The following is a 576716-nucleotide window of genomic DNA, read 5'->3' as shown; positions in this document are numbered from 1 at the left end:
TCCTATCAGGTTCCTGAGCAACTGGCTCTTTTCTGCTTCCTTCTTCCTCTCTCTTGCTTCCTTCTGCATCTCAGCTTGATTGGCAAAGCTTGCTCTATTGCCCAGGAGCTACGGAGCAAAACCTCAATTTTCTCCATTGGTTGAAGCTCTTTCCCCTCCTGGTCCCTGAGGAGGGAGGGAAAGAGCCAGAGCTTCCTAGTTCCCTGGACCCCAAGGGAGAAATACAAAAAAAAGCACCTTTAAGACCAACAAGTGCTAAGGTTTTAAGCATGTTTTATTTTGATTTTAAAAAAATCTTTAGTCATGTTTGTGTCCTTTAAAAAGTTTTTACCTCTGCTACCTAATCTTAAATAGGTACACACATGGCCCAGTCTGACGTGGCCCGGCCAGTCTAGTTTATGTCAGATCCATCCCTCATAACAAATGGGTTCAACATCCCTGTTCTAGCAGTGAGAAAACCACGTTGGCAGCATAGGAAAAAGCCTTCTATAAACAGGATGCCACTGCCAGAAAGGCCCTGAACTCACAGGAAGCCAATCACACATCATATGAGAGATCCATCTGGAGTAAGATCCAGTAAATGATTACAATGCAGGGGAACTTTACTTAGCAGGTGCTTTCTCAAAGGTGCATTAAACCCAAGCCATGCTAATGGGCAGATGCATTTGTTAGTGTATAACTGTCACTAAATTGGATCCCATTAAGATCTATGTTGCACAATGAAATAAAATTAATTGCAGAAATCCCACTGGAGTGTTTTTGGATCAGACCCACTGGGCAGGGCCAGCAGCTTTCGAGAGCAGTCTCATCATCGCTTGACGTCACAGCCTTTCCTCAAGGTTATCAGGGCCAAGTATTTCCAGGCAACTTACTTTTGTCCTTGCTAATTTCCGATGGAGCAGTTCAGCTGATATAAAAATAAAAATACATATAAATATCACCCTTCCGGCCCAAAGGTAATTGCTTTTGATGTGATGGTAAATTGATGTTTCCTGTCTTTGCCCTTCTCCAGACATGCGGTACTTCCTGTTCAGAATTTCTCTTGGAATTTGTAGACCTTTATCTCCCCTCTTAATTAAAACCCTGGGAAGCATTGAACTTCCCGAGATATTGAGTACTAGATTATTGCGTATGCAGCAGCTTCTGGTCATGATTTCCCCGAAGTTAGGCTAATTCACAAGTCCTCCAGTGCGGCAGGGGAGATCCGTGTGCAGAGGCAGCATTCTGCCAGTAGCATTTCCATCAGTGCTTCGGTGCTTGAACGGGCAGAATGTGTCTTTTGATGGGAGGAGGGAATGGACCTTTCCAGCCAGGATTACGTATATGGCGGATGGCAACAATTGCCAGCTTCCGGGTGAAGCCCAGAGATCTCCCAGAATAACAACTGATCTCCAGAGTACAGAGGCCATTTTCCCTCCAGAAAACAGCTGCTTTGTAGGGTGGACTCTACAGCATTAGACTCAATTGAGGTCCCTGCCATCCCCACTCCCCACTCTCCCCAGGCTTTACCCCCAAATCTCCAGGAATTTTCTGACCTGAGGTTGGCAACCCTAGCAGCATGTAGCAAAGCAGTACATTTCAGCCATTCCATGGATCAGGAGCTTCAGAGGGCTTGTAGAACCCCTCCCAGTGGGTGATTAACTGCCCTGTGGAAGGACCTACTTGTGCAGATAGCAAGGAAGAGTGCCATAATTTCTGCCTCTTTTTGAATTAGGATTGCCCACCTCCAGGTGGCACTTAAAGATCTCCCACTATTACAGTTGATCTCCAGCAGACATAGATCAGTTCCTCTGGAGAAAATGGTTGCTTTGGAGAGTGGACTCTGTGGGATTGTACCCAGAGGCCCCTCCACTCCCCAAACTCCACTCTTCTTCCTAAGCGTATTCCCCAAATCTCCAGGTATTTCCCAACCCAGAGCTGGCAACCCTAATTTGAGTGCATGCAGAGACAAGTACAACAGTCAGTTGTGGTCAGGCTTTGGTGGGGAGGCTTCCTCCATAGCTCTGACTCTTTACTTATTCCTGCCTAAGGTAGACTTCCTGGAGCTTATCTTGTGTTTCCTGTCCCTGTTTGTCTTGGTCAGCTGCCCACAGTCACAGCCTTGACACCAGTGAGACTGTAACTCTGGCTCCCTCCTCTTCCTTTCCCATTATCATGTAACTTCTTGTCACATGCTTGCAGAATAGTTGGCCCTATGTAACTTCAGGGGGTCCCTCCCAAATCCAAAAGGTTGACATCCACTATATCAGAGGATTCAAAGAGCGGGCCTCCTGCCTCTCCCCAGGATCAAGGAGCAACTACCCCATTTCTCAAACGAGTTATGCTTCTGAGTGCAAATCACCCAGTTGAAATGTCTCCTTACATTTATGCTTAATAAACCATCACATCTCAGTGGTTTCAAAGTGTCTAGCTGCTGTCTGCTGAAGACCAGAAACAGAAAAGGGAGGGCAGGAAACCCCAGACTCACTCTTACCGTGCCTGGATCCAAACTCCCACCCTCTGTCTTGGTCCCTGCCCCACCACTTGTGGGGAATCGCTCCCTTGAAACTCTGCCATTTTTGCAGTAGAGCGATTCCTCCCTAGCTCTGCCCCTGGACTCTGCCCCTGGGCTTCTTCTTCCCCCAGCTCAAGCAATCCACTCCCCAACAGTTGCTGCCCAGGCGCATTTTGATCTGCAGCTCCCTCCAATTTCCCTCGCAGCTTCTTGCTCTTGTTTTCTAGAGTTCCTGAATGCAGCAGAGCAGCACCTTTTCCCGTGGCCTGGCACACACACTGGACTGCTTTGAAAGCTCTCTAGGTGCTTTGCTAATTCCCAGGCAGCTGCTGGCATTCAGAGCCGAGGAAGGAAGGTTGTCTCCAGCCTTGTGCCAGGAAGCTGGTGAGGAGGCGTTTTCAAGGATGACGGCTTTGGTGGGGGGAGGGGCAGGCAGGGATATGGCACCTTAGGAGCTAACAATATTCACTTTATGCAGCAAAACCATGCTCACATCTTGCTCCCTCCAAATTTATTTTTGCTAGCCACATTCAAAGTGGCCAATCACGGTATCCTTTTCTGCCACATGAAATGTGTTAGTCTTTTAGGCCCTACAAGGCTTTTGGTTGTGCTTTGGGGGATTTGTTGGCCCCTTGCCTCTCTTTCCCTCTTACATGCTTGTTTGCTGTATCACCTTCCTTAACAATAAGCTCCTAGTGAACGATGACAAATCTAAAATTGTTGTTTTTTCCAAATCTTGGAAACCAACTAAATGGTCAATAGGCGGCAAAGAGATAGAACAAGTAAAATACTACAAATACCTAGGAATTCATTTTCAATATAACACACTTTGGACTAATCATCGTAACTGTATAATTAAGTCAATCAATGTTAGCATTGCGGCTATCCAGCGCTTCTTTTACAGCAGAGGCAATCAGTTTATCCCAGCCGTGCTAAAAATCTTTAAGGCTAAAGTGATACCGCAGCTTTTATATGGGGTCCCAGTGTGGATCGCAGCCTTGGATAATAACATTGAAGGTGTCCAATCAAAATTCCTATGGAAAATTCTGGGATTCCCAAAGTGCATACCATATGCAGTTTTGTGTTTAGAAACAGGGACGAATCTTGTGGAAACACAAGCATGGCTAATGTCACTTAAATACTGGCTACGGCTACATTTCCACTCTGACTCAGAGAGCCTTATATCAACTGCTCTCAGAATCTAATTTGTCGAATTGGCTAGTATTTATTGAGAGGGAAATAAAATCTATGGGCATTGATTTAGAGTCACTTCTTATGCTATCCTTAAAAGAAGCTTTTTTGAAACTTAAGCTCAGAATTCTAGATATTGAAATGCAAACGTTATATAGCCTGGCCAACAAGTCCTGCTCCCCGCTGAATTGCGAACTTCCTCTCTCAGTAGGGAAATTAGCGTCGTATTTCTCCTCTCTGCAAGCTCCACAGCAACGGCGTGCGTTCTCGTTAACGAGATGTAATGCATTACCATCTGCTATCCTATTTGGTAGATTTAACAGGATTGAGTACTCTAATAGACACTGTCTTTGTAATTCCAAGTGTATTGAAACTATTTCCCATGTGTTACTGAACTGTCCTCTTTATGATGATATTCGTTGTATATACTTGAAAGATATCTTAGCAGATATGTTGGGCTGTGCTGATTCAGGCAAAATCCACAAACTTCTAAATGACACTTGCGCTGAGGTAACTTTAATGGTGACTAGATTTCTCCAACAGGCCATGGAAATACGACAGAGAATGGTTCTGGAATGACCACATTTTATTTGTTTTAATTATTTAATTTGGCTAAACTAGACCCCGGAGAGCCACTGCCAGTCTGAGAAGACAATACTGACTTTGATGGACCAAGGGTCTGATTCAGTATAAGGCAGCTTCATATGTTCAAACTCAACTCATATATATTTTACTTATTTTATGTATTTTAGAACCCTATGTATTCTATAATCTAGGATTTTCTATTATTTATATTGCTATTTTACTGCTAAATCTGTTTTATGCCAATAAAGGCTTGCAAAAGAAAAAAAAGAACTTGAGTTGTGCAGAAGCAAACAAGCTTGCTTGAGAAAAAATATTATGAATAAAGATCCAGCATGCTTGCCTTTTGCCTCTGGATTCCATGGAAAGTACTAATCCTCCCTCAAGCCCTTCTTTGCTTTTTGATTTGCTTGCTGCCAACCAGGAAAGATTAGGCAGAGAGGTGAATGGTATTCCTGTTTTACAGTGCCATTGTTTTAGGGTGTATCATTTCACCAGTGGATCCTGGGAAGGGTTGACAGAAGAGAACGCAAAGATCCAAAGAGACACACAGCAGCATGTTAAGGCAAAGGGTTCGTTTGAAAATTGGCATAATTTTTGAAATTCTGTCTGTTCAAATTTTTTGTTTGTAATTATTTTGCTTTAAAATTATTAGAAACTTTTTTTTAAAAAGAAGGAAGGCAAAGAAAGGAAGGAATATTTTCTCCAAATAACAAATGTGATGTTATCAGCAAACCAAACTTTAAAGGTAAATCCAGGTGTGTAGCTGTGTTGGTCTGTAGCAACAGAACAAAATTAGAGTCCAGAGGCACCTTTAAGACCAACAAAATTTTATTCAAGGTATGAGTTTTCGTGTGCATGCACACTTCCTCAGATAGAAAGGGAAGATAACTGTTTAAACTTGTAGACAGAGAATTTGCTGAACTGCAAATTAGCATGTAATATGATGAAAATGTTTTAAGATAACTTATTACAACACTTGGAACACCCCCCCAGGACTTAACTGGGATATCAGTTTCTTATCTCATTATATTTGCTTAAACTCATTCTCACCAAGAAGCATTATACATCCTCTGTATTCTAATGCATTTCTTTTTTGGACTAATATGTTGGAATAGTGTTTGTAATGCAGTGCAAGATATAGGAATAGACATAAACACCTCTAAAGGACAATGTATTAGTATAGTATTTAGAACAATACATAGAATCATAGAATAATACAGTTGGAAGGGACCTCTAAGGTCATCTAGTCTAACCCCCTGCACAATGCAGGAAACTCACAAACACCTCCCCCTAAATTCACAGGATCTTCATTGCTGTCAGATGGCCATCTAGCCTCTGTTTAAAAACCTCCAAGGATGGAGAGCCCACCACCTCCTGAGGAAGTCTGTTCCACTGAGGAACCGCTCTAACCATCAGGAAGTTCTTCCTAATGCTGAGTCGGAAACTCTTTTGATTTAATTTCAGCCCATTGGTTCTGGTCCTACCTTCCAGGGCCACAGAAAACAATTCCACACCATCCTCTAGATGACAGCCCTTCAAGTATTGAAGATGGTGATCGTATCACCTTTCAACCACCTCCTCTCCAGGCTAAAAGTGCCCACCTCCTTCAACCTTTCTTCATAGGACTTGGTCTCCAGACCCCTCACCATCTTCATAGCCCTCCTCTGGAGCTATTCTAGCTTGTCTATATCCTTCTTAAAATGTGGTGCCCAAAACTGAAGACAATACTCCAGGTGAGGTCTTACCAGAGCAGAGTAAAGCAATACCATCACTTCATATGACCTGGATAGTTATTGTAATGTAATGCAATGAAAATTTATATATATTTCCCCACATAACCCTTCATCTTACCCCAACAAAGGAAAAAAAATGCCGTTTGTTAACTTCATGCTTGAGAGGAGCAAATGGAATATCTCAGTTAACTTCCCACAGTTAGATAGGATTCTCTTACACATTTATTTCATATTTTGACATATTTATTGCTGCACTGTTGTTCTCCCTTAAAATTAAATCCAAACAACTATTGACCCTATACACTTAACTTGTTATTCCTGTTTTGTCTCTGCATATACCTTCATCATGTTACATGCTAATTTGCAGTTCAGCCTCTGTCGATAAGTTTGAATAGTTATTTTTTCCTTTCTCTCTATCTGAGGAAGTCTGTGTGCACGCGAAAGCTCATTCCTTGAATAAAACTTTGTTGGTCTTAAAGGTGTCATTGGACTCCAACTTTAAAGGTGTACTTTGAAGGTAACATCAAACCTTGCTTTATTTTAAGTGTGTGCTTAGTTTCTGAGACGAGGCCATATCCTGGCTCCCCATGTTCTGACCAAGTGTCCCTGTGGTTGGGGGGCCTGGAGTTCTCCTTGAGTTAATGTTGACTTCCAGACTCCAAAGGATATTGAGAAACCAAATACAGAGGAAAATGCTGGAAATGTCAAGATATAGATGGGACCTTCTTCCATATGTGGTGGATGTATAAAAAAGCAAAAAAAATACTGGAAGGAAATGCATAGAAAATGCAGAACATATTAAAGTTCAGATTCCCAATGGAAGTCAAGAATATACTATTAGAACATTTTTTTTGAAAAGTTTGAGGATGATTGTGCAGCAAAAAAAGGGTAAGGAAAAAGCAGCATTGTTTGAAATGACCATAGTGTTTCAGGGATGGCTCATTCAATGGTAAGGAAATGTTGCTGTATGAAACCCCCATCCCTGTATCGCTTTACTTGAAATCAGGCCAACAGTGAATAACGATAATGTGAAAAGGGCTATATGTCTGTCTGCTTATAGAAGAATGGGAAAATAAACTTGACAAATATGCAGTGATGGTGAAATTAACAACTTATTTGAGAAACAGATTGATACAAAGTTTGAGGAGACATGGAGTGTGTATTATGCGAGCAGGAGATAAATTTAGAATAAGAAGTTTAAAATATTGTAAACAAATGTACTATAATGTAAAAGCAAAATGAGAATCAGTTTTAAATATAACATCCTGAATATAAATATGTGGAAGAAAGTAGACTTTGGGGAGAAACATCTTCTGTTTTGCTAATACGAGGTATACAAGTGGCTTTCTTTCTGTATTTTTGCTATATTACCTACTTGTAGTGAGTGTGCAGAAGAGGAGAAAACATGCTATACTGAATATGTAGCAATGATGAAACCAATATGTAACTACAAAATAATTAGTTATGAAATTTGAAGTGTAAAATGTTGAATATAAATGTACCCCAACAGAAGTAAGCATAATTGTACTTTGTAGACAGTATCCTAAACACTTTTTAATGTAATGAAGGGGATGCTCAGGAGAAATATTTTCTGCATTTTATACTTAACCAAGTATGTGTGTCTATATATGTCCTGGCTGGGGACAGCTGGAACTTGACTTGAGCCCCACCCTGACCTTCAACAACATAACCGCCGGCTGCCCACCTCTATTCCCTACAACTGCCCCAATGTCCAGACCAATGGAGAAGGGAGCACACCCACCCCTACACACAAGGATGCAGGTGGAGATAGGACAAAAGGTGGCAGCAGCACAAGAGGTTCTCAATAAGAGCCAGCAGGCAGTGCCAGACCTCACCCCTGCAGAGAGCCAAGGCTGCCCGGAGCAGGCTCAAGCTAGGCACATCATGGTACCCTGGACCTGCCGGCGAAAGAAACCTTGAGGAGTGGCAGAGTAGCTGCCAATGGTGAAGCCTATGACAAAGCAGTGCACAGCCATGTCGTTGGCCTCCGCCAGGCATCCCGGGAACAGCAACACCGAGTGTGCCTAGGCCAGGTGCATCCGGCATTGCCAAGCCTCAAAACTGACCTCGCCCTGGAGCACAGGTGAGCATCTCTGGAGTTAAGTACAGGGGTGGAGCCAAATGGGCAGGAAAGGCCCTGAGGGAGGGGAGCGGGTACAGTCAGAGACAGGCGATAGAAGGAGGGAAGCAGACAGGGTTGGGGAAGTCAGACTGCAAGGAGCCTTTGCAACCCTAGAGAGAACACCAGAGAAGGGGCACTGGCCAGCTGGCAAGGTGGGAAAGTGAAGTAACTCAACCCCCATGGTCCATTTTGAGAGCCTGCTTCTCTCCTCATGATACTAAGGCTTCAGAGACCCCACCTTGGAGGAGCCTTCCAAGGGACATGGAACAACAGTGTTAGGTAGGAACCCACCGGGACAGGAGGTGAGTTGTGACAACACACGCACACACCATATATAAAGAGTTTTAAGAATATTTGTGTTTTAAGTAAAAAAAAATCTTTAGTTGTGTTTGCCTGTATCCTTTATAAAGTTTATGTCTCAGCTACCTGCCATTACATGTTATGACACACGCTGCAAGTCCCATTTATGGCAGATCCATCCCGTATAACAAAGGAGTTCAATATCCCTGGTCTAAATGTTTGTTGAGAAAGTTTTCACCCAGCCAGCCTCCAACCGCTTCATTTCAAAATTTATACCAGATAAAAATGCTGCCTGGAACAATTAACAATTTAAAAAACTAATATAAAGCACAATAATAATGAAACCCACAGCAACAAGCACCAATAAAAACAGCATAAATATTAAACACAGCAATAAAAATCCTGGGCAATAAAAGTTCTGAGAAGCCAAGACCGGGGGGGGGGGGGGGGGTTGAGCAGGAATGCACAGGAACACAGTTCCAACTGACTTGGTGTCAGGGGGTGTGGCCTAATATGCAAATGAGTTCTTGCTGGGCTTTTTCTACAAAAAAAAGAAGCCCTGGATAAGAACTGAAAGCAGGAGAATAAAAACAAGTATAATAAAACAGCAATTGATAGTAAAGGAACCAAGGGGCGCCATTTGATTCCACCTTCCCCACAGGTTCTCTGCAAAAGCATAATCTTTATAAATCTCTGCAAGGGCAATTGAGAAAAAATGGACTGGCTTCCAAGGTAGGCAGTCTCAAAGTCTGGGGCCTAATACTGAAAGGGCCCTGTGCCACCCCTCTAATTTTATTTTATGCAGGAGCACAGTAAAATGTGGGCAGGTTCATACAAGGCACACCATTAGTTTCTACCTGTAAATCACAACCACATGCTATCAATTCAGTTCCCCTTTACCTTTTTGTGTATCCCAGTCTGGCTGGAGACATAGCACTGTAATGTCAGCCTAGTTATTGTATTCATGGAACATCCACTCCAGATACAAGTTAAATATATTCTGCTGACCCTCATCCTGCCCCAAGAAATTTTCATAAATAAATCAGTCTGCCCCCAAAACACCATTATTTCAATCATCAGCAAAACAAGCAAACATTGATCAGCTCAATCTTCCTCAAAGAACCTGGATGGCACTTTGAGCTTTGAAACTTGGGCGTTCCCCTTCTCTGCTGGTCTCTTGGGTGAAGAGTTTCATGGTAGACTTGGAAATCTGGAATGAGACAGCCATCTTCATTCATCGGTGTACTTGATGACTGAAGCATGTGGATGGGAATCAATGCTCTTGGGCCGCAGTTCCCAAAGCGTAGAGCTGGGAAATAAATTATGTATTATTATTTATTAAATTAAATTTATAGCCCGCCCTTTCCTACATAGTAGGGCTCAGGCCAAGTCACAACATTTAAAATCAAGTCACAACATTTAAAATCAGCCATTCCAGTGGCCCCAATAGCCCCCATGTTCATTCCTCACTGGATGGCACGGTAAAGGGTCGTTCAGGAGTTGGCCCAAGGTGGGAAGCCTTCCCTCGTCTTTGACCAAATAAAGAAAGAAAAAGGAGCTCCTTGCAGGGATTGTTTATGAACACAGAATAGAGAGCAATGCACTCGGCATGGGAAATGACTACAAAAACAATTAAAAATAATAATTCAGCAGGCTGGGTATTTATATCACAAAAATCAAACCGGTAAGCACAAAGGGGAAGGGGAAGATAAGCAGCCCATCTCTGACATGGATGAAATGTCCTTTGCATCTTGTTATTTATTTAGCCCTCTGTCAGGAAGGATGCTGCTTTTCCCAGGATGTTTGTCTCCAGTCGTCCTCAACAACAGACTAGACTTGGGTGCTCTGCAAAGTTCAGTCGAGTTGTTTTGGAACCTGGAAAATGGTCTGATCCACAACACGATTAGCCCACATTTTTAGCTGTACATTTGATTGCTGTCCCCTCCCCTCCCCTCCCCTCCCCATCCCACCAATAAATCACAAAAACCAGTGTGGATTTACTAGTCAGGGATATTTCGTTTGCCAGAAATGCAACCACATGCAAGCTGTATTTCTTTTTGCTGGGCCCATAGATGTTTCCTACATTGGTATGCCAGCCTCCAGGTGAGACCTGAGGATCCCCTGGAATTACAGCTTATTTTCAGACTACAGAGATCAGTTTTGCTGGATAAAATGGATGTTTTGGAGGGTGGGCTGTATGGCACTAAACCCCACTGAGGTCCCCCCCCCGCCCCAGCTCCATCCTCAAATCTCCAGGAGTTTTCCAACCTGAATCTGGCAACTCTACCTGCCATCTCCCACAGGTGGCTGTGGGGGACCTGGCAACTCTATTCTTGAGGGCAGAACTAGTCTGAAACACATGCCCCATATTCCTATTCACCTCAGAATGTTTAGCAAGTTTATAATGTGGTTAGCATGGAGCCAAACTGGAGGAGGGGGACGTAACTGAAAAAAGAAGTATTTTCTGTAAAACATGGGCTTTTGTTTCTGTTATGTACGTGAGTCAATGTTGTGATCGATAGTGTTCCTGCCTGGCTCATTGGTGCCTGAAGGACTGAGCTTGGGGACTTGGGAACAACTAGGCTTCCCAACCCTCCCGCTCTGGCAGGGGACACCAGGATTTCCACCCTCTTCCTCCGCTCCCCCAAAAAACAGAAGCGGGGGGAGGGGGGAAATGGCCGGTGCCCCATCCCCGAGCGGGTGACTCCGCCGCGCCGCTGCCACCCCTCCCCCCCCCCCTCAGCTGCTCCTCCGAGATGGGCCCAGGCTGAGCCCATCTTGGAGGAGCAGCCAAACCAGAGAAGGGGAGGGCGGAGGCAGGCCAGGAGCACGGTGAGCCGAGAATCCGGGCCCTTCTAGGACCCGGACTCGCGGCTCGCCATGCTCCTGGCCCGCCTCCACCCCCCCCCTCAGATTCCAACCCAGAGGCGGAGCCCGCTCCGAGGCCAGGCGGTTCGCCACGCTCCCCGGCACCGTTCCTCCCCCCCTCCCCCTAGCTCCACCCCAGTGTCTCCTGGCTCCACCCCCAAAGTCTCCTGGCTCCACCCCCAAAGTCCCCAGATATTTTTTAAATGGGACTTGGCAACCCTAGGAACAATGGGCAGGAGGATCCAAATCTACACTGCCCTGCTCCAGTCATGAGCTCCCTGCTGCTTTGTATGAGCCAATAACATGCTAGTGCGGGAACCCAGTGTTGTATATAGTTGGCCCAGCAGGCCCCGTTCTTCAGTCTTGTTAGTGCAGCCACCTACCATGTTGTACGCAATAGAGCTTGTTATTATTACCACCTCGCCTCTTCAGTCTCTAAGAACCCACTATATTACAGTTTCGGGGGGGGGGGGAGGTAATTGGGCTGGTGAATTGGTGTGAAAATGTTCTCGGGTTCAGAACACTTCACATTGTCCTTACTCTGAACTGGCTTTCTGGTGTTATCATATGGCCGAATCTGATTGGCTATGTGGCCTAAGACACCATCGGCGCCTTGGCTATATGGTCCCTGATTGGCTACTTTATGTCCTAACTTGCAAGAAGAACCCTTTTTTAGAAAAAACAACTACAAAGCAGCGCTGTGAGGGGCAACAGAAACTGAGCAAAATAGTGCTGAAAAGGTAAGGGTTTAGGAAATCGGCTGGTGTGTATTTCATAGCCTTCAACACTTCTCCACATAACCTTTCCCACTGAAAATGTTCACTCATTAAATTTTGGCCATTGCTGAACCTGGAGTTCTTCTGCACCCATGACTGGCAGTCAGGGAAGTGGAATAGGGACAAAAGGTTGCCGACTGAGGGCCAGGAAATTTCTGGCAGCTTCAGTCTTAAGCAGCGTTGCACTCTTTCAAGCCCACTGCCGTCTACCAACAAATATGAGAATATAGCTGATACTAAAGAGCGAGCGCTGAAAATTGCTGCACCCCTTGTGCATCTTCCACACACGACTCTCACTTGTTGCCATCTTAGAGGTAGGAAAATGGAAAACACAGATTGGCTAGTAAAGAAAGGGAGACTGGACAGAAACAAGCCTCATACAGGAAAGAGTTTCAGGAAAAATTTTTAAGAAGATTTAGAAGAAGATTTTGGATTTATATCCCGCCCTATACTCTGAATCTCAGAGCAGTCACAATCTCCTCTATCTTCCTCACACACACACAACAAACACCCTGTGAGGTAGGTGGGGCTGAGAGTGCTTTTACAGCAGCTGCCCTTTCAAGGACAGCTTCTATGCAAGCTATGACTGACCCAAGACCATCTCAGCAGCTGCAAGTGGAGGAGACGGGGAGTTCTGCCAGTTCAACTTGGACCACCGCATGATTAGGATTTTGTTCTTGGGTTAAGCAGAGTGTGACTGCAGGGCTTTCTGCACTCCTTCAAAAACCATGCCATACCCTTCGCAGTCTTGGTTTAGGAGGGTGTAACTTTCTTCAGAATTGCTCAATTAAATTTCAAGCTTCAGCCCCTTCCGTCTTGGAAGCCCTGTCCACACCCCCACCAATGACAGAAATATGGCAGCAGGCTGTGGAGGCTATGTGAAAGAAAAGGTGCTTTGTACATGTTCAGAGGTAGTCCTTGATTAGTGTGACTGTAATTCCGGGGCTGAACATTGAAAAATGGTATCAGAAAATTAATGCAAATTAAATCTGGCTTGCTTGCCCACGTGCCCAGCCCTGAGCCTTCTGGTAAGAACCAAACGTTAGTTCTGCTTGGTATGTTTTGTGTCTCTTGGTAAAGTATGCTTATCCCACCCCCTCCAACCCCTGAGTTGTTCCTGTAGATGACCGATGTTTCACACATGCAAATATTTGTTCAGGGCACAGCGATTATTTTTAAAACAATTCCTTTAAATCTTCATTTTCAGATTTTAAAAATCTCTTTTCAAAATGAGCATCAGCGGATCAGCGCAGAAGCGGGGCCTGACAGCAGCCACCTTCTCCGGCACCCAGACCCCAACATCCGGCATTCAGAGGGCCGCTCAGGCTGATTCCGATCCAAGAAGAAGACCTTGGAGAGACACTTGAGCAGAGCAGACAAGGCCCAGCCAGATGAACCAGTGGTCAGACTCACTACAAGACGTCTTCGAACGCAGACAGTGGCTTTGGGATCTTCTGTCCTTAGCAGGCAGCATCCAGCTTTCTAAATGCAGTTCCCAAGGATACGCCATCATCTTCCTAGCATCAGACATCAAAGCATCAGGATTATTAAAATGAAGTGGAGAGATTAACAATGTCTACCGACATTTCAAGCATTCCATTTTCAAGAGGTGGGTGGGTGCTAAGTCCGCATTTTTTCATCTTAGGCGGGCGAGGCAGTTGGCTCCTTTCCTGGAGCAGGACGATCTGGCAACAGTGATCCATGCAACAGTCACCTCAAGGTTGGATTACTGTAATGCCCTCTACATGGGGCTGCCCCTGTGCCGAACCCGGAAGTTGCAGCTAGTGCAGAACGCCGCCGCTTGGCTGTTATTAGGGCTCCCTAGATGGGAGCACATTCAGCCGGGCCTCCGGGGACTGCACTGGCTGCCAATAATATACCAAGTCCGGTACAAGGTGCTGGTTATTACCTTTAAAGCCCTATATGGCCTAGGACCTTCCTACCTTAGGGACTGTCTCTTCTCATATGCCCCCCAGAGAGTGCTGCGATCCGGCTCTAAAAATCTGCTTGTAATCCCTGGGCCAAAGGAGGCCCGGTTGAAGTCAACTAGGGACAAGGCCTTCTCGATCACAGCCCCTTGCTGGTGGAACCAGTTACTGGAAGAGGTCAGGGCCCTGTGGGACATTGGACAGTTCTGCAGGGCCTGTAAGACAGTCCTCTTCGGGTTGGCTTATAACTGACCGGCATTGAAACATTGAAATATTGAAATATTCTGACGGAAGACTATAAGATAGCACACTGAGATTGATTTATGTATTGATATATTAGTTGTTTTAATTATGTAAATTGTTATTGTATTTTAATTCTTGAATTTTATTGTTAGAATTTTTATGTTGTGAGCCGCCCTGAGCCCGCTTTGGTGGGGTAGGGCGGGATATAAATGAAATGAAATGAAAATGGGTGGGGATCACTTCTTCCTATCAAAGATAACAATTGGATAAGGCAGCAGAGTGCCTAAAATACTGATGATGTGCAAATATTTATGTAATAAGAACGTAGACTTAGCAAGCACTTCGAGAGAACAGGGGTGCAGAGCTTGCTATGGGAGGAGTAATGGCTCAGTAGCAGAGCGTGCAGACTATCCTAAATTCAGTCCTGGGCATTCCAGTGAAAAGGACCAGGCAGGAGGGGGTGTGAAAGAGCTCAGCCTGAGACCCTGGAGAGCTGCTGCCAGTCTGAGTAGGCAAGACTGACCTTGATGGACCAAAGGCCTGATTCAGTAGAAGGCAACTTCATATATCTATGGCTATTATTACAAGCAGGGCTCCCCCCCCCTTTTTTTTTTAGCGGGAATGCACAGGAACCCAGTTCTGGCTAGCTTGGTGCCAGGGGTCATCACCTAATAAGCAAATTGAGTTCCTGCTGGGCATTTTCTGTAAAAAAACCCCGCCCTGACTACAAGTAGCTGACAGCTGAATGGGTACCCAGCTAGCAAGAGGGTTTGTTGTTGCCCTCATTTTTACTGGCTGAAATCCACACACATTGTTGGAATTCCCGACTAAGGTGCACGAAGTCATTCGCCGGCTTAGAATTCCAAATGGCTTTTTTTTAAAGAGTCTAATTTAACTGTACATAATTGGTTCCATGTATAGTAATTTATTCTAAATATGTCATCTGTTTTTTTCAAGCCTATATTTGAATTTATTACATCAGTTGCAGGTGCTATCTTGACAATCTGCAGTCATACAGAAACCTCTGAGATGATGACATTTCTACGAATGCAGGTAACGTTGTTAAAGATGAGTCATCCTTCCTAGCAGCTAAGTTCATCAGGGGCTCCTTATGTCAGGGACAGATGATCCTACAAGTTCTTACAATAGTCAAACCTTCACACCTTCCTTTTTTTCCCCTGTGGTTATATATGTTTTATTGAAATTTTAAAGGAAAAGGGTTGAGAAATACAGAAATAGAGAGGGGAAAAGGATATAAAATAAAATAAATTTGATGAGATATACTCTGCATCATTAGATTACACAATAATACTCCTATAGCAGTTAATTTGCTACTTTAGATTTTGATATCAAAAAATGAGGAATTTACAAAAAAAAATTGCAGCAGACCATATACAAAAACAGGTTTATGCTTCAAGCCATTCATAAAATGGTTTCCAAGGATTTTCTCCATCTTGTGTTAATTTGCCCTTAAGACGAAGCACAAGGACATCTGTTTCTGCTCTCTCTAATGTTTTATCGATCAAGTCCTGCTTTTTCAGAGCTTCATGGTGTTTCCAGCCTTGTGCTATCAAAAGTCTTGCTACAGTAATAATGTGTATCATCAAATGTTTATTCTGCCTCGAAAGGTCCATTGTTAATATGTTCAATAAAAATAATTCTGGTTTTAAATGTACATGAATTTTCAATATCTTTTGTAACATATCATGTAGCATAATCCAGTATTTTTTCATCAGCCCACAGGTCCACCACATATGGAAAAACCTACCCACATGAGATATACATTTCCAACACTTATTAGAAACAGTAATATACATTTTAGACAATTTATCAGGCATTATATACCAGCTATAAAACATTTTGTAAATATTTTCAAACCTTCACACCTTCCAAAGTGGTGGGCCATTTATCCCAAATGGGAAAGAATGCCCCTGAGTTGCTCAGAATTCTCAGGCGGTGGTCACATGGTGCAGCTTCTCCATTTTGCATTCACTGTGGTATTAGCAAAGGATCTACCAAATGCAATTTTGGGCTGTATCAACAGAAGTCTAGTGTCCAGATCATGTGAAGTGATGGTATCACTTTACTCTGCTCTGGTAAGACCTCACCTGGAGTATTGTGTTCAGTTTTGGGCACCACATTTTAAGAAAGATATAGACAAGCTGGAAGGGGTCCAGAGGAGAGTGACGAAGATGGTGAGGGGTCTGGAGACCAAGTCCTATGAGGAAAGGTTGAAGGAGCTGGGGATGTTTAGCCTGGAGAGGAGGCGGCTGAGAGGTGATATGATCACCATCTTCAAGTACTTGAAGGGCTGTCATCTAGAGGATGATGTGGAATTGTTTTCTGTGGTCCCAGAAGGTCAGACCAGAACCAATGGGTTGAAATTAAATCAGAAGGGTTTCCGACCATTGAAGCAGCTCCTCAGTGGAACAGGCTTCCTCAGGAGATGGTGGGCTCTCCTTCCCTGGAGGTTTTTAAACAGAGGCTAGATGGCCATCAAGAGCCTTGTGGTGCAGAGTGGTAAAACTGCTATACTGAAGAAGATATTGGATTTATATTCTGCCCTCCACTCCGAAGAGTCTCAGAGCGGCTCACAATCTCCTTTACTTTCCTCCCCCACAACAGACACCCTGTGAGGTGGGTGGGGCTGGAGAGGGCTCTCACAGCAGCTGCCCTTTCAAGGACAACTTCTGCCAGAGCTATGGCTGACCCAAGGCCATTCCAGCAGGTGCAAGTGGAGGAGTGGGGAATCAAATCTGGTTCTCCCAGATAAGAGTCTGCACACTTAACCACTACACCAAACTGGCTCTCTACACCAAACTGGCTCTCTACACCAAACTGTACTACTGCAGTCCTAAGCTCTGCTCACGACTTGAGTTTGATCCTGGCGAAAGCTGGGTTCAAGTAGCCAGTTCGAGGTTGACTCAGCCTTCCATCCTTCCGAGGTCAGCAAAATGAGTACCCAGCTTGCAGGGGGGGGGGAGTGTAAAAGACTGGGGAAGGCAATGGCAAACCACCCTGTAAAAAGTCTGCTGTGAAAACGTTGTGAAAGCAACGTCACCCCAGAGTCGGAAACGACTGGTGCTTGCACAGGGGACTACCTTTACCTTTTTAGATGGCCATCTGACAGCAATGCAGATCCTGTGAATTTCCCGCATGGTGTACTCTGCCCTGAGCCTTACGGGGATGGGTGGAATAGATATATACTTAAATAAATAAATATATTGTGCAGGGGGTTGGACTAGATGACCCTGGAGGTCCCTTCCAATTCTATGATTCTACCCCACTGGGAGGGACACCCTGTACACTTCCATCAATCTTCTGTCTATTCCCTTCTGCTCATGCTCCATAGCTACTCTGCATTGGCTCTGGGCTGACTCAGCCCAGGCATATGGGTGGGAGGCCATTGGCCCAGCCGGAGTCCCAATGCAAATAATGGCCAGTCTGCGTGGACGTCTGGTGACCTGATGTCCCTTTCCCCCCTGTTTAATTCATGCATGTACTACATGGCTAGAATACAGTATTTCACGGTGCAAGGGCGATATGCTTCTGCCTAAAGTGCTGAATGCATTTAGGTTGCCAACATTGGGCTGGGAAATTCCTGAAGATTTGGGGGTGGAGCTTCAGGAGGGCATGATTTGAAGATGGGAGGGACATCAGCAGGTATAATGATGTAGATGCCACCCTCCAAAGCATCCATTTCCCCCCCAGGGGAACTGATCATGGTAGTCTAGAGATCAGTTTTAATTCTGGAGGCTGGCAACCCTGTATGCTGTATTGCTTCTTTTGTCTGGCACACAGAGAAATTGCTATGCTTGTGTAGCTTAGAAAGACTAGTTGTGCTGTGAATTCCTGCAGTGGACCTTAAAGCATCGCTAGGAAAACTGCACAGTCAGAGACCGACAGCTAAGCCAAGATGCCCTCTCTTCTCACTGCCTGGTGATGGACAGCATGATTTGTGCCCTGAAGAGCAGCTTGGATCATTGTCTGATGCTTCTACCTAATCAGCATAGCAGCCACAAAGTTCCCTACAGGCAGGTTTTCCTAGAGGTGCCTGGCAAGGGATGGGCGTAGGGAAGGTGCCTGTGCTGAAGTGCTGTACTCCTGAAGCAAGGATCCATGGGAGAAGCTTGTAATGGAAACTTCTGCCTGTTGCATGCATACCCTTGTCCCATGTTTCTCAAAGATCTTTTGGGAAGAGGTGAACCAGGCTGCATTAGACCCCCCATGACTAAAGATCCTTAGATAAGGTTGCCAATCCCCAGGTAGGGGCAGGGGATCCCCCAGTTTGGAGACATTCCCCCCGCTTCAGGGTCATCAGAAAGCAGGGGGAGGGGACGGAAATGTCTGCTGGGCACTCCATTATTCCCTATGAAGACTGATTCCCATAGGAAATAATGGAGAATTGATACCCCGTATGTACCCCGGAGAGCACTGAGATCTGGTTCCCAGAATTTATTAACAATCCCTGGGCCAAGAGAAGCTCGGTTGAAGGCCACTAGGGAGCAGGCCTTCTCGGTGATAGCCCCCCGTTGGTGAAACGACCTTCCAGAGATGGTGCGAGCCCTGTGGGACCTGAACCAATTCCGCAGGGCTTGCAAAACATTTCTTTTTCAGTTGGCATTTGAGACAGAACCTGATTAACTAACGAACAGACGCTTAGCCATCTTATGTACATCAGGATTACATCATTTTAGCACCTATTTTTATATGTTTTATCTATTTTAATTAATTTATTTGTAATTGATATTTACTGTTATGTTTTATGTGAATCATGGAACTCCCATGTCTGTTATACTGCTTAATGTGAATCATGGGACTCCCATGTCTGTTAGCCGCCCTAGCCCGCCTGGCGGGGAGGGCGGGATATAAAAATAAAATATTATTATTATTATTATTATTATTATTATTATTATTATTATTATTATATGCAGATATCTGGGGCTCGGAGGGGGGGCTATTTTTTGAGGTAGAGGCACCATATTTGCAGCATACAATCCAGCACCTCTCCACAAAAGACCCTCCAAGTATCAAAAAGATTGGGCCTAAGGGTCCAATTCTATGAGCCCCGAAAGAAGGTGCCCCTATCCATTATTTCCAAAGGAGGGAAGGCATTTAAAAGGTAATGGTCAGAACTCCCTTTAAATGTGCTGGCCAGAACTCTCTTTGGAGTTCAATTATGCTTGTCACAACCTTTCTCCTGGCTCCGCCCCAAAGTCTCCTTGCTCCATCCCAAAGTCCCCAGATATTTCTTGAATTTGGCTTGGCAACCCTATCCTTAGAGCATGTCTTGGATGTTATATGAAAGGTTGGCTTCCTGTACTCCTGGTTCTGAGCTACTTAAAAGGAACTAAAATTGCACTGAATTATTGCTTGATGGAAGTTTCCTCTTTAATCCATTATTGGTGTTTCCTCACAGAGTTATTTGATTGTGTGGCTTGGCTCTCAACAAAGAGAGAGTATCTGTGACACTCTCTATATACAAAGGGTTTAAATCTCAAAATTCCCCTAAATGGCAAAGCTAAGGCAGATGTGAGACAGAGATCTAGGCCCCAGTCCCATTGACTGAATGCAAGAGACATCTTCAAGTCAAGCTGTTTGTACCATAGGCTTGCCAATCCCCAGGTTCCAGCGGGGGTTCTTCCATTTTCCCAGGCTCCTTCCCACCCTCACTCAGCTGGCCAGCAGGGGGAAGCCCCGCCCCCAGAGGACCATGTGCCTTTCCACCTCCGGAGGCTTCAGTCTCTGATTGAAAGGCTTCCTCTTGGGATGGTGTGTCTGTGTTACCTTGAAGAAGTTGGCAGCAACTCGTGAGTAGAGAGGCCAATCCCTCGCTTCGGAGACACCGGAAACGGGGTGGTGGGGGGGAGGGAAACGTCTCCTGAGCGCTTCATTATTCCCTATGTGGAGATCGATTCTCATAGGGTATAATGGGGAATTGATCTGGAGGTTTCAAGGGATCTGGGGGAGCTGTTTTTTGAGGTAGAGGCACCAAATTTTCAGTATAGTATCTAGTACCTTTCCCCAAAGTACCCCCCAAGTTTCAAAATGATTGGACCAGGGAGTCCAATTCTATGAGCCCCAAAAGAAGGTGCCCCTATCCTTCATTATTTCCTATGGAAGGAAGACATTTAAAAAGGTGTGCTGTCCCTTTAAATATGATGGCCAGAACTACCTTGGAGTTCAATTATGCTTGTTACACCCTTGTTCCTTACTCCGCCCCAATGTCTCCTGGCTCCACCTCCAAAGTCCCCAGATATTTCTTGAATTGGACTTGGCAACCCTATTGTACCATGGGCATCTTTTGGTGGTGTGCTTGCTCTCTGAGGCTGCGTCCAGACCAGCAGCTCGGGGTGGCAGCATCCCAGCTCAGAAGAAAGCTGGCAGAGTGGAAAGCGACCCTGGGGTGGTCAGACGGTGCATGCCCCGCTGTCGGGAGAGGGACAGGCCACGTGCACTCTAGAGGAGCGGTGCTTGAGAGGCGCTTCCCAGGTGCTCCCCAGCCATTCAGACAGCTGGGAAAGACGACAAGGACGTGCTTGGGAGATCTGCTACCCCTTAGGAAGTGGTCGATGTTTATGCTGCTGCAGAGACGCCAGGGGATGGAATGAGTATAGGAGTGGGACGACTGAGAGATGTGCGTGTCTGAACTTTGATTTGTAATCCGTCTGGGGGCTGTCCCTGTGTCGGCTCTAACTGAGTGTGGTAGATGACAGGTTTGTAGGAGCTCGCCTGGGAGGGGGTGATGGGGGCCCTGTAAGGGAGAGGGTTCTTAGGCTGGGGAATTGCCCTTTGCACCACTGTGGCAGTTTGTTGGAAGAGGCCATTGTATTACCGGGGGGGGATTGCAGTTCATGTCATAAGTTAGGGTTTAGTCATATTGAGGGACACACCAAAGAAAAAGAAAATGTTAATAGTTTGTTGCCAAAGAAACACAGTATTCTCCTAGCTTCCCTGAATGCTCTGTTAAGTCAGGGGTGTCAAAGCTACGGCTCGTAGGATGGAACTGGCCCATCCAGGGTTCTTGCAGTCTTCGCAGTGGAGGACAGTAAGCAGTGGGGTGCCGCAGGGCTCAGTACTGGGTCCCATGCTCTTTAACTTGTTCATAAATGATTTGGAGTTGAGAGTAAGCAGTGAAGTGGCCAAGTTTGCGGATGACACTAAATTGTTCAGGGTGATGAGAACCAGAGAGGATTGTGAGGAACTCCAAAGGGATCTGTTGAGGCTGGGTGAGTGGGCGTCAACATGGCAGATGAGGTTCATTGTGGCCAAGTGCAAAGTAATGCACATTGGGGCCAAGAATCCCAGCTGCAAATACAAGTTGATTGGGTGTGAACTGGCAGAGACTGACCAAGAGAGAGATCTTGGGGTCGTGGTAGATAACTCACTGAAAATGTAAAGACAGGGCGTTTTCGCACTTACCTTAAGCCGGAGCGACGTCCCTCTTCACCGTGCAGCGTCTGCACGGTTTTCGCACTAATTGCTCCGGAGCACCTGGAAGAGCCGCAAAGTCCCGCAGCTTTTGCATCGCAAATGTAAACCGGTTTTTGGCGGTTTACATTTGCAACGCAAAAGTCGCGGGACTTTGCGGCTCTTCCAGGTGCTCTGGAGCAATTAGTGCGAAAACCGTGCAGACGCTGCACGGTGAAGAGGGACGTCGCTCCGGCTTAAGGTAAGTGCGAAAACGCCCACAGTGTGCGATTGCAATTAAAAAGGCCAACGCCATGCTGGGAATTATTAGGAAGGGAATTGAAAACAAATCAGCCAGTATCATAATGCCCCTGTGTAAATCGATGATGCGGTCTCATTTGGAATACTGTGTGCAATTCTGGTCACCACACCTCAAAAAGGATATTATAGCATTGGAAAAAGTGCAGAAAAGGGCAACTAGAATGATTAAAGGTTTGGAACACTTTCCCTATGAAGAAAGGTTAAAACGCTTGGGGCTCTTTAGCTTGGAGAAACATCGACTGCGGGATGACATGAAAGAGGTTTACAAGATTATGCATGGGATGGAGAGGGTAGAGAAAGAAGTACTTTTCTCCCTTTCTCACAATACAAGAACTCGTGGGCATTCAATGAAATTGCTGAGCAGTCGGGTTAGAATGGATAAAAGGAGGTACTTCTTCACCCAAAGGGTGATTAACATGTGGAATTCACTGCCACAGGAGGTGGTGGTGGCTACAAGCATAGACAGCTTCAAGAGGGGGTTAAATAAAAATATGGAGCAGAGGTCCATCAGTGGCTATTAGCCACAGTATGTGTGTGTGTGTGTGTGTGTTTGTGTGTGTGTGTGTGTATATATATATATAAATTTTTGGCCACTGTGTGATACAGAGTATTGGACTGGATGGGCCATTGGCCTGATCCAACATGGCTTCTCTTATGTTCTTATCCAGCCTGCAAGCAGCTGGTCATTACTAAGCTGAGTTAGTGTGAGCCAGCCTGTGTCTCAGACATTTTTGTCTTGGCTCAGGAAGAATGGCTCCAGAGCAAACTAATTGATGCAGGAGCTCACAACTTTAATGCCAGGAGCTCACAAAGTAGAATTTTTGCTCACAAGGCTCCACACCAGATGATACAGGCTGTGCATGTCCTTGTCCCAGTGCTAATGAGTAATGGGCAGTAGAAGTGGGAGGTTGGACATCAGGGAAGATACTGTAAGGAATCATAGAGGTGGAAGGGACCTCCAGGGTCATCTAGCCCAACCCCTTGCACAATGCAGGAAACTCACACCCCACGACACCTGCTCCACAAAAATACTGCAAGAGTGTTAATGTTTTAAGCATGTTGGTATTTTGAGTTTTAAAAAATAATGCATTGGGTTTGTCTTTGTCCCTTATAAAGATACGTACCTGGTACCTGGCATTACATTTGATGACACACATGGCCTGGCCTGGCGAAGTGACCTTTGTGTCAGATCCATCCCTTGAAGCAAATGAGCTTGACTTCTCTGCTGTTAGTCCTACTGCTTGTAGGTCTTCCCTCCTAGCTTGGAGGCATCCTCTGGAAACTCTTGTCCCCTCTGTTCCTTTAAGGATGTGTCCTTAAATTACAAGAGCCCTGTGGCGCAGAGCGGTAAAGCTGCAGTATTGCAGTCAGAGGCTCTCTGCTCACAACCTGAGTTCGATCCTGGTGGAAGCTGGATTCAGGTAGCTGGCTCAGGTTGATTCAGCCTTCCATCGTTCTGAGGTCGGTCAAATGAGTTCCCAGCTTGCTGGGGGGAAAGTGTAAAAGGCTGGGGAAGGCAATGGCAAACCACCCCGTTAAAAGTCTGCTGTGAAAACGTTGTGAAAGCAACATCACCCCAGAGTTGGAAACGACCGGTGCTTGCACAGGGGACTATCTTTACCTTTGAAGAGCCCCGTGGTGCAGAGTGTTAAAGCTGCAGTACTGCAGTCCTAACCTCTGCACACGACCTGAGTTCGATCCCGGTGGAAGCTGGGTTCAGGTAGCTGGCTCAGGTTGACTCAGCCTTCCATCGTTCCGAGGTCGGTAAAATGAGTCCCCAGCTTGCTGGGGGGAAAGTGTAGATGACTGGGGAAGGCAATGGCAAACCACCCCCTAAAAAAGTCTGCTGTGAAAACGTTGTGAAAGCAACGTCACCCCAGAGTCAGAAACGACTGGTGCTTGCACAGGGGATTACCTTTACCTTTCCCCCCCCCCCTTAAATTATAGAACCACAGAGCTGGAAGGTGTCGTACAGGTTATCTAGTCCAACCTTGTGCTCAATGCAGGATCAACCTAGAGCATCTCCAGCTATCGTTTGTCCACCTGCTGCTTCAAGACTGCCAGTGAGGGAGCTGATTCTACTACTGAAAAACTCTTACTGTAAAAAAGTTTTTCTTAATATCCAGCCAGTATCCTCCTGCCCTTATAAATTACAACAATCACTGCAGTTAGAAAAGGACTTTCCACATTATTTCTTTCTGTATTATATTATTATTGCTGCGCAGTTGCTGCGCAGTTGTTACTTGGTTATCCTGGCAACCCCAAATGTCTTTCTGCAAGCTGATGTTAATAGGAAACTGCATTTTCACAGCACTTGGGATATGGTTGCTGCACAATATATTGCTTTCCCAGCTCGCAGGATCAGTGAGATTTGGGATGTTGTCAGGAACATGTTTGCACATGTCTTGTGGGCTGTCTACTGAACCAATAGCCATGAGCTAACTCCCCTCTTCTCACCCCCATAGTTCCGAGCCTACCAAAAGTGGGAGTAAAGGACAGATGAAACTCAGTCTCAAAGGTAAATCAGGCTCTCGTTATTATTTTAACATAGGTTTTCTTCCACCTTTTCACCCAGTCAGGGTCCTTGAGGTGGTACATTGAAAACAACATTGAAAATTATGAAATGACTCCATAAAAACACAAAAAATACCAGGACTAGTAAGGAGGTCAATAATAGTTACCAGGGGGCAGTTCCCAAATTAAACACAGTCTTCACCTGCTGGCAGAAGACACCTATTGAAGGAGACAAGAAGAATTCACTTCAAAAAGGATGTGGATGGAATGGAAGGGGTGCTGAGAAGAGCAACAAGGATGATCCAGGATCTGGAGACCAAGCCCTATGAGGAAAGGCTGAGGGATCTGGGAATGTTCAGTCTGGAGAAGTGGAGGTTGAGGGGGGACAGGATGGCTCTCTTGAAGTCTTTGAAGGGCTGCTTCTTAGAGGAGGAGGGCAGGGAGCTGTTCCTGCTGGCAGCAGAGGAGAGGAATCGCAATAACGGGTTTAAATTAAGAGTGGGAAGGTACCGGCTGGATATTAGGATAAACCTTTTTTACAGTAAGAATAGTTTAGCTGTGGAATCAGCTACCGAGGAAGGTGGTGAGCCCCGCCCCCCTCACTAGCAGTCTTTAAGCAGCGGCTGGACAAATGCGCCTCAGGGATGTTAGTCTAGGTTGATCCTGCATTGAACAGGGGGTTGGACTAGATGGCCTCTATGAGCCCTTCCGATTCTGTGATTCCAAAGACAACTGTGATGTTCATTTTCCACATTTGCAAAGCAGAATTCATAAGTGTTGAGTATCGGACTCTGCACCCGCGCCGCGCAAGCCGGGACGCCCTCGGGTTACCTGGCGCAGCGCGGGAAAAGTCACCGCCAATCAAGACCCAGCGCGGGAAGTTTAACTGGCCAGGATTGGGCTGGCCAGCAGGGGGGTTGATCCGGGGTGCATGTATATATTAGCGGACCCGGCCGCGTGTTCCCCAGTTCTGTAATGTACCAGCGATTAAAGACCAATGCCTTTACCACGTCTCGTCTCCCAGTACATTACACTGGCGACGAGGATGGGATCTAGATAGGTCCGGCCGGAGACGAGGAAGGCGAGAGACCGCAGGATCGGGCAGCCCGCCGCCACCATGGCGAACTCGAGCGTAACGACGGGCCATCTTGCGGAATTCAACCCGGAGCACCCCGAGAGATGGGAGACCTACACCGAAAGGGTCGAGTGCTACCTGCGGGCGAACCTGATCGACGATGACGAGAGAAAGAGAGACGTCCTGCTGAGCGTCTGTGGCGAAGAGACCTTCGAGATCGCACGAGGTCTCTCCGCTCCAGCTAAGCTGACGGAGAGGACCTACCGGGAAGTCGTGAGGCTCCTCACGGGCCACTTTTCACCCCAACCGTCCATCGTCGCCCGCCGATTCCTCTTCCACAAGAGGGACCAAAAGTCGGGGGAGACAGCGGCGGTCTACCTGGCGGCCCTTCGGCAGATCGCCGGAAATTGCAACTTTGACAAAAGGGACGAAGCCCTGCGGGACCGTTTCGTCTGGGGCCTCCGCGACGAGCGATTGCAGCAGAAGCTCTTCGCGAAGGAGGAGCTAACGCTACAACAAGCCTTCAACGAGGCAACGGCCTTCGAGAGGGCCACCAAGGCGTTCGGCCAGCCACGAGGTGAAGCAGTCCACCAAGGGGAAACGGAGCCAGAAGACCGAACAGAGGAAGAAGCGTTTCAACTCCGGCGGCCCCAAAGAACGGACACAAGGGCCCCCACTAGACAGCGAGCGACGGAGAGGGCCACCGCCACCACCGGTCCCAGGTGCGCCAGCTGCGGCGACCCCCACGAGCGCCGGGACTGCCCGTACCGCAACCTGGACTGCCGCAGCTGCGGAAAGACGGGCCACATCGCTCGGGCTTGCCGGGCCAAGAACAGCCGCCGACAACCATCAGCGCATCACGACTCCCTGGACACCCACACGACGGCATCCACCACTCTGCAGGTATTGAACTTGCCCCTATCGGCCCCAGACAAGGTCAAAATGTCGGTCCTAATCGAGGGCGCCCCCTGCACCATGGAAGTGGACTCGGGTTCCTCCATCTCCATCATTTCGGAGGAAACCCTCAAGAAACTATGCCCCCACCGCCGCCTTCAAACGAGGCCAGCGGACTTCGTACTGAGGGACTTTCAGAAGAACCCAGTACACATCGTGGGGTGGGCCCGGGTGCATGTGGAAAGAAGGGGTTTCAGAGGGCCCCTGGACATCCTAGTGGTCAAGCGCCAACTGACCACACTTCTAGGGTTGGCTTGGTTCAATCCCCTGGGGATCCAGCTGGTGGGGGTGGACCACTTGCAGGCAAGCAATTTCGACGGGGTCTGCCGAGAGTTCCCCGAGGTCTTTGATGGGTCCTTGGGGAGCTATAAGGGTCCGCCCATCACCCTACCGATTGACCCAATGGTCAGGCCCATAAGGCTTAAAGCGAGGCGCGTCCCGTTCGCCCTTAAGCCGAAAATAGAGGCAGAACTGGACCGCCTAACGGCCCAGGGCGTCCTAGAACCGGTAACATACGCGGAATGGGAAACCCCCATAGTAACGCCCGTCAAACCCAATGGGGAGGTGAGGATCTGCGCTGACTACAAGTGCACGATCAATAAGGCGCTACAAGACAACCCCTACCCAGTCCCGGTGGTCAGCCACGTCCTAGCAGCGCTAGCCGGGGCGAAGGTTTTTGGGAAGCTGGACTTAGCACAAGCATACCAGCAACTGCCGGTCGACGCTAAGACAGCGGAGGCGCAGACGATCGTGACCCACAGGGGCGCGTTCAGGGTTAAACGGCTGCAGTTCGGGGTCAGTGTGGCTCCGGGGATATTCCAGAGCATAATGGACTCTCTCCTTAAAGGGATCCCCGGAGTTCAACCCTTCTTTGACGACGTTTTAATCGCCGCCCCCAATGAAGGAGAGTTCTGCTGCCGCCTGCGCGAGGTCCTCAGGCGGTTCCAAGCGGCGGGGCTGAGAGTCAAAAAGGAGAAATGTTTGTTAGGGGTCCCGCGAGTGGAGTTCCTGGGGTTCGCCGTGGACGCGGCGGGGATACACCCGACGGCGGACAAGACCAGGGCCATAGTCCAGGCTCCTGCGCCCAAATGCAAGGCAGAACTACAGAGTTTTTTAGGATTGTTGAACTTTTATCACACGTTCCTACCGCACAAAGCCGCTGTAGCGGAACCGTTGCACCGTTTGCTGGATAAACAGGCCCCGTGGGTCTGGGGCCAACGCCAAGCCGCGGCGTTCCAAGCAGTGAAGGACCTCTTGGTCTCTAACGCGGTACTTCACCACTACGACGAAAACCTACCCCTGATCCTAGCTTGCGACGCCTCCCCCTACGGAGTAGGAGCGGTTTTGGGGCACCAACTCCCGGACGGGAGGGAAGTGCCAGTCGCGTACTATTCACGGACTCTATCTCCAGCGGAGCGGAACTACGCTCAAATTGACAAGGAGGCCTTGGCGATCGTGGCGGGGGTGCACAAGTTCAACGACTACCTCTACGGTAGGCGTTTCACCATCGCCACGGACCACAAGCCGCTCCTGGGCCTCCTAGCTCCAGACCGTCAGACCCCCCAAATCCTATCCCAGAGGGTCCTGAGGTGGAACCAGTTCCTGAACTCCTACACGTATGAACTGGTCCACCGCCCGGGTAAAGCCATGGGACACGCCGATGCCCTCAGCCGCCTGCCGCTCCCCATGACAGAACCGGATCCCGCCCCTGCACATGGGGTAATGCTCATTGAATTGCTCCCCGAGCGCCCCCTGCACGCGGCGGAGGTGGCTCGGGCAACAGGGAGGGACCGCATCCTGGCACGGGTCAGGGACTGGGTGGGGAGGGGGTGGCCATCAGGCAAAGTCGAAGACGCGTTCAGGCCATTCGCGTCCAGGAAGGACGAGCTATCAACCCACAAGGGGTGTGTGCTTTGGGGCAGCCGGGTGGTGGTTCCCCCCCCCTTGCGCAAGCAGGTGCTGGAAGACCTCCACGAGACCCACCCGGGCATCGTGAGGATGAAAGCCCTGGCCCGTAGTTATGTGTGGTGGCCGGGCATGGATGAGGAGATAGAGGGGTGGGTGAGGAGGTGCCAACCCTGCCAAGAATCCCGGCCCGATCCCCCATCAGCCCCGGTCCACAGATGGGAGTCTAACAGGCGACCATGGTCCCGCCTCCACTTAGATTTTGCAGGCCCGTATCAGGGCCAAATCTTTTTTATACTTGTGGATGCCTACACAAAATGGCTGGAGGTGATTCCAGTAGCCTCGACCTCCACAGCAGCAGCCGTCCGGGCACTCAGGAGGGTCCTATGCACGCACGGGATCCCAGACACCCTGGTGACGGATAACGGTACTGCATTCACCTCCCGGGAATTCCGGGAGTTCACGGAGAGGTACCTCATACGACACATAAGATCCGCACCCTTCCATCCGGCCACCAACGGCCAGGCAGAGCGGATGGTGCGGACCACCAAGGAAGCACTGGGGAGAATAGTACAAGGGGATTGGGACCACCGCCTCTCAGCCTTCCTGTTCCACAACAGGATCACCCCAAACCCTATAACGGGATCCAGCCCCGCAGAACTGCTTATGGGGAGGAAACTGACAACACGCCTAGACAGGCTGCACCCCGACCGGGCCCCCGAGGTCCGCGGGTCCCCAGAGGTCCGGGAGGCGGTGCGGGGGTTCTTTCCGGGTGACCCGGTATACGCGAAGAACTTCGCAAGCGGTCCCGAGTGGGTCGCGGGGAGAGTCCTTAGGGTGACAGGTTCCAGGTCATACGAGGTGACCACCGAAGGGGGCCAAGTACTAAGGCGGCACATAGATCAGCTGCGCCGCCGCACCCTACCCGAAGAAACAGAGGAGGTAGGGAATAGGGAACCGCGGGCAACCGAAGGTCCGGAAGGGCGCTCGCCAATACAGGAACTACCCACTTATGACGCCCCCAGAGACACCGAACCAGAGCCGGAGCCTGAAACAGACCCCAACATCCCGCAGCCAGAAGCAGCATCGCCCACAACGGAACCAGCCTCCGCACCAAGAGCGACCCCGAGGAGATCGACACGGGAACGGAGAGCACCGGCGTACCTCCGGGACTATGTGGTTTAAACTAAGGGGGGAGGAGTGTTGAGTATCGGACTCTGCACCCGCGCCGCGCAAGCCGGGACGCCCTCGGGTTACCTGGCGCAGCGCGGGAAAAGTCACCGCCAATCAAGACCCAGCGCGGGAAGTTTAACTGGCCAGGATTGGGCTGGCCAGCAGGGGGGTTGATCCGGGGTGCATGTATATATTAGCGGACCCGGCCGCGTGTTCCCCAGTTCTGTAATGTACCAGCGATTAAAGACCAATGCCTTTACCACGTCTCGTCTCCTAGTACATTACAATAAGGATGCACAGCACAGCAGGGCCGGATCTAGGGGGGAGGGCTGTCAAATTGGGTATGGAGTCCATTGTATTCTGTGGGACCATAACATAGAATGGCCCATAAGGGGGTACCATTTTTTGATTTTGCCCCCCTTCAAAAAACATGCCGATCCAGTCCCGCAGCACAGAGCCATGCTCTCTGCCAGTGGAGCTTCTGCAACTGGAAAGTTCATGCAGAACATTTCATTTCATTTCATTTCATTTCATTTATATCTCGCCCTCCCTACCGAGGCGGCTCAGGGCGGGATATACAGTTGGGAAGTGTGTAATAAATCCTTCAGGCTGCCCTTAAGGAAAGCAAAATAGACACTGATCTGATGAGAGTAGTTAAGAAGGGAGGTGCTGATGCTCAGTCCTTCCAAGCATCTTCCCACCACACCATTAGATGTGCATGGAGTGGTGGCGGCTCACCATTGACAACAGAACTCCATGCATGCTCAGAGGCACAGTTTGTATGCTCTCACATGCAGTGGAACTGGATCCTGGTCATCCTAAATTCCAGTTTAACTCTAGAACAGGGATCCACAACCTTTTTGAGCCTGTGGATGTCTTGGCATTCTGACACAGGGGAGTGGATGCAGCCATCAAAGGGTTGCCACAGTTTGCATTCAGTGCAGATCATTGTGCTCCGGTGGCAGCTGCTGTGGATCCAATGCTTTGAAAAATCTGGACAGCCAGATCTCCCATGCCAGTCAAAAACACAACCTGTCCCTGCCCCCTTTAAAAAAAGGAAAGGGGTCTACAAGCTCCATGCAATCCCTCAACAGCTGCAGTTAAAGGGTCTCAGGAAGCAGGTGTGGTGCAGGATCAGACCAAGGGAGCTGCCAGAAGATCTAGGATCCATTCTCCCTGAGGTTTTCTAAACCAAAAGCAGCTTAATAATAATAATAATAATATAATAATAATAAATTTTATTTATATCCCTCCCTCCCCGCCTAGGCAGGCTCAGGGCGGCTAACAACAGTTCAATAAAATTATACAATATAAGGTAAATTAAAACAACAATTAAATTATACAGTAGTTTAAAAACAACAATCTAAAACCAGTTCCAGTTGTCTGGGTCGTTCCATAATTTAGACGGCGGTGATCTTCTTGATGTTATTCTGTATATTTATATTATGGCAGGGGTCACTAGATAAAATCGTTGGTGGATTAAACAGCCATCCTATCAATGGTCTACAAAGGCCTGCTTGAAAAGAGTAGTCTTACAGGCCCTGCGGAATTGGTCCAAATTCCGCAGGGCCCGTACCTCCTCCGGGAGTTGATTCCAAAGGCACGGGGCTATAACAGAGAAGGCCCGTGCCCGGGTACTCTGTAATTTTGCCTCCTTTGGCCCAGGGATAGTCATCATGTTCTTCCCTGCTGACCTCAGTGCTCTCTGGGGCTCATATGGGGAGAGACGGTCCCTCAGGTAGGCAGGTCCTCGGCCATATAGGGCTTTAAAGGTGATAACCAGCACTTTGTATCGGACCCGGTATGTAACTGGCAGCCAGTGCAGTTCACGCAGCCCCGGCTGTATATGCTCCCATTTCGGGAGTCCTAATAACAGCCTGGCCGCTGCGTTCTGCCTAGCTGCAGCTTCCGGGTTCGACACAAAGGCAGCCCCATGTAGAGGGCATTGCAGTAATCTAGTCTTGAGGTGACTGTCGCATGGATCACTGTTGCCAGGTCCCGGCGCTCCAGGAAAGGAGCCAACTGCCTTGCCCGCTTCAGGTGGAAAAATGCCGACTTGGCAGTGGCCGCTACCTGGGCCTCCATTGATAGTGAAGGCTCCAGTAGGACTCCCAGGCTCTTGACCCGGCCCGCCGCTTTCAGCGGCGCATCGTCAAAAACCGGGAGAGGTATTTCCCTTAGGGAAAGCAAATTGGATGAGGGTGCATTCTTTCCTTCCCGCTCTGCCCTGTTCTCCTAATGCAAACCGCCCACAGCTCTGCTATATTCCCCCAGGGAGGAAAATATGAAGATACTTGTACGGAAATCTTTTTCTCCCTCTGTGGCGATGGGGGGGGGGGAATCCATCCTCCCTAGTCCCCATTGCACCTCTGATACAATATGCTGCTAACCTAAACTTTGAACACATGAAGCTGCCTTCTACTGAATCAGACCATCAAGTCCATCAGGGTCAGTATTGTCCCCTCAGACGGGCAGCAGCTCTGCAAGGTCTCAGGCAGAGGTCTTTCCCATCATCTCCTGCCTGATCCTTTTAGCTGGAGATGCCAGGATTGAACTTGGGACCTTCTACATGCCAAGAAGATGCTCTGCCACTGAGCCCCAGCCACTCTCCTTTCAAAGAATCTTTCTGTGAGATCCCACCCCTCTTTTGCCCAGATCTTCTCTGGTTTGGCCCAAGCAGGGCAAGGTTTTTAGAATCCCTGTGGATTCTAAATCTCTATCTTTACTCCTCCACCCAGGGGGTTTCACAGCTTGCTAGCACAAGTCAAAAAGGAGCCACCTGGAATGGGAAAAACGAAACAGAAATCTTTCTGGGAAAAAAAAGCATGCTGTCTCTTGGAGTTTGCTCCTAGCTGAGTTAACCTCTGAAGAATCCAGCAAACTAAACTGTGTTGTAATTGACACCACCAAATCTGATCAACGTGTGTATTCTCGGGTGTTGGCTTCTCAGACAAAGAATTAAATTTGAAAATGTATTGCAATCGTGAAAATGGAAGAGGGGAAAACCAGCAAAGATCATGTTCTTCATTCGTTGTCTTTAATGGGACCTCCATATAAGGATGTACAAATAAAACCTGAACATGCAATATAGTAACAGTACAAATGCATATATTGGAATGTTTATTGACTTGATTCAACAAGAGCATTTGAAAACTTGGATGGCATTTGAAACAGAAGAGCTCATTGTAGCAAATTTCAAAAACATGATTTAGAGTTGTGTGAGCAGTGAAGTGGCCAAGTTTGCAGATGACACTAAATTGTTCAGGGTGGTGAGAACCAGAGAGGATTGTGAGGAACTCCAAAGGGATCTGTTGAGGCCAGGTGAGTGGGCGTCAACGTGGCAGATGCGGTTCAATGTGGCCACGTGCAAAGTAATGCACATTGGGGCCAAGAATCCCAGCTACAAATACAAGTTGATGGGGTGTGAACTGGCAGAGACTGACCAAGAGAGAGATCTTGGGGTCATGGTAGATAACTCACTGAAAATGTCAAGACAGTGTGTGTTTGCAATAAAAAAGGCCAACGCCATGCTGGGAATTATTAGGAAGGGGATTGAAAACAAATCAGCCAGTATCATAATGCCCCTGTATAAATCGATGGTGCAGTCTCATTTGGAGTACTGTGTGCAGTTCTGGTCGCCACACCTCAAAAAGGATATTATAGCATTGGAGAGAGTCCAGAAAAGGGCAACTAGAATGATTAAAGGGCTGGAACACTTTCCTATGAAGAAAGGTTGAAACGCTTGGGACTCTTTAGCTTGGAGAAACGTCGACTGCGGGGTGATATGATAGAGGTTTACAAAATAATGCATGGGATGGAGAAAGTAGAGAAAGAAGTACTTTTCTCCCTTTCTCACAATACAAGAACTCGTGGGCATTCGATGAAATTGCTGAGCAGACAGGTTAAAACGGATAAAAGGAAGTACTTCTTCACCCAGAGGGTGATTAACATGTGGAATTCACTGCCACAGGAGGTGGTGGCGGCCACAAGCATAGCCATCTTCAAGAGGGTTTTAGATAAAAATATTGAGCAGAGGTCCATCAGTGGCTATTAGCCACAGTGTGTGTGTATATATGTATATATATGTATATATGTATGTGTGTGTATATATATATATATATATATACATATATATATATATGTGTGTGTGTGTGTGTGTGTGTGTGTGTATGTATGTGTATGTATATATATGTATATATGTATGTGTGTATATATGTGTGTGTTTATATATGTGTGTGTGTATATATATATATATATATATATATATATATATATATATATATATATATATATATATATATATATATATATATATATATATTTTGCCACTGTGTGACACAGAGTGTTGGACTGGATGGGCCACTGGCCTGATCTAACATGGCTTCTCTTATGTTCTTATGTTAGATGTTTTCCAAAAAGAAAAAAAAATGTTTACAATATTTCTCCCAGCTGAAGGCTCCATCGAGAAGTGTTCTTCTCCCCGTTTGGATTGAGGTTTCTCTTATTAATCCCCCCCCTCCTCCCAGTCTCAGCCACACTGAGAAGTCTTCTGTTGACTTCTGAAAAACCCAATAAATGTGATTCAACGTTTGTCCTGCAGAGACATGAAATGTTTACATGTGAAATGTAACGGAAAGATGGAACATTTAGGAGGGCATGAGTCAAAGGTATTTTGTTTTTTTGTTTAGGCTGTGGGTGGTGAAGAAAAGCAAAACTGAATGGCAGGATGATCACAAACTAATTCAATACCCCCCAGTGGAGAGCGTATCTAAATGATGGGATGTAGCCGAAGGGATGGGCTTTGCTGTGTTTTGCTTCCCTTGGCCTTACTTGCTCTTAATGCCTCAGTACCTTGACAGGAAGTCTTGATATATATGGGGCGGGGGGGGGGCGGGTTGCATTCCTTCTGCCTCACTTGTCTGCCCCCTTACCTGAGCTATCTCCCCCCATCTTCCTTCTGCTCCGGGCAGCAAGATGCCCATCAGAATCCTCCAAACCTCACAACCCCCTGGGCTGTTTCCAAAAACTGGATGTGGAGATCATGAGCTTTCTGTTTTTGTCTCAACTGAACTGGTTTCCTGGGCAGCATTTGAGGCAGGGTTTCCAACCTCCAGGTGGGGCCTGGAGATCTTCAGGTCTTTCCAGACTACAGAGACCAGTTGCCCTGGAGGAAATGGCTGTGTTGATGGGTAGACTGTATAGCAAGGGTGTCAAACTCATTTGTTATGAGCCAGTTTGGTGTAGTGGTTAAGTGTGCAGACTCTTATCTGGGAGAACCGGGTTTGATTCCCCACTCCTCCACTTGCACCTGCTGGAATGGCCTTGGGTCAGCCATAGCTCTGGCAGAGGTTGTCCTTGAAAGGGCAGCTGCTGTGAGAGCCCAATCCAGCCCCACCCACCTCACAGGGTGTCTGTTGTGGGGGAGGAAGGTAAAGGAGATTGTGAGCCGCTCTGAGACTCTTCGGAGTGGAGGGCGGGATATAAATCCAATATCTTCATCTACCTCACAGGGTGTCTGTTGTGGGGGAGGAAGGGAAAGGAGATTGTGAGCCGCTCTGAGACTCTTCGGGGTGGAGGGTGGGATATAAATCCAATATCTTCATCTACCTCACAGGGTGTCTGTTGTGGGGGAGGAAGGGAAAGGAGATTGTGAGCCGCTCTGAGACTCTTCGGGGTGGAGGGCGGGATATAAATCCAATATCTTCATCTCCTCACAGGGTGTCTGTTGTGGGGGAGGAAGGTAAAGGAGATTGTGAGCCGCTCTGAGACTCTTCGGGGTGGAGGGCAGGATATAAATCCAATATCTTCATCTCCTCACAGGGTGTGTGTTGTGGGGGAGGAAGGTAAAGGAGATTGTGAGCCGCTCTGAGACTATTCGGAGTGGAGGGCGGGATATAAATCCAATATCTTCAGCTACTGGAGAGCCAGTTTGGTGTAGTGGTTAAGTGTGCAGACTCTTATCTGGGAGAACCGGGTTTGATTCCCCACTCCTCCACTTGCAGCTGCTGGAATGGCCTTGGGTCATCCATAGCTCTCACAGAGCTGTCCTTGAAAGGGGGACAGTTCTTGTCAGAGCTCTCTCAGCCCCACCTACCTCACAGGGTGTCTGTTGTGGGGGAGGAAGGTAAAGCAAGGCCTTATGAGAAGGAAGCAAGAGAGAGGGAGAAGGAAGCAGATGACAGCCAATTGCTTGGGAGCCTGATAGACTGGTCGGCCGTCTATCTACTTATGGACAGCCGACTGGTCGGCCGTCTATCTATTTATGGACGGCCGACCAGTCTCCGCCCCAGAAAACCTAGACCGGGCATTACAGGAAGTGGCTGGGTGGCTCAGACTGAGCGGGCTGAGGCTAAATCCAGCGAAGACAGAGGTCCTTTGCTTGGGTCGTCAGGGCCCGGGGAGGGAAATCCCCCTACCAGCCTTTGAGGGTGCGCCGATGATAGCGGCGGACAAGGTCAAAAGCCTGGGGGTACTATTGGAGTCCTCCTTAACGATGGAGGCTCAGATAGCAGCCACTGCCAAGTCCGCATTTTTTCACCTTAGGCGGGCAAGGCAGCTGGCCCCCTTCCTGGAACGTGACGATCTAGCAACAGTGATCCATGCCACGGTCACCTCGAGGTTGGACTACTGCAATGCTCTCTACATGGGGCTGCCCTTGTGCCGAACCCGAAAGCTACAGCTAGTGCAGAATGCCGCGGCCCGGTTGTTGTTAGGGCTCCCAAGAAGGAAGCACATCCGGCCGGGGCTCCGGGACCTGCACTGGCTGCCGATAGTTTACCGTGTCCGGTACAAGGTGCTGGTTATTACCTTTAAAGCCCTATATGGCCTAGGACCTGCCTACCTGAAGGACTGTCTCTCCCCGCACGTTCCCCAGAGAGTGCTGAGATCGGGAACACAAAATCTCCTAGTCATCCCCGGGCCAAAGGAAGTCCGCTTAAAATCGACAAGGGACCGGGCCTTTTCTACTATGGCCCTCTCCTGGTGGAACCAGCTGCCGGAAGAGGTGAGGGCCCTGCGGGACCTTACCCAGTTCCGCAGGGCCTGTAAAACAACCCTCTTCCGGCTGGCCTATGACTAGCTGGTAGAAGAAACTGCGCGCAGTTATATTGGATGTTCGCTGCCTCTAAATGTTTTAAATGTTTTAACTGTTTAAATGTTTTAAATGTTTTAATGTTTTAAATGGTCTAATGTTTGAATTTAAATGTTTTACACTTAATTCCTATTTATGTTAGACTCCTATGTTGTAACCCGCCCGGAGCCACTTGTTGGGAAGGGCGGGATAGAAATCACAAAATAAATACATAAATAAATAAATAGGAGCCCTTTGGGTGCCTGATTTGGCCCCTGGGCCACATGTTTGACACCCCTGCTATCCCAGTTGAGGTCCTTTCTCTCCCCAGTCCTTGCCTTCTCTAGGCTTTGCTCCCAAATCTCCAGGAATTTCCCAACTGGGAGTTGGTAACCCTGATTAAGAGAGTAAGCCATGACTCTGACAAACGTATGCTTCCAAACCAGGGGGACACAGGGCATAGGGTATAATGGAGAATTGGATCTGCGGTTATCTGGGGCTCTGGGGGAGCTGTATTTTGAGGTAGAGGCACCAAATGTTGAGCATAGCATTCAGTGCCTCTCCCCAAAACATCTTCCAAGTGACAAAAAGATTGGACCAGGGGATCCAATTCTACGAGCCCCCAGAAGAAGGTATCCCGATCCTTCATCATTTCCAATGGAAGGAAGGCATTTAAAAGGTGTGTGGTCCCTTTAAATGTGATTGCCAGAACTCTCTTCAGAGTTCCATTATGCTTGTCACACCCTTGCTCCTGGCTCCAGCCCCAAAGTCCCCAGATATTTCCTGAATTGGACCTGGCATCTAAGTAAAGCAGACCAGATAGAGGGAGGGCAGCCACCTCTGTGAGACTGAAGGCCAGATCTGATGGTCTGTTCCTCTGGAATGATTCCAGGGCCTTTCCTTCCATGTCTGCCTTCAGCACACCGCACCAACATGCCGCCTCTGGCACTGAGCTGTTCTTACGGTTTCCTGAAACTGTGAGTACGGACAGAGCTCCTATCAGTGCAGTTCCCAAGGGATGCAACCACAGAGCCCCACCCGGGCTTCTGACAGGGCAGAAAATCGCACAGCTGCTGCTGCTGCTTCTGGTTGTTTAAGGTGGGGGTGGAAGAATAAGAGGACCCAAAGGCCTCCCTCACCCTCCCCTGTTCTGCCACTGGCCTTCTGAAATCTCCACTGGCCCCAAACTGTTCTTTGAGGTCTTCCCATGACAAGTTCTGTAAATAGCAAATAGCAAGCCTTTATTGGCATAAAACAGATTTAGCAGTAAAATAGCAATATAAATAATATAAAATCCTAGATTATAAAGTACATAGGGAGCTAAAATACATAAAATAAGTAAAATATATATGTCGAGTTTAGCCAAATTAAATAATTAAAACAAATAAAATGTGGTCATTCCAGAACCATTCTCTGTCGTATTTCCATGGCCTGTTGGAGAAATCTAGCCACCATTAAAGTTACCTCAGCGCAAGTGTCATTTAAAGGTTTGTGGACTTTGCCTGAATCAGCACAGCCCAACATATCTGCTAAGATATCTTTCAAGTATATACAACGAATATCATCATAAAGAGGACAGTTCAGCAATACATGGAAAATAGTTTCAATACACTTGGAATTACAAAGACAGTGTCTATTAGAGTACTCAATCCTGTTAAATCTACCAAATAGGATAGCAGATGGTAATGCATTACATCTCGTTAACGAGAACGCACGTCGTTGCTGTGGAGCTTGCAGAGAGGAGAAATACGACGCTAATTTCCCTACTGAGAGAGGAAGTTCGGAATTCAGCGGGGAGCAGGACTTGTTGGCCAGGCTATATAGCGTTTGCATTTCAATATCTAGAATTCTGAGCTTAAGTTTCAAAAAAGCTTCTTTTAAGGATAGCATAAGAAGTGAATCTAAATCAATGCCCATAGAATTATTTTCCTCTGTATTTTCACCATTTATGAGTCTCAGCGTGGCTTTCTCGATGCAGAATGGGGCTGGCATTGCTAGTTAAGACTGGAAGGACTGGGATATCCAGCCTTAAAATAACGATATGCTTGAGACCAAAGACCTTGCAAATACATTCCTGTTGCATGGGCACACAATTGTACTGGGAAAACAAACTATCACAGTAATACACTATAGCAGGTGTCTGCATGGCACCCTCTGGCACCTTTCCTGGTGCCCGTCCAGTGGTTCTACAAAGTGAGAAAGGCCACATTGTGCTTTTGCTCAACAAGGCTTCTGATTGGCCACTGGAGACGTGATTAGCTGTGCAGGTTTTTTTTTGAAAGTTGCTTCAGAAGTTGCTGCCACCACAGCACAAGGCTCTTCACTCCGCAACGGAAGGTGTATATGCACACCATTGGCTTTAAAAAAATAGGTTCACTTTAAAAGGCATTTTGTTAGACAAATGTTGAAAATATCTGAATGATGCATGACCTCCCTCTCTGACATTTTCTGGCTCTATCTTCTGTGTTAAGGTTGTCAGGCTGTGCTGGGACCGGGGGGAGCACAATGTCACATACACTGTTACTACACTAGGGTGAAAACCTGAAAGAGAGATACAGTAGCTCTAGGAATCTTTGAAAACATCATGATAAAACAATAGACTCTCCAATGATCCCTAGAGCTACCCTCCGTCTCTGCAGGGTTTGTACCAGAAGCGACGTAACAGCACATGGAACAATGGGAGCTGGGGGTGGGAGGAGAACCTGACCCCTGACCAGGGGCCAGCCTACGTGGCAACCGTTTTGCGATTTTGCTCACCACCCTGTGCCAGAAATCCAAAGCTGCCCACAGGTTTTAAAAAGTTGGGGACCTCTGCTCTATAATTTAATTGAGTTGAAGAAAACAGATTTAATTGAGTTGAAGAGAGCCAGTTTGGTGTAGTGGTTAAGTCTGCCGACTCTTATCTGGGAGAACTGGGTTTGATTCCCCACTCCTCCACTTGCACCTGCTGGAATGGCCTTGGGTTAGCCATAGTTATCGCAAGAGTTGTCCTTGAAAGGGCAGCTGCTGTGAGAGCACTCTCAGCCCCATCCACCTCATAGGGTGTCTGTTGTGGGGGGAGAAGACATAGGAGATTGTAAGCCGCTCTGAGTCTCTGATTCAGGGAGAAGGGCGGGGTATAAATCTGCAATTCTTCTTCTTCTTCTTCTTCAGATGGAGAGAAAACACTGAAAGTATATGTGTGATATATTCTGCACATTCCTAGAAGGCACTCAGAATACTTCCCAGCTTTCCACCATCTTGACTGTGGCTGGTATGAGGGACTAAAACAAAATCCAGAGGCATCTTCAAGACCAACACCATTTATTTCACAATGAGCTTTTGTGAATCACAATCCAGTTCTTCAGAGATCGCTGCAAAAGTGGAAATTGTACTGGGAAATATTATGTGGAAGGTCAAGGCTTGGTATGAATTACACCAGTAGTCCTTCAAGTATAAATTCTCAATATAAGGAGAAAAGGAGGGAGCTGACACAGAAAGATTAGGTGCGTGTCATAAATCAATGGAAGTAGCAGCTACATATACTGGATGGTAAGGGAGGTTGGCGATTCAAATAGCGAATAGTTTAAGTGAAAATTAACGGGTATCGGTGCAAGACTGAGGAAAGCTAATTCTCCATTTAAACCAGGGTGAAACACTTCTTTGTGCTTTTATTTTGTTGGTCTTGTTTTGTAAAAGTGACTGAGGTCTATAGAAGTATGTCCAGGGAGACTCCAATGTTCCCCGATTACTTCTTGAATGTTGTGATTTCTTATGTCTGATTTGTGTTAACTGATCCTCTCGCACACAGACATATTTGTCTAGCCTCCAGGGCTGGCTCTCTCACTAGGCAAACGAGGCAGTTGTCTAGGGCGCCAGGAGTGAGGGGACGCCGAATCGGGCTTCCCCTCTGTGCCCAAGACAACCGTCTATTTTGTCTTCCCCCCCGCCGCCAGCACCCTCCCACCTGCCGCGCTCCCGCCCGCACCCAAGAAGCTCGCCCTGCCACCCCCACAGCTAGCTCCTTCCCTCCCATCTGTCCCCCCGAAGTTTGCCCTGCCACTGCCGCCAACTCCCACCCACCCAAGAAGCTCGGGGCTACTCTTGAGTAGGTGCTACTTACAAGTAGGCAGCAGGCGTGGGGCTACTCAAAAGTAGCCTCACGCCTGCCGGCCCAACCCCCCCGCGCTCCGCTCGCTCCCCCTCCCCCGCAAGGGGCGGGCAGAGCTGTGCTGCCTAGGGCGTCGGAAGGGCTCGGGCTGGGCCTGCTAGCCCCCCCATCAAGGTCAGTCTTGTCTTCTCAGACTGGCAGGGGGTCTCCAAGGTTTCAGACAGAAATATTTCACATCACCTACTACCTCCTCCTTTGAACTGGAGATGCTGGGGACTGAACCTGTGACTTTCTGCATGCCAAGCAGAGCCTTTACCACTGGGCCGTGCCCCCTTATTGGCACTTCTGGACTAAAACTGAAGTGGTTTCTTCAACTTCCAGTGCAAGGCATGTGGAGATTTCACCACAGAGGTATCAAAGAACAGAATGGTGCAACTCTGTATACAGACAGAATCATACACAATTTAGGTTTTTCTGGAAATTCAGGCTGTGTCCCTCTGGATTTTCTATCTTTGTGGCTCAAGGAGATAGGAAAGCCCCTGTTCCTAATCCCGGGTGTTCCAGAAGTAGATGCGATGTTGCTATTCTCTAATACCCTGTCTTTCTCTTGCATTTTCTCATAGTTATTCATTTCTATGCCAGGGACTGGCTCCTAAATCTGCATTCTCACATCTAGGACAGATTACCCTTGAATTGACACCTTTGGGGGAATTGCTGGTAACATCTGGATAGAAGTAATCAATCTCTTTAAAAAAAAAAAATTGTTTCACCAGTTGTACTAAGTAACCAATAAGTAACCAAATGAGTTACGTTTAATTTGGTTCTAGGGGGTCTCTATCCACACCATCAGCGAGAGACACCCACGGCTACAGTCTAGCCTCTCTGTAATAATTCAGCCAATCCCTTTTCCAATAATAGTGAAAGAGTGTTTGAATAATTGACTGAGAGCATAGCTGTGGAGCAGGCAGGACGGGATATTTATTATCCAGAAATATTCAGCCAGACAAAACACAACACGAGCCGCTCTTGCTAGATTCCATTTCAAGCCGGATCATAACTTCAAGTTATATCTCCTAAATCCAAACAGCAGAATGTTCATCACTGTATTGGATGAGAAACATGGCGGTGGAGGGCTGCTGTAGAAAATGACAGCCTTCTTTAGGGCAAGCCCTCTCCCAGGAAAATCTAGTTCAATTCAGTGTACCATATCATCTCACTTTTCTGGGAAACAAGGTGCTGGAACTCTTGAGGAGGCAAATGAAGGAGAAACGCAAGGGTTCCCCTCATGAACTTTTAAACAGTTTCGGAGAATTTTGTTTCCAGGGAGAGGTTCCAGAACTCCATTCCCCCGTGTTCTCCTGATCTTGTTTATCTTGATCTTTTAAAAGGAGTGGGATAAGAAAACATGGAAGGACTGTGAATTCGAGCAGGAAGCTGGAACTTGATGCCATTTTCAGCAGCAGTCTAGAATTTATTATATTTAATTCCACCCTAAATGTAAACAAATACCTTTAGGGGCTGAGCGACAAACAGACACAGAACAGCATCTGCAAGAATCCAGACTAATCCACATACAAAAAAATCACCCCAGGGAAGACTCTGTCTATTTCTGTGTGTCTTATTATTTGTTGAAATTATTCCATGTGCAAAGACATTGACCCCCATATTCCCAAGTGATGCTCATTTGAGAGCACTGCTGTCTTTCCCCCATGGCTCGCCTCTGCAAATTTAGCACCCTTGAAAGCCTAAATGCACCTTAAGATCTTCCCTGACCTGCTGCAGCTGCCTATAGCACACCGGCCATGCTCTTTGGCATGAAGAATGTCTGTGTTGTGAAGGTCAGTAGCACACCATCCAAGTCTTGTTCTCCTCCTTCCGCCTTCCCACCCATCTCTCTCAGTACTTCAAGGAGGGCTCGGTGATGCTCAGCATGCAGAAGGTCCCAAGTCCAACCCCCGGCATCTCCACTTCAAAGGACCAGTTAGGAGGAGATGGAAATGGCCTCCTCCTTGGACCCTGGAGAACTCAGCCAGTCACAGGAGACAAGACTGATCTTGACAGGCTCAGAGAGAAATCCTAAACCACCCCAAGCTGTTTGCGGGAGGGGCGGGTATAAAGCAACATCAGTCAATCAGTCTACTCAGAAGTAAGTCCCATGTTATTCAGTAGGGTCTATTCCCAGGAAAGCATCCTTAGGAATGCAGCCCAAGGATCTGGCTCAACAGGGAGAGGCTGCAACTCAGGGGCAGAGCATCCGCTTTGCAGGCAGAAATTCCATCCGTGGCAGCAAGCCTGGCTGCAGGGACCAGGTGGTGTGAAAGGCCTCCATGCCAGACCCTGCAGAGACTGCTGCTGCCAATCAGAGCAGCCAAGAGCGACCTTGAGGAATCCAGGGTCTGATGTGGGTTGCCAGCCTCCAGGTGAGGCCTGGAGATTCCCCAGAATTACAACCAATCTCCAGACTACAGGTCCCCTGGAGAAAATGGCTGCTTGGGAGGTTGGAGTCTGTGGTGTTCTGTCCCACTGACCTCTCCCCCCCCTCTCCCACCCTCCAGGCTCCAGCCCCAAACCTCCCGGAAGCTGGCAACCCTGACTCAGCAGCAGGCAGCGGGCAAAGCTACAAGCCAAGACCTGGCTCCCCCCGGGGAGGCGCTCCCTCGAGCACTCCTTGGCATGCCAACCCTCTCCAGGTGGGACCTGGGGATCCCCTGGAGTTCCAGCTCACGTCCAGAAGACAGAGATCAGCTCCCCCGGAGGAAATGGGCGCTTTGGAGGGGGCCCTCGAAGCTCTCGAACCCCACCGAGGTCCTGTCCCCCCAGGCTCCGCCCCCGAATCTGTAGGAGTTTCCCAACCCTTGGAGTCCCGGGCCATCCCCTGCCGGTAGCCTGGCAACCGTGGGCCCGAGGTCCTTTCTCCCTCCTGGGCCGGTCTTGCCGCCTGGCTTCGGGCCTCCAGCAACGCCGCGGGGCGTGGGGCTGCATTAGGGTTGCCAAGTCCAATTCAAGAAATATCTGGGGACTTTGGGGGTGGAGCCAGGAAACATTGGGGTGGAGCCAAGATCAAGGCTGTGACAAGCATAATTGAACTCCAAAGGGAGTTCTGGCCATCACATTTAAAGGGACGGCACACCTTTTCAATGTCTTCCTTCCATAGGAAGGATAGGGGCACCTTCTTTTGGGGCTCATAGAATTGGACCCCCTGGTCCAATCTTTTTGAAACGTGGGGGGTATTTTGGGGAGAGGCACTAGATGCTATACTGAAAATTTGGTGCCTCTCCCCCAAAAAACAGCCCCCGCCCCAGAGCCCCAGATACCCGCAGATCAATTCTCCATGATTTTCTATGGGAATACATCTCCATAGGGAATAACAAGAGTTCCCAGCAGACGTTTCCCTCCCCTCCCCCCCCGCTTTCTGACGACCCTGAAGCGGGGGGGGGGAGGGTCTCCAAACCGGGGGATCCCCTGCCCCCACCTGGGGATTGGCAACCCTAGGCTGCATCGGGGCAGGAACTAAGACCTGGGGGGGGGCAGGGCTGCTGCCGCCTCCTTCTCCTCGGGCCGGCTGGGCCTGCCGCTGACGTCTCGCCTGCCTCTTTCCCTTCGCCAGCAAGCAATCCGGGCTCGCCTCCAACGTCCCGGCGGCAGCAGGAGAAGCCCCTCGGTCCGTCCGTCCGTCGGGGCGTGGGGGAGGCGGGAGCTCGGCAGCCGTCGTGGGCCAGCCCCTGCCCCGCTGCAGCCGCCAAGTCCGGCGAGAGAGGGAGGGAGTTGCCCAAGTCTCGCCGCCCCCTCCCCGACGGCACCACCTGCAGCGCCTGGCTGGCTGGCCGGCCCTCCCCGGGGAGGAGTGGAGCCCCCCGCGCCCAGGAGGGGGCAGCCCCGGGGCAGCAGCAGCAGCAGCAGGAGGAGGAGGAGAGGGCCCGCTGGTGCAAAGCAGCAGTTTGGCGCGGACGGGGCGGGCCGGGACAGACGCCGCCGCTGCTGCTGCTGCTGCAAGCCGCCCCGCTGCAGGAGGGCCCGCGGGAAGAGCGGAGAGGCGCGGCAGGTGGGGCAGGCTGGGCCGCCCGGAGGCCCGCGGGGCTCGCAGCGTCGTCGGCGCCTCTCGGCCTCACCTGCGCCTGGCCATGCGCCCCGGCCTGTGGCGCGCTCTGGCGCTTCTCCTCCTGCCCGCCTCGCTGGGCAACTTGCAAGGTAAGAGCCCCGCTGGGGGTGGGGTGGGGGGGCAGCTCTGCCGTGCCCTGCCCCTTGCCCGCGCCCAGGAGCCCTGCCCGCCGCCCCCCCCCCCCCTTGGGCCAGGCTCCTTGCAGCTGGGCCTTGGTCGGGGGCGCACACATAGGCCCGGGCTTCTCGCGCTGCCTTGCCCGTCGAGGAGGGCAGACACCTGGGGCCGGATCCCCTGCAGCCGAAAAGCGTTTCGCAGCGAGAGGGGCTGCTGGGCAAACCCCCCCACAGGCACCCCATGCTGCCTCCCGCGAGCCCTGCCTGGGACCCAGCTCCTGGCCCCCTGTTGCTTCATCTGCTCGCCCCTTTTGTTGCCCTGCTCGTTTGCCCTGCCTTTCGGAAGCAAGGTCTGCTAGCAAACGGGGGAGAATGGGAAGAAACGATAGTAAGAGCGCTTAGCCGTGCGATATTTCTGGTTGCGCGTTGATTCGCGAAGAAGAGCGGCTCCGAGGCTTGCACTAAGGTTTGTGGATGTGGGCAGGCGGCAAGTGGAAGGAAAGCCCTGCCTGGTGGTTCCATAATGCATTCCCTTGCCCATGGCAAGAGCTGAAAGAGACCCACCTCTCTTTCCCTATGAAATTTAAATGCTAAAGCCCTGGGGGAAGGGGCAGAAACTGTGCAAATCCTGGGTATACTTTTTTTTAAAAGCTGCATTCCCTCCGCCAAACTCTCCCAGTGTCAAAAGAGGGAGATATGAGAACCTGTACTGGGGAATGTGCCAGCAGAACTAGGTACAAGCCAGCCGCATCCTTTGGAGCAATCCGATCTGCTCTGTGTATGACCGAGTGAGGAAGGAAAGCTTGCGTTCCTGTGTGAACAGAGTGCTTCTAGGGGCCGCTTTTTGGGGTGGCAGGGCAGATTAAACCAGCATGGCTGACACCTGAAAACCAGTGTGGGTTGGTGGTTAAGAGTGTCTGGAAGAGCCAGGTGCAAGTTTCTCCTCTGCCCAGAAGCTTGCTTGGTGACCTTGGGCCGTTTTCTTTCTCTCCCTTCACAAGTTGTTGTGGGCGTCAGATGGGGGCAGAGAGAGACTTCTGTGCTCCTTGGGAAAGGGCAGAGATAAAGATGTGCCGGACAGAAGCCGGGTGTCAACGCAGCCCTCTGTCTCCTGAGGAAGGGGCTAGGCTGAAAGTGGGCGTGTGGCTGGCCCACAGTCACCCCACAGAGCTTCAGAGCTGAGATCGCAGTCCGAATCTCACCAGGCAAAGTTCGGCTCTCTGACTGCTGACAGTGCACCGCTGCCTGGTCAGACAGGCAAGCAAGCTCTGCGTGGGTGGCCCAGAAGCCAAGCTTTGACACTGCCGACCATCGGTGCAAGCAAGTTCCTCTTCCTCAAGGCTGCCACGTGTGGGTATGCAGTGGTTGAGTGACCTGCAATTCAGCTAACTTGTGTGGGGAAGCTCCAAAGCACCACCTTGTCTCTGAGGCGGCGCAAGGCCTTAGGCCTCTTTCAAACATGCTGCTTTGTGCGCAAGCGTGAATCGGTGAGCTTGTCTGTGTTTCTAGTGCAGTCGCTGAAGGGGAGGTTAGGTGAGCCGTCCTTGTGGCCAGAGCCGGCCAGGGACGCTTCAAGGCATTGGGCTGCCCCGAGCAAGGTGTGTCCATCACCTCCCGGGCAGGGTCCAAACCAAGGCCCAGGAAGTCATCCTGGTGTTGCTGATGGTTGGTAGCGAGTGGAGCCCCCAGTGCCACGGAGGTGCCCTCTGGCTTGTGCTGGAGTCTGCCTAATCATGACATTGTGTCGTGGGATTCCTCCCTGTGGGGAGGATAAGAACATAAGAACATAAGAGAAGCCATGTTGGACCAGGCCAACGGCCCATCCAGTCCAACACTCTGTGTCACACAGTGGCAAAATTTTTTATATATATACACACACACTGTGGCTAATAGCCACTGATGGACCTCTGCTCCATATTTTTATCCAAACCCCTCTTGAAGCTGGCTATGCTTGTGGCCGCCACCACCTCCTGTGGCAGTGAATTCCACATGTTAATCACCCTTTGGGTGAAGAAGGACTTCCTTTTATCCGTTTTAACCTGTCTGCTCAGCAATTTCATCGAATGCCCACGAGTTCTTGTATTGTGAGAAAGGGAGAAAAGGACTTCTTTCTCTACTTTCTCCATCCCATGCATTATCTTGTAAACTTCTATCATGTCACTCCGCAGTCGACGTTTCTCCAAGCTAAAGAGTCCCAAGCGTTTCAACCTTTCTTCTAATTTAATTTATTTTTTAGATTTATATACCCCAAGTGGGCTCAGGGCGGCTTAGAGCAAAAGTTTAACATACTTACAAATTCTGTATAAAACATCATAAAAGCATGCAGCATAGAAATCTGAGGACAGTACAACTTATCAAGAGTTGGGAAGAGTTATTTACAAGAGCCCAATACTGAGTAGCGTTGCCAGAACTGATTTACAGGCCACAAAACCCAGTTCTCTTGGGCAGACAGGCACAAGAAGGCATGTCTACACAACAGTGTGTAGCTCAATGTCTGGCAACAGAATGCAGTCACAGTAATGGTAAAAATATTGGGGAGGCAGCTGGTCACAAGAGGACACCCGCTGAATCAGTTAAAAGCCTGGCAGAAGAGTTCCATCTTACAGGCCCTGTGAAACTTTGAGAAGTCCCTCAGGACTTGGATCTCCAGCGGGAGCTCATTCCACCACCTGGGGTCTCGGACCAAGAAGGCCCTAGCCCTCGTTGAAGCCAGACGGGTGTCCTTAGGACCAGGGTCCACGAGAAGATGTTGCGTAGCAGATCTCAGAACCCGGGGGGGGGCACATATTCTTCTGGAGGAACGAAGGAAATCTGCAAGTCACTCATGCAGTTGTGAGATGGGCAGCTCCAGATGGCATCCAGGCAACCTGGAAGTGAGCCGCTGGGAAAAGGAGTGCCTGGGAGCATCCTGACGGCTTGCAGAAGAGGGATGGACTGCAGGTATCCCAGGGAGTGTCCAGAGTCCTCATGCGACCCATCCGCAGCTCCCCGGGTGCTTTCCAGGTGCTTCCCAGCTGTCCAGATGCCTAGAGAGGGGCCGCAGAAGCACCCCAGTGAAAAGGCACTACTTTGAAAGTGGTGCCTTTTAAAGCTGGCTCCTGGTAAGTCAGCAATGGCTTGGGGGTGGGACAGGGAAGGCAGGCAGATGTGCGCGTGTAGACACACTTTTTGGGGGCGCTCGCCTGCCACCCCCTGGGCGGCTTCAACCATCCGTCTGTAACCGGCCGTGAAGTTATCCGCATCAGGTGGGAAGAGTTATTTACAAGAGCCCAATACTGCGTAGCACAGCCAAAACTGATTTACAGGCCACAGAAACCAGTGCCCTTGGGCGGAACGGCTGTTTTGGAGGGCGGATTCTATGGTGCCATGTCCCTGCTGAACTCCCAGCCTTTCCCAAACTCTACTGTCCCCAGGTTCTGCCCCCAAAACTCCAGGAATTTCCCAACCCAGAGGTGGCAACCCTAATGCCTAGTTATTATTTTATTTCTTTTAAAACATTTGCACTCAAATAGGGTCACCAAGGCAGTCAACATCAAAGGATTAAAAAGGAGTGTCAAACTCATTTGTTATGAGGGCCGGATCTGACATAAATGAGACTTTATTGGGCCGGGCCAAGTCAGGTTGAGCCGGACTATGTTGGGCCTGGAAAAACAAACTCTTCCTTCTCCCCTTCTTCCCCAAGGGAGGAGGCTCAGCCAATGGAGAAAATAAGAGTTTTTGCTCTGTAGTTCCTGTGTGATTGAGCAAGCCTTGCAAAGCAAGCTGTGATGCGGAAGAAAGCAAGAGAGAGGGAGAAGGAAGCAGATGACAGCCAGTTGCTCAGGGGCCTGATAGCACTCTGGGGGCCTGATTTGGCCCCTGGGCCGCATATTTGACACCCCTGGATTAAAACATTTCAATCAGCATTTAAAATGCACGTGCAATGTATTTAACATTGTGATGAAATCATACATACAAACGCAGCACAAGCAGGGAGGAGATCCAAGAAGAGTTTCTGCAGTAATCCTGCGCTCCAACTCCTTCTGTGCCAGAACTGGAACAAATGAAGTAGAAAATTATCTGATCAAACACAGGCTAGTTGATGGATTTATAACCTTTAGTGGATCAGTTGATTGACTGATAATATTTGCATGCAATCATGGAAATCAAAGGAGCCAATGAGAAGGAAGAAGAGCTGAGGTTGCTTTGTGGGTCAGAGTTCCCAGGGAAAAGGTCTCAAGTAACACATAGGCTTGCCAACCTCCAGATATGGCCTGGAGGTCTCTTGGAATTTAAACTGATCACCAGATGCTAGAGATCCATTCCTTTGGTGAAAATGGCTGCATTGGAGAGGGGGTGTGTGTCTCTGTGGCAAAATATCCAGCTGACGTTCCCTTCCCTTCACAAACTCTGACATCTCCAGATTCTGCCCCTCTACCCCCCCCCAAAAAAAAATCTCCAGGAAATTCCCCCTTCAGAGTTGGCAGCCCTCAGCAGCAGGGGGTGGGGGGCAGCTTCATATGGTGAGGTTGGTTTGTCAACTGGAAAGTGTCACAACTGGAGAAGAGGCCTGCCCGCTTTCTCTCTCCTCAGGCGGCCTTTGCCACCTGCAGTTTTTAGAATCACATGGGTTTTTTAAAAAAAAAAATAAATTAAAAGTTTTCTGAATCTGCTAATGCATAATTCATGTAGTTAACAAGTTTTTCACCAAGCTATCTAACTGGTACTAACTAATGTTCCAGCCCTCATAACCGAAGAGTAGCCCTGCTAACTCAGACCAGTGAGCATCCATCTAGTCCAGCCTCCTGTCTCCCACAGGGGCCAACCAAAAGGTGTGCAGGCAGAGGTCTCCAAAGGTGTACCGTCTGATTATTGAAGTTTGGTCATCGGGGCTAAGAGCCGTTGGTGGATGTGACCTCCATGGAGGTATGCAGTGCCTTTTTAAGCTAGCTAAGCCGGTGGCTGGGAAGGAGGCCACATGGCATAGTCTGATTTCGTCACATCTTGAAAGCTAAGCAGGGAGACCACCAAGGAAGACTCTGCAGAGGAAGGCAATGGCCAGCCTCCTCTCCTTCTCCCTTGCCTTGGAAGCTCTCTGATGGGATTGCAATAAGTCAGCTGTGACTTGATGGCAGCTTACACACCTACAAGCCAGTGAGCGCTCTGACCTGGATAGTCCAGGTTAGTCCAATCTCATCAGATCTCAGAAGCTAACCAGGGTTGGTCCTGGTTACTGCTTGTATGAGAAACCACCGAGGAAGTGCAGGGTTGCAACACAGAGGCAGTGGCCAACCACCTCTGGATATCCCTTGCCTTGAAAACCCCATGAGGCAACCTGACTGTACTTCACACACAGGCACAAGCTAGCAGTGGCCAAACACTGCACCTTTGGCAAAGGATTCCCCAAGGAAAATGCCCCAGTGGGTGTGGCTTGTGCCTCCCTCTCCTCCAAGCATTGAGAGTTCTTGCAGATCAGAGATTGTGGGGGCAGCAGCACCATAGAGAGTGGGTGGGCACCCATGCCACCTCTTCCAGCAAGCCAATGGCATTCCTCTGTATTCATATGTTGACCACTTGTAGCTCGCCATTCTTGCTGAGACTCAAGGTGGATTGCACAATAGAAACAGCGTGATCAGACAAGATGTTGTTGTTCAGTTGCACAGTTGAGTCTGACTCTGCAACTCCATGGACAAAGTCACGCCAGGCCCTCCTGTCTTCCACCATCCTCCGAAGTCTGCTCAGTTTCGTGTTTGTTACATCAGTAATGCTGTCCAGTCATAACAACATAAGAACATAAGAGAAGCCATGTTAGATCAGGCCAATGGCCCATCCAGTCCAACACTCTGTGTCACACAGTGGCAAAATTTTATATATATATATATATATATATATATATACATACACACGCGCGCGCACACACACACACACACTGTGGCTAATAGCCACTGATGGACCTCTGCTCCATATTTTTATCTAACCCCCTCTTGAAGGTGGCCATGCTTGTGGCCGCCACCACCTCCTGTGGCAGTGAATTCCACATGTTAATCACCCTTTGGGTGAAGAAGTACTTCCTTTTATCCGTTTTAACCTGTCTGCTCAGCAATTTCATCGAATGCCCACGAGTTCTTGTATTGTGAGAAAGGGAGAAGAGTACTTCTTTCTCTACCTTCTCCATCCCATGCATTATCTTGTAAACCTCTATCATGTCACCCCGCAGTCGACGTTTCTCCAAGCTAAAGAGCCCCGAGCGTTTTAACCTTTCTTCATAGGGAAAGTGCTCCAGCCCTTTAATCATTCTAGTTGCCCTTCTCTGGACTTTCTCCATCTCATCTCATCTTTTGCTGTCCCCTTCTTTTGCCTTCTGAATCAGACAAGATAAGACACCTATTAAGCAACGCAAGAGGACAAGGGCTGCACGGTTTGGGGCAGGGCAGGGGATGCGAAAAGAAAAATGGTATCGAATAGTGCAGAAAATGGAATTTTAAAAGAAGAAGGTGCCATAAATAGCAGGATAAAACATACAACGGGACAAAGTTTTGAGGCCAGGAGCTCCTTTAAAACTAACACAGTTTAATTCTGGGTATAAGCTTTCATGTACAGGCACACTGATCCATGTTTGTACACAAAGCAGCATGTTTGAATGAGGCCCAAGGCCTTGTGTTGCCTCAGAGACATCGCCTCAAGGAGTTACCGTTGAAGGACAGAGTTTGCACCTTTAAGACCAACCAAGCACGCACGCAAAAACTTATACCGAGAATTAAACTTCGTTGGTTGTAAAGGGGCCACTGGACTCAAACTTTGTTCTTCAGACCAACATGCCTACCCACCTGAATCTACATACAATGGCAGGAGTAGACTACTGTCCTGTTTATTTCATACAGAAGCATCTTAGAAAGCGTCTTGGTACCACAGTCTGTTCCCTCTTCCCTTACTGAGTTTCTCTTTAGATTGTGCTCTAATCCAGACCAAGTCAACCAATCAGAATCTGCTCAGGAATCGGTAGCAGCCCCCTGTCATCAGTGAGAGCAAAAGGGTGACTGGTGACATCTGTAAGACTAACGGATGCCCCAAAGCTCGTTTTGGTTCTTGCTGCAGCCAAAGAAAAGACTCTCCTTGCATTGGGGTGGGCAGGAAGGATCACTCAGGAAGGATCAATTAATGCCAGGAGGAGGAGGAGGTGGGGCCTCTCTTTGCTGCCAGGCATGGGCTCATCGGAGCAGATGGAGGTCTTGGTGGGAGGGTGCCGTTTCGACTCAAGAGGGCAGTTGCGCTTGCCGGGCACTGCTGTGGGGGTGTCCTGTTTTCAGAGTTCAATTTGGTTTCCTTTATAGACACCAGCTATTTAAAAAATGTTGTCAACTTAATTGGTGGGGATTTTCCTAGATGTGGTTCCAATTACAACGTTGGTTTTGTGTTACGCTCTGCAGTGAGGCCGTAGAATAGCTGAGTGGGAGAAGAAGGCGTCTAACTGGGAACTGCCACTAGATGGCGCTTCCTGCTGCACACACACACACACACACACACACACTTTGCAAAGGGCTTGCGATGCCTCCTATCTCCCGGGGTCTCCTGGCAGATTGGACTGTTCAGGAGCAAGTCAAGCCAGCTGTTTGGCTCAGGTAATGACAACAACCTGCTTTGGGGCACTTACAAGCAAGGCACCAAGACAATTGAAACCCTCCCAATGATGGTTAAAGATGCGGTGCCTCTAAACATCAAGATTCCCTCTAGGCGCAAATGGCAAATAAACATTGCCCTCCATGGATTGGTACATTAAGTGCCATCCCTCAAGGGGATGCCATACCTCAAGGCAAGAGATAAGCAGAAGCAGTTTGCTATTACCTGTCTCTGTGTAGTGATCCAACCCTCCTTAGCTTCTGAGATCTGGCTAGCCTACGCTTTGGGAAGTTTGGTGTAGTGGTGAAGTGTGCGGACTCTTATCTGGGAGAACCGGGTTTGATTCCCCACTCCTCCACTTGCACCTGCTGGAATGGCCTTGGGTCAGCCATGGCTCTGGCAGAGGTTGTCCTTGAAAGGGCAGCTGCTGTGAGAGCCCTCTCAGCCCCACCCACCTCACAGGGTGTCTGTTGTGGGGGAGGAAGGAAAAGGAGATTGTGAGCTGCTCTGAGACTCTTTGGAGTGGAGGGTGGGATATAAATCCAATATCTTCATCTACCTCACAGGGTGTCTGTTGTGGGGGAGGAAGGGAAAGGAGATTGTGAGCCGCTCTGAGACTCTTTGGAGTGGAGGGCGGGATATAAATCCAATATCTTCATCTACCTCACAGGGTGTCTGTGGTGGGGGAGGAAGGGAAAGGAGATTGTGAGCCGCTCTGAGACTCTATGGAGTGGAGGGCGGGATATAAATCCAATATCTTCATCCACCTTACAGGGTGTCTGTTGTGGGGGAGGAAAGGAAAGAGTTTGTGAGCCGCTCTGAGACTCTTCGGAGTGGAGGGCGAGATATAAATCCAATATCTTCTTCATCTTCTTCTTCATTGGCCGGTGCTTTCAAGTCACAGCCGCCCTGTAGGGTTTTCAAAGCAAGAGATGTTCCAAGGTGGTTTGCCGTTGCCTGCCTCTGCAGAGTGACCCTGGACATCCTTGATGGTCTCCCATCCAAGTACTAACCATGACCAGCTTCCAAGACCTGAACAGGACTATTCAGGCTGCTACATGGTTTGGTTTCATCCCTTTTTTAAGTAACAGGTAGTGAGAAGGGGGCAGTTGTCAGCGTGTGGGGATATAGATTTGTGAATTTATTTTGCAGATAGGTTCAGGAATTTGCACCTGTCACCTAAAAGTGGCCGGATTCTGCATGGTCTCTGCTATAGAAAGAACTGCCCCATAAGGTAGCTTTCAAGAGGCAAGATGATTTACCAAATCATGCAAGGGATAGAGAAGGTAGAGAAAGAAGTACTTTTCACCCTATCTCACAATACAAGAACTGGTGGGCACTCAATGAAATTAGTGAGCAGTAAGTTTGGAACAGATAAAAGGAAGTTGTTCTTCGCTCAAAGAGTAATTCACATGTGGAATCCACCACTGCAGGACTGCTGGTAGCTACACAGCATTGACAGCTCCAAGAGGGGAGGTCCATCAGTGGCAATGAGTCACAAGATATAGATTGAATGCTCTGTTTGGGACAGTGATGCTCTGTATTCTTGGCACTTGGAGGGGCAAGAGTGGGAGGGCTTCTGGAGTCCTGGCCCCATTGGTGGATCTCCTGATGGCACCTGGATTTTGGCCACTGTGTGACACAGAGTGTTGGACTGGGTGGGTCATTGACCTGATCCAACGTGGCTTCTCTGGTGTTCGTATTCTTTAGCCCAAAGGAGCTTTCTGTCTACACTTTGACGATGGGGGAAGGAGACAGTGGGAACGGGAGCCGCACCTCAAAAAGGATATTGAGCTGCACCTCAAAAAGGATATTATAGCATTGGAGAAAGTCCAGAAAAGGGCAACTAGAATGATTAAAGGGCTGGAACACTTTCCCTATGAAGAAAGGTTGAAACGCTTGGGACTCTTTAGCTTGGAGAAACGTCGACTGCGGGGTGACATGATAGAGGTTTACAAGATAATGCATGGGATGGAGAAAGTAGAGAAAGAAGTACTTTTCTCCCTTTCTCACAATACAAGAACTCATGGGCATTCGATGAAATTGCTTAGCAGACAGGTTAAAACGGATAAAAGGAAGTCCTTCTTCACCCAAAGGGTGATTAACATGTGGAATTCACTGCCACAGGAGGTGGTGGCGGCCACAAGCATGGCCATCTTCAAGAGGGGTTTAGAGAAAAATATGGAGCAGAGGTCCATCAGTGGCTATTAGCCACAGTGTGTGTATGTATAAAATTTTTTGCCACTGTGTGACACAGAGTGTTGGACTGGATGGGCCGTTGGCCTGATCCAACATGGCTTCTCTTATGTTCTTATGTTTTTATGATAGGCAAAGGATAAGAGACATGTGGTAAAGGCCTGGCCCATCCTCTGAAATTCGCTGTGGAGCTGTGTAGGGCATCCTTACCCACTATTTCCTTGAGCAAGGGCTTCTTCCCGCAGACGAGTCACAGGGTCCCGGAGGAGAAGCCAATTAGACAGCAGCCCTCAGGCCCACAAAGAACGAGGTCTGCATTGCCAGCTGTGTGAGCGAGACCTCGCTTTGCCTGTGATCAAACCTTTCAGCCCACAGCAGCAGCTCCAGTTAGCCTCCTTCAAAGGGGGTCACGGGCCTCATTAGCGGTGACTGAAAAGTCAAAAGCTCTGTCTTGTGGGAGGAGGATCTTCTTGAAGTGCTTTGCCCTTGAAAAGTACTTTGCAGACTTCTGGTCCCCTTGAGGTGTCAGCTGACACTTCGTTGAAAGAGCACAACTTGCAAGCCTCGGTTGTGTTTTTATATCTCTTGGCAGGACCGTTTTTTATTTGATCACTGGACACCTGCCAGTCTTGTCCAGGCTCAGATGCTAAACGGGGGAGGGGGGGAGCTGCCAGTGGGCTTCTCTGCTGCTTATGGACAGGGGATGTTCCGTTCACACAACGGGAAGCGCTCTGATATTTAGAAGGTCTTACCATTTTTTTTTAAAAATCCAAAATTATGTTAATCATGCTTGTATGCTGTCTTTGCATCAGTTCAGTGGGGGACAGGGCAGACACCAGGGGCCTGAAACTCAGCTAAGACCTTGGACTTAGGGTTGCCAAGTCCAATTCAAGAAATATCTGGGGACTTTGGGGGAGGAGCCAGGAGACTTTGGGGGTGGAGCCAGGAGACATTGGAGGCAGAGCCAGGAACAAGGGTGTGACAAGCATAATTGAACTCCAAAGGGAGTTCTGGCCATCACATTTAAAGTGACAGTACACCTTTTCAATGCCTTCCTTCCGTAGGAAATGATGAAGGATAGGGGCACCTTCTTTTGGGGCTCATAGAATTGGACCCCCTGGTCCAATCTTTTTGAAACTTGGGGGCTATTTTGGGGAGAGGCACTAGATGCTGTACTGAAAATTTGGTGCCTTTACCCCAAGAAACAGCCCCCCCAGGGCCCCAGATACCCGTGGATCAATTCTCCATGATTTTCTATGGGAATAAATTTCCATAGGGAATAATAGAGCTCCCAGCAGACATTTCCCTCCCCTCCCCCCGCTTTCTGATGACCCTGAAGTGGGGGGAGGGCCTCCAAACCGGGGGAATCCTGCCCCCACCTGGGGATTGGCAACCCTACCTGGACTCCATCTTGCTTACTGTGATCTACTCCAGGGAACCCCAATCTTGTTGAGCCTGGAGGCATTTTTGGAATTTGGGGTTTATTGAGTGGGTGCTGTGGGGCTAGGGCCAGTCACGAAATATTGGGAGGGTCCAGGCTGAATTCCCTCCAGCGGTCAAAATGGCTGTTACTACACGGGTGCTTCCTGCAGGCAGAAAGATGAGGCCAGCTTGGACTCTTCTGAAACATCTCCTGCTCCAGAAATCTGGAGGAAGCCTAGATTAGCTCAGGAGCTTCATTTGCATATTAGGCCACACACCCTGACACCAAGCCAGCCTGAACTGTGTTCCTGTATGTTCCTGCTCAAAAAAAAAGAGCCCAGGATTAGCTCTTTGCTTTGGGGGAAATACGCCTTGGGAAAGAAGGAGATGGGCAACAGGAAACAGGTTGTAGGCACCGTGATACTGGCGTCCTCTGCTTGGCACAGGCTTTCCAAGACGACTGCCAGAGGTCTGACCCTTGCTATTTGAGAGAACTGTAATTTAAAAAGAAAAACTGGAGACTTGAACCTGGGACCTTCTGGATACACAGCTCAGTGCTCTGCCAGTGAGAGTAAGTGTCCCCTAAAGTCAGTGAGAGTGAGCATCCAGTTTATCTCCTAAGACAGGGTTGGGCAGCTGGTGCAGTCCGGGGGCAGGGGGGAGAGCTGTATTCTCCACACATGAGCTAGAAATTGTCCTCTTTATAGTGAAGATGCCATTAACTAGCAAACCGTAGGGAAGCAGATCCAGGTAGGTGGCTGTGTGGGTCTGAAGCAACAGAACAAAGTTTGAGTCCAGTGGCACCTTTTAAAACCAGCACAGTTCAATTCTGGGTTTGGGTTTCTGTGTTCAGATCAGCTGGGCACAGGCAAAGACGTCACCCATGAACAGACCCATGGAGTTGCCTTCTACTAAATCAGAGCCTTGGTCCATCCAGGTCAGGCTGGTATACTCAGACTATTCTCCAGTGTCCCCTCAGGGACTGGTCTTTGACCTCACCTACCACCGGGAGATGCTGAAGACTGAACCTGGGGCTTCTGCAGCCCCTGCAGGTGTTCTGCCACTGAGCCACGGCCTTTCCCTTTCCATGCTGCATGCGAGCTTCAAAGAGGAGCGTGGCGTGAAAGTGAAGAAGAAACCTCTGCTTGAAGGCATTTGGGGAGGTCATTTTGGGGAGCCAGGTTCATACCTGTAGCCAACATCTGGGGGTTCATTTTGCCAACAGCTAATGGGCGGGACTTCCTTTCCCAAATGAGCTGCTGCCACCAGCTTTCTTGACCTTGGTCTTGAAGCTTCTATTTTCCCACTTGACCAGGCCTTTGTGCAACCCGCATCTGATGCAGGCTTACTTGGACATTAAGTAGCAGTTGGAAGTCCGTAATCCCAAACCAGCATGTCTAGAACTGTGAGCTGTGTTTTTTTTTTTTTTTAACTTTGTCAAGAGAGTGTGAGGAACGTGCTGACGGGGCCTCTCGGGAGCATCCTTCTTGCTCCAAATCAGTCTTGTTCTGTCTGCTTGTTCTTTAAAACAACACAAATATTTCTCTTGTCGTTCATCAAATGTTGGAGGGGAGGCCAAAACTTGCAGAGAAATGCCCTGCCTGCAGACTGAGTGTGATTTCCTTTGGAATGGCTTGAAAGCAAAACGTCGACATTTTGCTTCTGCAGCTGGGTGGAGGAGGCAGGCTGACTGGCGGCCCCCAATGGCTGCGCTGCTAAGGTCTGGCTTAAAGAGCCAGAAAGGATGGCTGCACTCTGGGGGTTGCCAACCTCCAGGAATTAGAGCTGATCTCTATACTACATAAATCACTTGTTTTCTTTGAAACATTCATTCTGCTTCTTCTGGAGACCTGGCACTATAGCTGATCTCCAGACTTCCAAGATCAGTTCCCTTGGGAAAAATGGCTGCTTTGGATAGGGGACGCTATGACGTTATGCCCCACTGAGGCCCCTCCCCTCCTCAAACCCCTCCCTCCTCAGGCTCCACCCCTCAATCCTCTAGGTATTTTGGAACCCAGAGATGGAAGCCGTGGTCCAGGGCATTGCTGGGTATGATGAGAGCGGGCATTCTCCTTACGGGAAAGTCTCCTGATCAAAATTTGTGCCTGGATTTTGGAGTTCCAAATTGTCTGGTCTTCTTGGGATGGAGCTGATGCCTTGGGAATTGTCCCATATATCATTTCGGAAGTCTGATCAAAGTGTAGAGCATGTGCCCCAGTGTTCAGCTCCTGCGATTCCTCTGTGCCTCCTAGAAATCGCTGGCTGTCTCCCCCTTTCTTTTGGAGACAGAGATGGGAGTTTTATGTTGACTTAGCTCATGATGCTTCCAGTCTTTTAGCAGTGGGGAGGAGGGGGAATCCGTCATTTCCCTCCTCCCTGGCTTTGCAGCCTGTAAGAAGAGGTGACGGGACAGAATGTTAAGCTGTTGTTCTGGTGGTGAATGTCCTTCAGGTCTTGGGAAGAAATGGAGCGCAAAGCCCTGCTCCATCTTCAAAGCGCTCTGGCCAAGCTGACCTCCCGGCAGAAGGATATGCTCCCCCCTCCGCAGTAGGCTAAACAGTCTTTGCTTGCTGGCTGGTTGAATATTTTACCCACAGTGTATTTATTTCTCCAGCAGGCAAACATAGAAAATGGCAGGAGTTGCCAAAACCAACACGTCCCAGTGATTATCTGAAAATGCCTCTTCTTATAAGCGCATGCTTGTTTGGAGGCTTTCTTCGCTGCAGCAAGAGAATGCTCCATCTACCAAGGAGCAAGACAGTTTCCAGGCAAACCATACGGAGATGTTTTTGCTTGGCAGATGGCACATGAAAAAACTCACCCTGTGCCCATTTCAGCTGCAATGAGCTGGGGAAGGGAGGCAAGACAGGAGAGCCAACCGAAGAAGCGGATCCCAAGTGTACACGATAAGAACCGGGCCAAAGAGCCGCCTGCCTCCTTGCTGTGTTCTGGCAAAGCAGCTGCAGAGCCCCGTTTGCATGATACTGACCCTTGGGGGACAGCGCAGATCTGTTCTCAGGTTGCCCAAAGGCAAGGTGCACGGGAAAGCTCTTTGGCCTCACCGAGGACAGGCGACCGATGCTTTTGTTCCTGCCTCATGAAGAGCAATACCCTTTCCTCTTCACACCTCCTCTCGCTTTTCCCTTATTACACCACAACTACCGGGTGCATCCAGCTACTTGGTATTAAGGGATTAGTTTGCAGGCAGCGATAACTCAGGGATTTCCCTGTTTGGTAAACCAAGACACTCATTAATTGCTACCTCCCACACTCTTCCAACACAGCCTTGAGTCTTAACTTGCACACAGGCCAAGAAGGCATGGCAGCCTTCTTGAGAGAAGAATATCAGTGCCCTGATAAAATCAGCCAAGGACTCTTTGTATGTTTGTGACTGAATCATATCTCTCTGGATAGCTGCTGATGGTTTGCCGTATTGCAGGTGTATGGCGTGGGTATTCTGTGTCTATGAGCCAGTGTGGTGGAGGGATTAGATTTTTTGTGTTTTAACAATTTATTGATAGCATATGGTTACAAATCTTAATTATTAATTATTTCAATACTAACCCATATGGCATTTCAATCCCCCCCCTCCAATGTTGACTTCCCCGAAGTTATAGGTTCAAGTTCAATACTAAAGGTACTACTAACTAATCAAAATTCAATATATATATATTTTTCCCCTCATTAATGCTAAAAAATTGTCCAATGCCTTTTTACATTCCACTCTTTCTCCATATATCCTTTAAATTTCTTCCACTCCTTTTTAAATATCTCCAAATCATAGTCTCTTAGCGTTCTAGTTAGTTTGTCCATTTCACTCCACGATAAAACTTTCATAGTCCAGTCCCATTTCTCAGGTATTTTTTCTTGCTTCCAAAGCTGCACATACAATGTCCTAGCAGCTGATAGCAAGTACCAGATTAGAGTCCTGTCTTCCTTTGGAAATTTTTCTAATTGTAATCCAAGCAAAAACGTCTCTGCAGTTTTCTGAAGTCATAACCCAAAATTTTGGAGATTTCTTGTTGTATCATCTTCCAGTACTCTTTCGCTTTCTCACAAGTCCACCACATGTGGAAGAAAGAACCTTCATGTTTTTTACATTTCCAACATCTATCCGACATTTCCTTACTCATCCTAGCCAGTTTTTTCGGAGTCATATACCACCTATACATCATCTTAAAACAGTTCTCTTTTATACTCTGACAAGTTGATATCTTCATTGAGTTCTTCCAAAGGTGCTCCCATGCATCCATTTGTATTTCTCTATTCACATGGATTGCCCATTTGACCATTTGAGACTTTACTACTTCTTCTTCTGTAGACCATTTCAATAATAATTTATATACTTTTGATATCAGTTTTTCATTGTCTCCAAGCAGGACCCTTTCCAGTTCTGTTTGTTCTCGTCTAATTCCCTCCGATTTAATATCATTTTCCATCAAGCTTTTGATTTGTTGCATTTGAAACCAGTCGTACTTATTATTTAACTCTTCTGAGGTTTTTAATTCAATTTTGTCGTGGAGGGATTAGATTTTCAGACTAAGATCTAGGAGACCCAGGTTTGTATCTCCACTCTGCTATGGGAGCCTAACCTACCCTGCAGGGTTGTTGTGGGGATAACATGGAAGAGAGGAGCATGCTGTCAGCTGAATGGTGTCCACACTGGGGAGGAAGGCATCGGTAAAAGGATGGTGTGGTATCGTTCCCTTTACTGATGTTGGTTAATTCTTTCATGCTTCAGCCTGCCTCTTCCTCGTGTGCTGTGTGTGCAAAGCACCACCAAGTTGCAGCCAGCCCCGTGGGGTTTTCAAGGCAAGAGAGGAGCAGAGGTGCTTTGCGCTTGCTTGCCCCTGCATACGAAGCCTGGATTTCCTTGGTGGTCTCCTATCCAAGTACGAACCGGGTCCAGCTCTGCTTAGCTTTTGAGACCTGATGAGATCGGGCTATCTTGGACCATACAGGCCAGGGCAGTTTCTAATGTACCCTCCTTTTGCATTGTAGTTTATTTTTACCACATGAGAGAGCAGCGAGACCATCTGATTCCTCTCACCATCTGTTATGCATAGCTAGAGAACTGCACCTGATTTATGATAGAGAGCCAGTTTGGTGTAGTGGTTAAGTGTGCGGACTCTTATCTGGGAGAACCGGGTTTCATTCCCCACTCCTCCACTTGCACCTGCTAGCATGGCCTTGGTTCAGCCATAGCTCTGGCAGAGGTTGTCCTTGAAAGGGCAGCTGCTGTGAGAGCCCTCTCCAGCCCCACCCACCTCACAGGGTGTCTGTTGTGGGGGAGGAAGGGAAAGGAGATTGTGAGCCGCTCTGAGACTCTTTGGAGTGGAGAGCGGGATATAAATCCAATATCTTCTTCTACCTCACAGGGTGTCTTGTGGAGGAGGAAGATAAAGGAGATTGTGAGCCGCTCTGAGACTCTTCGGAGTGGAGGGCGGGATATAAATCCAATATCTTCATCTACCTCACAGGGTGTCTGTTGTGGGGGAGGAAGGTAAAGGAGATTGTGAGCCGCTCTGAGACTCTACGGAGTGGAGGGCGGGATATAAATCCAATATCTTCATCTACCTCACAGGGTGTCTGTTGTGGGGGAGGAAGGTAAAGGAGATTGTGAGCCGCTCTGAGACTCTTCGGAGTGGAGGGCGGGATATAAATCCAATATCTTCATCTACCTCACAGGGTGTCAGTTGTGGGGGAGGAAGGTAAAGGAGATTGTGAGCCGCTCTGAGACTCTACGGAGTGGAGGGCGGGATAGAAATCCAATATCTTCTTATCTTCTTGTTCATGATAGTAAGCCCGGCCTCTATTTGCTCTGATCCCCTTCCAAATCAGCATGGCCCAGGCTTTGGCTCTGGGGTTCCTTTTCAGGATACAGCAGGTTGACCACTAGTCTGCTTTGTATGTTCCTTTTAAGCACTTGGAAAGGTCCCGGATCTGTCTCTCTGACCCGCTCGGTGCTTTTCTGGTGAGTCTTCGTTTGTTGCTAAATTTCACGAGACCTGATTTTTCTTGCCATTCTTCTTTGTGCACCCAAAAGCAAAAAGGGATGTTCAGCGAGCAGCTGGATTGTGCAACAGAGCAGAGGTTTGGTTGTGCTTCTGCAATGGGAAAGCATTTAGCAGTGCAAAGCAATTTTTGAAAATAATGGGGAGGGGGCGGAGGGTCAAATAGGATTGTTTGAGCACTTTGCTGATAAAAGGTTTCCCTCCGTCCTGCACTGCTTCCTTTCTTAGGGCACATAGGGAATGGTGACAGCATATGGTCCCCAAGATTTCAAACTATAGCCAAACAATCTGGATTGGGCTGCAGTATGTAAAGGAAATGTATGGACTGTCCTTCTATTTTCAGATCCTGTGCCTTTGTCTTGTGTGTTTCCACATAGGTTTCCTTAGATCTTCCGGTGTTTTTTCTTAAGTGTGGGAAAAAATATTGCCAAGGAAGTAGAGAGAGGAGCTTTCAGGATCGCTGGGATTGTTCTTGCATTTGTGGGTCAAGGAAACCTGACCCGCCATTACCTGCTGCCCACAGTTGTTTGCTTGCTCTTAAAAGCCTCTGGTGTTGAAGACACTGCAAATCAAAAGGGCTATGAATATTCTCTTTCTTTGGGAAGGAAGACTGGAGCGCAGCCTATTTGGAGTCTGAATTTTACCACCCAGTACTTTGAGCTGTCATGGAAATAGCCGAGGATAAATTAGGTTTAGATAAAACCTGATTATCGAAAATTGGGTTTAAATAATACCCTCAGTTGCTTGCAACTTGACAGCTAAAGGGGGAAAAAAGGTTTCCAAATACAGCCTGGGAAATTTCTGGAGATTCGGGGGTGGAGTCTCTGGATGAGAGAATCTGGGGAGTTGTTTCACCTAGAGCTGCCATTAAAGCAGTCTTAAAGGGGCTACTGGATTCCAAGTTTGTCCTCTTGCTTCAGACCAACGCAGCTGCCCACCTAGATCTATGGAGATCAGCTGTACTTTGAGATCGCCAAGTCCCACCTGGAGGTTGGCAACCCTTGGGCTCTCACCCAAATGCAAGTCGAGCCTTGTGTTCCGCAGGGAGCGGCTGCAGCTCAGCGACAGCAGAGCACCTGCATTGGTGTCCCAAGTCGCGGGAAGGCTCCTGCCACTCCGCGTAGACACTAGTGCATTCAGTGGGCCCCCAGGCTCTCCTGCAGGAGCAGAGGGGGACGTTACACAGCCTGGAGCGAACTGAGTCAAGGCGTCCATGCAGGGCAGGGCTGCCCAGACGGCTAGAATGAGGCTCTGGCCACAGCAACCGTGGCTGTTCTATATCTCAGTGGGCTTCTAGCAGTGATGTGTCACTTAGCAGCTGGTTATGCTGAATCTGCTGATCTGCTGGATATACTACTTTCGCTTGCTGTGTTTATTACTAGCTAGGTTAGGACAGGCTTCCTCATGAGCCCGGCCTGGTGTGGGCCTCACTGCTGAATAGCAAATCTTGTACAGTTGCAGTGGGTGTAGTTCTCCCAACATCCAGCACTGCAAGGGCCCCTGGGAAGCTTCCCGGTGAGCTAAATGTCCAGCGACGCACTCTTCTCTGGGCTGACCTGGCATCAGGCATGGGAGGGGGCAGAATTTGCAAGTGTGTTGCTGGGAGTGGGTGAGGAAGTCTGGAACTCCCTGCATGTCGCCCCCCGGCACAGCTGAAGCTTATCCTGAACTTCTCTCTTTGGTATCCAGTCTTCTTTTGCCTCCAGAGGAACCTTTCAGAAAACCACAGCTTCCTCACTTCTGCTCTGAGTTGACAGAGAAATCTCTACTGGCTCAGCTGAGGGTCAGATTTGTTGGGATTGGCTTGTCACCTTGATTCTTTGGCACCGCTCTTTAGTCTTTATTTGTATTCTCCAGAGGTAACAAAAATATCCTTTTCCTCCTCTGTTTGTTCCTCTGAAGTGAGTCTTCCTGCTGAAGGTTCCCACCCAGGGACGTTTTGTGGGTTTGTTTTGAACAAATCCTCGCCATGACCTCCAAAGTCTTCTTAGCAGGCGAAGAACTTGTTCCTTCCCCCAACCAGATTCCTCACAAACTGTGTTTGGGATCCACAACATTTTGTGAGGACAGCATGGTAGGGATTTAATGGGGGAGTCTCTCTGCCCCCCCCCGGCAAGTTTTGGTTGCCTTTCTTTACTGGTGTGATTTCTCCACACAAAGAGGCAGGATCTTCTGGCTCATTTAAGAAGAAGAAGATGATATTGGATTTATATCCCGCCCTCCACTCCGAAGAGTCTCAGAGCGGCTCACAATCTCCTTTCCCTTCCTCCCCCACAACAGACACCCTGTGAGGTAGATGAAGATATTGGATTTATATCCCGCCCTCCACTCCTAAGAGTCTCAGAGTGGCTCACAATCTCCTTTACCTTCCTCCCCCACAACAGACACCCTGTGAGGTAGATGAAGATATTGGATTTATATCCCGCCCTCCACTCCAAAGAGTCTCAGAGCGGCTCACAATCTCCTTTACCTTCCTCCCCCACAACAGTCACCCTGTGAGGTAGATGAAGATATTGGATTTATATCCCGCCCTCCACTCCGAAGAGTCTCAGAGCGGCTCACAATCTCCTTTCCCTTCCTCCCCCACAAAAGACACCCTGTGAGGTGGGTGGGGCTGGAGAGGGCTCTCACAGCAGCTGCCCTTTCAAGGACAACCTCTGCCAGAGCTATGGCTGACCCAAGGCCATTCCAGCAGGTGCAAGTGGAGGAGTCGGGAATCAAACCCGGTTCTCCCAGATAAGAGTCCGCACACTTAACCACTACAGGTCAAAACCGTGCTGTGCCTGGTCCTGATTTGCTGTGACATCTTTTTGCCCTCTCAAAATAACAACAGCCATGTCTTTATTTTGCGAATGCACTACATTTTTATCCCATTCTTCCACATTGTTCCCTCTATATCAAGGGGGATCTCAGAGTGGTTTGTGGGAAAATGTAATTGAAATGCCTGATATTGCTAAAGCAAGTACTTGGCAAATACATGAGCTGAAAACAGAATGCCATTCAATGGGAAAAAAAGCTTTAAAAAAGAAAACCTGTTGTGTGAAGACCCATAGGCACATTTGTACAGGCAGGGAGTTCCACAGGGAAAAAATACTGAAGATGTTTCTCTCCTTCTCTCCTTCAAGTGCTTTTCAAGGATCCAAAGCATTTCACATGTACCTGGCAGCAAGCCAGTGTGGTGAACAGGTTAATTGTGGAGTAAGAGCCAGGGGGGGGACCCTGGTTCAAATTCCCACTCTGCTGCAAAGTTCACTTAGTAACTTTGGACCACTCCCGTTTTCTCAGTAAAGTCTACCTGACAAGATTGTTGTGAGGATAAGGGAAGGTGTTTAGTTTATTGATATTACAGTCTTTAGACCAGATATACAGATAAAATGCATATATATCAGATAAGACATTTCCAAAGATTAAAACTAGAATAAAAAACTACAATTTCATCTAAAATCTAATAGCATGAACAATTTCCGTGACCTCAGTATCACCATACAGAACCTGGCTACTTGGTGGGTGATCTTAGGACGTCTGTTTAGAAGGATGTGTGTCGTTTAGAAGGAATTCAAGTTTAGCTTCTTCTGACAGGCCTGAGATTTTTCCAGTCAGAGGGGTCATAATCTCCCTAAGCGCCACCTCATAGTGTGGGCAGATAAAAAAACATGTGTCCTGTAGTCTCTGTCTCCCTCAGTGCCTTTTCACATATTTCCCATCAAGTACAGCGGAAGGGAGTGCAGAGCACCTTGCTAAGAAAAAGAAGAAGATATTGGATTTATATCCCGCCCTCCACTCCGAAGAGTCTCAGAGCGGCTCACAATCTCCTTTCCCTTCCTCCCCCACAACAGACACCCTGTGAGGTAGATGAAGATATTGGATTTATATCCCGCCCTCCACTCCGGAGAGTCTCAGAGTGGCTCACAATCTCCTTTCCCTTCCTCCCCCACAACAGACACCCTGTGAGGTTGATGAAGATATTGGATTTATATCCCGCCCTCCACTCCAAAGAGTCTCAGAGCGGCTCACAATCTCCTTTCCCTTCCTCCCCCACAACAGACACCCTGTGAGGTTGATGAAGATATTGGATTTATATCCCGCCCTCCACTCCAAAGAGTCTCAGAGCGGCTCACAATCTCCTTTCCCTTCCTCCCCCACAACAGACACCCTGTGAGGTTGATGAAGATATTGGATTTATATCCCGCCCTCCACTCCGAAGAGTCTCAGAGCGGCTCACAATCTCCTTTCCCTTCCTCCCCCACAACAGACACCCTGTGAGGTGGGTGGGGCTGGAGAGGGCTCTCCCAGCAGCTGCCCTTTTAAGGACAACCTCTGCCAGAGCTATGGCTAACCCGAGGCCATGCTAGCAGGTGCAAGTGGAGAAGTGGGGAATCAAACCCGGTTCTCCCAGATAAGAGTCCGCACACTTAACCACTACACCAGACCGGCTCTCCAAGGGGAAGGGGAAGTGATGTGCTGTACTCTAAGGTTCTTGGAGAAAGGGTAGGATTTAAAAACACGCAAGGTCTAGGGTTGCCAACTTCCAGGAGAGGCTTAGAGATCTTCTGGGAACGACAGCTGATCTCCAGATGACAGAGATCAATTCCCCTGGAGACAATGGCTGCTTTGGAGGGTTTGGCTGGGTGGCGATAGACCCCACAGAGGTCCCGCCCCAGGTTTGAGCCCTAAATCTCCCGGTATTTCCCAGGCAGGGGAATTAGCGTTCAATTAGAGTGCTGAGAGAGACAGCAGCTTGTCCACCATATTATTTTGGAAGCTCTCGACGGAAGTGTGGCACAGGATGCTGGATGTGAGGGGCCCCTGGCCTGCTCCAGCTCTTCTTAGGCTCCAAGGGAGATTCTGGCCAGAGCCTTCTGAAAGGCAGCTTCCCTGTTGCTCTGCAGCTGATCTCTTGAGGGAGTGCAATCTGGTAAGAAGGTACCCTTCACGAGAATGAGTGTTCCATCCATTTCGCTGAGAAGCTGGTGGGGCGTGAGGGATTTGTATCTCTTAGTTCCAGCCTCTGGTTGCGATGCCATCAAAACAAAGCAATGTGTCTCATTTTTTAAAAAAGCCAAGATGAATTTCTCAAGTAAACAACGGTAGGACTAGCTTGGGCACGGGAAGACGCTTGGAGCTGAGGATGAAGGGCTTACTGACAGAGATACTAGGAGGCTCTCCCTCCCACACGCGCACACGTGCTCTCCTCCTCGTGACAGGAGATTAGGTGAAAGAGGCAGGAGAGGAATGAGGAAGCAACCTCTTTCCATGAGGGGCAGCCCCACGCCAAACTGCTCATGTGACTCCCGGAGGGCTCAGCAGGGAGGCCAGCCTCCAGAACTGGGGTGTGGAGTTCTCCTGGGCTTACAGCTGATCTCCTGGCTGCAGAGAGGGAATGGCTGCTTTGGAGGGGGGACTTAATGCTGCTATTGCCCAGTTTGGAGCGGGGGATCCCTCTGTTTGGGGGGGGGGCTTCTGCCTGCCTCCAACCAGCTGACCAGCAAGGAAACCCCTCCCCCTGTCAGAACTCAAGAACTTCAAACGGATCCCATACTTAGTTACAAAGCTAGGATTTTATTGAAGAGAACTAGGTGCTGGAAAAGTCAAGATAACAGTAATGGCGAGAGCCAGCATCAGCTCGATTTTATACACGTAAAGCAAACATCTCACAAAGCCACAATTCACATTGTAGGGCGCAGCTGTCTTCTCACCATCACTATCAGTAGAGAGGATGCCTCCCTACTCCGAAGGCCATGCTATTCGGCTTCAAAGGTTCCCAGTGTGAGAATGTGCAGAGACAAGACATAATTCATTCTACAGCCCCAAATATTTTGGATACCAGTGGGGCAAGGTTAATTACTATTCAGGCACTCTGGGTTAAGCAAAGGTTACAACATGGAGTCAGTTTGGTTCAGTAACAATACAGCTCTAAGCCACAGTAAAACTACCATACAGCATTGGTCACGTTATAGAGGACCAGCAGCAAAGATACAAGTTCTGACATACTGCCCCCCCTAAGCGCCCCCTCCCTTGGGCTTGTGCGGGTACAGTAGGTGAAACTTTTTCAGCAGTTGCGGAGCCACTACGTTCTGAGACTCGACCCACTCGTCTCAGCTCGGGGGGAAGTGTTTCCACCTGATCAAATAATACAGTTTCCCCCGTTTGACTCTGGAGTCCAGGATCTCCTGGACTTCATGGTGACTCTGACCCCTCACTGTCGTCGGAGGGGGCGGTGGGGCCCTGGGATGGAAGGACGTAGCACCAGGGTCTTTCCGAAGCAAGCTGCAATGAAAAACAGGATGGATCTTACTTAGAGATTTGGGTAGTTCAAGTTCCACCGTTACTTTATTTATCACCCTTTTGATTTTGAAAGGTCCGAGGAACTTCAGTGCAAGTTTGCGGCAGGACTGGGGAAGGGGAAGGTTTTTTGTCGACAGGAAAACTGTATCCCCCACCTTGAGATCCCACTCTGGGGAGTGTTTTTTGTCAAACTGTTTTTTGTAGGCTTTTTTCGCTTCCTCCAGGTTTTCCTGAATTCCCTTCCAGCCTTCACGAAGTCCCTCCCACCATTGTTGGCATGATGTTGGTTGGGATGGGCTGGCTGGGAGGGCGAGCGTGGGGAACGGCTTGCCCTCGTAGCCATTGATGATTTGAAAAGGGGAGGTTTTGGTTGAGCTATGGAGGCTATTGTTGTAGCCGTATTCTGCAAAAGGGAGGAGATCTACCCAGTTGGACTGTTGGAAATTAATGAAACAGCGGAGGTATTGTTCTAGAAGGCCATTAACCCTCTCCGTCTGTCCGTCCGACTGGGGGTGGTAGGCAGAACTCAGTCCTTGTTCAATGCCAGCTAGTTTGCAGAACTCCCGCCAGAAGTTGGCAACGAACTGCGTTCCGCGGTCACTAATGACCTTGTCTGGGAATGAGTGTAGACGTACAATGTGAGTGAAAAAGAGCTGGGCAAGTTTTTTGGCTGTAGGTAACTGTTTGCAAGGAATGAAGTGAGCCTGCTTTGAAAAGGTGTCGACAACGACCAAGATGACTGTTTTGCCCTGTGAAGGCGGGAGCTCGACAATGAAATCCATGGAGACTACCGACCAAGGTCGGGTGGCTGTAGGGAGGGGAACTAGGTGGCCCGGAGGTTTGCCCCCCCTTCGTTTTGCCATGAGGCAAGTGGGACATGACAGTACAAATTCTGAAACATCTTTTTTCATTTTCGGCCACCAAAATTGGCGGGTGAGCAAGTTGAGTGTTTTGACATAGCCAAAGTGGCCGGCCAAGCGACTTGAGTGGCAGCGGTCCAAAACCTCCTTCCTGAGGGGATCGGGCACATAGATTTTTTCATTGTGCAACCAGAGCCCGTTCTCGGCTTTGACCAAGTTGGGGGGGCGGTCAGTTTCTTGTTTGTACTCTGAGAGGAACCGAGAAAGTAATTCTAAGTCCGGAGGGTTGGTCCGTTTACCGGAGCGGGTGGTGACCCCCCCCGCGATGGCTGAGGGGGAAATTAGTGAGTCCACCACCTCCTCCCTGAGACTGTCGTGTTGGGGCATGCGGGAAAGGGCGTCCGCTAAAAAGTTCTTTGAGCCGGGGATGTGTTTCAACACAAAATCAAACTTAGCAAAGAACCCTGCCCACCGGATCTGTTTTGCAGTCATTTTGCGACGCCCAGTGAGGGCTTCTAGGTTTTTGTGATCGGTCCAGATTTCGAAGGGGACTCTCGCTCCTTCAAGCCAGGAGCGCCAGGTTTTTAAGGCAAACATGACTGCAAATGCCTCTTTGTCCCAGACCGACCAGTTCCTTTGTTCATTGGAAAATTTCCTGGAAATATAGGCACAGGGTCGGAGCACCCCATTTTCTCCCCTCTGCATTAATATGGCTCCTACAGCGGCGTCGGAGGCGTCGCATTGGACCACGAAGGGCTTTAGTTCGTCAGGATGAGCCAGCACGGGTTCGGAGGTGAAGAGGCGTTTTAGCTCAGTAAAAGCTTTTTGACAGTCCGGCGTCCACGTTAGGCGTGCGCCGGGTTTTTTAGCCTCGTCACCCTTCCCTTTAGTTTTGAGGAGTTCTGTAAGAGGAAGCATGACCGTGGCGAACCCCTTTATGAAGTCGCGGTAAAAGTTAGCGAACCCGATAAAACTTTGTAACTGCTTGCGGGTTCGAGGGGGTTCCCAGTCTAACACCGCTTGGACCTTTGCGGGGTCCATGGACAATCCCTCCCCCGACACCCGGAAGCCCAAGTAATCCAGTTCGGTCTTGTGGAATTCACATTTTGACAATTTGGCATACAGTTTGTGCTTACAAAGGGTGCTTAACACTTTTCTAACCAAAGGCACATGAGACTTTAGATCTTGTGAATAGATAATGATGTCATCAAGGTACACCACCACCCCCTTGAATAGGAAGTCCCGCAGCACTTCATTAATAAAGTTCATAAAAACACCCGGGGCTCCCTGTAGCCCAAACGGCATGACAAGGTACTCAAATTGTCCCAGTGGGGTGTTGAAGGCTGTCTTCCACTCGTCCCCCTCTTTGATGCGGACGCGGAAGTATGCGTCTCGGAGGTCGAGTTTGGTAAATATTTTCCCCTTTGCTACGGTGTTTAGTAAGTCCTTTATCAACGGGATCGGGTAGGCGTTGGACATGGAAATCCCGTTTATCGCACGAAAATCTGTGCAAAGCCTAAGCGACCCATCCTTCTTCTTTCGGAATAGGACGGGGGCGGCATGGGGAGCTGTGGCGGGTCGAATAAAGCCACGCTTTAGATTTTTGTCCAAAAACTTTCGGAGTTCAGCCTTCTCCGCCCAACCCATGGAGTACAATTTCGCTTTGGGAAGCTGCTGCCCTGGGATTAGCTCAATGGCACAGTCTGTAGGGCGGTGGGGTGGTAGCTCATCCGCTTCCTTCTCGCTAAATGCTAGCTTTAAGTCTCGGTACTCCTTGGGGATGGAGGCGACTTCCTCGAGTGTGAGGCACGCCCGCATGTTTTGGGGGGGAGCGTGCGGCCCCCACTCGGGGCGCCAGTGGTGATGCTCGCACCTCCAATCCGGGAACCGGACGATCTGTTCCTCCCACCTTATGTCGGGTTGGTGGCGGGCGAGCCACGCTGAGCCTACTACCACGTCGAAAGAGCAGGAGGGGGCAATTACGAAAGTCTCAATTCCCCAATGCTCCTCGGTCCCTACCGGGACCGCCTGAGTTTCTAAAATACATGGTTCCCCTCTCATGGGCCCCCCGTCCATTTGCTGGAACTGCATCGGTTGTGGCAGGGGCGAAGTGGCTAATCCCAGCGCCTCAACTAGGCGGGGGGTGATCAAGTCCCTGTTACATCCTGAGTCAATTAGCGCTCGGGCGTGCATGAATCTCTTTAGGTTCGGGTTAAGGAGGGTGACGGCCATAAAAAGTAAACCCCCAGTTGCTCTCACCGTGAGGAGTGCCGGCTGTTGTTGGACCTGCTTTGCGGCACCCATTAAAGCAGGTCGCTGTCGTTTCCCGCCGACTCGGTATCGTCCGACTCCTCGGTCGATTCTTCGACTGCCGCCAGGCTGGTGGTAAAATCCTCGTCAGTCGCCAAGGAAGTGGCGACGGAGCCCCGACTGGGCTCCTTCGATCGGCTGCTCATTACTGTTATAATGTCAGAACTCAAGAACTTCAAACGGATCCCATACTTAGTTACAAAGCTAGGATTTTATTGAAGAGAACTAGGTGCTGGAAAAGTCAAGATAACAGTAATGGCGAGAGCCAGCATCAGCTCGATTTTATACACGTAAAGCAAACATCTCACAAAGCCACAATTCACATTGTAGGGCGCAGCTGTCTTCTCACCATCACTATCAGTAGAGAGGATGCCTCCCTACTCCGAAGGCCATGCTATTCGGCTTCAAAGGTTCCCAGTGTGAGAATGTGCAGAGACAAGACATAATTCATTCTACAGCCCCAAATATTTTGGATACCAGTGGGGCAAGGTTAATTACTATTCAGGCACTCTGGGTTAAGCAAAGGTTACAACATGGAGTCAGTTTGGTTCAGTAACAATACAGCTCTAAGCCACAGTAAAACTACCATACAGCATTGGTCACGTTATAGAGGACCAGCAGCAAAGATACAAGTTCTGACACCCCCAAACAGTGACATCGCAATACGATATCCCCAGCACACTGACATCATTGCATCGGAGATATCATGCGGTGATGCTCTGGTTTTTGGGCAGAACTCTGTGTTTTGATGCCGATTCTACCAGAGAGTTTTGCTCAAAAGCAAGAGCGTTGCCGTGCGACATCCCTGACGTGATGATGCCAGCACATCGTGCCACCTGCCGTGCGCCTGGAAGGCTCCCTCCCACCCCCTGCTAGTGCAGCCATCGGGCCTGGCATCCCTAATGGCACTCCACCCACAGATCTTCAGGAGTTTCCCAACCAGGAGCTGATGGTCCATCTTCTCAGGAAGAGCAGGGCACTGATGGTACTCTGAGCCATCCATGGTCCAGAAGGAGACTGACACCCCCTCCTGGGCTCATGACCCCACTGGCCAGCCGGGGCCTTGAGATGCTGCTTGGCTGGGGTGGGGGACTGAGGCTGTTCCACAGGCGATTTGTGCTCTCTGTGCGAGGCCCCTCATGTGCACCCAGCAGGCCCAGACTTGCCAGCTTCCAGATGGATAAACAAAAATAAACCATGAACAAAATTACTGATAGCAGAAATTGGTATCAAACTTATAAAGAGTTCATTGAAGTTCAAATCCAGTATCTATAACAGAGCCCTTCACAAGATAGATTTTTTCCCCCTCCTCTTAATGCAATGCAATGCAATACCGTAAAGTGTGCAAAATATCAACATAGTCCAGAAATTTCTTAAAAGCGGAAATATGGACTCGGTGGATGGACGTCTCAGTACCTCCTCAACAAAGCGGGCTGGTTTATTGGTCCGTTTCAAACACCTTCCTTGTGGAGGGGTTGAATCTCATCCGTATTCTCGTAGGTTCCAAACCACTTATAACGGTCAGTGTACATAACAAGCAGCAATTTCTTCAGGCCTGGAATTACAACTGGAGGACAGATCTCAGTTCTCCTGGAGGAAATGGCAGAAGGAAGACCTGGTGGAATACCATAGTATCTAGGAGAAACAGAAGTCCTAGAGTGGCATTGCACTCCTGCTGAGCTCCCCAAACCCCATCTCACCCTTAGGATGTGGGCCCAAATCTCCAGGAATTTCCCAACTCAAGAGTTGGCAACCCTAGGCAGGCCTATCTGTCTAGCTGTCCCCAGTGCTACAGCCAAGGGCACAAGACAGCGGGGCTTCCTGCTTAGGACTTCCCTAAGTCCTCTGCTCCCCAGCAATCACCTTGGGCTTGCTAGTGGCCACTTCTGCTGCTCGCCTGTGCAGTGCATACCTGAATGGAAATAAGCACAATCAGGGCTGCCAGGTCTGGGCAGGGAAATACCTGGAAATTTGGGGGGGAGGGAGGGGTTTGGGGAGGGGAGGGGCCTCAGCATGGTACAGGGCCATAGAGTCCACCCTCTGAAGCAGCCATTTCCTCCAATCTCTGTCATCTGGGGCTCCATTGTAATAGTGGGAGATCTCCAAGTGCCACCTATAGGCTGACCCTAAGAAGGTACTGTGAAAATACCCTCGGACAGGGGACTCTTTCGCACATATTATGTGGCTCTTGAAGCCCCTGTCACCCCGTCAGCCAGCTTGGAGAAGACATTTCTCTCTTTAAATCACTTCTCCAAGCCAAGCCAACTGGCGTTAAAGTTCCTTTCTTTTCACCTCTCCTCCCTCAACTGTTTTCCTTCCTTCCTTCCTTCCTTCCTTCCTTCCTTCCTTCCTTCCTTCCTTCCTTCCTTCCTTCCTTCCTTCCTTCCTTCCTTCCTTCCTTCCTTCCTTCCTTCCTTCCTTCCTTCCTTCCTTCCTTCCTTCCTCCCTCCCTCCCTCCCTCCCTCCCTCCCTCCCTCCCTCCCTCCCTCCCTCCCTCCCTCCCTCCCTTCCTTCCTTCCTTCCTTCCTTCCTTCCTTCCTTCCTTCCTTCCTTCCTTCCTTCCTTCCTTCCTTCCTTCCTTCCTTCCTCACCTCCCCTCTCCTGCCTGCCTATTGCCAAACATCTGGTGTTTATTCTATGTGGCTCTTATGTTAAGCAAGTTTGGTCACCCCTGACTGTTCTTTGGAAGCAAGTCCTGCTCTTCGGAATTCTAGAAGTGGGGTGTGGGAGTGTGTAACACTCGCAAGTGAACGCAGCGCTTGACCACTGCAAGCACGCTGCAGTTTGCATGGGGGCAGGGTTCCCATGGGCAAGTACACAGATCCTATGTCCTTTGTGTTTGCTGTGGGAATTGACATGGGTGTAACTCGATTTGGGGGGCCGGGGACTGATAATGTTTCACAGGTGAATAGTGCTATCTTTATGAGTGCTGTGGGAATTGCCATGTGTGCAACTTCCCTAATTCCTGATGATTTCAAGGAGAGAGCATTAAGCACTGAGATCCATGGGACTTATAACTTTGTCTGGATCACACCCTCTCTCTTGGATACTTGGAAAGCCAGGAATTTAAATGGCTATATCTGGGCATGACATTTGTGGGGAGAGACAGGATTTGGCTAGTTTAGAGAATTTTTCTGCTATTACAACAAGAAAACATGCAAGTGAACGTAAACAAATTGTGTCAAATGTCCCCCCCGCCCCGATCCTTTATAAACACATTTTTGAGCAATTGCATGAACAGAGGCCAAGAGAATCTTCTAACCTTTCAGCCCTTTGGATGGTTTTCATTTTTACACAGATGTGGCTATTTTGGGGGATGCATTTCTGTAAGCTAGGGGGTGCATTGTTATCTGCTGCAACAGGATAAGAACATAAGAACATAAGAACATAAGAGAAGCCATGTTGGATCAGGCCAACGGCCCATCAAGTCCAACACTCTGTGTCACACAGTGGCAAAAAATGTTATATACACACATACACTGTGGCTAATAGCCACTGGTGGACCTGTGCTCCATACACTGTGGCTAATAGCCACTGATGGACCTGTGCTCCATATTTTTATCTAAACCCCTCTTGAAGGTGGCTATACTTGTGGCCGCCACCACCTCCTGTGGCAGTGAATTCCACATGTTAATCACCCTTTGGGTGAAGAAGTACTTCCTTTTATCCGTCTTAACCTGTCTGCTCAGCAATTTCATCGAATGCCCACGAGTTCTTGTATTGTGAGAAAGGGAGAAAAGTACTTCTTTCTCTACTTTCTCCATTCCATGCATTATCTTGTAAACCTCTATCATGTCACCCCGCAGTCGACGTTTCTCCAAGCTAAAGAGTCCCAAGCGTTTCAACCTTTCTTCATAGGGAAAGTGCTCCAGCCCTTTAATCATTCTAGTTGCCCTTCTCTGCACCTTCTCTAAAGCTATAATATCCTTTTTGAGGTGCGGCGACCAGAACTGCACACAGTACTCCAAATGAGACCGCACCATCGATTTATACAGGGGCATTATGATACTGGCTGATTTGTTTTCAATTCCCTTCCTAATAATTCCCAGCATGGCATTGGCCTTTTTTATTGCAAACGCACACTGTCTTGACACTTTCAGTGAGTTATCTATCATGACCCCAAGATCTCTCTCTTGATCAGTCTCTGCCAGTTCACACCCCATCAACTTGTATTTGTAGCTGGGATTCTTAGCCCCAATGTGCATTACTTTGCACTTGGCCACATTGAACCGCATCTGCCACGTTGACGCCCACTCACCCAGCCTCAACAGATCCCTTTGGAGTTCCTCACAATCCTCTCTGGTTCTCACCACCCTGAACAATTTAGTGTCATCCGCAAACTTGGCCACTTCACTGCTCACTCCGAACTCTAAATCATTTATGAACAAGTTAAAAAGCATGGGACCCAGTACCGAGCCCTGCGGCACCCCACTGCTTACCGTCCTCCACTGCGAAGACTGCCCATTTATACTCACTCTCTGCTTCCTATTACTCAGCCAGTTTTTGATCCACAAGAGGACCTGTCCTTTTACTCCATGATTCTCAAGCTTTCTAAGGAGCCTTTGATGAGGAACTTTATCAAAAGCTTTCTGGAAGTCAAGGTAAACAACATCTATCGGGTCTCCTTTGTCCACATGTTTGTTCACCCCCTCAAAGAAATGCAACAGGTTAGTGAGGCAAGATCTTCCCTTGCAGAACCCATGCTGAGTCTTCCTCAATAACCCGTGTTCATCAATGTGCCTACTCATTCTGTCCTTGATAATGGTTTCTACCAACTTTCCCGGTATTGAAGTCAGACTGACTGGCCTGTAGTTTCCCGGATCTCCTCTGGAACCTTTTTTAAAGATGGGGGTGACATTTGCTACCTTCCAGTCCTCAGGAATGGAGGCAGATTTCAATGAAAGATTACAGATTTTTGTTAGAAGATCCACAAGTTCAACTTTGAGTTCCTTCAGAACTCTCGGATGTATGCCATCCGGACCCGGTGACTTATTAGTTTTTAATTTGTCTATCAGTTGTAGGACCTCCTCATTTGTCACCTCAATCTGACTCAAGTCTTTCAACACCCCTTCCAAAATTAGTGGTTCTGGGGCGGGCAAAAAGTTCTCGTCTTCTACAGTGAAGACGGAGGCAAAAAATTCATTTAGCTTTTCAGCCATTTCCCTATCCTCCTTCAGTAATCCTTTTACCCCATGGTCATCCAAGGGCCCCACTGCCTCCCTGGCTGGTTTCCTACTTCTAATATATTTGAAGAAAGTTTTATTGTTGGTCTTTATGTTTTTTGCAATATGCTCCTCATAGTCCCTTTTTGCCTGCCTGATCACAGTCTTGCATTTGATTTGCCACAGCCTGTGTTCCCTTTTACTAATCTCACTTGGACTGGTTTTCCACCGCTTAAAGGAGTCCTTCTTACCTTTTACAGCTTCCATTACTTTGTTTGTTAACCACGCAGGCCTTTTCTTATGCCTGTTTGTGCCTTTCCTAACTTGTGGTATGTATTTTATCTGAGCTTCTAGGATTATAGTTTTAAATAGCGTCCAAGCTTTCTCAAGGGTTTTGACCGTATGTACCTTTCCTTTCAGTTTCTTCCTCACATGCCTCCTCATCTCAGTGTATTTACCCCTTTTAAAGTTAAACGTGGTTGTGGTGGTCTTTTTGGACAACTCCCTATTTATACAAACGGTGAAATCAATAACATTATGGTCACTGCTCCCAAGCGGCGCAATCACTTTTACATCTCTCACCAAGTCTTGGGCATTACTTAGGACCAAATCCAGGATCGCCCCACCCCTGGTAGGTTCTGAGACCATCTGCTCCATAGCACAGTCATTGAGAGCATCAAGAAACTCAATCTCTTTCTCTCGACCAGAACACATATTGACCCAATCAATCTGCGGGTAGTTAAAATCACCTATTACAACACAGTTTTTACGTTTAGCCGCTATCTTTAAGCCTTCCATCATATTATAATCGTCCTCTCTCTTTTGATTTGGTGGGCGATAACAAACTCCCATAGTTAAATTTCCTTTTGGGCCCTCTATTTCAACCCAAAGCATTTCTAAAAGTGAATCTAATTCTCTGATCTCAGCCTTACTGGACCGTATATCCTCTCTGACATACAGAGCCACCCCACCTCCAACCCTTCCCTCCCTATCCTTCCGATATAGCTTATATCCAGGAATCACCGTGTCCCACTGATTCTCCTCATTCCACCAAGTTTCTGAAATTCCCACAATGTCTATGTTTTCTCCCAGCACTAAACATCCCACCCTTCTCAGGGGGGGGGTGTGAGGGTGTCACAGCCAGACTCTTCCTGGCTTGGCCCAGGACTGCTGCGTTTCTGCACTCCCACGGCACCAGGCTGCCTCAGGCTGTTATGAACATATGAAGCTGCCTTATACTGAATCAGACCTTTGGTCCATCAAAGTCAGTATTGTCTTCTCAGACTGGCAGCGGCTCTTCAGGGTCTCAAGCTGAGGTTTTTTCACACCTATTTGCCTGGACCCTTTTTTGGAGATGCCAGGGATTGAACCTGGGACCTTCTGCTTCCCAAACAGATGCTCTACCACTGAGCCACCGTCTATCCCCAACATATGAACATATGAAGCTGCCTTATACTGAATCAGACCCTCGGTCCATCAAAGTCAGTATTGTCTTCTCAGACTGGCAGTGGTTCTCCAGGGTCTCAAGCTGAGGTTTTTCACACCTATTGGCCTGGACCCTTTTTTTGCAGATGCCGGGGATTGAACCTGGGACCTTCTGCTTCCCAAGCAGATGCTCTACCACTGAGCCACAGCCCCATTCATAGCTCTCCAGGGTTTCAAGCTGAGGTTTTTTTCACACCTATTTGCCTTGACCCTTTTTTGGAGATGCCAGGGATTGAACCTGGGATCTTCTGCTTCCCAAGCAGATGCTCTACCACTGAGCCACCGTCCCTCCGCCTACCTGCATTCATGCCATAGCATGTTTCAGAATGTGTTTGCCCGGGTTCCAACTGTCTGGAGACAAAGTGGGAGGGCAGGATGGGAGGGACGGGGCCAGTGGGCCACCCTCCAAAGCTTCCACTTTCTCTAGCAGAATGGATCTTCATAGTCTATAATTCTGGAGGGTCTCCAGGCCCTCCTGGAGGCTGACGTCCCTAGTCTCTTGGTGTAGCAGGAGGTCTGCCCCCTCCCACTGCCCACACTCATCCAGGAGACCAGGATCCAAAGGATCCAAAGATCTAGGTTGTTCTTTAACAACAGAGTACAGAGAATGAGGGGTGTAGGGGGGAACTCTGGCCAGGCCACTAGCATGGGGGCAGGGATGGTATAATGGGGGTTGTCAGGTTGCCAGCCTTCAGCAATCTGGAGTATGCTGTTCAGGTGTTGTTCAGCTGTGTGACAGCAAGTTAAAAAACCTACTTTTGATTTATTGACATCCATTGGAGAAATTTCATGGCCAATGCTTTGAGCCTAAGTCCCAGGGGAAAGCATGAAATGGCTGGGCACTGCGAGCTTTTGTACATAAGTTGCTTCATGTCCTGGTCAGCCAATGGAGAAAATAGAGGCTTTGCTTTGTAGCTCTTATGCAACTGAGCAAGCCTGGCAAAGCAAGCTGTGATGCAGAAGGAAGCAAGAGAGAGGGAGGAGGAAGCAGATGACAGTTAGTTGCTCAGGGGCCTGATCCATCCCTTGGGCCACAAGTTTGACACTTCTGTCGAAGAGCATCCTGCCTGCATAATTACATCAGTTTGATCTGTTGCTTGAAGTATCATTGTCTATTGGAGCACCCCCACACACTTACCCCCCTCTCGTGTCTGTGGAAGCATCAGCAAGGAAGGAGGGCAGACATGTAAATGGTTTCACATAGGGTTGCCAGGTCCCCTCAGTCACCAGAGGGGGGTGATGGGGTTGTCAGATCTAGGTTGGGAAAGCCCCAGAGATTTGGGGTGGATCCTGGGGAGGACAGGGGACTAAGTTCACCCTCCAAAGCTTCCACTTTCTCTAGCAGAATGGATCTTCATAGTCTATAATTCTGGAGGGTCTCCAGGCCCCCCCTGGAGGCTGACGTCCCTCGTCTCTTGGTGTAGCAGGAGGTCTGCCCCCTCCCACCGCCCACACTCATCCAGGAGACCAGTATCCAAAGTGAAAGGGCCTTTCCTTCCTTCTTATACTGGGGTTTTTAGGGCTAACCTCCTAGGTAGGGTTTCCAGATCTCACTTTGGAGAAACCTGGAGATTTGTGGGTGGAACCCGGGGAGGGGAAGATAAAGGAGATTGTAAGCCACTCTGAGTCTCTGTTTCAGAGAGAAGGGCGGGGTATAAATCTGCAATTCTTCTTCTCCCCACCACAGACCATCTGGCCAGCAGAAGAAACCCTTCCCCTAAACACGGACTTCCCCATGTGACATCCCTGATACGATGACATCACCTGGAAGCGACATCCTTTTGTCAGGGATGCCATGTGGGGATGCTCTGATTTTGGGGCAAACTTTATGGTTAAACCCAAGTTAACCATAGAGTTTGCCCCAAAACCAGTGTGTCTCCAATGCAATGACAGCAATTCCAGGTGATGTCATTGTTTTCCCCCCTCCCTTGGAATACCCCTGCAAATCTTCCTACCGGAACAGCCACGCCCACCCTCCAGGGCAGCCATTTTGTCCAGGAGAACAGGTCTCCGCATTTTTTTTGACACAGGGCATTGTGCAGGGGGCTGGCCTAGATGACTCTGGAGGTCTCTTCCAACTCTATGATTCTAGGGCCTAACTGCACAGAATTCCAAAGAGGTCTGCCAACTTCAGGTCAGGAAATTCCTGGCAATTCATGGGAGGAGTCTGGGGAGGGTAGAGCATGGAGATCCAAGGGAGGTATTCTTCCGCAGAGTCCACAGCAGCCGTTTTTCCAAGGAAACTGATCTCTGCAGTCCGGAGATCAGTTGTCATGGAAAGTCCCCAGCACCCCCACCTAGAGGTTGTCAATCCTACTCCTAGGCCATGCATGAAAACATCTGCAGAGTGTTCAAATTGGACCCACTGGATTTGGCAAGGCCTCTTGGAGCCAATAAGCTTTCAGTGCTCACCTTGAAAACATCGAGGGGCCTAGGAGGCCCTCCTGCAGCCTGGCTTTCTAACAGTGTGAGTTGGGAGCAGGGAGAAATGGGGTACCATGAGAGATGCCAGCCTCCTGGTGGTGCCTGGAGATCTCCCAGAATTGCAGCTGGTCTTCAGACTATAGAGTTCAGTTCCCCTGGAGAAGAATGGCTGCTTTGGAGGGTGGACTACATGGTTTCACACCCTTTTGACGTCCCTCCCCTTCCCAAACCCCACCCACCCCAGGCTCCACCCCCCAAACCTCCAGGAATTTCCCAACCCAAAGTTGGCAACCCTTGACACCATTATGCAACAGTGTTACGTTCCTTGAACCCTGAAGTGGCATTAAGCTGCTGTAGGAATCCCCACAAACAGTATGGTAAAAATCACAGTTTCCACTACTTTCTGGAGTGGAATGCTGTCATTTCCAGTTTTTTCTCAGAAGTGATGTAAAGCCATTGTGCTTGATGTGACCCCACCCCCCACCCCCCTTCCTGCTGGCTTCTGGAGCACTGAGGGCCTCAGGAGTTGGGGGCAGGCTGCCTGCCTGCCTGCCCCCGTCTCTGTGTTGTCATGGCAGACATATGACTGCCACGAGGACTATGGATCAGATGTCTGTTGGGAGTGCTGTGCTGGGAAATCCCTTTTCAGACACATGGGGCATAGGGTTGCCAGGCCTCAGTCTGGAACCCCCAGGAACATTTGGGGAGGAGGAAGAGGTACGGACAGGTGGGGGAGTTGCTGATAGAAACAGTTACAAATAATGGATTGATTGGACAAGGATCTGGGAAACCTAGGGTTTTTGGGGGGAAACCCACCATGGATGCTTGCTGGGCAACCTTGGGCCAGTCACACACTCTCAGCCTCACCTATCTAACAGGGTTGTTGGGAGGATAACGTGGAGGAGAGGAGAGTGAAGCTAGTTGCTTTGGGTCCCTGTTGTGGAGAAAGATGGGATGTAAATAAAGCTAATAAAATAATAACAGTATGTCTAAATGGAATACATTGTACATATCAATCCTGTAGAAATGGCATGAAATCTCCATAAAAGAACCAACCAGTATCTGCAATGAAAATAGACTGACTGCAACTTAGGGTTGGCAGGCCTGTGTTCGAAAATACCTGGGGTGGAACCAAGAGAGGGCGGGATTTGGGGAGGGGTGGGGCCTCGGCATAGTACAAGGCCCTAGAGCCCACCCTTCAAAGCAGCCGTTTTTTCCAGGGGAACTGATCTCTGGCAGCTGGAGATCAGTGGTAATACTGGGAGATCTCCAGGCCCCACCTGAAGGCTGGTAACCCTACTACAACCGTTTATGGCGAAAACATAAGGAAGCAGAAACAAAAAGAAAAGGAACGTATTATCGTTATTCTATGGTTTATTTCACTTATACCCTGCCTTTCTTCCCCAGTGGGGGCCCAAAGCAGTTTGCATTGTCTTCTCCTCCATTTTCTGGGCCTGACAACCTCGTGAGGGAGACTTGGCTGGGAGCGTTTGCCTGGCTCAAGATCACCCACTGCCACTGCCAAACAGGGATCTGGTCTGAGGTCTCCCTGATTCTTGTCTAACACTGCCTCATGCTGGCTCTCCATAGGCACTTCCAGTCACAGTGAAGCTGTAGGAGGTCGGGAGGTCAGCCGGGGCAGGCTGGCCCCTCAGTGGACTGTGACAACTCCGGGGAGGGAGGGCTCCTGGTGGCCAGGATCCAAGCAACTTCACAGGGGCTGCTCAGCTCAGCTGGTTCCTCAACCTTTGAATGCCTTGGTCCCTCCCGGGCAACTTCATGTGTTTTTGTTGACCATCTTTTGGCATTGTTCTGTCTTAAATCGTAGGAAGAAGGAGGGCTTTTTTTGAGCAGGAATGCAGTTCTGGCTGGTTTGGCATCAGGGGGTGTGGCCTAATATGCAAATGAGTTCCTGCTGGGCTTTTTCTACCAAAAGAAGCCCTGGGAAGAAGAGAATGAGCCTGCCCGGAGGTCACAGCCCTCTCCCGTTGGCTTATTTCTTTCTTCCATGACAGAGAGAGGGCGGGCTGACAGCAAGTGATGGGAGATGTAGGGTTGCCAGATCCAAGTTGGGAAACTCCTGGAGAATTGGGGGTGGAGCCTGGGCAGGGACTTCGGGGGGTTACAATGCCACAGATTCCACCTTCCGAAGCATCTCTTTTCTTCAAAGGCATTGCGTTCTGTAGACTGGAGATTAGCTATAATTCTGGGAGATCCCCAGGTCCCACCTGGAGGAGAAATGGTGTTGTACTCTGCTGTTTTGGCCAGGCCACTCCCTGGGTGACCTTGTGCCTGTCGATCTTCCACAGTCGTCCGAGGTATTCTGAGAGTGAAATGGATGGAGAACAGGCAGCCTCTTTTTCTTTATTCTACGCCCCTAGTGCCTGCTATTCAGAGATGCACTGCTTCTGAACATGGAGGTTCCATTTAGCTGATAATAATAGCGCAATGTACAGCTGAGGAAGATGGAATAGTCTTTCAATTTTAGCATTATTACATCTGCAGAATTTGGACTCTTGTTTCCAAAATGTTCAACCACCAATCCCAGTGGGTAATGGAGGTATTTGCACCCCCCAGATAATACCTGTTGCCATTCTGGTTAGCATCCCTTTCTTTTTTTCTCCCAAATTACTCTCATGCCTTCTTTACCATGGACTGACTAGACTTTGTTTGCAAGCTCTCAAAGCTTCTAGTTTTGAACGGACCCCCCTCCCCCCCCACATTCTTCACCCATAAACACAATGAAGTGTTCTAATTTCCTAGGAGGGACAATGAATATTGTGCATTGAACAGGGAATGCAAGAGAAAGGGGGGAGAACACAATAGCTTTGTTCGTGGACTTGTTCCAGCAAGTCCTCTCGGTTATGGTTATTTTCCAGTCGCAATCCTAATTAGAATAAAATTATCTGAGAATTAATTTCTAACTCTTCTAAATTAGTTTCTCTCACTTAACATCTGCCAGGGTGATGGACTTTCCCTTTGATAGCCATTCCCCGCTTATGTCTCAGGCCTTTTAGAGAGATGTGGGACATCCCTGAAGGGCGGTTTTATCATTTGGATCCTCACTGGGCTAGAATTGCCAGCTTGACCCGACCACTCCCTGCAGAAATGCCCCCATCTTCTCTGATGCCAGAACTTGGACCACAAATTCAACTCAATTCATCTTGCGTTTATAACATCTGGGGGAGGGGAAGGGGGATAGTTTGAATCACTCTTGAGAAGAGCTTTCTGGGACAGGATTCTTTATCCCAGGACTAAATTAGAACTATTGGATGTGGGCCAGGGTTGCCAGTCTCCAGGTAGGGCCTGGAAGTCTCCTGGAATGACACTTGATCTCCAGGCTTTAGAGGTCAGTTCCCTTTGGTTTTTCCAGTTCTGGGTTGGGAAATTCTTGGAGATTTTGGGGATGGAGTCTGGGGAGGACAGGGTTTGTGGAGGAGAGGGACTGCAGTGGGGTATGATGCCATAGAGTCTGTCAAATTCACTGGTATGGTGAGCCAGGAACCTGTATTTAGCAGAGTGCACTGTTGGCTACTTGCAGCAAAGCTTCTTTGTTCTGTATGTGCTAGCAAAGTTACAGAGTTACACAGAGCCACTTGTTAATTACAAACTAATAAGAATTCTTTATTTAGTGAACTCCATTCTCAATAGGATAAATGAGAGATAGGCTCTACACTAACTACCTGGATGGATGCAGATGGAGATCGCATCCATGTTGCCAAAGATGGAGAGCAACGTGCTCCTTCTTCGTGGGTGGGAGAGAGAAAAAGGAAGGAAGGAAGGAAGGAAGGAAGGAAGGAAGGAAGGAAGGAAGGAAGGAAGGAAGGAAGGAAGGAAGGAATTTTCCTGAGAGTATCAGTCTACACATCAAAGAGATGGAGGTAGAAGTGTAAATAGAAAGGAGACCCACAGTTTGCCTGTCTATCTGTCTGACTCTCTTGTAACCTGCCCCCTCTGGAGGCTGAGGTTACAAGACTACATCTGGCCCTTCTCTTCTAACACCCCCTCTTGATAGCTTGTGACTGAGCTCACAAGATTCATCTTCCTTCTTAGATCTTCAAAGTGTTCTGTAAGAAATGGTTTAGTGAGAGCATCTGCTACTGTTTCTTTCGTTGGACAGTAGGTTAACTTGATAACTCCTTTCTACAGCTCTCTCGCTAGGTGATACTTTATGTCAATGTGCTCGGTGTGCATGTTCAAGAATCGCACTGCTACAGCACCAACCCTAAATCAGACTTTTCCCTGCAGCCACTGTGGCCGGACCTGCCTGTCCCGCATTGGTCTTGTCAGCCACCAGCGAGCCTGCAGCAGACGTGGACTATTGCACCCTTCTTAAATCTTCGTTCGCGAAGCCAAGCCGAGAGAGAGAGAGAGAGCATGTTCAAGTCTCCTTGATTGAATAAGTGAATGTGGCTTTGGTTTTCTTCATGCATCGGTATGGGGTACATCTGTGCCCATGTCTTAAGTAGCTGGTGTAGCCACCGTAACTCTTGACAACCTTCTGCAGCTGACTGATATTCTTCTTCAATGCTGCACCCATATCTTGCTTCCTGGTTGATCAGTTTACAGATCCTCTGCCATAGAAAATTAAGTTGCCACTGGTGCATTTTCTATCTGTTAGGTCTTCACCCCAGTCAGCATCTGCATATGCCAGTAGCATAGGGCTATCATTGACTGGCAGCTTAAACTTGAGTCCTGTAGTACCCTTTAGGTATCTCACAAATCTCTTAACAGCATTCCAGTCTTTGTTAGTTGGTTTCTCAGTCTTTCTACACAGTAAGCCCACTGCTGTGCTTATGTCTGGTCTGGTTAGTGTGCTAATATAAAGGAGTTACCTAGCATTTCACAATACCTCTTGTTGGTAGGTAGTTCTTTGGTGTCATTGCATTGCTTGAATTAACTTACTTCCATTGCTGTTGGTGCAGAATTAGCCTTCTCCATTTTCCGGGATTTGATCAGTTCTTTGATCTTTTGCTCTTGGTTGATGAGAAGACTTCCATCTGGATCCCTTTGAACCTGGATGCTGAGACAGTGTGTGAGGTTGCCCAGTTGCTTAACTTCAGATGACCTACAATTTCCTTGATGTCATCTGAATTTTCATATGCTAGCAACAAGTCATCAACATACATATGAACATATGAAGCTGCCTTATACTGAATCAGACCTTTGGTCCATCAAAGTCAGTATTGTCTTCTCAGAATGGCAGCAGCTCTCCAGGGTCTCAAGCTGAGGTTTTTCACACCTATTTGCCTGGACCCTTTTTTGGAGATGCCGGGGGTTGAACCTGGGACCTTGTGCTTCCCAAGCAGATGCTCTACCACTGAGCCACAGCCCCATTCATGGCTCTCCAGGGTCTCAAGCTGAGGTTTTTCCACACCTATTTGCCTGGACCCTTTTTTGGAGATGCCGGGGATTGAACCTGGGACCTTCTGCTTCCCAAGCAGATGCTCTACCACTGAGCCACAGCCCCATTCATGGCTCTCCAGGGTCTCAAGCTGAGGTTTTTCCACACCTATTTGCCTGGGCCCTTTTGAGTTGGAGATGCCGGGGATTAAAGCTGGGACCTTTTGCTTACCAAGCAGATGCTCTACCACTGAGCCACCATCCCTCCCCTGCTCTCTCAAGCTGAGGTTTTTCACACCTATTTGCCTGGACCCTTTTTTGGAGATGCCAGGGATCGAACCTGGGACCTTCTGCTTCCCAAGCAGATGCTCTACCACTGAGCCACCGTCCCTCCCCAACATAAGTAAGAATGTCAGTCCATTTGCCATTTTTGCATTTGGTGTACAGGCCAGAATCTGATGCACTTCTCTCGAAGTCTGCCTGGAGAAGCATGTCATTTAACTTTGCATTCCATGCTCTGACAGCCTGTTTAAGTCCTTAAAAACCCTTTTGACCCTTACATACAAGTTCTTCTTTGCCTTTCTCTAAGAAGCCAGGTGGTTGTTGCATATAGATTTCTTCTCCTAGTCCTCATGAGTGTTCTTATTGTTGCATGTTTAGCTACAGGTGCAAATTGTAGTCCACTCTTCTCCATATTTCTGTGAATATCCCTTAGCTACTAGTGTGGCTTCTTAGCACTGGATCTCACCTTTAGCATTATGTTTCAGTCTGAAGACCCACTTTCACCCTATAGCTTTCCTATAGCTTTTAAGTGAGGGGTAGATTAAGGTCACTGTCAAGCTGCCCCTTCTGCCTGCCAGGAACTCTGCCTCGGAGCGAGGCTGCATTGCCTCTTTCACCAACCCAGTCCCGGGCAGGTGGAAGGGGAGGCAGGGCTGCTTGCTTTGCCTCGCTCCAAGGCTGCTTCCTCTGCAAGGGGAGGCAGCCTCAGAATGAGGCCACGCTGCCTCTTTTGTCTGCCTGGGTCCTGGGCGGGGGGGGGGGGGAAGGGGCAGCAGGGCTGCTCTGCCTCACTCCAAGGCTGCCTCCCCATGCAAGGGAATCAAAGCCGGGACCACGGAGGTTACTGTGAAAGAAAACACCTCAAGCCTCTCCATGTAACAAAAATAATACTCATTATTCCTAGAAGATATTGAAGAAGATATTGGATTTATATCCCGCCCTCCACTCCGAAGAGTCTCAGAGCAGCTCACAATCTCCTTTCCCTTCCTCCCCCACAACAGACACCCTGTGAGGTGGGTGGGGCTGGAGAGGGCTCTCCCAGCAGCTGCCCTTTCAAGGACAACTTCTGCCAGAGCTATGGCTGACCCAAGGCCATTCCAGCAGCTGCAAGTGGAGGAGTGGGGAATCAAACCCGGTTCTCCCAGATAAGAGTCCGCACACTTAACCACTACACCAAACTGGCTCCTACTTATCCAGTATTTATTAGTAACAAACACAGTTCCACCACTTACCTACTGAAGCAACAATAAAGAAGACGGTCCCAAGAAGAAGAGTCTCTGCACTCGAAACCATATTGGACTGGACTTGGATATTGTCGGACTTGTATCACAGCTCCATATTTTTTCTATGGGACATTGATCCATCATACAGTAGGAGCAGCGGGTGCTTTCGGTTCCGGAGGGATTTTGTGTTGTATAAATATGCTTGTGTATATTATGTTTGGCTATCACTGTAAGCACTACATTTGTTACTAGTAAATACTGGATAAGTAGGAATAATAAGGAGTATTATTTTTGTTACGCGGAGAGGCTTTGAGGTGTTTTCTTCCCCTTGCAAGGGAGGCAGCCTTGGAGCGAGGCCACACTGCCTCTTCCGTCTGCCTGGGTTCCGGGCAGGTGGAAGGAGTGGAGGGGCTGCTCTGCCTCTTTCATCCACCTGGTCGTGGGTGGGCGGAAGGGCCAGCGGGGCTGCTTGCTCTGCCTTGCTCCGAGGCTGCCTCCTCTGCAAGGGGAGGCAGCTTCGGAGCAAGACTGGGATGCCTCTTTTGTCCGCCTGGGTCCTGGGCGGATGAAAGGGGCAGTGCGGCACTTTTGCTTCACTCCACGGCCTGGTTGCTAACAGGCCATGGACCGGTACCAGTCCATGGCTGGGGGTTGGGAACCCCTGACTTATGGTATTCGTCAGTTGGGGCAGCACAAATCCTTTCAGGTTGTGGCCACGGCTCAAAGAAATGATATCTTTGCCCACATGCCATTCACTGTTCATCTCACAAAGACACCTTTAAACCAGATCAAAACATTGGTCAATCAAGGTTCGAAATGTGTCTTCTGACAGCCAGGAGCTCTCCGGGACCTGGAACATTTTTCAGCCTTGATGCCATTTCACCTGAAGAGGACAGGGGCTGAACCTAAGACTGCCTGCATGGAAGGCATGTTCTCTGCCATTAAATGAGGGGCCTTTACAGGGAGGGGAAATTTGCAAGGGCTGCTGTAGCTCTCGAGGGCCCTTCGAGGCTGCTGACCGGGGTCTTCTCAGCCCTTATTGTCAATGAAAACAATGGGGGTGTGGTTCCAATGTGGTGGAGTGGTTAAGAGAGAAGGACTGGTATCTGAGAGACCCAGGTTCAAATACCCACTTGTGAAATAAAAGCTCACTGGGTGACCTTTGGCCAGTCACGGTCTCTCAACCTAATCTGCTTCACAGGATGAGGATACGAGGATGAAGCGGAGGAGAGGAGAAGGATGTAAGCTGTTTTGGGTCTCCCCCCTTGGGAAGAAGGTGGGACACAAGTCAGTCAAATAAATAAATGCAGGGGGGTCAGCTGATTCCCTGGGCCGCGGTATGAGCCACCTGGCTCTGCTCACCCCAGGGGCTGTTTTCTAATCCTGTCCTTCCCCATTTTTACTGATCACATCTTTGTCCAAATTAGTGGAAAATTTTTTCTTCTTTTGGGAATATCGTCTTGTCCAACTTAGATGTTGCCCAGAAAGAGAGAAACTACAGGCATTTTGAAAATGTTCTAGTGAGTCTAAGACACCCTTAGGTAGTTTGAGCAAAATGTTTTTAACTCAAAACTATTAAATAGCACAGGAATGTTTAGAGGCTCAATAACAGCAGTTCCAAAAGCAACCTTTCTTGGAATCCTCTTGCACAACACGATCCTGTTCCTGAGAGGATGGTTCCCTTTGGGTGAATCACCAGACTGGGGCATTTGGAATTTTGAAATACGGTATGTATTGGAGCTGGTAGATACAACCCAGAGAAGCGAGCCCCAGAACTTTCCTGGCCCCGCCACATTTTATGCTGCAGGGATGTATGTGGGGTTGCCCATTGGAATGTTCCACTTGTAGAGCAACTACTTGCTATAGAACTTGTTTAATTTTCCAGCTCACGTTCCTTCCCTTCTCCCCATATTCCTGTTAGGAAAACAAGGGCTTTGACAATCTGCCTTACCCCGCCTGCCTCACCTTCTCTGGCCTTTATTTTGTATAGATCCATATGGGTCACCTTGTGGTTCTGAAGCAACGGAACAAAGTTTGAGTCCAGTGGCACCTTTGAGGCCAACAAGGTTTAATTCTGGAGATAAGCTTCTTCAGATGCCCAGCTTACACCCAGAATTAAACTTCGTTGGTCTTAAAGGTGCCCCTGGACTCAAGCTTAGTTCTTTACTTCTTATGTCTCTGATAAACAGTAAATCTCCTCGGACCTCTCAAAGTGGCGTTTGATTTTCTTCGCAATAATTACAGATACTGCTAAGGAAGAAACTGCCGTCTTTCTTTCCACTTTGTGTGTGTTTACCGCTGGTTAATCCCAAGAAAGACATAGACACGACAGTGATCATTAAATGACAAGTCAAAGCTAGGCAAGACGTTTTGAGGAAGGTTGAAGACACCTCCAGTTCAACCCAAAGTGGGCCATTATGAACATATGAACCCATGAAGCTGCCTTATACTGAATCAGACCCTTGGTCCATCAAAGTCAGTATTGTCTTCTCAGACTGGCAGCGGCTCTCCAGGGTCTCAAGCTGAGGCTTTTCACACCTCTTTGCCTGGACCCTTTTTTGGAGATGCCGGGGATTGAACCTGGGACCTTCTGCTTCCCAAGCAGATGCTCTACCACTGAGCCACCGTCCCTCCCCAAAACATATGAACATATGAAGCTGCCTTCTACTGAATCAGACCTTTGGTCCATCAAAGTCAGTATTGTCTTCTCAGACTGGCAGCGGCTCTCCAGGGTCTCGAGCTGAGGCTTTTCATACCTATTTGCCTGGACCCTTTTTTGGAGATGCCGGGGATTGAACCTGGGACCGTCTGCTTCCCAAGCAGATGCTCTACACTGAGCCACCATCCCTCCCCAAACACTAGACCTTGAGATAACATATGAACCTATGAAGCTGCCTTATACTGAATCAGACCCTTGGTCCATCAAAGTCAGTCTTGTCTTCTCAGACTGGCAGCGGCTCTCCAGGGTCTCGAGCTGAGGATTTTCACACCTATTTGCCTGGGCCCTTTTTTGGAGATGCCAGGGATTGAACCTGGGACCTTCTGCTTCCCAAGCAGATGCTCTGCCACTGAGCCACCATCCCTCCCCAAAGAATTAGAATTACAATGACACCTCCCATTTATCTGGTATTTTGGAAATGCACTTTGGCCAGTGTGGATGGCCCCGGCCAGCATGATCTCACCAGATCTTGGAAACTGAACAAGGTCTGCCCTGATTAGTACTTGGATGGGATGATCTAGGGAAGTCCAGGTTTGCTACACAGAGGCAGGCAATGGCAAAAGAGAAGAGAGAAGAGAAGAGATTGGCTTTATACCCCACCCTTTACTCGGAGTCTCAGAGGGGTTTACAATCGCCATCTCTTCCTCTCCCCAAACAGACACCCTGTGAGGTAGGTGGGGCTGAGAACTGCTCTTGAGAGAACAGCTCTGTGAGACCTGTGGCTGACCCAAGGACACTCCAGCAGCTGCATGTGGAGGAGTGGGGAATCAAACCCAGTTCTTCCAGATTAGAGCCCATGCACTTAACCTCCACCCCAAACTGGCTCCTCCCAGAACTTCTCTTGCCTTTCAAACCCTACAGGATTGTCAGAAGTTGTCTGCGACTTGATGGCCCTTTCTGCCACCGCCACAGTTGGGGACTTGCAACAGAATGCTGTGGAGTGTTCAAATTGTCCAAAGGTGTGTCTGTTTCTGCCTTTGCAGCCAACCTTGGGGTTTAAAGGGTGTTCCTAGCAGCCCCCACTCTCTGACCTTGGAAGTGGTCCTGCAGGATATTGTGGGTAAAAGAAAATTCTGGCCCTCTCTGCTCCAGCTCTTCCCTCTGATCAGGGCTTTTTTTGTAGAAAAAGCCCAGCAGGAACTCATTTGCTTATTAGGCCACACTCCTGATGCCAAGCCAGCCAGAATTGCATTCCTGTGCATTCCTGCTCAGAAAAAGCCCAGCCTCAGATCCCTTTTCCTCCTCTTCCCTACATCCTGCCACTGCCTTGACCATCCTTTCCCCACTCCCTCCTCTTTCCCCTACCCTGGTACTCTTGTATCATCTCTACCTTCTTCTCCCCCCCTTGCTTTTTGCTCACCCTGGGGGCCATGTTCAGAATCAGATATATAGATATATCCCCTCTCCAGAGATTTACTTGAGAAGGCAAGTTTGCATTGATCCTATCTCTTCTGGTTGTGCAAATACAGGAGAAAGAGTTAGATCAAGATGGGTAGCCGTAGTCGTCTGCCTGTAGCGGCAGAAAAGAGCAAGAATCCAGTAGCACCTTAAAGACTAGTAAAATTTATGCAGTGAGTCATGAAAGCTCCTACCTTGCCGCAAATTTTGCTGGCCAAAGAGTTGCCAGTGAATTTATTGACATCATTTTGTGTGAAACTAATTCTTAAAAGGAATTTGGAAATTCCTCTCCAGGCAAGTAAGTTGAGGAATTTCAGGAGAGGTGCCCAAAAGAAAGTTTAAATATGACTAGCAAAAAATGTCCTCAGTGGGCTTTCATTTATTGCTTGTTCTCAGATTCTCGGTCCCCAGCTAATGACAGTGATGCGGCTGGTGTCAGTGCCCCTGGTTGGTTACACTCAGCTGAACTTGCTACTGGGCAATATATTCAAAGGAAGAGTTTTCGCGTCCACCTTATTTATTGTGCTTCTTTGGGTCTCTTATTATTTTGGCTCTTTTATTACTACATCTGATTTATCTCTATCACAAAGCGTTGAAGCTTCCTCATCGTAATCCTTGACCAAAGACTTTAAAAAATCAGAACTGTTCTCACTTTTTGCAGTCAGAATGTACAGTGTACTTCTTGTTTGTGCAAATATTTATTATCCGCATAATGTATTCCAAACACTTTCTTTGGGGGGGGGGTCCTTATCTTAAAGGGGAAAGGGGGAGCAACGTTCAGAGTAGGAAAAATAAACGCCAAATCAAAATAGCAGCAGAAATTTAGAATGACCACAAAGGAGCAATCAAGATGCTGATGTGTTTCCCTTATTTGATTAGAAATATGAATGCAGGCTTGAAAAACAGTAGAGGTCAAATTTACTATGAGGGGCAAGGATGGCTGATTCATTTTCCTCTTTCTTTATTGTTAACTTTTCACCTTGAAAACTCCAAAGAGTTTCTTTAAAAAAAAAAAAAGATGGGATTGTTCTTTCATCCAACCCCGGCAGGATCTTTTTCTTAAATAATAAAGCATCTTGAAAAGCTGGGGCTGCTGCCTCCACAAAAGGAAAAGGGGGCCCTTTGTGTATACTCAGGAGACGGGAAGGGGCCAGAGCACCAGATAAAGGAATTCCGCCCATTCTTCCTTGCGATAGGAGACTTCCTTTGCTGAGCGGTAAATAGGCTGCAGGCTGTTGTGTAAAAGGTGGTTCTGGGGAAGGAGAGGAGATGAAATCTCTCTGCCACTAAAGGAAAAGTCACCCTGTGTTCCAAATGTACTCTTAAAAGCCGAAATAAATGGGCTCCTTATAATTTTCCTCCCTTGGTCCATACTTAACGTCGACACGTTGCTCAAATATCACTTCTTATTTGATAGGATCTGTGCAGGAGCAACCGGTAGGGACTGCTGCTGGCTACTAGGAGTGACTTGCAATACAGGCCTCAGTGTACATCAGCCTCACACTTTGAACTCATCAAAACGGAGAACAAATATTCTGAAAAGTATATGTCACGCTTGAGTTGCAAAATCTGGATTTGGAAATATGAGAAACTGACAGATTTTGAAATTGTGCCGTGTTTTTCCGCACCTCTAGTTCTCTTTGTCATTAGGGTTTAAATGGTTGGCCCTTGTCACAAAAGCCTCCCTGTTTTTAATGTGTCAATCTATTGGTCAAATTGCCAGCCTCCAGGTGAGGGCTGGAGATCTCCTGGAATTCCAGCTGAACTTCAGACCACAAAGACCTGTTCCCCCTGGGGAAAAAACAGCTGCTTTGGAGGGTGGACTGTATTGCATTATACTCCACTATGGTCTCCAAACCATGATGTCCCTAGGCTCCACCCCCAAAGCTCCAGGAATTTCCAAAACTAGAGTTGGCAACTCTAAATTCTGCTGGGCATGTCTTCTCTGACAGTAGGAGGCTCTGCTGCTTGTCTGCATGGGGGGCGATGGAATGATCTAATAATACTAAAAGCAGAGATGCATGAGAGTGTGAAAACCTGCTGGGGGGAAGACAGACGAGAGCAGTGACTCATGCAGCAGAGCAGTGGGCAGCCTCCTGTGCAGAGTGAGTACAGGAACACTCTGCTATTAAATGTCATTTCCTGCAGCACACTAGCACTTCTTTAAAGGCATCTAAGCTGGCAATTACTGCGTTACACAAATGTGATAGAAACTTCCCAAATACAATCAGCATGAGAAAATTGTTAAGGAGATGAAATGAGTCAGAGAGTATGTTGAAATTGTAAGCAGATTGGGTTTGCCACTGGGATTTTGTAGGCATGTGAAGGATTAGCAGATGGCCAAGTCCTAATTTTGGTTTCAGAGGAAAATCCCCAGTCATCAGTGGAGATGCAAGCCGCAAAAACAGCAATCTGAAATTATGATCTGGTCAATAAAAGTAACGAACCGGCAATGTGGCATTCTTAAGAACAGGGATTTGTGTATGTTGCGGCAATTTGGAAAAGCCAATCTCAGGCATTTGTGAACTGGATCCTGTTTGCCTTATCGGAATTTAAAGGGTTTTTGCCTCGGGAACTCTGCTTTCTGACACACTTGTGAAAGAACAGCACTAAAGACTTTAAGCTCATCTGCTGGAGGAGAAAGAAATCAAGAGAAAGAATTAGATCCAGAAGTAAGAGAAAAATCAAGCCAGCATCGACTCCAGACCTTTAGAGCAGCAGGCCTTTTTGTCTCCCTGTTGTGGCCTATGGTGCCACCGTGGGACTTCACGTACATCGCTGGCGACCTTCTGGGCCCAGAACTGATGCCCTGTGGAGGGCAGGAAGACAGGCCTACCATAAGCCATGTCAGCATCTGCCATTCTATTCATATGAGCCACATGGGCACAAAGGGGCATTCGGGGTATGCGACTGGCCATTGGCCAAGAGTTGTAGCGGCACCTTAACTCAGTGGTGACCAGGGCCGGCGCGTGGGAGTAGGCGACCTAGGCAGTTGCCTAGGGTGCCAGCTCCCAACAGGGGTGGAGGGTGGGTGCCCCCTCTCCGCTCGTGCTGTCCCTGAGCCTCTGACTGGACGGTGAGGGTTTAAGGAGCTCCCGCACCCAGAAACAACGGCACTTCCAGTCCTCTGCACCCTCTGAACTCGGAGAGCACTAAGGACTGAAAGCCTCGCACGTTCTTTCTGGGTGCTGCGTGGTCGGAGGAACTCCCCCTGCCCCTCAGCGGCCAGAAGCAACAATGCTTCAGTGACCGACATGATGATGTCACATCTGGGTGACATCATCACGCCATGCGCATGAGAAAACTTTTCCTCGGTGGGAGGGGGTGGGGGCGTGTTGGGGGTGGTGGCAGCCCTTGGTCAGTGGAAGAAGGAGATTTAGAAGACAGGCAGGGAATGAGCAGCTGTTATGAAGTGAAAGTAGTTTAGAGGCCCAGCGACACCACAAAGTGAAGACTCTTGGAGGGGCCAGGGGCCTGGAGATGTCCTGGAATTACAACTGGTCTCCAGGCTGCAGAGATAAGTTCTCCTGGAGAAAATGACTGCTTTAGAGGGTGGACTCTATGGCATTATGCCCTCCTGAGGTCCCTCCCATCCCCCATCTTTACAAAGATCCACTCCTAAATCTCCAGGAATTTCCCAACCCAGAGACCTTAGTTACAAGCGGTCTCCAGACTACAGAGATCAGTTTCCCTGGAGAAAATGGCCACTTTGGAGGGTAGCATCTCATTGCTGCTGAGTTCCTTCCCCTTCTCAGATTTTGCCTTTGCCTCCAACTCTCTAGGGATTTCTCAGCCTGTGTGAGACAGGAAGGATGCTGGTCTAGATGGACCACTGGTCTGATCCAGCCGAGCTCTTCTGGTGTTCTCAACCTGGAGCTGGGGTCCACCTTGAAGGTACACAAAAGGTAGTTCGAACAGTAAAACAATCTTTACACACAGAGAGATGCACAACTCTTTCACCCTCCCTCCCTGACTCCCAGGCTATCTGCCTGCATTCATGGGGCTTACAAGAGCAGGCCCAACCCCTCTTAGCAACGTTGCCTACAGCTTGCTCTGTCTGTCGGCTGTGGCTACTGCTCTGCTCATGTAACCCATGCCCATCTGAGGCTCTGAAACAGCTGGGGAAACTCAGAGACGGCCCTTCTGGCTGAAACAGCCTGAGGATACACATTCCTTTCCTTATTGGCCTCCCCCAGACTATGTGAGGTGATCACAAGACTCAGGATACCATCAGAGAGGAAATGGAATGAAACTTTACACACCCGCTACTACCCACAATAATCTATTTCTGGAATGTTACTGAGGCTGGCTGCTTCTCCTCCCTCCTGCAACGACAGCATTCGGAGCACTTAATGGATGGTGCTGCTAATGGGTCACAACTTTCCTCTGACCCTTCTAAGGCTCCAAGAACTTGAGGATGTGGCTCCAGTCAAATATGCCTGGTGAAGATGGAGACACAATGGCTAGGAGCTGGAGTGCTCCCGCAATAAGAGCTGATCTCCAGACCACACAGAGCACTACCTGTGGAAACAACAGCTGCTTTGGAGGGTGACGTTACGGCATCACATCCCTCCTGAACGCCTTCCCTCTTCCCAGACTCCACCCACACCAGGATCTGCCCCCAAATCTCCAGGACTTTCCCAGCATGAAGTTGGCAACTGCAAGCCCACCTAATACAATCGCATTTTTAAAGCTGCCGTTCTGTTTTGTACTATTATTTGAAACATTTTTATACTGCCTCTCCAGGAACTGGCCCAAGATGGCGTACATAACAGAAGAAGAATAATTTTAAAGAAAACAAAAGTCGCACATGAATTCATAGTGCTTGCATTCTGCTTCTGAGCATACAGAGTGTTTCACGTGCTTATTCTTATTGCAGTTCTTAAAATTAAAAGTAGGGTTGCCAAGTCCAATTCAAGAAATATCTGGGGACTTTGGGGGTGGAGCCAGGAGACTTTGGGGGTGGAGCCAGGAGATGTTGGGAGTGGAGCCAGGAACAAGGGTGTGACAAGCATAATTGAACTCCAAGGGAGTTCTGGCCATCACATTTAAAGGGACAGCACACCTTTTTAAATGTCTTCCTTCCATAGGAAATAATGAAGGATAGGGGCACCTTCTTTTGGGGCTCATAGAATTGGACCCCCCTGGTCCAATCATTTTGAAACTTGGAGGGTACTTTGGGGAGAGGCGCTAGATACTATATTGATGCCTCTACCTCAAAAAACAGCTCCCCCAGAGCCCCCGAAACCTCCATATCAATTCCCCATTATACCCTATGAGAATCAATCTCCACATAGGGAATAATGAAGTGCTCAGCAGACGTCCCCCCCCCCCTTTTCTGGCGACTCTGAAGCGAGGGATTGGCCTCTCTACTCACGAGTTGCTGCCAACTTCTTCCAAGTAACACAGACACACCATCCCAAGAGGAAGCCTTTCAATCGGAGACTGAAGCCTCCGGAGGTGGAAAGGCACATGGTCCTCTGGGGGCAGGACTTCCCCCTGCCAGCCAGCTGACTGGGGGCGGGAAGGAGCCTGGGAAAGAAGAAGAACCCCCGCTGGGACCTGGGGATTGGCAAGCCTAAAAACAAGGTCAGTCAGGGTTAGGGTTACCAGCCCCAGATGGAGCATGAAGATGGCAGGGTTTGGAGAGGGCAGGGACTTCCATGAGGTATAGTGCCATAGAAGTCCACCTTCCAAAGTGGCCATTTTCTCCAGGGGATCTCTTGCCCGGAGATCAGTTGTAATCCCAGAAGATCTCCAGCCATTACCTGGAGATTGGCAACTCTAGTCAGGGTACTACTAGGTTTACCAACTGCACCTGGGAAATTCCTGGATATTTTCAGAGTTGTTTGTAGGGGGAGTTTGTGGGGTATACCATAGAGTCCAATTCCCAAAACAGCCATATACTCCAGGGGTGTCAAACCAGAGAGCTCATGGGTATGAGCAAGGCATGTGACTATTAAACACTCCTTTCAAGAGAAGCCCAGGACAATAGAAGTGTGGAGCCATGCTAGATCCATTGGAGATACAGAGCAGTGCCAACTGAAATACTTTATCCCTTTCTGCCGTGTTGGATTGATTCCGAAGGTGGATGGGAAGAGTGGCCCAGTTGCAGTCACGCCTGTTTTGGGAATCGCGGTCGCATCTGTTTGGGAATTTTTGGACTTCAGGAAGTCCTACAAACAGAGAAAGAACATTGTACATCATCTTTGTAAAATGACTGTAAAATATTTCTAGATTAATGTGTGAATATTACTGTGGTTAAACATTGTTTTTCAGTATATGTATTAGTAGAAACTCTCATGGAGGGTTTAATAGCCATATGATATACTCCAGGGAAACTGGCCCCAGTAGTCTGGAGATCACTTGTAATTCCAGGAGATCTACAGGCTGCTCCTGGAAGTTGGCCACCATAGCCCTGTCTCTGAGGTGTCACCTGCAAGAAGTCTTGCTTCTTCGTCCTCTTTCTCTTCCTCCTCCTCTTCCACATCTTCTTCTACCTCTTCTTCTTCTTCCTCTCTCCTCTCCCTTTTCCTCTCTCTGAAATGGTGGATGGTTCAAAAACCAGGTCACACAGCCTGATGATCTAGACAGGGGAGTCAAACTCATTTGTCATGAGGGCCGGATCTGATATAAATGCGTGGTTGGGCCGGGCCATGTCAGGCCAGGCCATGTGTCTACCTATTTAAGATTAAGGAGCAGATATATAAACTTTATAAAAGACATAGAAAAACACAACGGAATGGGTTTTTTTTTTTTTTAAATAAGCTTACAACATGCTGAAAACATTAGTACTTGTTGGTCTTAAAGGTTCTTTCTTTGTATTTCTCCCATAGGATTCAGGGAACTGGGCAAAGGAAGTTCTGGGTCTTTCCTTCGTTCCTCAGGAGGGGGAGGAGCCCCAGCCAATAGAAGGAAGAGAGACTAGGCTCAGTAGCTCTGCTGTGAGATTGAGCAAGCTGTTATGCCGAAGGAAGCAAGAGATAGGGAGAAGGAAGCAGATGACAGCCAGTTGCTTGAGGGCCTGATAAGAGCCCTCCGGGGACCTGATTCGGCCCAAGGCCATATGTTTGACACCTCTGATCTAGAACCATCCAACATTTGACCACCTTACTATGCACAGCACATAGCTCAGCTGCAAGGCCCATTGAGTCCCGAGACACTCTCTCTCTGGTGTCAGTCTGCATGAAGCATGGCTCTAGACGGCCAGTGAGCAGTTGTGGGGGAGAGATGGAGAGGAGAAAAGGAAATGGTTGCTTGCTGTTTTACAAAGACTTCATAAATATGTGGAGTGCTAATAGGAAGCAGATTCCGCACAGCTTTGCCACAAGCAGAATTCTTCCAGTCATCAACAACATTATGTCACAGCTGTGGAGCAGCCAAGCAAAGGGGGAGACAGTGAGGTCATGTAAGGGTAATGTTGCTGCAGAGACTACAAAGGGCTGGTGTGCAAGGGGAGAATTGGCCACTGAGCCCCCGTTTGGAATATAGCATTTCCACCCATAGCAGCCCACTGGAATGGGGTTTCACTCCTATGGAACTGACTCAAGAGGAGTTCAGAGAACAAGCAACTCCCAGCTTTCTTTCTTCCTTTTGTCATTTTTTTTTTAAAGGTTTGTCTGCGTCCTCAACTGAAATTGCCTCAGTCATTCCCTTTCCCTAGGGAACCCTGGAAACGGTGGCTCTTGAGGGGCTAACAAAAATTCCCAGGGTTCTTTAGGGACAGTTAAGTTGGTCTTAAAACCAATAGTCTCGCTTAGGAACACTCTTTCTGATGGCCTTCCCCCAGCCCGAGAATTTATTTGGTCTTCTTCAGCCCAGAATTTGCTGCTAGTTCCAAAATTCAGTTCTAGAAAGCACTGTAACATGGATTTCTGAGCATGTGCACAGTGGATTTTCATCGGAGTTAAACATTTCTTGCCATGTTTTGGAATGAGGTATCTGTAACGTACTCGAAGCGGAGACGAGAGTAGGGCAACATAGTTTATTAGGAGCACGTTGCAAGAGAGCGAACACGCGGGCCGGGTCCCGCTTATGTACAATCTCCGGTACAGCCTACTGGACAGGTCGGGCCAATCCTGACCTGTTAAACTTCCCGCCACAGCTGTTGATTGGCGGGGATTACGCGCCCCGCGCTGGAGGCACCTGGGACGGCCCAGTCGCCTCTGCGCATGGCGCTTGTGGCTGCCGATACACTACAGTATCAAACTTCCAGTTCCAAAGTGAGGACCGTCAAGTGAGCTTTTCCTCAATAACAGGGTTGCCAATCTTCAGCTAAGGGCAGGGGATCCCCCAGTTTGGAGGCCCTCCCCCTGTTTCAAGGTCATCAAAAAGCGGGGGGTGGGGAATGTCTGCTGGGCATTATTCCCTATGGAGACCGATTCCCAAAGGCTATAATGGTGAATTGATCTGCAAACATCTGGGGCTCTTGGAGGGACTGCTTTTTGAGGAAGATGCACCAAATCTGCAGCATAGCATCCAATACCTCTTCTCAAAATACCCTCCAAGTTTCAAAAAGGTTGGACCAGGGAGTCTAATTCTATGAGCCCCAAAAGATGGTGCCCCTACCCTTCATTATTTCCAATGGAGGGAAGGCACTGAAAAGGTGTGCAGTCCCTTTAAATGGAATAGCCAGAACTCCCTTTGGAGTTCAGTTATGCTTGTCACAACCTTGCTCCTGGCTCCACCCCAATGTCTCCTGGCTCCACCCCCAAAGTCCCCAGATATTTCTTGAATTGGACTTGGCAACCCTGCTAGAGTTTCCAGATCAGGGCTACTGGGAGGGCTGCTGGGCTCCAGATGGGGCCTGAGAGCTCCAAGAATAACAACTGATCTTGGGACAACACAGATTAGTTCCCCTGGAGAAAATGGCTGCTTTGGAGGGTGGACTCTGTGGCATCAGACCCTGCCCTTCCCAAACCCCACCCTCCCTGGGCTCCACCTCCCAAATCTCCAAGTACCTCCCAATCCAGAATGGGCAGTCCTGGTTGGGCCTTTAATGCTTTCACGTTGCACTTTCATGACACCGCCTGGCATTGCAGGAGACATATGGGTAGGGTTGTCAATCTCCAGGTAGTGACTGGAGATCTCCTGGAATTGCAGCTGATCTCCAGGTGACAAGATCCATTCACCTGGAGAAAATGGCTGCTTTGAAAGGTGAACTCTCTGGCATTATACCTCATTGAAGTCCCTCCCAGACCCAAACTCCACCCTCCCAGGCTCCACTCCCAAAAACTCCAGGTATTTCCCAACCTGGAGCTGCATATGAACATATGAAGCTGCCTTATACTGAATCAGACCCTGGGTCCATCAAAGTCAGTCTTGTCTTCTCAGACTGGCAGCTGCTCTCCAGGGTCTCAAGCGGAGGTTTTTCACACCTATTTGCCTGGGCCCTTTTTTGGAGATGCCAGGGATTGAACCTGGGACCTTCTGCTTCCCAAGCAGACGCTCTGCCACTGAGCCACCATCCCTCCCATATAAACTGCCTCATGTTGCCTCCATATTTTCCTCAGTGGGGCAAAAGCAACTCTGGGTTAAGTGAAGCTGAGGGTGCAAACGCTGTTTCAGAAGGAAGGATTAACCCTGTGCCATTGTCCCTTTGGATGCAAATTGGAACACACCTATAGGTCAGCAAATTGGAGTCAGAATGCTCAGGCACCACCCCATCTACCGTAATTTGACCCTACAGGGCATCCTCTAGAACAAGGGCACCCACTGCATAACCTCTTAGAAGGAATCTCCCATCAAGTCCAGTTTTTGTCAGTGAGCATTTTCTCCATTCCAACACGTGTAATCCATACGGGTCAAATAAATGTCTCTAAATTCAGAGAAGGGAGTTAATTCCTCCACCGTTCACTGTGAGGCTTGGCTCATTTGCGTCTCTTTTTTCTTAATATGCGGCAGAATCATAACAACTGTGTTCCAAAGCTAATTGTGGGTACATCTGTAACTTGATTTCCAGATTTCCTTGGGTCTCCGTGGCTAGTGGCCAGGGGCTCCTCCAAGTCAAATAATGAATGATTCATCTCAAGGAGAAGATCTTTTTTTGTTGCCAGGTTGTGGGATCAAAGACTGGCAGCCAAATTTGTGGACTGTCTCTAAATAGCATTTTTAAAAATTCACCAAACTACACAAAACCCATTTTCACCATTTCAGTCCTAGTTCAGAAGAACATTTAAATAGGACACAAATGATGTCTCTGTGGTTTTCAAAGTCTTTCTCTCATTTATATCCTGTCTTTCCCCTCAGGGGGGACCCAAAGCAGTTTACGATATCCTCCCGGGAGTGTAGATGGTTTCCTCATTTCATTCTCACAGCAACCCTGTGAGTTAAGTTCAGTGAGGAGACACCAGGTCTCCTGTTCAGTGAAGAGACACTATCTTGGGGAGGGCGGGGCATTGCAGAGTATGGCGGACGCTTGAAACAGCCGCTCCCTCTGACGCACACAAATCACACTTTCCTCCCGGTTTTGGACCGTATCTCACCTGGAATCGATGGTCAGAAGAGCAAAGGGTAAGTCCAGATCCTCCCGGGCTACCCAAAACTGTCAGTATTGAGTCTGCCTTTACACAGTTTGACAGCTATAATATGACAGCAAGTGATCTAGCTGGCAAGCTAGGTCACAGTGACCTTATCTACAAGCAGGTTCTAGCCGGTAAAGGACAGGTGGAAAGTACCTGCTGAGTCAGCATGACTGTGGACTGCCAGGATTGGCTGATGGAACTATATATGGACTGTGCTACCAGTGCACAGGTCTCTCTTCGAGGAGTCACTTGCTGGCGGAGCACTTTGGTCCTATAGTTGATGTATATTTCTGCACTAGTGAACATGTTGTATATAATCTGTAAATACACTGTTTTAGCACTAGCTGCAGGTGTCTGGCTCACTTCTTTACTGGGGCTCACCGTTGTACACATCACACCGCTTACTCTGCACACACCCGCACCGACAAAAACCTCTCCAAATTTCTCCAGCAAGGAGGAAAATGCTGCTTTTCCACCCGGGCCTACGAAACTAAAGCTGCAGATAAAATGGCGGGTGAATCTCCTACCCAGGCTGACGGAAACTCCTCCTTGTCTAGCCAGACTTTTTTTTGATGCCATTGCAAAACTAGAGAACAATATTTCCTCTAAAATTACATAAGCCACATCCCCTATACAGGAGGAACTTTAAAAAATCCGTGAAACGCTCTCCGATGTCGTGCAGACGGCAAACGCCATTTACGACAGGCACAGACAGACATCTCAGTCTTATCTACGGCAGAAAGCTGGGTGCGGGAGAAAATTGTGTTTTTGGATAACAAAATGAGAGAACAAAACTTGAAATTTTGGGGGATTGGCGAAAAACTGGAAAACCCACAAAACAGAATTCCTTCCAACACAAATCAAGACAATATAATAATCTTATGGATTGCACATTTGCTAACTGAATCCATATACAGAGGGTCTATGTTGTTCAGATCACAGGGGGAGAGAAGAATGATGTGAGTTGTTTTGATCCCCCCCTCACCACTGTGGAGAAAGAATGTGCTTTTCCTATGTAGAGGCTGCAGGGATGGGGGAAGGCAATGGAAAGCTGAACTCAGAGGGGCAGATAAAGGGAAGAAGATAGGGTTGCCAACTTCAGGTTGGGAAATTCCTGGAGAGGGTGGGGTTTGAGGAGGGATGGGACCTCAGACAGGTACAATACCATTTCCTCCTAGGAAACCACTCTTGCCAATCTCCAGATAAGGACTGGAAATCACAGAATTACAACTGCTCTCCAGATGGCACAGGACAGCTCCCCTTGAGGTGGGGGTATGTGAATGCCTTCACTTGGGTGGGTGGGAAGACAGCAAGTGTGTGGGGGCACTTGGCCAGAGCCACCTTCTAGAGTCTGTTGCATTTTTCTTCACAACGGGCCTTACTTCTAGTCTGTAATAAAAGCAAAGCTAGAAAATTGCCCCACTTTCTGCGAGCAATTCCAGTCATGAATTTGTTTCAGAAAGCTGCTGAGGTGATATATTTCTCCTTTCCCTCAGTTTTGTAGAAATGGTTGTTCATTTTTGCTTGTCTCTGTTCAAGGTTAAGAGTCCAGTAGATAGATTAAAAAAAAAAAAAGCAATAACTGAGATTGGAATGGGTAAGAAATCATTCTCCTGGCAGATCCTGATATGCAGCCACTCTTGTTACATAGGAGGCCCTGGTGTGTTTCAGGATCAAGTCTGATAATGGGGAGCTCTTTCCCTTATATGCTAACAGGTTGGAGAAGGCTCCTGGACCAGAATCAATGCAATGATGGCTTTCATTTGTCTGTAGCTGCACAGAACAAATCTAGGAGAAATGGAGGATGCCATTTCTAGGAGAAACGGGAGTGCCAAGGGGGATGCGAGTGAGTGGGGTGCCTGAGGGAACACAGTGTCAAGGGCTGCAGGAACAACTCACAGCAAGATCACAGCCTGCTGGGGCAACTTTATGCCGGCTTTGCTTGTCATCCTTTGAGAAATGAGTGAGATGCTTGTAATCACATGGTGGTTTAGTCCAAGGAGTTTTTTGTGTTTTTTTTTTTAACATAGGCTCTCTTTCAGGTTCCAGAGTTGTCCAAAATAACTATGCATGAAATAAAAAATGATCTCTTTCAAAGTGGTTGATTAAATTAACATGGATGAACAAAAGGGGGGAGAGAGTGTTTGGCAAATAAAAAGCTTCCACATACGGTTTGCATTTGACCGTTGTCTGCTCCCATGTAAGAGTGTCAAGCGGATGTACCAGAGAAAGGATCTCTTCATTAATGGATAAAACTTGTAGCTCAGGAGCATTCTTGTTGTTTTTTCCACTGTTTATCCCAAGGAGCTCAGAGCTGTTGCCAGCTCTGGGTTGGAAAGTTCCTAGAGAGTTGGGAGAGGTGCAGCCTGAGGAGAACAGGGTTTGGGCGGGGGGAGAGCTTCAGTGGGGCATAGTGCCATGGAGTCCACCTTCCAGGGCAGCCATTTTCTCAAGGTGATCTCTTTGCTTGGAGATCATTTGTAATTCCTTGTAATTCCTTTCTCTGAAGGGTGGTAGGGTTGCCAACCTCCAGGTGAGAATTTCAGCTGATCTACAGACTACAGACATCACTTGCCCAGGAGAAAATAGCAACTCCAGAGGGTGGACTCTTTGGTGTCAGATCCCTGCGAGCTCTTTCCCTTCTCCAAAATCCACCCTCCTCAGGCTGGCGCTTTCAGTCTCCAAGGATTCCCTGACTCGGAGTTGGCAGCCCGCAGAGTGAATTGGTTGTTGCTGAGGACCAGGCCTTAGGGCCATTCTGGGGAGACTGGCCATGACTCTGTGGGATGGAGGGGGGCTCTTGCACCCCCATCTTTGAGAGACAGGGTATCTGAGTGGGACGAGGGAAGAAGATGTGGGACCGTTTTCGCACACAGTTCACCTCGCAGTCACAATCCTGTTCCCTCCGCAGCGTCTGGTCGGATTTCCCACCATCCGCGCCGAAGTTACAGGAAGTGCCGCAGCTTTTGCGTAGCAAACGTAAACCGCTAAAACCCAGTTTACGTTTGCTACGCAAAAGCCGCGGCACTTCCTGTAACTCCGGCGCAGATGGTGGGAAATCCGACAGACGCTGTGGAGGGAACAGGATTGTGACTGCGAGGTAAGCTGTGTGCGAAAAAGGCATGGGTTTGTTTGTCTCAGAACATTCTGGGATACTTGCTGTGTCTCCTGCATGGTTTGGCCGTCTTCTGGGCAGGCTCCATTCCACCAGGTGGAATGCGTGTGTGTGTGTCAGGTAGGGTTGCCAGCTGCAGGCTGGGAAATACCTGGAGATTTTGGGGGTGCAGCCTGAGGAGACTGGGGTTTGGGGAGGGGAGGGACTTCACTGGGGTATAATGCTGTAAAGTTCACCCTCCCCAGCAACCATTTTTTCCAGGTGAACTGATTTCTGTTGCTTGGAGATCAGCTGTAATAGCAGGAGATTTCCAGCCACCACCTGGAGATTGGTATCTTTAGTGCCAGGACATTGGACGCATTGGAGGAAAAACAGTAGTGAGGTGATTGTTGGTGTTTCTGGTGAGATCAGCATAGATGGACCTTGCTCTGATTCTGCAATACATTTGTTCATCCTTTGGCACAGGGAGTGGATGGTGTTGTTTTAGCGCTATTCAGGGCCGCACTGCCCAAACCAACACTGGGTGGGGGAGAGAAAATTCTTTGCCTCCCAAAGCTCCCCACCTCTCCAGTTCCACAAATTTGCAACTGATACTTGGGAGCCAGAACCAGGGAAGTAAATGGTGCAGCTCACCCCGCAGAGGCAGCTGTTCTTAAGAAAGGCGTCAGCGGTGGTCAGTGCCCTGCTTTCCAATTCATGGAAAGAGCTTTAGGGTTTCAAATGTGCAAGCAGGAAGTGAAGGCAAGGGGTGACCCCTGCAAAAGGTGGCTGACTGATTAGGGGAGGAAGTGAGTGTCACTCCCCCCTCCCAGGGCAGTTTTTCAAGGAAAGCCACTTCATTTGTGGTCAGCCTGGGAAGGATGGCAAACCGGGAACTTCTCAGGGGGCATAAATCCCAAGGGAAGCTGCTTCTATCTTATCTGGAAACCCTGGCCTTCCTTACTCGATGTTTTGCGTCTGTGATGGGAAGGTGAAGAAGGATGGGGGGGGGGGAGGTTGTTTATGAAGGCAGCCTGAGGGTTCCCACCCAGGTCCCCATGCCTGGGCACGGCATCTCTTTCATACAAGGCAAAGGAAGTTAACTAGTGAGAACTCGGTTCTGTCCGTTCTCATGAATGCGGCTGTTGATCATAACTGTTATTCTGGGGAAACACCCAACACAGGCTGCCGCGCCTTCAAGTCGATGGCATGAGAGGGTACCAGCCGTTCTGAAGTTCCCCCACACAAACCCAAGTGTGGAGAGCCAGTTTGGTGTAGTGGTTAAGTGTGCGGACTCTTATCTGGGAGAACCGGGTTTGATTCCCCACTCCTCCACTTGCACCTGCTGGAATGGCCTTGGGTCAGCCATAGCTCTGGCAGAGGTTGTCCTTGAAAGGGCAGTTGCTGTGAGAGCCCTCTCCAGCCCCAGCCACCTCACAGGGTGTCTGTTGTGGGGGAGGAAGGGAAAGGAGATTGTGAGCCGCTCTGAGACTCTGTGGAGTGGAGGGCGGGATATAAATCCAATATCTTCATCTACCTCACAGGGTGTCTGTTGTGGGGGAGGAAGGTAAAGGAGATTGTGAGCCGCTCTGAGACTCTTTGGAGTGGAGGGCGGGATATAAATCCAATTTCTTCATCTACCTCATAGGGTGTCTGTTGTGGGGGGGGGGGGGGAAGGTAAAGGAGATTGTGAGCCGCTCTGAGACTCTTTGGAGTGGAGGGCGGGATATAAATCCAATTTCTTCATCTACCTCACAGGGTGTCTGTTGTGGGGGAGGAAGGTAAAGGAGATTGTGAGCCGCTCTGAGACTCTTTGGAGTGGAGGGCGGGATATAAATCCAATATCTTCTTCTTCTTCTTCTTCTTCCAAGTGGAAGTATGTGGCAGCTGCCCAGAACAAGTAGGGTTGGCAGGTTCTCCCCCCCCCCCGCTGCCGGTCACTAGCATGGGGGGGGGGGGCTTCCAGGTGGATCATATCCAGAGTGTGTACAGCTAATTCTTCTCTCTCCCTCGTCACTAGCACTTCTTCAGTCCCGTTTTGTGGATGGATTTCTAATGTTTCCTGAGACCATAAAGCAGTTTGTAAAAATATGAGTGTTGGCATGGGCCTTGGGTTGAAGGAAAGTTATACGACTCTAGTATATTTATATTGTTTATTCAGAGCTAAACTCTGTAATTCACTCTTCGCAAGGAGAACGAACCAGACAGGATTACAAAAGAAACGTAGTTAATTTTCTTAAGTAATTCCCTTCCCTCTTTCCCTCACCTTTCCTTCGCTTGCTCTCCCATGAGTAGACTGTACACTGTAGTCAGATTTTAAAAACTATAAAAAAGGGATAGAACAATGTTTGAGTCCATTGACGCCTTTAAGACCAACAAAGTTTAATTCTGGATATAAGCATGAAAGCTTCTACCCAGAATTAAACTTTTGTTGGTCTTAAAGGTGCCACTGGAGCCAAACTTCGTTCTGCTGCTTCAGACCGACACGGCTGCCCACCTGAATCTACAAAAAGGGATAGACGTGGGGTTTACCTGCAGATACACAACAGTGCCCTTGTTTCATTATTCTCTAGTGCATTGGCCATGCTGGCTGGGGCTGATGGGAGTTGTAGGCAAAAAACATCTGGAGAGCTACCGTTGGCCACCCCTGCTCTAGTGGGAAGATTGGTTTCATTGATGTTTTACAAGGTGTGAAAACACCATAGAGGGAAAGAACCCTCCATTCAGACGTCATCCTAAATCAGTGAGTGGGCTTTCAAAAGTGCAGCAGTGGTAGAGCATCTGCTTGGGAAGCAGAAGGTCCCAGGTTCAATCCCCGGCATCTCCAAAAAAGGGTTCAGGCAAAGAGGTGTGAAAAACCTCTGCTTGAGACCCTGGAGAGCCGCTGCCAGTCTGAGAAGACAATACTGACTTTGATGGACCGGGGGTCTGATTCAGTATGAGGCAGCTTCATATGTTCATATGTTCAACAGGCTGCGCAGGGTTTGGAGTGGCTTGTCTGCTTTCGTTTTCCTGTGCTCGTAAGTGCATTCTTGTCTGTGCGCTGCACCAAAGCGATGACCTGTAACTAGTTTCTCAATTCAAACATGACAGCAAACCAGGATTAATACAAGCTATGGCTTGCAAATGATTTCAAATGCCTAGTTAGAGTCCAGTGGCATTTTTAAGACCGACAACGGTTTATTCAAGGTACGACCTTTTGTGTGCTCACCCACTTCCTCGCAAAAGCTCATACCTTGAATAAAAAATTCTTGGTCTTAAAGGTGCAACTGGACTCTTAACTTTGTTCTACTGCTTCAGACCAACACAGCTGCCCACCGGGATCTAGTTAGAGCAGCGCCTTTTAAGACCAAAAAAAGTTTTATTCAAGGTATGCCTTTTTTTTGTGCACGTGCATTTCTTCAGTACTAGTTTCTGACACTAGTTCGCAATCTGCAAGCCATGGTTTGGTAATAGACCCGTAATGCCAAACCAAGGTTATGCTTTCTTAATAGATGGTTTTGCACAATGTCAATATTGATGAAGTGCTTGAATGGGGTGCAGATAGGGTTGCCAACCTCCAGGTGGTTATACAAAAAAGAGATGGCTGTACAGAAAATGTGATATTGTAACAAAAGGGGAAGAAACTGTATAAAGGTAACAACTGTTGATACAAGTCTTGGCTTGCTACACTGTATTTTGAAACAATTTATTATCAATATTATTGACAAAAACCACTATACACAATGCCAGTTTTTAACAACATTGGCAAAATTACAATAGAGGGTTGACGTCACAGCAACAGCAGCAGCAGTGGATTTCATTCACCTTCAGGCTGCAGTGCACTAGGTAAAGCCTTGAATTCAATAATGGAATACCCAGCATTTCCTTCAAATTTCTATTTAGGCACTCTCCAGCTTTTAATTGTTGTATAGACAGTTGCAGTTAGAACCTCAGAGATCAACAGTCTTCCATTAGAAGTTGTTGTTGTTGTTTAGTCGCACAGTCAAGTCTGACTCTTTGCGACCCCATGGACAAAGTCACGCCGGGCTCTTCTGTCTTCCACCATCCTCCGAAGTCTGCTCAAGTTTGTGTTTGTGGCTCCAGCACCAGGGGGTGGGGGGGCAAAGCAGGCACCTCAGGCTAAATTTCCCGCTACCAACACATTCTAGTTTAATTTAGTTTCAATTAAAAGAACACACAAGCACACCATTTTCAGAAAAAAGTGGAATAAAATTGGCCGCAAGTTTATTGGTTACAGCTGTAGTAAGCCTTGGCACAGCATGGGGTAAGGATCACCTTGGGATGGCAGGTTTGGAATTCCACTAGGGCGGAAGCCCAGGGGTGGTCTCCCCTGCCACCTAAGCGTGAGGGTAATCCCCCGGTTTACCAGCCCCTGGGCTGGGCACATCAGTTGCCCCTCATGCCAAGATCCCTTAAGGGGATCCCCATACTCTGGAAGTGGGCACGCAGGCCGATTTCCTGAGAATGGATCCAGCCCCATGCTGATACTGCCACAAGAGCCTCAGCCGGCTCCCGCCAAAGCTCCTACAGATGTAGCTAAGGGCATAGGGAATCCCCAATACTGTGTACCCATACAACAAGTGAACCCCCTCAGGACAAAGCAGGACCTCCAGCCATGTAGAAATGTCAGGGTGCTGAATCCAGCAACACTCCAAAGCGTCCATGATTCTCTGCAACCTCTTGGTTGGCTTCTGCTTTGCCAATTTCACCATATCCACAGGGTGTACCACCATGCCAACTTTGGCACTGCAGCCCGTTCCAACCAGCAAATCATCTCCACCAGGAGTATCTCCCACAATGTCTTCAACGGCCCTGTGTACCAGCACACCGCCAGAGTGGGCTCCGCGTAGTTCTCTACCAAGTTGTATCAACAGCATGTTGGGGGAATCATGGGTGACCAAATGAGACCACACCCTGAGGGAGAGGTCCTTCCACTTCACCTCTCGCTCACCGCACCAAGTGACTCCCAGCTAGTCCTGCAGGCCAGCATCCAATCCCTAGCCAGACAATGCTGTGTCTGCAAATCCAGGCTGACTGGTGTTGTTCCCCCTGAAACTAAGAGAGTCAATGGCAAAGGAGTCAGTGGTAAAGAGTCAAGATAACGTGCTGTGTCTGCAAATCCAGGCTGACTGGCCCTGACCTCCTGAAAATGACGGAATCAGCTGTAAAGGCAACAATACACAGCGGGAACCCAATGCAGCCTAAAATAAATCTTGTAAACCTCTGAGTCGACGGTAAAGCCCTATATGGCCGAGGACCTGCCTACCTTAGGGACCGCCTTTCTCCATATGTTCCCCAGAGGGCACTGCGCTCCAGCTCACAAAATCTTTTGGAAATCCCTGGGCCTAAGGAGGCCAAACTTAAAACAACCAGGGAGCAGGCCTTCTCCATAAAAGCGCCCCAATGGTGGAATCAGCTGCCGGAAGAGATGCGGGCCCTACGGGATCTCAATCAGTTCCGTAGGGCCTGCAAAACCGCCCTCTTCCAAGTAGCCTTTTAAGACGGAACCAGAACTAATATTACACTATCTTGGATAAACAGAGATTGTAGCACCATTGTATTGTTTTTAGCTTAATTTTAATATTAATGTATATATTGTATTTATGCCGTTGTTTATTGATTTTATTATCTGTTTATTGTTATACCATGATATTATATCATGCTTTGTAAGCCGCCCTGAGCCTGCCTTGGCGGGGAGGATGGGGTATAAATAAAAACTTATTATTATTATTATTATTATTAAGAAGATAAGAAGATATTGGATTTATATCCCGCCCTCTACTCCGAAGAGTCTCAGAGCGGCTCACAATCTCCTTTACCTCCCCCCTCCACAACAGACACCCTGTGAGGTAGATGAAGATATTGGATTTATATCCCACCCTCCACTCAAGAGTCTCAGAGCGGCTCACAATCTCCTTTCCCTTCCTCCCCCACAACAGACACCCTGTGAGGTAGATGAAGATATTGGATTTATATCCCACCCTCCACTCAAGAGTCTCAGAGCGGCTCACAATTTCCTTTCCCTTCCTCCCCCACAACAGACACCCTGTGAGGTAGATGAAGATATTGGATTTATATCCCACCCTCCACTCAAGAGTCTCAGAGCGGCTCACAATCTCCTTTCCCTTCCTCCCCCACAACAGACACCCTGTGAGGTAGATGAAGATATAGGATTTATATCCCGCCCTCCACTCCGAAGAGTCTCAGAGCGGCTCACAATCTCCTTTCCCTTCCTCCCCCACAACAGACACCCTGTGAGGTAGATGAAGATACTGGATTTATATCCCGCCCTCCACTCCAAAGAGTCTCAGAGCGGCTCACAATCTCCTTTCCCTCCCCCCCCCCACAATAGACACCCTGTTAGGTAGATGAAGATATTGGATTTATATCCCGCCCTCCACTCCGAAGAGTCTCAGAGCGGCTCACAATCTCCTTTACCTTCCTCCCCCACAACAGACACTCTGTGAGGTAGATGAAGATATTGAATTTATATCCCACCCTCCACTCAAGAGTCTCAGAGCAGCTCACAATCTCCTTTCCCTTCCTCCCCCACAGCAGACACCTTGTGAGGTAGATGAAGATACTGGATTTATATCCCGCCCTCCACTCCGAAGAGTCTCAGAGCGGCTCACAATCTCCTTTACCTTCCTCCCCCACAACAGGCACCCTGTGAGGTGGGTGGGGCTGGAGAGGGCTCTCACAGCAACTGCCCTTTCAAGGACAACTATGAAAGAGCTATGGCTGATCCAAGGCCATGCTAGCAGTGGAGGAGTGGGGAATCAAACCCGGTTCTCCCAGATAAGAGTCCGCACACTTAACCACTGCACCAAACTGGCTCTCCCAATTATTATTATTATTATTATTATTATTATTATTATTATTATTATTATTATTATTATTATTATTATTATTATTATTTATTATAAATGACAGAACCAGGGGCATCCCATTCCATGCCTCCCTATGTTCATTGACTCCCACATAAGTCTGCATAGACGCTTGACCAGTGCACAACATCATGCTCCACCGATCTGCAATGTTGTGCCCACAGATTCCAATGGATTCCTGCCGGCCCCCTGGAAATGAATGAATTGATGTTAGGCCTCAGCTGTTCTCCTGAAATGAAATAAATCGTTGTTACACATCTAAAGGCAGTTGCAGATTGATGTACATCTGTTTGCCTCAGTGCCATCTCTATGGACCCTACATTTGAAGGCTGCAAGCCGTCCTCCAACGTGCTACAACCTGCCTGGCACCTCCAGGCTGAGGTCACATAGCCTACTTGTACAAGGCAGCGTAGATTCATCCCATGCACCATGTGTGCACGTGAATCCATACGTCTTTGTGTCGTCGCCCATCCTTGTTGTCTCCCCGGGACTGAATAAGGCATAGTTAATACTTCGTGTTTGAGCAGACTTCGGAGAATGGTAGAAGACAGGAGGACCTGGCGCGACTTTGACCATGGGGTTGCAAAGAGTCAGACTCGACTGTGACTGAACAACACCAACAAAAATGACTTAGTGGCCTGTGCAATGTGCCTGCAACTGCGTCCACTGCCTCCCTGGAACTGAACAGACATGGTAAATAGAATAAGTCATCAGCAGTGTGTGCACAAGAGTGTGCATAGACCTCCATGCTCTGTACAATGCAGCTCCACGCTCCTTATGCTGGGTCTCTAGAACTGAATAGACATTGTAAATAGACTAAATTGTCAACAGCATGTGCCAAGAGTGTGCTGATTGCTGCATTATGTACAATGTCACTAACCTCTATCCATAGTTCTTCAGGCACTCCATCTATCAACTCTAGTTCCTTAAACCTATTCTTCACCTCCACTGTATATTCATAAGGGATGTGATCAAGGTCAAACCTTAATGGCCTAATGGCTTCCCCAGTTTTCTTCAGTTTAAGCCTGAATTTTGCAATGATCTGAGCCGCAGTCAGCTCCAGGTCTTGTTTTTGCTGACTGTAAAGAGCTTCTCATCTTTGACTGCAGAGTATATAATCAGTCTGATTTCTGTGTTGCCCATCAGGTGATGTCCACGTGTAGAATTACCTTTTAGGTTGTTGGAAGAGGGTGTTTGCTATGACCAGCTTGACAAAACTCTAAATCTCTTGACAAAACTCTATTAGTCTTTGCGCAAGTTTAGCTTCATTAGCTCCAAGGCCAAACTTGTCAGTTGTTCTGGTTACCTTTTGACTTCCTACTTCGGCATTCCAGTCCCCTATGATGAGGACATCTTTTTTTGGTGTTAATTCTAGAAGGTGTTGTAGATCTTCGTAGAACTGGTCCACTTAAGCCTCTTTTGCATTAGTGGTTGGGACATAGACTTGGGTTACTGTGATATTGAATGGTTTGACTTGGATACGGACCGAGATCATTCTGTCATTTTTGAGATTGTATCCCATTACTGCTTTCCTCACTCTCTTGTTAACTATAAAGGCCACACCATTTCTTCTATGGGACTCTTGCCCACAATAATAGATGTAGTGATCCTCAGAGTTAAATTCATCCATTCCTGTCCATTTGAGTTCGCTGATTCCCAAGATGTCGATGTTCAGTCTTGCCATTTCTTGTTTGACCACATCCAGCTTACCTTGATTCATAGATCTTACATTCCACGTTCCAATGCAGTATTGTTCTTTGCAGCATCGGACTGTTCTTTCACCATCAGACACATCCACAGCTGAGCGTCCTTTCGGCTTTGGCCCAGCCGCTTCACTCTTTCTGCGGTTACTTGAACGCTCTTCCCCAGTACATATTGGGCACTTTCTGACCTGAGGGGCTTATCTTCCAGCGCCGTATCTTTTAGCCTTTTGTTACTGTCTATGGGGTTTTCTTAGCAAGGATACTGGAGTGGGTTGCCGTTAGGAGTTACCCTTTGTCAAATTGAATCTGACAAAGGATAACCCCTAATGGAAGCCCCTCCCCTCCCCAAACCTTGCCCTGCTCTGGCTTTACCCACAAAATCTCCTGGCGTTTCCCAACTTGAAGCTGGCAAGCCTGGGTGCAGAGGACTGCATTTATGTACCCCTACCCGGAGTTTGTCTCTAGGCCAGGCCCCAACCTCGGAACTTGTGCTCCCTGGCTCAGGCCCCAGGGTCTCTGGCAATCTCCTTCAGTTCTACTTGTCCTCCCTTATGGTTTTTCAACAGGGTATGTTTATCAGCCATTTCCCTTGCAAGTTTTCTGCTGTAGCCAAGCCATTTTTGACAAAGTCGATAAATATTGGTCCTGCCTGTATTGTCTTTGGCACAAGGCTACTGCTTAAACTTGTGCTCAAATCAAGTGGCTAAGAATTAAATGTGCAGAAAATATCTCCTCTTTGGGCCTGTGGCTTGGCTGGGTGGGTTTTATGTGTGTTTGCTCCCAGAAGAGGTGTCTGGAGACCTCTTTGTTTAATTGTTACGTCATTGTCTTTTTTCAGCATTGTGCTTGGATGACACATGGGCAGATGTACAACCTAGGTTGCAGGGGGGAATTGTTTTGGGCAGAGTGTAAAGCCGGTGTAAGAAAAACTAGTAGAGGTTGTTTGTTTGCACAGACTCTCTTCCGGAATGGTACTGGCTTCCACACACCACAATGCTGAAAGCAACAGAGAACCGTTTTTCACAGACTTCTCACTGTGGATTAGCAGATTGTTGTAGTAATTGACCAGGAAGGATTATTTTGTGCCAGGAATCTAATTGCTCTGACTTCTGACTGACAGCAAGAAGTCTTAAAGGAGTCCTGACATTTGGAGAATCTATTCTTAATGCTTAATTTCGAGGCTTAGACAGGTTTTTGCTTTAGAATTAGATAAAGTTTTTGGTGCCAGAAATGCTCTTTTGCACTACAAATTCCTCACTTCTGCTTCCTTTTCTATAGAATCATAGAGTTGGAAGATACCTCTAGGGTCATCTAGTCCAACCCCCTGCACAATGCAGGAAACTCACAAGCACTTCCCCCTAAATTCACAGGATCTTCATTGCTGTCAGATGGCCAAAAACCTCCAAGGAAGGAGAGCTCACCACCTCCTGAGAAAGCTTGTTCCACTGAGGAATTGCTCTAATGGTCAGGAAGTTCTTCCTAATGTTGAGCCGGAAACTCTTTTGATGTAATTTCAACCTGTTGGTTCTAGTCCTACCTTCCGGGGCCACAGAAAACAATTCCACCCCATCCTCTAGATGACAGCCCTTCAAGTACCTGAAGGTGGTGATCCTCTCACCTCTCAGCCGCCTCCTCTCCAGGCTAAACAATAAATATTGGTATATTTATTTATTTCGCAAAAGCTTTAATTGTACCTTTTTCCACTTACGTATTTTTTTAAAAAATTATTCCTTACAAAAATGAAATTATAGCCTTATAGTTGTGGGTGGGCCCCCTATGTCTCCTGGCAACCAATATTTTTAGACCCAGTCCACCACTGGTCAGAAGATCTGGGGGGGAGGAGGGAGTTAATGCCTAAAAAAATGGTGACTGACCTGCCTCGTTCCCTGGCAATTTGGAATCTGCTCTGTTCCTAGATTTCTAGGATCATGGAAGGAGATTTCTCCAGCGTACAACATTAAGAAGGTACCTGTGTGGATAGATAATTACAAATAAAAGCACAAATCCCTCTCCTCCTAGGGAGAGCCCTACTTGTGAAGGAGAAGAAAGAAAGTGTTGGCTTTGAGGTGAACAGTGTAATGCATTTATTTACTTAATTGGTTTCTACCTTGCTTTTCTCACACGTTGGGGACCCAAAGCAGCTTGCATCATTCTCCTCTCATTTTACCCTCACAACAATGCTGTGAGGTAAGCTAGGCTGAGAGTGTGTGACTGGCCCAAAGTGAGTGGGGATTCAGAGCCGCACCTTCCCGATATTAGTCCAACACTCTCAGCCATTACACCACAACGACATATATATGAGTCATTCATTTGGAACCCAGTTTGCAGCCCCACAACTCCAAACCACTATGGGGGCCATTTCTAGTGCAGGTAACCCCAGTTTATCCCCAGCTGAAGAAACATTTCCAAAGATGCATGCAAAAATGCATGGAGGATCCGGGGAGCCTGGCCGCCTTCCTCTTTGCCAGCAGAATTATGAGCTGAGTTTTTATTGCTGAGCCTTTATTACTGGCAATAATAATTCCAGCCGGACATAACGCGTGGAATTGTCTTTATGGTCCCCGTAATGGTACTTGCTTCACCATTTAGAGACCCAAATGTACCTCTGTTCCTTGCTAGGTCTTTAAAAAAATGCTTGCCACATTTAACTAGGGCAGTTGGGTTGTTAGAATTGTTATAATTTCACAGCTTGGAGTGGAAAATTGCTGCCACCAAGCAATTACACAAAAGGAGAGCATTTAAAAATGTACTAGTTTCCAACATAACTTAGCAATAACTCCGCATAGTGAATGTAGCTGCAGCTGGTTTTTTCTGGCAGTAGGGTTGCCAGCTTTGGGTTGGGAAATACCTGGAGATTTTGGAGGTGGAGCCTGAAGAAGGCAGGGTTTGGGAAGGGAAGGCACCTCAGTGGGGTACAATGCCACAGAGTCCACCTTCTGAAGCAGCTATTTTCTCCAGGGATTGAATTTTCTGAACCCTTGTCTTCCTAGTCTAACCACTGTGCGATGCTGCCTTTCTTGGTTTCCTAATTCTTTGAGGTGCCAATCTTTCAGGTGGATGCCTTCCATGGTAAAGTGAAAGAAGCCACTCATGAAATTGTGAGTTTTTACACATTCCTTTCCGCCCCAGCTCTGTAGGCTCAATCCACATTTCTCCCCCCAAATGCTTTTGCAGTTAGGGTTGCCAACCTCCAGGTGGGGCCTAGAGACCTCCCAGAATTACAACTGATCTCCAGGCTGCAGATATCCGTTTCCGTGGAGAAAATGGCTGCTTTGGAGGGTGGACTCTGGCATAATATCCCCCTTGGGTCCCCAATCTCCACCCTCTCCAGGCTCCACTTACAAATTTCCAGGAATTTCCCAACCTGAAGTTGGCAAAGCTAACTGGAGTTCTATGCAGTTGGGCCCTGCGCCAAAATAAAAACATTGAGATGTCTGCACTGAGGATTTATTTGAGGCTTGCTGAAAGTCTGCTGGAACTCTGGATGAAAAAGATTTGTCTTGAAAAGGTGGCAGATTCTGTACTTCTTATAGCAAGTTGGTGGGTTTAGCAAGTCTCTTTCTTTCCTACAGCACACAGAAGTCATGGGGACAGTGTGGGACAGTACACAGCGCACTATTATTATGTTACTACAGTTATTCAAACTAGGACAAAATACTCTAGTTGTGAATGATTCCTGCATGCGCTGATTGCACAATATCAATCAGTGCTCAGGATCTGTCAAAATAACATTTGCAGTAGCTCTGTGCCATAGATGCAGAACTTCAGTATTCAACAGTTTGAATGTTCAACAGTTTGAATTCAACAGTGTATGTGTGTTCCTTTCAACCCAAACGTATCGTTTTGAGCAGTTCTTAATCGGAAATTGTTGGGGGGGGGGGGTTTAGTGGGATTCAAAAATGTCCTCCTTGCCTTCATTGCAAATATTGTCTTCGGTCCTCCTAACTGAAAAAGTCTTTAAACATTGATAGCTTTTGCTGTCTCTCACATGCACACTTCCCCTCGCCTGCATTGTCTTTTTAGCAATTCGCTCTCTTTTCATATTGTGAGCCTGCTGAGTATTCAGCATGGAGAAGAAACGCTATTAAGAAACTGACCCCCCTTTTAAAAATGCGTGCTGGCTGTCAAATAATTCAGCTTCCACTTACTAAAGGTGCTGCATGAACGTCCAGTGGCTGGCAGATCAACAGAAGCCATTAGTCAGAGACTCACCAGATACAGCAAGGATTTAGGGTTGCCAACCTCCAGGCATGGGCTGGAGGCCTCCTGGAATTATACCTGATCTCCAGATTACACAAATTGCTTACTTACTTATTTTAAACATTTCTTCCACTTCTCCTGGAGAAAATGGCTGGTTTGGAAGGTGGAGAGGTGCTGGAAGATTCGGAAAGGGATGATCAAAAACATTTTAATAGCCTATTCTTAATCTCAGACTGTATATTTTGTCTTTCCTCATTTCATATTATGCCTGAGTATGCCAATGATGATGATCAAAACCATAATTTCTTTGAGTACAAATTTGTAGACCAGGCTCCATTCCTTTTGATCCCATTCCTGATGTGCAGTTTCATGAGTCATCAAAGAAATATTTCTGTGTCACATAAGAACAGAAGAGAAGCCATGTTGGATCAGGCCAATGGCCCATCTAGTCCAACACTCTGTGTCACATAAGAACATAAGAGAAGCCATGTTGGATCAGGCCAGTGGCCCATCCAGTCCAACACTCTGTGTCACATAAGAACACAAGAGAAGCCCTGATGGATCAGGCCAGTGGCCCATCCAGTCCAACAGTCTGTGTCACACAGGGGCCAAAAAACCAGGTTCCATCAGGAGGTCCACTAGAGGGGCCAGGACACTAGAAGCCCTCCCCTGTGCCCCCCACAAGCACCAAGAATACAGAGCATCACTGCCCCAGACAGAGAGTTCCATCAATACCCTGTGGCTAATAGCCACTGATGGACCTCTGCTCCATGTGTTTATCCAATCCCCTCTTGAAGCTGTCTATGCGTGTAGATGCCACCACCTCCTATGGCAGTGAATTCCATGTATTAATCGCTCTTTGAGTGACAAAGTACTTCCTTTTATCCATTCTAACCCAACTGCTCAGCAATTTCATTGAGTGTCCATGAGTTCTAGTATTGTGAAAAAGGAAGAAAAGTCCTTCTTTCTCTACCTTCTCTATCCCATGCATAATCTTATAAACCTCTATCATGTCGACGTTTCTCCAAGCTGAAGAGCCCCAAGCATTTTAACCTTTCTTCATAGGGAAAGTGTTCCAACTCTTTAATCATTCTAGTCACCCTTTTCTGGACTTTTTCCAATGCTATAATATGTTTTTTGAGGTGTGGTGACCAGAATTGTACACAGTACTCCAAATGAGGCTGCACCATTGGTTTATACTTAGGAACCTTTGATGAGGAACTTTATCAAAAGCTTTCTGGAAGTCAAGGTAAACAACATCTATTGAGTCCCCCTTGTCCACGTTTGTTCACCCCCTCAAAAAATTGTAACAGGTTCGTGAGACACGATCTTCCCTTACAAAACCCATGCTGAGTCTTCCTCAATAGCTTTTGTTCATCGATGTGCCTACTAATTCCCTCTTTAATAACAGTTTCCACCAACTTTCCCGATATTGACATCAGACTGACTGGCCTGTAATTTCCTGGATCTCCTCTGGAACTCTTTTTAAAAATGGGAGTGAAATTCGCTACTTTCCAGTCCTCAGGCATGGAGGCAAATTTTAATGAAAGATTACATATTTTTGTCAGGAGATCCACCAGTTCACATTTGAGTTCTTTCAGAACTCTTGGATGTATGCCATCTGAGCCTGGTGATTTATCAGTTTTTAAATTGTCCATCAGTTGTAGGACCTCCTCTCATCACCTCAATCTGACTCAGGTCTTTCAACACCCCTCCCAAAATCAGCGGTTCTAGAGTGGGCAAACACTTCTCATATTCCACAGTGAAGATGGAGGCAAAAATGCATCCAGCTTCTCAGCCATTTCCCTATCCTCCTTCAGTAATCCAAGGGCCCCACTGCCTTCCTGGCTGGTTTCCTACTTTTAGTGTATTTGAAAAAAAAATTATTGTTGGTCTTTATGTTTTTTGTAATATGCTCCTCATAGTCCCTTTAGCCTGCCTGATCACAGACTTGCATTTGATTTGCCATAGCCTGTGTTTCCTTTTATTAACTTGGACTAGCTTTCCACCTCTTAAAGGAATCCTTACCTTTTACATCTTCCATTACTTTGTTTGTTAACCATGCAGGCCTTTTTCTATACCTATTTGTGCCTTTCCTAATATGCAGTATATATTTTATCTGAGCTTCTAGGATTATGGCTTTAAATAGTCTCCAAGCTTCCCCAAGGGTTTTGATCCTTTCTAACTTTCCTTTCAGTTTCCTCTTCACATGCCCCTTCATCTCAGAAAAGTGAAAAGTGGTTGTGTTGGTCTTTTGGAGCAACTCCCTATTTATATAAATGGTGAAATCAACAACATTATGGTCACTGTTCCCAAGCGGTGCAGTCACTTTCACATCCCTCACCAGGTCTTGGGCATTACTTAGGGCCAAGTCCAGGATTGCCTCTCCCCAGGTAGGTTCTGTGACCTTCTGCTCCATAGCACAGTCACTGAGAGTGCCTAGAAACTCAAATCTCTTTCCGCTGGCTTATATGAACATATGAAGCTGCCTTATACTGAATCAGACCTTTGGTCCATCAAAGTCAGTATTGTCTTCTCAGACTGGCAGCGGCTCTCCAGGGTCTCAAGCTGAGGATTTTCACACCTATTTGCCTGGACCCTTTTTTGGAGATGCCAGGGATTGAACCTGGGACCTTCTGCTTCCCAAGCAGATGCTCTACCACTGAGCCACCGTCCCTCCCTTTTTTTCCCCCCTCTCCACCACTTCACATAAAACCAGCAATTCAGATGAGAGGCTGAGCAGCAAATTATGAATTCTCCAAACTGCCCCAGCTAAGGTTATAACACTGAGAAGACTCATTATTCTTCAATACGATACGGTCTCTAGGTCTATTCTGTATATAGGCGAGAGAGACGCAGACACGGAGATCAGAACACATGTTGGCTTGAACACATGTTGGCCCAATCAATGCGTGGGTACTTAAAATCACCCATAACAACACATCTAGCCACTATCTTTAATTCTTTCATCATTTTATAATCATCTTCTATCTTTTGATTTGGTGGACAATCACAAACTTCCAGAGTTAAGCTTCCTTTTGGGCCTATTTCCAGAGCATTCCCAGAAGCATTTCTTAAATGCTACAAGCAGATAATATAGTTTGGGGCGGGGGAAGCTTGCAGCGCAGCATCCCTCCCTTCCTCATGGCTGTGTCCTAGCTCCTGTGCCTCTGGGGATGCGTTAAACAATCCACATGGAACAGTGCCATTTTGACCAGAGTTAAACATAGGATGAATACATATCCTGCAAGCATCAGTCCTTCTTCCAAATCACCTTCTGCTTTCTGTGAAGAAAAAATATTGGCACCAGTTTCTAGCTTGAATCAATTGAGAAGATTTATTTCTCCCATTATAGACTCAACGCAGGGAGCGTTGACATCCAAGCACTGACCAGAAACAGAACTGCCAAACTCAGCATCCTGCACCCTTCAACCAAGCCCTGGATACAAACATTTGCCTGTCTGGATTTCCAGCTTCTGTTTAAAAAAAAAAAAATAGTTCTAGCCCTTTCTGCTGCAGAGATATAAGGGGAAATGTGCAAATGGTTTTTGCCCTGAATGCCTGAGGAGGAATGGGGAGGCTGCAAGTGGATTGGAGCTGAGTTGGTTAACCCTTTTTTGACCCAATTCATCTTCATCTGCTTTACCTTTTTTCCCTTTGTTTTCTGGAAAGGAGGGAGAGAAGCCTCCTCCAGCGCTCTCTTAAGAGAACCCTCAGATGTCCAGGCCACGTCAATTCGAAGCGGGTAGGACTGAACCAAGTGGCACTCCTCTGAGCGCATGGGGGGGGGGGGAGCTCAGTGCCACATTATGAAACTGTGGAGGGAGGGGGCGGTAGCGGGGCAGCCTGGCCGGTGTGTGTGTCCAGGGCCCCCAGGGGCATGGGGTGGCGGGCAGTGAGTCTGCATGGGGCACCACACACCCTAGGGCTGGCCCTGGATGTGAATCCTGACAAGCTGGTCAACTTCTATTAACTCAAGGCTGGCTACACAAGGCTCCTCTTCTCCTGAGGAGTCCTTGCTATCACTGAGGCCTGGCTGACTCATGACAGGCATACGGATGTTGATAGCAACATCACTTCCAGAGAGTGTTTTGCAGGCAGGTGTAATTTAGGTGTAACTAAAACTATTAAAACTGCTATATAATGTGACATTAACACATTGCATCTGATAACATCAGTGTCTTCTGCCCTGATGACATCATCAGCCCCTGCCTAGTGGGCTCTCGGGATAGACTTGTCGTTTGCCGTCTGGGTTGAGAGATCTCCTCCCTGCAGTTTCGGTTGCTCACTGCACTCTGGCAGCTGGTGACAGGAAAACAAAATACAAAAATTCAGTCAGACATCAGGGTTATGATATAACTCCCAGGAAATACCCAGAAGTGGTGTCACTGTGGGAGTAACTAGAAAGTCTGTGGTTTTCCCCATGACATCATCAGGCCTTACCCAGAGAGATTCAATATTTATGATGAGAGGACCTGCCAACTCTGTCCCCCCACCCCACCCCACACACACGCCATGGACCAATGCCTCTTAGAATAACACTTTGGGCTGCAAGTCCGCCCTAGAAAGTCATTGACGATTAACGAAATACCTGGGTAGTATTTGACCTCCAAAGATATTTGATTTCTCTCCATGGCATTTTGTCTTGATTTCTCATTCCGAGATTTAATATTGAGCATCGTTTGATAACTGTTATATTATGACATCTAGCGTCTGACAATATTTGTTCGAGGATCTTCAGTGGTGCTGCCTACGAAAGGTCATATCCCCATGGATTTCAAATGTCGAGGTTAATATCCTTTATTTCAAACGGCTGAAAGTTTGGGAAGGATGACTGGAAATTCAAGCAAATGTTGAGATTTTGTTGCTACGTCTCTCATGTCTGCTTCTGTCAAGCAGTATTTATGTTGGCAAAGCACAGTGAAAGGCAGCGAAAGGACGACGTTATTGTTAAATTGCCCTCCATGGCACGTGAATGAGAGATGAACACAGAGGCACTTGTAGTCATTAGATGGAGCAGGCGGTGGAGCAAGCGATGGAGCCGGCGGCCAGGGATCAGTATTGCTGATTTCATTCTCGTAATCCAATTTTGATTGCTTGACGCTTCCCCACCCTACCCAGCCTCCCTTTATCTCCTTAAGTGGAGGAAATAGATAGAAGGGAGCCGTGTTGCTCTTTATGTGCTTGCATTCAAAAATCACTTCTCTTGTTCCAGTTTTTTTGAAGGGAAAACATTTGCACTCAAGAATTCCCACCTAATATATCTTGTTGCTTTTGTGTGCTTGTTTTGGCTCAGGGCTTGCGAAGGAAGAGAGGCTGATGAAACCAGAGCTGAGCTTTGCCAGAGAGCACATTATCGTCCGTGCGGGAGAGCCCTTCACCATAACCTGCAGGTAACTGATAACTTGGGAACTGGACAGGACTCATGGAGATTTACTCTTGTTAAGTGCCAGGGTTCTGTCATGCAACATGGGAGAGAGTTGAGTATCCCGAAGTGGAAGTCAAGGGGCAAAAAAGACCCTCCTCACCCTCCAAAGACAACACGACACAAGGCAGGGCATCTGCTGCACAAAAAATTCTCTTTCTGTATTCAGGCATTCATCTCCCCCCACGTGCACATCAAAAGGTATATGAGCATCTTGCATCTACAGAATGGCAAAACATGATAAATGCAATCTGTCCTCAGCACCTAAGATGATGGAAAGGATTCAGATGTCTCAGGGCAGGACGCATGCTGCAGCAGTCAAGCAAAGGACAATTTAAAATATCCCAACTTGTTTGTACTTTGCAGCTTACTGTGCAGAATGGGTGATTTCCCCCTGCCGCCGCTACTCTAGGATGATAATAAAGCAAGCATAGATGATCCTTCAGCCATGGGGCGGGTGGGGGCTTAGACCAGACCCTTGTAGTGCCCCTGGTGTGAGAAGAAGATAATGGATTTATATCCTGCCCTCCACTCCAAAGAGTCTCAGAGCGGCTCACAATCTCCTTTCCCTTCCTCCCCCACAACAGACATCCTGTGAGGTAAATGAAGATACTGGATTTATATCCCGCCCTCCACTCCAAAGAGTCTCAGAGCGGCTCACAATCTCCTGTCCCTTCCTCCCCCACAACAGACACCCTGTGAGGTAGATGAAGATATTGGATTTATATCCTGCCTTCCACTCCGAAGAGTCTCAGAGCGGCTCACAATCTCCTTTCCCTTCCTCCCCCACAACAGACATCCTGTGAGGTAAATGAAGATACTGGATTTATATCCCGCCCTCCACTCCAAAGAGTCTCAGAGCGGCTCACAATCTCCTTTCCCTTCCTCCCCCACAACAGACATCCTGTGAGGTAAATGAAGATACTGGATTTATATCCCGCCCTCCACTCCAAAGAGTCTCAGAGCGGCTCACAATCTCCTTTCCCTTCCTCCCCCACAACAGACATCCTGTGAGGTAAATGAAGATACTGGATTTATATCCCGCCCTCCACTCCGAAGAGTCTCAGAGCGGCTCACAATCTCCTTTACCTCCCCCCCCCCAACAGACCTGTGAGGTAGATGAAGATATTGGATTTATATCCCGCCCTCCATTCCAAAGAGTCTCAGAGTGGTTCACAATCTCCTTTACCTTCCTCCCCCACAACAGACACCCTGTGAGGTGGGTGAGGCTGAGAGGACTCTCACAGCAGCTGCCCTTTCAAGGACAACCTCTGCCAGAGCTATGGCTGATCCAAGACCATTCCAGCAGCTGCAAGTGGAGGAGCGGGGAATCAAACCCGGTTCTCCCAGATAAGAGTCCGTACACTACCACCACTACACCAAACTGTCTCTCCAGAAGAGGGGTGTTAGAAGCCCCTCGCTTCATTTCCTAGATGTCTGGAATCTACTTTCCATCTTCCTTTTAGCTTTTCAAACAAACCCCTCCTTCCCCCAGTGTCCAGCCTGTGAGGAAGAGAAATAAATCACAGCCATCATGTGCTGTGGTTTAAAGAGCTGCCCTAAATCCAATACATGGTCTCAATGAAAGATACCCATAAAGACTTCATAAAAAGCCAGACTGTTGATCATAACTCCAGGAGGATTTTTCACCCAGTGATAGCAAACAACACATAAAGCAGCATCACTAGCTAGATTTTTGGCTTCCACGCTTGCTTTGTGGGGTGGGAGAAAAACCTGAAAAGCCCTCCCTGGATAGCCGGTTCTAGACCGATCTTAAGCTAAGCAGGGTCAGCCCTGGCTAGTAGCTGGATGAGAGATCTCCAAGGAATACCAGGGCCAGGACACAGAGGCAGGCAGTAGCCAACCCCCTCTGAACATCTCTTGCCTTGAAAACTCCACGGGGTCACCGTAAGTCAGCCGTGACTTGATGGCACTTTCCACTTCCAGGACCGGGAAAATCCAAAATAAGATGACACACTGCTGCTTCATTGGCAGGTTTGCTGAGCGTGACATGGAGGAGGAAACTTGGTACTGCTGAAGTCGCCTGAGTCACCCATGTGCCATTTGAAGGGCATGCAGCTAAGCGGTGCCAGCCTTTCTGTTTCCATCAGTACTGACAATGGTAGAAAAGTCCTGCAAAGGCAGGAGATCCTTGGGTGCAATCGGACGGGCAGGTTGCTGTAGTAGGATCTTGCCTTTAAATAAGCCACTTGAGTTTGGGGTGGTTTCTGTCAATCGGACAGCACCCGGTTAGCTGGCCTCATAGCATCCCAGGCCTGTGATTGGTCATCCACATTGCTAATGTGCTACTACCACAGATCTGCAGCTTAGTTGCCCCCCCCCCAATTCCCAATGTGCATGTACAAAGCAGACAAGCACATATGTGCTTCTGGGCCGTGTTCTGTGGGGGTGCTGAAGCACACATCAGAGTAGGCTTGGGGGGGGCGGGGAAGGTGCATCAGACACGGAGTGGAATGATCTCACCACTCACGCGTTTCCATGGTGCTCAGATGCCCAGAAACCCACCATGGAAGTGCTTAGCCAAGGTAGCCACCGGAATTTGCTGGTGGCTATTTAATCCACATGGGAGTCATTTTAGTGTGAGGTGGGGACAAGTGGGGCAGGGAGCCAGATGTGCGTGTGTGAGCATGCCCGTTGAATCTGGAGAGGGGAGGTGGCTATGGCAGGCCAAACTGCTTGTGTGACCGCACCCCTTGTGACCCTACCACCTGCTTGGTGGTGCTGGCCATCCCACAGAAGAGGCAGGACTCCAGGGCTGCTTTACTGTCCCGATCTGTTCTGCCTTTCATGCCTCCAGGCAGAGACCTCCCGCCTCGCCCAGTGCTGCTTGAATTCCCATCCGTTCCCCATTTGTTCTGTTAATAGGGGCTTGCCTGGTTTGATGTGGCTCTGGGGAAATCACCCCTCTGAAGACGACGGGAGGTGGCGTGTCTACGAGCAGAAGTGTTCGGACAGGCCGTGGCTGACCTGCAGCACCCTTGCGACGGATCGAGCTTTCACCAGCGACACCGGCTATGTCACCTGCCTTTACAGCCAGTTCCGTTCTAGTGAAGAGCTCAAAGCCAGGATCTATGTGTTCGTCAAAGGTAAGCGCTTGGGCTCCCCGCGCCCCCCTGAATAATGCTGATGTGAGGCCAGGGCAAAGGGAAGATGGGGCTGAAGCGGGTAAAGAGGCGTCACTGCCGCAGGTTGACATGACAGCGCTTGTGGGCTGCCCGGGGACAGCAGAGGCAGGTGTCTCTAGCTAAGTTCATGGCTAGCTCCGTTGAGGGGGGAGGATAGGAGCAGGCCCAGCACAGAACCCCAATGCACCCCCCCCCCCCGGAAAAAGTTATCATGTGCCCGAAGCACGTGCATGCAGTGACGTCACCACGCTGGGCACTTAGGGGCATCTGATGGGTGCCAGGCCGCTCTATTCCCCGCTCCAGCCCACTGAGCCAAGCCGCCACTGACCTGACCGCCTTGGCTAGCAGCCGGTGGTGCCACTTGATGCCCTCTTTGCTGAAGGAGAAATGCATCTCCGGCGCTGGGGCGGCACGGAGGAGGAGGAGGCGGCGCTGTGCCGCGAAGCCCTTGGCCAGCATCAGAGAGGCTGGCAGGGCAGATGTGGGCCCGGTGATGAAGGGGAGGAACGGAGCTGCTCCGACCCCTCAGTGCCCAGAAAGAACACGCGGCACTTCCCTTCCACGGCACTCTCCGAGTTCGGGGGGGGGGCACAAGGAAGCGCTGCTCTTTTTGGGCTCTGAGGGGCCGGGGGAACTTCTCCGACCCCTAAGAGCCCAGGCGGAGGCTCAAGGAGTCAGCGAATCGCTTCGTTCCATGACTCCCGCGCACTGCCCCTGGGTAGAAGAGAGGCTCTTCAGAGCAGCTAAAAAGCAGGGAGGGCAAAGTTCCCTTCGCAGTTCATTGCCAGGCAGGGAGGATCTCTGCTCAAGAAGCTGGATGTCTCAGGGAGAGGGAGTCAAGGCAGGGCACAACCCGGCTGGGAAGTAGGAGCAGGTCTGGATCGTGACCCTGTCAGCACAAGGCATCCTGCCGGATGATTTTGGACCCTCCCAACACCTCGTCCCAGACATGCAAAGTTTGGCGAAAGCCTCCCTTAGGAGTCTCAGGAGATGATGGGAGATGAACATGCCCAAGTGCCTTTAGGGCATGCTTCGTGTCACCCCAATCACTGTTATTCAGACAATTCCCAGGAAAAACAAAACTCAAAAATACAAAAGTTGTATTGACATTTCCTGTGCTGCTGGTGCGCTCAAAGGAGATTACATGGCTGAGGAAACCTCTCCATAAAACATGCTAATTAACCCTGGGGAGCATGTTCCACATACCGAATCATCTCTTATGGAGACTTCATTCATCTATTACATATCTAGAGGACATTATACCTGTATCTTTGTTGGCATTTGCCTTGTTTTGTGGAGTAACTTGGCTCGTCTGTGTGGATTACAGTGTATATTGAGATTTCTCTGCGATACGTTAATCAGAACTGGAATTTATTAGTGCTTCAATATTGTCATATTATCGTCGTGAAAATAGTCATAGCACTTCGTTATGCTTCCGTTATTTGTGTAACTACACATTTCAGCTTATTGTGATGTTTATTGTGCCCGTAAATTTTTACAAACTTGTTTTTTCCTCTCGTGTTTGCCCCACCAAGAGCCTGGCAACCCTATTGAAAGTGGAACCATCGGCTTACCGATTGGGTTTGAAGCTGTTGTTTTCGAAAGGAGTAGGCGTGCAGCTGACATGGTGATTTAAGGAACCCAGGCAGGTGGGGTGTGAAAATCTGTGAGTCAAGTACTCCTCTTCTGAGACCAGGAGGCCATTCAAACAGGAGATAAAGAAGAATAGTGGTTTCCCTCCTGGTTCCAGGCTAATGCCGGAATCACTGAGCCTGATTCGGGTGGAAGGCTTGCTTCTCTGCCTCTGTTTCCTGACCTTGCTGTTGTTTTGTTGGCCTCCTTTGCGGAGTTCCGTAGAGCTGTGCCAGCCTGTGCCAGTACTCCGGTATCTTGAATGCAGACCTCCGCGCCATTCCGTTGGCCCGGGCTAATGAATGATCCCCAGTGGCCTCTCTGAGGCACCACATGCTATTCACTTTCGGGTAGATTTCACCTCAGCTGCGGTTGTTTTGGTGACCTTAAGGAGAGTTGTTGTGGCGGGAGGCCATATGGTTAAACAAAGAAATAGGTCGCTTGTGGTATGCAGGGCTTTCCACTGGACCCTGAAATGACTTAAGTGGTGTTTTGTTAATTAAGCTGTAAGCACCGCATAATTTCCAAAGCGTAACAGCAGAAAGTTCATTCACAGAACCTGCTGAATACATTAATGAATGTACTTAAATTGGCATTGGCATGGAGCCTCTCGCTTGAAGGAATGTCATTCCTTTGAAGCATTAACGCCGAGACCAAAATATTTAATGTTGCTACGAGCTTGGAAAGTAGCACCATCTGATGCAACTGGGTGCATGTCCAAAGAATTACTCATCTTGCTGAACATTCCCGTTGTTTCGGTGCCGTCTGGTGCCCTTTTGACCCTGTGGCTATTTCTTCTCCTTGGCCCTCACTGTCCTCGCCCTCACTGTGTCCTCTCTGTTGGGAAATGTGACTGCTGTGGCGGCCCAGTTGAATTTGACCATGAGTTGCTGAGAGGTCATTGTGTCAGCAATAGTCTCACGATGCCAGCAGCAAAATAACGTGGGGTGACCACGAGCTGGCAGAGTTTGCTGACGTGGGGGAAACTGAAGCTGGGCAAGGCAGAGCAAAGAAAACGGAGCCCAAAAGGACAGTATGGAAACAGCACACAGACATTCACAAGGAGCTCCAGAAGCGGGATTTTTGACACTCTCCAAAATGAAGGAAATAGTTCTGGCTCCGTTGTAGCTTTTGTACTTCAGGACAAACGCCTCCTTGGTATTTTAAAAGAGGAAGATGGATTTGGTAACGGCTGAGAGACACAGTCTATTCGTTTTGCTTTTGCTGCTGGAGCGTAATGTTCATTCATTGGCTGAATTTTAAGTGGGTTTCTTTTGCTCCCTCAATCATGCATTTAAAAAAACCACACCTGACCACAATCCTCACAAACAACCCATCTGCCATTTCCTCCTCCTTTTTGCAACTCCTTGGATATTTCAGTACCCCACTAACTTCACAATGTGAAACAGAGAGCAGATCCTCATTTGAATGTCTCAGGTTTCCCCGGCTCTTTTTCTTCTTCTTGATCCTGAGCCACCCAGGAGGAAAACTCCCAACATCTCCTGCATTCCACAAGCCTCACGCCTCACGCTGCAGCTGGCCCTTTCTGCACACACAGCTTGTTGCAGAGCATCTGAGCAGTCAAACTTTTAAGCTGGACTTTGGATGTGTGTTCCTGCCATATGCACCATTCTTTCTTCTCCGGTGTATTTATTGGGTATTTTAAGTATATATTCTGCACCTACAACCAAATTGCACAGTTTTTGCTTAATCCGGTTGGGAATGTCACTTGTGATGTGTTGGGGGTGGAGTTTAAAGGTGTTTTTTTTTTTTTAATTTATGCAGTTGCCTTACTGCTGTTATGCAGTAGCATCCAGTGACAGGGTCCCGTTTAAATCCTCCTTGTTCAGCTCCGTGAATGAAACTGACTAGAGCAGATGGGAAGCTCCCTGTTCTTATTGCCAAGCTCTACTGTACAGTCTGCTTCGTTATTGGCCAATGTGAAAAATGTGAGTTGACCTATCCCAGTCTTTCTCTCCCCCCTCCCCACTTACAGAGCTTGTCAATTTCATTCCACAACGCTAGAGCCACATAGAATAAACATCAGATGCTTAAGAGCAGGAAGGAAGGAAGGAAGATTGAGGAGGAGAGGACATATGAACATATGAAGCTGCCTTCTACTGAATCAGACTCCCCTCGGTCCATCAAAGTCAGTATTGTCTACTCAGACTGGCAGCGGCTCTCCAGGGTCTCAGGTTAAAACGGATAAAAGGAAGTACTTCTTCACCCAAAGGGTGATTAACATGTGGAATTCACTGCCACAGGAGGTGGTGGCGGCCGCAAGCATGGCCACCTTCAAGAGGGGGTTCGATAAAAATATGGAGCAGAGGTCCATCAGTGGCTATTAGCCACAGTGTGTGTGTGTGTGTGTGTGTATATATATATATATATATATATATATTTGGCCGCTGTGTGACACAGAATGTTGGACTGGATGGGCCATTGGCCTGATCCAACATGGCTTCTCTTATGTTCTTATGTTCAAGCTAAGGTTTTTCACACCTATTTGCCTGGACCCTTTTTAGTTGGAGATGCCAGGGATTGAACCTGGGACCTTCTGCTTACCAAGCAGGTGGGAAGAAAGCAACTTTAAATGTGTTCTCCAAGCTGTCAGGTGGCTTGGCTTGGATAAGTGATTTAAAGAGACAAATGCCTTCTCCCAGCCAGCCAGTGGGGTGGTGGGGGTTTCCAGAGCAGCAGAATGTGTGTAAGAGCCACGTGTGGCTTCTGAGCCATAGTTTGGCCACTGCTGTTCCACACTGATGATCCCCCACCTTTTGTTTCATTCAGTGCTGAGATTGTACACCAATGAAGGGGGGAAGACTGGCTAAGCAGTGGGCAGGCAGGAGGCAAGAGAAAGGAGAACAAGGTGAGCTGAGGAGGAGAATCCAGCACACTGCCGCCTCCCCTTTCTCTCCTCTCCTCGCTGCTCCCCCCCTTTTTGGCTTGCTGCCATGGGGCTTTTCCAAGCATGGGCAACCCAAAGGGGTGCGGGCTTGGTGTCTGACTGGCTAGCTTGTCAGTTGGTTTGTACTTTGGCAGCAGCAACCTCGATGTGGTCAGGGAGTGGCCTCCCAAGGGCAGGAAAAGGGAGGGGGGAAGCCTGAGGGCATCTGCCAGCTTTTGAATTTTACCTTCGGCTTTGAAGTGAAGCGAGGGGAAAGTCTGCCACAAAACAACTCTGAGAAGTTGCAAGAGGAAAGCAAACTGAGCACTGCGGGGTGGGGGACCGTGCAGAACGAAAAAGATAACCCAACAGACATGCACAGAGACAGCAGGAAGAAATGCAGAACAACAACAACAAAAAACCCGACTATGATGCACGGTGAAAGTGAGGGAAAAGACCGGTGCACAATAGGCCAAAGTCACAGCTGCTTGGGAATTCACACAAAGAAGGGCCCCCACACTCCCAGCATGGTTAATTGTGAAAGAGGAGGGGTGAGCACAAGCAGTGAAGCCGAACCCCAGACTCCCCAAAGGAATCTCATCCCTTCATTTTTTTGCCAGGGATGGATTGGGCCTTGAACTTACTGGGGAAGTTTCCGATGGGTCTTTGCTTTAGAGGGCCTTTGTTGCCACATCCTGGGCCCACACCAAGTGGCCCCTGCAGCACCGCAGAAGCTGACCGCTTGGCACAGTTTGCCCCAGGGCTGAATTAAGCTCCCACTCTGCCACTGATTTTTTTCTTCCCAGTCAGGGTTTGACTCTCATCTCTGGACAGGTCAGTGTTGCACAAGTGTTCTCATTAGCTCATCCTCCCCCCCCCCCTTTTTGGCTCTTTAAAGCCAAGTTCTGCCTTCCAGAATTTTATGACAATTGGTTCAAATAATCTGACTGTGTGAAGCTGGAATGTTGGGCCTGAGAGGACAGCCTTGGCTGGCGGTGGTGGTGGTGGGAGGGGGGAATCAGAGCCCCTCAGACAGCTGTGCTCGATGCCAGACATTAACAATTGGCTAAGATAGACAAGGAAGCATTCGTTCGCTTGGAACTCAAGTTTCAGTGACCAAATCTGTGCATGTTGTTGTTAGTGATGCTCACCCCCCCCATGGGTTACAGTTGCCAACCTCCAGGTGGGACCTACAGATCTCTTGGAATTACAGTTTATCACCAGGTGATGTAGATAAATTTCCCTGCAAAGAGTTAAGCTGATTTGGATGCTGGGAGGGGGGCAGAGTTTTTGCTTATGCTTTCTGCCACCCACCAGGAATGAGGAAACTTCTGTGAAAATGTCCAGCTTCGACCACTGTCCACTGAAGTTCCATGCGGTGTGGAGTTCCATGAGGCCAAATCCTTTTGTTGAGGAAACTCTGAGTGAAGCGCCAGAGGAGGGCTAGGGAGACCTGGCCTCATATTCCCACTTGGCCACAAAGCCCGTTGAGTGACCTCAGGCCGCTCATGCTCTCACTCAACATAGCCTACCTCGCAGGGTTTCTGTGAGGAAAAACAGAGAGGGGATGGGCACTGAGGTCCTTGTAGGAAGGACAAGTTAAAGTGCCCCAGCCGCTCCCTTCTGTCCACACAAGGGGGCTTTGAGAGGTCACGTTTGCTGCGGCCATCCTCCCCCCCCCCCCCCGCTTGGCAGAGAGCCTCACAGAACTGAATGTTCATGTGAGAAGCACTGACACGTCCTCGTCTATCAGGGTCCTGTGGAAAGTTTGGGATTGCTGCCCTCGCTGGCTCGCCTCCTGTCAGGGCAGACTGAGGGGCAGAGAGGCAATCCGTTGCCCTTTGGTCCAGGTAGACTGTGATGTTAGAAGGGCCCCAGGGCAAGTGGAGCCGAGAGGTCCCAGCAGAGGCTGGCTTGACCGAGGCCTGGGCTGTGGCAACGTTGACTGTGGGCGTCGGCTGTTCTACCTGGTGTTGCTGCAGCCCAAGTTCAAAATGAAGCCTTTCACAGCTTCCCTGTCGCACTCCCCTGTTTGGTGGAGAAAGGAAGGGCTGTGATCCTTTCTCCAGCCTCCTGCGGAAGCGACAGCTTTTTGTCCCTCTGCTCCCAAGACTGCACATGCACGCTGAAGGGACTGGATTCCCCCCCACCCACCCCCAGTTAGCATGGAAACAATGACTGGGGGAAGAGCAGGCCCTCGGAGTTGTGTTTATTGTGAGGAAATCCTGTGGTTGGAATGTGTGGGGAGCCTTTTGCAGCCACTGGCACTGTGCGTGGTGAATCCAGGGAAAAGGCAGAGTGTTCTGATTGACAGCAGCAGACACATTTGTAGGTTTCTTTCTGCGCAAGCTCTTTCCATCTTGTACCTACTTAGGGTTGCCAATCTCTAGGTGGGACCTGGAGATCTCCTGGAATGACAACGGATCTCCAGAGGACAAAGATCCTCTGGAAAACATGGCTGCTTCAGAGGGTGGGCTCTGTGGCCTTAGGCCCAACTGAGGTCCCTCGCCTCCCCAAACCCCACCCTGCCCAGGCTCCACCCCCAAAATCTCCAGGTATTTCCCCACCCAGACTTGACAACATTATTTGTAAACCATTTGGAATATTTTCAGACATGCGAGTACTTTAAGAGCTCCAGTACAGCAATAAGGAAACCTCAACAATGCCCGGGTTTGCTTTGCTTCTCAAAACTCCCAGGATCCTTTAGATGGGTTTTGACGTTGCTTCTTATTTAGGCCTCTTTCCTCCTCTTCCTGCCCATCAGGGACTTCTTAAGTTCCTTTGTGTGTGCGTGTGCGTGGGCTTGTGCTTTCTGGTGCTGTGTCAGAGGTCAACTGCTGGCACCCCACCCAACTGTCTTCCTGCAAACTCCCCCTGACCTGCCGAGCTAGACTTTCTGTCTGCAGGAGCCCTTCCCCCCCTCTCAGGCTGCCCTGACAGCAGATAAGGCCAAACGCTTTGCAGGGCCCGCCTGGCTCCAGGTGTGACGTGCTTGGTGGGGACCAGCAGTGCAGGTGTTCAGGCGAGTGGGAGGAGGCCCCCTTCAGAGCACGATCTCTGTCTCCTGCCCCAGGTGCTGAGTCAACCTTCTGTCAACCCCGGAGGCCAGCCTGTTGTGATCTACTAGTGGAGGTCACGATCTGACACGGGGAGGTCACAGTCTGATATGGTCTGACAGTTAACACTCACCGTTTGTTCCTTTAACCAATCGAGGAACATCCCCTTGCTCTGGTGCAAGCAAAACTCCTTGCAGGATCTGATCCAGCAGCCAGAGGCCCAGCTGTGTTTAACAGGCAAGCCGGTTTCGTCTGTCACACTTTGCAGTGATCAAGAAATAGAACCTGGGATGGGGTAATGCAGAAAGGTGCCCACTTTGTTTGTGGTGAAAATCACCAGGAGCAAGGAGGAGGATGGGACCTTACAGCAGTTGCATGAATGCACATGAAGCTGCCGTCTACTGAATCAGACTCCCCCCTGGGACCAGCAAGGTTGCTCTTGGTTTCTCAGACTGGCAGCAACTCTCCAGGATCTCAGGTAGAAAAGAGTCATATCATCTGTGAGCTGGTTCTTTTAACTGGAGGAACTGGGGACTAAACCAGGGATCTTCTGCATATTAAACAGATGCTCTTCCATTGAGCTATAGAAGGGGTGTCAAACATGTGGCCCAGGGGCCCCTGAAGGGCTCCTATCAGGCCCCTAAGCAACTGGCTGTCATCTGCTTCCTTCTCCCTCTTGCTTTCTCCTGCATCACAGTTTGCTTTGTAAGGCTTGCTCAATCGCACAGCAGAGCTACAGAGCAGAGCCTCTATTTTCTCCACTGGCTGGGGCTCCTCCCTTGGAGAGGAAGGGGGGGAGAATAGCTTGCTTTGCCAGGCTCTCTCAATCACACAGCAGAGCTACTGAGCCAAGCCTCTCTTCCTTCTGTTGGCTGAGGCTCCTCCCCCTCCCGGTCCCCTGAGGAAGGAGGAAAAGAGCCAGAGCTTCCTTTGCCCAGTTCCCTGGATCACATGGGAGAGATGCAAAGAAAGCACCTTTAAGACGAACGAGTGCTAGTGTTTTAAGCATGTTTTATTTTAAGCTTTTAAAAAACCTTTGTGTTCGTCTGTGTCCTTTATAAAGTTTATATCTCTGCTACCTGGCATTGCATTTTTTGACACACGTGGCCTGGGCTGACAAGGTCACATCTGACCCTCATAACAAATGAGGGCAAACCCCTGTCCTATGGTGTGGCAGCATTTCTTGGCTCAGATCCAAGGTGCGGTGACTGTCGCAATTGGTGTGGGCACCACAGGGACTGCTGGTATCAACCCTCCTCCCCTTTTTATAGGAGTTGTATGGCACCTCTTTTATTTATTCCATGAACAGAACTGAGATAAGAGATGACCCCCACCAACACTCCCCCCCATAGCAGCTAAGCGCTGCTGTTACTGTTAGATCTCTCAGCAGTGTTTGATACCCTGTCGATTATGATCTAATGATGCACCACCTTGCTAACATTGGCTTTCAGGGGGTTGCCTTACAGCGGTTTTCCTCCTTTCTCTGTGGTCGGGGACAAAGGGTGGTTCTCGGCGAGCAGATCTCTACGCATCACCCACTTGAATGCGGTGTGCCGCAGGGAGCTATTCTCTTGCCAATGATGTTCAACATCTATATGCCCCCCCTTGCCCAGATTGCTCAAGGTTTGGGGCTGGGGTGTCACCAATATGCAAATGACATCCAGCTCTATCTGTTGATGGATGGCCAATCAGATCCCACCCCAGATCATCTAACTAGGGCTCTAGAAGCCATGGCTGGATGGTTGCGACAAAGCCGAGTGAAGCTCAATCCAGCTAAGACGGAGGTCCTGTACCTGAACCGAGGGGGATTGGAGCCGGGCCCCCAACTCCCAACCCTGGACAGTGCATTTCTTGTACCAGCTCAGAAGATAAAGAGTCTGGGAGTGATACTGGATGCCTCACTTACCCCCAACTCCCAACCCTGGACAGTGCATTTCTTGTACCAGCTCAGAAGATAAAGAGTCTGGGAGTGATACTGGATGCCTCACTTACCCCCAACTCCCAACCCTGGACAGTGCATTTCTTGTACCAGCTCAGAAGATAAAGAGTCTGGGAGTGATACTGGATGCCTCACTTACCCCCAACTCCCAACCCTGGACAGTGCATTTCTTGTACCAGCTCAGAAGATAAAGAGTCTGGGAGTGATACCGGATGCCTCACTTACCTTAGAGGCCCAGGTCAAAGCAGTTGCTCGATCTGCCTTTTATCATCTTCGGCAGGTCAGACAGCTGGTGCCCTATCGATCCCCCCCCAGGATTTAGCTACAGTGAACCATGCAACGGTCACTTCCAGGCTGGATTACTGTAACTCGCTGTACGTAGGCTTGCCCTTGGGGCTGGTCCGGAAACTCCAGCTGGTGCAAAGCGCGGCAGCGCGGCTGTTAACTGCATTGCCTTTATGGGCAAGCATTCGGCCAATGCTGCGCCAATTGCACTGGCTACCAACTGAGTACTGGATCCGCTTCAAGCTTCTGGTACTAATGTTTAAAGCCTTACATGGCCTGGGACCGACATACTTGAGGGACCGCCTCTCCCCATATACGCCACAGAGGGCATTGCAATATGCTACGCAGCAGCTTCTGACCGCCCGTGGCCTGAAGGACATCTGTCTTGCCTCCATCAGGGCCGGGGCTTTTTCGGCTCTGGTGGAATCAGCTCCCTAGGGAGATCTGGGCCCCACCTGAGCTACTGCCATTTCGTAGGGACTGCAACACTGAGCTGTTCCGTCGGGCTTTTGGTTGAAGCAGCGGGCGTCCTGTTCCGCCAACTATTCCATCCATTGGTCTTCTTTGTTGTGACATCAGGCTTTATAGCCTTGTTGAGGTGCTGAATCTGATGATTTTAACACCATCGCTTCTTTTTGGGCCAAAAATTGTACTCTGTGAAATGTGCCCTTTCCGCCAGCGATGGACCTTATTTAGTTATATCGTTCTGCTCTTTGGTTTTATTGTATTTTAAATCTGACTTGTTGGTTTTTATTGTCTAACACGTGTTGTGATCCGCCCTGAGTCCTTTATGGGAAAGGGCGGAATATAAGTTCACGTACATACATACATAAATATTCTTAGGTTGCCTACTTAGAGAGTTGTCTACCCAGAGAGCCAGTTTGGTGTAGTGGTTAAGAGTGGCAGACTCTAACCTGGAAAACTGGGTTTGATTTCTCACTTTTCCTCCACATGAAACCTGCTTGGGTCAGTCACAGTTCTTGCAGAGCTCTCTCAGCCCCACCTACCTCACAGGATGTCCATTGTGAGGAGAGGAAGGGAAGGAGATTTGAAGCCACTCTGAGACTCTGTGAAGGGCGGGGTATAAATCCAATCTCCTCTTCTTCTTCTTCTTCTTCTTCTTCTTCTTCTTCTTCTTCTTCTCATCCTCCTCCTCCTCTTCTTCTTCTTCTTCTTCCTTTGGGCAGGGAAATTCCTGAAGTTTTGGGAGGTGGACCCTGGGGAGGACAGGGCTCAGGGAAGGGAGCAGAATATGGATACCATTTCTCCTTTCTCCTTTTTGTTTTTGACCCCCATTGCTCATCTCGATTAATCATGGCTATAATGTCCGACTGAACATATTCAAATAAATAATTATGCCAGTTTTGCTCCGTCCATTTGGTTTTATCCTTCCAGCCAAAGGCTATTACTGCCTTGCCAGCTAGCACCATTGCTTTGAATAGATCCAGCCCTTCTTTATTGACTCCGTGTTTATTTAATATGCTCCCGAACATTAAGTCTAGATCTATCTTTGATCTTATAGCAAAAAAATTATGAATATGCTTTATTACCTTTTCCCAAAAGGATTTAACTTCTGAGCATTCCCACCACATGTGGGAATACCATCCTTTTTTCTTTCCACAGTGCCAACAGTTAGAATTCAAACCCTGGAACATATTGGCTAGCGTTGCTGGCATTCTATACCATTTTATGAGGAACTTTAACTCCAGTTCTCTAAATTTATGCATTTTAAGCTGATGTATACCTTTTTGAGACTGTCAAATACATTATCTGCTAAGTTAGTTTCAGCGCTCCGTTTTTTTTTTAACTACATTTTTTATCTCCTCCTTATCCGTCGTCATTTTCCTATATATCCTTCCTACTACCAACATCTGATATTCATGTCTTGTGACTCTCAGACATCTGATGTTTATTCTACATGACTCTTACGTTAAGCAAGTTTGGCCACCCCTGGGCTAGACAACTGCCTAAAAATGGCCACTCAAGTGGAGCCAGCTCTTCAAAATAGCAGCTGTTAACAATCATCTGGAGTTTCCTACCAAATCATTCGGTGGTGGTTATTTTGAAATCTGTTGCATCTAAGAGCGTGCTGCTTGGGAGCCTGCAGATAGGACTTGCATAGCCAGTAAATGAAAGATCTGAAGCAGCCCAGCAAGACTGACGTCTGGACTCATGAGCAGGTTTTCTGTCATGATGCTTGCAAAGCAAATGCATGGGGTGGGGGAAGGGGAGGCATGTAGAAGTGTCTCCGCAGGACATCTATGGAGTATGGTTAGAACCCGTCACACCTTCCCTTCCATCCCTGCCTCCTCCCTCCAGGACCAACCAGGTGTGAGGCTGGGAGTCCTACCACTGAAGCTCCCCCAAATGTTTGGTCTTTCTAAAGGGCAGGCATGCAGGGTCTTGAATTGGATCGGGGCCATGGTGTGGGACAGGGGACTCGTGCAGGATGCCAACTCTGAGTTGGGAAATTCCTGAGGATTTGGTGACGGTGGGATTTGGAGAATGGCATGACCTCAGAAGTGTATCGTGCCATAGAGTCCTTCTGAAGGAGCTGTATTCTCCAGGAGAACTAATTTCTGTCATCTGGAGATCAGTTGTAATCCTGGGAGATTAGCAGGCCTCACCTGTGTCAAGAGTCACTCCATTTTGTTCCTCTTGTCATATGTATTCAATTATACAATGCTGTGCTTGGTGTGCCTTTGATATAACTGTTACTTGCTGCTTATCTGGAGGGAGGATGGTATGTCTGGGAACCGGCTAGTTGCTATGCAATCAAGGTCAAAGAGCTGGAGGGGATGTGAACCATGAACTGATAGTCGGCACCTGTGGTGATGAGAGCTTAGTAGAAACCCCAGGCAAAACCCCCGCTTTTGCTTGGCACACTTTGGCTTGAATTATAACGGACAGGGTAAAAGTTTATAAATCGGAGGAATTGACAGAGAGGTCAATTCCGACAATGCGTGTGTATGCCCATGAAGCTGGAATAAAGATCTTGAACTCTACTTGTCTTTTCTTTGACTCTGGGTCTGACATTTTGTCGGAACTCCCTATTACCCTGGCCTAGCCTCATCCCAGGCTCATGATGACTGGTGAACAGGACCAGGCTATGGGGATTACTAAACCAGACGGTGAGGAAGAACCCAAGCCCGAAGGGCCGCGAGTCACCCTGGTCACCGTGACGGTGCGGAGAAAGGATTGGGGCTCCATGGATTTCCGGGGGAGTATTATTGGAGATCTGAGAGAGAACCCCCAGCAGCACCGCCGACTTTCGAGGCTGCAATGCTCTTACCACCTGTGGGGGTTCCAGGGTGATGAAAGTCGAGGAGAGGACCCCAAGGACTGGCGGGCCTGGGGACGCGACCGTGGAGTGGATGCAAGAAACTTCAGCCAGCCAAAGCACCCAACTCCAGGAGGAGATGCAAGCCATGCACACCTTCATGATCCAAGAGATGCAGAATCTCACCCAACAAGTGCGGGCGATGGGGGAGCGGATTGCGGCTGCACCCCTCCCTGCAACCAGCCCCTGAGAGGGGGGAGAGACCACTGATCCCCGCTGGGGGGGGGAGCTCTTGTGGGGGGCATGACCCGGCGATCAGGTGCCCCAACCTCAACCGGAGCCAGAGGAGCCAGTGGCGGTGCCAGGGGGCCCCCGAGTAAGTGAGGCAAGATTCGATGTGGACCCATCGGAACTAGCCTACTTCATTGTGACAGTACAAGGGCATCTCAGCATCGGCCTGTAACTTCCCGACGGAACAGTCATGAGTAGTGTACATTGGCAGCTGTCTCCGGGGCCCGGCGGCCCAGTGGTATGTCACTCTATTCGAGAGGCTATCCCCTGCTCTAAACTTGGCCACGAACCTCCTGAGGGCTCTACGACGTCGTTTCGAAGACCCTCTACAGGAGACTAACGCGATAGTGGCCCTACAAGACCTGAAGCAGGGCACTGGGTCGGTCCGAGAGTACCTCAGCAAATTCAGGGCGCTGAATTCCAAGGTCCAGTAATGGGACGGCGGGGCCAGGATTGAGCAATTCAAAAGGGGCCTCAACTCTCACATATATGGAGAGACTCTGAAGCTGGGGGAACTGCGAGATCTGGTCGGGTGAACCCAGTTAGCTTGCGAGATAGAGGATTGCAACAAGATGATTGCCCTGCATAAAAAGCCCATATAGTCAAAGCAATGGTATTCCCAGTAGTAATATATGGCTGTGAGAGCTGGACCATAAGGAAGGCCACTTGCAGAAGAATAGATGCTTTTGAGATGTGGTGCTGGAGAAGACTCTTGTGAGTCCCTTGGACTGCAAGAAAATCAAATCAGTCCTAAGGGAAATCATCCCAGACTGTTCACTGGAAGGTCAGATGCTGAAGCTCAAATACTTTGGCCACCAAATGAGAAGGGAGCACTCCCTGGAGAAGATCCTGATGCTAGGAAAGATAGAAGGCAAAAGAAGAAGGGGATGGCAAAAGATGAGATGGCTGGACGGTGTTACTGATGTAACAAACACGAATATGAGCAGACTTTGTAGGATAGTGGAAGACAGGAGGGCCTGGAGTGACTTTGTCCATGGGATCGCAAAGAGTTGGACTCAACTGTGTGACTGAACAACAACAACAACAACAGAAGGCGGCAATCAACACCATCTCAAAGAAAAATAAATGCAAGAAAGCAAAGTGGCTATCTGATGAGGCTTTACAAATAGCTGAGGAAAGAAGGAAAGCGAAAGGCAAAGGTGAAAAGGAAAAATTCACCCAACTGAATGCGGATTTTCAGAAAACAGCAAGGAGCGATAAGGAGGCCTTCCTGAAGGAACAATGTAAAGCAGTAGAGGAAAATAACAGAATGGGAAGGACAAGGGATCTCTTCAAGAAAACTGAAGAAATCAAGGAAACATTTAGTGCAAAGATGGCCATGATAAAGGACAAAACCGGTAGGGACCTAACAGAAGCAGTAGAGATCAGGAAGAGGTGGTAAGAATACACAGAATAATTATACAAGAAGGATCTCAATGTCCTTGGCAATCATGACAGTGAAATCGCTGGCCTTGAGCCAGACATCCTGGAGTGTGAAGTCAAATGGACCTTAGAAAGCATTACTAAAAACAAAGTGAGCGGAGATGATGGTATCCCAGTTGAGCTATTCGAAGTCCTAAAAGACGATGCTGTTAAAGTGATGCACACATTATGTCAGCAAATTTGGAAAACTACGCTAAAGCCTTTGATTGTGTGGATCACAACAAACTGTGGTGAATTCTTAAAGAGATGGGAGTACCAGACAACCTCACATGTCTCCTGAGAAACCTGTATAAGAGTCAAGAAGCAACTGTCAGAACAGGATATGGAACAAGTGATTGGTTTAGAATAGGAAAAGGAGTTTGACAAGGGTGTATATTGTCACCCTGCTTATTTAATTTATATGCAGAGTACATCATGCAGAATGCTGGCCTGGATAAAGCAGAAGCCGGAATTAAGATTGTCGGGAAAAACATCAACAACCTCAGATATGCAGATGATACCACTCTGATGGCAGAAAGTGAGGAGGACCTAAAGAACCCCTTGTTGAGGGTGAAAGAGGAGAGCACAAAGTAGACTTGAAACTCAACATCAAAAAAACTAAGATCATGGCATCCGGCCCCATCACACCTTGGCAAATAGAAGGGGAAGACATGGAAGTAGTGACAGACTTCACATTTCTGGGATCCAAGATCACTGCAGATGGTGACTGTAGCCATGAAATTAAAAGATGTTTGCTCCTTGGGAGGACAGCTATGGCGAACATGGGCAGTATAATAAAAAGTAGAGACGTCACCCTGCCAACAAAAGTCTGCATAGTCATAGTCTGATGCTGAGAAAGACAGAAGGCAAAAAAAGAAGGGGATGGCAAAAGATGAGATGGCTGGACAGCGTTACTGATGTAACAAGCACAAATTTGAGCAGACTTCAGAGGGTGGTGAAAGACAGGAGGGCCTGGCATGACTTTGTCCATAGGGTCGCAAAGAGTTGGACTCGACTGTGCGACTGAACAAGAACAACAATTGATTGAGGCTGGTAATCTTGGAAGCTTTGTGCTTTTTTCTGCTCACCTGGAGACTGGGAACCCTATCTGCACCCCATTCAAGCACTTGATCAATATTGACACTGTGCAAAACCATCTATTAAGAAAGCATAACCTTGGTTTGGGATTATGCTTCTGTTGTCAACCGTGGCTTGCAGATTGCAAACTAGTGTCAGAAAATAGTTCTGAAGAAGTGTGCTTGCACACAAAAACTCATACCTTGGATAAAACTTTGTTGGTCTTAAAGGTGCCCCTGGACTCTAACTTTATTCTAGATCCAGGTGGGCAGCCGTGTTGGTCTGAAGCAGTAGAACAAAGTTAGAGTCAAGTGGCACCTTTAAGACCAATTAAGTTTTATTCAAGCTTTCATGAGGAAGTTGGTGAGCACACAGAAGCTCATACCTTGAATAAAACTTCGTTGGTCTTAAAAGTGCCACTGGACTCTAACTAGGGTCTAAATCTATCATTTCAAATCATTTACTGGAAACCTGGAAGCTGGAAACCTGGGGCTTCTCTATATGCCACATTTCTGACCTGAAATGTTCCTTCTTTGGCTTGTGGCAGAGAATGTTTGGGCAACATGGATGTGTGTGTCATGGCAGCAGACGCATGTGATTACACACGACAGCTGCCTTACACTGAATCAGACCTTTGCTCCATCAGGGTCAATATTGTCCACTCTGGCTGGCAGGGGCTCTACAGGTGGAAGTCTTTCACATCTCCTTCTGCCTGGTCCTTTCAGCTGGAGATACTGGGGACTGAACCTGGGATCTTGTACATACCAAGCAGAAGTTCTTCCACTGAGCCACAGCCCCTCCCCAGCAGCATTGTGGGGATGGATTATTGCAAGGCTCCAACGTATTGTCCCCTCCCTCTCCACGTTCAGATGCTGTCTCAAAGAAGTTTGGGAAAAGGAGGCAGAGATAAGTGCAGATATATGGGGTAGCTGATTGGACAAATTTTGTGCCAGGGGAGTGTTGGTGACTACCTCGGTGGCTGCCCAAAAGCCCTTGCTAAGTATGAGAACAGCAGCCCTGGAGGAGAGCAGTCCCTAAGATGCTATAGCTGGAATGGTTTGAGAGGAGTGGAACAAATAATAGTTTTCTATCTCATGGTTGTTGATCATTCACTTTGCAGGCCATGAAAAGAATACTTTACTATTGTTGTTGTTGTTTCAAGAATGCCTCAGAGAAGTCATGTTGGATCAGGCCGGTGGCTCATCCAGTCCAACCCTCTGTGTCACACAGTGGCCAAAATCCAGGTGCCATCAGGAGATCCACCAGTGGGGCCAGGACTCCAGAAGCCCTCCCACTTTTGCCTTCCCAAGCACCAAAAATACAGAGAATCACTGCCTCAGACAGTGTTCCATCTATACCTTGTGCTAATAGCCACTCATGGACCTCTGCTCGATATTTTTATCCAGTCCCCTCTTGGAGCTGTAGTCTACAAGTATGTAAATGCAGCAGAATTGCCATTGATCTGGTTATCCAAAGCACCTTGTCTAATTGTTACTGTTTGCATCCAGCATGGGCTTCTGGCTGTATTTGCCCAGGGAAGTCTTGGGCAGGGGCCGCACAAGCCATAGAGCCGGTAGATGGCCCTCCGTTGATTTGTGAAGGCAGGAAGAGACTGGCAGTTGAATGCAGCAGTGCAGAACATCGATTCCACAATGGTAAATGTAGGCATACTATGCCCAGATCAGCATATGCTGTTCTGCCTTCACAGAAGCCTTGCAAAGGAGGTTAGACTGACAGAGAATGAGTGTCCATCCCACCTCATGAGCTTTTATGGCTGAGCAGAGATTTGAACACAGGTTTCATGACCGCTCAGGGATGTCTGTATTATGTGCCATCAAGTTGCTTCTTTTTTTTATTATTTTTTTTGATAGAAAATTTTCTTTATTATTATATTCTATAAACCACATATAACAAACAATACCAACCAATAGACACACCCACCACCACCACATTTAAAGGGACATAAAGATAAATAGCTAACAATTATTTCTTATTCTATCTATTCAAATCTTAAGTTTTCCACCCAGTCATACACCGGTTTCCATGTATCCTTGCATTCCTTCATATTTCCATCTCTCAACCTCGTGGTTAGAAAATCCATTTCTACGGTCTCCAATAATTTGACTATAAATTCATTTCGCTTTGGGATGTTATAAGTCTTCCAATATCTGGCATATAGTATTCTGGCTATAGTTAACACATGGAGTAATATTTTTTTCTCTGATTTAGACACATCGATTTTACAAACATTTAGTAAAAACAATTCAGGTAGGTGGGGAATTTGCTTTTTAAATATCTTTTGTATCCATATGGATACTTAAGTCCAGTATTTTTTGGCCCTATTACAGAGCCACCACATGTGGAACAAAGAACCTTTTGTTATGTTACACTTCCAGCGTTTGTTAGAAGCCAGAGGGTAAGCTCTAGAGAGTTTATCTGGAGTATAATACCAGCGATAAATCAACTTGTATAAGTTTTCTTTAAATAAAGCCGATTTCGTCAATTTCAAATTTTCTTTCCAAATTTTCTCCCACTCAATAATTTCAATACTATAACCGAAATCTTCCATCCAACGTACCCAGGCTTCTTTTACCACTTCATCCTGCATTTTGTATTCTGGTAACCAGTTATAAATTCTGGAAACCAATTTCCGGTCTGATTCGAAAATAATTGCGTCAAATTCATTTAGCTTATTTGAATAGCCTTTTTCCTTGTCCGACTTATACCTGGATCTTATTTGTACCTTTAACCACCTTCAAGTTGCTTCTGACTTACGGTAACCAGTGAATGAATGAATGGCCTCCTCTCATTGACAGCCTTGCTCAGGTCTTGCCGACTGAGAGCCCTCGTGGCTTCCTGGATGGAGTCAGTCCATCCCACGTTGGGTCTTCCTCTTTTCCAGCTGCCCTCAACTTTTCCTGGCATTACTGTCTTTTCCAGGGACTCTTGTCTTTTCATGTGACCAAGGTACAACAGCCTCAGTTAGGTCATTTTAGCTTCTAGGGAGAGCTCAGGCTTGGTTTAATCTAGAACCCACTGATTTGTCTTCTTGGAGGTCCGTGGTATACATAAAACTCTCCTCCGACCCCATTTTTCAAGGGAATCAACTTTCTTCCTGTTAGCTTCCTGCAATGTCTAACTATCAGATCCGTGTCCAGCTATCACATCCGCACACAGTAATTATGGTATAAATTATCTTGGTCTTGATATCCAGCAACAACCTTACACTTAAGGATCTTTTCTGGGGTCTTAACCTTACACTTAAGGATCTTATCCTTCATGGCTGCCCTTCCAAGTCTCAAGTTCCTTCTTATTTTTTGGTTGCATTTTCCTTTTTGGTTGATGATTGACCTAAGGAATAGAAAATCTTTTAACAATACCAGTTCTTCATTGTCAACCTCAGAAATAGGGCAAGTTAAAAAATCTGGCATGATGCAGTGACCTTTCATCTGAACTGTGAAAGGAGGAATGCTGAGTTTAGGGTCATCTTTGGGTTGTGATCTGGGAAACAGAATTGCTCTCTCTCAGGTAGAAGAAGAAGAAGAAGAAGAAGAAGAAGATATTGGATTTATATCCCGCCCTCCATTCCAAAGAGTCTCAGAGCAGCTCACAATCTCCTTTACCTTCCTCCCCCACAACAGACACCCTGTGAGGTAGATGAAGATATTGAATTTATATCCCACCCTCCACTCCGAAGAGTCTCAGAGCGGCTCACAATCTCCTTTACCTTCCTCCCCCACAACAGACACCCTGTGAGGTAGATGAAGATATTGGATTTATATCCCACCCTCCACTCCGCAGAGTCTCAGAGTGGCTCACAATCTCCTTTACCTTCCTCCCCCACAACAGACACCCTGTGAGGTAGATGAAGATATTGAATTTATATCCCACCCTCCACTCCGAAGAGTCTCAGAGCGGCTCACAATCTCCTTTACCTTCCTCCCCCACAACAGACACCCTGTGAGGTAGATGAAGATATTGAATTTATATCCCACCCTCCACTCCGAAGAGTCTCAGAGCGGCTCACAATCTCCTTTACCTTCCTCCCCCACAACAGACACCCTGTGAGGTAGATGAAGATATTGAATTTATATCCCACCCTCCACTCCGCAGAGTCTCAGAGTGGCTCACAATCTCCTTTACCTTCCTCCCCCACAACAGACACCCTGTGAGGTAGATGAAGATATTGAATTTATATCCCACCCTCCACTCCGAAGAGTCTCAGAACGGCTCACAATCTCCTTTAACTTCCTCCCCCACAACAGACACCCTGTGAGGTAGATGAAGATATTGAATTTATATCCCACCCTCCACTCCGAAGAGTCTCAGAGTGGCTCACAATCTCCTTTACCTTCCTCCCCCACAACAGACACCCTGTGAGGTAGATGAAGATATTGAATTTATATCCCACCCTCCACTCCGAAGAGTCTCAGAGCGGCTCACAATCTCCTTTACCTTCCTCCCCCACAACAGACACCCTGTGAGGTAGATGAAGATATTGAATTTATATCCCACCCTCCACTCCGCAGAGTCTCAGAGTGGCTCACAATCTCCTTTACCTTCCTCCCCCACAACAGACACCCTGTGAGGTAGATGAAGATATTGAATTTATATCCCACCCTCCACTCCGAAGAGTCTCAGAGCGGCTCACAATCTCCTTTACCTTCCTCCCCCACAACAGACACCCTGTGAGGTAGATGAAGATATTGAATTTATATCCCACCCTCCACTCCGAAGAGTCTCAGAGTGGCTCACAATCTCCTTTACCTTCCTCCCCCACAACAGACACCCTGTGAGGTAGATGAAGATATTGAATTTATATCCCACCCTCCACTCCGAAGAGTCTCAGAGCGGCTCACAATCTCCTTTACCTTCCTCCCCCACAACAGACACCCTGTGAGGTAGATGAAGATATTGAATTTATATCCCACCCTCCACTCCGAAGAGTCTCAGAGCGGCTCACAATCTCCTTTACCTTCCTCCCCCACAACAGACACCCTGTGAGGTAGATGAAGATATTGAATTTATATCCCACCCTCCACTCCGAAGAGTCTCAGAGTGGCTCACAATCTCCTTTACCTTCCTCCCCCACAACAGACACCCTGTGAGGTAGATGAAGATATTGAATTTATATCCCACCCTCCACTCCGAAGAGTCTCAGAGCGGCTCACAATCTCCTTTACCTTCCTCCCCCACAACAGACACCCTGTGAGGTAGATGAAGATATTGAATTTATATCCCACCCTCCACTCCGAAGAGTCTCAGAGTGGCTCACAATCTCCTTTACCTTCCTCCCCCACAACAGACACCCTGTGAGGTAGATGAAGATATTGAATTTATATCCCACCCTCCACTCCGAAGAGTCTCAGAGCGGCTCACAATCTCCTTTACCTTCCTCCCCCACAACAGACACCCTGTGAGGTAGATGAAGATATTGAATTTATATCCCACCCTCCACTCCGAAGAGTCTCAGAGCGGCTCACAATCTCCTTTACCTTCCTCCCCCACAACAGACACCCTGTGAGGTAGATGAAGATATTGAATTTATTTCCCACCCTCCACTCCAGAGAGTCTCAGAGTGGCTCACAATCTCCTATATCTTCTCCCCCCACAACAGACACTCTGTGAGGTGGGTGGGGCTGGAGAGGGCTCTCCCAGCAGCTGCCCTTTCAAGGACGACCTCTGCCAGAGCTATGGCTGACCCAAGGCCATTCCAGCAGGTGCCAGTGGAGGAGTGGGGAATCAAACCTGGTTCTCCCACATAAGAGTCCGCACACTTAACCACTACACCAAACTGGCTCTCCCTTGGTGGGAGGGAAGGGACTGGAAAGAAAAGAAGGAAACTGAGGCAGAGTCTGAGGTAGGTCCAAGTGTGTCAATGAGGGCTGGGAAAGCATTGCTATGGAGGGCTGGAGGGAAAGATATCCATGAGCCGACTGAAATCAGAGGCAGTGTTGGGCTTGTTACACCAACTGAGCAAGTGCCCTGGAAAAGCCCTAGAAAGGAAGGGCCTGATTCACTGCTGGGCCTGTTCAGAACTGCTTCTTGCCTGCTTAAAGACTCGATTGGTTACACTTTCCAGCTATAACAGTACTTTAAACATCCCTATTTGACATTCCGTATTAACCCCCCTGTGATTTGTTAGCCCCGTCTCAGGGGGATCGATGGAGCCCACCAAGGTTAGCAGGATGGTGGCTAACACCGGGGCACCCTGATCTGGATGGCTCAGGCTAGCCCAGTCTCATCAGATCTCAGACGTTAAGTACTTGGATGGGAGACCACCAAGGGAGTTCAGAACTGCTATGCAGAGGCAGACAATGGCAAACCACCTCTGAATGTCTCTGGCCTTGAAAACCCTGTGAGGTCATTGTAAATTGGCTACGTCTTGATGGCAAACAGAAGAAGAAGAAGAAGAAGAAGAAGAAGAAGAAGAAGAAGAAGAAGAAGAAGAAGAAGAAGAAGAAGAAGAAGAAGAAGAAGAAGAAGAAGAAGAAGAAGAAGAAGAAGAAGACGACAACAATGATGATGACTGGAGCACTTTCAGCCCTTCCATCCCAGCAAGGGTGCACAGGTGTACTGATACACTCTTTGCAAGTTATTTGGATGAAAGATGGGATATTGTGACAGGAAGAGTGACAGGAAGGAGGAGCCAGATTTATTACTCCTATGTGGACAAAGGGCATCAAAGGAGATGTTATTTGTCTGTTTGGTTTTCTGTTTCTGTTTTCCTTTGGTTAGTTTACCTGGGGTGGAGAGAGGGGGGACTGCTGACATCCAGCATGCTCCTGGGAAGCCATTTGTAACAAGTCCCTTCCTTCAGTGTTCCAAGATTCCAGTGACCTTTTGTGAAACTTTGTCTTGAAGCCTCTGACCTTTCCAGATGCACACAGATGGCCATGATGGGCCAGCTGAATATTCAGGCAACTAAATGTGGAAGCCTTTTGTAATCTGCTATGCAGACTGCTGCCCTAATAAAAGTGTGACATGGTGGACTAATTTTTATTTCACAAACTCACCAGGAGGCTGCAAAGTACGGTTGGGGGAGCAGAAAGCAAGAACCCAGCTTCCCTACAACTTCTCCACCATAACTCCCACAAAATTATATAGTCTTTGAGGAAAAGTGGGCGCCAGGGCTGTTTTTCCAGAACTGGCCCTGCACTCAATTTTTCCATATCAGCCATACCTTACAGGCCTTAAAAGGGAAGGTAACAATTCTTTCAGGGGCTCCTTGGTTTTTCCTCTAGAATCCAGGCTGTCAAGGAGACTTGGTTTAGGATAACCTATTTGGTAGAAACAAGATAAGAGTAGGCAGGGGTCATTTTGTAGAAAAATAGATGATGGAGCTCATTAGCATAACTCGTTATGCTGCCCCCCCCCAGCCAAAAGCAACCTGACACAAGAAAGGAGATCCCCGGGTGAGCGAGGCCTGCATGGACTGGCTAGAGATCCAGCCAGCCCAAGCAGGCCTCGCTCACCTGAGGCTCTCCTTGGCCGCTCCCCTCAAAAGGCCAGCAAGCCACCTGCCACCCAGAATCACAGAAGAAGTGGAGAAAGGGTGGTGTGGGCTCTTCCAGGGGTTAATGAGGGCTGCTGGGGGTGTGGCAAAGCTCCTGGTGGCTGGCTGGCTGACACTCTCCTAATCCAGGGATTGTTATGCAGCTGCAGCTTCACCTACTATTCAATGCACAAGGTAGGTAGGTGGGGAGGAGGGGGGGCCATCAGAAAGGTTCAGGAGCTGTGCTCCTGTGAGCTCCTGCTGAATTCAAGACCTGAGAGTAGGGCCCAATATTTCTTATAATAAAAAATAATTTAAAGGTAGTAGGGCCTGTTCAGTGGTATTTGTGTACTCCTTTGGAATGCTGAGAAAAAGTAATAAGCATCACCACAAAACGACTATCCTGGGAACAAGTGCCATCCTAAGCCAAGCATCCTCCTGCAAAGGGGGCAGCAAATGATGATACCTCCCGAGGCCTTCCAAGTACCTCCAGTAAGTTGGAGGAAAGTCAGGATTGGCTGTTTGCTTTTAGGCAGAGATGCTTTGGAGAGGAAGCAAGGAAGCACCAAGAAGCACCATGGACATGTTGGGGATTACTGCCGTAGAGGTTCATTGGACTCCATCACTTCCCTCCATCCAGACACAAATCCGGGTTTCTGGCCCCACCCCCCACCCCATGGTTTGGAAGCTAGGGTATTTTTAGGTGAGATCAACAGTCTTCCTGTTCCCTTTTCTGAAGATAGGTGGGCAGTGATGCCTTTAAGACCAACAAAGTTTTGTTCTGGGAATAAGCTTAAAGGAGCTTTGTTCTATTTCCTTTTGTGTTTCTGATCCCCCCCCCCCCCCTGGTGTTGCATTAAAATTCCCAATAAATTGTTCTGGGAATGATAGTTAAAAAGCAGATTATAAATGTTATTATATTTATAATTAATTTATTGTTAATAATTAATTTATGGATAATGTAAATATTATTAGCAAATACCTAATAAATCCAGCAGCTGGGCTGTAACATTGAAGCTGGCTTTGGGGAGGAGGGAACTTTCTCCCTGCCCCCAGCGTGCAATAGGCTGGGTATCCCAACATCAGGGGCAACGAGCAGGTTTATCCCTTTTATAACTTTGTTGCTAAGAACAGCACACTTCCAATTAGGAATCAAAAACATTAGGGGAATGGTGGGGAAAGCAGGTTGTGTTTGGTCCCAACCAATTCCTCTCAGGTTGCATCTTGTTTATTCTGCCCCGCACAACTTAATGAGAGACACAGGGCCAGAATACATGATACACTCAGTACCTGCCACATCACAGGTACACTCTTGCAGTCATTGAATTATTATATCCCTCTATTCTGAATGGCAACCAGCCCTGTGGTGCAGAGTAATAAACTGCAGTATTGCAGTCCAAGCTCTGCTCACAACCCGAGTTCAATCCTGGCGGAAGCTGGGTTTAAGTAGCCGGCTCAAGGTTGACTCAGTGTTCCATCCTTCTGTGGTTGGTAAAATGAGTACCCAGCTTGCTGGGGGTAAAGTGTAGATGACTGGGGAAGGCAGTGGCAAACTACCCTGTAAAAAGTCTGCTGTGAAAAAGTCATGATGCAACTTCACCCCAGAGTCAGAAACAACTGGTGCTTATGCAGGGAACTACCTTTACCTTTATTCTGAATGGCAGTGGCCTCTCCACAGTCTTTCAGATACAACAAGAAGAAGAACAAAACACTAGTTACGAGTTACTTTTAAGTGAAGGTGCCTGCGATTGAACCCGCAACTGTCTGCATTCAAAGTAGATGCTCTGCCACTGAGCCATGGGCTTATGTTTCTTTTGGATGTGGTGAAATCACCATAACTGCACCCACATGTCTTGAGAATTGGTATTGATGATGGTGGGTTAAACAGTTGCTCCCTTCCCCTTACACCTAATCAGTGTGCTGGGTGTCACAGAGCCAGGTGAGAGCGGGCAGGTTGCCTGGAGACAGGCGTCTTTGAATGGGACTGGAATGCACCTGCCTGGCATCTGAAGCTTGAGAAGGAAGAGGCATTGGGCAATTTAGCTGTGGGGAATCTCAGGGTCTGGACAACATAGCATCACTTCTTGGATCTTTGAAACAAACAGTTTGGGCTCTTGGTGCTGTTGTGGCTTGTCTTTGGGGAACTGTCCAGCAGAACAGCTCCTGAAACCATTTGCGTAGCTTCGTGCTTGAAAAGGCCTGCTGTAGAACAGAGGTAGCAAGGACAGAAAGCAAGCAACCAAGGTGGCTGTTGTCATGGTTTGATGTGGAGGTGTGGAGAAGCTTTTCCATAAATCAGAAAGCCATCTTCATGTGATAATTGCTGCCAAGACTATTTACTACCAATTTAATATATTGCAGGGCTTGGGAAGGTTAGTTTGCCAGCAAGAGTTCTGCCACTTCCAAGGATTGCAAAAACCCATTTAGAACTGAAAGCTACAAAACAGTCTTTATAAGTAAGGAGTTCCTTACCTAGTTTACAGCATAGAAGTCTGGGGTGGAAGGAACGTATTATCTCCAGACTGGAACCAATTCAAAATCCGTTCATTAGAAGACTTCTTGCCCTACCCAAGGGAACTCCTGCAGCCCTACTGAGGACAGAACTGGACCTACCCTCAATCTGAGCTTGCGTTCATCTATCTTAGCTTAAATTCTGGAATAAAGGTAACATAGTCATCACCAACATATTTAGCAAAGTATGTCATCAGCTAATGACACATAAGGCTACACGCTGGCTTGTTTGCTATACTAACATACTTGTTCATTATTCTATTCCAGATGATCTATTAGGGGCTTTGAATAATAATTCCAGCTTACAAAACTGGGTCTATAAATGTGATACCCTTTTGGACAATTAAGGGAAGATATCTTCAGATTCCAATGGCTCAGTATTTCTATATCTGTGGAGGATTTAATCCATTATGTTTTATTTTGCCCCATGTACACAGAGGCTAAAGCCAAATTTATTGATAATCTGTTAGCAGGACATACATTTTCTTCTGACACTGAGAAATCAGTTTTCTTGTTCTCTGATATTGATCCATTTGTCACTTATAGAGTGTCTCTTTTTGCCTTCGCTGCTAAAAAAATCAGAGCCAAAATTGCCTCCTCAGATTAGATAGCTTTATTTTAGCTCTCTATAAATTTATAGTATATTGATACTTACCACAAGTTGGTTTATCGGATTTATAATGCTTTTGACTTAATAGTTGGCTATTATCTTAGCATTAGTAGTACCATAGACCTTTATTGGCATTGATATAAGGGTACAGTATGCTTTAAAACCAACAGTAACACTGTAGAATATAAAAAAACCCAGCAAAAGTTAAATGACATAAAATAGCTGTGGGCTATGCATGAGTCAAAGCCTCTCTGATTTGGATCGCAACCTGTAAAAAGCAAGCAACGCGAGTAATAACAAAATTGTGTTTCCCGTGAAGTAAAAAGTGAACCTTGGCATTGACAGAGAGGCCTTGATGGTCAAGGAGCAAAGCATCTCGGTATCTTGCTCGTGGACTGCTATAGAAAGGGCATTCCAGAAGAACATGAGAGACCGTTTCGATGACTCCTTGGCTACAAGGGCATCATCTAAGATTGCAGGGGATTCTGTGGTATCTTCCGGAGAGGATGGCAGATGGTAGTGCATTAAATCTGGCCAGCATGAATGCTCTTCTTTGGTGAGGATCAGTTAAAAAGAGGAAAGAGGGAGCTAAAAACCCAGGATTATGCATTTTAATATTTTAGCAGCTTAAACCTGAGTGCTTTTGCTTTAGTATTTTAGCAATGTATTTAAAGTTACAATTGTTGCATTATAACCTACTTAACCCATTGCTCTGTATTTTTATTTGACCATTCTTTATTGCTTTTGGCCACTTTTTATGATATTGTGTTGTATTGTAATGGCCAGTGGCTACATACAGTCAATCTGCTGTTTAACTAAACAGTCTCCTGCACTTTATGCAATACAGGTGTGATGTTCATGGACTCCCAGTTCTTCCCCTATTAAATTGGATTAAAGATAATCCTACTGCAATCTGGTTGAAAAAGGAAACTGCTGATCTGGATACTCCTCTGTAGTCACAGTGGGGAGGTGGTGGAGGTCAGCCCTGTTTTCAAAATCACATGAGCCCACACTGTCCCGCCTTCATTTTAGCGCCTGAAAGAGCTGGTTCCTTTCCCCACTGAGTTGCACTGTAGCATTATAGCACAGTTTAGTTGATGAAGGAAAAGGAAAAAGAAAGGAGGATTTCTGGGCTGTGGGAGGGGCCTACTGGAAGTGCAAATGCACAGGGGACGGAAAGGGTTTGGGGACAGAAGGAGCAGTGCACAAAGATGTGTACAGATACCTTTCCCACCCACTGTTGCTTTGCTGGTTGGTGCTTCCGTAACAGGGGTACATCTTTGCATCCCCATGTAGGTGCCGCCTGAACAGATGCAGCCTGAATAAGGAATACCAGCTCCTCCCTACTCAGTGTACATTGCAGTTATTAGTTTAGTTTAGTTGATTGACATTACAGTCTTAGTCACTGTTGTGCATGAACAAAGTCACAGAAGAATCCCAGGGAAATGCATGTTAAGGCAGAATTCTCTATTGCAGAAGCCATGCTGATCCTTCCCTAGTGAGGCTTGTTCCTATCTATACTTAACCATTTTTTTCTGTAATGGTGGTTTCCACTGGCATTGTGCTCACAGAGCTGCAATTTCTTGGTTACCCTTTGGATGCCTTTTTGCTACAAATTGGTGTCACATTGGATACTTCCCAGTCCTCTAGTGAGGGGTCAGTTTAAGTGATAATTGTATTTCACCTTTGAGTTCCTTGAGAATTCTCAAATTTGTAACCTACCTTGAAAGGTTGGCAATGGAGATAAAAATGAGAAGTTGTGTAAAAGAAAAACCTTTGAAATGGTCTGAGCAAGCCTTCCCCACACTGAGCAGCAACTAAACCAGTCTGTCTGGCCATCATTGTCATTCTCTTTCCATATTCTGATGACGAGTGAACTTGAATTAGCCTTAGAAATTCATCTCTTGTCATTGCTAATGTTGCTATTAGTCCTTCAGGCATATGGGTTCTTTGGGTGCCCTTCCTGGTCTATCACAAGCATGGAAGTCTGTCATAGTTCAGGCTGTGTTTCAGACTTCGCTTCTGTGTACCTGATGGTGGGTAGGTGTCATGGGTGCTGGGGACCCTGCAGAAGAAGCTGAGCCTGCAGAAGAAACTGTGCCCCTGCCACCGGCACCAGTGCCCCTGCCTCCTACTGGAGAAGATCCAAACCCCCCTGCCTCGCCCTCTCGGGTGGCTCGTGTGCGTGACCGCCTTCGTCAGGACCTCAGGGATCGGAGGAGGGCAGCACGCTCACGAGCAAGATGCTCCCTGAGCCCTGAGTTCTAAAAGGATCCTGGCCCCTCTAGGAGTGAGGATGCTTGAGTCTCAGCAGGATCCTGGCCGCCCTCTGAGTCAGCAATTAGTCCAAATGGGCAACAGACAGCAGAGGGCTATATAGCTGTGGGCTTTGGGAGAAGGCTTTGTGGAAGCAACTAGTCACTTACCTGACGTTCTAGCATCCACTTTGGCTTCTGGACCCCGTTATGTTGGCTTTGACTTCTGGACCTCCTGACTTCGGCTTCTGAACCTCTGACCTGCGATACCTGGACTGTGATTTGGTTTTGGCGCTTTGAACCCTCTTTGCTCACCAGCTACAGACCTTGGACTGCCCCTGGACTTCGCCTGGCCTGGCCCCAGCTTGTGACAGTAGGGAGGGGTGAGAGGGAAGGAAATGTTGATCCCTTTATCGCCCAGATCACTCAACATAACTTATCCAGATCAGGGGGTATCATCTGTCTGGCTCTTGCTTTTTGCTATAAGGATAGATCCTTCTCTGATAAAGGGAGCATCAAAAAGAAATCTTTCTGGTCCCTGAGGTATTACTGTTAAGAGGCTCCATTGGTCAGTGAGGGGTATTTCCTGCAGCTCTCTTTGGTCCAGAGTGGGGTGCCTGTTGACATATTGCGAAGTTTGATGTTCTCCAGACCACCACTACAAGACTGAATTATTCAAGAGGGCGTTTCTACGCAATAGACTTACACTGTACTAAAGGATTCATGAAGCTACTTAGATAGGAACTATTAGGAACTGTGGTCTATACTACTGTGCATAGCTTGCTGAAACTAGAATCCTACTGTGGAATTTTGCATCATTTAATGTGTCATTAATACTTATGCTTTGCTTCAGTTCTGTTTTTTTAGACTTGGGTATCCCGTCCAGGTCAGCTGTATTGACTCACCCTGTGCAATCTGCCTTGAGTCCAAGCAAGAAAGGTGGATTATAAGTGATGTTAATAAATTAAATAACAAAGACTTGCTGCAGTCTTTAGTCTGGAGACTGTAGGAAATCCTGTATAGCAGGGGTGGCCAACGATAGCTCTCCAGATGTTTTTTGCCTACCACTCCCATCAGCCCCAGCCATTGGCCATGCTGGCTGGGGCTGATGGGAGTTGTAGGCAAAAAAACATATGGAGAGCTATCGTAGGCCACCCCTGCTATATAGCTTTGAAGCTCACCAGGTGGCCATCAGCAAGTCCGTGGCTCTCAGACTAACCTATGGCAATGGAGATAAAAAATGAGAAGTTGCGTAAAAGGAAAACCTTTGAAATGGTCTGAGCAAGCCTTCCCCACACTGAGCAGCAACTAAACCAGTCTGTCTGCCCATCACTGTCATTCTCTTTCCATGTTCTACAGATAACAAGAAGCCTTTTGTTGACCCCAACACGAAGCACCCCAAAGTGATCTATATCCATAATGCTACTGAAGTGGTTGTTGTACCTTGCCGGGTCACCTCTCCAGATATTATACCGGACCTGCAGCTGGTGAGTAGTATTTTTCAGGGGTCCCTTTTTCAGTCATAGTTGCTGGGCAGAATATTACTGATCCAACCAGCAAAGATGAAAGTCTTCTTGAAACCTGAGGAGACTTCCTACAACTGTGGCTCTTCCAACTAGAAGTTCAAACCACTGAAGGTGCTTTGCTGAATTATAACTGTGGTTCATCTAACAACCTGTTTCTGCAGGACCAGCAAGTAGAGTATAGATGTGACCTCTGATCACTGGGATTCAGTGGGACTGGGTGGCAAATATAACTGATCTGTGGGGCATGATGCAGGAACAGGGCACACTTCTGCAGGGAGTTCTTATATTCAGGGGTCATTTTGTAGCAGGAGCTCCTTTGCATATTAGGCCACACATCCTGATGTAGCCAATCCTCCAAGAGCTTACAAAAAACAGCCCTGTAAGCTCTTGGAGGATTGGCTACATCAGGGGTGTGTTGCTTAATATGCAAAGGAGCTCCTGCTACAAAATGACCGCTGCCAAATCAGATTGAAACGAAGAGCCATTTTCCTGCATAGCTCTGATTCGTTTCATTGGGGCTTGTGGAGAAGCCAGTGTGGTGTAGGGGTTTGAGTGTCAGGCTAGAATCTGGGAGCCCCAGTTTGTAACCCCCACTGTGCTGTGGAAGCTTCCTGGGTGACCTTGGGCTAGCCACTGTCAAGCAGACAGATTCAATGACGAGTTGAAGTTGCTACAAAGACTACGTTTATTGATAGACTGTTACTTTGGCTCAAGCCTTGGCTTGAGAAGAATGAAACCAATACATTGATACATGAGTTTTAAGGTACACTTCAAAGAGATTCCTATGGGGAGGGAAAGCAGGGGAGCATTCACACATAAGTCACAAAACTACATACATTCCCATGGCGTTATCAGGCATTCGGCCTTGTATCACCCAGATGGCGCTTCCTCCTGCAAGAGGATTCATGGGAAGGTGCTGATTGCTTTGCTCTCAGTAATTACCAGTCATAAAACAAAGAGGGGCCAGGAAAGGATAATAAACTAGCAGCATTTGGTCCAGTGTGATCTTCCCCAGGTCTACTTGTGGCCGGCCAGGAACCCCTTAGTTCTTGAACAGAATCAGTCGAGCTTGACAGTCACACACAGTCAGCCTTAGCTGGGCCCCAGGGTTCAGATGATAACATAGAGGAGAGAACGATGTAAGCTGCTTTGGGTCCTCATTGCGTGGAAAGACATTCTACAAATGAAGTCAGTCGGCAGATAAAAATAAATATTTCCAGATGGATTGTAAATGCTACTTAGTAGGAAGGGTGTCGCTTTGATTTTCTGTCTGAGGTGCCATAATGGCTTGGGCTGGTCTAGGAATTAAGTATGGTGGGAACAGAACCTCGGAGCTGTGTGTGCTGCTAGTTAATCTGGGAACAAGGCAAACATTTGTATCACATCGTTAGGGTCTGCCATAGCGCCCGTTGCTGCAGCGCTGCCCCTGGATAGTCAGAGTTCTTCATGTGCACCAAACTGGAGAGCCAGTTTGGTGTAGTGGTTAAGTGTGCGGACTCTTATCTGGGAGAACCTGGTTTGATTCCCCACTCCTCCACTTGCAGCTGCTGGAATGGCCTTGGGTCAGCCATAGCTCTGGCAGAGGTTGTCCTTGAAAGGGCAGCTGCTGTAAGAGCTCTCTCAGCCCCACCCACCTCACAGGCTGTCTATTTTGGGGGAGGAAGGGAAAGGAGATTGTAAGCCGCTCTGAGACTCTTCGGAGTGGAGGGCGGGATATAAATCCAATATCTTCATCTACCTCACAGGGTGTCTGTGTGGGGGAGGAAGGTAAAGGAGATTGTGAGCCGCTCTGAGACTCTTCGGAGTGGAGGGCGGGATATAAATCCAATATCTTCATCTACCTCACAGGGTGTCTGTTGTGGGGGAGGAAGGTAAAGGAGATTGTGAGCCGCTCTGAGACTCTTCGGAGTGGAGGGCGGGATATAAATCCAATATCTTCATCTACCTCACAGGGTGTCTGTTGTGGGGGAGGAAGGGAAAGGAGATTGTGAGCCGCTCTGAGACTCTTCGGAGTGGAGGGCGGGATATAAATCCTATATCTTCATCTACCTCACAGGGTGCCTGTTGTGGGGGAGGAAGGGAAAGGAGATTGTGAGCCGCTCTGAGACTCTTCGGAGTGGAGGGCGGGATATAAATCCTATATCTTCATCTACCTCACAGGGTGTCTGTTGTGGGGGAGGAAGGGAAAGGAGATTGTGAGCCGCTCTGAGACTCTTCGGAGTGGAGGGCGGGATATAAATCCAATATCTTCATCTACCTCACAGGGTGTCTGTTGTGGGGGAGGAAGGTGAAGGAGATTGTGAGCCACTCTGAGACTCTTCGGAGTGGAGGGCGGGATATAAATCCAATATCTTCATCTACCTCACAGGGTGTCTGTTGTGGGGGAGGAAGGGAAAGGAGATTGTGAGCCGCTCTGAGACTCTTCGGAGTGGAGGGCGGGATAGAAATCCAATATCTTCATCTACCTCACAGGGTGTCTGTTGTGGGGGAGGAAGGGAAAGGAGATTGTGAGCCGCTCTGAGACTCTTCGGAGTGGAGAGCGGGATATAAATCCAATATCTTCTTCTTCATCATCTTCTTCTTCTACTACTACTTAGTAGGAAAGGTGTCATTTTGATTTTCTGTCTGAAGTGCCATAATGGCTTGGGCTGGTCTAGGAATTAAGTATGGTGGGAACAGAACCTCGGAGCTGTGTGTGCTGCTAGTTAATCTGGGAACAAGGCAAACATTTGTATCACATCGTTAGGGTCTGCCATAACACCCGTTGCTGCAGCGCTGCCCCTGGATAGTCAGAGTTCTTCATGTGCATTGCTATCTTAGCAGACAGGTCTCTCAAATAGCTCTGTAAGGCAAGTCAGCATCGTTTTCCACAGACTGTAGAGGGAGGAGAAGTTGAGACCGTGACAATCTGATTTGCTTAAAGCTACCTAGTGAGTTGGTGGTTGAAACAACATTTGAACCCAAGACTTCCTGGCACTCAGCATGGAGTTTTTAGCTACAGCATGATTCCAGCTGCTTTCCAAGGGACATGGCAAGGACTTGTGCAATTACACCTGCTCCCAACTTCCATGAGAAGGTCCTGGAGCAGCGCTGCCAGGGATTAGTGTGCTTGGCACATCAGAGCACAAGAGACTGGGGAGAATATTGGCACAAGAGCTATAGAGCACAGATCTAATTAAGTATGGTGGGAACAGAACCTCTGAGCTATGGTCTATGTAACTGCTTTAGCTCCAAAGTTTTGAAGAAGAAAATCAGGGTAGAAGTATTTTGAAAGCATACATAGGAAAAGAGGCAGTCCTATAAAGGCAGCTGATACTGCCGTGTCGCATCCTTTTCCTTTTAGGGTGCAGAGAACAGTAGCCAGTGGTTGTATTAATGGCACCCTTTGATCTGAAGGCAAGAGGGTGGGTTGCATTACAGGAGGAGGTGTTCCTTAGTGGCAGAACATCACTTTGGCATGCAGAAGGTCCCAGCCAAGCTCAGTTCCTGGCATCTCCGGATTGGAAAGACCTCCACCTGAGACCCTGGAGAGCTGCTGCCAGTCTGGGAAGAAGAAGAAGGAGAAGGAGAAGGAGGAGGAGAAGAAGGAGGAGGAGAAGAAGGAGGAGGAGAAGAAGGAGGAGAAGAAGAAGGAGGAGAAGAAGAAGGAGGAGAAGGAGAAGAAGGAGAAGAAGGAGAAGAAGAAGAAGAAGGTTGTTTTTATACCCAACATTTCTCTACCTTAAGGAGTCTCAAAATGGTTTACAATCTCCTTCCCTTCCTCTCCCCACAACAGGTGCCTTGTGAGGCAGGTAGATGGGGCTGAAAGAGAATCATGACTGGCCTAAGGTCACCCAGCAGCTTCATGTGAAGGAGGAGTGGGGAATCAAACCCTGTTCTCCAGCTTAGCGTCTGCAGCTCTTAGCTTCTATACCACAGTGGCTCTTGATAGATTCTGATCTATCTGACTTAGTGTTAGACAGGTTTATGCACCTGCTAAGTAATTTTAAGAGAGAGAGAGAGAGAGAGAGCCAGCTCTTTCCCTCAAGTAAGTGTACTGGAGTTTAGATGCCACAGGGTGTTCACCTAGAACAGTACAACTGTCTTGGCTTTGTCCTTTGCTGTTTTTGTGCTGGAGCCAAAATGAATCTTCTGTTGTTTTGATACTGAATAATCTTCAGAGAGTTTGTAGAATCTTTCGGGATCAAGTGCCATGTTCTACTGGAGAAAGTTTTCCTTCCAGACGTTTCGTTCTCAGCTGCGGAGAACATCCTCAGTGGCATTGCAGCTGGAGCAGGCGCTCAGACCTTCGAGCGCCAAGGTCTGAACGCCTGCTCCGGCTGCAACACCACTGAGGATGTTCTCCGCAGCTGAGAACGAAACGTCTGGAAGGAAAACTTTCTCCAGTAGAACACGGCACTTGATCCTGAAAGATTCTACAAACCCTAATGATGTTACCAGCCGTGAAAACCTGAAATCTTTGATAATCTTCAGAGAGTCACCCAGTGACAAAGGCTTTCTTAAATATTTGATACATGTATCTGATATCCTCTTATATTTGATCACAGTATTGGACAGTATTTGATAGCTCACATGGGGGTACTTCCAATTTGAGGGCATCTGCAAGATGACATGTAGTAGCATTTAGGATCTCCGGTGATTTAAAGGTTTGCAGCTTGCATTATGTCATCTTTGTTGCCTACTGAAACAATTATGAGATGCCACCAGTGTCTAAAGCAGTTGAATTTCAGGTATTGAGCTAAAATTTCACATTGTATAGTAAAGAACAGCCTTGACCTGGATGACCAGACTAGCATGATCTTGTCAGATCTTGAAAGCCAAGCAGGGTCAACCTTGGTTAGTACTTGGGCAGAAGATCACCAGTGAAGTCCAGGGTTACTGCACAGAGGTAGGCAATGACCAACCGCCTCTGTTAGTCCCTCGCCTTGAACTGGATGGCCCAGGCTAGCCCAATCTCATCAGGTCTTGGAAGTTAAGGAGAGTCAGCTCTGGCTAGTATTTGGATGAGAGACCACCAAGGAAGTCCAGGGTCACTGCACAGAGGCAGCTCAGCCACTGAGGAAGTCCGAAGTCACTGCACAGAGGCAGGCCACGGCCAACCTCCTCTGTTAGTCCCTTGCCTTGAAAATCCTACAGGGTTGGCTGTGAGTTAAAGGCACTTTCCACCACCAGTGAAGAGCTTTTCACAGAATGGCCCCTCCTCAATATGCTCCCATCCTATTCTCATAGCTGGGAAGCGAAAGATGCAGCTTCTGTTTTTCCCTCTTGGCAGGTATAGTGAGAACCTTCCCTTTGTTTCCCAGAAATGCTGATGAGTGAGTGGCTGAGCCATTGCTATCTGCTCTTAGGGTAAATATTGGCCTTGCCACGTGAGATGGTTTCTCATGCTCGGCCTTGAGCATTAGAGTTCAGTGCCTTGTTATTAAGGTCATCATCTTTCCCCACCTGGTTTTGGACTAAACTTCCTTGCCAGTCAGTGCTTGGTATTGAATGGAAGGCCTCTGTCTGTGCTAGGAGCTCCTCAGAGAGATGAGTGGTTCAGTTTTAAGCAACTAGAAGTCTGGGCCATAGAAAGGAGATAAAGGGAGTGGGGTGGGGTGGGAAGTCCAGGCCAAAAGGAAGGTGCCTCTTGGCCGCAAAGATGCTTCCATCAAAGGGGACAAATCTCTTGCTGGAGGTGTGCGTGTTTACCTTGGGCACCCGTCATGCTGTTCCCATTTAAGGAAATACTGTTTGTTGTTTCGCCTTGTCTGGAAATGTTCTGTGGAGCCATTCTGGCTGCTTCCTGTGCTCAGAGGAAGTTGAGGGGGCAGAGAAGGAAGGAGTCAAGTGATCAGACAAATTTAGAACATCCTCTTCCCAAATTAATCACTGATCGGTGATAAACTACTGTGGAGGAAAAAATACCGTAATATCTTTTCAGGGGGAGGTTAGATACCTACCTTGCTTTTCTTCCAGTATAAGCACTTGTGTATATATATATTTTTAATGCTGTATGAAGAATTTTAATCCATGGGTCCTACTAAAAGCTTTTTCCCTCCCCATTTTTTCTGACCAATAGAGACACTCAGCTGCAAAGTCATATTATTCAACTTTATTCAGTTTTATTATTCCTGTAGCAAATTTACTTTCCCATCGTAAATTACATTTCTTATGTTTCCATTATGACTGCACTCCATACCCTTTAAATATTTATGGGAAAGTGTACAGACTGCTAATATTAAAAAGATCCTAACTCCACGTGTCAGCTGAATCAGATTAGTTCCCAGGGCTGAGCCTGCAATTGAAGCTTTCAACATTTTCCTCTCTAATATAAAGTTAATATTGGGCAGAGGGGGGCAGGTGGGGGGGATAATCCATCTCTGTGGAGGCTGATTCATTCAGCAAAGAGGGACCAGCAGAAAGCAGTGGCGTGCATGGTCACAGGGAACAGCCCTCTGCTGTGACTCTCTCTGCGCAGAGATAATGCTGGGCTGGTCTCCATAGCATCTTTGATGTGACTGTTGTGGCATCATCCTTCATGAGACCTACTGGTCTTCTGTTGGTCTTAAAAGACAAGAAAGGTGACACAGTAAATCGGGGTGACCAGTTGGAAGCCCGCAACCTGCATCCTGGGGTGGGGGGGGGGGAGAGAGAGGATCTTCTTCCTTCTTTCTTGGGGGCGGGGGACATGCTGAGTGAGCTACAGAAGAAGATATTGAAGATATTCTATTTATATCCCGCCCTCCACTCCGAAGAGTCTCAGAGGGGCTCACAATCTCCTTTACCTTCCTCCCCCACAACAGACACCCTGTGAGGTGGGTGGGGCTGGAGAGGGCTCTCACAGCAGCTGCCCTTTCAAGGACAACCTCTGCCAGAGCTATGGCTGACCCAAGGCCATTCCAGCAGGTGCAAGTGGAGGAGTGGGGAATCAAACCCGGTTCTCCCAGATAAGAGTCCGTACACTTAACCACTACACCAAACTGGCTCTCCTGTGCTGCTTTTATTCTGGCCAGGAAGGGGGTGGCTTGGCAGCAGCACAAGCAATGGGCTCTAGAGCGTTTTGGCTGGTTGGGACAGCAGCATGCAAATGAGTGGTTTCTCAAGTCAGCCAGCTCTGCAAAACAGGAGGAGCTGGAGGTGGGCCAGTAGCCCATTTCTCAATGGGAGGATGCCCAGCAGCCCAGGGCCCCTGTGTCTTCAGCTGAGAGGCATCGACCTCCAAGTGGGGATTGGAAACTTCCTGGGATCACAACTGCTTATTTATTATCTATTTGTTTCAAACATTCGTTCCACTTCTCCTGGAGAAAATGGCTGCTTTGGAAGGTGGACAGCACGGCATGATACCCTATCAAGGCCGATTCCTTCCCTAAGCACCGCTCTCCCAGGCTCCACCCTCCAATCTCCAGGTGTTACTGAACCTGGAGCTGGCAACCCTAGGTCAGACACAGTCCCATCAAGGCATCATCGCTGGCCTCTGTCTTTCTTGGCTGGGGAGAACTGGTGCCCCCAGCCTCCAGCCAATGGTGAGAGGGTCTCTTTTGAGTGGAGACCCTTCTGGGTACGTTGTCTGAATTGGGAAGATTTGCTGATCACCTGAGGTGGCTGCAGGTTCTGAAAAGCTGGGGCAGTTCCTTGCTGTGTCCTTGCTTTCGTCTGGGCTCTTCGTGCCTGTCTTTTTCCGATTCCCTGCCACACCTCCCTTTTCTATTCCTTATCCTGAAATGAAAGACAAGGTGAAGATTTTATTTTGAGAAACCGTGTATTCTTCTACATGCGATTCCTCAGCACCATTTACTTGGATGGCTACAAGAAGCACCGGCGATGGCAGAAACATTTCAGTTCCACAGATGCAGAGTTGTGTTTTGCACGATCACATTTCCTGGCCGCATTGCAGGTGGCGGGTGACCGCGTTCTCACAGCTGGTGGCACTGAGCTCTGCGTTTTTCTTGCTTCGATTGGAATTATGTTTGTGCCTTACCCTTCTGGCATGTCACAGCCCTTCGAGCCTGCAAGTTGTTTGGTTGTTTGTTTAATACCTTTACTTCTTTCTCGCCTAGCATGTGCCTGCCGCTGTGTTCAGCCAGAAGCGGAAGGATTGGGACCCCAAGAGAGGCTTCCTGGTCACTTCTCCCTCCTTTGAGTTCTTCAGTGGCATAATCAAGTGTGTCGCTGATGTGGATGGAGTCACATTCACATCCTTGTACCTGCCACAGAAAGTGGGTGAGTGGCTGCATTTGCTTTAGAGGGTAGCCATGGTGGGCTGCAGTGGCAGAGGGAGATCATATGAACATCTGAAGCTGCCTTATACTGAATCAGACCCTTGGTCCATCAAAGTCAGTATTGTCTTCTCAGACTGGCAGCAGCTCTCCAGGGTCTCAAGCTGAGGCTTTTCACACCTATTTGCCTGGACCCTTTTTTGGAGATGCCGGGGATTGAACCTGGGACCTTCTGCTTCCCAAGCAGATGCTCTACCACTGAACCACAGCCCCATTCATGGCTCTCCAGGGTCTCAAGCTGAGGTTTTCCACACCTCTTTGCCTGGACCCTTTTTAGTTGGAGATGCCGGGGATTGAACCTGGGACCTTCTGCTTCCCAAGCAGATGCTCTACCACTGAGCCACCGTCCCTCCCCTGGATTTGAGTCCAGGAGCACCTCAGAGGCCAACCAGAGCTTCAGGGTCAGAGCCTTTGAGAGTCCCAGCTGCCTGCCTCAGACACAAGCAGGAATGAAGCTCTCTTGAGTCTTTTTCTCTCACTCCGAAGGTGGGGGGGGTGGGGTGGCAGGGATGCTTGTATGAGGTGCAGCGTGCAAATGCACACTGCAGTCAGCTGGATTAGAGCAGAGGGGAAATGCTTGGGGGGCAGATAATTAGCATCTGTAGTGAGATAAGCATCCTGAAGGCCAATGCAGGCAGGAGCTTTCTGTCAGCAGGGTGTTGTGGTTAAATGTGGCGGATTCTAATCTGGAGAGCCAGGTTTGATTCCTAACTCCTGCTGGGTGACCTTGGGCCGGTCACAGTTCTCCCAGAACTCTCTCAGCCCCACCTACCTCACAAGGTGACTGCTGTGGGGAAAGGAAAGGAAGGCAATGGCTTTGAGACTCCTAAGGGTAGAGAAAAATGGGATATTATAAACCAACAACGGTTAAAACGGATAAAAGGAAGTACTTCTTCACCCAAAGGGTGATTAACATGTGGAATTCACTGCCACAGGAGGTGGTGGCGGCTACAAGCATAGACAGCTTCAAGAAGGGGTTGGATAAAAATATGGAGCAGAGGTCCTTCAGTGGCTATTAGCCACAGTGTGTGTGTGTGTGTGTGTATAATTTTTTTGGCCACTGTGTGACACAGAGTGTTGGACTGGATGGGTCATTGGCCTGATCCAACATGGCTTCTCTTATGTTCTTATGTGACACAGAGTGTTGGACTGGATGAGCCATTGGCCTGATCCAACATGGCTTCTCTTATGTTCTTATGTGACACAGTGTTGGACTGGAGGGGCCGTTGGCCTGATTCAACATGGCTTCTCTTATGTTCTTATGTGACACAGAGTGTTGGACTGGATGAGCCATTGGCCTGATCCAACATGGCTTCTCTTGTGTTCTTATGTGACACAGAGTGTTGGACTGGAGGGGCCACTGGCCTGATCCAGCATGGCTTCTCTTATGTTCTTATGTGACGCAGAGTGTTGGACTGGATGGGCCATTGGCCTGATTCAACATGGCTTCTCTTATGTTCTTCTGTGACACAGAGTGTTGGACTGGACAGGCCACTGGCCTGATCCAACAGGGCTTCTCTTATGTTCTTAACAAAAAATAACTCCCATCACTGAAGCGAAATCGGATTCTTGCTTGAGTTGAAACAAATGTGCTTGTATGAATGCGCCTGAGAAACTCTCCCACACAGAGGATGGTGTCAAGTGGTTACCAGGTATTCTAAGAGAATATCCTGGGATATTTCTCAAATGCTTTCTAAGCATTTAATATTGGCATTTTGGGATCTGTTGTTTTAATTCTGATTTGATATTTGACTTTGGTCCATTCCAGAGGATCGAATACAGAACCTGGCTCTGAAAGCCATACCGCAAAAGTTGCTGGTTGGAGAAACTCTGCATCTGTTGTGCACTGCTGAAACATTCTTCAATGGGCGGATTGTATTTGACTGGAAATTTCCAAAGGGGAAAGTGAGTCATTGCAATATTTCCCTTGGCTGGAGGCAGAGAAAGAGGAGGAGGTGGTGCTTTGTTCCTTAGTGATCTGTGACCTTAGTGATCTGTGACCAGCATTCAGTCTATAGCATGACTGTCACAGGTTCTGAGCAGCATGACAGTATTTGCAGAGGCAAGCTAGAGGAGAGTCATAGCCAGTCTCCATGATTAGGTGAGGCGACCACCTATCCAGGTGGGACTTCAAAGAAACTAAAGGAAAATCAGAGATTTCCTCTTTGCCAACAGGAATTTCTGTAAACTAAACTTCTCACCAAGTCCAGTTGTAGATGTGCTTTTACTTGAACTGTTAGAATAAGTTACTTATCAACAATTAGTTTTAAGTTCAGAAGCCTTTGCTTTTCGTGAATGCTTTCCTTGCATGACTGTAGCTGCCATAAGATCCCTTTTGCCTCTCAGAGCAGTTGTTAAGCGGGGAATTCTTTGTTTCAAAAATCATTAAAGCTTTTTAAGAACTGGGATGTCCTGACCTCAGGCGCTAAGCAGGGTCGGTCATGGTTAGCACTTGGATGGGAGGCCACCAAGAAAGTCCAAGGTTGCTGTGCAGAAGCAGACAAAGTCACATCACCCCTGAACATCTCCTCCCTGAAGAGCCCTGTGCGATTGCTGTGACTCGGCTACAACTTGAGGGCTCTTTGCTCCCCCACAGCCACAAATACTTGTTAAGGAAAGAGTGAGTCCAACGCCTGGAGCCCTGTCACTCCTGGAGGGCACCAGCTAGCACATTAAAAAAAGAACGACACGCTTGCATTCTCCGGGCGTTGTTTAAATAGAAGCAGCCATGTCATAAATTGATGAGCCTGTTTTTTTAAACACTTTTTCGGTGCAGCAGACCAGCACTCCAGCTAGGCCGTGCACCCCCTGGCTCTACCCCACCTGCAGCCCTGCCCATAGGGCTAAGGTACCATTTAATTGCTGTGGCACAATATTGGTTGTGCTGATGAATAGGGAATAGGAAATACATGGCTTTGCTCCAGAAAGTTTTGGTGGCAAGAGATCGGCTGTTCCATGAAACGTCCACCATGGATTGTAGACGTTAGAACGGCTTCTGCAATCCACTAGGCATATTGCAAGAATCCCAGGCCCTCCCTTGTCTGCTGAGAGGTCACCATTGTGCTGACTGGCCCTGCCTCCACGGGGCCTGGCACGGGGCCAGCTCTCACCAGGGAAGAACCCCTCCGCTCTGCAAGGGTTTTCTCCTCAGTCAGTACCACTAGTTCATTCCCGGTTTTTAATTGGATTAGAATTTGGCTCAAATGCAACTGTGGTTGCAGATGACTAACACCAGATCACTTTCTTAAATGTATGAGCTAATGCCTTCTCCCCATACTGAGAATTGTAGATCATGGCTGTTTAAATAGCGCTATAAGCTCCACCCTAACATTACACTGTTAGGACACATGTGTTACCCAAAACAGAAAAAGACTGTTGAAGATATTTAAACAGTCTTTTTCTGTCTTGGGTAACACGTGTGTCCTAACAGTGTAATGTTAGGGTGGAGCTTATAGTGCTGCACATTTACCCACAAGAGGATTCCTTCTGATCTAATGTTGTGTTTTAACAATTTATTAACAACACATGGTTACAATATTTAATTATCTTTTTCTTATACTAAACCATATGATATTTCACCCCCCTCCCTCCAATATTGACTTCCCCGAAGTTATAAATTTGAATTTAATTCTAAAGGTACCACTAATCTATCAAAATATAATACTTTTGATTAATACTAAAAAATTGTCCAATGTCTTTTTACGTTCCACTCTTTCTCCATATATCCTTTGAATTTCTTCCACTCCTTTTTGAATAAGTCTAAGTCATAGTCTCTTAAAGTTTTAGTTAATTTGTCCATCTCACTCCACGATAAAACTTTCACAATCCAATCCCATTTCTCTGGTATTGTTCCTTGTTTCCAAAGCTGCGCATACAATGTCCTAGCAGCTGAGAGCAAGTACCAAATTAAAGTCCTGTCTTCCTTTGGAAATTTTTCTCATTGTAATCCAAGCAAAAAAGTCTCTGCAGTTTTCTTGAAGTCGTAACCCAAAATTTTGGAGATTCCTTCTGATCTAATGTTGTACATTGTTGGACCTTGTGCCCTTCCAGGGAAGAGTCCCTGCATGGGCATTTCATGCTTCTCGTCTGAAGATGCTTGTTTTAGCCTGCCTAGCCAGCTTTCTCCAGTCTGTGTTCAAGGCAGGTCGAAGGAGGCTCTTCACAGCATGTTCGATACTGTACTTTTGTCTCCCTTTTAGGTGCATAAACCTCTAAACACTTTGGACCTAAGTGAACCAGTGTATAAAGCCACCAGCAATGTGACCATCCAGAATGTGTCGGTGGAAGACAGAGGCCTGTATGTCTGCAGAGGACAAATTGCTAATAACACAAGGAAGGAGCCGGAGACCAACATCACAGTCACAGTATACAGTAAGACGTAACGCTGTGTGCCGCAACAAAACTAAGTTGGAAAGCAGTCAGAAGTGCCAATTGTGCAGTCTGCAGCTGTCTCTGTGGTGCAACATGTCTCCTTAGAGTCAGGGCTGTGCCTCCATGCCTGGCATGCAGAAGGCCCCCAATTCCATCCTTGGCACCTTCAATTAAAAGGATCAAGTCAGAGGTGATGTGAAAGATCTCTGCCGCAGATCCTGGAGAGCCATTGCCAGTCTGAGTAAACAATATTGGGTTTCCACAGAGGGCCAAATAGTACCCCCCCAGGCCATTTCATGTTGGGAAAAATGGGTCTGGGGGAAGGCTAAAGTCCCTTTTCTAATTCTGTGCCACAATCTGAATTGGACACTGCCCACATGGGAATTGAAGAGAAGTGGCAACTGAAGCCTAACTGTTGCCCAGGGCACAGGGTAGGGACCCAGGATTCAGGTGAGTCCTCGGTAGCACGTAAAGAGCACCTTCATGAGTGTCCAGTTCCAAAGAGCAAGCTGTCAGTCCCTCATTCCCCCCACAAGGGTCAGGAGAGCTTACGTGGCTTCATCTTTGTCAAGCATGCGATTTTCAATAGAACGAGTCAAGTGGATACAAAACTACGTTTATTGCTAAATCGAGATGCTCTCCTGGTACAGGACCTTGAGAGTGATGCTAGAAATACATTGATACAATTCTTTTAAGACATACTTCAAAGGGTTCCCAAAGAAGGAGGCGAAGAATGCCTGCTAACACATAAACTATCATAAATGTCTACATTCCCACAATGTTATCAGTATCTTGTCCTTGCTTTTCCCAGATGTCTCACACTCCCAGGCAGGAATGTATGGGAAAGTGTTGATTGTTCTTTCTCTTACTAGTTTCGTTTCTCACTACTCTACTTCACAAGCAATAAAGCAAAAAGGGAGGGGGAAAGAATTACAGAGCCAAACTACATCGGCCCTCCATGATGTTTCACAGACCAGCTTTATGGAGGACCCTAAAACAATTAATTACCATTGGAATTCTACCATGCTTGACTGTCTTCTGTTTTATCTTCACGACGACCCTCTGAGGCAGTTCATGCTGAGCAAGAGTGGTGTGGTGGTTCGAGCAGCAGACCAGGGTTGGACAGATCTGGGCTCTGAGCCTTGCTGGGCTGTGTTGTGAACCAACTCTGGGCCAGTCACTCTCAGCCTACCCTACCTAGGGAAGAGACAGATCTCTTCAGTAGGCCGGTCCCAAATAGCAGTGCATCATCAAGACACCCAAGGAGCGGGCTGTCCTCTGGATGTGGGCAATTCTTGCTGCACTCTGTTCTCAGGGGTGCATGCCCTGGAGCAAGGCCGGACTAGAGCTAGGTAGTCTCAGGTGCAAAAACATTTGGGTGATGGCTGCTTTCTGGGAAACTGCAACGTTCCTCTTCCTAGTTCCTCTCAGGCCACTAATGAAAAATTAGATAACATGGCAATGCGCTCGTCGTTTTAAAGTGTTGCGTTACCGGCCCTGACCTGAGATCTCGTCAGGTCTCTTGGATGGGAGACTGCTGAGGAAGTCCAGGGCAGCTTTGCCAAGGCACGCAGTGGCAAAGCAGGGCATTTGGATCCCTGCCTGTGCAGCTGCAAAATCATAAACTCTCCAATCAGGTAATGGTGGTGGAAAGCGCCACTAATTGTAGCCAGCTTCTGGGAAGCCTGGAGGGTTTCTAAGGCAAGAGGTGCCTGGAGGGTTTCTAAGGCAAGAGGTGCCAGGGCAGCTTTGCCAAGGCAAGCAGTGGACACCGGTTTGCCCATCCCTGGGGTAAGCAGGGGGGTTGAGGGCTTGCTGCTTTCCAGAGCGGGGAGGGGCATGTAGGTTGGGGGGGGGCATCAGCAGCACCAGAGGCAGTCCCAGGTGGGACATGCGCAAAGGATGGATTTGCATTTGGAAATCCATCGTTTGCGCATGTCCCACCCGGGACTGCTCTGGTGCTGCTGATGCCCCCTCCCAACCTACATGCCCCCCCTGGCTCTGAAAAGCAGCAAGCCCCCAACCCCCCTGCTTACCCCAGGGACGGGCAAACCGGTGTCCACTGCTTTGGCCATGGAGGAGACCATCTGGAAGAGCGAGGGGGAGGTGAGCCCCCACGAAGAGGCCGGCGATGGGAGCCACCTGGCAGGAATGCGGGCCCGGTCACAAACACGAGTGGGACATTGCCCGGCCCCCTCCTGGAGCTCCGCGGGCAGCGGAAGGCGCAGGGCTGACAGAGGAGCACGACTGGGACCGCAAGGCTGAGGGCGGAGCATCCAAAGCCACGGCAGGCATTGCGGGCCTGCCGCACAGGTCCCAGGGGCAGCAGCAGACCCAGCTAGCCCCGGGACCAGGGGCAGCTAGGTGTCTTTCGCTAAATAGGGGGGAGGGAGCACAGCCAGTTGGGGAGAGGCAGGGGAACGGAAATAAAAGGAGGGAAGGGACAGCCAGAAGGGGGCCGCTGAGGCACAAAGAGTAGAGCTGGAGCTGGAGTGCTTGGAGCAGCATCAGAGAGAGGGAAGCAAAGGCCCAGCGAAGACAAGCCAGACAGAGGGGCGACAGGGTGATGCAACCCGGCTCTCCACCAGCTTCTGAGACCTCCTGGCCACCCTGGGGTGGGAACCAAGGGCCTGCGGGGCGATGGCTGCCTGAGGGGCAGGGCCGCCAGACCAGGAGGGGCATGATAGTGCATCTACAGCTGCCCATAAGTGAAGCACGGATACAGAAAGGTTCGGACAGCTGTCCCATTTTGTTCCTTTTGCCTTCTGCTAACTCCTGGTTGGTTACTCCCCTGATAGCCCTGGGACTCTCACTGGAAGAGCACAGCTTTGATCGGTAACTTCGTGATCCTTTTGCAAAGCAACCTGTGAACTGACGCTGCCTCTTTCTCTTCTTTACCTCAGGAGAACCTTTCCTCAGGCTTTTCTATAAGAAAGAACAGAACTACGAGGCTAAGGTGGGGCAGAAGATGCTGAGACTGGCTTGGAAGGTCGATGCTTTCCCCCGCCCCAACGTGACCTGGTTAGTGCCAAGGTGGTCCTTTGGACCAATGAGGGGAAAGGCCAACTCAGAGTGAAGTGTCTCTCATCAGTGTGGTGGGGATGGACTGACCGCACGTCTGCAAATTGTAAAACATGAACCGCCTTCTCCGCCGCTTTCAAAATATTGTTTGTCTTCACCTCTCTTCTTTTGTCTTTCTACAATTGTGAAGAAAGGCAAATAATTTAAGGCATGGTGCTATTCGGTGAGATTTTGATAGTATTCTTAAATGGTGGTGGAAACCTTGCTTATTCTGTTGCTTCATTGCATGCTACATGTGTCCTGACACAGAAAAGGCTTTCCCTCACTGACAGCCATGTGCAGGGTGTGCACTCAACCGCCTTCTCTATTGAAACGAGGGGGGAAACACCGAGGAGTGGAAAGCTGAATTGGCCTTATGCAGGCCCAGAATCAAAGGTCAACCTGATAGGTTCTCTCAGGAGGCCCACATCTCAGGCACACTGGGCCCCTCCGCTTCTGCCAGGAATGGGGGATAGCCCCAGAGCTGTCACAGAGTTTTTGGCTAGACTCCCTTTCCATGCTGGGAAAGGCATCTGGAGTAGGATTGCCAGGTTCCTGCCCCCCATTTGGATTCTCTCCCTGAGTGAGTCTGGGCCATTGTGCAGTCTGGGAGAGCCAGTTTGGTGTAGTGGTTAAGTGTGCGGACTCTTATTTGGGAGAACCGGGTTTGATTCCCCACTCCTCCACTTGCACCTGCAGGAATGGCCTTGGGTCAGCCAGAGCTCTGGCAGAGGTTGTCCTTGAAAGGGCAGCTGCTGTGAGAGCCCCCTCCAGCCCCACCCACCTCACAGGGTGTCTGTTGTGGGGGAGGAAGGGAAAGGAGATTGTGAGCCGCTCTGAGACTCTTCGGAGTGGAGGGCGGGATATAAATCCAATATCTTCTTCATCTTCTTCAGTGAGGGTCATTGGTCTTCCCTCAGCCATAGAGATGTCAGTTGTACAACAGGAACATGGAAACTCTCCTCATGATGGGTCGTGCTCATGGAGGGAGTTCTGCTACGGGCAGGTGGTGGTATGTTTGCCAGGGCAGTGCGAGTCCCCGTGACATGAGTGAACTCTAGCCCAGCTGTGTGCCTGGCCTTTGTTGTGCTGCCTATCTCAGCCCCTTCTCCTTCTTTGCTGTTCAAAACAGGTACAAGGATGGCAACCCGATAGCTGAGAACAACTCCTGCTATGAGCTGGATCCTCTGAAGTACAGACTGGTCATAAGGGACCTGAGAGCAAAGCATGCTGGGAACTACACCATATCCCTGAGCAATACTAAACACGGCCTCTATGAAAACCTCACCAGCCAACTGGTTATACTGGGTAAGCAACTGGCGAAGCTGGCTCACTCCGCCGCTTGTTTCTCTGCTTCCGCTTTCCAAGCCGGCCAAAAACTGTGTGCTGACGTAGGACAGGCTCTCTGTTTACCTGATGCATGGGGATGTGATCAATATATAGACAGAAAGGATGGTGATTATTACTCCTGCAGGACTAGTTCCGTTGCAGTCTGCACAGGATCGAAAAACAAAGACTCAGCATCCTCTCTGTTCTGAAGGCTGGAATTGAAAGTTGATGGCTACCACAGGGGCGTGATGAAGGCACAAACGTAGCAGGGCAGTCTGCAGGTGTGCAGGGAAGGAGAAAATGTGTGTGGGTGAGACAGAGGTCCCCAATGTGGCACCAGGGTGGCTGCTAACACCTTTCCTAGTGCCTGCCAAGTGTTTTTAGAAAATGGGTGGAACCAGGTATGGTTTTTGGCCAGTAAGGCTTCTGGTTGACTCCTGGAGATCTGATTGGCTGTGAAATTGGCTTTTTTTAAATGTTACATTGACACCAGCTGCCACCAAAACACAAGGATCTTCACTGTGTGACTCTTGGTAAGCTGTGGCAGCCATTTTAGGGCTGGCTTGGCTTGGCCTCCTGTGGCAGCCATTTTGTGATTGCACTCACCACACTGTGTCAGAATTCCAAAGCTGCCCACAGCCTGAAAAAAGTTGGGGGAACCCTATTGTAGGACATTAGGACCCAGCAAACACTGGCTGGGAAGGGTGAAGGTGAAGGACTCATGCTTAATTTAAAGAAAAGGTGATGCTAGAACTCTTAAGTCTGTTTGGAAATATCACCTTCTGATCTGAAGGTGGTTCCTCAGTATTTGTTGTAGGTAAGACCTCTTTGTGCTTTTTCACTGATAGTCTGTACTATCCACCTGCTCAGAGGCAATGCCGTCTATTTTTTACTTCACATATTCCTAAATTAAGCCGGACCTTGAAAAGGACGGAGCAAAGATATTCTCAAGCTGATTGGTGGCACAAATGCAGCCCCAGGTGAAGATAAGACAGGTAGATAAAGTGTCAACTAGAGACAGCAGAAAGGAGGAGTTGAAGAACAGGAACCCACAGTCCAAATTGTACCTGTACCATAGGTTCACTAGGGCTGAATCCAGACCGGCAGTTTAAGTGGATCAAAAAAGTGTGTCCAAATGCAAACATCTGGCTCCCAGCCTGCTCCAAGCCTTACCTCATCCGACGCCATTGTTTGTGCGCTCCAAAATGCTACCACTTCTGAAGTGGTAGCAAATCAGAGGACCGCTTCCAGGGCACCTTCTCAGCTATCTGAACAGCTGGGAAGCGCCAGAGTTGTGGTGGTTCAAGCGCTTGAGCACTGTGGATGCTCCTCCAAGGCGCACACTGCCCACCCCGCACTCTGTCTGGCCGTCCCTGTTAGGGAGGTGTATGTATCTTTATCTTTAAATGTGCCAACTCATCCTCCTTATGGGGCAACATCCCTTCTCTCACCAGGTGTAGGATATTCCACCTCTTCTTCTGCAGCAGAGTTTACAGATGAGTCCAGTGTAAAATTCCACACACATACTTGCTTTAGCAACGATTAACATTGTTTATTAACTATTTTAAAAGGTCAAGGTAGTCCCCTGTGAAAGCACCAGTCGTTTTTGACTCTGGGATGATGTTGCTTTCACAAAGTTTTCACGGCAGACTTCTTACGGGGTAGTTTGCCATTGCCTTCCCCAGTCTTTTACACTTTCCCCCCTGCAAGCTGGGGACTCATTTGACCGACCTCGGAAGGATGGAAGGCTGAGTCAACCTGGAGCCGGCTACCTGAACCCAGCTTCCGCTGGAATCGAACCCAGGTCGTGAGCAGAGGGCTCCGACTGTAGTACTGCAGCTTTACCACTCTACGCCACGGGGCTCTTAACTATTTACAGTGAAGGAAATATTAATCTGAGAGAGAAAACATGTTCTGTGTGGCAAAAGGCAGCAGTTACTTTCAACTGACAAAAAAGAACGTTCACTCGCAGCAGGGAGGGGCTAGCAATAACAGGAGTCAAGAGATAAATATTGTACAGTGTGTCAGCCTTTTTCCCACCTGCAGTTTTTCCTTTCTCTTCCCATTCAAATTAGGCCACAGTGAACTATCCCATCAGTCCCAGGGTGCTTCTGTTTGTGCTGGCTCACTTCCAGGTCGGCACACTGCCTCCCCAAGCCAATGTTTTGGACCCTGCCTAGGTGGACCTCCTTTGTTGGAGGTTCTTAAAAAGAAGGTAGATGGCCATCTGATATCAATGCTGATCCTGTGTACTTGGGGGGAGGTATTTGTGAAGTTCCTGCATTGTGCAGGGGGTTGGACTAGACGATCCTGGGAGTCCCTTCCAACTCTATGATTCTATGACATAAGTATGCACACTGTCTCTTAGCTAGCAGTCCCCATCCACAACAAAATACAATTTAATAACAATAATACTGAAACTTTGTGTGAAATTTTATTTTGAATTTGGCTTTCTGTAGAGTTGTTGGGACTTTTAATTGGTTTGATAGACACCTAACATGAGTTCTCAAAAGTTGTCATATGGGAAACGACTTAACACATGACCCATATTAAACCTAGCTAAATGCTGTTGCACGTCAGCCGTGAAGGACTATCAGCTAACAACATAACACTGCATGTCACTTGTGTGAAATACTGAAGCATCACATGACACCAAATACAGTCAGCAAATATTCAGTGAGTATTTTAATATCTGGGATGGAAGGGAGCAAGGGGTAGCCCAATCTTGTCAGATCTCAGAAGCTAAGCAGGCTCAATACTTGAATGGGAGACCTCCCATCCAAGGCTCTGCAGAGGAAGGCCATGGCCAACCACCTCTGCTTCTCACTTGCCTTGAAAGCTCCTTTTTGAGGTCACCATAAGTCTTGAATGGGGGACCTCCCATCCAAGGCTCTGCAGAGAAAGGCCATGGCCAACCACCTCTGCTTCTTACTTGCCTTGAAAGCCCCTTGCTGAGGTCACCATAAGTCTTGAATGGGGGACCTCCCATCCAAGGCTCTGCAGAGGAAGGCCATGGCCAACCACCTCTGCTTCTCACTTGCCTTGAAAGCTCCTTTCTGAGGTCACCATAAGTCTTAAATAGGGGACCTCCCATCCAAGGCTTTGGAGAGGAAGGCCATGGCCAACCACCTCTGCTTCTCACTTGCCTTGAAAGCCCCTTGCTGAGGTCACCATAAGTCTTGAATGGGGGACCTCCCATCCAAGGCTCTGCAGAGGAAGGCCATGGCCAACCACCTCTGCTTCTCACTTGCCTTGAAAGCCCCTTGCTGAGGTCACCATAAGTCTTGAATAGGGGGCCTCCCATCCAAGGCTCTGCAGAGGAAGGCCATGGCCAGCCACCTCTGCTTCTCACTTGCCTTGAAAGCCCCTTGCTGAGGTCACCATAAGTCTTGAATGGGGGACCTCCCATCCAAGGCTCTGCAGAGGAAGGCCATGGCCAACCACCTCTGCTTCTCACTTGCTTTGAAAGCCCCTTGCTGAGGTCACCATAAGTCTTGAATAGGGGACCTCCCATCCAAGGCTTTGGAGAGGAAGGCCATGGCCAACCACCTCTGCTTCTCACTTGCCTTGAAAGCCCCTTGCTGAGGTCACCATAAGTCTTGAATAGGGGACCTCCCATCCAAGGCTTTGGAGAGGAAGGCCATGGCCAGCCACCTCTGCTTCTCACTTGCCTTGAAAGCCCCTTGCTGAGGTCACCATAAGTCTTGAATAGGGGACCTCCCATCCAAGGCTTTGGAGAGGAAGGCCATGGCCAACCACCTCTGCTTCTCACTTGCCTTGAAAGCCCCTTGCTGAGGTCATCATAAGTCTTGAATGGGGGACCTCCCATCCAAGGCTCTGCAGAGGAAGGCCATGGCCAACCACCTCTGCTTCTCACTTGCTTTGAAAGCCCCTTGCTGAGGTCACCATAAGTCTTGAATAGGGGACCTCCCATCCAAGGCTCTGCAGAGGAAGGCCATGGCCAGCCACCTCTGCTTCTCACTTGCCTTGAAAGCCTCTTGATGAGGTCACCATAAGTCTTGAATGGGGGACCTCCCATCCAAAGCTCTGCAGAGGAAGGCCATGGCCAGCTACCTCTGCTTCTCACTTGCCTTGAAAGCCTCTTGCTGAGGTCACCATAAGTCTTGACTAGGGGACCTCCCATCCAAGGCTCTGCAGAGGAAGGCCATGGACAGCCACCTCTGCTTCTCACTTGCCTTGAAAGCCTCTTGCTGAGGTCACCATAGGTCTTGAATGGGGGACCTCCCATCCAAGGCTCTGCAGAGGAAGGCCAACCATCTCTGCTTCTCACTTGCTTTGAAAGCCCCTTGCTGAGGTCACCATAAGTCTTGAATAGGGGACCTCCCATCCAAGGCTCTGCAGAGGAAGGCCATGGCCAGCCACCTCTGCTTCTCACTTGCCTTGAAAGCCTCTTGCTGAGGTCACCATAGGTCTTGAATGGGGGACCTCCCATCCAAGGCTTTGGAGAGGAAGGCCATGGCCAACCACCTCTGCTTCTTACTTCCCTTGAAAGCCCATTGCTGGGGTCTTGAATAGGGGACTTGAATAGTCTTGAATAGGGGACCTCCCATCCAAAGCTCTGCAGAGGAAGGCCATGGCCAGCCACCTCTGCTTCTCACTCGCCTTGAAACCCCCTTGCTGAGGTCACCATAAGTCTTGAATAGGGGACCTCCCATCCAAAGCTCTGCAGAGGAAGGCCATGGCCAGCCACCTCTGCTTCTTACTTGCCTTGAAACCCCCTTGCTGAGGGCACCATAAGTCTTGAATGGGTGACCTCCCATCCAAGGCTCTGCAGAGGAAGGCCATGGCCAACCACCTCTGCTTCTTATTTGCCTTGAAAGCCCCTTGCTGAGGTCACCATAAGTCTTGAATGGGGGACCTCCCATCCAAGGCTCTGCAGAGGAAGGCCATGGCCAACCACCTCTGCTTCTCACTTGCCTTGAAAGCCCCTTGCTGGGGTCACCACAAGTCTTGAATGGGGGACCTCCCATCCAAGGCTCTGCAGAGGAAGGTCATGGCCAACCACCTCTGCTTCTCACTTGCCTTGAAAGCCCCTTGCTGGGGTCACCACAAGTCTTGAATGGGGGACCTCCCATCCAAGGCTCTGCAGAGGAAGGCCATGGCCAGCCACCTCTGCTTCTTACTTGCCTTGAAACCCCCTTGCTGAGGGCACCATAAGTCTTGAATGGGTGACCTCCCATCCAAGGCTCTGCAGAGGAAGGCCATGGCCAACCACCTCTGCTTCTTATTTGCCTTGAAAGCCCCTTGCTGAGGTCACCATAAGTCTTGAATGGGGGACCTCCCATCCAAGGCTCTGCAGAGGAAGGCCATGGCCAACCACCTCTGCTTCTCACTTGCCTTGAAAGCCCCTTGCTGGGGTCACCACAAGTCTTGAATGGGGGACCTCCCATCCAAGGCTCTGCAGAGGAAGGCCATGGCCAACCACCTCTGCTTCTCACTTGCCTTGAAAGCCCCTTGCTGGGGTCACCACAAGTCTTGAATGGGGGACCTCCCATCCAAGGCTCTGCAGAGGAAGGCCAACCATCTCTGCTTCTCACTTGCCTTGAAAGCCCCTTGCAGAGGTTGCCATAGTCAGCTGCTGCTTGACAGTAGTTCACACACACATAAACACAAAGTTTGATATCTGGAAAGTATCTGGAGGATATCTGACATAAGAATTTGCAGAGAGGAATTTATGGGAACAGATTTGTTTAAGCTCTGATTCGTTCCTTTTCTTTGCTGTATGTCATCAAGTTTGTCACATGGTATTGGTAGCATTGCCTGGTGGGTGGTAAACAGCATACAGTTAATGGACACTTTTGTATGGGCACAAATGCCCTTGTGTGAGAGACAGAATGAAAGAACAGGCCGTCCAAATAAAAACCTATGGCATGAAATTCACGGGCAGCTAACAAAAGGATCAGCGTGTTGAATCCCGTCCATTCAGTTCGTCTCTGCTAATGGTTTTGCAAGCTTTTCATCTTGGTATTTGTGTATAATTTCATGCACAAATGCTCTCTGGTGTTCCTTTGTCGCACATCAGCTCAGCAGAAGGAATTAATCAGGAATAATTATCGCAATTATTGTAAATATGTCATTTATCACGAGCATACCAGCTCCGAGAATGCTGATAATTCATAAAGAGATGAAATATTATTCTGTGGGGAAGGCAGAAGGGAAGTAAACAGCAGGTGTTACATTTTTGGTAGCAGAAGATTACTCCCCCAAAAAAGGATGATTTGCCAAGAAATCTCTCTGGTTGTTTTTTCTCCGAGTCTGTGACCTCAAAAAATTGAGGGAAATTATCTTGCTGTGAAGAAGAATGACCCTAAAGGCACCTTTGTCTTACAGCCCAAGTAAACGCAATGCTGATCACACGATGAGCCCTGGTCCCCGGAGGCAAAAAAAGGTGACACAGGATGATGAATGGGGCCAGCCATGCCCGGTCACACTGGCTGCCCCCTTGGCAAGGCAAGGGCTCTGCTGTGCCTGGTTGGTGCCGTGCCCACGCTATCACCACAGAGATTCCCTGTGTTTAAGTTTCCCCATCCCAGACATGTATTGTGCTTGCTCTGTTAATATGATGAATTGAAAGGAAAGATTACTTTCACCAGCCATCTTCAGGAAGTCATAGATCAGAAAGAAAAATATGAAATCCCAAGCAGAAGCAGCTGGAGAAACTTGACATTGGAAATGTGTCTCTTCTCTTCCAGGAATATGATTCCAAGGCTTTTTAAAATTCATTTTTTGCAGGGGAGAATCTATTGCGCAGGGCTTATCAGGCTGCCTGCAGGCCCATAACCAGAAACATTAGGGTGAAGGGGCTAAACTTTTAGGGTTGGGAATTCTGGGTTGGGAAATTCCTGGAGATTAGGGGTGGAGTCTAGAGTGGGTGGGGCTTCGCAGGAACCTCAGCAAGATATGATGTCATAGGCTCCACCCTCCAAAACAGCTGTTTTATCCAGGGTAACTCTTGAGCCAGTTTGGTTCAGTGGTTAAGAGCAGCAGACTAATCTTGGGAGCTGGGTTTGATTCTCCACTCCTCTATGTGCAGCTACTGGGTGACCTTGGATCAGTCGCAGTTCTCTCAGAGCTGTTCTCTTAAGAGCAGTCCTCAACAGAGCTCTCTCAACCCCACCTACCTCTTAGGGTGCCATTTGTGGGGAGGGAGAATTGTCAGTAGGGTTGCCAATCCCCAGGTGGAGGCAGGGGATCCCCCGGTTTGGAGGCCCTCCCCCCGCTTCAGCGTCCTTAGAAGGCAGGGGGAGGGGAGGGAAATGTCTGCTGGGAACTCTGTTATTTCCTATGGAGATTTATTCCCATAGAAAATCATGGAGAATTGATCCACGGGTATCTGGGGCTCTGGGGGGGCTGTTTTTTGGGGTAGAGGCACCAAATTTTCATTATAGCATCTAGTGCCTCTCCCCAAAATACCCACCAAGTTTCAAAAAGATTGGACCAGGGGGTCCAATTCTATGAGCCCCAAAAGAAGGTGCCCCTATCCTTCATTATTTCTTATGGAAGGAAGGAATTGAAAAGGTGTGCCGTCCCTTTAAATGTGATGGCCAGAACTCCCTTTGGAGTTCAGTTATGCTTGTCACAGCCTTGATCTTGGCTCCGCCCCTAATGTCTCCTGGCTCCACCCCCAAAGTCTCCTGGCTCCACCCCCAAATCCCCCAGATATTTCTTGAATTGGACTTGGCAACCCTAATTGTCAGCTGCGCTGGGACTCCAAGTGAAGGGAAGGGTATAAATCCAGTCCTCCTCCTCTCCTCCTCCTCTGTTGTTTGGAGAGCAATTGCAATTCCAGGCCCCACCTGGAGGTTGGGAATCAAATGCAAAGGGTGACAGGGATCCTCAAGTCCCTGTCATCCAAACTCAGAGATTCATTGGACAGAGTCTGATGATGCCATGGGCACGGGTATTATAGGATGCAATGTGGTCCTGTGATATTGAAGAGCAGTTTTCATAGCAGTCTGGACCACCTGATGTCCGTGCCTAGTCGCATGTAGCTTTGAAGAGAGGGGCTGTTGAACAGAGCCGTCGCAACTGTATGGAGATTAACTGAATGTAAAGTGTACGTGACCTTTTAGCACAGAATCTTGCCTCCTGTCTCCCTTCTATGTGTGCAGCAGATGCCCCAAGCAGGCACAGGTGGAGATCTGAGCCAGCAATGCACAAGATCAGCAGCTTACAGTCATAGTTTGTGGATTGTGGTCTTCTCTTCCCTCAAGGACAATTGTAGGCGACTGGGGAGTATGATTCGAAATGGAAATGCGGCAGTGAGAACATATGAACATATGAAGCTGCCTTCTACTGAATCAGACCCTTGGTCCATCAAAGTCAGTATTGTCTTCTCAGACTGGCAGCGGCTCTCCAGAGTCTCAAGCGGAGGTTTTTCACACCTCTTTGCCTGGACCCTTTTTTGGAGATGCCAGGAATTGAACCTGGGACCTTCTGCTTACCAAGCAGATGCTCTACCACTGAGCCACTGTCCCTCCCCAGTGGGTTAGGGCTACCAGCTCTGGGTTGTGAAATTCCTAGAGATTTGGGGGTAGAGCTTGGAAAGGAAAGGGCAGAGTTTGGGGAGGGGGGGGACTTGGGGGTGTATGATGCCACAGAGTGCACCCTGCATAGCAGCTATTTCCCCCCCCCCCCGGGGACCTGATCTCTGTAGTCTGGAGATCAGTTGTACTTTGAAGGCCCTACCTGAAGGTTGGCACCTGTGCACATTTAGGCTACATGCCTGCTTTCACAGAGGCCTAACTAAAGTTCAGCAGAATCCCTGTTCGAAGGAATGCCGATGACTTAGACTCAGCAGATTAATTGATCGCCTGAGGCTCTTTCTGTTGAGCTCTGAAAGAGGAAGTGGGGATTCTCCAGGAGTTCCCAGGGCCATCAGAATCCCCCCATACCTACTTCCATGGGGAGGGCGAGCACAACGTCACACAAAGCTCTTGTCTGACATTCAGATGGGCCTGTGGGCCATCACACTGCTGCTGAATACTGTCCTCTACCTAGATGACACCCAATAGAGCTATACAGAGAATTAAGAGCTAAAACGAAGCTGGACCACCTTTGTAAGACATTTTGTAGCATCGTTTGAAAGTTTTAAATTATAAATTGTTTATATGTGTTGATTTTATGATCATAAAGTATTGCTGTTATTATATTATGACTGTGAGCCGCCCAGAGTCCGTATATGGAGTGGGCGGCATACAAATTTAAGGTAAATAAATAAATAAATAAAAATAAATAAAATCACAGCCTGAACTGAGGAAGCTGCCTTCTGCTGAGAGACAGAACGGGTTAACCCAGCTCCTCAGTAAGGTTGCCAGTCCCCAGCTTTGGAGGCCCTCCTCCCCCCCCCCCTGCTTCAGGGTCATCAGAAAGTGGGCAGGGAGGGAAATGTCTGCTGAGCACTCCGTTATTGCCTATGGAGACCAATTCCCAGGGTATAATGCAGAATTGATCTGCTGGTATCTGGTGGTCTGTGGGAGGTGTTTTTTGAGGTAGAGGCACCAAATTGGCAGCATAGCATCCAGTGCCTCTCCCCACAATACCCTCCACGTTTCTAAAAGATTGGACCAGGGAGTCCAGTTCTATGAGCCCCAAAAGAAGGTGTCCCTATCCTTCATTATTTCCAATGGGGGAAAGGCATTTAAAATGTGTGCAGTTCCTTTAAATGTGATGGCCAGAACTCCCTTTGGGGTTCGGTTATTCCTTGCTCCTGGCTCTACCCCCAAAGTCTCCAGGTATTTCTTGCATTGGACTTGGCAACCCTACTCCTCACTATCTTCTCTGGCCAGCAGACACTCTCCATGCTCCCAGGCAGAGACTATTCTTTCTCAACACCTAGAATCCTAGAATCACAGAGTTGGAAGGGGCCACACAGGCCACCTAGTCGAACCCCCTGTTCAATGCAGGGTCAGCCTTCAGCATCCCTGACAAGTGTTCATCCAGCCGCTGCTTAAAGACTGCCAGGGTTGGGGGGTGGGGGAAGCTCACCATCTCCCTTGGTAGCCGATTCCACTGCTGGACAACTCTTACTGTAAAAAGGGTTTTCCTAATGTTCAGCCGGTACGTTTCCACCCTTCATTTAGACCCATTATTGCGAGTCCTCTCCTCCGCTGCCAACAGGATCAGCTCCCTGCCCTCCTCTTCTCAGCCTTTCAAAGACTTCTAGAGAGCCATCATGTCCCCCCTTAACCTCCTCTTCTCCAGACTGAACATTCCCAAGTCCCTCAGCATTTCCCCCTAGGGCTTGGTCTCCAGGCCCCTGATCATCCTCATTGCTCTCTTCTGCACCAGCTCCATTCTGTCCACATCCTTCTTGAAGTGAGGCCTCCAGAACTGCGCACAATGCCCTAGGTGTGGCCTGACCAATGCAGTGTACAGTGGAACTGTGACATCTTGTGATCTGGATGTTACGCTATGCTTTTACTGGACCTAGTAGGGATTGAAATTGGCACCTCCTGATGCCCACGGAGCCAGTGCTCTGCTGTTGTGCCACAGCTCCCCCCCCCCTCAGTCTCTGCTGAGTATTACCAGGTTTTTGACAGCCTCCCCTCCCCAGCTTTGCAGTGGGAAAAGGAGGCAGGTTTATTATACAGCTTTTAGATGCTGCCCCTCAGCTCTAGGCCTATGGGTCTGCAAAACACTGACTATAAAACATTACAGATACAAAAAAAAAAATGGAATTGTCAAATTGTCCGATACTCAAAGAGTAAAATAACCTAGCAAAATGAAAAATAAAAGCTGCTTAACACAATGAATAGAACAGAGGAGAAAAATGAGTACCCCAGGGGAAGAAATTATGAGTGTTTTCGCACTGGCCTTAAGTCGGAGCGACGTCGCTCTTCACCGCGCAGCGTCTGCACGGTTTTCGCACTAATTGCTCTGGAGCACCTGGAAGAGCCGCAAAGTCCCGCGGCTTTTGCGTTGCAAATGTAAACTGGTTTTTGGCGATTTACATGCGACGCAAAAGCCGCGGGACTTTGCGGCTCTTCCAGGTGCTCCGGAGCAATTAGTGTGAAAACCGTGCAGACGCTGCGCGGTGAAGAGGTACGTCGCTCCGGCTTAAGGTAAGTGCGAAAACGCCCTATGTTTTGCTGTCTACCGGGAGTCACTCTTGCTGGTCACTTGGCAACCCCTCCCCTGTGGTTCTGCAGTCCCAGACAGACAATGGAAGGAAGAGATGTGATGTTTTCTGGGGAAGGGGGTGGGGAGTAGCATACACTATGGGTGGGGGGCTCGGTTTGCAACTTGTGCGTGCTGTATTTAGTCTAGGCCAGGGGCAAGTGATCAGCAGTGTGTCCTTAGAACATCAGAGAAGCCATGTTAGATCAGGCCAATGGCTCATCCAGTCCAACACTTGCTATGGTTGCCAGCCTCCAGGTGGGGCCTGGGGATTTTCTGCTTTTGCAGCCAGTCCCCAGCTGGCAGAGATCAGCTCTGCTGGAGAAAATCGGCTGCTTGAAGGGCACTTGGTGTAATTAGTAGACTGATCAAAGCCACCAAGTAATACACTGTCTTTCAGTTTGCAAAAATATATTACAACACATAATAAACAATACAATAATGATAAAGGCTGGCAGCACTGGGGCCTTTTAAAGTAACAGAAACCCCACAGGGGCCAAAAAAACCCATCTCCAAATGAATAAATATAAGTCCAAACTTGGAAATAGTTCAGCTGAAATTCACAAGGTAGGTGCTCCTGAGGAACGTAGCCTCAATGCAGCCATTTTGTTAAAAAGACGTCTCTCTAGATTTTGATGACGTTTCAATTCCTTCTTCAGTTCAACGGCTCATTTATTTAGGAACCTCGTTCTACATCACAGCACCCTGAAATGAGAAGCTTAATGCTGTGATTAGAGAATGTAGAACTGGCTTCCTAAATAATGGAGCCGTTGAACTGAAGAAGGAATCGAAACGTCATCAAAATCTAGAGAGACGTCTTCTGAAGAAAGCGGCTGTGTTGAAGCTGCGTTCCTCAGGAGCACCCACCTTGTGAATTTCAGTTGGGCTGTTTCCAAGTTTGAACATATCTATTCATTTGACGATGGGGGTTTTTGGCCCCCTTGGGGTTTCTGTTACTTTCAAAGGCCCTAGCACCACCTTTATCATTATTGTATTGTTTATTATGTGCTGTACACAATCCTTGTAATCAGTGTTCCCTCTAAGCTGAGTTAGCATGAGCCAGCTCACAGATTTTTAGCCTACAGCTCTCACATTTTTGTCTTTGCTCAGGAAAAACGGCCCCAGAGCAAACTAATTTAAGCAGGAGCTCGCAACTTTAATGCCAGTAGCTCACAAGGCAGAATTTTTGCTCGCAAGACTTTGCAGCTTAGAGGGAACGTTGCTTGTAATATATTTTTGCAAACTGAACGATGGTGTATTAATTGGTGGCTTTGATCAGTTCCCTGGAGTAAATGACTGCTTTGAAGGGTAGACGTCATAGCATTGTACGATGATGAGGCCCCTGCCCTCCCCAGATCCCACCATCTCCCAGCTCCAGCCCTAAAATATTCAGGTATTTTCCAACACAGACCTGGTAGTTCTGTAGGCAAGGACCTCCTGTCTTCCACAGTGAAGGCAAAAAAAAAGCATTCAGCTTCTCTGCCATTTCCCTATCATCCTTTAGTAATCCTATTAGCCCTTGGCCATCCAACGGCCTCCCTGCCTCCCTGACTGGTTTCCTGCTTCTAACGTATTTGAAGAAATGTTAACTGTTGATCTTTATGGTTTTTGCAATATGTTCCTCATAGTTCCTTTTGGCCTTTTCTCAGTTCTCTGAGAATGGGTCCTCAGAGGTGGTTGTTAAGGACCAAACAACACCCTCCCATTTGTAACTAGGGTTGCCAATATCCAGTTGGGGGCAGGGGATCTCACAATTTGGAGGCCCTCCCCCTGCTTCAGGGTCATCAGAAAGTGGGGGAGGGGAGGGAAATGTCTGCTGGGCACTCCATTATACCCTATGAAGAGTGGTTCCCATAGGATATAATGGAGAATTGATCTGTGGATATCTGGGGCTCTCGGGGGGGGGGGTTGGTGATAGAGGCACCAAATTTTAAGCATAGCATCTCCTAAAAAAAACCCCAAGTTTCAAAAAGAGTCGACCGGGGGTCCAATTCTATAAGCCCCCAAAGAAAGTGTCCCTATCTTCCATTATTTCCAATGAAGGGAAGGCATTTAAAAGGCATGCTGTCCCTTTTAAATGTGATTTCCAGAACTCCCTTCAGAGTTCAATTGTGCTTGTCCCACCCTTGTTCCTGACTCCACCCCCAAAGTCTCCTGGCTCCACCCCCAAAGTCCCAAGGTATTTATTGAGTCAGATCTGGCAACCCTATTTGTAACAGAGGGCTGTGTTCCCCTGACTTGACTGATTCGGAAGGTCAGGAGTGTGTGTGTGTGTGGGGGGGGGGGGCTTGTTCTTCAAGTGTACTGGGCCCCAATTCAGATCAGATTGTGGCGTGACAAAGGGAAGGGACTTCAACCTCCCTGCCCTATCCATTTCCCCAGCCTAGATTATCCCTGCTGTAAGAGCTCTCTCAGCCCCACCTACCTCACAGGGTGTCTGTTGTGAGGGGGGGGGGAGGTAAAGGAGATTGTGACCGCTCTGAGATTCTGAGTATAGGGTGGGATATAAATCCAATATCTTCTTCTTCTTGATGTCAGAGGGTTGCCAGCTCAGAATTGGAAGGTTCCTAGAGATTTTTTTTTTGGGGGGGGGGGGGAGAGAAGAAGAAGATATTGGATTTATATCCTGCCCTCCACTCCGAAGAGTCTCAGAGCGGCTCACAATCTCCTTTCCCTTCCTCCCCCACAACAGACACCCTGCGAGGTAGATGAAGATACTGGATTTATATCCCGCCTTCCACTCCGAAGAGTCTCAGAGCGGCTCACAATCTCCTTTCCCTTCCTCCCCCACAACAGACACCCTGTGAGGTGGGTGGGGCTGAGAGGGCTCTCACAGCAGCTGCCCTTTCAAGGACAACCTCTGCCAGAGCTATGGCTGACCCAAGGCCATGCTAGCAGGTGCAAGTGGAGGAGTGGGGAACCAAACCCGGTTCTCCCAGATAAGAGTCCGCACACTTAACCACTACACCAAACTGGCTCTCTACTGGGGGGGGGGGGGGGACCTGAGGGGAACAGGGTTCAGGGGCCTCAGCGGGGTTTAATGCCATGGAGTCTACCATCCAAAGTAGCCATTTTCTCCAGGGGAACTGATCTTTGTAGTTACAACTGATCTCTGTTAATTACAACTGGAGAGCAGAGGTAATTCTGGGGGGTAATTCTTCGGGCCCCACTTAGCAACCCTAGATGTATTTGTTCCCATCGTGGGGCTATGTGTGACGCCTGCATTACAGCCTTCGATGAATGCGTTTAACCTGGCTAGCCTAATCTTGTCAGCTCCCAGAAAAGAATCCGGGTTACCATTTGGATAGGAAATCTCCAAGGAATACCGGAGTCGTTTAGTGATGAGAAGGCAGGCAATGCCAAGCCACTTCTGAACATGTTACGCCTTGGAAACCCCAGGAGGGGTCACCATAAGTCAGCTGTGACTTGATGGCACCTTCTACCACCACCGCCGTGAATGCATTTATGATAGATGTGGATTCTGGCCAATGTCCCCTTGGCCTTCGGGAAACTTTTGGCCCACCCACATGGGTATCCTGTCCCTGGAATTTAATCTGGCAAGAACAGCCGGGCCTTCTTGCTGCCTTCACATGCTGGATTCTTGAGTCCTCAGGAGGTGGCTGACCACAACAAAGAGAAGTTCCTTCTGTGTGTATTTGCGCGTCCCAGGCTGTCCAAGATGCTGCTGGGTTGCTCTGTTTTTTCTTGGATTCATGTCTTGTCTAGAGCCAAGAGGCAAATGCCTTGAAGGGTTTGAGCAGAGGAGGCAAAGGGTGATTTTAGCAAAACAGCTGGTGACGCCATGTCCTGGCTAGTCAAGAATGGAAAACGTGGGAGAAAACAGTTATTCCAGGCTTGAGTACAAACAAATGGGAAGGGGGCGCGGTGTAATTTTAAAACTACTTATGGTCAAGCAGAGCATTTTTCATTTTCAGCTGAGAACAAATAAACGGAATTTATCGGGTCTTTTCAGAGTCTTTTATCCAGCAGTGGTGCTTCCGTTAAAGCCGGCTGGAGATGGGATCGAGTTGGAACAAACACAGCTACCCAGACCAAATTTAATGCTCTTTTCAAATTGTTCATTTCAACGTTTTTCCTATTGGTTTCTAACTTTGTACTACTTTGAATGCTGAGCCGCTGCCCAGCAGCTGTATGTAGCACTGCTCATTGTACCCCATTTCATCATTCAGAGACTGACCAAGAGAGAGATCTTGGGGTCGTGGTAGATAACTCACTGAAAATGTCAAGACGGTGTGCGATTGCAATAAAAAAGGCCAACGCCATGCTGGGAATTATTAGGAAGGGAATTGAAAACAAATCAGCCAGTATCATAATGCCCCTGTATAAATCGATGGTGCGGTCTCATTTGGAGTACTGTGTGCAGTTCTGGTCGCCGCACCTCAAAAAGGATATTATAGCATTGGAGAAAGTCCAGAGAAGGGCAACTAGAATGATTAAAGGGCTGGAACACTTTCCCTATGAAGAAAGGTTGAAACGCTTGGGACTCTTTAGCTTGGAGAAACGTCGACTGCGGGGTGACATGATAGAGGTTTACAAGATAATGCATGGGATGGAGAAAGTAGAGAAAGAGGTACTTTTCTCCCTTTCTCACAATACAAGAACTCGTGGGCATTCGATGAAATTGCTGGGCAGACAGGTTAAAACGGATAAAAGGAAGTCCTTCTTCACCCAAAGGGTGATTAACATGTGGAATTCACTGCCACAGGAGGTGGTGGTGGCCACAAGCATAGCCACCTTCAAGAGGGGTTTAGATAAAAATATGGAGCACAGGTCCATCAGTGGCTATTAGCCACAGTGTGTGTGTATATATAAAATTTTTTGCCACTGTGTGACACAGAGTGTTGGACTGGATGGGCCATTGGCCTGATCCAACATGGCTTCTCTTATGTTCTTATGTGACGCAGAGTGTTGGACTGGAGGGGCCATTGGCCTGATCCAACATGGCTTCTCTTATGTTCTTATGTGACACAGAGTGTTGGACTGGACGGGCCATTGGCCTGATCCAACATGGCTTCTCTTATGTTCTTATGTGACACAGAGTGTTGGACTGGATGGGCCACTGGCCTGATCCAACATGGCTTCTCTTATGTTCTTATATCATCTGATGAAGTGTGCATGCACACAAAAGCTTACATTCTGAATAAGACTTAAAAGGGCCACTGGACTCCAACTTTGTTCTGTTGCTTCCGAGACCAACACAGCTGCCCACCTGGTTCTAAATGCAGTGGCTGTCTTGCTGTCTCTTCCCATTTATCTTAAGAGCAGCAGCCGGTTCACAACATGCCCTCTTAGGGTTGCCACATAGGTTGGGAAATACCTGGAGATTTTGGGGTTGGAGCCTGAGGTGAGGGAGGCAGAGGAGGAACTTCAGAGGGGCACAATGCCACACCCTCCTCTCTTCATACCATCTGTTTTCTTCAGGGAAACTGATCTCTGTAGTCTGGAGATCAGTTGGAATACCAGGAGACCTCCAGCCACAGAAGAAGAAGATATTGGATTTATGTCCTGCTCTCCACTCCGAAGAGTCTCAGAGCGGCTCACAATCTCCTTTCCCTTCTTCCCCCACAACAGACACCCTGTGAGGTGGGTGGGGCTGAGAGAGCTCTCCCAGAAGCTGCCATTTCAAGGACAACTTCTGCTATAGCTATAGCTGACTCAAGGCCATTCCAGCAGCTGCAAGTGGAGGAGTGGGGAATCAAACCCGGTTCTCCCAAATAAGAGTCCGCGCGCTTAACCACTACACCAAACTGGCTCTCCAGAAGTGAGTTCCTCTGAGAAAGGCAAACTATAAACTATGCAAATATATGCACAAGGGAATGGAGGGTGGCGGCAAGCAGGAGGGGCTGCTCCAGGAGTGTATATGGAAGCCATCTGATGATTTAAACAGACACCATCTGAATTGGCTTGAACACATCCAAAGAGCTTCCTGACTGACTGGCTCCCTCTTTGCAGCTGAACAGCCAGATGTTCCAACATCATTGAAGGGAGCTCACTGAAGCCATTTGGCTGAAGACAGAGACACCTGCGATGGGGCCAGTGGCCACTATCCTGCTCCCCTCTGCACAGGCAGGAAGACCTCATTTATTTAAAATGGCCTTATGCTCGGTCTGCTCTTAGAAGAGATTGGTTTTGGAACTCTTGATGGAGAACCTGGGCCGCAAGCTGACTGACCCCAAAGTTTCAGGATCTCAGTTGCCTGTTGCAAAAGGCAATGTAAGCTATATTAGGGTTATTAGGGTTTGTAGAATCTTTCGGGCTCAAGTGCCGTGTTCCACTGGAGAAAGTTTTTCTTCCAGACGTTTCGTTCTCAGCTGCGGAGAACATCCTTAGTGGCGTTGCAGCCGGAGCAGGCGCTCAGACCTTCTTGGCTGCTGTGCATTGAGCGAGGCCAGGGCTGCTGGAGAGCTGCTATTTCAGCCCTGGCCTCACTCAACGCACAGCAGCCAAGAAGGTCAGAGCGCCTGCTCCGGCTGCAACGCCACTGAGGATGTTCTCCGCAGCTGAGAACGAAACGTCTGGAAGAAAAACTTTCTCCAGTAGAACACGGCACTTGAGCCCGAAAGATTCTACAAACCCTAATGATGTTACCAGCCGTGAAAACCTGAAATCTTTGATATATTAGGGTTTCCAACCCTGGGTCTGGAAATACCTGGAAATCTGAGGATGGAGCTTGGGAGAGTGGGGTTTGGGTGGGAAACGATAATCCCAGTGGGTATAATGCCATGCAGTCCACCTTCCAAAGCTGCCGTTTGTTCTAGAAGAAGTTTTAAATAAGTAAATAAATAAGTGATTGATGTAGTCTGGGGATCAGTTGTAATTCCAGGGGATCTCCAGCCCCCACTTTTGGAAGTTGGCAAGCCCCCAAAAGAGGCTCTGGCTGGCATTTTTAAAGCCAGATGTTAAAATGAGTAAAAACAGCCCTGGCGGGTGCTGCAGAAGGTGAGCTGGGGTGGAGCAGTCGCAAGAAACCTCCAAGCAAGTTGTTCCCTTCATGTCCTGCCCTCCCCCATCCATCTCCTCCACTGAGCTCTCGATGGGGGGGCCTTTATTGAAAACGTCATTGAGGCAGAATTCATTTTGTGGGATGAGGCAGAACATTTGGAGAGGAGGGTGTAGATGACACATGCTGCGGGAGAGCAAGAAAAAGATGTCAGGTGGTGCACGAGACCACCTGATGTCTGCTGGAAACCTGCAGCTTGACATGTGACTCTCCAGTTTACACCCCCCCCCCCCCAAAAAAAAGCAAGCAAAGCAGGACACCTTCCCTTGAGACAGGAAGCTTTTAAAAGCTGGAATTAAAAGATGGAAATGAGACTGTTTAGAACAGAACCCTTGCTAATTTTTTAGAAGAATTGAGCAATTTAAAAGAAGAAATGTTTAAAATTAATATTGGGCTGGTTTGAGGCAGTCTGGGGCAGCCCAAATTATTATCGGGCTGGTTTGAGGCTTAATTGCGGATTGAAAATGAGGAATAGGAGAAAGTAAATGCGGAAAAGGGATCTCTTTTTTACTGGTTGTTGCTGAGGTAAATGGGGTGAGATGAGAGAGAGAGATGAGAGAGATGAGAGAGAGAATCTAGACTACTGAACAGTTTATGACTGGGGAAGAGGGAGTGAACAGTCAGTCTTCTTCCTAGAGAACATAAATTACCCCAAAAGATGACTAAAATTGCAATTTGTACTCAGATAAATAATATTTTTGTTGGATAATTAAAAAAATGCTAACGATTTTACAGTAGTGTCTGCAGGGGGCGTTTTGTAGCAGGAACTTCGTTGCATATTAGGCCAGACACCCCTGATGTAGCCAATCCTCCAAGAGCTTACAGGGCTCTTCTTACAGGGCCTATTGTAAGCTCTTGGGAGGATTGACTACATCAGGTGTGTCTGGCCTAATATGCAAAGAAGTTCCTGCTACAAAACCACCCCCTGCGTGTCTGTAAAAAACAACAATCTTGAACACCTGAAGCTGCCTTCTGCTGAACCAGACCATCAGGCCACCAAGGTCAGCATTGTCTTCTCAGACTGGCCATGGCTCTCCTGTGTCTCAAGCAGAGAAAGGGCTTTCCCATCACCTCCTGCCTGGTCCTTTTAGCTGGGTATGCTGGGAGTTGAACGTGGGACCTCCTGCATGCCAAGCAGATGCTCTGCCACCGAGCAGTGGTCCCTCTTCCAAAATGTTTATATTTTTATTATTTTATTCATTTTCACCCTTCTCTTTTTCCCTATGGGGATCCAATGTGGCTTACGTCATTCTCCTCTCCTCCATTTTCTCCCCCACAACAACCCGGTGAGGTAGGCTAGGCTGAGAGTCTGAGTGGCAGAAGTGGGATTTCGAACCTGGGACACTTAACAACTACACCACCATCAGCATCCTGCTGTTTAGGAACAATGCACAGAGGAGCATATGCCAAACACTCTGGGAGTAGATTTGAGTCCTCTCCTGCTGCCAGGCTCTTCAAGTGCACAGGCCACTGCTGTTCCAGGGCCCAAAAAGGCCTCTATGCCCTGAGAATACCTGGGCATGCTATAGCAGGAGCAGACATACCCAGGGGTGGGCTGCAGGGCAGCAGGTAGCTACCCTCTTCCAGGGCATTCTGCACATGCATACTTCTTCCCTTAGAAGGAGCAGGTTTGCTTCCCGGGAGCACCACTCGATATTTGCCTGCAGATGGAGGCTCAAATCTCCGCCTTGGCATGAAGCACCTCCTTCGCTTGCTGCAGAAGTACAACTTGGCTACAATTAATGATGCTCAGTTCACCTCTAGTTTTGCACGGCTGCCTGGGAACCGATGGGCAGCTTCACTTAGCACTGAATGCAGCGCATACGTTGGTTTCTGGGGTGTGCTGGACTTCCAAGGAAGAGCTTCTCATGTCTCCTTCTTTTGCCAGGGTGCCCTGGTGGGAAGAGTGTCAGGCCAGGGGGTGGGAGATCTGGGTCCCCACTCTGCCCTGGCAGCCTGCTCAGGGACCTCCAGCTGGTTACATGGGCTCAGCTGCACCTACCTCACAAGGTTGTTGTGAGGATAAAGTGAAGGAGAGGAGAATAATAGCTGCTTTGGGTCCCCGCTGGGGAGAACAGCGGGGTACACATGAAATAAAAAGTAAGCCTAAACAAAGCCAAAGTGTTGGTGATGGCCCTTAAAGCCTTGAAGTGTCAGGGTTTTTGACAGATCATCTACTCAGGACTCTGAGGTGCTTCCACCATCTGAAATGAGATGGGAGACTCCCGAGAACAGAGTCTTTTCTGTGGTAGGACCCCACTGGTGCATGCTGGGCAGCTAGGGATTTCTTTTTTTAAAATTGGAAATGGCCGTCTAATAGCTTTCCATTCACTCACCTTTGACTAGTCCGTGGGGTGGATCTTGTGGTTTTGGTCTTAACTGGACTCTAACTCTGGTCTGTTGCTACAGACCAACTTAGCTGCCCACCTGGATGTATTAAATTAATAGTTTTAAGTCTTCATTAGCAAGAAGACGGTTTCATTTGGTCTAGTAAAGGGGAGTTTTTCCAGCGGCATCAGGTCACTTTTAGGCCAGATGTTGATGCCTCTTTCCTAGCCAGAAGCTCCTTCAATCTGATATGGACTTTGCTGCCCACATTGGCTCTGAGCCCTGGAGGGTACAGCTGTCCCACCTTGTTACACTGGCAGCCCCCTCCTGAGCCAGAGTAGGAAAGGGTGTGGCGGTGCTTAGAATGGCCCTGTCGTTTTTCTAAGGGTTTTAAGGGTATGATTGCTGAGCCACTCAGGGCAAAGCAAAGGAGATCTGCCCGGCTCTAATCAAGAGGAAAGACTGAGCAAGAGGAGAAGTGCTTTCCTAGTGCAGGGCTGGGGAGTCTTTTAGCAATTCAGGTCAGCTTTCACGCCAGCAATTGCATTTCCTCAGAGCAGGATGGAGGTCGTTTCCCACCCTGCCCTGGAGAGGAGGAAACTCTTTCCCCTGCCTTTTGAGTTTGCCTTTGAAAAGAGGCTGCTGATGGACAGATGATGGCCATGATGTCCTGAGCTGTGGCTTGGGAGGGGGAGGGGGGCTCGGGGAGAGGATTCAGTAGGGTTGTCAACTGACTAGGGAGAAAAGCCTGCATTGCTCCTGTGCTGTTAACAGCATTTGGCTATGCAGATACCAGTAAATTCCTCCCTCCCATGAGAAGCTTCAGCTGCTGGTGTTAAAGGGTCAGCTGCAGAGGTTGGGTAAAAAGTTGGTGACTTCAGGGCTCGGCTGTGTTGCTGGAGATCTTTGGTGGGTTGTAGTAGTTCTCTGAGACTTTTCAAAGTTGGGCTCCCTCTGTTACCCACTTGCAAAGTAACTATGCCCCTCCCCTGCATAAAACATGAAAATCCCACTTCAGTTAACATTGAACAAGTTTTTCATAATGAGCTTTTACAAGGGGGGGGGGGCGGTCTGCAAGGCTGTGGCCACTTGTGCAAGGTTGAGGCCCAGAAAACAGAGACCAGGTGGTGGTGGGGAAGAGGATATATAGTCCCTTGATTGTGGTATATTAAAAAAACTGGCAGTCAAATTGGAAGAAGAAGAGATTGGATTTCTACCCCACCCTTCACTTGGTATCTCAGATCAGTTTACAATCGCCTTCCCTTCCTCTCCCCACAACAGACAACCTGTGAGGTAGGTGAGGCCGAGAGAGAACAGCTCTGAAAGAACTTGTGACGGACTCAAGGTCACACCAGCAGGTGCATGGAGAGGAGTGGGGAATCAAACTCGGTTCTCCTAACCACTACGCCAAGCTGGCTCTCCGTGGTGTGACTCCATTGAAAAGCCTTTCTTTTGAGATGGTATCAGCAATGCTGTTGGGGATGGGGCAATTCATACTTGTGCCGTCTTCCATGTTGGGGAGGTGAGCATGCATACATGATCCAGCTGCTGTGTGATTGGTGCTGCAGCCCCGTCATGCGTTCCCAACCTGCTCATTTGTGAATAACAGGCTATTTGTGGTGATGCCTTATCCCACTGTGACAGGAAGATTACGTGCCTGTTCATGTCGTCCTTGCACAGCTAGAGTATTACTTTAGCCAGTTCCAAATTCACACCAATTAAATGGAGGTCCCCCCCCCCTCTGTGTTTTTCTTTCTGTAAAATCAGCTTTGCTTCACAGTCCTTGTTTTCTTGAAGCTGTATTAGAGATGCTTGATTTAAAGCATGACCTGAGTTATATTTAGACTCCAGCATTTGTATAAAAAGGATTGTCATTATACATCACTCCTCACACATACAAGGAGCTCAAAATTCCTGACACTTTCTGCTTGGGGGAGGTGGGGAGACAAATTCAGGTTATGCTTCTTAATATAGAAGTATTTTAAAAAATTTAATTGGCTTCATTGTCCCAACATTAGGAAATAGCCCGTGGGAGGCCGGCTGAGATTCTGGAGGGGTCTCTGTTCCAGCACCTGAGCGTGTCTCTAAAGAATGGCAAAGGGACCAGTCCTAAGGCCTCTCCAACCCTGCCATTTTGGATCATGTGGTTATACCTCAGTACTACCATATTTCTGGTCAACTCACTGGTTCTATCTTCAAGTATGATTGCCAACTTCATTTGGAAATTCCTGGAGATTTTGGGGTGGAGCCTGGGAAAGGCAAGATGAGCATACATGATCCAGCTCCTGTGTGATTGGTGCTGCAGCCCCGTCATGCATTCTCAACCTGTTCATTTGTGAATAATGAACCAATGGAATACAACGCCATAGAGTCCACTCTCCAAAGTAGCCACTTTCTCCAGGGAAACTGATCTAGGGTACCCAGTTGCCCAGTAGGGGTGGGGTATCCCCCATTTTTGTGTGCTCTTGCCTGCTGCTGGCCATGTGGTCGGTGGGAGGGAATCCCCCTCCTATTCCCCTTCAGCCTTGGTGCTGCACACAAGGAGATTGTGACTGCTTCGAGACTCTTGAGATTCAGAGTATAGGACAGGATAGAAATCCAATATCATCATCAACAACATTACGTTGGCATGTTGAGGTGTGGTTTTTGGGCAAAACTCTATGGTTTGAAGCCAGTTTTACCATAGAGTTCTACCCCAAAACAAGAGCATCACCCCTGAAGGCAACAACGTGCCGATGTCATTTCTGATTGATGCAGGAATGTCACATGTGACATTGTTGTTTGGAGGGGATGGGGGGATGTCACTTTCCACTCCCAGATGTCCCCCCCCCCATCCCCATAGCTGTGAGCGATATGGGCCTGGCAATCCTAAACTTATCCCTGTCATCTAGTGATCAGTTATAAATAATTCTAGGAGATCTCCAGGCTCTACCTGGAGGTTGGCAGCCCTCTACCTAAGTGACTTCTGTTATACACAATGGCTGTTGTGTCTATATTAACTTGCGGAAATTGCTGCCATGGGAAGTGGAGATGGACACTAGTTATGGCTTTTGGGGGCAGTTAGATAAATTAATTGGAGAAAGGCCTATGTGTAGGTCTTCTTAACCAGGATGGCTGAATTGCGTGTTTGTTTATTTATTTATTTTATTATTTATATCCCACCCTTCCCACCAAGTGGCTCAGGGTTTAGAGGCAGGGTTCCTCTGTCTGAACACCAGTTGTTTTTTTTTGGGGGGGGGGGCAGCAGAGGGTTGTTTTTGTGGAAACAGGATGTTGTGCTAGATGGGCCATTAGTCTGATCCTGCAGGCCTTTTCTTAGGTTCTTCTGTATTTGTTTTTGTGACATCAGGGCCATTTTTTTTTTTGTCAGAAGGGAAGATTGGGACTTGGTTTAAAAATCTCCTTCTAACCATAAATGCATGAGCTGACCTTGGACCAGTCATATTCCCCCAGGCTGATGTCCTTTGCCAGTATGCTGGAAGAATAAAATGGAAGAGGAAGGAATTGTGAATGCTGTTCTGAGTTTCTTAAAGGAGGGGTAGGATTAAATGTTACAGGTAGTACAGTGCAGTAGTTGGAGTGTTTGATTAGGATCTGGGGGATCCAGGTTCGAATTCCTACTCTGCTTGCTGGCTGAGTTTGGACCAGTCATTGCACTCTCAGCCTCAGCTACCTTGCAGGGTGAAGAGGAGAGAAGAACAATGTAAGCCACTTGGCATCCCCACTGGGGAGAAGAGAAAGGTGAGGTATGGATGGAGGAAATAAACAGGTCAAGAAATATTTATCAGGGCCTTCTTCCAAGGAGTTCTTTCCCTGCCCCAGTTCTGTCCGCACAACAATGCTATGCCGTGTGAGGCAAGTTAAACTGAGATGAGAAAATGATCAGTAGTCTCCATGTTCATGGCAAATTTTTGTTGTTTATTAGAAAACATTGAGAAATAATGGGATGCTAACATTGGGAGGGGAGAGCAGCGAGTTTCTGAATCTCCCCCCCCCCCCCGCCCCCAGCTGCAGGGGAGAAAAGATCCAGCTTCCTCTGGAGAAAGGCTCCAGGGCACAGTTGAAGAGCACTTGATGGAACAGTGTGCTGTAATGGCTAGGGTATTGTACTAGGGCTCAGGAGACCTGGGTTTAAATCCTTACTCTGCCATTAAACCTGCTGTGTGACCCTGGACCAGTTATTCTCTTTCTGTCAGCCACACCTTCTCCACATGTTTGTGACATGGCTCAGTGGGAAGGCATCTGCTGATCATGCACAAAGTTCCAAGTTCCATTAGAGTTGCCAGCTCTGCGTTGGGAAATACCCAGAGATTGGGGGCGGGGTTTAGACCCTGAGGTGGATGGGACTTGGGGAGGGGAGGGACTTCAGTGTGGGTACAATGCCATGGAGTCCACTTTCCAAAGCGGCCATTTTCTCCAAGTGAACTGATCTCTGTAGTCCGGAGATCAATTGCAATATCAGGAGATCTCCATCCATTACCAGGAGGTTGGCAACCCTAGATTCAGTTTGCAGCATCCCCAGCTAGTAGGTAAGGGGTGATGTGAAAGACTTCCACCTGAGACCTAGGAGAATGGCAACTGTGTCTCTTATAGAATTTAGTTCTACCTTATGGGGCTTGAAAATTTTGTTGCCCTGGTAACCTCGTTATCATTTCAGAAAGATGGCTCTTAATAATCACATCTGTGTAGGAGATAAGTGAATAGACCTCAACACGCCTAACTCAAAGTTGTCTTTAATCATTAATTCTGAGACTATTGTTAATTTGCCTCTTACAATTGTGACATGTACACACACTCTTTTTTAAAAAAAATTAAAATGTTTTCAATAGAGCCGTAATTCCATTTAAAGGCCATAATTGCTCTTTTGTTCACCAGAAATTACTTTCTTCAGTGAAACACATTGCTTTGTTTTAAGGTTCAAGAAATATTTAGTAGCACCTTGCACTTAAAAATTATTAAGAATTCATTGAGCATGCATGTCAGTTGTTGTTTTAATTAATTCTAAACCAGGAAAATACTTTAAATCAGATAATTTAAATTAAATCAGATAATTTAAATAATGTTGCATGTCTTAATTCAGCAAAAAGAGGATGATTGCACCCTTTAGCTTGGATGTTGCCTAATCTCATGGCTGCTTTCCTCTCCTCTCCTCTGTTCCCCATTATGGAACCTTCCTCTCTTCTTCCTCTTCCCCTTCCTCTTCTCTGTTCTCCTTCTGTTCCTCCTCTTCTGAGGAAGCTGTGTAGAGAGTGCCCTTCGATGCCATAGCTCCTCATGGAACAGAGCCATATGCAAAAAGCATGTTCCTTTGGAGCAGGTTCCCCAGTCTTTTTGAGCCTGAGGGCACCTTTGGGATTCCAACGCAGGGTGGTGGGTGCAACTGCTGGAGCCTGAGCCAACTAGAAAATATTGGGGAGTGTGGTTATGCATAACTCTGAAACTTCTTCAACATTTGAGGCAGAAGCTCTGCTTAACAGCATGCCTTTTTGAATGAACAAATTGTTTAAAATATTTTCTTGTTTACACACAAAATAAGTTTACATACTGAGACCGAATCCCCACTCACCTTGTTCTAGTCTCTTTGCTCCTTTTCCCACAGCGCTTCTGGATTTCCAACAAGCTGCCCCGGGGCGGTGAGTTGCTCCGCCTCTCTTCAGGTTCCCTCCACAGCAGGCAGGATCCTCTGAAAACCGGTTTCTGCCTGCCACGGAGGGAACTTGAAAAGGGGTGGGGCAACTTGCTGCCTCAGGGCAGCTTGTGCGAAATCCAGCAGAAGCGTCGGGGAAAAGGAGCAATGGAAGAAAATGAGTGGGGAATTGGTCTGAGATAGCTAATAAACCCTCTTTAGGCAGTCTGTCTTCATTTTGTAGGCATCTAACCTGGCTTTATATGTGCTTAGAATCCTAGAGTTGGGACCTCCAGGGTCAAACTTACCTGGCCCCACCCACTTTCTAAAAATACCAGGTGGGCACTAGGAGAGGTGTCAGCAGGCACCATGGCACCCATGGGTACCACACAGCTCTGGAGGATATTGTCTTGCCCTCTTTTGACAGGAGTGTCATCTCTCACCTGATCCCGCCCCCTGCCCCAAGAGGCAAACCAGCTTTTCATGGACTAAAGGCTGACCTTCCTATCACAAGCCTGATCCAGAAGCAGATCCACTAGTGGCCACTAGTGGCATAAGAAGACTTCCCTGTGGACATTGGTAGCTGAACTGAGCATATTATGCATGTAATGTATGGGACTCATAGACGATTAGAACACAACATACTTTATTGGCACGAACATCACAAGATAGAGATAGCGGGGCTGGGTCCCCTCTTATACACATTACCCGGAACAACCCTCTTTCTGGTCAGGTCCAATCCTGGCCAGTTAAACTTCCCGCCACTGGTCTTCATAGGTGGCTGCGTTCATTCCTTCCAGTTGCTGCCCTCAGGTGTGCTCTGCTATACTTTCCGGGGACAAACGCAAGAAAAAACACTCCTCCCCCCCCCCAGTTCAAGATACATAGTCTTTCAAATTAGCGGGGGCCGCCACTCCCTGTGAGATCCCCAGGGTTCTATCTGGGGAGCAGGAGCTGCGGCCCTGCGGTCTGTCGCTGCTGGTTCCTCGCAGCGGCACGCTGAAGCAGCCTGTCGGTCACTTCCGGGTTCCTGTCCTGCATCTCGACCTGTGTTATTAGTGACAGGCTGCTTCGGCGTGCCGCTGCACCGGCCCTCTGGGTCCCACAACGATGGGACCGATGCCACAGGGACGGGCTCGAAACACTCTATAACCCCTCAAAAGAACAGCAGTCTAGCTCGCTTCCCCCGAGCCCTGCCGCCATAAGCCTCAAGGGGGCTCATTTTGCGGCATCTCCCGGTGGGAGGGTGGCACCTGCACGGGATACATATCAAATGAAAGAGGGGGTGCAGGGCTATCAGAAACAGCCGGCGGAGGGAGTCGGGAGACCACCCCACTGGGGGATCCACACCCCAAAAGTGATGAAGGTGGCGCAGATAGAGCCAACAGAGCAAACAGGACAAAATAAATAGGCTGCATTATGCAGCACAGTCTCACTGGAATCTCACTGGAATCTGACTGGCTTCTCAGCGTGGAACCCGTTCTCTCTAGTCTTCTAACTTCGAAAAAAGTAAAAAAAGAGTTTTATTTAACTTTATTTCCCCCTTTCCCTCTCTATAAATAATCTTGGTGTTTCCGGCGGTGATATTTGGGGGATTTTTGGGGACATCACAGGAAGTGCTGTGAAGTCACTTCCTGTTTCCGGCAGTGGCATTTTGGGGAAATGATGTCACAGGAAGTGATGTCACTTCCTGCTTCTGGCAGGTGGTGTGGGGGAAAATGATGTCACAGGAAGTGATGTCACTTCCTGTTTCCGGCAGGTGGCGCGGGGGAAATGATGTCACAGGAAGTGATGTCACTTCCTGTTTCCGACGGTGGCATGACATCACCGGAAGTGACGTCAGTTCCTGTTTCCTGCGCACGCGCTTCGCGTGCGCACACCCCTACCTCCCCCCCCCCAAAGGTGTCCCTGGCTGGCCTTCAGACATTATGGCCACCCTAGTGGTGAAGAAGAAGACAGAAGACATTGGATTTATATTCCGCCCTCCACTCAAGAGTCTCAGAGCGGCTCACAATCTCCTTTATCTCCCTCCCCCACAACAGACACCCTGTGAGGTGGATGGGGCTGAGAGGACTCTCATAGCAGCTGCCCTTTCAAGGACAACCTCTGCCAGAGCTATGGCTGACCCAAGGCCATTCCAGCAAGTGCAAGTGGAGGAGTGGGGAATCAAACCCGGTTCTCCCAGATAAGAGTCCGCGCACTTAACCACTACACCAAACTGGCATCCACTGCAAATCCCAGGAACTCTACCTTCGGCACCCCAAGTGAGCACCTCTCCTGCTTCATCTTGAGAACTACATTCTGGAAACAGTGGAGCACCTCTCGAAGGCGGCAGCTGAACTTGTCGGCGTCAGGTGCCACTATCAGAACGTCATCAAAAAAGGGTTGTTCTCCGGGAATCCCTATGAGGAGAGAGTCCATTAGACTTGAAAAATTCCCGGAGCCATGCTTACCCCAAATTGCAGCCTCCATACCTTGTGGGCACCCCTGTGCGTAACTATGGTCTGGGCCTCGGCCAATTGCGCATCCAACGGGAGCTGTTGGTATGCTTGGGGCAGGTCCAGCTTCCTGAAAATCTTAGAGCCGGCCAGGGAAGCGAGGACATGACTGACCACCGGGACAGGGTATGGGTGGTCCTGGAGTGCTTTGTTAATTGTGCATTTGTAGTCAGCGCAAATGCACATGTCCCTGGTCAGTTTAACGGGGGTGTCTATGGGGGTTTCCCAGGTGGTGTGGGAGACGGGTTCTAGCACTCCTTGGGCCACGAGGCGGTCCAGTTCAGCCTCTATTTTAGGCTTGAGCGCGAACAGAACCCGCCGAGCCTTCAGCCTTATGGGCCTTACCGTGGGGTCAAGCTGCAGCACTATCGGTGGCCCCTTGTAATTTCTCAGAACTCCATCAAAAACTTCTGGAAACTCCTGGCACACCTGGTCAAAATTGTGGGTCTGTATCTGGTTCACCCCTACAATTTTGGTGCCCAGGGGGTTAAACCAAGCCAACCCCAGTAGCTGGTGCTTCACTACCCATATGTCCAGGGCCCCCTTGAAAGTTTTGAACTCTACTCTTTGGCCCACCCAATGATTTGAACTGGGTTTTTCTGAAAGTCCCGCAATATGAACTCTTCGGGCCACAAGTGCAGCCAGCCGTGGGGGCAGAGTTTTCTGAGGGTCTCCTCCTAAATTATAGAGATGGAGGAACCCGAGTCCAATTCCATCAGGCAGGGCTCCCCCTCGATCAAGACCGATACCTTGACCTTGTCTGGGGTGTCCAGGGGCAAGTTCATTACGTGGATGCTAGTTGAGGCAGTTGTGTGTGCGTCTGTTGAGTCGTGGTGAATGGACTGGCGCCTCCTGTTGGTGCTGGCCCTGCAAGCCCGGGCGATGTGGCCAACCTTTCAGCAACTTCTGCAATCCGCATTGCAGCAGGGGCAGTTGCAACGCTGGTGTGAATCCCTGCAACTGGCGCACTTTGTGCTGGCTGGCTTCTCTGCAGCTCACGGTCGGGTGGATGGTTTCAGCCCGCTGTATGGCTGGCGGTGAAGCTGGTGTGCCTGTTCTTCATCGGAGCCCTCCGACATTGAGGTAGCAGTGGCTTGATGTCCGGACAGGCTGCTGTGTGTGTGTTCGAAGGCAGTTGCCTGTTGGAGCGCCTTCGAGAGGGTGATGTCTTTGTCTTTGTATGCCAACAACTTGAGGCACAGTTTCTCCTCCTGTACGCCTACCGCGAAGCAGTCAAGCAGGACCTCCTCCAGGTCTCCCAGGAAATCGCATTGCAGGGCTAACCCTCGGAGCTCTGAAAGATACTCGCCGGCAGATTCAGCCTGTTTCTGCTGTTGCGTGTAGAACGCGTGCCGGCGGGCGAGACAGGACGGCTGGAGCACCATGTGGTTCGTCATTGCTGTGATTAGCTGGTCGTAGGTGTCAAGTAGACGGATTCAATGACGAGTCAAAATTGATACTAAGACTACATTTATTGATAGACCGTTACTTTGGCTCAAGCCCTTGACTTGAGAGGAATGAAACCAATACATTGATACAAGAGTTTTAAGGTACACTTCAAAGAGATTCCTACAGGAGCGGGGAGTAGAGGAACATTCACACATAACTACAAAGATACTTTCCCAGGGCAGTTATCAAGCCTGTTGGCCTTGTATTCTTATGCGAAACTTCCTCCCTCGGGAGGCCCTCTGGGAAGGCGCAGATTACTTTGTTCTCAACAGTTACCAGTCATAAAGGAAAGGGGGGGCAACTAAAGGGTAATAAACTAGCAGCATTTGGTTCATCATGATTTTACCCAGGCTTGGTTTTGACAGGCCAGAACCCAACAGTCTTTGGTCAGAATCAGTCGAGCTTGACAGTAGGTGGCCGCTGTGAGGGTGGTCGGTGCGATGAGTCACTTCATCAGCTGGATGGTCTCCACCTCGCATGAACTCAGGAGGAGTGCCTTCTTCTCCACCCCTTCCTCCATTTTGTGCAGTTCGATATAATAGCTGAACCGGTCCACCCATGATTCCCATAGGTCGGGCCGGGTGGCATTGAATTCCGGTAGGATTTGTCCTGGAGTCCCAGCCATGGCCTTGGCCACAGTGGGGGCTGTTCAGTCTTCCCATTTCCTCCTCCTCCCCCCCACAGAAGTGCATTGGTGCTTATGGTTGTCAGCCCCCTCCACAACATGTGGAGAATCCCCTGGTTTCTGGCACTTCCCCCAGTGCCAGCCGGGTGGCCAGTAGGGCAGTGTTACTGCACCAAATGTGACATGCCTACATCACCCAGAAGTGACACAGGCAAGTCAGTGATGTTGAGGGGGGTGGGGAAGGAACACTGTGGTTTTGGAGCAAAACTCTATGGTAGAATTAGCTTCAAACCATAGAGTTTTGCCCAAAAACCAGGATGTCATCCCAACGTCACTGATGTGTGTACATCACTTCTGGGTGATGTAGGCATGATGTCCCTGATGTCTCCCAGAGGTGACATAGGCAGGGTGTGCTTCTTCCCTCCCCTCTCCCAGGGCATCCCAGTAAGTCCCCTTGCGGGCTTGTCATTCAGACCTGGCAACCCTAAAATTTCTAGAAAGGTATGACATCACTTCCATGGTTCCCCCAGAAGTCATATGCCATCAGCCCACTGGCCATTTTAAAACAATTTTCTCCTGTCACCACTCCAAGTAGGGTTGCCAAAATCCAGGCGAGGCCTGGAGTTCTGGAATTTGGAGGGTGGGCTCTGTGGTATTATATCTCACTGAAGTCCTTCCTTTCCCCTATATCACACCCTTCCCAGGCTGTATGTCAGTTTGGTGTAGTGGTTAAGTGTGCGGACTCTTATTTGGGAGAACCGGGTTTCATTCCCCACTTCTCCACTTGCACCTGCTAGCATGGCCTTGGGTCAGCCGTAGCTCTGGCAGAGGTTGTCCTTGAAAGGGCAGCTGCTGTGAGACCCCTCTCCAGCCCCACCCACCTCACAGGGTGTCTGTTGTGGGGGAGGAAGGGAAAGGAGATTGTGAGCCGCTCTGAGGGCGGGATATAAATCCAATATCATCTTCTTCTTCTTTAGGAATTTCCCAGTGGGGAGTTGGCAACCCTAGCTCCATGACAGTAGGAAATGAGGTCCACGGGAATGCATTCCCCATCCCCCCCCCCCCCCGGCCAGATTGGCAAGTCTAGATCCAACCCGTGTTATTCTCTATTTGGGTAGACACATGTCACTTAAAAAAAAAAAATCCCAGAAACTGGCCCTCTCCACTCACTCCTTCCAGCCAGCTTCTTGGTCCTGTCTTGAGCAAAACTGAGCTCAGAAAATCTGATTTATCTTTGCTTTGCCTTTATTAAATTTCAGGAATGTTTAATCCACTGCTCTTTGAGACTTATTATACACAGTTTTGTACGGAATTGAGAGATGTTTCAGGAACTCAAACAAAGGGCTCTGAAGCAGAAGAAACATTTTATTCATGTATTTTAAATTGTGGACGTTTCTAGCATAGCAATCCTGCCAGTGAGGCACAGAGATAGACCAGCAATTATTATTGATTTTATTATATTTTAACACAATTTTCCAGTCCAAAATGGCTCCTAAAGTGGTTTGCAATTTGAAATGCACCATAAAGGTAGTCATTAAATCCGCCATTCTGCGTTGTCGGTATTTTATTCAGTTTCCAATGACATATCAGGAAAATCTTAGCTGCTAATAAAAGCTTCTAAATTAATAACCTTGTGGTCTCTTATGGCCCCCTATCAGCTTCCAGGGATAGGGTTGCCAACCTCAAGGTGTGGCCTGAAGATCTCCTGGAATTGCAAGTGATCAGAGATAAGCTCGCCTGGAGGAAATGGCTCCTTTGAATGGTGGAGCCTGTGGCATCATGCCTTACAGAGGTCCCTTCTAGGGATGTGCATTCGGTTTGGCCGAACCGTATTTACAGCCGAATCACCACTGATTCGGCTGTATACGGAATAGGCTGCAGCCGATCCCCATAGGCGCCCATTATACGACAGCCGAATACGGCTCGCCGTATAATTACGAATGGCTATTCGGAAGTATACGGCTGTCAATTCAAAAGGCAGGAAAGTAGCTTCTGCAGCCTCAAAGGAGCTGCTTGCCTACTTTCCCTCCTTTAGTTGCCTTTTCCCGCCTCTCCCATAGCCTCCCTGGGATCAGGGAGGGGGGGAGGGGGAAGAGGAGCCCCAGCAGCCAATCCAAAGCATGCATTTGCAAAATGCATTGCAAATGCATGCTTTGCAGGGCTTTTTAAGGAGTCTTCCTTCCTGGCTGGACTCCTCCATTGCTGCTGTGTGTGAGAGATTGTGCTGCTACTGGCTGGCCCTTGGCTTCAGCTGCTGCCTGCTGCTCTCTCACTCAGCCTTACCAGACTTCCCCTGGACTAGAGAAGACAAGGTAAGGCAGTCTTGGGGTTCTTGTTTTTATTTATTGTTGGTAAAAGGACTTTTTAAGACTTAGAGTCCCTTTACTTATCCAAATTTGGGTGGTGGTGGTGGTGGGGTAGCTTATTTGGGGTTAGGGGTTTCTGCTTGGGGGGGTCTGGGGTGGGGGTTTTTTGCCAGTTTGCCCATATCTTAATTTAGTGAGAGGACTTTTAAAAGTGCAGTGTCCTTTTACTTCTCCTGATTTGGGTGGCTTGGATTTCTTGGGGTTAGGGTGAAGGGTTTTTTTGGGGGGGAGGGGTTGGCAAAGTTCCTGTATTGTTAAAAGTTATTTTTTTTTCTGTTTTAAAAGTATTCAGTGTTTGATTTGTTGCTGCTGTGTTGTGCTGCTGCTGTTACTCTTCTCTTCGGGTTTTTTTTTGGGGGGGGGTGCTGTTTGGCCTAATTTCCATTGTTTAAAAGGCCACTTTTGTCCCCCTTTTCCTGGTTCTGGTTTTTTTTTTTGGGGGGGGGTGTTGTTGACTGATTTGGCCTGAGCTTTCTTGTTGCTGAAAAGGCCACTTTTTAAACACTTGGCCTTTTGTGAATCTGCTGGTTTTGTTTTGGTTTTTTTAAATTACCTCTGGTTGGTGTGGGGGTTGGCGAGGGTGTGTGTGGGCTGGGTCACTTTCTTGTTTTTATAGAGTAGATTATGTGTTCTGTGGCAAGGAAGCTGGCACCTGGGTGAGAGACCCAGAACCAGCAGGCTTGTTGTGGTTGGCCAGCTCTCTCCATGTTGTTTGGGGCAGGGCTGGAGAGCTGGCATCTGTAGATTGTGTGTTCTGTGGCAGGGAAGCTGGCACCTGGGTGAGAGACCCAGAACCAGCAGGCTTGTTGTGGTTGGCCAGCTCTCCCCGTGTTGTTTGGGGCAGGGCTGGAGAGCTGGCATCTGGGTTTGCTGCAGCCAGGTCTGCAGAGCAGACCTTGAGCAGATTGTGTTTTGTGTGGCAGTGACGTTGGCAACTGGGTTTATATTGCTTCCAGGCCTGCAGGGTTCATTGATTTCAATGGCCCATAGGGTATAATGATGGAATAGGGGCACCCTTTTTGGGTGCCCCTGGAATGGGGTCCCCTGGCCCAATCTTTTTGGGACTTGGGGGGGTTGGAAGGGAGTGTCCCCTGCAGGTCCCCTGCAAATTTGGGGGCTCTCCCTCAAACCCCCTCCCCTCCATGCGGCTTCAAATATAACCTATTTGCCATTGATTTCAATGGCCCATAGGGTATAATAGGGCCGTATATTCGGTAATAGCCGCGCATCTACCGTATATGCGGCTTTTCCGAATGCGGTATTCAGGAGTATACGGGGATTCCGAATCCCCCCCCCCCCGTATACTTCCGAATCTGTGTAAAACCGAATTTTTTTTTTGCACATCCCTAGTCCCTTCCCACCTCAGACTCCGCCCTCCCCGGGCACCACCCCTAAAACCTCCAGGAGTTTCCCAGCTGGAACCTCTTCAGAGGAGCTAGGATCTGCATTCTGTGAGACTTGGAGGTAATTACTTCTCTCAGGAGGTAACAAGACCAATCTTAGAATCACAGAGTTGGAAGGGGCCATAGAGGCCATCTAGCCCAACCCCCCGCTCCATGCAGGATCAGCCTACAGCATCCCTGACAAGTGTTTGTCCAGCTACTGCTTAAAGACTGCCAGTGAGCAGGAGCTCACCTAGTTGTCTCAGTTTAAATTATTCATTGTGCAATGGTGATGACGATAGACATTGCTTTATTTGGGGAGCTGTTTCCCACTGTGGCTAGGCCTATTAGAAAACCAGGCACTTCTCCCAAATGTTGTCTACTGGGCAGCGCTGGTGCAATCCAACAGCTCTCTTTCATGGTGCTATCCCTGGAAGGCAAAAGGAAGTTTTAGGACCCAGGGGAGTGCATTTAGCAGTGTATCAAAGAGGTCCCCCAGGGTGGCAACAGCACTCCTATTCATTGCTTACTGCTTCTTTCACCTCTTCTTGTGAGCAGCGGCCAGCCCTCCCTAGGCTCCACCCCCAAAACCACCAGGAATTTTTCAGGCCAGAGTTGGCAACCCTTAGGTGAATGTAGTTGCAATGGGTACAACTACTGAACAGAGAATTCAATACAGAGAAGACTTCGCTTCTGTAATATTTGATGATGATGTAATATTTTTACACGCTGGTGCTTTCTACTCCCTCCCCCCTCCGTCTGTTTGATCATGAAGTATTCAGCTTCGTTTACCAAAATAATTCTGTATTAACCAGAGGACACAATGAACTTTCTCAATTTGTGTGGTGGTGGCAATTCCAGTTCTGATGGCTAGCTCAAGAGTTAAGGTAAAGGTGAAAGCACCAGTCATTTCTGACTCTGGGCGATGTCGCTTCACGACATTTTCATGGCAGACTTCAAGAGTTACAGAGAATTTTGGATGATGATACAACAAGAAATCTCCAAAATTTTGGGTTATGACTTTAAAAAAACTGCAGAGACTTTTTTGCTTGGATTACAATTAGAAAAATTTCCAAAGGAAGACAGGACATTAATTTGGTACTTGCTCTCAGCTGCTAGGACATTGTATGCGCAGCTGTGGAAACAAGAAAAAATACCAGAGAAATGGGATTGGATTGTGAAAGTTTTATCGTGGAGTGAGATGGACAAACTAACTAGAACTCTAAGAGACTATGATCTAGATATATTCAAAAAGGAGTGGAAGAAATTTAAAGGATATATGGAGAAAGAGTGGAATGTAAAAAGACATTGGACAATTTTTTAGTATGGATGAGGGAAAAAAAAATATTGAACTTTGATTAGTTACTGGTACCTTTAGTATTGAACTTAAATATATAACTTCAGGGAAGTCAAACGAGGGAGGGAGGGGGATTGAAATATCATATGGGTTAGTACAGGAAATTTATAATTAAGTTTTGTAACCATATGTTATCAATAAATTATTAAAACATAAAAAGAGTTACAGAGTGCCAAAAAGGTTAAAAACCCCTCGGCTGGGAAGTTCTCACAGTGTTTAATGACCACCCAGGGGATGCTGAAGAGTAATAATTAATAAGCTTATTTACTCTTAATATGGAAGAATTAAAAATGTGTTATTTGTAACTATTACCTTTAGGGCTTATATTATTCTACAGAGGCGCCTACAGTAGGGCTTCTCAAGTGACCTTCGGGCACCTATGGGAGAGGATTAGGGATGCCAGGGTTGGGCGGGTGGGGGAGGGCAGCCACTGGTAGTGAATGGGGAGGTAGAGTTGCCAGATCCAGATTGGGAAACTCCTGGAGATTTAGGGATGGAGCCTGGGGGCAGGGGAGACCTCAGTGAGGTACGATGTCCTAGAGTCCACCCTCCAAAGCATCCGTTTCCTCCAGGGGAACTGATCTCTGTAGTCTAGAGATGAGCTGTAATTCTGAGGGATCCCCAGGCCTCACCTGGAGGCTGGCATCCCTCGAAAGGATGCTCCTTCTGAAGTATCATTGGACCCGGACCACACCAGGACTTTAGAGGTAAAAACAGTCCTTTGATCCAGAGAATGGATTAATAGGAAACCATATAGTGTGGTAAGTCGTGTACTTGAAGGAGGCCTGTTGCATGTTACTGTTTCTTCCTGTCTCTCCACATTGAGTGTATGGCTCTTGAGGGACTTTCTGCCGCTCTGTGTTGTATGTTGAGATTGTGGTTCAGCAGCTTTCTGGAAGAAGTGGCTGTCTGATTAATTGCTTGTGATCTTTCTTTTTTTTTCCAAGAGAGACCCAAAATTTATGAAAAGGAGACTGATTTAGACAAGAACAAAGACCAGGACCTGTTCACAAAAGGAGGAGAATACAGCCTCAAGTGCACAGCAAGCGGGATCCCTCTTCCCAGCATACACTGGGCGTGGGAGGCATGCAGCCCTCAAGACAATCTGTAAGTAGAAGGAGGATCTAGATTTATAGCAGCTTATCCTATTTGCAACATTCATATTAAAGCTTGCACAGGCCTCTGGTGGGAATACTGCATTTGTAGTAGTTTGCTAAGTTGTGTGAAGGGAACTGAAATGTACCTGAAGTAAACAAGGAAGTGTTTCTGACAGGGTCCCTTCAAATTTGACCTAAAACCTGATTTTGGCCATAGTTGAAGACGATGTAAAAAGAGCTTTACTGGGTTGTGGATTGTCTGGAAATCTCCCAGAGTGTCAACTGATCTCCAAACGACAGAGATCAACTCCCCTGCAGAAAATGGCTGCCTTAGAAGGCAGACTCTTTGGTGTTCCCTGCTGAAGTTCCTTCCCTTCCCAAACCCAGCTGTCCCCAGGCTCTACCCCAAAAGCCTCTAGGAATTTCCCAACTCGGAGTTGGCAATGCTGACGTTTCCTGACATTCTCTCTTCAGCAAAGATCAGTACGTAAGTCATCTCTGGGAAGTTTACAGGCAGCATGTAAAGGCAGCAGTGATTGGCTAGGCTCACCAGGTAATGCTGGCAACTGGCAGGGGTGGGGGACTTACTGGTGGCAGGAAAGGCTGAAACCAGCATCTCAGCATCCTTGTTGGCAATGCGACAGCATCACTGGCAGCAGGTGCTAGAGGTGGTGTCATCGCATCGCACAAGGACCCCATGGTGTTTGGGCAGAAACTCTATGTAGCAGGGGTGGCCAACGGTAGCTCTCCAGATGTTTTTTTGCCTACAACTCCTATCAGCCCCAGCCAGCATGGCCAATGGCTGGGGCTGATGGGAGTTGTAGGCAAAAAAACATCCGGAGAGCTACCATTGGCCACCCCTGCTATATAGCGGAAGCTGTGAAGTTTTTGCTCAAATACTAGAATGTCCCCACATCACTTGCATCCTGCTGGAAGTGAGATGCTGGTGTAGGCCTCCCCTTTTGTTGGTCAGTCCCTCAGCTGGCCAGCAGATCAACAGTTGGGGGGGGCGCATTGGGGGATGGCAGCTGTCATTCATTTTCTGTGGTATATTGCTTCATGACTTGGTTTCATTTATCTCTTACGGCTGTTGATAGGTTTTCTCCTCTGTGAATTTATCTATCCTAATTAAACCATCCATGCTCCCTGTCTGAGGATGCTGGGGAAGAGACATAGCAAGGATCCCTTCACGTTTCCTCTGTATGGGACAGTCGCTTGCAGTGTTCCCGTCTAGGTGCATTTTTGTAGGATGTGAATTAACAGAGCACTGCAGAATGTCAGCACCGAGTGTTGTAAAGTGTGAGCAAGGTGGGTCACATATGAGTTGTGTCTTAGGGCAGCGCTTTGGCTCCCAAGTTCCTGTGGTCTGTCCCCGGGTTCTCAGGCCCCAGCAGACCTATCGCCCCATCGCTGAACTGCCAGTCAGGAGACTAACAGCCTAAGACTGCCAAGTGCATCCCCGCTCCCCGGTCACCAGCTTGTCTCCAAGGGGTTAAGGCCTTTTCCGAGAACGAACAGCTACCAACAAACATCTATATCCCACTGGGGAGTTTTGAAAAAATCCAGTTGAAGCAGCTGCTCGGAAGCAAATAAACAAGCCCCGTGCAGGATGTTATATCCTTGGATCTTCAATGCTGGACATGGAACACAAACCGAGCCAGTTTTGCCGAGTTTTACTGCTCAAGCTGAGATGTTCAGAAACGTGGACAAAGAGCCAACACAGTGGAACTCAGTGTGGAATTGGAACACGGATTGGCTCACAGTGTTGTAGAGGTGGCAACACTCACATTTTTGTTGTGCTTTTTCCAAAGTGCATTAAAATGAATGTTTCTTTCTGTGGGTCTCTTACGCTGCTTCAGCTAGTTACCTAATCTATTGCCTAGCCTTGTTTCCACCCAAGAATCTCAGAAGGTTGATCTGCCATGTTGATCCGCAGTGGAAGAGCTAGGTCTGAGTCCAGGTGCACCTTGGACACTAACGAGGCCTCGCGGGGAATGAGGTTTTGGGGTCAAAGCTCCCAAGGGAGCCTGTGCTCCCAAATATGGTTGGGGTCTGAGGTGCTATCTGTTTCTTCCAGACACTCCATTTGACAACAGGTTTTTAAATCTCGCGTAGCAGGAAGTAGCAGCTTGTGGCACATCGGTTTCTAATCTCGGCAAAAAGCCAGAGGATGAGCACCAAGTTCTAGTGGACCAGTGCTGAAAGGATGCCCCAACCGTTTTATGGTAAGGGCGGGGAACAAGGCTACAGAGAACCCACAGCCGGTAGAAGGCATTGCTAGGGCTGTATTCAAAGCTTAACCAAGGTTACAAAGCTGTAACCACTGGTTACAGATGATCACAATCTTTGGCTCCCTCCTGCCAGTGTGAGGTTTTGCCCAAGTTCAATCACAAGGCTCCTTAAGATGGTTCAAAAGAAGCTTTAATGATCAGGTTAAAGAATGATGAGGTTAACCTATGGAGAAAGGTTAAAACGCTTGGGGCTCTTTAGCTTGGAGAAACGTCGACTGCGGGGTAACATGGTGGAGGTTTACAAGATTATGCAGGGGACAGAGAAGGTAGAGAAAGAAGTCCTTTTCTCCCTTTCTCACAATACAAGAACTCGTGGGCATTCAATGAAATTGCTGAGCAGTCGGGTTAAAACGGATAAAAGGAAGTACTTCTTCATCCAAAGGGTGATTAACATTTAGAATTCACTGTCACAGGAGGTGGTGGTGGCTACAAGCATAGACAGCTTCAAGAGGGGAATGGATAAGCATCTGGAGCAGAGGCCCATCAGTGGCTGTTAGCCACAGCTTATTGTTGGAACTCTGTCTGGGGCAGTGATGCTCTGTATTCTGGTGCTGGGGGGGGGGCACAGTGGGAGGACTTCTAGCCCCACTGGTGGACCTCTTGATGGCACTTGGGTTTTGTGACCACTGTGTGACCCAGAGTGTTGGACTGGATGGGCCATTGGCCTGATCCAACATGGCTTCTCTTATGTTCTTATGAGGCTCGAAGCAAATATTAATGGCATGCATCAGAAGACCAGGTCTTGCAGACCCGTGGCAATTATAGGTTACAAAGTAATGGCTTCCATTTTCTGCACCTGCCAAAAGTCTTTTTGATTAATGGCCCTGCTCACACAGTGTGTGGAGTCTGTGTTAAACTGACCTGGTTCTGTTCCAAATATCTTTGTTCCGGATATTATTGATCAAACTGCCATACTGCAATTTGAATCACTCCGCGGTGAAACCGTCTTCTGCCATCCACACGACGGCACCATGCAATTCTCTTTTTTTGTTCCCCCCACAATTATGTGCATAAGCGCATGATGTGGATAAGCACATTATGCACATATGTGCATGTGCGCATAGGTCAGAAAACATTACATGGTTATGCAGTTATGCACATATTGCTAAGTAGTAAAAAAAAAAAATGGTGACTGTAAACCGGACGTCTGAGGCTCCTTTTGCTCTGGGACAGCCTTCAGACATCCAGAAGTTGGGTAATATCGCAGCAGAACTATCCAGACGGAGAAAACTACGAGGTGAAACCGGACAACTCAAAAAACACTGCAAAGGAGAAGTAAATTTCTAGGAACAAATTCAATGGGGTTACTTTGTCGCTTGTTTCAGCCAGAAAAATCAGCTGTAGCTGAACATGCACTTCAAGAAGGAGACCACGTCATCCACTTTGAAAGAACTGAAGTCCTTTCGACGGTCTCACATTATCATACCCGCCTGAACAGAGAAGCTATTGAGATTTAGAAACACCAGCACAATGTTAACAGAAAGGAAGAAGGCATTTTCATCCACCAATCTTGGTACCCAGCTCTGCAAAACACCCTACAGACTATAAATTGCAGAAAGTCTCAGAACAACCAGCAAATTCCACAGAACAATCAGCACAGTCAACAATCATCTTCCTTATCTTCAAACCCCTTCCAACCCTCCCAGCAATTAACACGGAACAATGGTCACATTCAACAGCCAGTTTCCTTATCACTACCCTTCCAGGAAGCCCCACCAAACAATGGGCACATCCACAAACCAATTGCCCTTTCACCACACCCCCTCCAGCCTAGAAATAGCAGCTCTCCAGCAGCCCTGGCCCCACTCAATGCACAGCAGCCAAGAAGGTCAGAGCGCCTGCTCCGGCTGCAACGCCACTGAGGATGTTCTCCGCAGCTGAGAACGAAACGTCTGGAAGGAAAACTTTCTCCAGTAGAACGCGGCACTTGATCCCAAAAGATTCTACAAACCCTAATGGGGTTACTGTTCATGTATACAATCATGGAAGTGAGTTAGTACATCATATAAATGCAAATGCAAAATAACAATAGAGCATTAACGAGGAGGGTAATAATGCCAGCAAAACACACAGTAGTGCCATCTCAAGCTATAACTGTCAGGGACTTGTTCCTGACAGCCAGTATTGCCTAGCAGACAGAGGGACAAGGATCCCACCCCCACCTTGTGGTCTTAATGAGAACCTGGAATGGGAGAAGATTACTAAACCCAGATCTCCCACACAGGAATTGTGTGCATAAAGTGCCTTCAAGCCACAAATGACAACCCCAGCAAAGGGCTTTCAAGGCAAGTGAGAAGTAGAGATGGTTTTGCTATTGCCTGCCTCTACAGAGTCTTCCTTGACGATCTTCCTTCCAAGCACTGACTCTGCTAAGCTTCTGAGATCTGACGCTGGGATGCGCCATGTCTCCTTCCCTCTCACACTGGAATTAAGCAAGTTAAATGTGAGGTGCTTGTGAAGGATCCTTCAGACAAATAGAGTTTCCTTTGTTTCTGTTGAAACATTAGCAGAATGACCCATGGGGAGAAGCCTGAATGGAGCACACTGGTGAACACCAGTGGGGAAGTTTGGGAGCCAAGCCTAACAACTCGACTTGCTCTTTCGCCCTTCTCCACGGCGAGGAAGCTGGAGTCAGGTTTTCCACCCTAAGAAATAAAGGACAGATGTGAGAATATAAAACACTGAATGTGCAGCCTTTTTGATGTTTTTCAGGGGGGGAGGAGTTGGTGTTGTTTGAAAAACATTGATGGAAAATGTTTGAAGTCCAGATAGCTGCTTAATTTGTTGTCCAAGGTCACGTCTGGTGATAGTTCATTGGGTGAGCAGCCAGGCACACCTTTGAGATCAAAGCCTCCGCAAGATTTTTGGAGGAGCCACTTTTCACAGGGCTCTGGGCCTATATTTCACACACACACACACACACTGCCTTGGGGTCTCAAGATTTTCTTATGAGAAATCTCAGGATGGGTCTCAATATAACTCTGATCTGTTTTCCACACTATCACCAACATATGTGTGACTAGAGGTCAGTGGAGTAGAAATTAAGAACATAAGAGGAGCCATGTTGGATCAGGCCAATGGCCCCTCCAGTCCAACACTCTGTGTCACATAAGAACATAAGAGAAGCCATGTTGGATCAGGCCAGTGGCCCCTCCAGTCCAACACTCTGTGTCACATAAGAACAGAAGAGAAGCCATGTTGGATCAGGCCAATGGCCCATCCAGTCCAACACTCTGGTCGTTTTCGCACTCACCTTCCGCCGGCGCGACCCCCCTCTTCACCGCGCAGGATCTGCGCGGATTTTGCACTAAACGCTGCGGAGCAGCCAGAAAAGCCGGAAGCTTCCGTCGCAAAAGCCGCGCAAACGCCAAACTGCTTTTTGGCGGTTTCAGTTTGAGTGGCTTTTGTGCCGGGAGCTTCCGGCTTTTCTGGCTGCTCCGCAGCGTTTAGTGCGAAATCCGCGCAGATCCTGCGCGGTGAAGAGGGGGGGGGGTCGCGCCGGCGGAAGGTGAGTGCGAAAACAACCTCTGTGTCACATAAGAACAGCCATGTTGGATCAGGCCAATGGCTCATCCAGTCCAACACTCTGTGTCACATAAGAACATAAGAGAAGCCATGTTGGATCAGGCCAATGGCCCCTCCAGTCCAACATTCTGTGTCACATAAGAACAGAAGAGAAGCCATGTTGGATCAGGCCAATGGCCCATCCAGTCCAACACTCTGTGTCACATAAGAACAGCCATGTTGGATCAGGCCAATGGCTCATCCAGTCCAACACTCTGTGTCACATAAGAACATAAGAGAAGCCATGTTGGATCAGGCCAATGGCCCATCCAGTGTGTCACATAAGAACATAAGAGAAGCCATGTTGGATCAGGCCAATGGCCCATCCAGTCCAACACTCTGTGTCACATAAGAACATAAGAGAAGCCGTGTTGGATCAGGCCAATGGCTCATCCAGTCCAACACTCTGTTTCACACAGTGGCCTATATATGTATATACACACACACACACACACAGTGGCTAATAGCCACTGATGGATCTCTGCTCCATATTTTTATCGAATCCCGTCTTGAAGCTGGCCACGCTTGTAGCCGCCACCACCTCCTGTGGCAGTGAATTCCACATGTTAATCACCCTTTGGGTGCAAAATGCATCCTGGATTGAATTTAGGCAATGACCTGTGGGCTGTTTCAATGTTCACTTCCTTTAGTGCAGTTCCTTTGTGCATAGCGCTGATTTCACTACTGTTTCTTTCCCTGCCAAGCATGGGACGGAAGCTTGTGAATATGATTTAAAAAAACAACAACAACCACACAGCTTTGGGACCAAGAGACAAGACTGAGTTCTTATTCTCCTGCAAATGTGAAAACATTGATTACTTTATCTGTTTCATCCCTCCCTTCCTCCAAGGTTGGTGTGGGTTGTTCTGTGGTCCTCCAGGATGGGTGAGGAGCAAGGGACCAACACAGTGAACTTCATGACTGAACACCAGGCTTTGAATCCAGATCTCCCAGAGCCAATTCCAAACCCTAGATTTTTAGCTAGATTACTTTAGCTTCACTGGATCATTCGGGATACATAGTTGTATGAAGCAGCATGCATTTATGTTTCTTACTTAGAGGTACGATGGCCCAGGTTAGCTTGATCTCGTCAGCTCTTGGAAGCTAAGCAGGGTGGGCCCTGATTAGTATTTGGATGGGAGACCCCCAAGGAAGTCCGGGGTCAAGACACAGAGGTAGGCAATGGCAAACAAGGCTAGAGAATGTCTCTTGCCTGGAAAACCCTGTGGGATTGACACAAGTCATCTGTGATTTGATGGCACTTTTCTCCACCACCTGCTCTGTTCAATTAAGAATGGGATGGTGGACTAAATGACAATGGGCGTTTTCGCACTGACCTTCTAGTGGCGCGACCACCCTCTTCACACCGGAGGATCTGCCCGGATTTCGCACAAGAAGCGCCGGCGCACCCAAAAGAGCCGGCGACTTCCGTCGCAAAACCCGCTCAAACGGAAATCGCCAAGAAGCAGGAAAACGTTTGAGCGGGTTTCGCGACGGAAGTCGCCGGCTCTTTTGGGTGCGCCGGCGCTTCTTGTGCGAAATCCGGGCAGATCCTCCGGTGTGAAGAGGGTGGTCGCGCCACTAGAAGGTCAGTGCGAAAACGCCCAATGTATTCATGACTGCTTGCACTGATCTCAGCAGTTTGAAATGAACAAAATTCTGAACCTAACCAGTCAGTGATACAGCCAGTGTAAATATAATTGCAGAGTAAGTGTCTCTCTCTGCTTGACCTCCACGCCTGCCTTATCTCTCCTTCCAGAAGCTGGAGGAAGATTCTTGTGGGAAACATACCCCTTCCCAATTTCCTGCAGCTGTTTCATGCTGCCCTAGTGGCTGGCCCAGTGCACTACTGTATAGTATGTTTTGAGATATCTTCTTTGAGACTGTCTTGAAATGATATTCAATGAAATGAAGAAAGCTGCAGATATCACCATCTGTAAAGGAAAGGACATCTGTAAAGGAAAGACATTTCAGCAGGGCTCATTCAGCAGTCGCCAGTGTTGTGAAAAGACTCACATATCCATCGTCCAGTTCAGTGGCAAGTTTTGAGTGCTCACAAATAGCTACTCTAGTTTTCTAATAATATGGCTCTTGCAGAAATTGGGTTTAATTTTTTTTTTTACTCTATCCAGTCCCTTAGGAAAGGTTCCCCCCCCCCATGATGTACTAAAATGTAGGCTATAATGTCAGAACGCTCACTGCAGTTTGGTAGTGGGGTACAGAAAACGGAAATGCTAAGGCCTTACCAAAAGCACTCTAACTTTATGGTCAGCTTCCTTGAACTGTGAGGAAAGGTGGGGTATAAATGAAGGAAAGGAGAAAAAGACAAAATTGTGTCCCTTAGAAAGGAATTGCAAGGAGACAGGCGAGGACGCAAGGAAACAGCAATTCGGGATGATGTACTGGTTAGAATGTTAGATTAGGGTTCTGGAGACTGTTCTTTAAATCTCCACTTACCCAAGATGCTCATTGGGTGAGCCTGGGCCATTGGGCACATGGTGGATGAGCTCAGTTCACAGACCCGCTAATTATTTATTTCCATTCCATATTGTCCACCATTCTCACTGGACTCAAGGTAGATTACAGAGGATGAATCAATATGGTCAAGAGACAACCCTAAGCATTAAAATGATGATATTCAGATAAAGTGCTGTGATCAGAATCAAACGGTGGGTGGGGGGTACCGTGTCCATTCCCCTGAGCCCCTTGCAGGAAGGAGAAGAGGGAGAAGAGGGATTCGGGAAAGGGCTTTGCCGGGGGTGGGACTGCAGGAGGTGGAACAAAGTGGCTTTGCATGCTCCCCTGCATTTCACAGCCAAATCTATGAACTTGGCAAACAGAGAGCCTCTTTCTGAGCACCAGATTGCTGGTGGTTGCCCTCTGTCTGTGACAGTCATTTATTTTGCACTTGCTTTTCCTGCCCCGTGGTGCAGAGTGGTAAAGCTGCAGTACTGCAGTCGGAGCCCTCTACTCACGACCTGAGTTCAGTCCCGGTGGAAGCTAGGTTCAGGTAGCCAACTTGAGGTTTACTCAGCCTTCCAGCCTTCCGAGGTCAGTAAAATGAGTCCCCAGCTTGCTGGGGGGAAAGTGTCGATGACTGGGGAAGGCAACGGCAAACCACCCCATAAAAAGTCTGCCGTGAAAACATTATGAAAGCAACATCACCCAAGAGTCGGAAACGACTGCTGCTTGCACAGGGGACCTTCCCTGCACTTTTAAGTGCTGATTACATTTTTGTCCTTTAAGTTAAAGATTTGTGAGACCCCATGTGATGTAGCAGTTAATGTCAGACTAGAATCTGGGTGAACCAGATTGGAGAATTCTCCCTCCCCTCTGCCATGGAGGCTTGTAGGGTGACCCTTGGGCCAGTCACACACTCTCAGCCAAACCTACCTCACAGAGTTGTTGTTGTAAAGATAAAACGGAGGAGAGGAGAATGATGGGAGACACCTTGGATCCCCTTTGGGGAGAAAGGGGGATATAAACGAAATCAATAACTATTAGGAAGGGGATCGTGCTGCCGTCCATGTGTTCTAGATATGTTCAGACCTTAGCTGCTGCTGCTGTGTTCAATGAAATGCAAGGCAATGCCTTTGCATTCACGGCCATTGCCACATGAGTTATCTGCCCCATGTTGGGAAGCAGGGTCCTCCCCCCACCCCCTCCCTGCAGCATTGTGGTGCATTTGTGCATCTCCCAGGGTTTCCTTGGCTTTCCTCTCATCTTTCTCTGATTTGCTTTGCTGCCAAGTTTTGGGACAGATTGCAGGAAAACCTGGATAAGTGAAATGTGGGTGGGGGAATTTGGGTTTTCCTGCCCACGTGGCAGCTGTTCTCCCACACAGGGTCCCCACAGGAGCCATTTCTCATTCCGTGTCCCCACAAGAGCGGGCCAGATTGTTTTCCATTTTTTTTAAAGGCAGGTCAATATCATTATATTCTGTCATAGAACATAACGGCAATATGTGTAACAGTCTCTTTAAATCCCAGGTTACATTTGTGTTTGCTTGTTTGTTTCTTTAAAGTCTCTCCATCATGGAGATACATGGGGAAAATCATCTCTCTGCAATGGAAGGAACTAAAGACTTTTTTTAAAAAAATGCTGCAAATTCAAATCAGCTTTTACCCGTATTATAATAATGGTAGAACTATATTCAGTTGCTGTTGTTAAAAAACTGAAAAAGTGCCTGGGGTGGGGGTGAGGTGGCAGCCCCCACCGGGGGACTTGGGAGAGAAACTGCAGGGAAACCTGTATTGTATTGGCTGCTGCTGCTGCGGTAGCGACAGGGAAATCACAAGAGCTTGTGCCTATGTGGAAATGCATGTACTTCTACATGCTGCATCAATTCCATGTTTCTGAGATATAAAGCCTAAAGAACATCAGCTCCTGGTAACACACATTTAAATCGCAAAGGGAACAATATGGTGTCCTGACCTGGATAGCCCAGGCAAATCCGATCTCATCAGATTTCAGAAGCTAAGCAGGCCTGACTCTGGCAAGTACTTGAGACGGGAGACCTCCTTGGAATACCAGCAGTTAGGAGGTGGGGGCAGGTTTATTCAGCCACTGCCCTGAATATCCTCCAGGCCCCTAGTAGGGGTCAGTCACCAGAACTTGCAGGTGCACATACACTCTCTTGTACACACACACACACACACACTTAAAATACAACCCCCCCCTTTTTTTTAAAAGGGAACAATATGGACAAAGAGTCATTTACCAGGAACAGGAACCAGACAATAGGAATTGTACCTGGTGAATAGGGCAGGGGGTATATAGCTCAGTGGAAGTGCATCTGCTTCGTGTGCAGAAGGTCCCAGTTTGGTGTAGTGGTTAAGTGCGCGGACTCTTATCTGGGAAAACCGGGTTTGATTCCCCACTCCTCCACTTCCATCTGCTGGAATGGCCTTGGGACAGCCATAGCTCTGGCAGAGGTTGTCCTTGAAAGGGCAGCTGCTGTGAGAGCCCTCTCCAGCCCCACCCACCTCACAGGGTGTCTGTTGTGGGGGAGGAAGGGAAAGGAGATTGTGAGCCGCTCTGAGACTCTTCGGAGTGGAGGGCGGGATATAAATCCAATATCTTCATCTACCTCACAGGGTGTCTGTAGTGGGGGAGGAAGGTAAAGGAGATTGTGAGCCGCTCTGAGACTCTTCGGAGTGGAGGGCGGGATATAAATCCAGTATCTTCATCTACCTCACAGGGTGTCTGTTGTGGGGGAGGAAGGTAAAGGAGATTGTGAGCCGCTCTGAGACTCTTCGGAGTGGAGGGCGGGATATAAATCCAGTATCTTCATCTACCTCACAGGGTGTCTGTTGTGGGGGGGGGGGGGGAAGGTAAAGGAGACTGTGAGCCGCTCTGAGATTCTTCGGAGTGGAGGGTAGGATATAAATCCAATATCTTCATCTACCTCACAGGGTGTCTGTTGTGGTGGGGGGGAAGGTAAAGGAGATTGTGAGCCGCTTTGAGACTCTTAGGAGTGGAGGGCGGGATATAAATCCAATATCTTCATCTACCTCAATGGGTGTCTGTTGTGGAGTGGGGGGAGGTAAAGGAGATTGTGAGCCGGTCTAAGATTCTTCGGAGTGAAGGGCAGGATATAAATCCAATATCCTCTTCTTCCAATATTCAGTCTCCAGCATCTCTAGTTAAAAGCATCAGGTAAAAGGTGATGGGAAAGACCTTGTCCTGACAGCCTGGAGAGCTGCCATTTTCCTTCATCCAGAGCACCCAAGAAAGTCATTCTTGAGAACATTCTCAGCTGACGTTCCCACTAAGGGTGCTTTGCTCCAGAGGCCCCCAAATCCGGAGTCTGGTGCTATCAGCTGGCAAGTGCAACCGTGCAAGCATTCCTGAAAGTGTGGAGTATTCACAAGGACCCTGCAGCAAAAAAGGCTTTTAAATAGGTCTCTGTAAGAAAGGTAAACAAAAAAAGAAGCACGTAAACAAGTGAAGGATGCAGGATTGTGAGTCTGTTGATTTCAGTGTTACTTGTTTTAATTTTCAGGTGCAGAGAACAGGGGCAAAGAGCTGTGGTAAACCAGATCACCAGCCATGAAACTGCATCCCGAGCCAATACAATCAAGGACATAGAGGAAAAGAATGTCCGGCAAGGTGACAAGGATAAGGTATGTCGCTGGGAATACTGACCTCATGCTCTGTGCTGTGCATGGAATAGTTTTCTTCTGGAACTTCCCAGGGACCAGTTTCCTTTGAGTACCAAATCTTTGACATGCTTGAGATTTTTCCACCCTGGGATCACATTCAAATCTCCTCTGTTTATCTAAATTCTAGACTCTGGCAATGATGTCACTTTGTCCTTTTCAAGCTCTCCAGAGTTGCATGACTCCAAATGCCTTCTGGGTGTCGAGCCTGAGAAAGTGCATCTGAGAGGACTCGGCCATGCAAAGTCCTCCAAAGGGAATCCAATGAATGTGCCCTCTCATCTCTTCAAAACATTACACTGTCTTTGGGGACACTTTTCTGCCTTCAGTACCCAGTTCCGACTGCTCTGACTTCATGCCGCTGTCCCTGAGCTGTGGATTATGTTTCTAGTCTCACCACACTTTCTGCACTTTGTGAAAACTCTCAGTTTCTAGGGAAGAGAGAAATGAATTTGGGTTTTCAGAACCATTGCATATTCTTTCTCTTGATTTTATAATCTTTATTGGTTTTAACTACAAAAGAAAGAAGCATACGCATAGATACATAAAAGGGGGGGGTATATACAGAATGGGAAAAGCAGGGGGGGGAAGAAAAATACAAATATATCAATTTTAAATCTACCTCCGAAAAAAAGTATCCAATTCGTTCTACATGCAAGTATAGAATTCTCCATATATTTTACCATCTTTATCTTCCATTATAAAACATTTTTACTAAGCTATTGTTTGCAATACAAGTCTAAACAGTTCTTCTTCAACACATATAAGATAAGTATAAACAAGTCAGAGCGGTCTCAGCACGGAACTACCTGCTTTGGCTTAACCATGTTAAAAACACAAACTAGTTTGTTAGTTTAACGCTATCCTCATGAACATAGACACAAAAATTTCATATCTTTATCCTTAAGAAGCTACAAAAAAGAAAAGAAAAAAAACAACATAGTTTTTTGTCTATCTCAATATGAACAGTTTCTCCTGGGAAGCATACTGAAAAACAAATCTACCAGTTTACAAAACGTCTGTGCTATTTCTTTCTCTCATCCCTCCACCTATCTAGTGTTAGGGAAATTCTGTTTGAAATTCTATTTCTTTATCTCAAACAGTCCTATGGATCACTGGCTCAAATAATCATTGAGAGGCATTTAACATGAAAAAGCAAAAACATATTTATTTCTACAGGGGAAGGGTACCGGGAGGTGAAAATAACAAACACTATAGAACAACATCCTCACACTAGAAGATCATGTGCTTAATGGAGGCTACTTCCCCCTTTTTCTTGACCTCTCTGCCTGAACAAAGGAAGTCACCTGACTAACTGACCAAACAAACAAAACAGGTTTTCCCGCTTCTAGACCTTGATTGACAGCAGTCAGTATCTTCTCCCCAGGTCATGCAGACAACAGGGAATCAGGCACAGTGTTAACCCTATAATGACTGGAACTTTAGAACATTGCAAAGGTCATACAAACAGATATATATTTCCAACATCTAGACCATGCTCTAATAAAAAAGAATGCTTAACAGCATAGCATTCCAGCAGCATCAATGATACGAGCTCTATTATCAGGCCCAGACGTAGCTGCTAAAGGCCTTGCAGGTCAGACAGACAGACCAGATTTTCCCCTAAAGGTGACAAAAGATGCATATAAACTTCAGGGATATCCCTGAAGTTTGCCATCCCATTGTCCAGAATATATACCTGCCTGGGAACTAAGACCATGGGAGAGGCCTTCCTGACTGTCCCACCAACCCAAGAAGCTTGTCTAATAGGCACATGAAAGAGGGTCTTCGGTGGCAGCCCCACGATTATGGAGCAGCCTCCCCAGGAAACTGTGCCTGGCCCCCTCACTGTCAACCTTCACAAGGCGCTTGAAGAAAGTTTAATTTAGGACTGCATTTGACTAATATGAAAGAGCCCCGTGGCGCAGAGTGTTAAAGCTGCAGTACTGCAGTCCTAAGCCCTGCTCACGACCTGAGTTCTATCCCTGGCAGAAGCTGGGTTTTCAGGTAGCCGGCTCGAGGTTGACTCAGCCTTCCATTCTTCCGAGTACCCAGCTTGCTGGGGGGAAAGTGTAGATGACTGGAGAAGGCAATGGCAAACCACCCCGTAAAAAGTCTGCCGTGAAAACATCGTGAAAGCAACGTCACCCCAGAGTCGGATGGGACTGGTGCTTGCACAGGGGACCTTTCCTTTCCTTGACTAATATAGTTTATTTTATTTATTAGCAGTCCTGATTGGAGATTTTAAAATACATGGGGGGTTTTGTAAACTACCTCGAGTTCCACAAGATGGCTAATAACAGTTTTAAACAACGTCAATTAATAAAGCTGGCTGACTGCTGTTCCTCTCCTTCCATGTGAGGCAAGCAGCCCAGGCTCCTGCTTTGAACGGTAAACTGCGCAAGAGAAGGAGTCCTTCCTCCCACCCATACCTGGCTGCTGTGGCCATGCTGCCGGCAGACAAACCCCCCTTCCTCCCCTCTCCTTGCAGCGTTCCAGGTGCCAGACACCCTGGCATATGGTGCTTTCTCAGGTTCCTTGGCATCTTAGCCATAGCCGTGGTAGCTTGGATCCATTGATAGGCCAGCAGAAACATAAGCGGACTAATGCAGTTCCACTTGTGCAAGATCTTGTGTAGGACCTTAAGCTTTCCGCCCTATATATCTTTGTTCCCAGTAACTGGTTGCACAAGAGTGGAAAGGCAGGTAGGAATAGAAGGAAGAGACAAACTGACCTCTTTCTTGCAGTCCCCAGAGTAGCAGCAGCCAGTGCTTCAGCAGGTATTGCCACCACCAGGGTAGCAGCCGCCTGAGGTCCACTGCCAGATCAGGGGTTGGGGGGGTGGGGAGGGTGTTAGAGGTTTATGGGGGAGCTGGCAGCTGAAAGGGACTTTAGAACTCTGGAGAGGAGAAAAGAACATTTCCCCCCCAAGTGCTTTCCAACATTTCTTGGAATTGCCAGCTTAATTCCAAATTGAGCTTGTGGGATATAATATAGTGGGTTCAAAGCATTACAGAGATGAGATCATAGCGAAGACAGCTCTTTATTAAGGGAAGCCTGGTGAAGGCTGCTCCCAACAAAGACTGACTAAGGGCCTGAGGGCCTAACCTATATACAACTCTAATTTCCCGCGCTAGCCTGCCATTGGTTCATTCAAACAGGCAGGAGTCTGTGATTGGTGCAGGGCGGCAGGTATTTGGATCCCACTACCCATTGTTATGCAGTCCCCAAGCTCTGCTTTCCTAGCTCCAATGAGCCGGCAGGAAGTACAGACTTTAAGGCACATACATAACAGGGGAGATCACCAAACAATATAAAAACTAGTAGCTCTCTCTGTCAAGCATCGATAGTTCGCAATAATCAAGCTTTTGTTTTTTAATCAAAGACTTGCTTTATTGAAACTCCATGACTTGCTCCAAGGACGGATTCCTTGGAAGTAATAATTGACACAGTATTGAATAGTATCTTATAGACTACTTCAAAAGGCAGGGTTACAGATAACTTCAAAAGAATAACATAAGGATGCAAATTGCGTTGAAGGTTCAAAAGCTACTTGCTAGTATCTCTTTTATGACTAAGGAATGTTAACATCTCCATTTCTCACACATTCTCTGCTAGCTGATAAGACATGGCTGTGTGAATCTGGGGGAGAGGCACTTTACACTGTTAATACAAGGTTACACCAAACATCCTGGAGTTGGAGGGATTTATTATGCATCCACAGGAGGGAAGGGAGAGCGGGGGGCGGGGGAGTGAAGAGAGGTATGGATAAACCAGCACTTAGAAATAGCATGCTTGACACTCTCCTCCAGTGATTTCTGGAGGTTGTTCCATAACCTTCGGACTGCAGCTCTAAAGATCTTGTCCCTTGCTGCAGATCTCCAATGCAGAAACCTCTGAAAGGATTTTAAATCACATTTTGGTACATGGAGAGGCACTCTCCAAAGTTTGCATCCAATGGCTTCACTGTCATCAGAGCCCCTTACAGAAGTTTAGGTTCAGTCATGAAATGATCTATCAGTTGGATAGCTTAAATGGTAGAAAAGAGCAGGAGTCCAGCAGCACCTATGGCAAGGCAGCAGCTTTCGTGTCTCATAGAAGCTCCTCCCCCAGGGCCACAAACGCTGTTAGTTTTTAAGGTGCTCCTGGGGTCATGCCCTTTTCTGCTGCTGCAGACAAGACTCACATGGCTGCCCATCTCAGTAGTGACTGATAGAATTTAAATAGCACCAGTGATGAGTAAACTTTTCCAGGCTTGCCTTTGTAAGGACCCAACAAATGATGAGTGACCTTGAAGAAAATGGGGGGCAGGGGGTGGGGGGGGCTCCTCATTTTCTGGGCCCTGCCCTGAGACCATCCACCCATCTGCCCTCAATAACCTCTGACCGAGATGGTCCCAGGAAACAGAAAAGAGGGAACGTTGGTTGGCAATTGAAACAATATCCTCTTTTCCTAGCTGTCGCCCAAACAGAAAGGGCATTTTAGTGATGCAGTGCGGCAGTGAAAAAGACCCCAGAGTAATTCCTAAATATAAAGAACCTCTGGTGTTGCACTGAGAAAAAAACATTTGGAATTTCTTTTTCAGTAAAAATTTCCTAATTTCTGTAGCATGGAAAAGAAATTAGATTTTCCTTGTCACAGAACAGTAAGAGAGCAACAGCACCAGCACCCGAAATAAATTATGCAAAATTAAGAACATAAGATTCTGTCAATTTCACATGACCTGCTAATTTTAAAAAGGAGCAAGAGTCCCGTAGCACCTGAAGGAAAGAAAAGGTCCCCTGTGCAAGCACCACTCGTTTCCGACTCTGGGGTGATGTTGCTTTCACGACGTTTTCACGGCAGACTTTTTACAGGGTGGTTTGCCATTACCTTCCCCAGTCATCTACACTTTCCCCCCAGCAAGCTCGGTACTCATTTTACCGACCTTGGAAGAATGGAAGGCTGAGTCAACCTCGAGCCGGCTACCTGAAAACCCAGCTTCTGCCGGGGATGAGCAGAGCTTAGGACTGCAGTACTGCAGCTTTCCCTATGAACACTTCCCCTATGAAGAAAGGTTAAAACGCTTGGGGCTCTTTAGCTTGGAGAAACGTCGACTGTGGGGTGACATGATAGAGGTTTACAAGATTATGCATGGGATGGAGAAAGTAGAGAAAGAAGTATTTTTCTCCCTTTCTCACATTACAAGGACTCGTGGGCATTTGATGAAATTGCTGAGCCGTCAGGTTAAAACGGATAGAAGGAAGTACTTCTTCACCCAAAGGGTGATTAACATGTGGAATTCACTGCCACAGGAGGTGGTGGCGGCCACAAGCATAGCCAGCTTCAAGAGGGGGTTAGATAAAAATATGGAGCAGAGGTCCATCAGTGGCTATTAGCCACAGTGTGTGTGTATGTATAAAAATTTTTGCCACTGTGTGACACAGAGTGTTGGACTGGATGGGCCATTGGCCTGACCCAACATGGCTTCTCTTATGTTCTTTAACACTCTGCGCCACGGGACTCTCTAGCACCTGAAAGATTTACACAATTTGTGACGGGGAGGAGTTCATACAGTGGCTCATGAAAGCTCCTCCTCTGCCACAGGCTGTGCTAGTCTTTCAGGTGATCCTAGACTTTTGCTCTGTTCTTCTGCCACAGACAATCATGATTACTCATCTTGATACTAATTTTAGTTTTCCTGGCAATGCATTGGGGGGTAAAAATGACCCCTGCGCCACCAGAGTAAACACTGTGATGTACAGAAAATTACTGGGGGGGGGAGGGGGTACAAAACTCCACAAGGCAATTGGACCTCTTAAGATGGAAGAATTCTTGGAATATGCAGTTGTTACAGCGGTATCTTCTTCGTGGTCTCTGTGCTTTACACTGATGAGATATGGTGCACCTGTGCAGATCCCGATTGGTACTTCTAAAGTCTAGAAAAAAAGGATTTTTGCACCCTTCCCAGTTGGCATGCATGGTGCCTCTACCATGCATGCCCACTGGGATGGGCACGAGGAACCTGCCAGTTCCTTTCTGACTGCCACATGGGTAGGAGTTTACCTTTCTTCCTCTCGTCAGTACTCGATTGCCTAATTTTCGCTTTGACTTTTGACTTGTTTGTTTTTCCTACAAAAAAGTGGACTTGGTGAGTTTCACTTGCCAGGAAATAATCCACCCCCTCCTTTCCCCAGGGAGGGAAACATTTTTCCCCTTATACATCCAACCTTCCATCGGTGCATGGAAAAACTCTGGGGGTCTTTCAAACACTGCAAGAGGTGCGGCAGCAAGCTCCCACCCCCCGACAGCCATGACCTCTGTCTTCTCTGTCTCGGGGAAGCACACAAACTGGAGACTTGCACCCACTGTGCAACATTTTCTCAACAAACCCGAAAGAAAGAACCAGGCAGTGAGGCTTTGCATGGCTCTTCTGGAAGCTGCACTCACCACACCCACCAAGGCATCCCTAGCGGACCCGGGTCTCACCTCCACATCGACCCCATCCACATCGATGGTCCCGATGCCAGCTCGATGTGATGCCAACCGGTCGGTGCTGAAACACCCCGTCTCGGAAACTGTCTCGGATACCTCTACTCCTGTCAAAAAATGCAGGGATGGTAAAGAGCACAAACAGCAAAGAGACAGGAGCCACAAGAGCCCTCATGGCCATTCCTACCAATCTGCCACATACCGACTGGGAACTCCGGGCACTCTGCTGCCTCTCAGACTCCTGGGCTTGCCGATTTGGCAGCTATCTCAGGAGGAACTCCAGACGCAAAAGGTCTGGGAGGAACGGTGGCTCAGTGGTAGAGCATCTGCTTGGGAAGCAGAAGGTCCCAGGTTCAATCCCTGGCATCTCCAAAAAAAGGGTCCAGGCAAATAGGTGTGAAAAACCTCAGCTTGAGTCCCTGGAGAGCCGCTGCCAGTCTGAGAAGACAATACTGACTTTGATGCACCAGGAGTCTGATTCAATATAAGGCAGCTTCATATGTTCATATGTTCACCTCAGACTTCGAGACCAATCTCACCCAGCAAACATCTAATTTGGTCTCGTCGGGAGCGGAGAACAGCCTGCCTCCCAAACCAAAAGCTCCACCTCGAGACGTCTCTAAAGAGGCTCTGCCTTGACCGCCTGAGAAGCCAAGGGAACCACCAACACCAAAACCAGTGGAAGAACATCCTCCTCCGCCGCCACCACCCCCACCCCCATCTCCTAACTGGGACCAACGACAGTGGCAGTACCTGTATGGGGCTTACCCGATTCCGACCACCTTCCCATGGCTCCCATGACTGCCCCTGGACTGGGATACCTGATCTACAGCCTCGTGCCACTCCTGTCATCAGGACCCACACCGAAACCCAGAAGTCCCAATGCTGAAAGCACCAGTTAAGGAACAGACTCCACCGGCACCGAAAAAGACTCCAGCCCAACCGCCAAGACAGAACACTCCACCGAGACAATCTACAGAGCCCTCTGAAGGTGAAATGTCTTCAGCTCACTCAGACAGTGACTCTGTCATTGACCACCGAGAAACTCCAGACTCCAGCACCAAACCTTCCCCTTCACAACACATCTTGGTGTTGATGCGCCCGAGCTTAAGAGGGTGGTCTTTAGAGACGCAAAGAATGAAGGTTGCACACAGTAGTATTAAAACCACTATATACAATTTATTTACACCTCTGACTCTCCAATCCAACAGAATGCTCCGCTGCTCTCCAACTTCCATAACCCACACATAGTAAAGTGTCTTTGTACATTTATACATCAGGTAACCAATCAGCTTCCTGCTGAGTCATGCTGACTTTGCTCTGGGCTGATGCAACTCTGGCACGCAGCCACCTCCTGTCATTTAGATGATCTACCTGGCAGATCAGTTTCACTTTCCCAGCATGTGCTAGAAAACTGTCAAGGCTTTTTACATATAAGTGACACTTGGAGTAAGGCCCTGTCTCCCACTCGGAGGATCTCAAGGCCTACAGGGATTTTGTCAAACGGTCACACAACCTCATCCAATCATTACCGACACAGTTTTTGACATTGTGCAGTGCGATGCGTTGACCCCGGTAGCCCTACCCATGACTTCAGTACTCCTCCATGCAGCCATGGCATCCTGGACAAAACCAGCTTCCACACCAATCTCGTCCAGACCACATGTACAAGATACAAGAGTCTGATACAGGCTTCCTCTTCAACCATCCTAACTCGGTCGTAGTATCCTCCTCCTCAAAAAGCAAACACACACACTCTTTCTGCTCAGACAAGGAAGGGAAGAAACTCGACTCTATCAGCCGAAAGATATACTCAGCTGGAGCGCTGGGCATCAAAACGATTTGCCATCAAGGGGATGCATCAGCCCATCAGACTACTAGGAATGATGGCAGCAACCACGACAGTACTCCTGCCCGCACGATTACGCATGCGCCCTCTGCAACTCTGGTTTGTAAGAGCATTCAAACTGTCACTATATGCCAGCGAGTGTATTGACCTCCCACTCCTGGTGGGAGGCAACAGAAAATCTAATGCAAGGTGCTCCCTTTCAGATCCCCTCTCCAACATGGACGGTGACTATGGATGCCTCCCTTTGGGGATGGGGAACGCACCTGCAGGGCATTTTGTGCCAGAGCCCCCTGGAACCCCACCTCCAGACCAATCACATAAATCTGCTGGAATTGTTGGCAATCAGGTATGCCATACACTCTTTCCAATACCTCCTGAAAGGCTGCGTAGTCCCAGTCCTCATGGACAACACCACAGCCTTGTACTATATAAACAAACAAGGTGGGACGCTATCTCACAGACTATGCCACCTAGCCTTGGAACTTTGGGACAATTGCCTCCAGTGAAGGATACACCCAAGAACCACGCGTCTACCAGGCATGCAGAACGTCACAGCAGGCTCCCTGAGCAGGGGGTGGGGAGCATTGTTTCATGAGTGGGAACTCAATTTTAAATCTCTTCGTCCCCTCTTCCAGGAATGGGGTTTCCCCGACATTGATGTCTTTGCCACCAGATGCAACAGGAAGTGTCAAGCATTTTGTACCAGAGCAGGATTTGACCCTCAAACCTTGGGAGACAGTCTCCTACTCTCATGGAACAGGAAACACCTTTTCCTATTTCCACCACTACCCCTCATCACCAGAGTGATACACAAAATCACCATACAAAGACCTAGAGAAATCCTGATCACCTCATGGTGGCCGAGGCAACATCGGTTTCCCTCCCTACTTTGTCTGTCGGAGAAAACCTTTTACCAGTTCCCCCTGGAACTGGATCTGCTCCTAGGCCATGGAGGTCAACTTCTTCATCACAATGTCCCTCATTTGAAACTGACAGCCTGGAAGATACACTAGCATCAGTCAAAAGTCGGATTGACCACATATTGCTCAATAGCAGAAAGCCATCCATAAGGATCATAGAGTGGAGCGGTCATCTAGTCCAACCCCCCTGCACAATGCAGGAAACTTACAAACACCTCCCCCTAAATTCACAGGATCCACATTGCTGTCAGGTGGCCTTCTAGCCTCTGTTTAAAAACCTCCAAGGAAGGAGAGCCCACCTCCTCCTAAGGAAACCTGTTCCACTGACAAACTGCTCTAACGGTCAGGAAGTTCTTCCTAATGTTGAGTCGAAAACTCTTTTGATTTAATTTCAACCCATTGGTTCTGGTCCTACCTTCTGGGGCCACAGAAAACAATTCCACACCATATGACAGCCCTTCAAGTACTTGATGGTGATCATATCACCTCTCAGCCGCCTCCTCTCCAGGCTAAAAACATGCCTTCAACCTTTCTTCATAGAACTTGGTCTCCAGACCCCTCACCATCTTCATTGCCCTCCTCTGGACCCATTCCAGCTTGTCTATATCCTTCATAAAATATGGTGCCCAAAACTGAGCACAATACTCCAGGTGAGGTCTTACCAGAGCAGAGTAAAGCAATACCATCACTTCACGTGATCTGGACACTATACTTCTGTTGATACAGCCCAAAACTGCATTTGCCTTTTTAGCCACCGCATCACACTGTTGACTCAAACTCACTGCTCAGCATATGATCCACTAAGACCCTTAGATCCTTTTCACACATACTACTACTAAGACAAGTCTCCCCCATCCTATAGCCATGCATTGGATTTTTCCTACCTAAATGCAGAACTTTACATTTATCCCTATTAAAATTCATTTTATTGTTTTTAGCCCAGTTTTCCAGCCTGTCAGGGTCATCCTGTATCCTGTTTCTGTCTTCTTCTGTGTTTGCAACCCCTCCCAATTTCGTATCATCTGCAAATTTAATAAGCATTCCCTCTATTCCTTCATCCAAATCATTTATAAAGATGTTGAACAAAACAGGTCCCAGGACATATCCCTGAGGCACTCCACTTGTCAGTCCTCTTCAAGAAGATGAGGAAGTCATATTCTTACAAATGGAGAGCTTTCTTAAACTATAAGTACATAGTCATAAACTATATGAACTCTGTACATGATTCACTGTTAGTGACTATTTTTGGTTTCTTGTTGTCTTTGATAGATAAAGGGCTTAGTTACACATCTATTAGGGTCTATCTTGCCACCATATCCACTTCACACCCTCCAGTGGACGGCTTCTCAGTCTTTTCCCATCCGTCCACTAAGCACTTCCTGAAGGGCCTCATTCGACTGTTCCCACCTACCAAACACCTGACCCTGCCCTGGACTTCCTGTTGGTACTGAATCGCCTCACTCTGCGACTGTGCAAACCTATGGCAACGTGTGCTCCACAGCATGGAGGACAGCTTTTCTTGCAGTGATCACTTCTTCTCACAGGGTGGGAGAACTGAGAGTCCTTCGGTGTGACCCACATATATATCATTTTCGGAGGCAGGGGTGTCATTGGTCCCAGATTTGAACTTTTTACCCAGAGCCATCTCTGAATTTCAGTGGTCGGCAGACATAGTATTACCAACCTTTCATCCTAATCCATCATTCACGGAAGAGTGACGTCTCCACACACTAGACGTGAAATGTGCCTTGTCCTTCTACCTACATAGGACACGGAGTATTCTCAAGAGGTCCACCCTGTTTGTCTCCTATGCCACACGTTCCCTGGGAACCGGCATTTCATCACAACACCTGTCCAAGTGGATAGTGGAAACTATCAAACTCTGTTACCTGTTCGATAAGAAGCCTCTTTCTGGCTCGATCTGTGCCCATTCGACAAGGGCACTTGCAACATCTACTGCCTTCCTCAAGGGAGTTCTCCTGCCAGACATCTGCAAAGCCGCCACATGGGCAACCCCTCATACCTTCGTGCGACGCTATGCCCTAGATGTCGGTTGCGTTCAAGGAACCCCAGTGAGCAGAGCAGTATTACAGGCAGTACATATCTGAGGATCTCCAGCACCCTCCTCCAGGTAGGTCTTTGATTAGCTTGCTAGTCTCCCATCAGTGTGAAGCACGGAGGCTACAAAAAGATAAACAGATTGCTTACCTGTAACTGATGATCTTCGAGTGGTCATCTGTGCATTCACATTACCTGCCCTCCTTCCCCACTGCTGTTGTTTCCTCAGTTGGAGCTTACAGTGGTCAGAAGGAACTGGCAGGATCCTCATGCCCATCCCAATGGGCATGCAAGGTGGAGGCATCATCAGTTACAGGTAGGCAACCTGTTTTTTTCCCTCCCTTCTCATGTCAATTTGACCACACTTTTTGGGTAAAGGCAGTCTACCCAGTGGTATTATTTGCGGAAAATGGTTATGTACAGGTATTTCTTGCCACTCCTGCATTTATTTATTTAACATGTAAATATTTCTTTGCTGCATGATACTTTAATATAGAAAAAGAGGCTCTTTTTTGCACAAACCTACGTTCAGGTCATTTCAGGTGCTTAGATGAAAAGCAAAAGTGCAAAGGGTGATTAAGATGTGGAATTCACTGCCACAAGAGGTGGTGGCGGTTACAAGCATAGCCAACTTCAAGAGGGAATTGGATAAAAATATGGAGCAGAGGTCCATCAGTGGCTATTAGCCACAGTGTGTGTGTGTATTTTGACCACTGTGTGATACAGAGTGTTGGACTGGATGGGCCATTGGCCTGATCCAACATGGCTTCTCTTATGTTCTTAAGTACAGATTCTGACTTTTAAGGTTAACTCCTGTCACAAATTATTGGAAGAAGCCCTGCATTGTGAATGTAGTTGGACTACATTTAAACATAGTTGCACTCACACCCCCCCCCACCAAATGCTTCCTCAGCCTATATATTTGATGGATAAACATGCAAGATCTTTCTTCTCCAAACCATAATTAGAAACATGTGGATAAATTGTACCCTTTTACAAATAAGATTTTCATTTTGTCTCCAGCCTGCTGACTTAAAAATGCTCTTTGAATGTCCTTTTTGATAACTGTATCTCTCCGTTAAGATTTATTCTTGTTAATAAAAATGAAATTCTCTAAGACGGGGGTTTCTGAACTATCCCTGCCAAATTCCAATTTTGAAAGCGCTCCCCCCTGCCTAAATAACTCTCTAATGGAGTCTGTGGGTGTCTGTGTTAAGCTAAGCCTTTGGATAATAGAATACAGTTTTATAAACCACACCCTGGTGAAAAGTGTATAGTTGCCAGTCTTCCCCTTTTTCTGATAAATTCCCACGAGAAATAGAACATTCTGGAAACAGACCAATCCATTTCCCACCTAGGAATTTTGTGGATGTTTGGCTAGCTAGATGAGACGATAAAAGTGTCGGCAGCTCTGACACCCTGGTTCCAGTTGACTGAGTTATGATACTGGCATTGGCTCAGATGGTATAATCTTTCCTGTGTGCCCTGAGTCCGTTGTACCAGGCCAAGAGCTTCACATTTTCCTGGAGAAAGGATTTTCCCCAGCCTCTAGTGTTAGTTGTCCACCATTTCAGAGTCTGTGAAGGCCGTAGGCATGATGCAGATTGTTCAAACAATGTCCCGGGTGGGTGGGGGGGAGAGAATCTGATTAAGGATTTCAGGTTTTCACGGCTGGCATCATCATTAGGGTTTGTAGAATCTTTCAGGCTCAAGTGCCGTGTTCTACTGGAGAAAGTTTTTCTTCCAGACGTTTCGTTCTCAGCTGTGGAGAACATCCTCAGTGGCGTTGCAGCCGGAGCAGGCACTCTGACCTTCTTGGCTGCTGTGCATTGAGTGAGGCCAGGGCTGCTGGAGAGCTGCTATTTCTAGGCTGGAGGGGGTGTGGTGAGAGGGCAATTGGTTTGTGAATGTACCCATTGTTTGGTGGGGCTTCCTGGAAGGGTGGTGATAAGGAAACTGGCTGTGGAATGTGACCATTGTTCTGTGTTGATTGCTGGGAGGGTTGGAAGGGGTGTGAAGATAAGGAAGATGGTTGCTGATTGTGCTGATTGTTCTCTGGAATGTGCTGGTTGTTCTGTGACCTTCTGCAATTTGTAGTCTGTAGGGTGTTTTGCAGAGCTGGATACCAAGAATGGTGGATGGAAATGCCTTCTTCCTTTCTGTTAAAGTTGTGCTGGTGTTTGTAAATCTCAATAGCTTCTCTGTTCAGATGGGTGTGATAATGTGAGACCGTAGAAGGACTTCAGTTCTTTCAAAGTAGATGACGTGGTCTCCTTCTTGAAGTGCATGTTCAGCGACAGCTGATTTTTCTGGCTGAAACAAGCGACAGTGTCTCTTGTGTTCAGTGAAGCGGGTGTTGATACTGCGTTGGGTAGTGCCAACGTAGACTGCACCACAGGCACTACCCAGCACAGTATCAACACCCACCTCACCGAATACAAGAGACACTGTTGCTTGTTTCAGCCAGAAAAATCAGGGTTTGCACGGGGCAAACCCGCAATTTGCCCCGCCGCAGTATAAACCTGAAAAAACAGGTTTACACTGCAGCGGGGCAAATCGTGGGTTTGCCCCACGCAAAATGGTGGCGCGGAGCAACTGGTGCGAAATCGCCAGCTTGCTCCATGTGGAAACGTAAGCCTGCCCTGGACCAAGGTGAGTGCGGAAGCAGCCAAAGACAGAACTCTAGCTGTTTATCTTAGGGCGTTTTCACACTTACCTTACGCCGGAGCGACGTCCCTCTTCACCGCGCAGCGTCTGCACGTATTTCGCACTAATTGCTCCGCAGAACCCGGAAGAGCCGCAAACTCCCGCGGCTTTTGCGTCGCAAATGTAAATTGGTTTTTGGCGGTTTACATTTGCGACACAAAAGCCGCGGGACTTTGCGGCTCTTCCGGGTTCTGCGGAGCAATTAGTGCGAAATCCGCGCAGACGCTGCGCGGTGAAGAGGGACGTCACTCCGGCGTAAGGTAAGTGCGAAAACGCCCTTAGAGAAATCAGTATTTTCTGATTTGCTCCTTGACCCTTTCATTCCACCTACTGACTTCCTATCTGGGCTCTCCTCTTTAACTTCTCTGAGCTCCACCCTGATCTGATCTCGCTTTTGACTGGGTGCAGAGGCGTCACTAGGGTGGGTTGCACCCTGGGGTGTAACTGATTCAAGTCACCCCCCCCCATTGGGCATCACCCCTTTTGGAGGACTGCGTCACCCCCTCTGCACACAACCCCGCCGACTTCACATGGCTCCTCCCTCATCCACTCTCTGGTCACATGACCAGCCCCCGTAATCCAACCCCATTGGAGTTTTGGAAGCCCAGCCCCCCCCCCCCATGCACAGAAAGCAAGCAACTCAGCAACATGGCACCGGTTTGGGAAGCCCCTCCGCCCCCCCACCCCCCAGGCACGCAGAAAACAGGCAGGACTCACTCAGCAGAGGCACCGTTGGAGTTTTGGAAGCCCAGCCCCCCCCCATGCACAGAAAGCAAGCAACTTGGCGGCAGCGTGAGCTGGGAAGCTCAGCCAGCCCGCCCATTCACCCCCGCTGAACAGAATGCTGATCCCCTTGTGGTAGAGGCGGCAGCGCGGCCCCAGTTTCAGAATCCCGGCCAGCCCACACAGCAGCAGCGTTCTAGTCCCAGGGCCAGCCCCTTCCTGTTGGGGGGGGCCATGGGTCAGTGCCTGGGGCCAATGAGAATGCTCTGGGGGAGGGCCGATGGCCCCCTTGGCCCCGCCCTAGTGACGCCGCTGACTGGGTGGATCCTAGGCCAGGCTCTGCCTTATTGGATTTCCAAGATCTGGCAGCCCCTAAATCCAGCTGGGACCTTTGCAATGCACTCTGCGTGCAGCAGCCTTTGAAGACTGTCTGGCAGCTTCCACAGGTACAAAACAATCAGCAAGGATTTTGTTGGCGGGATCAAGTTGAGAGAATGCATCTTGCTAAATCTGAAAGAGCAGTGCAAGCTGTCAGTTTGCCTCTAGGTACAATTCAGAGTGGCAGTCATTACCTTTAAGCCATCAGTGGCCTGAGTCCAGGGTCTTTAAAGGATCACGTGCTCCCTTTCTCACTCTTCCAACTGCCGTGAATGCCAAGGAAAGCTTTCTCAGCTGCACAGGGGAGAAGCTGTTTCTATCTGGCTCCATTTCCCAGTATCACCCGATTGCCTAATGAGAAGAAGCATTGACTGGGGCTTGCCAACCTCAGGGTGAGAAATACAAACAAACACTGTGATATGCTGGCATTTAGTAAAGCTTTTTAAAGAGTCATACAAATCTTTTGTACACATTATAAAGAAGTACAACTTTACAATATTACAAAGAAAAGTCCGTCCGTTGAGCACCTAGATAGAGGCTCATTTCATCAAAAGTCCTCCTCAGGAGCATTCCTGTTTTCTTCAGCATTATCAGCCTCTCGTAACAATTCAGTGTTGATATTGGGAACAAGCCAGTCTTTAATCTCTTCTTTAAACAGATGCAAAAGCCTTCTAAATTTGTCTGGCAAAATGCTCTCTGCAACTTCGTTATTTTCTTCAAAATTTATCAACCTGGAAATAAGCCATGGTAGTTATATCAAGATACAATACAATACAATGGGCTCCAGAAAGAGGATCTAGGCAAGTGCCCCCCTCAACCCAATGCTGTTTTCCCATCCACCCAAGTGTAGGCATTAACTCTCCCCATACACACCTCAAGGATCTCTTCCATCTGGAGAGCAGTTGTAATTTTGAGTGATCTCCAGTCAACATCTGGAGATTGGCAAAGTGATTCCGCAGGGGGAAATGGCATTGTACCTGTCTGAAGTTACACCCTTCCTCAGACCCCACCTTCTCCAGACCCCACCCTTTAAATCTCCAGAAAATTCCTAACTTGGAGTTGGCAACCCTGTCTCCTTCCCTTTATCAGCCCCCCTGACTTCACCTTTCCATCACCTCCTCCCTTCCTGCAGCCTCTACATAGGCAAAGGACAATCTTTCTCCACAGTGGGGAGTGGGGACTAAGGCAGCTTACATCATTCTCCTCTCCCCCCCCCTTTGATCTACACAACAACCCTGTGAGGTAGATTAGACCAGAAGTATGCGACTGGTCTGAAATTACCCAGTCAGCACTGATTCTGCTGGGCTTGTAAATCTGCCCTCCCCACCTGGCTTGGAGTGTAATTTTGTGCTTCACATCAGTCCTGTTATGCTGGCATTGGCAAAATGGCACTGGGTTCTGCTGAGGGGATGTACTAAAAGGAATGTCAGAATTGCCCATTAGAAACAATAGGAGAGGCCTTAAAGCCCATTGGAGATAATGGGAGCTTGGAATGCCAACTGACTTGCATGGGCTCAATTAGTTGCACAAATAGTTGCAATGAAAATACAAAGTGAACTGTAAATTATTTCTTTGGGCCCAGACAAACTGGTTTGGGGCTGGAATAACAGGTCCCAGAGTGGAAAGATGACCCTCAGAAATAGAATTAGTGCTCTGGGACTGGAATGACAGACTTCCCAAGTGCCTCCTTGGCATTTGGGTTGTACCTTAAAATTCTACATAGAAATCAAAGTATCAATTTGTCACTGTCATGTGGCATAGCACAGCATTTAAGCACATAGCTAAGTAGGAAAATTTAAATCCACAAATCACTGTAATGCAACAGATAAATATAGATTTGTGATCAGGAAATCGAATCACTCAGAATTCAGATTTAAACACAAGAAGTTGCTCTAAATCTGGCTCCAGTAGCAAACTTTCTTTGTCCCAGAATGAGAGAAAGGAACAAGGCACACACGGAACTCGCATGTTCAGAAGCAGTAACTTGACTTCAATGCATTTTCCCTTGATACCTGGAAATTTTACATTTTGTGGCCATTAGGATCGAAGAGGTTCTGCAGTGTTCTTTTGGCTGTGGCGAAGTCAACAAGGAGAAAATTCTCAGACAGGCTTGAGAAGTACTTAAGAACAAAAAATAATGGGAAGAGATAGCATTGTACCGGGCTGTTTGCTGAATCAAATATCCAAACTATCCAATAGCGATATGGATTTTAAAAAACAAAAAAAACAAAACACCTCAATGGGGAGGGAACCCAGGACTAAGGTCTACCTTTCCGCAAAGCTGTGCAAAAAAATTATGAAAACTAAACATTTGAGCGTTCACACCCACCCTGAAAGTAAAAACTGTCAGTGCTTGTCCGTACACAGTGGAGGAAACCCCGATGTATGGGTGGCATTTTGGGTTGCTGTAACAACCAAAAATGGTGGGTGACATTCTGTGTCTCCAGCCAGGGTAAAAGAGGTGGAGTTGTGGCGGGGGGCGGGGAGATGTTGTAGGGGCTGCAGTGGGCAGTGGGAGAAGAGATGACTGTAAGGTGGGAGAACCGTTGCGAGGAGGAATTAAGAGCTGGGGGGACTGGGAATGGCAAGGGAGGGAGGAAGGGATGCCCCACCCCCGCCCCGCAGCTGTCTATACAGGAGAGCCAGTTTGGTGTAGTGGTTAAGTGTGCGGACTCTTATCCGGGAGAACCGGGTTTGATTCCCCACTCCTCCACTTGCACCTGCTAGCATGGCCTTGGGTCAGCCATAGCTCTGGCAGAGGTTGTCCTTGAAAGGGCAGCTGCTGTGAGAGCCCTCTCCAGCCCCACCCACCTCACCGGGTGTCTGTTGTGGGGGAGGAAGGTAAAGGAGATTGTGAGCCGCTCTGAGACTCTTCAGAGTGGAGGGCGGGATATAAATCCAATATCTTCACCTACCTCACAGGGTGTCTGTTGTGGGGGAGGAAGGGAAAGGAGATTATGAGCCGCTCTGAGACTCTTCAGAGTGGAGGGCGGGATATAAATCCAATATCATCATCTTCTTCTTCTTCTTCTTCTTCTTCATCAACTGTCTGACTTCCTCTCTCTCCGCTTGACAGATCATTAGCATCCTGACAATCACAGCAAGCAATGTATCCGGGATCTACTTCTGCATTGCTTCCAACAAGGTTGGCATAGACGAAAGAAGCATCAAGTTCTATGTCTCAGGTAAGGCACCTGCATGACACCCCTGGGGGTTTCTTCCCACATTAGAGCCTAAGACTCTGATTTGGCACAGACATGTTCATGCATTGAGGGGGCCATGGCAGGTTGTCATTCCCGCCAGGTGTAGTTTCTGATCATGCACACCGTATTCACATGCTTAACCTCCATGACACTCCAATACCCTTTGCTTTTATTTACTCTGCCCAACCAGGGACTCAACAAGTGAAACTCAGCCCACCAGGCATGACTTGTGGCCAGCAGGGGTATGATAAACCTGCCTTCCTCCACACCCTCTCCTTTTGGTAGTCCCAAACTGCCTTTGAAACTTACCAGGCTCCTGATGAGTGGGACAGGCCTGCTCTCCTGCTTATCTCCAGCTCCAGCATCTGCCACAATGGAGCTCTTTGCTGGCTGTTTTCTCTGGATACTTGAAGGGGAGGGAGATCAGGGCAATGGCCAAGGCATCCAGGACTCTGGGGACTTCTCAAGTCTTCAGTCAGCATTCACAGTCCTGGCCCCCTTCAGCCTCAGATGATTAAAACGCACCATGCTTTATTCACAGCTCTATGGTTACTCTAGGTATGATTTAATACCAATAAAGCTATGTCCTATGCCCATCTAATGGCCTTGCTGCAAAAGTAATGGGTATTTGCAGCTTTTTAAAAAAACCACCAAAAAAAGAGGATCCTTTTAAAATCAGATTATTTGGCTGCCTGGGAGGAAAGGCAACCTCCAGTCCTGTACCTCATCCTCACAACAGGCCTATGAGGTAGGTTTGGCTGAGCAAGAATGGCTGGCCTAAGGATACCTAGTAGGCTTCATGGCCAAATTAGTGTGGGGGGGGGGGGGTTGAGGCTGGAACCTTTAACCTCAGTACAGCACACTTTCAAGTGAAGATGCTCTGGAGAGCATTCAGTGAAACTGATGGGCAGTAGATTCAGATTGGATATAAGGAAGTACTTCTTTACGCAACAGATGATTAAAATGTGGAATTTACTGCCAGGGTATGGGCACAGACAGCTTTAAAAGGGGATTAGACAGATTTATGTAGGCGAGGTTTGTCAGAGGCAACTAACCATGGTGATTGAAGGGAACCTTCATGTTCAGAAGCGGCCAGCTTCTGAATCCCAGTGCCAGGAGGCAACATCAGGGGAAGACCTTGGCCTCTCTACCCTGCTGTTGGCCCTCCAGAGGAACTGATTGGCCACCATGGGAGGCAGGATGCTGGACTAGATGGACCTATGGTCTGATCCGGCAGGGCTCTTCTTATGGTCCTATGTTCTACTAGGAATAAGGTCTGTTGTGAGGAAAAATACAACAGGCTCTAGAAAGAGACTCTGTGTGAGAGTCTCTGGGTCACTCTGGGTCCGTCCCCCCCCAACTCCAGAGGAGCTGATCACTGCCATTTGGAAAGCAGTTGTAATTCTGAGTGATTTTCAGCCCTCACTTGGAGATTGGCAACAATGTTTCCCCAGGAGGAAATGGCTGGTTTGGAGGGTGGAGTCTATGGCTTTGTACCTGTCTGAGGTCCCACACTCTCCGGGCTCCAGCCCTCAAATCTCCAGAAATTTGCCAACCTAGAGTTGGCAACTGCTAAGTCATACTGGCTGTCATAGTGGGGCTACAGCTGAACAGTAGAACGTAGGAAGGCCTAGTTAAGTCATTGCAGGAAGTTCTTCCTTATGTTGAGCGGGAAACTCTTTTGATTTAATTTCAACCCATTGGTTCTGGTCCTACCTTCTGGGGCCACAGAAAACAATTCCACACCATTCTCTATATGACAGCTCTTCAAGTTCTTGGTGATCATATCGCCTCTCAGCTGCCTCCTCTCCAGGCTAAACATCCCCAGCTCCTTCAACCTTTCTTCATACGACTTGGTCTCCAGACCCCTCACCATCTTCGTCACCCTCCTCTGGACTCGTTCCAACTTGTCTATATCCTTCTTAAAATGTGGTGCCCAAAACTGAATACAATACTCCAGGTGAGGTCTTACCAGAGCAGAGTAAAGTGGCACCATCACTTCATGTGATCTGGACACTATACTTCTGTTGATACAGCCCAACACTGCATTTGCCTTTTTAGCCACCACATCACACTGTTGACTCATGTTCAGCGCATGGTCCACTATGACCTCTAGATCCTTTTCACACATGAGATGGACTGGTAGTTCAGTTCAAGAGTCCTGTGCAGATGCTATGCCATTTGTAGTTAACACTCGGAATGGGGTTGAAACCTGCTCCTAATCTCCATGGGTTCTTCTAAAGGGAGCTGTTGCATGAGTTGGCACCAGTCAGAAGGTGAGGTGGGAGAAACAGGAAAGTTCAAATGGCCCAAGAGCAAGACAGGCCACACCTATACCTGTCAACAGTGGTACTAGTTAAGTCCAACCTGAGTGGACCCAACAGAATAGTCAGTGGCAGTGTGGCTCACAGCTCTCTCCTGGTCACCAGCAGCCCTCTGGGTCAGTAGCCTATTGGGAACTTCCCAGCGAGTTAAGGAGCTGATTTGTCCCTATATGATGGGAAGGGGGTGGTGACCAAAAGGCACAGTCTTCCACCCCCACCTAGTATTCATTGTACATGTCATTTCCTGCACAAAGGGCTAAGTACCAGACAACATCATGTGCTTTGTAGGAATGCAGCCCTTCCTGGCTTAGATGGGTGGATTAATCAATTATGACTTTAGCCTGGTGAATTAGTAGGATCCAGTCTTCATCAGCAGTGGCAAATATTAGTCAATCAGGATTCCACTCAAGGTGACAATTGAGCTTATGTTTTGAGGCTTTTCTGAAAGTCAAATTAAAGGGCCGTTACTTCACTAAACATTTTTAAGCTGTTGAGAGCACTACTGCCTTAGTGAGACATCATAATAATTTTTAAAAAAAATCAATTAGTAACAATGATGAGAGCGCTGCTCCTAGCTGCTGAGGGACTTTAGGAGCAACCCAGAAGGAAGGTCTCCTGCACAAAACTAGGATTGCCAACCTCCAGGTGGCACCTGGAGATTTCCTGCTATTACAATCGATCCCTAGGTGACCAAGATCAGTTTCCCCGGAGAAAATGCCTGCTTTGGAGTGTGGAATCTATGGCATTATACCCTGCTGAGGTCCTCTCAAAACTCCGCCTTCCCCAGGCTCCACCCCCCAAATCTCCCGATATTTCCCAGTCCAGATTGGGCAATCCTACCCAAGCCCCATGGGGAGACGCAGAAGCCTGTGCTTGTGCAAGAGATGCTGGATGTTGCCCTTCGGAAGAGCTGGATGTCTTCACACAAAACTTTTTAGCCGTACTTGAAGAGACACTTGATAAGACTTGGTGTCAAATTCCCAAAGAGTTTCACAAACAGTTGCCCCAGGCAGTGTATTCATTCCAGACATGTTTATGGGGATGTGTAAAAGCGCCTGTGTTGTTTCAGACTGGCAAGTGAAGGATTCCTCCAGTCCGTTCTGATGGCAAGCAACCCAGCCACCCCTGGCAGGCTCAGCTGTGGAACGCACAAAAGCACATAAGTTTTAAATTACACCGAGCATTGTGCAAAGGACAGGAAATTAAAACCAATTAATTCCTTGTAAATACAAATGGAACCACCAGACCTCTTTTTGATTTGTGCTGACAGTTTACCTTCCCCAATGGTGCACTTCCCCATTCACGCTAGGGAACCTCAAGCCATTTTGAAAGACTAAGTTGCAATAAAAAACAAAGACAAGAGTACAGAGACTGTTGACAGAAGAGAAAATGCCACATGGCATATATTTACAGGGGATTTGGGGGGGGCAGTTTTGCATCTGCTCAGAATAAGGATGCTAATTGCATTTATGTCCAGAGCATGTAAACAAAGTCATGCAAAATGCAAGCAAAATTAAAAAAATGTATTCTCAAAGGTAAAATTTTCATCTTGCAGTGAGGTGTGTAGAGAAACAAGTGCTTTTTCTCATGTCAGTTACAGTCAGCTGAGTTTTCTTGAAAAAAATTGGAATATAATTGCAGAAAGCCAATGAAAGCACAGAATAAAACTAGTCTGGACAGAAGGACCCAAAAAAATGCTGGAGAGCCAGTATGGTGCAATGGCTATAAAAAATATCAGAGTGCATGAACTGTAATCTGGGAGAACCAGGTTTGATTCCCCAGTCCTCCTCATAAGGCCAGCTGGTTGACCTTGGGCAAGCCACAGTTCTTTCAGAGCTGTTCTCTCAAGAGCAGTTCTCTCAGAGCTCTCTCAGCCCCACCTCCCTCACAGGGTGTCTGTTGGGGGGAGATGAAGGGAAGGAGATTGCAAGCCACTCTGAGACTCCAAGGGTACAAATCCAGTCTCCTCCTTCTCTGGTGCTCCTAAGGTATGAGTGTCCATGACACTTTCAGGGCTGAGGCTGGGCAACTTGTTAGAAATGCTGGACTGGAAATAAAATTACATGGTTAAGGAGGTAGTTTAGAACAGCAATAAAAATCAGTGGTCCATCTGCAGTGGTGCAGTTAAGTAATTTTAGACTCTGGGCTAAGGTTGCCAACTCTTGGAGTTTGGGGGTGGAGCCTGTGGAGGGCAGGGGTGGAGGAAGGACCTCTGCAAGGTATAATGCCACAGAGTCCACCCTCCAGAGCAGCCCTTTTCTCTGAGGGAACTGATCTCTGTTGTCTGAAGTTCTGGGAGATCTCCAGGTCCTACCTGGTGGCCAAGTGTTGCCATGCATAAGGGATATGGGTGTGAGAAATGTCATCGTACCGGGCCTCAAGGTACTGTGGGATCCCGCCCTGCAGGTCTGTTAACAAAATATGGTCCATACGTGACACTGTAGAAATACAACTGGATTTTTGGTATGTGATGGGATCTGTGTGTTATAAGGTAGTACAGGGCCCAGACAAATCACATTTGAGCCCTGGGCTAAGTCAGTCTGTGCGCAAAGAGGCTGAGTCCAGGAAAGTTGATGGGGATAGAGAACAGAGGTAAGGAGGAAGCGTAACGTTTGGGAAAGGCCAGGAAAAAGTCCTTGCCTCCCTCCAGAGAATTTGTTCTCTTGTCCTCCATCCCAAAATGCTTTGTCATCTCCCTAGTGAAAGCATGGTGTTTCCAGGCCTCTCCTAACAGAGGCCTGTGCTGATATCACAGCAGCGCACACCAGAAGTGACATCATTGTGTCGCCGGCAACATAGAATGCTCTGGGGAGGGGCCACGGCTGAGTGGCAGAGTATCTGCATGGCATACAGAAGGTCCCAAGTTCAATCCCCGGCATTTCCATTTCAAAGGACCAAGCAGTAGGTGATGGGAAGGACCTCCGCCCGAGACCCTGGAGAGCAGCTGCCAGTCTGTGGAAACAGTGATGACCTTAATGGAGCAGTGGGCTAATTCAGTAGAAGGCAGCTTCATGTCTTCATGTATTCAGGCAAAAACTCTATGACTCTTTTTACGATGTCCCATAGAAATGTAGTGTCAAACTTGAAGAATGGTGCATATCATTTCACCAGGCTGGCCAGGCTGCTTCCAGGGCAAGGATTCTCTACCCCCACTCTCTGCCCTCTGCCACTGATCAGCTGGCCAGCAGGGGCCTTACTCATAGCGGGGGAAGTCTAGGCTGGAGCGACAGCAACGTCACTGGCAAAAATCACTGGTCTGCGCCAGAAGTTACAGCATCACTTTGTCAGTGACGCTGGACAGAGGACATCCCATTGCCCGTGATGTGGGATGGGGGGTGGCTGGAGAAACGGACCTCCAGGTGACAGGAATCGGTTTACCTGGAGGAAATGACCACTGTGGAAGGTGGACTCTATGGCATTACATGCTATTGAAGTCCCTCTCCTCCCCCAAGCCCCTCCCTCCTCAGGCTCTACCCCCAAAATATCCATGCATTTTCCAGTCTGGAGCTGGCAACCCTAGCCAAGGACAGGGTTGCCACCAGCTCCTGGTTGGGAAATTCCTGCAGATTTAGGGCCAAAGCCTAGAGAGTCAAGGGTATCGTGCCACAGAGTCCACCCTCCAAAGCAGCCATTTTCTCCACGGATACCAAGCTCTATCATCTGGAGATAAGTTGTAATTCTGGGAGATCTCCTGCCAGAATTACTACTTATCTCCAGATGATAGAGCTCAGTATCCGTGGAGAAAATGGCTGCTTTGGAGGGTGGACTCCCTAGCCCAAGGTGGGCAACCCTAGCCCAAGGAGGAAGGATGGTGGCTCAGTGGTAGAGCATCTGCTTGGGAAGCAGAAGGTTCCAGGTTCAATCCCTGGCATCTCCAAAAAAGGGTCCAGGCAAATAGGTGTGAAAAAAAAAAAAACCCAGCTTGAGACCCTGGAGAGCCGCTGCCAGTCTGAGAAGACAATACTGACTTTGATGGACCAAAGGTCTGATTCAGTATAAGGCAGCTTCATATGTTCATATGTTCATGTTTTGGACCCAGGCCTTGTCTCAAAGCCAGAGGGCAAGACAGAGGCCAGGGGTCAGGGAATTCCCCCCTCTTCTCCACTGCTGAGGAGTGCACTGGAAAAGGAGAAGCAAGAAGGCAGGCCTCTTCCCCACCCACCCACCACTAGGCTGCAGTCCCTGACTGGCTGAGTCTGACATACACACACAACCCCCTTTTTTCCATGTGGAACCCATCATGGAATGCCCCCTCTGACATTAGTCCCTAAATGGGTGCAGAATAAGAACTAGAACAACAATCACTTTCTTGGATTTGCTCTGAGTATTTCCTAGTAGTAGTTATAACAGCAGCCCTTTCCTCATGCAGCTGGGGTTCAGAGAAGATGACGCGCTCTCTTGGCAAGCATGTGTTTCCAAACCCTTTTGCCAAAGTCGCACAAGGACACATGGTGTGGCGCTTGCAAGGGATGATCAGTGGGGGGCGGGGAGTGCCACTTCCATCCAGTCATCTCATGGGGCTGCTTCTTCAGTCTTGTTTCTTGGGTGAGAGAGGAAGGATCATCTATAATTCAGGCTGGCTAATCTGGGCAGAAACTCTTTACAGCTACTGAAGTTTCATAAATAATGCTGGAGAGACAAGTACGTAACTCATCCAGCCAACAGAAACATAAATAAAATATCTGGGGTGGGGGGAGACACCTCGGGGTAAATATTTCAGTACTCTGTGCAGTAACTTACATGCCCAACATCTGTTAACAACAGCAGGATTTGAAGTCAGGTCATAGGGCAAGACTCAAATATAACCCCCTTCCACCCTTGTGTCATGATGCTGCTTCCTTAGTAAAACATAACAGTTCAGAAGTTGACTATTGTGGCCCTCAAGGAATTAAAGACCAAAGACTAAGGTTGCCAGGTCCGACTCAAGAAATATCTGGGGACTTTGGGGGTGGAGCCAGGGGAATTTGGGGGGGGGGGAAGCCAGGAGCAATGTTGTGACAAGCATGATTGAACTCCAAACTTGTAAATGTTGTTCAGTCGCACAGTCGAGTCCAACTCTTTGCGACCCCATGAACAAAGTCACACCAAGCCCTCCTGTCTTCCACTATCCTCCAAAGTCTGCTCAAATTTGTGTTAGTTACATCAGTAACGCTGTCCAGCCATCTCATCTTTTGCCGTCCCCTTCTTCTTTTGCCTTCTGTCTTTCCCAGCATCAGGTCTTCTCCAGTGAGTGCTCCCTTCTCATTTGGTGGCCAAAGTATTTGAGATTCAGCTTCAGCATCTGACCTTCCAGGGAACAGTCTGGGTTGATTTCCCTTAGGACTGACTGGTTGGATCTTCTTGCAGTCCAGGGGACTCTCAAGAGTCTTCTCCGGCACCACAGTTCAAAAGTATCTAATCTTCTGCGCTCGGCTTTCCTTATGGTCCAACTCTCACAGCCATGCGTTACTACTAGGAATACCATAGCTTTGACTATACGGACTTTGGTTGGCAGGGCGATGTCTCTACTTTTTATTATATTGCCCAGGTTCGCCATATCTGTCCTCCCAAGGAGCAAACGTCTTTTAATTTCATGGCTACAGTCACCATCTGCAGTGATCTTGGATCCCAGATATGTGAAGTCTGTCACTACTTCCATGTCCTGGCATGTGAAATGAGTACAATGGTGCGATAGTTTGAACATTCCTTGGCATTACCCTTCTTTGGGATTGGAATATAAACTGATCTTTTCCAATCCTGTGGCCACTGTTCTGTATTCCAAATTTGTTGAGATAATGTGTGCATCACTTTAACAGCATCGTCTTTTAGGACTTTGAATAGCTCAACTGGGATACCATCATCTCCGCTCGCTTTGTTGTTAGTAATGTTTTCTAAGACCTATTTGACTTCATACTCCAGAATGTCTGGCTCTAGGTCAGCAATTTCACCGTCATGGTTGTCAAGGACATTGAGATCCTTCTTGTGTAATTCTTCTGTGTATTCTTGCCACCTCTTCCTAATCTTTTCTGCTTCTGTCAGGTCCCTGCCGTTTTTGTCCTTTATCATGGCCATCTTTGCACAAAACGTTCCCTTGATTTCTCCAATTTTCTTGAAGAGATCTCTTGTCTTTCCCATTCTATTATTTTCCTCTATTGCTTTGCATTGTTTCTTCAGGAAGGCCTCCTTATCTCTCCTTGCTGTTCTCTGGAAATCTGCATTCAGTTGGATGAATCTTTCCTTTTCACCTTTGCCTTTCGCTTTCCTTCTTTCCTCAGATATTTGTAAAGCCTCACCAGACAGCCACTTTGCTTTCTTCCATTTCTTTTTCTTTGGGATGGTGCTGATTGCTGCCTTCTGTACAATGTCACGAAGCTCCATCCATAGTTCTTCAGGCACTCTATCAACTCTAGTTCTTTAAACCTATTTTTCACCTCCACTGTATATTCATAAGGGATGTGATCAAGGTCAAACCTGAATGGCCTAATGGTTTCCCCAGTTTTCTTCAGTTTAAGCCTGAATTTTGCAATGAGTAGCTCATGATCTGAGCCACAGTCACCTCCAGGTCTTGTATTTGCTGACTGTAAGGAGCTTCATCTTTGACTGCAGAGTATATAATCAATCTGATTTCTGTGTTGCCCATCAGGTGATTTCCATGTGTAGAGTCGCCTTTTAGATTGTTGGAAGAGGGTTTTTGCTATGACCAGCTTGTTCTCTTGACAAAACTCTATTAACCTTTGCCCGGCTTCATTTTGTTCTCCAAGGCCAAACTTGTCAGTTGTTCTGGTTACCTTTTGACTTCCTATTTTGGCATTCCAGTCCCCTACGATGAAGAGGACATCTTTTTTTGGTGTTAGTTCTAGAAGTTGTTGTAGATCTTCATAGAACTGGTCCACTTCAGCCTCTTCTGCATCAGTAGATGGGGCATAGACTTGGATTACTGTGATATTGAATGGTTTGCCTTGGATACGAATCGAGATCATTCTGTTATTTTTGAGATTGTATCCCATTACTGCCTTCCTCACTCTCTTGTTAACTATAAAGGCCACACCATTTCTCCTACAGGACTCTTGCCCACAGTAATAGATGTAGTGATCCTCTGAGTTGAATTCACCCATTCCTGTCCATTTTAGTTCACTGATTCCCAAGAAGTCGATTCATAGATCTTACATTCCACGTTCCAATGCAGTATTGTTCTTTGCAGCATCGGACTGTTCTTTCACCATCAGACACATCCACAGCTGAGCGTCCTTTCAGCTTTGGCCCAGCCGCTTTACTCTTTCTGTGGTTACCTGGATTTACCCTCCGCTCTTCCCCAGCAGCATATTGAGCACCTTTTGACCCGAGGGGCTCATCTTCCAATGCCATATGTTTTAGCCTTTTGTTACTGTCCATGGGGTTTTCTTGGCAAGGATACTGGAGTGGTTTGCCATTTCCTTCTCCAGTGGATCACATTTTTGTCTGGGATCTCAGCTGTGGCCTGTCCATCTTGGGTGACCCTGCATGGCATAGCCCACAGCCTCACTGAACCGCGCAAGCCCTCTCGCCATGTCAAAGCAGCAATCCATGAGAGGCCTTTTAAATGCCTCCCCTCTATTGGAATAATGAAGGATGGGGCACTTTCTTTGGGGGCTCATTAGAATGGGACCCCCTGGTCCAATATTTTTGAAACTTGGGGTGGGGGTGAGGAGAGGTACCAGATGCTATGCTGAAAATTTGGTGGCTCTACCTCAAAAAAACAGTCCCCCTCAGAGCCCCAGATACCCACAGATTGATTCTCTATTATACTCTACACAGACCATAGGATATAATGGAGTGCCCAGCATTTTCTGATAATCTTGAAGTGGGGAGAGGGCCTCTAGAGGGAGTACCCTTTGAAGGGGGCAAGGTGTCTATTTTCTGTGTGCATGCAGTTTTGATACTTGAAAATGCCTTCTTTCAAAAATCTGGGGTTTCATTTACATATACAAGAGCTTGTGTGCTCATGGACAAAGCAAATGTTGGCCCATTCACATAAAATGGGGGACCATGTCTTGTTGGCTGTTCATGTGTAATGCACGCTGCCATGCTATTACTTGTGCTTGGATCACCAAATCTGACGGTCTGGAAAAAGCTCTATCCACTGAGAATCAAGCCTGCCCCTCTTTGTGTTGTTCTGCATAACTTGTATCTCTGCTTCTGATTCTTTTCATATTACAGCATGACAAAATGCTGTAATATGAAAACCTGGGCCAGATGGATATACAGCTAAATTTTTTAAAACCTTCAAAGAGGAGTTAATTCCGAAACTTCAGAAATTGATGAACATGATAAGAATAAAAGGGAAAATACCAAATACGTGGAAGGAAGCTGTTATTTCGTTGATTCCCAAGGAAGATAGAGATGTCACGAATGTAAAAAATTATAGACCAATCTCACTATTAAATAATGGCTATAAAATATATACAAGAATCTTGGCAGAACGGCTTAAACAATATTTGATAAATTTTATAAAGGAAGATCAAGCGGGGTTTCTCCCCAAAAGGCAAATAAGAGACAATATTAGAACTGTTGTAAATATTGTAGAATATTATGAAAGACATCCAGAAAAGGAAGTAGCATTATTCTTTGCGGATGCAGAGAAAGCATTTGATAATTTAAATTGGGACTTTATGTTTGCCGTAATGGAGAAAATGGAGTTGGGGGAAAACTTTATAAGGATGATAAAAGCAATATATACTGAACAACGTGCAAGGTTGCAAGATTTAATTGTAACAATTTTGCACTTTGTTTATTTTTTTATCGTTTGTTATGAGCCGCCCTGAGCCATTTTATGGGAAGGGCGGGATATAAGTCATAGAATAAATAAATAAATAAGGTTATGTATTAATGCAGATCTTACAGAAGACTTGATAATTAGCAAAGGTACAAGACAAGGCTGTCCGCTTTCCCCACTATTGTTTATAATGACTCTTGAAATCTTACTGTTGCAAATCCAAGAAGATAAAGAAATAGAAGGATTAAAAGTAAAAGGATTTACTTATAAATATAGAGCGTTTGCAGATGATATAATGTTTATAAATGAAAATCCCATACAAGTCACACCTTTGTTGTTAGCTAAAATACAAGAATATGGGGAATTGGTGGGACTGTGTATTAATAAAGAAAAATCAAAACTTCTATGTAAAAATATGCAAGTAAGCAAACAAAAGGAACTGCAGAAGATAACAGGATGTGAAGTTACCTCGAAGGTAAAATACTTGGGTGTGGAGATAACAATGAAGAATATTGACTTGTTTAAAAACAATTATGAGAAGCTATGGCGTGAAATGGATGAAGATATGATAAAATGGAATAAACTTAATTTGTTATTGCTTGGCAGAATAGCTGCAATTAAGATGAATATTTTGCCAAGAATAATGTATTTGTTTCAAACTATTCAGACTGTGAAAGACAGTAAACAATTTAATAAATGGCAAAGGAAAAATTTAGAGTTTGTGTGGGCTGGGAAGAAACCAAGGATCAAAATGAAAATCTTAACAGATGCAAAAGAGAGAGGAGGATTCCAATTCCAGATTTAAAATTATATCATGAAGCAGTTTTGTCTAGTGTGGATAAAAGAATAGGTGATGCTGCTAAACAAAAAACTTTTAGCGTTTTGGAAGGTCATGGAAATAAATTTGGCTGGCACGCTTATATGTACTATGGGAAAAAAAGATGGATGGTTTTTTCTCTCACCATTATATAAGAAATAATTTGCTAAATACTTGGATGAAATATAAGAAGTATGGGGATGAGAGAAAATCGTTATGGATAGTGGCAGCAGAAGTAATGAAAATAACAGCTGAGACAGGTGAAGAAAAATGGTTGTCATACAATCAACTATTAAAAATACAAAGTGGCAAAATAGAATTGAAAACTGCTGAAGAGTTGAATAATAAATATGATTGGTTCCAAATGCAACAAATAAAGAGCTTGGTGGAAAATGATATTAAAACTGAAGGAATAAGAAGAGAGCAAACAGAAATGGAAAAAGTTCTGCTTGGAGACAATGAAAAATTAATTTCAAAATTATATAAATTACTTTTAAAATGGTCTACGGAAGATAAAGTAGTAAGATCTCAAATGATTAAGTGGGCAATTAATGTAAATAAAGAAATACAGATGGAAACTTGGGGATATTTGTGGAAGAATTCTATAAAGCTTTCAACGTATCATAGTATTAAAGAGAACTGTTTTAAAATGATGTACAGATGGTATATGACTCCTAAAAAGTTGGCAAAGATGAACAATAAGATGCCAGATAGATGTTGGAAATGTAAAAAACATGAAGGTTCTTTCTACCATATGTGGTGGACTTGTGAAAGAGCAAAAAAGTATTGGCAGATGATTCAACAAGAAATTTCTAGGATCTTGGGATACGAATTTAAGCAAGTTGCAGAGACTTTTCTGAAGATAGAACTATAATCTGGTACTTGCTTTCAGTTGCTAGGACACTGCATGTGCAGTTGTGGAAGCAAGAAAAAATACCAGAAAAATGGGATTGGATTGTAAAAGTTATGACATGGAGTGAAATGGTCAAATTAACAAGAATTTTAAGAGACTATGACTTAGAAGTTTTTAAGATGGAGTGGAAAAAATTTAGAAGATATGTAGAAAAAGAGTGGAAAATAAAAGGACATTGGACAATTTTTGATAATGATTAAGTCTTAGAAGGAAGAAGAATATTAATCTTTGTTTTTATTAGTTAAGGCTACCTTTAAATGTTAGTACTTCAAGTAAATAACGCTGGCGAGGGTCAAGTAATGGGGGGAGGGGTGGTTAGAAAGTAATATATGGGATAGATAAAAAGAAGTTATTAACGATGCAAGAAATAGATATTGTTACCATACGTTACTAAATAAAATTGTTTTAAACAAAAAAAAATGTTGGGTTCTGACAGAGAAAGTGAGATTAACCATTTATCCATGGTTAATACTTTTCCACTGTACTGTTTCCTGGACTCAAATAACATTCTGAGGTCTGCAGTTTACCCACTCAACTTAAACAGTTGAGATGACGATCAAAAACCGTGACTCTTGGTTGGACCACACAATGCAAAACTTCAACCTTGTGCTGCCTCAGTTTGCCTTGGGCCTGTGCAGGGAGGGTTTAGGAAGTTTAATCCTTCAGTCTCCACACAGTCTTGCTAGTCAAAACTGGGTTGTCTGCGTAGTTTCCAAGGACACGTATTTTCTCCATTAAAATGAGCTCTTGTTGAGGGTGCTTATGAGTTAATCTCCCTGTTCTGTTCCGGCACGGCCCTGACGCAAATTGAGGCTGCATGAACCTGCAGCTTGTATTTTATGGACAGAAGATGTGTCATCTGTATCTTGTCTCTTTGAACCCAAAGACTGAGGCCTGGCCTGTATTCTCTGTGAACTAAGCCCAGCTGTGAATCTCCCTCAGTTTCTGCCTGGGTGTCAGAAACAAAGGGAGAAAAGGTGCTTCAAGCAGAGAGGCTGGCAAATACCTTGTTCATTTGCTGCATTCTTAAGAAGGTAACAGAGGAATCTCATTGCAGAACAGACATATTCATCCATGCTGCTGCTGTAGCTATAAATGTCAGCTGATTGCAGATGGTTTACCTGCAGTGCTGCAAGGTTTTGGTCTGGGTATCACTCAAGAGGACTCTTTAGGTGAATGCAGAAAAAGTGTTTATTGAGCAGAATCAGCAAGGCAAACACCTTTCCTTGCCAGAACGAAAGTAAAATGAAACTTGATTATTTACAGACAGGTGACCTAATGGCCCCAAACTTACACGCTAGAATTCTGGGTGTGCAAATCCAGTGTCAAAATATATTTAAAAGAATTCTCAGGTCTATCATGTTTTGGATAAGTCAAGGTTCCAGTCCATAGCCATCCTCCCATGTCTCTGTCCTCTTCTTTCCTATGAGACGGAGATAACTGGCAAATCTCTCATGGTCACGTTTCCCTCTTCGAGGCCCCTTACTTAAAACAGTCTCTAAATTAGTTACTTGGAAGGATTAAGTATGCAGCATAACAGCTGGCTGAATAGAAGTCTTATAGAGATATCAGTTGTTCATGATACGCGGCGGATTGTACCACTATATAAAAATTGCAACAAGAATATATGAACAACTCTTAGGTAAAAAAAAATACAGCCAAGAATATAATTCATAAGCAATGAAAACACTTCAGGGACTATCCAGTCAATCAGACTGATACAACTTCACCATGAGCATACTGGACCATTGTCAGGAGCCTATCCTGACAAATGGTTAAAATGAGGCTTTCCAGAGATCTCCTTTATGCAGTGGTGGGATTCAAATAAATTAACAACAGGTTCTATGTTGTTGGGTGATGGAGGGGAAGTGGGCGGGGGAAGGAGGAGACTGGAGCCGACAGTGAACGGAAAGGAGACTTAGCTTCGGCAGCCCTGCGTGGCGCTGGCGGCAGCAGCAGCAAACAGCTGCCAGACAAGCAGGTGCCCCACGCGCCGCACTAGACACGCGCGCGGGCTGACGGGCGCGTGCGCACTGAAGGAGAATGGGGTGGGGGGGGAGAGAAAGGCGAGGGCGAAGCCAAACCAGCGGTCTGAGGAAAGCGCGCGTATGAGAGGATGCCGAATGCTTTGGCGAAGCAGTTGCTTCGTCAGGCACACGCGTAGTGCACACTTGGTGGCCGCAAGTTGGGGCTCGGGGTGAAGCTCACACAAAAAAGTAATAAAAATTAACAGGCGCCCGGCCAACAAACGGTTCTGCTGAACCGACAGCACATTAGGTATCGGTTCGGCAGAACCGGTGCGAATTGGCTGAATCCCACCACTGCCTTTATGGAGGGCTGTGGAGGTTGATTCATGTTCCATGGTGGTGGATTGGCCCTTTAACTTACTAGGAAAGTTCATGGTGAGCTACTGTCCCGGACAGCCACTGTTGGCTAGGAGCAAGCAAAGCCAAAGTGGTGCTTGACATGGCTAATGGTGGTGCAGGAGGAGCATCTCCCGATCCCTGCTGTTGTCTGGGGCCAGATGGCTTCCTCATGCACTACCTCAGGGGTGCCAAACATGGCCCGGCCTGACAAGGGCTCATTTATGTGAAGTCCAGCCCTCATAACAAATGGGTTTGACACCCCTGCACTACTTGAACTTCCCAGCTAGGGGAGGGACTCTGGCTCAATGTAAGAGCATCTGCTTAGCATGCAGAAGGTCCCAAGGTCAATCCCCAGTGTCTCCAGTATAAAGGACCAGGCAGGAGGTGATGTGAAAGACCTCTGAGACCTTGGAGAGCCACTGCCTGAGTAGGCAGTACTGTCTTCAGTGTACCAAGGGCAGTACAGTATTCAGTATAGGGCAGCTTCGTGTGTTCAGTCCTCCTGTGCCCACATTGGCTCACCCCATTGGCCTCCAATAAGAAAGCAAGCATGCCTTGATCTTCTCAGCTGCACATCAAAACATTCGGTCCTGGAACATTTAGAAAGAATGGATGTGATTACTAAGAGCTAGCATTGTTTTCTTAAGAACAAGTCATGTCAGACTAACCTGATCTCTTTTTTTGAGAAAGTGACTACCTTGCTGGATCAAGGGAATGCTGTAGACATCGTTTATCTTGATTTCAGTAAGGCTTTTGTAAGTTCCACGTACTATCCTTGTTGACAAGTTGGTAAAATGTGGTTTGGATCCTGTTACTGTTAGCTGGATCTGTAACTGGTTGACAGATCGCACCCAAAGAGTGCTTGTGAATGGTTCCTCATCCTCTTGGAGAGGAGTGACAAGTGGAGTACCTCAAGGATCTATCCTGGGACCTGTTTTGTTCAACATTTTTATCAATGATTTGGAAGAAAGAATAGAGGGAATGCTTATTAAATTAGCAGATGATACTAAATTGGGAGGGGTTTCAGGAGAAGACAGAAACAGGATACAGGATGACCTTGACAAGCTGGAAAACTGGGCTAAAATTAATAAAATGAATTTTAGCAGGGATAAATGTAAAGTTCTGCATTTAGGTAGCAAAAATCCAATGCATGGTTATAGGATGGGGGAGACTTTGCTTAGCAGTAGTATGTGTGAAAAGGATCTAGGGGTCTCAGTGGATCATACGCTGAACATGAGTCAACAGTGTGATTCGGTGGCTAAAAAGGCAAATGCAATTTTGGGCTGTATCAACAGAAGTATAGTGTCCAGATCACGTGATGTGATGGTATCACTTTACTCTGCTCTGGTAAGACCTCACCTGGAGTATTGTGTTCAGTTTTGGGCCCCACATTCTAAGAAGGACATAGACAAGCTGGAACGAGTCCAGAGGAGGGCGACGAAGATGGTGAGGGGTCTGGAGACCAAGTCTTATGAGGAAAGGTTGAAGGAACTGGGAATGTTTAGCCTGGAGAGGAGGCGGCTGAGAGGTGATATGATCATCATCTTCAAGTACTTGAAGGGCTGTCATATAGAGGATGGTGTGGAATTGTTTTCTGTGGCCCCAGAAGGTAGGACCAGAACCAATGGGTTGAAATTAAATCAAAAGAGTTTCTGGCTCAACATTAGGAAGAACTTCTTGACCGTTAGAGTGATTCCTCAGTGGAACAGGCTTTCTCGGGAGGTGGTGGGCTCTCCTTCCTTTGAGGTTTTTAAACAGAGGCTAGAGGACCATCTGACAGCAATGAGGATCCTGTGAATTTAGGGGAAGGTGCTTGTGAGTTTCCTGCATTGTGCAGGGGGTTGGACTAGATGACTCTGGAGGTTCCTTCCAACTCTATGGTTCTATTAGGAAGAACTTCTTGACCGTTAGAGTGATTCCTCAGTGGAACAGGCTTACTCAGGAGGTGGTGGGCTCTCCTTCCTTGGAGGTTTTTAAACAGAGGCTAGATGGAAGAAGAAGAAGATGATATTGGATTTATATCCCGCCCTCCACTCCAAAGAGTCTCAGAGCGGCTCACAATCTCCTTTACCTTCCTCCCCCACAACAAACACCCTGTGAGGTGGGTGGGGCTGGAGAGGGCTCTCACAGCAGCTGCCCTTTCAAGGACAACCTCTGCCAGAGCTATGGCTGACCCAAGACCATGCTAGCAGGTGCAAGTGGAGGAGTGGGGAATCAAACCCGGTTCTCCCAGATTAGAGTCCGCACACTTAACCACTACACCAAACTTGCTCTCCAAGTCTCAATGGCCATCTGAAAGCAAAGAAGATCCTGTGAATTTAGGGGGAGGTATTTGTGAGTTTCCTGCATTGTGAAGGGGGTTGGACTAGATGACCCTAGAGGTCCCTTCCAAATCTGTGATTCTATTAAATCTGTCCTGTGTGTCCTTTTCTGCTCCTCTAGATATGCCGTGCAAACTACAGACAGAGCAGCAGATCACAGCGATCGTGGCAAGCGATGTTCAAATGATTTGCAAAGCCAACAAATACATCTACAACCACCTCTCTTGGTATGATCCCACCTTGCAGGCCATTCCTGTCGCCTTGACCCAGCAGAAAGTTGACAACTATTCCATTTCCTTGACACTGGATATTAAGAATGTTTCTCAAGCCCACGCTGGGCTGTACAAGTGCAGAGCACGAAGTCATCTGACCAGCACTGAGGAACTGGAGAAAAGTACCTTGCTTCGCATCAAAGGTGAGTCTGGAAGACAAGGGGCAGATAAGGATGCTCAGGAGCAAGCTGAGCCAAGCAGTACCCCCCACCACCACTGTGAGACCACTTGGCTTGACTTGATCCTGGTTGCTCAGCCAGCACCCTCCAGGGGCTTGCAGAATTTGGGGAACTCCACCCCACATGCTGACTGCAGCTCACCAGCCAGGCCCCGCCTAGGCCAATGTTTCACAGACGAAAAGGAAAATATGCTTGCAACTAGGGTGGGGCCTGGAAATCTCCCTGAATTACAACTGGTCCCCCGACCAGAGAGAATAGTGGCGGTGGACAACACGGCTGTTTTGGAGGATGGGAGTTATGCCCTGCTGAAGTCCCTCCCCTCCCCAAGCTCCATCCCCATATCTCCAGGGATTTTTCAACCTGGAGTTGACAACACCTGCATTTTCATACCAAAGATCACTGCTTAACTTGCCCACACCAGGGCTTTTTTTTTTTTGAGCAGGAACGCACAGGAACCCAGTTCCAGGTGGCTTAGCATCAGGGGGTGTGGCCTAATATGCAAATGAGTTCCTGCCGGACTTTTTCTACCAAAAAAAGCCCTGGCACACGCACACAGAAGCACCACTACCGCCACCACCTTCCTGAAGGCTCCCTTTACTTTGCAATAGCCAACTTTTATTGATTTAAAAGCGTTGAGGCAGGGAGAATCCTACAGTAGTCCTGCAGTAGATGCTCAAAGCAGCTTTTTGTACAATGACAGGCTGTGCAACGCGTGGAGTCATAGCCTTAGGGTGTTTTCATTTATGTACTATGTATACACACACACACACACAACACGTGCATGTGCGCAAGATGTATCCACTCCTAGCACAGAGATTAGAGAGTCTGGGAAGGGAGCTGAATCCTGAGGTATGACAAATAACTCAAATAACTCGCAAGAACAAAATTTTAATAAGGCATCCTCCAAAATTACAGGCCAGTCAGTCTGACTTCAATACCGGGAAAGTTGGTAGAAACCATTATCAAGGACAGAATGAGTAGGCACATTGATGAACACGGGTTATTGAGAAAGACTCAGCATGGGTTCTGTAAGGGAAGATCTTGCCTCACTAACCTGTTGCATTTCTTCGAGGGGGTGAACAAACATGTGGACAAAGGAGACCCAATAGATGTTGTTTACCTTGACTTCCAGAAAGCTTTTGATAAAGTTCCTCATCAAAGGCTCCTTAGAAAGCCCGAGAGTCATGGAGTAAAAGGACAGGTCCTCTTGTGGATCAAAAACTGGCTGAGTAATAGGAAGCAGAGAGTGAGTATAAATGGGCAGTCTTTGCAGTGGAGGACGGTAAGCAGTGGGGTGCCGCAGGGCTCGGTACTGGGTCCCATGCTCTTTAACTTGTTCATAAATAATTTGGAGTTGAGAGTAAGCAGTGAAGTGGCCAAGTTTGCAGATGACACTAAATTGTTCAGGGTGGTGAGAACCAGAGAGGATTGTGAGGAACTCCAAAGGGATCTGTTGAGGCTGGGTGAGTGAGCGTCAACGTGGCAGATGCAGTTCAATGTGGCCAAGTGCAAGTAATGCACATTGGGGCCAAGAATCCCAGCTACAAATACAAGTTGATAAGGTATGAACTTGCAGAGACTGACCAAGAGAGAGATCTTGGAGTAGTAGATAACTGACTGAAAATGTCAAGACAGTGTGCGATTGCAATAAAAAAGGCCAACGCCATGCTGGGAATTATTAGGAAGGGAATTGAAAACAAATCAGTCAGTATCATAATGCCCCTGTATAAATTGATGGTGCTGTCTCATTTGGAATACTGTGTGCAATTCTGGTCACTGCACCTCAAAAAGGATATTATAGCATTGGAAAAAGTCCAGAAAAGGGCAACGAGAATGATTAAAGGGATGGAACTCTTTCCCTATGAAGAAAGGTTAAAACGCTTGGGGCTCTTTAGCTTGGAGAAACGTTGACTGCAGGGTGACATGATAGAGGTTTACAAGATAATGCATGGGATGGAGAAAGTAGAGAAAGAAGTACTTTTCTCCCTTTCTCACAATACAAGAACTCGCGGGCATTCGATGAAATTGCTGAGCAGTCAGGTTAAAACGGATAAAAGGAAGTCCTTCTTCACCCAAAGGGTGATTAACATGTGGAATTCACTGCCACAGGAGGTTGTGGCGGCTACAAGCATAGCCAGCTTCAAGAGGGGATTGGATAAAAATATGGAGCAGAGAGAAGTCCATCAGTGGCTATTAGCCACAGTGTGTGTGTGTGTATTGGCCATTGTGTGATACAGAGTGTTCGACTGGATGGGCCATTGTCCAGCATGGCTTCTCTTATGTTCTTATGTCTGGCAGCCTAGGCAAGGCTTTCTGGTGCCCCCTCCCCGCCCCCGCACTGATAACATCACTGAGTCACATGGTCGGTGCCCAATTTGGTGCCTCTAGAAGGCCAGCACACTTGGCAGTAGCCTAGTTTGCCTAGTGACAGGGTCAGCCCACGAAGGCACAACTGGCAGACTTCTTAATATATCAAAAATAATTTCCTGGGAATGAAAGGGTACATACTTCAACTGTAACATCTTTCTTGGCTCTAAATTAGTGAACAAAGCTATTCAAATTATATAAAAACAGGAACCTCTGGTTTCACAGAAAATCTGGGACCACGTGATCTCAGTCTGCAAAACTGCGTTCCCTTGCTCTCTGGCATCCACCTTGTTTATGGTAATTTGGGGGGGGACATGCAAATTAGATGCTTCTACCCGGCTCATTATAAATCACCACAGACTCTTTATTACGAAATACATTTCTCCAAGCCTGCTGAAGCTGCAAAACTGCGATAACAAAAGTCAGAAGCAAACCCCCGCAATGAAAACCACAAGGACAAAAACAAGAAATGCAAAGTCAAAAATGGAGCGCTTCTTAGCTGGCTGCTGGCTTTGCTGCGGCTTGCTCTGGGTCAGGGAGAATTCTCTGCCAAAGCAAATGGAAACACCAGTTTCAGGGGGGTTTGTTTTAGCTGCGACGGCAGCAGTCGTCTTGTCAGGAGGTTGTTATCTGCAACTGGGTACCAGAAAGCAGCTTGAGAGAGCCACCGGTGTCATTTGCTCTGCCCTCGAGATTCTAGCTGCATCGAGCAAAACACTGCAAAGGAGCTGACTCTTTCCCTCTATTAGAGGAAAGGCTTTAAATCATCCAGACGGCATCCTTGGAAACTGAATCCTCTGCTGCCATGGAACAGCAGTGTAGATTAACACATCCAGAATGCCAGGTCAGTTCACAGTATTGGGTTGCTCCAACTGACGGAACTCTGCTTTTACTGGACTTGGCCCAGTGCCCTCCTGTGCCACACAGGGCTTGGCAGCAGAGTGGATCCATACCCTCCCGATTGTGCCCCTTGGGTAGCTTGACTGGAAGCCCAGCCCTGCTACAATGGATAAAGATGGTCCCATTTCCTCTGTCCATCGGGCAAAGAGAACTGTTTTGGCCTGGTGCCTAAAAGGAAGTAAGGTGGCCACTAGAGGAGGCTTAAGGCAGAAGGCAAAGCAAGCATCAGCGCTCCCCTCTGCAGAGACGAGGGCTGAGAAGAGGGTCTTATCTGGTAGGCTAGACTGTCAAGGAGAAGGCAAACCTTATAGTACTTTGAATTGTGCCCAGAAGCTGATGGGCAGTGTAGTGTATCGGCAGCCACAAGCGCCATGCGCAGAGGCGACTGGGCCGTCCCAGGCGCCTCCAGCGCGGGGCGCGTAATCCCCGCCAATCAACAGCTGCGGCGGGAAGTTCAACAGGTCCAGATTGGCCCGACCTGTCCAGTAGGCTGTACCGGAGATTGTACATAAGCGGGACCCGGCCCGCGTGTTCGCTCTCTTGCAACGTGCTCCTAATAAACTATGTTGCCCTACTCTCGTCTCCGCTTCGAGTACGTTACACTGGCGACGAGGATGGGATTCTAGCCTCATCGGCTACATCGGAGACCAAGGGCATCACCCGGCCACGACCGCCGCCGCAGCCACCATGGCCAGCCAGGGCGGAACCACCGGTCACGTTGAGCCGTTCGACCCCGCGAATCCAGAGGCCTGGGAGTCCTACCTGGAACGGGTCGAATGTTACCTGAGGGCCAACAAAGTCACGGAGGACAGCATGAAGAGGGACGTTCTCCTGAGCGTCTGCGGGGCGGCCACATTCGAGATCGCCAAAGGTCTCACGTCCCCCGCCCGCCTCACGGAGAAGTCCTTCGCGGAGATCAGCAGACTCCTCACCGGCCACTTCTTGCCTCAGCCTTCACGCGTGGCCCGTCGGTTCCTGTTCCACAGGAGGGACCAGGCTGCGGGAGAGTCGGCCGCCGACTACTTGGCGGCCCTCCGCAGGATCGCCGGGAACTGCAACTTCCCCCAGCTGGAAGACACCCTGGCTGATCGCTTCACGTGGGGCCTCCGCGACGAGAGGCTCCAGCAGAAGCTCTTCGCCAAGGAAGAGCTCACCCTCCAGAGCGCCTTCAACGAAGCCGTGGCGTTCGAGAGGACCTCCAGGACCTTTCCCTAGGCCCGGACAGAAGCCGTCCACCACGAGGAGCTGGACCATGACCGCCCAGAGGAGGGAGAGGCCCACCAGCTGCGCCGCCCAGCCGGGCAACCCAGCAGAGCAGCCCAACGGCCCCGAGCGTCCGAACGACCCCCAGCGGCGGAGAGAGCCCCTGCCACCAAGTGCGCCAGCTGCGGCAACCCACACGACCGGAGGGACTGCCAGTACCGGACCTGGGACTGCCGGAGCTGCGGAAAGACCGGCCACATTGCACGAGCTTGCCGAGCCAAGCCCAACCGCCGGAGGCCGACCACGCATCGCGAGTCGGCGGAGTTCCACACCGCAGACTCCACAACCCCGCAGGTACTGAACTTGCCCCTCAACACCCCTGGCAAAATTAAACTGGCGGTCCTCATAGAAGGGAACCCCTGCCAAATGGAGGTGGACTCAGGTTCCTCCCTTTCCATCATAGCCGAGGAAACCCTGAGGAAACTGTGCCCCGGCCAGCGGCTTCGACTACGGCCGGCGGACTTAACACTCTGGGACTTCCAGAAGAATCCGGTGCAAATCGCGGGGTGGGCCTGGGTGCAAGTCGAGCGGGGGTCCTTCTGCGGCCCACTAGACATCCTGGTGGTAAAGCGCCAGCTAACCACCCTGCTAGGACTGGCATGGATGAAACCCTTGGGGATCCGCCTGGAGGGGGTGGAGCAAACCCTAACGCCCAGGGGGTTCGGGGAAATATGCCGAGAGTTCCCGGACGTGTTCGATGGGTCTCTAGGGAGCTACAAAGGGCCGGCCATTTTCCTACCACTAGACCCCACGGTCAGGCCAATTAGGCTCAAGGTGAGGAGGGTCCCGTTCGCCTTGAAGCCTAAAATAGAGGCAGAGCTAGACCGCCTCACGGCCCAAGGTGTCCTAGAGCCGGTGGACTACGCCACCTGGGAAACCCCCATCGTAACCCCCATCAAGCCAAACGGGGAGGTGTGGATCTGTGCCGGTTATAAATGCACCATTAATAAGGCACTACAGGACAACCCCTACCCAGTGCCGGTGGTGAGCCACGTCCTGGCCGCCCTAGCGGGATCTAAGATATTTGGGAAGCTAGACCTGGCACAGGCCTACCAGCAGCTCCCAGTAGACAACAAGACGGCGGAGGCCCAAACGATCGTGACGCACAGGGGGGCCTTCCGGGTGAAGAGGCTACAGTTTGGGGTTAGCGTCGCTCCGGGGATTTTCCAGAGTATAATGGACGCTCTCCTTAAAGGGATCCCAGGAGTCCAGCCGTTCTTCGATGACGTTTTAGTCGCCGCCCCGGACCCCGAAGAATTCAGCAACCGCCTTCGAGAGGTGCTCCGCCGGTTCCAGGCAGCGGGGCTCAAGGTTAAGAGGGAGAAATGCTTGCTGGGGGTCCCACGGGTGGAGTTCCTGGGGTTCGCCGTCGACGCGGCAGGAATCCACCCAACGGAAGAAAAGACCCGAGCCATCGTGCAAGCCCCGGCCCCCACGTGTAAAGCGGAGCTACAAAGCTTCTTGGGGGTGCTCAACTTTTACCATTCATTCCTCCCCCACAAGGCAGCCCTGGCAGAGCCCCTTCACCGGCTGCTGGACAAAAAAGCCCCTTGGGTTTGGGGCAAACGACAGGCCGCCGCGTTTCAGGCGGTCAAGGACGTCCTGGTGTCCAATGCGGTGCTCCACCATTTTGACGAGGGCCTCCCCGTCATCCTGGCCTGCGATGCGTCGCCTTATGGGGTGGGAGCAGTCCTGGGGCACCAGCTCCCGGACGGGAGGGAGGTACCGGTCGCTTACTACTCCCGCACACTCACTCCAGCCGAGCGCAACTACGCGCAGATAGATAAGGAGGCTCTGGCAATCGTGGCGGGGGTCCGCAAGTTCCATGAGTATTTATACGGGAGAAGGTTCACCATTGCCACGGACCACAAGCCCCTCTTAGGTTTACTGGCCCCAGACCGACAAACCCCCCAAATACTCTCACAGCGCGTGTTGAGGTGGAACCAATTCCTCAACTCATACACGTACACACTGGTCCACCGGGCCGGCAAGGCTATGGGTCACGCGGACGCGCTCAGCCGTTTGCCGCTTCCTGAAACGGGTCCAGACCCCGCCCTCGCACACCAGGTCATGCTGATGGAGAGCCTCCCAGAGCAGCCCCTCCACGCAGCGGAGGTAGCCAAGGCCACACAGAAACACAAGACACTGGCGCGGGTGCTCGACTGGGTGGTGAGGGGCTTCCCAGAAGGGAACATGGGGGAAGAATTCAAGCCATATAAGACCAGGCGGGAGGAACTAGCAGCCCACAAAGGGTGCCTATTATGGGGAAGCAGGGTGGTGGTCCCGCCCCCGCTGCAGAAGCGGGTCCTGGAATCTCTACACGACACCCATCCCGGCATAGTCCGAATGAAGGCGTTAGCCAGGAGCTACGTCTGGTGGCCGGGGATGGACGGGGAGATTGAGACCTGGGTTCGGAGGTGCCAGACATGCCAGGAAACGCGATACTGTGGGAGTCTACCAGGAAGCCATGGTCGAGACTCCACCTCGACTTCGCGGGGCCATTCCAGGGGCAGATCTTCATGATAATCGTGGACGCCTACACCAAATGGCTGGAGGTCATTCCCGTAGGGTCCACCTCGTCAGCCGCCGCAATCAAAGCGCTGTGCAGGGTCTTATGTACACACGGTATCCCGGACACCATAGTCTCCGATAACGGGACCGCGTTCACCTCAGCCGACTTCCAGGCGTTCCTCCAGCGATATCTGATTAGGCACATAAGGTCGGCCCCCTTCCACCCGGCCACCAACGGCCAGGCAGAGCGGATGGTCCGCACAACAAAAGAAGCCCTGAGCCGAATTGTACAGGGCGACTGGGACCACAGGTTGGCCGCGTTCCTCTTCGATAATAGGATCACACCCAACCCGGTCACAGGGGTTAGTCCGGCAGAGCTCCTCATGGGGCGCAAGCTCATAACCCGACTGGACAGACTACATCCCGACCGGGCTTCAGACACCCGCGAGAGTCCAGAGGTCCGGGACGCGGCCAGAGGTTTCTTTGCGGGCGATCACGTATACGCCCGGAACTATGCGAGGGGCCCCGACTGGGTGGCGGGCCGAGTGCTACGAGTAACTGGGTCCCACCACTATGATATATCCACGGAGGGGGGCCAAGTATTACGGCGGCACATAGACCAGTTGTGCCGCCGCATGCTACCAGAGGAACCAGCAGACACTGAGGGGGAGAGAGCAGGGGTGGAGCCGACGAGACCGATCAGAGGACGCGGCCCCAACACCAGTTATACCCCCGCTAGAAGCGCCGGGGCCAACAGAGCCCGAGGGACCAGCAGAACCAGACCCGCAGCCCCCGTCAGCACCACGATCCACAGACGCACCGACAGCGGCGACCGCGCCCCCTCCACAGGACCTCCCCAGACGGTCCACCAGGGAGCGCCGGCCTCCCGCGTATCTTAAAGACTATGTTCATTAACCAGGGGGGGAGGGGTGTAGTGTATCGGCAGCCACAAGCGCCATGCGCAGAGGCGACTGGGCCGTCCCAGGCGCCTCCAGCGCGGGGCGCGTAATCCCCGCCAATCAACAGCTGTGGCGGGAAGTTCAACAGGTCCGGATTGGCCCGACCTGTCCAGTAGGCTGTACCGGAGATTGTACATAAGCGGGACCCGGCCCGCGTGTTCGCTCTCTTGCAACGTGCTCCTAATAAACTATGTTGCCCTACTCTCGTCTCCGCTTCGAGTACGTTACAGGCAGTCAGTAGAGATCAAGAATATTTGTTGGAGGAGAAAATGAAAGAAGAGTGAAAGAAGGCCACCCCAGCCACCTGAGAACTTAAGCGTCCTTCCCAATTTGCTTCTGCTCTCATTCTGTTCTTATGCTGTAAATAAACAAATGACAAAGTGGACTAGGATGAAAAGGTGTTTAAGGTGACACAAGACTCCACCCCTCTGGAATGAATCAGAGTTAGTATTCCACAGTTATGCTCACTCCAGACAGAACTAGTAACGTCTTTAACCACTCATCCTCACCACCACCATTTTGAGCCCAGGCCTGAGTGGAACAAGAAGCCGCTTGGGGTGGCCTCCGCTTCTCCTTGCCCTTGTCTGGTCTGGGGCCCTGGGGCAGGGAGGGTGGGGAGACCCATTGAAGTGGCTTCCGTGATGCATTTGTGGGATGGTAGGAATGTGGGAGGCCTTAGCATACACTATAGCCTTGTGTCAAGCTGTTCTTGGCATCCATGAGGACTAGCAGCTTTGCTTTGCATATACTTTTTGAGGTTTGCTTTCATCTCACTGTTGGAAGGATGCAGTACGTGCTATAGCAAATCATATGAACATATGAAGCTGCCTTATACTGAATCAGACCCTTGGTCCATCAAAGTCCGTACTGTCTACTCAGACTGCCAGCGGCTCTCCAGGGTCTCAAGCTGAGGTTTTTCACACCTATTTGCCTGGACCGTTTTTTGTTGGAGATGCCGGGGATTGAACCTGGGACCTTCTGCTTCCCAAGCAGATACTCTACCACTGAGCCACCATCCCTCCCCTGCTCTCCAGGGTCTCAAGCTGAGGTTTGTCACACCTATTTGCCTGGACCCTTTTTTGGAGATGCCAGGGATTGAACCTGGGACCTTCTGCTTCCCAAGCAGATGCTCTGCCACTGAGCCACAGCCCCATTCATGGCTCTCCAGGGTCTCAAGCTGAGGTTTTTCACACCTATTTGCCTGGACCCTTTTTTGGAGATGCCGGGGATTGAACCTGGGACCTTCTGCTTCCCAAGTAGATGCTCTACCACTGAGCCACCGTCCCTCCCCTAAAGGGGAGTCAAGTGCACTCATAACATGGGACATGCTATGTTTTTTTGCTGATGCAATCTTTGTACCTCTTTTCCAGACTTTAAAAAAAAATTGATTTGGGTTTGGGTTTTATTTTGCTTCCCGTGGCTTCAGAACAAAATGCATTTGCAAGTGGCGTAAACATGCAGGCCATTGGAAGATGTCCCTTTAAGGATGCTTGTTGCTTTCCTTTTGCAGTGAAGACAGCGCCCCACATTATGGAGAACTTCACAGACTTGGAGGTGAATATCAGTGGGAAGATCGTTCTGGAGTGCAAAGTAAACGGGACTCCAATCCCCAGAATTGTTTGGCTGAAAAATGGCTATGCAATCACCCCTGCTTCAGGTGAGCATGGGTCTCCTGAACTCTTTGGCCCCAGACTGATGGCATGCTTGGGGCTTGCGCTAAAAAAAAAGCCCCTTATTCTGTAGGGCCGGTAAGGCAGAGATGTCCCACCGGGCTTTTTAGTAGGGACAGCCACGATTGCCAGCAGGCACCTCATCTTCCCTGCCTAGGGTTGCCAAGTCCAATCCCAGAAATATCTGGGGACTTTGGGGGTGGAGCCAGGAGACTTTGGGGGTGGAGCCAGGAGACACTGGGGTGGAGCTAGGGGAGAGGGGGGGAAATGGCGCCGGGGGAGCGTGGCGAGCCGCCCCGTCTCGGAGTGGGCGACGCCGCTGCGCGGCTGCCGCCTCTTCTCCGCTCGCCGTGGCTGCTCCTCCGAGATGGGCTCAGGCTCCGCTCCGCCTCTGGGGTGGAATCGGAGGGAGGTGGTGGAGGCGGGCCAGGGGCGTGGCGAGCCGCAAGTCCGGGTCCTAGAAGGGCCCGGATTCGCGGCTCGCCATGCTCCTGGCCTGCCTCACCCTCCCCTGAGCTACTGCCGCCTCTTGGCTGTTCCTCCTTGATGGGCTCAGCCTGGGCCCATCTAGGAGGAGCAGCTGCGGTGGGCGGGGAGGGGGCAGCAGCGGCGTGGCGGCCTCACCCGCTCCAGGATCGGGCGGCTCGCCATGCTCCCCAATGCCGTTTCCCCCCCTCCCCCTGCTTCCATTTTTTTGGGGAGCGGGGGAAGAGAGTGGAAATCCTGGGGTCCCCCGCCAGGGCGGGAGGGTTGGGAAGCCTATCCCTGCCCCTCCAAGCTCTCCTCGCTCATTTTCATGCCCAGCAGCAGTTTGGAACAGAAGAAATTAATAGGGTGCCATCAGGTGGGGCGGGGTGGGCGGTGTTGTATAACATAAAATGCTTTGGCCTGAATTGTTTTATGGATTGTAATGTATGTATTTCTATACTGCTGAGGTACATTAATAAGTCATAGTAGTTGTAATAGTAGTAGTAAAGAAAAGATTTTTCTTCTTCTCCCTCCACTTTTAAAATGCTTACAGCAAAGCTGGTCGCCTGGGTTCAAAGGAGTGGAGTTTGGAGGGTAAAGCTGCCGCTTCCATTCCCTCCATGCCTCCAAGGCAAACTGAGGCTCCCAGTGCCTGCTAGTTGCTTCACAGCAAATAGAGGCTCCAAGAGCCTTCAGGTTGTCCTTTACAAGCAGAATGAGATGCATGCTTTTCATCTAGCCCAGTTCGGCCTTTTTAGAACTGAACTTGTCTTCAGAATATGTCTGGCTTGTTAACCACAATTTATTTTGATACTTGTGTGTTCTAGTTCATATGATTTTAGACAGTTGTGAATTGCCTCAAGCCCTTTACAGAGAGGCGAGTGATAAATGTTTTGTAAATAAAATTTAAAGAAGGATAGTTGAGGCAAAGTCGGCAATTAGGAATCCTGATCCCAATTACCTTTTGGAACACTTTGTTTCCAAGCAGACATTACAGTCTATGTTGAATTGACTTCCAATCCTTTCCTCAGGGATTTCCATGGAGAACAACACCCTGGTGATTGAGCGAGTGAAAAAGGACGACGAGGGTCACTATGAGTGCAAAGCGTTCAATGAAGTGGGCCAAGACAGCGCTAGAGCATTTATCAGGATCCAAGGTGAAGAGCCAGGGGGCAACGCAAGTATTGGACCAGACAGCTAGTCGATTCAGGCCATCCAAGAAAATATGCTAAATATATCCTGTCTACATTTTAAAAAGACATGGGAAATATTAGACATGGTACAAATTAATGTGTCTGCATCTCAGAATGAGCGTGAGCTTTTTTTGCAGTACTAACAATGTCACTGGGTTTCCCATTGATTGAAAATAGGAATAGGATAGGTTTTTCCTTACTGATAACCCGGAAGAATCCTGAACCTCCCTTTGCAAGAGATGTGATACCCACCTGTTTTTATGAACTTCTCCAAAGTCCAGGAACTTCTTAAGAACATTTCACCCTTGTGGGTCAGCATTCAATCTTAAGAACATAAGAACATAAGAGAAGCCATGTTAGATCAGGCCAATGGCCCATCCAGTCCAACATTCTGTGTCACACAGCGGCCAAATATATATATATATATATATATATATATATATATATATATATATATATATATACACACACACTGTGGCTAATAGCCACTGATGGACCTCTGCTCCATATTTTTATCTAACCCCTTCTTGAAGGTGGCTATGCTTGTGGACGCCACCACCTCCTGTGGCAGTGAATTCCACATGTTAATCACCCTTTGGGTGAAGAAGTACTTCCTTTTATCCGTTTTAACCTGTCTGCTCAGCAATTTCATCGAATGCCCACGAGTTCTTGTATTGTGAGAAAGGGAGAAAAGTACTTCTTTCTCTACTTTCTCCATCCCATGCATTATCTTGTAAACTTCTATCATGTCACCCCTCAGTCGACGTTTCTCCAAGCTAAAGAGCCCTAAGCGTTTCAACCTTTCTTCATAGGGAAGGTGTTCCAGCCCTTTAATCATTTTAGTTGCCCTTTTCTGAACTTTCTCCAATGCTATAATATCCTTTTTGAGGTGCGGCGACCAGAACTGCACACAGTACTCCAAATGAGACCGCACCATCGATTTATACAGAGGCATTATGATACTGGCTGATTTGTTTTCAATTCCCTTCCTAATAATTCCCAGCATGGCGTTGGCCTTTTTTATTGCAAACGCACACTGTCTTGACATTTTCAGTGAATTATCTACCATGACCCCAAGATCTCTCTCTTGGTCTGTCTCTGCCAGTTCACACCCCATCAACTTGTATTTGTAGCTGGGATTCTTGGCCCCAATGTGCATTACTTTGCACTTGGCCACATTGAACCGCATCTGCCACGTTGACGCCCACTCACCCAGCCTCAACAGATCCCTTTGGAGTTCCTCACAATCCTCTCTGGTTCTCACCACCCTGAACAATTTAGTGTTATCCGCAAATTTGGCCACTTCACTGCTCACTCCCAACTCTAAATCATTTATGAACAAGTTAAAGAGGATGGGACCCAGTACCGAGCCCTGCGGCACCCCACTGCTTACCGTCCTCCACTGCGAAGACTGCCCATTTATACTCACTCTCTGCTTCCTATTACTCAGCCAGTTTTTGATCCACAAGAGGACCTGTCCTTTTACTCCATGACTCTCAAGCTTTCTAAGGAGCCTTTGATGAGGAACTTTATCAAAAGCTTTCTGGAAGTCAAGGTAAACAACATCTATCGGGTCTCCTTTGTCCACATGTTTGTTCACCCCCTCAAAGAAATGTAACAGGTTAGTGAGGCAAGATCTTCCCTTGCAGAACCCATGCTGAGTCTTCCTCAATAACCCGTGTTCATCAATGTGCCTACTCATTCTGTCCTTGATAATGGTTTCTACCAACTTTCCCGGTATTGAAGTCAGACTGACTGGCCTGTAATTTCCCGGATCTCCTCTGGAACCCTTTTTAAAGATGGGGGTGACATTTGCTACCTTCCAGTCCTCAGGAACGGAGGCAGATTTCAATGAAAGATTACAGATTTTTGTTAGAAGATCCACAAGTTCAACTTTGAGTTCTTTCAGAATTCTCGGATGTATGCCATCCGGACCCGGTGACTTATTAGTTTTTAATTTGTCTATCAGTTGTAGGACCTCCTCTTTTGTCACCTCAATCTGACTCAGGTCTTTCAACACCCCTTCCAATATTAGTGGTTCTGGGGCGGGCAAACACTTCTCATCTTCCACGATGAAGACGGAGGCAAAAAATGCGTTCAGCTTCTCAGCCATTTCCCCATCCTCCTTCAGTAATCCTTTTACCCCATGGTCATCCAAGGGCCCCACTGCTTCCCTGGCTGGTTTCCTACTTCTAATATATTTGAAGAAATTTTTATTGTTGGTCTTTATGTTTTTTGCAATATGCTCCTCATAGTCCCTTTTTGCCTGCCTGATCACAGTCTTGCATTTGATTTGCCACTGCCTGTGTTCCCTTTTATTAATCTCACTTGGACTGGTTTTCCACCGCTTAAAGGAGTCCTTCTTACCTTTTACAGCTTCCATTACTTTGTTTGTTAACCATGCTGGCCTCTTCTTATACCTGTTTGTGCCTTTCCTAACTTGTGGTATGTATTTTATCTGAGCTTCTAGGATTATAGTTTTAAATAGTCTCCAAGCTTCCCCAAGGGTTTTGACCGTATTTACCTTTCCTTTCAGTTTCCTCCTCACATGCCTCCTCATCTCAGAGAATTTACCCCTTTTAAAGTTAAATGTGGTTGTGGCGGTCTTTTTGGGCAACTCCCTATTTATACAAATGGTGAAATCAATAACATTATGGTCACTGTTCCCAAGCGGCGCAATCACTTTTACGTCTCTCACCAAGTCTTGGGCATTACTTAGGACCAGATCCAGGATCGCCCCACCCCTGGTAGGTTCTGAGACCATCTGCTCCATAGCACAGTCATTGAGAGCATCAAGAAACTCAATCTCTTTCTCTCGACCAGAACACATATTGACCCAATCAATCTGCGGGTAGTTAAAATCACCTATTACGACACAGTTTTTACGTTTAGCCGCTATCTTTAATCCCTCCATCATATTATAATCGTCCTCTCTCTTTTGATTTGGTGGGCGATAACAAACTCCCATAGTTAAATTTCCTTTTGGGCCCTCTATTTCAACCCAAAGCATTTCTAAAAGGGAATCTAATTCTCTGACCTCAGTCTTACTGGACCGTATATCCTCTCTGACATACAGAGCCACCCCACCTCCAACCCTTCCCTCCCTATCCTTCCGATATAACTTATATCCAGGAATCACCGTGTCCCACTGATTCTCCTCATTCCACCAAGTTTCTGAAATTCCCACAATGTCTATGTTTTCTCCCAACACTAAACATTCCAATTCACCAATTTTACTTCGGACACTTCTAGTATTTGCATACAAACATTTATAATTTCCCAAGCAAGCTAGGCCCGCCACCTCTCTCCTGCCGCCTCGAGACTCTAGCAGACAGTCCATACTGTTTGTCACCATCACAGTGGACAACTCTGATCCGTTACTCGGTAGAAAAATAGAAGCCAACCCTCCATCTCTTTGAGACGAGTCCTCCCGAACCAGAGACATTCCATCTCCTGTCGGCTTTCCCCCAAGATTTAGTTTAAAAACTGCTCTGCCACCTTTTTGATTTTAAGCGCCAGCAGCCTGGTTCCATCCGGAGACAAGTGGAGACCGTCTCTTTTGTACAGCTCCGGCTTGTTCCAGAAAGCATCCCAGTGCCTAACAAACTTAAACCCTTCCTCCTTACACCATCGTCTCATCCACACATTGAGACTTCTAATTTGCGCCTGTCTCTCCTGTCCTGCACGTGGAACAGGTAGCACTTCCGAGAAGGCCACCTTGGAGGTCCTGGCCTTAAGTCTCCCACCTAGCAGCCTAAATTTCTCCTCCAGGACCTCACGACTGCATTTCCCCACATCGTTGGTGCCAACATGCACCATGACCACAGGCTCCTCCCCAGCACTGTCTATCAGCCTATCTACTACACGCGTAATGTCCGCTACCTTCGCACCAGGCAGGCAAGTCACCATACGGTCAATACGCGGTTTCGCCACCCAGCTGTCTACTTGCCTAAGGATCGAATCACCAACTACCAAGACCCCCCCTCTCCCCCTGCCCAGGGATGGTTCCTTGGCGCGAAAGGATACCCGCTCACCAACCGAAGAAGAGGTCCCTTCTGAGGGCGCATTCCCCTTATCCTCAGCAAGGTGCCCTGTTCCCTCTAGACCCTCACGCTCTCTGGCAGCAACGGGGCTGCCACATTCAGAGTGGGGCTCATCTAATACGCCCCCAAGAGTCTTCCCCAATTGCCTAACTGACCGTCTCTGCTTCTCCAGGGCAGTCACCTCGGCCTCAAGGGTACGAACTCGTTCCCTGAGGACCAGGAGCTCCTTGCATCGAGCACACACCCAAGACTTCTGTCCTGTGGGCAGATAGTCATACATGTGACACTCATTGCAAAACACTGGAAAGCCCCCACCCCCCTGCTGGCATTCTACCTTCATGATATATATATTAAATATACAGTCCTCTTTAAATGCTGTTGTTTACGTGGCTCCCCTTCTGGAAGGTCAACTTACCTTATTGGGAGAACAAGGAAATCAGGGATCTGGGTTCCTGGTCCTTAGGAAGCCCCCAGGCAAAGAGCCACAGGCCAAGAGCCCTTTAGCTCTCGCCCTTCGGCTCGCGCCAAAGGCTCGCGCCTTTGGCAAGGCGCAGCTTAAAATGCAAAGAGGGTGGAGCAGACCACTCCTAAGCAATCATCAACAATTACTCTCAATCAATCAATCAATCACTTTCACCTTTAGCCCACTCACCCAAACGTACAGCAGTTCCCCAGCTATCACAACTCAGCCTTTTCAGCAGTCACCCAAGCCTCAGAATGAAGTCTTTCAAAACGCAGAAATTCTTAGCAACTTCTCCAGCTGTCTCAGCTTATCAGAGCTGCTCTGCTCTGTTCTGTTCCTCTCAGGCCTCTCTGAGATCTTAGCAGTTGATTGAAGGGAGAGAATGGTCACAAATCCAGATGGACTTAAGGCCAGGGCTTATCTACATGAACAGAACAAAAACTTCCCCTCTTCTCTTCTCTTTGCTCTGTCGCACATGACTGTGAATTGTGTGCAGGGAAAGAATTCCCACAAATAACATGCAGTTCCTAAAGGATTTGTGTAACCAGGCATGGGGAAAGATCAGAAAGTGTTACCGCTAGAAGAAGAGAGCCACATGGATCCACCATATTCCATTATGCTGGTGGTGTCGAAGCCGCCATTGGGCAGTGCCATCCCATGCTGCCTGGGTAATACATGGCCTGCAGCTTCCATTTGGCCTTGGGCTTCTCACATTGCCTGTGAGGGGCAGGAATGAATGCCATTGGACCCATTGGGCTGAAATACCACAAGACTCCTGTCTTTTTTCGCTATATCTAACAAATACATCTAACCCTCTGAAACTGTAGGACATGATCTGAGGAAAAAACTGTCGCTTCTGAGATCAATGTATTTAGGGAGCAGAACTCCTGTTAGATGCTGAGGATTCAGAGAAAGGGGACATGGTCTTTCCAAACCTACACTCCTTATAGGAGAGACTCCATACAAGTCTTACTAGTATTACTAGTATTTTGTTTCCCACAGAGTTCCTCAGACATTTTGCCCAAGCAGGGAGTTTAAAGGTCACATTGAAATTCTGCCTTTGGTGAAGGTTCACGGTAGCATGAAGAGGATGGACCTCTTCATCCAACACACCCATATCAGGGAAGTCGTTTGCTATTGTCGTATCTACCTGGCATCTTTTACTTCTTCTCCGGTCCTGATGGACATTCAGAGTTTCAGTTGCAGAACCATAGTGCCCGCTTTAGCTGTGCAGATAGAGGGGGAGATCTGAAAATGCTGTTTGGAACTTAAAATGAGGAGATCTTTCCTGCACAACAGCATGTGGTGGGTTCAGTTCAGAGGAAAAATGACAGGATGTGATCCATAACAGCTAAAATTTATGACGTATGGTGGAAAGGTCATCTTCCAAAGGCCACTGGTGGGTCTTCAAATTTGATTTCTGTGGCACCTTAAAATGCTAAATGCTGTACAATGATTTTTTATTTTATCCCATGGATTTCCAATCCATTGGTGTTCTTTATTCTGATCCCTGGTGGGAGTGCCTGAGAGCCAGTCCCTTGTGTCAAGGAACAGCAGAGCGCCATGCAAGCAAACTTACCTAGTGCAGTTCTGTCTTTTTCATAGTCTGTTGTGGCCAGCTTCCCTTGTTCCTGCTCAGATGTGTGATGTCGGTCAGTGCAGGAGCATCAGGCTGAAATCTAACCACATATTTTGTTGCAGGCTCTGAAGAGAAATCCAACATTGAAGTCATCATTTTGGTTTGCACCGGTTTAGCAGCCACCCTCTTCTGGCTCCTCCTGACCCTCTTTATACGGAAACTGAGAAAAGTAAGAGGACCTTCATCATGTTAGAAACGGGACACAGAGGTTCTTTAGTACATGAAGGACTTGGGTGGACATGAGGGGCTGCTGGGTTCTACTGATAATCGTCTGAGGGGAGAGTTAGCAGCTTCTTAATAGAATCACCTCTTGTCTAGCAGTACAGACGGTTCTCAGAGAGGCAACACCGTTTACAGAAATGTACATGTTGAGGTGTGACATCAGCATAGAGAAACCATGTTTTGTAGGATCTGAAGACATTTTTGGAAGGATCACTGGGCTACCCATTAGTCATTATTGCCGTAGGGCTTGGCTTCGTAGCTTAAATCCTAAATTGATCCAACACTAGAACTGGAAGAGATGGAACATCAGATTCTCCTGTGTCATCTCAGACTTTTTTTTAATGATGGATGCATAGTTTCTCCATGAAATGGTATTTCAAGTCACCCTCAAAATGGTTTCTGAAAGGATTCTGCACACTTCAGTACTTCGCCCACTACGTTTGTGGCTTTCGGAGCATCTGTTCAGTTTCTCCCCTTCATGAAGTGACCAGTAACGAGTCTCACTCTTTATTAGAGCTCAGCAGTTTTCTAGTAATAAGAAAAAAATCAGAATGTGGAATAGACTTGTCTTTCTAGACTGAGATTTCTTAACAAGGTTTTCCCCTAAAATGCAGTTAGTAGTTTTTCAAATTATTCCATGATATTTAAATAAATACATCCCAGGGGAAGATCCATGAATTGAATCCCTGTTGAACTCAATGGGGTTGAAGTATACAGTCCCTCAGCTGTCTCTGGAAAATGTGGGTTGGTGTCAGGTTTGTTATAAACATTTGTACACATGTTCATCAGTATCAAGCATACTTGTTCATGTGATGATGCACCATTTTAGCAAAATTGCTAGGGCCAGTCATCCGACTGAGGCTACAGAGGGAAAGAGCACCTAACAGCATTAAAAACGTACAACTATGTTCATAGCCGGTCTGTAAGTGCTCTACCATTTTAAGAGAAAGGAGAGCCAGTTTGGTGTAGTGGTTAAGTGTGCGGACTCTTATCTGGGAGAACGGGGTTTGATTCCCCACTCCTCCACTTGCACCTGCTAGCATGGCCTCGGGTTAGCCATAGCTCTGGCAGAGGTTGTCCTTGAAAGGGCAGCTGCTGGGAGAGCCCTCTCAGCCCCACCCACCTCACAGGGTGTCTGTTGTGGGGGAGGAAGGGAAAGGAGATTGTGAGCCGCTCTGAGACTCTTCGGAGTAGAGGGCGGGATATAAATCCAATATCTTCTTTTACAACGAGTGTCAGAAATTTCCCCCAAAAGCAGTTACCTTTTGATACTTGAAAAACCAAACAGAAACGTAGGTAGATTCAGATATTGGTCTGAACACTAGAACAAAGTTAAAGTCCAGTGGCACCTTTAAGATTAAGTAAAAATTAAGTTTAATTCTGGGTGTAAGCTTTTTTGTGTAGGCATACGCAAGCTTATACCCAAAATTAAACTTGTTGGACTTAAAGGTGTCACTGGACTCAAAGGAAAATAGATAAGTAGTCTTGACTCAGTGCTAGACTCAGCCACACTAATAGAATTGCTAAGAAATTATTCTGGCTGCTGTCCAATTACATTGAAATGGAATTAGTTTTTTGCTATTGCCTCCAATGGAAGAAAGATTACATCTGTGAACTGTGTATCTAAATGTGATAAACACAAATGTGATGGAGCCTATGCTAGTTAAAACAGTTAAAGTGTGATCCTAAACAGAATGACATCCTTCTGAGGCCATTGATATAGAAGGGAAGGCAGCATGGTAGAGCCCAATCTCATCAGATCTCAGTAGCTGAGTTGGTACTCGGAAGGGAGACCTCCAAGGAAAATAGCACTGGCCAACCACCTCTGCTTCTCACTTGCCTTGACAGCCCCTTGCTGGGGTCACAATGTCAGCTGTGACTTGAGGCACTTTACACACACACAAGACCATTGACAGAAGTGGGACGGGTTGCAAATACAGTAGAAGATAGAAACAGGATACAGGATGACCTTGACAGGCTGGAAAACTGGACTAAAACCATTAAAAATGAATTTTAACAGGGATAAATGTAAAGTTCTGCATTTAGGTAGGAAAAATCCAATGCATGGTTATAGGGTGGGGAGACTTGTCTTAGCAGTAGTATGTGCGAAAAGGATCTAGGGGTCTTAGTGGATCATACGCTGAACATGAGTCAACAGTATGATGCGGTGGCTAAAAAGGCAAATGCAATACAGCCCAGTATTAACAGAAGTACAGTGTCCAGATCACGTGAAGTGATGGTATCGCTTTACTCTGCTCTGGTAAGACCTCACCTGGAGTATTGTGTTCAGTTTTGGGCACCGCATTTTAAGAAGGATATGGACAAGCTGGAAAGGGTCCAGAGGAGGGCAACGAAGATGGTGAGGGGTCTGGAGACCAAGTCCTGTAAAGAAAGGTTGAAGGAGCTGGAGATGTTTAGCCTAGAGAGAAGGCGGCTGAGAGGTGATACGATCACCATCTTCAAGTACTTGAAGGGCTGTCATATAGAGTGTGGAATTGTTTTCTGTGGCCCCGGAAGGTAGGACCAGAACCAGTGGGTTGAAATTAAATCAAAAGAGTTTCCGGCTCAACATTAGGAAGAACTTCCTGACCGTTAGAGTGATTCCTCAGTGGAACAGGCTTTCTCGGGAGGTGGTGGGCTCTCCTTCCTTGGAGGTTTTTAAACAGAGGCTAGAGGACCATCTGACAGCAATGAAGATCCTGTGAATTTAGGGGGCGGTGTTTGTGAGATTCCTGCATTGTGCAGGGGGTTGGACTAGATGACTCTGGAGGTTCCTTCCAACTCTATGGTTCTATTAGGAAGAACTTCCTACCATTAGAGTGATTCCTCAGTGGAACAGGCTTCCTCAGGAGGTGGTGGGCTCTCCTTCCTTGGAGGTTTTTAAACAGAGGCTAGATGGCCATCTGACAGCAATGAAGATCCTGTGAATTTAGGGGGCGGTGTTTGTGAGATTCCTGCATTGTACAGGGGGTTGGACTAGATGACCCTGGAGGTCCCTTCCAACTCTATGATTCTATGATTCTAAGTGATTTTAGAAGGGTGTAACTGTCTAGTTTTGCACTGTGGCAGATTCATGCCCCTCTCCCAAGTCTTCTTCACCTTTTTGACCAGTGAACATACTGCGAATCCAAAAATAAAAATACATTTTAAAAGCCCTTTGGATTGTGTTTTATGATCACAATTAAACAAGTCCATTTGATTTCTTAAGGTCTTAGCCCAGCCTACAAGGTCATCTCATTTATGTGGCTCCTTTATTTCTTGGCCACTCTGCAAAGACCTTGAGTCTTCTTTTGTTCCTTGGGAAAATTAACAAATGGGAAAGTGGTCTCTTGCCAGCTTAAACCACTCTCTGTGACCATAACCCCTTCTATGTGTAAAAAGGTGGCAAATACAAGACTGCACTTTAAAACTGGGCACATGAATACCCAATTCAGATAGGGACCATGGTATTTGTGCATAGCCTCCTCCCGTGCCATTTTCTGGACCTGAAATGGCCCTAGGTGGCCCTTGGTGGTTTGCCCCACAGGGGGAAACATGCAGATTCTTATATGGGTCTGGTCCCCCAGAATGATAGCAGATCTCCAGACTACTCTGGAGAGCCAGTTTGGTGTAAGGGTTAAGTATGCGGACTCTTATCTGGGAGAACCAGGTTTGATTCCCCACTCCTCCACTTGCACCTGCTGGATTGGCCTTGGGTCAGCCATAGCTCTGGCAGAGGTTGTCCTTGAAAGGGCAGCTGCTGTGAGAGCCCTCTCCAGCCCCACCCACCTCACAGGGTGTCTGTTGTGGGGGAGGAAGGTAAAGGAGATTGTGAGCCGCTCTGAGACTCTTCGGAGTGGAGGGCGGGATATAAATCCAATATCTTCTTCTTCTTCTTCTTCTACAGTGATCAGTTTTTCTAATGGCTCTGTTCCATGAACTGTGATAAGTTTAAGCCTATTAACAAAGTTTCTCTCCCCTCCCCCCACCCTTGCAGCCGGATGCCACAGATATTAAAACAGGATACCTGTCCATCATAATGGATCCAGAGGAGATGCCTCTGGATGAACAATGTGAGCGTCTCCCATATGATAGCAGCAAATGGGAATTCCCCAGGGACAGGTTGCGCCTGGGTAAGTGAGGGGTGGCAGCATCAAGGTGAACACTTTGGGACTCCTTGGCTAGGCGGATGTTCTGGTGAAATGGCTGCTGAATCAGTGGCTCTGTGCATTGCGAAGTACCTTAGTAGGGTGTGCTCTAAAGCGTACACAAAGTTCACGCAGGCCCTGGCCTGGCCTTCTGGGGCTATATTGTCGTCCTCTGTGAGCTGTGAATATATGGAACTGTCCTTCTAGCTCAGCATGGTCCATTCTCAGTGGCAGAGATTTTTCAGATGTCTTTCTTACTTCCGGTTACCCAGGATCCTGCAACTGAAGCCAGTATGGCAAGGGTTCCCAACGTTTTTGAACCTGTGGGAAATTTTGAAGTTCTGACACAGGGTGGAGAACCTAGCCGCAAAATGGCTGCTGCAAGAGGCGGCAGGGAGTGAGGTGATGCGTGACTCTTAACAGTAACTCTTCAACGTTTCAGACAGAAGCTCTTCTTCTTAGGATGCCTTTAAAATGAACACATTGTTTTAAAATATTGCATACCTTCAATCACACAGCAGAGATCCTCATGCTGCGACGGCAGCTACTGTTGAAGCAATGTCCTTTAAAAATCCAAGGATGAAGGAGAAATGGGCCGCGCCCAGCAATGTGCCAACAGAACAGAAAGGGGAAAATGCCAGAAGATAGCTGACTGATTTATTACTGTACAAAGCCGCTGCATGTTTTCATCAGGGGGAATCAGAACTGAGTCCGCTTGCAGAGAGGGCAGGATAGAAATTTAAAGTAAATAAAAACAAAAAATAAAATCAATAACTGCTGTGGACGGTTCGAGCCCTAGATGAATGCTCTGATTCCCCCCCTGACAAAACCTACATAGCAGGACTCTGTACAGTAATACATCAGTCTGCTGTCCAGTGTTGTTTGTCCAGTGTTGCTTTCCAAACTATATTGAGATGTATCTTTCGGAGATGTTCACAGTAGTCCTCAAGATAAGCTCCAAAAGTGCTCATAAAGCACAAATAGGAAAGTGGAAAAGGATAATTTGACAAGAACTTAATTGCATTAGCAACATATTCCATGGGATGGTAATCAACATTTTTCTCAAATGCTAACTGACCACAGATTCCAGTATATGCCCTTTTACTTGCCACATATGAACATATATGAAGCTGCCTTATACTGAATCAGACCCTTGGTCCATCAAAGTCAGTATTGTCTTCTCAGACTGGCAGCGGCTCTCCAGGGTCTCAAGCTGAGGTTTTTCACACCTCTTTGCCTGGACCCTTTTAGTTAGAGATGCCGGGGATTGAACCTGGGACCTTCTGCTTCCCAAACTCAGTGGTAGAGCATCTGCTTGGGAAGCAGAAGGTCCCAGGTTCAATCCCCGACGTCTCCAAAAAAGGGTCCAGGCAAATAGGTGTGAAAAACCTCAGCTTGAGACCCTGGAGAGCCGCTGCCAGTCTGAGAAGACAATACTGACTTAGATGGACCAAGGGTCTGATTCAGTAGAAGGCAGCTTCATATGTTTTGGGGAGGGACGGTGGCTCAGTGGTAGAGCATCTGCTTGGGAAGCAGAAGGTCCCAGGTTCAATCCCCGGCATCTCCAACTAAAAAGGGTCCAGGCAAATAGGTGTGAAAAACCTCAGCTTGAGACCCTGGAGAGCAGGGGAGGGACGGTGGCTCAGTGGTAGAGCATCTGCTTGGGAAGCAGAAGGTCCCAGGTTCAATCCCCGGCATCTCCAAAAAAAGGGTCCAGGCAAATAGGTGTGAAAAACCTCAGCTTGAGCCCCTGGAGAGCCGCTGCCAGTCTGAGAAGACAATACTGACTTTGATGGACCAAGGGTCTGATTCAGTATAAGGCAGCTTCATATGTCCATATGTCTTCTGGCACCTGGCATTTCCTCCCCCCCCCCCCCTTTTCTTTTTGTTCTTCAAAAATCCACACAGGCACTCAAAAGCCCTTCTGGGTGAAAGCTCCATCTGGCCCCTCCCACTTTCTAAAAACACTTGGCGGGTACCAGAAAGGGTGTTGGTGGTGCCGTGTTGAGAATTCCCGCACTAGGGACTGACTCTGGGGCCTGCTGCATGCAAAGGATGTGCACAGTTCAGCATGGGGAATGAGGTGAGCTCAGCACAGGAGGCAATTGCATCGTTGTCCTTGAGGTCCTCCTGACACAAAGACTGACAGTCCTCCGAAGCGTCTGCAGACCCAGTCCTCATGTTTTGCAGAAGGGAACAGCATCCTTCTCTATCAATATGGTGGCACAGGATGAAGACAGAAGGTTTTTCACGAATTATCTTCTTATGAAAAACAGGACTTTGCTGCACTAACTGTAGGATTTCAGGATGCATCGAGCTCCAAAGTCTACACCGTAGTGGTTTGCTATATCTGTCTGGCATGCATTTTTTAAAAAGTGCCAGTGAACGAGATTAAAATTTCCCTCGGAAGCTTTCTGATCATTCAGCCTTTTCTTAAAATTTCACTTGCTTGTTTGTTCGACTCCAAGTGGTGACAGAGAAGGATTCTTCCCCATATTTTGGGCAACTCCGACAAAGCCCACCCGGGATATGTTCATTTTGAGACCATTCTCTGCTCACAGCTCCTCCTGTCTCAGTTTAGATTTGTTTTGCACTGGGCATGGAGTGGATTAAAGCATGGGAAAACTGTAGCAGGCCGCGCTAACCAAACATGAATTCTGATGAAGTGTGCGTGCCCATGAAAGCGTACGTTCTGAATAAAGCTTTGTTGATCTTAAAGGTACTATTGGACTCCAGCTTTGTTCTTTTGCTTCAGATCAACACAACTGTCCACTTGGATCTACCTACATGAATTTGCAAGGTCCTGAATGCAATTGTCGTTCAAGACTATCCACATTCTTAGCCTGACAGTCTTTATGTTCCCTGCAGTGTCTGCTGTCTTTGATGCCATTTTTAAAACCCTTGTATCACCACATATGTGCATAAACTCTGTTCAGTTTATACATATGTTTCAGCACGTGATACGAGCCTGTTGTGGACTGCTGGTCTCTGCTGCATGTGACCAAGGCTCTGACGTTTGCTCACCTTGCTCAAGCAAACAATATGCATGTCTCTCTTATACCCAGGGCTGTGTGCATATCACAGTGCCATGCAAGTGCAGAACACGCACAGACTGTAATACTCAGGGGAGAGGGGGGAGGATTCAGATGTAGGAAGTTGCTCATCTATATAGTTGCAAAGATTCCCTTTAAATTGTATGATAGTGTCCCGCATAACCCCAGGCTCCTGCCATGACTAACAATAGAAGAATATATTATGCAAAATAGCAAGAACAGTGAAAAATATTATGCCAAATCTCAGAGCTGTTATGCAAATATGTCTTGCATAATTTATATAAGCCGCAGAATGCAATTGTCTTTGTTGCAGAAATTTTTTTATGCATATGGCACACAGCCCTGTTTATATCTAATGCAAACTGTTGTCAATTCTCTCTGGTTCACTCTTTCCTCTTGCTTCTCTAGGTAAAACTCTGGGTCATGGTGCTTTTGGGAAGGTGGTGGAGGCATCTGCTTTTGGCATAGATAAATCTTCAACCTGCAAAACAGTTGCTGTTAAAATGCTTAAAGGTACACTCCTCTGAGTCTCAGCAGACTCCTCTCAAAACATGTTCTGCAAAACTGAGAGCCAGCGCCTTTTCTGAGCAGGAACGCAGCACCAGCTGGCTTGGTGCCAGGGGGTGTGGCTTAATAGGCAAATTAGGTCATCCTGGGCTTTTTCTACAAAAAGCTCTGTGCAAAACAATGATGACGTCAGGGGTGTGGTCTAATATGCAAATGAGTTTCTGCTGGACTTTTTCTACAAAAAAAGCCCTGTTGAACGCTAAGGGAAGGTGAATCTCCACTCCCACAGAAATATGGAGTATTGTTGATCATTCTGATGTGCATTTTCCTATGTCCATTCCACATAAGTTGCTAGAAGGAAGTGGGAAACACACAGCATGAGGGCATGCAAATTTTCAGTAAATTGAACTCCACACTTTCTCAAAGGGGAAGGAGGAAATAGACCTGGGGCTGCCATTTTAGCTGGCAGCTCTGTGTTCGTTTTGATGTTGTAATTTCAGATTGATTGTATGCAGAGAGCAGAGGTTTTGCCATCTGGGAGCAATTAAGTCAGCTGCATAGTGTATATATCAGTGTACAGTGAATAATGATGGGCTCTGTCCTCGGCCGCTGATTACACCTCGCCTGGTATTCCTAGCCACGAAGGAGCGGATCTCTGGGGTGGGGAGGGAAACAAATGGAATGGAATGGTCTGAAACTGGCTATAAACTTTTGATCTTGGACCTTCCAGATGTAGAGGAGTTCAAGGGCCTCAGAAGGAGAGATGCCGGCAGAGTAAATCAAGGGCGATGGGCTTGTCATGATTAAAACGAAGCAACCAGTGTGGCTACTTGGGGCAGATGGAACCGTCAAATAACCTCCACATTTGCATCCCTCTGGCATGCTGATTGCATGGACTGCAATTTGTTATTGTTTGATCGGTGTCACAAACGTGTTTGCTTTGTCTCTGCAAGCGACTGGACCGATTCCTCACTCCCTTTTCCTTCTTGCCGTGTAACTGGTGATTCCTTTCCTTAACCATGCCAGTTCTTCTCCTAGATCCTAGCTTTGGCCAGCCTCTTCTCTGCCTCCCTTCCCAGGTTTCCAGCCCCTTGGGAAGGTAAAGGGATTGACTAGGGTGGGACGTAAAACAAAGTTCCTTTATTCCTCGCCCGAGGTAGTGCATCAGTTCCCTGCCGTTTCACGCCTCTCACAGCAGGTCTTGGTCGTTTCCCGATGGCAGGGATAACTTGGTGTTGCTCCTGGATGACAAGCTTGGGGAGCTGCCTGCTGGTTTATCTTGTTGCTTTGCCACTGCCGCTCCTGCCTTCACTCTGGTAGTGGATCCGTCCGGCTTCGGTCTCAATACGCTCTTCTCCAGAGCCTCTCCTTTTCTGTCTTTCAGGCAAGAGCCAGCAAAATGATTATCGCCCCCCCCCCACTTCAAACACAATCCCAATTCCCTTCTTTGGACTCTCTCAGAACCGGGGGCGTGGGGGTCGCACTTGGTCTGGCCTTCCTCTCCTCGGCTACCTCATGCACCCCTTCCGTGACTGACTTGGTGCTGCTGCTGTGGGAGTCTTACCACCTGCTCCCAATTCTCAATCTCACAGACCATTTATCCACCCCATCAGGGTGTGAGGGTCATCTTGCACCATTGCTTTCGCCACTAGGTTGGGGTTCAAGCCTGCTTGGTAAAACTCTGTCTTTACTGCCTCAGACCAATCTCTTACTTTAGCCACATATGCTTGGAACTCCGCGGAGTACTCTTGTACCGATAGATTCCCTTGCGGAGGGACGGTGGCTCAGTGGTAGAGCATCTGCTTGGGAAGCAGAAGGTCCCAGGTTCAATCGCTGGCATCTCCAAAAAGGGTCCAGGCAAGTAGGCATGAAAACCCTCAGCTTGAGACCCTGGAGAGCCGCTGCCAGTCTGAGAAGACAATACTGACTTTGATGGACCAAGGGTCTGATTCAGTAGAAAGCAGCTTCATATATGTTCATATATATATATATGTTCATCTTTTTCAGCTTGGTGCGGGCCCTCTCCCGCTTGAGTGGATCTTTGAATTGCTCTCGCAGGGCCTGGAGGAACTCCCGCACCATCTCAAGCTTAGGGAATTGCACATTGTAAAGGGTAATATACAACTTGGAGGCAACTCCCCCAACAGGGAGCCTAAATAGCTCACATGGCTCATTTTGAAAGGGAAGGTGTGTCCCCATTCCTGCAGGAACTGCACCAGAAAGAATCCCAGTTCCTTTGGGTCAGCGACCCTTCTCCGCTTCCAGCCCGTTGCACCATCCACTGGACACGGTCCTGGAAGTCTTGCATCTCCTGGCACCAACTGTTGTGGATGTTGGCCAGTTCTTTGTGCATAGACTAGCCTACTCGAGCCACCGCTTTCTCCAGTTCCACTCCAGGCTCCTTCAATTCATCTGGCCCATCCTTGCTCATCTCAGAGTTGACCCCCAAGCCCAATCATTGACTTGGGGAGGAGAAATATCAGTTCTCTTGGTCTTCCAGATAGTCCAGCACACTGCTGAAGGCTGTAACCAGCCCTGTCAGTTCAGTCACCTCACTCCACAGTCTTGGGCTGATTCCTCTAAAGGTAGGTCTATCCATGTCTATCCAGGTCTCTCCAATGACTTGTAGTCTTGTCTGGCTCAAAGTCTTCCCCTCCCAGACAGTAATCCCCACAGAGAGTCTGGCATCTCTCAAGGGGGGCATTCCTAGACTCTTTCTCTCCATGCAGTGAGACCCCTCCTCAGAGGGGGGTTGGACAGACTCCTACTCAGTGGCGAGTCCCCATCATCCTTCATGGCATCAGTTCCCAATTCCCCGTCACTCTCAAGCGTATAGGGTCGCTTGACCGACGTTGTTGCTTCTTGCATGGAGTCTCCACTTTCATTCAGCCCATTGGTTCCTGTGTCCCCATTACTGGACATAGTTTGGAGCCATTTGACTGATGGGACTGACAGTCTGGGGGACAATGTAGGGACTCCTGGCTTAATGTAAGATTCTGCCAGTTATTGACCCAAGTCACCAATTCTCATAGTAAAAGAGTAAAAGGCTTTATTGGATTCATATACAGAGTATTGTCTTGTGCTGTGGACAGCCAAAGCCAGGAATAATGAAAGCAATAACAAAGCACACAGTTATAGTTAAAAAGTGGGGGCAAAAAGTCTCCCACCAACCTAACCCTTGTTCCCATGGATGGAGTTACTTAGAGTTATTTAGGGGATCAATGTCAACAGCTGGATCCTTCTGCTCTGTTGCCAGAGTACTGCAATAACCAGCGAGTTTTGTCCTGACTCTCTAACACATTTTCTCTCCATCCCTTCTGCACATTTCTTAATGGTTACATAGATACGTCTTCAAGCAGCTCCAAGAAACAAAAGTTACAGAGTTCATAGTTCGAGTTTAGCGCAGAGTTCATACATCTTAGAAAACATGGCAGGCTCATCCTGACAGACGATGTGGGTGGAGGGGGTTTTGCAGGACAATGAGCTGTCGCGCCTCAGCTGTAGAGGAAGGAAGAGAGACTCCAGGCATAGTATTCTGAAAGTCAAGACAGTACCCTCCAGGTGGAGACGTTCCATATTTGATTAGAAGACAGAAACAAAAATTTACCAAAAGGGACCTGGGTGGTCTTTTGTTCCTTTCTTTTGTGTTGATGTTTTTCTTCCCTTCCAAGTATTAAGAGGATTTTGTCTGCCACACTGGCCAGGTCCTGTTGTGTAAAAGTGCCTTTGTCTCGTTTATCTCAAGCAGAGTGTGCAACGACCAATGAGTGCAAGGCTCTAATGTCTGAACTGAAGATCCTCATCCACATTGGACACCATCTCAATGTAGTCAACTTGCTGGGAGCTTGCACTAAGCCAGGAGGTGAGTGGCGGATCATGAGTCAGATACGTGTTGCATTTGTTTGTTTGTTTTTTAAAAAATCATTGTAAGGATTTTATTGCGTTTTAGCAGTCTGCAAAACTGAACGCTTCTCCCAGGGCCTAAATTCCCAGGTGGAGTCATTGGCTGGGCCAATCTCGTATCTCAGAAGCTAAGCAGATCAGCCCTGGTTAGGACTCTTCTCTCAGATCCGTTTGTCTCCTATAGAGTGTCAGTCTTTGCTTTAGCAGCCAAGAAAACACAGGCTACAGTTGCCCCCCAAATCGGAATAAAGAGTCGGACACAAGAGAGTTGGTAAAAACTATGGGCCACTTTATTAAATAACATAACAACTGCAAGGGCAACCAGAACTGCGGCCAGGTCAGGGCCAGGGGTCTCCACAGACTGCTCCCCTGCCTTTTTCGCGGGCGAGAGACCTGGCCCCCTAGCCGGAGCTGTGCATCACAGCTCCTGTCAGGCAGGCCCAGCAGGGAGGCCCACATTGGAGGGCCCAGTCACCAGACGCGTGTCTCAGCAAAAGGCACCCATCCAATCGAGTCTCCAGGACAGTCTGCATTCACACATCTCAAGTCACCAATACCCAAAAGTTGATCCTGCCAGACCCCTAACTCCCCAAAAGGGGGAGGCTAACCGATCCTCCCCAGGCCACATGGTGCCATAAACCCCGTAAAACCGGCCCTCAACCTATAATAAGGTACCTTCCCGAAGCCAATTCCACAATCCACTGATATGCTATGCAGGGTAGGCAAAAACACACACCCCAGTCAAAAGCCAAACAGCCGGGAAGTAAAAAATTCCTACCTGGCCCCGCTCAAAGAGGCGACCAGCAAATGCCTACATAACAAACAGGGTGGGCGGGAGGGCCAATGATCGCCGAGGGACTGAAGGAGAGCGGGGGCGGAAGCCTCTGGAGGCACGTTACAGCCCCGCCCACCTTCAGACGCGGCTGAAAGCGCGCTCGGCAGTCCGCTCTCCCTCCAGGGAGGCAAACCATCCCTGCCAGCCTAGCCGCAAAGCTGCGAAGCGGCAGGCTGGTGGAGACTCAATTGAATCTAAAGAGGGTGATGCTTTGATTTGATTTGTACTTTTTGGTTAGATTGTTTTAATGCTGATATTTGTAATTATAATATTTGTGTCAGATTGTAACAGCCTTTGGCCACAGGCAATAAACTTTATGGTCTAGAACTTGGATAGGCTTCCCAACCCCCCCCCCCGCCCTGGCGGGGGACCCCCGAAATTGCGTCCTCCTCTCCCGCTCTCAAAAAATCTGGGGGCGGGGGGGGGGAGAGAGAACATACCTTTAGGCATCGTGTTGTAGAGCTTCTGATCCGTTTTAAAATGTGTCCCTTTAAGGCTGCACAGGAAACAGGAAACAGGAAGGGCTTCATGGGAAAGTAACCGTTTCCATGGAGAATGGCCCCTCCCTTTCTTTTCCTGTGCAGAAGACCAAGTATGGTAAGAGTTTGTGTGTGTGTGAGAGAGAGAGGGAGGGGGCAGGGAGGGGGGATTCCCTGGTTTGGAGGCCCTCCCCCCCTTTAGAAAGTGTGGGGGGGGGAGGGAAATGTCTACTAGGCACTCTATTATTCCCTATGGAGAACGATTCCCATAGGGAATAATAGGGAATTGATCCGTGGGTATTGGGGGCTCTGGGGGGGCTATTTTTTGAGGTAGAGGCACCAGATTTTCAGTATGGCATCTAGTGCCTCTCCCCAAAATACCCCCCAAGTTTCAAAACGATTGGACCAGAGGGTCCAATTCTATGAGCCCCAAAAGATGGTGCCCCTATCCTTAATTATTTCCTATGGAAGAAAGGCATTTAAAAAGGCGTGCTGTCCCTTTAAATGTGATGGCCAGAACTCCCTTGGAGTTCAATTATGCTTGTCACATCCTTGTTCCTGGCTCCACCCCCAATGTCTCCTGGCTCCGCCCCCAAAGTCCCCAGATTTTTCTTTAATTGGACTTGGCAACCCTAAACTTGGATAGAAGGCCCCCAAGGAAGCCCAGGATCACTTCACAGTGTCAAGTCGTGCCGGTTCTTCACCAATCAACACACCTTTATTTCCATTAAAGGCATTTATTGAAGAAGCAAAGACACGGCAGGCAAGCAGGTCTTTGCAGAAACTGAAGCCAATGATATACCTAGGGTCTGTCTGTTACATAGTTCAAAAGCCAAAGCGCCAAAATCTACTAGTCACCTTTCCCCCCATAAATAATGCAAGCCCCCCTAACCTAACCGAAATTAAACTTGTGAGGGATTGTGATAGTCTGTGAACCAGATAACGTCCGTGGAGGCACTTCGAGGCCAGTCCGCAGACATAACAGACCAGTATGTGAAAGTAAAGAAGAAGAAGAAGAAGATATTGGATTTCTATCCCGCCCTCCACTCCGAAGAGTCTCAGAGCGGCTCACAATCTCCTTTACCTTCCTCCCCCACAACAGACACCCTGTGAGGTGGGTGGGGCTGGAGAGGGCTCTCCCAGCAGCTGCCCTTTCAAGGACAACCTCTGCCAGAGCTATGGTGGACCCAAGGCCATGCTAGCAGGTGCAAGTGGAGGAGTGGGGAATCAAACCCGTTTTTCCCGGATAAGAGTCCGCACACTTAACCACTACACCAAACTGGCAGCTAAGCGGGACCCCAGGTTACATACAAGCATAACTCTTGTCTCCACGATTCATGGCAAAAGGCATTCTTGACACACAGAGGCTGGCCATAGTAAACCCCCTCTGTCCGTCTCTTGCCTTGAAAACCCTGCGGGGTTACCATATAAATCAGGTGTGACTTGACAGCACTTTCCACCAACCCTTGCTCGTTGTACGGAATGAGGCCATAAACTCAAGTGGGACAGTTCTGGACTGCAGCCTAAGGACAGGCCTTGTGCTGTCCGTGTTTCCCCACATGAACGGCTCTATGCATGCAGCAACCTAGCCCATTGAGGCTGCATTCACCTTTTCTCCTTGGAATTTTAGTTTTCTACATGCAGAGGACCTTTTTTCTTAGGTAGGCAAGAACTCAGTTTCAATTTTCCTTTTGCATTCTGGTGTGATACAGTCCAGAATTCTGCTACTACATTCTGCCATAAAGTCCTGCATTTAGAAAGGTCCATAAAGCCCATCTAGTCCAACCTCCTCAATGGTGGAAATCCTAAACTAGAACATCCCTGCTAAGTGTCAAGACCTCCACAGAGGGAGAACCCAAGCAGCCCCCAAGGTAACTGCTTCCAGTACCATTCTTTCTATTAGGAAGTTTCTCCTAATGTTAATTTTGAAATCTGTCCTCCTGTAACTAGATCTCAGACAGATACAATGCCATAGACTCCACTCTCCAAACCAGCCAGTTCCTCCTGGTGAACCCTTGTTGCACTCTCCAGATGAGGGCTGGAAATCACTCAGAATTACAACCGCTCTCCAGATGGCAGAGATCAACTCCCTTGGAGAAAATGGCTGCTTTGCTGGCTGGACTCTTTGTCATTATACCCTGTGGAGGTTGCTTCCCTCCTGTGGCCAAGGCTGTTACAATCTGACACGGATATCATAATTACAAATATCAGCATTAAAACAATCTAACCAAAAAATACAAATCAAATAAAAGCATCGCCCTCTTTAGATGCAACTATAGCCTGTGTTTTCTTGTCTGCTAAAGCAAAGAGTGACACTCTATAGGAGACACTGAGCGTTTTCGCACTGACCTTAATCGGGAGCGACGTCCCTCTTCACCGCGCAGCGTCTGCGCGGATTTCGCACTAATTGCTCCGCAGAACCCGGAAGAGCCGCAAAGTCCCGCGGCTTTTGTGTCGCAAATGTAAACTGGTTTTTGGCCAGTTTACATTTGCGACGCAAAAGCCGCGGGACTTTGCGGCTCTTCCGGGTTCTGCGGAGCAATTAGTGCGAAATCCGCGCAGACGCTGCGCGGTGAAGAGGGACGTCGCTCCCGATTAAGGTCAGTGCGAAAACGTTCACTGTGATTTCAGACCACTCGCAGACTTTCAGCCTAACCTACCTCTCAGGGTTGTTATGCAGAGCAAAAGGAGAAGTCAATTCTAAACCAGAATAGGCATTTTACATAACGGTCGGTATGGCGATTGAGTTTATAAATCTTCCAAAAACAAAATACCCTTCCTACCTAAATGCCATAGCAAGTCATGGGTTTCAGGCTAGCATACAATATAATAGTAATACAACCTGCTGTCCCTTCGGAGACAAAATATTGTCAACATTTGCAAACATAATAAGCTTCAGAGTTTCTTTTGTTTTTAAAGGCCCCTTTGAAGTATCAGACAGTAGGCCAGAGACAAATAGCCTGGAGCTTCAAAGATACAGGATAAGAGATCTCATTAAAGCCAGAAACTGCTTTTGCCTTGTGACATCTGCAAAACTTTTATAACAATTCCTATTATGCATTCAGATACAACATTTTTCGTCCTTCTGCGAGGTTGCCTTGTAAAAATATCTGATGTTCTCCGCAGTTAGCATTCATACAAAATGGAATGTGCTTCACTAGATCAGGGAACTCTAATACCGGGATGTTGTCTCTTGAAGCAGGAGGAAAGTACTTGCGGCACTTGTCTTAACATTGTGCTTGTGCATCAAATAGGGTTGCCAGCCTCTGTGTTTGGCCTAGAGGTCTCCTGGAATTGCAAATGATTAGGGTTGCCAAGTCCAATTCAAGAAATATCTGGGGACTTTGGGGGTGGGGCCAGGAGACTTTGGGGGTGGAGTCAGGAGACATTGGGGGCGGAGCCAGGAGCACAGGTGTGATAAGCAGAATTGAACTCCAAGGGAGTTCTGGCCATCACATTTAAAGGGACAGCACACCTTTTAAAATGCCTTCCTTCCATAGAAAATAATGAAGGATAGGGGCACCTTCTTTTGGGGCTTGTAGAATTGGACCCCCTGGTCCAATACTTTTGAAACTTGGGGGGCATTTTGGGAAGAGGCACTAGATGCTATACTGAAAATTTGGCACCTCTACCTCAAAAAACAGGGCCCGCCCCAGAGCCCCCGATACCCATGGATCAATTCCCCATCATTCCTTATGGGAATTGTTCATGGAGGTGCATAATGGCTGTGGGGGTGGGGCTTCCCCCGCCGGCCAGCTGGCTGGGGGAGGGGGGAAGCCTGTAAAACCGGGGGGATCCCCCGCTGGGACCTGGGGATTGGGAAGCCTACAAATGATCTCCGGATGACAGAGGCCAGTTCTCTGGGAGGAAATGGCTGTTTTGGAGGGGGGACTTTATGGCGTTATAAACTTCTGCGTTCCCTCCTTAAACCCTGCCCGCCAATGGCTCTACCCCCAACCCGCTGCTGGCAAGCCTAGCACCAACACAACCCTTGCTCCAGCCGGGAGAGTTAGATGCCTCTTTGGCAGTAGAGAAGCATAATTCCCAGCTGGGCTTCTGCTCTTTTGTAACATGGAGGGAATTGAAATCTAAAGGTCTTGCTTTCCTTTTGTGCGTTCACATCAGAACCACCCATATATTCTCACGGGGCTGGATTAAAGTTTCTCCTCTGTTTATTTGTTTGTTATTTACTTTCTTTCTACGCCTTTCTCACGGAGATTCAAGGCAGATTACGAAGCGCCTTTCAGTGTAATCAATTTGATGAAACATCTAATAAGCAATATAATTGGACAAGGATTACAGCATCTGAAATAAAGCATGTTAAGCTATACAGTGCAGAAAATGATGCTGCTTAAGCATAAAAAAACAAAGCAGTGAGACGGGGAAATACCTACAGCAAACAGATAATACATATCATGCACAAGTGGTTGAAGCAGCCCCATGGCGCAGAGTGGTAAAATGTAGGCTTGTATTTATTCACTGTATGTGGCTTGCAAATGAGGCTATCAGGAGGAGTGGCCAGGCTCAGCTGGCATGGAAGAGAAACACATGAGGGGAGAACCCCCCTCTCCAAGCTGCCCACACCATGGGCTCCCACTCACCATTCTGCAGCCTCACCTGCGAGAGCTTTGCAGGGTTGCCAAATGGAGGACTTTATTTACTAAATGATGTACATTGCTCAGAGTCCTGCAGTAGCAGAGATTGGGTTATCCTTTAGTTTAACAAATTAATTAAATAAATAAACGTGAAGCCCTTTGCTCTTTTGCCTTCAGCCCCGTGGCGCAGACTCTGGGGTGACTTCACATGTTTTCATGGCAGACTTTTTATGGGGTAGTTTGCCATTGCCTTCCCCAGTCATCTACACTTCCCCCCACCCCCAGCAAGCTGGGTATTCATTTTACTGACCTCAGAAGGATGGAAGGCTGAGTTGACCTTGAGCCAGCTACCTGAACCCAGCTTCCTCTGGGATCGAACTCAGGTCGTGAGCAAAGCTCGGACTGTAGTACAGCAGCTTACCACTCTGCGCCATGGGGCTCCTCTGTTGCACTATATATTAGGGCTAATTTATAGGGAGTTAGGTACCATTGGAGAAGAAATTTATACATGTTTTCTCTAAGACTAGTTGACATTTCTCTTCCGTTAATCGTATTTTGCAGATCCTTTCCCCATTTTCTAGTATAACTCCAAGGACTACTGCATATTAATTAGCCAAGAATACAATAATGCAATAGCACCTTTTGCATTACCAAACAACAATAATTCAAAATATGTTTTAGATCTTACTTGCGTATTTCCAGGGCTTGAATTCAGCAGGAGCTCACAGGAGCACAGCTCCTGAACCTCCAGCCAGGGTCTGCATGCAGTGGGGAGTTTTCTCCCTGCTGCACACAGATCCTGGTGCAAATGCAAATGAGATATGGTGCAGAGCTCCTGCACCTTTTTTCCTACAAAATGTCCCCCGCATAAAAGTTCATGTACTAAATGTCTGGTGTGAAAAAAAACTGAAATATTGGGGGCTTTATTTCCCCAGCCTTTATTACTACCTCTTCATATGATAACATATATCGACTTACAGTTAATATCTGTAAAGTTGGTCTTAAAGGTGCCATGTCTTTGTTTCAGTTGCTTCAGACCAACGCGGCTGCTCACCTGAATCTGTCTAAAGTATCCAAGTTATTATTTCTTCAGGTCTGGAGATGACCTGAGCTAGATAGATCTTGTCTCTGTTCCTTAAAGGATATTGATGTCATCGGTGACAAACCTAGACTAAAACTAGGCTCTGAGAAGCTGCGAGGGTTGTTTCTTCTTTTTTGCGGCAATATTCAAACTAGATGAGACCCCAAACCTCTCTCCCTCTTTGCAAGAGCTGATTTGCCCACATGTGCCCTGAGTTGGATTGAGAGCAGGGAGGGGAGGGGAGAGATCAAAATCAGAAGGCCCTGTCCTGTTATTAGCCCTTTAGAGGAGGCGGGGAAAGACCAGCACCCCTCTTGGGTTTTTAAAAATGGCAGGGGTAAGGGGTGACAGAACTGTGTGGGGCTTAGGGTTGCCAACTCCAGTTCCAGGAGATTTGGGAGTGGAGCCTGGGGAAGGTGGAGTTTGGGAAAGGGGAAGCTCAATGGGTATGTGGTTCAAAGCAGCCATTCCCCCACCCCCCAAGGAACTGATCTTTGTAGTATTTGAGACCAGTAGCAATTCTGGGGAATCACCAGGCCCCACCTTGACTTTGGTGACCTTAACAGGGCTGATAGGGATACCCCCCCCCCACACACACACACACAGCCATCTTCTTTCTCCTCAAGGCCCTGGTCTGCATCGGAGCTCTGGACTGCAAATGCTTTTTCAAAGGTGCTGTGAAGGTAGAGTTGCCAACATCCAGGTGGTAGCTGGCGATCTCCTGGAACTACAAGTGACCTCCAGGTGACAGTTCCCCTGAAGAAGATGGCTGCTTTGGGACTCTTTGGCATTATACTTCCATGAAGTCCCTCTCCTCTCCAAACCTGCGCTCCTCAGACTCTAACACCCACCTCCTAATCTTTCCCAACTCAGAGCTGGACCCTTATGTGAAGATCCACTCATGAATCCCCAAACATTCATCTGTTTTGGCCCTTTAACCTCTGCAATTATTTATATGGCATTACCATGGTGCAGAGTGGTAAAGCTGCAGTACTGCAGTCGGAGCCCTCTGCTCATGACCTGAGTTCGATCCCAGCGGAAGCTGGTTCAGGTAGCCGGCTCCAGGTTGACTCAGCCTTCCATCCTTCCGAGGTCAGTAAAATGAGTCCCCAGCTTGCTGGGGGGAAAGTGTAGATGACTAGGGAAGGCAATGGCAAACCACCCCATAAAAAGTCTGCCGTGAAAATATGAAAACAATGTCACCCCAGAGTTGAAAATGATTGGTGCTTGCACAGGGGACTACTTTTACCTTTTTTCAGGCCTCAGATTCAGGGGGAGCTCACAGGAGCACAGCTCCTGTACCTTTCTGAGAGTTCCACCTTCTCCTTCTGAGAGTTCCACCTCCTTGTCCATTGAATAGTAGGTGCAGCTGCATAACAATCCCCGGATGAGCTCCACCACCTTTTTTTCTACAAAACGATCCCTGCCTTTTTTACCATGTTAATATTTTATAAATTTCTCTTATGTCCTATTTGTAGGTCCTTTGATGGTCATAGTAGAATACTGCAAGTATGGAAATCTATCGAATTACTTAAGAGGAAAAAGAGGGGACTTCATTGCATGCAAGGTAATGCAAAAGGAACTTTTGGGGCATAGGAAATCAGATGTCCACAGATGTTTTATGTTGAACAAAGTCAGATTTGTATAAAATCTGTTTTGTCATTCTGCACTTTGTCAAGTAAAACAAGGCCACTGGAAAATCAACTCCTTTCTTGTAGGAATGCCATTTGGGTGAATACAGACATTGCGTTTTGAGGATGGCAAAGGAGGTCTGTTACTAGACCTGTTTTTAAATAAACTATATATACACAGTATATGTTTGTTTTACTCTCTAGGAGCCAGTTCAGGAGGAAACAATAATCAGCTCAGCTTGAAAGGGGGGAACATCAACTGTGAAGGGTGCCTTTAGGCTACTAATAGTGATGTCGCTCACCTCCTTCCAATTCCTGGAGAAATATTGCAGATGTTTTTAAATGTGTATGAATTTTGTTGTTAAGTGAAGGATGAAATAAAAAATACGAAGAAAAAATGTTCCTAGAAGCATGTAAGGGTAAAAAGCGAGGGCAGAGAGATCCCAGCAAGAACAAAAGCTAAGGCTGAAGTCTGAAGAAGTACCATGACCTGGTGGAATGGCGTCTTTCATAAAATATGCAGAGCCAGGTTCGTTTGGCAAGTGAAAATCCCACGGTGTGTCTGCCCTTCCACCATGACTAGCAAAATCTTTGGCAGGGCAGGAGCTTTCATGAGTCACCACTCTTCTTCAGGAGCCATTGCAAATATTTTTTCTTCTTGCTGCATTATTCAAGTGCCATCTCAGCATTACCCACTAGGGGGCTCCCAAGAAGAGAGCTCCAAGTTCACTAAACGGGATACACTCAACAGGCTCAAAAGTCATGCCTGCGGAAGCTCTTCTTTTTGGAGAGCGAATGGACACAAAATGCTGAGCTTTCCGAAAATCTAGTCCAGTTGCAGTAGTCCTGGGATTGCATCAGCACCTTTGTTCATGACACTGAAGTCATAACGGTGCTTTCAAACAGAGACTCAAGATGCCGCCATCTCCTCCTGCATGTTATTTTCTGCTTGCTCAATCTCCATAGTTCACTGTTTAGCATCCATGTCCTTGTGGCAGCCTCCCTCAGACGACAATCATAGAATCCTAGAGTTGGAAGGGACCTCCAAGGTCATCTAGTCCAACCCCCTGCACAATGCAGGAAACTCACAAACACCTCCCCAAAAATTCACAGGATCTTCATTGCTGTCAGCTGGCCATCTAGCCTCGGTTGAAAAACCTCCAAGGAAGGAGAGCCCACCACCTCCTGAGGAAGCCTGTTCCACTGAGGAACCGCTCTAATGGTCAGGAAGTTCTTCCTAATAGAATCATAGAGTTGGAAGGAACCTCCAGAGTCATCTAGTCCAACCCCCTGCACAATGCAGGAAACTCACAAATATCTCCCCCCTAAGTTCACAGGATCTTCATTGCTGTCAGACGGCATCTAGCCTCTGTTGAAAAACCTCCAAGGAAGGAGAACCCACCACCTCCTGAGGAAGCCTGTTCCACTGAGGAACTGCTCTAACAGTCAGGAAGTTCTTCCTAATAGAATCCTAGAGTTGGAAGGGACCTCCAGGGTCATCTAGTCCAACTCCCTGCACAATGCAGGAAACTCACAAATATCTCCCCCCTAAGTTCCCAGGATCTTCATTGCTGTCAGACGGCCATCTAGCCTCTGTTGAAAAACCTCCAAGGAAGGAGAGCCCACCACCTCCTGAGGAAGCCTGTTCCACTGAGGAACTGCTCTAACAGTCAGGAAGTTCTTCCTAATAGAATCCTAGAGTTGGAAGGGACCTCCAGGGTCATCTAGTCCAACTCCCTGCACAATGCAGGAAACTCACAAATATCTCCCCCCTAAGTTCACAGGATCTTCATTGCTGTCAGACAGCATCTAGCCTCTGTTGAAAAACCTCCAAGGAAGGAGAGCCCACCACCTCCTGAGGAAGCCTGTTCCACTGAGGAACTGCTCTAACAGTCAGGAAGTTCTTCCTAATAGAATCATAGAGTTGGAAGGGACCTCCAGGGTCATCTAGTCCAACTCCCTGCACAATGCAGGAAACTCACAAACACCTCCCCCTAAATTCACAGGATCTGTCAGAGGGCCATCTAGCCAATCCCCGGCAGTTTGTTCTGCCACACAGGCAATGTGGAACTATTTTTGAATTGTATGGTTTAGTTTATCGAGGATAATCTGCCACTATTTTCTTCTTCTCTCTGCCTCCCGAGATAGTTCCTCCTATGCTTGGAGCTCAAGTCCCTCTAGCCAGAGTCTAGCAAATGTCTGCTGTTAGGAGAGGCCCTAAGCAGAGAGAACGCCTCTGTTCTTCCAGAGCCAGGGCAAGGGGCAGTGACCTGCTGGAGGGGGCCAGAGGTGGAGAGGAAGTTTTGCTCTAATGACAGCAGGAATCGCCCCCCCCCCCCACTTGGGGGTGAGCAGCAGCCAGGGTTTGGGCTCAGGGCGTGTGATGCAGCAGTTTAGCTGAGGCCTCCTTGGCCTGCTTCTGTGCGGCCATGCATTTTCTCATGGGTGGAAGCCTCGGGGTCCTTCAAGGCCTTGCTCAGAGTGCCATGAGGGCCGCTGCTGGCCCAGATTCTTCCGCCACGTGGTGCCACCTTCCAAATGGCCAGCAGGGGAATGACGTTTGGGCAGAGGGACCGATGAGCTCTGCTGCCTCGGAGGAGTGGCCCTGCTGCTGCCTTCCGGTGGGGCCTTTGGACCAGAGCATCTTGTTGGGATTGTGAAGATGCAGCCGTGTTCTCCTCTCCTCCTTTTAATCCTCACAGCAACCCTGTCAGGCTGAGACTGTGAGACTGGCCAAGGTCACCCATTGCACAAGTGGGAATCGAGCCTGAGTCTCCCAGACCCCACTGGCTGGAAAAGGGCCCCCCAGGCTGGCTAGTCCCTGGCTGAGATGTTTCATGGCCCACACAAGGTCTGTTTTGCAGGAAGTGCCCTTTGGAAGACCATCTGCACCTTTTGGGTCAGCCCATGCCATGTTCCACAGTTCTGCACCAGTTCCAGCTTCACCTTTTTGAGGAGCTAGGAGGTGAACTGTCTCACCTGGTGCCCTGTGATAACCTAGATGGGCACAGGGACTTTTGCTATCAGATTTTGTCTGCCTTCATGAGCAATGCTTAGCATTGTACGGTCCTTCCAGTGGCTCCCTCTGCTGGACCAAGAGGACCTGCCAGGGAAGCCATGCAGATTGGTGTTGTTCAGCCTCACCTCTCCGTTGGGGAAAGAGGACATATGCAAAGGGAACAACCGTGCCTCTGCTGGGAAGGTGTGGGCCAGGAGGCAGCCTACAGACCAGCAACATCTAGCAGAAACTGAGCATGCTCACGTCTGATGTGAGCCGTATTAGTCCCCAATAGCAGGTCCTGCTTCTGATTCGCTGTCCCAAGATGATGCAAGAATTGCATTTCAAGGGCTGGAGGCATCTGTATGGACTTGACAGCAGTGCAGATATAAAGGATACTGGTCCAACCATAAATACCCCAGCATGGATGGAGACTGCAGGTGGCTCCCCTCTCAGGTCCTCTGCGGTTGAGCCCAGTTAATTCTCTGGATTTTGCAGTGATCTTGGGGAGGGTGCCTTGGCTTACCTGTCACGGTCACAGCGCCCCATGTTCCCTGAGGGTTCTTGAATTCCATCCCCATCAAGCCTAGGTTCATTGTCTCCATAGTCTCTCAGTGAAGCAAATAGCAGTGACTGGCATGCTGCAATCTGCTCCTCCCCCAGGATCCCCCAGGGTCAGTCCTCCAATATCTCCCAGGCTCTCGACTGCATGAAACAGATGGGCTTGAAAAACAAAACACAGACCTGTGGCTGCCGTGTTGGCTCAGTGCTTGTCCCTGGGGTAAGGACCCCACATGATCCTATGGAAGGGCCCAAACCAGAAACCCCGGGGGCTTAAAACATGGGGAAGACTTTAATTCACATCACAATTTATTCACTCATTTATTTAGAAGAAGAAGAAGATGATATTGGATTTATATCCCGCCCTCCACTCCAAAGAGTCTCAGAGCAGCTCACAATCTCCTTTCCCTTCCTCCCCCACAACAGACACCCGGTGAGGTAGATGAAGATATTGGATTTATATCCCGCCCTCCACTCCGAAGAGTCTCAGAGCGGCTCACAATCTCCTTTCCCTTCCTCCCCCACAACAGACACCCGGTGAGGTAGATGAAGATATTGGATTTATATCCCGCCCTCCACTCCGAAGAGTCTCAGAGCGGCTCACAATCTCCTTTACCTTCCTCCCCCACAACAGACACCCGGTGAGGTAGATGAAGATATTGGATTTATATCCCGCCCTCCACTCCGAAGAGTCTCAGAGCGGCTCACAATCTCCTTTACCTTCCTCCCCCACAACAGACACCCGGTGAGGTAGATGAAGATATTGGATTTATATCCCGCCCTCCACTCCGAAGAGTCTCAGAGCGGCTCACAATCTCCTTTCCCTTCCTCCCCCACAACAGACACCCTGTGAGGTGGGTGGGGCTGGAGAGGGCTCTCACAGCAGCTGCCCTTTCAAGGACAACCTCTGCCAGAGCTATGGCTGACCCAAGGCCATGCTAGCAGGTGCAAGTGGAGGAGTGGGGAATCAAACCCGGTTCTCCCAGATAAAAGTCCGCACACTTCACCACTACACCAAACTGGCTCTCCATGAAATTTAAAATGTTTTTAGCCACCTTTCTTCCTTATGGAGCTCAAGGCAGCTTACAAATGTTTATAAAACAAATAGAATAAAATATATGAAAAACTAGGCTTGCCAGTCCCCAGATCCAGGCGGGGAACCCCCTGGTTTTTCAGGTTCCTCCCCACCAGCAGCCAGCTGGCCAGTGGGGGGAAGCCCTGCCCCAACAGCCACCAGGTGCCTTTAAACCTCGGCAGGTTTAGAAGAGGCTTGCAGTGGCGTAGCTAGGGCTTTGGGGGCCCGGGGCCCAAGATTTATGTGGGCCCCCCATGTGTGTGCACGCCTCCAGAAACAGAATATGATGTCACTTCCGGTGATGTCACTTCCGCAAGATGGCCACCACTTGCGAGGGAGCCCTGCTGGAAACAGGAAGTGATGTAACTTCCCCAAAATGGCCACCACTTGTGGGGGGGGAACAGGAAGTGGTGTCACTTTGGGGGCGGCTCCCCCCCCCCGATGGCACTGCTGGTGCGATCTAGGTCATGTGATTGATAACCTGATTACCCCACCACACCATGTGACAGGGAGAAATGCCACAAGCAGCCTGCTGGCCCAGCTGTTCCCCTTGTGCCCTGAACTTGTGGGACTTCTATATTAAGCAAGCTTACAAGAAAAACAAGGAAAACAAAAACAGGCATACTGATGGAAGATGGGTCAGGAACCTCTGAGATGAGAAATGCGAAGGTTATAGAGAATCATTGTTGAATTCTGTATGGGCGCCGACTCCCATGAGTTAGGGTCTTTAACTGAGATTGCCCATTTGTATACTGCTATTTAACTTTTTAAGGGAAGAAACACCCATAGTCTGGAGCATTGTTTATGTACGCTTACAGTCTGTACTGTTCCATACTCGGTCTTTGACAACAGGCCGTTTATGATATTATATACTATAATATAATAATACAGTATATGTTTGCAGTTTATTGGGTAGCACAGAGATGTCTGTAATGAGTACTTGGTTGATGGCCTATTGGTCAGTGTAATTTCTTGCATTGTTCCTTGAACGCTGAACCCCCACAGTTGTTGTTCCCTTACTGGAGTGTCCCAGAGGGCCCAAGGGAGGCAGGTGGGGCATAAGAACATAAGAGAAGCCCTGTTGGATCAGGCCAATGGCCCATCCAGTCCAACACTCTGCGTCGCATAAGAACATAAGAGAAGCCATGTTGGATCAGGCTGGTGACCCCTCCAGTCCAACACTCTGTGTCACATAAGAACATAACAGAAGCCATGTTGGATCAGGCCAATGGGCCATCCAGTCCAAAACTCTGTGTCACATATAAGAACATAAGAGAAGCCATGTTGGATCAGGCCAATGGGCCATCCAGTCCTAAACTCTGTGTCACATAAGAACATAAGAGAAGCCTTGTTGGATCAGGCCCATCCAGTCCAACACTTTGTGTCACATAAGAGAAGCCATGTTGGATCAGGCCAATGGCCCATCCAGTCCAACACTCTGTGTCACTTAAGAACATAAGAGAAGCCCTGTTGGATCAGGCCAATGGCCCATGCAGTCCAACACTTGTGTCACATAAGAACATAAGAGAAGCCATGTTGGATCAGGCCAATGGCCCATCCAGTCCAACACTCTGTGTCACTTAAGAACATAAGAGAAGCCCTGTTGGATCAGGCCAGTGGCCCATCCAGTCCAACACTCTGTCACCCAGTGGCCATAAAACCAGGTGCCATCAGGAGGTCCATCAATGGGGCTAGAAGCACTCCCACTGCGCCCCCCCACCAAGCACCAAGTTAGTCTTTAAGCTGCTGCTGCTGGACTCTGACTCATTTCTCCTGCTAGTAAAGGTAAAGGTAGTCCCCTGTGCAAGCACCAGTCGTTTCTGACTCTGGGGTGATGTTGCTTTCACAAGGCTTTCACGGCAGACTTTTTACAGGGTGGTTTGCCATTGCCTTCCCCAGACATCTACGCTTTCCCACCAGCAAGCTGGGGACTCCTTTGACCTACCTCGGAAGGATGGAAGGCTGAGTCAACCTGGAGCCGGCTACCTGAACCAGCTTCCGCTGGGATCGAACTCAGGTCGTGAGCAGAGGGCTCTGACTGCAGTACTGCAGCTTTACCACTCTGTGCCACGGGGCTCTTATTTCTCCTGCTACAGACAGACTAACTGGGCAACCCATCTATGCACCAAAATTCCCTCAGCCTCCAATTTGCCACTGGAGTCGATTTCAGCAGGATGAGCTCTGAAAGGCCTTCTCTGGGAATGCTCCCACGAGGGCTCTCTGGACATCGAAGAATAACACAGAAGGTGGACCGAAAAGAGTCATGCTGGAAGTCAGACCTTCTTCCAGAGTTGTCAAAGCTTAACTATTCCCCCACCTCACCCCCAGTCTTCTCAGGGCCCTTCTGAAGACCTCCTCTCTCTGCTGGGGTTGCCACCTCCAGTTAGGGTAAATCCTGAAACTTTGGGGGGTGGAGCTTTGGGAAGGATGGGGTTTGGGGAACGGGTCGGCACTAGTAGGCAGTGTTCCTTCTAAGCTGAGTTAGAATCATAGAGTTGGAAGGGACCTCTGGCGGTCATAGAATCATAGAGTTGGAAGGGATCTCCAGGGTCATCTAGTCCAACCCCCTGCACAATGCAGGAAACTCACAAACACCTCCCCCTAAATTCACAGGATCCTCATTGCTGTCAGATAGCCATCTAGCCTCAGCTTAAAAACCTAGAATCCTAGAGTTGGAAGGGACCTCTAGGGTCATCTAGTCCAACCCCCTGCACAATGCAGGAAACTCATAACACCTCCCCCTAAATTCATAGGATCTCCATTGCTGTCAGGTGGCCATCTAGTTTCTGTTTAAAAACCTAGAATCATAGAGTTGGAAGGGACCTCTAGGGTCATCTAGTCCAACCCCCTGCATAATGCAGGAAACTCACAACACCTCCCCCTAAATTCACAGGATCTCCATTGCTGTCAGATGGCCATCTAGCCCCTGTTTAAAAACCTCCAAGGAAGGAGAGCCCACCACCTCCCAAGAAGGAAACCTGTTCCTCTGAGGAGCCGCTCTAACAGTCAGGAATCCTAGAGTTGGAAGGGAGCTCCAGGGTCATCTAGTCCAACCCCCTGCACAATGCAGGAAACTCACAAACACCTCCCCCGAAATTCACAGGATCTCCATTGCTGTCAGAGGGCCATCCAGCCTCTGTTGAAAAACCTCCAAGGAAGGAGTTAGCATGAGCGAGCTCACGGATTTTTCGCCTCCAGCTCACACATTTTTGTCTTAGCTCAGGAAAAATGTCCCCAGAGCACAATCACTTATGCAGGGGCTCACAAAGTTGAATTTTTGCTCACAAGACTCTGAAGCTTAGAGGGAACATTGCTAGTAGGGATATCGATGCACCTTGAGTCCCCCCCAGCCAACCTCTAAAGCCGCCCTTTCCTTTCTGCTGAACTCTGCTGTCTGTAACTGTTGTCGGAGGCCTCCCTGGAGGTTGGCAACTCTGTCCCAATCGGGGCACGCATCCCGCAGCAGCCCACCCCCCATCCTTCCCCTGGACGCCCCCTACCTTTCCCAGCCCCCCGGGGCACCCCCAGGGGTGCCCAAAAGCTGCAAGGAAGCACCAGCAAAGGGGCGAAGGGAACCCAAATCCCACCCCCAAGAAATCTAGGCTGGGCTTCCCTGGGTCTTCCCAGCCCAGGAGGTGGAATGCAAACTCTCCTCTCTCCTCCACTCGTGGGAACCCCCCCCCCTTCCCGGGTCTGCAGCTCAGGCCCTGCAAAAAGCGCACCCCCAGCGGTGCCCAAAGGGTGCAAGGAAGCGCCAGCAAAAGTGGGAGGGGCAAACCCAAATCCCCCCCCCCCAAAGAAAACTAGGCTGGCCTTCTCTGGGCCCTCCCAGCCAAGGAGGTGGAATGCAAACTCTCCTCCATCCTGGGAACCTCCGTCTCCAGCCCAGATCCTGCAAGAAGCGCACCCCCAGCGGTGCCCAAATGCTGCAAAGAAGCTGCAGCAAAAGGGGAAGGGGAGGGGCAAACCCAAATCCCCCACCCAAAGGAAACTAGGCTGGGCTTCCCTGGGCCCTCCAAGCAAAGAAGGAGGAATGCAACCCCCCCCTCCTCCCTCCACGGAGAGTCCCCCCCCCTTACTCAGAGCTCCGAGAAATCCCGCAGAGTGAGCAAAACCTTACAGAACTGAGCAGAGCCACACAGAGCTGGTAGGCGGTGGCCCAGAATGCAACAGGGTACAGATTTCAGAACCAACGACAGGGAAGCGAAATTCTCTGGGCAGCGGTTTAGAATGCAAAACGGTACAATGACAGAATAGTCAGATTAACGAATTGAGCAAACCTTGGATCTGAGTCGCGGGAGCACGCGAAAGCAACAAAACAGCAGCATGCACTAAAATGAACCAATTGAGCAAACCTCGGATCTGAGCAGCATGAGGCTTTGCTCCCTGTGCTGGATTCCTCGTCTGGTGAAGTGTGCTTAAGAGCGCAAGACAGCTGAGGTTCACAATAAAAATGGGTTGGTCTTCAAGGTGCAGCTTGGCTCCTGCTTTGTTCAACTGCTTCAGACCAACGGGGCTGCCTGCTTGCATCAGAGCTCCGTGGGGCCAGCAATGGTGCGCTCCAAGGAACAGAGCCCCGGCCCGCGTGGCTGGGGCTGATGGGAGTGGTAGGGGAGGGAGGAGAAAAAGCGACGTGCCTTTCCCGCGCTTTCAGCCCGATTGCGTGAGAGAGAGGGGGGAAAAAAGGGGAGGGGGGAAGGGAAGGGAACGAGGAGCCCCGACGTGCGCACGCGCGCCCCTCCCCGCCACACCCCCTTCCTCCGCCGGCGCGCGCTCCCCCTCGCTGTCGGGCGCTTCCATTCTTTTTCTCCCCCCCCCTCGCAGCAACACGGCCATTGTTTGGGGGCCCCCTTGCCAATGCGAGGACCCCAAGACCTGGGGCGGCTCGCCCTCCCCGCCCCCCCCCTCCCCACGCGTCTGGAGGCTTGCAACTGTTTCGTGTTTCTGAATGTGTGTGTGTGCCTTTAAATCTGTCAAGAGGAAAGCTGCAGGGGGTGGGACAGGATGAGCAGACAGAGCCACATTGCTCTCAGTCCCTCTGTTTGTTTGGAGGAAAACTCACCCCTAGGCTGGTCTTTCATTTACCTATTATTCTGAAGAAGTTGGCTGAAATACAGCAGATGGTTATATTCAACAAAGTGAGTACAGTGTGTGCTTGCTGACTGTGTGAGAGAGTGTGTGTTCACTTTCATTTAGTGGAAGTTTAGCTGCTTGGGGACAAGGAAATTCAGGGGAACTGCACTGCTGTATTTTTATTTATTTGTTACAGGGAATGGGAAAGTCTCCTGACTCCACTTCCAAAGACCCCAGATATTTTCTGAGCTGGACCTTTTAAGAACACAAAGTCAAAATTTAAACTCGTTGCTTAATCAAACGCAATCCTGAATAAAACTGTCTTTCAACTGCCTCCTAAAGATCAAAAGTGAAGGAGCCAAGCATACCTCCCTGGGGAGGCCATCCCAGACCAAATAGGCCCTTTCTTATGTGCCCACCAAATAGTCTTCTTTGATTGGGTGGGGGGAACAGTCAGGAGTGCCTCTCCGTGGGACCGGAATTCCTGGGCAGGAGCAAGTGGGAGAAGACAGACTTTCAAATAACCTGCTCACAAGCCCTGTAGCAGAGACTAGCTGGAGCCTGCGTCTTTATGAAACAAATATGTTCTGTTTGGCTATGCGTGGACTAAGGAACTGAATGAAATCACTCTTAAGAACTGTTACCACATTGTCTTGATCGCTGAGCTGAGAAGAGACACCATGGGGGTGGGGGTGAATCCTGTCTCCAACCTCTGGTGAGCCCAGCAGTTGGGAAACATTCTGCATTCTCCTCCTTGGTGATGTTAATATTTTGACAGGAACGTGACTTGTTGTTTGTGTGCTTATATATGGTCTTCTGTGTGCCTTTTTTTAAAGCCCCAGGGGCATTCTGGCTCCAGTGAGAAGGGCCTCGAGGAATCCGACAGTGACTTAACGGAGCTGATCAAGAGGCGGCTGGAGAGCGTGGCCAGCACAGGAAGCTCAGCCAGCTCAGGATTCATTGAAGACAAAAGTTACACAGACTCAGAAGAGGAGGAGGAAGGTACCTCGAGGCCCTGGGGGAGGCCTCTCACTGCCCCCACCCTTTCCGCTTTCCCTTTCCTGAAAGCCCCGCAGCCCCTCCACTTCCCCTGCTTCCTCCTCTCCTTCTCACGTTGCCAAGGGCTTAGAGATGACCTGGAATCATGGCAGATCTCCCAACTACAGAGTTCGTGTCCCCCAATTTAGGGCTTCCAGCTCCAGGTTGGGAAATTCCTGGGGAGGGTGAGGTTTGGGGAGGGAAGCCATGCCCTCAAAAGCAGCAATTTTCTCCAGGGGAACTGATATCTAGCATCTGGAGAGCAGTTGTAATTCCAGATGATCTCTAGTCCCCACCTGGAGGTTGGCAACCCTAGGTCCCATGGAGGGTGGAGTCTATGACATTATACCCCTCTGAGATCCCTTCGCTCTTCAAACCCCACTCTCCCCATCCCGTGAATCTCTAGGAATTTCTAAATCTGTAGTTGCCAACCCTATCTGCTTCCCATCCAACAGTCAGCCTACCTTTATCTGTCTTTCTCTCTTAAGTTTCCTCCCCCCTCTCCCCGCCCACCAGCAGCTTCTGCTTGTGGAAACTGACCCGGCTGTGTGGTGCGGCTGGGCCTGCCCTTTTTGGATGGTAAGAGCCCTCAAGGACTTGTGGGGTGCCGCCTCACTTTCCCCTCTATCCCGCTCCCCACATTATTTCCTCTGACCTTCCCACAGGCAACCCCCATATTCTCTCCCCTTTCCCTGCTTCATTCTCTTCTTTTCAGGTATTTATCTACCTCCCGTCTTCAGCTGTATTTATGATTTATTTACTTAATTTCCGCCTCAGCTTTCTCCACAGTGGGGGCCAAAGCAGCCCTATGTCATTCTCTTCTCCTTTTTAGCCACACAACAATCCTTTGAGGGAGGTGAGGGTGGAAGTATGTGACTGGTCCAAAATCACCCACTAAGCTTCAAAAGCAATATGAGCACTTGAACGTGGGTCTCCCAGGCCCTACTCCGAAGCTCTTACTGCTACACCACACTGGCTTTCATAGGGTGGCTGCTGTTGAACAGTAACAGGCAGCCAAGCCTAGTTGAGTCTTGCAAGTCAGGTGGTATCAAATCACCCAGAGGTTGCTTCCAGGCCTAGGGTGGCTTCCAGGTGTGACCTGGAAATTTCCCAGAATTACAACTGAACTCCAGAAAACAGATCTGTCCTCCTGGAGAAAATAGCTGCATTGGAGGGTGCATTATATTTGGCTGAGGCTTCTCCCCTCCCCCAATCCCTGCCCTCCTCAGACTCCTCCACAAAATCGCTGGGAATTTCCCAGCCTGGAGCTGACAACCCCAGCCATGCCTGGCTCTGAAGAGTCCTCCATCAAAGGCCAAAAGAGGCCTGGACAGGGCCTTGTCCCCCTCCCCTCCCCTGCCTAGCAACAGCCACTGAGGGAATCCGTTGCTTAAATCTACAGGCACTGCTTTTATCATTTTTGGCTTTAAAAAAAAATACCAGTGTATTTTTTTATTTATTTTTTTAGAATTTACATTTTTCTGCAAAAGCTGGACCCTTTTTAGGCTTGTAGAAAGATCTGTCTTGCCCATTCCCTGATATCCTGACTTTGCTATTAGAATAAACGATGGGTTGGATTCGTGTCCCTTACAAACAAAAAAGTTTGTTGCCAACACCAGGCCTAATTCTATCCTACGCAGCCAAGGAAGTGAAAGGCGATAGACGCCTTTCCAGGCAAGCCGTGCTGGCACCTCCACTTAGTGACTTCTTGGTCTCTTCCAGATGCTGAAGATCTGTATAAGCGCCCCCTGACCTTGGAGGACTTGATCTGCTACAGCTTCCAGGTGGCCAAAGGCATGGAGTTCCTCGCCTCAAGAAAAGTAAGTGGGCCAAGTCCCTCTAATAATAATAATAATACCTTTTATTTATATCCCGCCCTCCCCACCGAAGCAGGCTCAGGGCGGCTAACAACAAAATTCAATATACATAGAACAAAACATTTTAACCATAGTGAATTAAAAACTATTAAAATTCTAAAACAATAAAAATAAATTGTGCTATTATCTAGATGGCGAACTTAATTAGCAGTTCTAGTCTGTGAAGGCCATTTGAAACAAAGTAGTTTTGCAGGCCCTGCGGAATTGCTCAAGGTCCCATAGGGCTCGCATTTCTTCTGGAAGTTGGTTCCATAACTGTGGGGCCATAATGGAGAAAGCCCGGTTACGGGTACTCTGGAGTTTTGCCTCTTTTGGCCCGGGGATAGTCAGCAGGTTCTTCCCTGCTGACCTCAGTGCTCTCTGGGGTTCATGTGGGGAGAGACGGTCCCTAAGGTAGGCAGGTCCTCGGCCATATAGGGCTTTAAAGGTAATGACCAGCACTTTGTAACGAATCCGGTAAATAACTGGCAGCCAGTGCAGTTCACGCAGTCCCGGCCGTATGTGCTCTAGCCAGCTCACTCCATGGTGACTCACCAGCGGCCATGCTTTCCCCATATCTGAATGTGATTGTATATCGCCGGGTCCGTGGCCGTTGTCAGTTCCGCTGCTCCTCATCCTGAGTGCCATGCTTTATTTTGAAATGGTTCCCTCTGGTATTTCAGGGAAGCAGCTGAGTGCTGAAAGCTCAGCCCTTCGGGTCTGAATGGACACATGGCCGGGGGCGGGGGGGGTGGAACCTTTGCACTGCCACCTCTTTCTCACTTCAGGATTTGCAGGTCACAAGTTATAATGACATTTCATTAAAAAATGCATTGCTTCCAAATATGAAATGGGCTTTTAAAGAAAAATATGCAAAGAGCCTAGTGGATAGCCAGCTTCTCTCTTGCCTTGTTTTAGAGGAGAGCTGAAGTTTCCAGATGCCGGATATCACTGCAATTCAGCGCTACTCCACTTAGCTGTTTGGGAAGCACAGCAGTATGAGTCTTCCCTGGTCCCAAAGAAGTAGGGTCCTTCCCTCCCCAACTTCTCCCCCTTCCATAGAGCTCTTTGCTCTCTTTCTGGTGGCCTGTGAAGGCAACTGAACAATTCTCTGTGAACCGTGAAAGGGTCTCCTGTGATTGGCTGATATGCCCCTGACTGGATACCCAATGAGAGTTGAGGAAAGGCTCAACAGAATAATCTCCCGTGCTCAAAGAGGTATGCAGTATATGTTTCACTCTGCTTTTGTAATCTTCTTTATTTTATCATTGACTGTGTTAGAATATTTGCACCTTGCCTTTCCCATGTGGGCGCAAGGCGGCTTACAATCTTCCATTAAAAACTGCAACAGAATCAAATAAAACCATTAAAAATGCCCCTGCCTGTAGTCCGCTGAATGCCCTGGTGAACGGCATTGCCTTGCAGAGTTCCCTGAAGGCTTCCAGTGAAGGCACTTTCCTTACCTCCCTGGGAGCCTCTTCCATACAGCAGGAGCTGCCGCTGAGAAACTGCAGGAGCACAGAGAGAAGAAGCTGGCCCAATGAACTCCATTGGCTTGTGAGAGCATAGAGAGAGAAACAGAGGTTCCCAGTCATAGCGGGCTTTCAAGGTAACTTGAAAACAGACTGATAGCTCTTGACCCCTAACAATAACTAAGGTGCAGCATTCTGTACCAGTTATAGTTTCCAAATTGTCTTCAAGGGCAGTCCCATATAGCACAGGTTATAGTAGTCCAGCCATGAGATTATGGAAGCATGGATCTGCGTGGCCAGGTTGGCTGCATCTGTACAGTGGAGAGAGCTGGTTGCTCACAACCATCCAAGAAAACATTCTTACATCCTTGTGTTTTCTCCAGTGCATTCACAGGGATTTGGCTGCCAGGAACATCCTACTGTCTGAAAACAACGTGGTGAAGATCTGTGACTTTGGTTTAGCAAGGGATATTTACAAAGATCCCGACTATGTGCGGAAAGGCGACGTAAGTGCAAACAGCTGAGTGCTGTGATATGTAACATGACTGCATCTGGGGGTCTATGAGTCATCCTCACCCGTTGGGATAGGAAGCATTTTAATAAAGAATTAAATCTACTTTCTTCCATTAATAGGCTAGACTTCCACTGAAATGGATGGCTCCAGAGGCTATCTTTGACAAAATTTATACCACCCAGAGCGATGTGTGGTCTTTTGGTGTGCTGCTGTGGGAAATATTTTCTCTAGGTAAGCTTGGATTTGCCTGGATTTTAGCCTAAATTGTAAGGTAACAATGCTGCAAAAAAAGAGGTGACTGGGGTGTTTTGCTTCTTAGTCTGATGTGCCCCGTGGAGAAACCACTTTTCAGTGGCCAGCTCTGTAGGTTAGTCGATGTCTTGCATGGAAAAGTGCTTGGGGAAAATCCATGGCTGTGTGGCAGAACACACACTGGGCATCTTGGACTGAGTCTCTGGCAGCTGCTGCCCCTCAGAGGAGGTGAACCGGCTGCAGCTTTCCTCTCCTGACAAAGTCCCGCCCCAGGGCTGACATGATGACATTACAACACTGGCAGTGAAGGAAGGGAGACAGATGGAACCAGGGTGGTGGCTTATTTGTTTATTGAAAAAAATCATCAGCCACCTTTCTTCCACAAGGAGTTCAAGGCAGCTTACAATATAGACAAAATACATAAAATCCATTAAAAATTAAAGTCACCATGTGGGACTGCTAATAGATTAAATCAAATGCAGTCCTAAATAAAGCTGTGTTCAGTTGCCTCCTGAAGACTGGAAGTGAGAGGGCAAGGCGCACCTCCCTGGAGAGGTTGTTACCATAATCATGGGGCTGCTGCTGAAAAGGCCCTTTCTCCTGTGCCCACTAAACAAGCTTATTTGGTTGGTGGGACAGTCAGGAGGGCCTCTCCCTGCAATCTTAGTTCCTGAGCAAGAACATATGGGAAAATGTCCAGTCCCCAAACTACATGGGCTTTAAAGGCCAAAACAGTACCTTGAATTGGGCTCAGGAGTGGTTGGTAGTGTTGGGCTTGGACCACAGAGACCTGAGTTCAAATCCCCCCTCTGCATGGCGATTGTGGGTCAGTCCTGAAGCCTAGTCTACATTACAGGGTTGTTTGTGATGATAAAATATAATCATTCTACAGTACCAAGGGGAGGATGTGCCCTGAACATTGGAGGGGTTGCCATTTTCTCAGAAGGCCCACAGGTCAGTAGCAGAGTGGAAGAACCTACAGTTCATTCCCCAGTATTGCTCGTCAGAGAGTGCGATCACACAAGCAGTTTGACCTGCCAGAGCCACCCTTCTACTCCAGCTTAAATGTGTGCATGTGAGTGCAATCACGTGCACACATCTGGCTCCTGTGCTCCACTTGCCCTTTCCTCGCACTAAAACAACTCACACACAGATTAAATAGCCAATTTATTGCTATTTACAACAGCAAATTCAGGTGACGTCCCCAGCAAAGCACTTCTATGGCAAGTTTCCGGCTGTCTGATTGCCCCGGCACACCATGAAAATGCATGAGCAGTGTGATTGTTCCACTCCTTTTCTGGTGCGTTTCCCCCCCCCCCCCCAAAAAAAACCCCTGCACTCTGTGCTTCAGTGCCTCCATAGAACTGGCCAGAAGTGTGTGTGTGCTTGTCTGCTTCTGTACAACCCCACAGCGGGACTTAGGAAAAAAACACCCAACCCAGCCACGGGTCCATGGTTGTGGTGCATTAGTGACATGGGTAACCAACCATCTGATCAACATAAGCCACCCCATAGTCCCATGGCTTATTTAAAACGGAGGTCCTGCCACGGCAGCCTGCTCGTCTGATCACACCCAGGGATTCTCCTGGAGCGCTGTTGTCCTAAGGAGAGCTGCTGCCAGTCGGGCTGAGCAGCAGGCCGAGTCGTGATATGCAAACCTGTGAGTCGAGCCCCTCACAAAGTTTTGGAAGTCAGTTACATTTGGATAAATGTCTATCAGGAGGAACTCTGCTTAAGCCAACAGTGATATTCAGATAGACACTGATATGATCAATTGAAATTCTAGCCTAGAATGGATTTTTTTTTAAAAAAAAAAAGCTGGAAATCAGGAGATCTAATGGAAAACTCTTGACCACCATGGCTGTTCTGGATGAAAGACATTCTGACCGGGGGGGGGGCCTTCTTGTCAGACAATATCCCCCCCCCCCCCAGCTGAGCAATTCAACTCAGTTCATGAGGTACCCACTAAAGATCCCACCACTGATGCTATCAGTATGAGAACCAACCTCCTCATGAACAGTACTGGGGTAGTCTGCATATATGATAATATTTGCAGGGCTGCTTCTTATTCATAGAATAATTCCTCCTAAAATGCTGACCCTCAGAAAAATAAAATACCCACAAGACCACATTTTGGCTGAAGACCCCAGCGAGGAAACATAGGAGCTGTCCGCGTGCTTTTCTGGCGAAGCACGGATAGATCTTTTTCCCTGACTGTATCACTCATGCAAGCCACAGAATGGAAATATTTACCTTCTGTTCATGTCTGTGTGAGTTCTAGAGTGCAGACTATTTCAGAAAAGTGAACCTGCATGTGTTTGCATTCTGCAAGGAGATTGGCTATTGTGTCTTCTTCCCAGGATGCTTCAGTGCAACCTGAGAACATTATGCTGAGTGCAAGCTCGTTTATGAACAGTACTATCCTACGCAAAGTAACACCCTTTCCAGTCCTTTGACTTCAACAGACTTGAAAAGGTGTCTTTGTGCACAGGAAAACTCCCCGTCTCAGCCAACTCCTTTATTTATCAACATCTATTTTCTTCTCTTCTTTTGCATCTAGCTGAGGAAAAGTTCTGTGGAACTCTAAAGCTTGCACACCAGTTTGTGACTTCTGGTGGATCCCAATAAATGAATTACATTCCTGGTGCTAATTTGGATTTTTGCATGGGTTCATTTGGGGTTTTATTGGGGGCAATTTCTGCTCTTTAGTACAATCAAGGCTCCAAAGGGAAAAACTGCTTTTGTGATTATTTTTGAGTAGGTCATAACCTCAATAATAATGTCCTCGAATGTAGACTTTCACTCTCTGTTTTTTTTAAAAAAGCAAAATGGCTTCCTTAAGAACATAAGAATATAAGAGAAGCCATGTTGGATCAGGCCAATGGCCCATCCAGTCCAACACTCTGTGTCACACAGTGGCCAAAATTTTATATATATATATATATATATATATATATATATATATATATATACACATATACACACACACACACACACACACACACACACACACACTGTGGCTAATAGCCACTGATGGACCTCTGCTCCATATTTTTATCTAAACCCCTCTTGAAGGTGGCTATGCTTGTGGCCGCCACCACCTCCTGTGGCAGTGAATTCCACATGTTAATCACCCTTTGGGTGAAGAAGTACTTCCTTTTATCCGTTTTAACCTGTCTGCTCAGCAATTTCATCGAATGCCCACGAGTTCTTGTATTGTGAGAAAGGGAGAAAAGTACCTCTTTCTCTACTTTCTCCATCCCATGAAATCATGAGGGAAGGGTGTTGGAGCAGCCGCTGGCATCCCATGCTATTTAACTGATCAGCGGGCCCTTTGAATAGCATGGGAAGTGGGTGGCTGCTCCATCGGGAAGGAGAATGGAGGGGCTTCAAGTTGGGGGGCCCAGCCTGAAGCTGGGAGCAGGCCCCATAGCCCTCCCCCCATGGCTACAGGCCAGCTGTGGAACCTCATTGTTTTCCATTGTGAGCTTTTGAGCTCCAGAATTATCCTCAGCAGGGGCCAAAGCGACGGAGGGGAGGGGCTTTTTGCTTTGAGAAAATGGCCTGGGAAGAAAAAGCTCCCATCTCTCCATACGCCTTTCTTCTCCTAAGAAAAGTAAACCTTAGCAATGCCGTTGCAAATTTGTTCAAAATGAATTGGAGGGGGGGGGGTTGTACTGCATAGTTTGACCTGCCGATTGGAGCCCCCAACAGTCCCCAAGGAGAGTATCAAGCTGCCTTGTAGGGAATGCCCAATTGTTTTTTCTCAGTCAGGGTCCCCCTAATAACGATGATGATGACGATTTAGGATTTGAGGTGGGGGAGGGGAAATTGCCATCTTGGCCCACACCTTTGCAGCCTTCTCCAGGCTGCTTCCAATTTATCCACTGAGCCCCAGGAGGTAAAGCCAGGGCCCCACAAGAACTGAGCACGCTCTGTGGAACAGAACCCAGGACCTTCTCATCAGGCCAGGTGGGAGGGCAAAAAGCTTGAAAAACTTGCCCAGAATGCAAATCTTCCTCTTCCCTGGAAATGCTTCTTCTGTGCCACAACCAGTCCACCTGAGCAGTCGCTGGCTGGACAAGGAATCAGCAGAACAGCCTGGAGGGGAAGGATTTAATCCAAGAAGCCTCTTCTGATTGCAGGCAGCCCCGAAGAGGTTAACTGGCAAAATCCCACATCTCTAGCCTTTTGTTAAAGCAGCTTTTGTTTTTTTTAAAAAATAACATTCTGGGCAAATATATCTTTTCCCCATGGACTGCTTGAGCTGCCAGAATTGCTTTCATTATGGAAGCTTCTTCTCCAAATCAAACCGCTTAACGGAGACAATGGAGTGTTCTTTCCACAAAGGAATGTGCAAGTTTGCACCACACAGCTGGCCTGGGGACAACTTCCGATACCCTCTGGACTACACAGGATTAGAAGGCCTGCTCCCCACTCCATGGGGCAGTGGTTCAAGAGTGACTTGTTCTTCCAAAAAGAGGCGGGGTTTCAGGAGGATAATTCAGGCATGTCCTGGGTTTGGCACCAGCACATCTTCAGTGCACATGCTAAATATTTGACTGATGAGCCGTACCAGCCATGTTTTGGTTCCTTTCCACAATTACTATTTTTAGGTTGTACCACCTGCCCAAAAAAAGAAAAATCATATTAACCAATGAAACATATTTAGTTGTGGTTTCGTATAATGCCAATTGCATCTGAAAACAGAGTCCTGTCATTTTGGCAGATAGCAGCTTTTTGTCTTGAACTGGTTACCCGGACGTGGGGAAAAGCCAGTTATTTAAGCACCAGCTTTGTGTCCTCTGTATTTTGCAATCAGTTCCATGTTACACAATGCTGGGCCAGTCAAGAGCAGCTGAGTGGAAGGGCTGCTGGCCAATGACAACGAAGCATTGGTGCAGGGTCTCCCTCCTCTGCCTCCCCCACAGCTGCTGGCAGGTGGACTGGCTATTTCACCTACAGGGACATTTCCTAGTGGGCCACTGTCCTAGGTGACCATCAGTGGCCAAGCCCCAGTGGGCCAGTGGCACTGCTGCCATTTTGTGGGATGAGGCACAAAGTGAACTGATGCCCGTTGTTCTAGGGTTGCCAGCCTCCAGGTGGGGCCTGGAGATCTCCCACTTTTACAACTGATGTCCAGCTGGCAGAGATCAGCTCCCGTGGAGAAAAGGGCTGCTTTGAAGGGTGGACTCTACGGCCTTGGACCATGCTGAGGCCCCTCCCCTCTCCAAACCCCACCCTCTCCAGGATCTACCCCCAAAGTCTCCAGGTATTTTCCAACACAGACCTGGCAACCCTATTGGCACCACAGAGATCAGGAGCCCCTGAGATGCTGGTTTGTGGCATCCTCCCCCCCCCTCCAGCCCCATTGCTCTCACAGGGGCTGCACAGCTCTTCTTCTGGCTGCCAATGGCCTGCAGCCCACCAGGAATTTCCCCATACATTAAAGGGCCTGTGCAATGCAAAGAGGCACCATTTAAATCGGCTTTTCAAAGCCACAAAAGATATTTGTGCGAATCAGTGACGCTTGGGATTGCAGTGCACACCCAGCCATTTATCCATCTGTGGCCAAGGCCTGGTGCAGACAGCCCGCTGCTGGCTCCCTTGCAAGTCGTGGTTTGCAAACCTGGCAGGTGGCCTCAGAAAGGGATGTGCCTTTCTTCTCTTTCCTCCGTCTGCTCTGGAGCCAAATTCCTCTTGGCCTTCCACTCTTGGTCTGAAGCTCACGGCTTAAACTTATGTCTGCTGACTATAATCGATACCAATCAAGTTCCCACCAAACCTGCTTTGCAAATCTCTTTCAAGCCAAAATCCTGGCTGAGATGGCAACCAGCATTAACCAGCATTAATCCTGGTTAGCATCAATGGAAATCTTAACATATGCTTAAAGCCAGTGAAAGATTGGAGGGGGAGAGAATTCTTATCCCAGAAGGGAAGCAAAAGAACACAGATAACGTCCTTGAAGGCATTTTATTTATTTATATTCTCTATTACATTCCTATTTTAAACGATACAATATAGCCAAAGAGTATTTCCCAACTCTCCTGTCACTATTTTAGGAACAACTGCTCTGTCAAGGAAGAGAGTTCTTTTGTATCACACAGCTCAGGAGACCCAGCCCTGGTTATCCAATTCAGTTTTATGGAACGGTTGTTGTTTTTTTGGTGCTGTGTTCCCATTCACTCTGTTGTGTTTTTCTCCATTGCGTAACTTTGCTTCCAAGGCTGGCATGCCAGAGCTGAACAAAAACAGGAAACCAAGGAGGAATGTGAGAGGATATCAAGTGTACAGAGATGCCTTGAAACCTGGACTCCAGCTGAGATTCCACTAATACCCCTTTGTTAAAACCGGATTGTGTGTTCATTCAAATTCTTCATCAAACTTCAAGGATGCCCAATTATTAAAGAAAAAGAAGTTACATGTCACAATCCATTTGGGGAATGAAAGGATCCAGAAACTTGTGGAATGAGGGTTGCATCTTATGTACTTTTATGCAAAATCTAGCTACAGGGTGTATTTCAGAAGAAAAATGTGAAATAACTGAAATGCACAAAAGAAAGGGGGGGGAGAGATTGGCTCATTAGAAAAATTCAAAACCCAACCCCATTATACCTTTAGTAGGGCCAACTGGAATGTCCCAAACTTAGTAAGCAAGCTTTTGAGGCTAGAGACCAAGCAGACACACAAAACAGGGCTCAGTATTGAGTCTGATGCTTTTTAACTTGTTCATTAATGATTTAGAGTTGGGAATAAGCAGTGAAGTGACTTGCGGATGACACTAAATTGTCCAGGGTGGTGAGAACCAGAGAGGATTGTGAGGCACTCCAAAGGGATCTGTTGAGGCTGGGTGAGTGGGCGTCAACGTGGCAAATGAGGTTCAATGCGGCCAAGTGCAAAGTAATGCACATTGGGGCCAAAAATCCTAAATATAAATACACGTTGATGCGGTCTGAACTGGCAGAGACTGACCCAGAGAGAGATCTTGGAGTCATAATAGATAACTCACTGAAAATGTCGGGACAGTTTGCTACTGCAATTAAAAAGGCCAACACTATGCCGGGGATTATTAGGAAAGGAATTGCATACAATTCCACACCTCAAAAAAGATACTGGCTGATTTGTCATCCAGAGATCATCTGTAGAAGTGGGAGATTTCCAGGTGCGATCTGGAGGTTGGCAACCCTATTGGCAAATGAGAAGAAACCTGTTTCAGAGGGCAGCCACGTTGGTCTGATCTGCTAGATTCAAGTCCAGTTGCACTTTAGAGACCAACACAAATTTCAGGGTATACATTTTTGAGAGGCAAAGTTCCCTTCAAAGGGAGCTTTGGTTTTCGAAAGCTTATCCCCCCCACCAAATTTTGTTCTCTGATGTGCAACTGGACTTGAATCTAGCTGAAAAGAAAAGAGTGTCTTTTCCCAAAGCAGAGTTGATCCCCCCCACACACGCACACAATGGCAGGCATTTTGATGCCAGAGCCCATGGAGGGAGAGGTATTTGTGAAGTTCCTGGGTGGACTAGATTACCATGGAGGTCCCATAAGAACATAAGAGAAGCCATGTTGGATCAGGCCAATGGCCCATCAAGTCCAACACTCTGTGTCACACAGTGGCAAAAAATTTTATACATACACACACACTGTGGCTAATAGCCACTGATGGACCTCTGCTCCATATTTTTATCTAAACCCCTCTTGAAGGTGGCTATGCTTGTGGCCACCACCACCTCCTGTGGCAGTGAATTCCACATGTTAATCACCCTTTGGGTGAAGAAGTACTTCCTTTTATCCGTTTTAACCTGGCTGCTCAGCAATTTCATCGAATGCCCACGAGTTCTTGTATTGTGAGAAAGGGAGAAAAGTACTTCTTTCTCTACTTTCTCCATCCCATGCATTATCTTGTAAACCTCTATCATGTCACCCCGCAGTCGATGATTCTCCACGCTAAAGAGCCCCAAGCGTTTCAACCTTTCTTCATAGGGAAAGTGTTCCAGCCCTTTAATCATTCTAGTTGCCCTTTTCTGGACTTTCTCCAATGCTATAATATCCTTTTTGAGGTGCGGCAACCAGAACTGCACACAGTACTCCAAATGAGACCGCACCATCAATTTATACAGTGGCGTTATGATACTGGCTGATTTGTTTTCAATTTCCTTCCTAATAATTCCCAGCATGGCGTTGGCCTTTTTTTATTGCAAACGCACACTGTCTTGACATTTTCAGTGAGTTATCCACCACGACCCCAAGATCTCTCTCTTGGTCAGTCTCTGCCAGTTCACACCCCATCAACTTGTATTTGTAGCTGGGATTCTTGGCCCCAATGTGCATTACTTTGCACTTGGCCACATTGAACCTCATCTGCCACGTTGACGCCCACTCACCCAGCCTCAACAGATCCCTTTGGAGTTCCTCACAATCCTCTCTGGTTCTCACCACTCTGAACAATTTAGTGTCATCTGCAAACTTGGCCACTTCACTGCTCACCCCCAACTTTAAATCATTTATGAACAAGTTAAAGAACATGGGACCCAGTACCGAGCCCTGCAGCACCCCACTGCTTACTGTCCTTTTCTAGCTGTATGGTTCTACGATTCCTGAAAATCAAGTGCCCACAGGCACAATACTAGGACCTCCGCGAAGTGTTTCTGTTACATATTTATTTATACAACATATCGATTACCTTCCCCGAGGCAGTGTACAACTGCCAAATTAATTCCAACGAAGCCAGGAAGGATATAAACAACTATATCAGCCTTAATGTCCCTCTAGACTGTCTGTCAGCTGTCACCAAGAAGCTTCTGGAACGCTCACCAGCTGGCTGCAAAGGGAACAGCCCTCCAGCAAGCAGGTATTCAGGAGTAGGCTGCCTCTGAAATTTTCTACAAGGGGTTTGTGTTTTGGGCAGCAATTGCCCCCAACATCGCACGGTCCTGCCCTATCCCTGGCAGGTCAGAAGGACCGCAAGCCAAGCATGGCAGAGTGTGACCAATGACTCACTTTAGGGGAGGGACGGTGGCTCAGTGGCAGAGCATCTTCTTGGGAAGCCGAAGGTCCCAGGTTCAATCCCTGGCATCTCCAAAAAGGGTCCAGACAAGTAGGCATGAAAATCCTCAGCTTGAGACCCTGGAGAGCTGCTGCCAGTCTGAGTAGACAATACTGACTTTGAGGGACCCAGGGTCTGATTCAGTATAAGGCAGCTTCATATGTTCATATGTTTTGGGGAGGGACGATGGCTCAGTGGCAGAGCATCTGCTTGGTAAGCAGAAGGTCCCAGGTTCAATCCCCGGTATCTCCAACTAGAAAGGGTCCAGACAAATAGGTGTGAAAAACCTCAGCTTGAGACCCTGGAGAGCCGCTGGCCAGTCTGAGTAGACAATACTGACTTTGATGGACCCAGGAGGGTCTGATTCAGTAGAAGGCAGCTTCAGATGTTCAGGAAGGCTTGATTTATGGATCAGGGCAGATACCTGTTGAAGGAGTTAAGCCTTCCATCTAACCCCTTCTAAAATCCACTTAAGCCCTTGTCATTTGCTGTGACTGTTTTCTATCAGTTACATACGGGATTATTATTATTAAAAGATCACTAATGTGAAGGAGCACCTGGTGCTGGGGTTGCCAACTCTGTGCTGGGAAATACCTGGAGACTTTGGGGGGTAGATCCAGGAAAGGGCAGGTTTGGGAGAGGAGAGAGGCCTCAGCATGGTATAATACCATAAAGTCCACCCTTCCAAGCAGCCATTTTCTCCAGGGGAGCTGATCTTTGCCAGCAGGATCTCTCCCAGCCCTGCTTGGAAGCCGGCAACCCTAACTGGTGTATAAATGCAATTTTGATTTTACAAAGCCTGAGTGAAGAAGGCAGTTTTTGCTGTAAACTCCACAAGCAATTCAGAGGGCCTTAACGGCTTCCCGTGTTCCATAGCTGATCTAACATTTTGCCTCAGTTGGAGCATAACCTCCTGACTCTTTTTGTGTGTATTTTTGTGTTTGTACATGCACATGTGTGTGTGTGCATGTGAGCGTATGTGTATACACCTGGAAGTCATGGCAACCTCTGGTGACTGACCCCTACTGGGGGCCTGCAGGATATTCAGGGAGGTGGCTGAAGAAAGCCTGCTCCTGCCCTCCCGACTGCTGGTATTCCAAGGAGGTCTCCCATCCAAGTACTTGCCAGAGAAGAACCTGGAAGTCCTGGTGACCACTGGTGGCTGACCCCTACTGGAGCCTGGAGGATATTCAGGGAGGTGGCTGAATAGAGCCTGCCCTCCCGACTGCTGGTATTCCAAGGAGGTCTCCCAGCCAAGGACTTGCCAGAATCAGACCTGCTTAGCTTCCATGATCTGACAAGATCGGGCTTGCCTGGGTGGCCACCTGACATTTTAAAGAACAGGAGGGATCACAAAAGCAGTACAGCCACTGAATGTGGAGTGAATTCCTTCTAAGTTGAGCCCTTCTGAGCTAGGAATCAGTGGCCAGCAGCTGAAGGGCCAAATGAGGCCTACCGTTTGCCGATTCTGAGGAGAGCTCTACTTACAACCTAAGAAACAGCCCATTTGTGCCCCGTGGAAGGCTGAGGAATCAGCCTAACTAGCTGCCTAGGGCCTTGCTGCAGAGGGATCCTAAAGCCGAGTTGCTAGCCCTGTGGCGGCCCATCAGAGGAGGCAGACGAGAAGGCACTCTCTGGCTGTCTCCCGCCTGTTGCTCTTCTGGGCTCTGGGCTCAAGTAAACAGGAGCTAAAGATTGAAGCTGGGTCTAGGAGAGTCATGTTTCTCCAAACGAAGCTCATGAACTTTCCGCTCGGGTGTGGACTCTGCTTTCTCGAGGAAATCAAGGTCTATTAGAGGGCTGCTCAACGTACTTCCCTTGCCCTGACAGTTGTGTGGGTTATTTGTGTCAAGCATGCGGTTTCAATGACCAGTCAGGTTTGATACAAAACTACGTTTATTGATAGACCGATACTTTCAGTGTAACAGATTCTTGAGAGTGATGCTAAAGATAAATTGATACAATACTTTTAAGGCATACTTCAAAAGGATTCCAAAAGATGGGGGCGAGGGATGTGCTCTCACACATAAACTATCATAAATGTCTACATTCTCGTAGCGTTATCAGGACTCCGTCTTTGCTTTCCCCAGATGTGTCACACTCCCTAACAGGAATGTATGGGAAGGTGCTGATTACTCTTTCTCAAGTTAATTTAGTTCCTCTCTACTTCTACTTTGCAAGCAATAAAGTAAGAAAGGGGAGGGGGAAAGAATAACAGACTTAATAGACCTTGGTCCTCCATGATATTTCACAGGCCAGCTTTATGGGGGACCCTAAAACAATCAATTACCAATGGAATTCTACCATGCTTGACAATTTGTGCATTTCAGTTTCCTTGTCATATTAGTTCAGATGTCCTTAGAGGAGGCAGAGCCCCTGCAGGGTCTCTCAAGACAACAAGGTGTGGGCTGAGAGGCTGCTTTGTCCTCCATTCTATGGCCTGTCCCTTCAGCTTATCTGTTTATCCCTCAACATTTGAAGAAGCTAAAGTTTGAGCTGCTTTTCTGAGTTGTTTTGTGCTCCTGAATGAGCATTTCGAGGAGCTGGGGTTAGAAGAGGCACCGCCTTGTCCTGCCCGCACTGTGTTCAGTCACCGCAAGGAGAAAATTGCTTTTGTTCCTCTTCAGTGCACAGCCAGCTAGAGGGATCTGAAGAAACAATTCCCCTACCCCCATGCAAAATCCCACCACAATATTTCTTTACCCAGTCTGAGGCCTTGGAGTTCAATGGAAAATCCACTTCAGATGTGTCCTTTACGCATACAGCCTTTCCTTACTGTTACACTGTTATTGAGTTTCTCACTGTTATACACTACATCATAGGTTTTGTGTTTGTGGCGTAAACAAGACCTTAAGTATTGTTGGCTGCTCTCATGTACTAAATAATGCACTTTCAATCCACTTAAAATATACTTCCCAACTGGATTTTGCCAATTCACACAGTAAAATCCAGTTGGAAGGTGCACTGAAAGTGAATAGAAAGCGCATTATTTAGTGTGTGTGATCGCAGCCCTAATATTTATGTTATTCATTCATAAAATACCTAAAATTTATTAGGTACCATGCAAGAATATTGCCGCATCCCAACATACAAGGGACAGGGAAGAACTGATGAACGTGAAACTACATGGTTTATGTAACCAGTGTAGACGTAACAAGTGAAGACAACTGAAGCAGTGCATTTTTAGGTAACCAGTGTAGGCATTTTTAGGCGAAGTGAGCAAACACTTAAATTTCATTCTGTGGGAGTGCGAAGAGAAATCATTGGAAGTTGATGGAAGGAAAGCGGATTCCAGGAAGGCTGCTTTCAGTATCGGATAAATAGAACTGCCTTACACGAACTCTGGATTCTGATCCAAATTTCACTTTGGGTAGAATTTAGCGGCAACCCCAAAGTTCCTGGTGCAATCTGAGTATTTGCACTGGGCTCTGATGCTGTTCCTCCATGCCAGAGATCCCCAACCTTTTTGAGCCTGTGGGGCACCTTTAGTTTTTTGAGAGGGGGTGGTGAGTGTCACCTCAAAATGGCTGCTGAAGGAGGCAAAGCTGCCTATGTTTGGGTTGCATACATGCCCGATCACTGGGAGGGTAGCAGGCCTGGAGAAAGAGAGGGTGGGCTTCCATCCCCTTCTTGCAGCTCCCAGGATTCTGTACTAGAACAGAGTTCCCAACGTGGTGCTCACCAGAACCCAGTACCCCTGCCCATTTTCTGAAAAGTTGCCGCCAGGGAAGGTACGGCAGGTACCATGGCCCCCCTGGGCACCACGTTTGGGAGCCCTGCCAATGTGGCATTCTAGCAATGCAGAGTTTCTTCTCTCTTGCTGCCTCCGCTCTTGTCTTACGCTGCTCTTGCAAGAGGTGAAGGTAAAACTTGGAGTGGCTGATGTGACAGTCTGTGTGTGTCTCTGTGCCTGCAGGGGCCTCTCCGTATCCAGGGGTGCAGATTGATGAGGACTTCTGCCGGCGTCTCAAAGAAGGAACACGGATGAGGCTGCCAGAATATTCAACTCCAGAAATGTAAGAGTTCCCCCCGCTCCCCCCCCACACACACACACTATCTCTGTCACACAGACTGTTAAGTTGACCATCTGGCAGATGGAATTTATTAATCAGATTCCTCAGGGAATGCACATTTTGCTCACAGCCTCTCTGGATATTAATGTGCTATTAAGAAAGCCCTCCATCTGTTCTTTCCTCCTCCAGAAATTCAAGGGATGAAACATGTCGTCCCCCCCCCCCCCCCAGTCCCTCTTCCCCACTGGATTTCTGACTCCTTGTTTCAGCTCCTTCTAGTTGTCCTTCCCTGTCCCCTGCTTCTTCGTTAGTCCCTCTCTTGCAGGGTGGAAAGCCCTCTGGACAGCTGCTTTGCCCAGGGCCTCACTCAAGGGAACTGCAGTCATCATTTACCCATCAACATTTCCTTTAAAAAAAACAGGAATATAAAAGAGTATGTTGAATACAAATACAAATGACAAAATCCAGAGATGACATGAGAGCCATTGTATCTAAGTATGTGTTGTCAAGCTGCAGCCAACTTATGCTGACCCCAGTAAAGGGCTTTAAAGGCAAGTGAGAAGCACCACGAGTGATTAAAATGTGGGATTCGCTGCCAGAGGATGTAGTGATGGCCAGGAGCATGGAGATTAGTCCGGTTCATGGAGGAGAGATCTATCAGTGGCCACTAGCCATTGGAACTAAAAGGAACCTCCATGCTCAGAGGCAGTCAACCTCTGATTCTGAGCACCAGGAGGCAACAGCAGGGGAGGTAGGTGGGGCTGAGAGAGATGTCCCAGAAGCTGCCCTTTCAAGGACAACTCTGAGAGACCTATGGCTGAGCCAAGGCCATTCTAGCAGCTGCAAGTGGAGGAATGGAGACTTAAACCTGGTTCTCCCAGATAAGAGTTCATGCACTTAACCACTACGCCAAACTGGCTCTCTTACTGAGAGAGTAAATCCCATTTTACTCAGTGAGATTCGTTTCTGAGATTGGACTGTTAAGAGCTGAGCTGCTTCTCCAACAAGAGAGCTGTTTGGTCTGGAGACCAAGTCCTACGAGAAAAGGTTGAAGGAATTGGGCATGTAACCTGGAGAGGAGACGACTGAGAGGTGATATGATCCCCATCTTCAGCTACTTGATGGGCTGTCATCTAGAGGATGGTGCAGAATTCTTTTTTGCTGCCTCAGGTTAGATCAGAACCAAAAAGTTGAAATTACCGTAAATCAGAAGAGTTTTTGGCTAAACATTAAAAAGGTAAAGGTAGTCCCCTGTGCAAGCACAAGTCATTTTTGACTGGGTGATGTTGCTTTCACAATGTTTTCACAGCAGACTTTTTACGGAGTGGTTTGCCATTGCCTTCCCCAGTCAGTTTACTTAATGACAGAACAGTTCCTCAGTGGAACAGGCTTCCTTGGGAGGTGGAGGGCTTTCCTTTGTTGGAGGTTTTTAAAGAGAGGTTAGATGGCCATCTGACAGCAATGCTGATTCTGTGCACATGGTCAGATCATGAGAATGAGGGCAGGAAGGACTACATCAGTGCTTAATTCTTGTGGCCCTTTCTTACACGCCCAGGGGATGCTAATTGACACTTTGGGGTCAGGCAGCAGTTTTTCTCCAGGTCAGTTGGTAAGGGATCCTGGTGGTTTTTGCCATCTTCTGGGCATGGACCAAAAGCCACCGGGGAGTGTGTGTGTGGGAGAGGTATTTGTGAGGTTCCTCCATTGTGCAAGGGGTTGGCCAGGATGGCTCTGGGGGGTCCCTTCCAAATTCTGTGATTTTATGATTCTATTAAAACAGGAGTTTTGCAGCACCTTAAAGAGGAATAATTTGTATTCTAGTATAAGCTTTCTTGAATTAGAGTCCGCTTGTTCAGGTCCAAGAAAATCTATGCTAGAATAAAAAGCTTATTGGTCTTTAAAGAGGCACAGTGCCCCTGTTAGTTTTGGCTCCTCTAGTATTGAATCCCCAGCCGTTCATTGTAATACACAAGTCAGAACTCTGCCATGCTGACCTTTTGCAGGATTCATTGCCTTTAGATATTTGAAGTAATAATAATAATAACAACAACATCAAAATAATAATAATTCTGCTAGAGGGTATTGTGATGTGAATAGTGTTGTAGGATCAAAAAGAACATTGAAGATAAGATAAGAATCAGGAGAGAGATAGGGGGGGAAATGAAAATGAAAAAGCAGCTTGCAGCCAGAGCCTGTGGACCAGCCTCCCAGTCCCTTCTTCCAGTTTGGTGTAGTGGTTAAGTGTGCAGACTCTTATCTGGGAGAACCGGGTTTGATTCCCCACTGCTCCACTTGCACCTGCTGGCATGGCCTTGGGTCAGCCATAGCTCTGGCAGAGGTTGCCCTTGAAAGGGCAGCTGCTGTGAGAGCCCTCTCCAGCCCCACCCACCTCACAGGGTGTCTGTTGTGGAGGGGGAAGGTAAAGGAAATTGTGAGCCGCTCTGAGACTCTTCGGAGTGGAGGGCGGGATATAAATCCAATTCATCTTCATCTTCTTTACTAACTTGTTTTGCTGCCTCTCTAGGGAACCTGCCTATTTTCATAAGCACTTGTGTTGATGGGCAGAGTGGTAGAGCCTTACACACACAACCCCAGTTTCACTCAGCTGCTTTTGAGGGGAGCAGAAAAGCTCTAGCACAGGGCTCCCCGGCCTTTTTGAGCCTTTTTGAGCTTTTAGAATTCTGACACAATCACACGGGAGGTTGAGATGGAGAATCACAAAATGGCTGGTGCAGGAGAAGCATAAAATGTCAGAGAATTAGGTAAGATATAAATCTGCTAGTAACAATTAGACATTTCAGGCAGAAGCCTTGTTTAATCTGCATAGCCTTTGAATTTTCATAGCCAGTCAGAAGGCCTGCTGTCCCACCTAGCCTCTCCCACTATCTAAACGCTTGGCGGGCACCAGGAAAAGTATCAGTGCCTGTAAGCACCATGGGAGCCCCTACTGTAACGGCTTCAGGTGAGTTTCAACAATCAAGAGCTGAGGAGCTCTTCCAGCCAGCCAGTGTGAAGCCTCTAAAACATAGGAAGTTATGCAAACAATCCACATCAGCTAAAAAACTAAATCCTGGAGATTAGCAACATCTGGGGTGTTTGAAAGTCTGTTTCTTCTTTCTTCACAGCTACCAGACCATGTTGGACTGCTGGCACGGAGTTCCAGCAGAGAGACCCACCTTCACAGAACTGGTGGAGCGTCTGGGGGACCTCCTGCAGGCAAATGTGCAACAGGTAAAGACAGCACTTCTGTTTGTGCAGAAAGGATTTCTGGGGTCTTGTGCTAAGTGACAAGGCCTAGTTATAGGAAATGAGTTTAGTGCAAAAGCAGTTGAGTGAAATTGGGGTTGTGTGTGTAAATCTACCACTCATTCAGAGAGGATCACATTTCACAAATCCAGTTTTATCTGTCTCTGACAAGGAAAAATGCCTTGTTGGATAACGTTTGAAAATTTCATTTGCCCCATAGAGGAACAATGGTCATACAAATACTTTTAATTCATTTTCAGTTTCCCAGAGAGGGAATATTGTGATTCTCTTTTACGCTTGGTTTCATCACATACATGAGGATGCATACAAACTCATCGTTGCTTTGAGGAACTTCAAAGTGAAAGGCTTTATGACTCACAGTCAATTATATAATTGCCTGTTCCGTGATAGCTTAATCAACTTTTTTTCTCTGCTTTTGGAACAGATCAGTTACATAACCTTCCATATACAGGTTTCTCCTCTCTCGCATCACTTCGTGAAACAAATAAATCAGTGAAGCTCCATTGAAGGAGACTTAGATTGCCATGAAGAATAATTTGTGGGATTCCTAATATAGCCCAAGGGGAAAAGAAAGGAAGACAGAATTATGATAAAGGGACAAGACAAGTGACTGTAGACTCAAGAGGACAAGATCACAAGTGTTTCTCAGGGATAAAACAAGGAGCTGTTCCTGCTAATTATTGAAATTTACTCCTGGGAATTCATAGCTTGGGGGGAGAGGGGGAGGCACTTCTGGAATCTACAGCATGAATTAGAAATAAAAAGACAGAAAATTAAATGGGAAAAGTTGTCCAGTATTCCAGTCCATGAACTTGTTGGGTGTATTCTGTCACTCATGGTTCCTCAACACTGCTGAATGGACTCACCTGGCTGAAACTAAGCAAAGATGAGGAGTGCACCCCAGCAAAGAAGATGACACTCTCCCCAGGACTTAGCAGAGGGGGCAAGCAGGAGGAGAACATGGCTTGCTTTGAGGGATCCTGGCAGGAGAATCGTGAGACACCCTGGAAGGCCTACAGAGGCAGGAGGGGCTGGGGCTGAGGGAGAGGAGAGGGCCTCCCCCCAGATTGAGAGGAGGAAGGCAGTTTAGAAGCCATTTCAGTTTTAAAAAGAGATTATTAAGGAGGGACATAGCGATTCATAAAGAGATGGAGAGAGCTGACAAAGAGGAAAAATTCTCCTCCCAAAATATTTAATTGAAAGTAAAGCAGATGGCTCTCTCATGGATTGCTGCCTTGACATGGCGAGAGGGTTTGCGCGGTTCAGTATGCCATGCAAGGCCACCCAAGATGGACAGGCCGCAGCTGAGAACCCAGACAAAATGCAACCCACTCCAGTATCCTTGCCAAGAAAGCCCCATGGACAGGAACAAAAGGCTAAAAGATATGGCACTGGAAGATGAGCCCCTCAGGTCAGAAGGTGCCCAATATGCAGCTGGGGAAGAGCGGAGGGCAAGTCCAAGTAACCGCAGAAAGAGTGAAGTGGCTGGGCCAAAGCCGAAAGGACGCTTAGCTGTGGATGTGTCTGTTGGTGAAAGAACAGTTTGATGCTGCAAAGAACAATATTGCACTGGAATGTGGGATGTAAAATCTATGAATCAAGGTAAGCTTGATGTGGTCAGACAAGAGATGGCAAGACTGAACATCGACATCTTGGAAATCAGTTAACTAAAATGGATGGGAATGGGCGAATTTAACTCAGAGGATCACTACATCTGTTACTGTGGGCAAGAGTCCTGCAGAAGAAATGGTGTGGTCTTTATAGTTAACAAGAGAGTGAGGAAGGCAGTAATGGGATACAATCTCAAAAATGACAAAATGATCTCGGTCCGTATCCAAGGCAAACCATTCAATATCACAGTAATCCAAGGCTACGGTCACACTCACCATTAAATCCATCCCTAACCTGTCGCTATTATACCCCGCAGCTTTTTTACAACAAATTTCCTGATCAGACCTCCCTCCATCCTTCAGTTCTAAGCAGCGTTGGTCCCGTCGTTGGTTGATCAGAGGTCTCAACCGGACCTCATTTTTTGAGCTGACATTCCACACTCGTGCAAGCGCAGTACCGTGGGATATTGTGCTTGACTTTAAAAAAAAAAAAAAAGTGCCAGCAAAAGTGGGAGATCTGCCCCCCCCCCCCCAATTTAAACACCTGGCCAGGGAGGGGAAGCCCAGGAATTCTCTTTGCTGTCTCTCCGCCTGGCGGGGAGACAGCAAAGGTGGGTGATCTTCCTCCCCCCTATTTAAACACCCCACCATGGTGTTTAAATGGGGGTGGGGAGCACGGCAACTCTCTTTGCTGTCTCTCCGCCTGATGGGGAGACAGCAAAGGTGGGTGATCTTCCTCTCCCCCCTCCATTTAAATGGGACAGGGTAAAAAACGGAATGGGCCGGAACAGGCCGGAATGGGCATCAAACAACGTAGACTGTCACAAAAAATGAACACCCCGCCAGGGTGTTTAAATGGGGGGGAGTACAGGAACTCTCTTTGCCATCTCTCCACCTGGCGGGGAGACCACAAAGGTGGGTCATCTTCCTCCCCCTCCATTTAAACACCCCACTGGGGTGTTTAAATGGGGGGGGGAGCACGGGAGCTCTCTTTGCCATCTCTCCGCCTGGCAGGGAGACAGCAAAGGTGGGCGATCTGCCTCCCCTCCCATTTAGGAAAGTTCCTCTGTGTAAGCACCAGTCGTTTTTGACTCTGGGGTGACGCTGCTTTCACAAAGTTTTCACGGCAGACCTTTTACGGGCTGGTTTGCCATTGCCTTCCCCGGTCATTACACTTTCCCCCCAGCAAGCTAGGTACTCATTTTACTGACCTCGGAAGGTTGGAAGGCTGAGTCAACGATTGCTGGCGCAATGATATCATTTGGAGTGGGCTCTCACAGGGAAGCGGATGTGCGCTTGCGACGAGTCGGCTACAATGGAGCGTTCAAACATAGAAAGTACACACAGGAGTCGTCGGAAGCATTCTTGGTCCGGATTTAATGTACTATCAAAAAAGTCCGTGTCCCAGTCGTGGCAGTTCGGGACACTAACGAGTCAATGACCCTTGCCAGATGCTGATGTTTGGACAACCACATAAAATCCGACATGCAACTGGCTTTCATCCATGCCCATCTCGTCAATTTATGACCTCAGCCCAAGTCTATGCCCCAACCACTGACACAGAAGAGGCTGTAGTGGACCAGTTCTATGAAGATCTACAACACCTTCTACAATTAACACCAAAAAAAGATATCCTCCTCATCATAGGGAACTGGAATGCCAAAGTAGGAAGTCAAAAGGTAATCGGAACAACTGACAAGTTTGGCCTTAGAAAACAAAATTAAGCCGGGCAAAGGCTAATAGAGTTTTGTCAAGAGAACAAACTAGTCATAGCGAACACCCTCTTCCAACAACCTAAAAGGCGACTCTACACGTGGACATCACCTGATGGGCAGCACAGAAATCGGATTGATTATATACTCTGCAGTCAAAGATGGAGAAGCTCCTTACAGTCAGCTAAAACAAGACCTGGAGCTGACTGTTTTATTTATTTTTATGTATTTTACTGTATAAATTATTAATGTATTTTAAACTGATCTATTGTTAGCATTCTGTGTTGTGAGCTGCCCTGAGCCCGCTCTGGTGGGGTAGGGCGGGATATAAATTGAATGAAATAAATAAATAATAAATAAAATCATGAGCTACTCATTGCAAAATTCAGGCTTAAACTGAAGAAAACTGGGGAAGCCATTTGGTCATTCTGGTTTGACCTTGCTCACATCCCTTATGAATAGACAGCCTTATGAATGGTGGAGGTGAAGAATAGGTTTAAGGAACTAGAGTTGATAGACAGAATGCCTGAAGAACTATGGATGGAGGTTCGTGACATTGTACAGAAGGCAGCAATCAGCACCATCCCATCGAAAAAGAAATGCAAGAAAACAAAGTGGCTGTCTGATGAGGCTTTACAAATAGCTGAGGAAAGAAGGAAAGCAAAAGGCAAAGATGAAAAGGAAAGATTCACCCAACTGAATGCAGATTTCCAGAGAACAGCAAGGAGAGATGCCTCCCTGAAGGAACAATGCAAAGCAATAGAGGAAAATAATAGAATGGGAGGGACAAGGGATCTCTTAAAGAAAATTGGAGAAATCAAGGGTACATTTCGTGCAAAGATGGCCATGATAAAGGACAAAAATGGTAGGGACCTAACAGAAGCAGAAGACATCAGGAAGAGGTGGCAAGAATAGACAGAAGAATTATACAAGAAGGATATTAATGACCTTGACAACCATGACAGTGAAAATAATAGAATGGGAAGGACAAGGGATCTCTTAAAGAAAATTGGAGAAATCAAGGGTACATTTCGTGCAAAGATGGCCATGATAAAGGACAAAAATGGTAGGGACCTAACAGAAGCAGAAGACATCAGGAAGAGGTGGCAAGAATAGACAGAAGAATTATACAAGAAGGATATTAATGACCTTGACAACCATGACAGTGAAATCGCTGACCTTGAGTCAGACATCCTGGAATGTGAAGTCAAATGGGCCTTAATAATAATAATAATAATTTTTAATTTATATCCCGCTGAAGGGTGGCTTAGAAAACATTACTAACAACAAAGGAAGTGGAGATGACAGTATCTCAGTTGAGCTATTCAGAGTCCTAAAAAATGATGCTGTTAAAGTGATGCACACATTATGTCAGCAAATTTGGAAAACACAACAGTGGCCACAGAATTGGAAAAGGTCAGTTTATATTCCAATCCCAAAGAAGGGTAATGCCAAGGAATGTTTAAACTATTGCACCATTGTGCTCATTTCACATGCCAGCAAGATCATGTTAAAGATCTTACAAGCTCGGATTCAGCAGTATGTAGATTGGGAACTACCAGAAGTTCAACCTGGGTTTCAGAGAGGTAGGAGAACTAGAGATCAAATTGCCAACATTCGCTGGATTATGGAGAAAGCATGGGAGTACCAGAAAAACGTCTAGTTCTGCTTCATTGACTATGCTAAAGCCTTTGATTGTGTGAATCACAACAAACTGCGGCAAGTTCTTAAAAAGATGGGAGTACCAGACCACCTCACATGTCTCCTGAGAAACCTGTATAAGGGTCAAGAATCAACTGCCAGAACAGGATATGGAACGGTTTAGAATAGGAAAAAGAGTTCAACAAGAATGTATATTGTCACCCTGCTTATTTAATTTATATGCAGAATACCATGTGGAATGCCAGCCTGGGTGAAGCACAAACTGGAATTAAGATTGCCAGGAAAAACATCAACAACCTCAGATATGCAGATGATACCACTCTAATAGCAGAAAGTGAGGAGGACGTAAAGAACCTCTTGTTGAGGGTAAAAGAGGAGAGTGCAAAAGTAGGCTTGAAACTCAACATCAAAAAAACTAAGATCATGGCATCTGGAATCACTGGAGTGCCCCACAAGTGTGGGCATCAACCCAGTGCAAGTCCTCATGCTTATATAGGATTCTACGAGGAGGAATTCCAACAAGGAGGGCTGTCAACATTATGTTGACACCAGAGGCTGTTGGGTGGGTTTGTCACAAAAGCAGCAGCAGGCCATTTACCACAATGGGAGATAAGCAGTGCAGTCTGCATGGGAACAGCTGTGAAAGTGCCATATCAGCATTCCGTTGAAAGTTATTCTCCTGTATCGACTGCCAAGGGTGGCGCACACATTGAATATTGCTCTTTCAATCCACAGTGCACTTTGCAGCTGGGTTTTACTGTGCAAAATCCACTTGCAAGCCATTGCTAAAGTACATTGAAAGTGCAGTCTTCAGAATGCATGAAAGTGCTAAGTGCATCTGCTCACCTCCTCTTGGCCCATTTTGCTGACCTGTCAAGGACAGAGACTAGGTGAAGGCTCAGAGACTGGGGAAGGAGGTCAGAATCCTCTGTGCAGATCACAGAGAAAATTGCTTCTTTTGGTTGAAAGGCTGATTATTTCCCAAACACACTTGGTGAAGGGAGTTTTGACTTTCCAAAGCTCACACTCTGAAAACCATCTTGGTCTCTAAGGTACTCCTGGGCTGGAATGTAGGTAGATGCCCAGTTACCTGCCACCAACTTTCAGGCCGTGTTTCTTCCCCATGGGAGCTGAATGACAGGTGACAACTGAACCCACCTCCCCAACAGCAAACCCTCACTTCCCCATCGCCTTTCACTGCCTGGGCCCCCATCTATACCCCTGCACTGCCTGCCCCAGAGAGCACAGGGCCAGCCTGACCAGCATCTGTGTTCAGCCCTGAGCTTTAAGAACCTTTGATGTGCCATTTTAAAGCATGTATTCTGTTGTTACTAAGTATCAGTTCCAAAATTGTCAAGCATGAGATTTCACAATAACCAGTCCTTGGGTTTTGAAACAAAGTGTGGTTTATTGATAATCCATGTGGCTCAGCCGAGCTGGGTATTGGAAGTGATACTTAGTAACAACAGAATACATGCTTTAAAATGGCACATCAAAGGTTCTATAAACAATTCTACATTCACGTGTGAAATTCACACTCTAACTTCCTTATCTCTATTGCGGTTGGCCGCATCCTGGGTCCAGGCCTCGCTGGGCCTGGGAATGAGTCCCAGGAGGTCTTATCTTCAAAGAGGACATTCCTGTATTTGTTAGTAAAAGCGAAAGAAGCAATGGAGGGGGTTTGCTACTTGGATGTGCCTGAGTATAATTCATGGTTAGTACCAATTCTATGATCTGACAATTACGGTATAACAAATAGAAAATTCACAATGCTTGACAGGTGCCCAGTTAGATGGAAGTGAATTAATTTCACTATCCTGTTGTTGTTTTTTTAAAAAAATCACCATATTGTCTCTTATAAACAAAAGCATCAAATGTGCAATGTAAAAATAAAATAATAATTCAGTTCATGGTTAATGAAATTTTTTTTAAAAAAAATCTATTATATATATATATGTGTGTGTGTGTATGTGTGTGTGTGTATTTACATTGTGCATCTTGACTGCTAAGTGACTGTGGGATTTCATTCTGGATTTCATAGAACCATAGAGTTGTGAGGGACCTCCAGGGTCATCTAGTCAAACCCCCTGCACAATGCAGGAACCTCACAAATATCTCCCCCCCCCCCACACACACACACATCCAGTGCCCCCCCCACTGCATGCCCAGAAGGTGGCAAAAACCTCCAGGATCCCTGGCCAAACTGGCCTGTGGAAAAATGACTGCCTGACCCTGAAGTGTGAATCAGCATTCCCTGGATGAGTAAGAAAAGGCCACATGATGCAGCCCTTCCTGCCCAAGTTCACAGGATCCGCATTGCTGTCGGATGGCCATCAAGCCTCCGCTTAAAAACCTCCAAAGAAGGAGAGCCCACCACCTCCCGAGGAAGCCTGTTCCACTGAGGAACTGCTCTGTCAGGAAGTTCTTCCTAATGTTGAGCTGAAACGTTATTCAATAGTTAAATAAATTATTAAATAAGGAATTTATTAACTATAAGGGGCTTGTGGTTTTGACCAAAATCATAGCTTGGGTGGGCTCCATTGGGCTGGCCCTGAGGGAACCAGAGCAGCCCACCCATTTCCCTTTCACATCCGCTTCCACTTTCTTCTGAAGAATTTCATTGGTGTGAGGGGCAGAGATGTTGGGGGCTCAGGCAACAGATTTGGACGACTAGCACTGGGCCTTGCTGTGCTGCTGACCCTCCCCCCTGCCACCCACCTCTGCGTTAGGAAATTCCTGAAGAGTTTGTGGAAGGCAGGCTTTGGGGGAGGGAGGGGCTGCATTTTCTCCAAGGGAGCTGATCTCTGTAACCAGTTGTAATCCAAGAGATATCTAACCAACACGTGGAGGTTGTCAGCCATACCCAGGAGCAAACTGTGCTGTCCCAAAATCTTCAGAAAAAAGGTGGACAGGCCACCTTCTGGGAGTTGCAAGCCTTCTTCTGGAAGGGTGTCGTGGAATGCTAAGTGTTTGTGTTGAGTAGTGGGCAGTGAACCAGGGAGACCAGGGTTCAAAGGCCTGTGAAGCCCCTTGAAGGTCTCAGATCCAGGAACAAAAATAAAGGCCTCAGATCCAGGTAGGGTTGCCAATCCCCAGGTGGGGGCAGGGGATCCCCCGGTTTGGAGGCCCTCCCCCCGCTTCAGGGTCATCAGAAAGCAGGGGGAGGGGAGGGAAATGTCTGCTGGGAACTCTGTTTTTCTCTATGGAGATTTATTCCTATAGAAAATCACGGAGAATTGATCTGCGGGTATCTGGGGCTCTGGGGGGGGCTGTTTTTTGGGGTAAAGGCACCAAATTTTCAGTATAGCATCTAGTGCCTCTCCCCAAAATACTCCCCAAGTTTCAAAACGATTGGACCAGGGGGTCCAATTCTATGAGCCCCAAAAGAAGGTGCCCCTATCCTTCGTTATTTCCTGTAAAAGGAAGGAATTGAAAAGGTGTGCCGTCCCTTTAAATGTGATGGCCAGAACTCCCTTGGAGTTCATTTATGCTTGCCACACCCTTGCTCCTGGCTCCGCCCCTAATGTCTCCTGGCTCCGCCCCCAAATTCTCCTGGCTCCACCCCCAAAGTCCCCAGATATTTCTTGAATTGGACTTGGCAACCCTAGATCCAGGAACAAAAATGAGCCTTTTCTTCTCTTCCTTTTTGCTTTATTTTGAAATGTGTAGGATGGGAAGGATTATATCCCACTGAACATTCCACTGTGTCCAGACGGGGACTCCAACCCTAAAATCTGCATCCTGGAAGAGAACCTGAGCGACTGTATCAATCGCTGGAGTGCAGTGGAAGCAGGGTAAGGCTTAGCCCTCTCTCTCTCTCTCGTCTGGGGAGAAGCCGCCTTTAGAGCCAGGTGGCTCGCAAAGTTGCTCTTGAAAGATTTCCATGTTAGCAAAGTGTGCAGTCATTTTTACCAGCAATACACCAGGGATGCTAGGAATTCCACGCATTTATGGCCAGGGATGCCAAGAAATCTGCAGAAAGCCCCAGTCAACATTTATGTTTACCTTGTTTGCATTGCCTGTTTTTGTGTGGATTGTTTGCTTGCCATCCAAAGCACAAAAAACACATTGTGGGTGTTTTCGCACTCACGTTTTACTGGCGCCACGACCATCCTGACGCCGGCGAATCTGCATGGATTTCGCACCAGAAGCGCTGGCGCTCCCAGAAGCGCCGGCTACTTCCGTCGCTAAGCCAGCGCAAACGTTTTCCTGCATCTTTGCGATTTCCGTTTGCGCTGGCTTAGCGACGGAAGTAGCCGGCGCTTCTGGGAGCGCCGGCGCTTCTGGTGCGAAATCCATGCAGATTCGCCGGCGTCAGGAGGGTCGTGGCGCCAGTAAAACGTGAGTGCGAAAACGGCCATTGCGTTTTGCATCTGCTCAACACTGGTATCTGTTATGACGACTGGCTAGGCAGCAACTGCTCTGAGCCTGAAATGGGCAAGGGAGAACCTGGCACACTACCCTGAGCTCCTTGAAGGAAGAGCAAGTTAAGTATGTTCTTGGGAGAGAGGTAGCTAGAGAAAGACAGTGCATGCATGGAATGAGAAGGTTTTGTGGAATAGTTCTATGCAAGGTTATTCCTCATTCTGCACCCTCTTTAATATAGGAAGGGTTGAAGGGGAATTCATTAGGGGTGTGCAAAAAAAGCCCACTATTTGGGGGGTTCAGGTATATTGAACCCAAAAAAATAGTATTTCCTGATATCCCCAAATCCCAATACTGGTGTAATATTCGGATTCATAAAATATTTGGGATTTGGAACCAAGAAGAAAAAAAAAAAGATCCAGGCCTGGCTCGTTTGCAGCTCAGTTTAAACCCAGACGAGGCAACCTGGAGCTGTCAATTGTCGCCACCCTTTCCAGTCCTTTACATGCTGGGCGTTTTCGCACTGACCTTAATCAGCAGCGACGCCCCTCTTCACCGCGCAGGATCTGCGCGGATTTCGCACTAATTGCCGCGGAGCACCCAGAAGAGCCGGAAAGTCCCGCAGCTTTTGCGGCGCAAATGGAAACTGGTTTTTGGCGGTTTCCGTTTGCGCCGCGAAAGCCGCGGGACTTTCCGGCTGTTCTGGGTGCTCCGGGGCAATTAGTGCGAAATCGACGCAGATCCTGCGCGGTGAAGAGGGGGGTCGCTGCTGATTAAGGTCAGTGCGAAAACGCCCGCTCTCTCCAAGCTGAGAGCCCTTTGAATGCCCTTTAACTGCAGCTATCCAGTGTTCCTGAACACAAACTTTTTTGCACACAAACTTTTTTCCATTCTCCAATCCATTCATAAAGACCACACTCTTTTCTATTTTGTATGTTTTGTATGACAACCTCCACGTGTTGGTTAGATACAGGGGAGAGACGGTGGCTCAGTGGTAGAGCATCTGCTTGGGAAGCAGAAGGTCCCAGGTTCAATCCCCGGCATCTCCAAAAAAGGGTCCAGGCAAATAGGTGTGAGAAACCTCAGCTTGAGACCCTGGAGAGCCGCTGCCAGTCTGAGGAGACAATACTGACTTTGATGGACCAGGGGTCTGATTCAGTATGAGGCAGCTTCATATGTTCATATGTTTTCACTCTCTGGAATTTTGCATAGATGGCATCTTATTTTCTTACGTTTCAAAAACCCCAACAAAACAGGTTTATAAGTTCATGACTAGCCAGCCTGCAATCTCATTTTGTTTTCAGGATCAACACTAAGAATCGGCCACTCAGCGTGAAGACATTTGATGAGGTGCCAGTGGGGACAGAGAAAGCCACACAGGAGGTAGGCACATTTTCTTTCAGACCCTTTCCTCCAACAACAAAGCCAGGGCCTCCTGACTCGGGGATTAAGAGGCTGACTGCCTCTGAGCATGGCCGTTTCCTTTAGTCACTGTGGTTTGTAGCCACCTTGATAAGAAATGCATTTTTCCTTTGGAGGTTTGAACTGAGCAAAACCTTCACTTGGAGTTTTTATAAAGTTTATTTTTCCCCCTCTCTGGGCAGAGAACAGGCAGGAAGAGGAGAAGTCAGTTCAGTTGCTTTCCAGACTTACCTCATCCCACCTTCATGCAAATGCTAATTAGTGACAATGAGATGGTCAAGTTCCCCTCCCCCTAGAGACTTGGAGGTGTTAAATACTAGAAAGACTTCAGGAAGAATCTCCAGGAAAAGCTTATCTTACCTGGCTTGACCTGGTCAGTAGGTGGGGAAAAAAGAAGTGATAAACCTTCTGGAAGTAAGGAGGAAAGTGTCTTTGGTGCTGATTCCATCAGAGCAGACAGAACTCTTGACTGAGGTCTGGAGAAGGCAGCCATTAACCATGTGCTCGCCTGGAGAGCTGGAGAAAGCTTCGAAGTAATGGTCGCTCTGTAGAGATCTGTAACCTCTTAAAGCTAAGGAGCCTGTCATATATTTTAACATCTAATAGGTTATGTTTTAACATACCCTATTAAGGTATATTTTAGGGTATATTTTAACATCTAATAGGGTAACAGAGGAACTGAATTTTACCCATTTCTTTTATATCCCTGGCTCAGTCTGGTGTGCTAAACATATGCATGTAAACATTTTCTTTTTAGTAAATACTTTATAACTTTTGATGCTGGGAGCGAAAACACACACACACCCCATTTAGGACTCGCTATTTTAAAAGGAGTGCCAGGGAGAAGGCAGGCAGTGGGCAAGTGGGCAAGGGTGCACATGGCAGTAAATGGTCCTCACGGTGACCAGGCCCTGGGCAGCAGGAGACACAGAGGCAAGGCCACAGAACTTGGAGGGAAAGCTGGGAGTCCTGAACCTCCCAGCAGGCAATTCCTTATAAAGGTCAGATGGTGGCAGTGATTACTTGAGACAGAGAGAGAGATAGAGAGAAGCCTTTCCAGGTGTTGGGGAAATCTTGCAGGAAAGGAGGGAACAGGGCCTGCAGGCCAGAGCACAGCTATCCTGCGTTAATCTGTTCAATGCCCCTTTAGAGCTGCTTATGGCCGTCACTGAATCCTCTGGCAGCAAATTCCACATTTTAACCACTAATTGTATGAAGAAGTATTTGTTTTTGTCCATCCTGAATCTTAGGAAAGCCAAACACATACTCTCACATACTCTCACGTTGCCTTCTGACTTCCTCATGCCAGTTGAGGGTGGCACTGCTGATGGTGTGGAGACCCCATGGTCAGATTCTGCCCCACTTTTGCTGCTGGTCATTCAAGCTGCTCTTATAACACAGGGAGGGGCTCCGCAGAGTTGGCATCTCAGATAATGTGCATAATGTTCAACAATTGATTTTTTAAAAAGTGAAGGGCTCTTATCCTTGCTGGGTGCATCCAGGATTTAAAATGTCAGAAAAATCAAAGGGAAGAGGGGAAACGATGACGTTGTCTTTGCTTTTTATACATTTCACTGCCCTCACCAGACCAGCTGTGTTCATTAAATTGATACGGATTTTTTAAAACTTCCCCAAGAAAGAAGCTCCTTTATCTTCATGAAACTAACAGAGGAAATCTTTTGCAAGCTGAGCATGAGCAGCAGCATCAAATGGAACCACCGGCAGCTGCAAGCCAGGTGGCTCAAAGCCTGTTTCTTCCAGGAACATCCGTGGATGTAAAGGAAGGATGGGCAGGATTCCGGCTAGATCAGAGCCATCCCTCTAGGACACAACCAGATTTTTTGGGGGGGGGAGGATGTTCCCACCCCCTTCCTCTTCACAGCCCTCCTGAGATGCCTCTTGGGCATCCCCCATGTGGGTCTCCTGGCAGGATCGCTGCTGAACTGCACGCACGCACATGCACCGGTTGAGTCAATTCAGCCTCCATGACCTGGGAGCAATAGCTGTGGCTATAGCAATTGTCATGATTGTAGCGACCCAAGAGATTCTACTGTGATAGGGACACAGCTCCATCCATTGGCTGCCAGTGCCGTCTTAGAAGCATGGGTCATTGCTGCAAAGCCTGGATGAGAACTGGGCATGCCGTGTGGCAGTCCTGGGAGCTTTTGCCCCCATCCCCATGCCTTTTCAAGTATAGGAACAGTTGGTAGTTTCCCAGTTGCTAACGCAGCTGCTGTGACCAAACAGATTTCCCTGGTGGTAGTTTTTAAATTTCTTTGTGGAGTTATGCTATTTCTTTCATTTTAAATTTCTTTTTGGAGTTATGCTATTTCTTTCATTTTAAATTTCTTTGTGGAGTTAGGCTATTTCTTTCATTTTAAATTTCTTTGTGGAGATAGGCTATTTCTTTTATTTTAAATTTCTTTGTGGAGTTATGCTATTTCTTTCATTTTAAATTTCTTTGTGGAGTTATGCTATTTCTTTCATTTTAAATTTCTTTGTGGAGTTATGCTATTTCTTTCATTTTAAATTTCTTTGTGGAGTTATGCTATTTCTTTCATTTTAAATTTCTTTGTGGAGATAGGCTATTTTTTATTTTAAATTTCTTTGTGGAGTTATGCTATTTCTTTCATTTTAAATTTCTTTGTGGAGATAGGCTATTTCTTTCATTTTAAATTTCTTTGTGGCGTTATGCTATTTCTTTCATTTTAAATTTCTTTGTGGAGATAGGCTATTTCTTTCATTTTAAATTTCTTTGTGGAGTTATGCTATTTCTTTCATTTTAAATTTCTTTGTGGAGATAGGCTATTTCTTTCATTTTAAATTTCTTTGTGGAGCTAGACTAGTTTTTGTATATCTCCGCAAGGAAAAGGGCTAGAGACTTGTTTTTTAAAAAATGAATGAATACTGGCTGGGAACTCAGAGAACCCGATGTGTATTTTGGTATAAGGATATATTGATATAGCACTATTAAATCACCAAAAAAAATTCTCTATAGTAGGGAGAGCTGCCATGGGGAAATGGCTACTGTGTAGGTGGGACCAGAAAAATCCAACGTTTTCCACCTGCACAGCAAGCTTTGCTGTGATTTTCCTCAAAACTCTGGAGTGTAAGCAGGTTTGAGAAGCATTGGAGAAAGCCCAGAAGATGCATGAATGCAGCACAATGCTGTGTAGAAACTGGGATAAGTCTCAACTGAAGAAGAAGGATATTGGATTTATCTCAGAGTGGCTCACCATCAGAGTCTCAGAGTGGCTCACTCCTTTACCTTCCTCCCCTCCAGCAAACACCTTGTGAGGCAGGTGAGGCTGAGATAGCTCTCACAGAAGCTGCCCTTTCAAGGACAACTCCTATGAGAACTATGGCTGAATCAAGGCCATTCCAGCAGCTGTAAATGAAGGAGTGGGGAATCAAATCCATCTGTGCACTTAACCATTACACCAAACTGGCTCTCTGCCTTGAACTCAGAGCAAATAACCCATGCAGAAGCACCCCATGTGTCGGTTGCTTGCATGCTCCCTCCTTGCCTTCTCTTGTGTGATCAGACCCAATTACTGACTTCCAGCTCAGTGCATAGTTTTATATGTTTCCTCTTATTTGTAATCTTGATTCAGAGGAGGTGCAAAACCAAAGTTTGGCCGTTTGGCTGTTTAGTGGTTTGCACTAAATCAGAAAGTAATCAAACTGTAGCAAGGATCATATATAGAGGGTTGTTAAAGGATATTATAGCATTGGAAAAAGTGCAGAAAAGGCCAACTAGAATGATTAAAGGTTTGGAACACTTTCCCTATGAAAAATGGTTAAAACGCTTGGGGCTCTTTAGCTTGGAGAAACGTCGACTGCGGGGTGACATGATAGAGGTTTACAAGATTATGCCTGGGATGGAGAAAGTAGAGAAAGAAGTGCTTTTCTCCCTTTCTCACAATACAAGAACTTGTGGGCATTCGATGAAATTGCTGAGCAGTCAGGTTAAAACGGATAAAAGGAAGTACTTCTTCAACCAAAGGATGATTAACATGTGGAATTCACTGCCACAAGAGCTGGCGGCGGCTACAAGCATAGCCAGCTTTAAGAGGGGATTGGATAAAAATATGGAGCAGAGGACCATCAGTGGCTGTTAGCCACAGTATGTATGTTTATATATGTGTGTGTGTCTGTATATGTATGTATGTATATGTGTGTGTGCATGTATATATACATGCACACATATATTGGCCACTGTTTGACACAGAGTGTTGGACTGGATGGGCCACTGGCCTTTTCGAGCAGGGCTTCTCTTATGTTCTTATGTGACACAGAGTGTTGGACTGGATGGACCACTGGCCTGATCCAACATGGCTTCTCTTCTGTTCTTATGTGACACAGAGTGTTGGACTGGAGGGGCCACTGGCCTGATCCAACATGTCTTCTCTTATGTTCTTATGTGACACAGAGTGTTGGACTGGAGGGGCCACTGGCCTGATCCAACATGTCTTCTCTTATGTTCTTATGTGACACAGAGTGTTGGACTGGATGGACCACTGGCCTGATCCAACATGGCTTCTCTTATGTTCTTAATACTGACCCAGAGATGGGGGAGGCAGGGGGCACTTCCACATTTGACCAGCGTGTGGAGCCATTTCAGCAGCTACAGATGATCCAAATGAAGTGGCAGGGTAGGGAAGACTTTCCCTTGCCCTTCCTGAGCTTCTCCAGGATTGAACACTTATTGGGTGTTTCTGTTTGATAGGATCACTGGATTTAGGCAAAGCACTTTTTTTTTTGCAGTTACAGCTGAGTTATGGCAACCCCTGGTGAGGTTTTCAAGGCCAGAGACATTCAGAGGTGGTTGGCCGTTGCCTGCCTCTACATTGCAACCCCGTACTTTCTTGGTGGTCTCCCATCCGAGTACTGACCAGGGTTGGTGCTGCTTAGCCCCGAGACAAAGCCGTATCTTATACTAGTACGAGACCCTTCAGAACAGGCTGGGCGGGGCTTGTAGGTTTTAGCCATGCCGGACGTGCTGCAGCTATAAGTAAAGAAAATCTGTCACACTGTACAAATGCCGTTTAGAAGAGTTAGCAAGAGTGAACAGCTGAGATCAGCATCAGCCCTTTAACTTGACTTCCATCTGCATTGGCTGTCTTCACCAGGCTGCATTCGCAGCCACTCCCTTTCTTTCTTGTGGTTGTAGTTCTAGTTTGATGATGGGAATATGGCCCTCTTGAAGATGCTGAAGCTGCCCTTTCCTTGCCTCCTCTTTCTGTAGGAATGCGAGTCAGATAGTGGGATGGTGCTGACCTTGGATGAAATCAAAAGCCGGAAGAGGCTGGAAATCCGCTCCTGGCCCTATGGGATTATGGCTCTGGCGTAAGTACCTGACATTGGTTATGTTTTCAGAGGATAGCCGTGGTGGTCTGCAGAAGACCTAGATTTGAGTCCAGCAGCACCTTAGAGAACAACAAGATTTGGGGGGTATAAGCGTTAGAGAGTCAAAGCTCTGATGAAACTTACACCCTCAAAACTGTATAGGTCTTTTGGGTGCTATTGGTTATATTGATATCCCCTTGTAAATTAGCCAGTTCTATCCTTGTCTCGTGATGAAACTTGGCTCACAAAGAATGAAATATGATACAGATGCAGAATCAACTTGTAGCCCTGAGAGATATAAAAAAAGATAGTCCCCTGTGCAAGCATCAGTCGTTTTCGACTCTGGGGTGACGTTGCTTTCACGTTTTCATGGCAGACTTTTTACGGGGTGGTTTGCCGTTGCCTTCCCCAGTCATCTACACTTTCCCCCCCCAGCAAGCTGGGGACTCATTTTACCGACCTCGGAAGGATGGAAGGCTGAGTCAACCTGGAGCCACCTGTCTGAACCACCTTCCGCTGGGATTGAACTCAGGTCGTGAGCAGAGGGCTCCGACTGCAGTACTGCAGCTTTACCACTCTGCACCACGGTAATGCCATATAAATAATTGCAGAGGTTAAAGGGCCAAAACAGATGAATGTTTGGGGATTCATGAGTGGATCTTCAGATAAGGTTCCAGCTCTGAGTTGGAAAAGATTGGGGGGTGGGGTGTTAGAGTCTGAGGAGCACAGGGTTTGGAGAGGAGAGGGACTTCACGGAAGTATAATGCCAAAGAGTCCCAAAGCAGCCATCTTCTTCAGGGGAACTGTCACCTGGAGGTCACTTGTAGTTCCAGGAGATCGCCAGCTACCACCTGGATGTTGGCAACTCTACCTTCACGGCACCTTTGAAAAAGCATTTGCAGTCCAGAGCTCCGATGTTATTCTGTGTCCATTGCAAGAGTTCTCCTTCCCAAGATGGAGTGTGCTTTCTAAGTCAGGGGAGCTCTTAGCAGATCTCATCCCCAGTTGATTATTTTTCTTGTATTTCATTCTTTGTTTGAGGTAAGGAAAAAAATGGCAAGGCTGCAGTGTAGAATGGTCCTGTCACAAAATTTGTGGAAGCTGTTTGTTATTTGTGAGGAGTTAAGAGAGAGTGACAGAGAGAGACAGACAGAGGATTCAGTGGCGCTAATTTCAGGGTTGAAGAAGAAAAGTAGGTTTTTATAGCCCTCTTTTCTCTCCCTTAGAGAGGCTTACAATCACCTTCCCTTCCTCCCCCCACATCAGGCACCTTGTGAGGTAGCTGGGGCTGAGAGTTCAGAGAGAACTATGACTGGCCCAAGGTCACCCAGCAGGCTTCCTGGGGAGGAGTGGGGAATCAAACCTGGCTCCCCAGACTGGAGTCAGCCACTCTTAACCTCTACACCACACTGGCTCTCAGGGCTGAGGTTTATTTATACGACTTTAAATCCAGCTTTGATTTTTCTGTCCCAGGCTTGTTTTCTCTTCTTTAGTTTATTGAAATAAACTCAGATTAAACTGAAAAAGCTCAGATGGACCAAGGGGACGCCTCAGCAGAGGTGTGTCAAGCATGCGGGTTCAATGACGAGTCGAAGTTGATACAAAGACTAAGTTTATTGATAGACCGATACTTTGGTGCAACAGGTTCTTGAGAGTAATGCTGCCAACACATTGATACAATACTTTTAAGGCTTACTTCTAAAGGATTCCAAGGAATGGGGTTGCGGGATAGCATTCACACATAAACTATCATAAATGTCTACATTCCCATAGTGTTATCAGGACTGCAGCCTTGCATTCCCCAGATGGCTCATACTCCCTTACAGGAATGTATGGGAAGGTGCTGATTACTTGGTTTCAGTTCTCACTACTTCTAATAATAAGCCATAAAGCAAGAGAGGGGGGAAGGGAAAGAATAACAAGCTAGCAAAGTTGGATCCTCCATGCGGATGACACCCAGCTCTATCTGCTTATGGATGGCCGGCCTGCACCCCAGAAAATCTGGACCGGGCGTTACAGGCCATGGCTGGGTGGCTCAGACTGAGCGGGCTGAGGCTAAATCCGGCGAAGACTGAGGTCCTTTGCTTGGGTCGTCGGGGTCCGGGGGGGGGGAAATCCCCCTGTCAGTTTTTGACGGTGCGCCGTTGATAGTGGCGAACAGGGTCAAGAGCCTGGGGGTACTATTGGAGCCTTCCTTAAAGATGGAGGCTCAAATAGCAGCCACTGCCAAGTCTGCATTTTTTCATCTTAGGCGGGCAAGGCAGTTGGCTCCCGTCCTGGAGCGCGACGATCTAGCAACAGTGATCCATGCTATGGTCACCTCGAGGTTGGACTACTGCAATGCCCTCTACATGGGGCTGCCCTTGTGCCGAACCCGGAAGTTGCAATTAGTGCAGAATGCCGCTGCCTGGCTGTTATTGGGGCTCCCAAGATGGGAGCACATTCGGCCGGGGCTCCGGGTTCTGCACTGGCTGCTGATAATATACCGAGTCCGGTACAAGGTGCTGGTCATTACCTTTAAAGCCCTATATGGCCTAGGACCTGCCTACCTGAGGGACCGTCTCTCCCCACATGTTCCCCAGAGAGTACTGAGATCGGGAACCCAAAATCTTCTCGTTGTCCCCGGGTCAAAGGAAGCCCGCCTGAAATCTACCAGGGACAGGGCTTTCTCTGTAATGGCCCCTTCCTGGTGGAACCAGCTGCCAGAAGAGGTGAGGGCCCTGCGGGACCTTACTCAGTTCCGCAGGGCCTGTAAGACAACCCTCTTTCGGCTGGCTTATTGTCAAGTCGGCTGAATTCAATAACGAGTCTCTTGATAGAGTAACAAGTTTATTGTAATCAGAACTAGAGACCATGGCAGAGATTGAAGGACTGAAATACATATGCACTAATCCAGTATTTAAGGTATGAATCTAAAGGATTCCTACGGGGGGGGGGCAATCTATGCAACACATCTTCACACTAGGATGCTACTTCTTTCGTTCCCAGGCCGAAGCCTTGACACCCCATACTCCCCACAGAGAACAAGGCTGGGAAGGCGCCACTATCTTGTTCACATGTTAGCATTTCAAAGCAGGTTACACAACAAAGGCCTTTCTAGTGAGGGGGCAGGAAAGTGGGCTAGCAGCCCCCGGTGTACACTGTAAAGTACCCAGACTCCTTTACTTCAGAACCAAACTTAATACAGATATTGAGTAACTCATAGCAGACTTGACATACTGCCCCCCCTAGGGCCCCCCCCCTGCCGGGCGGCCTTGCAAGGAGGGCGATCCATATTTATGGCTCCGGAACTCGGGCCCCGAGAGGCTCCGGCACTCCCCCTTCGAGGGGAGGGTTGGTGAATCTTGCAAATGCCATTTGGACGGCTCCGGAGATCTGCGCAGTAGGCTGCAATGAAAAACAGGGTGGACTTTACCAAGGGCAGGGGGGAGGTCTAACTCTACTGTCACCGGGTTGATCACCCGCTTGATTTTGAATGGCCCTAAGAACTTAAAAGCCAATTTCCTAGACGGTTGTGCCAGAGGCAGGTTTTTTGTTGACAGAAATACGGAATCCCCCACCTTCAAGTCCCAGACTGGCACATGGCTTTTATCGTACTGTTTTTTATACGCCTCCTTAGCCAGCTTCAGGTTTTCTTGAATGGCTGGCCAGCATTGGCTGGGACCTTGCCACCATTGCTCGAAACTTGAGCCCGTCAATCCCTCCCCCCCTGGCAGCATGGGGATCGGCTTTCCCTCATACCCAAACACTGTTGCAAAGGGAGATGCTTTTGTGGAACTGTGAGCGCTGTTGTTGTAAGCGTATTCCGCGAAGGGGAGGAGGTCCACCCAGTCTGACTGGCGTAGGCTCACAAAGCACCGTAGGTACTGCTCTAGCACCCCGTTCACTCTCTCAGTCTGTCCGTCCGTCTGGGGGTGATAGGCAGAGCTTAGCCCCTGTTCCATCCCTAATAATTTACAAAACTCCCGCCAGAAGGTGGCAACGAACTGAGGCCCCCTGTCACTTATGACCTTGTCAGGGATGGAGTGATGCTTGGCCACGTGGTCGAAAAATAAAGTCGCTAGCTTCTTGGCCGTGGGTAATTGGCTGCAGGGGATGAAGTGGGCTTGTTTTGAAAACGTGTCCACTACCACCAGTATGACTGTTTTCCCCCGGGAGGATGGTAGCTCGACTATGAAGTCCATTGACACTACGGCCCATGGCCGCTTTGCTGTTTCCAGAGGCTGTAGGAGTCCCGGGGGTTTCCCCCCCCTCTTTTTTGCCATCACACACACCGGGCAACCAGCTACAAAGTCCGACACATCCTTCTTTAGAGACGGCCACCAGAACTGCCGGTGCACTAAGTGCAAGGTTTTTACATAGCCGAAGTGCCCAGCTAATTTGGAGCAGTGACATAGTTGGAGAATTTCTTTCCTTAATGTTTCCGGGATGTACAGTTTCTCCCCCTTGTACCAAAGAGCGTCTTTTCTTTTCTGCAACCCCTCCGGCCGCCCACCTCCCTCCCGTTCGGCCTCTAGGGTGATTCGTTCTTTGCTTAGCCCACTCAATTCCTTTTTCCTCTGTGAGCGGGTAGTGACCATAGCCGCCACTTGTGTGGGGGGGATCAGGGAATCTACCACTTCCTCTCTCTGGCTCTCATGCTGTGGGAGCCTGGACAGGGCGTCTGCTAGAAAATTGCGGGTCCCCGGGATGTGCTTCAGGGTGAAGTCGAATCTGGAGAAGAAACCCGCCCACCTGATTTGCTTTTCACTCAATTTTCTTTTCCCTGTTAGTGCCTCTAGATTTTTGTGGTCCGTCCATATCTCAAAGGGCACCCTGGCTCCCTCCAACCAGGACCTCCAAGTTTTCAGTGCAAACATGACAGCGAAAGCCTCTTTGTCCCACACTGACCAGTTCCTCTGCTCCTCTGAGAACTTTCGCGAAATGTAAGCACAGGGTCTCAGCTTCCCCTCCTCATCCCTCTGCATGAGAATGGCTCCTACGGCGACATCGGAGGCGTCGCATTGGACCACAAACCCCTTCCGCTCATCTGGGTGGCTTAAGACCGGCTCGCTTGTGAACAGTTGTTTAAGCCGGTCGAAAGCCGCCTGACAAGTCGGTGTCCAATTCAGCCTGGCCCCTGGTCGCTTTGCCTCCTCCCCCCTCCCCTTCGTCTTCAGGAGGTCTGTTAGGGGCAGAGCGATCTGGGCGAACCCTTCAATGAATGTCCTATAGAAATTGGAGAATCCGATGAAACTTTGGAGCTGTCTACGTGTCCTCGGGGGGGCCCACTCTAGAACTGCCTGAACTTTAGCTGGATCCATGGCCAGCCCGTCCCCAGACACCCGGAAGCCCAAATAGTCTAGTTCCGTGCGGTGGAACTCGCATTTAGACAGCTTGGCGTAGAGCTGGTGCTTCAGCAGGGTGGCCAACACTTCCCTCACTAGTTTCACATGGGATTGTTCGTCTTGCGAATAAATAATGATGTCATCAAGGTACACCACCACCCCCTTGTACAGAAATTTCCGCAATACATCATTTATGAAATTCATGAACACCCCAGGTGCCCCTTGCAATCCAAACGGCATGACTAAATATTCAAATTGCCCCATCGGGGTGTTGAACGCCGTTTTCCACTCATCCCCCTCCTTGATGCGCACTCGGAAGTACGCGTCCCGCAGGTCAAGCTTTGTGAAAATCTTCCCCCACGCCACCGTGCTTAGCAAATCTTTGATGAGGGGGATGGGGTAGGCGTTTGACATGGAAATCGCGTTAATCCCACGAAAATCAGTGCAAAGCCTAAGACTGTGGTCCTTTTTCTTTCTAAACAACACGGGGGCCGCGTGGGGGGCCGTCGCGGGTCTGATGAACCCCCTTTTCAAGTTCAAGTCTAGGAATTTTCGCAGCTCCTTCTTCTCAGCCCACCCCATTTGGTAGAGCTTGGCCCTGGGAAGGCTTTCCCCGGGGATTAGTTCTATCGCGCAGTCTGTGCTCCTGTGGGGGGGTAGCTGGTTGGCCTCCCGCTCACTAAATACTTCCATCAGGTCGCGGTAGGCGTCCGGGACATGGTGCACCTCTTCCACCAGGACGCACGCCCTCTCCCGAGCGGCTGGCGCTCGTGGCCCCCATGCTGCCTGCCAAAGGTGCTGGTTGCAACTTGGGTCAGGAAATCTGATGGTCTGGGCTCTCCAGCGGATGAGGGGCTCGTGCTTCTCCAACCACCCCACTCCCAGGACCACGGGGTAGCCACAGGCGGGCGCGATCACAAACGTCTCTGAGTCCCAGTGGTCCTCAATCCCCAGGGGGCACGGCTCAGTCTCTTGCGTGCATGGTTCCCCCCCCATTACTGACTCATCCATCTGTTCAAAGTGCATGGGGTGGGGCAGTTGTAAGCGTTTCAACCCCAGAGCCTCCACCACCTTGGGGGAAATCAGCTCTCTATTACAGCCCGAGTCTATGAGGGCCCGGATCTGTAGGAACCTTTTTAGCTTTGGGTTCAACAATTTGACCACTATAAAGTACAACCTTCCCGTGGGTCTCACCGTTAGCGGTGCCTCCTCTCGGTCGACCTGCTGGTTGGCACCGTTCAAAGCAGGTCGGCGTCGTTTCCCGCTGGCTCCTCTTCCCACGCCAGCTCGGCCAGCTCCTCTGACAGACGCACCTCCTCCTCTTGTAGGTCGTCTTGCACCAGGAGCGCGCTGCTCTTCGCCGTGTCCTTAGGGCGGCCGGTGGTTTTCTTGGGGCCGGGGGTGCCCGGGCGGGTGGCTCCCTGCGGTGGGGCGGCCCCGGTGGCTGATTGGGGGCAGCCGGAGGCCAGATGGTTGGGGTCCCCACACCGGAAACAACGTCGGGGCCCCCCCAGGGCAGCCACCGCCTGCTTCTTGACTTTAGGTGGCTCAGCCTTCCCGGGGCTTGCTTTCGGCGTTCCCCTGCCGGCGGCCAGTGCTTGGCGCAGCATCGCCACTCGTTTCAGGTTGGTCTCCACCTCCCCCGTCAGCTGAATCCACCCCACCAGGGTATCGGGGCGGGCTTGCGTGAGCGCTCTATCCAGGATGCTCGGGTTCAGCCCATTGGTGAAGTGCTCGATCTTCATCACCTCGTTCCAGTTCCGAGCCCGGGCGGCGTTGGCCTGGAAGTCGGCCGCGTACTCTCGGATGGATCGGGCCCCTTGCTTCATGTTCCGCAGCGCCGCCAGCGCTCGGGTTTCTTGCAGGGGGTCCTCGTACTGGGTCAGCAGGGCTTGCACGAAAGTGTTTACGAAGTGGAGGACCGGCTGTTGGTTTCGCATAGGCTCACATACCACTTCTTCGCTGCGCCCCGTAGCTTCGACCCGAGGTAGTCCACGCGGCTCATCTCATCGGGGAATGAGTCCCCCCAGTAGTGCATGTAGCTGTTCGCCTGGATCGCGAAGTAGTTCACTTCCTCCGGGTCCCCGTCGAACGTGGCGTCCAGTTCCCGGCCTCCCCCCAGGTCTCTTTGTCTGACCGGGGCAGGAGGGGGTGCCGCTGGGGCTTGCGGGGCCGCTCCGGGTGGAGGGGCGGCGGGGCCCTGTTGAACCGGGGGTCCCCGCGGACCCGCCGGGGCTGGCTGTTGCTGGCGAGCCCCGGTCACCCCCAGCGCTCTGCCCAGCTGCGCGGTCAGGGTCTGCATCTGGTCCTTGAGGTCTCTCACCGCCCCGTCGATCTCCCTGCGGACCATCGCGCGAAACGCCTCGTACTCCTCATCGGTCTGGTCCTTGGGGCTCGCCCCTCCGTCATCCGCTCCGCACTCGGCCCCTTCGCTTCCACTCCCGGGGTCTTGCGCCCCCGCGGCTCCGGCGCCTTCGCTCGCCTCGCCCGGGTGGGCGGCGGCGGCCTCGGCCAGTTGGACCCGCTTGGTGTGGCGGGTCATGATCGCCTCCCGTCGGACCGGGGCTTGATCCATCAGCGTAGTGGAGGTCCTTGGCTGGTATTGCCGTGGGGTCACCACCAGCTGAAACTGTGGAGGGGAGGCCGCGGTCCTTCTGGCAGTATGGATGTGCCAGGGTGTCTCGGCCCCCTCCACTCTGGTTGGGAATCCTCCATTCTCCGGAGACTGTTCGGACATTGCCTTTTCAGTTGCCGGAAAGGTTGAACTCCAAGATAGAGGAGTCCTTCAAAATGTCAAGTCGGCTGAATTCAATAACGAGTCTCTTGATAGAGTAACAAGTTTATTGTAATCAGAACTAGAGACCATGGCAGAGATTGAAGGACTGAAATACATATGCACTAATCCAGTATTTAAGGTATGAATCTAAAGGATTCCTACGGGGGGGGGGCAATCTATGCAACACATCTTCACACTAGGATGCTACTTCTTTCGTTCCCAGGCCGAAGCCTTGACACCCCATACTCCCCACAGAGAACAAGGCTGGGAAGGCGCCACTATCTTGTTCACATGTTAGCATTTCAAAGCAGGTTACACAACAAAGGCCTTTCTAGTGAGGGGGCAGGAAAGTGGGCTAGCAGCCCCCGGTGTACACTGTAAAGTACCCAGACTCCTTTACTTCAGAACCAAACTTAATACAGATATTGAGTAACTCATAGCAGACTTGACACTTATAACTAACCGGCATAGGAAACTGAGTGTAGTTCTATTAGATTCTTGCTATGTTTTAATGTTTTAACTGTGTAAAATGCTTAAACTTAATATTTTTATGTGTAATATGTTTAAACTTAATATTTTTATGTTAGATTTTACGTGCTGTGAGCCGCCCTGAGCCACTTGGTGGGAAGGGCGGGATATAAATCATAAATAAACTAAAACTAAACTAAACATGATACTTCACAGACCAGGTTAAGCCAGGACCCTAAAACAATCAATTATCAATGGAATTTCACTATGCTTGACAAGGTGCCTTGGACTCCAGAAGGCATTGAGCAAGGATTCTGCCTTTGTTGTTGTAGATTTTCTGAGCTTTTCTAGGTTCTACAAGGCTAAGGCCACGGCCATACAGCCCAGAAAATCTACAACAACTAATGAACTCTGGCCGTGAAAGCCTTCAGCAACATATTCTACCTTTGCCTTGGGCACCTTTGTTGAGACCTTGAGGTGCCTTGGGCACCTTTGTTGTTGGCAAGCTCTTCAGGATAGGGTAGCCAGGCAGAACTTATGGCCGTAGTATTTACTTATTATTTATTTATTACATTGCATTTCTATCCCACTCTCCTTGCAAGCGGGCTCAGGGTGGGTAACAAAATAGCCAGACATTAAAAACCAGTTACAACAATTCTAAAAACAATTAGCCAATTTAAAACAATTAGGTAATTTAATAATTGACCAAATTAAGACACTTAGAAGTGGTCAAGGTGGCGAAATTTCACAGGCCCTGAGTTGAGCAAGTAAGAAGGAGGCAAATGGGATTACACAATGTCAGTATTCCATATGGGCTCCGTGAGCTTCTTCTGGGTGCCTCCCATAAGACTGCGGGGCAGGAGAGTTTCCAAGCACCTGTACTCCACTGGTGGCACGGAGTCTGGTTGGAAGGTCCCGTGTTTTGCAGTCCTAAGACAGGGAAACACCCACTGCTTGGTTTCCTGTAATACATAGGACTGAAATCCTAAATGAACTTTTTAGGGCTTGTCCAATAATGAATTGTATTTGACTTTAGTTAATCTACTGAAAGAATGGAATTTGCTACATCTCTCTATGCCAGATTATATTCATCTAGTAAAATGCTTCATTTTTCCAAAAAAATTATTTCTTTTTCGCGCTCTACCAATCTTTATTCCAATGGTTGCTTTCAATAAATGGCAGAGCTTACTCACCAAATTTATTTGGTCTTATAAGAAGTCACACTTAAACCAACGGATAGGATACAGACCATCTTATTTGGGTGGCTTGGACTTGCCGAATCTGAGAGTGTATTATCAGGCTTCCATTATTGTCAACATTGTTCGTATTTTGAATTCGGACTTCATGACGGAATGGATACTATTAGAGCGGTCTTTGGTTGCTCCCCTTGGCTTAAAAGAAATTTTTTGGTTAACTTCAAAGTTTAGACCTAAGCTTGCACGAAATAATATTTTCTTGCATGTGATGCTTCAGACCTGGGATAGAAATAAAAGGTTTCTTGTCCGGGAAATCTCTCTGTATGCAACATATACGAATCAACCCTGGTTTGGTCCGGGAAACATTCCAGGAGTATTTGATGATTGGATAAAAGTAGGTATTTAATGCCCAGTAGATCTATTATATATTGGATCAATAAGAGATAAGAGTTTTTTTGAAGACCTTATGGGTATTTCAGTTCCTTGGTTTAGATACTTACAACTTAAAAATTTGATTGAACATCTCTCAGAAATCGGTGTTTTGGCCAGTTCGCGATCCACTTTTGAACAACTATTAGCTCTGCCTTCCTCCTGTATAAAAGGTCTTCTCTCTAAATTATATAAAATCTTAATTATGTCAGACTGTGGGCATCCTCCTGGCTTTCAATTAGCCTGGAATGAAAACCTCCTTAAAGACATCCCTCCTTCTTCATGGCTGAAAATCTGGGGCTCTTATGTCAATTCCACTTTTATCTTTAACATTCAACTTCAGTTCTTTAAAACTATGTCGAGATGATACCTTTCCCCCAGATGGCTACATCAAATAAACCAGCATATTAGTCCACTTTGTTGGAAAAATTGTGGGTCTCTGGGAACATTTCTGCATTGCTGGTGGGAGTGTCCAGTTATTTCTCAGTTCTGGAATGATATCACTCAACAAATATCCAAAATCCCTTCACAGTCATTTTCAATGACACCGGAATTAATGCTCCTAAATTTGTGGGATGATTCTTCTCATACAGTCTCACACAAAGAGTTGAGCATCATACTTATAGCAGCAGCAAGAATTATATTGCTTCAGTATGGAAATCTCCCTCGCCTGCTTCATTAAGAGTCTGGTACGATAAAGTTTGGGATCAATTTATCATGCATAAAATTGCGACCTTTGTGAACCTCCACTTTTCGAATTCAGAAAGAACTCATAACAAGTTCAGATCTATCTGGGCCCCGATTTTAAATTTTATGTCAGAACAATGTATTCTTCATTCCAACTGCACTGATCGTTTTTGGCTTCATTTTTAGTTGTTTAAGGCCTGAGAGGCGCATGTCTGGGGGTATTATTTGGTTGGCTCGTATTTAGTTATTATTTCTCTGTTCATGCTATTTTATGCAGCATTTCTTTGGACTATTTTTTTGCAATGCTATTAAATGATATAATTTTATGCTCTTCATATGCATTTGTAAGTCAAAGATCTTTGTTTTTAATAAAGATTTATTTATTTTTTAAAAAGACTTCTTTATATGGCTTCCCCAGGCTTACTCAGTGAGTAACCCTGTTTGGTACTTGGATGGGAGACCACCAAGGAAATCCAGGGTCGCTACACAGAGGTAGCATAAATCTCAATAAACTAAAGAAGAAGAAATAAATCTTTGCTCTACTCTTGCCTTGAAAACCCTGCAGGGGTTGCCCTAAATGAGCTGCAAACTTCACAGCCCAAAAAACCTCTCTCAAAATTGCATTCCCCTTTTAGCAGCCCTTTTAACACTTCACGTAATGTTGGCTTCCACCATTAAAGGCTGGATGGATTTCATGCAGTCATATTGTCATGCGGCGCTGGCATTTAGTAGCAACGCGGCATTTGGTCCTTTGATCTTTGGCTTCCCTTTGATCTTTGGCCTGTCTGATATGCACATATTGTCACCATCAGATGCCGTGGTGATCTGAATAATCCACATGCAGAATGCTTGCTAGGCAACTGACCCACCTTCTCCCTTTTAGAAATTAGCCCGGTTTCCATAGTAACAATCTCTTACGGAGTGCCAGACATTAATTCTAGGGAGCCAAAATCAAAGCCAACTGAAAATCGATGGAAGCACCTGGCCATCTAGCTGGCATCTTGTGATGGCATTACAACAGGCCAGATAGATGGTGAGGTACTTTCCATTTCTGCCTTGCCTGCTCATAAACAGATGAAGATCGTGTTCCAGCACCTCAACTTTTTGCATCCCTCCTCCCTCCCATTATTTGCCCCATGAAGCAGATGATGAAAAAGCTGGTGCTCAACAGCTGCATTCTCGACAATGCCTTGTCATTCAGACTCATAACTGTTATTTAAGACTATCAAGGGCTTTATACACTGCTACCTGGCCCAAAAAAAGGGGAGAGAACCCTCATTAAACACCTATAAAAGCCATTACAGGCTCCTGCAGCTCACTTATTGCAAGGTAGATCTTGCCACAAACAGCAAATTGATTTAGATGTCTTTGTTCAAGCACCACTGCTTGCTGTGTGCAGAATTTTTAATGCCCACAGAAATCTGTTAGGGCTGCAAACTGCATGTGGTTATTTGGAAGAGGCTGGAGAGGAGGCAGTGGGGCTCAGTAGAATGACTATGCAGCAGATTGAGCTGTACAGGGAGTGGGGGGGCTGCTGGTGCTCTGGTGCCCCCAGGGGCTTGCGATCCTTTCCCAGGTAACCAGTGAATAAAGGGCTTCTTACGCACGGCCTTCTGTGATTAAGACACGGCAACATACAAAATCAAATAAAGTAATTAATCTAATGACATTGAGTGACCTCAGTCAAGGGCAGTTCCCACATGATACCTTTTAATCCATTGGAGGAGGGGGTGCGGGAGGGGGTTGATGCTCCCCACTCAACTAAGGCTGCTGGTGGAAACTGTTGCCAAGTCACAGTGAGTTTATGGCAAGAGATGTGCAAAGATGGTTTGTCCTTGCCTGCCTCTGCTTAGCGGCCCTGGACACCTCCTTGGTGGTCTCCCCTCCAAGTGCTAAGCATGGGCTAAGCATGTTTTGCTTCCACGGTCTGATGAGATCAAGCTAATCCAGCTATGTGTACCTTGCCCTACAGGTACAGTTTTCTTCCAGTGAAAGAAACTATCCAGCAGAAGTGGTCCTTCCATCTATGGAAGTTTTCTCACATTGTTCACTATTCCCACATCCACCCCGTAAAGATTATTCCTGGCATTGCAGGATCCATGGGGAGGAACAGCTGTGTGGGTCAATGGGCTAGAGTAGAGGGGGATGAGACATTGACCCCTTTCCTCTAGAGAGGGCCAATTTCACCCCCTTGGCCTTCCTCAGTCCAGCCCCCCCCCTTCCCCCTGCAACCTGCACAGCTGTTCTTCCGCAGAGGTCCTCTGATCTTTCTGGGAGCTGCAGGAACAGATAGGAATGCCAAGAAACTCTGCGTTTTGTCCACAGCGGAGTGGTTAGGATTCAGGCCATTTTTCAAGTTTGTTGGGACAACTGATGTGGGCACAAGCGATGTGGGCACTTTTGCAGAACAGAACTGGGGACAAAAGCAAGTAGGAAGGACGGGTCAGTTTAGACAGTTTATCTCATTGGTAAGAAGCCACTCAGAAAATAGAGAATGCTTTAAAGCGTCAAAGGAACTGTTGGCAATTTTGAATAACATCTGCTGTAGCCTTTGACAAATGTAGCTGGCGGTTAGTAAAAATGCTTGATTGGGCCAGTGCCCTTGACAACATGCTGTGTCCTCATCCAGTATTGGAAGCCAGTGGTGACCTGATTTCCCCAGCGTGCAAGGAATTTATGTTTAAAATGAGTTGTTGCTGCTAGATTTAACTCTGGCTATATTCAGATGTTTTAAGGAGTCTGTTGCCTTCCACTTCCTAGAGGAATTGGGTATATTTTACAAGTAGCTCACTGGTTACTGTGGTTTAAAAAAAAAAAAAAGCAGACAGGCAGGAATATAAGAGAAGCCTGTGAAGTCAGAAGCACATTGTGAAACAGAAGGGTTGGTTTGCATAGGCCGTTGTCACTGAGGGATGTGGTCTCCATGGTGTTCATCCAGTCCCCTTTAAGCAGGAGGCCTCTCTTTTTTACAGATCCTTATCACCTCAGCGGATTACACAACTGTGAGTAGGAAGATGCAGACTCCAAAGTGTTACTGTTATGAATTATATAGTTTATTGGAAGGCATTACTGCACAAGACACTACCAAAGTAAATCACAGACTCAATCCGATGCATGAAACAGGAATGCATATGAAGATGCATTGATAAACCACTAAGCATTGTCGATACACTCAAAATGAGTTGACAACATGAGACCAAACTTAATGCATATTAACCAGTCTAAGTCTAAATGCCAAAGTATTAATTGCCACCCTGCCATCCTATCCAAGAATCCAGGAAGACTGAAGAGTCACGACTCTCACAGCAGGCTTGATGGCTTCTGAGCCCTCCAACTTCTCGGAAGTGGGAGGAGGGGAGAGCAGAGTGAGGACAGGCCTTTGGAGACTCTCCAGACATTCTCAAAGCATGAGGACCTGGAGCAAAAAGGCTTCTTCTGGCCTAAAAAGAAAAGTTGTTCAAAAAGCAAAACTCTTTCCTAGCCCATCTCTATCAGGGAGTACTCTATACTTCCATCAGGCAGCAGGGTACCATGTTGGCATGTCACAGGTGTAGGGGTGGTACCAGAGGTGGAGACAGAGGCATGGGCAATTTTCTTCCCTAATCCATTGTCTACTTGGGCACTCAGGGGATTGCAAAGCCCCTTATCCATAACTTCTTCCTAATATCGCAAAACAACATACTGGACTGAGATCTTTTTATCAGTCATGAGACTGGTCTTCTCATTCATCGGAATCATAGGGTGATAACAGATGGGTGGTTTGAGCCACCCTGGAGACAGAAGGCAGGCAGACCAGAAAAGCATGTACACACACACATCTGCCTGCCATCCCCATCCCACACACAGCCCATCCGGGGCCAGATCGAAGCCACCTGTGGCTGGGGAGCTGCCCAGAGGCGCACGAACACTCTGGAAGCTGTTCCGGGGCAGGCCATGCACCATCTGGAGGCTCCCAGCCACTCCTTTTCCGGCCAGCTTACTTCTGGAGTGGCTTGATGCCGTCCTGAGCCAGCTATCTGTTGTCAGCCATAGAGTTGGAAGGGACCTCCAAGATCATCTGGTCCGGCCAAGTCTAGACACCAGAGTTGCAGGTGTTTGTCAGGTGTCTATCAGTCTCCATGCTTGGTCAACAATCAGCAGTACATTCTGGAGATTTCAAGTGATGAGTTTCAGGCCCACAATATCATGTAGGGCTGAACACAATTTAGGTCATTTTGTAGTGTTGCCGACCTTTAGGTAGACCCTGGATACCTCTTGGAATTACAGTTAATCTCTAACTGGCAGACATCGGTTCTCCTGGAGAAAATGGCCACTTTGGAGGGTGGACTCAATGCCAGTATAGCTTACTGGTTCTCTCCTCTCTCTAATCCTTGCTGTCCTCAGGCTTCACCCCCAAAAAAGATCTCCAGAAATTTCCCAAGCAGGAGCCGGTAACCCTATCATCTTAAAGAGGGGGTCTTTTGTCGTAAAAAATATGTTTAGACAATCTCTCCCCCCCCCCCCTTAATGAATACTTTTTCTCTATATTTCCCAGTATTTACAGTGGCATGAAGTTAGATGTTCCTCATGAAATCTTTTGGTCTGGTATCACTGCAGTCTCAGCAAAAGACACAATTTCTGATGGCAAACTACAGAGTCTAAAATCCAAAGGAGATGACCATCTTTTTTAAAAACTAAAGTATTAAATGTGTAATTTGAGAATACTGAAACCGGTTAATTCGATGACTTAGTTTGTCCTCTACCATATTTTTGGAAATAATAGTGCCATTTAGTATACAGGCACAAGGCCAATCTAAGCCAGTCTTCATCAATCTAAAGGATCGTATCTAAAGGATTCCCAACCAGAAGGGAACCACTGTTGATTTAAAATAGTAGATCCTGGAGAGTGATGAAGAGCTAAAATTTTCCTTTAATTATCCCAGATTCTCAAAGTATTATAGAGGAAGTGATTAGCCAAGATTAGATTAGATCTAAATTTTTGTGTTGTCGAGATAGTTCCTTTCAAGGTCAAGGGGTTGGCAAAAACTTCTATAGAAATCTATTTTTCATTTGGGGAGTTATGTAGCTGGTAACATTTTCAGATCAGGAGATTGGAGGCCACCCCTTATTCATTCATTCATTCATTTATTTGTATTTATTTATTTATTAGATTTGTGAATCACCTTATCCCAGCCAATGCTGGGTTTGCTTAAAGTCAGATAGAAACCTGCAGTGTTCTATTGGCAAAGTTTAAGCTTCTTCTCTGGAATTTTGATTGGAATTGTCTTGAATAAAAATAAAAACTTTGGTAAAATAAAGCTCATACCATGGAAATTATAGTTTTTCCCCACTTTTCCAGAAAGACATGATGTCTTTGGAAAGCTTATCAAAATTATATTTAATCAACAGTTTGAGATCTCTAGGGATATGGATACTGAGGTACCTAAAGCTACCATTAACCCAAGGGAATATTTTTTTTTAAAGTGCAGATTCCAGATTAGTGGACAAATTTATTGGATAAATTTCAGATTTAAGAATAGTTATCCTCATATTAAACTGAAGTTGTGTAATGTCTTGAGGACTACTTGTAGAGAAAGTGCTGGGGAGGTAAGAAAAAGTAAAATATCATCTGCAAAAAGTGAGGTTTTGTGTTCATGGGAACCAATTGTAACTCTTTTGATTTCAGTATTGTTTCTGATTTCTTCTGCTAATGGCTCAATTACTGTGACAAAGCAGACAAAGGGGGCACCCGTGGTTATTTTAAAAGGGGGCACCCAGGTTATTCTAAAAGATTGAGATCTGGTATTGTTCACTTTAATTTGTGTTGTTACCATATAGTGTCTTCAAGGCTACTAAAAAGCACTCACCAAAGCCCATATATTGAAATAGAGAGATAAAATAATTTTTCTATGGAATCAAAGGTCTTCTCCATGTCAAAATTTAAGATTTCACAGTTTCAGTTTTCATTCTACAAGTCAAATTAATCACACTGAGAGAGCACCTTGCATTATCTGAGATACTGAGACCCCTAATAAACCCTGTTTGATCAGATTTGATATATGATTGTATTATTGTTTGGATTCTGTTAGCTAAAATGGTTGTAAAAATTTTGAATCTTGATTCAATAGTGAAGTAGGATGGTAGTTGACAGGATTGCATACATCTTTGCCCTCTTTATGTATCAGGAAAATAGTTTTTGCTAGCCAGGATAAGGGGATGGACCCTAGGGTTAGAATACCATTACATGCTTGAGTCAAGTAAGTTACTAATATATTCTTTAATGCTTTATAGAACTCTACTGGGTAGCCATCATTCTGGAGAGAAATTTGCTTTTAGGGAGTCTATTGTTTCTAATACATCATTTATTATTAACCTATCCAGAAACTTTTGAAGCTGTTTTAGTGTTTCCTTGTGAATCTCGGAGATAATTGATTACCTTTGATTTTTGCTTATCATGTACTTTCCATGCTAATAATTTTAGAGATTTATAGGATTTCCTCCCCCCAAAGTATCTTATATGTATCAGATTCCTCTGTATCTGGTTAGTGTTAACAAATTTAACAATTTATGTTCAACCGTCAGCTGTCTATAAATTTTTTGCGAACCAGTATCTTTGTGCTTCCTCTCAAGTTGTTTAATAAGAACATAAGAACATAAGAGAAGCCATGTTGGATCAGGCCAACGGCCCATCAAGTCCAACACTCTGTGTCACACAGTGGCAAAAAATGTTATATACACACATACACTGTGGCTAATAGCCACTGATGGACCTCTGCTCCATATTTTTATCTAAACCCCTCTTGAAGGTGGCTATACTTGTGGCCGCCACCACCTCCTGTGGCAGTGAATTCCACATGTTAATCACCCTTTGGGTGAAGAAGTACTTCCTTTTATCCGTTTTAACCTGTCTGCTCAGCAATTTCATCGAATGCCCACGAGTTCTTGTATTGTGAGAAAGGGAGAAAAGTACTTCTTTCTCTACTTTCTCCATTCCATGCATTATCTTGTAAACCTCTATCATGTCACCCCGTAGTCGACGTTTCTCCAAGCTAAAGAGTCCCAAGCGTTAATATTGTTAACTGTCATTTATTTACTTTTAAGTTTTTGTTTTTTCAACTTTGACATTAAAGCAATCAATTTACCATGCAATACTGGTTTCCACGAGTCCCAGTATATAGCCAGGGAAATGTAAAGAAAGCTATTTAGCTCAAAATACATTTTAAAATCCTGCTCGATAATCAGTCTGGTTTCCTCATTGTTCAATAAATTTTTATTAAAGGACCATATTCTGTCACAAGTATCATGATTTAAAGTTGAGATATGGCAGTGAAGCCAAGTATGATCAGAAAGTATTTATGAGCCTGTCACTGCAAAAAGGAGCCTATCTAAGATCTTGACATTAGAATATAGTCTATTCTAATGTGGCATGCCTAGCAAAGTAATATGTGTTATCCCAGGCATTTGGATAAAGATACCTCCAAACATCAAAGAGTTCATAATCCTCCATCAATTTGATGTTTGCTATTAATTGAATCACGAATCAAAATGATACAGCAATAAAAGGGGGAAACGCATAAGCAAACAGCAGAAGAAAGTGAATGTTCTGCAGGGAGAATCTAACAAAAGCGGTGTGTCTAGACCTCAGCTCAGGTCCAGACTCTCACAGCCAGTTGATACCCCAAGAGGGCGAGGGTACCCAAGGTTCTACTCCCAGCCTGACCTCAGATGGGGAAACCCCACTCATCCCAGAGCCAGAATCAGCCACCAAAGCTCAACCTCCTAACCAAACCAGCCTGGAGGAAAAGGAGGAAAGGCTGGAGGCCACTGGGCCCATCAGTCACCCAGAGAGAAAGGGAACCCCACTCGGCACAGAGCGAGGAGAGCAGCCAGTGTAGTAACCGCCTTCCTCCCACTGTCTGAGGCCTTGGGAGAGAACCACAGCTGATTAAAACTGATGCGTGGAGCCCAGCCAACCCCCAGGGGCAAGTGCAGGACCCTGAGAGGAGGACACGGTGATTGAGAAGCAGCCCATGGCAGAAACACTGATAGTGGAGGACAAAAATTCAGCTCCAAAGGGGCTGGCGGGTTGTTGGATTTGGCAGCCATGCAGCCTTCCCAGACCTGTTGTCAGGATGGTTTTCCTGACCTGAGTTCCTAGTTTCCAGTTTCCCATGAGTTCCAAGTTCCTGGTTTCACATGTTTGACATGAGTTCCTAGTATTATTGCCTTTGCTCATTAATCACACGTCATGTACTTTGGTATTATCATACTCCTGTATTATATTCATATATTATTATTTACTCGTGTAATCTTATTTCCATTTCATGTAATCTGCTTACAATTCACAATTTCTTTCTATAAATAATTTTATTAAATATTTGATCATACCTGTACAACATATACAACAAAACAATACCAAACAAAACCAAAAATCAGTGAATATCCATAATCAAGTACAGCGCAAAGATAAAAGTCCGAAACGTATCCTTTTCTACAGAGTTCCTTAAGTCTAAAAATTCAGTAGCTCTTAATAATATATATTGGAAGAAACAATTTCCTTATCTTGCAAGAACTTAATAGGAGACCAGATTGCTTGAATTTTTTTACAATATACTTCAGAATGTTGAATATCTGTAGAATACGCCATTTTACTCGACATAATTCACAATTAACTTTGGTTTTGTATCATAGCTCTAACAACTATTAGAAAGTGGGAGCCTGGTGGGAATGACGGGGTCTGAATGTTACTTCAGTGGAATGCTGTTATCTCGTCTCCTAGGAGATGGACTGAGGCAGTTCTACCAGTTGCTTCTATCTGCTCATAATTAACCTTGGAGTAGACATAAATAATGTAAGGTTTGGGCATTTTTTTAAAAAAATGTGAAGCATGCAAAATACTAGGTGCACAAATGTATCTGTTCTAGGCATCTATAAATATTCATTTCGTTTTGTTTATGTCAGTTCTGGCAAGAAACTGTTTGCAACGGAGCTTTCCATACAAGTTTTTTTCTGTCTTTATCAGAGAAGCCTTCCTGACTGATACTGAGCAAAACCTCACACCTGTGCTTGGTTATTGAGCTCTTTACTGCTGGGCAGGACCAAATACCTGTCTGTCAGTTGTGTCCCTCTTGACAGGAGCCAAATTCTTCCAATGTTTCAGCTGCTTAAAATAAAGCAATTGAACCCAGTGGTTTCCTTTTTGGGTGTCCCTGATCTGGCACATGCATGCAAAACTTTTTGTTATGGGATATGAAACATTTGATGCAGAAGAGGGCAGTCTGCGTTAACATTTTGTCCCTGTTTTCTCCCCCTCTAGGAGAAAAGCTATCAATAAGAGCAAGGAATCGGTGTTAACTGAGAGCGAACATGGATTTGTGAAATACCAGTCGGCCACACAGGTAGATGAGGACCCCCTGGAAGATTCTGTCCTCCTGCACCTGGATCCAAACCTGGAGTGCCACAGCCCCCCTCCAGACTACAACTCCGTTGTTCAGTTTCCTGCTGCCCCTTCCGTCTAGCTGACCTGCCCTCTCGCCTCTCTGTTGCCCTGCAGTATTCTTGCTGCCTCCTGTTTCTACTGCCAGCTTAAAGGAATTAGTCTTAAAGGGGCGGAGCAGCCACACGGCAGCCTGGTTTATCTGCCCTGGGTCCAAAATCCCCAAAGCAAATGGAAATCCTCGAGGAGCAGCCAGCTGAGTTGAAGTTTGTACCTTCCATGCAGCAGAATTTTTTTTAAAAAAGAAAAAAATTAGGGGTTGCAATTGCACAGACGTCATCTTTATTCTATGTCTGTCTCCCAGCTTTGCAATGTACCTCGTGGGTTAGATCCTACCCTTCCATTCTGCTGATGGTGTCCCTATTCTCCTCGGCCAGGAGCTGCCCCCTCTTTCTTTGAGCCACCTGCAGGCTGCTTGCCCCAGAGGAAAGCGCTACCATTCACTGGACAGGGCCACACCTTGTGCTCCTCACGGGTTGCTCAGAATGCACTGAACATGCAGTTTAAAAAGCAAAAGAAAAAAACGACAGGAGTTATTCTTCAGGGACTGCCTGTCCAATTTGGGGTCTAAAGAAGATTTGTTTTTAACTTGACTTTTATTATCAGCTGTTGATTACTGCAAATTGAGTGAACTGAAGAGCAGGATTTAGTCGACTGGAATCTTTTTTGCCTATACATATTTTATGGCAATTAGCACAACTGATTTGGACTGGGAATCAAATGCAGCAAAATGTAGCTGCGGGAAAATGTAATTCCTTTGCTCATCCATGAGGACTCTTGTCTCTCGCTCTCTCTTTCTCTCAGCTAAAGGCCTGAGGGGAGGAATCCAACCTACAAGCATCTGTCCTTTCTGTGCCAGTTGATGTGACTTGCAGGGCATCCTCCAAAGAATCCTGAGGATTTGTTGAAAAGCACTCAGAATTTGGTTAGAAGTTCCTAGCGCTATTCCAGGATACAGAATGGCTATGAAACCAGTTCCAAGTATGCCCTGCAGTTGTGCTCTAGCAATACTTTTCTCCAAAGAAAATTATTCCAAATGCCTTATTTAGAAAGCAGCCACTCTTGTTATTCAGCTAAAAGAGAAAGGACTTTTAAATATGGTTCAAAGAATGGGATATATAAGGTAATCATGGTGACTCGCTAGCTACAAAGAGATAAGAATGAAAGCTAAAAGAAGCCTCAGGGAAGAGAGTCGTATTGGGGAAGAGACAGTCAGAAGGTAGACTCTGGAGAACCCCACGAAACTGGGTAGAGAAGTTCCAGAATGGCCAGTCTGTTTCTGTATTCCAGCTTATCAACTAATGCTGAAGAAAATGGAATAGCCGTGTCTTTTTATGCAACAAATGTCCTTGAAACACCCAGTGAGCCTCAGTTAACCACGTATAAATTTATGTATGTCTCTGCTCAGATAAGCTGCAGATAGGACAGTAGATGCTTGCTGTAAAAGCACTTAGCTGTTCACATTCATGAATAATCTGTTCAATTAACTCTTGCTTTAGTAGCATAAGATGGTTTTGCTGTAAGTTCATCTTTTGATATTGTGCCTTACCTTTTTAACTTATGAGTGCGTGGAAACATTTGCTTGTGAAAGGAGTTTGCGACAAGCTTGTAATGGGGCCACGAAGGATGTAAAAGCTGTTATGTGTGGAAATTTATCCTCTCCTATGCAAGAGAAAACAGGCAATGTACTACTGTTGGCCAGTCCCCCACCCCTCGCCCCATCTCCAGCACCTCTTTCAGTGCCTTTCCTTGCAAAAGAGTTTGCAGACATGGCCAGCCAATGGAAGGGTGCTGGAAGAACCATCTGAGTGGCCAGCATTTGAAGGGGCTGCAGCAGTTGTACCTTGAACTGCTCTTTGACCTGCAGGCAATTAGCTGGGCCCCTGATATGCCAATAAAGGTCAGTCAGTCTGTCTGTCTGTCTAGCTGGGACCCTCATTTACCTCCATGCTGTGAAAAGCTTCATCTGCTGGTTCCTAGTGACCCGATGGCTGCTCAAGGCACAACTCTAGGCCAAGCCAATAGGTTTGCATGTGGATGGGGTTGCTGTATTCAGGCATGCATATTCTAATCCAGGTCCTTCTGCAGGTCAGAGGTGCTGTATGACTGTATATGAGTGCTTCGGAACCTTCTGCCCTCCGCTCCTTGCTGGGGAGACATACATGAGCTTTGCAACCATACCAGGGAATCTGAACATTCCTGGAGAGGCAAATATGCTGCTCTGAAGGTCTTGGCAGAGGCCCAGGAGAGTGCCAGGCGCGGCTTACATTCCAGGGACCAAGGCAGTGCAGGCTTCTTGCTTTGCAAGTTTGGATCTCCCGCTGCAGTCAAAGCCACAGATGTGCCCTAATCCCTCTGGCCCAAGGCAACAATCCTGAAACCAAATTCTGATAAAACAGAATTTTCTAACAGGCCTCAGGGTCTGAAAAAGAATATCCTGCTCTTCCCACCCCCCCGGAGAGCTAGATCAAGATGGGTGGCCATGTCAGTCTATCTGTAGCAGTAGAAAAGAGCCAGAGTCCAGGAACACCTTCAAGACTCACCGAATTTGTGGTGGGGGTGGAGCTTCCATGAGTCACTGCTGACTTCTTTAGATACAACTAGGATGTCACTATTCTGTCCCCAGTAGAGCTGTTATTCCTTGCAGTGCCTCAGTCACCAACAGCTAGGCCAGATTCATCGCTTATTCCCTTTACCGTTATGCATGTGTGGATGTGTGTGGTCCCCACACAAGAGGGCAAGAAGGGAAGAAAAGAAAGATGCCTTGTAGCATGAGGGTAGGTCTTCTTGACCCCAGATTTCCTCCACGGGGGAGCCTTGCCAGATTTCACATAGCTTATTTCCTTTACTGCTGCCCCTATCTAGACAATAGTCCCTCCCTACACTCAAGAAAGATGCCTTGAAGCATGAGGGTGGGTCTTGACCAGTGTTCCCTCTCAGCTGCAGAGTCTTGTGAGCAAAAGTCCTACTTTGTGAGTTCCTGGCATTAAAGTTGTGAGCTGCTGCATACATTAGTGTGCTCTGGGGCCATCATCCTCCCTGAACTAAGACAAACCTGTGTGAGCTGGAGGCTACAAATCTGTGGGCTGGCTCACTCGGCATAGAGGGAACACTGGTCTTGACCCCAGATCTCCTCTGCAGGGGAGCCGTGTCAGATGTCCCCCTTCTTTCTGGGAGGTTGGAAAGTACAGCCCCATTCCACGTCTTTCTGGGACCACTCATCAAACCATTTCCTAAGGGATCACGATGGACTCCCTTGAAACAAATCAGAACAGCTCCTCACAAAGGAGCAGTTCTGGTTTTGCTGATTTTTTAACTATTGCCTGATATATCTGTCCATCTATATATACATATATATTAGTTGTATTTTATTTACCACTAATTCCGTCTCTCCTTTCCCTCCCCCTCCCATCTAATTATTGTTCTTCCAATTATGTGGATATCCAAACATGCATGCAGTCCAGCCCAAACCATGTGCTTCATGGCATATTTAATTGTACCTAGAGAGCTGCGCAGGTGCCAGGTGTCCTCCCGACAGGGACTTGCAAGGGCCTGATTTGGGTTGTACTTATAATCTTTACTCAGCAAAAGCAACTCTTTATCTATGTGCAAAACCCACCTACGTGACAACTTCACCAATGCTGCCTTAGTCCGAAAGAGCAAGAAATTCCCCATTTCAAGAGCATCGAGTACCTTGACTGGAAACGTCCCTAATGCTTGTAGGCCAGGCTGTGGTTCTGCTCACTTGTTTTGGCCCGCTAGCTTTTCCCTGGACCCTGCTTGGCTTCCTTGGCAAATATGGAGCTACTTGACCACGAAGGACTCAAGGAAAAGAAGGCCAAACTGTCCCTGTTCTGACATCAGGCTGATCTGGCTGCAGGACAAAAAGGGGAGCCACTTGCTCAAAGCAGCCCCAGCGGGCTTTTCAGACTGCTCAGGGAACCATTTGTGACTTCAGCCGTCTGCCTCTTGTGACCAAATTAATCTCAAACATGCCTGAGACCAATCAACACAAATCTCTCTCGGTTCTCCATTCCAAAGCAATCTATTTTCCTTTTCTCCCCTTTAGGAATTCCACATTCCAAGGGAAGGGAGTGTTTTGCTGTCAGCTTTCCACATGTTCTTTTCTCTTGTGAAGTAAGACTCTGGCTTCCCAAAGGGATAAACCATCTCAGGCCTCTCCACAACCCACTGCTTCATTGAGCTAGTTCTTTCCTTGACAAGGCTGGTTCTCTGACTGTACCGTGGCCCAAAGGACATGTTGAGCAGCACAGTGAAGAAGGCCCTGATCCAGCACAGAGGTGATGGGCACCCTCCAGTCCTGCACTGCCAAGACCCCCTGGAGAGTATTGCTATGGATGCATGGGTTGTGTCTTGCCAGTGGCAGCAGGGGTCCTGGTGGTGCTTGGGGTGGCCAAATCCCTGGGACTGCTCTCTCCTAATCCTCCTCCACTGAGATAAGATCCAATAATAGCTTGCTTCCATGTCTCTTTCCAGCTCCTGCCTTCTCGATCAGAGGAAATGAAAGGTGGTGTGACAGAGGCATGGTTGGGGGTCTGCTCTTGAAGAGCAGCACTTTGTATATATGAACATATGAAGCTGCCTTCTACTGAATCAGACTCTTGGTCCATCAAAGTCAGTATTGTCTACTCAGACTGGCAGCGGCTCTCCAGGGTCTCAAGCTGAGGTTTTTCACACCTATTTGCCTGGACCCTTTTTAGTTGGAGATGCCTCATATGTTCATATTGGGGAGGGACGGTGGCTCAGTATTGTCTACTCAGACTGGCAGCGGCTCTCCAGCGTCTCCAGCTGAGGTTTTTCACAGCTATTTGCCTGGACCCTTTTTGGAGATGCCAGGGATTGAACTTGGGACCTTCTGCTTCCCAAGCAGATGCTCTACCACTGAGCCACCGTCCCTCCCCTGCTCTCCAGGGTCTCAAGCTGCGGTTTTTCACGCCTACTTGCCTGGACCCTTTTAGTTGGAGATGCCGGGAATTGAACCTGGGACCTTCTGCTTACCAAGCAGATGCTCTACCACTGAGCCACTGTCCCTCCCTCCACTTTGAAGGACTCTTTAGAGCAGGGGTGGCCAACAGTAGCTCTCCAGATGTTTTTGCCTACAACTCCCATCAGTTGTAGGCAAAAAACATCTGGAGAGCTGCCGTTGGCCACCCCTGCTTTAGAGGAACACTGTAACCAGCAGTGACAGTGAACGAAAAGAGCAAAATGGTTATACCAGTGGAAATGAAACCGTGCCTATTGCACACAACCTTCAGCTGGATGCGAAGTGGTTGTCTGTCTCTGACCAAGTGTAAAGTTTGGTACAAAATGTATAAGAGCTCAGTAAGATGGCTGCTCTGTGCTGGCATTTTGGAAGCCCCTACTGGCAACTTTTCCCATAGTATTTGAGGACTAGATTGTGGGTGCCACGGGCTAGAAAACACTTCTGTTTCAGAGCAGCTCTGAGTAGAAGAAGAATTGCAGATTTATGTCCCGCCCTTCTCCCTGAATCAGAGACTCAGAGCGGCTTACAATCTCCTTTATCTTCCCCTCCCCCCTCCACAACAGACAGCCTGTGAGGTGGGTGGGGCTGAGAGGACTCTCACAGCAGCTGCCCTTTCAAGGACAGAGACTCAGAGTGGCTCACAATCTCCTATATCTTCTCCACCCACAACAGACACCCTGTGGGGCTGAGAGAACTCTCACAGCAGCTGCCCTTTCAAGGTCAACCTCTGCCAGAGCTATGGCTGACCCAAGGCCATGCCAGCGGGTGCAAGTGGAGGAGTGGGGAATCAAACCCGGTTCTCCCAGATAAGAGTCCGCACACTTAACCACTACACCAAACTGGCTCTATATAAAGCGGTGGGAGTTATTTACTGAGTGGATCTGCCTTATCTACAGGGGATGCTTCATGACAGCTGCCCCTAAGTATGAAAAATCCTTTCCATTGGCCCACTGAGACCACTGACATCATTTGGTGGTGGCCAAAAGTGCTATCAAGTGGCAACGGACTTATGGCAACCCTGGGAGGTTTTCTAGGCAAGAGATGTTGGGAGATGGTTGGCCATTGCCTGGCTCTGCTTAGCAACCCTGGACTTCCTTGGGGGTCTCCCTTCTTGCTCAACCTTCAGCCTGGACCATCCAGTATCATTTATGGTAAGTCGATGCTAATATTGCTTGCAGGAGTCCCCTCTTGCAGCAAAACAGTCTCCCCAGTTAGAGAGCTAGTTTGGTGTAGCGGTTAAGTGTGCAGACTCTTAGCTGGTTCCCCACTCCTCCACTTGCACCTGCTGGAATTGCCTTGGGTCAGCCATAGCTCTGGCAGAGGTTGTCCTTGAAAGGGCAGCTGCTGGGAGAGCTGTCTCAGCCCCACTCACCTCACAGGGTGTCTGTCGTGGGGGAGGGAAATAAAGGAGATTGTGAGCTGCTCTGAGACTATTCCATATTTCGCACCAGAGCTTTAATCCTGGTTTAACTCTGTTCCCAAACTGACTTTCTATGCCAGAGTTGCAGAATCAGAGAAACCAACTTTATGACTCTATGATTCTATGGTTTTCGTGTAGAAAGTCAGTTTGCGGACGGAGTTAAACCAGGATTAAAGCTCTAGTGCGTAATTCCTGCTCGATTCAGAAAAAAGGGCGGGGTATAAATCTGTGGTCTTCTCCCCCCCCCCCCGCCACCCATAGATAAATATATCTCATCCTGAAGGATATTTCAAATGTGTGGGGTTTTGTTTAGGAAAACGTTGTGAAGGATTTTGCTAATACACAGTGCTAATGAGAGAGTACTGGCCATCTCCCCTTAGATGACTGAAGGCTCTCCCATTGGCTTCTAATCTGGCCAATAAAATTATACTGGGATGCTCAGTGGAGTAGGCTGGAAAAGATTTCCACTGTTCTGATTGGTGGTGAGACAGTGATTGGCAGATCTGTTGCTTAAAATATCCGTTGCTTAAAATCCATTGCTGTTCTTCTGGCAAGAACAGAAAAGAGAGATTCCCCATTCATCAGGTTATGTCTGAAACCACTCATTCATCTCCCAGAATCACATATTTTCTGTTTTCTAACCAGGCAAAAAATCCAGTTAGCAAGCTTTCAAAAATTATACCATTCAGCATAAGGATTTTTTAAAATCTTTGACCATTCATCAGGCAGGACCCTAGTCTATTGATGTAAGCAGAAGAAGTGACTGAAGGAGCAGAAATGGGCTTCATAAAACGGTTAAAACATTTGGGAAAGGGACCACTGGCATATTCCCAGGACTTCCAGGCCATTGTGTATGATTCACACCTGAGCTGAGGTCTACTTGACTGCTCCAGTAAGATCCAGTTTTTAGTATATCACTCCAATAACAGGTACATCTGGATTATGAAAGTCACTGGGCAGAAATTTTAAGGATTTGACTGATCATCGTGTTTTGCAAGAAGCTGATCTGACTTAGTTTTCCCTACACGTCTGTGTGCATAACACAAGTCTGCATGCCCAATCCACCAGGAGGTCAAGGTAGCCAATGCCATGTTCTGCTCCCCACACTCTTGCATTTATGGTGAGCCCCAATCTTGTTTGACGGAAAAATGTATGCACTGAAAAATTTGCTCTTTTATGTAGCCCAAAACATATTGTAATTATTAACCAAAAATAAACAAAAGGAGTCTATATTTATATAGGCTGAGCCTCCTTTGTGCCGTCTGTTATCCCACCAGACATCAGCCTCTGTGCCTGTAGCCGAGTCTGTCTCGACAAGCTGTTGGACGACTATGTGAATTCGCTCACAGAGCTTTTAAAAAAACTTTGCTGCCTTTCTCTGATAGGTAGTGCAATCACCAAGTATTGCTCTGAACCAGGTAGGATCCCTCCCCCCCACCATTTCATTTACAAAACTGTTTCCATACATCATTCTGAGTAAAGCCTTCTGAATGCCCTGCTGAGTATTCTGTACTTTGGATGCAGATATCCAGAACAACTAAACACTGAACCGACCAGCCATGAATGTGAACTTTAAAAAAAAACCCAACCATGATTATTACATATATGCCTTTGAAAAATAAATACAAAATTTTTCTGCCACAGAAAATCTGTTCAGTTTACTAGAGTTTGTTTATTGTAAGTAAACATTTTTAATGGAGCTTCACTCAGAACATCCAGTCCGTGGCCTTAGAGATTGTCAGATCATCATGTTTTGTAAGAAGACCCATCATGTTTTCAGGGAGACCCAGGTTCGAATAAGAACATAACAGAAGCCATGTTGGATCAGGCCAATGGCCCATCCAGTCCAACACTGTGTCACACAGTGGCCTATATATATATATATACATATATATATGTGTGTGTGTGTATACACACACATACATACATACACACACACACATATATATACACTGTGGCTAATAGCCACTGATGGACCTCTGCTCCATATTTTTATCCAATCCCCTCTTAAAGCTGGCTATACTTGTAGCCGTCACCACCTCCTGTGGCAGTGAATTCCTCATGTTAATCACCCTTTGGGTGAATCCCCAGTCTTCCATGGAATTTGGCTGGGTGACCATGGGCCAGTCAGAGGGCTGGAGGGAAGATAAAATGGAGGAGAGGAGATCAGTGTAAACCACTTGGGTTCCCCACTGGTGAGAAATGTGGGGTATAAATGGAGTTTTTTTGAGAAAAGAAACAAAAGTAAATCCTACTCAGTTCAATGGGATTCATATACAAATAGAAGAGTAGGTTTTTAGACCCTGCTTTTCACACCCTTAAAGAGCCTCAAAGTGTCTTTCCTTCCTCTCCCCACAACAGGCACCTTGTGAGGCAGGTGGGGCTGAGAGAGTTCTGAGAGAACTGTGACTGGCCCAAGGTCACCCAGCAGGCTTCCTGGGGACGACGAATGGGAGAATCCAACACAGTTCCCCAGATTTGAGTTCGCCACTCTTAACCACATTGACTCTGGTTACACCATGCTGGTTGTGCTTTTTTGTGTTGTGTAGCCATTTTGCCCTCCTAAGGAATGATCTGGTCATCCTACTCCACCTCTTTGACCAAGTTTACACATCCTACCTAACAAGTTCTTGAGCCTCCCCCACTCCCAGTGCACGTGTGGAAGGCAGGACACCAGCTGTGGAGGGGTTTTTTCAGCCATACCACATTGAAATAGCACAATGGGCATCACATCAAAAGGAAAAGGGGTTCTGGAAATCCCCTGGAGAATCCAAGAGAAGCCAGCACCATTGGGTGGCACTGCCTGAAAGGGGACAATGTTGCAGCAGTATCACATCTGAAGAGATGCTAAGGGTTCTCTCTCTCTCTCTCTCTCCTGCAAGAAGGAATGGTCAAACTCCACAGGGATCAATGGATTTTCCCGGGGGGGGGGGGCATGCCTTCTCCTCAATCCAGCCCTTGGTCCATCAAGGCCAGTATTGCCAACTCAGGTGGGACCTGTTGATTCCCAGGAATTTAGCTGATCTGCAGTTTACAGAGATCAGTTCTCCTGGAGAAAATGGATGCTTTGGAGGGGGGACCCTATGACATTGTACTCTTCTGAGGCCCCTGTTCTCCCCAGGCTCCATCCCCAAATCCCCAGGAGTTTCCCAACCTGGATCTGGTACCCCTGACCCCCATCCCCCACAGGTGGCCAGGGGAGACCTAGCAGCCCTACTGTGTGTGTGTGTGTGTGTGCATGTGCCTACTTCAAATGCTCCCTGCAAGTTCAAGTGATCCTCCTTCCACAGAACCCACTTCAGTTGCCACGGTTTTTCTCAGCAGGGGGCTGTTGGAAGGACCTGGTGCAATGTCCCTGTGCCTCAGACCTCCAGAAACAAGTGGCCACAGAGTAGGCAGGGAAGTCAGGCACACACTAAGCTCCTTCCTGTTTACTCTCTATTGTCACAGTCTCCCCTCGAGTTGCAGATGAGCACGCCTAGGGAAAAGCAACTTCATTTCTCTCTCTTCCTTCTTCCACGCACACAAGATGGGGAATCAGGATGAGAGCCGGTTTGGTGTAGTCGTGAAGTGTGCAGACTCTTATCTGAGAGAACCTGGTTTGATTCCCCACTCCTCCACTTGCACCTGCTGGAGTGGCCTTGGGTCAGCCGTAGCTCTGGCAGAGGTTGTCCTTGAAAGGGCAGCTGCTGTGAGAGCCCTCTCAGCCCCACCCACCTCACAGGGTGTCTGTTGTGGGGGAAGAAGGTAAAGGAGACTGTGAGCCGCTCTGAGACTCTTCGGGGTGGAGGGTGGGATATAAATCCAATATCTTCATCTACCTCACAGGGTGTCTGTTGTGGGGGAGGAAGGTAAAGGAGATTGTGAGCCGCTCTGAGACTCTTCGGAGTGTAGGGCGGGATATAAATCCAATATCTTCATCTACCTCACAGGGTGTCTGTTGTGGGGGAGGAAGGTAAAGGAGATTGTGAGCTGATCTAAGACTTTAAGTGGAGGGCGGGATATAAATCCAATATCTTCTTCTTCTTCTTCTTCCTCACCACATCTGTCCCCATCTGCCAGATAGATAGCTTAGGATCTGTCTCTTTCACTATCAGACATGTATTTCTGTAATAAAGTAGTTTCAATGAGAAATGGGGGCTCTGTGTAACTTTGCAACCACATGGTCTGTTCAGATCCAATACAAGCAGCTGCTGTGTTAAAGCCTCGGGCATTCTGCTAACTAAAGAAGGATCTGGACCTACCAGAACCAGTACCCTTCCCAGCAGGGCTGAGTAGAGGTTGTTGCCCTTGACCTCAATGAGAACCCCAAAAAGCCTCCCTTGAATCTCTAGCAGCAGCACCACATCCGCTCTTCAGCCACATTCTGCTGGTCCTCCATTATTTTTAACCTTCATTTCTAGCCTGCTTGTCTCCTCGAGGAGGACACAAAAAGGCTTACATTCTTCTCGTCTCCTCCAGGGGGACCCAAAAAGGCTTACATTCTTCTCTTCTCCTCCTTTTCGTCCTCCCCACAACCCTTCCTGTCATGTAGCTCTGATGTCACCGGGCAGTTCAGTGGGTCCCCTTGTTCAGTGGTCCTTTATCTGAGAAAGTTAAAGATCATTGTTCTGAGAGATCCATCCCAAAGTGCTCTATTTATGGGAGCATCTGAGGTATCCTTGGTACAGCCACTCAGTAAGGCAATCCTGTCTAGATAAGATGTAGAAGTGTAACTTTTAGTGCTGTTAATCACACATTGAGTTTCCCTTGTGGTGGAATGGCTCCACTCTGACCTGCAGGCCCTGTTCTTTCCTGCCCCTTCCCTCTCTGTGACTATATGATTCTATTAAAAAGAAAATGCCCACATGCAGATGCAACACAAAATGTGCAGCAAACGACTAGGCAAGGGATCCAAAAGAGAAGGGCTAGCACACAGTTCTCCTGCCCCTCCCTTGCTACATGCCCTAGCAGATGTTAATCTAAGGCAGGCTCTTCAACTGGGAAGTTATAGCAGTTTAAAGATCTCTCTTTAGGGGAGGGATGGTGGCTCAGTGGTAGAGCATCTAATTGGTAAGCAGAAGGTCCCTCCCAGGTTCAATCCCCGGCATCTTCAACTAAAAAGGGTCCAGGCAAATAGTTGTGAAAAACCTCAGCTTGAGACCCTGGAAAGCCGCTCCCGGTCTGAATAGAGAATACTGACTTTGATGGACCAAGGGTCTGATTCGGTATAAGGCAGCTTCATATGTTCATATGTTTTGGGGAGGGATGGTGGCTCAGTGGTAGAGCATCTGCTTGGGAAGCAGAAGGTCCCAGGTTCAATCCCTGGCATCTCCCAAAAAGGGTCCAGGCAAAGAGGTGTGAAAAACCTCAGCTTGAGACCCTGGAGAGCCGCTGCCAGTCGGAGAAGACAATACTTTGTTTTGGGGAGGGACGGTGGCTCAGTGGTAGACCATCTGCTTGGCAAGCAGAAGGTCCCAGGTTCAATCCCTGGCATCTCCAAAAAACGGTCCAGGCAAATAGGTGTGAAAAACCTCAGCTTGAGACCCTGGAGAGCCGCTGCCAGTCTGAGTAGACAATACTGACTTTGATGGACCAAGGGTCTGATTCAGTATAAGGCAGCCTCATATGTTCTCTTTACCATGGAGCCTCTGCCCAGACCTGCAGTCTGCCTGGCAATGGCCCCTTTCAGGGCTGGCTTCATGGAATCAGTGCAAGAGACCTTCCTCCTCGTGCCGCAGAGTTTCAGCATCACTGTCGGCCCATCCACTTGGGGGGGGGGGCAGATCAGGTCAAAGAAGTGTTTTCTGAAGTCTCCAGGAAAAGACCTCTCCAAACTCCCTCTTCCCTTCTAAGTGTCACCTTCCTAGCTGAAGGAGGGGCCAGCCGAGGACTCAGCTATTTCCCTGTATTCAGCCAGGCCTTCTATTTGCATTTCTCGAGCCTTGGTGGGTTGGGACTGGCTCCCCCCAAATGTATACTTTGCAAAGAGACAGGAAAACTTTAAAAAACTCAAGGTAAAGGTTTTGTTCTATCCAAACCGGCAAAGGAAAATGTTCCTCTCCACACACTCCATTATTGTCTTGACTTCAGCATCACAAGGAATCATAGAATCATAGAGTTGGAAAAGACCTCCAGGATCATCTAGTCGAACCCCTTGCGCAATGCAGGAAACTCACAAACATCTCCCCACTAAGTTCACAGGATCTTCATTGCTGTCAGATGGCCATCTAGCCTCTGTTTAAAAACCTCCAAGGAAGGAGAGCCCACCACCTCCCGAGGAAGCCTGTTCCACTGAGGAATCGCTCTAATGGTAGGAAGTTCTTCCTAATGTTGAGCCGGAAACTCTTTTGATGTATTTTCAACCCACTGGTTCTGGTCCTATCTTCCGGGGCCACAGAAAAAAATTCCACACCAATCTCTATATGACAGCCCTTCAAGTACTTGAAGGTGGTGATCATATCACCTCTCAGCTGTTTCCTCTCCAGGCTAAACATCCCCAGCTCCTTCAACCTTTCCTCATAAGACTTGGTCTCCAGACCCCTCACCAACTTCGTCGCCCTCCTCTGGACTCGTTCTAGCTTGTCTATATCCTTCTTAAAATGTGGTGCCCAAAACTGAACACAATACTCCAAGTGAGGTCTTACCAGAGCAGAGTAAAGTGATACCATCACATCACACGATCTGGTTACTATACTTCTGTTGATACAGCCCCAAATTGCATTTGCCTTTTTAGCCACCGCATCACACTGTTGACTCATGTTCAGCATATGATCCACTAAGACCCCTAGGAAGGTCTTCTGCAAGCCAACTGAGGCTGAATTTGAATACAGACTCAACTTCTTTCCTTAAGATCCAAAAGAAACCTTCAACCCAACAGTCCTCCTTCATCGCTTTCCAAAGCCTCCCCATTTCTTGCAGCCAAGTGCGACTTCTGCCTTCCCCACTTCAGCTTCTCAAGGTCTGCAGGAGGAGAAGCCAACTGGGGGCACCTCTGAGGGCGGGGAGGGGATTTTGGCATCTCTATTTTTAAGCTCAGTGTCTGTCAGAATGAATTTCCTCAAGCTGCAAAAGGTTAATTTGCTTTTCATAAACTGCACATTTTTTTAAACAAAAAAATGATAACTTTATTCTTTCCTGGAACAGTGTTGACCTTTTATTCAATGTATATTTTTCATCTCCAGTCCTCACTCCTTGTGCCCCGAGCCAGACTGTCACCAGCCATCTTAGCATATAGAACAGCAAACGATGAAAAGCAGGGTGAGGCAAGGAGAACAGGTGAGGGGGAGGAGAGCTGGCATGCTCCCCTCAGGCAGCAGCACCCCTTCCTGTCCTTAGGACTGGGTCTCTGCTTCAAAGAATGAGGCCCAGGGTACCCCATCCACAGGAAAATAACAAATTAGGATGCTCTGGAAAGCACCATGTGGTTTTGGTAGCCTCATGTTAAGACTACAGGTGGTTTGGAGTCTGGTGTACCCTTAGAAGCTTGCATCTGAACAAAATCTGGCAACTGGGCAGATATTCAAGAAGAACCTCTTGCTAAAACCAGGCCTACAGAGGCAGCAGAATCTTGAGGTGGCCAAGCGGGGAGGTCTGGGTTGGGGTGCAGCCTGAGGCGGGACCTCAGCAGGTTATAATTGGATTTAGAAGATATTGGATTTATATCCCGCCCTCCACTCTGAAGAGTCTCAGAGCGGCTCACAATCTCCTTTCCCTTCCTCCCCCACAACAGACACCCTGTGAGGTAGATGAAGATATTGGATTTATATCCCGCCCTCCACTCCGAAGAGTCTCAGAGCGGCTCACAATCTCCTTTCCCTTCCTCCCCCACAACAGACACCCTGTGAGGTAGATGAAGATATTGGATTTATATCCCGCCCTCCACTCCGAAGAGTCTCAGAGCGGCCTACAATCTCCTTTCCCTTCCTCCCCCACAACAGACACCCTGTGAGGTAGATGAAGATATTGGATTTATATCCCGCCCTCCACTCCGAAGAGTCTCAGAGCGGCTCACAATCTCCTTTCCCTTCCTCCCCCACAACAGACACCCTGTGAGGTAGATGAAGATATTGGATTTATATCCTGCCCTCCACTCCGAAGAGTCTCAGAGCGGCTCACAATCTCCTTTCCCTTCCTCCCCCACAACAGACACCCTGTGAGGTAGATGAAGATATTGGATTTATATCCCGCCCTCCACTCCAAAGAGTCTCAGAGCGGCTCACCATCTCCTTTACCTTCCTCCCCCACAACAGACACCCTGTGAGGTAGATGAAGATACTGGATTTATATCCCGCCCTCCACTCCGAAGAGTCTCAGAGAGGCCTACAATTTCCTTTACCTTCCTCCCCCACAACAGACACCCTGTGAGGTAGATGAAGATATTGGATTTATATCCCGCCCTCCACTCCGAAGAGTCTCAGAGCGGCTCACAATCTCCTTTCCCTTCCTCCCCCTCAACAGACACCCTGTGAGGTAGATGAAGATATTGGATTTATATCCCGCCCTCCACTCCGAAGAGTCTCAGAGCGGCTCACAATCTCCTTTCCCTTCCTCCCCCACAACAGACACCCTGTGAGGTAGATGAAGATATTGGATTTATATCCCGCCCTCCACTCCGAAGAGTCTCAGAGCGGCCTACAATCTCCTTTACCTTCCTCCCCCACAACAGACACCCTGTGAGGTAGATGAAGATATTGGATTTATATCCTGCCCTCCACTCCGAAGAGTCTCTCTCCTTTACCTTCCTCCCCCACAACAGACACCCTGTGAGGTGGGTGGGGCTGGAGAGGGCTCTCCCAGCAGCTGCCCTTTCAAGGACAACCTCTGCCAGAGCTATGGCTGACCCAAGGCCATGCTAGCAGGTGCAAGTGGAGGAGTGGGGAATCAAACCCGGTTCTCCCAGATAAGAGTCCGCACACTTAACCACTACACCAAACTGGCTCTCCAGTTTGGAGCATGCCATGGAGCAGCCTTTCTCTCCAGGGAAACTGATCTGGAGAGAAGTCTGGAGATCAGTTGTAATTCTAGATCCCTCATGAGCTTCGTTGCTCTCCTCAGGACACATTCCAGCTTGTCCACAGGGCCGGATCTAGGGGGGAGCAGAGGGGGTGCTTGCCCCCAGGCACCACCAGAGGGGGGCGCCACAATGGGTATAGAGTCCATTCTATTCTATGAGCCCATAGGGGGGGGGCATTTTTTAATTTTGCTCCCCCCCTAAAAAAAAAATGTAGATCCAGTCCTGCTAGTCCATATCCTTCTTAAAAACAGACACTTTGGACATACCATTTTCATGCCATGGAGGCTCAATGTTTTCAGGAGTGTCTTCAGCAGGATACAGGTGAAAGTGCCCTTGGGAAAATCCACAGAGCTGCGGGGGGGGGGGGGGGAGGGGAGTTAAACCTGGTGAACTCAGGGGGAGGGAGGACTTTGCAAAACTATCATTTGGGGTGTTCAGGGCATCCTGATTTGTATTCAGCAGAAATTCTCCTGTTTAAAAACAAGCTCTTACCCTGTAAATGGAAATGGTAATACCACGGATATAAAACCCTGTTTTCCTTTAGAAAAAAGTCCCGGGTGGGGCAAGCCAGACTCATTGGTCTCCCCTTGGCTACAGCCTGGGTCATCGGGGTTCCAAGCCTGACTAGTTCTAGCTCTGCCAGTGGAAAGGTGCACAGCTAGAGGCCAAGTTCACAATTCCATGCTGGTGGTGATGATGATGATGATATTGGATTTATATCCTGCCCTCCACTCCAAATCTCAGCGTCTCAGAGCAGCTCACCATCTCCTTTATCTTCCTCCCTCACAACAGACACCCTGTGAGGTGGGTGGGGCTGAGAGAGCTCTCCCAGAAGCTGCCCTTTCAAGGACAATTCATGCAAGGGCTACGGCTGACCCAAGGCCATTTCAGCAGGTGCAAGTGGAAGAGTGGGGGAATCAAACCTGGTTCTCCCAGATGAGAGTCCGCACACTTAGCTACTACACCAAACTGACACTGAACCACTACACCAAACCACTCACCAAACTGGGTTACATCAACTCTTCATGAAATTGTATCAGTGTTCAGGGGTTCATGTCTCTTCATGAACATATGAACCTATGAAGCTGCCTTATACTGAATCAGACCCTCGGTCCATCAAAGTCAGTATTGTCTTCTCAGACTGGCAGCGGCTCTCCAGGGTCTCAAACTGAGGTTTTTCACACCTATTTGCCTGGACCCTTTTTTGGAGATGCCAGGGATTGAACCTGGGACCTTCTGCTTCCCAAGCAGATGCTCTACCACTGAGCCACCGTCCCTCCAGTCACCGTTCATCTCCAGTCATTCATTATGCCAATGCACAATTGGCTGATAACTCAAAGCTGCTGATGGCCAGCAGTTCTCTCTGGAACCAGGGGAGTGTGGTGTGCAAACAGGCAACTGCTGGCCCTGAGCCCTGGATCTGAGCCTCCCCAGTAGCCAGCATCCTTCCAGCCACTTGCCAGGTCTCCTTGTTCTGCAGTTTGCTTTCTGGGAGGTTTTTCCAACACAGGACCAAAGAATGATCAGGGATGCCAGGAGAGAGGCTGCTGCTGAAAACCACTTCCGGGGCAATGAATGAATGATGATTGATGTCCGATGCTTACCTGCCTCACATGTGCCTTCCATGTAAATGGAGAGCTCCCTAGAGACCCTGGGCTTTTCTTTTCAAGTTGGGGAGATTCCCACATTCAGGCCACCCAATTTGCTTCCAGACAATTCTCCATAAGATTCGGACTAGACTGCCTCATAGGGAGCTGCAGTGGGCCAGCCCACCGCTCTGTGGCATCCCGTGCCCACTGAGGACACTTGCCTTTGCAAACACAGCCCCCTCCTCCCTTAGGTGTACGTCTGACAGGGGGTCATCCGTATGACGATGTTGGCTATGATGCCACTGACTTACATCCTTGGGTAACACTCAGTTAACACCAATCATGGCATAATGTCCTGGTACCCAAGGTCTCTATGTCCCCACGCTACTTCATCGGTTGCCGTGGGGCAGGAAGGAGAAAAACGCTCAGCGCCAAGATGTCACACCACAGATCTGCTTGAATGAGACATCAGTGGGAAATGTAGAGAGGACATCACGTCTGTCAGCTGAGGCATGGCTTGGCTTTTCGGGAGAAGGACATCGGATGACCGATGGAAGTAATTTCACTTCACCCTAGAAGATGCTCTGGCCTTGGTCCACAACTGGTGGGATGTCACACCCACACACTGCCATTTTTTAAAATGTAAAAAAGAAGTCGAGAAGGGGAGAGGGAGAGAATAAGAAAACGTGGAGACTGAATTTCAAAGTGGGCAATTGTGTTACTAATACTGACGGTAAAGATTCCAAGAACGCTTTGAGCAAGCCATAATGGCCAAAGTCCTTTTAGTATCAAAGTCCTTTTAGTATTTGCAGGGATGAACTACAGCACTCCTTCTGCAGGAGAAATGCCATTTATTCGGCAGTGAGTCCTTAGAGATCCAGCTGAACCAGAAGAAACAAAATCCCCCTTTCAAAGACTGAGATGAATCTCTCAACAGTTAATTTGTATGCAAGGTTATTAATCGGGGACTTTATACATTGCAAAGAGGGCAGGAGACTGGGTGTGGGAGGTCATATTTAGCCCGGCAATGAATGAAAAAGAAGAGAAAGCAGTATGTGTTTTGTGTGGGTGTGGGTGTGTACATACATGCTGCAAATGATTGTTTTATCTCTCAGTGGAAGTAAATGGAGCCAATAGAAGTGAAGTTTATTAGCTGATAAAACACCAAGGAAAATGAGTTCTCTGTGAAGTCCACACATCCTTTCTTCCAGATACTCCCCCTCAAGAGTTTCGCCCACCCCAAATCCAGACTGAGGGGCTGGTTTCGAAGCTCACCTCTGCTGTGAGCTGAGTGGTCTGCAGCTCACCCCTGTCCAACCACTCCACTGAGCTACGTTTGTTTATTTATTAATTAGCACATTTCTACCCCACCCCTTCCTTTCGGCTCAAGCCCGGGGTCTCCTCTAAATTAAGTGGTTTTTCCACTGGTTGCTTGCATTATATTCCTAATCTCCAAAGCAGTTCTGCTGCATCTCCAGATCTCTGGAACTTCCCTGCAGAGCCTGGCAGAGAAATCCGGAGGGCTTCATAAGCCAAGAGCCCTCTTCCTCCCTCCCTCTTTCTCCACCCTCACCCCCCAGACCCCCGCTCACAAGCCCTGGGGAAGAAGTGCAAGGGGCAATGATCCACAGAGACACAGACAGCCTGCTGCTGTTTCCCCACAGTCCCCTCCGGCCTCTCTGCCAGTCTCCAGAGGAGCCTGTGGGCGGACTGATCCTGGGTCCTTTTCATGGGATAAATGCAATGTTTCTTATTCGAACATTCTGTCATGTATACTTTTCAGACTCACAAAGGATGAGGACTGGATGAAAACCAGACCAGTGATGCAGGAGAACGACTGTCAGGTGGCAGAGATCCGTTCCCCTGGAGAAAATGGCTGCTTTCGAAGGTGCGCTCAATGGCATTAGATCCAGTTGAGGTCCCTCCCCTCCCCAAATATCTGCTCTACTCCCAAATATCCAAGAATTTCTCAACCTAGAGTTGGGAACCCTAGCTAGCCACGTGCATAGAAGCATAGAACTGGAAGGGATCTCCAGGGTCATCTAGTCCAACCCCTTGCACAATGCAGGAAATTCACAAATACCTCCTCCTATGTTCACAGAAGCAGTATTGCTGTCAGATGGCCATCTAGCCTCTGTTTAAAAACCTCCAAGGAAGGAGAGCCCACCACCTCCCAAGGAAGCCTGTTCCACTGAGGAACCACTCTAACGGTCAGGAAGTTCTTCCTAATGTTGAGCCAGAAACTCTTTTGATTTAATTTAAAACCCATTGGCTTCTAGGACCACAGAAAACAACTCTGCACCATCCTCTGTATGACAGCCCTTCAAGTACTTGAAGATGGTGATCATATAATCTCTTAGTTGTCTCCTCCTCAGGCTAAACAAACCCCGCTCCTTCAGCCTTTCCTTGTAAGACTTTGTCTCCACCATCTTAGTCACCCTCCTCTAGACACATTTAAGCTTGTCTATATCCTTCTTAAATTGTGGTGCCCAAAACTGAACACAATACTTTAGGTGATGTCTAACCAGAGCAGAGTAAAGCAATACCATCACTTCACATGATCTGGATGCTATACAGATCTAGGTCCAGATTCTCTCCCTCTTCCTTTAAAGATGCATTGTTAAGCAACAAGGACAAGGGAGAGGCCCTGCTATGGCCAGGAAGGCGACTCACATGTGATGGAAGCTTGATACAGCCCAAAACCGCATTTGCCTTTTTAGCCATTGCATCACACTGCTGACTCATGTTCAGTTCACTAAGATCCCGTATTCTTTTCAAATGTCGCCTTTCATCTGAATAGGGTGACATTGGCTTAGCCAGTGAGTTGCCTCCCACTCTCAAAGAGGCTGCATGCCGACCCACTAACAGTGGCTCTCAAAGGTCATTGGGCACACACCAGTAGACTTGCCAACCTCCAGGGGATACAAGAACAATTAAAAAAAACTGTCCTGAGATCTGGGATTCCAACAGATCAGTTCCCCTGGAGAAAAGGGTTGTTTTGGAAGGTGGACTCTATGGTATTACCCTGCAGAAGTCTTTCACCTCCCCAAACTTCACCCACCCTAGGCTCCACCATCAAAATCTCCAGGAGTTTCCCAGCTCCGAGCTGGGAACTCTCCATGCTAGAGCCAATGCAGCAGGAGGTCCATTCAGGGAAAGAGGGTTTCACAGCAGGCGCCCCTTTTCTGTTGTCCTTCTAAAGGGGCTGGTCTTTTCAAAAGCAAAGGATCCTTTCTCTCCTTCTTCCTTTAAAGATGCATTGCTAAGCAACAAGGACAAGGGAGAGGCCCTGCCGTGGCCAGGAAGGCGACTCCCATGTGATGGAAGCACAAACAAAACCCCCACATGCTCTTGTGTAGATCATGCTCAGAGACGCCACTAAAAAGGGGTGGCCAATTGTCAGGGACATTAACTACACCTTTGATGGTTGCTACTGGAGCCCTGAGCTGGCCAGCCCAGGCTAGCCTGATCTTGCCAGATTTGGAAAGCTAAGCAGGGCCATCCCTGATCAGTACTTGGGTAGGAGACCACCGAGGAAGTCCCAGGTTGCTCTGCAGAAGCAGGCAATGGCAAACCTCCTCTGCACGTCTCTTGCTTTGGAAACACTGTGGGGTCACCATCATTGGCTGTAACTTGGGGGTGCTTCCCATCACCACAAGGGAACCAGCACTTCTTCTGGAAAACCCTACAGGGTCATTGCAAGTTGGCTGTGACTTCATGGCACTTTCCACTGTCGCACTGGAAGCAGCACTTCTTCTGGAAAAGAGCTCCAGATCACTGTCATTTCTTTGGAGGTTCTCCCTCACCAGATGGCTTTCAGAACCTTCCCACTGATGCTGACCAAGTGCTCCAGGCCCGTTCATGGCACCAACAGCCCAAGCAGTTCTTTGGATGAGGAGACAGGGCTTTGCATGTCACTCCCCCCGCCCCCGCTTTGCACAATCTCTCTCCTGATCCTCCTACAGCCCATCTTGGAGGCTGCAACCGCTGTGTGGAATAGGCTTCCCAGTCCCCAGGTCTAAGCAGTGGATCCCCCGATTTTACAGGCTTCCCCCCTCCCCCAGCCAGCTGGCCGGCGGGGGAAGCTCCACCCCCACAGCCATTATGCACCTCCATGAACAATTCCCATAGGGAATGATGGGGAATTGATCTGCAGCGATCCGGGGCTCTGGGGGGGGGGCTGTTTTTTGAGGTAGAGGTGCCAAATTTTCAGTATAGCATCTAGTGCCTGTCTCCAAAATACCCCCCAAGTTTCAAAAGGATTGGACCAGGGGGTCCAATTCTACGAGCCCCAAAAGAAGGTGCCCCTATCTTTCATTATTTTCTATGGAAGGAAGGCATTTTAAAAGGTGTGCTGTCCCTTTAAATGTGATGGCCAGAACTCCCTTGGAGTTCAATTCTGCTTATCACACCCTTGCTCCTGGCTCCGCCCCCAATGTCTCCTGGCTCCACCCCCAAAGTCCCCAGATATTTCTTGAATTGGACTTGGCAACCCTAGTGTGGAAGGAGCCACCAGGTCCAAGACTCACAGAGCCGGCTCCTTGGAAAGGCAAACTATATGGAGCTGGTTCTGGGTATGTTCCAGTTTCCAGGGACAGATGCGTGGTGGGAAGTGCCATCAGGTCACAGCCAATTGATGGCAACCCCAAGGCAAGAGATGCTCAGAGGTGGTTTCCCATTGCCTGGACTTCCTGAGTGGCCTCCCATCCAAGCGCTAACCAGAGCTGACCCTTCCAAGGTCTAATGAAATCATGCTAGCCGGTGCCTGCCTTCCAGGTAAGGCTAGTTGGGGCAATTAGGACCCCCGCAGCACCCAGCCAAGCTGACGGCTGGGAGGGTTCTGAACCAAGCAGTCTTGGTGGCAAGGCCAGTCATCCAGCTGGGGCTCAGCTCAGCTTGCTTTTGGCTGCCGAGGGCCCTCCAGGGCCAACTTCAAGGACCAATCTGCCCTTGACAATTTATCACAAGCACACAAAACCAAGAGAAGGCAGCAGAAGCCACCAAATCCCGCTTTTCAAAAATGGCAACAATCTTTTGCTATGTGCAAATTCCAGCCCCACCATTTGCTCGACTGTGTGTGGGCAAACGCTGGCAAAAAGGCAGACACCAGAGGGGTTGCCAAATAAAGCAATGCCTCGCGGTCTCTGTCCTCTCTACAAGTAGCAGAGCAAAGCATGCTCAACATGAGAAATTCTGCAAGCGTCTTTGCTTGGCAGGCAGTATGTCATTTGCTTCAGCTTTGGCATCCGGATTAGCAGCAGCTTTCTTTTCACGCCTGCTAAGACACCCCTCTCCCTCTCCCGCTGCCCATCCTTGTTGGCTCTGGCCATGCGCTCCAGGTGTCAGCGCATCCCCTCTGCTGCAAATGTGGCATTGCCAACTCCTCCTACCCACATGGGTCTGCGGTGGTAGTGGAGGTGTGATTACTAGTCCTGCCTGCTAGCATTGCTGGCAGAGGAACACTGGCCAAAGGAGGCAAAGAAAGAGGAGGCCCCCATTCCAAATTGCACTGACTTCTGGAGCCAGCCCTGCAGACACTAAATGCCCTTGTTTCTTCCACTGGTATCAAAGCAAATTACATCTCCCTGGCCAAAGAATATTCTATGTGTACAGGAAGTGAAGAAACAACAGCACAAGCAGAAAGGCCTAAAGGGAGGTGAGACGCCTACTCCCAGGCTCCCATGGGCCAGTCCATTTCTGTTGCTCCAGACCCCTGCATCCCCCACCTACCCCCCCCCATTTCTTTTTAAATGGCAAATCTGGCTGGAAAGCACTGAATTGGATGCCCTTCTGTCCTGAGCCTCCGTCTCTTAGGGTTGCCAGCTCCCACCTGGGAAAACCTGAAGGTTTTTTTTTGGGGGGGGGGAAGGGACTTCAGATGCTCTTGGGCGTCAACGTGGCAGATGCGGTTCAATGTGGCCAAGTGCAAAGTAATGCACATTGGGGCCAAGAATCCCAGCTACAAATACAAGTTGATGGGGTGTGAACTGGCAGAGACTGACCAAGAGAGAGATCTTGGGGTCGTGGTATACACACACACATAAATTGGCCACTGTGTGACACAGAGTGTTGGAATGGAGGGGCCATTGGCCTGATCCAACATGGCTTCTCTTACGTGACACAGAGTGTTGGACTGGAGGGGCCATTGGCCTGATCCAACATGGCTTCTCTTATGTGACACAGAGTGTTGGACTGGATGAGCCATTGGCCTGATCCAACATGGTTTCTCTTATGTTCTTATGTGACACAGAGTGTTGGACTGGGTGAGCCATTGGCCTGATCCAACATGGTTTCTCTTATGTTCTTATGTGACACAGAGTGTTGGACTGGGTGGGCCATTGGCCTGATCCAACATGGCTTCTCTTATGTTCTTATGTGACACAGAGTGTTGGACTGGATGGGCCATTGGCCTGATCTAACATGGCTTCTCTTATGTTCTTATGTGACACAGTGTGTTGGACTGGATGGGCCATTGGCTTGATCCAACATGGCTTCTCTTATGTTCTTATGTGACACAGAGTGTTGGACTGGAGGGGCCATTGGCCTGATCCAACATGGCTTCTCTTATGTTCTTATGTGACACAGAGTGTTGGACTGGAGGGGCCATTGGCTTGATCCAACATGGCTTCTCTTATGTTCTTATGTGACACAGAGTGTTGGACTGGATGGGCCATTGGCCTGATCCTACATGGCTTCTCTTATGTTCTTATGTGACACAGAGTGTTGGACTGGATGGGCCATTGGCTTGATCCAACAGGGCTTCCCTTATGTTCTTATGACCCCACCTTCCAAGGCAACCACTTTCTCCAGGTGAGCAGATCTCTGTCTGCTGGAGTTCAGTTGTAATCTCAGGAGAACTCCGGGCACCTTATTGAGGACAGCAATACACAATGGGAGAGAGTTACACAAGAGTATGCAGGCCAGTGATACACAAAGTATTGTAACCCAAAAAATTACTAAACAAGCTGAATAAACGCAATATCAAATCCTGATATCCTGGCTTGGTGTCAAGTTGGTAAGATTCACAGATTTCTCGGTATTGTGATTTCTGATGACAGACTGGTGTTCTTTTTTTAAAAAAGCAAAATTTAGAAATCAGTGGCAAAACATGTCCTTGGACATTCTGTTTCTGAGCAGTATGGTGTAGTGTTAACAATATCAAACTAGTGTCTGGGAGACCTAGATTCAGATCTGCCTCATGCCATGGAAGCTAGTTGAGTGACCTTGGGCCAGTCACACTCTCTCAGCCTCACCTCAGCAAAACATTAGGAAGAACTTCCTGACCGTTAGAGCGATTCCTCAGTGGAACAGGCTTCCTCGGGAGGTGGTGGGCTCTCCTTCCTTGGAGGTTTTTAAATAGAGGCTAGATGGCCATGAAGGTCCTGTGAATTTAGGGGGAGGTGTTTGTGAGTTTCCTGCATTGTGCAGGGGGTTGGACTAGATGACTCTGGAGGTTCCTTCCAACTCTATGATTCTATTAGGAAGAACTTCCTGACCATTAGAGCGGTTCCTCAGTGGAACAGGCTTCCTCAGGAGGTGGTGGGCTCTCCTTCCTTGGAGGTTTTTAAACAGAGACTAGAGGACCATCTGACAGCAATGAGGATCCTGTGAATTTAGGGGGAGGTATTTGTGAGTTTCCTGCATTGTGCAGGGGGTTGGACTAGATGACTCTGGAGGTTCCTTCCAACTCTATGATTCTATTAGGAAGAACTTCCTGACCGTTAAAGCGATTCCTCAGTGGAACAGGCTTCCTCGGGAGGTGGTGGGCTCTCCTTCCTTGGAGGTTTTTAAACAGAAGCTAGATGGCCATCTGACAGCAATGCTGATCCTGTGAACTTAGGCAGCTCATGAGAAGGAGGGCAGGAAGGGTTGCATCAGTGCTTAGTTCCCATGGTCCTTTCTTACATGCCCAGGAAGAGACAGGAAGCAATTTTTTCTCCAGGCTAATTTGCAAATCTCGGACTCCAGAGCTACAGGTCTCAATTCTTTCCAGCCCCTGAACTGATCACTGAGACTGGAATTTGCTCAGCTCCATCCCTCTGCCATACTCACCCCGTCCTCCGGAGTCTCTGAGATGGCTCAAAAAGCTACCGCTTATGAAGTGATAGCAAATCCTTCTGCTGCATGCCAATAAATCTTTCCAGGCATCTGAAAGCGGGAACGTGCAATAAGGCAGATTAGTAGTGTGAACCCTCCAATCATGCCCAGAATGCATGAGTGCATATGTAAATGACCACTAAAAATATATGAGGGGGAAAAATAAGCCCAAACTGTGCCAAGGGGATTGTGCACAACAACCGTCTGACTCCGCCACGTGTGAGAAACGGGCAACTTGTGCAGGAGCATCTGAATAGGATTCGGCGGCTCCATTTTGAACTGGCCCAATTTGAGATGCCTCTCATGTGCCCCGAGCTGCTGGTCTGGACCTCGCCTGTGTATGGGTTATAAGTCCCACTTCCTAATCCATTTATCTGTGTTTTAAAGTGACTTTCAATCAAGCCAATGAAAGGGGATGTACTTCCCACAAATCCCACCCCCTCCGGGGGCAGCTGGGTGGTGGTCAAAACCAGGAGGAATCTGGGCTCCTTAGAGACCTATCGATTTATTGACATGGGAGGAAATGGGCTCCTCTGCACAGAAGCCTGGCTCCACCGTTTGTTCGTCCCTGTTTCCGTTTTTGTTTCCAACCAGTACTTTTTTTTTTTTTGCTTCCAACCAGTACATTTTAGAAACCTTTACTTAGTGACCATTTTTAAACAGTGAAATAACTGCCATTCATTGGAGGCTCATGGGAAGGGGAGGCCCTGTGATGTCACACAGATCCCGGAATAGCATTAGCCCTCTCCTCCTGCTTCCCAGTTTGGGAACTGATTTCATTTATCCTTTAAAAAAAACATGGGGGGGGGGGCTCTGAATGCTTTGGGGGGCATTCAGGAGGGGAAATGGGAGGCATCTAGAATTTTTATTTAACTTTATTTAATCCTGGGTGTATGTTTTGCGTGCATGAAGTGTGTGCCTGCACACAGAAACTTCTAGTCAGAATTAAACTAGGTTGGTCTTAAAGGTGCCTCTGGACTCAAATTGTATTCCATGACAACAGTCATTTGTAGGCCCTCCAGCCTAGAAATAGCAGCTCTCCAGCAGCCCTGGCCCCACTCAATGCACAGCAGCCAAGAAGGTCTGAGCGCCTGCTCCGGCTGCAACGCCACTGAGGATGTTCTCCGCAGCTGAGAACGAAACGTCTGGAAGGAAAACTTTCTCCAGTAGAACACGGCACTTGTTGATCCCGAAAGATTCTACAAACCCTAATGATGTTACCAGCCGTGAAAACCTGAAATCTTTGATATCTCATACTTTTTTTGCTGTGTTTCTAAGTTTTATACTCCTAGTCCTACTGCTCTACTTCAATGTCTCATGCTGCTGGATGGCATTTTTATACCTTCCAGTGTATCTTGAGTCTCAGTGGTTTGCAGTGATTGCTACTTAGAGGCATGGCTTTTTGTCCTGAAAGTAGTTTGCAGGGTGGTTGTTGTTTTTCTTCTCCATCAAAAAGTAGAGAATGACTGCTAGAAGATTGTATGCGCAGCTGTGGAAACAGAGAAAAATACCAGAGAAATGGGATTGGATTGTGAAAGTTTTATCCTGGAGTGAGGTGGACAAATTAACTAAAACTTTAAGAGACTATGATTTAAACATATTCAAAAAGGAGCGGAAGAAATTTAAAGGATATATGGAGAAAGAGTGGAATGTAAAAAGACATTGGAGAATTTTTTAGTATTAATGAGAGAAGGAAAATATTGAACTTTGATTGGTTAGCGGTAACTTTATAATTGAATTTAAATTTATAACTTCGGGGAAGTCAAATACTGGAGGGAGGGGGGGCTGAAATATCATATGGGTTAGTATAGAAAAGAGAGAATTAAATATTGTAACCATATGTTATTAATAAATTGTTAAAACACACAAAAAGTAGAGGATGACTGTAAATAACAAAACAACCAATCAAAGGCACTTGAGAGTTTTCAGGCCTTGCTTAAATAGGCCTGTTTTGCAGCTTTGCTGAGATCTGATAATAAAGGCATGGTGAGATGCATTTAGGAGAACTTCAGAGTTGCACTTGCCCTTTCAAAGTCAGCGCCAGATACTAGCTGCACAAAGAAGACCAGCGGCTGACGTTGCCAAATACCAGCTGCTGACGTGGATGCTGCGTTATCAGGACACCAAATGAAGTTGTCATGGTGACAGTAACACAGACTCCTGTGACCGAGTGGAGCAACTGCATGCTGTCCTGCACGAGTCACTTTGAAACCAGCACTGCCAGATTTGATAGAAGACATTACATTAACTAACCAACACATGGGGTTTGACTTCTTCAGTTATCATCAATGTACTTTAATGTACACTAATGCCGTATGCCCAGGCCCAACCCCCTGCTTGCCTGGGGCAAAAATTAAAGGTGTTATAGACAGGATCCCCAAACTCATCAAACCTACAAAGCATTACCCATTTGTGATGGTCCATGTGGGAACCAATGACATGGCCATGAACGCCATCAAAAGCATTCAGGCTGACTATGAAGTTCTCAGGAGGAAGCTGAAGGGAATGGGGGCAGAGGTGGTGTTCTCTTCTATCCTTTTTGTCATAAGAAGGGGAATATAATGGGAGCAGATGATAACAGATGTGAACCACTGCTGCGTTGGTGGTGCTGGCAGGAGCAATTTGGATTCTGGGACCACAGGCTAGGTTTTCTGGATGACAACCTTCTAACATGTGATGGACCTTACCTGTCAGAGTCAGGGAAGAATGTGTTTGGCAGAAACCTAAGGAGCTGTCAATAGCATTTCTTCTGAATGGAGGGAGGTGTCCACTGGGGTGCCACAGGGTTTGGTTCTGGGCCTGGTACTTTTCAATATTTTTAAAAAGTGTCTGGATTAGGATGTAGAGGGGCTACTCAGTAAGATGGGAGGAGCAGCAAACACAGCAGAAGATATAAAATTCAATGTGATCTAAACAGTGAAAAAGTGGGCAGATGTGAACAAGATGTTATTTTATTTATTTATTTATTTGATTTATATCCCGCCCTCCCCGCCGAAGCAGTCTCAGGGCAGCTCACAAGAATAAGTGCCAAGTTTTACATCTGGGTAACAAAATGAGGAATACACATACTGGATTTAGGGTTGCCAAGTCCAATTCAAGAAATATCTGGGGACTTTGGGGGTGGAGCCAGGAGACTTCGGGGGTGGAGCCAGGAGACATTGAGGGTGGAGCCAGGAACAAAGGTGTGATAAGCATAATTGAACACCAAGGGAGTTCTGGCCATCACATTTAAAGGAACAGCACACCTTTTTAAATGTCTTCCTTCCATAGGAAATAATGAAGGATAAGGGCACCTTATTTCGGGGCTCATAGAATTGGACCCCCCTGGTCCAATTGTTTTGAAACTTGGGGGGTACTTTGGGGAGAGGCACTAGATACTATACTGAAAATTTGGTGCCTCTACCTCAAAAAACAGCTCCTCCAGAGCCCCCGAAACCTCCAGATCAATTCTCCATTATACCCTATGAGAATCGATCTCCACATAGGGAATAATGAAGTGCTCAGCAGACGTCCCCCCCCCCCTTTTCTGGTGACTCTAAAGCAAGGGATTGGCCTCTTTACTCACGAGTTGCTGCCAACTTCTTCCAAGTAACACAGACACCCCATCCCAAGAGGAAGCCTTTCAATCAGAGACTGAAGCCTCCGGCGGTGGAAAGGTACATGGTCCTCTGGGGGCAGGGCTTCCCCCCACTGGCCAGCTGACTGGGGGCGGGAAGGAGCCTGGGAAAGCGGAAGAACCCCCACTGGGACCTGGGGATTGGCAAGCCTAACTGGATTGGGGATACACTTCTGGGTAGCAGTGTTTGTGAACAAGTTCTTGGGGTATGAGTGGACCTTAACATAAGAACATAAGAGAAGCCATGTTAGATCAGGCCAATGGTTCATCCAGTCCAACACTCTGTGGCCAAAAAAAACTCACACAGTGGCCAATATATATATATATATATATATATATATATATATATATATATATATATATATATATATATATATATATATATATATATACACACACACACACACACACACACACACACACACACACACATATACACACTGTGGCTAATAGCCACTGATGGACCTCTGCTTTAGAAAACACACTCTATTGTAGTTTCCTGCCACTTCCACTGCCTCCGTTCACCTGGGGTAGGTGATGGCTGCCACAGCCAGGACTTCCATGTGCTGCATCTGTGAGTCTCCCTGTCTTGGCCAGAGACTTGTGCTGCCTCCTGGGACTTCCTTCTCGCTGGCTTTCAAGGGAGGGTGATTGCCATGGGATCATGATCCACTTCACCATCTCCAGATATTTGGCTTCATCTTAAAGAGGGATCCTATGGAATTGCTGTGACATTTCAAGGGATTGCTGTGGGATTTCACAGGCCAGAGGTACAAAGAACACGTTCATATGGCTCTTCAGAGCACTCAAAGGACTTTTGAGGAAACTTTCTGAGCACTTCATTGAGACCAGTATTTTATTATCTCCCAACTTCTTTGGTGTGAGGTTGAGAGAGATTGCACCGAGCAGGGGAGGGGGGTGGTTTGCTTGGGACCACAAAATACCTGGAACAGCCCAGCTGATAACTGTCTCAGAGAAGGGGCTTCCCTGAAGAAATGGCACCAAAAAATAAATCGGCAAACGTCTTGGTGGTGTAAAGTATTGTCAAGTCTCAGCCAACTCAAAGTTTAATTCTGGGTATAAGTTATGAAAGCTTCTACCCAGAATTAAACTTTATTGGTCTTAAAGTGCATGGGCGCTTCTGATAGATTCAGGGGGGCAGCCGTGTTGGTCTGAAGCAACAGAGCACAGTTTGGGTCCAGGGGCACCTTTAAGACCAACAACGTTTTATTCTGGGTAGAAGCAATCGTAGGCATGCTGACAGTTTTGAGAGTGAGGTGATTTCATAATTAATCAAGAAATAAATTATACCGCAGAAGCTCAACAAAGGGATCTTTATCACTGAAAAAAGTTTCTTTTTTCTTATATCCTTTTTAATCCGTTTAGGTAGGTGGGAAGTAGAAAGCTCCTCCTTAAAGTAACCAATTGCAGCCAGTATAGCTTTACCAGTAAACAAATTCAAATTTTGTCCATTCAGAATGAAATAGCATCCTGCAAGAAGGCCAGAGTTCTTGGTTCTGAGGTCTTTATTTAACACAGAGTTACATGAGAAATATATTTTGTAAGTTCACATTTTGAGTGGCTTTGAGTGGCTCCAGCCACATGCCCCTGTGTTAAGAGACTTTCTGCTTCAAAAAAGCCAAATGTCCCAGCAGAGCACATCTTCGTTTGTACGCAGTGTCCACACAATGTTCCTGGGATGGTGTGATTTGAGTCCAGGAGACCGTTAGAGACCAACAAGAATTTCAGGGGATGAGCTCCCTTGGTTGAATATCTGTTTGGTCTCTAAAGCTCTCTTGGACTTAAATCCTGGTGTTCTACTGCAGACCAAAGAGGCTGCTCTCTGAAATGTCTGCTTGATGCTCCTGGGCTAGCACTGAGGGTGGATTTACATCATGAAATCAACTTTTGTTTGTAAAACACAATTTTATTGATAACATATGGTAACAATATCCATTAATACCTTCTTTTTATCTATCCCATATGCTATTTTCTAGTCCCCCTCCCCCCGTTACTTGACTCCCGCTGAAGTTATATACTTAAAATACTAACATTTATAGGTACCCTTAAACCATAAGAACCTATATTCATATTCTACTTTTTTCTAGTACTTGATCATTATTAAAAAATTGTCCAATATCCTTTTATATTCCATTCTTCTTCTGCATAACATCTAAACTTTTCCCACTCCTTTTTATACACTTCCAAATCATAGTCTTTTAAGATTCTTGTTAGTTTGTCCATCTCACTCCATGTTATAACTTTTACAATCCAATCCCATTTTTCTGGTATTTTTTCTTGCTTCCCTAACTGCGCATACAATGTCCTAGCCGCTGAAAGCAAGTACCAGATCAACCATGAAATCAGCTTTGAGCCAGTTCAAGTCATGCACCCCATTGAGAGGAAGGGTGCCCCTTTGAGATGCTGCACCATTGTGTCCTGCCCAGAGCTACATGGTGACACTTGAAAGTGCTCATGCAAACAGATATCTCCAGGCATACAGGTTTATCTCCACCCTACATGGCCATCCTAAGCAGTTCCAGGACTGGGCTATAATTTACTTAGTGAATCTGGCTGGGGAGCCATGTTAGTCTGTCTGCAGCAGCACAAAAGAGCAAGAGTCCAGGAGCAACTGAAAGACTCCCAGCATTTGTGGCTGCAGGGGAGGAGCTTTCGACAGTCACTCCTCACTTCTTCAGTTTGGTGTAGTGGTTAAGTGTGCGGACTCTTATCTGGGAGAACCGGGTTTGATTCCCCACTCCTCCACTTGCACCTGCTGGAATGGCCTTGGGTCAACCATAGCTCTGGTAGAGGTTGTCCTTGAAAGGGCAGCTGCTGGGAGAGCCCTCTCCAGCCCCACCCACCTCACAGGGTGTCTGTTGTGGGGGAGGAAGATAAAGGAGATTGTGAGCCACTCTGAGACTCTTCGGAGTGTACGGCGGGATATAAATCCAATATCTTCTTCTTCAGGTGTCTTCTGTTTTCTATTTAGTAAATCTGTTGAAACTTGCAAGCGTGCTGTTGACTGCAGAAGATTTTTGTGTGTCTCAGATTCTTAAAGCCTTCTAATCCTATTTGCTGTTATTTTGAACGTTCATTGGATTCACTGAACCGCTGTGATTTTTGAAGGAGTGTTACATGGTGGCACTGAATCCCCTGCGCTAGCCTTGTGACGATATCTTTGGAAGATTTTGCAAATCTTGCTTTACTGCAATAAAGAAACACATGCAAAAATCTCTAGCTGACAGTAGCTCTCAACAGACAGATCTCCTTCAAGGTTTACGAAAGACTGGTCGCCTCCTTCGGCTCAGTTTTCTTCACTTCCCACACAGTTCTATTTTTAAACCTGGCTTATACTTCGTTCTGCAGACATTCTCCCCTTTATGCTGCAGCTGTGCGTTGACAAACCACCCACGCAAGGCCCTTCTCAGCTTGTCGCTGGCTGACACAGGAAGCTTCTCTCACATCAAAGATGCACCTCTCGCTCTTCCATTTAGTTCAAGGTTCGCAAAGATGCATGCTGCTGAATGGGGGGAGGGGGGGTTGGGAGCATTTCTCAAATCAAGACAAAGCAACTGTTTGTGTAACAAGGAGACACAGCCAGTCCCAGGTCTCTTCTGCATGCAACAGCATGATACAATCCAGAGAAACACCCACCTTAGATTGTGGTTGGCTAAACTACAGAGAGTGGGGGGGGGCACATTAGAGATGAGCAAACATATTGTGATGTAAAGTTCGGGTGGGCCAGAGCCCCGTACATCAGACACAGTCATTCAGCAGGACAATATATGTATGGGGAGCGATGTCAAGAGTGGGGTGACATTGTTGTAAAGCCGGAGTCCCCATTCTTGCTGACTCTGTGGGCACATTAGGAATTTTGAAAGTGCGCAACCCATGCATCTGCAAAATGTCTGCCACAGAGGTTGAGGTCAATCACAGCGCATTGAGAGGTCACGGGACAAGCATCACTAATTCACACATGTAATTCCCTGCCTCAGGAACTGCAAACACAAACAACTTCAAGAGAGGACTGGATAAACATCTGGAGCAGAGGTCCATCAATGCTCTTAGCCACAAGGTATAGATGGAACACTCTGCCTGGGGCTGTGATGTTCTGTATTCATGGGGCTTAGGGGGCAACAGTGGGAGAGCTTCCAATCTGCTCCATAACATTTCCCACCAGGACATAAGAACATAAGAGAAGCCATGTTGGATCAGGCCAGTGGCCCATCCATTCCAACACTCTGTGTCACATAAGAACATAAGAGAAGCCATGTTGGATCAGGCCAATGGCCCCTCCAGTCCAATACTCTGTGTCACATAAGAACATAAGAGAAGCCCTGTTGGATCAGGCCAATGGCCCCTCCAGTCCAACACTCTGTGTCACATAAGAACATAAGAGAAGCCATGTTGGATCAGGCCAATGGCCCCTCCAGTCCAACACTCTGTGTCACATAAGAACATAAGAGAAGCCATGTTGGATCAGGCCAATGGCCCCTCCAGTCCAACACTCTGTGTCACACAGTGGCAAAAAAAATTATATATACACACACACTGTGTGTATATATAGCCACTGATGGACCTCTGCTCCATATTTTTATCTAAACCCCTCTTGAAGGTGGCTATGCTTCTGGCCGCCACCACCTCCTGTGGCAGTGAATTCCACATGTTAATCACCCTTTGGGTGAAGAAGTACTTCCTTTTATCCGTTTTACTTCTTCACCCAAAGGGTGATTAACATGTGGAATTCACTGCCACAGGAGGTGGTGGCGGCCACAAGCATAGCCACCTTCAAGAGGGGTTGAAGGACAATTGCTCCCTTTGCGTATCTGTCTGACAAAGTATGCTGTGACCCACTGAAGCTCATACTGCAATCAGTCTTTTCAGTCTTAAGGTGCCACTTTTTGTTTTCTTTTGTTTTATGGTCTTGAATCACCTTAAAACTAGCATGAAAAGGCAAGGCTTCCTTAGTAGATCAAGAAGGAGCCAACTGCCAAGAGTCATTGGATTCTACAACAGCTAACCGGGATTTCAGGCCCTGAGGAAAGGCACAGTCTTGGGCTCTCCCTCCAGAATTAAACTTTGTTGGTTTTAAAGGTGCCACTGGACTCAAACTTTGTTCTGTCCTTTCTGTATTAGGATCATTACTCAGATGTTTGGATCTCATGAAAACAAATACAATGAACACGAGTCAACAGTGTGATGCGGTGGCTAAAAAGGCAAATGCAATTTTGGGCTGTATCAACAGAAGTATAGTGTCCAGATCACGTGATGTGATTGTATCGCTTTACTCTGCTCTGGTAAGGCCTCACCTGGAGTATTGTGTTCAGTTTTGGGCACCGCATTTTAAGAAGGATTTAGACAAGCTGGAACAGGTCCAGAGGAGGGCGATGAAGATGATGAAGGGTTTGGAGACCGTCTATGAGGATAGGTTGAAGGAGCTGGGCATGTTTAACCTGGAGAGGAGGCGGCTGATAGGTGATATGATCACCATCTTCAAGTACTTGAAGGGCTGTCATATAGAGGATGGTACGGAATTGTTTTCTGTGGCTCCATGAGGTAGGACCAGAACCAATGGTTTGAAATTAAATCCAAAGAGTTTCCGGCTCAACATTAGGAAGAACTTCCTAACCGTTAGAGCGATTCCTCAGTGGAACAGGCTTCCTCAGGAAGTGGTGGGCTCTCCTTCCTTGGAAGTTTTTGTTTAAGCAGATGGCCTCTGCTTAGATGGCCATCTGACAGGAATGAGGATTCTGTGAATTTAGGGGGAGGAATTTGTGAGTTTCCTGTACTGTGCAGGGGGTTGGACTAGATGACCGTGGAGGTCCCTTCCAACTCTATGATTCTGATTCTAAATAAATGTTCAATGATGATAAACTCTGGGGGGCAAGAGTAGGGTGTCTTTTTGGAAGAACTGTCAACAGGTTGTGGATGTTTGTAAAGAATATTCTAGCATGAAATCAAGACAATCAATTGTGGGATTGTTATTGACCAAAGCTATATAATTTGCACAAGAAGTGGTGCTCGTATCGTCAATAGGCGTTATCTGATGGTGCAGAAAAGGATCTTCCTTCAGTCGCTCAGCTGTTTATCAATGGCAGATGGTGATTTCATTAGAGTATGAGATGTAATGATCTGTAACACTGATTGAGTGACTACTGCACCACAAAATTACAATCACAATTTTTAAATTGTAGCATTTTATCTGCAAAGAAAGGAAAGGGGGGGATAACTTTTTCTATTGTATCCAATATTCAGGCATGTTTCTTTAAATGCATGTTTCTGTCTTCCCGTGTTTCTGTGAAGTAATGAACAAAACTTAATCGACAAAGGCATGTTAAAGTTGAATAGAGCTGAGAAGGCGGTTGGAGCTCTCTAAACTGAACTAAGACAGGTAACGGGGGGAGGGGGGCCATGAGGGGAAATACTGCCTTTCCCACATATGTATTCAAAGTGCCATCTAGTGGATGGAACAGTTTCCTTCACGCAGTGTGCCTCTCCCTAAAATGACTAACAAAGCGTAGTATGGCAACATCTCATATCTGTCAAATGTACCTGTCAACACAGTACCAGGCTGACACCCTGTTAGTGTTCAAGCCAGCAGGGAGCATCTCCAAGGTCTTCAGAGCAGAAGAGGTGATGTATTGAATTGGACCAGGTTTTGATCTAGGCCAGCATCCTAACTCACAGTGGCCAACCCGTTGCTCTGGAAAGACAGCAACAGGGCATGGAAGCTGAGGCCTTCCCCTGAGGTTACCTCCTGGCTCTGGGATTCAGAGGTTTGCTGCCACTGTATACGATGACTTTACTCACCATGGCTAGTAGCCACTCCTAGACCTATCTTCCATCTGGCCAAAAAGCTGATGTCAGTGGCATCACAAAAAACCAAGTGTTATCTGTCTGCCTATGACCACACCTACACACCTTCAGATCACGATCTGGACTAAGTTTGCAGCCAGTCACATCTCTCATTAGCACGACATGAGCCCCAGCCAGGATACTCAGATTTCAGATATGGGACACATCAAAAACACTCAAGTGAGAACCAGGTGGGTTTGAAGCAGCAAAACAAAGTTTGAGATTCGTGGCACCATTAAGACCAACAACGTTTTATTACGCAGAAATACTTAAAACCAGTGCCTGTGAGATGCTGGCAGAGGATCACCATCATAATGCCAGTGCCAAATCATGCCAATGGAACCTCACGTGCAAATGGGGAAACACATTTGCTGCTCCAATTCACCCATGGGTACCTGATGCTGTGACCCAGCAGCAACAGAGCTCAAAGGCTCAAGAGTCTCTCTCTCTCTCTCTCTCTCTCTCTCTCTCTCTCTCTCTCTCTCTCTCTCTCTGCAGCACCAGGGAGAGCTCCCAGAGAAAGGGAAGGCTATTTGACGGCTGGAGGAGACATTTGCGCTTGCTGGAGATTCCAGCTCTGTGAGTTGGCAGGAAAGTGGCCGAGCTCCAGCACTCAGACGTGCTTGAATCCAAGCCCAAAGCAGAAAGCGTCCATTTGTTATGCAGAATTACTATAACTAATCTTATTTTTTTTAAGTGATGACAGCCAGCCAGGAATCTTCAGATCTGGACATTATTCTGGCACCTGGCTTAACACTGAAAAGGGAGAATGTGACTCAGCCTGTATGAAACTGCCAGGGGTATTTCCAGTCAGCAGAGTTACATAAAGCTGTTGCTCCGTAAGAGAACTGTGCTGGGTCTGTCTTCCCAAAGCGTTGTTTAATCAACCACGGTGTTGGTTCAGTGGCCTGGCAAGGACCTATATCAGCTGCTGTGAGAATAAAATGGACGACAGGGGAACAATGGAGGCTGCTTTGGGTCCCCATTGAGGAGAAAGGTGATAAGCATGAAGTGATGCTTGCAATTCTGTTCTCTGGAGCTGGATCTGCTAGGTAAAGGGACAAATGATTTGCTTGCACATGCTGGTATACAGGCAGTGATGTAAACTGGGGTACCCAGCAATAGCCAGCACTGTAATGGAGGCAAATAAACATCAACCCCTTATCTTGTTGGGATCCTTCATTAGGCCTTTAGCATTTTCATCTAGACAGGCTCACCGCTGGTATCAGAGCTGCTCTGGGGACAAAATGCAGGTCTTCCCATCCACACACTCCATTTTTTATTCAAAACCAGAGCCCCACCCCACCCGTCACTTTCCTCACATGTGAATGGGAGACTGCAGCAAATAGATGAAGATACCACTCTGTTCATTACAATAGCTGAGTTGTGCCCACAATTTCCCTTCGTGGACTGCCAGACATATCCACAGATCCATCCATGTGTGTGGAGCAAGACGGTGAAAATGGTTAACAATTGAAAGGAAGGGATGAAAGAAGTAGAGAAAGGGGAGAAAAGGAGGAGGAAGGTAAAGCTGAAGGGGGAAGCAGAAAAAGAAAAAGGGTGCGATAGAAGTGGAAAGAGGCTGCAGAGGGAAGGGGGGAAAGTTCACTCGGGGGAAAGACCATTGCAGGCAGGGAGGCAGGCAGGCAGGCAGGCAGAGAGGGAGGGAAGCAGGCAGGCATGGAGGGAGGCAGGGAGGCAGGCAGGGAGGGAGGGATGGAGGGAGGCAGGCAGGGAGGGAGGCAGGCAGGAAGGGAGGGAGGCAGGCAGGGAGGGAGGCAGGCAGGTGGCAGGCAGGCAGGCAGAGAGGGAGGGAGCAAGGCAGGCAGAGAGGGAGGGATGGAGGCAGGGAGGGAGGCAGGAAGGGAAGCAGGCAGGCAGTGAGGCAGAGAGGGAGGGAGAAAGAGAGGGAGGCAGGCAGGTAGGCAGGCAGGCAAGGAGGGAGGGAGGCAGGCAGGCAGGGAGGAAGGCAGGCAGGCAGTCAGGGAGAGAGGGAGGGAGGCAGGCAGGGAGGGAGGGATGGAGGCAGGGAGGCAGGCAGGCAGGGAGGGAGGCAGGCAGGCAGGGAGGCAGGCAGGGAGGAAGGCAGGCAGGCAGTCAGGCAGAGAGGGAGGGAGGCAGGCAGGGAGGGAGGGATGGAGGCAGGGAGGCAGGCAGGCAGGGAGGGAGGCAGGCAGGGAGGGAAAAAGAGAGGGAGGCAGGCAGGTTGGCAGGCAGGCAAGGAGGGAGGGAGGGAGGCATTCAGGCAGTCAGGCAGAGAGGGAAGGAGGGAGGCAGGCAGGCAGGGAGGGAGGCAGTGAGGGAGGGAGGCAGGCAGGGAGGATAGGGTGGCCACCTGTGGGTTGGGGAAGTCCTGGAGATTTGGGGAGGGGAAGTTTTAAGGAGGGGGGACCTCAGTAGGCTAAAATGTCATCATAGAGTTTACTCTTCAATGCAGCCATTCTCTCCAGGGAACCTGATCTTGGTTGTATGGAAATCAATTGTAATAGTGGGAAATCTCCAGTGGCCACCTGGAGTTTGGCAACCCTGCTTGTCTGTCACAATTCACAATAGTACAATGTGCCACAAACTTTTCTATATAATTTTTTTAAATTAAATTTTAACAATGGAAAGTTAATTTTCTAAACATCTCAGGGTTTGTGTGTGTGTGTGTTTTTTTTAAAGTCAATGGTTCAATGGGGCCCCCCAGGAACCCACCAGGCCCTCATCCCAGCTCTGCTGCCAGCTGTTTCTGCACCAGTCTGAAAAACAACGGTGCTATCATACAATGAATAACATCGGAATATCATCTGAAAAACAACGGTGCCATCATACAATAAAGTTCCATTCCCTCCATGCAGAGTGCTAGAAGTTAAATATCTAGGTGAGATAAATGGATTTCATCTGCCATAGCACCTCTGGATTTAATGTGTGCACACACACACACACGCACGCATCTGCCCCCTGCAGCGGGTTCATCCTTATGCAGTTGTAGGACAAGTCGCCTTCACATTAAAGAAACACTGGGAACTTCCCAGTGGCAAAGTTCCCAGTGTACTTCGATGATGCATTCCCAGCTGTCGGATCATCTGGGTTGCACCAGGGGCTTGCTGTGCATGCACAGAAGCAATGTGAATGCGGAACACTCCTCTCGGCATGCGTGTGTCCCTTGCAGGTGACATCCTGGGAGCTTTGTGATCACCGCGGCGCACCTTTTTTAGGATTGACTTTTTCTTAGCCAAGAGGCTGCCATGACAAATTCCTTGTCTGATCCCACCCAATCTGTGTGGATGTCTCTTTCTACCTCCAGTGCACAAGCATATGTGTGTGAATAACAACAACAACAACACATTTTATTTATATCCCGCCCTCCCCGCCGGAGCAGGCTCAGGGCGGCTCACAACAAAATGTGAAGGACTAAGGACATGACACACACACACACAGAAGAGTAGCCTTGCTGGATCAGACCCAGGCTGTCCAGCCTCCTGCTTCCAGAATGGCCTAGTTGATGCACACCTCTGGACCCCACAGAAAACAAACCCTTTAAAAAAACAACACCAAATTTTATTATTCAGTAGCAGATGACAGCTTTTTTTGAATTAGAAGAAAACATGCTAGGTTAAGGTTTACAAAGTGATAGTTAAAATACAGATAATGCAAAAAAGACAATAAAACATATAATTATACTATCATTATTTAACTTACCTTGTTCAAAGCTTATGTCTACTGTTAACTATTCCAAACTTACCAATGTAAAACTACTAATGAAGAATAACTTTCTAGCATAGGTCTTGTATCAAGAAGATATTGGATTTATATCTCGCCCTATACTCAGAATCTCAGAGTGGTCACAGTCTCCTTTACCTCCCCCCCCCCCCGCCACAACAAACAGGTGGGAGGGGCTGAGAGACTTCTTACAGCAGCTGCCCTTTCAAGGACGAGGGCTATGGCTGACCCAAGGCCACTCCAGCAGCTGCGAGTGAAAGAGTGGGGAAGAATCAAACCCGGTTCTCCCAGATAAGAGTCCGCACACTTAACCACTACACCAAAGTGGCCCTTGTTGATTCTTGAATGGCATTTTAATAAAAAGAAACCATTTTAAAAATAAATTTGAATTATAAGGTCAAATTATATTCAGATCTTGTTATGTCTTTTGTTAAGAAAGCCCGGCTCACATACTGACTCCTCCCCAGGGCCTGACCATCAGAGGCAATTCTGCCTCTCAGCCTAGAAGCCCCATTGAGCTATCATGGCTAACAGCCAGCAACTGACCTCTCCTCCATAACTCTGTCCAGTCCCCTTCCATATCTCTCTAAGCCTGTGCTCATCCCCACACCTGAGGGCACGGAATTCCACAGAGCCCACAGCCTGGCACTGCAAGATAGACTTTTGATAACACCATGTAGGACAGTTCTGTTTCTCTGCTGTGTTTGAAAGATTCTCTGCTATATCTCAAAGCAGACATGTCTGCTATATTCCAAAGACAGACCATTTACAGAGTAAGATGTTGCACAGGAGGCTAAAGCCTTCAACAGTGCAAAGTGAGAAAAGGGAGCAAGCTCTGGAAAGAGTGGTTCATGGCAGGAGATCTCCGGGACTGGTGAGTCTGCCTCTATTTCCATCCATGAAATCCTGAGGCACATGGAGAAGGTCTGCGATGGCAGAGAACGAGGTTGCCAGGTCTGGGTAGGAAAATCCCTTTCGATTTGGACCTGAGGAGGGAAGGGAAGGGAAGGGAAGGGGAGGGAAGGGAAGGGAAGGGAAGGAACCTCAGCATGGTACAATGCCATGGATTCCATTCTCTGAAGCAGCCATTTGCTCCAGGGGAACTGATCTCTGGAATCTAGGGATCAGTTGTAAAAGCAGGAAATTTCCAGGCCCCACCTGCAAGTTAAATCAACAAACTGGGATCACAGTTCATATTGCAAGCAATATGAAAAACAAACTCTGTGATGTACTGGCTAACAATGTTTAGTAAAATCATTTTAGAAAAACCTTTTTTAGAATCATATAATCTTTTTATACATTACAGCAACACTAGAAATGTCCATTCACATAACAATATTACAAGAAAGGCCCATTCTCACATTACACTATTACAAGAAAGGTCCAATGAGCACCCAGATATAGGTTCATTTAGTCAATGAGCCTCCTCAGGAGTCGTCCTTCCTATTTCTTTCAGGGTTATCAGCCTCTTGTTCTCTCATCCTAGAATAAACCAAGGTAATAACAATAAGACACACCGCAAAGCTGAATGGAAACAGATAATTCTTAAATTTAAAAAATTTAAGATATCGTTAACTGTTGTTAAAAACTTACAACTCAATAACACTTAAATGTATATATTTATATTAGGAGCTTAAGCCAGTCCTAAGCTTCTTTAACCAGATGCAAAAGCCTTCTAAAGTATGCTGGCAAATTGCTCTCTACAATATTTTTATTAGAAGCAAGCCATTCCTTTTGATGGCAAAAATGCTCTCATACTCTCTATGATTTGTTTGTTTGTTTGTTTGTTTGTTTTGGAGCAAGCCATTCCTATTTGATGGCAAAATGCTCAATGCCATTTAAGTGTATAATTTTGAGCAAGCCAGTCCTGTATATCTTCTATGTTGTTGTTCAGTCGCACAGTTGAATCCGACTCTTTGCGACCCCATGGACAAAGTCACGCCAGGCCCTCCTGTCTTCCACCATCCTCCGAAGTCTGCTCAATTACATGTTTGTTACATCAGTAACACTGTCCATCCATCTCCTCTTTTGCCGTCCCCTTCTTCTTTTGCCTTTTATGTTTCCCAGCATCAGGATCTTCTCTAGTGAGTGCTCCCTTCTCATTTGGTGGCCAAAGTATTCGAGCTTCAGCTTCAGCATCTGACCTTCCAGGGAACAGTCAGGGCTGATTTCCCTTAGGATTTGATCTTCTTGCAGTCCGAGGGACTCTCAAGATTCTTCTCCAGCACCACATCTCGAAAGCATCTAATCTTCTGCGCTCGGCCTTCCTTATGGTCCAACTCTCACAGCCGTACATTACTACTGGGAATACCATCGCTTTGACTATACGGACTTTTGTTGGCAGGGTGATGTCTCTACTTTTTATTATACTGCCCAGGTTCGCCATAGCTGTCCTCCCAAGGAACAAACGTCTTTTAATTTCATGGCTACTGTTACCATCTGCAGTGATCCTGGATCCCAGATATGTTGTCTGTCACTATTTCCATGTCTTCCCCCTCTATTTGCCAAGCCAGATGACATGATCTTAGTTTTTTTGATGTTGAGTTTCAAGCCTCCTTTTGTGCTCTCCTCTTTCACTCTAAACAAGAGGTTCTTTAGGTCCTCCTCACTTTCTGCCATTAGAGTAGTGTCATCTGCATATCTGAGGTTGTTGATGTTTTTCCTGGCAATCTTAATTCCGGCTTGTGCTTCATCCAGGCCAGCATTCCGCATGATGTACTCTGCATATAAATTAAATAAGCAGGGTGACAATATACATCCTTGTCGAACTCCTTTTCCTATTCTAAACCAATCCGTTGTTCCATATCCCGTTCTGACAGTTGCTTCTTGACTCTTATACAGGTTTCTCAGGAGACATGTGAGATGGTCTGGTACTCCCATCTCTTTAAGGACTTGCTACAGTTTGCTGTGATCCACACAATCAAAGGCTTTAGCATAGTCAATGGAACAGAAATAGACATTTTTCTGATACTCTCGTGCTTTCTCCATAATCCAGCGAATATTGGCAATTTGATCTCTAGTTCCTCTACCTCTCCGAAACCCAGCTTGAACGTCTGGTAGTTCTCGATCTACATACTGCTGAAGCCTGGCTTGTAGAATCTTTAACATGACCTTGCTGGTATGTGAAATGAGTGCAATGGTGCGATAGTTTGAACATTCCTTGGCATTACCCTTCTTTGGGATTGGAATATAAATTGACCTTTTCCAATCCTGTGGCCACTGTTGAATTTTCCAAATTTGTTGACATAATGTGTGCATCACTTTAACAGCATAATCTTTTAAGACTTTGAATAGCTCAACTGGGATACCATCATCTCCGCTTGCTTCATTGTTAGTAATGCTTTCTAAAGCCCATTTGACTTCACTCTCCAGGATGTCTCGCTCAAGGTCATCGATTTCACTGTCATGGTGTCCGGGACATTGAGCTCCTTCTTGTATAATTCTTCTGTGTATTCTTGCCACCTCTTCCTGATCTCTTCTGCTTCTGTTAGGTCCCTACCATTTTTGTCCTTTATCATGGCCACCTTTGTACAAAACGTTCCCTTGATTTCTCCCATTTACTTGAAGAGATCTTTTGTCCTTCCCATTCTATTATTTTCCTCTGTTGCTTTGCATTGTTCCTTCAGGAAGGCCTCCTTATCTCTCTTTGCTGTTCTCTGAAAATCTGCATTCAGTTGGGTGAATCTTTCCTTTTCACCTTTGCCTTTTGCTTTTCTTCTTTCCTCAGCTATTTGTAAAGCCTCATCAGACAGCCACTTTGCTTTTTTGCATTTCTTTTTCTTTGGAATGGTGCTGGTTGCTGCCTTCTGTACAATGTCACAAACCTCTGTCCATAGTTTTTCAGGCACTCTGTCTATCAACTCTAGTTCCTTAAACCCATTCTTCACCTCCACTGTATATCCACAAGGGATGTGATCAAACCTGAATGGCCTAATGGCTTCCCCAGTTTTCTTCAGTTTTAGCCTGAATTTTGCAGTGAGTAGCTCATGATCTGAGCTACAGTCAGCTCCAGGTCTTGTTTTTGCTGACTGTAAGGAGCTTCTCCATCTTTGACTGCAGAGTATATAATCAATCTGATTTCTGTGTTGCCCATCAGGTGATGTCTACGTGTAGAGTCGCCTTTTAGGTTGTTGGAAAAGGGTGTTCGCTATGACCAGCTTGTTCTCTTGACAAAACTCTATTAGCCTTTGCCCGGCTTCATTTTGTTCTCCAACGCCAAACTTGTCAGTTGTTCTGGTCACCTTTTGACTTCTTACTTTGGCATTCCAGTTCCCTATGATGAGGAGGACATCTTTTTTTGGTGTTAATTGTAGAAGGTGTTGTAGATCTTCATAGAACTGGTCCACTTCAGCCTCTTCTGCATCAGTGGTTGGGGCATAGACTTGAATTACTGTGATATTGAATGGTTTGCCTTCGATATGGACAGAGATCATTCTGTCATTTTTGAGATTGTATCCCATTACTGCCTTCCTCACCCTTTTGTTAACTATAAAGGCCACACCCTTTCTTCTATGGGACTCTTGGCCACAATAACAGATGTAGTGATCCTCTGAGTTAAATTCACCCATTTCCGTCCATTTTAATTCACTGATTCCCAAGATGTCGATGTTCAGTCTTGCCATCTCTTGGATAACTCTTGTATGCCATCTCTCGTATGCCAACCTCTTCTATAACTAGATGCAAAAGCCTTCTAGAGTATGCTGGCAAATGCTGTATGCAAAAGACTGGAACACTAACTCTACTTTAAAAACCTATCTAGGTAATTCTATGCAGCTGTGTGTTAGATATTTGTTTCTTAAAGGTATCAACCACAGTATAACATTGACCAAAATTCTTATGGGCTGAAACCACACACGATACCTCCACTTGAATGGGCCTTTAACATGATAATTTTGAGATGAACTGGGCTGTATTTCTCATATTTAGCTGAACCACTGCAAGTCAGTGGTTGAACAATTAAGATTAGTTCTTTGGTCATAGTATTAAAGGTTAATAAAATATTAAAGATTTTAAATGGTGTTCCATTATCAAAGATTTCAGGTTTTCACGGCTGGCATCATCATTAGGGTTTGTAGAACCTTTCGGGCTCTTTCCAGTAGAACACGGCACTTGAGCCCGAAAGATTCTACAAACCCTAATGGTGTTCCATTAGATCCTTAGGGAAGTAATATAGGTTCTGGTATGACTTCGAAATGTTTTAAACTACTCATAGGAGACGGGGTTGCAGTGGTTCAGTAAAATGGTTTTACTGAAGATTGTTAGCCAGTACATCACAGTGTTTGTTTCTCAGGATCGTCAAGGCACCTTTCCTGGAGGGTCTTAATTCCTCTTAGAGAATCCAACCGAGCTGCTGTTGAAGACAATGCAGAGTGCCTCTTGTTTCCCTGTCATACCAGCTAGGGATTTTTCATGGTCACTTTTATGCCTTCTGTCTCTTCTCATCTCATCATGCATGGAAACAGTGTGACTCACCCAGCCCAAGGAGTTCCAACCCTGGGTGAGGTATGAATGCTTGAAAGATGAGCCTGTCCTCACATTCGCAGCCAGGAGAAAAGATGGTGAGTTCTGGCAGGGTAGAACTAATTCCCCCTGCCCACTTGGCAATGTCTATCAAAATAAATGAATGACATCAGCAGCCAGAATTGTTGACATACCCATCACCAAAAAGACATAAGTAGGAGACCCTCGTGGCCACCCCCTCCACACAAATACCCATGCAGGAAACAGGAGTAGGAGGCTCAATTCCTACCTAGGGGGAAGTAGGCGTGAAGGCAAAGCACTTATTTGGAATACCTAACCACCCCAGAAAGAGGAGGCAGGACTCGAACCCACACCATTTCTCTCAGCACTCCAGCAAGGCAAGCCCCCCACATATGAGGGGGGGACACCTGAAATGGGGAGGGGAGAGCTGCAGGTGCTGGCAAATAATATTTAATCATTCCTGTTTATATCATAACATGTTATTTTTTAAAATAACATTAATCATTGCTAATGTTTGTTTTGTGTAATAAAACTGGTTTATTAAAATTGTTGGTTGTTAAAATTTAAAACTTATTAGGAGATAATTTGGGAGGGGCTCCCCGAGATTTCGAGTGCCTATGGACCTCCACAGGGTTTAATCCGGAACTGCTCCCCTAAGGTTACCACCTTGCCGGTTAGATCTGACACAGCATTCATCAGTGTCCTTTGTAACTCTTTAATTTCTTCCTGTAAATCTGGGGTGCCCAATTTAGAGGGCCCTGTTAAAGGATTTGGGGAAGATATACCTCTTTTACTCATTATTGCCACAATCAATAAGCACACCATTTTTAAAAAGCCTTTACCAGGTTACCTGTCTTATAACTTTAAGACTGTTTCCAATAAGTGAGATATTTACTTTTAAACTATTGTTATGGAACACCATGTACTACAAATGTCAACAATCCCCACCTTAAGTAGATAAAATATTCACTTCAACAGTTCTTGCAAACAGTTTGGCTATTAACCCAAACAATCCAACCACAAGCAAAGCACAGATTAGAGCCTGCAAGTATTATTAAAGTAAAATGAAGCTGAAAAGATCTTCGGTAAAAACAGCATGCAGACACAAAATCAGGATCAGTCTCACCCCAGTTCCGCCTTGAATAAATTCAAATTGTCTCCAAAGGGAGTATCTTCAAGTGACCAACCAGAGCTATATTAATTCCGTAAGTGCAGAGTTCTAAAAAAACAGAGTTCAAGACAGTGTTTTTGCATAGTTGAGTAAACTGCTCCAGAAGCCCAAGAAGTTCAGTCCTGGGTTCAAATCTGTTTATAATAGTCAGCACAGTTATATAATCGTAGGTTAAAAGGAGTGAAGTCATAAAATCTAACTGCAATCCAAGGCAAGGTAACCAAAATTTTCAAAATGAAAGGAGGAAAAAACAGGAAATCCAGCAGGATCCAAAAAAAAAGAATGACGCTTCCATCAATAATTAATACAACCAGCCAGCACACAACAAACGCCCATCTTCGGTGAAGGAAGAGCGGGGAGAACCCTAAAAACCCTTCCTTCACCCCTTCTTTATAATCCTTCCGTTGCCTCTCAGAAACTGCACAATCAGCAAATACCAGGGAACTTCTTCATTTCATAAACTTTCAATACTGGGTTAGTTTGAAAGCCGAGGAGCTGGGGAGGGGGAATGAGTGAGGAATCCCCCCCTTCCCTCCCCTTTACTGTATCTGTTTCAATTAACCCCTTAAAAAAAAACCCTATCTGAAAGGGAAAACTTTCCGATAGATCCAATAAGCACAGACAGTTAAAAAGGCTAAGTCTCATGAAAACTTCGAGAATGGAGATGCAGATCAGGAGAATTTAAAAGTTAGAAAACAAACTGGGAGTCACCTCTAGTTTCCAAAATGGAGATCAGAGCTACGGAGCTTCGTGGTGACTGGAGACCTGGGTGTTGAACCGCTGCTTGGCACACTGCCTCCTCTCCAGCCGCCTGGACCAAGGTCCCTTGTCCGTCCACCAGCCACGGGAAGCCATCTAAACACCCGATTCAGAGCTGGAGTTACATTTGCGAGCATGCCCTCCAGTGAGGTGCCATTCCCGGAAACTGCCCAGTTTCTAATCTATTATTTCTGGTGCAAGTCCTTAAAGAGATGGGAGTACCAGCCCACCTCACAGGTCTCCTAAGAAATCTATATAAGGGTCAAGAAGTAACTGTCAGAACAGGATTTGGAGCAACTGATTGGTTTAGAATAAGAAAAGGAGTTCAACAAGGATGTATATTGTCATGGCAGGTTAGGAAATTCCAGATGCCAAAGATCACCTCCCCTTGAGGTATGTGTGTGTGGGGGAATTAATGCCGTCGCTGTCAAGAGTCACACCATCTTTGTTCCTCCTGCCATATATATATTCATATTGCTTATTGCTACTAGTTTACAATGCTGATGCTTATGTGTGCTATGCTAGTCGACTGGTTTGAAGCATCCCCACTGTTTATCTAGAGGGAGGGTGGCATGTCTGGGAACTCATGAGTTACTATGCAACCCAGATCAAAGGAGCTGGTGGAGATGTAGCTGAAGGGGTAGATAACAAACACCTGGGGTGATGATAGACTAGGAGGGAACCCGCGCAAAACCCCCGCTTCTGCTTGGCACGCTTGGCTTGATTGTAACGGACAAACCAAAGGGTTATAAGTGCAAGGAACTGGTGGGAGAGCCAGTTCCAACAATGCCTGTATCTGCCTAGGACGCTGGAATAAAGATCTTGAACTGTACTTGTCTTTTCCTTGCCTCTGGGTCTGACAATTATGGGGCGGGTGGGAAGACAGCAAGGTTGGGGGGTCACTCACCCAGAGGCCTTTAGTGGTACCTTTCCAGGTTGGTGGGAAATTCCTAAGGTATCAATACAGGCCTCTGAGGGAGAGGCCTTAACTCCTGGGAACCACTGTTGCCAATCTCCAAGTTAGAGCTGGAGATCTCTCAGAATTACAACTGCTATCCAGATAGATGGCAGAGATCAGCTCCCCTTGAGGTGTGTGTGGGGGGGGAGTGAATGCCTTCACTTGGGTGGGTGGGAAGACAGCAAGGCTGGGGGGGCACTCGCACAGAGGCCTTTAGTGGTACTTTTCCAGGTTGGTGGGAAATTCTTGGAGATTCTGTGGTGGAGTTTGAGGAGGGCATATGAGTCAGGGCATCAGAGTGGGGTCTGCCAGACACAAGTTCTTGCTGTGGAAACTGACTGGGTGATTCCAGACCCATTACAGACTTCCAGCCTAACCTGCCTCAAAGAAGTTGTTGTTCAGATCAAAGAGGGGAGAGGAGAATGATGTAAGCTGCTTTGGTCTCCCCCGCACTGTGAATAAAGACTGTCTTTTTCCTATGTAGAGGCAGCTGGGAAGGTGATGGAAACCCGAAGTCAGAGGGCCAGATAAAGGGATGGCTCCACCTGGGGGTTAGCTACCCTACACCTGGCTGCTTGCTACTGTTCAGCAGCAGCCACCCTATGACAGCCACTATGGCACAGGAGTTAAGAACATATGAACATAAGAGAAGCCATGTTGGATCAGGCCAATGGCCCATCCAGTCCAACACTCTGTGTCACGCAATGGCCAAAAAAGGTGGGAGTTAGGACTTCAGAATGGAATCTGCCAGACCCAGGTTATTGCTGTGGAAGCTGACTGGGTGATTTTGGACCAGTCACAAACTTCCAGCCTAACCTGCCTCACAGGGTTGTTGCTCAGATAACATGGAGAGAGAGGAGAATGATGTAAACTGCTTTGGTCCTCCCCGCAACTGTGAAGAAAGACTGTCATTTTCCTATGGAGAGGCTGCAGGGAGGGGGAAGATGATGGAAACCTGAAGTCAGAGGGGAAGATGAAGGGAAGGAGATAGGTTGGCTACTCCAGTTTAGGAAAATCCTGGAGATTTAACGGGTGGGACCTAGGCTGGGGTTTGAGGAGGCACAGGACCATACACAGGTACAATGCCATTTCTGCCTGGGGTACCACTGAAGAACACTCAGATTTACAATTGCTCTCTAGATGGCAGAGATCAGCTCCCCTTGAGGTGGGGGAGGGGAGTCAGTGCCTTCACTTGGGTGGGTAGGAGGACAGCAAGGGTGGCAGGCACTCTCCCAGAGACCTCCTTCTAGAGCCTGTTGTATTTTTCTTCACAACGTGCCTTACTGCTAGTATGTTAATGATTATCTATTATTCATTGTATTTTTTAACCTGCTGTATGTTCTGGAACACGGTGTACACTCCCCTGAGCCCTTTGAGGGAGGGCAGTTTATAAATTTAATTAACAATAACAATAAATTGAGCCTTTCTGTTTGAACTGTCAAGGAAGGGAGGCCACTTCTATGCCTCTGTTAGGTGGCTCTTCCTTTCCTCCTCCAGTTCCTCTAATGCTCCAATGCAGAGAAGTGCTCCTTGCTCCATCCTTGGTGGGCTGAACAACTGTTCGGTTACAACAGTGCTGCTGTCTGATCATGGGAACCCTTTTTCATTGCATTGGTGCTTCTTGCTAACATGTAGCCCGATGAAGAGTCCTGGTGCTTTGTGACAATTTAGTCGGTCCAATAAAAAGGCATTACATGGATTTTGCTTCTTTTTGTGCCTCACGTGACAGCATTTTTGCATGCTGGGCTTCAAGCAGGGTGAGATTCAGCATACAGAGCAGAAGGGCATGCATACTGCGAATTCTAAAAGGCTTTGTGCTGTCACCTTCCTAAGGAATGGGGCTGATCTTTGACCGCACCCCTCAATGCAGGATCCACTTCTAATTTCTGTCCTCCTAGCTGTGGTTTTTGGCAGCTTCTTTCTTCACGAAAGCTACCTAGGACTTTTGCACCAACAGCTAATATCCAAGTGCTCGGCAGTCATTTTCAGATATCTTCTCTGCCTTCCCCCTCATGCACGCCTCTACTGTGGGAAGAAAAGAAGCTTGAGAAAGGAAGTGGTGGAAATAAATAGAATATACTACTGAGCTACTGCCACTGCACCTATTTCTAGCTTTCGTTTTGTGCTTGTGGCACAGGGTGCTAGTCTGCATTATAGCTCACCTTGCATCACCTGAGGGGGCCAACCTCCTTCTTGGGTTAGAATTCCACCTCAAGATGTATGGGACCCATCTGAGGTCCCTGAAGACTGGCAATGTAGGACATGACATTCTATAAGTCACTCCTGAGGATGGTAGATTCTGGCAGGCAGCCGTGTTGGTCTGAAGCAGCAGAACTAAGTTTCAGTCCACTGGCACCTTTAAGGCCAACAAAGTTTAATTCTGAGTATAAATGTTCATGAGCACAGACACTTACTTTGTTGGTCTTAAAGGTGCCACAAGGCTCAAACTTTGTTCTCTTAAGGAGGGTTTTCGTTATGTGACCAAATGGCCACTAGGTGTCCTCCTTGCATCACTGGACCTGATGGTGGGCATCTTAGGACAGCCCTACTGTTTGAAGGAAGGAAAGGTCCCCTGTGCAAGCACCAGTTTCTTCCGACTCTGGGGTGACGTTGCTTTCACAATGTTTTCACGGCAGACTTTTTACGGGGTGGTTTACCATTGTCTTCCCCAGTCATCTACGCTTTCCCCCCAAGCAAGCTGGGGACTCATTTTACCGACCTCGGAAGGATGGAGGGCTGAGTCAACCTCGAGCCGGCTACCTGAAAACCCAGCTTCCGCTGGGGATGGAATTCAGGTCGTGAGCAGAGCTTAGGATTGCAGTGCTGCAGCTTTAACACTCTATGCCATGGGGCTCTTCGTTTATAGAGAAACCCTCACATAAATACACTTCAAAAAGAGCTACTATGGACGATTCATCTCATAGCCTGTTGTATGTCATACCATATTTTTAAATAGTACTTTATTCCTGTTACCCCCAAAAGATGGCTTCAGGGTTTTTTTAAAAATCAGCTGTAGCCATCAAACATTGGGTATCTTCAGCTTGTGGACGATGAAACTTCTACACTCAGTAATGCTGCAAACCCTCTGCTTTAAGAACGTAAGAGAAGCCATGTTGGATCAGGCCAATGGCCTATCCAGTCCAACACTCTGTGTCACACAGTGGCCAAAAAAAAATTATATACACACACACACACTGTGGCTAATAGCCACTGATGGACCTCTGCTCCATATTTTTATCTAAACCCCTCTTGAAGGTGGCTATGCTTGTGGCCGCCACCACCTCCTGTGGCAGTGAATTCCACATGCCAATCACCCTTTGGGTGAAGAATTACTTCCTTTTATCCGTTTTAACCTCTGCTCAGCAATTTCATCGAATGCCCACGAGTTCTTGTATTGTGAGAAAGGGAGAAAAGTACTTCTTTCTCTACTTTCTCCATCCCATGCATTATCTTGTAAACCTCTATCATGTCACCCCGCAGTCGACGTTTCTCCAAGCTAAAGAGCCCTAAGCGTTTCAACCTTTCTTCATAGGGAAAGTGTTCCAGCCCTTTAATCATTCTAGTTGCCCTTTTCTGGACTTTCTCCAATGCTATAATATCCTTTTTGAGGTGTGGCGACCAGAACTGCACATCATTTTGTCACTGAGTGGTAGGGAATAAGCTGTAATCCAAAAGATATGCATATGGATGTGTCTGAGTTTGGGGATGTTGTAATCAAATACTACTCTCACTGCATGCTGGTTTTATTTACTTCCTTTATACCCTGCCTTTCTCCCCATGCAGGCCCAAAGCAGCTTTCATTGGTCTCTTCTCCTCCACTTGATCCTCACAAGAACCCTATAAGGTAGGCTAGGCTGAGAGTGTGTGACTGCCACAAGGTCACCCAGCAAGCTTTCATGGCTGAGATCTGTACCTGCATCTCCTCTATTCTAGCCAAGACGACACCATGTTGGCTCTGCACGTCAGCAGCCACTGCGAGAAATCCTAGCTGGGCACAGAGCCGGACAATCTCCCAGGAGACTGCTTGGGGTGGCACAACAAAAAGATGAGGGCACCACAGCATAGGGGACCCACAGCTGGGACAGGATGTGACCAGCAACCCCTTCAAGGGCTTGCATTCCTGGCAGGCAGGTCCAGGCCAAGCCCCTGCTACTGGGAGGCCTTGGATGTGGCAATTGCTGCAAGTGTCAATATACCTTGAACCAGCCCTGCCTGGGCAACATGTGGAGAATGGATGCAGAGAGCTGGGCAGGAGAGATGTTGTGAATTACAGCAGGTCTGCCTTGTGTGAGTTCTGTGAAAGATGAAGAGCGCTACTGCACTCTGGATCGGGCCCACAGGTAGGGTTGCCAAGTCCAATTCAAGAAATATCTGGGGACTTTGGGGGTGGAGCCAGGAGACATTAGGGTGGAGCCAAGATCAAGGCTGTGACAAGCATCATTGAACTCCAAAGGGAGTTCTGGCCATCACATTTAAAGGGACGGCACACCTGTTCAATGCCTTCCTTCCATAGGAAATCATGAAGGATAGAGGCACCTTCTTTTGGGGCTCATAGAATTGGATCCCCTGGTCCAATCTTTTTGAAACTTGGGGGGTATTTTGGGAAGAGGCACTAGATGCTATACTGAAAATTTGGTGCCTCTACCCCAGAAAACAGTCCCCCCCCCCAGAGCCCCAGATACCCACAGATCAATTCTCCCTGATTTTCTATGGGAATAAATCTCCATAGGGAATAATAAGAGTTCCCAGCAGACATTTCCCTCCCCTCCCCCTGCTTTCTGACGACCCTGAAGCGAGGGGAGGGTCTCCAAACCGGGGGATCCCCTGCCCCCACCTGGGGATTGGCAACCCTACCCACAGGCTCAGACTACTGGGGAAAGAACCAGGAGAGACTCAGCAGGAGCAAAGAACAGAAAGGAGGAAGCCCAACTCAAAAATAAAAGGAGGGGAACAATAACTAATTGCCAGAGAAGAGTCACCAGATGGGCTTCAAACAACGTAATGGTCTTGTCTGGTAGTCTGTCTCTGTCCTGCCACCAGATGCTACGGGGGAAGTGTAAAACCTCTAAGGGGTCAGTAAACATCTCCGGGGGATGTCCTTTCCTATCCTCCAGCAGTTCAAGCTATTAGAAGAATAGGGGGCAAATGCATTGTGAGGAGAAATTGCTTTGCTGCAAGAGGAAGAAAGGAGGGGGCGGGGGTGGGGAGCCAGAGAGGCAAAATGGACTTTACACACCGCAACATCCGAGGGAACTCCAGTCTGGCGTGTCTTGGGGTGTTACTTCTACCTTCTGAATGACCTCACCTAGACTGTCTTACAGGCCTGCACCTGCTCTACCCAGAGCCCTCTTCGGGCTTTCTCCACTTCCAGCCTCCAGAGGAGAGACATTTCCTAAAAAGCCACTGCCGTCACTTTGGGGCATGTCTTGGGTCCAGTTCTTAGTGCCAGCAGAAGCCAAGCAGCTGAGTCCCAGAGTCATTTTTATCCTGTCTTTCCTCTAGGAAGCCGGGGGGGGGGGGTAGTGGACACAGTGTTCCCCCCCCCCTCCATTATATCCTCACACAACAATCCTGCGCATCTGATGCGATGGCCCAAAGGCCCCCAGGGAGCTTCATAGTTGTGTGGGGATTCAAACCTGGACCTCCCCAAAACGACTCTAGAACAAAGTTGGAGTCCAGTGGCATCTTTAAGAACAGCAAAGCTTAATTCTAGGTATAGCCCACCTGAATCTATCTGAAGAAGTGTGCACACACACAAAAGAATTACGTTTTGTTGGTCTTCAAGGTGCCCCGGACTCACACTTTGTTCTGCTGCTTCAGCCCAACATGGCTCCCCCAACCTGAATCAGAGGGACGGCAGCTCAGTGGTCGAGCATCTGCTTGGGAAGCAGAAGGTCCCAGGTTCAATCCCCGGCATCTCCAAAAAAGGGTCCAAGCAAATAGGTGTGGAAAACTACTCTGACTCTCTCGCCACTATTAGATACAGCCGCAGCTGAGCCACAGGACAATCCAACAAAAAGTCCTACATATGTGGCTCCAGAGTAGCATGCAAAAAACTATCTTCCAACTCTACGATTCTATGATTCTATGCTCCTATCCATTATTTCCAGTGGAGTGAAGTCTTTTAAAAGGTGCGCAGTCCCGGTAGGAGGCACTTCCTGTTTGGCTGGAAGACAGTCTGCAGCTCCCTAACAGAGGGGGATTTTATTGTCACTGTTCAGGGTATTAAAGACCCCTGATAAGGTCTATGCTCATTAACCCTAGGCAAGGGTTAACCCAAGACGACTTATCTTCCTTTAATGCTGTTGATATCGAACTGGAGCAGTCAGGGAACTGACTCCTTCATTTCTTGATGTCCGGCAATGGAATGTCAACCATCGTCTGCAGTGACTCTAAAGTGACTTCGGTCACTTAAGGCTGTCGGAATCCAAGCACGCTAGAAGGACTGATTTTAATTGCAAGAAAATAGCAGCCGGGGGAGTTGAGAACATCTAAAAGGTAGACTCATCATTCTTATCTTCACTCTGAGAGACTTTGAATATAGTTTAAACACTGAGTGGATTAATAACAGACGAAGGCAAAGCATAATTGAATGAAAAAAAACTTTTACCTTGTTAAGCTGAGCTCTGTGGCTTTGGATGTGAACAACAGCAAAAAAAAAAAAAAAACCTTTCAAGATAAGAGTGAAAGTTGGCAATGGGAGGCTGGTGACGCAGAAGAAAGAAAAGAGAGTTGCCGTGTATATATGCCCATAAACTGCAGAACCTAGAATGAACTGAGCTGAGTGGGGGCACAGCAGGAAAAGAATTCAGCTTGGGAAAACTGAACGCCGTAAAAACAATTGCCTTCAAAGATATTTTGGAGAAAGGACATATTGTTGTGAATTTTTGTGGTTGTGGTTTCTTCATGCAGCTCAAAAAACTGCGAGATTAGACACGAGATCAGTCTAAGCTGTGACAGGAAGTGAAACTAAAAGGGGCTGGACAATAAATCAGAGCCTATAAGGACAACAAGAGCTGTGACATCCGACCTTTGAACTAGGAAGGAATTGAGTCCAAGACTCAGATCAAGAAAGACGAAGAGAGACCTCTCTAGGCTGGAACTGTACCATAGAGAAATAACGATTGCCATTTTAAAAGGGAGAAAAACTGTCAAAATTGTTAAAATTCAATATCTTTGCTCAGGAAGAAGGGAGAAAAACGAAACTAGTCTCATCTGAAAGAACTGGCTCTAAGCTATTGGATTGGATGCTAAATTTTATGTGGGGATTTTTTTAAGGTTTGGTGATTTTTTATATGTCAGTAGAAAGAACAACACGTGCAAGAGCCCAATCATTTGACAAGATGCAGGCTCAATTTGACGCTCTGGAGGCAAAAATGTTAAAAGCTATGGACAAATTGCATTTGGCAATAAAAAAAGATATTAAAAAAGAAGTTGGAGACCTTAAGAAGGAGATAGAGAATTTTAAGGAAGAGACTCAAAATAAAGTGAAAGAGGTAGAGATGAAAGTGGATACACAGGCCTCTGCCTTGCTAAAAATTCAAGAAAAGGTCATAATACACGACTGTAAGTTGCTGGAGTCACAAGTGCGTCTAAGAGGGGTACCTGAAAAAGAAGACACAGACTTAAAAGGCTATATGGTGGATATCATCACTGAGTACATAGAAGAAGACCCTGACAGATTTAAGAGTATGTTGGAGGGTGCCTACAGAGTCAACTCAGTTTATGCGAAAAATAAAGGTCTGCCAAGAGACATCGTCATAAGATTAAGATCAAAAGAAGTGGCAGAGAAAATTTTGAGGAAAGGGTACCAAAAAGCCTGGGCAATAGAAGGGAGCAGAGTTAAAATAATGAAAGAGCTACCAAGAGAAGTGATCAGCGATAGGAAAAAGTACAAGAAGCTAACCGATCAGTTGCGTGCAGAGGGCACAAGATATAGATGGATAATACCAGAGGGTCTTGGATTTGAACAAAATGGCAAAAGGATTACAATAAGAAGCGAACAAGAGATGCATAGCTTTTTTGAAGAAAATAAAGAACCAACATCATAATGGAGTACAAATTACTATCTTGGAATATAAATGGACTAAATTCACCACAGAAAAGAAGGAGAACATTTCATTGGATTAAAAAGCAAAAATGTAATATAATTTGTTTACAGGAAGTTCATATACAACGCAAGGACAGTAAATTTTTGTGGAATAGAAATTTGGGGTTGGAATTTTTTTCACTAGCAGAGCAAAAGAAAAGAGGGGTGGTTTTTTACATTAAAGAACAACTTGACCCAAAATTAATCTTTAAAGACAAAGAAGGAAGATACATTGCTGTTGAGGTGACGATAGAGGCGAAAAAAACGTTACTACTAGGACTCTATGCACCCAATGGAGCGAAAGACAAATTCTTTAAAGACATAAATAGACAAATGGACGAAGAGACTTATGACCAGGTATTGATGATGGGCGATTTTAATGGGACAATACAAAATAACCTTGACAGATCAAGTCCAAAGAAGAATGATAAAGAAGGGAAGCTGCCCAATTCTTTCTTTGAGTTGATTAAACAGGAAAATCTAGAAGACATTTGGAGAAAGTTCAACCCTGAGGTAAGAGACTATACATTTTTCTCAGCAAGGCATAATTCTTTTTCCAGAATTGACATGTTGTGGGGTTCCCAAGGCTTGGGCCTCATAACAAAAAAAATTGAGATTCTTCCAAAGGTTTGGGCGGACCATAATCCAATATGCTGGTCAACAAAATTGCAAAGAAAATCAAGAAGATGGAGAATTAATGAGGATTTACTACAAAATAAAGACACTGTATCATTCTTAGAAAAGGAGACTGCAGCATTCTTCCAAATAAATGAAACGGATGATATGGAATATCCAACAGTATGGGACACTTATAAAGCAGTAATGAGGGGTATATTAATTACATTGAATAATAAAGACAAAAGAGCAAGAGAAGAAAGGCTGTCAGCACTGCAAAATGAAATAGATAAAAAAGAAAAGGACTTAAAAAAAAGACCAGGGAAGAAAAAATTAATAAAAGAAATTACGATATTACAATCCCAAGTTAAACATTTGCTGAATAAAGAATTAGAATGGAATTTAAAAAATTTGAAACAGAAATCGTTTGAAAGTGCAAACAAACCTGGTAAATACCTGGCCTGGCAATTAAAAAAAAGGAAAGAAAATAAGACTATAAATAAAATCATGGCAAATGGGAAAACAGTAGTGGATCAAGAAGGAATTAAAAGAGAATTCTTTAAATACTATGCAAATTTATTCAAGGGTGTGAATGTAAGTAAAGAAAAAGTGGAAGAGTATCTACGAAACATTCAGGTGGCACCTTTGACGGAACATATGAAAAAGATATTAAATGACCCAATAGAGAAAATTGAAATAGAAGCAGCAATAAAAGCAATGCAAGAGGGTAAAGCTCCAGGGCCAGATGGATTCACGTCAAAATTTTACAAATCTCTCAAGGATGAATTAACACCCAAACTGTTGAAGTTGTTAAACACGATAAGAGAAGAAGGGAAAATCCCAAAGACCTGGAGGGAAGCTGTAATCTCTCTGATTCCTAAGGAAGATAAAGATAGCACAAACGTAAAAAATTATAGACCAATCTCATTGTTGAATAATGACTATAAGATCTATACAAGAATTTTAGCAGAGCGACTGAAACAATACCTGACCAACTTTATAAACAAAGACCAAGCGGGATTTCTTCCTAAAAGACAAATAAGGGACAATGTAAGAGCTGTTATTAATGTTGTGGAATATTATGAAAAGCACCCGGAAAAAGAAGTGGCCTTATTTTTTGTTGACGCAGAGAAAGCCTTCGACAACTTAAATTGGGACTTTATGTTTGCGGTAATGGAAAAAATTAATTTAGGGGAACAATTTATAAAAATGACAAGAGCAATATATACAGATCAGCATGCAAAATTGTGTATAAATGCAGACCTTACCAAAGAATTGAAAGTGAGTAAAGGAACAAGGCAAGGATGCCCGCTATCACCATTGTTGTTTATAATGACTCTTGAAATTTTGTTACAACAAATTCAAAAAGATGAAAAAATAGAAGGTCTAAAAATTAGAAGATTCTCTTATAAATATAAAGCTTTTGCAGATGATATAGTGTTCATAATGGAGAATCCGGTTCAAGTGTCACCACTGCTGTTAGCTAAGATAAAAGAATACGGAGAACTAGCAGGATTATACATAAATAAGGAGAAATCGAAATTCCTCTGTAAAAACATGCAACCAAATAAAACAAACGAACTACAAAAGGTGACAGGTTGTGAAGTCACAACCAAAGTTAGGTACCTTGGAATAGAGATAACAATGAAGAACATTGATTTATACAAAAACAATTATGAAAAACTGTGGTGTAAGATGGACAAAGATTTGATGAAATGGAATAAACTCAACTTGTCCTTACTGGGCAGGATAGCTGCAATCAAAATGAATATTTTGCCAAGGATAATGTATTTGTTTCAAACCATCCCGATTGTAAAAGAAGCAAAACAATTCAACAAATGGCAAAGGAAAATCTCTGATTTCATTTGGGCCGGAAAGAAACCAAGGATAAAGATGAAGATCTTAACGGATGCCAAAGAGAGAGGAGGTTTTCAACTTCCCGATCTAAGACTATACCACGATGCAGTTTGTTTGACATGGATAAAAGATTGGATAATGCTGTTAGATAAAAAACCTTTGTGGTTAGAAGCTCACGGAAATAGATTCGGCTGGCATGCATACATGTACTATGGGAAGAATAAAATGGATGGTTTTTTCTCTCACCACTATGTCAGAAATACATTACTAAATACTTGGATAAAATACAAGAAATACGGGGACGAGAGAAAACCATTATGGATAGTGCCAGCAGAAGTAATAAAAATAACAGCTGATTCTGAAGAAAAAAGAGAAATGTCATATAACCAACTGCTTAAGATTCAAGGAGACAAAATTGAATTAAAAACCTCAGAAGAGCTAAATAACAATTATGATTGGTTTCAAATGCAACAAATTAAAAGTTTGATGGAAAATGACATAAAATCAGAGGGGATTAGACGAGAACAAACAGAACTGGAAAGAGTCCTGTTAGGTGACAATGAAAAATTGATATCAAAAGTATATAAGTTATTATTGAAATGGTCTACAGAAGAAGAAGTAGTAAAGTCTCAAATGGTCAAATGGGCAATTAATGTGAATAGAGAAATACAAATGGAAACATGGGAGCACCTCTGGAAGAACTCAATGAAGATATCAACTTGTCAAAGCATTAAGGAGAACTGTTTTAAAATGATGTATAGGTGGTATATGACTCCGAAAAAATTGGCTAAGATAAGTAAGAAAATGTCGGATAGATGTTGGAAATGTAAAAAACATGAAGGTTCTTTCTTCCATATGTGGTGGACATGTGAAAGAGCGAAAGAATTCTGGAAGATGATACAACAAGAAATCACCAAAATTTTGGGCTATGATTTTAAGAAAATTGCAGAGACGTTTTTACTTGGATTACAATTAGAAAAATACCCAAAAGAAGACAGGACTTTAATTTGGTACCTGTTATCAGCTGCTAGGACTTTGTACGCGCAGCTTTGGAAGCAAGAAAAAATACCAGAGAAATGGGAATGGACCATGAAAGTTTTATCGTGGTGTGAAATGGACAAATTAACCAGAACACTAAGAGACTATGATTTAGAGATATTCAAAAGGGAGTGGAGAAAATTTAAAGGATATATGGAGAAAACTTGGAAAGTAAAGAAATATTGGACATTTTTTTAGTTGTAAGAATATATATACGGAACTTTGAGCAATCAGAAGTGCCTTTAGTATGGATTTGAACTTATAACCTCGGGGAAGTCAACATTGGAGGGAGGGGGGATGGAAATGTCATATGGGTTAATGTGAAAAAAAAAGAAAAAATTAAGAAATAGATAAGCTTTGTAACCATATGCTACCAATAAATTGTTTAAAACTTTAAAAAAAAAAAAAAAAAAAAGGTGCGCAGTCCCTTTAAATGTGATGGCAAGAACTCCCTTTGAAGTTCAATTGCCCTTGCCACAACCTTGTTCCTGGCTCCATCCCAATGTCTCCTGGTTCCATCCCAAAGTGTGCTGGCTCCACCCCCAAAGTCCCCAGATATTTCTTGAATTGGACTTGGCAACTCTAGTTCAACTCCCCCCCAACCAAAACAAAAGGAAGTAATGTAGATGTCAAGAACGGTGTTTTGCCATTTTAATGCAGGATTCTTGGCCTACCCTGGCTTCCCATGCTTTGTGCTTGCAGATGCTTTGCTGGCTTTTCTTTGAATAACCACTCTGCCTCAACTGCATATTTCTGGGGGAGATGAAGATCACCAGTTACCTGCTGTCAGAAGAAACTTTCACTTTGGGAAAGAGTATGTGTACTGTGTGGGGGGGGGGGGGGGGCGGGGAGAAGGATGGGCAAGATGTATGCTTTTGAACAACTGCCCACCATAGTTTGCGCACTGCGTAATTAATGGCTCTCTGACCAATTATGAAGGTGTGCCTTGACCAGTGTTAATGAGTTTTGGCAAAGGCCATCTTTACTGTGATCATGTTTATCATTTCAATAAAAGCCTAATTTGATTCTAATCAAAGAGGTGGGCTGGATGGTAACTGTACAGAACTTGACAGTAAAGTAATGACTGTGCAAAGGACTTCTAAAATGAATGCAAAACAATGGATATTTTCTTTCTTTTTCACAGATTCACAGACTGCAGGAAGTCCCATGTGGCTCTGCTGGCTCGCCCCGCCCCCAGTCAGGCTCCTACCGAAATTTAAAGGCACATACACCTTCCACAAAGCAAGCCATTCCCAAGCTTCTTATAGCATTCCAAGGTGGAAAGGCACATGGTAGCTGTTGGGGAAGTGGGAAGGAGGCTGGCGGAAGGGAGGAGCCTGCAAAACTGGGACCTGAGGACTGGCAAGCCTAGGAGGCAGGCACCTAGCAGTCTTTCTAAGTGCCTACTTTCTCCAAGCCACATGATTGGAGAAAGCAGACTTGGAGAGGGCAGGCACTTCAAGAGACAGTCCCCTAAGTGCCTGCCTTCTCTCCAAGCTGGCTAGAACACTCTCCAAGCCACGGGAACAGCCTGTGTTCTGGCTCAAAAAAAAAAAAAAGCCCTGAGTGCAACAGTGAATAAAGAAACAGTAAAGGTTAATGCATTGCCACTCTCTCCTTTGGCCAGACCTTCACTTCTCCCCAGACTGGAACAACAACCACAACCAAACTACAGCCCACAGGGTGACAACGCCATTGTCTCAACCAACGCCCAGGCCATCAGTCTCCTCCCTTTGGGGAACAAAGCCATGTTTTCCTCAGTTTTCCCATGCCAGGGCGTCCCAAGCGCAGCTGGGTCTGGTTGGGAGAAGAAGGCCAAGGCCTTCCAGTGCCAGACAGTCGGAGGCTGAGCAAAAGCCCATCTCCAAGACCTGCAAGCAGCACAGCCAACTTCCAGCCATGAACATTGCCCAGAGATCATACTCTGTTTTAGAGTGTCCTCCACCTCCACCGATCTGACCGCTGGAAGTAGCATTAGGCAATTAGAGTCTAGTTATTTTTCATAAACTCCTTCTTGTCTTTTTCTTGTCCTGCTGCTTATTGTGAGCATCTGTACCCAACGCGCCCTCTCTGTGTGCACTCTAATTCGAAGAGTGTTCAGCGGAACTTTGCCTCCAACAGATCTTTGCACATGGCTGTCAGGGTGCCCCCTTTCCTCCCACACAAACAGCAGCCATGTTCCCCTGCTCTCCCCCTCCCCAAAGAACTCTGCCAGGGTTGCTGCTGCTGGGGAACAAGCACTCCGCCCCTCCTGCCCAGGCGTGACCCTCTTTGTTCTCCAAGAGAGGCACCTACCTGCATTGATGTCTTTTCCACTGTCCAGCAGCTAGGCCCCTTCCTCTCCCATCCTGCAGAGTGGCTTGCTGGTCAGTAGCCAGAGCAGACACTGCTCCCTTGCTCCCTGCTCCTCTACCTTTCACAGATGCCCGATGGCAGGCAGACATTCAGCAGGTCAAGCTGGGACAAGCTTGGGGATAAGGGACAGACAAACATCCCCAGCTACATTTCTTAGTGCCAGGAACAACCAAACTTTGGCTCTGTTCCCTTGGTTGCTGCTGAGGGGACACATTATTGCTGCAGCTGCCGCCAGTCAACTGAAGGGAGGGCTGTACAGGCAAAGGCCAATGGCTCATCAAACCCAATGGCTCCTAGCCCAGATCTGCAACGGCTCCATTTGGACAGCAATTTTGGAGGAATCTCAGAACTACTCATTGTGCTGTTGCGTATTCATTACTTGAGTCCTGCTGTCATGGCTGAGGGAGAGTCCCCAGTTTGCCCCTGCTTTGTCTGCTGGGTTTCTCAGGGCAGCACCAGTCTCCTCTGGCCAGCTGGGGAGGGGGAATGGCTTGAGAAGCCATGATGGGGGTGTTGTGTGTGTGGACTAAGGTTGTGTATAATTAAAGGTGTTTCTGCCTGGCTCATTGGAGCCTGTAGGACTGAGCCTGGGGACTCGGGAACAATGGACAGTAGGATCCAAATCCCTTTTGCCCTGCTCCAATCACGGGCTCCCTGCTGGTTTGAAAGACCCAATGGCATCCTAGCGCCTGAAGTGTATATAGTTGGCCCCATTGGACCAGTTCTGCAGTCTTAGAGTTCAGCCACTACTATGCTGTACTTAATAAAAGCTACGATCACAGCAACAGTGTCTCTTCATTTTATACTATATTATAGGGGAGCGCTGCTTCTGAGCAGTCAGACATGCCTCCCTGGGGTGGGAAGTTCAGGCCTGCTACAGAAACCTGACGAAAACAGAGGGCGTTTTCCCACAGAGCTTACCTCGGAGCGACGTCCCTCTTCACTGCGCAGCGTCTGCGCGGATTTCCCACCAACTGCTCCGCAGAACCAGGAAGTGCCGGACCTTTTGCGTCGCAGATGTAAACCGTTAAAAACCAGTTTATGTTAGCGACGCAAAAAGCCGCAGCTCTTCCTGGTTATGCGGAGCAGTTGGTGGGAAATCCGCGCAGACGCTGCGCGGTGAAGAGGGACGTCGCTCCGAGGTAAGCTCTGTGGGAAAACGCCCAGAGAGTAAACAGAACAGGTGGAGCAGCAGCACACAATCAAGAAAAACCCACACTGGGTTTTTTTCCACTGTGCTTGAAAAATACATATTATCTCCTGGATACCCCAACTTCTTTTACGACATGAAGAAGAGGATGTGAGAAGACACAGCCATGTAGCCGTCTCCCCCTTCATTCCATGAAGGAAAAACCTACCATTCAATGGCATTTGGATCTCAGTAACACAATATGGAATCAGGACTGGGGAGACCAGAAGGATAGCCAGATCCCAGGGAAGGCCTGACACCACTGAATTCCGAACCTCACAGCTTTTCAGTGTTGAGGACAATGAGTGAGTGAGGTGTATTTACAATGCTGCACAGAACATCATCAAAGCAACCAGCCCCTCCATATAGTTGCAAGGCTGGGACTACAGTCAAAAAAAGAAAAGACTTCTCCAAGCCTTGGCTGATTTATTGTCACATCTGCATGGGAGGAGGGACAGAAGGATTGTTGTATGGTCTGCCAGGGATGGTTTTCCAAAACAAATGAGTTGTTGAGGAGGCAGAGAAAGGAAAGGAAATCAGGGTGGGTTGACTACAAAGAAGAAGGAAGTGTTGAGCTGTTCCCCTGAAAAGCCAATGAGTTTCTATTGATCAAGCCTGAATTATTTTCAGCAGTTTGAAAAGGCACATGAAGAAAAGGTCTCGTGTATCACCATCCTGTGCAGCCTTAAAGACATCCAAATGGAAGCCTTACAAAAATCCACAGGACATAAGTAAGACTGCACAGGCCAAACCATGTGCTGGATAAAGGCCAGTGTGGGTTTTTCATGATTGTAAACTGAAAATATTGGTTGAGAAGACCACAGGCCCTGGGAAAGGCAATAACACCAGGAAGAGTTGAAGGCAATAGGAAAAGAGGAAGATTCAACGTGGGATGGACGGACTCCATCCAGGAAGCCACGAGGACCCTCAGCTGGCAAGACCCAAGCAAGGCTATTAATTAGGACATTCTGAAGCTCATTCATTCATTCATTGGGTTGCCGTAAATGGGAAATGGCTTGACCACATATTAACACGCACTCTCAACAGTGAGCTACAGCCAATCTGAAGCTGAGTTTGCCCTATGAAATTTTTTCCTCTATTCATAGCATGAAGGGTTTGTCCATTGGAGGCCCTTCAGTATCCAATAGAAAACCTTTTAGTTACATTCTTCCACAGTGCTTTCAAAAATTTTTAGATGCTGTTAATGATTACTAATCTTGTTTTTAATTGATTTTTTCTTTTCCATTTTTTGTTGCAAGCCATTTTGAGTGTTTATTCTCCATAACAAGATAGGGCAGAAATACTTATAAACAGAACAAAAGCAAAAAAAAAAAACAGAACAAGAATAAGCAGAACAAATAAATAAAACGGATTTACTACCATTCCGTAGTGCCTGCGAAACGGAGCTATTCCACCGGGCTTTTGGTTAAGGCAAGCGGGTGTCCTCACCTTCCTGTTTACATCATCTATTTATTTATTTATATTTATATTTCGATTTATATCCCGCCCTTCCCACCGGAGTGGCTCAGGGCGGCTCTAACAGACCTCCCTGCTCTGACCAACTATTCGGATGGCTAGATATTAGGCCTATAGCTGCGGCATTTATGACAGTCGTGATATTTATATCTTAAAATCTATAAAATGCGTTGTACCATCCATGTCACATATTTTGATTGTTTATTGATTGTTTTATGGTGTTATGGTTTTACTCTTGGATTTTTACTGTTTTACTGTGTTTGTGATCCACCCTGAGCCCATTGCGGGGAAGGGCGGACTATAAACCTACTAAAACAATAAGTAAATAATAAACAGAACAAGGTTTTAGTCCACTAGAACCTTTAAGACCCAAAATTCAACCTCGTTGGCCTTAAAGGTGCCACTGGACTCCAACTTTGTCCTATTGCTTCAGACCAACACAGCTACTCACCTGGACCTATAAATAAACAAATAGCACAACCTTTCTAGTTTCTCAGAGCTCTTCATTAGCCTGGATGCTGTGGACAATGAAATGAGGGTGGGTGGGGCAGAATGGCCCAGGCCCTCCACTGCTTTTCCAACTGAGGTAAGGTGGCTTTGTTTTCTCCTAGTCAGGGCTTTTGTTGTAGAAAAAGCCCAGCAGGAACTTATGTGCATATTAGGCCACACCCCCTGATGCCAAGCCAGCCGGGACTGCGTTCCTGCTCAAAAAAGCCCTGATCCTACTCAATGCAGCCCTTTATCCCCCTTAGGGGGATGACCTTCAGGTGAGGTTAAAAGAGACCTTACACCTGGTCTCCAGGTTTTGGAGATCAGTTTCCCTGGAGAAAATGGTGGCTTTGGAAGACGCCCTTTATGGCAAACCCCGTCCTCCTTAGACTCCACACTCCAAATCTCCAGGTACTACACCTGGAGCTGGCAATCCTCCAGCCCCAGTATTCCTCAGGGTCCAGAAATCTAAAGGGAGAAAATTTTGTGGGGCAGAGGTGACTGGAGTAAGAGTGAGGAAAGCTAATATTTATGCAGGAATTCAGAGAACCTGATACACAGGTTGTTGACAATATTCTGTTGTCAGCGGGGGGTGGGGGGAAAGGTACACCATGGTGTTATGGGGAAGTGGGGCGGGGGGGGGGGAGACACTTCCCAACAGCTAGACTTGCCAATCCCCAGATCCCAGCAGAGGATCTCCCACTTTTGCAGGCTCCTTCCCACCCCCAGTCAGTTGGCCAGCAGGGGGAAGCCACGCCTCAACAATCACCATCTGCCTTTGCACTTCTGAAGTCTTGGAAAGGCTTGCTTTTTACATGGTGTGTCTGTGCCTTTAAATCTAGGAGCCAGGCTGAATGAGGGCAGGCTGAGCCAGCAAAATAAAATGGCTGCTCACGGTGAGCTATGAAGCTGTAAGAAAGGGAAGAAGCAACCCAGACCCTCAGTTTGTTTTATAATCTTTTCAGAAGTTGTTTGCATTGGAAAAGATAAACTAGAACCTTTCGTTTCCCTGCGTTAGTCCAAAGAACTTGAAACTTCAGCAACTCATGAGTAAAGTGGCCTAGTGAGACCACACAAGTGTGGGGTTGCAAACTGTTTATTTTGCTTTTCTGTGTGTGTGAGAGAGAGAGAGAACGTGCACAGGGGATGAAGAAATGGAGACTGTATTCAGGGAAACTGCACTGCTGTATTTTTACTTATTTGTTTTAGGGAATGTGAAAGTCTCCTGGCTCAACCCCCAAAGTCCCCAGATATGTTCTGATTTGGCAATCCTACCAACAGCATCTATCTTGAGGCAAATACCTCTGTGGAAACGGCTTCAAATGCATTTTAGTTTGGCTGGGTGAAATTAATTTTCCACCAACATGAAGTGTCATGAAAGGAGGAAAAACAAGCAAAATGGGGGACATTTTCAGAGAACAAACTCTCTTTCAGTTTAAGCTTTAAGGCTCGTTCAAGCAGTCTTTTAACTTCTGGATCTTTTATCAGCTACGGTTGCCTACAGGAGCCTTACAGGAGTTATTTTAGCAACGGCTAGTTCCTGAAACCAGAAGTTGGCTCACAAATGGCATTCGCTTTGACAAATGCTGGTTTCATTGCTTTCGCTCTCTCTCTCTCACATCCACAACTGAGGCATCCTGGCTTGCACTGTGGTAAGCGACCGTGATTATGCCAAGATGTCTGTATTTGTACATAATGCAAAATGATAGTTAGCTGTGCTTAATAAAATAACTGAACCAGTTTTAGACTCTGGTTTAATGGATCCTAAAGAACCATAGTGACGTGGCCTGGAGGTAGGCTTCCCAATCCCCAGGTCCCAGCGGGGGATTCCCTGGTTTTACAGGCTTCCCCCCACCCCCAGCCAGCTGGCCGGCAGGGGAAGCTCCTCCCCCCACAACCACCATGTACCTCTAGATCTCCCGCAGGACCTGCAAACAGGTCCGGTTTAAAATGTGTGTGTGCCTTTAAATTGGAGCAGGAAGTACTTCATGGGGAAGGGTTAGCAACAGCAGATCTGGTCAGAGTGCAGCTCCTGCGTTTTGTTTTGCTTTCATTTCGGACAATGAGTGTGTGTGTAAAAGAGCAGCGTAGCTCCTGCACTTTCCAGATCTCGTTGTGGAGGCACCAGAGACTTCTGCTTTGTTCTGCTTCAGACCAACATGGCTGCCCACTTGCACCAGAGACAGTTAAGCGTGTTTGTGAGTGAAAGAGAGAGAGAGAGCGAGCAGGGGGAGGGGAGGGAACTCTATTACTCCCTATGGAGACTTATTCTCATAGGAAATAATGGAGAATTGATCCGCAGGTATCTGGGGCTCTGGGGGGGCTGTTTTTTGAGATAGAGGCACCAGATTTGCAGCATAGCATCCAGTACCTCTCCCCAAAATACCCCCCAAGTTTCAAAAAGATTGGACCAAGGGGTCCAATTCTGTGAGCCCCAAAAGAAGTTGCCCCTATCCTTCATTATTTCCTATGGAGGGAAGGGATTTAAAAGATGTGTGGTCCCTTTAATTGTGATGGCCAGAACTCCCTTGAAGTTCAATTATGCTTGTCACACCCTTGCTCCTGGCTCCGCCCCCAATGTCTCCTGGCTCCACCCCCAAAGTCTCCTAACTCCACCCCCCCAAAATCCCCAGATATTTCTTGAATTGGACTTGGCAACCCTACCTGGATGAACACCATAACCATAGCAGCTCCTGTAAGTAAACAGTGTTTCTCATGCATAATAGTGAGAGGATCAGACTAGGAGCTAAGAGACACAGGTCGGAATCCCCACTCTGCCATGGAAGTTTGCTTTGCGACAATGAGCCAGTCACAAACTCACAACCTGGCCTACCTGACAGAGTTGTTGTGAGGATAAAATGGAGGAGAGGAAATGTCTCCTTCTGGGAAGAAAGGAAGGGGGGGGTATAAATGCAGTAAAAATAAACAAGTGATATCCAAGAGGAACTGCTGACTATTACATCCATTTTTTTTAGTAAGCAATGCATGTCAAAAGCTAAAGCCTTTGTTTTTAAAAAGGTACAACTAGGCTACATTGATACCTTTGTAATTTAATATTTAACATCTCCAAGAGGGGTTATAAAGAACCTGCTTCGATTCTTCCCTACAACCCCCAATAAAATCCCCCATCAGAGGGAAAGATACCTTGAGATGAAGCCACCAGACTATTCCGCCTGCGCGGCTGGAATTTAGCACTGGCTTCATCACAGCTCTTCATGGAAAAGATCTTTGCTTATAAGGGTCATGTTCATTGTGTGTGCTCTTGGTTTCTATCATCATATCATGATCATACAACTTCTTCAAACGCCTCTTCAAACAGGCGTTCACTAATGATGGTACCAATGTTTACTGCTAAATTAATAATGCTTACCGCCACTGTTAGTCTAGGAATGTTTTAATCACTGATTGGTTTTAATGTGTTCTTAATGTTTTATTATTGTATTGTTCATTTAAAATGTTGTAAGCCGCCCTGAGCCTGCTCTGGCGGGGGAGGGCGGGATATAAATAAAATTTTACATTACATTACATTACATTACATACAGTATAGTGGCCGACTCTGGATTGGGAAATCTGGAGATTTTGGGGGGAGGCTGGAGGGTGGGGCCTGGGGAAAGCTATGATGCCTCCAAAGCAGCGATTTTCTCCCGCGGAACTGACCACTGTTGTCTGGAAACCACTTCTAATTGCAGGAGATCTCCAGGCCTAGGGTTGCCAATCCCCAGGTGGGGGGCAGGGATCCCCCGGTTTGGAGGCCCTCCCCCCACTTCAGGGTCATCAGAAAGCAGGGGGAGGAGAGGGAAATGTCTGCTTGGAACTCTGTTATTCCCTATGGAGTTTTATTCCCATAGAAAATAATGGAGAATTGATCCACGGGTATCTGGGGCTCTGGGGGGGGGCTTTTTTTTGAGATAGAGGCACCATATCTTCAGTATAGCATCTAGTGCCTCTCCCCAAAATATCCCCCAAGTTTCAAAACGATTGGACCAGGGGGTCCAATTCTATGAGCCCCAAAAGAAGGTACCCCTATCCTTCATTATTTCCCATGGTAGGAAAAGTGTGCCGTCCCTTTAAAAGTGATGGCCAGAACTCCCTTTGGAGTTCAATTATGCTTGTCACAGCCTTGATCTTGGCTCCACCCCTAATGTCTCCTGGCTCCACCCCCAAAGTCTCCTGGCTCCACCCCCAAAGTCCCCAGATATTTCTCAAATTGGACTTGGCAACCCTATCCAGGCCCCAACTGCAAGATGGCAACCCTACCATAGAGACCTTTTCAAATGAAAAGGGTGGAAATTTTTAAGAGATTTAATGGTCTTCTAATCTAGCAGGGAAGGTCTCTGGTTTAAAAAAAAACATTTTAAGCAAACATATCTAAAACTGCACCTTCAAGTCCCCTACAAAAATATCTCACTTAAATGTCCAGTCCACAGAGGCCCCTGAAGGAATGAAATGACCCTTTCACTGATTAAAAAAATAAAGACTCTTGTGGAACCTCAAAACTTTATCATGGCTATTTTTGTGAGGAGGACTGAATGCACTTCAGACCACAATAAAATTATCCATCTTTAACATCACACAAGACTCTTTGCTGTCCCAGCTCCCCAAACCCTTCAGGGATGTGCTTGCTGGCATGGAATCCATGACTGGTGTGGAGTGCTTTGGAAAGGGCTGGGCCAGGACAGAAAGGAAGGGTGTAGGGGAAGGGAAACACTCAAAGGGGGCAGCAAGTTGGGGCACGGGGATGGCCAGCCCTTCATTAGGATGCAAATGTCCTTGGGGTTATGTGTAGCATCAGGCCCCACCTTCGCATAGTGGGAGCCCCAGCACCTGGGAAAGACAGTTCTGAATCATGTGAGGCAAAGCAACCTCCAGACCAGCCTGAGTCACTGGCAGGCCAGTTGGGGCTTGGAAGGAGAGAGTGAGAGAAAGAGGAGGGGGTGGCAGATCAAAGGCTCGGGGAAGGATGCCTGGCCAGGACAAAGCCAGGGGAAGAGCATCATGTATGTGAGTTACCTTTTGGAAAAAGAAGCCAGCATGTATCCAGGATCTCTACGGTGCAACAATCACAGCCTACCAGCCCAGAACTTTGCCTCCACAACACCGTATAGTGATTATATGGGATATCATCAGGTGCAAAGTATGGACAACCGCGGACAGCCCGCAGGGACCTGGGCGGCTCACTACGGCACGCAAAGGGAAGAGTGGAATGCTTATGGGCCAGGACCCTCCAGCACGACGACAACCACACACCTGAGCGGAACCTCTCCTGGGCAGATCTCCTACACCTCTGGACATTACAGCTCCCTGAACCCTGCTGGATCGGGAACCTTGCCTCCTGTAGATACAATTAACACCGAGCAGATCTCTCCCCACAGCCCGAGACACAGCTCTTACGAATGGATGAGGAAAACAGTCCAATCCACTTCCACAGGTATGTTGATGAAGACTCTTTTAGACTAAAGAAACCTCTAGCATCATTTTCTGCCAGTATTTCCTCCCAAACTCCCACCTCCAGCCCCATCCCACGAGTACACAGAAGCATCTATGCCAAGAGGAAAGGGTTTCCCCCCTAAGATTCTTCTGCTGGCTGCGTCATTGAAGAATTGTACTTTGATTTTTTTGGTCTTCTGGTTTCAAAACTGGAACAAACAAAAAAATTATTACATCAAGGATAATTACAACAGGAGCTTCTGAGGGTGAGGGATAATGGCAAAAACACCTTTAATGTAACACCAGAGTAAGAAAAGCAATTAAAGCATTTTTAAAAAATGCATATTAATGCACTACCATTTGAAGAGTTGCACTTTTAAACTTTTTTTTGGCTAGTAAATGCGGCCAGAGAAATGAAGTAAACTTCAAGGAGGCACTTTGCCTGGCTCCCTGAATGTTGTGTGTCTTCAGAGGGCTGCATGAGGAAGGAGAGGGAGGTCCGCAGCACCAGACCGTGATCCTGGGCTTCAGGCAAAAATTAACACTTCAAATGCAAACACAGTGGATGAAAGGGGCTCCTTCTTTTTAAAACGCTAGACCCTTCAGAGAAGGCAGGAATCTAACACAGAGAGAACCAGTTAAACAACCAAGCTGATCTTCTGATAGGTCACTTTCTGGTATTTAAACACGTTTGTGTGTGTGTGTGAGAGAGAGAGAGAGAGAGGATGTACATCCAAAAACGTGGAATGGTTGATGATAGACCAGAACTGAGAAAAAATGAGTAGTGTCAGATTATATCATCCAATGATGACATCACAAACAGAGACCAAAACTAACACAAGACATTGCTTCTAAAGAGCTATGCGAGCAACCGCAAAAGTCTGTGTTCTGGCTGCAGTTTTTAAGAGATACCTGAAACTATGGAATATGTGATGTCAGGGCAGTGAAGTGAGTTCACTCAGTCCAGCATACCTGGAATTGTGTTAGAGAAGAGGGCACCAATCCAGCATGAGAAATCCACCTAGCACTTAATTTTTACTCCGTTGTATCTAATCCAAAAAGGTAAAGGTAGTCCTCTGTGCAAGCACTGAGTCATTACCAACCAATGGGGTGATGTCACATCATGATGTTTTCTTGGCAGACTTTTATGGGGTGGTTTGCCATTGCCTTCCCCAGTCATCTATACTTTTACCCCCAAGCAAGCTGGGTACTCATTTTACCAACCTCAGAAGGATGGAAGGCTGAGTCAACCTTGAGCCAGTTCCCTGAACTCAGCTTCCGCTGGGATCAAACTCAGGTCATGAGCAGAGCTCGGACCCATTAAAACAGCAATGCAACTTCCATCACAGAAAAAAAAATCCTGATTAGGGCATTAAAAATCCAGATAGTGATACTGCAGTGTATTTGCAATGACGTCTCTTACAATGCTTGGGTGTGCAGAGAGCAAGGCATTAAACAGTGCTTAAACTATTATTGATGGTGCAATCCTCAACAGAGTCCCACTGAAGTCAACACATTTAGAACGGTGTAACTGTTTAGGAATCCACTGTAAAATTACCGAAGAGGTAAACTATCTCACTAAGACTACTTATTTGAGAGGCAGAGCCACTGAACACAGTAGAATTTGCTTCTGAGCTAGCATCTAAGAGATAGTGTCACAGATAATCTTCCATGCATTAGAGACACATCTCCAGCAGATGTATCTTAAAAAATGGGCCCAGGCCCCACTAATAACCATGCATACCTTAATAGCTCTGTTGGCCATCAAGAGGAAATCAAAAGCCTAATTGTGGAGCTTTACTAGATGAGCTTTACTAGACAACAGAAGCCAAACAGCTCAGCCCTTTTGCAGAGGAACTGTATTGTCCTAAAGCAGTTACACTCTTTTCAGCCCAGATTACAAGAGACTGAGAAAGGTCAGTCAGTCTGTCTGTCTTTAGTGCATCAGTGATTAAGGCACAGCAAGGAAAATTCCCACCAAATCAAAAACAAGATGTTTCCAGACATTTTTGTAGGGACAATGAAAATGCATAATAATCATTTAAAAATCTCTCCAGAGAAAGCCACTTGAGCATCCAGAGGGCTCATGACCCACAGCGGAGCGGCTGGTGTGCAGGTTAATCATGCCTCTTCCCAGCAGTGACCAACCTTGCCATTCAGACTCATCCCAGTCTGCCAGTAGCAGGACTAATTTGTCCTGATGTGACCTTCTTGGGAAACTGAGAAAGGTATAACTCTACTTAGGAGAGCACTGGAAAAGTTAAGCAGACAGGATAACCACAAGGCTGGACCAGAACCAACAGCTCCACGAGCATGACTCCGCCCCCATCCTGGCCTTCCAGGATGGAAGCAGGCATCTTGTTCTGTTTACACCCCCTCCCAGCAATCAGAGATACACTGCCTTTAACCTTGGAGGTTCTATTTGTCTCATCATGCCTAAAGCCCGCAGATAGGCACACCTATCTGCACATCTTCCATGAATTTGTCCCATCTTTTTTAAAGCCACCCAAGATAGAGTCTCTCATTGCTCTAGAGGAAAGTGCAGTCCCGTATGTACTAAGTGAGCCTGGGAAGTGCAGTGGTTCTCAACCCTTAGATGGCTCTTTGTGGCAATGGAGGTGTCCTCTCTTGAAAATGAATGGAAGATCCACAAGGCTGCTCTCCTGCCTCTGAGGAACACTGAATCTGTCATCCTGTAATGCAGCAGCCTGCGTGTGGCTCCAGGGTGTTTTGACATGGAGGGGAGGCACACTGAGTGCCATCCACTGGACCCATCTCTGTGCACGTCGTCACACCTGAGAACTACCTGATACGTGGATGTGGGAGAGCACTGATCTACCCAGTAACTCTTCCTAGTCCTGGCTGCTGAGAGAGAGAGGCCCTTTACCTTCTTTGGTGATGCTGGTCTGCAATGTGACAGGAGAGAAGGGACAGGATGAAACCCAAAAGGGAAGCCTGGAAAAAAGCTAAACCTTTCATGGCTGCGGGTTGTACAAGAGGCCCTCTCTGAGACTGTCACCACTAACTTATGCAAAAGCAAGCAACAGACTGCGTATCGTTTCCTAAAACAAACAAAACATTAAACAAAATGTTAAGGAAACTAATTAAAGAATCCCTTGAGAAGGTAGGACCAGAACCAATGAGCTGAAATTAATCAAGAGTTTTCTGCTAACATTAGGAAGAACTTCCTAACAGAGCGGTTCCTCAGTGGAACAGGCTTCCTCAGGAGGTGGTGGGCTCTACTTCCTTGGAGGTTTTTATGGCTGTTTGAAAGCAATGCTGATCCTGTGAACTTAGGCAGATCATGTGACGGAGGACAGGAAGGGCTGCATCAGTGCATAGTTCTGGTGGCTCGTTCTTACACTTTTCCACTTTGGGGTAGGATGGAAGCAATTTTCTCCAGGCCAGTTTGGTCAGGAATCCTGGAGGGTTTTTTGCCATCTTCTGAGCATGGAGCAGGGGTCACTGGGGGGAGAAGTATTTGTGAATTTCCTGCATTGCACAGGGGTTGGACTAGATGACCCTAGAGGTCCCTTCCAGCTCTATGATTCTATGACTTTCTTTTGTCAGCCACAAATATAATATTCTTAATTCCATCAAAGTTCTAGCAGCAATACAAGAAAGAGAGTGAGGGACTATTTCTCTCTTTTCCCTCTCTTTCTCTATAATTTGTAATTTTATAGACTTCTAGCATGTCCTTCCAAAAACGTTGCTCGTGTTGAAACTAACCCTCTACATATACACAGCAAACATCTTCAGTCTTTCTATGCAGGGAAGTATCCTGATGATTCTAAAACGGATTTTGTTCTCCAACCATATGATATTATTTTTGAGATGGGGGGCAGACCCATATGGCAGTATTCCAAGTGTGTCCACAATGGGTGTCCCCCCCCTTCATTTTTGTATTTGTGTGTGTTTGTGTGCGCACACCTGGAAGTCATATTGACCTCTGGTGACTGACCTCTACTGGGGCCCTGGAGGATATTGTGGAAGGTGGCTGAATGAGCCTGCCTCTGCCTCCCAGCTGGTTATTTCAAGGACAGTGTCCCATCCAAGCACTAACCAGCCCTCCTTAGCTTCTGATATCTGCTTGCCTGGGCTATCCGGGTCAAGGCTGTGTGCCCACAATATTGATTTATTATATCATTGACCATCCAATAGAGCAAAAAATAATTTGATGTCATGCAGTGTTTCCTCTAAGCTGAGTTAGAGTGAGCTAGCTCACAGCTTTTTAGCCCCCAGCTGACACATTTTTGTCTTAGCACAGGAAAAATGGCTCCAGAGCAAACTAAGTTATGCAGCATCCAAATCTCTCGCTCACAACTTTAATGCCAGTAGCTCACAAAGAATTTTTGCTCACAAGACTCCACAGCATTGGTCACTACTGCCTTGAAAACTGCCAAAAGCAGCCAATAGTCAAAGTTTCTGGCATGCACCAGCTTCTTCTTATGGTGCATTTAGCATACAGCTGTGCCCTCCTCTCCACAAAGAGATGAAATGTCTCTGGCCAGTGGTCTTCACATGTGGGTGTCCAAGCGTGGCTGCCAGCCCCAGGTAGGCAAAGGGAGAGAGGTCACTTGTAGGATAAAGACAGCACAACCGAAGTTATAGTGACCGAAAAACTAAGAATGTACTGAAACAAAATCATACAAATATGTTCAATAGAATAGCAAAAACAATTCCCCAAAAGTTTCACAATTCCATCAAAGGAGTCCCAATGAACAGGAGGTGGACTTCATGGTCACTGCTTCGAATCCTCTTCTAGCCTCGGGGGCTCCAACCGCATATCTCAACCAAAGGCAAAAGCTCAGAAAACATATCAAAGTGTTTCTGATGCATCAACAAATTGCAAAAAGCTGCAAAACCCACAAGATTCTTTTTCAGTGCGTCCAAAGGCTGCACATAGAATTCCCGGGGGACAAATGGGACAAATGGGAGAGCCAGTTTGGTGTAGTGGTGAAGTGTGCGGACTCTTATCTGGGAGAACCGGGTTTGATTCCCCACTCCTCCACTTGCACCTGCTAGAATGGCCTTGGGTCAGCCATAGCTCTGGCAGAGGTTGTCCTTGAAAGGGCAGCTGCTGTGAGAGCCCTCTCCAGCCCCACCCACCTCACAGGGTGTCTGTTGTGGGGGAGGAAGGTAAAGGAGATTGTGAGCCGCTCTGAGACTCTTCGGAGTGGAGGGCGGGATATAAATCCAATATCTTCTTCTTCTTCTTCTTCTTCTTCTTCTTCTTCTTCTTCTTCTTCAGAAAGGCTCCAGTAACATTTCCAAAACGGCACTAAACTCCAAAAGGCTCAAGGCCTTTGATTGAGATATGTGGTTGGAGCACCCTATGCTAGAAGAGGATTTAAAGCAGGAATAACTAAGAAGTAGAAGACATTGGATTTATATCCCGCCCTCCATTCCGAATCTCAGAGTGGCTCACAATCTCCTTTCCCTTCCTCCCCCACAACAGACACCCTGTGAGGTGGGTGGGGCGGAGAGGGCTCTCACAGCAGCTGCCCTTTTAAGGACAACCTCTGCCAGAGCTATGGCTGACCCAAGGTCATTTCAGCAGGTGCGAGTGGGGAATCAAACCTGGTTCTCCCAGATAAGAATCTGCACATTTAACCACTACACCAAACTGGCTCTCTACCTCCTGTTCATTGGGACTCCTTTGATGGAGTTGTGAAACTTTTGGGGAATTGTTAATGCTATTTAAGTCTTCTATCGAACATATTTGTATGATTTTGTTTCAATACATTCTTCGTTCTGCCGGGCCTCTAAGACCGAACTATTTAAGTTTGCCTTCAACAGTTAAGGGGAGGTAGTAAATGCCCCACGGCACTGACAGTCCAACTGGACAAATGTAGATATTGAGAAACACCAACGTGCATCTTGGATTTTATGGTTAAAATGTGTAGAATTGATTTTATTGTATATTGTTTTTTAGTATTCAATGTGGTTTTTAACTGTTGTTAGCTGCCCTGAGCCCGTTAGGGGAGGGCGGGATATAAATCTGATAAAATAAAATAAAAAATAAAATTAGTTATTCTGTCACTATAACTTCGGTTGTGTTGTCTTTAGCCTCCAGGCAGGGCCTGGGGATTTCCTGCAATTATAACTGATATGCTAATATCAGTTCCCCTGGAGAAAATAGCTGCTTTGGAAGGTGGCGTCTATGGCATTATATCCTGCTGGGGACTCTCCGTTCCCTTCCCGTCCCCTCCCCAAACCCTGCCCTTCTCAGGCTTCACCCCCCCCAAAAAAAAATCTCCAAGAATTTTTCAACCCAGAGCTGGCAAAACAGGGAATCCTGGGTTCTTTTGGAAGTTGATCAAGGGCTCCTGGAGAAATACACTTGCATACCATGTTGCCTTAGATGAAACTGAGGAAGCTGTTGTTCCTAGCTCAATGTTGTCTATCCTGATTTCCGCCCCGCTTCAGGATTTCAGACCAAGAAAGGTCCTTCTCAGAACCTACTTTGGATTCTTTTAACTGGGGGTCTTCTACATGCAAAGTATTTGCTCCAGGACTGCTTTAAAGCTCTGCCCCGAATATCCTTTCTTTGTGCAGACTGAGCTACACGTCATCAGGTCTGACTCTTTCTGGCTCTGCCATGAACTGACCAGGGAGCCTTAAGGGAAGATTCTCCCTCTCAGCCCTTCACCTGCAATATGATGGCAGGTTTGTTGCAAGGATTACAAGAGGCAAATGTTTGCATTGTGCTTTGAACAGGGAGTGGCTCAAAGGAAAAGCAGTGAATTAGCACACAGAAGGTCCCAGATTCAATCCCTGGCATTTGCAGTTAAAGGATCGGGGAGTAGGTGATGTGTAAGACCTCCACCTGAGCCCCTGGAGAGCTGCTGCCCATCTGAGGAGGCAAGACTGACCTTGATGGACCTCTCTAACAATGACATGCAGTCTGCAAGTGTACCCCCAGGAGGTCCATAAATCCTTTGTGCCTGGTGCATGGCTTATGCCTGTGAGGGAAGGATTTGGGAGTTGGGGGGAACATTTTTTAATGGGATTATTTCTTGGAAGACTGCCTGGCGGCCATAAGCAATCCATTCAGAGTTCCATTCTGAGTGTGGGCCTGCTATTCAATCAACATGATTCCTTTGAGAAAGGAGCTAATGCTCAAAGCAGAGTGGGGTCCTTTCATGGATGTCCCTGGCCTCCCCCTGCCTAGACCTTCAGTCAGGGCCAAAGCAGACCGGATTTTAAAGAGGTGGATATCGCTCACTTCCCCAGTTCTGACTCTGGTTCCCCCACAGCCATACAGCTTGGGGGAAAAGCACTGTGGGGAGAGATTTCCCTGTTTTTGCTGCCCCACATGCACAGGGTACTTTCAAGTAGAGAGTCAAAAATGGGAAAATAACTCCACCTCCTTATGCACAGGAAAACAGCTTGGGAGGAGGTGATGCAGAATGCCCACTTAGGGTCGCCTTTATTTTTAAAAAGCTATTACTCACAACTGCTTTGCTTGCAGAGCCAGTTTGGTGTAGTGGTTACGTGTGCGGACTCTTATCTGGGAGAACCGGGTTTGATTCCCCACTCCTCCACATGCATCTGCTAGCATGGCCTTGGGTCAGCCATAGCCCTGGCAGAGGTTGTCCTTGAAAGGGCAGCTGCTGTGAGAGCCCTCTCCAGCCCCACCCACCTCACAGGGTGTCTGTTGTGGGGGAGGAAGGGAAAGAAGATTGTGAGCCGCTCTGAGACTCTTTGGAGTGGAGGGCGGGATATAAATCCAATATCTTCATCCACCTCACAGGGTGTTTGTTGTGGGGGAGGAAGGGAAAGGAGATTGTGAGCCGCTCTGAGACTCTTCGGACTGGAGGGCGGGATATAAATCCAATATCTTCATCTACCTCACAGGGTGTCTGTTGTGGGGGAGGAAGGGAAAGGAGATTGTGAGCCGCTCTGAGACTCTTCGGAGTGGAGGGAGGAATATAAATCCAATATCTTCATCTACCTCACAGGGTGTCTTTTGTGGGGGAGGAAGGTAAAGGAGATTGTGAGCCGCTCTGAGACTCTTCGGAGTGGAGGGAGGAATATAAATCCAATATCTTCATCTACCTCACAGGGTGTCTTTTGTGGGGGAGGAAGGTAAAGGAGATTGTGAGCCGCTCTGAGACTCTTCAGAGTGGAGGGCGGGATATAAATCCAATATCTTCATCTACCTCACAGGGTGCCTGTTGTGGGGGAGGAAGGGAAAGGAGATTGTGAGCCACTCTGAGACTCTTCGGAGTGGAGGGCGGGATATAAATCCAATATCTTCATCTAATATGTGGCTCTCCGCATTAAAATTGCACGTACTAATTATAAAATGCAGCCTTTATCATTCCTGAATCCAATGGTGGAAAGTGTTATCAAGTCGCAGACAACTTACGGCAAACCCTGTAGGGTTTTCAAGGCAAGAGATGAGCAGAGGTGGTTTCCTATTGCCTGCCTCTGCGCAGCGACCCTGGACTTCCTTGGGGGTCTCCCATCCAAATACTGAGCAGGGACGACCAAGTCAGTCCTGAATCTACTACTGTCAGTCAATTTCACTCTTGTATTATGGGAGAAGAAGCAATGGATTACAGGAAGGTGTGCTCTGGATGTGATCCAGCAAGGCAACACTTAAGTTACACATCACAAAACCCCACTGCCAGTCAGGGCTCCCTGTTTCATCTGTGCATGGCCAAAGACACACCAAATCCCTTTGTTGGGAGTGATGTCTGGGTAACGGATGGGTGCTCTCATCAGATCAGCTGTCTCTGTCAAGACAAGACATGAAACAGGAGAGGCGAACAGAACAAAGTTTGAGTCCAGTGGTACCTTTAAGACCCCCAAAGTTTAATTCTGGGCATAAGCTTTACTGTGCGCACACTCTTCTTCAGATACAATGAAACAGACTTCACCAACCATTACATAGAGGTGTGGGGAGGTTAGTTGCCAGGAAGGGCTAATTAAAGTCAACATGCTTAAGTTAGTGCTTGTTAAGTATAGCTAAGACTGGAGTAAAGCAGTTGGTAAGACCTGTGAATAGCAGCAAATTAGCATACAGATAATAAAAGAGCTAACAGACAGATGTGAGAACTGAGTGACTAAGCATGTGTAGTGAGATAATAACCCAATATTAATGTTAGTTAAGCCCTGGGGGTTCCATCGCTGTGACTGTTATAATGACTTGTAATTCAGCAATCTTCCATTCTAGCCTGTTTCTGAAATTCCTTTGCAATAAAACAGCTACTTTGAGGTTTCCCATTGAATGTTCTAGGTTTCCTACAGGTTTCTTAATTCTCATAGAATCGCAGAGTTGGAAGGGACTTCCAGGTCATCTAGTCCAACCCACTGCACAAATATCCCCTGCCCCCGACACACACATACTCAGTGACCCCTGCGCCACTCCCAGAAGATGTCAAAAAACCTCCAGGATTCTTGGCCAAATTGGCCTGGAGAAAAATTGCTGCCTGATCCCAATTTTGTGATTCTTGATGTCAGATTTGTGTCCATTTATCCTTTGCTGTAGGGTTTGACCTGTTTGCCCTATGTAGAGAATTGAAGGATATTGTTGGCATTTAATGGGGAGGTAAACACTGTGAAAGCAACATCACCCCAGAGTCAAAAACGACTGGTGCTTGCACAGGGGACTACCTTTACCTTTAAAGGCATGCTATGTTTGACTTCCCTTTCAGAAGGCAAGCAGATACTTTGCTTGCAGAGAGCTTTTGGTGGCTGGAATAAGCCCATCATTATAACAGGTGTGATGAAGGGGGGGGGCGGGGGGGGGCTTGCATATTTCTGGAAGATAACAACGCATCTCAGGTGGGAACTTTGTCCACGGGAGTTGGACTACCACGTCAACAGCAGAAGCCAGGTTAACAATCAAGGGGCCCAGTTGCTTTCTTTTCCCCAGTTGGAGTGAATGGCAGGCATTCACTTACCTGGGAGAAGCTGAAGAGTGCATTTGGAGATGACTAGGAGTGAGATATGGGGGAACACTATATAGCCCAATTATGTCAGATCCCAGATGTTAAGCTGAATTGCTACTTGGATGGGAGACCATCAAGGAAAGCTCTGCAGAGGAAGGCAGTGGCAAACCACCATGGCTTCTCTCTTGCCTTGAAACCCACGTGCTGTAGCGAGTTCTAATCAAGCCTTCTGATGTCTGTGTAGCGCCACCCCCCCTTAATTTTTCATGGCCCTATCTTTGTTTCTGTGTCTTGGCCTGGGCACATTAGAATGTGACCAAATGTTGGAACTGGATTTATTATATATGCATCATAAATCTCTCAGTACGGAAGGAAGCCCTCTTGTACTCCCTTTTCCGTTTTTTCCTCTAATAATAGATTGAGGCGTCTATTACACCAAGTTATGACCTATCTCAACAACAACGAGTTAACCCTGAACTATGGGAAAACAAAGATTTTAGTTTTCTCTAAATCTTGGAAGCAACAATTATGGTCAGTCCAGGGAAACCCTATTGAACAGGTCAAAAGTACCAAATATCTGGGGATTAATTTTTCCTATAACGGGAGCTGGGCAACCCATCGCAAGTGTGCTCTAACAGTGGCAAGAACTAGTGCCTTGGCTATTGCCCGTTTCTTTTATTTGAAAGGGAACCGATATGTCCCTTTGGCCCTAGGAGCTTTCAATGCGAAATCTAGCCCCCAACTTTTATATGGTGCCCCTATATGGATCAGTGCCTTTGATCACACCACTGAAGGCCTACAATCCTTCTTTTTGAGGAAAATTTTGGGACTACCCAACTGTGTTCCTTGCATGGAAACTGGACTGTTGCTGCTGGAAACTCACGCCTGGCTTTTGTCCTTTAAGTTTTGGCTGCGCCTTTTATTTAATTCTGATCAGAATTCTTTCACCTTTTTGATGCTGATGGATCATCATGCATCCAAATGGTTGACCCTGATCCAAAAGAAAATCACATCCATAGGAATTTCCTTGGATGCATTTTATCTATCCTCCGCTTCTGCGGTATTTCAATCCATCAAACGTAGACTACTAGATATCCAGTTGCAACGTCTAACTGAGGCAGCTTGGAAAACTTGCTCCCCAAGCTATCTGGGTTTATCCCAGATTCCTGGGCTTTTAGCTCCCTATTTCCTCTTTTTAACTGATCCTCCCCAAAGAAGAGCATTCATGCTGGCTAGATTTAATGCATTACCATCGGCCATCCTTTTCGGAAGATACCACAGAATCCCCCGCAATCTTAGACGATGCCCTTGTAGTCAAGGAGTCATCGAAACGGTCCCTCATGTTCTTTTGGACTGCCCTTTTTATAGCAGTCCACGTGCAAGATACCTAGATGCACTGCTTTCTGACCATCAAGACCTTTCTGACAATGCCAAGGTTCGTTTTTTACTCCATGGGAAACACAACTTTGTCACTACTCACGTTACTTGCTTTTTACAGGTTGCGATCCAAATCAGAGAGGCTTTTACTCGTGCATAGCCTACTGCTATTTTATGTCATTTAACTTTTGCTGTTTTTTTCTAAGGTTTTATTATATTCTATAGTGTCACTGTTGGTTTTAAAGTATACTGTATTTTTGTATCAATGCCAATAAAGGTCTATGGTATGGTATGGATAGCAAATTGAAGACCAGTACTACCTCCTCCACAGCCTCTAATATCCCGCCATTTTGACAGCACTCCATCCAGAGGGGCCACTGCACGACTCTCTAACAGCAAAACCAAAATGCACCCTTCTAGCACTTTCGGGACTCCTATGTGGACAGTACAATCTTATGCAGAATTAATCAGATCTAAACCTATTGGAATCCATGAATTTCGACTGGAATAACTCTGCGTAGGATTGCACGGTCATTGCAGCAGAAGCTTTGGTAGGATGAAGCCCCCCCCCCCCCCCCCCCCGGTCAGATGTATGAAGTGAAACTGCAGTTCAGAGGGGGGGGGAGGGAGTGAGGGAGTCGAAAAAGAATTGAGACTTGTAGGGTTAAAAGGCCACGACATGCAGGAGATCTGCAAACAAATACCACCAACTGTGCCTCTTGCATTTCACCACCTTTTAACCTTATTGTTCAATTTCCTGCCCCCCAATCTCCCCCCCCCCCCCGTCGCCAGTCTCCAGGTAGGCCCTTAAGATCTCCCTGAATTACAACTGAACTCCAGACTACAGAAATCAGTTCCTCTGGAGAAACTGCACTCTGCGCTGGAAGGCAGACTCTATGGCATCATGGCCTGCTGAAGTCCATCCCTTCCTCAAACCCCGCCTTCCACAGGCCTGAAATCCCTAAAATCTCCAGTGCCAACTCAGGCTTCATGCTTTTTCTGGGGCAAGATTTAGACCCAAAAGGCTTCTGCTGCAATAAACCTATTAAGACTTCTAGTTGGTTTTTCCTTTCATGCCTAGTAACAGGCCAATGGGTCACCTGCTGAAGGGCCTACAAAGAAAGCCCTCCAGGTCACCACGAGGACTTTCAACCAGCCATGACTTAGCAGTAGGGTTGCCAAGTCCAATTCAAGAAATATCTGGGGACTTTGGGGGTGGAGCCAGGAGACTTTGGGGGTGGGGGCAGGAGACATGGGGGCGGAGCCAGGAGCAAGGATGTGACAAGCATAATTGAACTCCAAGGAAGTTCTGGCCATCACATTTAAAGAGACAGCACACCTTTTAAAATGCTTTCCTTCCATAGGAAATAATGGATAGGGGCACCTTCTTTTGAGGCTCATAGAATTGGACCCCCTGGTCCAATCATTTTGAAACTTGGGGGGTACTTTGGGGAGAGGCACTAGATGCTATACTGAAAATATGGTGCCTCTACCTCAAAAAACAGGGGGCCCCCCAAAGCCCCTGATACCCACAGATACCCCATTATTCCCTATGGGAATCATTCTCCATAAGGAATAATTGCCCAGTAGACATTTCCCTCCCCCCATCACCGCTTTCTGATGACCCTAAGGTGGGGGGGAGGGTCTCCAAACCTGGGGATTGGCAACCCTCTCTCTCTCTCTCACACACACACACACACACACACTTACTGGGTCTGGTTCCTCCACAACAACATCTGAAAAGAACAGGGGCTATGCTGCTCTCTCTCTCACACACACACACACACACAGTTACTCTGAAACAAAAGCAAAACAAACCAAGGGACTTTGTTGCTGACCCTTCCCATGAAGTACTTCCTGCTCAACTTTAAAGGCACAGACACAAACACATTTTGAAAGGGACCTGTTTGCAGGTTTCTAAACCTGCCCAAGATCTGGAGCTGCATGGTGGCTGTGGTGCGGCTTCCCCCACCGGCCAGTTGGCTGGGGGCAGGGGGAAGCCTGTAAAACCAGGGGATCCCCCGCTGGGACCTGGGGATTGGGAAGCCTACTTAGCAGTTCTCTTGTGGTAACTCAATTCCCAGGTGCATGCAACAAGGCCTAATTTGGACTGGGACCATGGCACATGGAAAGGGGCATCAAAACTCCATGGGCCTCTTTTGCTTATCACACCCCCTTCTCAAACACACACACACACACACAAGGTGTTCCTTCAAATCTGGGACAGGTTTTCTTTTGGCCTGTCTCTAAATTCCCTCCCTGCCCCCAAACGTTTCACTCTGCACCCTACAAGTTACACTTGTATTTATTTCTCTGAGACATTTTTTTTACCCTGTGCAAAGGCAGGCAACAGCAAACCATCTCTGAACATTGGGTCACCATCAATTGGCTACAGCTTGGCAACATGGTCCTAACTTTGGTCGCATTCAGACTTTTTACCTCCAAGGGACACCTTCTACATCAATTCACCTGCCACACCCCCACCCTGTCAATTGCAGAGAGTTCTGGGGGCCATGTCCTCAGGCAACCACTCCATCCACACACCGCACTGGTCAGGCCCACTGGAACGCATTCAAGAACAGGCAAGACTTTCCTGGAGCTGGGGCAGATCACGAAGGGAAGCGTTGATTTAGTTACTGCATCTCTGTGCTGATTTTCCTCATTGCACAAAGCCCTTTCCGACAAAGCAGGCAAGTTCCTTAATGCGCATGGGGAGAGGCAAGATCAGATTTCTACCTCCACTGAGCTTTCCAAGCAAGCCAAGGATGTCTTTCAGGAAAGCTTCCCCCGTTATCAAAGCATCCTTGATAAGATTTCAAGGAGCCGTGGAATCATCAAGAGTGCAATTTGAGCCCTGACCTGGACAGCCCAGGCAAGCCCAATCTCATCAGATCTCAGAAGCTAAGCAGGAGACTGTCCTTGAAATATCCAATCCGGAGGTGAGGGCAGGCTTATTCAGCCACCTCCCTGAATATCCTTCAGACCCCCAGTACGGGTCAGTCACCACAGGTCGACCTGACTTCCAGATGCAGACACACACACACAAAATACGAGAGAGAGAGAATTTTGAGAATTTCTATCCCACCTTTGCAGGCACCACTAAAGGCAGCTCATTATGGCAATCCAAAGTGACTGCCGTATAATAGAAAAGCTTTTGACCTGCTAAGAACATTAGCCTCTCTTACCTTGGGGGTTGATTCTAGAGAGCAGGTGCTGCTGGAGGAAAAAAAACTTATTTCTGGCCCCTGTAACTTCAACTGAGGGGCGGGTACCACCAGCAGAACTGACCTTAGGCTGTCTGGCACCCTAGGCAAGGATAACTTCTAGCGCCCCCCCCCCCCCCGGCACTGATGATGTCACATGAGGGGTACCCAATTTGGCACCCCCAGAAGGTCAAAAAAATATAGAACACTCTGTGAGGGTTTTTACTAATGCACATAATACCAAAACCATTTTTTACTAAACAATATTCCAAAAATTCTTTTTTTTACAAAAAATTGTACAATGTTCTCTTTGTTTGCAGAGCTACACAAAGTCCAAGAAATTCCAAAATAAGTATGACTGCTTCCCAAAGTGGCGTAGCTGCAAATGGATTGCACTTCTGTCCTCTTTTTGGAGTTTCCTTCTTCAGGTAGCTCACCAAAAAGGGCTGAGAGGCCACAAAAATTAAAAATTAAACAGCATTTTAAACAATATTTAAATTCATATTTACTTAAGTCTTATTCAAGATACTCACTAAAGATCATGTATACTCACTAAATTATTTCACGCCTTATAGCAACAGGCCAATGGCTCTTGTCTCCAATGGGTCTGGCTCAATGCTCCTATTAGCCCTAGGCTTCTCTTGAGAGGACCAGGCAAAGAATCCAAGGGAGTCCAATTTATAAAACCTAACAGGTGTATCTAATTGATTTGGGAGTAGACTGTTAGGTTTTATAAACTGGACTCCCTTGGATTCTTTTTATCCTAGCGCTAATAGGAGCAGTGAGTATACATGGGAGCATCTCGAATAAGACTTAAGTAAATATGAATTTAAATACTGTTTAAAATACTGTTTAATTTTTAATTTTTATGACCTGCCTGCCCTTTTTGGTGCGCTGCCTGAAGAAGGAAACTCCAAAAAGAGGACAGAAGTGCAATCCATTTGCAGCCACACCGCTTTGGGAAGCATATTTATTTTGGAATTTCTTGGACTTTGTGTAGCTCTGCAAACAAAGAGAACATTGTACAATTTTTTGTAAAAAAGAATTCTTGGAATACTATTGAACATTATTTAGTAAAAAATTGTTTTGGTATTACATGCATTAGTAAAATCCCTCACAGAGTGTTCTATATTTTTTTGCCTATTCATACCCGTGAGCTCTCTATCTTGACACCCCCAGAAGGCCAGCACCCTAGGCAATCGCCTAGTTTGCCTGACCACCAGTAGCATTTGCTGGCTACCGCACCTCCAGGTATGTGAATCCTCATGGAAACTGGGAAATGACAAACACCATTCTAAGTTTGGTTGAGATTCTTGCTCTGATTTAGTCAACCTGGCCGGGTACAAAACACATTCAAAGACATGCAGAATTCTGAGCCAACTGTCTCTAGCACAGTTGTTCAAATTATGACTGCCGTAATAGAGGCAGGGGTGGAATTCTAACAGGAGCTCCTTTGCATATGAGGCCACACCCCCTGATGCAGCCAATCCTCCAAGAGCTTACAAGGCTCTTCTTTGTAAGCTCCTGGACGATAGGCTACATCAGGGGTGTGTAGCCTAATATGCAAAGGAACTCCTGCTAGAATTCTACACCTGAGTAGAGGTATCATGGGAAAGGGATCAACCAAGGGACCAACAAGATTTTGCAGTTGTTCCTCTGTTCTTTATCTCCAGGCATTCATTATTACATCATAACATTTGCTGCGAGGCAGGTTTCTATATGAATGGGTGGGAAAGGGTCAACCAAAGCTTCCCCTGTAAGTGGAGAAGCACAATTGGGCTGGGGGGAGCAGAGCTATCCCTGGGGTGGGGAGTGAGAGGCAAAACATTGGATCGTTTGGATCAGTGCCCAATGACACCCACATGATGAGCACTTCCCCACCTCTTGAAATAGAATCTAGCAGAGCTTTTCATGGGATGACGGCAGCATTGCAACATTGTGAGACAAAGCAAAACCAAACTAAAGGGCGCCTTAAAGTCTGACAAAGGCATTTATTCCACCAGGAGCTTTCGTGAGTCAGAGCTCCCTTCTTCAGGTGCTTAATGGAAGGAAACCATCTGGCAGGTGTTAAAAAGGAAATCCCTAGGGCAATCCAGTGATGGGATCATAGAATCATAGAGTTGGAAGAGACCTCCAGGGTCATCAAGTCCAACCCCCTGCACAATGCAGGAAACTCACAAATACCTCCCCCTAAATTCACAGGATCTACATTGCTGTGCCATCTAGTCTCTGCTTAAAAATCTCCAAGGAAGGAGAGCCCATCTCCTCCCGAGGAAGTCTGTTCCACTGAGGAACCGCTCTAGTGGTCAGGAAATTCTTCCTAATGTTGAGATGGAAAGTCTTTTGATTTAATTTCAACCCATTAGTTCTGGTCCTACCTTTTGTGGCCACAGAGAACAATTCCACACCATCCTCTATTTGACAGCCCTTCAAGTATTTGAAGATGGTGATCATATCACCTCTCAGCTGCCTCCTCTCCAGGCTAAACATGCCCAGCTCCTTCAACCTTTCTTCATAGGACTTGGTCTCCAGACCCCCTCACAATCTTTGTTGCCCTCCTCTGGACCCGTTCCAGCTTCTCTATATCCTTCTTAAAATGTGGTGCCCAAAACTGAACACAATACTCCAGGTGAGGTCTTACCAGAGCAGAGTAAAGCAATACCATCACTTCACGTGATCTGGACACTATACTTCTGTTGATACAGCCCAAAATGGCATTTGCCTTTTTAGCCACCGCATCACACTGTTGACTCATGATCAGCATATGGACCACTAAGACCCCTAGATCCATTTTGCACATACTACTGCTAAGACAAGTCTCCCCCATCCGATAACAATGCATTTAATTTTTCCTACCTAAATACATAACTTTACATTTATCCCTGTTAAAATTCATTTTATTGGGTTTAGCCCAGTTTTCCAGCCTGACAAGGTCATCCTGTATCCTGTTTATGTCTTCTACTGTATTTGCAACCCCTCCCAATTTAGCATCATCTGCAAACTTAGTAAGCATTCCCTCTATTCCTTCATTCAAAACATTTATTAAGATGTTGAACAAAATAGGACCCAGGACAGATCCTTGAGGCACTCCACTTGTCACTCCTCTTCAAGAGGATGAGGAACCATTCACAAGCACTCCTTGAGTGCGATCTGTCAACCAGTTACAGATCCACCTGATGGTAACAGGATCCAAACCACATTTTACCAATTTGTCAACAAGTATAGCATGTGGAACCTTATCAAAAGCATTACTGAAACCAAGATAAACAATGTCTACAGCACTCCCCTGATCCAGCAAGGTAGTCACTTTCTCAAAAAAAGAGATCAGGTTAGTCTGACATGACTTGTTCTTGAGAAAACCATGCTGGCTCTTAGTAATCACAGACATCCTTTCTAAATGTTCCAGGACTGACTGTTTGATGATTTGTTCTAAAACTTTTCCAGTGATAGATGTCAAGCTGACGGGTCGGTAGTCACCCAGATCCTCCTTTTTCCCCTTCTTGAAGATGGGGCCAACATTCGCCTGCCTCCAATCTTCCGGCACCTCTCCTGTACTCCAAGAAACTTCAAAAATAATAGCCAGAGACTCAGAAATTACATCCACAAGCTCTTTTAGAACCCTTGGGTGCAGTTCATCTGGCCCTGAGGACTTAGTTTCATTTAAAGAAACGAGATGTTTATGTACTACCCCCTACACTGATCCTAGGTTGGAACTTCATACCCTCCTATAAGTTCTGTTTTTGAAGGTGGGAAGCTCACAACCCCCATTTCAGGAAATATCCTAACTGTTACTGTAGGGAGGGGAAAGACTGGCATTCTGCAGCAGCTCCTTCAAGTAGTGCTTAAAACTGTGACTGGAGAGGAGAGGAAAACAAAGTTTCCATTCAATCAGGCACCTTTAAGACCAAAAAAGTTTTATTCAGGGTCTGAGCTTTTGTGTGAACACACACTGTTCTATAGCACGGGGATGAGAAGGTTTTCAGAACCACCTCATAAGGCAGCGGGAGCATCTGTAGGGTGAGGGGGACACGGAAGGGCAATGACTGAACTGTTCCCTTGCTGTCTTAAATTCTGGTTTCTGAACCTCTGAATTGGGCGGGTTAGAGATCCAAACCAATACGTTAATGCACTTGATACACACATGAAGAAGACTTAACACCAATAATGCACCTTCTGCAAGCAAAATGGGGCTCCAGCTTCATAGGAGAAGGGAACTCGTCTGCTGAATCCCCATCTTTGCCTATACAAGATCACCATGAGAAGTCTTCCCCACCCTGCACTGCATCATCTGGGGATCATTTCTGAGGGAGGGAGGGAGGGAGGGAAGGCTAACCACACTGCTCAGTGCTTTGGCAATCCTGGCAGATCACTGACTACAGAAGCGATTTATTCAAGCACAGCCAAGTGAGCTGGGTTTCCATTTCCCGGATAGATTCAAGGAGAAACAGGCCCTAATGTCAAAGGGAGGGCATCCCTAGCTTAAGGGGATCACTGGATTCCATATCCGTGCTGTAGAATTGAGGCTATTTAGTTCAAGAACTGGTCTTTCCTGATGGCCTTTGGTAAGCCTTTCCCTCTCAGGACTCAGCTTGCCAGATGAGGACAATGATACCGCGGCCGCTCTTCTGGGCTTGGCGTAAAGGAGATATGAACTGTTTAAACAGTGTGCTGCTAAAATAACGATATTGCCCTAGAGTTCGTATTACCTTGCTCTTTCACTGGTGATGAAGTAAGGCCCAAGGCTAGGACATGGAAAAATTAGAGGGAAGAACTGGTGACAAATGGCACATTTTGCACAGCCCTGAACTCTTTTAAAGATGATGATGGTGGTGGTGGTGATAAGGAAGACAACGTGGGATGTTCAGAACATTACAGATACAGGAACACAATTTTATGTATTTTATTTACTTTATTTATATTCAACTTTTCTATTCCAGTGGAGACCCGATGCAGCTTACATCCTTCTCGTCTACTTTGGTTTGTCCTCACAACAATCCTGAGAATTGTCTGAGAGAATGTGACTGGGTTGGGATTCAAACCCAGGTCTCCTAAACCCTACACTTTAACCACTACACCATGCTGAATTTTTTTTTTAAAAAAAACATTGTTCTTAGAATCACAGAGTTAGAAGGGATCTTCAGGGTCATCTAGTCCAACCCCCTGCACAATGCAGGAACTTCACAAATACCGCCCCCCCTCCCCAAATTCACAGGATCTGCATTGTTGTCAGATGGCCATCCAGCCTCTGTTTGAAAACCTCCAAAGAAGGAGAGCCCACCACCTCCCGAGGGCCACAGAAAACAATTCTGCCCCATCCTCTATAGGACAGCCCTTCAAGTACTTGAAGATGACGATCATATCACCTCTCAGCCACCTCCTCTCCAAGCTAAACATGCCCAGCACCTTCAATCTTTCTTTGTAGGAATCATAGAGTTAGAAGGGACCTCCAGGGTCATCTAGTCCAACCCCATGCACAATGCAGGAAATTCACAAATACTGCCCCCCTCCCCAAATTCACAGGATCTGCATTGTTGTCAGATGGCCATCCAGCCTCTGTTTGAAAACCTCCAAAGAAGGAGAGCCCACTGCTTCCTGAGGGCCACAGAAAACAATTCTGCCCCATCCTCTATATGACAGCCCTTCAAGTACTTGAAGATGGTGATCATATCACCTCTCAGCCACCTCCTCTTCAAGCTAAACATGCCCAGCTCTTTCAATCTTTCTTTGTAGGAATCATAGAATCATAGAAGGTACCTCCAGGGTCATCTAGTCCAACCCCATGCACAATGCAGGAAATTCACAAATACCGCTCCCACCCTAAATTCACAGGATCTGCATTGCTGTCAGATGGCCATCCAGCCTCTGTTTGAAAATCTCCAAAGAAGGAGAACCCACCACCTCCCGAGGGCCACAGAAAACAATTCTGCACCATCCTCTATATGACAGCCCTTCAAGTACTTGAAGATGGTGATCATATCACTTCTCAGCCACCTCCTCTCCAGGCTAAACATCCCCAGCTCCTTTACCTTTCCTCATAGGACTTGGTCTCCAGACCCCCTCACCATCTCTGTCACCCATCTCTGGACCCGTTCCAGCTTGTCTATATCCTTCTTAAAATGTGGTGCCCAAAACTGAACACAATACTCCAGTACAGGGCTCTTCTTACAGGGTCTACTATAATCTCTTGGAGGATTGGCTACATCAGGGATGTGTGGCCTAATATGCCCTGGTCTTACCAGAGCAGAGTAAAGCAATACCATCATTTCATGTGATCTGGACACTATACTTCTGTTAATACAGCCCAATATTGTATTTCCAGCCTTTTTAGCCACCGCATAACACTGTTGACTAGTGTTCAGCATATGGTCCACTAAGACCCCTAGATCCTTTTCGCACATACTACTGCTAAGACAAGTCTCCCCTATCCTATAACTATGCATGGAACTTACCTAAATGCAGAACTTTACATTTATCCCTGTTAAAATTCATTTTATTGGTTTCAGCCGAGTTTTCCAGCCTGTCAAGATCATCCTGGATCCTACTTCTGTCTTCTACTGCATTTGCAACCCCTTTTAGTAATCATAGCCATCCTCTCTAAATGTTCCAGGACTGACTGATGATTCGTTCTAAAACTTTTCCAGGTATAGACATCAAGCTGATGGGTTGGTAGTTACCTGGATCCTCCTTTTCCCCCTTCTTGAAGATGGCGACAACATTTGCCAGCCTCCAATCTTCTGGAACCTCTTCTGTTCACCAGGAATTCTCAAAAATAATGGCCAGAGGCTCAGAAATTACATCCGCAAACTCTTTTAGTACTCTTGGGAGCAGTTCATCTGGCCCTGAGGAGTTAGTTTCATTTAAAGAAACTAGGTGTTTATGTACTACCCCTATGCTGATCCTAGGTTGGAACGCCATACCCTCATTATATGTTCTGTTTTTGCCATGTTGAACACCGTTTCCCTCAGAAGAGATGACTGAGGAAAAGTAGGAATTGAGCAATTCTGCCCTCTCTGTTACCTCTAATAATTTCACTTTCCTGCCCTCGCAATGGGCCTGTCATGTTCCTGGTCTTTTTCTTACTCTGAACATAAGAAAATAACCCTTTTTTGTTGTTTTTAGCATCTTTGGCCACCCTAAGCTCATACTGAGCTTTAGCTTTCCTAACTCTTTCTCTAACTGTTTCTTCTGTTAATAAGATACAGGAGACAAAGGCTGTTTTCCCACTGACCTTACTCCGGAGCGACATCCCTCTTCACCGCGCAGCGTCTACGTGGATTTCCCACCAACTGCTATGCACAACCAGGAAGTGCCGCGGCTTTTGTGTCGCAGATGTAAACCGCTAAAAACCAGTTTACATCTGCAACGCAAAAGCCGTGGCTCTTCCTGGTCATGCGCAGCAGTTGGTGGGAAATCCACGCAGATGCTGCACGGTGAAGAGGGACGTCGCTCCGGAGTAAGGTCAGTGGGAAAACGGCCAAAGTTAGCCATTCAGAATATTAGAGATAAAGGAACACAAAATTTCCATTTGGTTAAGGATAATGAAACCTTGGGATGTAGCTGCTTTTCATTTGGAGGGGCCACCAAAGGAAAACACACACACCCATTACGCTCCCTTCCTCTTCATTCAGACACGCGCCAATGACTTTAGAGAGAGTCCTGCAGCCAGAACTCGTCCCTGCACAATGCCCTTCTGGTGTAGCTCTTGTCTATTTCAGTGGGGCTTACCCAGGAGCACCTCCCCAGTCAGAAATCAGAAACCAAACCTACAGTTTGTAGATTTGCACAGTACAAACACTGTATTTATTTAAGTTGTTTGTAGCCCACCTTTCTCATTGGGACTCAAGGAGGATTACACTGAGGGAGTCAAGATGATCAACAGGATGTGACATTCAATACACAGTGAAATAGGATTTGGGTTGTAGAACCAACCAGAAATCTAAAAACAGAGTTGAAGCAAAGCGTAAGTGTTAACATGACGCATTAAATGATGTAGGATTACACAGTGGGATCCAGTTTACAACAAACTATACATAGTATAGATGCTTCTGAGATGTGGTGCTGGAAAAGACTCTTGAGAGTCCCTTGGACCGCCAGAAGATGAAATCAGTCAGTCCTAAGGGCAATCAACCCAGACTGTTCACTGGAAGGTCAGATGCTGAAGCTGAAGCTCAGATAATTTGGTCACCAAATGAGAAGGGAGCACTCACTAGAGAAGATCCTGATGCTGCGAAAGACAGAAGGCAAAAGAAGAAGGGGACGGCAAAAAATGAGATGGCTGGAAGCGTTACTAATGTAACAAACACGAATTTGAGCAGAATTTGGAGGATGGTGGAAGACAGCAGGGCCTGGCATGACTTTGTCCATGGGGTCTCAAAGAGTCGAACTACAAGCGGGCCTGTGGGGGCACAGCCTAGGCAGGGCCCCCTGACTTGGGGCCCCTAACCAGCCTCCAGTGCCTCGGCTGCATCCTTCTCCATTCTGCCGTCGTCACACACAGTTGCTTCTGCTTGCTTAGGGGCCGGAAGAATTCTCTGACCCCTCAGCAAGCAGGAACAACGGGGCACTTTCAGCGCCCAGGACTGAAAATTAAGCTCCACGTTGGGCTGACGTTGGGCTAGAGGGCGCCTGTAAGAAGAGGCCGTTCTGGCCCTCAAGTGGGGCGGCGGGGGTAGAGAGCCGATGGCTCCATTGCAGGCTTTCTCTGCCAGACAGGGCAGGGTAGGGTAGGCTGGCGCACACAAGTGGAGGTCCCGGCTGCAGTCTGGGGCTGGGGATCAGTGGAGCAGTGATGTTCGCCTGCAGGGGTTTTCTGGCCTGGTCTCACTGGCCACCCAAGCAAGGGTGGGAGCTGCGCTTGGGCAGCCTCGGCTTGCCCTCTGACAGTAAGAAATCCGAATTGGAGGTCTTATAGCCCCAGAAGTCAGCTGCAACTTGATGGCGCCTTCTACCTCCCCCTTGTCCCGCCAGGCTTGCCTAGCTGGATCATGCTACAGGTAAGGGCAGGAGACCGTGCGGCATGTATCTAAACCTCTGAGTGGCTCCCCACCAGAGCTGTTGGAAGAGGGGTGGAAAGAGATCACCTTGGGGCAGCTGTGGGTTGGGGGGAGGCTGTATGGCAGCAAGCTGGCAGCTTTCCTCCTCAGCGGTGATAGGAGAGAAGGCCATGGAGGTTGGGGCTAGGGTTCCCAAATCCCCCGCTAGGCCTGGAGACCCCCGATTTGGAGCCTCCTCCCCCCGCTGGCCATAAAAGCGAAAGCGGGGGGAGGGGGAGAACGGCAGCCCTTCCCACCCAGCCCCCATCGCAGCAGCCAGAGCTCTTCCATTTTCTCAGGCTGCTTCCCGCCCCCAGTCAGCTGGCCGGTGAAGGGAGGGGAGCCCAGCCACGCCTCCAAAGGACCATGTGCCTTTGCACCTCCGGAGGTGAGGGAGTTCTGCCGGCTTCCTATTCCATGCCATAAAGTGCCCAGCTGGTGTGCCTGTGTTGCTGTGAGAAGCTGGCAGCAACTCGTGAGTACAGAGTCCCCTGCATCAGATTGGCCAAAAACGGGGGGGGGGGGGAGAGGGAAACGTCTTCTCATAGGGTATAATGGGGAATTGATCTGGAGGTTTCGGGGGCTCTGGGGGAGCTGTTTTTTGAGGTAGAGGCACCAAATTTTCAATATAGTATCTAGTGCCTCTCCCCAAAGTATCCCCCAAATTTCAAAACGATTGGACCAGGGGGTCCAATTCTATGAGCCCCTAAAGAAGGTGCCCTTATCCTTCATTATTTCCTATGGAAGGAAGACATTTAAAAAGGTGTGCTGTCCCTTTAAATGTGATGGCCAAAACTCTCTTGGAGTTCAATTATGCTTGTCACACTCTTGTTCCTGGCTCTGCCCCAATGTCTCCTGGCTCCACCCCCAAAGTCTCCTGGCTCCACCCCCAAAGTCCCCAGATATTTCTTGAATTGGACTTGGCAACCCTAGTTGGGGCCACTATGTGTGCCCTGAAAAAAAATCAGGGCCCCCCAATTCTTCAAATCCTGGCTACGGGGCTGACAACAACAATACATAGTATGGACCACAGTCCCTAACAATTTATCCAAGTAACTTTGTGAAGAATTTTGTAAAGTGTAACAAAATTTGAGTCCTGCCTTTAATTCTGGGTATAAGCTTTTGTATGCATGCACCCTTCTTCAGACAGATTTGGGGCAGGTAGCCATGTTGGTCCAAAGCATCAGAACAAAGTTTGATTCCAGTGCCACTGTTGTGTGTATGCACATGGAAGTTTATAACCAGAATTAAACTTCTTTGGTCTTCAGACCAACACAGCTATTCACCTGAACCTTTGTAAAATCATATCAGCAAAACAGCTGTAAACTCCAAGGGGAGGAAGGAACACCAATCTAAAACATGAAGTGGGGAGGGGACAGAAAAGAGAAAGGCCAAGACCCTGAAGGTTAAAGGACTAAAAAGGCAGTAAGGAATGCTTTTGTTTCAGTGGGAAGGAAGACTAAATTGTTGAACCTGAGTTGCCACTACAAATAAGCCTTAATTTGAACATCCTCTTACTTTTCACCATTACTTGGGCTTCAAGCATCAAACTAGTTAGGCCAAAGTAGACATTTACTGGCACTTGCATGGCTGGAGTTCCCAGAAATTTTTTGAAAATTAAATTGTCAGTTGAATGACCCTGGAGGACCTCTGTGAACTGAGGTTTTTTTTAAAAAAAAATGCTGGGAACTCTGAATACATAAACTCCTAGTACCCACCTGGATTTTGATCAGAACTTATCTTCTGCTTTGGAGCAGTTTGTTTCAAACAAAGAGTAATTAAGATAGAGTTGCCAAGTCTGATGGTGGAGCCAGGGGCAAGGGTGTGGCAAGCACAACTGAACTCCAAAGAGAGTGCTTGCCATCACATTTAAAGGGACCACACTCCTTTTAAATGTCTTCCCTCCATTTGGGATAATGAAGCATAGGGGCACTTTTTTTGAGCTCATAGAATTGGTCCCCCTGGTCCAATCTTTTTGAAACTTGGGGGGTATCTTGAGGAGAGTCACCAGATGCTATGCAGAAGATTTGGTGCCTCTACCTCAAAAAACAGCCCCCCCAGAGCCCCAGATACCCACAGATCAATTTTCCATTATACCCTATGGGAATCGTTCTCCATAGGGACTAATGGAGTGTCCAGCAGACATTTTCCCCCCACCTGCTTTCTGATAACCCTGAATCTCTTCTTAATCTCTCCTGTAACCCCAATGTGGATGGGGAATTGGCATCTCCCACAACTGGAGGAGCTGGAGATGACCTTCTGCAGATCTCACATTACAGTGCCCCCATGCAACCCACAGATGCAGACCAGTTCAGAGGAAGATGTGAACTGATGTAAAACAGAAGCATCCCTCCAGCAAGAAAAACCAAGAGAACTGAGGGCCAGTTGAATGCAAATTATTTTGCTTTGTAAACTAGTTGTGAGGTCTAAGCCCCCCTAATAACTCCCTTGTTCCATTGTCTTCAGTTCAGAGGCCTATCTACCATCTCAAGTGCCAGACCCCCCCCCCCCTTTTAACATTTCTTCCGGCTTTGATATGCATCCCCGTCTCTTCCTTCTTCTCCTTTTCTTTAGTGGTTATATTGCCGGAAAGGGTGACAATTTTCACAGCAAATAAAGAGGCCTTCTTGTTGCTTTTATGGCCTTCAGAAGAAATGCTCTGTGAATTTTATGGCCAATGGGAAAGCCCTCTCCTTCCCCCCTCTACAAACTGAGGCTCAGACTGTTAAAACAACAGAAGTATCCTAATAGAGCTGGTGTAACAAGGGTCAAATACCAGGTGAGCGATCTGGTTCCCATGAAGGAAGGAAGACTTAAAGATAGGATAGAATCATGCCTTTCTATTAAAGGGTGCATTTTCTCCATTTGTTGTACTCCTATCAGTGCATAAAACCTAGCCTTGCATGCCTCTAAAAAGGGCCTGTAACAAATAAGAGCTCTAGAATTAAAGTGATCTTTTATGGGACAATCCTAACCCTCCAAGGCAAATCCAGTTAGGAGGTGCCTGACCCAATTCTACCCCACCCCTGTTTCCTCAGCAAAGGCACTAGGTTTATCAAGCTCCTCTTAAGATGCCCAACATGATGAGTCAGTGGTAGATAGGGTTGCCAGCTGTGGGCTGAGAAGTACTTGAGGGTGGAACCTGGGAAGGGTGTGGTTTGGAGAAGGAGGGACCTCAACAGGGCACAATATCAGAGAGTCCACCCTTCAGAACAGCCATTTTTCTCCAGGGGAACTGATCTTGGTCACCTGGAGATAAACTGTAATAGAGGGAGATCTCCAGGTGTCACCTGAAGGTTGGCAACTTTAGCTGTGGATCACAAGATGATTCTTGGTTTTCTGTTTGGCTAAATCATTTAACTCGGGGTGAAAGATTTACATTCTATGTGCTTTACTTGGAACATCAGAATTATAGTTTGCCAGAGCAATAGTAAATAATACAACCACCCCCCCCCCGCCCACTTCAGTTACTGTTGCAGTCATTTATTCAGTTCTTTACCTCAAACATTAATTGGGGAGGAGGGTGTTTTCATTTTTCTCCGATCGAATGTGACTTTAAACATGTAAGCCACAGAATTCTTCACTGCATTCAGTGTAAGCTACAGAAAGAAAGTTTTCTCAGCACTTTGCAACAAATCGACATTACTCAAGAAACACCTGAGATAAGCACTGTTTTCCCTCAGCATCTTTCTTCTCCAATCTTGTTAGTTCTTTCCAATTAACTGAAGTCAGTGTTTACAAACAAAGCACTTTTAAAGTACTCTCGATACTTATGAGAGAGCTCCCATGTGGGGTTCGCATTCTCCATTTGAACTCCAAATGACTTCAGAGTGCCTGGCTTGCCTAGGTCAAGCACACAAACTACACAATTGAACATATGAACATATGAAGCTGCCTTATACTGAATCAGACCCTGGGTCCATCAAAGTCAGTATTGTCTTCTCAGACTGGCAGCGGCTCTCCAGGGTCTCAAGCTGAGGTTTTTCACACCTATTTGCCTGGACCCTCTTTTGGAGATGCCAGGGATTGAACCTGGGACCTTCTGCTTCCCAAGCAGATGCTCTACCACTGAGCCACCGTCCCTCCCCGATTAAATTAAAGCAAACTCCGTTCAGAAAGTAAATACGAGACTACTGCAGCATAATTTTTTTCATCCCAAGGAATTTTCTGCTAGCTAAAAAGAAGATTTAAAATGGAATGCCTCCCCCAGGAAGGGTAACAGTGGTATCTCAGTGTCCATTGCAGTGCACAACTGAAGCCCAGGCTACGGTCTCCCAACCTGTCTGGTGCTTTGTTACTCCAAGCAAGGTTAACTGGACCTGCTCTGGGGCCACAACTGTCCTTTTGGAACAGCTTGCACAAGGAGGTCAGGAAGACCCTCACATGCCTATTCTTCTGCCCTAGGCAAAGCTCCGCCCCCTGCCACCCTCCTCCATGGTGCCCACACTGCTGCCCGCACCCTTCTGCCCCCCCCAGGCAAAGCCAGAGGAGGGTGCCCAGCCGGATGCAGCCTCTACACTGGTGGTGGCACACTGCAGGTGTCATGGAAGAGAGTGGCGAGGCATTTCAAGGTATAAGTTTTCATGTACATGCATACAAAAGCATGTACCTTGAATAAAACGTGATTGCTCTTAAAGGCGCCACTGGACTCAAAAGTTTGTTCTGCTGCTTCAGACCAACACAGCAACCCCCTGAATGTAACAGTTTAAGCCACTTTCATAAGGGATGTTTTCATAGCCTAGTGTAGTGTTTAGGGCAGGGGTGTCAAACATGCGGCCCAAGGGCTGAATCACGCCCCTAGAGGGCTCCTATCAGCCGCCGCCCGCCCCCCCCCCCGAGCAACTGGCTGTCATCTGCCTCCTTCTCCCTATCAGCTTGCTTTGCAAGGCTTGCTCAATCGCACAGCAGAGCTACAGAGCAAAACCTGTTTTCTCAATTGGCTGAGGGTCCCTCCGTTGGAGAGGAAGGGGGGAAGGCAGAGCTTGTTTTCCCAGGCTTTCTCAATTGCACAGCAGAGCTACTGAGCCAAGTCTCTTTTCCTTCTAGTGGCTGAGGCTTCCTCCCCCCACACACACAGTCCCCTGGGGAAGGAAGGGAAGAGACACAGCTTCCTTTGCCCCATTCCCTGGATCCCAGGGGAGAAGTACAAAGAAAGCACCTTTAAGACCATTGAGGTCTTTCCTTTTTTTAAATTATTGTTTTGCTGCTTTGCTCCCAATTCTTTAATCCTAGTCCTACCACACTGTTTACTGGACATTCTATGCAGTCTGAGAATAAGGTTTTGAAAATATTTCATAATCCATCCTAAGTCTCAGTGAGGCATCTATAAATGAATAAACAGATAAAATCATCATTATCATTACTACTACTACTACTTCATTACAACTGGTGCGAAAGCAAGGCTAGGTCTGAATGGGTACTCTGATAATTTCCAACAAAAAGGCATGTTCTACCGACTCAACGCGTGTACAAGCAGGCCTCCGATTCAGTGGGAGCACACAGGAGCGCAGCTTTTGCACCTTTCTGAGAGTTCCTCCTCCTCCTTCTGAGAGTTCCACCTCCCTGTCCATTGAATACTATGTGCAGCTGCATAACAATCCCTGGATGAGCTCCACCACCTATTTTTCTACAAAATGACCACTGTGTACAGGTATAAACGAGAAACCAGTGAAGCACCAAATCCTCAGGTGAAAAGTACCTGTGCAGGCTTATATTTCTGTTTGTCTTTTCCAACAGGTAAAACAAGAACAAGAGAGAAGTACCGTGTAGTTTACACAGACCATCAGAGACTAGAACTGGAGAAAGAATTTCATTACAACAGATACATAACGATCAGGAGGAAGTCTGAGCTTGCCGCAAACTTAAGACTTTCTGAGAGACAGGTAGAGTATGGATTACACACGCCAGATTTCCTGTCCGACAGGTGAAGTAATGCGTTAGCCCAGACCTGGATGACCCAAGCTAGCTGGATCTAATCAGAGTGCAGAAGCTTAAGCAGGGTCAGTCCTGTTTAGTATTTGGATGGGAGACCACCAAGGATTGCTACAGAAGCAGGCAATGAATGGCAAGCTACCTCTGTTTGTCTCTTGCACTGAGAAACCTATGAGGTCAACCAGCGAGGGATGGTGGGGATTTATCAGGAGAATGGCCCAGGCCACTTTGCTGGCAGCATCACACAAAAGAAGCAATGCCATTATGCCAGCGACTTACAGGAGATGCTCTGGTACTTGGACAAAAACTCTATAGTAAAATCAGCTTCTGCTGTTGAGTTTTTGCCCAAATACCAGAGGAACTGGCTTGATGATGTCACTACCTATGTGAAGCCAGCAACATGGCCTGGATCCTCCTCCCGGTAAGTCCCCTCCTGGCCAGCTTACTGGTGGCTTGGGGCAAGGGCCCATTGGCAGGGGGAGCCTCCCCTCCCCCAAGGCGTCTGGCAACCCTATGAGGTCACCATAATTTGGCGGTAACTTCATGATACCTTCCACTAACACAAAGTAATACTTCATTGGGTCAAATTTATGTGCATATAAACATAAGTGGCTATTCTTAGGAACATTTCACCAAGACTATGCTTTCTGCTACCGGCTGACCAGTCTTCCCATACAGGCAATTTGAGGTATTTGCATTTGGTTTTATTTGCTGTTGAATGCTTGCGATGTACTGTTTTAATCTGTATGCTGGTTTGAGTATCTGCTAAATTGATCCAGGTTTGAATCCTCACTGTGCCATGAAAGCGTGTTGGGTGACCTTGTGCCAGTCACGCACTCTCAACCTAACCTGCTTCGCAGGGTTGTTGTGAGGATAAAAATGGAGAAAAGGAGAACAGTGGAACACTTACCCAGTCTTTATGGGGGAGAGAGATGGGATGCAGATTAAGAAAATATTTTTAATGCTGTTTAAAGGATGTTAAGCACAGCTTTCTCTAAGATGAGTGCTTCTCTGTGGTGCCATAGAGTTTCCCCCCAAATTGCTAGAGCATCCCCGCACAAAACCATAGAGTTTTCCCTAAATTCCTAGCATGTCCCCACGCAACTTGCCCGGCACGATACATCACTACTGGGTGATGTCATCACGCTGCATGCCACAGCAAACATGACAGAGCTGTGCATGCGATAAAAGTCCCCCACCAGCTGCCGGCAACCCTAGGCCTTAGTGATTGAAATGAGGCTTTGAAGGTTGCGCTGCTTGCTTACGTGGTCATATCACACATGCTGTGAGCAAAATTTTCATGCCTCCCACCCCCGGCCTCACCTAAAGGCAGCCAGTTTTGGAAAGCTTTACTGTGAAGCAAGAATCCACCCCTCATGATTTCACCTTAATTTGCCACTACGAGAACCTCGGTTAGTGCCAAAAAGGCATTCTGAAATCCACCCAGAAAGTAACTTAGCAGGATGCGTTTATCATTTCCTATTGAGTAAGGTTTAGCTAATATACGGATTATGTTTGGTGGCTAGCATTGGAAACAGTTTTGTTATTTGCATGCTCTCCAGGTAAAAATCTGGTTCCAGAACCGCAGAGCCAAAGAACGGAAATTAATGAAGAAGAAAATGACAAATTTTGACGGTGGGAGCCTAAGTTCCATCCAAAGTGACTCAGGTTCAATGAGTCCCATCCCAATTCCTGACCCACAGACTCATTCAGAGATGACCGGTCCTTTGTTTCCACCGCCACCGCCTCTGCCTCCCCTCCCAATGAATGGCTTGCAGCACAATGGGAACATTCAGCAGGTTGTGGCATCCCAGTAAGACTGTTTCCTTTAATGAAGAATACTGCAAACCCCGTGAGGACATGGAGCTCCACCACAGACAAAGCAGCTGTCAAAATTGTCTGCGAGAGACCCTGCCATCACAACAGCCTGTTGAATGGTACAGACAACTGTGAGTCTGTTAGCAAAGGTGGAATTGTGGAATATTCTTTGGCAAGGGCATTCTATGACAGGGGTTAGCACTGAGACCAACAGGCTCTTGTCCGCACTAAGCTGGAGTGGTTTGGGGCAGGGAAAAAGGATCACAGTCAGAGTGGATCCCTGGGCTCACTTTTAGACACACACCCCTCTACATACACACTTTGTTTGATTCGAGAGTAAAGAGTGTGTACACTTGGCAATTTCAGTCATCTGTTCTTTGCAGCATATTTTGATTCCTCCTACAAGACAGGGCTTTTTTTTGCTGTGACAAGGAAATGCATTAAACCAGAGATATTGAATCAGGGCTGGACACCTGCTACTATTCTGTAGAAGCACAGATCAAACGCAGATCATGGTACATGACACAGAATTCCATTTCCCGGGTTTCGTTTTAAAAGGAGAGCAGTGGCCTGCGAAGTTATGTATGCAAGTCAGTGAGAAAATCTCAGAATCCAAGGGAGTGGCTACACAGACTTCCATGGACTGACAGTGGACCTTCAGCATCCTCCACAGATCCTGTCTCCTCTTCTTCACAACTGGCAAAAAACCAGGATCATGACAAATAAGGACATTCTGCACATTTCCTCTGTTTGTATACAGGTTGCAGAATCCATACTTTTTTGCAGAATATGGGTTTTTTAAAAAAAATGTGGCACCCACACCACTGCACACCTAGCTGACTGGACAAACCTGAAGCCATGAAACAAACATGCTCATCCAGCACCACGTTCTACACTATGGCTTGGTTAACACAAAACTATGGTTTAACTAGCTTGTGCAAACAAGATTTGGCTCATAGATGATCAGATCTGGATTTGCCTCAATGAAAGTTGTTTAATCACCTTCAGTCTGGCTGTGTTTCACTGTAGCTGGGGAGTATGTGAAGGCGGTGCCAGGATACAAGCTAGGCTTCCCAATCCCCAGATCCCAGAGGGGGATCCCCCGGTTTTACAGGCTTCCCCCCTCCCCCAGCCAGCTGGCCAGCGGGGGAAGCCCCGCCCCCAGAGCCATCATGCACCTCCATGAACGATTCCCATAGGGAATGATGGGGAATCGATCTGCGGGTATCAGGGGCTCTGGGGGGGTTGTTTTTTGAGGTAGAGGCACCAAATTTTCAGTATAGCATCTAGTGCCTCTCCCCAAAATACCCCCCAAGTTTCAAAAAGATTGGACCAAGGGGTCCAATTCTATGAGCCCCAAAAGAAGGTGCCCCCATCCTTCATTATTTCCTATGGAAGGAAGGCATTTAAAAAGGTGTGCTGTCCCTTTAAATGTGATGGGCAGAACTCTCTTAAAGTTCAATGATGCTTGTCACACCCTTGTTCCTGGCTCCACCCCTAATGTCTCCTGGCTCCGCCCCCAAAGTCCCCAGATATTTCTTGAATTGGACTTGGCAACCCTACCCTCAACCTACCTCAGCCTGTGGGCGTTGCTGACATTCTGAAGAAACATGATGGGCACAGCCACAATATGGCTACCGCAGGAGGTAGAGCCAGCTATGAAATGCTTGCCACAGCTTCCCTTCAGTTACACAGTGAAGATCCTTGTGCTGTGGTGGCAGATACTGCCAAAGCAACATTTTAAAAATCTGAACAGCCAAGCAGAAGCTATGCTGAGCAAAAGCCCCACTTGGCCCTGCCCACTTTGTAAAAACACTCGGCAGGTGCCAGAAAAGATGTTGGCAGGTACTGTGGCAGCCCCTTGCATATGTTGGGGGCCCCTCAGGTGGAAGGATCTTTTTCCTTCAGCGGAAAGATCCTTTTCCTGATGCAACGCTCCTTGAAGGAAGAAAGCCCTTCAAGCTGCAGAACAGATCTACAGGATCCAAACCATGCCAATTACTTGGAGAGGGAAAAAATGTCCTGTCCCTTTAATGGGGTCTGAACGGACTGCTATTTACCAGCTGATGCTATTTATTTGCATACTGCAAAAATCTTCTTCTGTCCATTGTCCACACATTCAACCGCTATTAAAGACACGGGACATTTCATCTGTGCCTTTAAGCAACCCTATACGAACCACCAACAAAGCATGGTTTCCGATCGTGGATTGATGGGCACAGACTAACCTGCATTCAGACGTATTTTAATTAAACCACATTTTCGTGCCTATGAAAGAGCCTATAGCTCTTTAAAATAATGTCAATATGGGTGGTTTTTAAAATTCTTCTTATGGTACAAGTATCTTCTAAATAATTGTTGATGTATTCACTTATATACCCAGAAGCTGTGTCTCCACAAGTTTTTACACTCTGATTTCAAATCAAAGCATTTTTTGCAAGGTCCAGGTTCACCAAACCGAAATCTGACTCTTCAGGGACTTCCCTGAAGCATCTGCTCAGGGGGGAGTCCTTGAGCACCCTTCTCATTCTCTTCTTCTCCCTCCTGGGAATCCTGCCTCAGCATTCTGAAGAGCATTTGTTAAGAGACACAGGAGAGCCATAAAGATGAAGAACAGATCCTCCCTGGCAAACTGCAGCATTGTCTGCGTCTCCCAACCATCCCACGTCCATGCCTCGGAAGCTGCCCCATCTAGGGTTGCCAGCCTCCAGGTGGCAACTGGAAATCTCCTGCTATTACAATTGAGCTCCAAGCAATGACCCAAATCAGTTCCCCTAACGAAAACGGCTGCTTTGGAGAGTGGACTCTATGGCATTATACCCTACTGAGGTCCCTCCCCTCCCCAAACCCCACTATTTCCAGGATCCATCCCCAACATCTCCAGGTATTTCCCGACTTAGAGCTGGCAACCATATCAGAGACAGGACAAAAGCCACTCCCTATTTATTCTGGCTGCAGGGTTAATTCAACTGCCGTCTCCTCTTAATATCCAAATGGTAACACTACAGTCTGAAAGCAACCTCCCTTATTGCAAGATGCCCAGTTACTGTAACACAAAACCATTTCACAAAATCAAAGCATTAGATTCTCAAGTGAAAACCTACAGCAGGGTTGCCACGGATGCCAGAATTTATAGCAGGGATCCGACCATGTTGAGGCTGCAGACACCTATGTAATTCTGACACAGTGTGGAGGGCACAGCCAAAAAGGTCAAACCAGTCACAAAATGGCTGCCACGGGAGGCACAGCCTGCCGTACGATGGCTGCTGCAGCTTACCCTCAGTCAGGCAGTAAAGATCCTTGTGCTGTGGTGGCAACTGCTGCTGAAGCCACCTTTTAAAAATCTGTAGTCAGTTAAATCTCCAATGGCCAATCAGAAGCCTTGCTAGGCAAAAGCCCAACCTGGCCTTGTCCACTTGCTAAAAACACTTGGCAAGCACGAGGAAAGACATGGCCCCCAGGCACCGTGTTGGGGACTTCAGATTTACAGAAAAGGGTAGATAGCGCTTCTTTCTCTCTTTTAACTTATTGCTGTATAGGGCTGCCAAGCTCCTGCTAGGGGTGGGAGTTCCCCTGGTTTTGGGGCCTCCAGCCCATTGGCACAGAGCACTCCATCATTGCATGATGTGCCTGGCACGATGACATCACCCGGAAGTGATGTCATCACACTGGGGACACTCTGGCATTCAGAGTAAAAACTCTATAGAGAGGACTCCCCCCCCCTCCACAGGCAACTACAAGAGCTCTGACCAAGGAAGAGCTGTGAAGTGTAGGAGATCGCTTATTAACAGGTTGGGTGCAGAACAAAACCGGCTCCAACTAGATCATGCAGAATACACCAAACAGGTACTCATGGCCAGATACACATCATAAGAACATAACAGAAACCATGTTGGATCAGGTCAGTGGCCCATCCAGTCCAACACTGTGTTACACAGTGGCCAAAAAAAGTACTTCTTTCTCTGCCTTCTCTATTCCATGTATAATCTTGTAAACTTCTGTTCTGTCACCCCTCAATTGTCATCCCTCCAAGCTAAAGAGACTTAACCTCTTTAACCTTTCTTCATAAGAAAGAACCCTAACCCGTAATCATTTTAGTTGCCCTTTCTGCACCTTTCCCAATGCTGTAGTATCTTTTTCAAGAGGCAGCGAACAGAACTTTACACAGGCATTGTGATACTGGAAGATTTGTTTGCAATCCCACTCCTAATAATCCCCAGCATAGCATTTGCCTTTTTTATTGCAGTCGCACACCGAGTTGCCATCTTCAGTAACTCCTACCATGACTCCAAGATCTCTCTCCTGGTCAGACCCCATCAACGTGTATTTATAGTTGGGATTTTTGGCTCAAATGTGCATAACTTTGCACCTGTCCACATTGAACCTCATTTGCCACGCTGATGCCCAGCCTCAACACATTGCTCTGAGGCACCTCACAATCCTCCCTGGTTCTCACTGCCCTGAACAACTCGACGTCATTTGCAAAGTTAGCCCCTTCACTGCTCACTCCCAACTTGAAATCATTAATGAACAAGTTTAAAAAGTGCCAAATCCAGTACTGGGCCTTGTGGTACCCTTCCACTGTGAAAACTGCCCATTTATACATACTCTCTCTCTCTTGAGTAAAACTTTGCTGGTCTTAAAGGTGCCACTGGACTCAAACTTGGTTTTGCTGCTTCAGACCAACATGCCCATCAGCTACCCACCTGATTCTTTTTCAGACAGAGTTGTTTTTATTTTACAGTAAAAAGGATAATCCTCAATGCTTTAAATAATGAGACTAAAATATATAAAATCAATTTCAAATTCCTGAAGTCAGTCAAAACCTTTCACTTACCTTTTGATTTCTATGGATGTTCTGAATCTGAGCCTCACTCTATTTGCAACTGCAACCATCTTTCTTAAGTTATAAATTTGACAGCCAAACTAGGAGTGATAACTTTGGCCCAATCACAATAGTTATCTTTTTCTGTTTTTTAAAACAGCCTTGAAAGTTTTGACTGGGAGAATGGCGGGGGGTGAGGACTGTAAAATGTCCCTTTTTGCAACTGTTCTCCTCACCTCTGAGGAAAAGTAGCTTGAGGGGAGCAAATTTTTCAAAGAAATATAACCAGAGAAAAATAGTTAAGCTGCTTCATGTTCTGCAAAAGATGCCTCAAAGTGCATGGGGAGGGGCCTTGGTTCAGTGAAAGAGCTCCTGCAGGTTCAATCCCCAGCATCTCCAATTAAAAGGAGCAGGTAGTAGGTGATGTGAACGACCTCTGCCTAAAAGCCTGGAGGGCCACTGCCAGGGTGAGTGGACAGTATTGACTTTGATGGACTAATGGTCTGATGCAGGATAAGGCAGCTTCATGTGTTCATCTATCAGGGCTTGAGGTCTGGTCCTCAAAACTATTGCTAAGCACTGCTGGAGTCCATGGAACCTGCTAGGGATGTGCACTTTTCAACTGGTTTAAGAGGCAGATGCCTGGTTATAAATTCTTTACCTACTTCTGTGTACCCCCATCCGCGATGATGACAAATATTTTAGGATAACAAAAAAAAATGACTTGTTTAATACTTGTAAAGGTATTGCTTGAAATGCCAAAGCCACCACACTCACTAGTTTTCTACCATTTATGGTGATCATCGTTTAAAAAAAAAAGTTTAAATAAATAGTTTGAAAATGGAAAGATTATGAGAATATGACGGTTCGCACCAGGGTGACCTTGCTTCTAGGAGTTTTCCTCACATATGTATCCCTATTCTGGAATTTAACCCTTCCTCTCCATAAAGCATCCCCCTGCCATCCTTCTTGCACTGCTGGGCTATCATCGCATTCATTCAGCATTCATTCTCCTACCCCCAGATGGTTCCTCTTCTGGCATCCCATTCTCCCTTCTAAGACCCCAACCACATTCAGAAACATCACAAGCATTTCCTGCTACAACTATCCCCCTTTGAAACGCAGGGGAGGCTGGCATGACCGAATGCTTCCCATCACCCCAAATCCTACATGTGACAAGCTCTGATGATAAAGCATTTCAGATATCAGCAACCAAGTAGGCAGAATATCCACGCAGACGAAAGGCTGTGCGTCTATTCTAGCAGTGTGGCTGCTGCCATAGAGACAGTTGTAACCAAGCCACTTCACAGGCTTAGTCCATCAATGGGAAACCATCTTAACAAACAAGCCATGTTAAGAATCAGTTTTCCTTCATTTGAAATGCAGAAAAAAATCCTGAATATTTTTTATCCTGTCCCTCCTCCAAGCAGTAGGTTCGGGACAATAAAATACAAGAAAAGCCCCAGGGCAACAAAATACTAGAATACTTAACAACACTTTAAAGTTTTAGACATCAATAATTGAGAACAATATGTAAAATAACAAAGCCCACTCTAACAAGGAAAATTCTACTAGCCAGTAATTCAACAAGCAGCGTAACACAGTGCAGTGAACAGTACAAAAGCAGGTTGCCCTTTACAAATAAATATCAAGCCAGTCCAAAAATGTGACTCAGCCAACAATATTCTTCTCTGGCCACTTCAGATTTGACCACCTTAAAGAAGCAAAGTTGTACCGGTGATAGATAATATCCGGTTTTGGGTAGCCTGTTCCTGAAATACATTCCAAAAGGGGAAAAAAATATACTCTAGCTGTCAGGATTCCTATCGTCTTCCTTTGGATTGAAATATGATCCTTCGACTCTTCGGCTCAGCATCCTTGCAGGATGAGGAACGGGGGGATATTGCTCTGGGATTTGTGCGAGCTGAAGACGAAGGCTAACTCTTACCCAATGTGAAAATTTTTACTTGGGAAAAAAAGCATCATGTTAGCTGGATCACTCAATCACTTCTCCCAAGTTAAAAACCATAAAGCAGGATCAGAGGATCTGGAAAAACAGCCTGCTTTACTTCCTTGATCTGCTAGAGATGGTTACAGGAAAAGATAAGGAAGAGCTTTGAAGATTTCTGGGTTCTTGAAATGTTGCCTGTGATTGTTTGCAAAGCTTTTCCAATCAGATCTGGTTTAAAGCAGACTTTGGTTTGAAGAAGAAAACACTCAAAGGTTTGTTGAAATTGAATTGGTTACAATGCAGGTGATGGGCAGCCCAAATTGCTGGCATATTGCTCATGCAATAGATAGCTGGTATCCAATGTGCCCTCTAAGCTGCAGAGTCTTGTGAGCAAAAATTCTAGTTTGTGTTTTACTGGTATTAAAGTTGTGAGCTACTGCATAAAGTATTGTGCTCTGGGGTCATCCTTCCTGAGCGAAGTCAAAAATATGTAAGCTGGAGGCTAAAAAGTCTAACAAGAGTTCTGTGCCTTTGAATGCTGAATGGCAGACAGGAGAATCACAGATAGAGAGCTAACCATGCATGGGATTGAGAAGGTAGAGAAAGAAGTACTTTTCTCCCTTTCTCACAATATGAGAACTTGTGGACATTCAATGAAATTGCTGAGCAGTTGGGTTAGAACGGATAAAAGGAAGTACTTCTTCACCAAAAGGTGATTAACACATGGAAATCACTGCCACAGGAGGTGGTGGTGGCGGCTACAAGCATAGACAGCTTCAAGAGGGGATTGGATAAACATATGGAGCAGAGGTCCATCAGTGGCTATTAGCCACAGTGTATTGTTGGAACTCTTTGTCTGGGGCAGTGATGCTCTGTATTCTTGGTGCTTGGGGGGCACAGTGGAAGGGCGTCTAGTGTCAACTCACATAACTGCATGCCTACAGCACCTACAACAGTGCATGTACAAGTAAAAAAACCCCATTTAAATAGCTTCCAGTGCGGCAGGAACCAAGCAAGAACAAGTGTTAGCAACCCAACAGCAAAGCACTGAAATGTGCATTGGTCCCTGCAGCTGTATTGAGACCGTCTTAATGATCCTGGGGCTCCAGAATCACTTAGGCAGCTGAGGTGGGGGGAGGATGATCAGCTATTGAGCAGTAAGGGGCCCTCACATCACCCTACAAATGATCACTTTCCCAAGGAGCTGCCTGAATTTCAGGTGGGGGGAGGTCAGCAATGGCTGACCTGTGGCATCAGGATGGAGCTTCAGGATAGCAACTGGTTGCAGGGTGCTGTGGGCTTTCAAAATACCAACCCCCCCAGAATGAGGCCCAGGGCAGCTGCCCCACATGCCCTTTGACTAAGACCATTCCTGTGCTGCAGATTCATCAGGTGGCAAGCACTGTGCTGTGAATGGGGCTCATCTTGGCCTGTATCCTTGTTGGGAGACTTTTGCAAAGAACTGAAGAGGTATTCATATACACCCTCCATTTCTCCCCACCAGTGGGACCCAGACCACTTCGTTCTTCTCCTCTCCTCTGTGCTATCTTCACAAAAACCCTGAGAGGTAGGACGGACTGAGATTGGGTGAGAAAGTCCCCCAGCAAGCTTCCATGACAGAGCATGATTTGAATGGAGGTCTCCCAGCCTGACACTCTAACTACATCACACTGGCTCTAGTAATAAGTAATGCTGAGCAGTCTTAGCCACTCGGCACATGGTGATGAGCTACGGATTTGAGGGAAGAGTGCTGTCTAGATGCCTCACTCATTCTTGGCATTTCCCTGTCGAGAGAGACAGTGTTGTGACTGGGCCAGTCTTAGGGTTGCCAATCCCCAGGTGGGGGCAGGGGATCCCCCGGTTTGGAGGCCCTCCCCCCGCTTCAGGGTCGTCAGAAAGCGGGGGGAGGGAAGGGAAATGTCTGCTGGGAACTCTGTTATTCCCTATGGAGATTTATTCCCATAGAAAATCATGGAGAATTGATCTGTGGGTATCTGGGGCTCTGGGGGGGCTGTATTTTGGGGTAGAGGCACCGAATTTTCAGTATAGCATCTAGTGCCTCTCCCCAAAATATCCACCAAGTTTCAAAAAGATTGGACCAGAGGCTCCAATTATATGAGCCCCAAAAGAAGGTGCCCCTATCCTTCATTATTTCCTATGGAAGGAAGCATTAAAAAGGTGTGCCGTCCCTTTAAATGTGATGGCCAGAACTCCCTTTGGAGTTCAATTATGCTTGTCACAGCCTTGATCTTGGCTCCACCCCTAATATCTCCTGGCTCCACCCCCAAAGTCCCCAGATATTTCTTGAATTGGACTTGGCAACCCTAGCCAGTCTTCAGCCATTCCTTCCAGGAAGCTGGACTGGAATTCTGTGAGTCATTCTTGCTGGGGCTGGTCTCTGGCAGCTGCTCCCAGCCTTTTGGGCATAGTGACTCACACGTCCATATTTACTTGGTTTTGTAACCCATCCAAAGCTGGGCCAAGGGTGGTGGTTGTTTTTTGGCAACTTTGCACCCATCTGGCTCAGCATTCCATTTTCTACAGTGGTTAACCAGGATTGATTTCCCACTCAGCTTACACCACTCTCATGTTCCTTTTCTCAGCGGGGCTTCCTTCCGATTTCGCACTACCTGCCCCGGGGGCTGCAAGTAGCGTCAGCATTTTTGTGCAGCAAACAGAAGCTGGTTTTTAGAGGTGTCTGTTTGCTGTGCAAAAACGCCGATGCTACTTGCAGCCCCCGGGGCAGTGGGAAATTGGTCCAGATGTTTTTGAGAAACCAACAAAAAAGGCACAGCTGCCCCCACGATGAACCTCAAGCAAGTGGCATTCTGATATGCACAGCCTTTGCATACGGGGGTTACATCACAGCCTTTGACCACCCTCTCCTTCTCTATGATTCCCTCTAATCCCCACCAAGAGTCTAAGAAACTCACTCCAGTAACCAGCCAGTGAAGAAAAAACACCAACTAATGTATGGCATGGAAGATCTTGGTTTCCAAAATACAAAAGGGAGGACAGGAGTGGCCATTACGGAGCGCTGGCCCACAACCCGCTTTTGGGTCCCAGCCCAAAGGGCTGGAAAACACTGTTCTATGGGACTCTGATCCTGCAAGGCAAAGGGGATCATGAGTGTTTGGGTGGATCCAACTTTTCCCCAACTGTAACAGGATGCCAGGGGCGGGGGAGGCTGGCTGAGGGAACATGGGATACGTTGCTGATCAAGTCCCACCTCCAGATGACCAAGATCCGTTCCCCTGAAGAAATTGGCTGGCTTGGAGTGTGGGCTCTACGGCATCATACTCTGCTGAGGTCCCTCCTCTTCCCAAACCCCACCCTCCTCAGGCTCCACCCCCAAAATCTCCAGACATTTCCCAACCCTGAGCTGGCAACTAAGTATATGAAGATAAATGTGGCTTGGATCCTGTTACTGTTAGGTGGATCTGTCACTGGTTGACAGATCGCACCCAAAGAGTGCTTGTGAATGGTTCCTCATCCTCTTGGAGAGGAGTGACAAGTGGAGTGCCTCAAGGATCTGTCCTGGGACCTGTTTTGTTCAACATCTTCATCAATGATGTGGATGAAGGAATAGAGGGAATGCTTATTAAGTTTGCAGATGATACTAAATTGGGAGGGGTCACAAATACAGTAGAAGACAGAAACAGGATACAGGATGATCTTGAAAGACTGGAAAACTGGGCTGTAACTAATAAAATGAATTTTAACGGATAAATGTAAAGTTCTGCATTTAGGTAGGAAAAAGCCAATGCATGGTTTTAGGATGGGAGAGACTTGTCTTGGCAGTAGTATGTGCAAAAAGGATCTAGGGGTCTTAGTGGACCATATGCTGAATATGAGCCAGCAGTGTGATGCGGTGGCTAAAAAGGCAAATGCAATTTTGGGATACATGAACAGAATAGTGTCCAGATCGAAGTGATGGTATCGCCTTACTGTGCTCTGGTAAGACCACACCTGGTGTATTGTGTTCAGTTTTGGGCACCACATTTTAAGAAGGATATGGATAAGCTGGATATAGATATAGGATATAGATAGGATATAGATAAGCTGGAATGGGTCCAGAGGAGAGCAACAAAGTCTGGAGCCAAGTCCTATGAAGAAAGGTTGAGGGAGCTGGATATGCTTAGCCTGGAAAGGAGGCGGCTGAAAAGTGATTTATGATCACCCTTCAAGTACTTGGGCTCTCACTTTGAGGATGGTGTGGAATTGTTTTCTGTTGCCCCAGAAGGTAGGGCCAGAACCAATCGGTTGAAATTAAATTAGAAGAGTTTCTGGCTCAGCATTAGGAAGAACTTCCTGACCATTAGAGCGATTCCTCAGTGGAACAGGCTTCCTCGGGAGGTGGTGGGCTCTCCTTCCTTGGAGGTTTTTAAACAAAGGCTAGATTGCCATCTGACAGCAATGCTGATCCTATGAATTTAGGGGGCAGTGTTTGTGAATTTCCTGCATTGTGCAGGGAGTTGGACTAGATGACCCGGGGGGAACCTTCCAACTCTACGAATCTATGACCAGTAAGCCCCCACATTATACCACCACTGAAATCATTCTAAGCAGTTCCAGGCCTGCAGGTTGGTCTTTAATTATATCAAAAGTCTTTAATTGGTGGGCTGCTCCAGGTAAAACATATTGCTCTAAAACAGGACAAGACCATAAGGAATAGCAAACTTGTTGTTGGTGTGATTTTTTTGTAGCAGTTGGAACTCTGTAAAAACCAGCATCATTTTGGGCAGGAGCTCACAGGAGCGGAGCTCTGGAAGCTCTAATTTTATTGTGCTCTTTCTTTCATACCACCCCCACCCCCTATACTTGCTTCTGGGCTCCGCTGTTCAAACCCCCTGTGAGAATTTTGCTGAACTCTAAAATTTGACAAACTTTTTAATATTCTTCCCCTACACACGCACACACAAAATTGGGGAAATAAGCAAAACAGAGAAAGCAGACAGATGGAAATCTTCCTCATTCCACTGTGGCCACATAAAAGAAAGTAATTTAAAAAGTATGATGGGAGTAAGGTTATATTATGACAAATATAATTCAAGAAGCATTTTAAGGTAGATGCTGAGCTGATATAATTTAGTACACCTTCTGGTGATGCAAAGGGTGTGTGGCAGATGCAAATGAGTTATGCAAATGAGTTGTGCTACTCAGCTCCAGCACCTCTTTCTATTTATTTATTTATTTATTTATATTAAGATTTATACCCCGCCCTTCTCACCTAAGTGTCTCAGGGTGGCTTACAACATAATAATTAAAATAACTTCAGTTTAAAACATTTAAAAATACAGTTAAACCATAAATTAGTAAAAAACAAGATAGAATAAAGCCGGCGGCCTATAGATACATTTTGTTCCATCCAAGATGTTTTACATTGTCAGCTAATGTCATAGGCCTGCCGGAAGAGGACTGTCTTGCAGGCCCTGCGGAATTGCCCTAGATCCCGCAGGGTCCGCACCTCTTCCGGCAGCTGGTTCCACCAATAAGGTGCCGTTATTGAATAGGCCCGATCCCTGGTGGATTTTAGACGGGCCTCCTTTGGCCCGGGGACTACCAACAGGTTTTGTGAACCTGAGCGTAGTACTCTCTGGGGAACGTGTGGGGAGAGACTACAAAATGACTCCTTGTAAAAACTATGCAGGAAGCTCGTTTCTATAAGTACCTTTCTTAGTTGGAATTGTTTTTTTACAGATATTCAAGAAATGCCATTCTATGCAATAAAGATGTTTGTCAAAAATGTGTTAGTACTCATGAAGAAACGTATTTTGCAGATTTCCCCTGCCTTTCACACCAAGATGGCGCCCAGGGATGCTTTTGCGCCCTGCTGACATCTTTCCTGGTGCCCACCAAGAGTTTTAAGAAAGTGAGTGTGGTAGGGTTGCCAAGTCCAATTCAAGAAATATCTCGGGACTTTGGGGGTGGGGCCAGGAGACATTGGGGGTGGAGTCATGAGCAAGGTTGGAACAAGTACAATTGAACTCCAAAGGGAGTTATGGCCATTTCATTGAAAGGGACTGCATACCTTTTCAATGCCTTCCCCCCATTAGAAATAATGAAGGATAGGGGGACATATGAAGCTGCCTTATACTGAATCAGATCCTTGGTCCATCAAATCAAACCCTTGGAACCTTCTTTGGGGGCCCATAGAACTGGACCCCCTGGTCCAATCCTTTTGAAACTTGGAGGGTGTTTTGAGGAAAGGCATCAGATGCTATGCTGCAAATTTGGTGCCTCTACCTCAAAGAACACTTCCCCCAGAGCTCCAGATACCCGCAGATGAATTCCTCATTATTCCCTATGAGAATCATTCTCCATAGAGAATAATAGAGTGCCCGGTAGACATTTCCCTCCCCCCACCCTGCTTTCTAAAGCTTTCTAAAGTGGGGGCAGGGCCTCCAAACTGGGGAATCCCCTGCCCCCTCCCTTTCTTTCTCACACACACACACACTGGGTCTGGTTCCTCTACAACATTACTTGCTCTGAAAACGAAAGCAAAACAAACGGAGGGTCAAAACTGCTGCTGACCCTTCCCCATGAAGCGCGTCCTGTTTCCTGCTCAACTTTAAAGGCACACGTTTTAAAAACGGACCTATTTGCAGCTTTCTAAACCTGCCAGAGCTCTAGAGGTATATGCTGACTGTGGGGCGGAGCTTCCCTCACCGGCCAGCTGGCTAGAGGTGGGGGGAAGCCTGTAAAACCGGGGAATCCCCCCCTGGGAATTGGGAAGCCTAGGGTGCAGTCAAGTAGCCTAGCAGGGCTTCCAATTGGCCACTGGAGATTTGAATGGCTTGGCAGATTTTTTAAAATATGCTTTCACAGCAGTTGTCATTGCAGCACATGGATCTTCACTGTCTGATTGAAGTTAAGCTTCAGTAGTAATTTTATGGCTGCCTCCAACTCCTGTGGCAGCCATTTTTGGGATGCTTTTACTATACTGTGTCAGAATTCCAAAGGTGCCCACACAGGGTTGCCAGCTCTGGGTTGGAAAATACCTGGAGACTTTGGGGTTGGATCTGGGAGAGGGTGGAGTTTGGAGATGGGAGGGGCCTCAGTGGGGTACAAGGCCATAGAGTCCACCCTTCAAAGCAGCCATTTTCTCCAGGGGTAAATATCAACAGGTTCCGATGTAAGTGAATAATAAGCGAAAAAACAACCAAAATAACAATAACACTTTTATACAAGATAGTGTATATGCAACCTATATTTATCACAATACATGCATAGCAGTAGTCATCATTAGTAATTTATAAACCACTCCTGATACTAAATTCACAAATGCTCATAATACAAACGCAGCCGGAAAAAGAGTTCTTATCACTCCCCCACACTGTCTGCTGTTTGAAGTTAATAAGGTACAGTTCCTCAGAGGCAATTGCCTTCCTCCCTTATGTTCAGCAACTTGGGTGGAGTTCTCAAATCTCCAGCACAGCTTGTCTCCGAGAGTGTAAGGGACCGCAGCCTGGGATTCCTCACGGTTTCAGACCTTCATCAGCCTTTATTTCTCAGTATTTTATCCTGGAGCCTCAGTACAACATTCAACAACTTGGATCAACACATGTTAATTTCTCTTTCTGCTTCCAGCTCTCCATGCGTTGATCCAAGTTGTTGAATGTTGTACTGAGGCTCCAGTAGGACTTGGTCTCCAGAGCCCTCACCATCTTTGTTGCTCTCCTCTGGATACATTCCAGCTTGTCTATATTCTTCTTAAATTGTGGTGCCCAAAACTGAATACAATACTCTTAAGTGAGGTCTAACCAGAGCAGACTAAAGCAAAACCATCAGTTTGAATGATCTGATACAGCACTGGCCTTTTTTGATTCCGCATCACACTACTGACTCATGTTCATTGTATGGTCCACTAAGAACCCTAGATCCTTTTCACACATACTACTGCCGAGACAAATCTCCCCCATCCTATAAACATGCATTAGATTTTTCCTACTTAAATGCAGAAAATTACATTTATCCCTGTTAACATTCATTTTTTTAGAAGAGGCCCGTGGCACAATGTGGTAAAGCTGCAGTACTGCAGTTCTAAGCTCTGCTCACAACCTGAGTTCAATCCTGGTGGAAGCTGGGTTCAGATAGCCGACTCAAGGTTGACTCAGCCTTCCATCCTTCTAAGGTCCGTAAAATGAGAACCTAGCTTGCTGGGGGGAAAGTGTAGATGACTGGGGAAGGTAATGGCAAACCAACCCGTAAAAAGTCTGCCGTGAAAACGTTGTGAAAGCAACATCACCCCAGAGTCAGAAACGATTGGTGCTTGCACAGGGGACTACCTTTACCTTTTAAACATTCATTTTAGTCATTTTAGCCCAGTTTTCCAGCCTGTCAAGATCATCCTGTATCTTGATTCTTTCTACTGTATTGCTACCCCTCCTAATTTAGTATCATCTGCAAATTTAATAAACATTCCCTCAATTCCTTCATCCAAATCATTTATAAAGATGTTGAACAAAACAGGTTCCAGGACAGATCCTTGAGGCATTCCACTTGTCACTCCTTTCCAAGAGGATGAGGAACCATTCGCAAGCACTCTTTGGGAGGAGGCGGTTGAGAGGTGATATGATCACCATCTTCAAGTACTTGAAGGGCTGTCATCTAGAGGATGGTGTGGAATTGTTTTCTGTGGCCCCAGAAGGTAGGACCAGAACTAATGGGTTGAAATTAAATCAAAAGAGTTTCCGGCTCAACATTAGGAAGAACTTCCTGACCGTTAGAGAGATTCCTCAGTGGAACAGGCTTTCTCGGGAGGTGGTGGGCTCTCCTTCCTTGGAGGTTTTTAAACAGGCTAGATGGCCATCTGACAGCAATGAAGATCCTGTGAATTTAGGGGGAGGTGTTTGTGAGTTTCCTGCATTGTGCAGGAGGTTGGACTAGATGACCCTAGAGGTCCCTTCCAACTCTATGATTCTATGATCTGTCAACCAGTTACAGATCCACCTAACAGTAATAGGATCCAAACCACATTTTACCAATTTGTCAACAAGAATATTATGTGGAACCTTATCAAAAACCTTACTGAAATCAAGATAAACGATGTCTACAGCATTCCCCTGATCCAACAAGGTAGTAACTTTCTCAAAAAAAAAGTCTGACATGCCTTGTTCTTGAGAAACCCATGCTGACTCTTTAAAGTCCTTCATTACTTGGGGCCCAAATTATTGAAGGACGGCCTCTCTCTGCATGTTCCTGTGTGGCAGCTTTGTTCTTCCAAACAGCCTCTACTGTCAGTACCTCTTTTGACAAAAGAATGTTCTGCAGTGGTCCAGACTTGGACTTTTCCAGTAGCTGTTCCATGCTTTTATGAAAACAGACTTCAGGAATACATTAGGTGTTGGAGGGGATCTTTATACTCTCCCAGCATTTAAATGAGGCTAAAAATCAGATTTATATCCCAGAGTTAATTTTTAATAAAGTTTAACGTACTTTATACTTGTATTTATATTTATTAATTTATTCAACTGTCTTCAGGCTGGTTAAAAATTTGTTAATCCACTGGGAGGAGCAGTTATAATTCTAAGTATTTAAAAGCAGTACATTGGAAGGGAAATTGTTTCCAGGGGCCTAAATCCTGTCTAAAGCTTCTGTTTCTGTCTTCTCTATGTTATTTTTTGTTGTTGGGGAAAAAAACAAGAGAGGGAGGGGATAGAAGTGATTTGGTTGGATTCCATCTGTTGTCAGATAATAGGAGGTAAAAGCTTTGTCTCTGGGTCTTAGATGTCAAGTCATAAACAGCTATTAGCAGAAGGCTGAGGAATGCACCCGGCCCCTTAACATCTGGAGTAGAGGAAGAAGGAGAGTTTTGGGCCAAGAGGGTACAAAGTATACCGAAATATGTAGATGTGTTGTATTTGTCAATATAATCTCTTAACAGTGGCCTGATATATTACTCCAGTTTAAGGAAAAAAAGTATCATATCCATAAGGTGAGTTTTCAAAGGATTATTTAATTACTTCGTTTATAGCTCACTTTTCTTGCAGAAACTCAAACTGGATTACAAAATATAGAAACCATACAATCAGACGACAGATGAACAATGCAATAGGCTATGGAATTAGATGACAATGCTATTCCATTACACACAGCCTCTCTTTTTCTCCATCCCAGTTTTCTTAGGCTGTGTTTAGTTGTCTCTCCTTTTTAAGCCAGGTGCCTTCTCCCTTTCCCCTTCCTCCAACCCTGTCATGCTAACTCCAAAATCAAACACTCCCAGAACTCACACGAACCTATGAAGCTATCTTATACTAAATCAGACTGTTGGTCCATCAAAGTCATAAAGAGAGCCAGTTTGGTGCAGTGGTTAAGTGTGTGGACTCTTATCTGAGAGGACTGGGAGATTGTAAGCCACTCTGAGATTCTGATTCAGAAAGAACGGCGGGGTATAAATCTGCAGTCTTCTTCTTCTTCTATTGTCTACTCAGACCAGCAGCTGCTCTTCGGGGTTTCAGCCTGAGATTTTTCACATCACCTCCTACCTGATCCTTTTAAACGGGGGTTGAACCTGGAACCTTCTGCATGCCAAACAGAAGAAGAAGGAGACTGCAGATTTATACCCCGCCCTTCTCTCTGAATCAGAGCCTCAGAGTGGCTTACAATCTCCTATATCTTCTCCCCACAGTGAGCCACAGCCCCTCCCCTCCAGTTTGTTGGAATGTCCTGGTGGTGACGGAAAATGCCATCAAGTCACAGCTGACTTATGATGACCCCACAGGCCTTCAAGGCAAGAAACAGAGGTGGTTTGCCATTATCTGCCTCCACATCAAGACCCTGGACTTTCTTGGAGGTCTCCCATCCAAATACTAACCAGGGCCAACCCTGCTTAGCTTCCGAGATCTGGTTAGCCTGGCCCATCCAGGTCAGCGCTTGGAATATCCTGATCAGATGACAATGTGGCACATGGTGCCTACTAGGGATGGGCATGAACCGAGGCAATGGTGGTTTGCTTCATGATTCATTTGATTTCTGATCTGGTTCATGGTTCGTTTCGTTTGAGAGGTGTTACTCACTGGGATAGTCTTCAGCAGGCTCTCCCCACCCACCCTCCAAGTGTGGCGAAGGGTGGATTTGGACTGTCCGAGTTATAGCCCCCCAAGGCATGTGTTCCCGGGACAGCTCAGCTTCAGCTCTCACTGACGACTCTTTGTGCTGCAGAATGAGAGCTCCGTGATTGGCTTCCAAAGCTCCTGATCAAGCTATGGGTATTTCTAGGGCTGCCGGAAGTCCGCTCTCAGCATTGCCTAGGAATTGATTGAATCAGCACCAGGCTGTCTGGGAAAACAAACTGTAAAGATGAAACGAAGTACCATGGTCAGAAGCAGTTCTAAACGTTCCACAAATCGATCTGATTCGTGCATGAATTGCCGTGTGTGGTTTGGTTTGTGCCCATGCCTAGTGCCTGCTATTGGCTTCAGCCAATCCACTATCAAAGGCAGCTCCTTTAAAAGCCTGATTTGGCCTCACTGATCCCGGATCACAAGCTGGAAAGATTACCATAATATGCTTTATGTGGGACTGTCTCTGAAGACTCTCTGGAAAATTCAACTGCTTCAAAATGTGGTGGTCAGGTTGTTGTGCTAAGAGGTGTGCATGGGATACATACCTGTTAGCAGAGCTAATTCAAAGAACTGATGATGACTTTTAAAGCCCAAAACCGCTTGGGACTCCCGCAGTGCCCAACTAAGGTACTCCCCCAAAGCATTACTTTTGGTGCTCCCATGCATAGAAGTAAGGCAGGCAGGGCCTTCTCAGAGCTGGCATCCCACCCACGGACCCCCAACCAGAGCCTAGGGTTGTAAGGCCCCCTTGGCAACCAGTGGGAGAAGAAGAGCCTATTTACTGGCTTCTAAGCAACAGACTAAAATATTCCTGTTCTCCCCAACCATTCACTGCATTTGATCCCATCTTTTCCCATTTTATTGAACCAGTATGATTTCTTCTTAATTGCTTTTATGGTCTGCTTTTATGTTGTGACTGTTTTATGCTGCTGGCTTTACTGATTGCTGTTTGAATACACAAATGGAGATGGTTTTACTGTGGACAGATCAGTTTTATCTAATTCTTCTGTCGTATTGTTGCCTTTTAATTTTTATTATTATATTTTTGTTTTTTGCTCTCATGCTTTATTCCTCTTACAGTAACTGCTTCAAGCAGATTTTGGAGAGGTGGGACACAAATCTGCCAAATAAATATATAAATATTTAAGTATTTACAGGGCTTTTTTAAGCAGGAACGCCCAGGAATGCAGTTCTGGCTGGCTTGGTGTCACAGGGTATGGTCTAATATGCAAATGAGTTCCTGCTGGGCTTTGTCTACAAAAGGCCATACCTTGGATCTACAGTATGTAGTAGGGAGGTGGTGGGCTCTCCTTCCTTGAAGGTTTTTAAGCAGAGGCTAGATGGCCATCTGACAGCAATGAGGATCCTGTGAATTTAGGGGGAAGCGTTTGTGGGTTTCCTGCATTGTGCAGGGGGTTGGACTAGATGACCCTGGAGGTCTCTTCCAACTCTATGATTCTATGATCTGGTAATTTGCTTATGGAGTTAAATTCAAGGTCTGTGTAGGAGCTCTCCTTCTTATGTACTTATAAACAGCTTTCAAGGGGGATAAGATAAATTTGTGGAGGGGAAGTCTATCGATGGCTACTGCCCAAGGTGACTGAAGGGAACCTCCACATTCAGGGGCACTAAGCCTCTGACTCCCAGGGCCAGGAGGTAGCATCAAGGGGAGGCCTCAGCCTCTGAGCCCTCTTGTTGGCTGCCCAGATGAATTGGTTGGCCATTGTGTGAGACAGGATGCTGCACTAGATGAACTACTGGGCTGATCCAGCAGGGCTCTTCTTATGAAGGTCTCGGCCTCTGTGTTGTTGCTAAACCTCCAGAGGAACTGGTTGGTCACTGTGTGATTTGGGATGCTGGACTAGATGGACCACAGATCTGATCCAGCAGGGCTCTTCTGATGTTCTTATGTACACAAGGCTAGCAGATTGTTTAAAGCTGTCCACCCTTGAAGGCTGATGTATTCAGCAGGTTTCCAGAATGCTTCAGGGGATTTTGGGAGGCTCAACAGCAGCTCCTGTGAGATCCTGCTGACAGGTGGGAATGCTTGACTAGCTGGGCAGGAGTCAGGTCACTCCTCAACACACTCTCCCCTCTGCTTTGTAGACCGATAGCTTCATTTCATTTTATTTGATTTATATCCCACCCTACCCCACCAAGGCGGGCTCAGGGCGGCTCACAGCATAATAATTCTAACAATAAGGTTTAAAAATTAAAATACAATAATAATCTACATAATTAAAACAACCAATATATCAATCAATGTCAGTATGCTATCTTATTGTCTTCCTTCAGAATATTTCAATGCAGGTCAGTTATAAGCCAACCGGAAGAGGGCTGTCTTACAGGCCCTGTGGAACTGTCCAAAGTCCCGCAGGGCCCTGACCAATTCCGGTAGCTGGTTCCACCAGCAAGGGGCTGTGATTGAGAAGGCCCTGTCCCTAGTTGACTTCAGCTGGGCCTCCTTTGGCCCGGGGATTACAAGCAGATTTCGAGAGCCGGATCGCAGCACTCTCTGGGGAGCATATGGGAAGAGATGGTCCCTAAGGTAGGCAGGTCCTAGGCCATATAGGGTTTTAAAGGTAATAACCAGCACCTTGTACCGCACTCAGTAAATTATTGGCAGCCAGTGCAGTCCCCGAAGCCCTGGCTGAATGTGCTCCCATCTAGGGAGCCCTAATAACAGCCGAGCGGCGGTGTTCTGCACTAGCTGCAACTTCCGGGTTCGGCACAGGGGCAGCCCCATGTAGAGGGGTAATCCAACCTTGAGGTGACCGTTGCATGGATCACTGTTGCCAGATCATCCTGCTCCAGGAAAGGAGCCAACAGTCTTGCCCGCCTAAGGTGAAAAAATGCAGACTTAGCAGTGGCTGCTATTTGGGCCTCCATAGTTAAGGCAGGCTCCAATAGTACCCCCAAGCTCTTGACCCTGTGCGCCATTGTCAGTGGCACACCGTCAAAAGCTGGTAGGGGAATTTCCCTTCCCGGACCACGGCGACCCAAGCAAAGGACCTCTGTCTTCGCTGGATTTAGTTTCAACCTACTCAGCCTGAGCCATCTAGCCACGGCTTGTAATGCCAGGTCCAGGTTTTCTGGAACACAGTCAGGCTGGCCGTCCATGAGTAGATAGAGCTGGGTGTCATCAGCGTACTGGTGGCAACCCAGCCCATACCTCCGGGCAATCTGGGCAAGGGGGCGCATGTAGATGTTAAACAACATCGGGGAAAGAACTGCCCCCTGAGGCACCCCGCAGTCAAGCGTGTGCTTCCGGGACAATTCACCCCCAATCGCCACCCTTTGTCCCCAACCATCAAGGAAAGAGGAGAGCCATTGTAGGGCCAACACCTGAATCCCCGCGTCGGCGAGACGGCAAGTCAGCAACCGATGGTCAACCGTATCGAACGCTGCCGATAGGTCCAACAACATCAGCAGTGCTGAGCCGCCTCGATCCAGATGCCGCTGGAGATCATCCATCAGAGCAACCAGCACTGTCTCCGTCCCGTGACCCGGACAAAAGCCGGACTGATGGGGATCGAGAAGGAAGCATCCTCCAGAAAACTCTGCAACTGCGACGCCACTGCCCTCTCAATGAGTTTACCCAAAAAGGGTAAATTCGAGACCGGCCGGTAGTGTGCCAATTCGGCCGGATCTAACATTGGTTTTTTCAGTAGAGGGCAGACCACTGCCTCTTTAAGAGGTGCTGGAAAATGCCCTTCCATCAGGGATCTATTTATGATATCCCGTACAGGATATCTAAGCTCCCTCTGGCAAGCTTTAATAAGCCAGGAGAGGTCTAAATGAAGATGATAGAAGACTTGTGCTGAATTGGATAGAACATGGCAAGTAATTCCTGTCAAGGTGATGTGAGATCTCCCAGAATTACACCTGCTCTCCAGAGTACAGATATCAGTTCCTCTGAAGAAGTGATAGGGTGGCCAGAATATGTACATGAATAGTCCAGTAACTGGTTTTGTTGCTTTTTGCCAGTCACCAGCTTTGCAGCTGGTGACTGGCAAAAAGCAACAAAACCAGTTACTGGACTATTCATGTACATATTCTGACCACCCTATCACTTCCATCAAGTTTTGGGGATCAGAAACAGATGGTGTGAAAGCATTTCTTTTAGCTGACCTCATTGTCTTGTAGCAGCCTTCCTAAGGGTGAAGTCGAAGTTCTTATACATTGTATAGATTCATTTAAATGAAAGGCCTTATCTAAAGCAGCTTTTGTTGGCTGCTATCAAATCTGTAGATCCAGATGCTGTAGGGAGAACATGATGCAATCAAGATGAAGGTTTTGAAGCGGAACTAAAATAGATCTAAAGAAAAGTGAGATAAGAGAACAGGCAACACAGGAAAACAGACGACACAAGAAAAACACTTTATCTGTTGTTTTTCTGATAAAACAATAAAGCAAGAAAGATACAAATAGGAGGGGAGGGGATAATCTAACAAGAAGGGAAAGAATCGTATGCATGCATTGCCTGATACAGGTCACTAATTTAGTGGCATCATACTGTCTGACCATGGGATTTTACCCAGAATAGTTCTAGGTTTATCGAAGTTTGCCTTTCTGAAGTCCAACCTATAAGTCTGACTACGTATAGCTTTTCCCTTCCCTAAGACTGTAAATTCCAAAATCACATGGTCACTACTGCCCAGGGTGCCCACTATTTCCACTTCTTCAATCAATTCTTCCTTGTTGATGAGAATCAAATCCAAGATAGCAGATTTCCTTGTTTCCTTCCTCACTTTCTAGAAAAGGAAGTTGTCAGCAAAACAAGTCAGGAATCTATTTGGCTTCTCATTTTTAGCAGAGTTGGACTTCCAACGGATGTCCGGGTAATTGAAATCTCCCATGATCACTGTATCCCTTCTCTTAGAGAACTTTGCAATCTGTTGTAGGAGTATCTCATCCAAGTCCTCTGCCTGGCTTGGTAGTCTATAGCAGACCCCCACAATAATATCACTGTTTTTTCTTACTCCTTTTATTTTTACCCAGAGACTCTCAACAGAGCTGCCATGTTCAGATTCACATATTTCCTCACAAGTATATACCTCCTTCACATACACTGCTATGCCTCCGCCCTTTGTCATTTGCCTGTCCCTTTTAAATAAGTTGTACCCCTGAATCCTAATATTCCAGTTGTGAGTGTCATCCCACCAAGTTTCAGTAAGGCCTATTATGTCATAGTCTCCTTCCCGTATTAGGACTTCCAGTTCCTCCTGTTTGTTTCCCATACTCTGTGCATTAGTGTAGAGACTTCAGAATCCAAGTTTTATGCATCCCGAGGGTTTCGTTTCCATACAAACCTGCAAGTTCACATTACCTAGAATATGCGCCACTCTCTGCAAATCTTTAATGTTCTTATCCCCAGTTTCTGGCATCATATGAGGCTTTGAATTATTGTCTCGCTCCCCAATACATTTTAGTTTAAAGCCCTCCTTATTAGGTTAGCAAGGCTGTTACCAAACACCCTTTTCCCTACTGCCGTAAGGTGCAAACCATCTCCTAATAGAAGACCACCATCTCGAAAGCGTAAGCCATGGTCCAGAAATCCGAATCTTTCCTGACGACACCATCGACGTAGCCAGTCATTTGTTTGAAGTGTTCTTCTTTCTCGTCCTAAGCCACTACCTTCAACAGGAAGAACTGACGAGAACACAACCTGTGCTCCAGCTCCTTCACCTTCTGACTCAGAGCCACACAGTCTTTTCTAATACGTTCAGGGCTATGATGGGCAGTATCATAGAACCCAAAAATCCTGTCATTTCCTCACAAGGCTCTAGCTCATTCTTTGTATATACAGAGTGGGAGCCGCCTGAATCTATATCAACGCAGATTAACTTTTTTCTTCTCTAGAGGAGCTTTCTTTAAATGTATAAGCAGAGACAGGAGAGATAATACCAGCTATACCAGACAATCAGGATGTAATGCCAAAGTAAAAGAGGATTTTCTTCTAATTTAATCAGTGTCACCTTTAGCAAAGTTAATCTTTTACTCTCTCTGCCCATGGTCCAAAGTCCACATGGAAACCCCTCTCCCTACTTAACATGGGATACAATTATCCTGGAAGCTTTCCTGTGTGTGTCCCATAGCCACAAACCATGGCAAACTTGCACAGTGCCCATCCGTTTCAATGAACCCACCCAGGAAGACTTCCCATGTCCTGCTCTGCTGGCCTTATTGATTGATTGATTGATTTACTTCATTTATACCTCACTTTTCTCTCCAACAGGAACCTGAAGCAGCTGACATTGTTCTCTTCTCCTCCACTTTCCCCTCACAAGCCAGTTTAGTGTAGTGGTTAAGTGTGCGGACTCTTATCTGGGAGAACCAGGTTTGATTCCCCACTCCTCCACTTGCACCTGCTGGAATGGCCTTGGGTCAGCCAGAGCTCTGGCAGAGGTTGTCCTTGAAAGGGCAGCTGCTATGGGAGCCCTCTCCAGCCCCACCCACCTCACAGGGTGTTTGTTGTGGGGAGGAAGGGAAAGGAGATTGTGAGCCGCTCTGAGACTCTTCGGAGTGGAGGGTGGGATATAAATCCAATATCTTCATCTACCTCACAGGGTGTCTGTTGTGGGGGAGGAAGGGAAAGGAGATTGTGAGCCGCTCTGAGACTCTTTGGAGTGGAGGGCGGGATATAAATCCAATATCATCATCTACCTCACAGGGTGTCTGTTGTGGGGGAGGAAGGTAAAGGAGATTGTGAGCTGCTCTGAGACTCTTTGGAGTGGAGGGTGGGATATAAATCCAATATCTTCATCTACCTCACAGGGTGTCTGTTGTGGGGGAGGAAGGTAAAGGAGATTGTGAGCCGCTCTGAGACTCTTTGGAGTGGAGGGCGGGATATAAATCCAATATCATCATCTACCTCACAGGGTGTCTGTTGTGGGGGAGGAAGGTAAAGGAGATTGTGAGCTGCTCTGAGACTCTTTGGAGTGGAGGGTGGGATATAAATCCAATATCTTCATCTACCTCACAGGGTGTCTGTTGTGGGGGGGGGGAAGGTAAAGGAGATTGTGAGCTGCTCTGAGACTCTTTGGAGTGGAGGGCGGGATATAAATCCAGTATCTTCATCTACCTCACAGGGTGTCTGTTGTGGGGGAGGAAGGGAAAGGAGATTGTGAGCCGCTCTGAGACTCTTCGGAGTGGAGGGCGGGATATAAATCCAATATCTTCTTCTTTTTCACAACAACCCTGTGAGGTAGATCAAGACAGGTGGCCATTTAAGTCCGTTAATAGTAACAGAAATTTTAATTTCATTTCGTTTAATTTTTGGATTTATATCTTGCCCTACCCTGCAAACAGGATCATGGTGGCTTCCAACAATAAACAATAAACTAGACATATCAAGATTAAAGTAACGTCATAAAATGATACTATAAAATCAATGGAAACACATCATAAAAATAGACAATATTTCAGACACAGGCGGTAAACTACACAACGGCATACAGGCTGATGACTGTCAACACTACACAAGCACCATCATGGTAAGACGCTGGCGGAAGCGATTTTCAACAAGGACGCCTTGTTAAAAAGAGCAAAATGTAGTCTTTGTTAAAGACTAACAAAGTTTGTGGCAGGGTAGCAGTTTTGTGAGTCTGAAGAAACGAACAGCGACTCACAAAAGCTCCTACCCTACCACAGTTTTTGTTAGTCCTGAAGGGGCTCCTGGACTCTTGCTCTTTTCTACTGTGAGAGAGTGTGAGAGGTTTGGCTGAGAGAGATCTTTCCATGGCACATGCGGGAATTCAATCCTGGGTCTCTCAGATCTGTCCACTGCTCTAACCACTACACCGCACTGGTTTAACCGCACCGCACCGCACCGCTCAACTCCACCAACTTGACCCAATGAACCCCTAATGTTGCTTCCACAATCTACTCATTCCATGTTGGTGTCAAAAGGTGGGGGAGATTTTGATTTCCCTTTATTTGCATTAGTTAGAGACATTTACTTCCTCCTTCTCTCTTGGGATTAGTAAAGGTGTGCTAGCTGGCATCATGTCCTTTGCACCCCAAAGGATAGCCCACACTTCTGAAAAGGGAGCTGAGCTCATAATAATTTGCACCTCTTTTGCAAGGACAACCCTTGACAAATAGCTATAGGAGGAGGAGAGGCAAGGGAGACCTAGCAGAAAGGTGGGGTTGCCAGAGTGATCAGCCCTTCATTTGCATGCAAAGGCAATTAAGAAGTAGGGAAATTGGTTGACAACAGGTTGTAGTAATGCCAGTTGCCAGATGACAAGCAACAACCAGGAATAAATGACCTTTTACACTAAAGCACCTTTTACACTAAAGCACTAAAGCACAATACAAGAACTCGTGGGCATTCGATGAAATTGCTGAGCAGCCAGGTTAAAATGGATAAAAGGAAGTACTTCTTCACCCAAAGGGTGATTAACATGTGGAATTCACTGCCACAGGAGGTGGTGGCAGCCACGAGCATGGCCACCTTCAAGAGGGGGTTAGATAAAAATATGGAGCAGAGGTCCATCAGTGGCTATTAGCCACAGTGTGTGTGTATGTTTGGTGGAGAGCCAGTTTGGTGTAGTGGTTAAGTGTGCGGACTCTTATCTGGGAGAACTGGGTTTGATTCCCCACTCCTCCACTTGCACCTGCTAGCATGGCCTTGGGTCAGCCATAGCTCTGGCAGAGGTTGTCCTTGAAAGGGCAGCTGCTGTGAGAGCCCTCTCCAGCCCCACCCACCTCACAGGGTGTCTGTTGTGGGGGAGGAAGGTAAAGGAGATTGTGAGCCGCTCTGAGACTCTTCGGAGTGGAGGGCGGGATATAAATCCAGTATCTTCTTCTTCTTCTATGTATAAATTTTTTTGCCACTGTGTGACACAGAGTGTTGGACTGGATGGGCCATTGGCCTGATCCAACATGGCTTCTCTTATGTTCTTAGGAATAGAAAAAGATCCAGGATGTCAATGTATTTTCATCAGTTAAAAACATTGTGAATGTGAGCTGCTTTCCAGGAAAAGACACTAGCATGTATCCAGGATCCATCAGAAGCAACAATCACAGCCTGCCAGCACAAAACTTTGTCTCCATGACTCCTTATACCGATTATATAGGATACCATCATACACAAAGCATGGACGATCACGAGCAGCCTTCAGGAGGCTGGGTATCTCCCTACAGCCTGCGGAGGAAGGACCGGAACACTTATGGTCTTGCACCCTCCGGAACAAATGGATCCTCTCCTGGGCAAGTCTCCTATATTGCTGTCAATTACAACTCCCTGAATCCTGCCGTGCCTTTCGCAGATACCATTAATGCAGATCACATCTCTCCCCACAACCAAAGACTCAGGTCTTCTGACTGGACGAGGGAAAGCGGGTCATCAAACAATGCAGTTGAGTGTTGCACATTTTCCCTGCTTAAGCCAGCACCAGCCTGATGGGAACCTGGGCCCAAATGTGACTAGCACCATGTTTCCAGTGTATCCAGATTTTTTGGGGTTTTTCTAAGACAAAAAGCCTAAGCTTCATATGATTTATCCAAAGCTAAGCCATTCTGATTTCAGTGATAAAGACATGCAAACTCAACAGCAGTTTCTGCCAGAGCTCTCTCAGCTCCACTTACCTCACAGGGTGTTTGTTGTGGGGAGGGGAAGGGAAAGGAGATTGTAAACTGCTCTGAGTCTCCTTTGGGTAGTGAAAGGCGGGGTATAAATCCAGTCTCCCCCTTCTCCTTCTCTTCTTCTTCTTCAATTAATGATAGCACCTGCGCTTAGTTCTCTTACTGAAATTAACAGGAGGGGAAAATTCTAAGCTGTTGCTGGATCGTGCCAGTTATTTTGAAAAATGACCTTTTTTTTTTTAACCTATGCTACTTGAACCGACTTGTCTTGTCATGGCTGATTATCCTTGTCATTTGAAATGACCACCTTTCCAATTATGGAATTATAAAACTGCAGGATTTTATGAATTTAATAAAGTCCAAGAAGTTTGCAAGGCAATCCTACATGGCCTTTGACCCTTCTGAATCTATAGAGGCAAATGGGCTTGGAAGGGTGCAGAAGAGAGCCACGAGGTTGATCAAGGGCCTGGAGGAAGAACCCTCTGAGGAAAGGCTGAGGAGGGCCTTGGGAATGTAGCGTTGTCTACGGGAAGCTGCTGATATGCCTGTGCCAAGTCCAATTTTCCAAAGAACTTAGCCCCCGCCAATGATGCGAACACGTGGCTGACCAATGGAACTGGGTATGCGTGGTTTTGCAGTGCCCTGTTGATAGTACATTTGTAGTCTGCGCAGATGCGGACTCGTCCGTCAGGCTTCACTGGGGTTATGATGGGTGTCTCCCAGCATGCGTGGGCGACCGGCTTTAGGACCCCTTGCTCTGTGAGGCTGTCTAACTCCTCGTCTATCTTCCCAGAATTTGCAGGAGTGGTGCTCGTGCAGTTCCCCGCAGCTGGTGCGCTCTCGAGCTGGCGCAGTCCCCATAGCATGTGGCAGCTGACACTTCAGGGCTGCCTGGTGAAGTTTGAAGGCATTGTCCCCATCAGAGTCCTTGGAAGCAGAGACGGTGGCCTGGTGTACCCTGGTTGCATGTCACTCCTTGTGCAATTTCTCATACACTGAAACCTCACTGAGCGCCTTTGTGAGTGTAAGATCCTCATGGACCGCCAGCTTCCACTGCATCTTTTCATCTTGGAGGCCAGTTACGAAGCGGTCAAGGAGGGCTTCCTTGAGGTTTGAAAAACCACAGTCCAGGGGGAGGCGGTGGAATTCCATGAAGAAAATGTCAGTGGTCTCCTCGGGATTCTGATTCTGCTTGTGGAATTTGATGCTCCAGGTCGTGCGGGTCAGCCTGGATGAGAAGTGGTTGGTCAACTTCTCCACGATGCCATTGTAAGTGGCCTCCTCGAGCGTAGTGGGTGAGATGAGGCTCTCAGCCAACCACAAAGTCGCCATGCCACAGAAGCTCAGCAGGAACAACTTCTGCTGGTCTTCATCCATGATTTTGTAGTATCAGGGGAAGTAGTTCAACTGCTTCTCCCATGCGTCCCAGTCCTTTGGGTGGTTGAGGTTGAACTCCAGAATGTATTTATGCAGTCCAGGAGTGGTAGCCATGGTAGGGCTGGGTGGCGGTTGCACGGTGGCGCTGGAGCTCGATGCGCTAGACAAGGCTGATTGGTCCTCGGCTTCATTCATCCCATCCTCGTCACCACTATAATATAGTGGGTTCAATGTAATGAAGAGGCGAGGTGGTAGTGATCATATAATCATAGAGTTGGAAGTAACCATAGAGTTGGAAGGAACCTCCAGGGTCATCTAGTCCAACTGCACAATGCAGGAAACCCACAAATACCTACCCCAAATTCACAGGATCTTCATCGCTGTCAGATGGCCATCTAGCCTCTGTTTAAAAACCTCCAAGGAAGGAGAGCCCACCACCTCCCGAGGAAGCCTGTTCCACTGAGGAATTGCTCTAATGGTCAAGAAGTTCTTCCTAATGTTGAGCTGGAAACTCTTCTGATTTCATTTCAACCCATTGGTTCTGGTCCTACCTTCTGGGGCCACAGAAAACAATTCCACGCCATCCTCTAGATGACAGCCCTTCAAGTACTTGAAGATGGTGATCATATCACCTCTCAGCCGCTTCCTCTCCAGGCTAAACAGCCCCAGTGCCTTCAACCTTTCCTCATAGGACTCGGTCTCCAGACCCCTCACCATCTTCATCACCCTTCTCCGGACCCGTTCCAGTTTGTCTATATCCTTCTTAAAATGTGGTGCCCAAGACTGAACACAATACTCCAGTTGAGGTCTTACCAGAGCAGAGTAAAGCGATATCATCACATCACGTGATCTGGAAACTATACTTCTGTTGATACAGCCCAAAATTGCATTTGCCTTTTAAGCCACCGCATCACACTGTTGACTCATATTCAGCGTATGATCCACTAAGACCCCTAGATTCTTTTCGCACATACTATTGCTAAGACAAGTCTCTCCCATCCTATAACTATGTATGGGATTTTTCCTACCGAATTGCAGAACTTTACATTTATCCCTGTTAAAATTCATTCTATTGGTTTTAGCCCAGTTTTCCAGCCTGTCAAGGTCATCCTGTATCCTGTTTCTGTCTTCTACTGTATTTGCAACCCCTCCCAATTTAGTATCATCGGCAAATTTAATAAGCATTCCCTCGATTCCTTCATCCAAATCGATTATAAAGATGTTGAACAAAACAGGTCCCATCATCAGCTCTTTATTAGGTACAGCATAGTATAGGGCTGCACTCAAAGACTAATGAATTGGGCCAAAGAGGCCAACTACATACAACTCAGGGTTCCCATGCAAGCACGTTATTGCATCATTCAAACCAGTTGGGGGCCCGTGATTGGAACAGGGCAGCAGGGATTTGGATCCTGCTGCCCATTGTTCCCAAGCCCCCGAGCTCCGTTCTAACGGCTCCAATGAGCCAGGCAGGAACACCCATATAAGTCTTCACTTGAGTCTTCATACACAACAGGTTCTGTAAGGGAAGATCTTGCCTCACTAACCTGTTACATTTCTTTGAGGGGGTGAACAAACATGTGGACAAAGGAGACTCGATAGATGTTGTTTACCTTGACTTCCAGAAAGCTTTTGATAAAGTTCCTCATCAAAGGCTTCTTAGAAAGCTCAAGAATCATGGGGTAAAAGGACAAGTCCTCTTGCGGATCAAAAACTGGCTAATTAATAGGAAACAGAGTGAATATAAATGGGCAATTTTCTCAGTGGAGTGTGGTAGACAGTGGGGTACCACAGTGCTCAGTATTGGGTCCGATGTTTTTTAACTTGTTCATTAATGATTTGGAGTTGGGAGTAAGCAGTGAAGTGGCTAAGTTTGCAGATGACACTAAATTGTTCAAGGTGGTGAGAACCAGAGAGGATTGTGAGGCACTCCAAAGCAATCTGTCGAGGCTGGGCAGGTGGGCGTCAACATAGCAAATGAGGTTCAACATGACCAAGTGCAAAGTAATGCACATTGGAGCCAAAAATCCTAACTATAAATACGTTGATGGGGTGTGAACTGGTGGAGACTGACCAAGAGAGGTCATGGTAGATAACTCACTGAAAATGTTGTGACAGTGTGTGATTGTAATAAAAAAGGCCAACACCATGCTGGGAATTATTAGGAAGGGAATTGAAAACAAATCAGCCAGTATCATAATGCCCATAATTGATGGTGCGCTCTCATTTGGAATACCGTGTACAATTCTAGTCACCACATCTCAAAAAAGATATTATAGCATTGGAAAAAGTGCAGAAAAGGGCAACTAGAATGATTAAAGGGTTAGAACACTTTCCCTATGAAGAAAGGTTAAAACGCTTGTGGCTCTTTAGCTAGGAGAAACGTCAACTGATGGGTGACATGACAGAGGTCTACAAGATTATGCATGGGTTAGAAAAGGTAGAGAAAGAAGTACTTTTCTCCCTTTCTTACAATACGAGAACTCATGGACATTCATTGAAATTGCTGAGCAGTTGGGTTAGAATGGATAAAAGGAAGTACTTCTTGACCCAAAAGGTGATTAACACATGGAATTCACTGCCACATGAGGTGGTGACGGCTGCCAGCATAGCCAGCTTCAAGAGGGGATTGGATAAACATATGGGGCAGAGGTCCACCAGTGGCTATTAGCCACAGCCTATTGTTGGAACTCTCTGCCTGGGGCAGTGATGCTCTGTATTTTTGGTGCTTGGGGGGGCCACAGTGGGAGTGTTTCTAGTGTCCTGGAACCACTGATGGACCTCCTGATGGTGCCTGTTTTTTTGGCCACTGTGTGACACAGAGTGTTGGACTGGAGGGGTCATTGGCCTGATCCAACAGGGCTTCTCTTATGTTCTTATGTGACACAGAGTGTTGGACTGGAGGGGCCATTGGCCTGATCCAACATGGTTCTCTTATGTTCTTATGTGACACAGAGTGTTGGACTGGATGGGCCATTGGCCTGATCCAACATGGCTTCTCTTATGTTCTTATGTGACACAGAGTGTTGGACTGGATGGGCCATTGGCCTGATCCAACATGGCTTCTCTTACGTTCTTATGTGACTCAGAGTGTTGGACTGGATGGGCCACTGGCCTGATCCAACATGGCTTCTCTTATGTTCTTATGTGACACAGAGTGTTGGACTGGAGGGGCCACTGGCCTGATGCAACAGGGCTTCTCTTATGTTCTTATGTGATGCAGAGTGTTGGACTGGATGGGCCACTGGCCTGATCCAACATGGCTTCTCTTACGTTCTTATGTGACTCAGAGTGTTGGACTGGAGGGGCCACTGGCCTGATCCAACATGGCTTCTCTTATGTTCTTAGTAGTTCAAAGGTGGAACAAGCTGCCTAGGAAGGTGGAGAGCTCCCCTTCATTGGCAATCTTCAAAATGAGGCTGGATGATTATTTGTCAGTAATGCTTTAGGCTGATCCTGCATGGAGCAGGGGGTTGGACTAGATGGTCTGTATGGCCCCTTCCAATTCTGTGATCTTATGATTCTGCTTAGGACTGCTCTGCTGGAGTCACTAGCACACTAGAAACAGTCTTACGAATAAATACATTATGTTAATAATTAAGAAAGATGATCTAGGAAGGGTTAAATGTAAAGGTAAATTTCCATAACAAAGTAAATGTCTATGGAATTGGGGTGGTGTGTGTTGCTGTCTCAGAATCTGCAGATGATTGATGCAGTCATTTCAGTTTCCAGACCTCTGATGATCTAGCCATCTTCCTCCTGCTAATGTATTTTTACTGACATTCCTTATAGGCAGAAGAACAGCACGACTGGTTTCATCAGTGGGAGTCTTAAAAGTGTTTGCTAAAACTCTGTGATTTATTCTAGCTACAATGTATCTTGCTTATTTAATTATTCAGGAGAATAGCTTCTTTGAAATCTGTTTAAGGAGGTCATTTCTGGAGTTATTTAAAGATCCTGTCATATGCCAGAGGTATCTTTTTGTGCAGGTACATAGAGTTTGGCAACAATTGAGAGCTGACAATTCCACTAAATCATATACTATTAAGGTATGCTTTAGCCAGCTTCTCCTACCATTATATTTGAGAACAATTATTATTTGAGTCCATTAAGTCCAGTGGCACCTTAGAAACCAACAATCTGTTTTACTTCAGGCCGAAACCACAACTATCTTCTGAATCATTACAAGTTCTTCACTTTGGCTTGACTGTGCCTTAAGTGTGCCACAAGCATCAAAGAAAAGAAGGGTCATTGCCTTTGATCATGTAAGAAGATGCAAACCTCATCTACTTTCGACATCATTCAAAACTGAGATCAGCTTATTAAGGGAGCCATTCTAGACAAGTCTACTCAGAAGTAAATCCCAATGTATTCAATAGGGCTTAATCCCAATAAAGGGTTTTTTAAAAAAATTGCAGCCTGTGTGTTCTTTCATTGAAATGATTCCCTTCTCTTGTCATTCCTTTTTTGCTTAAAATAATCAGAGTATTGAGGATGGTTCTGAATGTGAGGGCATCAGGCTTTGGATGGTAAATCAGGAAAGCTGAAGCAAGCATGATCTGAATCTGCCACAAACTCATGAGATAGTTTAAAGTGAACCGCCATCTCTCAGCCCCCACTCCCACCCCATCATAGCAGGGTACTGTCAGTTCCTCTGTTGTTCTCCCTCCCCCTCCTCCATTTTATCCCCACAACCTTGAGGTCTTATAGTTGTTGCAAAGGTCGCTACCAAGATGCGCCTAATGTACTTCTTTATACAAAGGGTGTTTAAAATGTAGGATTCATCACCAGAGGATGTAGTGATAGCCACAGGAATATTTTATTTTTTATTTATTTATTTATGATTTCTATCCCGCCCTTCCCACAAAGTGGCTCAGGGCGGCTTACAACAGAAAGTCAAGCATAAAATTAAACTAACTTTTAAATATATAAGCATTTAAAACATTTAAAACCTTAGAAACATTAAGCATTACAACAGTATGTATAACAGGAGTCTGGTAAAGCTACATTTAGTTTCCCATATCAGTTAGGTGTGGGCTAGCCGGAAGAGGGTTGTCTTGCAGGCCCTGCGGAACTGAACAAGGTCCCGCAGGGCCCTCACCTCCTCCGGCAGCTGATTCCACCATGTAGGGGCCGTAACAGAGAAGGCCCTGTCAGCTTTAAAGGTGGTTAGATAGATTCACGGAGGATAGATGCATCAATGGCTACTGGTCATGGTGACTGGGGGGAACCTCCGCCTTCAGAGGCAGTAATGCTCTGAATCCCAGAACCAGGAGGCAACATCAGGCCTCCTATGCCCTGTTGTTCAATCTCCAGAGGAAATGGTTGGCCACTTTGTTAGACAGGACGCTTGGTTAGATGGACCACTAGTCTAATCCAGCAGGGCTCTTTTGAAGTTCTTAAAGTTTACAAACTAAAAAAAAAAGCCAAATTCACTTGGCCAGAGTTCCTCGTCTATACAATGAGAATAGCCATGGGCCCCCTCCCCACAAGGCTTTTCGGAGAAGCATCCGCCAGCGGATGTGGGCACGATGGTCCCTTTTGATTTTTTTTAACTGGAAAGCTCAGTGATGCAACCCAGATGTCTCAGACAGCAGCATTTTAGACTGAGTCACAGGAACACTTTCCACTTGGGAAGTGCTTTCTAAAGGGTTCTCTTACCAGTGTCGTTCCCAGACTGTGCCACCCAAGAGGCTGAAGCACTGCATGAGATATTAAGGCATAATGGGTAGGGTTGCCAAGTCCAATTCAAGAAATATCTGGGGACTTTGGGGGTGGAGCCAGGACACTTTGGGGGTGGAGCCAAGATCAAGGCTGTGACAAGCATGATTGAACTCCAAAGGGAGTTCTGGCCATCACATTTAAAGGGACGGCACACCTTTTCAATTCCTTCCTTCCATAGGAAATCATGAAGGATAGGGGCACCTTCTTTTGGGGCTCATAGAATTGGACCCCCTGGTCCAATCTTTTTGAAACTTGGAGGGCATTTTGAGGAGAGGCACTAGATGCTATACTGAAAATTCAGTGCCTCTACCCCAAAAAAACAGCCCCCCTAGAGCCCCAGATACCCGTGGATCAATTCTCCATGATTATCTATGGGACGACCCTGAAGCGGGAGGAGGGCCTCCAAACCGGGGGATCCCCTGCCCCCAACTGGGGATTGGCAACCCTAATAATGGGGGAGGCTCTGCAGGGCCTGCCTGTTTGCCAGGCCTTTATGGAGGGGGGGGGGGGGTGTTGAACAGCAGAGTGAAGGGAGAGCGGGGGGGGGGGGGGAGATTTGGGGTTTGGTTTTAATTTTGATTTTAGCTGGGGATGTTTTAACTATTATTGGAAACTACCTTGACCCCCAGGAAACATGGGGGGAAGAAGAAGAAGATGACGATGATGATATTGGATTTATATCCTGCCCTATACTCTGAATCTCAGAGTCTCAGAGCAGTCACAATATCCTTTACCTTCATGAGAGGGAGGGCAAGAAGAGTTGTATCAGTGCTTAGTTCTCATGGCCCTTTCTTACACACCCAGAAAAATGCTGATTGACACTTTGGGGTCAGCCAGCAATTTTTCTCCAGGCCAGTTTGACCAGGTTTTTCCCATCTTCTTGGCATGGAGCAGGGGTCACGGGGAATGTGTGTATGTGGTATTTGTGCATTTCCTGTATTGTGCAGGGGGTTGGGCTAGATGACCCTGGAGGTCCCATCCAATTCTATGATTCTATATAATTAAACTTCCAGTTCAAAAAAAAATCAAAAGAGGCCATCTTGGACATATCCACTAGCAGATGCCTCTCAGAACAGTAGAGGCTTCTCTTGTCCAATTTTTATTCACCTTCCCTGTCAATACGGGGGTAACAATATCACTCCAAAGAATAAGAAGAAATGCTCAGGAACCTCAGAGGCTAGGCGTCTGCAGCTGAGGGCAGCAGGGGAGTCCCGGCAGAACTGCCAAGGGGCAGAACTGCCTAGGGTTGCCAATCCCCAGTTGGGGGCAGGGGATCCCCCCGCTTCAGGGTCATCAGAAAGCGGGGGGGGGGGGGAGGGAAATGTCTGCTGGGAACTCTTATTATTCTCTATGGAGATTTATTCCCATAGAAAATCATGGAGAATTGATCTGCGGGTATCTGGGGCTCTGGGGGGGGCTGTTTTTTGGGGTAGAGGCACCAAATTTTCAGTATAGCATCTAGTGCCTCTCCTCAAAAATACCCCCCAAGTTTCAAAAAGATTGGACCAGGGGGTCCAATTCTATGAGCCCCAAAAGAAGGTGCCTCTATCCTTCATGATTTCCTATGGAAGGAAGGCATTGAAAAGGTGTGCCGTCCCTTGAAATGTGATGGCCAGAACTCCCTTTGGAGTTCAATTATGCTTGTCACAGCCTTGATCTTGGCTCCACCCCTAATGTCTCCTGGTTCCACCCCCAAAGTCTCCTGGCTCCACCCCCAAAGTCCCCAGATATTTCTTGAATTGGACTTGGCCACCCTAGAACTGCCTGTTTCTACTTCCTGAGCTCAGACTGATTAGGCAAAGGGGTGGGAGGGGAGCTGCGGTCACCATCAACTGTAGTAGCTTATAGCAGCAAGGAGAAAGATTGCCCATTGTTCTGGCAACTGGTCCAGAGTATTTATTATATTTATTCATTTAATTCATTTATATGTAAGTCATATGTACAACAGGAAGTACTGACTCACTTTTTCTGATTCACCTTTAGTCCAAGTGAGAAAGCTGGACTACAAACAATGTAAATGAATAAAAAAAAATTAAATCAAGGTGTAAGTTTTTATTTATTTACTTCATTTATAGCCAGCATTTCTCCTGACTGGGGACTCAAGGTGGCTTCCATCATTCTCCCCTCCATTGTATCCTTACAACAACAACAATCCTGCGAGGTAGGTTCAGCTGAGAGTCTGTGACTAGCCCAAGGTCAGCCAATGAACTTCCATGGCAGAGTGGGGACCTCCCAAACTCTAACCACTACACCACACTGGTTGTTTAAACAAGTGAAATATACAGCAATAAATTCCACGTGACTTGGATGAAGAATGACTTCCTTTTATCTGCTCAAAGACTACTGCTCATCAATTTCACTGAGTGTTCATGAGTTCTGTATTGAGAGAAAGGGATAAAAGCACTTCTCTACCTTCTCTATCCCATGCATCATTTTCAATCAATCAATATTTTTATTAGCTCATGTGACCAAAGGTCTTAAGCCAAAATTCCAACAATTAGCATAAATATTTAGCAAATATACAATACTAGTCACCATAGGATTGTTAGGTACCAAAATCAGAAACAGCATTCAAAATATTTAAAACCTATAACGATATAATAGATGGTAAAAAAGCTAGAAAATCTCTAACAACATAAAATCAAAGTAATCGCTGTAATTGGCCCAATCTAAATTAATCACCTTCAACCTTACCTGTTTCAATGCTTATTGGTAAATTACACTATTCCACACTGTAGAAGAGAAACCTAAAGTTCAACTCTAGCATCTATATATCTTTCCCAGCCACTTCTATAGTTGTCCTCCTTTAACAAGTGTAAGAGGCTTCCTTGGCCATTAGGCACTTAATATAGAACTTTCAGTCTCAAATTAAAGGCTGCAATCCGGGCTCTAGACTGCATAATTTTGTAAACCTCTATCGTGTCACTCCTCAGTTGTGATTTCTCTAAGCTAAAGAGCTCTAACCTCTTTAACCTTTCTTCGTAGATAAGAAGTTCCATGTTATCATTTTAATTGCCCTTTTTTTCACCTTTTCCAATGCTATGATGTCTTTTTTGCAGTATGGTGACCAGAACTGGACCCAGTATTCCAAATGAGGGTCATTGTGATACTAGCTGATTTGTTTGCAGTCCTCTTCCTAATAATTCCCAGTATAGCATTTGACTTCTTTATTGCAGTTGCACTCTGAGTTGGCATCTTCAGTGAGTTATCTACCACAACTCCAAGATCTCTCTCTTGGTCAGTCTCCACCAGTTCAGACCCCACCAATGTGTATTTATAGTTGGGAATTTTGGCTCCAATGTGCATAACTTTGCACTTGCCCACAGGGAACCTCATTTGCCACGCTGATGCCCAACCTCGACCCATCCCTCTGGAGTGCCTCACAATCCTCCCTGGTTCTCACTGCCCTGAACAACTTAGTGCCACTTCACTACTTACTCCCAACTCCAAATGATTAACAAACAAGTTAAAAAGTACTGGACCTAGTACTGAGCCACATGGTACCCCACTGCTTACCACCTCCCACTGTTAAGGTAAAGGTAGTCCCCTGTGCAAGCACCAGTTGTTTCTGACTCTGGGGTGATGACGTTTTCATGGCAGACTTTTTACAGAGTGGTTTGCCAAAAGCTGCCCATTTATACTCACTTTCTGTTTCCTGTTAATTAACCACTTTTTAATCCACAAGATGACTTGTCTGCTTAATCTATGACTGCTGAGTTTACTTAGGAACCTTTGATGAGGTACTTTATCAAACACTTTCTAGAAGTCTAGGTAAACAACCTCTACTCTGTCAGCCTTGTCGGCATGTTTGTTGATCTCCTCAAAGAACTCGAAAAAGTTAGCGAGACAAGATCTTCCCTTGCAGAATCCAAGCTGATTCTTCCTCAGTAGCTTCTGTTCATCCATGTGCCTGCTAGTTCTTTCTTTAATTTACGGATTCCACCCACCAGACAACTGTGGTTGAGTGGTGAGGGGAACACAGACATACACATGAAGCTGCCTTATACGGAATCAGACCAGTGGTCCTTAAGGTCAGTCTTGTGTACTCAAAGGAGGTTTTTCACATCTCTTGCCATGTGATCCTTTCAGCTGAAAATGCCGGGGATTGAACCTAGGAGCTTCTGCATGCCAAGCAATTGCTGTGCTACAAAGCCACAGACGCTCCCCAGGGGTCAAACTAGCATTGCGGACACCTGAGTTCAAATCCTCATCCAACCAGAAAGCAAACTAGTTGACCTTAAGCTAGTCACTTTTCCTCAGGACAACTTACCCCCAGAGATAGTTAAAGCAGAGGAGGGGAGAATCATGGGTGTCCCATAGAAGAGGAAGGGAGGGGGAAATATGTCAGAACTGAAAATACATACACACAGAGTTTTACATAGGATCTGAAAATCTATTTGCATTTTTCAGGATTTGTCGGTAGGAACTACCAGAACTGTGTTTCAAGATTGTGCCATATGGATTTTCACCACACACACTATTTTTGGTGTGAATTCTTTCCCTGGAATAACTTCCAAAGCACTCCATAGACAAACTTGTGTTTGTCTCAGAAAGAAGTTCTGAGAGTTATGCCAGTTTGGTGTAGTGGCTAAGTGTGTGGACTCTTATCTGGGAGAACTGGGTTTGATTCCCCACTCCTCCACTTGCAGCTGCTGGAATAACCTTGGGTTAGCAAAAACTCTTGCAGGAGTTCTCCTTGAGCCGCTGTGAGAGCCCTCTCAGCCCCACCCACCTCACAGGGTGTCTGTTGTGGGGTGGGGGGAGAAGAACCGTCTTCTAATGCTGATCAGAAAGTTACGCTTCTTCCTCTAAAACACTCTGAAAGGAGAGACCAATGAGAAATTGATGAATTATCAGTAAGAATAACTGTATTAACTAAGGCATAAAGATGCAATGTGTTTCTTAGCGGCTTTTGAGTCCTGTTGATCAAGCTGGATATATTTTAAATATAAAATAGTGCTATCACCAATTGCAGCTGTTGTGAATGGTTACAGTGCATACCTTTGAGTTTTGCATAGCAACAGGACACACTATACCCCTGGCTTTTAATATGTTCTTTAGCACTTCTTCATAATGCCCACCCCAGTCTGCTGTTTATATGCTATTTATTGACTGTGGTTTTACTTCGCATGTCTGGTGAAGTGGTTCCTAGCCCATGAAAGCATATGCTTCAGTAAATCTGGGAGTCATTAAGGCTGCGCATAATTCTGTTTTGGTTTGGATGCAACGAACTAGCACAGCTATCCCACCGGAGTTTTGGAGAGATAGGCTTGGAACCAGAAAGGCAACCACCTCCTTCCTAAAGTATAGTCCCTGCTGCAGAAGCCAGAGAGGCACACAGACCCAAGCTGCCGGCCAAATGAAGCATTCCCCAACTTAGGTAGTGAGAAGGAAAGAGCAGGGCTTGAACATGAGTTTCTTTTTGCAAGTGAGTTGTGTTCTGTTGCTTCAGACCAACATGGCAACCCACCTGAATCTAGCTAACGTATCAGGAAGCCTACTATCGGAATTAGATCAGTCCTGTAATCAAGAGAGTTTCAGGACTTGAGAAGACAGCCAAAAGCAGAGCAACATATTAGCTCTTTGCTTGGTGTACATCTTACAGGAAAACAGAAAAAAAATGTAATAAACTTGACAACATGAGCTGCACAGGGACACAACCAGTGTTAGGGTTGCCAATCCCCAGGTGGGGGCAGGGGATCCCCCCATTTGGAGACCTTCCCCCCGCTTCAGGGTCGTCAGAAAGCGGGGGGAGGGGAGGTCTTTTGTGGGGAGGGCAGGGGGCTTAAACTGGTTCTGATACACTCTATTATTCCCTATGGAGATTTATTCCCATAGAAAATCATGGAGAATTGATCCGCGGGTATCTGGGGCTCTGGGGGGGGCTGTTTTTTGGGGTAGAGGTACCAAATTTTCAGTATAGCATCTAGTGCCTCTCCCCAAAATACCCCCAAAGTTTCAAAAAGAGTGGACCAGGGGGTACAATTCTATGAGCCCCCAAAGAAGGTGCCCCTATCCTTCATTATTTCCTATGGAAGGAAGGAATTGAAAAGCCCCCCCAGAGCCCCAGATACCCACAGATCAATTCTCCATGATTTTCTAGGGGAATAAATCTCCCTAGGGAATAACAGAGTTCCCAGCAGACATTTCCCTCCCCTCCCCGCGCTTTCTGACGACCCTGAAGCGGGGGGAGGGTCTCCAAACCGGGGGATCCCCTGCCCCCACCTGGGGATTGGCAACCCTACTCAGGTATGCCAGAGGCTCCTAAGGCCAGGAAAATGAGTGTCAATGAAGCCTTGCAATTGTGAATCAGGGAATATTATGATTTTTGCCCGCAAATGTAAACTATAGAGGAGCCTGGTGAACAAGCAGTTTTAGGTGAGCTGCACATGCTGTTTCTGTGAGTGGAAATCGATGGGGAAGAGGATTTCAAGAGATTTAAACCGGTACTGCAGCAAGCTGCAGCCTGAGAGCTGCTGGAGTACAGTGAGTCGAAGACCAAGTTATAAATTCAGGATGGCCCCTGTAGAGAACCTTGCCTGTGCCACACAGTGGCTCCATCACCTTAAGTGTATCAGAACCAGTTTAAGCCCCCTGCCCTCCCCACAAAAGACCTACCATAGAGAGCTGTCAGAATGACAGGAAATCGCATGCAAAGTGCTTTGAACATTTCCAGAGTGCTGTATAAATGCAAAGCATTGTTTTTACTCGATATTGTGCTGCACATTTTATAGACAATTTAGAGATGCTCAGTAAGGATTAAGTGACTTAAACAAGATGACAACAGAATTAAATTTAGCGGTAGTAACTCCGTCTTTGTTGGAGGGAAGAAGAAAAAGCATATTATGCTGCCTCATTCAAACGTAGATAGGTTCTTATTTATTCCTTTCCTTGTGCTGGGACGTAGTTTACAAGAATAAGCCATTCATTTTGGAAAACTGGTGTCCATTGTTCTTTACAATCAATAGGTAGGGTGAAGAGCAGCGCATGGGGATACTTCCATTCACGGAGTAGGCCTGGTCTGTATTAAGAAATAACTGAGCCATTCACAAACGTATTTATTTTCATTTTACTTTATTTATACCCAGCCTTTCCCTCCAGCGGGGACCCAAAGCAGTTCACATTGTTCTCCTGTGTTCCATTTTATCCTCACAAGAATCCTGTGAGGTAGGTGAGGCTGAGAGTGTGTGACTGCCCCAAGGTCTCCTGTTTGCCTCTCACAGAGGATGTGTGTATGACTAGACATTAACAGCATGACCTGAAAAAAATATTTGAGTCCAGGGGCGCTTTTAAGACCAACGAAGTTTTATTCTGGGTATAAGCTTTTGGGTGCACGTACATACTGAACCCCAGCTGTGTTTCAGATTTCCAGGTGTGTAGTGTGGGGCTCCATTCCCTGCCAAGAGAGTGGTGGAGGTCTCCATGTAAAAGGGTTGGAGCAGCCATCCTTCTTTCCTTGCGGGAGGACCTGCCTGTCAAAATGGTTTGTGTTAACTGGAAGGGAGTCTACCCTCATTTTTATGTTTTTAACAATGTATTAATAACACATGGTTACAATATTTAATTATCTTTTTCTTACACTAAACCATATGATATTTCACCCCCCTCCCTCCAATCTTGACTTCCCCGAAGTTACAAATTTGAATTCAATTCTAAAGGTACCACTAATCTATCAAAATATAATACTTTTAATTAATACTAAAAATTGTCCAATATCTTTTTATGTTCCACTCTTTCTCCATATATCCTTTGAATTTCTTCCACTCCTTTTTGAATAAATCTAAGTCATAGTCTTTTAAGGTTTTAGTTAATTTGTCCATTTCACTCTACGATAAAACTTTCACAATCCAATCCCATTTCTCTGGTATTTTTCCTTGTTTCCAAAGCTTCTACCCTCATTTTTAGAGCTGCTCATAGTAGGAAACGGTGTTTGCTAGGTTCCTTTCCTGTTCTGTGGGGTGGCTCAAGCTGGGCTTCTGCACTGGTTGTTTGCAATTTACATCCTCATGCAGCTGGCATGGGAGTGTTGCTGGCATGCCACTTGATGACTGATGAGTGTGGGCATCATTGTTATGCAGCTTTTGTGCTCTCAGCTCTTAGGAGCTGGGTCATACTAAAAACAGGTCTTTTTCTGCTGAACAAGCATAGGAGACCAACCAGTATCCAGGGCTTAGGAAAAGGTTGCCAACTCCAGGTAGATAAAGTCCAGGAGATTTGGGGGTGGAGCCTGGCGAGGCCATGGTTTGGGGGAAGTAAGGAACCTTAGCAAGGGATAATGCCATAGAATCCATTCTTCCAAAGCAGCCATTTTCTCCAGGGGAACGGATATAGTCTTGAGATAAACTGTAATTCTGGGAGGTCTCCAGGCCCCACCTGGAGGCTGGCAACCCTAGATAGCACCGAAAAGCCCTTGCCTTAGGCTGCAAAGCACCCAAGAAGCATACATCTCCTTATGGTCTTGGAAGGGGAGGGGGAAGCAGCTCTCTTGGCTTATGATATCTTGAAAATACCATATAGAAATTTCAAAATACCATTTGGGTTAAAGAATCCAACACAGGACAAAAAGAAAAGAGCAGGAATCCAGCGGCACCTTAAAGATCAACAACATTTGTGGCTGCAGGGGAGGAGCGTTCATGAGTCACTGCTCACTTCTTCAGATATTTCAAAAGGAGCAGGAGTCCAGTATAGGGTTGCCAAGTCCAATTCAAGAAATATCTAGGGACTTTGGGGGTGGAGCCAGGAGACATTAGGGGTGGAGCCAAGATCAAAGCTGTGACAAGCATAATTGAACTCCAAAGGGAGTTCTGGCCATCACATTTCAAGGGACGGCACACCTTTTCAATGCCTTCCTTCCATAGGAAATAATGAAGGATAGGGGCACCTTCTTTGGGGGCTCATAGAATTGGACCCCCTGGTCCAATCCTTTTGAAACTTGGTGGGTATTTTGGGGAGAGGCACTAGATGCTATACTGAAAATTTGGTGCCTCTACCCCAAAAAACAGCCCCCCTCCAGATACCCACAGATCAATTCTCCATGATTTTCTATGGGAATAAATCTCCATAGGGAATAATAGCGTTCCCAGCAGCCATTTCCCTCCCCTCCCCGCGCTTTCTGACGACCCTGAAGCGGGGGGAGGGTCTCCAAACCGGGGGATCCCCTGCCCCCACCTGGGGATTGGCAACCCTAGTCCAGTAGCACCTTAAAGACTAACAAAATTTGTGGCAGGGTATGAGCTTTCATGAGTCACCAGTGCATCACTCGCTTCTTCAGATGCAAAAAAAGTGAGCAGTGACTCGTGAAAGTTTCACCCCTGCCACAAATCCTGTTAGTCTTTGCTACTGGACTCTTGCTCTTTTCGAAATATCTGAAGAAGTGAGCAGCGAGCTCTTTTCTGCTGCTACAGACAAGAGTGACATGGCTACCCACTTTGATCTATCAAGATAGAACAGGAACTGTGTGAGACGCCAGCACAGAGGTGCCTAGGTCTCATTGTCGGGTTGTGTGGGTCCTGATTATCCAGCGGCAGGGATGGATCGGTCCTAGATCAGAAGCACAGGGTCACCCATCACCTCTCTGCACTGTCAGCTGGGGCCAAGTCAGACTATCCCAGACCCAGCTGACGGTGCCATGGGTGGAGGCGATGGGTGAGCCAGGTGAGTTGAAGGACCAGCCAAGTCATGCGCACACCTTCAGCCTCCGCATGGAATTACTTCACATTCGAATTTAGAACTGTGAAAATGGCAGGGCTTTTTTTTTAAAAAGAAGGAACGCACAGGAATGCAGTTCCGGCTGGCTTGGCCCCAGGGAGGGTGGCTTAATATGCAAATAAACTCCTACCGGGGTTTTTCTACCAAAAAAAAAGCCCTAGAAAATGGTATCATGAGATGAACAGCTGCTCTCTGTTGCTTTTACTTCTTTTAGTCTGGGAAGCTGAAGACATGCCCTTCGAGGGCAGGACTTCTTATGATGAATCATTAACTCCTTCCTTTCACATGAATGGAAAGCTCCTTATAATATATTGGAGTCGTTCCTCTATCAAAGTTTTCCAATGTTGATTTGGGTCTTTTAAACATCCTTCTTCTAGGGTTGTTTGTGATGTGAATGTTTTTGAACAAGCTGTAAGACAAAGACCTCTTTAAAGTGGTTCCCTAAGCTCCATTGAGGTGTTAAGATGAAGCACACGCCGCACAAAGAACGGCCAAATCTTATCAAGAGAGACTCCTTTCACATTCAGAAACTCAAGCCAATTGGATTGGAATTTACAAGCCCTAAACAAATGTCAACTTCTCTTTCATGTCCAGGAAAACAAGAGGGCAAGTAGATGGAGGACTCTTTTCTTTTTTTAAAACAAAGTTGTGTAATATTTCAAAACCAGTTAAGCCGAATCAGGAAGGTTTCTTTAGCACAGTAAGGAAATGTACTTAACTGGATTAGTACATGATTTGGAGTGAATTCTGAAGGCGGGCTGGGGGTGGGTGGGGGAGTGCTGCTGTTGAACTCCCACCCAAAAGCTCAGCAAGACTTCCTTCTGCAACAGCATGGATTGGTCATGCTTCAGAATGGCTTTTCATACATACACCTGTGCAGGTGGCACTTCAAGTGTGTCTCATCCATTTCCTAGAGTTCTTTCAGCTGCCCAGGTTAGATCATTAACTAAATATATTTCAGTTTTCAAGCCAGTTAACATCTTAACCTTGCAAAAGTGAACATGAAAACTGCAACTGTGTTGTCATTGTAGCTCCTATATATAGCACAGAAGCAGAGCTGGGAGAGGGGAGGAGAGGAACAGTTTTTCCTGGGCCTTTTGGCTGTAAAATTTGCACAATAGTTCTTTTGAGAACAATCAAGCTGAAAGAAAGCTAGCCTCTCTCTCTCTCCTTTTATTTGCTGTGAAAATTCGCACCCTTTCCGGCAATACAACTGCTGAAGAAAAGAGAAGGAAGAGACTGGGATACATATCAAAGCTGAAAGAAGTGTTAAAGGGTCTGTAGCTCAGTTCGAGAAATCTCAGACCTCTATGCAGCATAGGGGTGCATGACCCAACTCACTTGCAAAGGGAAACTGATATTCAAGCCTTGCTCTTTCCTTCTCACTACCTAAGTTCAGGCAGCTTGCGCCTGTGTGCCCCTTTGGCTACTGCAGCAGGGACCACACTTTAGGAAGGAGGTTATTATGCCTCCCCCTCCTCCCTCTGTAACCTTTCATTCACACCACATGTAATTCTATGGGAGCTTGTCTAAGCGCACAAAAGCTTATACCCTGAATTAAACTTTGTTGGTCTTAAAGGTGCCCACTGGACTCAAACTTTGATCTGATAATTTAGCTAATTTTTAAAATGTTCTAGTTCCATCCTTTTATTATTTTTTATATAACTTAAAAAGGTAAAGGCAGTCCCCTGTGCAAGCACCAGTCATTTCCGACTCTGGGGTGACGTTGCTTTCACAACGTTTTCACGGCAGACTTTTTATGGGGTGGTTTGCCATTGCCTTCCCCAGTCATCTACACTTTCCCCCCAGCAAGCTGGGGACTCATTTGACCGACCTCGGAAGGATGGAAGGCTGAGTCAACCTCGAGCTGGCTACCTGAACCCAGCTTCCGCTGGGATTGAACTCAGGCCATGAGCAGAAAGCTTGGACTGCAGTACTGCAGCTTTACCACTCTGTGCCATGGGGCTCTTCTCTTTATATAACTTATATCCCCCCTTTCACCCCATTGGGGACCCAAAGCAGCTTACATCGTTCCCTTCTTCTCCATTGTCTTCTCACAACAACCCTGCAAGGTGAGGCTGAGAAGGTATGACTGGCACAATGTCACCCAGCCAGCTCCCAAGGGGATTCAGGCCTGGATTTCCCAGATCCTAGTCTGACCCTTTAACCACTACACCAGGGCTGTCAAACTCATTTGTTATGAGGGCCGGATCTGACATAAATGAGACCTTGTTGGGCTGGGCCATGTCAGGTTGGACTGGGCCATGTGGAGCCAAGCCATGTGTGTACCTATTTAAGATTAGGTAGCAGAGATATAAACTTTATAAAGGACACAAACACAATTTTTAAAAAGAACAAACTTAAAACATGCTTAAAACGTTAGCACTCATTGGTCTTAAAGGGGCTTTCTTTGTATTTCTCCCATGGGATCCAGGGAACTGGGCAAACAAAGCTGTGGCTCTTTCTTTCCTTCCCCAGGGGACAGGGGAGGGAGGAGCCTCAGCCAATAGAAGGAAAAGAGGTTTGGCTCAGTAGATCTGCTGTGTGATTGAGAGAGCCTAGAAAAACAAGCTCTGCCTTCCCCCCCCTTCCTCCCTAAGGGAGGAGCCTCAGCCAATACAGAAAATAGGTCTTGCTCTGTAGCTCCTGTGCAATTGAGCAAGCCTTGCAAAGCAAGCTGTTATGCAAACAAATCAAGAGAGAGCGAGAAGGAAGCAGATGACAGCCAGTTGCTTGGGGGCCTGATAGGAGTCATCCGGGGGCCTGATTCGGCCCCCGGGATGCATGTTTGACACTCCTATACTGCACCATGCTGGCTCTCTCTTATTAAGTAAACTTTTGACTCTGAATTGTTTTTATCCGACTAAGTTCAGCAAGCTTTATGGTCCACTTAATCGGGTGTCGACGCAAAGTGAAAACAAAGCCAGCGGTCCCAGGACCACAGCGCCCTCTCTGAAGCCTGACTGAGCAAGCCAGAATTGCCTGGTGGATAGACCTGCCCAGGGCCCCCTGAAACAGCCCCATACCCAGAGGAAGGAGGGCAGTGGGGCCAGGCCAGCTGCTGGGCTCAGATACACTCAGGGCTTGCTGAGGTTGTGGGGCTGACCTGTGTGTTGGGAGAACCTCCTGGAGGTTACAAGAAGCACTGGAAAGAGCTGTCCTGTACAGACATCCGCATTATTTTTCTATGTGAGGTTTACCAGCTGTTCCATTCCAGTGCCAGTCAAGCCTGCTTTTTTTCCTCAGCTTCTCTACAGATACAATCTCCAATGCATATTGTCGTGAACATGAGAAAACTAGACCAGGGTACAGAACAATGCAGACAAAACAGGAAAAGGACACTAGCTAAAGATTTCCACGCCCACACCCAAGTGTTTTGGTATCCCCTGCCTCCAGAATCAGTTCTTCCTGCTGCGGTGACTTTCTGGACTGTTCCGGAGGAGCAAAGAGAGGGGGCTGTCTAGCTCACAGTTTTTTAGTCTCCGGCACAAACATTTTTGTCTCGGTTCAGGAAGGATGGCCCCAGAGCAAACCAATTTATGTGATAGCTCACAACTCTTAATGCCAATAGCTCACAAAGTAGAATTTTTGCTCATGAGACTCTACAGCTTAGAGGGAGCGTCGCTGACAAGCACCACTTACTTGCTCATGGTTGGCCATTGCCTTGTGGATCCCACCATCCTGCTGCTCTGGTGACTTTCTGGACTGTTCAGCAGGAGCAAAGAGAGGGGGCTGCTGCCAAGCACCTCTGGTCCATGGGTCGCATCCATCCTCTGTCTGTGGGAGATAAGAGGGCATTATCTAGCACCGTGAACATTTCAGAATAATGGGCGTGAGGGGGCCATGGCTCAGTGGTAGAGTGTCTGCTTGGAATGCAAGAGGCCCCAGATCCAATCCCTGGCGTTTCCAGTTAAAGGATCTGGCAGCAGGTGAAATGAAAGACATCTGCATAAGACCCTGGAGAGCTGCTGCCGGTCTGAATAGAAAACACTGCCCTTGAAGGACTGATAATTTCATTCAGTGTATGACAGCTTCATGTGTTCATAATAAAGCATTCTCACCCGCAGAGAACATGTTCATTGAGCATATAATACCCCGAGCACCCACATCTGTAACACCAGTTTAGACTTTTGGAACCCTGTTAAAAATGGTCACTTTTTGCCAAAAAAATGATTTGAGTAAATGTGGAAGAATTTAAAAAGGTAAATGTGGCACACTAAGGTAAACGTGAAAGAATTTTTTAAAAATTCAGATTGAACTGTAGCGGTGCTAAAAAGACAAGTCCATACCCTGTTGAGCTTAAACTTCAGCCCTTTTCAACGGGCGGCTATTTACCCTTTTCAGTGGGCGGCTATTTGTAGTGATCTCCGGCATTGTTCGAAAGATCTTCGTCTGATTTTAATACAACAAAAGCTTCTGTTCAGGATTTACTGGACTCCTCTCCGCCTCTATAAGCATGGTTTGGCTGAATCCTCGGCTTGTTGGCGGTGTCTGCGCCCAGAGGCGGGTCTGGTTCACATGCTGTGGAATTGCCCGACGCTACAAAATTTTTAGGACGGGATCGTTCGATGGATGCAACAGGTACTTAATATTGACCAGTCTATCTCTGCTATGCAGATATAATTGAACTATTTCCCGTCGACCTGGCCACTGACTCATATGCAGCAAAGATGGGCTGCACGTGCTATAATGATTGCGAAGCGGCTTATCCTGCGGCAGTGGCGTGAAGACTTCACTGGCACGATTATAATTTGGCTCGAGGGAATGTATGCCTTGGCTGTGCAAGAAAGGGTAGCATATCGCCGGCAATGTCAACAACAACAGTTCGAAGAGATTTGGTCGGCTTTTTTAGAAACATCAAATACTCAATATTCTGTACCTTGAAGTCTGGATTTGCCTGCCCGGGGGTGCGTGGGCTGGGGAACTGGCATGCCGGCGTCTCATTAAGTCGTTCAGGTTACAGGCAGTTTAGATCAGGAGAATACATGGTGGCGGTGCACAGGGTGTGGGATGAGTGCCATTGTCCGTTCGGCGGAATGACTGTCTGCGATGTGCTTATGAAAAAATTTAATAAAGTATAAATAACAAAAAAAAAGATTTATAAAGAGCAGCTCTGCAGTGATGAGTGGGTGGGGTAGGAAGCTATTTACACTGAGAGCCAGTTTGGTGTAGTGGTTAAGTGTGTGGTCTCTTATCTGGGAGAACCGGGTTTGATTCCCCACTCCTCCACTTGCACCTGCTGGCATGGCCTTGGGTCAGCCATAGCTCTGGCAGGGGTTGTCCTTGAAAGGGTGGGGCTGTGAGAGCCCTCTCAGCCCCACCCACCTCACAGGGTGTCTGTTGTGGGGGAGGAAGGGAAAGGAGATTGTGAGCCGCTCTGAGACTCTTCGGAGTGGAGGGCGAGATATCAATCCAATATCTTCATCTACCTCACAGGGTGTCTGTTGTGGGGGAGGAAAGGAAAGGAGATTGTGAGCCACTCTGAGACTCTTCGGAGTGGAGGGCAGGATATAAATCCAATATCTTCTTCTTCTTCTTTCTTTTGGGGGTTCAAATGGGCGAACGCTACTGCTGCCTACAACTTCAGACTCATAAGGAGTCTCTGTTTATCTGATTGTTTTCATCTGTAATCTAACTTGAGTCTACATGAAAAAGGTGGACTAGAGATAAAACAAAATAAATAAGCAGTGATGAATATCACTTCTAGGAAACCAGTCAAGAAAGCTTTTGTAAACTTGAAGTGATCGTGATCTTTTCTTTCAGACTACTGGTGTTCTAAAAATGTCTAACATAGGTCTGGAGAGACAGCTTCCCAAATATTCTCTTAGTCCTGCTGATTCATTTGCAAGGCTACTTACTAGAGTTGCCAGATCTAGATTGGGAAATACCTGGAGATTTTGGAGGTGGAGCCTGGGATGGGCACCATTTGGGGAGGGGAGAGACCTCAGCACAGAATCCACCCTCCAAAGCAGCCAATTTCTTCAGGGAGACTGATCGCTGTAGTCTGGATATCAGTTGTGAATCTAGGAGGTCTCTGTAAATCAGATCAGTTATAAATCGGGGAAATCTCCAGGCCCCACTTGGATGCTAGTAACCATACATCTTACTATACAGCAGCAGCACCAATTCTGTCAATGAACAAACCAGCTTTATTCATAATATTACAGGTGAAAATCTGGTTCCAGAATCGGCGAGCCAAGGAGAGGAAAATGATCGAGAATCTTTGTTTAATGGGAGCAGTGGATCTATTCAGAGTGACTTGAGTTCAATTAGCCCTGCTGAAACGTCTGCCGCTTTATTCCCACCCTCACATACAATTGAAATCCAGCAGGTCACAGTTGCTGACTGACACCCAGGATTCCTGTTTGCATTTCCTCTAGAAACATCTGGTTACCTAAATACCAGCCATGTTTCTTTCTCTTCAATGAACTTTCATCCTTGCACAAGCACTGGTAATATGTTCAACGTACTTGAAAGTCCTCAAAGACAACAGAAGCTCCTCCTGTTATCTGTGAGTCACTACCTAAAAATAGAAAGCATACATATTTTTCACTTCAGCCAATGGCATCTAGGTGAAATAACTGCAGCGTTGAGCTTAGTGTTGGGTGGTTTATATACGGAGTCTGTTACTGGCATACTTCTAATAATAGGCACATCAACAGTCAGAAATAATAACTAATTAACCATTATAATCCTCCAGCTGATGTATTTCCTAACTACCAGGAGTTCCAGTTTTTAAGTGTAACCATTTGATTGACATTTCTGTGTCACAGATCAAGAAACGCACTTCAAAAACCAAATGCAAAGGAAACTGTACTATATGCCTACCTACTTCTAACACCTAGGAAATCTTAGAATCTGGTTTTATTTTTATGTGGATACTGAGGTTTAGCTAATAGTGGGACAGACACAAGTTCTGTTTCACAAGAGAATGACAGGATGGAAAGAAGACAATCTACTGATTCACTGCAAGGCTTTCTCATAACTAAGGCACCAAAAAGCATCACAAGGCTATACCCCAATACAAGGGCCCCAGACCACCTTTTAATAAGACCATCCATCATAACGCACAACAGTACGTCTGCTTTCATGGTCTCCAGAAATTTTTTATCAGGCTGGATTTTTTTTTAAAGGAGAGGGGGGAGAGGAGGGGAGAAAAATCGAACACCATCTTTCTCATCATGTTTAATGTCTTCAGGCACTGAGGTCTCCTGTATAAAATGCTGGGCAGGTATGCAGATTTAAAATAGTGCTGGGGTCAGGTCACACATTTAATTTTCTGAAACAAAGAAGCAAAGAAATGGAACCATCCAGCTGAAATCAAAAAACATCCATTGCTCAAATGTTTCTCATACCAAAGGAAACATACTGGGGCCTTTAAAGACTGAGGGCAGAGAAAAATGTGGTAGTTTTTATATTTACAAAATGGGAGCTTAATTTTAGAAGATGCACAAGGTAAAACGTCACTGGAAGCCCAAATGGGCTGGCTAAAAACCCCATAAACACAGAATTTTCTCCTTTAGTTGACTGTCCCTCTTTATCATTCAAATCCAGGTATTCTCAAATTAGAGACAAAAGTGCATATATCACCACTGCTCCAAAGCAAAATCCAAAAACAAAAACACATTTCATTAGGACTAATCAAAATAACACAAAAATTTGTCATCAGGCCAGACGTCAAAAGGGTGGGTGGGGAAGAGACAAATGCTGAATGAGTTGCTTTTAACCAGCTTTTCCACTGGTGAAAAAGGGGGAAGGGGCTCCCTTAGACCACCTCTGGGGATCATGGGATCTGCATGGATAAAAGTTATATTAGATAGGGGCTGTAGTAATGTGAATTGGGTGAGGCAGAGTGAAAAAGCTGGCTGGGTCCAACTCAATTTATCTATTAAAATGTACCTTGGGAACTGTATCATACTACTGGAACCTGGGCCAAAATTGTTCTGACTACTGAGCCCTCTCCCTCCCACCCCAGCACAATATTCTATAGACTAACATGTACAGATCCTCCTAGGCAGTTGTGTGAATGCAGCTGCATGTCAAGATTAGAATAAAAGGATATGATTGTTGCTTTGCAGTAGATGTGATTCTTCTTGCTCCTATTACCAGTTTGTTGTTGTTCATCCCTAGTCCCATCCCCCTGCCAGTTTGGCAAAGAACAAAAAACAAAACAAAACAAAAAACACACCACTGATTTTTGTTTGACTGTTTACTAAAATTCTTTGGTTTCTTTGTTTTTTGCTACATTGCTAATAGAAACTTTCATCTATGAGATAAAAAGTTGCTGTTATACAACCTGAGCTTCTGAAATAATCAGAGGATGACTTATAATATAAACTGTCCAGTACATATGAACATATATGAACATATGAAGCTGCCTTCTACTGAATCAGACCCTTGGTCCATCAAAGTCAGTATTGTCTACTCAGACTGGCAGCGGCTCTCCAGGGTCTCAAGCTGAGGTTTTTCACACCTCTTTGCCTGGACCCTTTTTGGAGGAGGGGGGGAATGGCGCCAAGGAGCGTGGCCCGGTGAGTGGCATGGGCGGCGGGACCGCGGCGATTGTCCCGGGCTGGCCGCCCTCTGGCCGCTTTTGGCCTTGCTCCCCCCCCCCTTCGGCGGCTCCCGCGGGGAGGAGGGGGCATCTGGGCCGGGCTGGGCTCCGAGCCCCCTTCGGCCGCAGCTGACCAGGCCGCCCCCTTTCCGAAGTTGGCCCTATCCCCGCTGGGCCGGCAAGAGCTGCTATGCTGGCTGGCTGGCTGGGCTGGTCCCCCGAGGGGCTGGGCGGGCGGCCAATGACTGGCAGCAGCAGCCGGCCCGGGGCTGGGGGGGACGCGGGCAGTGTGCGTCGTTCTCTCCACCAGAGAGAACAAGGCCCGGTGAGTGGCAGGGGCGGCGGGGCGCTGTGGGGCGGCAGGCTGGCTGGCGGGGCTGGCCGCTTTGGGCCTTGCTCCCCCCCTCCGGTGGCTCCCGCGGGGAGGAGGGGGCGTCTGGGCCAGGCTGGGCTCCGAGCCCCCTTCGGCCAGAACTCTCTTCAGAGTTCAGTTATGCTTGTCACACTCTTGCTCCTGGCTCCGTCCCTAATGTCTCCTGGCTCCACCCCCAAAGTCTCCTGGCTCCACCCCCAAAGTCCCCAGATATTTCTTGAATTGGACTTGGCAACCCTAATTTCCACCCATACATAAGATTGCAGCTTTATGGAAATGTTAAAAGTCATATCTATGGGAGGAAATACTACTGTACTTTTGAAAAAACATGCATAGAATCAGGGCTGGATTAACAATTAGGCCAAGCAGGCACTGGCCTATGGGTTCCCATGCCTTTAGGGGCCCCGGGCTGGCTTCCCCCCACCCCCAATTTCCCCCCTGCTTGCAGCCCTCCCAGCCTGCAGGCACAGCCAGCAACTGAGCCGCTCTTTGACCAACCTACCTGGTGCAGCTGCTGCTGGTGTCATTGCCAAGTTTGCCCCACTCTTCTCTGCAGCTTTATCAAGGGGGCTCTTGATAAGCTGCCTTCAGGCTGCAGGACAGGTGCTCCGACTCCGAGATAATTTGCAAGGGAGGCCCTGAGATTTTGACTGCCTCGGGGCCTCCACAGGGTCTATAATCCAGCACTGCACAGAATTGAAGCACAAATACTTCGTTCTCGGTGAGTTGTTCAACCTACATATTTATTTGACTTCATTTATTATTCATTTATATCAGGGAGGGTCCCATCATAAAAACCACACAATAAAATTCATTAAGGAATTGAAATAGTTAAAAATCATAACAACAGTAACATTAAACTCTGCCTGCACTGCAAGTTCAAGCTATCTTAAAAAAATTAAAATGAATTAGGTCTGTACCCAAGATATGCCCTGCAGAATGTGTGGCCGAAGGAGCCTTCATTTAAAAAAAGCGTTCTGCATGCAAAAAAGTACCATGTCAGGGACCTCAACCTGCTTTGTAGGGTTGCCAATCCCCAGATGGGGGCAGGGGATTCCCCGGTTTGGAGGCCCTCCCCCGCTTCAGTTTTGTCAGAAAACGGGGGGAGGGGAGGGAAATGTCTGCTGGGAACGCTATTATTCCCTAGGGAGATTTATTTCCATAGAAAATCATGGAGAATTGATCTGTGGGTATCTGGGGCTGGGGAGGGGGAGCTGTTTTTTGGATTAGAGGCACCAAATTTTCAGTATAGCATCTAGTGCCTCTCCCCAAAATACCCCCCAAGTTTCAAAAAGATTGGACCAGGGGGTCCAATTCTATGAGCCCCAAAAGAAGGTGCCTCAATCCTTCATGATTTCCTATGGAAGGAAGGAATTGAAAAGGTGATGGCCAGAACTCCCTTTGGAGTTCAATGATGCTTGTCACAGTCTTGATCTTGGCTCCACCCCAATGTCTCCTGGCTCTACCCCCAAAGTCTCCCAGTTCCACCCCCAAAGTCCCCAGATATTTCTTGAATTGGACTAGGCAACCCTACCCATCCTTCATTTCCAAATGAAGGGAAGGCATTTAAAAGGCATGTGGTCCCTTTAAATGTGATGGCCAGAACTCCCTTTGGAGTTCAATGATGCTTGTCACAGCCTTGATCTTGGCTCCACCCCAATGTCTCCTGGCTCTACCCCCAAAGTCTCCCAGCTCCACCCCCAAAGTCCCCAGATATTTCTTGAATTGGACTAGGCAACCCTACCCATCCTTCATTTCCAAATGAAGGGAAGGCATTTAAAAGGCATGTGGTCCCTTTAAATGTGATGGCCAGAACTCCCTTTGGAGTTCAATGATGCTTGTCACAGCCTTGATCTTGGCTCCACCCCAATGTCTCCTGGCTCTACCCCCAAAGTCTCCCAGCTCCACCCCCAAAGTCCCCAGATATTTCTTGAATTGGACTAGGCAACCCTACCCATCCTTCATTTCCAAATGAAGGGAAGGCATTTAAAAGGCATGTGGTCCCTTTAAATGTGATGGCCAGAACTCCCTTTGGAGTTCAATGATGCTTGTCACAGCCTTGATCTTGGCTCCACCCCAATGTCTCCTGGCTCTACCCCCAAAGTCTCCCAGCTCCACCCCCAAAGTCCCCAGATATTTCTTGAATTGGACTAGGCAACCCTACCCATCCTTCATTTCCAAATGAAGGGAAGGCATTTAAAAGGCATGTGGTCCCTTTAAATGTGATGGCCAGAACTCCCTTTGGAGTTCAATGATGCTTGTCACAGCCTTGATCTTGGCTCCACCCCCAAAGTCTCCTGGCTCCACCCCCAAAGCCCCCAGAAATTTCTTGAATTGGACTTGGCAACCCTACTGCTTTGTTCTCTACAAACAGGGACTTTTTAAAACGAGGAGCATTCACTCATGGGGGGGGGGGCACATATTGCGGACACGAAGACTGCCGTCTGAACGGACACGCCGGCACAGAACCCCCTTACTCGTGTCACATGCCACTTGCGAAGGGCTCGGGAGGTCGCGCAGTCGCAGTCCGACTTCGGGGGACTCTCCCGCTTTCGCCAGTCGGCGCATGCGCGAGGTCCGAGCGCGCCTCCCTCCCCGCTCCCCGCGCGGCGCATGCGCACTGGCGGGTGGGGGGCCATGAGCGTCTTGCTCCCCAACATGGCGGACTTTGACACCATCTACGAGCTGGAGGAGGAGGAGGAGGAGGAGGGCGAGGAGCCCGAGACTGTGGTGAGGAGCCAGGAGCTGCCGCGGCCCCGGGACGCGCCCGAACCCGTGGCTGTGAGGGGCGCCGGGCATATCACCGTGTAAGGACCGCGGGGAGGGGGCGACGGGGAGGGGAGGGGAGGGGGCGGGGCCGAGACGGGGGCGGGGCCAGTGTGGGCTCTGGGGCGCGAGAGTAGCCCGGGGGGGGGGCAGAGGGCTCGCTCCGCCCCGGCCCGTCCTTGCAGACGGAATTGTAGTCCATCCTCCAACTTTTTTGTCTGCATGGGAATTGGATTTGGAGCAAGGCACGTTTCTGAGTTAGGGATGCAGCAGAGTCTGTCTTCAGTCTGTCTAGGGGAGGGACGGTGGCTCAGTGGTAAGGCATCTGCTTGGGAAGCAGACGGTCCCAGGTTCAATCCCCGGCATCTCCAACTAAAAAGGGTCCAGGCAAAGAGGTGTGGAAAACCTCAGCTTGAGACCCTGGAGAGCCATGAATGGGGCTGTGGTTCAGTGGTAGAGCATCTGCTTGGGAAGCAGAAGGTCCCAGGTTCAATCCCTGGCATCTCCCAAAAAAGGGTCCAAGAAAATAGGTGTGGAAAACCTCCGCTTGAGACCCTGGAGAGCCATGAATGGGGCTGTGGCTCAGTGGCAGAGCATCTGCTTGGGAAGCAGAAGGTCCCAGGTTCAGTCCCTGGCATCTCCAAAAAAAGGGTCCAAGAAAATAGGTGTGGAAAACCTCCGCTTGAGACCCTGGAGAGCAGGGGAGGGGCTGTGGCTCAGTGGTAGAGCATCTGCTTGGGAAGCAGAAGGTCCCAGGTTCAATCCCCGGCATCTCCAAAAAAATGGTCCAGGCAAATAGGTGTGAAAAACCTCAGCTTGAGACCCTGGAGAGCCGCTGCCAGTCTGAGAAGACAATACTGACTATGATGGACCAAGGGTCGGATTCAGTATAAGGCAGCTTCATATGTTCATATATGTTCAGCACAGGAAGTCTATGAACTGTGGTATCCTGAGCATGTGCAGAGTGCCGTCCCAGGAGCGCGTTTTGTTCAGGGGTGGGTCGTGCGAAAGGCAGCTTCTGCATCATAAGGTCGCAGAGAGCACCTCAGGATGTGCAGAGCGCATTTCGTGTTCAGCGCTAGGCCAGGTGAATTGCACTTGAAGCGGGCAGAGGCAGGGCTCTGAGCATGTGTAAAGGACCTGTTCTGGCGCCTGCTTTTCAGGACTGAGGCAGATCTGCTCTGAGGCACAGAGCAAAACGTCTAAGCACACACAAGAGTGTTTTCTCTTAGCCTCCAGCAGCTTTCTCTACAAATCTCACTGCTATAGGGATGGGCTTCCCCATCTGAATGGGTCAGTATTCATATAAAAAAATGAGTTCTGGATTCAAGTGTGCATGCACACGCTTATACCTTGAATAAAATTTCAGTGGTCTTAAAGGCGCCGCTGGACTTAGGGGAGGGACAGTGGCTCAGTGGTAGAGCATCTGCTTGGGAAGCAGAAGGTCCCAGGTTCAATCCCCGGCATCTCCAAAAAGTGTCCAGGCAAAGAGGTGTGAAAAACCTCAGCTTGAGACCCTGGAGAGCCGCTGCCAGTCTGAGAAGACAATACTGACTTTGATGGACCGAGCGTCTGATTCAGTAGAAGGCAGCTTCATATATGTAAACTTTGCCCAATTTGGTATGTTTAGGAGGAGTTACAGATGAGTGTAGAGTAGCCCTGGGATACAGCTGAGGCTGGGAGTGAGCGGGAGGCAAGTCCACAGAAGTCTAGATTTCAGGACTCCACTAAGCGTATGGATTTAGTATCCTCTCCATCACACCCACACTTCAGTTTAACTGCTTTTATGACTTTGAAGAGGCTTTCGCCTGTCTTTATGCATAAATAAATAAACCTCATTTAACACCCCCCCTTTTTTTCTGGTGGAGCTGGGATGAGGAGAAAGTTTGTGACCGCGTTGCTTTGTAGAGGAGAGCAGTCTAAAGCTAAGTTGATGCATGTGTGAAAGCAGTTGATTTGAGGCTTCCAAGAGTAGCAAATGGACAGCTCTAATCAGAATGAATCCCTCTGAATGGAGAGCAAACTCTTCTGCTCCTGGTTTCCTCTCTGAACAGCTGCCAAACAGCCCTTGGCTGTCCAGCCCTACTGTTTAGCTGTGCTTCCCTCACTCCCCCTTGAGTAACTTCCTCCGTTGGCTCCTGTGCTGCAGTGCAGACAAAAACACACTCCCCATGCTGCTAAATTTTATGAAGTGTAGTGATTGTAAATACAGATAACTGAACACCTTTGGTAGTTGAAGAGTAAAACTGTAGGCGCTTCGGTGATTGTTAAATTTATACTTGAGTGTGAGTACTGACTTTTTTATTGAACATTTCTCCCGTAAAAATCAGCAATTTTAAACTTTTGAAAGCAGAATAAAGATATATTTTTGTGAAATCTTTTATCCCACACTACATAGATACAAGGATCTTGGGTCTTTTCTGTATTCCCCTTCTAAAATTTTTAAATAATCAGCAAGTGCAATCTTTTAAACTTAAAAGTCCTAGGCTTAATTATTAGTTATTTAGCATTAATTTGCATGCATTCAAACTTTTTTATGTATTTAAAAATTCAGCACATTTTTGGTAGTGTTGTTGAGTGTGCATTGCTTGCTTGCTATAGACCAGTGATCCCCAGCCTTTTTGGCACCAGGGACCGGTTTCATGGAAGACAATTTTTCCACTGAACCGGGGAGGGCGGATGGAATGGCTTTGAGATGATACGATTGTGCCCTTTATTGTAATATATAATGAAATATTATACAACTCACGGCCCAGTTGCTAACAGACCACGGACCGAGATCAGTCCATGGCCCAGGGGTTGGGGACCCCTGTTAAAGATATATTAGTTGTGTACAAGGTGAATTTTGTAGCACTTGTGATGCATCTGGTTTATTTGCATCTGGAGAGCCAGTTTGGTGTAGTGGTTAAGTGGTTAAGTCTTATCTGGGAGAACCGGGTTAGATTCCCCACTCCTCCACTTGCACCTGCTGGAATGGCCTTGGGTCAGTCATAGCGGTAAAGTGAGAGGACTCTTATCTGGGAGAACCAGGTTTGATTCCCCACTCCTTCACTTGCACCTGCTAGCATGGTCTTGGGTCAGCCATAGCTCTGGCAGAGGTTGTCCTTGAAAGGGCAGCTGCTGTGAGAGCCCTCTCCAGCCCCACCCACCTCACAGGGTGTCTGTTGTGGGGGAGGAAGGTAAAGGAGATTGTGAGCCGCTCTGAGACTCTTCGGAGTGGAGGGCGGGATATAAATCCAATATCTTCATCTACCTCACAAGGTGTCTATGTGGGGGAGGAAGGTAAAGGAGATTGTGAGCCGCTCTGAGACTCTTTGGAGTGGAGGGCGGGATATAAATCCTATATCTTCATCTACCTCACAGGGTGTCTGTTGTGGGGGAGGAAGGTAAAGGAGATTATGAGCCGCTCTGAGACTCTTCGGAGTGGAAGGCAGGATATAAATCCTATATCTTCATCTACCTCACAGGGTGCCTGTTGTGGGGGAGGAAGGTAAAGGAGATTGTGAGCCGCTCTGAGACTCTTCGGAGTGGAGGGCCGGATATAAATCCTATATCTTCATCTACCTCACAGGGTGCCTGTTGTGGGGGAGGAAGGGAAAGGAGATTGTGAGCCGCTCTGAGACTCTTCGGAGTGGAGGGCGGGATATAAATCCAATATCTTCATCTACCTCACAGCGTGTCTGTTGTGGGGGAGGAAGGGAAAGGAGATTGTGAGCCGCTCTGAGACTCTTTGGAGTGGAGGGCGGGATATAAATCCAATATCATCTTCTTCTTCTATTTTTTCCTCTTTTAAAAATAATTTTCTTGATTGTTGTTTCTGGTATTTGCTTCTTTCAGCAATGCTTTATTTAGTCTATTTTTATCACCGTTTATTCCATTTAAATCATTTTTATTGACAAACTGAATTTTCAGTATATAATTTTACAATTAGAACACCTCAAGTTTACATTTTTATATAAAATAATAATATCCTAAGTATATTCAATGAAACTAAACATAATAATCTATTGTAGTACTGATTTAATGGAAATTTCTTATCTTCCTTTCTCTTCAGTTCTTCTTACCAAGTTTTACCAATACCAAACCTTTAATGGCATAACAGTTGCAAATAAAAATACACAGAATATAAAAATTTAAACATTGGAGATGAAATCAAAACGAAACCGAGCTTACAGATGCATTCATACATGGTCAGATTTAAATTTAAGGATGTCAGCCAAAAATTTTGCCACAGCCTCGCTAACCTCCCCCTCAGTATCATTTAATAAATAATAACAGGGAGGCAGAATAGATAAATCTGTGGAGAAAGAAAGCTTGCAAAATGAATCTTTACAGAAATTCTGATAAAAGGAACAATCAAGCATTATATGCTGAATTGAGTCAGGAATATTCGCTCCACAGGAACAGAGTGTGTCGCCTAAAGGGACTCGATGATATCTCCCTTGTAGAACTTCGGAGGGAAACGCATTCTTCTTACTAAGTATTGTTGATCTAACTTAACAACAAAATATAACAGGATTTAACAAATTTCTCAAGATCCTTATTTACATCAAAAAATCTGCACATAGTTTTAAGTGAACTTGAGTTTAGTCCAGGGGAGGCTTAAAGCCAAAAGGACTACAACTTTCTCCCGAGGACTAATTTTTCATCACAGTTTTTTAGTCCAGTGGCACCTAAGATGAACAAAAGTTTATTCAAGCTATGAGCTGTCACGTGCAAGCACACTTCTTCAGATACATCGAAATGGAAGTTAACATTTCATATATATATGTAGATGCTTCTACATAGGTGAACAGTAAATTAGGATGAGGATATTTTGACATATGCAAAGACTAAGTAGTAATAACAAGCTAAGTTTATATCACAGTATGTTTGGATTTATTTTGGGGGGGGTGGAGGAGAACCAGTGGAGCAATAAATATATCAAAGTAGGAGAGTAGTGTGTAAAATTATCTTTCTTAATCATTAAGAGTAATTTTTTCCGCTCTGGCTCCGGGGGGCGGGGGGAGGGAGGAAAAAAATCCCTGATTGAGTGATAATCCTGTTCTTACTGTTCTTCCCCCCCCCCCCCCCCCGTTCTCCTTTCATTCTCAATTTTTACAAAGTGATCTAAGTGTTATTTTTAAATCCTTCATTATCTTTTTGACACTTCCCTGCCATCTAAAATTTTTCTGGTTATGATATTTGTAGTCTCTTGAATGCAAACATAGGATTGAATACTAAGAAGTTCTCCTATAACCAGAAGGGCACCTTTGGATTTAATTCCGTGGTTTGGATCTAGTCCAATGTATCAGACATAGTTTCTCAAATGTAACCTGGAGAGCCACCGCTGGTCAGAGTAGACAAGACTGACTTTGATAGACTAATCGCCTTATTGAATATAAGGGAACTTCAGGTGTACTTATCCCATTGTACACATTATAAATGCCTGCGTGTGTTAAGTGCCATAGATTCACCACCAACTTATGGCAACCCCATGAATCAACACCTTCCAAAATGTCCTGTCATTAACAGCCAATTGTTAACAGCCGTGCTCAGGTCTTGTAAACTGAGGGCCGAAGTTGCCTTGATTGAATCAATCTATCTCATATTGGGTTTTCCTGCTGCCTTCAACTTTTTTGCACTTCCAGTTTCCCATTATAGATTTCACTGGCGTGTTTTGGAAAGCTCTTGCATTAAATACTGATGCACTTGGGCTTTGATTCCTGGGAATGGATGATTTGAAAGGTGTGCTTTTCTCAGCCTCCCTCCGTTTCTCCTGACATGCAGGGAGCTGGAGCTCACTGCTTGCATTCCACTCCCTTTCCCCAGCGGGCCACAGATCCCTCTCCTTGCACGGTGACACATGTCCTTCTAGAAAATCAGCCTTCCTGCTGACCAGCATTACTCTGTTTTATCGGATGCGCCTTTATCTTGACCTCTTTCAGCCACCTGACTATAGCCTCAAAACCCTAGTTCATAGCCAAGATGGATGCATCCGGAGACTTGGATAATGACATATAGGTCTGATTGTCATCTTGCATTTTGATGACACGTAACCCCAAAGCTCTACCAGCCTCATACAGATGTCGAAGAGCAGCAGTGAGAGAATGGAGACCTGAGGACCTGTCCCACCTGACTTTCAGCTCTCCTGGTGGAAACTTGTGTCTGATCAGACAAACAACATACATATGAACATATGAAGCTGCCTTATACTGAATCAGACCCTTGGTCCATCAAAGTCAGTATTGTCTTCTCAGACTGGCAGCGGCTCTCCAGGGTCTCAAGCTGAGGTTTTTCACACCTTTTTGCCTGGACCCTTTTTTGGAGTTGCCAGGGATTGAACCTGGGACCTTCTGCTTCCCAAGCAGATGCTCTACCACTGAGCCACCGTCCCTCCCCTGCAAGGAAACCACTGCAAGGCTGCTCCCCTTCCACACTTTTGGTAAACTTTTGGACATCGCCTCCAGGCCTCATTTTTCTAGAAAGTTTTAGAATTCGTCAGTAGAAGTAACTTAGGATAAAAGAAAATTGTTCTGTTTCCTGAGTTAAAGTTAGGAGCATATCCAGCTAAGCACTTCAGAACACAACTAGTATTTTTGAATTTCAAGAAAACAAACTTGGAGAAGGGTTTGGTCTCCTGCGTAGATATATTTTATGTTTATTTATTTATTTATTTTTGTCGATTTATAACCCGCCCTATCCCGTGATGGGCTCAGGGTGGGTTCCAACACAATAAAACAATCCAGCCAACAATAAAACAGAATCAAACAATTAAAAACAGATTAAAATTTATACAAGTTAAGCCGTTTAACTCAGTGTTGATTTCAATGCGGCATGGAATGGTGTGGACACATCAGTTAAATACGGTTTTGGTGTCAAGGATATCAGCTGCATTGGCCCAACTTAAGTAACAGTTTAGGGAGGCCAATTTGATGGTATAATAAGGTAAGGACGTCCGCCTTGTTGATACTGCTTCTGCATGAATATTAAACAATTTTAAAAAAAACATTTAAACTGGGACTGCGGTCTTGGTGCAGTTAGTTCCGAGATGAGCCAGTTCATTTAAGGTAAGAGGTAAAGGTGTGCAAGCACCAAGTCATTATTGACCCATGAGGTGAAGTCACATCATGACTTTTCTTGGCAGGCTTTTTACAGGGTGGTTTGCCGTTGCCTTCCCCAGTCATCTACACTTTCTCCCCAGCAAGCTGAGTACTCATTTTGCTGACCTTGGAAGGATGGAAAGCTGAGTCAGCCTTGAGCCAGCTACCTGAACCCAGCTTCCACAGGGATCGAACTCAGGTTGCGAGCAGAGCTTGAACTGTAGTACTGCAGCTTACCACTCTGCCCCATGGGACTCCTTAGTTCATTTATCCAATCATCCTGCTACCTTAACAGATGTGATACCACACAAGACAAACATCAGAGTGATGGGGGAGAAAGCAGATCAAAGATCTCAGCGAGAACTGCCACCATTGTTAGAAAAATGTTTTAAAATGTTCAGAAACCCATGGCTCATAAAGAATGTTAAATCAGACATTTTGTCTTTTGTGCAGTAACTGCCTGAAAGTATCTGTTATGTTGTATAAAAGATACTTTCAGGCAGTTACTGCATAAAAGGCAGAATGTCTGATTTAGCATTCTTTATGAACCAGGGGTTTCTGAGCATTTTAAAACATTTTTCTAAAAATGATGGCAGTTCTCACTGAGATCTTTGATCTGCTTTCTCCCTCATAACTCTGATGTTTGTTTTGTGTGGTATCACATCTGTTAAGGTAGCAGGATGATGGGATAGGTTTGTAGGACGTGCTAAATTAGTGAGTGGGCAAAAGCATAGCAATTGCCTGGACTTTTTCAGTACACATGAATTATTCAGTCACTGGGGATTTTGCAGAATTAGTGGATTGAAAGTTAAGGATTGCTGAGGTCCCTTAGTGACAAACCCACTTTCCTGGGAGTAAAAAGATGTTGTTTACCTTGACTTCCAGAAAGCTTTTGATAAAGTTCCTCATCAAAGGCTCCTTAGAAAACTTGAGAGTCATGGAGTAAAAGGACAGGTCCTCTTGTGGATCAAAAACTGGCTGAGTAATAGGAAGCAGAGAGTGAGTATAAATGGGCAGTCTTCGCAGTGGAGGACGGTAAGCAGTGGGGTGCCGCAGGGCTCGGTACTGGGTCCCATGCTCTTTAACTTGTTCATAAATGATTTAGAGTTGGGAGTGAGCAGTGAAGTGGCCAAGTTTGCGGATGACACTAAATTGTTCAGGGTGGTGAGAACCAGAGAGGATTGTGAAAAACTCCAAAGGGATCTGTTGAGGCTGGGTGAGTGGGCGTCAACGTGGCAGATGCAGTTCAATGTGGCCAAGTGCAAAGTAATGCACATTGGGGCCAAGAATCCCAGCTACAAATACAAGTTGATGGGGTGTGAACTGGCAGAGACTGACCAAGAGAGAGATCTTGGGGTCGTGGTAGATAACTCACTGAAAATGTCAAGACAGTGTGCATCTGCAATAAAAAAGGCCAACGCCATGCTGGGAATTATTAGGAAGGGAATTGAAAACAAATCAGCCAGTATCATAATGCCACTGTATAAATCGATGGTGCGGTCTCATTTGGAGTACTGTGTGCAGTTCTGGTCGCCGCACCTCAAAAAGGATATTATAGCATTGGAGAAAGTCCAGAGAAGGGCAACTAGAATGATTAAGGGCTGGAGCACTTTCCCTATGAAGAAAGGTTGAAACGCTTGGGACTCTTTAGCTTGGAGAAACGTCGACTGCGGGGTGACATGATAGAGGTTTACAAGATAATGCATGGGATGGAGAAAGTAGAGAAAGAAGTACTTTTCTCCCTTTCTCACAATACAAGAACTCGTGGGCATTCAATGAAATTGCTGAGCAGAAAGGTTAAAACGGATAAAAGGAAGTACTTCTTCACCCAAAGGGTGATTAACATGTGGAATTCACTGCCACAGGAGGTGGTGGCGGCCACAAGTATAGCCACCTTCAAGAGGGGTTTAGATAAAAATATGGAGCACAGGTCCATCAGTGGCTATTAGCCACAGTGTATGTGTGTATATAAAATTTTTTGCCACTGTGTGACACAGAGTGTTGGACTTGATGGGCCGTTGGCCTGATCCAACATGGCTTCTCTTATGTTCTTATGTTAAATGGGATTTACTTACAAGTAGACTTGCTTAGGACTGTTCCTTCAGCCTTCTAACCACAACCAGGACAAATTGCCTTACAAATGGAGAGTGAAACAAAAAGAAGGAAATTCGGCTATAGAATGGACTTCAGTTTGTTTCTATCTTGGCTTGAAAATGTTGTTTACCTTCAAAGGAAAGGGGAAGGTCCCTTGTGCAAGCACCAGTCGTTTCCGACTCTGGGGTGACGTTGCTTTCCCAGCGTTTTCACGGCAGACTTTTTATGGGGTGGTTTGCCATTACCTTCCCCAGTCTTTTACACTTTCCCCTCAGCAAGCTGGGTACTCATTTTACCGACCTCGGAAGGATGGAAGGCTGAGTCAACCTTGGGCCGGCTACCTGAATCCAGCTTCCGCCGGAATCAAACTCAGGTCGTGAGCAGAGTTCAGACCCACAGTACCACAGTACTGCTGCTTTACCACTCTGTGCCATCATGGGGCCACTATGTTTACCTTCAAAAGGACATGACATAAGTGTGTGCAGGGCTTTTTTTGTAGCAGGAACTCCTTTGCATATTGGGCCACACACCGCTGATGCAGCCAATCCTCCAAGAGCTTACCAGGCTCTTATTACAGGGCCTACTGTGAGCTCCAGGAGGATTGGCTACATCAGGGGTTTGGGCCTAATATGCAAATGAGTTCCTGCTACAAAAAAAGCCCGCTCTATGTGTGTATAAATAAAATGAAAGTTAGGGTTTGTAGAGTCTTCCGGGATCAAGTGCCGTGTTCTACTGGAGAAAGTTTTCTTTCCAGACGTTTCGTTCTCAGCTGCGGAGAACATCCTCAGTGGCGTTGCAGCCGGAGCAGGCGCTCTGACCTTCTTGGCTGCTGTGCATTGAGTGGGGCCAGGGCTGCTGGAGAGCTGCTATTTCTAGGCTGGAGGGGGTGTGGTGAGAGGGCAATTGGTTTGTGGATGTGCCCATTGTTTGGTGGGGCTTCCTGGAAGGGTAGTGATAAGGAAACTGGCTGTTGAATGTGACCATTGTTCTGTGTTAATTGCTGGGAAGGTTGGAAGGGGTTTGAAGATAAGGAAGATGGTTGTTGACTGTGCTGATTGTTCTGTGAAATTTGCTGGTTGTTCTGAGACTTTCTGCAATTTATAGTCTGTAGAAAGTCTCAGAACAACCAGCAAATTCCACAGAACAATCAGCACAGTCAACAACCATCTTCCTTATCTTCAAACCCCTTCCAACCTTCCCAGCAATTACCACAGAACAATGGTCACATTCAACAGCCAGTTTCCTTATCACTACCCTTCCAGGAAGCCCCACCAAACAATGGGCACATCCACAAACCAATTGCCCTTTCATCACACCCCCTCCAGCCTAGAAATAGCAGCTCTCCAGCAGCCCTGGCCCCACTCAATGCACAGCAGCCAAGAAGGTCTGAGCGCCTGCTCCGGCTGCAACGCCACTGAGGATGTTCTCCGCAGCTGAGAACGAAACGTCTGGAAAGAAAACTTTCTCCAGTAGAACACAGCACTTGATCCCGAAAGACTCTACAAACCCTAGTGATGTTACCAGCCGTGAAAAACCTGAAATCTTTCATAAAATGAAAGTTAATGCTTAAAATCAGCGAATGTAATTTTTAGCTTTAAATTTCTACAGAAAACTCAGGGTGAGGGGTATCCAAAATAGCAAACTTGTTCAGTGAGAGCTTAAGATATAAATGGAAATATGCCATATGCCACCCTGTCTTCTTTCATTTATTTGGATTTTGCAGATAACAAAGATTATAAAGAAATGCTGATTGCTTTGTGAGATGACAATCAGTTATTCCTTTGCCAAAGGAACTCAAATGGTTTAATTAATGAATCTAGAAACAGTGATTACTCCAGTCATGTTAAACTGCTGCAGCCAAAGTGACAAAGGATCTTGTGGCACCTTTAATGATAGCGCATTATTGTGAGCCACAGGCTGCTTTGTCAGAATTGGGGTGTTGCTTAATCTGTCTGTCACCCCCAACCTCCATCATCCTCCCACTGTGTTTGCTGTACAGTTGGCCATCAGTACCTCAGTCCTCCAGTATGGAAGACCCTAAATTTAATGGGAATGCTTAAGTCAACATTGTAGAGTGTACAGACATTTTTATGTATTTTCAGTGTGTGTTTCTAAAACTGGTGGTGGCGCAAAGTGCCGTCAAATCTCATCTGACTTGCAATGATCCTCAAGGCAAGAGACATTCGGAGGTGGCTTGCCATTACTTATCTTTGTGTAGTCAGCCTGGTCTTCCCATCTAACCAGACTGACCCTGTGATTGGCCAAGATCAGGCTAGTCTGGAGCCATCCTGGTTAAGGCAAAAGACATTTAGAGGCAGTTCGCCATCTGATGAGATTGCACTGCCTCTGCGTAGCAACCCTACGTAGCCATTGCCTGCCTCTGCGTAGCAACCCTGTACTTAACTGGTGTTCTCCCATCCAAGCACTAACTGGGTCTGACCCTGTGCCTTTTAGGTCAGGGCATTTCAAAGACCGCATCTGTGTAATCTGCTTGAATGCTGTTCTAGTCAGTTAAAAAAATTTAATGGGTTCTATTTGTCAAGCCTGCTGTCTATCAGAACCGAGTCTGGAGATGACGGAGATTGCCAGCTTGGTTCTAGAGGCCAGAAAATGCAAAATAAGAGATGGCAGGTTTGTTAAGTTTACATTCAGTGGTGTTGGGGTATCTGCTTGATCCCCAAGAGTTCCAGGGTGTCAGCCTTAGAGAATCAGGGCTCCCTTGGCCAGCCGCCTAGAATGCTTTTGGGAGCAAAATGGAAAGGATGCTGTTTAAACCTGGTTCTTTTCCCTGTTGCCCTTACTGCTTCTTTAGGACTATGACTATCACCTGCCAGGTGTGCAGATGTATATTTCTTTGAAATTCTCTAGATTAATAGAGATTCAAAAATACATAAAGTCAGGGCTTTTTTGTAACAGGAACTACTTTGCATATTGGGCCACACATCCCTGTGTCAAGTTCCTTGTTTATTGTAAGCCCGGTAAGCAGCGGTAATTCTTGCTTTACGGCTTAGCTCTGCGTTATGTCTTCTGAAGAATGCAATGTTTTGTGTAATTGCAGAGGCTAAAAAGCTAGGGCCTCCAAGGACATCCTCTCATCCTCCCTTTTCCCACAGCTATCTTTATCGCCACATAGTTGTTATTGTAACTAACCTTTGATAGTTTGAAATGCCCAAGCGCTATTAACTGTCAATAACCGTCTATATATTCTTTGCCATGATTTGCCTGGTCAGATTTCACACTGACCTGTCTGAGAGTACCATGCTTCTTTCTATTAAAGTACTTATTTGATTCCAACAAATAGTCTCTTTATTGAAAGACCTGGAACTTGACACCCTGATGTAGCCAGTCTTCCAAGAGTTTACAGTAGGCCTTGTAGTAAGAGCCCTGTAAACTCTTGGAGGATTGGCTACATCAGGGGTGTGTGGCCTAATATGCAAAAGAGTTCCTGCTACAAAAAAAGCCCTGCAGAAAGTTACTTTTGATTTGCCAAATGTATTTCAGGCTTATTACTCAAAAGTCTGGTTAGGAATTTGAAGGCCCAGGGAAGAACTGGGAAATTCAGGGCTGAAGGCACGTTTTCAATTTTTCCAAGTAGAATATTTTTTCCTTCTGTTTTTTTTTTTAAAAGTTTATTTAGCACATTCCAGATATATATAACCCACAATAAAAATTGAAAATTTACTGGGACATGGAGTAAACTTTAAAAGTAAAGTTTTTAAGAACGGATTTATACAAGCAAAAGAAACATCAACAGAAAATCAGGGCAAGGAAGACCAACAATACATCGCAGGTCTACTCAGATAATGGCCCTGGCAAAATTACTTAGAATCCACCCCATACGATAGGAAAGGAACCTCTTCCACACCCTCTTTTCCTGAAATATCTGGGGCCTGCCAGCAAGAGGAAAAAACCCTCCAAATTCACATACAAACGGTGGGTGGGGGTGGGGGGGAGGTCAAAGCAATTTGAGTCTCACCATCCCAAATTCATATACAGACTAAGGGGTGGGGGAGAAAAAGGCAGTGGCAAAGAGCTCACCTTCCCAAAAACACTTCACAAATAAAAATAACAGGTAACACCAGGGACGCTACAAGAAAAGCTTACCAAACTGTCTCCAACTATGGTGCCCTAATCGCAGGGAGAGGAAAAAAGCAATTATTTAGGAACAGTTCAATGGCTAACTGTGTAATAATATTTATTTCAACTGACTGTATTCATGGCTGCCGCCTTTTTATTTTTGATTGTTTTTCCCCCTCTAAAATGAGTGAAATGTTTCCTTAAGTAAGAGTTTTCACACTCCAGGTGTATAGCCCGCAAAAGTCTGACTTTTTCCATTTTTTCTTTCCTTGTAGAAAAGATGGGAACTTAGGGGGGAACACTGAAAAACCCCAAATTAATGCCTTCTATAAAAAAAGACTTGCTTTTTGAGTAAAAGAACCTCATCACAAAAAGCATTTCATTCATTCCAAATGCATAGCATGAAAAACATTGAGGACTTCCTTAATTTTTTTTCAGAGGAAAATTGGGAAATTTGGACTACACCAGGAAAACCTCTTATAATTTTTTTTTTGTTTTAGAATGAAATGAAAGAGAAGGTTGTACTCCAGACATGTAGCATTTCAATTTTTATTTAAAGACATTCTATATTAGTTAATTATAATTCATATATATAGTTGACATATACAATATTTTCAAGATAATTTTATATCTAATTTTGTACATTTTGGCAACAATTGATATAATGTAATAATAATTATCATATGGCATTGTGTGTAGTGTTGCCAGGAGATCCAAAGATTGGCTGGCAGCCTTAAATGCTAACTCTTTTAGATGGTGAGCTAGACTTATTTTACTGACTCAAGGTCACCCAGTGGGCTTTATGTGGAGGAGGGCAAAATTTAACTCGATTCTCTAGATTACAGTCTTGATTCTCCAGATTACAGTCTTGATTCTCCAGATTACGGCTCTTAACCCCTGCACCACGTGAAGCCCAATAATATAATGTATTTAGTGATAATATTATTAAAGAGTTCAGTATTTTCTGTGTTATAAAGGTTTGCTTCGTGTCCAAACATGCTGTTAGTTTGTGGTTCTTAAAAGTGCCACTGGACTTTTTTCTGTTGCTTCAGACGAACACAGCTACCCACCTGAATCTATTTGTCCGCATAACAGTATGGTGTACTATAAAATTTGTTTTCTACTTTGGTTTTAATATTTTTGTCACCTGCCACTCAGATGACGGAAATTAAGTACGTGTGCTGTGGTAACAAAAGGTGCAGCAGTTTCTCAAACACTATTGTTAGTTTTTCTTACAGAAAACAAACCCCCCCCCCAACCCTAAATTTAAATTTCGTAAATATGCTAAGTAGTACGGTTTTACATGCAAACTAACTTATAAGTGGTACAATTTATGGTGCTGAATCATTAAAAGGAAGTTTAAATGTAAAAGGAAAATATGACATGCATTTCAGTTTCTCCCCAACCCCACTTGTTTCCCTTTTTCTGTAATTTCAAAATTTCTGGAAATTTTACATCTCTGATAATAGGTGGAGCTGTGCAGACCTGGGATGAACTCATCAGTTTATCTGGAATGCTGCATGAGGCACACTGGTGCAGTGGAGGCTGCAACCAGTCGTACAGAGGCAACCTGCTTTGAATGAAAGACGTACAAAATCCAGGCTGAGTGTGCTGCTTCCTTTTCTGTCTTACGTCGGAGCGAAAAGCAGCATGTTGAGGACTGACCCTTGTCATTTTTATTCTCTCTTGGTGAATAGTCTGTCCCCAACAGCTGATTCAGATTTCAGTCTGCTTCGGATGCAACTGAAACAGGTCTAAGCTGGCCCCTGAATTTCGTTTCTGGTAAAGCCCCTGGTGATAGCTTCAAACATTTGTTCTTGAATACAGCCCTAAGGATTACAGCTTGAATACAGTTAATGTTGCATTGGTGTGTGAAGTTCAGAATATTGTATTTAACAAAAACAAAGAATTGCACCTTAAAAGCTGTTTATACTCTAGTACTCTGCCCTCGATACTCTAGTACTCTGCCCTTTAACAAGTCTCTTGATTTGTGCATACAGTGAAGGCGGTGCAGGATTCTGTGATGGGGTTTATAGTCCATTCAGAGGGCTGAAGTTCTTCACCTAAGGTGCAGGCAAACATGCTTTAATAGATGTTTGCCGCACTCTTGCTATATTCATTACCTATCTCCCCTCCTCACCCCTTTTTGTGACTGGGTGAGTTCTGAAAAGATGCTGCATCTTTTGAAACAGGAGGAGGTGGGAGCCAGTTCTGGAGGGCACCTGTTGGCTAGCCACCATGCCATTACCAGCAAACATCCCCAAATTCCAGAGCAGTTTCATAAGATGAATGTGGGTAGTATAAATGGGTATGATGCTTTGGGTAGTATAAATGGGTATGACGCTTTCAGGAAAGCTAAAACAGTTAGCTTTCCTGAATTGTGAGATAAGACCCGAGGTCACCTTACTGAGATATCAGCTGAGAAGTCAAGGTACCACTGTTGTCTGATCCTGTCCTATGAAGAATTGTCTGGGGTCACTATTAAGATGTTGTTATGTCAGTAGTTATGCATGGAAAGCATGGCAAAGAGTAGTAGGCTTCAGAAGATAATAGTTCTAAATCATTGTTGGGCAATTACACCCTGAATACTGCTAAATAATTCCCAAAGAGAACAGTTTACAGTTATCAAAGATTTCAGGTTTTCACGGCTGGTAACATCATTAGGGTTTGTAGAATCTTTCGGGCTCAAGTGCCGTGTTCTACTGGAGAAAGTTTTTCTTCCAGACGTTTCGTTCTCAGCTACGGAGAACATCCTCAGTGACGTTGCAGTCGGAGCAGGCGCTCTGACCACAGCAGTAGAACACGGCACTTGAGCCCGAAAGATTCTACAAACCCTAATGAGTTTACAGTTAATCAAATTGTAGGCTTAGGTGGTGAACTGGTGGAGTGAATGCTGGGCACTTGGCAGAATATAAAATACAATTGCTTTGTCAGCTGTAATGAGGAGCACAGGCACACAGTTCCTAAATTAATGCCTTGAAATTACTTGCTAAAAAAAAGGAAATATGTTTCTGTTAACATGTCCGCATTGCTCTGCAAACTGCTCACTTTGGTGCTCATTTGAAAGTGTTATGGATAAAAACAAGTACTGTATAACTCAAGGTGAAAGAAAGAAAGAAGCCTAGGTTGGGTGGAAATGCTTTTTCTTTTTCTTGTCTTTTTTGTTTTTAAGGTTTGGCTTGAGCAACAAGTTTGACACAGAATTTCCCTCTGTTCTGACAGGGAAGGTAAGTCAGAGTTTGTACCAACTTTAACTTTTAAAAAGCATCTTTCCCTTTCACTGGTTGTATATCTTTGTGTTGACAACCATTCTCCATATCAAATGCTGTGGACCGAAATGCTTTTATTTGCAGATATGTTCACTGAGCACAGGAAAAGCTAAATTCCAGTAAATCTGTTTGGGAGCAAGGTGCCCCTTGGATCCACAGCAGGCTTCTTGAAGCCCTGTCAGTCATTTCACCCTACTGAAATCCACATCACTGTATCTTTCCACGTTTCTCTTAATATCTGGACTCATGCCTATTTCCTGATAACAAGGCATGCCTTGCATATCTTGTGGACAAGGACCTGTACATTTTTATCAATATACAGTGCCTTTTAAGCACCTTTGCAAATGTTAAAGAGAGCCAGTTTGGTGTAGTGGTTAAGTGTGTGGACTCTTATCTGGGAGAACCGGGTTTGATTCCCCACTCCTCCACTTGCACCTGTTGGAATGGCCTTGGGTCAGCCATAGCTCTGGCAGAGGTTGTCCTTGAAAGGGCAGCTGCTGTGAGAGCCCTCTCCAGCCCCACCCACCTCACAGGGTGTCTGATGTGGGGGAGGAAGGTAAAGGAGATTGTAAGCCGCTCTGAGACTTTTCGGAGTGGAGGGCGGGATATAAATCCAATATCTTCTTCTTCATCTTCAATATCTTCTTAAATGATGATGCTAAGTTTGAATTGCTTACTGGGATATCTTAATGTGTTATAGAATTGTATCTGCATACTTTTCCCTTTGCTCCACTGACATTTCTTTTTTCCTTTGCGCTGTACAGTGTTTTAAAATATTCAAGCTGATGGTGTCACTTGCTTGGCAGTGTTTTTAAATGACACCGCATCCATATCCTTTTTTTTAAACCTTAAGAAAAGGAATATGGTTCCCAATATTTTTGTGCCTGTTCTGATGACTCGGCTTTGGTTAGTTTTTGATCAGAGCAGTTTACAACTGTTGACTTTTGTTCCTGGCGGTATCTGCAGAAAAGTTGCTTGGTCCAGCTGTTTTAGCGCAGCCAGTAATCTTTCCTGCACTTCTAAAGCAAAGCCCTAATGCTGTGGTTTCCAGAGTTTATTTGCTTCATTGATAGCCCGCCTTTCTCTCTGAGCCTCAATGCAAATAAACTGTGCAGTCAAATAGTACAGGACATTCAGTAAACAGTTTGCAATAATAAAGAAAAAATGCGGTGGGATTAGGATTACAAAAATGAGAGACAGTAAAAAAAGCAGGCATGAGGTGGCATAAAAATGCATAAAATGGAATTATAAAAATAGGAGACAACACAATATGACAGTAATACATACGATAACAATGGAGTAAAGTACAGTCTTGTTCCCTTTATAAAATTGCCCTCCTGAACCACTGCATGGTACTACATCCTTATTCTATGCAAAAAAAGAGAAGACCCTCCTGAACAATTCTGTTTCACATTATGTGGAATAAAAGAAGTGCAGAAGCCTTCCTGATCTCCTCAGGCATGTTGTTCCACCAAGTGGGGGCCACAGCAGTGAATAATTATGCATGGGCATCTGTCAATCTTACCCATTTGCAGGATGGCACCTTCAGAATGCTGTCCTCAGAGTGAGTGTCCCAGTATTTTATATGTGATAACCTGTAACTTGAATCGAACCCACTAACTCAAGGGTGTTGAACTCATTTGTTATGAGGGCCAGATTTGACATAAATGAGACCTTGTTGGGCTAGGCCAAGTGTAATGCCAGATAGCACAGATATAAACTTTATAAAGGGCATGGACAAACACAATTAAATATTTGTTAACTTAAAATAAGACACACTTAAAACATTAGCACACTTGCAATATTTTGTTTTAACAGTCTCTGATAACTGACACATCTTGTTCTGAATTACTGCATCAAAAACTGGAGACAATGTCTGAACTGTAGCAATCTTGAGTATGCTGTTCAGGTATTGTTTAAGTTTGCATTTGTAAGTTGCAAACCTACTTTTGATTTATTGACATTCATTACAGAAAACTCATGGTCCCAAGACCCAGAGGAAAACATGAAATGGTTGGGTATTGTGAGCTTTTGTACATAATTTGTTTCATGTGCTGATAAAGAGCATGTGAAGGCACCATAACACCGACTGAAGGCTATGTGTTTGTCTTCAAAACTATAGTCTTCCCCAGAGAAATTACAACAACTCCTATGGGACTGTGCAAGAACAGAGAGACAGCCATGTATAGTGGTCAGTATCAGCTGGGAAGGCTAAGTTCAAAATCTCCTATCACTCAGAGGTATAAGGAAAATGTGAAAGAAAAATCAAATGAAATGTGCTGGATAAACTTGGTCTGGACACACACACTCAGCCTAATCCTGGCTTGTTGTTATTCCTGTTCTAAACAGTTCATATGCTTTCCTATTGAGAAAGACTGGATCATGAGAGCATGAATAACGTGGGAGGCAAGCTCAGTTGCACTGATAAAAAGCCTAACAAACTCAGTTGCATTGATAAAAAACCTCTCTGTAGCAAGGCAAAGACTCATACCTTGAATAAAACGTTGCTGTTCTTAAAGCTGCTTTCTTTGTATCTTTCCTGTGGGATTGAGGGAACTGGGCAAAGGGAAGCTCTTCCTCTTTCCATCCTGCCTTAAGGAACAAGGAGAGGGGGAGGAGTCTTAGCCAATAGACAAAGAGAGGCTTGGCTCACTAGCTCTGCTAGGCGATTGAGAAAGCCTGGCACCCCAGGCTATCTCAGCCACACAGCAGAGCTACAGAGCCAAGCTCCTCCATTGGCTGAGGCTCCTCCTCTCTCCTCCTCCCTTTGGGAAAGAGTGAGAGGCTGCTTTGCTTGGCTGCCTCAACACAGAGGAGGAATAAAAAATGGCGGCCCAAGGAAGCAGATGATGGCCAGTTTCTGGTGGGCCTGATTGGAGCCCTTTGGGGGTCAGATCAGTCCCATGGGCCGGACATTTGACACTCCTGTTCTAACTGATAGGCAACCTTTGGAATGACTGCAGAGTGGATGTAATATGCATGCGCTGCCTAGCTCCTGCTAGTAACTGAGTGGTAAGCAACACCACTGAGGATCATGGATAGGAGAGGTTTGAACAAAGCAAATGCTTCCATTTAAACCAGCCTCTCAGTCAAACGTAAACCACTTAAAGATGTATAATAACTACCGGTACTGCAATAAAAATTCTGTAAACATACAACCTAAGATTCTCTTATACAAGAGTGACATGGGGACATGTGATCATTCACCAAGAACAGGGAATCTCAGTATTTTCATAAAACTTTAAATGTCCAAAGGGAATCCACAGTTCATATAATGTCTTATAACAGTCTTCCTCAACAACAGTTTTCATATAGATCCAGGTGGGCAGCCATGTTGGTCTGAAGCAATAGAACAAAGTAGGAGTCCAGGAGCACCTTTAAGAACAACAAAGCTTTATTCAGGATGTCCGCTTTCATGTGCATACATACTTCATCAGATAATGGAATGGGGTACAGTGAGCAGAGCTCCGTATAGCCGGTGAGAAGTGGTTAAGAATGCAAAGTGGTACAGAGTTAGAATCCAATGGCAAAGTAGTAAAATTAACAAATTGAAAGAACGTTTGATCTGGATAGCATTTATGTGGGAAACCAATAAAACAGTAACATGTCAGAATGGGAGAATGGTGGTGAGAGTGTAATAAGGTAATAAATCCAGTCTGTTAATTGCTCTGTTGCTTGCAAGTCTGAGTTGAACTGAGAACATGTATTTCCCAGAGGTGTTCCTGTCCACCTAATTTACTTTTTAGCATTATAACATACATTATTTAAGTGTGCGGACTCTTATCTGGGAGAACCAGGTTTGATTCCCCACTCCTCCATTTGCACCTGCTGGAATGGGCTTGGGTCAGCCAGAGCTCTGGCAGAGGTTGTCCTTGAAAGGGCAGCTGCTGTAAAAAGCTCTCTCAGCCCCACCCACCTCACAGGGTGTCTGTTGTGGGGTGGAGGGAAGTAGAGGAGATTATGACCACTCTGAGACTTTGAATTCATAGTATAGGGCGGGATAGAAATCCAATATCATCATCATCATCAACATCATTTTAGTTTGCCATTAGAAAAAAAGAATACATTAAAATATAGTGAAAGATGGGTTTAGTATATGTAAGGAGATTATTTTTATTTTATCTATTTTAGGTCATTTATAGTCCGCCCTATCCCAAGGAGGGCTCAGGGTGGATAACAACATTATAAAAACAATATGAAATAACTATTAAAACATGTGACTAAAATAAAAAGATGATTCAATCATAGACAGTTTTTGATGGCTGCTCATGTTGTTGTTGTACAGCCTAAGAATCAGTTGGCACATGTTGTATGGACTACGAATCAGTCCTACATAAACAGCCAATATCCCCTTTTTTTTAAAGATAACTGCTCTGTAAGGAAGTTTTTCCTAATGTTTAGCTGAAAACTGTTCTGACTTAATTTCAACTGAAGGTGTATGTGTCCGGGCAGTTGTTGATTTTGCCCATTTGCAGGTTGTCGCCTGCAGAAGGCCCTGCTCAGCTGAGCAAAGCTATCATGGCAGAGCAAAGGGAGAGAGGATGTCCCACAGGTCGGTGAAAGACTTTGGCCGTTTTCCCACTTACCTTACTCCGGAGCGACGTCCCTCTTCACCGCGCAGCGTCTGCACGGATTTCCCACCAACTGCTGCGCACAACCAGGAAGAGCCGCGGCTTTTGCGTCGCAGATGTAAACTGGTTTTTAGCGGTTTACATCTGCGACACAAAAGCCGCGGCTCTTCCTGGTTGTGCGCAGCAGTTGGTGGGAAATCCGCGCAGACGCTGCGCGGTGAAGAGGGACATCGCTCCGGAGTAAGGTCAGTGGGAAAACGGCCTTTGTATGTGATAGCCAGTAGCTTAAACTGAGCCCAGTAACCAGTGGACAGCCAACAGGGTAGCTGCAGGAATGGGTGTTATGTGCATGTTTTGCCCAACTCCTGGTAATAATGGAGATGCAGTGTTCTCTACCAACTGGAGTCTCTGCATTAAGAACTGGAGAGTCATGTAAAAATTCTTTAGTATTAATAAATTCTTCAGTAAAGGCTGTCCATATAGAACCTGCAGAACAAATTAGCAGAGTTCTGGGATAGCAAGATGGACTGGACCGCTGCAGGAAGGTGACCTGCTAGAGGCATGCTATTTTTTAAAAACCCTCTATGCAAACCTGCTCTGCAGGGAAAGCAGTGGGTTAGAAGCTGGCTCCACGATGCACTGATTTTCTGCTTGCTGGGGGCTTTATTATGGAGGAATCAACACATTTCATCAGGCTTTGGTATCCAGGGGTTGCTACTGATCCCAGCCTTCTCTTTTGAACTTCTGAACATCTCAGAAGTCCAGTGCAGAATCCCTGCTCATCTCTTGATGCCAATCTTGGGAAGAGGAGAAACCCATGCTGAGCTTTGGAGGCATTCACCAGAGAGAGAGAGAGATAATGGCACTAATCTCAGTGAGTGAATTGCTGGATTTCTGTGCATTCATTCGACAGGGGGATCATCCAGCTGCCCTCTTAGGTAGAACTATCTTCTGCCTGCTCATCCTGTTGTGCCTGTAGATCTGGTCTTGCTTTGGATTTTGTAGGAGAATGCTCCAGGCTGATCTGGGACACCTGAAGAAGTCACAAATCAGACAGGAACATGGAAGAGCAGTGATGGGAGTGATTTCAGAACTCTGCTAACTGTCCAACAGATCTCTCAGCTATCCTGAGATACATGACAAATTGCTTTCTAGGTGGCCTCGAGCCTTTCTGTGTTGGGTTGTTGCCAGCGCAAGGTTTTGCAATGCCTGGAAATCTCTGATGACCCCTAACAACATCAGGCCTTATGTTTTGCCTCATTGGGAGATGGCCTGCTATTTTAATGAATGAAAAGCATCTGCAGGGATTAGGTTCTGTTCAGTATGTATTCTCATGCTTGAATTGACATGTAAATGCACAGTAGAACTCTCTGGCTGAGAGAAGCAGCTTATTTTTGAATACGGGTGTGGCACCATGAATGGTTGATTCCTTTATGCATTCCAAATTTAAACCACTGAATTAATAGTTATCCATAGGTGGCAAGGCTTTAAGTACAGAGATGTGCCTGTATAAAATAATACACATGGGAATTCCACAAACTCCCCCCCCCCCCATTTCATTAAACCTTGAGCTCAAAGTAAGCTGTTAATGTAGCAGTGGTTTTCTTCCATATTCCACTGATCTGGTAACGATGATATGCTCTCTTCTGTACTATGGAAACTGGCTTAATGTGAATGTTTAAAATAACCTGTTCTGTCTTGCTGCTGAATATAAGGGAGTACCTAGATTGAGCTGTCCATTGTTAAATGAAAGCAATGATTTGGTATAGAGTAGACTATATAAACCTAAATCAGTGCGTTGAAGTTGGTGTCCTGTGGCTTCAAGAGACAGTTGGTGAATTTGTTAATAGCTACTTAAAACAATGTTAGTCGATAGATGTGAAAAGTTTGTATATTGGAGAAATTGCAGAATTAACACGGCTGTTGTCAGAAATAGAAATACAAACAGGACATCTTTTTAAATAATGCTTGGGAGAAGTTCATGGAACAGTGATTAGGTACTACTAGCAAGATTCCAAGCCATATATTCACAATGGTGTGGATCATTATTAGGCCTATTGAGAATAGATGCACCTCATTGATTAAGCCCCAATAAAAAAAAGTGTTTCCGTTATATTTCATTTAAACAGTTCAGCTGCTTTTTATAGAGTTGTTTGTAGGCACTGGTAACATTGCATCATTTCCTGAATGTCAGAATGAGACAAAAATATTAGGCCAGAATGAGACAAAATATCTTGAAATGTAGGGCAGGGCTGGATTGGGGGTCTTTTGGTTACCTTTTCTGAGCACATAATCACTAAGTACATACTATTAGGGTTTGTAGAATCTTTCGGGCTCAAGTGCCGTGTTCTACTGGAGAAAGTTTTCCTTCCAGACGTTTCGTTCTCAGCTGCAGAGAACATCCTCAGTGGCGTTGCAGCCGAAGCAGGCGCTCAGACCTTCTTGGCTGCTGTGCATTGAGTGAGTCCTGAGGATGTTCTCCGCAGCTGAGAACAAAACGTCTGGAAGAAAAACTTTCTCCAGTAGAACATGGCACTTGAGCCTGAAAGATTCTACAAACCCTAATGATGATGCCAGCCGTGAAAACCTGAAATCTTTGATAACTAAGTACATAATTACACCAGTAAGAACATAGATCATAAGCATGTATGAAAGAATGTATGAAAAGAAAAGATGCAAAGTAGTACACAAACCCATAGCACCTTTCCTCCATTTTTAACCTTATAGTAATTAAAAAAAAAAAGCAAACGATCCATTTACAATGGACTTTCCTTTGTAGCTTTGTTTATAATACGTTTATAAATGTTGCAAAGTGCAGCCTGTGCCTAGATTTGGGCGCTCAGATAAGAGAAGGCTTGTTCCTAGCTGCAGCTTTCTGCTGGGGAATGAATGTGCATCCCTCCTCCATGATATATGGCCCTAAATCCTTGTGACTTCCATTTTCCTCTCACCTGGAGCAATCAGTGGGCCTTCCAGGGGAAAGCCTGGCTTCCGGCCCTGCTCTTAAAACAAGCAGGGCTCCTACGGGGAAATTGGTGTGCAGTGCGGGGAAGTGTAAGTCATAAACCTCACCCTTGGTATTGTGATTCAGTGCAAGGTGTGATTGATAGGGCTGTGTTCACAATGACAAAAGAAGACAGAGCCAAGCCTGCTGGGCTTCGCTCGTTCTCTTCCGCTCTTGTATCCTGTTGTAAAATATTATGGCCCTTCCCTCCACCCTCTGTCCCTTTTATGGTGTGTTGGGCCTGACAAAAACTCTTTTTAGAGTGTGGTCTGGGGTAGTTGCTGTTGTTTTCCTTCCTTGGAGCCAGACAAATTCCAGTGTTCTTAAACTCTGTTGTGCTGTAGGCTACTATTCTCCTTTGCTTGTTCTTTGAGGGCCTTCAGGGTACCTTACAACCCCTGAGAATCCAGTGCAGCTGCAATGTTCCTGGCCAGTTTAGCTCATGCTCCATATAATTTGCTAATTGTTCATGCTGCAACATAAAGAGTCCCCCGTTTTTGATAAGGTTGCTTCATTGCGCCTCAGGCAATGGCGGGCCTGTAAAGCTGCCGTTGCTAGCAGAGGAGTGAGGTGCAGGGAAGTTAGCTGTGTTACTCTGTTGCTGCAAAGTAGTAAAGAGTCCAGTGGCACCTTTAAGACTAATAAATTTTATTGTAGCCTAAGTGATCAAGAAATGCAGCTCTCTCCATCAGGTGCACCTGACAAAGAGAGCTGTGTTTCTCAGAAGGTTATGCTGCAATAAAATTTGTTAGTCTTAAAGGTGCTACTGGACTCGTTACTATTTTACAGAATTAGGTGGAACCCAGAGGTGTAGTAGAAGTAGTTCTTTATTCACGGTCATCCGACCAGCTTAATACAAACAAAAACATAAAAACAAAAACAAACCCATCACCTCTTACACAAAATTCCTGACTCCTACTATTACACATATTGTTAAAACTCATAACCAAGATTTACACTCTCAATTTCCCTCCTTTCCAACTGAGCAGCGTAACAGAAACGGGCAATCTTAAATGAAACATCAGGATGAGCGTCAGACAGGAGGAAGGCAATTTGCTCAACCTCCTGCCTCCCCGCCAAGGACCCGAGAATCGGAGAGGTTAGTCTTGCCCTCAAGTCATTGTCATTAGGGCACTGCAAAACAATGTGGGGAGTTGTTTTCAACCTCGTTGCAATTGCAGGGGCACAATTTTTCCAGATATGGGTACCTGGCGTAACGTCCCAAAAGCACCGAAGAGAAAAGTGCGTTGAGTCGTGCTTTTGAGGAAGCTATCCGATATTTTGAGATAGTGATGTTGAAAAGATACCTGGCCGAGGACAGTACTTCGGCTTGCTTCCCTAAGAAAATGTGCGCAGAGAGACTAGCTCTAGCAGATCTCAGTTCAAGCTCTACCAACCTCAGGCGCAGAGGTGATGGAATGGACTGTATACAGACTGCTGGTCAAAATAATAGTAGCCTCACTGGCTCAGACCAAGAATCCGTCTTGTCCAACATCCTGTTTCTAATAGGGGCCAACCAGATGCCTCTTGGAAGCTAGCAAACAGAACATGGAGGGGACAGCTTCTGAACACGGAGCTTTTCTTTTAGCCATCATGGCTAGGGGCGGCAGATAGACATCTCACAGAAGTAGCAGTTTCTCAAACAGGAAGTATCTGCTGTTCATTCAAGGGTCTAAATCACATGCTGAATCCAAACAGCACAGCTGAAAGAACCAACGTAAAAACACAATCCGTGTTTAAGAACAAAAATAATTTCGCCTCAGACATATAGAGTGGGCTAGGCAAGAAAACTGTACTGCTTATATGCTGACTTTCTTATTGAATTAGTGTGTATGTACATGCGTTGCTCGCAGCCGCAGTCTGATGTGGTAGAAGCTTACCCTGCCCTGACTTGGATGGCCCAGGCTAGCCCAATCTCATCAGATCTTGGATGATCAGGGTTGGCTGTGGTTAGTACTTGGTTGGGAGACCCCCAAGGAAGCCCAGGGTCGCTAGGCAGAGGCAGGCAATGGCAATCCACCTCTGTAACAGAAAGACTTGGGTCAAGAAAGGCGTTTGGCTGGAGCCATGTAGCAGAATATATATAAAGTATCACATATTTAAATTGAAGATTAGGGTTTGTAGAATCTTTCGGGATCAAGTGCCGTGTTCTACTGGAGAAAGTTTTCCTTCCAGACGTTTTGTTCTCAGCTGCGGAGAACATCCTCAGTGGCGTTGCAGCCGGAGCAGGCGCTCAGACCTTCTTGGCTGCTGTGCATTCAACAGAACATGGAGGGGACATGGAGGGAACATTCAATGCCCAGCAGCCAAGAAGGTCTGAGCGCCTGCTCCGGCTGCAACGCCACTGAGGATGTTCTCCGCAGCTGAGAACGAAACGTCTGGAAGGAAAACTTTCTCCAGTAGAACACGGCACTTGATCCCGAAAGATTCTACAAACCCTAATGATGTTACCAGCCGTGAGAACCTGAAATCTTTAAATTGAAGATGTCCATGAGCCCGCCTTGGCGGGGAGGGCCGGGTATAAATCGAATGAAACATAAACAGTTAAACATAAACATTAAAAAAGATTATTAGTATTGTATTTCCATTGTTTCAATGAGGTTCTCAATACGGTGGATTTAGGATAAAATTTCGTAATTGAATTTTTGTAAATTATTTTCACGAAGTTTAGTATTTTGAACGTTTTGTAATATAGATAAAACGCTCACGATTTGATATCTATTGGTTTATTAGTTTGTATTTTTCAGGTGCCTTTAATTCAGATCTTGGAAGTTAAGCAGGGTTGGGCCCTGGTCGGGGTTTGGATGGGAGACCCCCAAGAAAGTCCAGGGTTGCTACATAGAGGCAAGTGATGGCAGACCTCCTCTTGAGTGTCCCTTGCTTTGAAAACTCCACAAGACGCTTGCGACTTGATGCCACTTTCCGCCATCACTAGCTCACTTCCGCTGCACGTGTAGACTCTGGCAGTGTTAGAAATAGTTGGACATTTCTTCTTTACCCCGAGGAGGTAAATGAAAGTGTCCCTTTTGTTCCTTCATGGATGGTCAGAGCTGAGTTAAGCCTCAAATTCTTGCTCTCCAACAAGCTATCTTATGGAGGCGGGAGCTTGACCCCTCCAGATGTCAGTGGGATGCCAGTCAGGTCTAGTAACGGCCTGCAAAATTTCAGGAGAGCTCTCTTCCCCTGGATTGGGTTGAGAGTTTCTTCTGTTTGTGTGCTTGCTGCTACAGTTCCACTCTTGATGTAGGGGGGGGGGGGGGCTTTTCCTGGAGACTTCCTGGCCTCTTGCCCAGCTGCTTCCCATTTGGAACCTGAGTCTCTCGCCTGAGTTCCATTCATTGCGTTGGTATGCTTTGTATTTTCCACTGCAGCTCCCTGTGCTGCTGAAAGGGCAGGCTGTTCTTTCAATTATGTTTAAGTTTTATTTTTTTTTAAAGTGATACAGGAAGATGCTTGCCTTGTGAAGGCTTCCAAGAAACGTGGCTTTTTAGTATTCCCCCCCCCCTTGTTTTCATTATTATTCTGGGAATCAGATAGTCCTTTGGTATCAGATTTGTTTTAAGGTTCTTTTGTCCAGTCTTGAAAAGACCTTCGCTCTTGAATGAGTGAAAATTGCAGTCAAGTGACAGCTGACTTGGATTTTCAAGGAGAGCCAGTTTGGTGTAGTGGTTAAGTGTGCGGACTCTTATCTGGGAGAACTGGGTTTGATTCCCCACTCCTCCACTTGCACCTGCTGGAATGGCCTTGGGTCAGCCAGAGCTCTGGCAGAGGTTGTCCTTGAAAGGGCAGCTGTTGTGAGAGCCCTCTCCAGCCCCACCCACCTCACATGGTGTCTGTTGTGGGGGAAAGAGATAAAGGAGATAGTGAGCTGCTCTGAGACTCTTCGGAGTGGAGGGCGGGATATAAATCCAATATCTTCTTCTTCTTCAAGGCAAGAGATAACAGACTAACATGCGCATAGCGACCGTGGACATCCTTGGTGGTTTCCCATCCAAATACTGACCAGGGGAAACCCAGCTTAGCTTCTGAGATCTGACAGGGTTGCGGTAGCCTGGGCCATCCAGGGCAGAGTCTTAAGTTGTTCGGTATTCTTCTGATTCAGAAATATATTTAGGATGCAGTCTGTCAAATGGACTTGTTCCTTGTTCTCCCCAGGGAAGTGTGAAGGATGCACTTAACTTTGGCTAGATCATACCTTTGGGGGGAAAAGTAATCTCAGTAGAATGTGTGGAGAGCCAGTGTGAGGCGGGGATCCAGGTTTCAAACCAGTTCTGGGAAGACTCAGGTTCCGCCCCCTCATGCTACTTTAGAGTGATATCTAATGCTCCTTGCAGGGCGATTGTGAGAATAAAATATGACCGAGAGCCATGCATGTTTCATGAGCTCCTTAGTGGAAGGGTGGCATAAAAACTGAATTGATGCATTTTTTTTGTGGCTGATTATTTGCCTTTGGTATAAATGCGCCGGGCAGGGAAAGAAAAGGATTCTCCATGGGAAAATTGGCTTTCTGATGCAACAGAGGCTAAATGCAGCTGGTCCTACTAGCTCAGAGCTTTCCTTTAAGATGCCCCTGGACTTTGGCTTTATTTTGCAATCATCATGACTGTGGACATAGCACTCCTTTACGCTGTAGCCTCACAACTCTGAAGCACTCTGTGGAAGATCGTCAGGCTCCTTCGAATATGGTTCCCAACTCCAGGTTGGGAAATTCCTGGAGATATAGGCTGGTGCTCAGGGAGAACATACAAAAAGTCCTACTGAATCAGACCAGTGGTCCATCTAGTCTAGCACCCTGTCAATGCAGTGGCCAACCATTTCCTCTGGATGGCCAACAACAGGGCAGAGGCCGAGGCCTTATTAGTGCCTCTGAATGTGGAGTTTCCCTCAGCCACCATGGCTAATAGCCATTGATACCTCTATCCTCCATTAATCCATCTAATCCCCTTTTAAAGTTGTCTGTTCTTGTGGCCATCACTACATCCTCTGGCAGGGAATTCCACATTGATCACTCACTGTGTAAAGTATTGCCTTTTGTCCATCCTGAACCTAATGCCCGTCAGCTTCATTGGGTGCCCTTCGGTGAGTTCTAGTATTTTGGGAGGGGGGGGGGAAAGGATGAAATTGAGGCGGGGGGATCCATCTGGGAATAATGCCGTAGTGTCTACCCTCCAAGCAGCCATTTTCTCCAGGGGAACCAATCTCTAGAGTCTAGAAATTAGTTATAATTCCAGGAGATCTCCAGGTTCAACCTGGTGGTTGGTGATACTTATAAGGAAAACAAGCAGCCCTCAGTGGGACAGGCTTCCTCGGGAGGTGGTGGGCTCTCCTTCCTTGGAGGTTTTTAAATAGAGGGTAGATGGCCATCTGACAGCAATGAGGATCCTGTGAATTTAGGGGGAGATATTTGTGAGTTTCCTGCATTGTGCAGGGGGTTGGACGAGATGACCCTGGAGGTCCCTTCCAACTCTATGATTCTGTTTCTATCTTTGCAGCTGAGAAGGATCCCTCCTCCTTATGAGGTTCAGGAGTGAACGAAGGATGCTGACCTCTACGTTCACTTCAGAAAGAGGTGTTGATGACCAATGGGCAAGCTCCTTCTTCCCCAGAAGGTTCAGGCTCCTTCTGTAATTCTAAAGCCTTTGGGGTCTGCAGCATCTTGAAGTAATTTCTCTACTAAATGGCCAGCCATCCAACGCTGAATGGAACGCTTAAACTGGTTCTTACAAGAAGCGTTGATTTGTTATTTAAATGATGTTCAGTCCATTGTAATTTGTTTTATTTAGAAATTGTGTTTGCAGTATATTCCTCTCTGCCTGACATGCATTGAGCATATGCAAGATACAGTAGACTTACACGATGTTTAGCCATTTGTGTGGGCAGAAGACACCAGCAAAGATAAATAAATAAGTTAGGGAGTTACCTCAGGGTGACATAAAGAATTGTTATCTCCTGCCATAAATGCTTAATTTTGAACAGCCCTGTGAGGGCTGCAAGAACTTCTCAATAAATAACTAAAATATATTAAGCAGGGATTTCAGTTTGGTCTTGGATTATGGTTTTGGACCTGGAGTGTACTTTGTGTGGAAGTAGTGTTGGTGCAAGTCTAGTGGTTAGAGTGTTAGACTAGAATCTGGAAGACCCAGGTTCAAATCCCTACTCTGCCATGGAAGCTTGCCGGGAGACCTTGGGCCAGTCACATTCTCTCAGCCTGATCGGCCTCCCAGGGTTGGTGGAAGGATAAAATGGAAAAAAGGGAGAATGTTACAGACTGCTTTGTGTCCTCACTGGGGAGTGAGGCAGGGGATAAATGAAGTGAATGAATTAATGAATAAATAGTGACTGAGCGGTAGATAGGGGAGTTACCAGTTCTCTGCCAGCTGCCAGGGGACATAATATTTCAAGATGCAGTTGTTCCATCCTGTTGATCATTGTTTAGCTCCGCCTCTCCTTCCAAGCACTGTTGTAGGGTTTGGTCAATCCTCCTTGATTCTTTGCTTTCACATGTAGACGGGACTCTCAAACGAGCTCATGCTGTGCATAATTTGAATTATTTGTGTTTAAAATTAAAGTGCTTTGAAATGTCTGTGTTTGAAAATGCAGTGTTTTTGTCGCTTGCGCAGTCTAGTGATGATCTATATAAAATTTTTGCTGATTCAAAGTTGAGAAAAATGAGCAATACAGGTATTTAAATAATGATAGCAGAACTGAAACAATGACAGCAAAAGAATGCAAATACATAATGTACAAACCTGGACCATGTATAAACATTTGGGGTTTTTTGTGCTTCTTATCCCACATTTAGCCTATCTGACATGAGTGATCTGTAGCACAACAGCCCGGACAACTATAGATGAACAAAAAAAAAACTTGCCATGGCAAAAGTTAGCACTTTGTTCCCCCTGGAAAATCTACCACTCCACATCATCGACACATTTCCAGTAACATCTCCAGGAAAGGGTCACTTTATCCCCCTTTATTGGATTTATATCCCACTTTATCCCACTTTATTGGATTTATATCCTGTCCTCCACTCTGAGTCTCAGAGTGGCTCACAATCTCCTTTATCTTCCTCCTCCACAAGACACCCTGTGAGGTGGGTGGGGCTGGAGAGGGCTCTCACAGCAGCTGCCCTTTCAAGGACAACCTCTGCCAGAGCTATGGCTGACCCGAGGCCATGCCAGCAGCTGCAAGTGGAGGAGTGGGGAATCAAACCCGGTTCTCCCAGATAAGCGAGCTGTGGCTGACCCAAGGCCATTCCAGCAGCTGCAAGTGGAGGAGTGGGGAATCAAACCCGGTTCTCCCAGATAAGAGAGCTGTGGCTGACCCAAGGCCATTCCAGCAGCTGCAAGTGGAGGAGTGGGGAATCAAACCCGGTTCTCCCAGATAAGAGAGCTGTGGCTGACCCAAGGCCATTCCAGCAGCTGCAAGTGGAGGAGTGGGGAATCAAACCCGGTTCTCCCCGATAAGTGTCCGCACACTTCACCACTACACCAAACTGGCTCTCATAAAAGTTTCAGCAATTTTGGAATTGTTGAAAACCAGACTATAGTATCCATTTTTGTTAATAGCTTTTGATTAACCATATATCTTTCATTGCGCAGTGCATAAATGAGCATGACTTCAGCGGTATCGGGCGATATTCTTCAGTCATAAAAACCCTTGATACACTCATATGTGAATCACAGTTTTAAAACAAAATACCTCAAGAGAGCTGCAAGTATTGGAAAATGCCAGATGTCCCTTGGCATTATGAAATCTACAAACCACAGAAAATAAACAGGGAAGATACAATGTTCCCTAAAGAACATTCTAGGTATGAAATTCTATAGTGAGGGAAATAACTCCCTCACTTTGCATCAACAGGCTAATTCATCTACACACTCAGGAGCCTTCACACACCTTGGTAGAGACAACAACCACTTGCTAAACTTAAGACAGCACAGCAGCAGAATATTATACCACGTCTGCAGTTAGTGCAGATGACCAGATAGAAAACTCTTCAGTTGATCATCTATATATTTATTATTTCTTTATTGTCCACGTTTCTCCCTGAGAACCAAGGCAAATTACAGAAAGTTAATCAAATAGAGTGGTACATCTGATAAGCAATATTGTAGGACTAGGAATTGCAGAATTTGGAAATGGAGTTGTCATCTGAATGAAGCGTAAGTATTAAACATGATATGTTAAAACAATGCAGAACGTGATTTCATATCAGTAGAAACACAGTGCAGTTTCCAGGGACAGCCTGTTGTGATGTAGCCCGATTTCCTTTATAAAAAATAAAATACTGGCCCTGATTGGATTGTAATTCTTGTTAAAATACAGAATTGTGCTAAATGACCCCTGGAACATTTTGCTTTTGTTCTGTATGAAGTAGAATTTCTCCAATTTTGATACTTTTAGTTGTGTTTCATTCCCAATATATGAATTCACCTGCCCTCCTCTCCCCCTCCCTTTTCTTTGCAGGTTGCCCCTGAGGAATTCAAGACCAGTATCAGTCGTGTAAATGCGTGCTTAAAGAAGAATCTCCCCATCAGCGTCAAGTGGCTTCTCTGTGGATGTTTGTGCTGCTGCTGTACGCTGGGATGCAGCTTGTGGCCTGTTGTGTGTCTTAACAAAAGAGTAAGTAGGCTTGTAGAGAGAGGCCCACAGCTGACCAAGTGCCTTAATTTCTGAACTGGTCAAGGAATGCAATGTTTCTTAAATTGGGTGCTATAATAAGTAAAAATATTGCATGCTTTTATGAACCCGTGGTACACATCTAGAGAGGAGGCTTCACACTGAGAGCCAGCTTGGTATAGTGGTTAAGTGTGTGGACTCTTATCTGGGAGAACCGGGTTTGATTCCCCACTCCTCCACTTGCAGCTGCTGGAATGGCCTTGGGTTAGCCATAGCTATCGCAGGAGCTGTCCTTGAAAGGGCAGCTGCTGTGAGAGCCCTCTCCAGCCCCACCCACCTCACAGGGTGTCTGTTGTGGGGGGAGAAGACATAGGCGATTGTAAGCTGCTCTGAGTCTCTGATTCAGGGAGTAGGGCGGGGTATAAATCTGCAATTCTTCTTCTGCGTGACCAACTAGGTTTGCATGTTTAATGAAAAGGGGAGGAAAGGAATTGGGTGAGAGTAAGTGAAAAAGCTGTCTGGATCCAACCCATTGATCTGGCTTCCCTTTCTACTTGGCCTGTTGTGGGATGGGCCCTGTACTGAGTGTGACTGACCACGCCTAACTACACGATAGGCTTTTCCTAGTCTGGGGATTCTGTGGGGAGGATCCGATTCCCTACCCCATTCTACCTTATCTACTGAGCGAAGCCTGTTCATTTGTTCGTTAATTAAAATATTTCTGCCCCACTCTGAGGAGCTTTCCAACTTAAGCGTGAGCCGCGCTGAGACTCTGATTCAGAGAGCAGGGCGGGTTATAAACCTACGGTCTTCTCCCTCCCCCCCCCCCTTCATGAAGAGAGATTCTCAAAAGAACGACTTGTGTAAGAATGCATTTGAGGAGGCAGGAGATGCGCTGTCAGTCAAGCCGTTGCATAGTCTAAAAATAAACCTTTTTCGGGAGGTAGCTCCAACTTTTAAATCAGAAAAACGCCCCTTGTGTCTTTGATGTTTTCAGGACACCAAGCCAGTGTGTTGCAAAGCTGTATTAGCACCCATCTCCTGCTTGTTATCACTGCCTTGAGAGTTACCCCGTGGCAAGAGGGAGCTGTGGTCCAGGCAGCTGGTGCTTGGCTGGACCAGGCAGGTTCTTTTGTGGTCCCTCAAATACAGATTGTCCACCCCCCACCCCACCCCCCCATTGCAGCTATGACATAGGGAAGGGGATGGAGCTCAGCCGCTCCTTTGGCTCCCTCTGTGCCGGCAGGGCTGGAAGGAGCATGCCAGTGTGAAAGCCCCACTTCACCTCTCATACCTCCCCCGCAGGAGATGGGAGATGACCCCTCTGGCATTGGAGTCTCCTGTTATCCAAGGAAGGATGCCCCTGAAGGGAGGTGGCAGAGTGATGGGAGTCTGGTGTTCCTTTTAGCCCATTTGTATTGCCGAAGCTCAACAACGACGACGACTATGCAAAGGGGCAGGATTCCACTCCTAAACTGGGGGAGACAGCTGCATGCCTCTTATTCTCTCGTACTGTGGTTCTTGCGTCATACTTTCCTGGAGCGGAGCAGGCAGATAGCGTTGCTTCGTGCAGACCTTTATTGTCTTCGTCGGAGTCACGAACCAGTTTCATGGGTTCTGTTTAGAACAGGGAACTGAGCCACACTCTTGATGTGATTCTGACTTCCTTTTCTAGACTAGAAGATCAATTCAGAAGTTGTTAGAGTGGGAGAATAACAGATTATATCATAAGGTAAGCAAAGGAGAAGCTTTATTGATTCATTTTAATCTGTGAATTGCACGCCATTATTTGAAGTAGTTGGGATGTGATTTACTTGAGGATACATTTTTGGACCATCATTTCAGAGGGTATTTTGGGCCCCTGTAGAAGAGCTAGGTTCAGGTTCAGTAGTGTGATGTAGAAAGTTCGAATCAGCCGAGCAGAGCAGGTATGACTATATTTATTGCTGTTGTACATCATAAGGCCTCAGCCAGGCCTTCATCTTGGAACAGCCCATCAACTGGAACAGGAGTGCAACAACTCCCCCATCCAGCCCCCAGCTTGGACATGCCCACTCCTTCTCCTTGACAATGATTAAACTAGGCCACTAGGAGGCAACGCTAAACACGTAAGTTACAGCACCTTAAAGAACAACAAGATTTTCAGGGAATGCCCTTTCTAGAATCAGAGCTCCCTTCTGGCAGAGAGAGCTTTGACTCTGGGAAGTTGGGCTCCTGTTCTCTGGACCAGACAATCTTCTGTGTGGTCTGCACAACTTCCATTAAGATCTCAGGATCCCTTGTATTGCTTGCCAAAAAAAGAGCTTAATTCTCCTGGTTGTGGAAAACAGTCTAACGACAGAGGAGTCCACAAGGTGTAGTTATGCAACCTGAAGAGAAGCTGGAGCTGGCTTGGTGTGGCGGTGAAGAGCGGCAGACTCTGATCTGGAGAACCAGGTTTGATTCCCCACTGGAAGGCAGCTGGGTGACCGTGGGCAAGTCAGGGCACTCTCAGCCTAAAAATAAGCATAGTTTGCCAACTGGTGGAGGCCGATAAAAAGCTGCAGTTTCAGCCAGCCAAACAATCCTTTCGGGTCTTTCTGGCTGTTCTACACACAATGCCATACGATAGTTTAATTTTAGTTTAGTTTTACCTATTCTCCCATTGTGGAGGAAGGGGACATATTAATGGAATGGTTAATGGAACGAAATCCTGGCATTTGATCCTGCGCATGCAAGCTTGCCAAAAACATGGAAGGGAACTGGCCTTGCTTATTTATTTTATTCGATTTATAAAATCACGTGCAAGTAAAATCATGTGCAAGTAAACTATGCAGATTACCTTTAGGCTGCCAGTTTGTGGTCCTTGGGGAAGGCAATGGCAAACCACCCCGTAAAAAAGTCTGCCATGAAAACGTCGCGATGCGTTGTCACCCCAGAGTTGGAAATGACTGGTGCTTGCACAGGGGACTACCTTGACCTTTTTTTGTGGTCCTTAATGCTTTAAATACCACCTGCTCCTGCTGCAGTAAGGAAAGTAGTGTGTACCCAAAGGAAAAGCATGGCAGGCTAGCGGCTGGAACATGACAGTGATTTCTAGTTCACTATCAAAAAGGGATGTACCAGCATCTTACGTGGCACCAAGCTAGCTGTTAAAGGAAGATCTTTCATGAACAGCTGTCAGAACTTTGCAGCAGTTTCACCATCCTGAAGGGTAATCTGTGTCTCTAGACCAGTGTAGTAAATGGACTCCTGGAACAGGCATGGAAACAAATGATCAGATGAAGGGTTTGCTACCAGTTTTGAATAACATCAAATGTTGTCAATTGTTTCCCAGCTTGGTTTGCACTGGAAGTTGAGTAAAAGGAAATGTGAAACTAGCAATATGATGGAGTATGTAAGTATTTCCCATTTTTCAGTTTTTGGCTACAAAAACACCTGTTTTCTATCTATCATCTATCTATCTATCTATCTATCTATCTATCTATCTATCTATCTATCTATCTATCTATCTATCTATTTATTTATTTCATTTATATCCCAACCTCCCCCACCTTGGCAGGCTCAGGGTGGCTAACAACATTCCATAAAAACATACAGTAGTAAATAAAACCTTAGATTTACAATATAGAACATTAAGACATTAAAACATTAAATTAACAACCAGTCCAATAAGTACAGTTATACTGCGGTATAGATCTTTAGACCGCATTGGCAGATCCCTGATTACCGATTTTCTTAGCAGTCTGAATGTGCTAATTTAAAAAGGGTGGTCTTGCAGGCCCTGCGGAACTGTTCGAGGTTCCGCAGGGCCCGCACCTCCTCAGGGAGTCGGTTCCATAGGGTAGGGGCCGCGATCGAAAAGGCCCGTGCTCTCGTACTCTGATATTTAATTTCCTTCGGCCCAGGGATAGTCATTAGGTTTTTCCCCGTTGACCTCAGTGCTCTCTGGGGTTCATATGGGGAAAGACGGTCCCTCAGGTAGGCAGGTCCTCGGCCATTTAAGGCTTTAAAGGTAATGACCAACACTTTGTACTGGACCCGGTATATGATTGGCAGCCAGTGCAGTTCACGTAGCCCCGGCCGTATATGCTCCCGTTTTGGGAGTCCTAACAACAGCCTGGCCGCCGCGTTCTGCACTAGCTGCAGTCTCCGGGTCCGGCACAGAGGTAGCCCCAAGTAGAGGGCATTACAGTAGTCTAGTCTTGAGGTGACCATTGCGTGGATCACTGTTGCGAGGTCCCGGCGCTCAAGGAAAGGGGCCAACTGCCTTGCCCGCTTCAGATGGAAGAATGCTGACTTGGCAGTGGCTGCTATCTGGGCCTCCATCGATAGTGAAGGCTCCAGTAAAACACCCAGACTCTTTACCTGGTGCGCTGCTTTCAATGGCGCACCATCGAAGGCCGGGAGAGCTATTTCCCTTCCCAGAGCGCCGCGACCCACGCATAGGACCTCTGTCTTCGCTGGGTTCAACTTCCATTGGGCTGATTGGTCATTTTATGGTATTTATTAGCGATGAGGCTCAAAGGCTGTTTTCTTCTGCATGCTTTCTTGGGAGTCAGTCCCATGAAATCATTTTGAGTAATGTCCAGGAAAATTCAGTGGACAAATTTCTCATCTCAGAGGAGAGTCAGTCTTCGTTTAACGTGCACACGGTCTGTATGCAGCTAGCGGCGCAAATGGCTTTCCTTCTCGAGCTGCCTGCTTTTCCTGTCTTCGTTGCTGTACTGTAGGCATCATGCTGAAAATGCTCTTTAAATGCTCTTTAAATATAGGACCATTTGATGTTTGAACCTTAAGAGTCATAGAAACAAATCCTCTGCTGCAGCTTGTCTTCCTTCTTGGTATAGAAACCTGACATGGCCTCCTAGCTGTTGGGTGAGTGGTCGCTCACTTCCCCCAGGAGCAGTACAAACGCTTCCTTCAGTTGAACAGAACTGACTCTCTCTGGTGCCTGTCTTTTTCTGTGGGGCTCTCTGTCCTTTATCGTTCTGGTTTGCTTTCCTCTGGGAAGTCAGTGTGAGCATCATGAGGCCCGAGAGAGAGCTGGGCAATCAGCCAGCCTTTTAGAATTGCAGTGGTCTTAGCTGTTGCTTTTAGGCTTTACATTATCAGCCCTGGTGTCTGCAGAGAGCAGATTCAAATCATGGTGACTGTTATGCACGTTTCGTTATCCCTGTTGTAGCTTTTTATTGTAGCTTTTTATTGTTATAGAATTGATTTTCTAACATTTCACTGTGGTCCTTTTGGGATTCTTGGTAAATGAGCCAGGGCTGCTCCATTACATATTTTTAACAGTCCAAAAATTGAACGGGCATCGCTGTTGACATGGTGGGCTTCAGCACTCCAATGGCTTCCTGTCCCCTTAAATGAAAACTACCTTTGAGGATTCGGGGAAGGAGACCCTGCAGGACGTGGAGTGGAGAAAAAATCTAAAAGCTTTCGCAGGCATATTTAATCCTGGCATAAAAAGCCAGTTTGGTGTAGTGGTTAAGTGTGCGGACTCTTATCTGGGAGAACCGGGTTTGATTCCCCACTCCTCCACTTGCACCTGCTGGAATGGCCTTGGGTCAGCCAGAGCTCTGGCAGAGGTTGTCCTTGAAAGGGCAGCTGCTGTGAGAGCCCTCTCCAGCCCCACCCGCCTCACAGGGTGTCTGTTGTGGGGGAGGAAGGTAAAGGAGATTGTGAGCCGCTCTGAGACTCTTCAGAGTGGAGGGCGGGATATAAATCCAATATCTTCATCTACCTCACAGGGTGTCTGTTGTGGGGGAGGAAGGTAAAGGAGATTGTGAGCCGCTCTGAGACTCTTCGGAGTGGAGGGCGGGATATAAATCCAATATCTTCATCTACCTCACAGGGTGTCTGTTGTGGGGGAGGAAGGTAAAGGAGATTGTGAGCCGCTCTGAGACTCTTTGGAGTGGAGGGCGGGATATAAATCCAATATCTTCATCTACCTTACAGGGTGTCTGTTGTGGGGGAGGAAGGTAAAGGAGATTGTGAGCCGCTCTGAGACTCTTCGGAGTGGAGGGCGGGATATAAATCCAATATCTTAATCTACCTCACAGGGTGTCTGTTGTGGGGGAGGAAGGTAAAGGAGATTGTGAGCCGCTCTGAGACTCTTCGGAGTGGAGGGCGGGATATAAATCCAATATCTTCATCTACCTCACAGGGTGTCTGTTGTGGGGGAGGAAGGGAAAGGAGATTGTGAGCCGCTCTGAGACTCTTCGGAGTGGAGGGCGGGATATAAATCCAATATCTTCATCTACCTCACAGGGTGTCTGTTGTGGGGGAGGCAGGTAAAGGAGATTGTGAGCCGCTCTGAGACTCTTCGGAGTGGAGGGCGGGATATAAATCCAATATCTTCATCTACCTCACAGGGTGTCTGTTGTGGGGGAGGAAGGGAAAGGAGATTGTGAGCCGCTCTGAGACTCTTTGGAGTGGAGAGCGGGATATAAATCCAATATCTTCATCTACCTCACAGGGTGTCTGTTGTGGGGGAGGAAGGGAAAGGAGACTGTGAGCCGCTCTGAGACTCTTCGGCGTGGAGGGCGGGATATAAATCCAATATCTTCATCTACCTCACAGGGTGTTTGTTGTTGGGGGGGGGAAGGGAAAGGAGATTGTGAGCCGCTCTGAGACTCTTCGGAGTGGAGGGCGGGATATAAATCCAATATCTTCATCTACCTCACAGGGTGTCTGTTGTGAGGAAGGAAGGGAAAGGAGATTGTGAGTCGCTCTGAGAATCTTCGGAGTGGAGGGCGGGATATAAATCCAATATCTTCATCTACCTCACAGGGTGTCTGTTGTGGGGGAGGAAGGTAAAGGAGATTGTGAGCCGCTCTGAGACTCTTTGGAGTGGAGGGCGGGATATAAATCCAATATCTTCATCTACCTCACAGGGTGTCTGTTGTGGGGGAGGAAGGGAAAGGAGATTGTGAGCCGCTCTGAGACTCTTCGGAGTGGAGGGTGGGATATAAATCCAATATCATCATAATATCATCAAAAGCATCATCAGTGTTCTAAGCAAGGAAAAGACAACTGTGCTGGTTAATGTCTCATTTTGTTTTGTTTCCCCTTCTGTAGGTAATACTAATAGAATTCTTACCAAAATATCCCATATTTCGGCCCGATTGAGGAGCAGCGTCACCTTTCATGTTACCTGTCATTTCCTACCTGTAGTGCCTTGTAGGGGATGTTGGAGAGAAGATGGTCTACTTTGCCGTGATTTTTTTAAAAAGTGTGTTCTTAGGTAGAGTATCTTCTTTGCTCTGTTACTTTCTTTTGTTTTAAGAAGAAAACAATTTGCACATTTTTTTTAAATGTTCGATAATGAGGCTTGTACGTGTACTTCAGTTTGGTTGTGTTTGTTTTTTTTAAATACCTGTAATTGATCAGAATTGCCACTAAGAATATAAGCTCAGTGCTGCTGCTTGAAGGCTGGCGCTGAGCATGCGGCCTTCTCAGTTTCCAGGCTTCCTGTCTGTTCTCCACCCTCACTTTATAGCACCGGGTGTCGTGCATCAGATCCAGCACCCAACTCTTCCTTCAGATGCTTCAACAGAAATGGTCAAAGTTAGCTGACAATAATTGGTAATACTTGTATGATAATCTGCTTGCATAGAACTTGTAATGGAACTGCACTGGCCATCTCTTGCACTTGCAAGACCACTCGGTTTGCATTGGGGGGGTGGGGCAGTGGGGGGGTTTCAGTTGCTTTACACTCCGCAGATTTGTAAATAATTGCTTCATTGCATAATGTAAAGTGTGGTATGATGCCAAGGTTTACAAAATGTAATATAGCTCCTCTTGTTTTGCCAACTGTTATGCCTGGTTTTATGATGAATGACGTCTGTAGGCCACTTTCCGATTGGACAGGCCCATTCATGTGCCATTTTTTATGGCAAAGCCATAATGGGTTGGACTTCACTTACTGAATGTCAGGCTCAGGTGCACTTTGGTAGAAAATGAATGGAAAAAAATTGTGTTCCATGTTTCTGTGTCTGGAGGCATGACTGCAACATTTGAAAGCCTCTCTCTCTTCCCCCTCCCACTTCACTTTATGGTTCTTCGTGTGTGTGTATGTATATCTATCTATCTATCTATCTATCTATCATCTATCATCCATCTATCTATCATCTATCTATCATCTATCTATCATCCATCCATCCATCTATCTATCTATCTATCTATCTATCTATCTATCTATCTATCTATCTATCCATCTATCATCCATCTATCTATCTATCATCTATCTATCATCTATCTCTCATCTATCATCTATCTATCATCTATCCATCCATCCATCCATCCATCCATCTATCATCTATCTATCATCTATCTATCTATCCTCCATCTATCTATCATCTATCTATCATCTATCTATCTATCTATCTATCTATCTATCTATCTATCTATCTATCTATCTATCTATATCTATCTATCTATCTATCTATCTATCTATCTATCTATCTATCTATCTATCTATCTATCTATCTATCTATCTATCTATCTGTGTTTGTATGTATATATATATGTGTGTGCGCATATGTATGTATGTAATCCAAAGAACCGTAACCTGAAGTGGGAGGGGAAATTTGCATTTTTTACTAAACTGTTTTTGCAAACGTGAGGACTTTCAAATGCAGTTTGAAAGCTGGCCCAGGAGTGGGGGTGGGGTCTGTTCTCTAAGAAGGGGGGGAAATATAATTCCATTGGGCATGCTTTGGCTCCTTGTAGATTAACAAGAGTGGGTGTTTAAAAAAAAAAAAAAACTTTAAAAGCAAGCAAATTTAAATCATTTGCCTGAGTGGTTACAATTTAGTGGTAATTATTGAGGCCTTCCCCCACCATTAATCGTGTTCCTTAAAATGCAAAAGTATTCCACCAAAATCTGAGCAGAGTATACTACTGAAAGAGCACAGCAGATTTCAAAAGTGACCGGATTACTATGTTTTCATAGTGTACTGTCCCAGTAGCTACAGGCTAAGTGGTGCCCTTGAAGGCAAGCTTACTTGGTTCTTTTTGCTTTGCCTGGTCTTACTTGATTTTGGGAAGCTGTGCTTGAAGAGGACAAGGACTGCAGCGGGCTGAGTAATTCTGAGAGATTCCACAGAATCTCTAGCTAGTCTCTAGCAGGGTGGTGATGGAGGACTAAGCCGCCAGAAGCTTCTCAGCAGTCTCTGCTTGCCTCAATACTGGTGACGAGGAGAGCAAGCAGCCTTTGTCATCTTGGCCAGCAGAGGGTACACTAAAGCTCCCTGGCACCTGTGCACCAGCATCCCAGCTCCCATGTGCAGCATTGTTGAAGGGATGTAGATGGACCAGGAAGCCGTTGCTCACTGGGAGCTTTGGGTGGGCATCCGAGTGCCTGTGGAATCTTTGATCTTGAAGACATCATTGGAGGGGTCTTTAGCACAGCTATGAGTAAGAAACCCTGTAATTTCAACAGAACAGCCAGCTTTGAAATTGGGGCCTCCCAGTATTTGCATAAACAGGCAAGCTTCCTGCTGCAGAAGCAAGTTCCTGAAGGCAAACTGTCCAATTTGTTGGGTTTTTTTAAATGGGATGTCAGGTATTAAAACTGTATTATGACCTTTTAAAAAAAAAAAAACTTTAAAAGCAAGCAAATTTAAATCATCTGCCTGAATGGTTACAATTTAGTGGTAATTATTGAGGCCTTTCCCCTCCATTAATCGTGTTCCTTAAAATGCAAAGGTATTCCACCAAAATCTGAGCGGAGTATACTACTGAAAGAGCACAGCAGATTTCAAAAGTGACCAGATGTTAAAGTCTGAGTTGCTGTTTGCTGCCCAGACTTTTAAAATATATAACGTGGCCATTTGAGTGATCTGTGTTCTGTTGAACTGTTCCCAGTATTGTGCAGAGGAGGGATGGAAAGCAGAGTGGGTTCTTATGAAGCCAGATATACGGTGCAAAATCGAACAGAATGTCTCCCCTCCTCAATCATTAACGACAGTGTTGAAGGAGTCATCTGTTGCCAACAAAGATTAAATATAATTTCTTAGCTTCCGGATGTCTTGATGCTACTATTCGTTGAACTAGCACTTCCAAACAGATCAGAGAATCCACCCAATTCTCAGCCTTTTCCCCCTGATAGTGCCTCTCTTGTATAAGACAAGCATACTTTTGATACTCCTTGCAGATGCAATCTGTCCATTTGTATTTTTAGCTGTAATGTGTAGTGTTGAGAAGGTGTTCACTGGTTACAGTAGGATTTTCTGAGCTGAGTTTCAAATAAATTTACCACCACTGAGCTAGGCTAAACACGGGCCGGCTTTCCTCATTCAGGCACTATGTCTTAATCGAAGGTTGCACGTTCAATAACCAAACTGGTTGAGCTTTGCAATCCTAATCATGTTCTACTGTTGTACTGAGATTTTGTTGTTTTTTTTAAGGACAAGAGTATAGATCTCACTATTGGCCAAAGTTAAAGCAATGAATAGCTCTTGTGACTTATTTAAAAAGTCCATGGGTATAAAAATGTTGTTCACCACAGAAGCCATAGTGACAACCCATCCAACTGTGCAAGAGCCAAATTCTTACAAGATATTTCAAACAAAGTAAACACAGACCAATATTGCTGCACGTAAAAGCATGCAATGTTTTGTTGCTGACCCAGTGAGATGGGTATTGCATTGCTTCCGCAAATGTTTTCCCCAGTCCATTTTGTCTCTTGGCTAGTGTGCAAGGGGTCCATAGATAACATTTAGGGTCTCTTTATGCAGTATCTTCCGCCACAAATGTGCTTCATTGGGAAGCCGTGTGGATCCTTTGCTCTCCTACACATGGCAAGAGATGTAGGGTACAGCTATAGTGCATACCTCTGCTTCTCTCCTTGAGGTCTGTCCTACTACACAGACCTCAAGGAAACTGCTTTCAGCGCAGTTAATGACCTGGTTTCCTGTTCCTTAATATCTCAGAGTCTGTTTTCCAGAAAAGAGCAGTTTGCCAGCTGGCAAGAAGTAAAAGATTCTCAAGCAGAGGCATCACACTATCTTGAGGGGTGTCCCCTCCCCCTCCGAGGACTGCAGCAATTGGACCATTTCAATCTCACCTCCCCTATGATGTTGCCAGGGTTTCTGGAACTCACCTCTGGGATGTATCACTGCTCTGTTGACACCCTGTGCTCTTTCCGCAGGTGCCCCCGCCCCCTTTCTAGTGAGAAGTGTTTTGTTTTGCTTTTTTTTCATAGCCTCGCTTTGTTGAGTAGATCTACAGAAACACGGTCAGTTAGTGGAAGAGGAAGTGCCTTGCGTTGTTCTGGCAAAGCAAAAAAGAAAACAGAGAGCTGAATACCGAATGCTGTGCTGTCAGTTCAGCAGGGCAAGAAACCCACCCCATTTCCTTCTTCTGTTGATTCCCTACAAGACTTTGAGCATTTTTAGGCATTCCACAAAATGATATAGCTGTCAAACCTTGGCGGCAGCAGCAGACTTTTGGACTGTATCGCCGGAGGCTGCAGGCGGGGCTGTTTGATGAATGATGCTCAACTTTTTTTTAAAAAAGTCCCCTGCATGTGGCAATATGTATGTGGATGGGCACATTCTTCCTGTTGCGCTATTTTACTTTATGCAAGATTTTTAACAAACACACCGTGTAGTTAAACAGCAGTCTACCCCCTGCCGCTCTTTTGAAGCGGTACTATCCCAAAGTGTACCATCTTGTTTCTCTGTGACGTGTTTGGTGGTTCGGTCTTGATTCATTCTGGCAGAGGTGGGAAGCAGGGCGATGGTGAGGGTAGCTGTGGTTCACCAACCCTCCGACAGAGTCCTGGGCACCGTAGACTCCAGGCGAGTTGAAATACTGTGAAAGAGACTGCTTTGTTTCTTCTTTCTCTTCTGTTCAGACCGCAGTACGCAATTTCGGTTAACTTGCTGCACTCCAATACAGTGTTCCCACGCAAAAGAAGTATGAAACTCCATATGCTGAACTGTGAATATTGCATCTGAGTGTCCTGACATTGAATTATCACCTTAACCTGAAAACCACTAGCATTGAGCAATAACAGGGGAGGGGAAGGGGATCAGCGTGTTGATACTCAAATGTATAACCATTTTCGTGAACAGTGTTGCATATAATATGTTTTATGTTCTGCAACTTCTGTGCATTTTTGTGCTTATGGTTAAAACATTCTTTGTAAGTCGTCATGTTTCTTAGTTTTTACTGTATGCATTTCTTCTGTTCTGTTTACAAAGTAAATAGCCACTTTTTAAAATACAACCTCATGCCTTGAAGTTTTTGGAATAAAAACAATCTAAATAAGTTTTGTGTTAATGGCTTCCTGCATGGGCTTTATTCAACATGGGAAGATGTTAAACCTTTGACAGCCCAATCCTGAGAACTGCCGCGTAGCTGCGCTCGAGTGCAGAACTAGAATAGGCAGCTGTAGTCGGTTCCCAAAGGGGAGATGTTACGCCACGCGTGGAGGGGGAAGAGTGGCCCGATGAGCAAGAGAGAACCTGTCGCCATGGTGATTTCACCCATGCGCTCGCTGCCGAGGCAAGGGTGGGGGAGGCACAGGGTTGCGCGGGACCACGGGATTGGCCAGCCCGTTGCATGTGACTGGGAGAGGGGGTGGAAAGCCCGCACCTGAGAGGCCATCAATCCCCTCACACCCTCCTGCTGTCAGAGACTCTGCCAATGGCAGACAGACGGGCAGAGGCATGCGCAGACAAACAAGAACCACAAAGTGTGCAGGAGTTCGCTGCCCTAAACAGTGGCTGGAATGTGTGTCTGGGAGCGCACAGACCACCAAGTCCAAAAGACATCCCCTACCACCACCCGGAGCCCCCCCCCTTGGTGTTGCCCTGCCGCCCCCCCTGCTATGTGCAAGGAACACCTCCCCTGGGGGCCGCAGAACTCAGAGTGCGAGCTGCTGGGCATGCATCCAGTTTGGTGTAGTGGTTAAGTGTGCGGACTCTTATCTGGGAGAACCGGGTTTGATTCCCCACTCCTCCACTTGCACCTGCTGGAATGGCCTTGGGTCAGCCATAGCTCTGGCAGAGGTTGTCCTTGAAAGGGCAGCTGCTGTGAGAGCGCTCTCCAGCCCCACCCACCTCACAGGGTGTCTGTTGTGGGGGAGGAAGGGAAAGGAGATTGTGAGCCGCTCTGAGACTCTTCGGAGTGGAGGGCGGGATATAAATCCAATATCATCTTCTTCACTTCATCAGCCGCCCCCCCCCCCCTTTGTGCCCTGCACACAACAGCCCTGTGGGGTCAGGTAGGCTGTCAGCCCAGGCCGGCTGAAAAGCGGCACCCCCCTCCGCTGTCCAGCCACGCGTGGACAGCGTGGCGGCTCATAAGATACTCCCCCTCCCAAGAACCAAGTCTGCCCACCCTCCCAGGCATTCCCTCGGAGAGGCCACTGTCAGAGTGGGGGGGGGGTTTGCCCAGAGAACGTGCAACAGATGCCAAGCAGGAGAGACAACAGAGGGCACAGCTCAGACTTTATTTTTCCAGAACAGAGTGCAACAGTTTCCCCAGTGTGTGCTGGGCAGTCTCGCCGTGGGCGGGGCTCCATTCAGAGCGGCAGGCAGAAACAGCTGAGGGAGTGGGGGGGGGGGGGGTCGAGCGACACCTGCGGAAGCCTCTGTGTTGGATTCTCACCTGCAAAACAGACATGGATCAAGAGCACCTGCAGGGGCAGCAGCTGGAGGAGCGGGCTGCGTTTCAGCCGGGTGCTCTCTTAAAGGGACAGTCTCTGACCCACCTCCCTGCATTGGGGCAGTTGCCACACACACCCCGTGCCCTGCCAGGGGTTGGGAACACGGCAGAGGGCAGACCAAGGGAAGGGAGCAGGCAGCAGCACAGGGGAGCGGGGTCAGCAAATGCCCCCTGCCTGGTCCAAGTGCCAGAGACGCTTGCACACCACCCGGTCCAGAGCGAGGGGAGGGGGAAGACAGTGGGGGTGCACAATTGAATTTACCTGAACATAAGAGAACCCATGTTGGATCAGGCCAATGGCCCATCCAGTAAATTCAATTGTGAAAAAAAAATCTTTTTTTTCAAATACAAAATAGCCCAGCATCTTAACCAACCAAGCTAACTTACTTTCCTAATCTATTTCAGAACATGCATAGTGTGAAATTGACCAATAAGAACAGACCAATTTTAGACATATTCAAAAAGGAGTGGAAGAAATTTAAAGGATATATGGAGAAAGAGTGGAATGTAAAAAGACATTGGACAATTTTTTAGTATTAATGAGAAAAAAAATATTGAATTTTGATTGGTTAGTAGTACCTTTAGTATTGAACTTAAATCTATAACTTCGGGGAAGTCAACATTGGAGGGAGGGGGGATTGAATTACCATATGGGTTAGTATAGAAAATTTTATAATTAAGTTTTGTAACCATATGTTATCAATAAATTGTTAAAACACAATAAGAACAGACCAATTAGCCTGCTAGGGGAGGGGAGGAGGAAAGTCCGAGGAAATGTTTCTACTTTTAAAGGCTTGAAAGCAAATTAAGAGGAGGAGAGGGAAGTACACCTCTGAAAAACCACTCTACGGAGATACAGAGCAGTGACAGCAGAATGCTGGGGAAAGGATGTGGAAGGAATGAAAAAATCCAATGGGAGAGTGAGGTGAGTGCGCAAGTGAATATCGAAGCAGGGTTTTAAAGTGATAGAGGTGGGAGGTGAGAGCCGTAGTAAACACAAAGGCAGAAAGGGCCCTAGTGTGGCCTAGAGGGCAGGGAGAAGCCTGCCTAGGAGTAGATACAGGGACCGACATCTCCCAGGTTTCCTTCTGTCCCTTTGATGGGATGTCAGTTTTAAAGGGAAAACTAGCCAAGATGGTGGAAAGCATAAAAGGTCTGGCTGGAAAGGAAGTTTGTTCTCTCTAGAGAGGCTGCAGACAGGAGGGATGCTCTCTGGAACAGCTGCAGCAAGAGGTTCCCTCAAGGAGGGTGAGTCTTCAGTATCATAAGAACATAAGAGAAGCCCTGTTGGATCAGGCCAATGGCCCAACACTCTAAGTCACATAAGAACATAAGAGAAACCATGTTGGAGCAGGCCAGTGGCTCCTCCAGTCCAACACTCTGTGTCACATAAGAATGTAAGAGAAGCCATGTTGGAGCAGGCCAGTGGCTCCTCCAGTCCAACACTCTGTGTCACATAAGAATGTAAGAGAAGCCATGTTGGAGCAGGCCAGTGGCTCCTCCAGTCCAACACTCTGTGTCACATAAGAACATAAGAGAAGCCATGTTGGATCAGGCCAGTGGCTCCTCCAGTCCAACACTCTGTGTCACATAAGAAGATAAGCCATGTTGAAGCAGGCCAGTGGCTCCTCCAGTCCAACACTCTGTGTCACATAAGAAAAGCCATGTTGGAGCAGGCCAGTGGCTCCTCCAGTCCAACACTCTGTGTCACATAAGAACGTAAGAGAAGCCATGTTGGAGCAGGCCAGTGGCTCCTCCAGTCCAACACTCTGTGTCACATAAGAACATAAGAGAAGCCATGTTGGATCAGGCCCGTGGCTCCTCCAGTCCAACACTCTGTGTCACATAAGAACATAAGAGAAGCCATGTTGGATCAGGCCCGTGGCTCCTCCAGTCCAACACTCTGTGTCACATAAGAACATAAGAAAAGCCATGTTGGAGCAGGCCAGTGGCTCCTCCAGTCCAACACTCTTTGTCACATAAGAACATAAGAAAAGCCATGTTGGATCAGGCCCGTGGCTCCTCCAGTCCAACACTCTGTGTCACATAAGAACATAAGAGAAGCCATGTTGGATCAGGCCAGTGGCTCCTCCAGTCCAACACTCTGGGTCACATAAGAACATAAGAAAAGCCATGTTGGAGCAGGCCAGTGGCTCCTCCAGTCCAACACTCTTTGTCACATAAGAACATAAGAAAAGCCATGTTGGATCAGGCCCGTGGCTCCTCCAGTCCAACACTCTGTGTCACATAAGAACATAAGAGAAGCCATGTTGGATCAGGCCAGTGGCTCCTCCAGTCCAACACTCTGGGTCACATAAGAACATAAGAGAAGCCATGTTGGATCAGGCCAATGGCTCCTCCAGTCCAACGCTCTATGTCACATAAGAACATAAGAGAAGCCATGTTGGATCAGGCCAGTGGCTCCTCCAGTCCAACACTCTATGTCATATAAGAACATAAGAGAAGCCATGTTGGATCAGGCCAATGGCTCCTCCAGTCCAACACTCTATGTCACATAAGAACATAAGAGAAACCATGTTGGAGCAGGCCAGTGGCTCCTCCAGTCCAACACTCTGTGTCACATAAGAACATAAAAGAAGCCATGTTGGAGCAGGCCAGTGGCTCCTCCAGTCCAACACTCTGTGTCACATAAGAACGTAAGAGAAGCCATGTTGGAGCAGGCCAGTGGCTCCTCCAGTCCAACACTCTGGGTCACATAAGAATATAAGAGAAGCCATGTTGGATCAGGCCAGTGGCTCCTCCAGTCCAACACTCTGGGTCACATAAGAACAAGAGAAGCCCTGTCGGATCAGGCCAATGGCTCCTCCAGTCCAACACTCTATGTCACATAAGAACATAAGAGAAGCCCTGTTGGATCAGGCCAGTGGCTCCTCCAGTCCAACACTCTGTGTCACATAAGAACATAAGAAAAGCCATGTTGGAGCAGGCCAGTGGCTCCTCCAGTCCAACACTCTTTGTCACATAAGAACATAAGAAAAGCCATGTTGGAGCAGGCCAGTGGCTCCTCCAGTCCAACACTCTGGGTCACATAAGAACAAGAGAAGCCATGTAGGATCAGGCCAGTGGCTCCTCCAGTCCAACACTCTGTGTCACATAAGAACATAAGAGAAGCCCTGTTGGATCAGGCCAATGGACCATCCAGTCCAACACTCTGTGTCACACAGGGGCCAATATATATATACTGTGGCTAATAGCCGCTGATGGACCTCTGCTCCATATTTTTATCTAACCCCCTCTTGAAGCTGGCTATGCTTGTAGCTGCCACCACCTCCTGTGGCAGTGAATTCCACATGTTAATCACCCTTTGGGTGAAGAAGTACCTCCTTTTATCCGTTCTAACCCGACTGTTCAGCAATTTCATCTAATGCCCACGAGTTCTTGTATTGTGAGAAAGGGAGAAAAGTACTTCTTTCTCTACCTTCTCCATCCCATGCAGAATCTTGTAAACCTCTATCATGTCACCCCGCAGTCAACGTTTCTCCAAGCTAAAGAGCCCCAAGCGTTTTAACCTTTCTTCATAGGGAAAGTGTTCGAACCCTTTAATCATTCTTGTTGCCCTTTTCTGCCCTTTTTCCTATGCTATAATATCCTTTTTGAGGTGCGGTGACCAGAACTGCACACAGTACTTCAAATGAGACCGCACCATCGATTTATACAGGGGCATTATGATACTGGCTGATTTGTTTTCAATTCCCTTCCTAATAATTCCCAGCACGGCGTTGGCCTTTTTTATTGCAAACACACACTGTCTTGACATTTTCAGTGAGTTATCTACCACAACCCCAAGATCTCTCTCTTGGTCAGTCTCTGCCAGTTCACACCCCATCAACTTGTATTTGTAGCTGGGATTCTTGGCCCCAATGTGCATTACTTTGCGCTTGGCCACATTGAACCACATCTGCCACGTTGACGCCCACTCACCCAGCCTCAACAGATAATAATAATAATAATAAATTTTATTTATATCCCGCCCTCCCCGCCTAGGCAGGCTCAGGGCGGCTAACAACATTTCAATAAGTTATACAATATAGGGTTTAAAACAATTAGGTTATACAGTAATATAAAATAACAATCTAAAACAATATAAGATTATACAATAATTTAAAACAGCGATCTAAAACCAGTTCCAGTTGCCTGGATCATTCCATGATTTGGACGGCAGTGATCTTCCTGATGTCGTTCTGTTCACTTATGTTATGGCAGATCCCTTTGGAGTGCCTCACAATCCTCTCTGGTTCTCACCACCCTGAAAAATTTAGTGTCATCTGCAAACTTGGCCACTTCACTGCTTAGTCTCAACTCCAAATCATTTATGGACAAGTTAAAGAGCAAGTTAAAAGTTTCAGAGGAAGGGAAACGTAGATGCTTCAGGCCTTTTATTTATTTACACCAATCTTTACTGTTTCTTAGTTCACTGTTGCATTAAAAGTTTTACAGCCCACTTGTTTGTTCTTAAGCACTTACAATAAAATTACTGTTGTTAATACTGCTTGGGTCCTCGTGTCTCTTTGGTCATGGATAGAAGGCATTTCTTAAGAAGGGAGACACAGAGGTTGGGCGGGTGCTCTGGGCCCTCCCAGATAGACCCTTGCCAGAGGGGTGGCACTTCCTGCCTTCCTGACAGCCCCCCAGGAGAGTTGTGGCTTTTATATACCCACTGACTTCACTGGGCAGGTCTGCTTGGGATGACACCGTGTGTGAACAGTTCTCCTCTTTCTCCCCCTGAGGAGGCCTTAGCGCTTTTCCTCATCCTGCATCTTCCAGTCTCTCGGAGGCTTGTCTGTGATCTGAGGGGCTTGCACTGGCTGACTGGGAGAGCCACCTGAGTCCCAAGGGGTTGCAGGGAGGACTCCCTTTTCTCGATATGATGTTTTAATCTTCTTCCAAGGAGAGATTTAGCACTGGCTTCCCTGAAAGCTATGGAGTAGCTTCCTCTCCCACGAGCATTGTGCTATGGAACTGCTGCTCCCATTAAAGACCCTGCTACTGGCACTTAGCCCTATTATGGAGATGGTGGGGGGATTCCAAGGACCCACATGTATCAAGCTCTCCGATTTTCCAGCTTTTTTTTTCTTTAAAAAGAAAAGTACATCTCCTTTGCAGAGATATACTTTCCTTCTTCTATCTCCTCAACAGAAGTTCCTTTTAAGTTCCTTCTATCTCCTCAACAGAAGTTCCTTTTAAGAGCCAGTTTGGTGTAGTGGTTAAGCGTGCGGACTCTTATCTGGGAGAACCGGGTTTGATTCCCCACTCCTCCACTTGCACCTGCTAGCATGGCCTTGGGTCAGCCATAGCTCTCACAGAGGTTGTCCTTGAAAGGGCAGCTGCTGTGAGAGCCCTCTCCAGCCCCACCCACCTCACAGGGTGTCTGTTGTGGGGGAGGAAGGTAAAGGAGATTGTGAGCCGCTCTGAGACTCTTCGGAGTGGAGGGCGGGATATAAATCCAATATCTTCTTCTTCTTCTTCTTAAAAATGTAAGCTGGGGATTCAGAGAACCATGTTTGTTATAATATACTGATAAAAGGCCTCCTATGGCAGGAGGAGTAAATTGGATAATTGGGCTGGGGGATTTGGCTAATGTATCTCCATTCCATGGAGGATACGACTGACTTTTCACATCTCCTCAGTTCTCCTCCCCCATTGAGCATCTCTATGTTGTTGTGAGCTTGCTTTGTTATTTTGGATGAGCAGAAATAGTTTGAAGCATTTTTCCTCGAGTACTTTTTGAGAAAAGCCAATGTCTCACTTCATTCAGTGTCGCTTACTCCTGGGTAATTTGTGTCTCATCTGTATTTTCTTTATAGTGCCCTTCAATATTCTCACTCGATCCCTTGGCTGAGAAGTCTTTCTGCTTCTTTTTTTGTTTTGCACTGTATCCTGCTGCAATCTGCATCCTGTAAAGTAAAATGTATTTTTTAATAATCCTGGCCTTTACTGTGCTAATGATGGTAAGAGAGAATATGAAGCATTAGCTGGTCTCCACCAGTCTTCCAATTCAAACTCTGCTTTTGTCAGATTGGCTTTCAAGAGCTGTTTGGTTTCTGTGGGAATATGCCTGTCACTTGAGTGACAGATGAGTTCCATGGTAGCAGCCGAATTGAGAGTTTGAGCTTATGTGCAGGCCAGTGCCACTGAGACATTGTGCTGCAAATATTGGATTCCTTGGGTGATCATAAAGAAATCTTTCTCTATAAATTGTTCTCAAATTATTAGAACAGAACTAATTGCATGTTATACATCTGATACTTCTGTTTGTGATATTAGGATCGCCAATTTTGACATAGCTGTGGTGGTGTAGAATAATTTATTAGCAAGGATCTCTCTGTCGGCAGCATCCATAAGAGGCACTCCTGCTCCCATGGGAGCTATACAGTCTTGTAGGTCTTCAGTCTCACAGAGTAGTTGGTACCTTGCCATACTTTAACCTGTTCTTCTCCGGTGGTTCCTGGGAGTGGGACGGTCCAGGACTTCTGGGAGTAGGCTCCTCCTCCGGAAACAGGGTCTGTTCTTTGATCAATCCAGGCTGGGGGTGGCCTCTCCCTTGAAACTTCCCAGTCATACCGGCCCTGTTGTCGAAGCAGGACATGGTCGACGCGCCAAAAGTGCAGCGATCCAGGGACTTCCCTACGGAAAGAGAGAGAGAGCGCTCAGCAAACAACTTTCCATTCGAGCCATGGCAGCAGCAGCTGGAGCGCAAGTTTACTTCCCACTAGCTTTGGGTTTGGTTCCAGCAACAGCGGTGTGGCTGGGGACTCCCAAAGAGAGCCCAGAGAGAGAGAGGGCATCTGTATTTTCCCAGATTGGTGGGAACACCAACGAAGCCCAGCCTCAGTCCCACGCAGCGCTGAGGAGGCATCGTGCAGAGCGCAGAACGCACAGACGCAACTCACGAGGAGACACAGGTAAGCTCTGGGGCGTTAAAATTGCGGTGGCAGATCCTTTTCATCGGGATGGTTCCCTCCGGGGGGTGGGGGACAGTGCCATAGGTTTTGTTGCCTGCTTATAGTTCCCCTTTATGGTACTGCAAAGACAAAGGGGACTGGGGGTCTTCGTGTTCATTACTTTCTCTCGTTCTCATTCGGGAATGGGGGGAGGGGGAGCCCCGTCGTGAAAGCAGGATACAAACAGCATTGGCTGTGACTGGGCTGTGACTGCGACTGCAAAGGCATGAGTATTCAGATCCAGATAGTTGAATGAGAGTGTTTTCTTGCTGTATGTGGGTGCCATGTTAGGAGGCTTTCACTTTCATTTTCATTGCAGTCTTCGGCATTCGCAAGATGGCTGACAGGCTGGGACATTCTAATAGCAAGGCAAGCTCAGTCAGTGACTTATGTCTTTTCCAGGTTCTCAGGCTCTACCCCTAAACAGGAGTCAGCAGAATCTGTTCCTGATCTGTCTGGAACATCCAGTTGGCGTCAGTGGACAGTGGTGTGCCAAAAGAATTTAAGGATGAGCTCAAGAAAACCTCTCTAGCCACTGCCTTTATTGCAGATGCCACCTTGGATGCTATGCAGCTATCCGCCAGGGCTGTGGCTTGCAGTGTAGCAGTCCGTAGGAATGTCTGGCTTAGGAGCTGGGATGCTGATGCGACAGCACTGGCAAAAGGGGCGTCTGTACCTTTCAAAGGTACAAATTCGTTTGGTGACAGCCTGGAGCGTTTTCTGATTGAAGGGAAAGATAAGAAGAAGGTGTTACCTTCTAAACGGAAGAACTGTAAAAACAGGAAGGAAATTCTTTTTTTCCTAAAATCAAAATCAGGTTTTATTGACATTTCCATATAACCATAAACAGTATTTCCATATAACCATAAACAGTATACAAGTAATAAAACCTATCCACCACCAACCCCAACACCGACACCCAACACCCCCCTCAACCCTAGAAGCATAGAGGGTAGTTTCGTAATATACAACTTATTTCCATTATCAAGGAAGCAAATTCAATCCTTTCGTGATTCAAAGAAATTTTCCCGTTCCTCCACCTTTCAATCTTTTAAAGGAAAGTGGCAGGCCCGTTATCAGGATGCCAAACCTTTCTATGGAAGAAGGGACAAGAACAACAAAAGTGACTCCAAAAAGGGAGGAACACAATGACTATATCAGAAGCCCACACTCGATCCCCATTGGGGGACGTCTGCAGTTTTTTGCAAATGAGTGCAAACTCTCTGTGACTGACCAGTGAGTAATCAACACAGTGACCAAGGGTTATGCTCTGGAACTGAACTCTTTTCCAGCTCAGAGATTTCGTTCCATCCCAAAGAAGCGGGAGGCG

At 47.1% G+C, this 576716-nt stretch overlaps 3 protein-coding genes across 4 annotated transcripts; all 3 read left to right on the top strand.

Annotated features, from left to right (window-relative positions):
* The first annotated feature begins 123413 nt into the window (after positions 1-123413).
* LOC132579251 (vascular endothelial growth factor receptor kdr-like) lies at positions 123414-366245 on the top strand. 2 transcript variants are annotated; one of them, XM_060249494.1, is made up of 29 exons: positions 123414-123509; positions 126428-126648; positions 156787-156914; positions 164993-165155; positions 166980-167116; positions 169411-169582; positions 172486-172603; positions 173775-173950; positions 210710-210869; positions 222719-222839; positions 241057-241165; positions 258777-259070; positions 268617-268763; positions 270276-270401; positions 276645-276751; positions 280781-280916; positions 284393-284497; positions 288240-288353; positions 296863-296951; positions 307559-307724; positions 309483-309580; positions 311472-311594; positions 311722-311833; positions 324815-324914; positions 328037-328142; positions 336832-336956; positions 338832-338910; positions 344198-344298; positions 364477-366245. In XM_060249494.1, the coding sequence occupies exons 1-29, from the start codon at positions 123436-123438 to the stop codon at positions 364676-364678; spliced, it is 3909 nt and encodes a 1302-aa protein (XP_060105477.1). In that variant the 5' UTR covers positions 123414-123435; the 3' UTR covers positions 364679-366245. The 2 variants fall into 2 exon arrangements, with proteins under 2 accessions (XP_060105477.1, XP_060105476.1); XM_060249493.1 differs by having other exon boundaries at positions 288237-288353.
* Positions 366246-434335: 68090 nt separating this feature from the next.
* LOC132578940 (homeobox protein CDX-4-like) lies at positions 434336-466107 on the top strand. The gene is made up of 3 exons (XM_060249107.1): positions 434336-434846; positions 464096-464241; positions 465853-466107. Exons 1-3 carry the CDS (start codon positions 434414-434416, stop codon positions 466105-466107), a joined length of 834 nt encoding a protein of 277 aa, XP_060105090.1. The 5' UTR covers positions 434336-434413.
* A 55793-nt stretch (positions 466108-521900) lies between these two features.
* Positions 521901-562563, top strand: LOC132579104 (cysteine-rich hydrophobic domain-containing protein 1-like). Its single transcript, XM_060249272.1, has 6 exons — positions 521901-522084; positions 538469-538523; positions 554610-554765; positions 556438-556494; positions 558079-558138; positions 561825-562563. The coding sequence occupies exons 1-6, from the start codon at positions 521915-521917 to the stop codon at positions 561873-561875; spliced, it is 549 nt and encodes a 182-aa protein (XP_060105255.1). The 5' UTR covers positions 521901-521914; the 3' UTR covers positions 561876-562563.
* Positions 562564-576716: the final 14153 nt, after the last annotated feature.

Source organism: Heteronotia binoei, chromosome 11 (genome assembly GCF_032191835.1).
Source record: "Heteronotia binoei isolate CCM8104 ecotype False Entrance Well chromosome 11, APGP_CSIRO_Hbin_v1, whole genome shotgun sequence".
In the NCBI taxonomy this organism is placed as follows: domain Eukaryota; kingdom Metazoa; phylum Chordata; class Lepidosauria; order Squamata; family Gekkonidae; genus Heteronotia; species Heteronotia binoei.
Note: the sequence above shows the minus strand (reverse complement) of the source record. Positions and strands in the feature narration are given on the sequence as shown.

Excerpts from the sequence above, each read along its gene's own strand:
- LOC132579251 (XM_060249493.1), top strand. The coding sequence starts at position 123,436 with ATGAAACCAGAGCTGAGCTTTGCCAGAGAGCACATTATCGTCCGTGCG. Across the intron at positions 210,870-222,718 it reads TGCAGCCCTCAAGACAATCT|GTGCAGAGAACAGGGGCAAA; the intron begins GTAAGTAGAAGG and ends TTTAATTTTCAG. Across the intron at positions 276,752-280,780 it reads TTATACGGAAACTGAGAAAA|CCGGATGCCACAGATATTAA; the intron begins GTAAGAGGACCT and ends CCACCCTTGCAG.
- LOC132579104 (XM_060249272.1), top strand. The coding sequence starts at position 521,915 with ATGAGCGTCTTGCTCCCCAACATGGCGGACTTTGACACCATCTACGAG. Across the intron at positions 522,085-538,468 it reads GGCGCCGGGCATATCACCGT|GTTTGGCTTGAGCAACAAGT; the intron begins GTAAGGACCGCG and ends TTTGTTTTTAAG. Across the intron at positions 538,524-554,609 it reads CCTCTGTTCTGACAGGGAAG|GTTGCCCCTGAGGAATTCAA; the intron begins GTAAGTCAGAGT and ends TTTTCTTTGCAG.
- LOC132578940 (XM_060249107.1), top strand. The coding sequence starts at position 434,414 with ATGTATGTGAGTTACCTTTTGGAAAAAGAAGCCAGCATGTATCCAGGA. Across the intron at positions 434,847-464,095 it reads AGTCCAATCCACTTCCACAG|GTAAAACAAGAACAAGAGAG; the intron begins GTATGTTGATGA and ends CTTTTCCAACAG. Across the intron at positions 464,242-465,852 it reads TAAGACTTTCTGAGAGACAG|GTAAAAATCTGGTTCCAGAA; the intron begins GTAGAGTATGGA and ends CATGCTCTCCAG.